Raw genomic sequence first — 550,419 nt, 5'->3', positions numbered from 1 at the left:
TATTATTATCCATTGGGAATTGTTTTCCCTGTTACAGGGGGTTTACATTTACATTGCTTTTTTGTTTTTTTTATAACAATACTTTTTGATTTTTTAATTTACACATATTATTTCACAAATACGTCTCGTACATTTTTATTTTAATTATTACAATTTTTTTGTCATATTACATTAATGATATCTTATTTTGAATATTAGTTAATATTAACTTGTTTTGTTGTTATAAATGTTGATTATTTTACTAAATAATCATAAATTTTATATAAGTCCTTTTTGCTCATTTTATTTAAATTTATTAACAATTCTATTAGCGCGTTGCAATTACAGATCCGAGCCATTTCATAGTGTTCACGGATATCATTTAAGTTTTGACATTTTAATATTAAATGGTAAAGTGATAAATTGTTGGAGTTACATAAAAAAACATTTTTTAATTGCAAAGTTTATATAAGTATTGTTAACAAAAAGCGAATATTTATTTAAACAGAGTTGGACTATGAGATGTTTTACGTTCAAATTAACCGAATACAACATATATGGTTGAACAGATGGTATTTTAAATATATCTAGGTACCAAGGATGATATTTACTGCTGTATAGGGAGAGTTGATCTTTGTTTATGGATTGTGCTATAGCTGAGTTCAAGAGTAGTGAGTAATTTGTTTTCCAATCTTGAATGTTGTCTTTAAATAGTAATTCTGATACTCCCAAAGAATTGAAGATAGTTTTTAGTTTATTATGCCATAGCTGTTTGTTTTTTTTGAAATTACTTTGCTTGATATTTTCATGATCAAATTGTTGTTGCTATTGAATTTGAGTCTGTAATTAAATTTAATAATACATTTTAATATAAACGGGAAGGACCATATACGATTAGTTTCATGATGTAGTGCATAACTGGGTATTGTCCGTTCTAACTGAAATAATTTATGTAAATAGTAAATATGAAAAAGTTCTAACTTATAGAGATGATCTAAGCACCAAATGGGGCTGGCATAGAAAATAATAGGGTTAATAATTGAATTATAAAGTTTCATGTGTATTCTTAAGTCAGAAGTTTTCAATCTACAGCATGAAAATAAAAGATTATCGATTGCTTGTTTAACTTTATTGTTGAGTTTAGAAATATGCGATTTAAAGGTTAGGTTTCAGTCAAAGTTAATTCCTAGATAATTTATTTCATTGACAGTTTGTAGAAGGATATTTTCATGATAAATTTTTGTTTCATTAACAGATATTTTACTGTTGTTCCAGAAGATAATTATTTTAGTTTTACTTGGATTAACTGCTAGATATTTAGACTTAAAATGCGAATTTAATTGATTAATTTTCCTTTGAAGGGAAATTTTTGTTGGTGCTACCAGAACCAAGTCATCAGCAAAGAGAATGTAATGGAATGCTTTGTTGCCTATAACTATACCATCGTTTGGTTCAGAAAAAAGACGATCTATATCTTTCAAGTAAAAGTTAAATAAATGTGGAGATAATGGATCTCCTTGAAGGATGCCACGGGAATGAGTTAATGGTGGGAGAATATTTTTACCTTGCTTAATCTTTATTTTATAGTTTTGAAATAGTATTGATATTGTTCCTATAAATTGGGAACTAGCACCACTCTCCTTAAGTTTTTGTTGTAATAATGGAACATATACTGAATCAAATGCCTTTGTAATATCTATAAAGGCAGCATACACTTTTCTATGTTTTTTTAAGAGGTATAATTGGATAATCATGAGCAAGGTAAATATTGCAAATTCGGTGCCTTTATTTTTTGTATAAGCAAATTGAAATTCTGCTTCTAACTTGGTGATTTTGATCCAATGTTGGAATTTTTTAGCAAGTATTGAGGTGAATTATTATTATTATTAATACTAAATAGGAACCCTGAACATAGTTTTCACCTTTAAACCTAAATAATATTTTAATAATAATAATATTATTATTATTATTAAAATATTATTCAGGTTTAAAGGTGAAAACTATGCTCAGGGTTTATACACACTTGGAAAGTTAGGGATTTTCATTAATATTCAGAAAAAGTCATGGAATGTCAGGGAATTTGCTTTCTTGGCTGCTTTGTTGATTTTTTGCTGACAATATACTTGACTAAGTGTAGCCATCTGCAGGCAGCAAGAAGTAATTTCGTACAATACAACTTTTGAAAAGGAATGCAGAATATTTTCAGGACCCAAAATTTCTCTTAAGCTTACACAAAAATTTACAAAGTACACAAAATGATAAATGGTTTAAATGGTATTATTTATCATTTTAATAAATTTTGATTGTGTAACAAAACAAGTTTTGATTTTTTTCCAATTCATTAATACTTTATAAAGTTCAGAAAATTTATTGAGAGATAAATTTAATAAATATATACTTTTGTACATGAATTATATAGAATTTGTTAATGAATAATAAAAAAATAATTGATATTTTTCTTTTTTCAAAGCCATGTAGATTTATGTTTGTGGATTAATAACAGAATTTTAATAATTTATTTTATTTTTAATTTTAATAATTTGGCAATTATTAAAAATATATAACTATTAAGTAGAAAAATAGCTAATTATAATGTTAGAGAAGCAAAACATATGTGCATAGTAAGTCAAATGCTGTTTTATTTTGTCAATGTCATACTGTAAGGGATGTGATGATAAGGAAATTTGTTGGGGAAAGTCATGGAAATTAAAACGAAAATTTGAGTAGGAAACCTGTATATTATATAGATTTATACAGATTTTTTTCTGAACACCCAGATGGTATTGTTAAATATGAAAAAAAAATGCAGATATTAACACATTTTCAAAAGATAATTCATCATCATCTGTCCGTGCCTTCTCCTAAGGGAGGTTGGTGGCCAGCAAATACCACTGTTCTCTTTTATGACTTATATGAATAATTTCTTACGTGTCCAGTCCCGTTCATTCCTTGAGGTCGTCCATCCAGCCCTGTTTTCTTCCCCTTGATCTTATTCCATCAATTTTGCCTTCTAATGTGAGTTTGGTGATTTCATATTTTTCCCCTCAATATGTGTCCACAGTATGCTAGTTTTCTCTTCTTAATTATATTTATTAGTTCTCTTTTTGTATCTGCCATCTGTAAAACTGTTTCATTAGTGGTCCTGCATGTCCACTTGATCTTCATTATTCTTCTGATTGCCACATCTCAAAGGCCTTAATTTTCCTCTCCATATCTTTCGTAGTGTTCATGTCTCATGTCTGTAAAGCAAAATGGGCTGATAATTCATACTTTTGCTAATTAAGGAAACAAAAACCTCACATTCAAACCATATTTTCAAAGATTTCCAAAGATAAAGTTTTACTGAATTTTTTTAAATGAAACTTAAAATATAATTGATTTTTAACTGCACAAAAATAAATGTACTGTTGTTTAATTAAAAACTTTTTTAACTTTCAGATTGGAATTGTGCACAATAAAAATACTGGAAAACCAAGAGGGTATGCCTTTATAGAATACGAACACGAGCGAGATATGCATTGTAAGTATTATGTTTTTTATAAAATTATTACCACCCAAATTTGATAAAGTATGGGCTTTCCGTTCCTCCTACAGTGAACCATAGGCGTGAACATAGTACACATTTTCCGGGGAATTTTCCAGTTGGGAGACTGGTATCTTTCCTATTACACTGACGTTTAACAATCATTAAATATGTGAAATTATTACTGGTAACGGTTCTCATGAGAATTTTTACTTCCTAATAATAATTTATTATCTTAGGAGATGATTTGCAAATTGGATGTTTAGGTTTTTTGAAATTTATATGGTTACAAAAATATCTCAAAAATTTTATTAAAGGAAATATTTATATTCCCCATGAAATTGCACAGAGTAAGTATTATAAGTGAAAAGTCCATATGGGTAATGAGGTGACTGAATTTTGATTAATAAATCTTTATTTTTATTTAGGAAAGTATTAATTTTATATTGATTTGAATGATTAGTAAACATTTGTTTCATTCATTCTTTGTCATTGATAGAATTGTAATGCTTTATAGGTCCAATATTAGTAAAGGATTTTAATGTGAACTATCAAATTTGATGTCATCTTGATTGTTTTTATACTATTATATCATTTAGTTACTTCATCTGGTTCCTATAAAACATTGAATTATCGTGTGCATTGTATTAAACGTAAGTTAATTTGGAACGATGTGGGCCAGTTGCCTATTGCTTATGGCGCAAATGAAGCCTGTTTCTTCAAATTGCAGTGATTACTGCTTTCGTAAAAGTTCCCCGGCATATCCAAAAATGGATGTAGATGCATTTAAATTAAGAATTATTTTGTTGAATTCATATTTAGATAAACTGACGAAGCTATGACAAGTCCCGGAAGCGAGTGGTAACTTTCATTGTTTATTTTATTATTTATGAAGTTATTTTAATATTGTCTATAATAATATTGGATGATGAAATCAAAAAATTAATCTAGACCCCTGAAGAATACTCTCTCTTTGATAATTAAATCTGAAATTAAATTACGAGAGTAATATAGTTTTCTCTTGTATCCCACCACAGCTTGGCGTTGCGAGTGGTGTCATCTAAAATGAAAATTGTCATAGTAGACTAAGGATTCTTTGGTTTGTATGTATTTGGTAAGACGTTTGGTAAAAGCGTTTTTTCGATACCACCCAACATAATGGGATGACGAGTATAACAAATGTTGGTTTGTATGTTTGGTAAGGTGTTTAGTAAAAAAATTCTCACTGAGTACAAAAGATTCTTTCTTGTCGCAACAGTATTAATGTAGAAATAGGAATTTTCACATTAAAATATACACTAATTTGAGGGCTGTGAATTTTTGGATATTAATAGAGATTTGTTTTCAATTTTTATTTATTTGATTAAAAATTTGTAAAAATAATATAAATAAGGCCATGTAAATTTTAAATTCTATATTTGTCTTAGAAAGTGTTATGTCATATTAAATCTTACAAAAATTTTTAATATATTTATAAAGTTTCAGATGAAATAATTGAAAATTATTAAAAGCCACATTTAGATTTAGACTTTAAACAGAAGCATAAAAAAGTAAACTCTTAACAAATTTTTTTAATGATCTTGGAGATTAATGACTTTATAGTCTTTTCCAGAATAAGAATGAAGCTGCATTCAGTATTTGAAGGAAAATAGTACTGTGTTCATTACAAACAACATGTGTTAATGTTTAAACTTTTGTAATCTATTTGAAATTAAAGAGAGAAAAAATATTGCACAACATCATATGATGTGATCTTTGAATTTTTGAAGTTTTTTAAAATTTAAACTTTAAACTTAAGTTTTAAGAATTTTCGTCGCTTAGAATTTGTCATTGTGGCAGCAGGATGCATTCAAGATTAGTACACTTGATCCATTTTTGTTCTGGGAAATATAGTTTAATTTGAATTGTATTCCAGTAAGCCAGATGATATGATTATTATAAAATCATTTTTGCCTTAACTCTTAAGTAAGTTTTCATACAAAGAACATTTGAATTAGATTTATTGTTAATTTTCTGTCAGATGATAAGTAGATCTATCCTACAAATAAGCTTGTATATACAGGATTATCTAGTCTGAATTCAAAGAAAAATTTTAGAAGAAAGAATTTGTAATTAAATTCTTCATAAGCAAGGAATGCTCAGTTTTACTTATGCTGAGATAATGTTTTTGTTGTTTCTGAGTCCAGATACATTGACTAATAGAAAATGTTCCAAGAAAAATTCAATCTGTAATTGTACTTACTATTGATATTCAAAGAAAATTTATCTTTATAATTAATAGCTTAGTCACATTTTGTAATAACACTTGAAGATCGTGGTAAAAAGTTTATGCATGCCCAATTGATATTTTTTAATATGAAATATGTATTTAGAGAGTATTTTGACATACTTTTATGGACTTTAAATGACATTATCATTGCTCTTTAGTTTCCTTTTCTCCAATTCTACAAATTTATCTTAAAATTAGAATAATTTCTCTCATTATTTAGAAATAGGTATGGTTTATTCTGAGATATCTTTATTGTAAGAAATGCTTTTTTATTAATAATATTGCTTCAGATTTCTAAAATTCTAAAATTAGTTCATAAAGAATTTTAAATTGTAAGTTTTAGTGTGTAATTTTCAGATTATCAGCTGATGTATTATACAAAGGCTATTTTTTAAATAAGGTCCATTTTTTAATAAGAAGAAAAATACTGTAAATATCATTAAAATATATTTTTTTCCATATTCTACATACTTTTATCTACTTTTCTACATACTTTCCATTTTGTTTAAACATTTGTCATACCGCTCAACAATTTTTTGAATTTCGACTTCAAAGAAATCTGCCGCCTGTCAAAAAGCCCAATCCACGACTGCAGTTTTCACTTCTTTGTTGTTGAAATGTTGACCACCAAGGAACTCCTTTAAGTATCGAAACAAGTGAAAATCACTGGGTGCAAGGTCTGGACTGTGTGGATGATCGTATCGAGTCAAAACGATAAAGCACTGTTTAATCTTTTTGTTTTGTGATCATCAGAAAGCAGTCTTGGAACGCACCGAGAAAACAATTTTCGATAATTCAGTTTCTCCGAAACAATGGTATACAAAACTGATCTTGAAATCTGTGGAAATTCAATTGATAACGTTGAAATCGTGAATCATCGGTCCTCTCGAATTTTGTTATCCACATCACGAATCAAATCTTCAGAAATCAGAGAAGGTCGGCCAGAGCGTGGCTCATCATGCACATTAACTCGCCCATCCTTGAACATTTTTACCCATTTTCGAACTTTACTGTCACTCATAGCATTATCACCGTAAACTTCACAAATCTGACGGTGAATTTCTGCTGCTGCCAAGTTTCTTGAATTCAAGAATCGAATAACAGATTGTATCTCACAGTCGGCGGGAGACTGAATTTTCTTAAACATTTTAAACTTTTACAGCTCAGCATACAGACAGATGATATGGCTGCAAATGGTGTCAAAACGTGCGCCGAGCTGGCTCGGAGCAGAAGCGCGTGCATACCGCCATGATTGTGCATTATTCTCACTTTCATTCACAAACGGACTTTATTTAAAAAATAGCCCTCGTATAATTTTTTAAAACATTGTGTAGAAATTAACTGGAATATTCTTGAAAACAACATACAGTAATATAATAAGTGTGAAATAAGGAAAAAAATATTTTAATGTGTCATTTTGACTTAAATAATTCTGTGCAACCTCCTCACAGCTTAGATGATAGTTTTAAAATTAACTTGTAGAATAAATGTAAAATTCCCAAAAAACTATATTTGTACATGGATATCCTAGATAAATAATCATTTATAAATATATTGCAGAAAAGAAAGAGGGTGGGAAATAGAATTTTCATAATGTTTGCTAGTTTCTAATATTTGTAATAAGTAAATTTTAGTTTGGAAATGGAATTAATATAGTCAGTTTGAAATAAATATGAGGTTTTAACACTTAATTTTGATATAACTGTATAGGTTATATCAAAATTAATAGTTTTGGAGGCAAACATTGAACAGAGGTTAGCATAGTGTAATTGGGGTTTCAACACATTGTTGCTTTGAAAGAATTTACAAGGCCTTATTTATGGAAAAAATTTTAATGAATTTTGAAATTATATTAAATATTACTATGTAATAATTATTGTGGAATTAATTTAATTTTTGATTAATGTTGTTGTTGATTTAACAGAAGTCTGCCTAGAAATAATTTTCAGATATTGTTTCTATGTTTAATAAAATGTATTGATTTATTATATAAATTTTTCCAAAAAATGAGAGGGGAAAAATAGTGATTAATAAGAATAAAATCATATAAACTAAAATGATTGTTATGCGAAGTCTTCTGTTAAATCTAAATATTTTCAAAAAATGGAAAATAGAGGAAAATGGAAATGTAATTTATAATACAAATTATCGATTAAAAAAATAACATATTTAACAATTTAATAATTTGAATACTTAAAATTATATAAAACTTGAGAAAAACAAAAGCTTTAAATTTTTATGCTTTGATGTATTTAACTTAATCTTACGTGTATACACACAAATTCTATATAATGCGATGTTACAAAGCAAAATTATAATATGGCATTAAAGTACCATAATTTTGCATATAGCCAGCATAGATGCAAAAATCATGCTTGCTTTGCCAATTATTTTCAGGAAATTATGGTAATATTTAAAAATGTTTGTTCACAAACATTGAAATAATTTCAGTTTTTGGAATTCAGTTTATTTGACTTTGTCATACTTAATTCAAAGGATCTGCTATATAAAATTCAAGGAGTCTACTTAATTATTTCCAATTAAATGTTTTTTGAGGTGTTTTTCTCTCATTGGATCAAATACTTAAAGGATTTGAATTTAAAATTCTGATGTCTTGTTGTTAGAATTTATTTGTTCCATCTTTGAATCGTTTTAAGAGTTTGATCTGACAAGACAGAAAGATCCTGGAAAATAATTAATTGGAAACAAGAAGATCCATTGAATTTTATTGTGATTCTTTGAATTAATTTATTTAGTTATTAACTTATATCAGATATTAAGGAAGTGGAGAATATTTAAAACTTAATGCAAAATTTTACAATAATTAATTATGACAAACAATAAAGCAACTTGAATTGTAGTTTAAGTAAAGTTTATATACTAAATTATATATAGAAATTTCATTCATAGGCTGATAGAAAAGTTGCGTTTGTTTAATTAATCTGTTGTTAAAGCGGGCTTCTACTTGTTTGGAACATATTTTTGTTTTTCTCAATGATCTCTTTTAATATTTAATGTGTCTCTCTAAATTTTATTTATAATGTAAAGTTAATAATTTCTACATAAAAAATAAACTTTTACTGGGGAAAATAAGATATTTTGATATTGGCTGTGATTCAAAAGGTGCTGCAACAAGACAATTTTGATAAAAACTTTTATCTACAATAATTTTATGAGGGATATAAAGACAAAAGTTACAGATTATTTGCAAATTTTAGAATACAACGCATGATAAAAGTATAACAGTTAAATTAAAATTAGTCGTAGTATAACTTTAACTGTTATACTTAAAAGCTGTTTAGTATGCTTAATATACTTCCAGTAAAAATGATGTAATTAAATTGTACATTATGTTGATCGGTATAAAAATGGAAACACTAATTTTCAAGCAAAATATTAATTGTGTACAATGTTTTGAAAGTTCAGTTTGATTAAAACATAGCTATGTTGAAGTAATAAGTAAAGTATCTACAAAGTTGGCAAAATTATTGGAATTAGATAGACAACAGAGTAGTTAGAATTTCCTGACAGGAAAATAGTCAGAAATGCTGCACAAATCATTCTTAATATTGTAGAATTTGCTGCAATATAAAATATGGAGAATTAATGTTAATTTTATTTAATTCATGTTTTAATATGCAATGTTTATCAGTTTTTGTTTTTAAAAACAAAGCATGTCTGGGTTAATTCTTTGTTGCTAAACATTTTTAATTTAATGGAATTTGGGTAATTTGCAATAGTTTATAAAAGGAAGGAAATTCTTGCAGAAAGAGTAAGCTAATGAAGAAAATTTAATATTTAAACCTTCCTAATCTATAAAGTTTTTTTAAGGCTTTTCTTAAATTTCTAAGGTTTTATGCTAGAATTAAGTTTTAAAGGCATTGATAAGAGTTGGAATACAAATTTAATAAACTAAATTTTAAAATTTGTGATTTAACATATAATACACACAAAAAAAACTTACTTTAAATTTATGTATTCGTTAACTTTAATAACTTTTCTCAGTTTGAACTAGATTAGCGAAGACAAATGACAGAGTAATGTATTAACAGTGCAAAATCTACACAAAAAAACTAGTAAATTTAGCTTACAAATGTAACACAGTTGCCATATCCAGTATCGAATTGTGCTGATATCAAAAGAATAAAATGTGTGTAGAGAGGTTTCTTGGGTACAGAAAATTTAATTTAAAAATAAAGGAAAATAGTCAATCAGGTAAGCTAGGGAAAAATTAGACTAAATTTACCACAAAGGTAAGTTACTCTGTGAAATTCTCGGGTGTTCTGTTAATCCCCGTAACGTTAAAAATTAATATAATTTACAAAAATGTGACATTAAATAATCACCATCAAGCACCCAGTGCTCTAAAATGATTTAAAAATTTCTAATTCTGGCTGGTAAGTTTTGGGTTTAAATTTCAAAAAAAATCCTGGTAAGTTAAGATGGGATGTTGCTATAAGTGAGAAAAACATGAAAAAAATAGAAGAGGGAAACAAAATGTGGATTTTCTTACTCGAAGAACAATACTACAAGGCTACTGTGTAAACATTTGAGGGCTACAATAATTAGGTAAGTTAGGTAAGTCTTTATATGCAGCGCAGTTAAAGCAGTGAGTACAGTTTTACATGTGATTTATGTGTTTGTTCATTATTGCCTCTGTGTGCATGGCCATGAACTTTTTTGCTACTGTTAAAAATATACTTTATACACTCACTTGGTAAGTTTAGGTAGGCCAATTGAATTATTTTCAAAGCTTTACATGTTATCCAAAGCAAATATTTCTGCATTCCACTGCAGTGTTTCACATTTGAATTGTGCCATGTGTTTCCTGTAAGACATAAATTTCGGAATAAAGGAGAAGGCTTAGTTAAATAACTGCATAATAAAATGGAACTAGGCCAAAGTATTTTGAAGAAAAGAAACTTAGGTTTAGAAGCATTCGATTAGCTTAGAATTTTCTATATACAGTGGTAGTTGGTACGGAAAAATATAAATCAAGTATGTGATGGGTATTTATTACGAAGTAATTGTTAGTGTTGTAATTTAGGTTAAACTTAATGTACGAAAGTGTATAAAGTGATAACTTAAACTTAGTAATAAGACACGTAAATTTAGATTATTCAGGTGGGTGAGTATTTATTAAGTTAGCAATAAGGAGTGCTTTGGACGCTTTTTAAATATTCTTTTGTGTAAACTTCTTTAGCTGCGTACAAGCATGCCGACGGAAAGAAGATAGATGGTCGTAGAGTTTTGGTCGACGTGGAAAGAGGGCGAACGGTGAAGGGATGGCTTCCGAGACGATTAGGTGAGTCAATGTGGTTTTTTTTTAGTAACTTATCACACGAGGAATTCTTATTGACATAGGTTTTATTGATAGTTTATCAGTACATAGGTGATTCTGGATGAGCCCTAAAAATCAGACTAAGAGAGCATTTATGGGTTATGAAATATAATTACGCTAATTTAGCAGTGGTCATATTAGCATTGTGGTTAACGTAACCCTTGGTGCCAAGATGGCAGCACTTCCGGTAATCTCCAATCTGGGTGTCGGGAGGTAATAGTGATAGAGGGAGCTATCATGTAATTTACTGACGTAATACGTAATGACGTTTAACGTGATGTAAAAAAAGTGTGTGAAAGATTATGCAAATTTGTAAAATATGATGTGGTAGACGGTAGTTTTTTGTGGAAATATGCAAATTAACCAGTAGGTAGATGATACTGACAGTGTTGTGTTGTGTTGTGTTGTATCTGTAGTGGAATTTTTGATTTTTATTTTTTCAATAGTTTTTCCAAAAAAAGTTAAAAAGGTAAATATATTGTTCTTAAACAATAGTATTTGTGAATTTGATATAAATAACAACTAAAAATGATGATAATTTTTCAATTTATTTATTTATTTTTTTCTTTTTTGATAATTTTGTGTCTAGTAGTTATGCACAAATTAGGTCCGGTGAATTTTTGTTAGGTCGAACTCTCCATAAATTCTAATAGATAGATGAAAATGAATATTTGAAATCAGCGTGAAACAATGATATTAATAATGGCTTTAAATTTGCTTTAAAGTTAGGACTACAACAAACTCATGCAAGGTGCAACTCGTGTGCTAAAACATGTAAATTATATTATAGAAGCGACTTAAAATCATGTTTTCTAAGATTTGTAAAAGAGGTAATAAGTATTCAGCATATGAAGGAAACATTCAAAAGCATATTTGGCAATGTCCATTTTGGTCGTATTTTGTCTTTTGGTTTGCCCTCAAATTGTTTCAAATATACAGCAAAATATACGTCAATATTGAAGAGAAAGGTACGAATAGCTGCAAACATAACTGGACCAAATGGAACTGACGCTAAAGAAAGTCCATATGCAGCAAGAGACGACGCAATTTTACAAACAATTATTGCAAGTTTACCGTCTCGGCGAAGACGCCTCTAGTTTATAAAATTGTTCGTGCTATGTTTGTTATTGTCTGTGCTCTGTGCTCTGTGCTTGTTTTTTTTTTTTTTTGTCTACATGTCACTATATTTGTAGTTGATGTTATGCTTTATTCTGGTTAAATAATTTACATATCTGTAACTCATATATTTATTGTAACTCTGTTATATTTCATCCGGTTATGTATTACGGCACCGGTTATGTACCTTTGGTATCTTTTTAATTAAATAACTGAACTATACAGCAAAATGGAATTACAGCATTCGGCACTGTCCGAAGCATATATCTGATTGAATAAGTATAAAGAAAGCCTAGACAGTTTGCAATTTTTCGCAAAACAATTGGTTGCGATGTGTCCAGGGACTGGGAAAACTCCAAAATGTTTTGATCTACAATATGTTCCTTCTGCACTACTTCCGAACTTTAATAAGAAGCAAGCACTGAAAATAGAGAAGGAATAGGAAAAGGCAACAGCAAATGTGAATAAAAAGGCAGCCAAACACTCCTCTAAGGTTGTAGCAGAAACGACAACATTAGGGAAGAAAGGACCTGCAAAAAATGAAATTGGAATCTACCAAGCTAGGGAAAAAAGTAGGATCGAATATTACAAAAAGGAATCGTTAACGTGAGTGTGTTTTTTTTATTAACAATATTTTATCTTAGATTATTATATTTTCGGAGACACGTGATCTCCGATCAAAATAGTGCTAAACACGCAGTCTCCAGGCCAATCCAAGATGGCAACTGAAAGCACTGCCATCTTGGCACCAAGGGTTACGTTAACCTACATTGTAATAAGAAAGGTTGTGAGATCTCACTTGATAATGTTAAAATACTCAAAAAAGAAAATAATATTATAAAAAGGAAATCATATGAACATTTAGAAATTAAAATAAATGAATAAAATATGAACTTGACTGATGATGGTCTAACTCAGTGTTTTTCAACCTTTTTCATTGGGTTGCACCCTGATTAAAAAATAAAAAATCGTGGCACCCTTGACAGGCAGTAGATCTAGAATCTAAAAAAGGGGGCTTTAATGGGGGGAGATGAATCTTTTGCAAAAATGAATATTATGCTGGGGTGGGGTCTGGGAGGGAGTCCCCTTCCCGGGAAGAAAAATTTTGAAAATTGACAGTTTTAACTAGCATTTTAATGCAAAAATAGTGTTTCTGTGTGTTCAAAATCAAAATTTAAGTCCATTGAATTTTGTTGAAATACTGACAATGAGTTATCTTGAACTACACTTAAGTAAATTTCCAAGAAAATGCTTAAAGGTCTTAAACTTTGCGACACCCCAATCATGGCATTATGGCACCCCGGTTGAAAAACACTGGTCTAACTATTAGACTTCTTCATTACAGGTAGGGTCCATTGAAAATGTCATCCAAATTTTTTCCCCCCCATCTACTATATAAAACTGAAAAACTGGGCAGTCTCTGTCACGGTATGCTAAAAACAGCCACTAGGCACACCTCTAGCAGTTAAATAACAACAAATGTGGTTTTTTGCATTTTTGACTGCATTTTAGTAGGATATGCCATGAGAAATTCATTATATTATTATTTTTATTTGTAATAGGAATTTATTATTTATACCATGGAATGACATTGCTGCTGCTAGAATGCCCACTAGGTAGCATCTTTGGCTACTAGTCTGGTTATAATACACTACGTTGTATATTTGTCAATTTATGTTGTTCTCACAGAGTGTAATTTGTACAATTTTATGATGGTTTTAAGAGTTTTTACTTTCAATTTTTTTTGAATAAAACTAATAATTTTTAAAAACTTTTGTTTTAAACTTTAGCCAACTTGTAATTTTACCCATCTACAGGTTACCCATTTACATTATTTTTTAAAGAAAATTTTTCTTATACAGCAACATTTTTTAAGTAAATTTTATAATATATTCATCAATTGCCCAATTTTTTAATTTTATTGTATTTAATAATCTGCTAATATGTTTTGAAAATATTATCTGAAAACACAATTGTATGATGTAATTTATAAATGTTATCTTTTATGCTAAGTTCTGTACAAAAAAATAAGGACTTAAGAGGGGTCATTAAGACCCAAAATGCATTTGCATTAATAAAGCCTATATTAATAAGAGTTTCTTGTGTGATAAGTTACTGAAAGAAAGCCAAAAACTTTAGGTTTTTTAAAAAATCCACAGAAACTAGTAACAGAATGATCAAGTACAGGATTTGTCTTTAAGAAATATTCTTTCATTTCTACAATAAAAAGTATGAGTTGTTGGCTTTGTAAACTTTCTGATCATTCCTCATATATTGTAAAACAAGTTGGTTACAAGGATAAGTTAAAATTGTTGAAGATGTAATTAAGCACTGTTTAAAATTCAATATTTATAAATAATATAAAATAGTGTACTATAAAATTGTTGCATATATGTTGAATATGAAACATAACATATATACAACACCAAACCTCATTTGAGGAATCCACAAAAACTTGATGGGCTCTTTGGTATTGTGTGTTAGTAGACATTGAGTCATTATTTACTTACCTTGAATACACAAATAATATATTTTTCCTGTACTAGACCGTATGTTTTGAGATATATATAGTATTTTTATGCATATTATTTTACGATGAAACCTTGTATTAAATTTTTGCATAAAATTTTAGGTGGTGGATTGGGAGGGACTAGAAGAGGTGGACCAGAAGTGAATGTCAAGCATTCTGGTAGAGAAGAGACAAGATTAGAAGATAGATACATGTAAAAAAATTTTATTTATTTTTAGTTTTTAACAAAATAGAAATGTTTATCTTTGACTCTTAGTTCTTTACATAGTGAACGTAATGATCGTGTGAGAATTGATAGGGAAAGGGAGAGACGACGCAGTAGAAGTAGAAGCAGAGAAAGACGAAGACGTAGTCGAAGCAGGTTGTGATATTTTTTTTAATAACTGTAGATATATTAAAAAATATAAATTATGCTGAAGTGACTGGTTGAAATTTGGGAGTAAAAACACTTTCTACAGAAAAATGAATGGTATGGCTGAAAGGGACATTTGATACTTTATCTGAAAAAAACCAAAATTCCAAAAAGTAGCATTTTCCATAATATGTCGTCAAAGGTTAACCTTGTATATATATTACAACAAAATGGTGTGAATGATTGATTTTAAGTACTTTATGTCTATTTTTGAAAATGTTTATTATTATTAATTTTTTTCTGCATTATTTTGAATAGCATACTTGGTACCTAATCCATGATTCTGAATGACACACAGTAAATACATCAATATATTTATTAATACTCCAAAACTATAAATCAGATACATTAGTTATTAATCAATCAATCAACATTTATTTGCCATGGCTTTCGCCTTTACAAAGGGGGTTACAAAATCGTAATAACATTAATAAATACAGACATTGTTATACATAATTACAAAAAATAATAAATGATATAACTTAATTAGTAGTATTATGTTAACATATTTAGTGAATAACAGGAAAATTTATAAACTTTATATAACATATCGGAACTTAGATTATCATCGTATAAACAAAACATATCAAAATCGGTTGTCAGAAAAGTGTCCTTTAAGTGCTTGGTAAGTTCACAAAATAAAATAAGTGGTTCTTCACGCTTTCACAGAATCTGTTGCATAGTGGACAATTGGAATGAACCGATATATTCATTCTACGCCCATTTAATACAATAGTATAATCATTAAGTCACATTAGTTATTAAGGTTTACACAAAAAAATCCATACAAAAATTTAAATTAATAAATAAAAAAGCAATATAACCACAGTATTACAGTATGTGGAAAACTATTCAAAATAAAATGTAATAACAAAAAGAAGAAAAATGAAAATCAAAAAATTTAGCAAGACTTCACAAAAATAGATAATCTCCCAAACTGCACAGGTGAAGCTTGCTTTAATAGTGAAATATGGTGTCATCATTAGTCTCCAAGTAGAAATATGACACCAACCAGCAATACAAAATTCCAAAACTAGAGATTTTCACTTAACAGTTTCAAAAAATTTCCAGAAAGAAATAATCTGAATACTAAAAATTTTATCATGAAGGTCAGTAAAAGTGACATACTCAGTTATAATATGCAAGATGCCTAATTTTTGACTGCCAGAACAAGATAGATAAATTTCTTATTTATAATTTAGTAAAAAGGTCATGGAATTAGAGCTTACCTATAAATAAAAAGCAGAAACTTTAGCAACACTTTACAAAATAATGTTCAATTTCCCACATTATGCTTATATACTGTCAGTTTTGTTTTAGTAAAGCCTTCTAATGTGTTCAGTGAGTCAAAAGTTGTTTAAGACCCTTATACAATAAAACTGGCTGGGAATTTTTGCTCTATAGAAACATATGCTTAGGAGTAACCATATTTGTGTGTCACCCAGAAAACTACCATCTTGAATTCATCTGATAATGTTTAAATGGGAGTGAGGTCATGCAATATATGAAATGAGGCTAGAATTTAAAGAGAAATTCAATGGTGTGCTTGTTCTTTATTCTATAAACTGTGAAAAGTTATGAAATGAATCTAACCAATTTTTTCTTCCAGCTGGGATACCTATAACCCTTGGGGAACAAATCCAGATAATCTGACATCTGGAGAGAGGAGCTTGCATGATATTGCAAATTATTTTCATCAACAATTTCCTTATAGAGTCCTTGCATCACATATGCCAGTTGTAAAATTGCTGCAAGAGTTTCAAGAGACTGACTTGAGTTGAAGATAAGCCATGATTGGGACATTGCAACTCATCTTCCAACATAAGGATGATCTGGATTCATTCCTCATGTATTAGAGGCATTTAAACATTGTTTTATCATGCCTGAAAAGTAGAAATTTGTTAGATTCATTTCTTTAGAATTTTTTACAGATTAAAATTAGACACAGTAGTAGTAGTATGACATTGCATTTCTCTGGAAATTCTAGCCTCAGTTCATGGTTTGTGTGTTGCACAACTCCTGAACTTTAAACATTTTGAGGTGAATTCAAGATGATGGCTGTGTAGTTGACACATACCATATAAATACAGTTTCCCGTAGGCATAACGTGTTTTTGTTGTGCCAAAATTTTCCCTGCCAAACTCAATTTAATTTTATAAGGGTGTGAAATGACACTCTGTAGATTGTACATTATACTAATGATTACAAACATTTGTTTTAAATTTAAAAAATGCACTGTATTGCAAAACTTCAGGATAGTGGTGGTTATGGATGAAGATCCTAGTATTATATAAGCTTAAAATCTCAAATATGACTGTTGTGATATTCATTACAAAGTAAAGCACAGATTATACACTACTACTAAAAGTATGAAATAGTGTTGAGATTCTTAATTAAAATAATGGACTTTTGAAAATAATTTGACGTTTTAAATCAAATATGATATACAGTATTGAACGTAAATTAAAAGAAACAAGAATTTTTCTATAAACAGTTAAAAGACAGTCGTTCCAAAAAATTCTTTAGACGATCACCATTTTTAGTGTTCCAGAACCAAGAATCAGACAGCCAGACCTTCCCTTTTAGGCTACATAGCTGTCCTTTCTAAAAGAAGTTCCTTGAAAGATACACAGGAAACCAATTAAAATCAAATAAATTTAAAATCGGAATGGTAGATCTTACGACATCTTGTGAAAATTCATCTGTATCTACTCGGGATTTCGACTCCTTTTATCTGCGAAAGAATTAGCGCTGACAAATGCAGATTACGTCGGAATGTCCCTCTAGTGACGAATATTAACAATATTTTCGTTTTTGTTTCCGTCCGATGAATAAATATTTTTCTATAAACAGTTAAAAGACAGTCGTTCCAAAAAATTCTTTAGACGATCACCATTTTTAGTGTTCCAGAACCAAGAATCAGACAGCCAGACCTTCCCTTTTAGGCTACATAGCTGTCCTTTCTAAAAGAAGTTCCTTGAAAGATACACAGGAAACCAATTAAAATCAAATAAATTTAAAATCGGAATGGTAGATCTTACGACATCTTGTGAAAATTCATCTGTATCTACTCGGGATTTCGACTCCTTTTATCTGCGAAAGAATTAGCGCTGACAAATGCAGATTACGTCGGAATGTCCCTCTAGTGACGAATATTAACAATATTTTCGTTTTTGTTTCCGTCCGATGAATAAATATTTTTCTATAAACAGTTAAAAGACAGTCGTTCCAAAAAATTCTTTAGACGATCACCATTTTTAGTGTTCCAGAACCAAGAATCAGACAGCCAGACCTTCCCTTTTAGGCTACATAGCTGTCCTTTCTAAAAGAAGTTCCTTGAAAGATACACAGGAAACCAATTAAAATCAAATAAATTTAAAATCGGAATGGTAGATCTTACGACATCTTGTGAAAATTAATCTGTATCTACTCGGGATTTCGACTCCTTTTATCTGCAAAGAATTAGCGCTGACAAATGCAGATTACGTCGGAATGTCCCTCTAGTGACGAATATTAACAATATTTGTCAGCGCTAATTCTTTGCAGATAAAAGGAGTTCGAAATCCCGAGTAGATACAGATGAATTTTCACAAGATGTCGTAAGATCTACCATTCCGATTTTAAATTTATTTGATTTTAATTGGTTTCCTGTGTATCTTTTAAGGAACTTCTTTTAGAAAGGACAGCTATGTAGCCTAAAAGGGAAGGTCTGGCTGTCTGATTCTTGGTTCTGGAACACTAAAAATGGTGATCGTCTAAAGAATTTTTTGGAACGACTGTCTTTTAACTGTTTATAGAAAAATATTTATTCATCGGACGGAAACAGAAACAAAAATTTGTATTTTCTATCCATGTATCAGATAACAGCAAAATGTAGTAAGAACAAGGAATGCAGTAGTACTGTTTTAACAAAAGTACTTGGCTTTCATTTTAAGTTTTCCTTTCTTACTTTACAATGCTTTCCCTGTTGTTAATCGGTTAAATTTTGGCCCTCTGAGTATTTTGCATTTCTTGGTGTTTTACAGTTCCAATTCCAAAAACATAAAAAACTGTGAATAAAATTTTGTGCATGTGTTGGCCTGTAATTTGCTTTATATATCAGGATCCATAAACCCAAAAATTTGAAATATGGCAGGAATTCTTCTGTAGGGAGATTGATGTATAAATATATGCCAACCAGAAAGCTACGTTTTGAAAATTATAAGGCAAGGATGGGGGGCTGGTCATTTGATGATGCTATTTTTGTTTGAATTAATTCATACTATGATTATAAAAGCTGGCACTGGCTCTTGCATAAGTTTTGTGACACTTGAACAGGAGGTAGACATCCAGAAAGGAAGCCTAATGGTTTTCAATTATAATTTCTAAAAGTTAGAGAAAGATACAGCTTATTTTGGGGGTAGGAGCAAGCTTTTAAAAAATTTTAAATTTAAGAACAAGTAAAATTTTGAAAAGAAGAAACAAAACTATGATGGTTTAGGTTTTTGGCTGTATAATAAAATGCCAACTCTTGGTGGAATTGCCATTCCTGATTCCAAAGGTGTTTTCTCTCAGTCATCACTACCTGATTGCATATGACATTTTCATACTGAGCTGCATTCATCGTGTCTCTGACAAAATGTAGTTGTCCATAACCCTTAAATGATATTCATCACTGTGTGATTGATTTGGTTCACTCTGGCTCAATAGGTTTCTCTGTAAGTCCTGATAAGAGGATTTTTTGTTGAACAACTAGACATTATTTTTTAGAGAATATTACTTAGCATCATTTGTCAACCTACAGTTGTGCTTCTTTGCCAATTTGCAATGTTTCTTTATTTCAGTTAACAATGATTTCCTTTATTATTTTATGGACACTGTCTAGCATACAATGACAACATCTGTAATAACCTTGTTAGCCCTGAGTTACAAACCTTTTTTGATACATTTTTTTTTTGTTTAGAATAGAGCATCATCTCTCTTTGATGACACCTTTAATCTTCCAGTATGAAGTTCATTACACATATTGTCTTTCCTTTTCAGCTTCAGATTCTTCACAGTTTAAGTCTGTCACATCCAACAAGTCTGGAAATTTTGGTAATCTTATAACATTTCCAAATATCTTAGTAGTTCTTTACCACATATTTTTGGCATCTTCCAATTTTTAAATACACATTAGACAAGCTAAGCAGAAATAATGATGTGTTGCTATTTATGTGACTTTTATAGATTAGTGTGCATGATGCAGTTGGCAATTTTCATCTCATCATTCAAATTGGGAACATAAGCTTTGGTGTTTTGAATTATAGATGGAATCAACTGTAATGAGAAAATATATTTAAATTACTGTTTCTAGATTAGATATTTTTATCAGTTATTTATTTATTATTTTTTTTTTTTTTGGTGTATCAATATTGCAGTTACTTATAGTCAACTTTACAGGGTATAGCCCAGACAATGGTTTGATCTATTACTTCTTTCTGCTCCAAATTAGTGAAATAAAGGTGCACAAGATATAAGTAATCCATATGGCATTTTTGCCACACATCTCATGCCTTTCTCTCATGGTCAAATCTTACATTTGCTTGGAGCAGTGGACTGTGCTAAGTTGAGGTGAGGGTTGGATCAGCCCATCTGAAAATATCCTCATTTTGAAATAATTTGTTCAAGTCTACCTATACTGACCATTATTGGGGACCTTCTTTAAATATGAATTGATTTGTCAAGTAATTACATGTGCTCCCTATTCTTTTTCTGTTTGTGTCTTAATGAAAAAATCAATCATTAAATATAAAAGATTAGTTTGATGATAACATGCAGATAACACTTGCCCCACTAGAACCAATGTTCTGCCTACCTGCAATGTACCAGAAGGTTTCTTTTTGGGATCTAACATTGTAAATTGATATAAAATGTTGTTTGATTAAGAAGCTCAAGGGGAAAGAGGCCAGACCTTATATAAAAAAGGGTGGAAAAACCATGCGAGACTTTTCCATGTGGTCTGGCTAGTTCATAGATTAAGAAAAAGATGATGGAAAGCTGCTGTAAGGTCTGTGGTGTACCAATGTTCATGGCAGTGCCACTAGTGATAGGTAGAGAAATGTGAAAGACACTTCTGCACCTGCATGAAAACTGGGAAAAATTGTGATTACTTTTTTTTTAATGGATTCAATATTAACTTTATAATTACTGTTTATTTGTTTTTGTACAAATAAATAATAATGTTAATATTGTCACTTGCTCCTGAGTTGGGCAAGTAATTTAGATAAACTGCAGTAGATAAAGTAATATGTAACACACAACTTTATTTAAAATGTCTGGATTTATTCATGTTTTTAAATACTGTACATACACATATTATATTATACTTACTACATGATTTTTTAAACTTCTATACATTTATTTTTATATTCAATAAACTATATACAGTATATATTTGTTTGTATTATTAGGCTTAGCTGTCTCATTGATAGACATTGCAAATTTGATGTAAAAGAAAGAGATTTTTAGTCAAAATCATTGGTTTTGCTAGGTAATTGTAGTTATTTTTACTTATTTCAGTCATTAAAAATAATCCAGAAAATTGCTCTTACTATAAATCCCCAGAAAGTTCTTCTAAGGGAATAAAACCAACAGAGTAACTATCACGTGCAAATAACTATCACAGTATGCAAGTCATGTTAAACTTAAAGTAATGATAAACTTAGCAGTTATTGCCATTTTTTGGAAAAGCAAAGAGTAACAAAGTGCAGTTTTCAGTACAGTATTGTTTAAAAAATGCAGCAATACACAACTTCATGGAAATTATTACTTTTTAACCATTTGACATTTTCATTACTCTTTCAATGGCTGAAGAGCTAGCTAACTTATAGAAAAACATATCATAGGCATTAGTTCACTTCTATGTTGTTTGCGGGTGCCATCGTCTCTCATTTCTTGAGTTTACCATCTTTTTTCTTTCTTAATCTATAGGTTCTATGAAGGCAGCACTCAATATCATGCACTTGTATACATGGTTGTCCCTAAAGTAAGTGTACTGATATTTTATTTAATGACTGTTCATCTTAACACATCATTAATTTTGCATTGCTAGATATCTGAGCAGCATATCTAGACCTGTTTCAAGTTGATCAGTTAAGTCAATTGTGCTCAATCTCTGTGTAAGATAGTGTTTTAATACATTGCTATGTTTGAAATAGAGAAAAATCTCAAACAATTTTATGCTATCAACTTTTGTGTGAAACTCAAGAAATCTGCAACCAAGACATTTGCAGATTTAACCAAAACTTATAGAGATGCCACTTTATCGAGAAACATGGTGTTTAGATGGCACAAAGATCCAGGATAAAGATGATGCTTATTGTTGTTTTTTATTGCTGTAGAATTATGCAGAAAGAATTTTTACCTTCAGGACAGACATTAACCAGGCCTTCTACAAAGATGTCTTGGAATGACTTCGAAAATGGGTCAATCAAGTCTGCTGGGACATTGCAGAAGATTGGGTGCTGCACCACAATAATATGTCTGCTCACACAGAGCTATCAATTAGAGAGTTTTTGGCCAAGAAAAAATTCCCACACACCCACATCCTCCCTACAGTCCAGACCTAGTTCCTTGCGACTTCTACCTGTTCCCTAAGATTAAATCTAAATTGAAAGGTTATCATTTCAGGATAGTGGAAAACATCAAATAAGTTGAACCAACGAACTAAACACCTTTACAGAAAATGATTTTTTAAGTACTGCTACAACCAGTGGAAAAAAACTTCGAACCACTGTGTGACCTTGCAAGGGTCATACTTTGAAGGAGATTGTAGTTTGATTTAACTCTTGTATATTTTGAAATAAAAATTCAGTACACTTACTTTTGGGACAGACATTGTATAGCTAATATATCATCTTATTATTCTTACATGAGATATAAGATAGAGGCTAGTGCAGAAATAAGATAGAGGCTAGTGTAATGTTTGTCTACATTCTGTATATCTATGCTTTGTCTTAATTATGTTTTACAGAATATAGTGACGATATAGAAGAGCTTAATCTTTTCTTTTGAAAATTTCCACTCTCCTAAAATTATGCTCCTCAAAAGTGAAATTGCAATACCATGAAGGAAGAACATAGTCACATGCACAGTGCAAGACCAGTAGAGTTGACATAGATATATAACAGACATCAGTTTATATCTGTAATATGGTCCCAAGGTGTTCAATGGGAGAGAAATCTGGTCAGGGAAGGATGTGAATTCCGTTCAGACCAATGAGAGTTCACCATGCATATGGTCAGGCTTATCTTGATTAAACACCATGTTGGTTGCAGCTGCACCAGTAGCTGAACCACAAGTCCCACAATTCATGTTACGTACTGGTCCACTGTCAGAGTATCAGAAATGTGCATTGGGTTGTCCACTGATCAAATGATGCCTTCTCAAACCATGATGCTCAGTGTGGGGCTGGTGTGAAGCTTGGCAAAAAGGTCTGGCTTTTAGCATTTCCCATGTTACTGCCACAGCTGTCATTCCTCCACAGATGTAATATAATTATGGATGAATCTCACTTCTAATTCTAAGATATTGACCCTGTCCCACCAAATGGTTTTACAGAATACAAAGAGACTGTATTTTAATCATAGGTGGTCAGACATATAATGCTGGTATTAAAGTGACTAAAGAATAAAGTCATACCAAGAAAAGTACTTGGGCAGTTCAATCCAAGGGGGACTATTCCTTTCTTGCTGTCAAGTCCAACTCACTATCCTTCACATACAGTTTTTGTGCAGCTTGTACTGCACTCTGAGTGCTCTACCTAAGAGAGGTCAGCTCACATTCATCAGTCAGTAGGCCTCCTTCCCCTAGAAAAAGAGTGCCTTGCCCAGCATGTCCACTGAGCTTATAGGTCTGAGAGACCTATTATTATTTCTGTCAATTTCTTTAGTCTTTCTAAGTTTTCTTTACTTGCTGCTAGCATTTGAAGTCTTGTATGGGAGACTTTGACCAGTCAATATGGTTAGCCTTTCAGTTGAGTACACAGTGTCTCACATCACCAGACAGACACGCACAAAAGCAGCAATCATCTCCTTGTCCTAGTTTTGACTCGAAGCGGGGAAACCTCCCATATCCAGTCACTATCTGGTCGATAACTGATTGCAATTCACTGGAGTTCGGCTAATTTCAGGCACGAAGGTGTAGGCCATACTTTTGAGTTCAGCTCTCTTGCCGGTATGTCATTGATCATTGCAATAGAGTACCTTTTACATAAGTAGCATAAGGTTCCACCATATCTGTTACAAATAGGCCTCTGGCCACCTTTTCAGCCAGTTGTTCAGTGTGCTCGTTACCAACATGTCCTCTGGCCCATCTTGGGTCAATGTGTTGTGCATGCCTTTCCCTCTCTGATTGATGATGTGATTCATCCATAAATAATACCTGGTGCCATTCAGTAGTCCAGTTGCTATGATGACAATGACACCCCAGGAATGCAGCTCCACTTTGTGCATTTAATGTCACCTTGGTTGCCATGCATACAGCTCGACTTCATGCAACCTGTTGCAAATTGTTTGGGTGGACACAGGTGCACCCATTGACAGCGGTGGATGGCTTCAGATGTGACATTCTGTGGCAAATGGGCCATTTGCGAATCTGCCAGTCTGTGCATTCTGTCATGCACCGGAGCAATCCACTCAGTCTTTGACATGTGCAGACATTCCTGCATCTGTATTGTGTCACATAACATGCCCAACATGTGTTGCAACTGCATGCATCAAGAAAGCAAGGTTGTGCAGGCATAAGGTCTCGTTTCCCAGTCATTAACTGGTGGTATTTGATCGACTATCGTCTCCAAGACATTTTCTATGCTTTTCGAAAGTTCAACTGCCATGGGTCATTGAGGATAGCTTACGGCCTAAGCTGGTTGTTGGTCTTTATAGGCGAAACCGGGTGCAACACGACCCAATGCATGTGCAAACTTAAACATTTGCATATCTCACCTCTACCAGTCCTGCAATTTGCTATGGTAACATGCATTCCTTTGTGGTGTTGCAATTTCTTTTTGAGAAGTGTATATCAGCTTACTGTACCCTTTTTTGTGTCAAAATGACTTGAGATTTGCAAAATTAGTCTTGTGTAATTTTAAAAAATCGATAATAATATAAAATTTATTTTTGAATAAATTGAATATACTATTTTCTCACGAGATGCTTTCAATATTAATAATTTTTGTTTTTGTAAAGATTCTTTTATATTTAAATATGTACGCATCTGTTTTGTTTGTTCATATGGCCATACACGATGTTCAGTGATTGTCGAACTGAATGGATAGATAATTTGATTATAGGAACGTATTATTTTTTGTGGTGGTGACCACGACAATGCTAAAGCATACGTTACATCGAAACTTATTTTTCGGTATCTATAATTTTTAAAATAAGAAGAAATAACAACCACTCTAATTAAACCATTTTATAATTAAATTTATTTTGGCATCAAGTTTGGAAATGTCAATTTTGATGACATTTCTTTAACTATCTAAGAAGAAATTAATTCTCTATTCCCTTCGGTTTGTTGTGTCTTCAATAATCCGTCAGTTGGTCTCCACTTTATCCCGAATATTCTCGGTCGAAAAGATTATCTTGGTCCCAACTAAGTCTTTCTGTTAGTCACAAATAAAGCTAAGGGTGTAAGTAATATACAGTGGAACCTCGCATAACGAGTGACAAGGAGAGGGGAAGTCCCGAATTCTGCGCATGCGGCATGCTCCATCAGTCTGTGTTTAGCACTCGTTCCGCTAGCATCTTACTATCGCTTGTGATCACATTTTTCCAAACTTTAGTTCACACATATTATTTATAAACATCAACAACCATAGCCCGTTATATAATAAACACGCCAAACGATATGTCAAATCCTTGGGTCATTAAATTTAATGACCGATTCCAAATTAAATTTTAGAAATGTCTGAACTAAAAATTAACTATTTATAATTATTAAATTTAATACGAGATGGAAACATAACTGCCTACCTCTAGTCAAATTAATTAATTTCTAATATTTAATTATAGCCTTTACATAACCCAAGAATTTGGCATATTGTTTGAAGTGTTTATCAAACATATTAACTGTGATTTTTGTTTTTCTTTTTTTTGTGTGTGTTTCAGAAAATCGAATTTTCATTCCAGGATGTTTCGTTCCATGTTAGAAGAAAAGATGGTGACGACTCACACTCCTTAACAGTGTATATTGCAGGGTTGGCATGATTTAAAAAAAATGTTTTAAAACATTTAAAACATGGTTTTTTTTTGGAAATAAAACACTGGGATCTAAGAGTAGTAAAATAGAAAAATAAATCAGAAAAACTTCAGTGTAAGACTTAAGAATGTACAGAATGTTTTATTTAATATAAATTACAGCATTTTTAAATGTTTCTTTACGAAATGGCATTTTTAAGATTTGCATGTACTGTACAAAACCAAAACAGGATTGACAGCAGTGGCTTCTTCAGCTTGAAGAATTTCTTATTTTCAGAAATGTATAACACTCAGTAGTGTTGTTTAGGTGAATGAAAACTTTAACCTTTTTAATGTTGATATCTTGAGCTAGTAAGTTTAAAATATGAGCAGAGCATCCATAAGTGACAATATCTAAATTTTCTGTCATTGCTAATGTTTATCTCATTTTTTTCATATTGCTTGCATTGTCACTTACCAGGCTTCTTACTTTACAGCCATACTTTTGATTGCATTTTTTTTATTGCTGCAGTTGCAATAATTTCTAAGTAGTTTGATGTGTGCCTTTCTGCGCCTGTATCAACTGAGTCAATCAAATGAACTGTTCCATTAGGATCAGTCACACAGACACAAATTACTGGTTCATTATGGATATTACTCCATCCATCAATAGCCATACAGACTGTAATATCCTTTAACTCATCAGCTGATTCATTCTCAATGGAATTGTATACAGTGTCCAGCAAGGGTCCCCCAATTTCTTTTCCGTGTGGAGGGTCATATCCAGGTCGCAACACCTGACAAAATTTTATAAATTTGGGGTGTTCTACATGAGTAAAGGCTGAATTGGTGGCATATATAAATTTTGTGCATTGGAGATCCAATTGCATTTTTTGATTAGTTGACATTTTCACAATAAATGAATCAATGCGTTGCAATTTTACTTTGCTTTGGGATGCAGTGCCAGTGCCACTAGTGGAGCCAGAAGTGGTGGTGGAGTGCTTCCCACTGGTCTCAGACTCAGGCTCCTGACTTTGACTCCTGCTAATCTAAATAATAAATATAGAAACAATAAATTAATTACTAATTAGGTGTGTGTTTTTAAAATTACTACTACATACAGACATGTGAAAATTATTACACTCAAGTCGGACCAGTGCAATATAAAATGATACATTTTAGGATAAGAACCAAAAATAATACACTTTATGCACGAGTCATTTTTGGAAAAGAACTGTTTTTTTTCGTAATGCTATGTAAACTGCCCGAGAGGGCAGAACTACATAACTTGGGTGAAGAACTTAATAATATCTATATAGGTACAAATTGAATTATGACCATGGGCGTAGCCAGGAAGGAACATGGGTGGGCACGCCCCCCCAGTTAACCTGGTGCCCCTCCCCAGAAAATTACAGCCTCTACTAGGCCCCCCATAACAAAACCCTGGCTACGCGAATGAATTATGACCCAGGTAAAACTTTATAGCAAGCTATAGAAAAAATTAAAACTTATAATGGTTCAAAATACTCACCCAGCTGTTGCAATTCCTGTATATCGTCCTGTGGGTGGTTATCTTCAATATGTTTTTTCATACGAGCGACTAATCCAGCCATTTCTTTCCTGCATATTTTTCATTGCACCCTGTATGCCAATTTTCCTGGATTTCCAGAAATAGTTTGTACTGGTTCCAGATATTATCAAGCCTTCTTCCTGCACTCATTTTTTACTTAACAAGTAACAACAATAATAATAATGTCTTTTACCATCCAAGTAATATTACAATACATTAGCTGTATTGCTAACAGTCGTGGCATGTGCTGTCAGGAAATATTTTAGTGATAAAAGTCGGTGTATCATATGCTTTTATGACCCATGAGAGTGAGGAAAATTTCCCATACCCACGTTCACATTTAGTTCACAAGTCAGAAAAAGTTTATTTACTAAATTTATGTAATAAAACATTTTTTAAAATTTAAAACCAAAAAAAACAAAGGTTTCTAAATAAAACTTGTATTATTGTTTTATTTCAAAAAAAAAACATAAATTCGTCAACCCTGGTATATTGTACAATTTTTTTTTAAAATAAACGTTATACATAAAACGTTTAAGTATATTTTCGGCGTGGAACGCATTATCGTATGTTAGGTTAATTTCTATGGGAAAAATTGTTTTGCTTAACGAGTAAGACTGGAACGAATTATGCTCGTTAAGCGAGGTTCCACTGTATACTTCGAATAGGTTAAGACAAGAGGACACAACTGCCGATAGTCGCATATATACACTGATTTATAACATGACAATTATAATTATTGGACACACAAGTATGTCGATTATAATTTAAATTTTTCATTTCTGACACCAAGAGGGGCACATGTACGCTTTGGCGGAACCCACAACTGGCAGAACCGGTACATTTACAGGCAAAAATTAAATAATTTCACATAGTTGGGTGATCGAATTAAGAGTTTCGATAAAATAACACGTGGGATGGGAACCGGCACGGTTATTTCTCGATTCTTAATGATTAATGTATTGCAGGAGCCGAGAACGTCACCGCGAGGGACGTCACCGAAGAGAGAAATCCAGGGATCGAGGTCGCGAGCGCGATCGCTTGGAGGTGGAAAAGCTGGACGGATTGGACGGTAGCGTGGAGTTGATGGTTCCCGAGTTGGAGAAGAAGGAAAGAGAAAGGAAGAGAAGTCGCAGCCGCGAGAGAAAACGTCGAAGGAGTCGTAGCCGCAGTAGAGATCGTTCGAAGAGGAGAGAGCGAGACCGGGAAGGAGGAAGGAAGGACAGAGATCGGGACAAAGACGAGAGAGTGAGAGACGATTCGCAGATGAAGCAAGAAGTCAGCCAAGACGGATATTCTAGCAGCAGCATGGGATACGAAGGGGCCGAATTCAATTATCCGGCCGATCCGAACTCTTTTAAAATCAATAATTATACGACCGACGGAACTTACAGCGCCTACAATACCGAAGGATATCACACCTAGGGTAATTTTTCAGTGTAAAGTAACTTTATACCCAATGACTGTCGCCGTTCTTCGGTCGATCCATTACGAATTCGATACAATAAAATAATAATAATAATTAATTTTAGATAAATTCGAGGAGGAAACTTTTCGATAAATAACATGTATTTCTTATTTAAAATCGGCTCGAACTTGTCAGAAAACGAAAAACCAGATCGCTTAGTTCCGCTTATTGTTAATCGTTAGTTTTAAAAATAAAAAATTCAATGTTAAATAGGTAAGTATAGATGATAAACGAGCCTGTCAATCGACAGCAAAGTGTTTCCTTCATAATGTGATGTAAATTTTTACTATTGTTGTAATTCTAAATCTTAATTAAATCAGGTAAGTAAGAATGTGACCGACGACACTCCCGCATTATTGTTAACACGCCGTTTTGTTCCATGCAAAAGTTTGGCCTCATTAAAGTAAGATGGATTTACACGTTGACTGATTTTTATCCATTTCCCTTTTAGTTTTTGTGTGTTTATCTCGCAAGATATTAACGGAATATAAACCTTCGATATTTTAAAACTTGTCCGGAAGTTGGAAAAGTCGGTTTGTGTGTACGAAATTTTGCAAAGATGAGTTTATTCCTTGCATATGCATAAGTACAGTAAGTAAACTTGTCTAATGGTGAATGTATTTTCACTTGAAATGATTATATATACAATAGTAACCAGTCGTATTATCTGGAACGTCGCCTTAAAGACGCTAGAAGTCGAGCATTTATAATGCATACCCGAGTTTACTTTCAATGCTTTAATTGTACTTGTTTTATTGGGTACGCTAATGTGTAATTTAAAGGTACCGGGCGTAAAAACGGTTGCTTTACGCGGGCCAATTTCCTTTTTGTTTTCGGATTTTCCCTCGAGTGACTGAATTTTTCAATTGTAAATGTGCAGTAATTCTTGAAAGCATCTACTTGTGTACCAACGATGCAATTGATCTAATGCAAATTCGTTACGGAATATTCATATATTTTTATTCTGTTCATTTAATTATCATCATTTATACCTTTCGGATTTTCGTCTTTAATAGTTTCAAATATCGGCAATAAAAAGTATTTAAAGTAAGCAAATTGTTTGTGGTTTACTTATTCTGTGTGAAATATTTGTCTAAAAACAATGACTTTCCACCTTTGGCGCCCCGTTTACATAACTGTCCAAATTGCGAGAATCGAGCGAACTCGACAGACGTAAGTAGGTAATCGTTAATACGTGGTAAGTGACGTTCTTCAATATCCTCGTCTGTCGTTTGAAGTAACCTCTAGAGCAGCAGTCGGTCCGTGGAGAAATTTGGACGTTAATGAACTGAAGGTTACGCGAAGTATTACGAAAGAAATGCAAAATGCTTAGTTGCTTTTTTCACTCGGGAGGGTTTTATTCGAATCTAAAACCAAATGCGAAGCGATTGTTAATAAATAATAAACAATATTATGAGTGAGATTGTCGTCCTCCGTGGAAAAGCGCATAAACTTATTTCAAAAACATCAATGAACTTCAGGCTTGCATTAATTTGATATAATTAAACGACGAGTTTCATATTAATATAGTAAAATTGAACTTTCATGATCATTATTCTACAGATTTTGTATCGTTTAAAAACTTCGTGATTGTGGTTCGCGGGATTCAGAATTGTGACTTTAGTATCCGTGAGGTCAAAGGTTGCAGACCGTTGCTCTAGAGCAGGGGTGCCCAACAAGTCGATCGCGATGCCAATTTTGGTCGATCGCTCGCGATGTCTTTGACTTAACGTGTTACACTTGTAACTGAACACAACGCGCAAAAGCAACAATATGCATGCAGTTATGACTGGACTCGTAGAAAACACAGCCATTTAGCTTGAATATTTGATATTGTCATGCGGTAGCTTCTTTTCTTTAGTATTAACAATATTATTATTATTCAATATTATTTATCCACGGTGACAACGTTGAGTTTCAATTTTTCATTTGTTTAAAATGTAAGTACCTGTTCTTTATGTTTTTAATTAAATTATGGCTTTTCTTACCTATCTACTTGATAAGTGAGCGTTTTCGGCAACAGACCTCTATATTTTTGGAAATACGTCAATTGAGAAAAATATCCCAGTATCACCAAATGTAGCAAATATATTTATTCCTGTTTCGGAACTACATACCTGTGTGAATTGGCATTTTCATACTTAAAGTTAACGAAGACTAAACATTCTGTCCTGACTGATTCACATACTGAAGAATCATTCTTATCATCTTTGTCAGGATATACACATAATTATGTTTCCTTGGTAAGAGACGTGCAAACTCAGTCCTCCCATTAATGTAACGTAATAAAATAAATTCTAAATCTGTCTTCATCAGTAGCTAATTTGAATTAATAAATATTGTTAATAATTACTCATGTTGTTTTAATTCCCCTGGACGTGAGTTTTTTGGCCCGTTAAATAATTACGTTGTTTTTTACGTAGGTAGATATACAGGGTGTTTCAGTACACAGAGCACTCCCGCGAGCTATTGATAGATTAGCAAAAAATAAGTCTAAAAATCTTATATCATTCTTCCACGATAAATTTTCTTCGCCCAAAAAAATTGCGAAAGTAAAATCTTATAATCAAATTATTAGCCGTACTGTGCAGTTTTATAACAACTTTTTCAAGTTTACGAACAAATAGTACCACAATGTATACATTGTAATTGATAAAAAAAATTAAATTAGATTTTTATTAACTTAAAATACATCTTGAAAGTGTCGAAAAATCGATTTTTTTTTAGGTGCCGCCTGTGTGGAATGAACACGTAACTGCAAATATCAAAAGTTGGGTCTGGAAATTTATTTTCTTTATGAGCCTATATTTTGAAAACTTAATAAGTGATTTAAAAAATAAAAAATAGTTTTGAACATATATTTTCCTTATCTACCCATAGCTCGCGGCAGTGCACCTCGTATTGAAGCACAGTGTATAAACATAGTATGTATTTCACACCCCCCCTCGCTACTTAGACTACGCCTACCACAAGTCGATCGCGACACATTTTTAAGATAAAAAGTAGATCTTATGTACACAAAAGTTGGCCACCCCTGCTCTAGAGCATGGCTTCTTAAACTATGGGTCGCAACCCCATTTGGGGTCGCGAGATTTTAATGCAAAATATTGAAAATAATTTGTGAGAGTTTGAAAATGTTGTTCTGCCATTCAACAATACACATTTATGTGAAATTATTTTTTCAGCTTTAACACACATCAAATCCCAATATCGTTCATCGCTAAAAAATGTTGAAAAGATTTTACGTCCAGCAGTGTCAAACATTGCACCAAGATTTAGTTTGTTTTGCAGTAAAAAGCAAGCACATCCATCTCATTAAAAAACAATTTTCCTTTAATTTTTGTATACTCAACCATTTAACGGCTACGCTCGGCCATATTCGAAAGAACTAAGACGGCCAAAATGCCCGGGCTCGAATATATACCAGCAACGATATATTTTGCCCAATGTTCTTTTATTTATGTTATTGCAAGAAATGCAGTTTTGATGAAAAATAGGGTATATAATTTTTGTAACTATAATAAATACAATTTTACAACTTTTTGTGCAATTTTTAGTTTTATATTTTTGTATGTTTAAACAAATTCTAAAACTATATTTTTTCATATGTATGTATATTGTTACCAAATCAATAAGTCATCACAAAATATTTATATATCTTTGTGATTTTTTTCGCGACCCAAAAATATAAAATAATAATAAATGGGGTCGTGAATAAAAAAGTTTAAGAAGCCCTGCTCTAGAGTGATGAATTGTTAAGAATATGCAACGTTCGGATCACTCGTCACTTATTCGCTTGTGCCAGTAAATATAGGTGGCGTATGAGTCGACCAAAATGGCTGCCACAAAGGGTATAGCGTGCTTGACAACGTACGAGAGTTACTTGTGTGTTGTCTTTTTAATAACTTTTCTCTCTGTAGTCAAAACGTTTTATTCGCATTTGTATCCGACATTAATCCTAGTTGATTTCGTAGTTGTTTAAGTCACGATGATTGCACTTTGTGACATTTTAGAATATGTGGCTGATCGAAAAAGATGTCTTACAGAAGGAAAGGAAATACCAAAACTGATAACTTCACATCTATCCAGCTCTTTCTCAGCAAACAATTCACTTCAGTTTCACCACAGCTAATTTTGCTGAGCTTAAAATTCTTTTATACAAATGTTTTCACCCTATCTAGTATAGGCCATCGTCAGGTTTAATATTATAAATGTTCCAAAATGGAACGTACCATTTTCGAATATTTTACAAATTTAAAATTCAAAAAAATAATTTAACTTTAAAATAAATTGAAAGAAGTGTGTATATTAAATAAATAAATAAACAAATAAAACATAGAAAACAAAGCTAAGTAGAAAGAAATGATTTAAGGGTTTTTAAGTGCCATTATTTTTTCTATTATACATTTTCACGCTGTTGGAAGCGCATTAGCATCCATAGCATTTAGGCAACGGTTTTTCATTTTACTTTTATAAATTTCCACCTTTTCCATCTCCAACGCAATGGATGGAGAGTGCACCGTTTAAATGACTTTAGCCTCTTCCCATTTTACAATCGCTCCTTCAGTCTGTGCCATAATTGCTAATAGTGTTGTGTCCTTTGTCAAAATTGTATGTATGTTCTCGCAGACGTACCGCCAGGTTTCTTCTAGTCACACCCACATAATCTTTTTCGATTCCTAACTGTTGATTTTCAAATGGAATTTTATATACCCCAGCTTTACCTTCCTTTTTTACGCTGTCTTTATCGTTCCGTAGCAAGCTACAGATATTAGGTGCTCTTTTATAGATCATTCTCGATTTTTATAAGAAAAAGAGCATTTGATACAACGTTGACAAACGACACAACAACACAATATTATCAATTATAGCACAGACTGAAGGAACGATTGTAAAATGGGAAGAGGCTAAAGTCATTTAAACGGTGCACTCTCCATCCATTGCGTTGGAGATGGAAAAGGTGGAAATTTATAAAAGTAAAATGAAAAACCGTTGCCTAAATGCTATGGATGCTAATGCGCTTCCAACAGCGTGAAAATATATAATAGAAAAAAGAATGACACTTAAAAACCCTTAAATCATTTCTTTCTACTTAGCTTTGTTTTCTATGTTTTATTTGTTTATTTATTTATTTAATATACACACTTCTTTCAATTTATTTTAAAGTTAAATTATTTTTTTGAATTTTAAATTTGTAAAATATTCGAAAATTTTGGAATTTTGTTCCATTTTGGAACGTTTATAATATTAAACCTGACGATGGCCTATATTAGATAGGGTAAACACTTTCTATTCTAACAAACTACTTTATACCCATAGCAGCCGCCATTATGTAGTTCGCGCTAATACCGCTAGGTGTCAGATCTATCGTTGGCACAAGCGAATAGAATTTTGGGTTAAAATATAAACGCGTCCGGTTATCCGGCACTACTCGCATTGTTCCGGATTAACGGACTAATACTGTAATGGTCGAATAATCAATCGTTAGTTTAATTCAAAATTTGCTACATCCGGTTCCTTAGCTACTGCCGAGCAGATAAACGAAGATACGACCCACTTTGATTTTAGAACTTGTGGAAGTTAAATTTATCTGCGACAGTTAATTGTATTGCAGCAAAATTCTCTCCCGGACTGCCAATTAAATCGCTCAATATCCTGGCAGATGCCAACCACCCACAGGCACGGCCGTGTTGCGTGTTATCTAAAGATCGAGTGAGGTTTCTTTGCCAACGTTTACTGCACCATCCTTACCGATGCCTTATGTTTTGATAATGTAGTGTAGGGTCTTCCGTCGCGAAGAATACCATATTCTTTTGCAATGCAGTTTTTTTCTAACTGCCCTATAGACACAAAGAGGCCTCTTAGCAAGTCATTGAGAGGGATGGGGCCCGACATATCCAAGCCCTTAGTCTCGAGTTTTTCGTGTTACAACCCCCAACGTGTTTAAGGTGTCACGTGGTACCATCTTACACTGACGTCAAATTGGTAGTCTCGAGTTATAACTCGCGCTTTCCCATCTCACCATGTGAGTTCCTACTCATTTTGAGTCGAGCATGTGAGACCTGCACGAAAGTGAAAATAGCTGACGGATATGTTATTCTAATCAATTATTAAGATCATTTGTCAATCAAAAGCGTTAAGTTCTGATTAATAAATAATCTTAATAGACAAAACAATTTAAGAAATAGATAAAGGAAGAAAACTATATACGAAAGGATTGAATTAAAATACTTTTTCCATTACACAACGGATTTTTTAGCTCTAACACACGCAATTAATTTTTTTCAACTAATTCTCTCCACAAATCGATTTGTAAATTCGTTGTCGAATTTGCCACTGTTCGTTTTCTTACTTTTTATATATGTTACTAATATATTTTTTTTGTTCTTCGCTTATTTTTTAAAATAAAACATTGGAGGTTTCCGTTTTGTTTCTGCGTACTATATTGCTAAAAGCAATGTTCCCTCTAAGCTGCGCGGCCGCGCACTGCTCAAATTGTTGCCGCGCACGAGAATTTATGTGCCGCGCAGGCGAGCACGCACACTGATTTGAATTGTTGTTTACTTATTTCTCACACTGCAACATGATTATTGCTACGTATATTTCGATTAAATACATTAAAGAATTGACAAAAAATAATATTTTGTATGGAAGTATGTTTTAAAATGAATTTTAATCTCTACTTTATAATTAATTATTTTAATTTTTACAGGAAAAAATAAGATTAGGCCTATATATGCTCAGAAAAAATTTTTGCCCAGAATCTGCTCAGCAAAAATGTTCCGCTCATCTACAAAAAAAATTAGAGGGAACATTGGCTATAAGACAAAACTTTCAACTGTAACAGCTGTAAACTAATTCACGTTGATTTGTTTACAACTTGTTACAGTTAAGTTGATTGGTCGAATTATTATAGTCGCTGTTGGGTCGGTGTTTTTACACGTGTACAAACGTGACGACCGGGGTCCAATCTGGAACCGATCAGGTTACACTTAAGCCTGGTATTCACATGCGGCAATGGACGACGGGATGGCAAAATGACGCCACTTTTGCCGTCGAAGCAGACGGAATACGAAGTTGAAAATTTTTGAGTCTTGCCGTGGCGGAAAGCGGAACGGCAAAAATTAGACCAATAGGAAGGCCGTTTAGCAATGTCGTCAGAAAGATCACTTGGTACGATAGCAGTCGGCGAGCTAAAAAGCTTTATTTGTACACTAATACGTTAATATATTTCATTTATACGCTATTCGCTTGTGCCAACGATAGATCTGACACCTAGCGGTATTAGCGCGAACTACATAATGGCGGCTGCTACAGGTATAAAGTAGTTTGTTAGAATAGAAAGTGTTCACCCAATTTAATATAGGCCATCGTCAGTTTTAATATTATAAATGTTCCAAAATGGAACGTACCGTTTTCGAATATTTTACATATTTAAAATTCGAAAAAATAATTTAACTTTAAAATAAATTGAAAGAAGTGTGTATATTAAATAAATAAACAAACAAATAAAACATAGAAAACAAAGCTAAGTAGAAAGAAATGATTTAAGGGTTTTTAAGTGCCATTCTTTTTTCTATTATATATTTCCACGCTGTTGGAAGCGCATTAGCATCCATAGCATTTAGACAACGGTTTTTCATTTTACTTTTATAAATTTCCATCTTTTCCATCTCCAACGCAACGGATGGAGAGGGCACCGTTTAAATGATTTTAGCCTCTTCCCATTTTACAATCGTTCCTTCAGTCTGTGCTATAATTGATAATATTGTGTTGTTGTGTCGTTTATCAACGTTGTATCAAATGCTCTTTCTCTTATAAAAATCGAGAATGATCTATAAAAGAGCACCTAATATCTATAGCTTGCTACGGAACGATAAAGACAGCGTAAAAAAGGAAGGTAAAGCTGGGGTATATAAAATTCCATTTGAAAATCAACAGTTATGAATCGAAAAAGATTATGTGGGTGTGACTAGAAGAAACCTGGCGGTACGTCTGCGAGAACACACATACAATTTTGACAAAAGACACAACACTATTAGCAATTATGGCACAGACTGAAGGCGCGATTGTAAAATAGGAAGAGGCTAAAATCATTTAAACGGTGCACTCTCCATCCGTTGCGTTGGAGATGGAAAAGATGGAAATTTATAAAAGTAAAATGAAAAACCGTTGTCTAAATGCTATGGATGCTAATGTGCTTCCAACAGCGTGGAAATATATAATAGAAAAAAGAATGGCACTTAAAAACCCTGAAATCATTTCTTTCTACTTAGCTTTGTTTTCTATGTTTTATTTGTTTGTTTATTTATTTAATATACACACTTCTTTCAATTTATTTTAAAGTTAAATTATTTTTTCGAATTTTAAATATGTAAAATATTCGAAAACGGTACGTTCCATTTTGGAACATTTATAATATTAAAACTGACGATGGCCTATATTAGATAGAGTGAAAACATTTGTATAAAAGAATTTTAAGCTCAGCAAAATTAGCTGTGGTGAAACTGTGGTAAATTGTTTGCTGAGAAAAAGCTGGATAGATGTGAAGTTACCAGCTTTAGTATTTCCTCGCCTTCTGTAAGAAATCTTCGATCAGCCACATATTCTAAAATGTCACGAAGTGTAAACATCGTGACTTAAACAACTACGAAATCAACTAGGATTAATGTCGGATACAAATGCGAATCAAATGTTTTGACTACAGAGAGAAAAGTTATTAAAAAGACAACACACAAGTAACTCTCGTACGTTGTCAAGCACATTATAGGCCTACCCTTTGTGGCAGCCATTTTGGTCGACTCATACGCCACCTATATTTACTGGCACAAGCAAATATTACTACCCGATTTAAATATTAATGTCAAATAGACGTAAAGTATTGGGAATGGCGTAATCGTAATTCGGTGACGAAAGTATTCGATATTCCTAACTTTCGACGATTTAGAACAGGCATGTCAAAGATACGGCCCGCGAGACAATTAGTTGCGGCCCGTCACAAATTCAATAATGCTATTTGTTTATTATTTATTATCTTGATACTAAAGAAAATGTGATATTTTGTACTTAAACAAATAATATTTAATAAACAAAATTGTTGAACTCAATTATTATTGTTTTTATTTTTATTTATTCGTATTGCTTAGAGACATTTATTTTATTTTATTTTATTTTATGATTAATTTCTTGTTTACATTATGTTTTCTCTCTTTCATCTTTTGAAATTCAAATTAAAGTCCGTGTTGGCAAGATCATTTACTACATAATTCTCACTATTTTGCGTATAAAATGCGTGTTTTCGATATATTAGTAAATTACAATTGATGCTTGTATTTTGATTCTTGCAATCCTTATTTCCGGATCAGTTTACAGACTTGCTTCAGGCCTGTAAATTGGTCGAAAATATTTGTTCTATGATTAAAGTTATTGCAAAAACAGTACAAATGGTTTTTTTTAAATTTTATTGTGAAATCTCGGGTTATTAAAAAGGAAGTTTTTGAGTCGGCTACTTTTGGGCTACTTTTTAGAAAATTTTTGGCTACAAAAGCTAAAAACATCTGGCCCGCTGTCATACTCGAGACAAAAAATTGGCACTTAAGCAGTTTAAGTTTGACACTCCTGATTTAGAATATTTTTCCTATCCAAATTATTCGTTTTTGAGGTTTTTTATTTTCGATAAGATCGAAGGCAAACTTAAAAAGTTTAATTGATATAACAAAGCATTCCCGGTAGACGCCATTTTTGACTACTGGCACGTGGTAGTAACTTGTTTATATTTACGGCTGACAGATGGTGCGTTTTAATTGTAGAGTAATTTCTGCATGTGAGTACATGCGATACGGAACGGCAACCGTTTCTGCATGTGAATACAGTAGACTCCCGTAAAACGCGAATTCGTACAACGCGACGAAAAAATTGCGACTAGTACTCATACAGTGCGATAAACAGTCCCGTATAACGCGTAAGATAAATTTAACATTTTCACATAGTTTCTGATTTTTTGTTTAGAAAAGTGAATGTATACACTTACCTGTTGTTTATTATATGAATAGTGAAGCTGATAGTTTAAAAAAGTAGCGGTTTATAAAAAAAAATAATAATACATACTCATTTAAAGATATAAGAGGAAAATAATTTTATTCAACTTAAAATAAAATTATTCACTGTTTAACATTTATTCACTATCGGAAGTATCAACAAATAAGTTCCAACGATGCCGTTTTGTTAATATTGGTTGTACAGTACAGATTTATTGACAACCGTTACAATTTACAGACTCCTGAATTTGCATAAATTGATCTGTCCCGTATAACGCGATTTCCTCCAACGTGGAACGTATCCCCCGCGTTATACGAGAGTCTACTGTACCAGGCTTTACGTGTGGGCGCGACATTCGGGGATGTTTTTTGTTCGGTTCAGTTAGCCGAGCAGGACGTGACCGGTGTCCAGTCCGACCGTTATAATTAATTCTTTATTAGATATTAAACAGCGATTTTACGATTAGAGATCTTTACACTTCTAAGATCCTAACAGTCGCAAACCCAGATGCATTGTAAATGGAGAGGTTGAGGCGCACGTATTCAGCCCAAAATGTGAATGGCGGACGGATGAGCGCCGCCATCTGGCAATTTATATGGTCGATAATGGCGTTCGCTACGTCTAGAACGGCGATTAGACGATCGGCTTAAACTTCTTCATTTTTTTGTGTTTGGGGTTAAAATTATGACGTATTTTATTAAAATAATGATTATTTAAGCATTTACAAATAATATTGTAAAAAACGGACGATTTTAATCCAGAAATTATTTAATTATTCACTTTTTTAGCAAGTTATGCGAAGTGCCTATAGAATTTACATATATTTGTCTTCATAATAGCTTATCTTAAGGTAGGTTTGTTCTTCCACGGCATCTTCTACCATCAACAGCGTAATACATTTGTAAATTTTTTAAAAACTAATTTTCCGAGCCACTTTCGAATTTACATAAACCACTACTTCCCTCGACAAAAGTATGAGGTAGTCCGATCGTCCGGTAGGAGACACGACGCTAATTAAAAATAATTATTTAGTGTTATTAAACATCCTATAAATACTTTTAAACAGTTTAATTTGTTTATTTACCTTCGCTGGTAACCCTTGATGTTAAATGTATCCGCCATTTTTTTCAAATTTTCCGTGAGTCAACGCGCGACGTTTACTGAGTCACGTGATGTTGTGAACGAGCGCCGCAAGGTCTTTTACTTGGACTTAAAACGTCAAACGTGTACTTCTGCTTGCCGTACAAGTTTAACGTTTCTACTTGCACCTCAGCCTCTCTAATAATCCCATCGTGCTTAACGACACACGTAACCAAGTGAGTATGACGCCTCCGCTCACCTTTCGAGTTCTCTCGACAAATTATGCGAGTCATAGTAATACGAGTGACTTCGATGACGTCAATTCGAGTACAACACTAAAAATTCGAGACTAAGGGCTCCGAACGGACCATTACCCGAAAAATTCCCGGAGCTTCTTCGATCCCGAGTTCCCAGAGCGGTTGGTTGCCCTCTCGGCCATCTGGCCGTTGCTATAGAGACTGGTGCGAGGGATGCTGTTCAATGTGATCTTCATTTCAAAGATAGAATTCTAGAAGTTAAAGACGACCGACTATAGTTGATCTGTCTGTCTCACGTGCAATATGAAACTACCTTTCGAGAACGCCAAAATTTGCAACACTTCCTCAATAAACCACATTAAATGTCCCCATAAACAGTGAGCATAGGGATTAAGACGCGTATCCAGGCAGAAGAAAACTCACTACCACTGAACTTAAACATATCATCCGATATGTATGTTTAAAAAAAAGTAAGTTTGATTTATTGCATGGATGGTTTACCTAATTGAGAACAAATATACCGTAATTAATCTTTATTTTTGATAAATGTCAGCTTGATATCTTGCAAGTTTAACAAACTTGAGTCACAGGCATCAAAAAACATAGACCACTGCGTCACCCATGTCAATAAACATAGACCAGCCGATAATTTGCATTTAAATAATGTTACTTCTGAAACAACCGATTATTTTAGCCTCACTTTAGCCTGCAGTGATCTTGTGAATGATATAAGGTGCTTTTTTAGTTTTATTTACTAACCTTTGCATTTTGTCTACAATAACCAGCGGAAAAGCTGTTTCAAAAGATTTAAGGAATGCTATCATTTCTAAACAAAGTCGTGGCTTGTCTGAGAAAACTATTAGAAAAGAGCTAATGTTAAGTAAGACAACAGTGCACCAGATTATTGTTTATTAGACTAACCACGGCCATGTTAAACCTAACAAAGCTGCTGGACATCAGCGAAAAACTTCAAAAGTTGATGATAGGAGTTTTAAAAGAATCGTAAAAAACAACCGCCGTGCCACAGATATTGAATGTAACTATAATATGGAATGATGTAACTGGAAAGAATGTATCTGTTTCGACAATACGCAGGAGACTGCAAGAAATGCATTTACGGTTGTTCTATGCAGCACGTGAAAAACCTTTACTAACAGCCCATCAAAAGAAGAAACGGGTACAATGAGCCAAAAAACACCTTTCATGGTCTCAACAAAAGTGGCATGAAATTTTGTGGTCCGATAAATCAAACTTTGAATTATCAGCAACAGACAAAAGCAAACGTGTCATTCGATTTGCCAGTCAAGCTAATGAGCCATCGTTGTTATACCGCTTAGTGAAGTTTCCTGCCAGCTTCATGGTTTAGGGATGTATGAGCGCCAGTGGTAAGGGTCATTTGACATTAGTTGATGGAACACTTGTTTCAGAGCAATACATTAACATTCTACAACAGTGTTTACTTCCGTCCATAGCAAAGCTATATCCAAATAGAACCTGCATTTTCCAGCAGGATGGGGCCGCATGTCATACAAGCGAAAAAACAAAACAGTGGCTCGCAGAAAAGAACGTAATTCTTTCTTGCCCATCCAACAACGCAGATCTTTCACCAATTGAAAATGTATGGAACATTATGAAGAGACGTCTGCGAAAAGCACGCTCTCGGACAGTTGAAGGACTAGAAGCTTCCATCTTAACTATCTGTAATTCCATAACTGCAGATGAATGTGTTGTAAAACGCACGTGGTGAAAAAGAGTCCGACGAGGGGATAAGAGAAAATTAAACTTCTTTATTATTATTTTTTTTTCACCCGCGTTTGTTAATTTATACAGGATTATCGTATGTATTCCAACACTCCTTGGACATAAATTTTTGACACTCCGGCAGAATCGTTATTCTAAGATCTCGCGACAAAAGAATTGAGGTACGCGACGCGTTACAAAAGGAACGCGAAAAAAGAAACTTATAACTAATTACTTAAAACTACTTATACTAGAGAGGGAAAGAGAAGGTGTAGATAATAGGATAGAACCAGACAAGAACGGGTACCCAAACTTAGCTAGCGAACTCGTGGTGGTGGCTATAACTCAGGCCTTCTTGGATGATACGAAATTCGATGACTGTAGAGTTCGAATATTCTCCTTCCTTTTTGTTTCCTTCGATAAACTTCCAGAAGGGCTTTTGTATTAGAGTACTAGAGTTCCTCTCTAGATTCTGTTACGTTCGGCTTGCTGCCTCCTTCGTTCTCCCGTTGGTGCGAAATTTTTGGAGACCTCGCCAAACACATCCTTACAGCTCGATGTCTCAGCCCAGGGGGTGCTCATTTTGCGTGCGCAGTAGGTTTCTCTTTTAATCGTTGTGCACATGACGTCACCATCGAGAAACACGCTCCGAGAAACACGTGAGCTTTCGACATATCGTGGTGATCTTTGTTCGTTTACATTTGAAATAAAGTTTTGATGGGTGTTCAGAATACAAGTATAAGGTGAAATTTAATATTTTTAAAGTATCTGTTAAGTAGTAGTGTGTTGACGTGTGAATTTTTTAGTTATTCTTCATTGATCAAGTTGAATAATGCCAAACTGTTGCGTGGCAGTGTGTGAAAATTACAATCAAAAGACTAAAGGAAGTAATGTAATTTATCATTCTTTCCCAAAGCATCCTAATTTTAGAAGTAAGTGGATTCGTGAAACAGAAGCACCCGGTGAGGAAAAGTTATGGCAAATGCAAAATAAATTACAATCTGCACAACAGTCGTATAGAAAAGAAGCTATGCAAAGCGAACAGATAACTGCTTCCAGGCAGCATGATAATAGATTTGGTTCACAACCTAATTTTAAAGGTGATGGAATAAATAGATGGAATGTTAAAAAAAATTTTCATCAAGAACAACAAAGAAATCATATTTCAACATCACACAATCAAGAGAATGTTTATGGTACAAATAGATTACATTTAGAAGAACCAGTATCTGTCCAGAATTTAATATCATCTGATGGGACTTGTAATTTAACTGTGTGGCAACAGTTCACTCAGCATATCCATCAGCAGTTAGAACATATGAATACATTATGTCAGTCAATATTTCAAGATCAGCAAACATTAACTAGTTGTTTGATGTCTTGTTCATTATCTTCACCGTCTTTAGCTGTTGGTCGATCTTGTCCTGTTGTTTCAGATATTTTACACCAACATACACACCAGTTTCAGCAGCAGCAACAATTATTATTAAGTTTAAGTCAATGTTATCATATGATTTACCTTCAACAATTAGAAATACAGTATTTACACCAGTGCCTTCAACAAAATTCAGCTTCAGAACATACACTATTACATCCATCATCAAACGTAAATCAAGATCGTATAGCTGAAGACTTTACATTTCGTCCATGGCTTGCAGCACCATCTGCAAATACACATTCATCATTTCCTCCCACTCAAGCCAGTCCCATTTCAACTTCAGCTTGTATGCATTCAAACACAGATAATACTTTATTACCCACAACTTCAAATGCACCAACCAACAGATTTAATTTGTCAACTCCTATATCATCAAATTGTAATTTTGCTGGGCAGACTGCAGTAGCTGCAACATTAAATAATCAGGTTCCTCCTAGAACTAGAGCCAATAATTTTTGAGATAACTTTAGAAGTTGTTCACGTCAGAATATGCTTTCGACATCCAAGAGTAATGAAATTATTAGTGCTAATTTATCAAATCCTCAAATCCCTGATTCTATCCCTACAGTTTCTGATCATCAGCCTCAAATAAAAAACCAATCATATTCAGAGAAAACTGCAAATTCAGATTATGGCAGAACAAAAGCAAGACAAGTTTCTAATACCAAAATGCATGAGAATATAATAAAAACTAAAAAACCAAATGCCAGTAAGGATCGAGGATTATTTTCCTGCTTTGTAAATAAACCAAGTTCTACCCAGCAAGTTACATCAAAGTCAAGACAAACAGAAAGACCAGTCAAGCAAAGAGAAGTTTCTGCATCACATGTTTCTGACAATAATTCTATACCAAATATATCAATTTTTTCAGATACTAGTAATTCTGCAATACCATCATCTTCCAATACAAGAGCTAGAGAAGTTGAATCAAAAAATGTTGTGAATACTAGTACAATGCAAGAATCAGTTTATGCAGAAGTCTCAAAAATAATATCTCAAGCTGATGGTCAACCAGAATTTTTGTTAGATTTTCTGAAGAAATTGAAACACTTAAGATTAGATTCTCAGCAAGCTTTATCAAGTAGTCAACATATGTCTTCCAGTCAAGAAGATAATCCTATAAAGAATAAGGACAGATTTATTCAAGCAGTTAAAAGAGAACAGTCAGATGCTTTTATTGATAATTCTGAAAGTATATCAACACAGTTAACATTATCTGGTCAGTTTCCTTCAAAAGAAATGCATGAAGAGCATCTAACTTATGCATTTTCTCAGCCTAAAGAAGAAACTGAAGTTGTGCCTTCTGTGGCCGCTGCCACAGGAGCAGTAAGAAAACGAACTTACAATAAACGTGCAAAAATTGAACCAATTTCAATTTCTCAAGCAAATGGAATTGGAAGAAATTCTGAAATTAGTGAGAATTCTTCAGAAAAAGCTGAAAAGAGTGAGCCTTTTTCTTCCAATCAAGATGAATTAGAAAGTAGAACAGAGCAAGAAGGAAAGGATATGGCAGGAATGGACTTATCACCATTAATTTGCCAATCTAATAACAGAGCTGCTCAAATTGCAGAAGAAGATATGATATATGAATGTGGTCCAGAAGGAGAAACAGAACCAGATATTGAAGCAGAAACAGATGATACAAAAAAAAAAAAGATATCTAGATCTATTGTATTCATTCATCTATTGTAGACATTCATTTTGTATTGAATAAAAAAGCAAAAATGTATTTTGTTACTTGTGAAGCATTAGTATTATTTTTTTAAACTTTAGTTTTATATAAGAAACATATTTATAACAAAAAAAATTTTATTCTTTACTCGGGAAATATCACGGAAAAACATTTATTTTTTATTGTTTCATGTTTATTTGCCTATTTTTTTATTCATATTTTTTTCATGTTTATTTGCCTGAAGAGTAGCCATGAGGTAAAGTAACGATTTAATTGCTTATAGAATACTTTTTCTCTAATTAGTTTTCTCATACGAGTGAATTGCGGCGTGTTATGTAGAATAAGTTTACAGGCGTAATTTAATTAATTAATTTGATTTTGAATAGCATCATATTAACAATTGTACAAGTTTATTAACCGTTGTTTGAGTTTTGCGGTGCATTCGTTTCTCTAAAATTGCGTTTCTGACATAAACAGCAACATGTTACCGAGCGGTAGTAAATCAAGTTTCTCGATGGTGACGTCATGCGCAGTAACATTTTTCTCGCTAGAGCGAGTTGCGCTACCTTATCTCTATATAGAGAGGTTTCATGTCGACATCACGAGTGACGTCATGAGCATGCGCAATTGTTTAGCGCCATCTTTGTGACTGTTTGTGACTTGTTTACGTTTTGTGTGTGTTCACGTGCGTTTTAACTGGAGTTCTTGTGTTGTTTTTTTTCGTAGCGAATATCACTATGGTGATTTGTTGTGTAATTGGGTGTAATGCTAGTTCACTCAAGAACAAAGGAACATCATTTTTTAAAATTCCCGGCATTATTTGTCATCAAGGATCTCAAACTGAGGATCTTTCACGACGAAGGCAAACTGCATGGCTATCGAGAATTAACCGGAAAAATTTCGTTACGAATAAAGTGAATATCAATACAAGAGTTTGTCAGAAACATTTCATTTCAATATTTACGTTAATAAACACTAAGTTATATTTTAAAACCTAAAAGAGTTTACTGATTTGCTTATACAGTAGAGCGTCGAAAATCGGAATCAATTGGGGACTGGGGGTGTTCAGATTAGTCATTTGTTCCCATTACCGACTTTGTACGAAAAAATATATTAACCTGTCGATGTTCAAATTTTTCTCCGTTGCGTATCGCTTCGTGTTGAATTTTCGTCGATTTTAAGCCTAACGAAAATTTTTATAATAATAGTCGAGGCTATCGTATCGTTAAAAATTATTTCTGCATTTTGTACAAACAAAATAAATATATTGAAGAATATAAAAAACATGAAAATTATACTTTAGAAGTAAATCTAGTATGAAAAACGTTCGATTCAGCACGACACAGTCCGACTGAAAATCGTTCCGATTACCGGCCATTCCGATTACCGGCGTTCCGATTACGGACTCTCTACTGTATTAATTTAGTTAGGTTAATAAGCGTGCATTTATAAACGAATAACTAACGTAATTTCAGGCTTTAGCTAGTGCAAATTTATAAACATTACACGTTAAAACGAAAAGCAAGTAGACTTATTATATGCTAGTTTCAACTAGAAAATAAAGGTACTGAACAATTTGAATTAAAAAATTTCCACGGCTGTTTTTAATTAGACTTTTACATTCAGACAAAAATTCTTACTTAAGAAATACGTAAAAACACGAGTTTAAACAAACAAAAGAAAACATATCTTTCCAACCAATATTACTTCGCTGTTATTCATTACTTTTACTTTTATATCAGGAGAAACCCAGCCACTTGTTAAATAGTTATGGGCCTCTAAAGATTTATAAGCTTTCATTTGTGACAGGGTGTAGAAATTTGTTGTAAAAACTAAATAGTTTATAATGTCACACCAAATTCTACTTTCGGCCACAACTCTTGATATACGACAAAGTCTGATAAACTGGCTTCGTATGGATCGCCTTGACATAACGAAATTTTCTCTTCGTACAGAGCTCAAATTTTCTCTTCGTTCTCGTCCTGTTAGACTGCTAGAATAGCTTGCAAGAAAAGAATCTTTTTTAACTTAATCCATGATAATAGAACTGCAGTATTTTTGTACGTTTAAACTAAAAAAAGACGTCGAATAACAGACTACGTGCAAGCTAAGCGAGCGAAAACTACCACAAAAATGGCGAATGGGCGGAGCAAACGTGTGTTTTATCACGTTGACATGCGTCCTTGAAACCTCTCTATACCTTGGTCTCAGCCAAAAGTGTTCAGTCTATCACCCTTTTAGCCCCTCCAGGCTATCCGTTTCTTTTGTCTTATAACCAGTTCGTCGCCACCCGCTGAGAGAAGTTTCCAGAAGAAGGGGGACAAGGAAACAAAGAGTAGAGGAATAAAGGAAAAAGGGAAATATATATATACAAATAAAATATACAAAAAAAGATATGGCGTAAGACCACAAATGTAAACACCTAGTCAACAGCATGCCGAAACGTATGGAAGGTGTTTTGGCCGTAAAGGTGACGCAACAAAATATTAAACACGCAATGGTCTATGTTCATTGATGACATGGGTGACGCAGTGGTCTGTTTTTTTATGCCTGTGACTCAAGTTTGTTAAACTTGCAAGATATCAAGTTGATATTTAGCAAAAAATAAAGATTAATTACTGTATATTTGTCCTAAATTATGTAAAACATTCATGCAATGAATCAAACTTACTTTTTTTTAAACCTACTTATTGGATGACATGTTAACTGCGGCCTAGTCTTCAGTGTGGCTACTGTACTATGTTTTCGGTGAAATGTGGCAGAAACTGCTTCGTACAGTGTGAATGCACTTCATGTCGCGTTCAACTCGAAGCATGGTAACTGTTGCAGTTGGAGTGTGACAAAAGTGTAGAGTATCTTTTTGCGAAAGTGTTTTCCGTACGTTCCGAAATGTCAGCCTACCACATTTTATTACCGTGTATAAGACGTACTCTACGCAATACATTAGATACGTGTTCGGTAAAAATTCGATTAAGCGTATTTTCGTAAAGGGCGGATGAATACCCCTTACTCAAATATTTCTATGTCTTCTGAGCAATAACAGGACTTTTTTTCAAGTTCATTGGTTGTTTGTCCAGGCTCCGGGGCGAGGATTCGGGCCCGACGTGTCCTGAACGAACCGCTGGTAAAAAATTTCTTCCTGTTATTCGATCCCGGCGACTCTCTACAGTGATGGGCTGCCACGCTAAATTGATTAATTCAGGGATAGAATCGGAATCGGTCAAAAACCCCAAGAATTTTTCGAGGGGCCTGTCCTTCGGCACAGAGCCGTCCCATTGTGGGCTTGGGTGAAAAAAGGCTCTCTTAGTGCCCACGCGACGGAAAGAGTAAGTAGAAGAATAAACACTCAATATGAGCCATCAGCCAGTTTAAAAAATGTTAAGTGCTTCCACCTATTGAGTATAAAACGAACTACTTTTTTAATTTTCAAAAAAAAATTGTTAATAATATACGGCTCTATATTTTAAAAATAAAAGTTGACGCTATGATTTTCTTTTTCTGTAAATTTTTTAAGTGTAAAAGTAACCGACGGAGTTTTACCAGTGGCGACATCTGTTGAGTATTCTCGAAAATTGATTCTATCGATTCGTAAAGGTGGTCCTCGTAATTTATTCTCGGGCAGTATTCAAACGGTAGCTTACCTATAACTTATAGTGATTATAATATTTTATAATGATAGTTCGTAACAAAGAAATTATCTCCAATTATAATTCACCTTTCAAAATCAATTAAAGAATATTAATTATGCAACGAATATTCGGTTACTATTCGGTATGCGGCTGAATATCGAATACCTAAAAACAGGGGTAAGAAATAACAAAAACACGGTAAATTAATCATTTTGGTAACTTTTATTAATGCTGAACATACATTTCAAGTTCGAGAAAGCGCAATTTTTTGCTTATTTATCTAAAAGATCAAAGGAAAAGTAATATAACTAAATTATTTTTTTAAGAGATCAAAAACAGGTAACAAATCAAATGAAAACTACCTACTTATTATGCAGTTTAGTCATCTATATACTCGTATATAAAAGAACAAGTCCTGATAGGATAATTAACGCAGAGCCAAAACTACCGGTACTAGAAACTTAAAAATTTGAGGGTATGGATCCTTTTGTAAAGTTTAGGCGTGCTAAGAAAAGATTTTTCATTTTACAATTACGTGACTCATAGCCTGGTGATAACGGAGAAAAGAGACAGATAGGACGTCGGTATAAGTCACAGTTATGATTTCACAGATTCGAGACAGCTTGGTATCCTGAACGGCCCCAGGCTTTCGCCCGTGCACGCTAAAAGTGACTTTCATTACATGATTTTAGCTTTCCGAAGTCTACGAGAACAATTATTTGGAAATTGACGGCCTCGAATTTTGCGCCAATAAGCTGCCTCGACTTGTTCGATTATGTTATCAACTCAATTTCATATTTATTTTCACTTCGCGGTCCTTCTCTTTTCTTTTTCCGTTATTTACATGTGTAGGTCATTTCATTGTTATCCATATTTGATATACATCACTTATCACATACTACCATGACGCTCTACCGGTGTTGTATTTTTTTGTGCAGCAAATAAAATTGATTGATTGATTGATTGATTGCCATGACGCTCTTGTCTGTCCGCTACAACTGTCAAGAATTAACGCGATTGGCGAAGCGTAGTGACAGCGGGCCAATAGAGAGCAGGGTCCTTACCATAATGCGGTTTGCGCGCCAATTTTCGCACTTGCGTTAATTAAGCCGAATAGTTTGGCCGAATACACTATTCATTGCAACATTAAAGAATATACATTTTTCTGAAATTCTGCATGAGTAACGATGATGATCATCAATTGTAATATTAACCGCAAGTGTTTCACCAGTTTCTGTGGAACACTACATTCGGTAAGTCCCGCCTAACATCACTTAATTGCAGTATCGAGTGAAAGATTTAGATAACAGTTTTGATGGATCGGATCGATGGGATGAGGTAACTCGACACACGGGCGATGTATGAAAGAGAGAAACGCCTCCCAGGAGAATTTCTATAGAAAATTAACCGTCAGCCTACAGTTCTGGAGGACTCGGCATGGAAAGACCCCGAAAAATATTTCGTGGCGGTTCGTCCCGGATATGTCGAGACCATTCCTCGCCACGTTCCGATTCGATCTGGTTGTAGAAGCCAATTACCTATTTCCTCGTTCTTCGTACCATTCGTTTAGACACTAATCCCACTGGACGTTTGCACACTACATAACAATTTGGCACTCGACAATCGGCCCAACGAAGTTGTTTCGAATTCCACCAGGATTAAAATGCCCATAATTTCCGTGGTAGATCCATCGTATCCATAGTTTCCTACCAACACAATGGACCTGCCGAGGAGATTATGGTTTTATCTCGAGTTCTTTCGTACGTTTCAAGCATCGCACGTAAGAAAACGAAGAATGTTATCGTATAATATTCAAAAAGGACCTGTCCTCCATTTTGGTTTTAATTCGAACATACCCGAAGATTCCTTTTTTTCAGAATAATTCGTTAAAGGCCTACACTACAAAGTTTTTCATTCATCTACCGTCTACGTTACAGGAAAAGCGAAAACAACGCGGCACGCCATTTTTCTAGCAATTTCCACTTATATTCTTTTACGTCACGATGATGCCAAACGCTTTGCGAATCTTCAAGTTTATCTTCGACCAAGCGCGAGATAATAGATCATTCTCTGTTTAGATCACAAGCCCGACGCTTTCCGAGTGAAACAGAAAGTAATCACACAAGAAGGCGAAACTGCGTGACGTAACAGACCAGCACAGTTTCTGTCCCGAAACCACGAAAAAATCATTAATAAGACCGTGGTTAAGGAGCGGTGCTCATATACTCACCCATTCAGATTACGTTACCGAAAACGGTTTTATTACATAAAATCGTAGGGAGGTCCAACAAAAATTTTGTACGACGATCGTCACAGGTGCCGCCTACCTCATTTGCATAGTCTGGCGGACCTATAGTTTGCTGTAGAGTCCTGACGGATAAACCAGTGTCATAGTACTTCCGGCTTTTGAAATTTCGGGAGGGTTGGAAATCACGTGGTTGACAGCATTTCTCTGGAAAGACGGGCCACGAACGGTAAGTTGCTTTTTGAATTTCATTTTTCCCGGTCAGGAGGATGACGTAATGGCATTTAAATAAATAAAATCTCCAAAATAAAGGTATTAAGACAAAATAAGTGGTAGGGAACGAAACGAATTGGGGTTCGCCTACAAAATCATATACCAACGAAAAGGCTCGCGCAATTTGTACTTTTGCTGGTCTTCTCCACTTATCGAATCCACGCTTTCATAAATCTGTTTCGAGTTCGATCCTCAGGTAGTTGTTACGTCACCTCGTGTCATTCGAATGCCCCGGGTACGGTATTTTCGACTGTCGAGTGCTCGTTATCTAACTCGTAATGTTAGTTCTTATCGCCGATGATCCGAACATTAAGACGCGGGAAAAACTTTACTCCTTCGATTATTCGATGGTAAAGTTGTACTTTACAACGGAGAGATTTTTAAATGGATTTCGTCTTCCTAGTCGATATTTTAAGTCGGAATTTTTCGCAGGAACCGAAATCTTCGTAATGGATCTATTTCTTTGTCTTTTCTTCCTCCCGAGCACCGCGTGTTTGCGAGATCCTAGTTGTTCTTCATATCGTATTTCTAGAATTTTAATCATCTTACGTCTAATACGAGAAGCCGCCACCGGATCTTACGTCAATTACCTGGCCCCCACGCGTCCCGAGTGGGACATTACGAAAAATTCCCGCACGAACCCGTTCCAAGTGACAAGTTCGTGCTTGTCGGCCAGATCGTTTTCTGATTGGCGTCGTAAAGTAACTTTCGCAATCTTCGGGTCGTAAACGCCAAAAAAAATGGGCCAGACTCGAATTATTCATTTTTACAGACATGGCCAATGCTTAAATTCGTTAATTCATTTAATTATGTATCGGGAAGAGTATCAAATTTTTATAGACGGCCGGTGCAACAACCTCTTTACTTTTAGATCCCTCCGGAACATCACTGTAGAAAATTATGCCATATAAATATTGAATCACTCTCTCCGAAACTAAAAAAGAAGGGGGAACTGCACGGATATCGAGTTTCTCCTCCATTCTAAAAGTATCTCCCGCTCTTTGTTACTTTATGACCCACGTTCCGATTCTCGAATGTTACCCAATACGTCATTACACTAATACGGCATCAATTGCAATCCCCTTAAAATAAGACGAGGGGTAGTTACACGAGTCATTTACTAAGAACAGGAGAGAGTAGAATTTTCTTCTTCGAAGCTTAATGATGTAGAGCAGAGGTGAGGAACATTTCAATCGCTTATTCCAAGAGATATGCGAGAAGAATTTAGCACGCTACGTATTTCTTGTGCATCGGAAGAAGTAATTAATGTGGACTTTGAATATTAAGATACAGGAAAGTATTGTGAGCGGATCAAGAGCGTGTGACTTCTGTACGTTACGGCATTGGTTTTCAACCGGGTGCAGCGAAGTAACACTTCTTACGCGTGCCGAGCAGTGACATAATAGTTTTTATACGGCACTTATTACTAAAAGTGCAATAACTTTACGTTGACAAAGTCGGGGTGCCACTTTTTGAGAAAGATTGCAAAACACCGAGTTATGGTCGTTAAACGGAGCTACCGATTAGCGTTTTATCTCTTTCGACACTACATACTGGGCCCTAAAGGCATACACTTATTAATATCGGCACGCTCTGCCAAAAGATGGGTTCCCCGCCGGGTCTCTAGATATGCAAAAATTAACATTTGTTAGTTTGACAGTAAAATTCTAGGGGAAAAAGTGGTATAAATCACACCAGACTATTTTATAATAAGATTAAACTTTATACAATACAATTAAGTGTATTTGGGCAGGAGGAAAAGGAAAAAAGGAATACGTAATTGTAATTAAAATGATTCATATCGTGCAGCGGTCGCAATTGTATCGGGTTTATAAGCAATAAAACTCGAATTTGTTATTTTATTGCGATTTTCTCGGCACGTGATACGCGCGGCATAATTAAATTAATTACATCCTAAGCGCGTACATTAAAATTTATCGCCGAAGTCGTCGATTCTTCCCCCTCCCTCGAATACGTCACAAACCGGATTCGAGAAAAAAAAAGTAGCAGCGAACATCTGTCCAGCGACGTGGTGACGTATCTTCCGAAGTCACCGTCGTTAAAGCGAAGTCGTCGACGGTTACGACTTATAAAAAAATAGGAATTTAATCCGTGACGGGATGTAAAAAAGGCATAAATCAGCCATTTTTTCTCGGACGCATAACGAAATAAATTAACAAACGGACGAGAGAATCATTTGGAAACGTCACCGACGACTTATGTCCTCGAATCCAATGGAGGTAGAGCCGACCATCTGTCGCTGGCTAATATTTTTCTTGCCGATGTACGCGCTTCATCATGACACGGAATACATCATCATGCCCCTGCAGCATTTCAGAAATTTTAAACAGGAGAACCAAAACAAATTTCGCGAAAGTGCCAAGAGAATTTCCAGGAGGAGGAGTTTGTGCGTTGCTTACCACGAAAGGCCGAAAGCCAATGGCTTCTACCCGTTACGATGCGAGGAGGACGGCTTCCCCCCGCTCCTCCCCCACTCCCGTTACCGAGACGGAAGTTGTCAAAACCCGCAGCCACAGGTGAGATTAATATTAAGTTTAACGGTTATTACCAAATGCCCTTAACAGATGGTGCCACGTGTGACTGGGCTCTTTATCTTATTATCTAATCGGTTTTTGTATTGTTACGTCATCAAATTACGCCAAATCGATTGGGTGTAGATTTTTAATTCAAAATTTTAAAATTTACGGCACGCGAATTTCCGTTTATATCGAAGTTTTGCTTTAAATAATTAAGAAGTAAAAATGTTTTAAAACGTAAAACAAGCAAATCGCTAAATTTGGAGAGTTTTAATTAAAAATGTTTTTAAGAAACGAAATTTGAATCCTTCTAAAAATAGCCATTTTATTTCCGGGGGAGGGTGGCCGAGTTGCCGACTTCCGGCAAAATTGCGGAATTTTCTTTCGATAAACTTTTTTAAACAATTGCGCGCGTCAAAAAACTTTTCTTTTATAAAACTGACATTTTATATTTTTATTTTTAATCATTTTTATATTAAATTTCGACTTTTATGAATAATAGTAATGAAAAAAATCGACAGATGGCAGTAGATGCTGTCAATAAAATTTGCTTTGTTACTGTTGAAAAAGTATTTAACATGTTGTTATTATTGTCAGAAAATCGTTGTTATACTCTATTAAATCCGTATTCGGATTGACGTTTAAAATTAAATCCGAAAAGAAAAATTACTCTCTAAAAGGATAAAAAAAAAAAAAAAGAGGACAGCGGAGAGGGAGGAGAAGCGTGACATCACCACAATCCATCAATAATTTGTCATATTTAATTAAAACGGACAGTCGGCGACTTAAAAAGAGTGTAGCTTCGGTAAGGAGTTAGAGAAATTATCATAAATTTATCCTTCCGTAGAAGTGATTGTACTTCTGGTAAGGCGAACATCTGGTTAAACGGAACCCTTGTAGCACGAATTTTGATAACATGATCCTGGCAAAATATAACCCTGGTAGAAGTGTATACACTCGTGATACTTCGTAAAATATAACCCTGGTATTAGTACACACACACACCGGTCCTTGGTAGTAGTATATACAGACTCTGGAAAGATATAGCTCAACTCTGGTAGTGGTACTGTACGTACACACACACTATACTCGGCGGAGTATAAACACTAGTAGTAGTAAACACACGATTTCCAGTAACACGATCTCCAGTAACGCGATTCCCGGTAAGACGAAGATAAATTTAGTTATCCTCCGCATCTTCTACGTCGTCCCATTTAATTTAATCTTTGCGGCGTTGGAGGAAAAAAAAGGCTCGGGAATGCATTTAAATGGAATAAATGATAAATATTAATATTTTTATTTGTGCTGTTTACGAATGTTTACTGCTCGTGTTTTTGTTTATCCCGAGTTCTGCAATGCGGTGTAGTTAACGCCATCTGGCGTACGAATTTATTCATAAATAAGGGAGAATTTGATTAACAAACCTCGAGAGAGAGCGAAAGATACGGATTTATTTTTAATTACGGCAAACGGCGACATTAATTAAAATTTACCTTCTAATTCGATTAAAATGGCTTGTCTAATTACGTAAAAGTCTAAATTTCATTTAAACGATCGATTCTCTTTACGATTGGACCGAAGAGTGCCACGTCATCGTTTTTCGAAATTTTAAATATCGAACGGTGATTGGTCGATGGGAGCCCAGTTGGTTTTTATATTTCTCCCACCACCCTTGACGATATTTCTGTCTCCGGTTGTCTGTCCTAAAACTTTTCGGACGCGGGAAGGTGGGACGTCCGGGAATCGATAGGCGTAAAGCGCCTAAAAATTATGTAAATGAATCCGTAAAATGGCAATTTAAGCCCCCGAAATTATTCCGGCGGACGTTAATTAAATACTGGTAGCATTTGGGTTTAAATATTGATTGACGAGTTTCAGATAAATCAAATACAATATGGCGCCGGTCGGGTAACCCGCTTAAAACAGATTTTGTCTTCAATTAATTTCAATTTAGCGCAGTAAACAATGAGGTTGATTTATCGAGAGGCTCCCAACAGAACAGCTGCAAATGAAACGAAACGTTGACATTACAATAAGTAATCAGCACGCCCAATACGATTTATATCGGATTTGCCATTAGGAGGAGGGGAGAAGAAAGGAAAAAAAAGGAAAAACATAAAAACTGATCAATTTGTGGGAATGAAGATATGTTGTGGATCACGCAGTTTAAGGAGTAATGCGATCTGCAATCTCTCCCAAACTACCAGAAGAGAAGTAAAACACTAAAAAATAAATTGTAAAGTATTAAGCGCAGTATCGAAGAAAAAGGATCCATTATGTGGCAAAGGCGCGCGCCAAATAATGCATCCATCAAATTCGATTAAAGAAGGTAACAAAAGACATAATGCAATTGCCAGAAACTTCCCAACACAACCGGCAAACAATTTTCTTTCCAGATGCGCAAAATCCGCACGTGAAAATGCCCCAGGGCATTTTTAATTACCCGGCGTAATGCCCGACTTCGACGTCATTAGCGTTATTGTTACGTATTAGACGACGTGGTAATCGTTCTCTGATTAGCTCGTTTGGTGAAGTGTCATCATCGCCGCACGAACTCTCCCCTCGTCCCCCACGGAGGGCGCGCGCACCTTTTAATAACGTCACCGAGAGACGGAATAAATTGAAGAGGGGAGGGAAAAAAATCGGATATTACGGAATTGGGTGAATATTTTAACAAAGGCCAATAATAAAGGAAAAACGCCTTATCTGAAATTGTCACCTGAGAGACGTATGGACGTTGGAATTGTTCCAAATAGTCGATGTTGAAATTCAATTTCTAAACAGAAATTGAAGTTTGACCGGAACTTAAAAATAACATTTTTATGCTCTCACTTTATTGTTTATGTAAAGTTTAGGGGGATTAAAAATTGAAGTCCACGAATAAAATATATAAATATACTTTTTTCCTTTCCTTTGTTAAATTCTTGTGTTCTAAATGTTGGGCGGAGAGAATTTCTTTGCGCCTCTTCCACTAATTTAATTGCTTTCTAGGGTAAATTTTGGAAGATTTGATCTGCTAAATGACCCTAAATTACCCTTAATCTAGTTTAGATAATCTGCTTTTTTTCCCTTAACCCGGGCGACGTGTGTTACTTTGCGGATTGCCAGTGTCGAATGGCATGGCGGTATGCACAAGATAAATACTTTATGAGGCCGAAGCCACGCATGTCTTATTCATTAATCTCACCTGGTAGAAGGGAAAAGAGGACGATCGTCACCTTTCCGTGCGACTCCATTAACTGTGAGGCTCTATTAACCGTGCCGCTCCTTCTTCTAATTGATTTCTGCAAGAATTGCTGACGAATAAATTTACGGCCTGCATTTAATTCGACCGCCATTCCCGGTGTCGATACGATTTAAACACTTAAAGTACTAATCTACCCCATTAATAACGCTAAATATCTTGTCGGCAGTTGATAATCCGCACTCTTAATATACTACTTATGACGTGTACAGACATTAAAATACACGAGAATTGTTTGGGACCGACTTTTCCGTTGCCCATGAATTTTTTAAATGCCCTCTTTTTAAATTTATATTGTTCTGTGCGGGCATAATTACAGTCTACTTTATGTATATTTAAGAGGGGGACAGGAAAAAACATTGGGAAAATGCGCTAAATCGAAGGCGCGCTTCTACTCGAAATAACGGAATTTGCGTAAATCGGAAACAATACGTCCGTTGTCACACGTCACGCGACGTAATATGAGAGTAGAATCGGCGCCACGAATTTAAAAGCGTTATTCGGAGGAATTTAACGTTTAAATTTGTAGAAAACGTTGATGCATAACATTATGAACGTGAATATTTCATGGACGTTTTCCATAATTAAAGAAGCTGCCTTTTATTAATTTAAAAGCCACATTAGTCAATATTCCTCTGTCGGGCGCCATCTGTTGACCGTTTCCTAAAACTAATTTTAAATATTTATCCTTTGTCGGGCTGGCCTCACCCCGATTTAGCGCCTCACAAAAGGCATTTCCCCCCCCCGTATTTACGGAGGAAAAACGCCAGGGGGGTTAAAAATTTTTGGATATTTTAGAAATGCGCATAATTAATTGGCGACTTACAAGAATTTCGTTACTAATGCCAACGAATTAGCGTAATAACCGGGATTATATATTATAATATTAATTAACATTTACACGCCAAGTACTGTATAATATTAAGCGATGAATAAATTTAAGTGGTAGAGTGGGAAAGATTATTAAATGTCTGCGAACGGTAATTGCGCGTAAGTGTTGGCTTCTTTAATTATTCCGCCGTCCCCCCGGGAAAGTGTCTTCGGAGTATCGAAGGGAGGGGGGAGAAATTATAAATATCTTTCAAGTGTATTTAGCAGTAGCTTTTAACTAGTTTAGGCAGTGATTCAAGGGGTATGCGCGCGATTAGAGTGCGGCCAGCACCTTTCCACTTAAGGGCAGGTGGAGGGACGGTGGAAAAACGCAACCCCTTTAAAGTGGGTTAGGCGAAAGCGAGAGAAGGAAATGTTTATTTGCTTAAAGATAGCGTTTGGTTTAGGAAATAAAGAGGATGTTTAATTCGCTCGACAAAAGAAACGGTTAAGTTCCTTCCCCTGCTACTTGGCAAGGATTCGGGAGTGGAATCTGCCAGCCAAAACTCTAAATATAATCGCCAGTTGCATACATCCCGAGCATCTTTTGGTGAACAATTGATCGGATGATGTAGCACCTGATTTGATCGGGAGCTCATCTCCGATTTAATGCCAATCCCGTGAAGATGTAAAAAATGCGGCCTCTTCCGGACCACCCAAATGTAAGTAAAATCGAAGAATATAACCTCTTATCGCCGTCTTCCATCTTCGTCTAACGTTTAATTGTTTGTTCCAAGCCTCCCGGCCGGTCGCCATTTTGCCTAAAACTAAATTACTCTTTCTTTTTTTCGGCTCCCCCCTCGACTGGCGAATTAAATTAACGGCTTTAATGATTCTCCTATCTTCGAATTCATCTTCCGGCATTCTTAATACCCATTTACATGCTCCCTGCCCATATACAGGCGCGCGCCGATTTGTTTACCCCAGTCACGTGGTGGCCTACGAATTATGCAATTCATAAATTTTAAAAAATAACCCCGATTGGCCTTAGTAAGCTAGAAATGCGCGTGACGTCAGAGTTTGCTTCGCCATTGTCCCCTCGGAGCGGACCACTCGATTAGACGTTAAGCGGGGAAGGAAGAAACCCCCCGAGTTAGCGCCGGGCGTAAAAACGGGGGAAAAGCCAGGCTATTCATTCGTATACAGTAAATATTGCGGTGTAAATTCTCGCGTTACATCCATTTCGGATTGGTTTTATTTAAGAAGTTTAATATTTGCATACAGTTTAAATTGCAAATTCGGTGTTGGTAGGTGTTAATCGGTATCCGCTCGAGATCTTTATCACTTACTTTAACGGAAAAATACCAAAAACAGTCAAATCCCCCGGTATTAAAGGTATTAAGGCACGTGATTTTTTTTTTTTTTTTTTAAATTCGAATTTTGTTTGTGGATTACAAAGTGCCCCGAGGCGAGGTTCTCCGGTGTTTCCATCTTATCAATTGTTAAAAGTGGTGTGACGTTGGAGCGGTTAGCGTAACGACCGGTGGCCCACGTTCTCGGAAATGGCCCGCCTACGGGGAGCGATGCGCACGTTCCACTCGGACGAATCGCGTTAACACCGGGATTGCCAGTACTTGCCGTGTTCCACAAGGGGACAGGTTTTAATAGTTGGTAAAAATGTCTCCCCCTAACGACAATTCCCAGCGATTAATCTTTTTAACGTCTGCTAATCGCTTTCTCGCGATTAACTTATTAAATTATTAATCTGTAGCGTTATCGCTAATGCGGTGGCTTCTCGATCGTTTTTTACGCGTACACTATTCTTAGTTGGCGCCGCGCTACGCGACCGTCGCGTCGACCTTCGAACCCGACTGGGATCTTAACTGCGTCACACCCTCTAATATTCTCCACCCTCCTTAAGTCTGCCAGCTGGCGCAGGGAGTGGAAAAGATGCGTGAAAAACGCGCGAGGGTTCGAACCCCTTCTCCGGTGACGTAGAAGAATCGTCCAAGACGTTGACTCCTACGAAAAACACCGCGCCGGGGGACGGCACGCGACGCCGTGACCGTCCCCCGATTGAGGTATTTTACGAAATAATTAGCCAGGGTCGAGAGTTTAAATTTGAATTCTTGGCGAGAAATGTGTTAGGAGGAGTTTGATTGGTCGACGGATAGCGCGCGACGTCACGCGTCATCCCGAAAGCGGAATTTCTTACCTCGGAAGCGGAAGTGGTCGGTCCTAATCCTTCGTCCGGTCGAAGGCATTAACCGACGTAAATTATTTATTCGGGGTGTTTCCCAAATAAAGGTTTTATTCCGAGGCGTCTTCCTCCCGACGCTCCACTTCCGGCCAGTTCCACTTCCGGTTATACTTCCTCCTTTCGTCCTCCGACTCGAAAGCGGGAATTCGGTAACGTTTCCGAAGGCGCGGTTATAAATATATCGTTTCTGGAACGAAGAAGGGAAGAACGAAAAAAAAGGCGGAAAGACGAACGAAATAATCTCTGCCCGGCCAGAGGTGGCGCGAGGAAGATTCTTTCCCCGTGGCGCGCTCGAACCCGGAATCGACGTCACAGGCTTTGACCGGGCGCATGGAGCGTAGAGGAAGAGGAGCGAAAGTAGAGGCGGCAGAACCTCCTTTACAAGGGATTAGAGCTTTAACGAAAGACACGAGAAACTGCCAACCGGGTTTACTCTAAATGTTAATTGGCTTTACGTCTCTCGAAATAGGTCTTCGCTTCCGTAAACGGTGGCGCCAGACTCCTCTTCTCCTCTGCTTTCTCCCCGTAAACATTCCTTTCTCTTGCATTCCGGTTCGAATCCACTCCCGAAAATCCCGTCTCCGCGCTCCTTACGACCGGGGAGAGAGAGAGAGAGACTGACCCGGGTGAGGGAAAAAGCGTTACGGACAGACATTCCGCCGCGTCGGGCGCCGAGGAAACGGAGGTCCGAAGTCCCGCGGAAAAAGAAAAGAGAAAGAGCCCGGCGGCCGGAACGAAACGCGCGTGCTTCAGGAGCGCCGGAAAACGGTTCGATACGGACGGCCGACGGTCGATAGTCGTCGACTCCGGTTCCGATCTCCGGCGCGGCATTTCCGCGGAACCGGCGCACGTTCCGACCCTTTCCGCCGACGGAGGCGGAGGAATTTCCCTACCCGTGGCGGGGATTTCCCCTGACCGCGGCGGAGGGCGCGCAAAAAATAATAATCGGCGTCAGCGGAGGTTTTGGGCGCGCGTGCCGCCCGGGGGCGGGAGGCGGTGGAAAGGAGGCGAAGAGACGAATCGAACGGCGGCGGTGGACTGGCGCTACAGCAGCGACGCTCGGCGGTGGTGGTGGCGGAGACGGCGGCGCAACAAGGCATTCGGTGGGAAGCGGTCGCCGGAGATGTAGCGGGGCGTCGTCGACTAGGCCACGAGACTCTTCATCTACCTGTGGATATTTAAGTGTCGATCGTCGATGGCCATGCTCAGAGGTCTACCGGGAGGCGCCGGGGGTGGCCTAGGAGGCGGCCCGTGGGACAAACTCATCCAGACTTTCAACAAGCAGCAGCTGTCGCAAATCCCGACCAGGTGAGTCCGGCGGGGGCCCTCCCGCCCCGTCGCTTATCGATTCCCTCCGCCGCCCCGCGCCCTCCTCCGCGCGCGCGCCCGGCCCGGACGCTTCCCCTTTGAGTCCGGAGATCGATGCGTGGCAATCCTGGGGTTTAAAGTTCTGAGGGAGGACGACGGCGCCTCTTCCTCCCCTTGGCCGCGGGAACCGCGACGGGACGCGTGCATGTGGTTTGGCGCGGAGAGACGAGGGGGGTTAAATTGCCGGATCGGAGGGCAGGTGCCGCCTTTAAGTTAGGTAGTTGCCGACGGATGCACTTACGTACCGCCCGGAACGCCTTCCCTACGCGAGCCGGAAATTTGGCGGCGGCGGCGGCGAAAAGGTACAGTCCTTTCCGCCGCCGCCGTCGCCGCCGCCGCGCGCATCCGCGCCGCTTCTCCTGCCACCCTTCTTTACCTCTACCTACTCTGGCCCCGGTCCTCGGGAGCGGCGCCGCGTCGTCGACGCCACCGTCGCCGGACGCGGCACCCATCCCTAGAGTAGGATCCCCCGGGATCCGCGCCTGAAACTATCCCACGGATAATCGAGAGAATCTTAGCTCTTTCACCTTTCGTCCTTCCGGCAAAGTGGCGTGGCCGAGCGCGCGCGGCGCGTGGTCGCGGCCTTTACCGTCTTCTCGCTTACCCGTGTATTTATTTCCTCTCCCTCCCTGTCGATTTCCCTGCCTTTCCGACATCCGTTGCCCAGTCCGGAACCGGAAACCACCGGTGGACGGATGACGAAAAGCGTGACTGGGAGCGCGTGCAGTTTTTTTTTCGGGGGAGAAGATATTTCTTCGCGTGGATGACGTGGCCGACGGCGGCGTTTCGCTGGGGCAACCGAAAGTAAACAAGAACCTTTCGCGGAATCGAATGACCTTTCCTATCGACTCGGCGTTTTCCAAACTCGTCGGAAACTTTTGCCGGGAAACGGCGCTCCGAGGGAAATTTCGTCCCCCGCCAGAAATTCTCTTCTCGTCTTCCTCCGTAATTAAGTCGGACGGAATTCTTCTCCCCACCGTGGAATTTCCGGAATCCGTCCATCGGCTTCCCCCCGGAAGCGTAGGTAAAGAATGCATCCTATTTCGGCCCGTCCGTCCGTAACTACCTTACTTAATCTCGGCACGTGCTGGGTGGGCGGTCTTTCCGGAGGGAAAAACTTTCCTGCCGCGGAAGAAATTTTCCCGAATTCCGCCTAGCGGGGAGGTTTTCTTCCCCCCCGTTGTTCGAGTCCGATGCTATTTATAAAAATCGTATTTATTTAAAGTTTGTTCTGTCGATCGATCCGCTGGAGTTTTATAAATCTGCGACGGCGTTTCCGGTTACTTTTGTTATATTTCCCTCTCTCTCTCTGGTGGACTCCGATGGAGGAAAGTAGTGTCGTCTGTCGTGGTAATTCCCGGAGAGGGCGGGCGCTTTATCTTCTGCTCGAGATCGGTCGACGGACGGACGGACGCGAAACGTCATTCGAGAAGAAAATGCGAAAAAGCGAAACGCGAAGTCGGATTATCGACTCGCTCCTCTTCTCCTCCGAATAGAAAAAGCGTCGGCCACTTCTCTCTCTCTCTCTCTCTCTCTATCAATTTTACAAACGATGACCTTTCGACCTTTCGCCGCGCGTTCTTTAAGGCGCAAAACCAGCCTTTCTCTTGGTTTTATCGCTTTCTTTCGGGGCTCGAACCCGGTGTCTCCAGTCGATATCTTCTCGTTTCATTCCCCCGCGCCTTTCCTCGCAATTCCACCGAAAATATTTCTATTTCTCCTTCGATTTATTCTTTTCCATTTGGCGCGGGTGAAATGCGGCCAAACGGACGCGTTCCCCCCCGGCCGTCTGCCGCGCGCCGGATTGGGGATGAGAACTCGGGGGTCCATCCGCCGATATTTTGGTTAATTGAAAAGTTTCCGTGCCTGAGAGGGAACAGCGCCTGCCACCCCTCTTAAAGAGAATTAATCCGATTCTTTCCTATCAAATCGACGTTACCCATGCGACGCGCTTCCGCGTTAGCCGCTAATATTTGTGCGGGCGCAGACAGGGCATTGTCCATTATTAATCCGACGCGTATCCGACCGTTAGATCTAACTCCAGGTAACATTCCTCCTCCCGAAATTTCAGATTTAATGCCGAGGTAGCCGACGATATATCGTGGTTCTTCCCATTCTCCACGTAAATCGGCCATCGGGCGTGTTTATGGGAGAGGGAACGTGAGTTCTTCCCCTTTTCTTCGGGATTCCGAGATGGCCACCGGGGAAATACGGCGCTTTTGACCTGGTAAATCGAAAGCGTCGCCAATTACCGGAGGATTTCCCGGCCCGGAAGAGTCCGTTCGAAATTCTCGCGAGAATTTCGTCCGGATTTCTAATAAATGTGGCTTTTACTCCATCGACTGATCTGGCCAGATTTTTACCTGCGCGCGAAACTAGGGAGGACGTTACGACGGCGGGGTGAAAAGACCGGGGCCGGGGAGCGTTAAGATTGTCGGAATTGGCCGTCACGCGCTATAAATCGCTACTTAACGAGCGACTTTTGGGTCCGTACCCCGAGACGAGCGGCAAATAATCGAGGTAATCTGTTTGGCAGGGGGAAAAGAGCGGTAGACGGCGTCTGTTCTCTCTTCGATAAGACCGCTCCTCTTATCTACGAGTTCCGTCGGCCCACGGGTCCTTTCTACGACCGACAGGGGACCCATCGACGCTATCTCTTCTCTTTCTCGCTCCCTTCCCCTTCCTACCAAGCCGGCGCAGTTTCGAGGTACCCGCGGAGAGCGGCGCTTTAAAGGGGACGGGGTCGTCTCTTTCCAGCGCCAAGGTGACGTCACGGCATCCGCACCCCCTCCTCCGTTTATGCTGTTAGAAATGGTCTCCGTAACGCCTTACCGTGCGAAAAGAAGCTTTTTGTAACAGTTTATCTACCATCTCGAAAGTGGAGTGACGTTATCGTTTAAGCACTCCACCCGACCAGCAATCGAGAAATTTTTTATGCCTAATTTAACAATTATTAAGTATTTTTAATTATCTTAAACGTTACTTCTTTTATTTTTTAAATGCCGGCGCAATTTACGGTAACGGATAGATAAACATTCCCCCGTAGGTAACGTGGCGGTTTCTGCCGAACCCTCCATGCCACAGGCGGGTACTTGCGTTACGTAGACAAAAGACGATAATTGCGTTACGTTGGTGCGTAACATAATTTTACTAAATACGTTAGCGGCGCTGGGATAAACGACTTCGCTTTTCGTACCGGAAGTGAAGTGTGCCTAAATGCGTGACGTATAAACCGTTTGGATTCGAACCCATCCCCCTTAATGCCAGCAGGCAGATTAAAAGCGGGCAATTAGCCATTCCGGATGCACCGCCAAAACCGGATTAATTGCAAAAATCTGCTGGTGTTTTCTAGTCTCCACCAAGTCATTTAACGCGTACGCGCGGTTTTCTCCTTCATTTTTATAAGTGCTTCTTTAGGTAATTCGCTTTCCTTTACACTGCACCGCGTCATAAAGTCTCGTCCCCGGCCGTAAGTAAAATTAATGCCGTGACGTATTACAAAGTTTTGGTGTATAAATTCGGAGGTCGGCACGTGCCGTTTGGAGGGGGACACTCCGCATGTTCGTAACGAAGTAATGCGGCAAAAGGCATTGCTAATTCATATCACACATTAATTCTCGGGTATAATGAATGAATGGATTAGTTTGTCGGAATGTCTTCCACACGGTAGCTCCATCAATATTTCCAAACCATTGTCTTCACGCTAATGCAATAACGATTTGCGAGCTACACGTACTCGCCCGTCACGTTGGCGATGTGTAATATCGCTCCACTCGTACGTGTCTCGCGCGACGGCCCTAACATAGGGGTAGGGACCAGACGCGAGAGGAAGGGTATTTAAGGCGGCCTTTGGTGACCGGGTGTAGAGACTGGCCGGGTTCTTTCAATTGGAATAGTCAGGTGGGGTGCCGGGGGGAACTGGGTCCCGGTTCGAAGACGCGCGGAGCTGAGTATATTTTGGTCGGCGGAGGTTGGACCGCGTCCAAATATCTCGAAACCGATCTTATGAATCATCATCCGTAAATGTCCGTCTCGCTTATCTCCTCCTTCCGATTCGTATCGAAGAGGTTCGAGTTCCGACCGACTCCCCTCCCGAAATAGAACCACCGCCTTAATCCCTCTGGCGGCACCCTCTTAATTAAATTGTCCTTCCGAAGTAGAAATTGGCAAGTCGAGCGCCATCTTCTTTTCTTTTTTCCGTTCGTCGATGGAAATAACGGCGTTTCTTTTGTTTATTTTCGTACATAAAGAAACGTACGACTGCGCTAATCGACGTCGACCGACCCGCGTTAAATTTAGGAACTCCGCCGCTCCTTACCGGTGTCCGAATGGGGAGAGAAAACGTAAACAGGAAACAGAAGTGGAACGCGCGCGCGCTAAATTTATTCCCCTTTCGAAGGGCGACCTCGGAAAGCGAAAATTTACGGGGGAGACGAGACGCGTTTCCGGTTCTGCCGGCTTAGCGGCATCCCCGGCCTTCACCGGCGCGTGGTAAAGCATTTCCCTCTCCCCGCAGAAGCGGGATTCTCCGAAAATTTGTAGATGATAAGCCTCATAAATATGTAAAACGTTTCGTGCGCTCCCGAGTCTCGTATTAAAACTGCCAAAACGATTTTTTTCTCCCTGTTATTTCCGGTTTTCGTAGGAGTGGGGTGTGTCCAGGTCTTTCCCTTAATTCCCTCTATTTCCGTTTTTTTCTGTTCGGCAATTCCCTAAACGTTTAGAACACCGCATCGCGTGAATCTCCCGACAATCCTCCCGCCTTAGCCTCGTTTCTCTGGCCACTACACGCCCGCTCGCCCCTGCATTTTCCTGGTTTCCCACCCCTGCCATACAGTAAGAAAGGTAAATACAAAAGTACGCAGTGTCCGCGGAGAATAGAAGCGGCTCACGTATTATTAGTCTGCATTGTTAGTTGACCTATCCGTAAATACGTTGAGCTGGTGTTTGCCACACAACGTTAGAAAGTATTATTAATACTTTCTTCCTCCTTCCTTTGGTGTTACTCTCAAGTTGTAGTGTTCCCGTACGTGGATTCGAACCCCGCGCGGAACTAGTTTTGATCATTGATATCATGGATACTAGAGAAGGTATTTCTCCGGAGAATTATACAATATTTAATACAGGAGTTATTATTCTGGCCCGTAAACACAACTGGGAACACGCACAGAGACGACACGACACGCAAAACAATACAACACAACTTTTTTCGACCTTCTTGGTATTATTCGGTACCGAATTTGCAGGTGACATCCGTTATATACAGTGTTTTAATAGGCGATTTCTTGTATTCTTTGTGTATTTCCAGAACTTTTCTATAATTATTCGGTTTTCGGTCTTCCTTCGGTGCAAAGGACGATTAAGAAAGTTTTCGCGCGCCACTTTCTAGAAAAGAAGTAATAAGGAATGCTCGAACGCGCGCGCTGTGCTATAACTTGGCGTCTATAAATTCGGTAATTCGGCAATTCGGACCCCCCTTTAACGTCGTCGTAATTTACGCTCCGAGCCACTTAACGACCTACGAGATAAGAATCTCGCGGGTTCTCTCTGCCTTTTATATCCCGGTATAAAGCGCGCACGGAAGAACACCCTCCAGAAAATTATAAACCGCGCATTAAAAGCAACCAAAAAAAGGTAGACCCCTGGAAGTAAGCGACCTCTTTCGTTAAAATAATTTCTTCCTTTATGACGTCAATTCGGACGTTCTTCTATGTCCGTCAAAGGTGGCGAATTCCGTTCGACTGTTTCCCACTTCCCGATTTAATAATCCATTCCGTACTTTCCGGGGATGATGCCGACGACGTCACAGAAGGGGGGTTACGTAAGCCAGAAGACTACTTTGTATTCTTCTCGATTCGCCGAAGAGGGATTCTTTTTGACTCTGTAGTTGGGGATTTACGAATATTCCGAGGCATTTCTGGTAATTCGTATCGCGGTAGAGGGAAATTAGCGTCGGAACGGATCGATGATAAATTAGCACGCGCTTTAATACACCCTCGTTTGTGGGTTTAGCCAGTCGTTTTAACAGTGTAATTAAGACAAAAAAATGGGAACTTCTGGCGTAATAACGACTGGAAGTACTCGCTATAACGGGGTTTTTCCACAGCCAGAACTCGACTAAGAATAAAGGAGATGATTTCTCTCTTGTGTTAATAATTCGGAAATGACGATTAAGATTACACAGAGGGTCGATCTCGCTTTAGCGCTAAGTCAGGTATTTAACGAAACCCTTTCGTTAAATACGAGATTCGATGCGTAAAAGTAATAACGAGAATGTACCGCATCTACGGCCAAGTGACGAAGTGTGACAACACTTCAATTTCCATTCCTCTTATCTTAACTGTTTGTAACTTTTTGTTGGATAACTCAAAGATTGTAAATTGTTTATTGGTAGATGGGCTTTGGGGGTGAGAAACGCCAAGGTCACGAGATATCTTTAGACCAATCGAGTTAAAAATTGTTAATATTTCCGACCGAACACGCTCGTTATCAAAATAATTGTTTCTATTTCGAACAATTCAGCGTTGTTATTGGTGCGTTTAAATTTAAACGTGGTAAATAACCGCCCGTGTTAAAAGCACGAGAATTTTTGCCTTAAAAAGTGTATTATTATTGTTGTTCGTGGCGTAGAATTCATACATTCTGGTGATAATTTAGAAATATTTAATAGAAAAAATGTAGTTGTAGTGTAGTGTATTGCTGTATTCTGTTCCTGCATCTTTTATTTGTGTGTGCAACTGTAATTGTATGATGTTTTGTTGTGTGTTGTTGTGTTCTGTTCCTGCTTCTTTTATTTGTGTGGAGATGTAATGGATGTTTAGCGTTGTGTGTCGTAGTGTGTTCTGTTCCCTCGTCTTTCATTTGTGGATATTCGAAACTCGCCTTTGATCTTTTATCAAAATGATAAGTAAAAGTGTTAAGACGGATAATTTTTTTCTGGTGTGACGGCAATTGTTAACAAGATGGAATAATTTTGGGGCATACGTGATCAATATTGTCGTAAGACACATTAATTTCATACAATAAAAAAATTCATTACCAATAAATGAAAGTTTTTATGATGGAGTGTAAGAAACCCGTACATCTCTTCTGTACTACTTACATATTTATATACACGTAATAATCCGGGGAGGTGCAACACCAGGGTTTAGACGGAACGCGAAAGACATGTTAAGAAATTGTCACGATATCCTTCCATCTGTTGTGCTCCTTTTATAAATAAATAAAACTGTAAAACGTTTAAAAAAGTATTTTTGGAATGCGGGGGATAAATGCCCCCATTATACCGGGGTATTGTCAGATTTTCTAATAGAGAGAAGACGTGGCTTGTATTGGGAGTAGAAATCAACTTTCTACTAGTAGATTTAGTATCGTAATATACGGTTACCTCGATATAACGCTTTCGATCCGTGTGGCGCTGGTTAGGAAACTTATTCCGACTCATTTCCGAGTACAAATAAGGAAACAGGATTTAATTTTCATTAATCACACTTGATAAATAGGGTATTTGGGACTATGACGTGAACAGAAGAAACACACAGATTTAGTTGTTGAGGATGCGACTGGGTAAAGGCCAAGAAGTAAAGAAATCAAAGATATTTTATTAATTATTAAAGATAACGATGCTACTTATCCTTAACGATTCTGCCTCGATTTAACGACGCTCGTATTTACGGTTATTTATTTATAACGTCTCCCTCACTCTTATTGAGGTTGTGGTTGCAACTTTCACGTATCTCGTTGGCCACCTTTCTACATTATTGACGACGATCGATTTACATTTTCGCTAACAAATAACCAGAGAAGGTTCGTATCGTAATTGTATTTGTAGTGTTTAGCACGCGCCCGAAGTTCTGGCGCGCTGAATTTTCTCCTTCGAAACAATTAGAAATTCGGCAAATAAGCTTTTGTATTAAACCGCATCGAGTGTTCCGGCCGAAGAAAGGTGCGCAAACGTCGAAAGTTTGTATAAAATTGAAGTTTGCTGTTCTCCGGAGACTTTCTTTTCTTTTGGCTTGCATCCACGTATTTTTCATGGCTTCGGAAGCGAGACGTAAGACACTTTCCGCGATTTGTCTTCTTTCTGTGCTTACCAAACGTCCTTTTTGTAATAAATCAAAGGAAAACAATTCGAATTTTTACTTAGTAAATACGGAAATTGTCTTGGAAACAGGAACCAAGTGTCTCTCTGATTGAAACTACACCCTTCTGACCTTTACCAAGAATTTCGGGAACCGTCTGTATCAAACGCACTACACGCTTTATCACTGATTTTAAATGATGAAAGCACTTTTTGCAGTAACGGGGCCGAATCATTGTCAATAGAAAGATTTTTAACGTTTAAAGAAACATAATACACAAACAAGATAGGCACAAAACACTACAGTAGGCACACAACACTACAAATACGAACACAACACTGCAGCTACCCACACAACGCTACAGATATTCACAAAACACGACAGATATTTACACAACACTGCAATTATCCAAACAACACTAAAGCTATTCACAAAACATTACAGCTACCCAAAACATGCAGCTACCCACACAACACTGCAGCTACCCACACAACACTGCAGCTATCTATATAATACTACAGCTATTCACAAAACACCACAGCTACCTAAACAACACATTAGCTTTCCACACAACACTACAGTTATTCAAACAACACATTAGCTTTCCACACAACACTACAGTTATTCAAACAACACATTAGCTTTCCACACAATACTACAATTATCCAAATAACACTACAGCTACCCAAACAACACTGCAGCTATTCACAAAACACATTAGCTACCCAAACAACACTGCAGCTATTCACAAAACACATTAGCTACCCAAACAACACTGCAGCTACTCAAACAACACATTAGCTACCCAAACAGCACTGCAGCTATTCACAAAACACATTAGCTACCCAAACAACACTGCAGCTATTCACAAAACACATTAGCTACCCAAACAACACTGCAGCTACCCAAATAACACTATAGCTATTCACAAACCATTACAGCTACCCACACAACACTACAAATAAGCACACAATACTACAGCGACGAACACAACGACGCAACTGGACTCACAACAACACTATCCAGCATTTTTCCAAACATTTTTAATAAATTATCATCAAAACTTGACATTAGTGTTTTCTGTTACGTAACACGGTAATACTGCGGAACGAATTAACAATAGAACGTAACTCGAGTGTGACGAAGTATTCGAAGATAACGTGGCGAAACTAAAAAGAACGTTCCTGCATTTAATTGTAAATTAAGAGATATTTATACGTAAGATTATTGCGGGTGTACCCATGCGCGCGTGAAAAATATAATGTTTTTATACATTCCAAGCATTATAAATAACTCGGTGGCTCGTATCCCTATAAAGATGACGTGTTCGACTACTAATATACACACACAAGGTTCGTAGACAAGTGTGCGTGGCTTTACTTGTGTTTCTGCGTTAATCGTCGCCCCCAATTAATTAATTAAGGTTAACCTAGGCTAAGAGAATACACAAAATAGCTTGTTAGATGTGGTTTAATGGTTACTTCATTCCATTTTAACTCGATTGTTCATAATTAAAACCCAATAATGCACCGTTTGGATTTAATTTCAATCAACAATGCGATAAAGTAAATCAGAAAATTGTACAACTTAAATCTGTTTCTATTCTAGTGAATGTTATGCGGAGCAATTTTAAATTGCAGCTGTAATACAGAGCACAGAATAATTATAACTGCAAACAACACTATAACTATACACAAGAAAATGTGCATAGTGTTTGTTGTTTTTTTTTTTGTTGTTGGCGTGTGTGTTGTTAATTATAATATCATAGGTAGCAGAACGTTATACACATACGCAACACAGCACAACAATTAGGGGAAATACCATAGATATAGAACACCATTTTCTTTTCGGTCGCTAGTAAAATTCAGTTTATTTAAAACAGATTTTATCGAAACTGTTAAGCAGAAGGAGAAATGAATGCAATTAGAAGATCCCGTGTATTGTTTTACAGCTTCCTTACTTTTATTTTCCTCTCGTCTTTGCCCTTTCTTATACTTTCTTCCCGCTTGCCTTATGTGCAAATTAAAATAATGTACCAGTGAATGTACACCCAGGGTGAATTTTATGCATTTAAGTAAAATACGGCCTTTTCCAGGTACAATTAACAGATACCGGAATATAGTATTTCACATTAGCGCCCTGACTGTGTTACGATTCGTAACCCGAAACATGGCACCCGGGTGAAGCCATATTTACTCATCGAAAAGTATACATTCGTATTACGTAACATTGAAACCATGGTACAAACATTAGCAGCCGCTTGTAACAATTGTTTTTGTTCCAAACAGAAAACTGTTTCGGTCGTTCAATCGTCTCCCATTTGTACAAATGGACTGATTCTATAAGACAAACGGAGTCGAACTGTAGCACGTGCAATACCTAATACTACAATATTCCCTATTTGTACAGTATTTGTATTAGTTTCTTTGTAATTACCGCCAACGGACCACGCACAACATAACACAATGCAACAGAACAGAACGCAACAGAATACAACACACGCAACACAAAAAACTGATCAGCAATAGTTTAAGATGTAATAATTACTGCGCTTAAGTTCATATAATGTACTGTAGTGTTGTGTTGCGGAACACCTGACGCGCCGAGCCACCCAACGCTGCAGCAGTTTTAAAGGATTACGCATCATGAATTTAAAAAAAATTCGGGTTTAAAAATTGCGGAAAGTAAAAAAGAGAGAGCAATAATCAAATTTGAATCAATTCACTTAATAAATTCGCGGCTGTTTCTGCTCCGTTTTACTCGATCGGAGCGCGATTTTACGCAATAGAAAAGCGGCCAATCAAAAACAATTGAAGCGTAATGGAGCGAAAACTTCGAGCATTTCCACAATCGATATTCTACAATTTCTAGAAAATCATTTTAATCCCGACTTTCTCCATTAAATACGTCACATTGCTAAAATCCCCCTCGGCCTCCCCCGCCCCCTTTTTTTACTTATTTAATGTGTTATATCGGCGCCGGTGTTGATGGGCGCTGAAATTTACAGATGATTATCTAAATTCGAGTGGGCTTCGTCGGCAAATGACGTTTTAATTCCCGTCGAGTGGTGTTTCTTGACCCTCCTGCATTTGTTTGTCTACGCTGGAGTTTTCCCGTTCCAATTGCTGACGAAACAATGCAATTATTGCCAATTATTCTGTTTTGCCGGCAGAAAAATATTGTTTAGTTCATTGTCACGTCTTTCCTTCCTTTTAATTTGCATTTACTTTGTTAATAATTGTGTTTTTCTGCTCGGAGAAAGTCCTGGGGTGGCGCGCGCGTTCGGCTCTGTGCAACGCACACGCCACAATAAACAATCCGCAACGGCATTTCCCTCTCCCGGGATCGAACGTCGGACCTCGAATTAGCGCGATCGATGCGGCGCTAAATCCGTGCGGGTTGCGTGCCGCTCGGATGTCACTCGTCGAGTATTAACGCGTTGCGCCAAAGACGTGCACTGGCCTTCCCCTTAGCGTTGTTGGTAAAACAAATTATTCTGTCGATAACACGTCGACGTTATCGACGCGCGCGACGCGTGGCCGACCGACGAAAATTTGAAAAATTTGCTCACTTTAAGGCCCGCAGCTTTAAAATAAATTAAAAGAGGCCTCCTTAGGCCATACAAATTTAAACCCAGAAGGAAGCATCCTTCTAGCGTTAGAGTGCACTTGGAGTGACACTTTGCAGCTTCCTCCCGCACTTAAGTGTATAAATTTTAAATTAAAAATGGAAAACGGGGGGGGTGGCTTTTATTCGCTCGTATCGAAAAATGAAAGGAGTAACGCCGAGAATTTTCTACTTTTTAATATTTATAACACTTTAAATATTTAAAACGGGTGCAGCGTGCAAGAAAGACGTCCACCATTTTGCTAATCCTCTCCGACGTAAACGTTCCTTTCGCACGATTTTAGGGGGGACGGAGTTCGAAATGGGGATTAATTAATTGAAAATAATTATCGAAAGGATAATTAAAGCTTAATTAATTAAAGAATCTTTATTGTGTTACGTAACGTTATGGAAATCGACCCGAAATTTAAGATTATTAATCGACTGTTTCGTAATTAATACTCTATAAACAGGTCTACGATATCGATTCCCCTCCTCTTGTTAATAATTCTACCTCAGTTAACCAATGATATCGTTTTTTTTTTCCGGCTTCGAACTCGGAAATCCGGAATTCCTTTCATATTCTATCACAATTTAAATGGGAATTTCGATCTCGGATGCGGTCCTTTCGCGTGCTACACCCCACGTAATCGGGTAAAGTAACATTACAGATGACGGGTATTATCATTCTTTATTAAGAGACCTTACGTAAAGGTTGGCCAGCACCCCACTTATATCGCAGCTTTTACCCGTTAAAAATTGGAGAACGACGTACTGTACCTCGTGGTAACGAAATTCTTAAACTTCTACGCGCTTGTCACGTGACAAAAAGAGGGACTTACCACGTGCAGTGTTTATTATTTGCTTATTTTCGGGAGGACCAGCGGAAAGGGGAGAAGGTAAGCGAATTATAAAAAGTGTGAGGTTTAACACCGAACGTTTTCATAATTATGAAAATTTTCGCTCCGAATTTTCGAAAATTAAATTTCTTCTTTATAAATATTAAAGTGTTCTCCCAAAAATGTTTTTTCCCCTTTTCTTAATACGGGGTCTTGGTCGTTAAATAGAAGTCGTCCGGTCGCTAGACAATTAATAATCCGTTAATAATCCGTTTTTAAGTGTTAGATCGTTATTCCGAGGAAGAAGCGTGGGATATTTTATATCGAGGGGCGGCAGAATGCATCGGGTAGACGGGGAGGGTGGAGATATCGTCGTTGCATTTTTCATTTTTTGATGCGCTCGAATAAAAATGTTTTTTTAGTTATTTTCGCGTGGAAACGTGACGGATAGAGGCCGAAGCATATTATAAGAAGGGGAGGGCGGAAATCCCCCAAAAAACGAATTTTTCGATGGCCGCTTTACGGAATTTGTAGTTGATAAGGCGCTTCGATATATCATTCGGGTCGCTCGTTTGATCGATAAACAACTCAGGTAACGAGCGAACGAAGGTAAGCCGACCGCGCGTCGCCTCTCCCTCCTCTGCCAGACGCTTCTACACTCGTATAAACGGGAGGGTACGTTCCGTACGTCGATCCTAAACGTTAAATTAACTAACAAAGTTTATCGGCACTCTTAAACAATAGACGAGGTCGCTGCTATCACGTATGCTCATTTTTTTTACTTAATCTTGTGTATGTAGGGAATTTTTAAACGAAATTTCCCTAAACTTTTTCCCTAAACCTTTTCCCTAACCGTCGAAATTTGTTATCTTTCCGATTATCTTCGGTACAAAATGGGAAGCTTTTTGGGGGAGGAATGTTCGTGTCACTTCACCCGTTTTTTACTTATTTCTGCGCGTGTAGGGAATTTCTAAACGAAATTTCCCTAAACTTTTGCCCTATCCGTCGAAATTTGTTATCTTTGCGATTATCTTCGATACGAAATAAGAGGTTACTGCAGGGTGGAAGGAAATGAGACCGAATCTTCGTGGCTCGGGTGTTGGAGGAGCGCCGTTTTAAATTCGTGCAGCGAAGAAAAGTGAAAGTAATTAATAAGCTATAAATACGTCCTTGGTCGTTTTTCGCCGCTCGAGTAAATGACGAGAAGAGCTTCCGATAATAGTAGTATCTGTCGCTATTTAGGTCAGTCGTTCGATCATCCCCTCGATCGGTAGCCTCGCAGCCGTTTTACCACGCGCTTCGTCACTCTATACCAACCAAACACTAGCGACGTCTCCGGGTTTGCGAGCGGAAAAAAACCCTCGTCCCTCTCCCCGCGTCCCAGGAAAATACTTACCGGAAGGGGAATTTCCGCTGCCCTTTTTTTTCCTGTTGGCCAATGATGTTTCCGTGACGAGTTTCCGGGGTGGAAACACGCGGGATGACGGGTGCGTGCGTTGGAGATTGATAGAGTCGCAGCAAAAGACGGTAACCCGGTGTTGCGCCAAAGTCGAAGAGCGAGCGGAGTCGGGGGAAGGGAAATATTTCTCGCACGAATCATTCGTCTCTGTCACGAACCCAGCGAGAAAAAATGCGAAAATATCTTCTCCCCGGTTAACAAATATGGCGAATGCCACTTTATTTCGATAAGTGCCACGGCCGACGTCGGGGCGGGGGAGGGCGGTGGGCACCGTCGTCGTATTCCCTAAACGCGGGAAAATTGGTGGAGAATTCCCTAAATTCGAGCGAGGAGATTTGGCCTCCGTTTCCAAATATTTGGAACTGCGGATTCGAAATTCGAATTCGAGATATGTGTCGGGTGGCGCTTCTAAAAATATTTGATCGGGCATCTTGCCCCGCGGGGATTACGCCCTGACCAGGCGGAGGAGGGAAATTTCCCAGTTTTACGTTTCTCCCGTTAGGAGGCAGGAGGAATCTTCGGAACGACGAAGGAATTTGGGAATTTATTCGCGGCATAATAAATGTAAATATTCCGAAAATTCCTGGTCTTTGTTTATAAATATTCCTTGATTATACTTTAAATTACCTCGAGACATTTATAAAAGAAAATTCGATCGAATTTCTCTCCGGAAAACGGAATTCCGGGCGCGTGCAATTACGCGACGGATACAAAACGTCCCATTGTTACGTCATCCTTTTGTTGGCGCGTTAAGAAACGTCCGTTTATTATCCGGTGTTATAAAGGGGCCCGGGCGAGAATTTGTCAAAGAGACGTCATCGACGCCCTTCGAACGGAAGGGGGCTCAGGAAATTCGTAAATATTAATAAAGGGGGAAGGGGAGAGCGCATTTTCGTATGTCGCCTAACTCGACACATTAATTATTTTTCGAGCTCTCGCGGGACCATTTGTCATTTCTTTACAAATCGAGTGAAAACGCTAAATTCGAAAATAAAAAAAATAAATCTCGTGATAACGTTTAAACGATTTCGTTGTTTAGTGATTTAGCGCACGCGATACCTAGCTTAAATATAGGTTCTATTAGTAAATTATTATAATTCCCGATTTACCGACGTTTTTCTACGTAAAAGTCGAGATATCGAGGTTCCTCTTTCACCCCCTCCCGTAACGTTTCCCGTTTACGGCGTTCGGATTTCCCGTTCCGGGGACGGAGATAAAACCTCGATTTATTTGGGGAAATTTCTCCGCTTTTTATTACCCTGCCTTCTCTATTATCGTAACGACGACAATAGGGTCGAATCGTAATTAAACTACCCTGCGATAACAAAAGGCGCGAGCATCGTAACAATAAACTTGCGCTAGTTATAAAATTAAATGTGTGACGTAATTACGACAGTGACGAATCGAAAATTACGTTACGTTTTCCACAAAAAAAACAAAGTAAACTTTCATTATTAAATCGACTTTGGTGCGTAACAAATAACACGCGGTTACTCGGTTGTGTGCTATAATTAGGTTTTTACTACAGTGGCAACGTTCGACGAAATTCTATAAACACTCCTCGGTGGCCAGAAACCAAAATTTCGGAAGGGCGTAATTTACTCGGCTGTAGTTTTGTTACGCTCAACCGTGCGTAGTTGCTTTACGCACGGGCTTAGCGGGCGAGGAACTACAGAAAAATGTGCGTTAGGCAGTGGTAACGTTCTAACCGGGGTCGTATCTATGTTGTTACTCTAAAAAAAGCGTTTATGTATTTATAAAACGTTAACTGTCATAGCAACGGCATTGCTAAATAATAGTATACGTTACGGTCTACATATAGCTACTATTCATTTTAACAAATATATATTAAGAACCTTTAAACCTTGAAGGAAAAAAAGGGGGAATGCTTAACCTCTACATAAATCCTACCTCCTTACGGCCTGCTTTTGTGGTAATAAATGCAAATCTTTTGCATGTTACTATAGTAACATGCCAAAGTTATGTAATTTTATCGTTTTAATCGATTTGTTTCGAAGTAGTCGGGATTTAAATAGATTTCTACTATTTCGGGCACCGATTGCATTACAATTAGCATTATTCCGATTTCCAACCCCTCTACGAAGGAAATTCCTCGATTTAAAGCGCAATTCGCTCCCAAACGCCTGGCTGAATCGGTAGAGAAATTGGAGAAGCGCGGGGAAATTTCCCCAAAATTGCCATTTCGTGCGGGAGAGGAAACGCGTTTAATTATAAAAATACGCGCCTCGAGGGTAGGGAAATTACCGTAGCGGGGTATGATGCGCGGGGTAATTTCCCCATGCACGAGGCGGCGATGTTATCTCTGCCCGGTTGGCAAGTAAAGAGTAAAATGTCGGAAATTTGAATATGATTTTTATGTTTTTTACGGAAATTTCGTGATGTTGGCATAATAACAGGGCAGAAAGGGGGGAACAAAAGTGTAATTTTAAAAATCTAAAAATAAGTGGCGACGATCTGCTTGAATATTAAAGAGATAATTGAAAATGAATAATTTTAAATAATGAAAAAATGATGAGTTTAATTATTCACAATTTTTCGGTCGGAAAGGAGAAAGTCGGTTTATCTGTCCTCAGATTTTTCTACAGATATAGATATTGATTGGCCAGGCGAGAGGGAAATTCTTTGTTCCTTTAAAGATAATAGTTTACTCGAGAAGAGTAAAGAAGAAAAAAGGGGGGACTATCTGCAGGCTCTTTAGAAAACTCCCTTTCTCAACGGGTGATTAGTTACATCGAATCTTATCCAGGCTCGGGGCATCGTTGTCGTACAAGTACAGCAACAGTAAAACGTTATCCGCAGCTATAAACGAGAATCGATACTAAAATTGCTTTACATAAATTGACGTAAATAATTTAATAACCGGTCTCTTGGCTAATTATTCCAAAATAAAACAAGATAATTCGCATTTATTATCATTTTCCTTGGTTTTAAACACCCGCGGCCCAATCCGCGTCCTCCCCATTAATTAATTAACCCGCGCCCTTCCGTAACCGTTAATCGCATTTTCAAATTTCCAACGGATCCAATCGAATCCGTTTCGATTAGTGACGTCACGACGATTCGACTAATCGGAGCGCTCCTTCGGAAAAATTGAGTAATGGCGGCGGTTAAAAGTTATTTAGAGTGACGTTTAAATTAAGATGTGATCTTTTGTCTCGTTACATTCTTACTTTAGTAACATTCATATTAACAAGTCCACGTGACCGGGAATTGCCTATAAATATTAAATTACCCGTACTCGGAAACCCAATCGAAATTGCAAAATCGAGAAGAGGGGGAATCACGCACGTTCGATTAATAACCAATAAGAAAAGGGGACGAAATACGCGCTTGGGTATATTTAGTTCCGTTACTTTTAACAAACTGTTGACTTATTCTTGTATTTTCACCCCATACTAATTACATCTCTCTATTTCGGTACCGTAGACGATCATTGGCTAATTCGAATCGTGCGCCGTCCAATAGCCGGAGGGGACGTATTCCAATATTCAAAATAACGGATTTATCGGCCGAGTAAGAGTGTCGTCGGTTGGTTCAATTAGTGTAGAAATGACCCACATCAATAAAGTAAATATAGAGAAATTGTCTTTAATAATGGATGGTGTAGCGGGAACGTCTTGGATTATTTACGAAATCTTCTCTGACCTTTTTTCTTTATTTTATTCTTATTTCTTTGCCGTGTGTATAAAGAGAGACACACGAACTAGTTTGGGCAAAGGCGAATTTATTTTTAGAAGTAGAATGAGTATTTTCCGCAAATGTTCTAATTTAAGCGGGTTCGAGTGTAACGAATGTAACCTTAGAATAAAATATAACTTTCCAATTTTCATAAATATCCCGATCAGCGGGGGGAGAAGGGCAGAGAAAAGAATAAAGATCGTTAGATCCTCGTTTAACTCCGCCGCTTCATTTATCGTAAGAAGGAAAAATGCATTCTGTCATCTTAATGGATAAATTTGTTTTTCGCTTGTGACGTTATTTTATATCTCGTCCATTATCTGTATATCTTTTTTCCAGTTTCGCTTCCTTCCCGAAATAGACCCGGCCATCCGGTCCTAGAGGAACCCACGTCATCGCCTACGTCACTTACCCTTCGCGTAAGCGTGACGTTTCGGCATCCGGCGATTTTTTTCGGAAGGGGTTATAAAACAGAATCTACGCCATAGAAATTTATTAAATAAATTACTCGAATGTCGGAGGTAATTTCGGAATTTAAAGAGAGGTTTACGAATTTTTAACGGCATAAAAATTATTTACATTGGCGTAATGCTCTCGACAGCGTCGTCATCTGTCGAGCGAAATTATAAATATCGCCCGTTTTGAAAATACGTATTTTGGGGAAAATCGGGGAATGTGGGGTAGCGAAATGGGTGTGAAATTCCGCCGGGTGTTTAAACGTTGGCGGGTGACGACCCAGACACGAGTAACGAAGTGATAAACGGATTTATTTAGTGCACCCCGGTGCGCCAGGCGTGGAAACACCCCTCAAACAAGGTGTAATTATGGAAGTAAACAACGGGGAGAGGTAATTTTCGCGGAGAGTAGCGCATCTACTTACGCCTCGTTAATCGCGCTAGACAGATGTTGCTGCGCTCCTACGTCGACGAATTGCGAGGCGCGCAGGAATTTCCGGTACCACACACACAATAACTGCGGATATTCCCTAATTATCGCGATTAAGTTAATCGACGATCGAGCTAATTACCGTAGCTTAACCGCGAGAAATTTTATTCCGTGACGTCGGCGGATTGGTATAAATGGCGGCTCTCACTGGTTCGAACCGCCCGCCCTTCTTTAATACAGCTGGAGTAGAGGTTTCGATTGGGTTATTACAGATAAAATACTTATGTCGATCGTTACTACACTCGATCTTATCTGTGTTAAACAAAGCTATTACTTTTATTGCCGATCAGACAGCCTGACAAACGTTTTAGATCCGCTCGATATTTAGAATTTCGTTGGAGTTTCCTTCAAAAAAAGGGAAAATATCTACTTTCATCTTTTCCTCGTTGACATTCTACCTTTGTAGTGTTCGTCCCGGTCCTTTTGTTTTCGTAAATAACACGATTAGAGCAGAGGATTAAGCACTAAAGGAGTAAATTAATGCCTATCATCTAATTAAATTTCTAATTTTAATTAACCTGTAACTTGTACTCTTTTTATTTATGCTCCCTCTTTAAGTTACTTACAAATTTATTCGATAAAAAAAGGCACTTTAATTAACCGAAAAATGCGCCAACACGAAGCCAGAACATAAATCCTAATAGAGTAAGAGCATAGAAAATACAGGAGTATATATCACGTGTTCTCTATTTCCCTCCATTTTTTTCCTGTGTATCCGAAGGAACCCCATTAATAACAAGAGCCAAAGCGCACGTGCCTGTATCCGGCTTATTATGACGTTTTCTTTTCAAACAACGAAAATTGCCAAGTGTTTTCTTTGTCGATTTCTCCGCGCGGCATTTTAATTAATTTGCATAAAGTCGCGCGTGTTCCTGGTTTCCTTTCTTCTCCAAATAAGAAAAACGTCGGCCATTCGTTTAATTAATTAAATTGTTAATTAATCGATGCAATTAATTACTATCGAGCGAATACGAGGGAAATTCGGACTGGTGCTTCCCTATTCTGTTTCCTGTCGGCGGGAAATTTCCGAATGTGGAATTAATTTTCTGCGCCATTTAAATTAATAATAGATAATTTGGCACTCGGAATGGGTTTAATTAGGAATTAGGAATTACAATTTAATGTAAGAGCTATGGTATCGTTGGATGCGGACTTTCCTTCCGCATTACCTGTACAGGTGTGAAGCCAAGGCGCCCTCTGTTGCCGGAAAAAGAAACAATTTTTTTTCCTTTCGAAATTCCGCTTCTAACTTAATCGAGCGAATTTTTTCCTTTTCTATTTTATAATTGAAAAATTGTCAAATAAAATTTCGTGTATTTTCCTTGACGTTTAAATGTATATTTTTATATCTTTATAAACGTTTAAATGTATTACTTATTTATTTCTCTGGGAAACGTTCGAATTAGTGGCGCCATCTTATAAGAGAATTCGTAACTTTTATTTCGGTAATTATTTTCATTTTTTAAAAGAATATTTAATTACAAAGTGTAATTTAATTTGTTAAAAAATTGCAATTTCTGTAATTAACCAAGATAATGTAAAATAATGGCGTTTGGCCTTACGTGACCTATCGTAATTATTAACGGTCGCCTTAGCAACCGTTATTAATCTACCAGGCTGTTAACCTCTCGATGCCGGTCGGAAACGAAATTTTTTAGAATTTCTTAAGAATTAATTTGTAATTTTGAAAAATGTACCAAAAAAAATTCCGACAAACTTTTACTAAACGACGCCATCTGTGAGCGGGCAACGGAAGTAGGAAAAGATCGATTATTTTTTTGTTCGTTTCTCAGCCGGCAGATGTCGCATGGGTCGAGCGTACTTTTCTAAATGTAAAATGAAGGGAAAAAAAGGTGGTGGGTTTTACGCATCTGTCCGCAGATTGGCTCCAAAACAAATGGAAAAAAAAAAACGAAAGGAAAAAAGAGAACAGAAAATGCCTCCATTATGACAGACTCGTTCTTTACATTTTCATTCGAAGTAGCTGATTGGTTAACCAATTAGAAATGCTGTTGTTCCTAAATGCTTTGCGATTGGTCGACGTTTTCGGTGCGTTTAAATGAAAATCTAAGAAAGGGAACATGCTTTTCTGTGTTGTCAGATGTAAAAAGTTCCCTATTCTAATTTCCTCTGCGCAGAAAAAAATAAAATAAAATAAAATAAATAAACAAATGAAATATTTGTATGGGTATACGTCGGGGCCATTTCTTAATATCCTGGCTTCCATTGTGTGCCTGATAGAATCAAATACGGATATAGAAAGAGGCCCACATCCATCTATATCCGGGGGAAGTTGTAGTGTTTAAATTGAAAAAAAACACGAAAGAATAGCCAAAAAACAAATAAATAATCGAGATATTTACGAATGTAAAAATTAAAAATCACGATCTCGATTCGAACACGGAATAGAATATAGAAAGGGATGAACGAAATCGTTAATAATAGCTTTTGTAATAATGAATGACGTCAGAAGTAAAAAAAAGTAATCGAATAGGAAACTCCCTTTTAAAGTCTATTTGTGTTTTCGAATGGAATTGGCGGCCAAGATATTGACATAACACTAGAACACTACAAATTAATGAATAACGACAGCTTTTATGAATAAATAATACAATTAATCATTGTTTTAAAACACCTCCTTAATTATTTCTTGTAGTTTTTTCTCATCTGTTTGTGCAACTGTGAAATTTTCATTTATTATTCATTTTCTTCCTTTCCTTCTTTTCGTAGATACGGCGTTTTGCCACACGTAAGCAGCTCTGAATTACGTTTTGGCGGTTTTACAGTCCGTAGGTAGGGGTAGAAATTAAACGTCGGTCACGAATTTAGCAAAGAATTTCGGGTGTCGAGTAAGGAATTTTCAGTCCCCGCACATCTGGCAACATTGCGTGACACTAACGCAGAAAGACTAAATGTCCGACCTCGATTATGCCCATTACGGGCGAGTCCGATCCGTAATGGGATCGTCCTATAGAGCGTGGGGAAGGGGCACCGTATCTCTCCATTCCAAACCACCATCGAAAATCGGGATCCGAATGGGATTCGAACCCGACCTCTCCGTCCCCGCCAGGTTTTCTCCGAGAGGAACAAAGTTTTCTCGTGTTTTACGTCACCCGCACCGGTTTCTCCCTCGCCCCTTCGCTAGTTTTACGTCTACCCCAAGATCTTTCGCCCCCTAACGGGATCATTAAAAACGCCAAGCGATCGTCCTATCGAAAAGATAAAATGGACTATTTTGGGATGCAATCGGCGCGCGCTTTCCGGGGGGGAGAATGCCGCAGTGTTACCGTTATACGTAGTTTCGCTCGGTCGTTATTTTTGACACAGTAACCGCCGGCTCACGAAGTAGATGTGTCACGCGGCAAATTATAGATCAAACGTGGAAATTTGCGCAGCGGCCAAAAAACCGGGAGGGGAATACGGGGACCAAACGAAGGATAATTTGCCGAGGGGAAAGGGGAGAGCGGGAGATTTCGGGGAATTGCCCGGGAAACGGAAAGGCGAAAACGAGTATCGACGGAAGCATTATTAGTAGTCTTTTCGAAAATCGATGGGGACGGTCGTCGCTCCCTCTTCAAATATTTGCCCGCCATTCCTTCGATTTCCGTCGCCGGTAGTTCCGTTAATTATCGACAGATGGCGCGGTGGCCGAGCTTAACCTCATTAATTATTTGCCCGCGGAATGTCACCGGAGGGGCCGATCCTCTCCTTCCGACGCATTTTTCGTCCGGAAAAACCGGAAGGATTCCGTCGCTTCTTCCTTCGTTATTTGCGCATTGGGCGCGCTTACGTCACCGCGGACGACGCTCGAGACGTCTCGGCAAAGAAACGTGCGCCCGCCAGCGAATATCAATCGAACTCTCTCTTAGAAACGAAGCGCTAATCGAGTTAGTCACGGGCTTTTAATTATTTATGTAATGTAATTAAGTGTAATTAATGAAGTACGTGCGGCGTTCTTCTTCCCTTTCGGTTTTCCGCGAGGAGGAAGAGGAAGACGACGATCCCGCTTTGCCTCGCGAAAGGCGAAGGGGAGAACCCGGACCGAACCGGAAGTATCGAGAAATTTCGGCGCGGAGAAGCTTCCGGGCGGAGGAGGGAAAGACGCGACGTCGCTTCTGACGGAGAGAGGAGGAGTATCTGTTGCTTCCGGCGGCTCCGTAAATCGAATTCTCCTCATTGTTTATCGGTGGCTTTTCTCCTTCCCGGACGGCGCGCCGATCCGGCAATCGAAGAACGTGCCGCGGTGACGTAGGACGCCACGTGACTCGACCGCAGTGCAGCATCGGCACGCCGCGCCGCGCCGATCAGCGCGTGAAAGGCCGTACTTTCCCGGGACCAGCGAGAAATTGAAAAAAATAGGAAGAGAAACGCGCCTATGGCTCTACCGGAGGCGGAAAGGGGAGCGAAATCCATTTCACCGCCTCAGGAAAGGACGAGAATAAATACGGCGCGCCGCGCGACCTGTCAACGGTGGTGGAAAGCGCGGAGAAGCTCTTCCGCGGAGATCTCCGAGTGAAAGGAAGGAGACCGAACCGTGACGTCGGTGTCGGAATCCGTCCGGAAGGAAGAGCGCGCGCTTCCACCCCGAGAAGCGCGAGATTCGAAACGGCGGAGGGAAAAAGGAGGGCGTTCGATAATCCGGTGCCAGCGACTGGCCTAGTGGCGGGTGGCACGTGCACGGAAGGCTTTCCAGAGAATGGGGGAGGCCCGCCGGTAGACGGGCCGTCTCCCACTCCGCCTTTCGCCTCCTTCCCGGAGAAGCGGAGTGGCCCGTTCCTCCGACCCATCTGGCCTATCAATTGTCGACGATCTTCACTTTTTGGGAAGAGAGGCCATCTTTCCGTTTTTCGTGCTTTGTTTTGACTTCCGGAGAGGGGGAGGAAACGGCCGGACTGGAATTTTCGGCAGCGTCCTTTCGTGCGTACCCGAGAGAGAGACCGGAGGCGGGAACTTACGGCGGGCCGGTCCCGGACCACTGGAAGTGGGCGGGAGTTCTCGGCCGGAAGGAGGCGCGGGCCTACGGGTTCGTCCCGAGCGGCGTCACGCGGTCTGCCCGTGTCGATCGCGGGCGGCGCCACCCGCCGAGGCTTCCGGCGGGCACCCGTCGGCCATTGGTGGCGGGCGATCACGTGACCCGCCGACGTCGAGAGGTGGCGGCCGAGTCGTGGCTCCGAACCGGGCCGTTCGATCGTCGTCGGTGTCGGGCAATGACGGAATCACCTCTTTAAGTCGTCCGTCGGTCCGACCGTCGATCTTCGGTCCCGTCGGAGACCCGATGTGTGTGTTTGTGTGTATTCGTGTTTAAAGAGGCGTTCCATCATTTCCCTCCAATTACGTCATGTTTGCCGTGACGGAATATGCTCTGCAAGATCACTTTTCCAGGTAAGCCGGTGGCTTTCCGGCTCTAGCACTCTCCTGTCCTTCGTTTCCGGTCCGGGACCCTCCCACTTTTGTCCTAACACTTCAATCTGGCGGGGGGGTTGGACCGGTGCGGGAGGAACTGCGCCCCTTTCCGCACGGACGGGACTAATCTCGCGACGCGTCGGTGGCGCGCGCGGATAACCGAGGCTTTTGGAGGCGTGCCAAATCGGTATTGTTTATCTTCGGTCGGGACGCGGCCCGACGCGGACCCTAGTCGAGGTCCGAAATTTCTCCTTCCGGCGGAAGTCGAGGGGGAGACTACGGGCGCTGGGCACCCGTAGGGGGACGAAAAGCGCGCTGGGCGATTTTTTTTTAAGAAAACTGAATTTCCAAGTGGCTTCGTCTTCCAGAACTTTCTGTCGCCGCAATTAGAACGGAAAGAGTATTTTTGGGAATTATTTATAGAACGCGACTCCCACACTTTCACCTCCCCTCTCCACTCGGCCAAACGCCATTGCCGAATTTGCACCTTTCTACCGCGAAAAGTCTGCGGAAAAAGAAGGCCGAGGGGCGTTTTTTCGGCTACCGGGAGGGAAATTTTCGGGGGAGGAAAGGGAAAAAGTTAACGTTGGCCTAAATGACCGGCGCCGTTCTTTTCTGCCGGATTACTTACCTCGGAAATTTCGAATCGGCGGAGGATTCTTCCGGTTTGAGTCGTAATTTCCAGTCCCGGAATCTTGGCCCGCATCCAAAATCGGCACTTCCTCGGGTTCCTCTTCGCGTGCAATTGCTCGAGGCACTCTTCTCCGTCGGGCGGTGGTCCTGAGTTCGAATTCCGCACGCTTTCCGCCCGGCGGCATCTCCCTTCTCCCGTCGCTTGGGGAAGAACACCTGATCTCCTCGGAAGTTTTCTTACGACTGGGCAACTTTGCATAGCAAAAGCACGTTCTTCCATATTTTAGTAGAGAAAATCGGCCTTGGCTTATAAAGGGTATTCATCATTCTTCACTGTATTATGTTTATGGGGGGATAGAAACGACCGAATTTCGACGAAAGCGCGAGAAAAAATTTTGCGAAAACCAATGCGAAAAGTGCGTTTTTTCTGCGTTAAAAAATTGCGATTTCTTTTTATCGGGAATCAAAATAGAAAATGTAAATTGTATTTTCGATCCGAGAGTATTTTCGACTCTCGTCTAAATTTCGCGTTTTCCCTCCCCCTTAATTAAGAAACCCCGATCGACGTTTTCCGGTATTTCCCTTCCCCTTTCTTTGGCGAAAATCTGTTTAATTTCTCTCGTTATTAATTTAATTTTCTCTCCGGCACAATTGTTAAGTGACATATTTTTGTCGTCTCTTTTAAAGACACTCGTATTTAAGTGTTCGACAGTTTACGTCATCCAGCATTATAATTCTCTTCTTCGCCGTTAAAATTCCGCTCGCTCTAACTTAAATTTGTCCAAAATCCCGTTAGGATAGCGTTTTCGTTCCCCTTTGTTATCCGTGACGTCAATGGACCGTACAGAACGAGAAAAAATGCGGCGAAAATTTCCTCTCCTTTAACATTTAATTAATTAACATGTCTTACAAATACACAAAAAAAAAGACAGCAACACCGGACGACCAAACACAGAAAGTGTCTTTTTTTCCCGTCCGTCTTTTAAAGGAACGTTCCTCCTTTTCGGTGTACTTTTTTATCGTTACGTTAACCGTTTCTTCTTATCTTTTTGACGTATTCTTTCTCCCTCTACTTACTATTCTTACACACGACGCGATGTAGATTAATAAATGAAAGGGAAGAGTTGTGCCGTTTCTCCTCCCGTCGGACGATTGTCCCTTAGTAACCGGAAGTTGTCGTAGCCAGAATCTGTCGTAGAACTCGACAGATTGACTTCCGATATCGAAAGGGAGAAGACTTCCGTTTATCTTAATTGTTTGTGCCGAAACTAACCTCAAAATCTAGTGCTTTAAAGAACACTTAAAGCGCTAGAATTGTTCTCTTCTTCGCCTTATTTGTGTATAAATGTGTAATTGGCGGATGGGAAACGGACCTCTAAACCATATTTATTAATATTATTACAGTAAAACCTGTGTAAACCGGAATCGCGCGGTATCGGTTGGGCAGGTTTCCGTTTGAAAAGGTTTTTTAATACAGAAAATCTCTCTCAAACTTATCTAGAGTGTTTTATTCTATTCAGAAAATAGGAATATTACTGTAAAAATTTAGAAAATTTTTGTAAATTAAATGTAAATTTTCAGAAAAATTTATAAGATGTTTAAAAAATCAGATTTTCAAATATAAACATCATTTTATTGTATCATAATTAAACTTTTAGTTTTAAAGAATTTTTTTCCGTTCGAGCAGGTTTCGCTTTGGACAGGTTTTACTGTGTAATTTTTAAGATAATGCCCACCTGGGCGATGCCACCTTCCTCCTCGTTCTTACTTTTTCGCTGAAAAAAAGAGTAAACAATACTACTAGTGTTTGTCTAAGGGGAAGATTCTTTAACGGCAGTCTTCGGTGTGACGGAATTGCAACAGGGACAATCGCCGAGCGTTTCGAAGCGAAAGTAAATTGTCGGGAAGGGAGAGACTGCGAGTACATGACATGTCACACGCTCTTCATTTCTTATGCCGAGAAGTTTCCATTAGGATTCTCCGTCGCTCCTTCCCTTTATCGTTATTTAATTAGGGCCATAATCGTTTCTAATGTTCCTCTCGAGTCACAAACCGTTCTTTAATAACGGGCGAGCGGAAATACATCACACGCCAACTTTCTCTATTTCTTCCACCTTTCCCGGCTCCAAGGCGACCAATTACGTTTATTTACATCGGATAACTTACAAATGCCAAGATACGAACGTTTTAGGAGTCGCGCTCGAGACTCGTCACCTCCGTATTTCGCTTCTGCTTGCCAACCGGAAGCGGACGACTCGCCTATCGTTCCTTACGAAAGATGCCAGCCCTTTTCTGTAATATGAACGGAAGCGGAAGTTACGAATAATTCCAGGATGATTTATTTTTATAAGAATGTTTCCTCACGCGAAATTTTCCCGTGTTAGAATCAGACTATCGGACCTAAAAAATAACACTGGAATTGCGTAAGAAACGAGCAAAGCAGTGTTCCGTAGTATTAGTTCTTAAAATCGCCACCTGTCCTCGAAAATGATCGTTATTACGTAATACACGCCGAAAGTTTTCGGCAAGAAAATTGTATTTTTCGTCTTACAAATTTAGTGTTTCACACTTCCGTTGCAGTGTGACGTTTACTTTACACGGTATTACTACAGTGTAAGGTAACAGTTACGATTATAATTATTGTTTGATGTTACGAACGGTAAATAAAAATAGAATGGAAATTCCGTTCTTGTAATCTTTCGGTGAAAAAGTAAAATTCGGTGGAGACTCGACTGAAAATGGTTTTCCCTTTTATTCCTTTGGGCAGATGACGAAGGGATGGCAAATTTCGGTCGGACTCTTATTTGGGCATTTTCTCCAAAAATATGTCCTCGCCTATTGTTTTGCCAATCAGGAAATGCTTTCGATTCTCCAACGAAACCGGAAGTTTTTATCGCGCATTTTAATATTTATTCCTTTCAAACGATTCTTTCCGGTCTTTCGGCTCTCCATGTTTTCTCCGCTACTTCCGAAAACTGAAGTGGCGTGATTTTCGCTAGGACCCAATCGGAAATGAGTATCGGCCCAAGGAAACTAAATGCCTCGCCCTCCTTTCTGCTAGTGGTCCATCCCAGACTCTAGGTAATTTCCGTTTCCTTCGTGTGAAATATTCAGAGTGTTTTTATGGTATTAGTACTTTTGCAAAGTTCCGGACAGACAAACTTTCAGTTCACAATTACTTAATAATGTTTCCCGGATTTTTCCTGTTTATTCCAATATCACTTTAATTGAAAGATTAGATAAAATTCAACTATTTTCTCGACAATTTTCGGATTATAGCGGGTGACGATACGATGACGTAACAACACCGCGAGAATGGGCCAGTTTTCCCCCAAGGAAGGAGAGATATCGGAGGAGGAGGATAACTTCGTATCCCTCCATCTTTAAAATCCATCCCCGGCGGGAGCTTCCCCGGCACTTTTCGCTTGTCCGGGGTAGACTCCGCTCCCGCTAACCCCCCTCCCCGACTTATGCAGTAGCTCGGACCGTTTCCCGCGAAACGGTGGACGACGATCGATAATCCTATATCGAGGTAATAAACGACGGATACGGACGAAGGGGGTGGCGAAACCCGATAACGCAACGGAAGAGAAAAAAAAGAACGACGAAGAAAGGAGAAAAATTCGACTTTTTTTTCCATGCCCTAGTAACAAAAGCCGGTTAATCGGACGACCGAAACTGCCCGTCCGATTAACTGTCGTTTTCCAAAAAGACGGTTAATTCAATACAAACAATGATTCGTCCACCTACGTCTATCTTTCGAACGTTCGTTCGGCTAGGCTATTCGCATGGAGGTCTTTCTGTCTAGGCCCTAGGGGATACTATCGTCCTTATCTACTTATAGTAGCGCGTTATAGCTACGTGGGGCTCAGACAAATTTGAACTAGGCGGCCCCACGTACTGTGTTGACTCCAAACAGTTTTCTTCGGAGGATTTTTGGTGGAATCTATCGGTATCCTCATTCGTTTTCTTAACGCCACCTCTAGCAGGTTAATTAATTAAGTTCTGCGCTGCGCCAGTGCACTCTACGCCACATCGGCAATCCGGGCCCCAGATATGGGCCGAATTTAAATTTTGACATTCTTACTACAGTAATGAGTTTATAAAAGATTGGTTTGGGGGCCCCTCGTTGGTAGGGACCCCGGGCAATTGCTCTTTTTGCCCGTGGAACAATGTGCTAATGCTACTTTCCGCCGTTTTTTTCTTACAAAACGGAATAAACAAGCACGTAACTTCTCCCCTTTCTCCATTTTCTTTCCCGTATTCGAGAAAGTCCACGCCGAACTCCAACCTCTTCCAGCAGATATGGGCCAATACTTATCGTTTCTTCCGGTTTCCCGAGCGCGTGCCTTTTTCTTCTTCCGGATAAAAGACGGGAGAAAGATTTAATCGCTCGATTAGCTTCTCCTGCCGTAATTAGCCCGATTATTTAGTTCGAAAGGAGGCGCGGAAGGTGGCACCCCGCTTGCGGCTCCGCCCTCGTCCTTGACCCGTTCCCGCCACCCGGCTCGTCCGCTGGATATCTTTCCCCCCTCGGCCGCGGTTTAAAAATAACCGGAAATTTTTATTTTTCCGGCCAATTTGGCTTTAAAAAACGATTTAGGCGTTACACGCGAACTTTTTAATTTTTAAATAGAAACGAAATTGCAAGAAAACCTTCCTCCTCCGAAGGAGGGGGAACGGAACTTCGCGTATCTTTTAATTAACATAAATAAAAAATTTTCGGGTCGGGCATTAACACTTTTCTTTTTTTTTTTCTTTGCAGGTAAGTTCCCTCCTTTGACTTTCTTCTTAATGTTCCGCTAGAAACCGTCCTTCCTCGCAAGATCTTCTCGGGCCAAATATTCTGAAATTAGTGGAGAGGAATTTCGAATTTCTCCGAACCGCGCAAGACGGAGCCACCGAAATCTAATTTGGAAAAAAGGCGCACCCGTTACAGACGTGGATAACCCAGCGGCGATTCTTTGGGGAGAAGCGATTTAATTGGGATTACGGTCTTTCGGGAGTTAGAATGTATTCGGATCCAAATCATCCCTCAGATTGGGAAAACAGACGACAGACAGACAACACAAACGGTAGTCGATTCGGGCGAAGATAACAGACGACGTCGTTCGGACGCGCCCGGTTAACTCGAAAAACAAGATGGCGATTAGATTAAACGAATCGACCGTAAAAGTTTCCGGGTGTACTTTGATAAAGTTATTTTCTGCGCCAAAAACAAATTTAGAGACGGAAACGGTCGGTTTAATTTCGTAAACGTCGGGTGCATAAAACGTTACGATCGACAGTAACGGTCGGTTGAGTGATGGTTGGGATTAGTGTCGTTATGGAGAGCGTCGGCAAGCTTACAAATTAGAGATTTTCCGCTATAAATGGGCATCCACTTCGAGACGAATGCCTCCCTCCTTCGACGATACAGGTCGTACTCTATTATCTTCCAAAAATAAATAAATAAATCGAATCTCCGACCCTCTATGGGTGGGCGGGCGAACGATAGAGCTACCGCGACCTCTTTCGATGCTTCTCGATACTAAATTAATAATCCAATGAGAAAAATTAGCGCCCTCTTGGTGAAAAATGCCCGATCATCTCGCTTCCTCGCCGACAGACGGAGCCACACGCTAAGTTTTGTCAGTATAAACCGGAAACGGTCCGTAAAGCGCGGGGTGGAAGGGGGCTAACTTCCGGCCGGTCCCGAAACGAAGACGACGATCGAAAGAAAGAAAGAGCGGGTAATTTAAATGCGAACGGGTGAAATTAAAATAAGTATGAAAATTCTCGGGGAAGAATCGACCGAATCGAAACGCTTTAATTGAAAAAATCGAAGCCCGTTTCCTCTAATTCGGACAAATGTTTCGGAAAAGTTTCTCTTCCTCTTTTAATTAAACGTCGGAGTCAATTTGTTTTTGCCATTTTCTCCCCTCGAAACATTTTTCTTCGTAGAAAGGCGAAATTATTTTCGTATCGCGTTTGACGAGAAAAGAAACGTGCGAATTAAATATAGAACGAGTCACACGTCACCAATGCACGTCACACGTCATTGTGTGAAAAATGCGACAAATACGTAAGTTTGAAACGTCTAGAAGACGAAAGGGGAAAGAGATTATAATCTTGGACTTTGCGCAAAAACGGCGACTCGAACCCGTCAGCACGGACAAGTTTAAATTTCGAAGCGCAGGCAAACTTTAGTAATAGAGGGCGGTTAATGTGGAAATACTGTAGAAGGCGGAAGAGACGTTTCCGGTCCAGTTTAGTGGGTCGTCCTTTCGCCTCCCACCATGGTCGCGCATGGGTCGATGGGGGTTCGATTACTATTACTTATCGATTAGTTACTATTTTTTGAAAAGTAGATCGAGTCGTCGTCGGGTCTCGAAGAAAAACGAGTCATCATTTAATTTTATTAACTTTAAAAAATACGAAAAGGGATAGGTCATAAATGACGTCCACAGTAGAAGAGAGAAGGGTGTTACGGAAACTTGGACAAACCGGGACAAGAGGGGGAGGGAGAGTAAAAATGCGGGGATAATTTACGGACGGCCCCAAAAGCGACCGGAAAGAAAGCACCCCCTTTTTCGTTCTTCTCCCGGTAAAGATCCCGCTCCGCCGCAGAACAAAATAAAAAAAAGGTTTCCGTTTCGGTCGCGTTAAGTTTCTTTAAAAAAGGAGGCCGGCGCGTTTCGTAAGTGGCACTTTTTAAAAAGCACCACCTGACAAAGGAGACCGATTTAAGACCGGCGACGAATTTCTCTCCAGTCCATGCCAAATATGTAGAAAAAATGCAGCGTCGTCGCTGCAGAGCGCATCGTAAACGCGTCCTTGCGTAACTCCAATTTCCAGAAGTTGGAAAATAATTTCGGTAAGGACTGGAAAAGACCGGATTTTCTGATCCGGTGAAAGAAATCGGATGCACGGGCGTCACCGGGCGCGGGCCATTTCCAACTTCGAAATCGAGGAGAGACAAATTTCGGCCTGGAACACCCGAGCGCCACGCGCCCTAATGACAAAATTACGATTCGACCCGTCCCCGTGCTTCCGGTCTTCGCAGAGTTTACGAAATGCGGTGAGTGGCTCCATCTGTCGGCCTGCGGCGCTCGTTTCTACTCACGCCGAACGGCGGCGTCAAAGCGCACGCCGTTCGGCGACGAAATATTTGCCGCCTTGCCAAAGCCGCCGACGGAAAGTGGCGACATCCGGGGCGAGAATTCGTCCAGAGAAAAATTCGAGCGAGTTATTTATCGCGGAAAAAAGATAAAGAGGACGAAAATAGAAGAGGTCGGAAGAACAAGGAAATTTCTATCTGACAAATTTCGTTCTATTCTCGACGTCTCTCGCTCTATTCGCGGAATAAACGAGAGCGTCTTTCCGATAATCGTCGGTCGCGCACTCTGTCGGTCTGAATCGGCAGAGGGCGATCTATGTCCGGTGGGAGGGGCGCGTGGCAGACGGGAGAAAGAGACAGGCTATTTTTCCGGCCCTACTCCCCTTCCGCAAACGGTGGTCGGAGAGCGTCTGGCCCTTAATTATCCCGGTGGCGCGAAGGACGAACGGATCGACTCCGGAAATCAATGGTCCCCCTCTCCGCTTCCGGTGAAGCTAAGACGCGGTCGACTGTTTCCGGGTGGGGAGACGAAAAAAGAGGGAGAAAAGGGCGGGAGCGGGCGGCGAAAGAAAAAACTTTGGGTGGAAAACAGCCGGGGAGGAGGGATATTTATAGCAGCTTCCCCGCGCCGTCCCCGGTTCGAACGCCGTTCGGCGGCGCGCCCTCTTGCGCCAGTACCTCACCCCTCTGTCCGAAGATGGTCGGCGCCGCGGCCGGGTGGTAGCGCGATCGCGACTGCGCCGCTGCACCGGCCACACTCGGCCGGGTTTTCCACGTCGCGCGCGATCAAAGATCCCTGCGTTGGATTATTTCGGCCGTCGCATCGCACCGGTCCGGACCGGAATCGCTTCGTGCGGAAGATGTGAAGCGTTGGTCGCCTGTGGCGGTGGCGCCGTCTCTTGGCGTGAACGGACGCCGTCAAGCCATCACGCACCGTCTCGTCGCGTGGGTGGATGCGCGGAGGGCGAAGGGATTTGACCTCCGCCAGCTCGACCAGTTATGGCGGCCGTGGGAATATGGTCTCAGGCCGGGGCCTCCGGCGCTTCCGAGAGTCAAATTCCTCACGACTATTTACACGAGTGCCACTACCAGTAAGTGTCTGTCCGTTTGTCTGTCTAACTCTTTCGGACTTCCGCCGGCGCGCCAACAGGTGGCCCGTCCTCCGGAAGTAGCGGGCGGCGGGACCCGGGCCGCCGGTTCGGGCCGGTCGGAAGGACGACGCGTCTCCTCCGCCGGGAGAGCGCGCTTCCTTCGATCCGCCACGCGCGCCCGGAACCGGCCGCGTTTCCGTCCGATGGGAAAATTCGGAAACCGGACCGGAACCGCTTCCTTCTCCGGACGGAAATTCGGTGGGGGCAGAAGGTCCGAACGGCCGCGCCGGACACACGCACAACAGGTGCGCCGGAGATCGATGCGACGTCCGTCGGGCGCGACGCCGCCCGTCATAGCGACGGCCTCGACGCCCGCGCGCCTCCCGCTCTAAAATGCGCTTTCTTGGACGAGAAGCCGAAATTATCTTCTTCCGGCGTCTCCGCCGGAGACGGGCGAGGAACGGACCATCTCCGTCGAGCGCCCGACGAGAGGAGGGAAAATACTTTCGGCGCGGCGTTTTCGGGCGCCTTTCGTTGGTAAATGCCGACCGAAAGACGGTAAACGTGGCGGCGGGGAAGATCGCGTCGACGTCGCCATGGCAACCGTCCGGGTGTAAATCCGGCCGTCGAGTCCGGAGAGCCGGGCGGACGGGACGAATCGGCCGCTGAAAGCGGAACCGGAAAGACCGGAAGTTGCTTTCTGTTAAACGAGGGAAAGGGGGCCGTCTGCGCTTCCGTTGTCTTCCAAAGAAATCGCTGCCGTCGGAAGAGCCAGAGGGCGCCGTCGGCATTAAGACACTTTTCTTATTTATGTGTGTGGCGGGAAGCGGAAACGGGGGAAGGGACGGGGGCCACTCTTCCGTTTCGGATCCTCCGAAACGGTTACGTGGCTTTAGCGTCGGATGTTCGCGTGACGATTTAAGCGGCGGTGGAGAATACGTTATAGCGTTCCGTTTGTTTCGCCCTTTTCCGCCCCTGCGCTATTAACGACGACGATTGCGTCGACGCAGAACGACGGTTTCGTTAGTAAACACGGGGACGGAAGTCCCCGGACCGTCGAATAACAGTCGAGGAAAACCAGACGATAATGGGAAAGCGTCTTTGATTCGACGCCGTCCACCCCTATGCGGCGGCTTGGCCGCGCGTTTTCCGAGCGCGGCGCGTTGCCTTCCTCCGGGAAGGCGACGGTTCCCGACCGAAAACCGGTTTTCGTCGGAATTTCCGCCCGATCGGAAACGTCCTCGTTTCCGATCGGGATGTGGAAATAGACTCGAAGCCCTCTGTCGTCGTCGTTTGGAACGAACTGAAGACGACGACGTTTCAGGAATTGGAATTTCTTCGAAAATAACGCAAGGTTACGAATTCCCCTTATCGCGGTCCCCTTTCCCGAATTTCTTGGTCCTCTCTCCCTCGGCCGGACGTCCTTTTTTAAAAGATCAATGGGAATCAAAGCTTTGGGTTTCTTTTCGTTCGGCGGATCTCTCCCGACGGAAGAAACGCGACGTAGCCGGAAATTCTCCGATTTCGCGTATTTGCGGCGCGGCGCGGGAGGAGGACGGCCGAGTGGACCGGGGGGAGGGCGATTCGAAAGAACCGATTCCTTCGGCCGCCGTCCGTCGCTCGGCGTACACAAAGGTCTCCATAAACAACGCGCGAAAACAAAACCGGACGGGTCGAAAGCCATCTTTCTTCGGACACCCTTTGGCGTGTCCGAAGAAAGACGGCTGTTCTCCCATGCCCGAGAAAACATTTCGTTCCAACGGATTCCCCTCCTCCTCTTCCTCCTCCGTCGGTTCGCGCCGACGCGTTGGATATCTCGTCCTTTGACGCAAAATCGGTGCGGAGTGGCGCCATCTGTTAGGATTTTATCCAAATGGCCCGGACGAGAACTGGAAAAGTTTACTCCGGCCGAGTTTTTGGATGGGAGAATTCGCTTCTCGCCCCCATTCCGCCAAAAGCGCCGGCCAATACAACAACCACCGTGTGTTTTAACGGACGAGAAAACTAGAAAGTACAACGTAATTACACGCATTCTGCTTATTTAATTCTCCTCCTCTCTTATGTCAAAAGATCTCGTCGTCCCTAGCGATGGGGCTGTATCTTTTAGCTAGGGAAGTTCTTAAACCGGAAACGACGACGTCATCGACATCGTTCCGGAATGGAAGTCTTTTCCGTCGGCGGTCGTTTTTAGGAGGTAGACCTGGGAGATTAATTTGTAACGAAAGGAAGTTCTTTTATTCGTCATCGCACGCGCCTTGCCGTCGAGGAAACAAACCCATTCGGTCGGTGGCGCCCTCGGCCGTCTAACGACGGAACTAATGATTTTTTCAATTAATGGTCGTTCGACCTAGATGGCGCTTCCGCTTTAACTTTTGTTGGACGCCGCGGTCGAAGACGAAAACTTTTTATCGTCAGTTGGCCCGCCTCCCGGTGTTTCCAGGATTATATTTATATTCTTTCATTTTTGGGAACATATAAAACGACGTTGTGGCGTTTAATCGTCCCGGCCTTTTCCTTTGTTTTCTTTTATTTTTATTATTAACCGACCGCCGATGTTACTATTTATAAGTGTTAAGTCCGATAAACTTCTCCCGACTCCATCGCGCCAGCGGTCGAGACGTTAGCTCGCGCTCGGGGGGGGGGTTGCCGGGGCGGAACCCCGCTTTCGCCCGTTTTTCACTTTCCGCTCCCGGTGTGGCGGAATCCAGAAGAAACTCGGCGGAGGGAAGGGGTGGACCTCTACCGGGGGAGGATTCCGAGGCATTATCGACGGGCGTGCGGACCTTTCCGTCCTTGGACACGCCCTGCGACGAGAATTCGGTTGGCGTCTGGCCCGTCTCCAGCCCTTTTTCTGTTGTTCGCCACGATCGATCGCTCTGCTGAGCCGGTCCCCTCCCCTTCCGCCCGATTCCGCCGCTCCCCCGACTCGGGCCGGTCGGGAACCCCACCCTCCGAGCGGCGGAGGGAGGGAGGATGGCCCCTTTTCCGTTTTCGGGCGGTCGGCTCGGCCGCCGGACCGCAGAATAAAAATAGAACGGCGTCGGAGGATCTGGCGCGTCGGATCCGCTCGTGCCAAATTTCTCGCCGATCGATGACGATCGGCCGCGTTGCGCCGGAATCTCTCGCCCGACTGGCCCCCTTTTGTCCCCCCTCGTCCCGTATTTTATTTTCCGACTCCTCCGCCCGTGGCCGAAGAATTCCCGACGATAGAGCCGTACGGATCCTTTCCCACAACCCTTTTAGTTTGACCCCTTCGTCCCGAGTAGCCACCTTACGCGACCGACGAAAATGAAAAAAACAAAAAACGGCGATGAAGTGAGGAGTGACCTTCGCCCTCCCGAAGCGTTTCTCTGGCGACGGCAGCGCCGTCCGAAAACGAATCGCGTGGCGGAAGTGACGAAAATCGATCGCCGCGGTCGCGATCGATTTTCGTCACTTCCGCCATTGGACTCGTTTTCGACAAATTACGTAGAAACCGGAAGCGCCGTGCGCCAGAGTACCGCACGTGACCGAGTTTATTTACCGTCGAATCGGAGGGTTTCTTCCGGAGGAGGACTTTCCTTCCGGCAAAAATCGCCACGGGCCGGGCTTTTCCCTGGGCCCGGTGGTCGGAGGGGTGGAAGGGGGATTGTGGGTGACAAAGGGAAGGGCCAGGAGTGGGGCCCGATACCCATGCTGGGCAACGCGCCTCGTATCTCCCGCTCGAAAGGGTACGGGCGTACCCAGAATTCCCGGCGGTGGAGCATCTTCCGGCAATGCAGCAGTGGCGATCGATGGCGGGACGGAAGGTGGCGGCGGGTGGCCTGACGGGCCGGGCCCCGGCCCGTCCGGTTCCGGAAGTGGTGGACTGCCGAGGCGAGGTAGGTGCGCGCCACGTCAGCCGGTACCCGGATCCGGCCAGCCAGTGGCATCCGGCCTGCCGTACCCGTACCCGGTGGCGCGCGCGCAGCTACGTCACCGTCATCCGGGCCACTTTGACCGATCGGTGGCCAGACCCCCGTCCCCCCGTGGTCGACAGCCGGCAGAGGCAGAGCTGGCGAGTGCGGAACGTGATGCTTGCACCGAGTGCTGCGGGCCCGGCCATAGGAGCGTGGGAGGTGCATGCGTGATGCGAGATGGAGGTCGAGGCCGCGTGCGACGGGCTGGCACTGCCCTTCTCCACCATCGACAGCATCCTTAACGAAAAGGTTCTCTTGTCTCCTTGCAGGTCGTTGCACAAGCTGACAGGTGACGAGGTGGGGTACCCGGAAGGCTTCGGACCGGACACCGCCATCAGCATCCCCGCCACCTTGTCCCACTTCGAGCCCATCCCCCACGACCACGACTACTGCGAACGCGTGGTCATCAACGTCAGCGGACTTAGGTTCGAGACGCAGCTGAGGACTCTCAACCAGTTTCCGGACACCCTGCTGGGCGATCCGGCCCGACGCATGCGCTACTTCGATCCGCTGAGGAACGAGTACTTCTTTGACCGCAACCGACCCAGTTTCGACGCCATCCTCTATTTCTATCAGAGTGGTGGGAGGTTGAGGAGGCCCGTTAATGTGCCGCTGGACGTCTTTGCGGAGGAGATCAAGTTCTACGAGTTGGGGGAACTGGCATTCAATAAATTCCGAGAGGACGAGGGCTTCATCAAAGAGGAGGAGAGGCCCCTTCCCTCTTACGAGACTCAGAGAAAGATGTGGCTCCTATTCGAGTATCCGGAGAGTTCGCAAGGTGCACGCATCATCGCCATCATCTCCGTAGCCATCATCCTCCTCTCCATCTTCATCTTCTGCCTAGAGACCCTCCCCGAATTCAAACACTACCGCCTCTTCAACACCACCAACAACATGATCCGCGTCGTGGAGGACGAAGTGCCAAAAACTACCGATCCCTTCTTCGTCATAGAGACCTGCTGCATCGTCTGGTTCTCCTTTGAATTCCTAGTGCGTATAATCGCCTGTCCCAATAAACTGGTCTTCTTCAGGGACGTCATGAACATCATCGACCTGATGGCCATCATCCCCTATTTCATCACTTTGGCCACCGTGGTGGCCAAAGAGCGCGAAGAGAGGCTGGGCATCGCCCGCGAAACACCCCCGCCGCAGAGCAACAACCAGGCCATGTCCTTGGCCATTCTCAGGGTCATCAGGCTCGTCAGAGTGTTCCGTATTTTCAAATTGTCCAGGCATTCGAAAGGCCTGCAGATCTTAGGCAGGACGCTAAAAGCCAGCATGAGAGAACTGGGACTACTTATCTTCTTCCTCTTCATCGGTGTCATCCTTTTCTCCAGTGCCGTTTATTACGCCGAAGCGGATTCCGAAAGATCTAACTTCAAGAGTATCCCCGACGCCTTCTGGTGGGCCGTCGTCACCATGACGACGGTGGGTTACGGCGATATGAGGCCCGTTGGGGCTGGGGCAAAATCGTGGGTTCCTTGTGCGCCATCGCCGGTGTTCTAACAATCGCTCTTCCAGTTCCGGTGATCGTGTCCAACTTCAACTACTTCTATCATCGCGAGACGGACCAGGAGGAGATGCAATCTCAGAACTTCAATCACGTCACCTCTTGTCCTTACCTACCCGGCACGGTCGGGACCAAGATCAAGAGAGACTCCCTCAGCGAGTCCGGTTCCGACATCATGGAGCTGGGGGAGGGTGTGCTTCTCACTACAGATAGGTGTCAGCAGAAGAAGCCGAACTGCAATCCTCTTCACAACAACAATGTCAACATCGTTTCTATAGAGACCGACGTCTGAGGCCTTCTCGGGATTGCTGCTGCTGACCCGTATCCTTTGCCTCTAAAGGTAAGGCTCCCTTTCCCCCCTTCCGGGCACGCCGATCGATTTCCTTTCTTCCAGGTGAAAGAGGCCGAGGCCCGAGATTGGCGGTCGGTACGCGAGAGGGCGGATGGGGTTGCCCAGGGGCGCCCTACGGGATGGGCGCGCCCCGGGCCGAAGAGGGCGACGCGCGGGCTGGGCGCCGCTCGGTTCAACGAACATTTAATGAAAGAGGCGAAGAGGTGGCGACATCTGTCGCTGCCGCGCCGGAGAAGGGAACAATGGCGACGATTATCGACCTTCTAAATATAGACGTCCTTCTCCGGTATCCGCAAGGTGAAGCGCCGCCCGGTACCGTGGTGCGCGGCGACCTCCTCCTCCGGAAGGGGAGGAGCGCGCGCCCGAGTGTCAGGGAGGATCCTTAACGGTTGCCAGTAAGGGACGGGAGCCATATTGGTTTCGTCCCGAGTCTGCATCGAAGACGGTAGGCACGCGCCTCTCCCGAGTCCACTGGGTATCGAAGGACGAGAGTCGAGACCCTCCATCACCATTCCTCTTCCTGGATTAAGAGTCGATCATCATCGAGAGTGTAGAAGTGGCTGTCGTTGGATCGAGAACGAAGGAATTTACTACGTACGTGTCGTCGGCGGCGCGTTTTGTTCGTTTCCGTCTCCGTTTCGTGTGGTGTGGTTAGTTTATTCGCGACGACGCGCGACGACGACCCGGCGGGGGAGAGGCGGCGCCCACGTCACGAGTCGGACGTCCCCGGGGCGTCGGTCGCAGCGCGCCAGAGTGGGGGCCGCGGTCTCCCTCGACCGCGTCGTCCTACTTCGTGTTTCTACGTCTTCTCTTCCCTTCCCGACCATCTTCCATCGGCCGTTTGTCTCTTCAGAGGTGAAGATAACAAGATCCTTCTCACTTGGTTTACTGCTGCCACGTTTTTCACTTCGAACGAAATTTACTGTCATTGCGCACACGATACTAAATTTGTCTCTCTTCGCCGCACTTTCACTTCCGACTACGAACGGGTCTTCGACACAAAAGTAGCGACCGTTAACCGTTCTTTCTTAGCATTTATTACTAAACTCTCGTCTTTAATACGTCACACGCTTTCAGGTTCGGACTCCTTGCGCTCTCCTTGGCCGCTCTGCGTAGACCGGGGCGCTCTCTACACCCGACACTAGTTGCGTAGCGTATAACCGAGTGAATAGACAGACTCCGGGCCATGGCTTCTAGTTTCTCTACTACTAATCTACTTTATACTCTAGTCCCGTCGTTTCTACGTCTTTGTATACGTGCACGGTCGTAACCTCTGACCTTTAGTGGTGTTACTGGCCCGCCCTTACTCTCTAGCGCGGGACGCACTTAGCTCTTCTCTCCTCCTCTCCTCTTACGTCACCTAGAAGCGTAGCGTCGTCCCGTCCGACATCTAGAGGCAAGTAAGAGTGGGCATTAGTCGCATCGACGGAGAGAGCCGGTCCGTACGCTTCCCACTCTCCCCTCTCTCTGTCCCGACGCCTGTTCATCTCCAGGAAGGGAGGGAGAAATACAAATCCAAGTGCTCTTAACAATCGAAATCCTCGGGCGAGGAAACCGCGCCTCGCTCTCTTTCTTTCTCCTCTTTTTTCTTTCCTTCTTGCCCTCGGCTCCGCCGTTCGACCCTGTCCCATCGACACTCTCGACCGAGGCTTCTCCCTCCCTCCCTCCGCGCCAAGCGCTGGCTGCGGGAAGTTTCTTTATTTTTTTAAAGGCGAGTAGCGGGAGTGTTTCTTATTTATTTGTGTCTGGGATTTTTTTTCTCGGCTTCTCCGACGTCTCTTCCCGTTAGCCCGGCCGTCACACGGGTGGTGGGCGCTCGGAAGCCCCGCCTCCGGAAGTAGTAGATACACAACACCGAGAGCGAGAGACGATCCGAATTCGAACGGTTGGACCGAGCGCGACGGCCGCCGGGTAGCCCGTGCGCCCGGCGCCGTACGGTTCCGCCCGCGCGTCGCGCCGCGCCGCGCTCAGATCGGGAAAGAAAGGCGGAAAGGTTGTGGCCGCGCGGACCACGCCGTGGCGTGGCGGGGCGACCGTCCATTGACGATAAGTAGAATAACCGACTTTAGATAATCACCTTCTCCCATTTATTATACTTTAAACTATAGTAATACTTACAATTAGTATTGTTACTAAGACTTAATTCTATTTTGCTGTTTGTCCAATAAGGAAAATATATATATCACGTGAGATTAAAGTATCAAAATTACGTAGGGTAGCTTATATGAATTTACTCGATTTTTCACCAATTCTTAAATATGTAAAAACAATCGATACGGTCGGGAACGATTTGCAGAAGTCACACGCTCTCTCGCTCTCAGTCTCTCTCTCTATCTATCTCTAAACTACTAAACTATATCTTTCAGCTGTTTTGCCCCAAAGCCCGGCCCCTTTACCCTTTGAGAAAAGAAAGGTCGTAAATTACAAAACAATGGAAGTCTTTGCTCACATCTTTGCTTAACTAAAATACTACGATTAATTCGAAACGTGTGCGTCTTTTGTGTGTGTGTGCGGATGCGTGCTTGAGTGCGTGCCTGTGTCGCGCTCGCCGTCCCGTTTAAACGCTTTCCGGCGCTCCGCTCCAGCCTTATTCCTTTCGGTTAACCGTGCCCCGTTCTTTGGCTTTGCTTCCGCCCTCCAGGGCGAAGGCTTTTTTCCCCTTGGTCGGTCGGCGCCGCGGGCGAGAAAGGCCGGGGTGTAGCGAGACGGGGAGGTGTTCCCGGGGGTGACAGGCGCCGAGACGAGCGGGACGGCGAGCCGAGTCGAATGGCTTTCAAACTATCGGCGGATGAAGAGATATTTTCTTTACTACTATGCAGACGTTCGATTCATTCATTCATCATAATATATGTACAGGTAATTTTTTTCAGGTCTTACTTATTAGGTGCTGTAACAGGTTGTGATCTCTATCCAAACAAAAGAAATAAATAAATAAATTAATCCTGTAACATATCTGGACTATAAATATTTAGAAAATTAATGGAAATTCCATATAAGATTAATTTACCGAAATACCATGTACAGGAGTTTATTCCCATATTTTTTCTTAGTTTCTCTTCGATCACCTTCGATGTATTATGATATTAATAATACATAATTATAATATTCTTTGTCTCCACACAAGGGCAATCGATGCATTGCAAGAAAACAAAAAAAAATATATAATATATAAAAAAAAACAAATTTCATGTTTAGATCTGAAATCCTCTCAAATACTCTGTAGATAACGGTCTGCAATAAAACTAAGTTTCGTTTTACCGACTCGTGTCTTCATTTATCGCCTCGGCGCGCCTCCTTACGCGCCCGACCGTTAAAAAGTACCGGTATACCCCGACTAAGTACGGTACCTTGGGGTATACCGGATACCAGTGCGCCCGGCTTAATATGCCGACTTAACAAACAAACTATTAATTTCCGTTCGGAAAGACGAGTTCCGTAAGAAACGTGCGATTCATATTATTTTTGACGTTCCAATTGCACGATTCGTTCGAAAATACGTACAAAACGAACGTTATAACGAGACGAGAGTGCCCGAGTGGCATTTTATTCGTTTCGTACCAACTGAAATTTCCGTAGTAGAATAGAGCGTCGGATGATAGAACCTAACGGTAGGTGAAATTAATTACGGTAGTTTAATTTGCCATTTTAACGATCAACCACGATATAAAAGATGTAATTTTTCCACCGCGTTTTCCTTTAAAAGGCGCCGAGCGTGAACACCATCCAGAGTAGTAATGTTTGACGGTGAAACTCCGTTAATTCGGCACGGTGCCGGTTTATCGGATGGCGGAAATTCTTCCCATCCCCTCGATTCAGTTTCCGATATCTTTCGTGTCAGACATTTAGAGCGTGTCGAAATTTATAAGGCCATACCGCCGTTAACTTTCGCCGTGTACAGTACAGTAAATCCTCTCTGTTTCTTACGTCACGTTCGACACGTGTTCGATAGCTGCGGGATCATTTAACCCCACGACGACACGGGCTAAAATGTTAGCCTACCCTCTATTTTTTTTTTTTTTTTTAATCGAATTTACCCCGTTGCCGGTGGTCGCAGTTTAACGGAATTTCACCGTTCGCCTATCCGATTGTGTTTCGCTTAGTCAAATTATATTTCGATGATTGCCGGGCGTTAGAGACGGAGATTATTTACAAATGGCCGTGCTACGAAGGAAGTGACTCAAATCGACCGTTTAATGGTTCCGGATATTCTTTCCGACCGCCACGTCCGACACGCATCGTCCGGTAAGATCTTCCGTTTTATTTCCTGCCGTCATTTGATTATTTATAATAAATATTCCTTTTAAACCCGATAAATCTTTAGCCAAATTCGGCGCGGATGCATTTCTACTCCGTCCGGGAGCCGCCTTCCCGCCAGAAGAGACGGGAGGAAGGTGAGTTTCTTTTTATTAACACTAGAACGAAAGGTTAAGATACAATCGAAAGTAACCGTAACAATAGAACGATAGAACTAACTTAGGATAAGAAATGAGGTGGCCTGGCTTGTAGCCTTTAAATTACGATTTCGCTGGGGGTTCTGCTGACCTTTTGTCTTTTCGATCGATCCGAATCGGAATTTCCTTCCTGGCTGCTGCAGATATCCAGTCGGGTTGCCTGTGGAAGAAATCCGTGTTGAAATCTGCTTCCGTTTTTATCTTATTTCGATTGTTTCCGGTAAATCTTACCTCTTTGTCCGGGAAGATGATTCGTTTCTGGCCTCTTGCCGGCGATCTCTGGCTGTCGTTCATGGAAAGTCCGCCGATCTGCAATAATTCGATTTACTTAGTTTCTTAATCGAATTTCTTAAAATTAAAAGGATAAAGGCCGAGAATCTAATAATAAAATCTATACTCTTCGCTGCTATTTTTACACTGTCTTTGGCTGGGAAGTGACATATTCTACATTATTTCTTTAATAATAATTCAATTTATAAAGGCATTTTTACATATCCGATTAGAATTTCGTACGTGGTAGATTGGTAGTGGGATCCCCAACTGTTTCGTTCCGAAGTCGTTTGTAGTAATCGATTCCGTTATTCTTCATTAAATATTCGATTTTAAGTAATATTTAGAAAAATTCTTTTTATACGTAGATAAATAAAATAAATGAAAGAATTTTTTATTCGAAAGGGTTCTTCTATTCTACTTTTATTTGTTAGAAAACGCCGTTTTAATTCTTCATTTCGTTGGCTAATACTTTTTGATTTAAAATTATTTTCACATTCTTAAGTAAAATATAATATATGGTTAAATATATATATATATAATCGAGACGAGTTGATAATAATAATAATAATCAGCGCAGAGCCCAAACGGTTAGGAGTTGAAAGTTGAAATTTGGTACTCAGTGGTACGTCACGAGAACGCACACTAAGAAGGGATTTTTCGAAATTCCTCCCCACGGGGAAGAGGATAAGAATAAGGCTTAACACTTCCATCAACAATGGAAGTGTTAAGTAACAATGGAATTGTCAATGATAAAAGTGTTAAGTAACAATGGAAGTTTTAAGAGAAAGTGACGTGCAAGATGCAGATGCAGTTTTTTCGTTTTTGCGGGAAATCGAAATATTTTTAGACCCATCTAAAAATTCTCTAATTAGTCTGGAAACAGGGGAACCCAATTCTTGCATTCTGTTAAAACGGGTAAGGTTGACTATAACGTAATAATCTTAATCTTCGCTATCGTTACTTTTGCCCGAGCAACGCCGGGCCTATCTGCTAGTATATATATAACCAACGAAACCAAACAAAATTCTTTTAAATAATATATTACTATATTAGAAAGGTGTTGGTAATACTGTATATATTTTCAGTACACACGTGTAATGTACGAACATCGTCACAATGCCGGGCTGCAATTTTTAATCGTACTTTTAATTTATTTAATTTAAAATGTATGCTCTCCACCTCAAATCAGTAGTGGCTTGCTCCCGTACATCGTACTTTTCCTTTAACAATAGAGTCGTGCCGATTATCTACTAACACCTTACGGTGAAAGTTTTTAAATCGAAATAACGTGACTTCCAGTTTGCATCAAAGTTCGTATGTACAGTACGTAATCGGGTCTTCTGCCCCCTTTGCTTTCCATGTCTGTCTTGAATTCCATTTACAGAGTACCGTTCACGAGATTAAGGAAAGACATGGGAATTTACAGGTCTACAATTTTTTCAAATTACAATCCAATAAACAGTATTTAATGCATTCGATAGGATAATTTGACAGCAAATACGATTTATCGATATAATGTTTGTATTGTTCTATTATAATTGTTTTCGCTGCCTTAATGACAACACGGCGATGCCCCGACTTCAATCGGAACATACATACGTTTAACTCTTACACATTAAGAATGATCTTAGGCATTTCCGAGCATTTATTCATTTCTGTATGATTTTCACCCAAATAATTCTGTTTTAATTTATTTGAGAAAAGAACTTGCATTTTTTTGAAATTAAAATGATGGATCCGATTTACGAATCTATAAGCTTTTCTTTCTTTATTTTTTAACTTGATGACTTTGTAAAATGCATTTCTGTAAATTATTTAGCGACTTACCAAATTCCATTTTATCTTTTATAATTATTTCAGATTTCAATTTAATTTTTCCTTAAATTAAGAGGGGGGAAGACTTTAATTCTCTACCTCATCTGTTCTTGGAAAAATTAGACCTTTCCACGAACAGATAAAGTAAAGATGAAATTAAAAAACTTTTTCGGCACTTTCTACTACAATAAAAAAGAAAATTTCGTCATAAAACTTTATATTTTTGATATTGGAAGTAATTAAAGAGAGTGGTCGTCGTACATAGAAACGATTTAAAAAAATAATAATTTCTATCTAAACGAATGTTTTTCTAATCGACGACCAATTCATAAATGCTATACAATAATATCAGAAAGAACTCAGCAAAACGATAAACATATACAAAACACCTTTTAGTTGCCGAGAGAAATATTTAATTCAAAACAAACGTTTTCAGCCTAATTTACAGGCCATCTTCAGGTAGAAAACGAGATCGGAACTAATACATTCCATAAATGGAATACAAAATTCAAATTAAAAATTTAAATAGCCAACGGAATACAAATACGTATAAATAAAATTAAGATAAAATACAAAAATGAAATTAACATAAAACCTCTAACAAAATTACTAATTATCACTGGTTATGATTTTTACCAAATTTCTTAATCATGAATTTCCACGCCGAGGGGAGACTTTCGGCATCCTAGCATTCAAACAGACTTCTTCTAGCTTACTTTTATAAAATTGAATCTTCTCCGCGGTCATCGCCAATGTTGGGGAAGACAAGGGTTTGATAACGGTTGTCTCGTTCCACTTCACCGCAGAGTCCTGTGCCTGCACCATTTGTGACAAAACCGTTGCATTAGACTCCTTTCTGATATTAGGTTCTTTGAGCCTTAGCCCCAAGCTCCTCTTGGTGACGCCGATATAATGTTTTTTAACATCAAGTTGCAAGTTCTCATAGGGAATACTATACACTCCTGCTTTCTCCTCTGCCTTTATGCTATCCTTATCGTTTCTCAGGATCTTGTATAAATTTGGGACCCTTTTTATAACCATTCTTCATTCCTTTCGACCCGCAACCCCTTTCATAATACTATTTATACTCGCATTGTAGGTAAATTTCAAACCCTTGTCTTCCCCAACATTGGCGATGCCGCGGAGAAGATTCAAATTTATAAAAGTAAGCTAGAAGAAGGCTGTTTGAATGCTAGGGATGCCGAAAGTCTCCCCTCGGCGTGGAAATTCATGATTAAGAAATTTGGTAAAAATCATAACCAGTGATAATTAGTAATTTTGTTAGAGGTTTTATGTTAATTTCATTTTTGTATTTTATCTTAATTTTATTTATACGTATTTGTATTCCGTTGGCTATTTAAATTTTTAATTTGAATTTTGTATTCCATCTATGGAATGTATTAGTTCCGATCTCGTTTTCTACCTGAAGATGGCCTGTAAATTAGGCTGAAAACCTTTGTTTTGAATTAAATATTTCTCTCGGCAACTAAAAGGTATTTTGTATTTGCTATACAATATTATTTAAAATAAGAAATTGGCTTTTAACTTTAGAATAGTCTGGCAGAAACGGATTTTATTCTATTAAATAGTAAGAAGCCGACTAAAGTTTAAACGTAATGGGATCATTTGCATCTTCCAATGATTTATTATATAAGAATACAGAAGCTATAAAATAGAAATTCCAAGATCTTTTGGTCGTTTACTCAGTTCGGAGAATTAAAAATTATAATTTCTACAATTCGTGTGAACAATAATTGAGCTGGAGCGGAGAGCAATTTCCGAAAATTTTCTATCATTTTATATTCTGTTAGCGATTAACTAATAAAAATATTTAATGCATAAACATTACGTAATGTGACGATACGTGAAATTACGTGTCACGAGAAATACGACCAGTTAGATCATTTGTCTTGCGTATTATTCAATATAATCTCCTGTAGGTCAAAGTTTTCCCATACATTTGCATATGGCGCTTTATGACGCATTACACGTGACCCCGATTGACAGTATTACGTACGAAGTTTGTCGATTGATATCGAACTCGAAGACAAATCGGTTTAAAAATAACTCATCTCGACTTATTTTATTTTCGAAATGTATAAAATGGAATTCTTTTGTCAATTTTGAAGGAAATTGGACAGTAATAGAAACTTAAACACAACAGAAAATGATAGGCAGGTATTATTATTTACGATAGAAAAGAAATACGTTAAGAATTGAAGTAAAACCAAAATTGTTTTGGTAATTAAGTAACCAAAATACGGCCCGTACAACTTAATTATCATTAGTATTAGTTAAATTAATAACATTCGGGACTACACTCTTTAAAGACCAAGGATTTTGTCATTAAACTGTCTTTGGTTCCTTACTATAGGAAGTCTGTCGTCTCCACGGATGCTGGATAGTAGAATTTTTATTTATAATTATTATAACTGAAGGTATAAAAAGAATTTAATAATAATATAAAATCTAGTAAGAAGTTATTTCTAGCTTCTATAATTTTACGTATAATCGTATTTTGTCGGCTCCGTGTTGGTTTGTTGCATTATAGAGTTGTGTATTAAAAGTAATTTTGCTGGGTTAAGCCCAACGGAATTAGCCTTATTATTATTATTGTAGATTTATTTATATTGTGTAGAAAATCCAATATTTGCTCCCTAGACCTTGCCTAGTTTCTTATTACGATTTATTCTAATATATTTGTAGCCGAAACTTGAATTTTTAATCAGCGAGAATATTGGTGATTAATTCTTTTACGTTCTTTCCTCGTATTGTTTTAGTGTTCCATTTTATATTTAAGTTTCTATTGCATTGCTACCTCAGATTTTACAGATTTTTTCCCCTCATTTTTACGTAAAAGAATGAGTGTTTTAAACGTTGATTTTATCGGCAAACTACTGTTAGCTGCGTAAAATGATTATAATTTATTTTCGTCTTTTGTTTCTGCGAGCACAAAACTCCTGTAATTTTATAGTTTTGGGAAGGAATGTATTTAACGGGCTTATTTATTTGCATACTTTTAGATCTTTTACTTATTCGGCGGTGTATTAATAAGTTTATTAAGATGTGGATTGAATACGACTTATCTTTTGTAGACGATAATGCCAGAGCAATGGTGCGAGTGGACAAATATTTTGAAAATGAAAATATTTAACGAATGGTTTAGTCTGTCGGTTGGCTCAATTTAAAGGAAATAGAAGAAAATAATCTACGTAATCCACCAGAAATCTTCTGGAAGATAAAAGCTACTGCCGACTATTATCGATCGATCAATTTGTTCTTAACGCTTGTTACAGTGTCTGCTTATTTATAAAGGGTAACACTTTACTTTTTTTTATACTGCTTAAATTTCGTTTTGCTGTACTCTCTTGCATATTTTTAAATAATGACAAATAAAATTTAGTTCTTTTTACGTCGAGGACTATACGGCAAAGTCACTTAAGAGTACGCACTTTCTCGATTTTGCCGATACTCTCCGCCAATTTTTATTCGTATTTCAAAGAGTAAAACATGTGGGACTGAGGACGAAATTAAAATTTGCACTCTTACGTAACCTTATCCTGTTTGATCGTAAGAATGGCTTATAAAAAGCTAAAATGTGTAAAGATCACCTTTTAATCCGACCTAATGACACCTATTACTAATTTGATCTAATTTATTTTAAATATTTTGTATTCCTACATCTTTTATGCCTATTCGCAATGCAATTAGTATTCATTTCTGTGAATGCTCCTTACTCGATTTCTGGTTACGGATATTATTCTGTCAATCTTGGAATTAAATAACTTTTAATTTTTAAATGTTTCAAAATTAGATTTGGCGTTTAATTTTGATACATAACAATAATAATTTTTATAATATTTATTAGTATTGTGTTTGTTATAATTTAAGCAGTCAAAAGTTAATTTTTCTGTAATTCTATGTCCTATTGTTTCTAAATTTGTTCTCGTTTGGAAAATATTCAATTGAATCCTAGCTTTACTTACATTAATATCGTAAATAATTACAGTATAATAATATAATTAAAAAGCACATTTTAAAAAAATTAAGATTTTTGCTTACTCTTTTATTAAATGGAGAGATAATTATTGGTTAGAACAGTGATTCTGAAATTCTTGATACTTGAAGACTTATATTTGGAGTCCAGAAATGAAATTCATTACTTTCAAAGAAAGTTAATGAAAACTAATTATAGACAACCTTTAAAAAATATATATATTTCTATCAGGTTGTGTATTTTTATCATTATTCCTATAATGATTTTCAATAATGTGTATGCTTAAAGAAAGAAATTAGTAATTTGTGAGTGTGAAATTTTTTTCAATTCAAATTAAGTCTATGCAAAAACATTCTCCTTTACACAATATATTTGTATGAAAATGTTTTCTCCACACTTGTATGTGCAAAATCAAAATCTAGAAAGTAGATTTAAGAATACAATTTTAGATGGCAGATCCAAACTTTGTGTTCTTGCTTGAAAAGAATCATCATAATTCATACAAAAGAAATATTTATAAATAATATAAACATTAGTATTATACATCATTAAATTTTTGTTTAACTGAGTAAATACATCTTCTTGTATACAAAATTTTTTCAAATAAGAAATATTTGCAGTTTGTTGGGTTTTAATAACCCCAGCTAATAATGTAAGAACCACTTGCCTATTAGCTGGTTCTACTGCTAGAGCATTACTTATTTTTATTAAAATAAGTAATGTTCTAGGCCAGTGGTATTCAATCTATGGGTCGCGACCCCAAATGGGAAATTACCTTGGGGTCACACTGTTAAAATGTTTGAATACCATTGCTCTAGGCATTATCTGCTAAGCATCAATTGCTCTAGACAATAAATACAGTAATAATCTGAAATTAGTGTAGATATATTTTAAATACTTTGATATTCAAAGAAATTGAAAATAGAAGTTATATTAAAGTGGGTAATATTGTCATAAAAATTATTAATAATAGTGTTAAAAAGAAAGTGAATCTCTAAAGCTTCCCCCTGTGTCTTTAAATGAATTCTATTGTTTTTGAGACTTTTAAATTTGGAAACTTGGCAATTAAAGTTTAGTTTTCTAAAGTAGAAATTGGTTTTGTGAGAGATAAGACTGAACTTAGACTACTTATTTAAAACTTTTGTACCAGAAACTGCCTTTAGCCTATATAAACAAATAAATTTTGGCTGATTTATACTAAAATTATGCTAATTTTAATATTATTTAAAATATTTAGTAGAACTAACACATTCATTCTTTGAATCTGCAATATTTGAATTATAACAAATAAAGAAACTATTTCAGATTGTTGTTATTTTAGAAAACTTTAATATTATCTGGCATGATTGAAGTAAAATGTTTATTTATGGATTAGTTTCTCAATGCTGTGATTACTTTGCTGGATTATAAATGAAACAAAAAGAAATATTCTATGCCGCACTTGTAAAAATGCAAAACCTTATTATAATTAACTAACGTACTGCTGGTACTAAGCTTTTTATGATTACTAATTACAAAATTTATGAAGAAATGTCACAATTAGTCTTAATTAACGTGATTAGAGGAAAAAGAACCCTGCAGAAGAAAAACTCTTAATCAATACTCTAATAAACTGCAATACGACCGTTCCACTTGCGGCCGACCGGATCAATTATGGCATGCTCTGTCCTCTTTTCTTCCGTCTGCGTGGAAGTGGTGGAGCTCTGCTCAACATGATTTGTCAGTCTTGAAATTGTTTTTTAGTGCAGACACTACAAGCAAATATAATTTATATACAATTGTATAATGGTAATGATATTGTGATTATACAATTACAAATAATTATTTATAGATTAAATTCTCATTCTTTGTCGACTTGGTTGTATAAATTAATAGCTAACGTGGAAAGTGTTGAGACAGTCGTCAAGGTTTCACAAATTGGTTCTCGTAACGAAACGCTTGATCGGATGTTTTGGATTATAATGATTGTAAGAGCAGAGTGAATGGAAAACTTTGACTGAATTTGAAACTCTGAGAAGAATATGATTAAAATGAAGTAACACAAATAGCATCCTCTAAGTTCTAGAAACTAAGAAGATAATGTAAATAAACTATTTAAAACGATTGAATATTATCTTCTTATATATCGAGTTAAATTTAAGTCAAATATTTTTTGGTCTTGGTTTTCAGAAACCAAAGGATACCAAATAAATATTACAATTTACAATGCAAGTATGGTGCAGTGTCAAAAATCTGGATGCCAAAAATCTTGATTTGTCCATCAAAAGATGGATATTAACCCTATTGATGGTAACTTTTGTTGTTAATGTCCTTTTGCCTTGCATTGTTGATATCTAACATTCATTCAGAATTTATAATTTTTTAATTTTGAAATTATGATTAATGTATTTTTTGTTTAAATATAGTGATTCTGTAAAATACATTTTGATTTTTTGTAAGTATTCCTGCATTCTTTATGAAACACTGATTCAAGTTTAGGTATTCTAAGTTTAAACCAGTGTTATAGGAATTTACAATACTTAAAATGCTAATTTACACATACAGGTATAGAACAAAATAATAGGAACACCTGTGAAAGAATGCAAAATATTTATTAGTAGGGAGTTGGGCCACCATTGGCCTGAATTACAGCTTGTATCCGACGTGGGATTGACAAATAAAGGTTGTGCAGAAAGTTTAAGGCAATTTGCAGCCATTCTTCCTGCAGAGCGGTCTTGAGTTCAGGTAGTGTGTGTGGAGGAGGAAAGTGAGCACGGACTTTGTTCTCTAAAAAAGCCCTGCACAGGCTCAATGATGTTGAGATCAGGGGACTGAGGACACCATGTGATATGTTCCACTTCATCATTATGCTCACCCAACCATGTTTGAACACAGTGAGCCGTGTGTACAGGGGCTTTGTCATCTTGGAATAGAGGATGTTCTCCAGGAAACAGAGTATGAAGCATAGGGTGTAAGTGATCCACAAAAATTATCAAAAAGGAAGAAAAAACTTTTTCTCTTCTTACCATCCTCCTTCTATTACTTTTAATTTTGAGTTTTTCCAGCTCTAATTTGATAGTATTTTATATCTTTTTCGAAGCTACAATCAATATAGCTACAATACAAGCTATATCATTCCTACCTTCATAATTATCACAATATGAGGAGCCCAACCCGAACGACTTTCTGCCAGACTATACTAGTGCTTTATACATTAAGAGCCTCCCTTCCATTTTTAGTATCTTTAATAATAATTATAAAAATATCAAACTCTCTTCTTCTGCAAGAACACTGCGTTAATGCTTGCCTCTGACCTTCTCCCTCAGGACTACAAGGGGCTCCAAGCCACGCCTTGATACTGCTCCCCACAGCATCACAGAGCTCCCTCCGTGCTTCATGGTAGGAACCAGACAGTCAACATGAAATGCCTCTGCTGATGTTCGCCAGATGAACACATGTCCAGTGGTCTGAAATAATGTAAATGATGATTCGTCAGACCAGATGACCTGTTCCCATTGCTGTTGTGTCCAGTTTTGGTGGTCTTTGCACCACTGTCGTCGCTTCATAGCATTCTGCGGTGACACTAACCTAACGGCTTTGGGATGGCTACTTGGCCATGAATGTTTGCAGCATGCAGCTCCCGTTGAATAGTTTTGGTGGATATGGGGTTCTGGAGATTGGTGGTCATCTCCGAGGTTATCTGTGGCAGTGTAGTCTTACATTTTCGGGCGACTATCCTCTTCAATGCTTGTCTATCCCGGTCAGTCAACTTCGACTTTCGCCCACTGTTCTGCTTTGCAGAGGACACCTTTCCCAGTTTTGTGTAGGCTGTCATAACCCTTGACACAGTGAACCTTGAAACACCCATAAGATTGGTTGTTTTAGACACTGATGCTCCAGCGAGGGGAGCTCCAATAATCATGCCTCTTTGCACATCGGACAGGTCGGACATAATGGCGCTTTGCTGGGAACAGAATTTTCTCATGCAACTGTCACATTGCCAAATGCTCGACTGATACCTTCCCTTTCATCCCCACTGGATGGCAGAATGTTGCGAGACGTGGTGGGGCTGTATTGGACGGTCGAAGTACAACACATTTCGAAAGGGGTGTTCCTATTATTTTCTTCTATACCTGTATATTTGAAAATCCAGATGTGGACTGGCTGTGTGGGTTTTCCATGTTTCACTGTATAAACTTTCTTTTCTGCTGAAAAAATTCTGTATCCTTTGTGCACGAACAGTATTTCATGCTAAAAAAACCTTTAAGTGAATCTTTTTGCAGCAAATCATTTAATAACTGGCTCACTGTGGGATTACGATAATTCAATTATTGGTGATGGATTCATTAATGATTTCTAAAATTGGCATGATTATTGCCATGTGTTTCTATTGTGGAAATTAAAGTTTTGTATGTTTATCTCAATCGATGCACAAAATTTTTACCCACTATCTAAAAGCATAATGTTTCTGCAAAACCTTTTGTAAGCCAAATGGCATAAAGCTAAGAAGGATTACTAATAATTTATATGGGAAAATGTTATGAGTGTTCCCAGACTGAAAAGTAACTTACTGAATCATACAAATAATACTAACACAGTATAAACAGGAATAATATGATAAATATACAGCCTGTATTAAGTGAAATGTCAATCCAATGTGGTTAGTGAAATTACACAGAAGTATGCAACATTTAAATTATGAAACTGCCCTTGTCTAAGAAACCAATCAAACCAGCTAAGATACCTTTAAATTCACTTTTGAACATCTTTGCCACACTTTGTACATCCACCAATTAGTCAAACGGCAGACTTTCTATTTTATCATTTTATTTTTTCTAACAAATGCACAAAGTAAATCCACATAAATTACAGATACTCATGGACACAGTTCAAAGCTAAAGCGGCTTGATGCCAAACAGTTCCTGGCAAAGGAGCTTGGAAAAGCTTCTTGTCGTTTGCTGCTCGGAATACATGACACCTCTAAAATGGCTTGCCACATAACAAATCTAAATTCTATTTTTGTTGTTCATGCTTTTTAGTAAAACCAAAAATCTTCTTTGGATGTCTTTTGGTTAGCAAGAACAGACACTAATATAGATGTTTCATAAAAACAAAGTGCTGCAAAGCATACCTTTGTAAAAGCGAGGAATACTCATATATTAAAAAATTTAAAAATAGAATAATTGACTGGAATTTAATTGATGGCATTCATTTCTAATTTTTAATTGTTTTAATTGTAAATATTAGTTTAATTTCTTAAATTCAGCCTGTGACAATTTATATTGAGAATATTAAATACAAATTCATTTAGAGAATAGTCTATTACACAACAGATGAATCACTATTTCAACAGAAAGACTGATTGACAAGATTTAAATTGTATAGCTTTTAAAAGTATTTCTGTGAAAAAATAAATGAAAAATATGAATAAAATTTGTCCTAGTACAAACTAAAATATCCCAATAAAATTAAAATGTATGGTAGCTGATTATCCTTATTCAATCTGTAAATACACATATGTAATTATAACTGCTATATAATACAAGAGGTTATTACTATGTAATTGCTACTTAATGGTTAATACTGACAACTTAATGGCTATTTATTTCATTATTTGAGTTATACAAGATTAAAAACTAAAAGTTACAAATAGAAAAATACTGTCTAAATTCATTAAAATTTCAAGTACCACTCTCTGAGGCAGAATCTAAAATTCTTTAACAAGAATCTATTGCTATTAAGGCAAGTCTAATGCCGCCATCTGCAGTAATTCTAGCTGTAATAGCATATGTTAAACTTGTTGTGTTTGCCAGTTTTAACTAAGAGCTTTTTAATCTTTAAATTAAACCCAATTTGTTCTTAACCTTAAAAATGCTTGCCTTGTTTTTCTATTTATATTATTGTATTGGCAAATGCATTATTTTAACAGTAATGAAACATATAGTTAGAATTTTTGTAGTTGATTATGACCTTCAAATTTACTACTAATTAATTATAGGATACTGACCATATGTAGTGCTCTGCCACTATTGATTTATATTTCTTTTTATTTATTTTTTATTTATGTAATCTCGTTCCATTGTTAAGAGATTTAGTTGTAATGCATAGCCATTTTGTCACATGTCCCATACCGCCTTTTGTTGGCATTGATGCATTGTGGCTGTGGATTGGCTATGTGAAGGACCATGTGAGTGGACAAAGCACCTGGATGGTGGGATTGATAAATGCGGGCACTTCCATGCTTCCATGTGTAGGCACTTTTTTGCTCTTGGATTTCGAGCCATCATCAGACTGGAAGAGAAATTTTGAAGGGGTAGAAGGCAGAATTGATCAGGAAGAAAGGAAGAAGAATCGTCTGGAGATAATCCAATTCTATCCAGCAGTAGTTCTACCCTTCATGTTAAGGAAATATTGAAGGAGAGTCTAAGATCACCTGGTTCATTAGTAAGATAGTTATTACATGAAATTTTTAAAGCCTCTATGTGACTGGACAGGTTAAGAACCATGTGTGACCAACAAAGGAATCGTGTTTCGTAACAATTTATAACATGAAATACAGCTATTGTACATACTAACTTGTAAATAATTGTATAGTTTTTCTATTTTAATTGTGTATTAGTCTTATCATCATTAGTAATTACTATTGTGATCACAGGTTAGTTGTGTCATTCTTATAATTGATAAGAACATTGTTCATATGTCTGAATCAAGTGATCAAGGTGTTCCTTTTTTTTTGTATTTAATAAACTAAGGAAGGAAGGAAGACTAGTCTATCCGAATTGTTCTGTTACATTGTAAGATCCTCAGTGCATTCCCCCCTCTTTATAACAAGATATATTTTGGTATATCCCTGTTTAATACACACAATAAATTTTCTATTTTTTGTAAAAATTTGTTTATAATTAGGAAGAGAGATCATTTTCATCTTGATGCATGAAAGTGTTAACTAAAATATACTGTATATGTTCAAAGATGATATTGTATTAAAAGGATTTGTCTATATAAAATATCTATATAATATAGATATATAAATTATATATATAATTTCTTTTTGCTTGAATACTATTCATATATTTATTATATTGTTACTTGTGTTGCTTGTTGCATCACAATTTCTCAATTGACATTGACTGTTTGCCATCCTTTCTGCACAATGTTGCTTCTGTTAAGTTTTCTGATACTATGATTCTCCACATGCAAGATGTGTCTGTAACAGTTTTAACAGATAATAGGCTATATTGAAAATCAGAACAATTTTTTTTAAGAAGAGGCTAGGCTACTAGACCAGAATCAGACCCTTGTCCTGGTTGTAGTTGCGGCGACCAGTTAATTTATCTCAAACGCACGAGATGGCGCCACTCCTCTAGAGGCCCCCTATAGCCTCGTACACGAGAACTCAATTATTCCCGTGGTATTCTGGGATACCAGTTTTTGTCGGAGGTTAACAGCTAGAGCACGTGTAGCTCTAACGTGTACTATACTTGTACCGAATGTTCATGAATAAATATTGTTAGTGTTTGAAAGGTAGTTGTGGATTTCACGAGAATCTTTTTACCGCGTCCCGAAAAACACAAGTTTTAGTAATGATCGAAATGGATGGGTGATGGACTAGCCATTTCTTTCCACGTGCGGCCCTCCATTACCCTCATAGTGATCTGTGTGCAGACTTATCCCTACTTCCTTTGATTGTTCTATGTGGTTCATGAAAATTCCCAAACAAAGAGAAGCATGGATTGTGTAGCATCTTAATTTAAATTTCCTGTTGTAACTTTAAAAAAACCTTTAACCTAACTAAAATATGAAACACAGTATCACGTAGCAAATTTTTCTGGGAACTGATTTTGTGCAAGGCCTTTTATATCTTTATCAACTGCTGCCAGTCTAAAACTTGTTCAAAAGATCAATTATTCTTGTTTTGCTTTGTAAAGATTAGATAAACCTTTCACGTTAATGCAGAAATGGTGGTTTTGTACGAATCCAATCAAAACGAGGATGCCAATACGCTAATGGACCTTCACTAAATTTGATATGTCCAAAAGGATAGACCTTGTTGAATGACAACCAGACTCTTAGTTATCATCCGGCAATGCCAGATGAGCGTTAAGCCATACATAAATTAAGGAGACTAGGAAAACGATAATTGAAGTTTGATTGCTTGATAGCATCTTCCTAAAGTTTACCAATTCATCAAGCTAAAAACATGTAAATGGTATAATGAACTTTACTATTCTAGGATTATGATGACGACATATCTAAAATAAGTTAGTGAAATATAGATAAAAAGAAAATGTAATTTTGCAATTGTTAAAACAACAGATAAATGGAATTTGGATGAAAGGTCATTTGGACAAGAATATTTCTGAATGTTAAGCAAAATAATCGTCGCTGATTATTTAATAAAATGACATTTTTCGTCAATAGAACTTAAGGAGAGGGAAGCGTTTTTGTTATTAATAATTTATAAACATTAACATATGAAATTTTGATAAACTGTTGCAACTATAGTATAATAAAATTGAATATTTAATTAAATTTAATATATATGAAAGCAGATTATATTTTCAATGATTTTCTTCATGGCAAAAGATTAAGTCGTTTATATAATAGATGTGACAGTCTCTTAAGAACAGTTTAGATCATAATCAATATTGTACTTCTAAAAACGTTTGTTTCTATTTTATCAAAGTTCTTATTTATTCAATTATCAAGAAGTAGTTACCTGAGATATTATAGTTTAATAAACTAAGTTTTTCAAAAATTAATTTGGAACTTTACATTTTTAAAAGTAAGAAATGAAGTAAGAAGTAAGAAATTTATTTAAGTTAATGATGTCATAATGTCCATATATTTTGCTATAAATGAAAAATTTTTTCTTATTGCAAGCAACTTTCTGCAATGAATAAAATCATCTAATTTTTCACTTTATTATTATTATTGTTACATCTATTTTATTTTATTGTTTGTTTTTATTTTGACAATTGTCTTTTGTTAGACTTGCATATTTTTGCCTCTCTTTGTTTTGATAATTTTATTTTTTCATCGTCAAATGATGGATGTAATTTGTAGTTTGGATTGCATTCGTTTTCAGTTTGTTCAGAACTATTCCAATATCTTGGTTGGTTATTTGTCTGTCCTTGGAGATATGGAAACAATTGTTTCAGTCGAGGATGAGTCGGAAAGTCCGAAAATATGCCAATATCAAAGAAGGCAAATCTGACTCAAAGGATTTTGGAATTGGTATTAATTATTTTCAGATCATCCTCATATAATAAAACACAAGAATTACAAGTAAGACTAAATGATAAAATTGACACAAAAAATAAGAAATTGTCTGCCGAGTACTGAGCCCTGAAAAATACTGCAGATGGTAGCAAAAGGATAGAAAGAGAACTCATCCAGATGGATATTGCAGTAAGTTCTTAAGTGTCAAGCACTGGGACGATACCTCAAGCAATTTGCAGTCAAAAACCTGCTTGATATTGACACGTATGACAAAAGAGTTTTTTTAGTTTAAAAATTTTCAATAATAATAGACTACTGTTGTAATAAATTTGTGCAAGTAGGAAAGCGACTTAGACTTCAGTGTTGAAAAGGTCAAAAGTGCAATGTTCAAACATAAACAAAGAAAAAAAAAAATATATTCAAATAAGTAGAGTTCAAAAAATTTGCATTGTGGCCAGAGAGAGAAATATTGGCCTGTAGGAGTTGGCCTCTTTCTTGAGAATAGCAATAATATGTAAAGACTGCCATTGGTCTGGGATAAAAATAATTTCAATTATACAACTGAGTGACCAAAAAATTAGAGACACCCTCTAATAATGAGTTGGTCCACCTTTAGATCTGATCACAGCCGATATTCTTGGTACGGACTCAACAAGTTGCTGATACCGTTGCTGAGGAATGTTGGCCCATGCTGACATAATGGCAGCTCTAAGTTGGGTCAGATTGGATGGTGGTGTTTCCAAGCTTTGAAGTGATCTTTTGACTTTGTCCTACAAATGCTCCATAGGATTGAGGTCAAGGGACTGAGGTGGACATGGAAGCAGGTTAAACTCTGATTTGATGTTCCTTACACCAATTTGAGACTGATAGAGCACAGAGGCAAGGTGCATTGTCCTGCTGAAAGTGACCATTTCCATCAGGGAACATTATAGCCATAAATGAGTGAATGTGATTGGCAATGATGTTGAGGTAAGCTGTGCTATTCAGAGGTGTTCACAAATATCAAGGGACCCAGTGTATTCCAGGAAAACATTCCCCATGCTATAATTCCACCACCACCAGCTTGAAGTGTTGTCATTTGACAGGAATGAATTCATGCTAATTGCACCGTATTCTGATCCTGCCATCTGCATGATGGAGCAGGAAAAAAAGATTCATCAGACCAGGCTACTTTTTTCAAGTCCAAGTGACCAATTTTGTTGTTCCTGGGCTTAACAAGTACCTTTTCCTATTTTTCTGTGATACCAAAGGCACTCTTGATGGTCTCCTGCTGCTAAAGCCCATCCTTTGCAAAGCCCATCTTGTTGTGTGTTGGGATATGCTTTGTGATTCATCTGCATTGAATTTAGCTGTAATTTGTTGTGTTGTTGCTCATCTGTTGCTGCAGACTATGTGTGCTAATTGCCTTTCACCTCTCTCATTCACCAGCCTTTTTCAACCAGAATTGCCCTTATCGCTTGAAGTTTTTTTCTCAACTGCCGCTCTCTAAACACCTGAGATACTGTTGGGCAAGAAAATCCTAAGAGTTGTCGTTTCAGAGATGCTGGCACCAGCTCTTCTTGCACTGACGATCATCCCCAGTTCAAAGTTACTTAATCTTTCGTCTTACCCATTTTGACATTAACTTTCATAATAACTACGTCATCCAAAGCTGAGCACTCCTTATATAAGCAACTGAGTTATGTCACTCTATGTCAGTTTTCTGGCTTTGCTGCATTTATCTTTGGTATTAGCCAAAAGTTTATATATTGAAGGGTTGCATTTGTATGTAAGATCACTTTTGACCTTCTTGGTTATGATTTTATGTGCTTTGCTGATTCTAGGGTCACTGTCAGACTGGTTTACTTTCAAATGAAGGGTGACACTAATTTTTTGGCCACTCAGTGTATATTGGAAAAATATGAGATAGAACTGTTGCAGCAATCAGAGGAACATTAAAATAAAGAATTGCAGAAATATACTTGGGACTGTTTTGAGAATAAGATACAATAGTTTCAGATATCTAATCTATGATCATGATGATTGTTTAACAAAATGTTTTTTGATGTCCATCTAGATCAGCGTTTCTCAAAGTGGGCGATAATGCCCCCATGTGGGCGGTGAGTAAATCTAGGGGGTGATGGAGGCATGGTACTGAACAGTGACCAAAGGCAAAAGTTGGGGTCACTGTCAGCTGTTCCCTTTCCTCTGTTAAACAGATAAAAGGAAACATTGCGTTTAATGGTTTCCAAATGTTGAGAACAATGTACAGTTAGGGCATGAAGTGTGAGATTCATAGAAAAGTTTTCCTAAGAATATTTCCAATCCTTTCTCACACAAAAGAAAATGGGTTAGGGGGCGTTGGGTATAACTTTATGGAACAAGGGGGGGCGGTAGATTGAAAAAGTTTGGGAATCACTGATCTAGATTATTTAATTAATTTTAATCGTAACTCTATTTACTGGTATTGGTAATGATAGTTCTTTATGTAAATCTAATAATTCTTTAATAAGTAATATTTACGAAGGCTATTTTTTAAATAAGGTCCATTTTTTAATAAGAAGAAAAATACTGTAAATATCATTAAAATATATTTTTTTCCATATTCTACATACTTTTATCTACTTTTCTACATAATTTCCATTTTGTTTAAACATTTGTCATACCGCTCAACAATTTTTTGAATTCCGACTTCAAAGAAATCTGCCGCCTGTCAAGAAGCCCAATCCACGACTGCAGTTTTCACTTCTTCGTCGTTGAAATGTTGACCACCAAGGAACTCCTTTAAGTATCGAAACAAGTGAAAATCACTGGGTGCAAGGTCTGGACTGTGTGGATGATCGTATCGAGTCAAAACGATAAAGCACTGTTTAATCTTTTTGTTTTGTGATCATCAGAAAGCAGTCTTGGAACGCACCGAGAAAACAATTTTCGATAATTCAGTTTCTCCGAAACAATGGTATACAAAACTGATCTTGAAATCTGTGGAAATTCAATTGATAACGTTGAAATCGTGAATCGTCGGTCCTCTCGAATTTTGTTATCCACATCACGAATCAAATCTTCAGAAATCAGAGAAGGTCGGCCAGGGCGTGGCTCATCATGCACATTAACTCGCCCATCCTTGAACATTCTTACCCATTTTCGAACTTTACTGTCACTCATAGCATTATCACCGTAAACTTCACAAATCTGACGGTGAATTTCCGCTGCTGCCAAGTTTCTTGCATTCAAGAATCGAATAACAGATCGTATCTCACAGTCGGCGGGAGACTCAATTTTCTTAAACATTTTAAACTTCTACAGCTCAGCATACAGACAGACGATATGGCTGCAAATGGCGTCAAAACGCGCGCCAAGCTTGCTCGGAGCAGAAGCGCATGCATACTGCCATGATTGCGCATTATTCTCACTTTCATTCACAAACGGACCTTATTTAAAAAATAGCCCTCGTATATTGATAAGAATAGCTCAGTAAAATCTGCTTAACACAAAACTAACTCTAGTATTAAATTGAAGATTTATCAACCAACTGGAATTGATATCACTTACAATTTATTTATCAAGTATTTTTAGGTTCTACAACTCTTCTTTAGGAACACCTATCTAACAGCAAATACTACATAAAAGTCTGCTTTACTGATAAGTGTCAGTCCAAAAATTATTTGCCCTGTCCAATGCAAAAATAGCAGTTGAATCACTTATTAAAACTGGAAGACAAATTGAACAGCATGTAAGCCTGAAGAAGGAATGCAATTAAATGTTTGTGTTTAAGAGGTACTGGAGGATGTGTGTATTTGGACTGACATATAATGTTTAGTATTAGTCAAGTTGGTGTTCCTGAAGATGATGAGCTTGGAAATATGAAACAGTAAGTGATGTAAACTATAGAGAAGCAATTTAATAAACATTTAGTTCAATAAAATCTGATAAACTCAATGGTAAATAACTAGGTTTTGTCTGCTAATATATATATATATATATATATATATATATTCCAGGCTAATACTGTAGTTGTAAATAAATTATTGCCAATCAAGTTTCACTTAGTGCTTATGGGTGTTAGGTTATTTCTAATTGGTTAAAAAATATACTGATAAATAAAAATCTGCTTTACTGGAAGCATTAAAATCCTTTTTATTTATAGAGAGTTTTTGGATTGAAGCTTAACAAGATAACTGCAAGAAAACAGTATTTTTAAATATTTGTCTTTTGACACATTTCATTTGCATTAATCAAACTTAACTCGTTTACAAATTGTTATTGAAAGCAAAAGGAACTCGTCTACAAATGTCAATTAAAATTATTGATTATGTCAAAGTATTCTTCACAAAAGTCATAATTTTGGCTTTCACTTTCTTAATCGTGTTTGAATTATTCATATGTAAATTGTCCTTCAGGAACTTCTATAGAAAATCAGAAAGCTTAAAAATGTTTCTCTTTAAAACTTTTTGTTGCAAGAAATATTGATTGGTTGTGACAAAGATAGACATGTCTTTTGTAATTCATTTTCCTACTATTTGAAGAAAAGTCTTAGTTATTCATCACATACTGTTTCTAACAAAACCAATTTCTATCTATGCATTTAGGCTACTCAAAAAAGCAGATAAATTTGGAACTCACGAGTTGCTTTTGCATTCTCAAAACACTTTCAAATCGGCTTGACTTATTGAACTAATTTTCTAAACAACACAATTATTACTAGTTTCTGATGAGCAGAGAAGGATCGAGTATATTTGGATACGTCAAATCATTTGTAATAGTGATTGAATATGATTTTATTGTGAAAATATTCACCTGCAGAATTAAGATTGCATATGGCAAATGTCATCCTTATCTTGTTTTGTTATAAAATATTTTGTTTTTCACATCTCGAAGAATTGCAAGAAAGTTTATTGAGAGTGGGAATTAGTGTCGAACACTTATTATACTGTCTAAGAATATTTATCCAATAATTCCAGCTGACTGTATAGAATGCATACTATGCAGGTTACAATGTAGCAGTAATTCCACATTATTGGAAGTAAAGTTTTAGTATCTCAAATGTTCTTTTCATTAACCTAATTGTTTAAATGAAAATTAACTTGGTCGAGAAATGTCGTATTTGATTAATAATTATTGGATTTTCCTCTAAATATCATCAAAATGAATTGCGAAAGACTAACGTATTAGTCTCTTGTTGGCATCACTTAGTGCTTGCTTTGTGAATTTTATTAGAATGCTTTGCACCAAAATTTGTAGTGTAATTTTAACAACAGACTAAACTTAATTGTTAGTTTAATAAAACTACTTGAAACAAAATGTGGTTCAACAATATATAAATGTTATGACTAATTAAAGATGTCAATCAATCAATCAATTTATTATCATAGTAGACACTCACCTGTTACAAGGGGGTAAATAACATTTGACAGAAGATATAAATCAGACATACATTTACAAAGAAACAAGTCTCTTTACAATTTATGAAATAGCCTATAATATTTGAGATTTTACATTCAGAAGTCTTCTGATGCCATTATAGAGATTAAAAATTTCATCAGTGGTAGCCTGATTAAACTTATCATACATATAGCTTTCATCACTTTGCTTGACATATTGATCTCCAGTGGTTTCTGAGTCTTGATCTTTAACCAATTCACGCCCGTAAAATAGATGACTTTTTGATATCAGTTTTTTGCAGTTTGGGCAAATGGAATGAGCATATTCTATATATTTACCTTCTAAAATTAATCCTCTTTGATTAAGTCTCATCTGGGTGAAAAATTTTTTAATTTGAAAAGGTAGGTTCGAAAAAATATAGTTGTTAATAAACAGGTAGTTTAAGAGGTAGTCATAATAAAACTTGTTGCTTCTATTACGATCATCATCAGTGTCTTGAACTATAGAATATTCTATAACTCTACAAAATAATTGGTTGATCTGTTGATTATTATTTCTGAGATAGTTGAAAATTAGTTCAATAGAAAAACCGTATTCATTGAGTATATAAGACAGTTGAGTAATCCAATTTCGATTTGTATTTAACTTCTTAGATCTTTCATATAATGACAATACAAGCTTTGTAGACAAGTCCTCTGTTTTAATTATCTTTTGTAGCCATTTAATGAAGGCTTTAAACAAGATCGTGTTTATCTTATATCTGTTAAATTTTAAGCGAAGAACGCTCCCTGGCATGTTGAATTCTAATTGATATAACTTACGAATAAATATATTTTGAAGTTTTTCTAGATTATTAAATTTATCCACTCCAAATAGGAGCAGCATACAGCGAAGCATTTAGCACTATGGAATTGAACAATTTGAAATGAGTTTTATTATTTCTTATCTTTGCTTTAGAAAATAGAATTATAAAGTTATTCAAAAGATTTCTAGATTTAGAGACAATGTGTTTATAGTGTCTCTCGAATGACAAATTAAAAGTCCATCCGAGGCCTAAAAATTTCTTTTCGTTGACAATATTTATTTTTTCATCGTTAATGTAGAAAGACATGACTTTTTTAGACAGTCTATTCCCATTTCTAAAAATCATAACTGCAGATTTATTGGGATTAATTTTTACCTTTTAGTTTATTTAAGTATTCAGTTATTTGCAGAATTTTACGTCTAAGGGCAACTGCAGATGGAGCAATAATGACTGTGTCATCTGTGTAGGATAATGAATGAATACAAGTGTCATCAATGTAAATTCAGTCGTCTTCATTCATAAAACAGTTGTTCAGATCAAATAGGTAGAAGTAAAAAGATATGGGGATAAAGGATCACCCTGCAACAACCCTCTGCAAGCTGTAAATGGATTCCCACATATATTCTTTTGTTTATGGTAATTATAATATAATAATTAAAGTTGACCAATCAATTTTATTAGATGTTTGCTTGCCTCATGTTTATGCAATTTATTTTGGAGCAATTTTATACATACTGAATCATATGCTTTAGATAAATTCAAAAAAATAGCAAAGACTTTTCTTCTCTTTTTTAATAACTGAAGTTGTATTAATGTCAGTAGAACAAATAAGGCCTTTTGCATGCCTCCGTTCGCTATATAAGCATATTGAGTAGGATTGTGTAGATTGTTTTTTTGTCCACCTATTAAATTTTTTTGCTAATATGGCTGTGAAAATTTTTCTGAAATTTGAAAGTAATGCAATTGATTGATAGTTAGCAGGATCCTCTTTGTTACCATGTTTGTAAATCATAGATAAAACCACCTCTTTCCAATTTAAAGGAATTTCTCCACTGGAGTAGATATTGTTAAAGAGTCTAGTCAGATACTGTATTAAATTGGTAGGCAACTGTTTAATAAGAGAATTAGGAATGCCATCGGATCCAGGGGCTGATTTTGTTTTTTAATTTGTTAATACATTTTTGAACTTCATGGACATTAATAGTTTCATCCTGAATAGGCTGATGAATCGTAAAATATTCATTGTGTATATAAGACTGCTTATATAAGTATTTGTCCGAGAATTTCTGGAAATAATCTACCCAATCATCGTGGCTGATAATTCTTTGGTTCGTGTAACCATGTCTATTCTGTCGATAATCATTAATGATTTTCCAAAAAGATCTCGAATCTTTTGCCTCCATTAATGTTTTGTTTATATTAGACAAATGACTTTTCTTTTTTGCTCTGATTTAAATTTGTGTAAGTTTTCTTACTTTTTATGTAATTAATCAAATCCTCGGATGAATTAGATTTTCTAAGTGCTTTTAGCCAACATTGTTTAATAATTTTATGTTGATAGAAGCAGTCATCAAACCAACGGTTTTCCTATTTTGCTTTTCTGGTCGAATAGCGATGCTTAACTTGGCATTCCGATAATTTAGATATTAACCTCTGATAGTTCGTAATAGGATTGTTATTTTCCTCTTGCATTAAGTTTGTCAATTATGTGTTCGGAGCTAGTTAGCCATTTCTGCATGTTAAACTTTAGATGATAGTTCTTTTTATTTATAGATAGTTGGTCTTCTCTGTGAAATTTTATCATGGATTTGTCGTTTAGTATTTCAAGCTGCATTGGGAAATGATCAGATGAGTCTTCATTTAAAACGGTTAGAGTGAGGCACTGATCGATTAAAGTTTCCGAACATATTATGTAATCGACTGTTGATTTTTTATTGTTACACAGAAATGTGAATTTGGAAGTGACTCGCCATTTAATATAATGAGTTGATTTTCTAGCACAAAGTCCAATAATACTTTGCCATTGCTGTTTAATTTTTTATCTTTAGATTTTCTTGTATTGCTTATATTTTCATAATTTTGGTAAAATTTAGTGTTCATAGTTTCACCAATTTGAGAGTTAAAATCTCCACTAATAATCCAATGCTGAGTTAAAAAGGCCCATCTGTTTATATGGTGTTGAATTGCAGCAAGGATTGATTTCTTATCACAGGAAGGTGCGAGATATGTGACTATTGTTCCTAAGTAATATTCATTACAATCAGAATTGAGCTGTTCATTTAGTTTTATGATCGCCACTATATAATGTGACCTAATTAAAGATGTCACTGTATCATCATAACTATCAATTTTTATATACTATAATAATTCAATATACAAGATTTGTCATATTACATATATTTTTTAAACAATTTTTATTTTAAAATTTTCACAATGCATTTTAATGAAAAATAAATAGGCTTTTTGGATTTACATTTTGACCAAAAGATTCTTTAAATTTGATTAATAACTTGCAATGGTGTGAAGATTGATTTGTAATCCATGGGCAGTGTTCCATTTTATGAATTTCTTCATCAGGCAGAGTTTTGCAAGAATACCTAATTCCATAATTTGCAAATAATCAATAATTAACATTTTTAAAGTTAGGATATTTCATTTCTGAAATGTTTACAAAATTCCATTGGTACCTTAGAACCTTTAATTTATAAACCTCAGTCCTCTTGAATTCCTATTAATTTCATGTTCCAGGCAGCAATATCAGATATTAATGTCTTGATAATTGGAAATTCTTGTAAAATACTATTATATTTGTTGTGTTGTCCTCAAGTTAAAGATAACATAAGGCCTTTTTTAAAATCCTTTTTTATTGACTAATAAACAAACATGAGTTACCCACTGCATGTAATTTAAAATAGGACAAGTTGCACCTTATTCTATGTTACCAAAATATGATGATCTTGTAGTCTTATCTTATACTTTAATTTTAGGGTACAAGGCAGATATAAGAAATTTTAAGAAATTTAATCATTTTCTCGATCCCAATAAGATCATATTAAAATAATTGTGTTTTTTGCTTCAAAAGCCAAAAATTGCCTGAGTTGTATCCAATATAATTTTTTCCCGTCAAAGAGCTAAATTTAGATTTTGTAAACGTTGCAGCATTAAATCAGTCAAAAATACCAAATTCTATATCCATTCTTTATCATCCAATTGTAGATAGACTTCTTTCTCCTGCAAAAAATTATAGGTATTGAAAATTTAACAAATTGGCTTAATACATTAGAAGTTGATAATCACCTTGCAAGATCAAGATAGTAAAAAGAAATATCATTGGGTTTCATAAAATCAAACTCTCAAAGAATTTTTGGACTTAATGGATTTTAGCATTTGAGTGAATATAATTAACAACCTTTAGAACCTTTTTCATGACATCAAATTTAAATATTTTTGCAATTAGATGTTTATGGTGAATTTATCAGGAAACAGGAAAGAATTTGAAATTTTTGGATTGTTTTCTAAAAATTCAACAAGACCTATATGTGAGATCAAGAAATTCACATCCCAATAAAGAATGGTTTCAGTTTCATTTTCATGGTTTTTCTTAAGCACCTTTTGGCCAGAAAATTAACTGTATAGCTGACGGGATGTGCTATGCAGGCCTGGATTGAGGATGATTTGTATATACACATATTAAAATAAACAAATGATTTTAATATTGGTAACTATTTCTGTTTACGAGAAACATTAAAGTTTGCCTGTTTGTGGTAGTTGGAGAGATCTTGTGATGTGAGGTGCTTCGATGACATTACCTGGGTCTCTACTTCTCAATCTTGAGCATACACAAAATCTGCAGTTCTTATTTTGCCATTTGCCTTTTGGGAAGTGTACAGGACTAATGTATTCAATTCTACTTTCCAATAAAAAATGTCCAATCAGAGTTGGCATCAAATCCTTTCTCTTGCTGGGCCTTTTTGTGATTTTGGGTAATGTCCAAAAGTGTTTGATCTTTGGGATCAAACACTCTTGGACATTACCCATAACTAGGAGAGATACCAATGGCTTGAGTCTTCTGGGTCCCAACAAAACTCAATCTTCTTTGCAAGCTGAGTTGCCACAATTTGACGCCTTTTTGGCACCAGTTTGTCGGGAATTTGTTTATTTCAGACTTTGGGAAAGTTGTAAATGAAAAAAATAGAAGGCTTCATGATGATATTTTTGTCAGTTGTGTGATACGAACAAATTAATTTGGTAGTTTATCTATATTATCCAATATCAAGCATGTTTTTGCTGTAAAGTCAAAATTTCTTCTTGTCTTTTTGCACAGTTATGTCTGTGGAAGCAAATTTAACCATTGTAACTAATTGCAGAATATCTCGAATATCTAGGGTCTCAGTGAACACTTAGCTAAGAGTTTCCTCAAATTTAGTTATTTCAGGATGAAGCAAAATCTTTTATCCAAAAGCAAATATAGGTTGACCTTAATTTTCAATTTGATTATTTATTTTAGTAGTTTTCTTTAATAATAATTTGGATGAGCAATGGTCCAGCTAGTAGGTCCCATGGCCTGGCAGCATTAATATGGACTAGTTCTGTAAATTTCCCATGCTGGTTGATAAAAACAAAATATGATTAAACGTGATGCTTTAAACATGTTCAGTGGGTTCTACATTAATATTATAATTTTACATTGGGCGAACCAATAAGCATAGTATCTGAAAAGAACATTTTCAGATAATCCTTGAGGTTTGGTACTTAAACCTCAATATTTTATAGTTCATAAACTCCTAGCAACTCCCACCATTTACCAGAAGTCACTTTTGTCCAGTGGCAATTTGCATTTCTGTCAAAAAAGGTGATGACAATGGGTATCCATCTACCCCTGACAATCTGCCATTTTGAAAATGTATGCAAGCACATTCCCTTTCGTTTCATTTCTTTTTCAATTTTGCAATATTAGAAGAATGTAAGGTGTGATCGTAACTGACTGAGGACCCGCTGATATGCCACAGTTGAGTTAAGAGAACCTGTTTCAACAACCCACCCAAAGTGTGTGCCAGTTCACTTTAAAGTTAATATTAGATATGATTTTCGTAGAATGAATCTGGAAAATGGCTGGATCCTGAAGATAATACACTCACAACTTGTTATTGAAAAATAACTGTGACCAAAAATAGACAAATGACTATATGTGAGGCCAATGAATAAGATTGGCATTATCTCACTGTGTAACTTTTATCCTTCCTTAAAGTAAAAAGCAAGCTTGAAGGAACTTGTTTCCAATGTGTTGAGAATATGAAGAAGAAACAAAAACTTATCTGTTTTTCCTCTCTTTTTTTAAGCTGACTTTTAAAAATGCATCTAACACTAGAATCCTCATATGAATCATTGTATACAACTTTCTTTCTGAGAGTCTACTGATTATGAAGGCTAGATTTTAAAATTCTTGATGAGCTAAATTCTTTAAAGAATTTAGCTCATCTTTTTGTAATTCTAAATTTAGAGGATATGGAACAGAAAACTCTGATTTGTTTTGTAGCATTTTAAACTACTGGTTTCATAATTCAATAGGATCATATTACAGATGAGGTTAAATTAATTTCCTGGAATTATCAAGGAATGCAAAATTCTCCTCCTATTTGGCTTTAAGAATGTCAGCAAAAGTATTTCTGCAAAGGATGCATGCATGCTGATGAGTCATGACCCAGTCCTCACATCTGCATAAAGGATTGCAATTCTGACAATGGATGATGTAGTTCCATGTCATTTGAGTGTGTCTGATTTTTCTTTTATTACCAGTCATTTGAAATTAATACTTCATGTAATTTAAACAAGTTAATGTCAAGCTGCATTTGGCATATGAAAGAATGACAGTTTAGCTTGTCCATTATATAAGTTTTGCAACCAAAAATCTGATTGAGATGAATTGCACAAGCTGCACTATTGATATCAAGAACCACGTGATTACACAATAGCACAAAGCATAGTTACTAATGATCAGAGGATACACATTTCAAAAGAATGATGTTCTTTATATTGTTGCATTGTTCTGAAAAGTGTATTACAAAATCATTTGCTCATGTAAAAAAAAAAAATACATGTAAAACTGTTAAAACCTAGTTCAATAAGATCTGTTTTCTTTATAATGGAAAGAACTACTTTTTCTAAATATAAATAATAAAGTTATAAAGGTTTATTATTTCTCTTTTAAAAAAGTATTCTTTTGATTGAAAGCTTTTCAGTGTTTGTAACAACTGAAGAGAACAATTGTAGAAAATTCCTCGAGAAAATTATCTGTTTATTATTACTAGCTATATTCTTAAATAAAATTTAAAGCACCCACTTTAATCAGGCAGTTTATATTATCTAATGTTTATTTTTAAAATTCATAAACAATGCATTAAGTTTTACATTTAATATAAGTAGATTCTTATTACAAATTCAATATATATATATATATAAGGATAATTATAAACAAACTTTTGTTAATTATCCAGACAAACACTTAAATTAAAAAGAAACATTTAATATGAATAAATAATTTTATGATAAATTGTGAATTAGTATCTTTTTTTCATTCCCAAAGCATTAGCTAAAATTTATGTCAATTAACTAAGTGTTTATAAAAAAATTTTTATTTACCTACATATATAGGATTTTTTTTTTATTAGAAATCTTTAAAATTCATATAAATTCTTCTAGAAAGCATATATTAAGAGAGCAAAGTAAGAAATAATGCTAATGTTGAGTTTGGTGACACACAACTCTTGTAAAGAAGTTAAAATATTTCTTTTTCAATAATTTGAATTACTCAGGCATTTTCTGTCAATAATAACTCCATTAACAAATATTTAAACTGAATCAATTTTGCAGAAAGTGCAAGTCTAACTACAGTAGAGCGTCATTTATCCGAATCAATTGGGGACTGGGGTTGTTCAGATAACTTATTTTTCGGATAATCGATAATGTACAAAAAAATATATTAACCTATCCCATGCTGAAATTTTTCTCCATTGCATGTCGCTATGAGTTGAATTTTCGTCTATGTTAAGCCTAATGTAAATTTTTTTAAATAATAATCATGGCTATTGTATCATTAAAAGTTATTTATTTTGTACAAACAAAATAAATATATTGAAAAATATAAAAACAAAAAAATTATATTTTGGAAGTTAATCTAGTATCAAAAATGTTCGATTCAGCATGACAGTCTGACTGGAACGCTTTCGTTTGACCAATGTTTTGGTTGATCGGCTTTCGGATAAACGACGCTCCACTGTAATTACTTGTCTTAAGTTTATGCATTTTTCATCAGTTTACGATATTTATGGCAGTAACAATTTTATTTCCTAAATTATTAGCAGTGTTATTTTCAAACATGCAATTGATATTCTTTTCTAATGTACTATCAAAAGCTAGTCAAAATTAACCACACTTAAATTTAAACAAAGTAAGTTTGTGTTTGAATAATTAGTTTGTAATCAATATAAATTATTTTAGTTAAATATTAACATTTGAATAGCTATACTTATATAATACATTATTTAATAAACGTTAACCATGCTGCTATTTTAATTTTAACATTTATTTTTTAATAATAATATGCAAAAAGAAAGAAATGTTAAAATTAAAATGGTTGCATGGTTCAGTTACTACTACTATTGATTTGAATTTCAAAAAACTTGAATGTCTGCAGCAACAAAAACAACTTAAGAAAAAGATGGTGCAAGATAATTATCATGTTAGGATTGGTAAAGTGAAATGCAAACGTTGGTCAGAAGAAAGGAGAGACAAAGGCTACTGATTATAAAATATAACAAAGTAGATACACAATATATTAAAATACATTTGTGGAAAGAATGTACAGCATTTAAGAAGACCACTGCTGCCATTAATTGACACAGAAGAATGGAAATGGAAGAATTTAACGGACACAATTAGATTATTCTATTTATTATTTTAATATATTTAAAAGAAATAAATCAGTAAATAATTTTTTATAAAAGTAGAAGAATATTGCAATAAGAAAAACAAAACTATTCAGATAGCTTATTTTTAAGTTTTTAACAAATATATTTGTAAAGATTTATTGATAATTAGTAAAACTATTATAGTTTTATTACCTAGTATAAGAAAAATGTTAATAAAAGTATTAGATTATGGGGCTCAACAAAATGGAAAGCAGTTGATATGTTTGAAAAATTAGAAAAAGCCTGGGACTATGGAATTAAAAGAACAGGAACTATAAATGAAAATAGGCAGATACTAAAAAATATTTTTTAAATTTTAGCTTACTTGGCAAAAAGTAGTTAAACATAAAGTATGGTATGAAAAGCAATATTGTGTGTATCAAAAGAAATTTAAAAATAATTAAATCCAGTTTTTATACAAAAAAGATTTACCTATTCTTAAAGTTGATTAAATCAAGACAAACCTTCGTAGAAAAAGTGACTGGATATTAAAAAAAATTCGAGTTCAAGTCGGAAGTACAAGCTATGTGTACCAATAAGCCCAAAGGAAGCAATAAATAACTTAAAGCTTAATTAATTGATGAAAAAGAAAAGCATTTATATTAAAACCCACTAATATTTGTACATCACAATCAAATAAAAAAAATTAAAAATTCAAACCATTGGATACAGTGATAAGATTGTTAGTTGAATTTAGATTTTTGCCTTTGTATACTCTGGAAATTTTTCAAAACTAAAATTAAACACTTATGAAGATTCAATTTATTCAATGAAAAATACAGACAAAATTTTGAATAGTTTAAAATAAGTAAAACTAAATCCTCAATATAAGACAGCTAGTTTAGACAGTGTCTATGTAACTCTCAATAACATGAAATATCATACATACAGAAACATTAAATGAACTGCAAGAAATTGGTTAATTGAATTATGGGTGACTCAAATAAAATGTTAATTTTTGAATCAATAATTTAAAATAACTTTGTCCTCAGTGTTTGAGTTAGGGAAAGACACTATTAAACGATTATTTATTGTGACATCGTCACAATGCTGAGCTGCAAGATTTTGTTACAATGCATTAAGTTTAGTGGTCTTTCCCCTGTACATTTTACTTTTCCTGTTAACTACAGTCATGCCAGTCATGCATCTAACTGTTCAGGAGAAAATTTTTGAATTGAAATAACTGACTTCTGGGTTAGACTAGAAGTTTGTATATACCTAATCGGGACTCCTCCCCTAAGCTTTCCATATCTGGTCTTGACTTTCATCTAACACAGTTCTCAAGATTAAGGAAGGATGGACAACAGTGGGAATTTATAGGTCCATAATTTTTTTTAATTTTAGTCCAATCAGCTAAAGAATTCCTGTGGAGAGTGGGTGAGAGCCAACTCCAAAATTTCAAATAGAACTCAAAATTCAAAATTTTAACAAATTTCAATTACATGCTAAAAAAAGTAGCAACTTTTAATTTGAGAGTTTTTTTCATAAATTTTATTTTTAAAGAAAAAAAAGTATCATGTAGAAGTAATGGTTAATTTATGTAATAATAAATTATTACATAAATCAATTAGGAAAAAATTTATGAATTTTTCTTTATTCAAATAGCATCCCTCTACCATTGGATTCTTTTACAAGAGAATACAGGGGTCACCCTGGCATTTTTATAACAATTTCCAACCCATTTGCCAAACCTTTTTTATTTGTCATAATATAAAATTATTTGCCAGCTTACTTTTTCATTTACTGTGTTTTTTTTTTTATCAGCCTAAAATATAAGGATGACCAACAATGTAAAGAAAAAAAAAAAAAAAACAAAAATGCATAATTTTTATGACTGAGTTTTTCTCAAGCAACTTTATTTTTGTTTAATAATAGTAAAATTGTATTGGACCAAGATGAATTCATGTTTTGTGAGTCTTTTTCACCGAGTGACTTCTCTCGACTGCTCTCTGGCTATTTGCCACTCCAATGCACCAGAATATAGTTTTCATAAATTGCGAATCTTGTGACAGGCAGTGTGCACCTTGGAATACATTGAGGAAATGTTGTTTGCAGTTCAACAACCAAAGATTATATGAAAGAGAGAGAGAATACAAAGTGCACGTGCATCAATCAAACCTACAATGATAGATGTTGTTCAAAGAAATTATGTGTAATGAGACTAAATAAATGTTTGAATGTAAATGGAATGCTGTTTAAATAATGAAAAATTCATGTTTTTCAAATTGATATTTTGTACTAATTTGTTAACCATTATTTCCACTTTACATGATGCATTTTCTCTAGAAAATATGATTTAAGAAACACCACTGATTAAAAGCTGCTGTTCCCTTTAAGCATAGAATTCAAATGCATTAACATTTTGCAGGTGGCTCCATTTAAAATTTTAGTTTGTCCCACCTCTATAGGGGATCACATAAACATAGTTCTTTAGTTGTTTTAAAATGTAATGGACTAATACCAGCATATCAGCTTTTTTTTTTAATCATTTCTCAATAACTGGCTGTAATATAGATGTAAATAATGTAAAAATTTTGAATTATATTTTAAAAATTTATAAATTCTATCCCTGAGTAAGTATTAATTAAATTGACAGTAGAGCAATACTATTTGCAGAGATTTTTTTAGCTTGGTCAAAACAGTGCATCTGAATTTCATATTAGATAATGATTTGGAAATTTTTCTTAACAGCCAAAGGTGTTTGGTGATGATTTTAGTAATTATTCTTTTGAGTGGGGTTTGGTTATTCTTTGAGACTATAAATGTAAGATCAAAGAACTTGCATGATAACATAATCATATGTAAATGATATATGATTGCTGTCTTTCTCTTTATAAAATTTTAAAAGATTATCATTTGTCTTTGTAAACACAGGCTGATGAGCAATAAGTGCTATTGTTTGCAATGCATCACAGAGAATTACTCTGATTACTTTTGAATATAATTGTTGTAAGTCAAGAGTCATCCTGTTGGTTTTGTTTATTATAATATATTATTAGTTTTTGTTACTTAAATATATTCACTGGTTTATATTAACTATTATGTCTCAAATTATTTTATGTAGTTTTTTTAATCTATAAAAAGTTTCATTTGCTAAAGTCTAATACCAAATTATCTGAATGTTGAGTATAATATAAGGTATTTTAATTGATAAACATAGCATGATAAATATAAGTAATTATATATATTTACTTTTTTGTCCAAATCTCCACACTCATCAGTTTTTTCATTTGGATTATCATTCAGAAACTCCTTGCTATGCTTCTTAGTTCGACTCATATATTTAAGAAAACCTTCTGTAGTCAAAAGTTTTTTATTCACTATCTTCTTTTTTCTATCTCTGAAATCATATGAACATATACATCACATACACATTATTGATGCAAATATATAAATTTGCTATTAACAAAAATTGTGTTATTCCATTTGAAGACTATGATAAAACAGTTGCATAAAAATAAAATTCAATGCACTTTTTGATAAGTTCTTAAATGTCTGTTTAATTTAACTATAAATTAAACTAAATTTATTTAATAAATTTTGTAAAATAAAAAAGTTAACAAAATATCTTAGATAAATATTTTAAAATATTAAAAAGACATTTTACATACTTTCCTTTTCCTGCCTGCACATATTTTTCGTCTTCAAGTCTAGAAAGTATGGAGTTGGCCACACAGGAATCCAGATGGAGTTGACGAATTAGAAAAGAGCAGTTAATTGTTGTAGATTTGCTGGTAATCACCAGAGCTTGACGCCAAAGGCAAAAAGTCTTAAAGAATAAATTTGAAAAATTTTTTTAGATATTTTGTATGAAGTTTAGGTAAAAATTAACAAAAACAGAGATAGTAAGTTGATTAGACTAGATAATTTTTCAGTAAGTAACCTGTATTATTTTTAATTTGAATGAATAGTTTCTTATTTTATTACAATTTCATCTTAATTTTGATATAATCTATTCATTTACAAAAGTGTAGGTGAATGTAATCGATATGTTGTCATGTAATTTTATTCGTTATTCAAAAATTATTTGAGCAAAGTGGTGAGCTGTGAGAGAGCAACTTTCCCAGTGCAAACAGCACTGGGAAAGTTGCTCTCTCATAACCTTTGATTTAGATAATAAATGTCTTTGAAAATTTTCCCAAGAAATTTAGTTTTAAAATAAGATGACAAAATTAGAAGTTGCAGTTGCTCTACTTAAAAAAAAGTGATTAGAAACCAAATTGACTTGGAATTTAAAGTCAAGTATAAAAATAATAATGCCAAGATATTTCGAGACTAGAATTCATCTAATTTATTATATAACTTGGACAAGAGACTGATGATTGCAGTTATTTATCTATCCAAACCACATAATTAGTTTATAGACTTAGAGCTTGGAGAAATTGAGTGATACAGTAGTGTTGATTATCTGAAAAGCCATTATCCGAAATATTGATTTGTTAAGACCCTAAGGTTAGACTGAGGTCTATTGGTCTACAAAAAAAAGGGAAAGAAGTCGGCTTACGGAAAAACGTGTTTATTTGTAATTAACATCAAAACGGGAAACAAAAAAAAACTTATACACAAATTCCCTTCCAACCACACGTGTCTAGATACAATTAGTATGCGTACACATCTTCGCTCTCCTTGTCGTTAGAACAACAACACACGGTGACTCCGTAACTACACTAGAGTCTAGCCGACAATTATCCCGCGTGGAGAAATGAAATAATTGTTCAAGACGATATCTTGGACCTTCCTAAGTCTGTATTAATTTCCCTTAATTCGTTCGTCTTTCATACGGCTCCGATGGAGTTCGATTCTTGCTCCTCTTCTCTTTTGTTTTCAGAGGGCTTCCCGATCCTCACTCACGTGCTCGACACCGGTTCAGCTCAGGCGGACGAAGTTCGATCTCCAAAAATTTAGGAAAAAAGGTGCCCTTCCATGCCTGGACCTTCTATTTATACCGTTCTCAGCTACTGTCTCCCACGTGGTCCTTCGGTAACCAATCCAATGGCCCCTTTTGCACGCGTCCCCCAAAGGTGGTTCGAAAAGGGGCGCGTGTCGTCTAAGAATGACGAAACAAAAAAAAGAAAACCCGATACAAAAAAGACGCGATAAAATAATAACCCGATACAGTAACGCGAAGTTATGTCTAATGATATACAATATATACAAATACACAAAAAAAAAAACGAACAAATAGTGGCGGAGCACTACAGATTAACTGAAATCAACTTCAGAAATTACATTTTTATATAACAACAATTGTCAGTGGTCTTCTGTAGGCTTGCTGTTAAGTTACCTTGTTAACTTGCATTTTATTTATTACAGTAAACAGAAATGCTATGTTTGAAGAGAAATGCTAAATATAAAGAATGAGAATGTTATATAAAGAAATCTCTCACAAAAACAATATCACATTAAAGTTTGTGAAGTATTTTGACTAATAAGGATATATCAACATCCCAATAAATCCCCCTTTAGTTAAGAGATGGCACCTAACATCTACCTCTAGTTGTTCTTTCTTATCATGTAATTTTTTATAAATAATAGTTGTAAAATAATTTATGACCAATTATTTTGGCTGTTGGTTGGTTGATTACTAATAAGGATGTTTTAAAATATAATTGAGAAAATTCTTAGCTATTTAGGATGAAGCAAAATCTCTTATCCAAAAGCAAATATAGGTTGACCTTAATTTTCAATTTGATTATTTATTTTAGTAGTTTTCTTTAATAATAATTTGGATGAGCAATGGTCCAGCTAGTAGGTCCCATGGCCTGGCAGCATTAATATGGACTAGTTCTGTAAATTTCCCATGCTGGTTGATAAAAACAAAATATGATTAAACGTGATGCTTTAAACATGTTCAGTGGGTTCTACATTAATATTATAATTTTACATTGGGTGAACCAATAAGCATAGTATCTGAAAAGAACATTTTCAGATAATCCTTGAGGTTTGGTACTTAAACCTCAATATTTTATAGTTCATAAACTCCTAGCAACTCCCACCATTTACCAGAAGTCACTTTTGTCCAGTGGCAATTTGCATTTCTGTCAAAAAAGGTGATGACAATGGGTATCCATCTACCCCTGACAATCTGCCATTTTGAAAATGTATGCAAGCACATTCCCTTTCGTTTCATTTCTTTTTCAATTTTGCAATATTAGAAGAATGTAAGGTGTGATCGTAACTGACTGAGGACCTGCTGATATGCCACAGTTGAGTTAAGAGAACCTGTTTCAACAACCCACCCAAAGTGTGTGCCAGTTCACTTTAAAGTTAATATTAGATATGATTTTCGTAGAATGAATCTGGAAAATGGCTGGATCCTGAAGATAATACACTCACAACTTGTTATTGAAAAATAACTGTGACCAAAAATAGACAAATGACTATATGTGAGGCCAATGAATAAGATTGGCATTATCTCACTGTGTAACTTTTATCCTTCCTTAAAGTAAAAAGCAAGCTTGAAGGAACTTGTTTCCAATGTGTTGAGAATATGAAGAAGAAACAAAAACTTATCTGTTTTTCCTCTCTTTTTTTAAGCTGACTTTTAAAAATGCATCTAACACTAGAATCCTCATATGAATCATTGTATACAAGCAGAGAGGAGCTGTTGAAAGAGATGGCAAAATAGATTTTTTAGAAGAAAATTACAAATTGTTTTGAAAACTTAGTCACTTTTTTGTAGTCACATCCTGTATAATTAGTCACATTGTTAAATGAAATATCTATATTTGGAAATGATTGTCAAAATCACTTTACTCTCAGTCATTGTTACAATACATGTACAAACAGTTAGCAAAACTTTTTAAGACCTTTAAAAATCTTTCTCTTTCACTTATTAAGCATTAATAGTTGTTTCAATATCTTTCAAATTTATCTCTGATTTGGTTAGAGTATTCATTACAGAGTTTTAATGCATCTACTTTTTACATAATTAAGAAATGGACTTTTAGCTATAATAATTACAGCTAGGTCATAATAGAAGTAATGAATATCTATTAAAGTTTACAGAATGTGTATAAAATACAAAAATTTAATTAAAATGTATCATTTATAATAATAATTATATACAGGGTGATAACAAAAGTCTTTCTCGACCCAATTATTTCAAAATCTAATAGGGTCGCTGTAGACCTTTTGCTGAAAACAGCACTAATCTAATTATCATAACATTGTTAATATAAACTTAACTTTACATTCAACCAGTCTTGCATTGCATTTGTATTGGGCAATGAAGAACTTGCCTGTTATATTTGACAGCTTGTTTTGGGATCCACTCGTTACTTTTTAGTGCATTCAAAATATTAATACATATTTTTTTGTGTGCTACAACTTTGCAATTGACATTGTTGTCCTATTTTCATTGGGGCCAAGATTATGACAGCCCTCTCTGAGAGAAGGGCTGGAAGGGCAGAAATTAGCCTCATTACTGCATGTACAATATACCAGTAGTATGCATTGGCAAAAGATCTACAGTGATTACCCTACTAGTTTTTGAAATAATTGACCAAAAGAGACATGTTACCATCATGTGTTATTAGATACTATAATGAAAATAGATGAGTCTATTGTTACAAATACAAATTTATTTAACTAGGTCTTACAAATAGAGAAATACCCAACAAGCAAGGGAAGCAGATTAATTTACAATCAATAAAATCATTATCATTAATCCAATATATATAATTGATCCAATACCATTGCTAGTTCAACATTAAGTTTAAGTTGTTTTTGATACTGACAGAGTCCTTTACCAATAAAAAAAAATACATGTAATTTCTGCTCTCTTCAAGATTACCCATATATACCAGGATATAAAGCTGCTAGCCAAATCTGCATACACAGTATGACTGCATCTTCAGTCTCTGCAAACTTCACCTTGTACCTTAATATCACTATTGTTGCTTGATCGTGTGACTTCCACATCGTGATACAGGCAGACATCAAGGTTTCCATTACCAGTAGTTCTTTGTTCCAAAAAAAAAATGCAGTACATAGTTATGTTATTGGTGGAATGTATATCTCATTATAAATCACACAGACAGACTACACGATTGAATTTGTCAATAAAATTAATAATTTTACAACATATACAGGGTGCATAGGAAAGTCCCTTTAACCAGAAAATTCTTGCGAATGGAGAGAGCTACAGCTAAGCAAGTGAGGTAACAATATAGTAAAGTGACTACGCCTGACCTAATGCAAACAACAGCAGCGCCCCTAGTGGCGAAATTTGGAAGATAGGCAGTGCAAAACGAAAACAGATAGAGGAAACTTTCCAATTAGAAAGTTTTAGAACATCAATTAATTAGTACAAAACGACATGTGGTTCACACGGATAAGGTAAATTGTCGCCTGTATACACAAAAGTGTCCAAAAGCAATGCATGCCATTTTGTGTGATGTTTGAAAGGAATAGCCATAGGTAAGAAGAAATACGCACAATTTATTGCATAAAATACGTATTTACATCAATACAGTTTGATAACATCACACGAAAAACAATGTAAAGGCAAACTGTCACACAGTGATAACAACTTAATGTCGAGTATGTTCGAAAAGTTTGCCATTGCTCATGATACATGCCATTGTTATCAAACTGTATTAATGTATTGTGAGCAATGGCAAACTTTTCAAACATACTCGACGTTAACTTGTTATCACTGTGTGACAGTTTGCCTTTACATTGTTTTTTGTGTGATGTTATCAAACTGTATTGATGTAAGTATGTATTTTATGCAATAAATCTCTTCATACCTATGTCTATTCCTTTCAAACGTTTACACAAAATGGCATGCATTGCTTAAAGACATTTTTGGGTATACAGGTGACCAGTGGTGTGCCATAACATTTGATGATAGGGAAGCTGTTTTTCTGTAAGAAGTCGACTTCCAGAAGCAATCGGTCAGTGATGATCTAATGTCCATTCGTATTCATTTGTTCGATAAGCCAGTAAAAACCGTAGACTTCTCTAAATGTATTTTTAATTAATAGATCTAACGCACTTAATAAATAAGCAAGTTCAATATAATTACCTCTGTTATATTAGATTCAATAGATTCCCTATGCCCTCTAAATGCCAACTCTTGCTTCAATAACATCTACTAATTTAGATATAATGTATCTATTAGCTGTAACTTTGTTATAATTTTCAATATTTATTTTATATTATTTACTAATGTTAAATTCTATTCTATTTTGATTTCCAAATTGCTTCAATTTTACGAAAGAATCGATGTGACATTTACAATTCGTGTCTTTTGCCAGCTTTACTCAAATTATTTAAATCATCAAAGCCATTCTTATTTGACACACTAATTTTATTTGAAAATAGTAGCAAGACTAACAAAACAATTTTTGCATTTTTATGCATCCACAAAGTCATTTTGTCTTCATAAACTTTATCGTGAAAATGTCAAACAAATTTTTTTGTTGACGTATTTATATTTAATTTAGGCATTGGTCTTTCTCTTTTAGTAATGTTTTCTTTTTCATTATATGGTCTTGGGCCAAAACTTTTTTGAAATAAATTTTCAATATCACAATTACATTCTAAATCGCTAGCCACAATATAAGGGCTAAAATTAAAAATAAAATTACAAAAACTTACTTGTTAAAATAAAATGTGTGGTGGATATACAATTATACATACCTGGTACAAAATATTCAATTGTATGAATATACTTTTAAAGAAAATTATAATTAAATATAGTTTTGTGAAGAAACGTACTGTACATAAAAATAACATAAAATATTCTTTACTTTTTAAATATTAAAACAATCTACTTAGTTAAAACTGTTCCCTACCAGTGGCTCATAGATGGAATCAGAGATGATATTGGTAGGTGTGCAGTGCTTGCATGCATGCCAAATCCCGAGGGTGCCGATTCCGGTTAATGTCAAATGCCTCTTTTGTCACATCACTAATATACCTCAAAGGATGCGACAGGGTTGTTGTAAATTTTAAATGTTTCTCATAGCTGTAAAAATCTAAATTTGTTAAACTTAACAGTCATTTGTTTTCTAACTAATTCGTTTTAGGACCAGGGTCCACAGATATTTCCAAAATTTACAACTTTTCGGTCACTCTCATTGAACTAGAAGAATTTCTGTCTTTATTACATCTAATATTACGAAATCAGTTCTCACTATACTCCAGCTAGAGATTGGTTCAGTTAAGCTTTTGTTTAAGTAAAATTCTGGCTCTTTCAGCAGGATTTTATGTCCCCAATTCCTTAATTGCTTAATTACTTAACTACTTAAGTAGAAATAAGTCAAAACCAGTTACTTTGTACTTGAATATTTGTAGTTGTGGGAAAAACAAATTTTTATGACAACTGATACATAAATTGTAAATTAAAGGAAAATAAATTCTAGAGCTTTTTCTGTACCTTGTGCATCTCTCTCATTCATTAGATTTAGTTGTAAATGATGCTACCAAAGTAACAGTTAATTTTTTAACATTGTACAAGAATTGTACACGTTTTTTTCTACATCCCCTTATAGATGGGACAAAATCGTAATATCACTGGTTTAACATTGAAATCCGTAAGTAATATAAGATGGGAGAGCAGAATAAAAATATCAAATATTTTAATGGATTTTTTTAAAACTCCTGTCAACTATACAGAACTATCATAAAAACATACCAGTAAATTCCTATTGGTCGGGTTAAGTTATAAATCTACTTGTGATTCACATAATGGGGCGAGGGCGGCCAAATATCTGGCAGGCAGGCAGGCAGCTAACAGCCCAGAACTGGTCCTGGATAGAACCATTGGAAGCATTATACATGTGTAGCTTCCACCAGCTAAACTGGCTGAGGTTGGTGCTCTGCAAAGTGCATGCGTGAATGAGTGTAATCTGGCTGTTTGGAAGCTGACATACAGCACTTCCATTCCGCCACTGATATTCAAATATACAATAGCGATCTTATCGTTTATTTCACATGTAGTATAGAAATTTGTAATAAGATACATAATGCGGTTATAATAAAATATTAATTTTAATTATATGAAAATAATCACACACTATGTATTTATTTTTTAGAAAATATAAGGGAAGCGGTGCTTCCACCACTTCCAATGATAAATTGTCACCTGCAGTGGCATGCCATCTTATCTGTGTGAACCACATGTTGTTTCATACTAATTAATTGATGTTCTGTTTTCGATTTGCACTGCCTATCTTCCAAATTTTGCCACTAGAGACACTGCTATCGTTTGCATTAGGTCGGGCGTAGTCACTTTACTATACCATTACCTCACTTGCATAGCTGTAGCTCTCTCTGCAAGAATTTTCCGGTTAAAGGGACTTTCTTATGCATCCTGTATATATCAAAACTACAAAATACCTTAAGGAATTTTGTAGTTTGGTTTATGAAATAAATGAAAAACATTTGTTTCTTAAACTCTTTTGCTGGAAAAGTGTGAATAGTCTTGATCTTACAAATAATGATATTTAGGAACAGAATTTAAATATAAAAAAAAGATACAAAAGCATGTATTAGATAATTATTTAGTTTAATTAAGTATATAAGCAACTGGAGTAAGCATAAATAATAATTAATTGTAAATTTAATCCCAATGTATCTTATAAGTTTATACATAATTTTAATAATGAAAAATAAATATGCTAAGAAAAGATTCATATATTAGATACAAAGCAATTGATTATCTATTTTCAGATCTCATTCCCAATGGGAATCGTGTACAGGGTATAGGTTTTATTGAAATTAGAAAGCCTTGACAGAATAGAATTTTAAGATTGCCATTTACTAAACTTGTCTGTTAATTTATATAGATAGATATGGTTAAATATTACACAAAAATAACTGAAGAGTATTTTTATTAACTCTTTTGTTTTCAATACATACTGAGCAGTTGTTATTAGAGTTATTACTGAATGGAAATTTAATTATATCTTCAGTAAAACTTACAAATAGACTAGTGAAATTTGAAAGATATTCTGGAATGGGATCTAATTGAGCAATTGAAGTGAAATTTTAATCAATTCATTAGATCCCCCTCCAGACAATGTCGAATGGGATAAGTTTAATTATAAAAACTGGTACTTGACAATTTTTCTTATTATGCCAATGACAAAAGTAATTGTCATTGTCATCAATTATTAGTGAAATGATCTCAAAAGAAACTAATTATTTTTGAATTTTGATTAATCAAATTAAAAATCATAATTTTTAAATATTATAATGGATTAATTACATAAAATTAAGAGCCAAATGCTCAAAAAAATATGTAAACCTATTAATCTTTCATCAAAAGTAAATTGATCCAAATTTCTGAAATTTGGCAAAACAAATATATTTAGGACTGTTTCAAATTCAGAGATTAGAAAATTCTATTTTAAAATAAAATGTGGTCTGTGATAAAAACACTGGTCTGTAAAAAATTTAATAATTACAATATGAATAGAGAAAAAGAAAGGAATTTCTAATAATGATATCAAATTTATATTGTTATTTGTAGATGTTAAGACTGTCAAAACAGAGGACAGCATGATACATCTTTTTTGTCTAATGTTCTGTGCTTAAGTGTCCCCTTGTGACCCTACATCTTTTTTTCAACCTATATCTGTGAGCATCCTAGTGGCAGTTACTCTGCACAATTATTGTATCTCCAATATACTTTTTTTCACTTTCCACTTTCTCTTATTAACTGATTTCTTATCCTTTCTAATGTGTCCTCTTTCTATTCTCTTATAGTAGTTTTATAGATCAAAAACAAGATATTCTGAATCAAAGTGTTACAAATGAATGAGTTTGTTTTCTTTAGGTTTTTATTGCTCTACATCACTAAATTTCACATGCTGATGCTCCTCTTTGCATTAAATAATCTTTTTTAAAAAAAAGATTAAATAATGCAAATATACTTTATTATTTGAAAATTTATTTTCTATTATGGACACCAAATATTGCTCCACTCTCTTAACTTTTGATTTTTAAATTCCAAGTGGGGTCATTGCGATCCCAAGGAATTGGTATTTGGTTGTCTGAAAATAGTAAATTTTAGACAGATATTTATCTGTTATTGATATTCCTATTCTATTGTAGAAATACACAAGTACCTTAAATAAAAAAAACTTTAAATTTAAAAAAAAAACAGTGATTGGAATAATCATTGGTTTGGTTTTATGATTCATCTAATGGTGCATATAATTCAGATAAATAAAGAACTATTGAATTAGTTTCTTTGAATTGAATAAAACATTTTCAAAATCCACAAAACTTTGCACCATTAAGAGAGAAAATCTGCTGTATAAGATAACCAAACTTATTTAATTATCAAAAAATGTTTGACTCTTCTCATACCTTTTGTTGGTTCAAGGAATTTTTACAAGATAGAAAAGAATAGGGTGTAAAAGCATATTTTCAAAATCTTTGTTTTTCCAGAAATATTTATAAGGAAAAAAAAAATCCATATACAAAAATTTTCTATAATTAGGTCCTATAAATGAGATCATAATGTCTTTATATATATTTTCTGCAAACATTAATAATTATACAAGTTATTTAATAATCATCATTTATTTATTTTAAATATTTAGAAAGTCACATGCTCTCACAACTATTGTGGTAATGAATAACATTGCTTTAATTATCAGAACTGAATGTTGTAATCAAACAAAAGATTTGATGTATCTATGACTAACATAGAAGGCTCTCATTTTATGCCAGTTTGATTTATACAAATTGACGACAATGCCAGTTTCAAATTTTCCCAAAATATCTTTTCTGTAATGTGTAGAATATTTTTTGCAAATGCTAATTACAAATATTTTTTCATGCCTGATGGTAGCACTAGTAATGCTAGTAACATTACTTTAATGGTGATGCTAAGCCATGTTGGATTGTTTACTGTTCACACAGTGTTTTGCCATTTTAAAGTAAAGTTTTTGTGTAATAACAAAACAGAAAATCCACAGCCATGTGAAATAAAAGGAATTAGTGAATTCAAATGTCCTTGTTGTTGAGAAATTGAGTCAATCCATAACCTTAAAAGATAAAATGGAAGTTGCTCATCAATTGGAAGGTGGTCAAGGCCAGACTAGTGTTTGTGAGGATTATGAATTTTTTTCTGTTGACTGTAGCAATGATGAAGAATGCAGAGAAAATAAAAAGTTTAATGGAGCAAGCTACCAGAGTAAGTGCAATGCAAGTTATTTTCATGATAAGTTTTTTTATCAGGAATGACAAATTAGTAGAACAAGAGGAGAGGTTATTAACATTGTAGGTAGAAGATTTGGATTGGAAAAATATTCCATTGAATCAAACTATTATTTGTGATTATCAATTCTTCAAAATAGATTTAGCTAAAGAAAGAAGGTATAGAAGAAATATTTCTATACAGTAAGAGCTGCTTTTCAGGCTGTAAGATAAGCATGAAGTGTCTTGGTGTAACAGTAAGTGGCAAATTAGTAAGTGCAGCTATCGAAGTGGCTAAAGAAGTGTATTCCATATAAAATTCTAAGCCATTGTACAGTACATATTTTGTATTAGTAAAAAATTTCAGTACTAAGCATGATTTTATTGGAAAAAATACATTGATTCATAAAAGCCCAGAATGCATCCCTATTTATTCCATAATAAAATGGATTTATTTTGTACCTAATTTGTTTATGCCACCTCCTTCAGGAATGCATCACTGGAATAAAATGAGGGTACAAAGAGACAAAAGTTTAGAACTGGTATTTGTAATGATGGAATACCAAGACAATTTTGTAGCTTCAGTAAATTTTATTTATATATTTTTAAGTTTAGAAGTTGGTTTGATTTATATATAAATATTTTCAAAGTATCCTCGCTCATCTTTTATCCTATCAACAATCTTAAAATATGATAATGTAATTCTGTTATTCTTAATTCAAAACAACCATTGTCCTTATTTTGTTCGATAATACTAGTCTAATTTATAAACTAACTTTATCTGAAGAGAGAGAACTTACAACTGGTTTAGCTAAAATACTTCTGAGAAAAGATTGTCTCAGGATCCTGTTCATTTGACCGTGGATCTTTGTGGAGGTAGTATCAGATATCATCAGGTTTCATGGGGGCGGCAGAAGCTTCTCAACATTCATGGTGAGACGAGTCCTTCTATGACCACTGTTGTCTGCGGGTATCCGCTGCTGTCCGTGTGGGCAATCAGGTGTGACCCCTTTTTATACACATTTTGCGTGAGAACTGTCTGAGGTCATTTATGATGTAATGCGTTCTAAGTTCATTTTAGGTCTGGATGTTGTTTACATGGGCTGTCAGGAATCGAACGTTTCGATAAATTATTGACACATGCTATCCGGTATTATTACTCAATTTACTCATAATGTCACTTATTTGACAGTTGTTATCATAATTAATTGGCTATTGTGACTAAGGCTAGAATTTAGGTTACAACCTTAGTAATACAGTAAAGCATCAATTATCCGACCCCCGATCAACCATCACATTGGTTAACCAACCGTGTTGTAGTCCAAGGTCCTAGAATGTATTCTAGGACCTTTGTTCTAGTTGGCAAATTCAAATGTCCGCTAGTGATATGGTGCTACAATATGTGGCTATGTCTTGGCTACTTTAATATTATTTTTGTTAAATTTTTGCGTGTTTTAACTGGCAACACTAACTTGACCATGAAAGGGAGGCTGGTATTTAAACTAGGCTTATTTAACGATGCTATCCAATTGCTGTTTTTAAAATGTGCAAGATTTAGCGGCAAAAAAACAAGTGTCAGCTGCAAAGCAAAAGAAAATTTTGGACTTCTTTTTCTAATGTATGGGCCTACTTAATGTAAAATATGTAACCCAAATATAATTTTTCTTGTTTTATATTTTTCAATGTACAGTACTGTATTTATTTTGCGCAAAATAAAGAAATAATTTTTAACAATAAAACGGCGACAATAATTATTAAAAAAAAAAATTTGTTAGGCTTAACATCGATGAAAATTCAATGCAAAGTAGGTTAATAGCAATATACTAATTACATGGGATATACTAATAATGTATTTTTGCATACTTTTTGGTTATCCGACCAACCCCAGTCTCCAATTGAGTTGGATAATCGATGCTCTACTGTAATTGTCAATTTAGAGAGATATTTTATCAGTTTTATCTATCAACGAATTGGGAGAAATAGGATGTGTGTGTTGGTTTTTCCACTTTGTCATTCTTTCCCCATTTGCCTGTTTGAGCTTGTGAAAATATGTTAATTTCTTTGTTAAAAGAAATACACATGGAACCAAAATAAAAATGAAAAAAGTAAATTTTAATTTAGGTAAAAGTTATTAGCTACAGGTTCTTTTAGGATGCCAGTATATTTTCTGTCCCGACAGATGGAAATAAACGTATGAGCGAACAATGTTGTACAAAAATTCCCCGACTCATATATAGCTCGTGACAAAAGGAAAATAATTAAACTAATCTTTGTAATAGTATAACATTAGCATAACATGAATAAAAAAATGAAAATTAAAACTAATATTAAACTAAAGGAGGAGAATAAAGGACAGGTAAGAAAATGTAAGAAGTTAGGAAAGGGGGTACCCAGCGTTGGTCTTTGAGGTCTTTGAAAAATTGGTCTCTTTTATAACGTCCTTGGCGAGGGTCTTACACAAAATATGTAGAGGGGGTTCTCTTCTTCCTTTCAGTTCATTCGCTTGCCAAAATTCACAGTTAATTCTCATGAATTGATCACAAACAAAATGGATCGATCATGACGAATTCTTTAGTCCATCAATCAAACACTACTCTTTCTCTTCTGCACGCTGCCAGAATGCACCCGAAGCTCCTCTCTCTCCTGCTTTCTTGAGTCCAAATCCTTTTTGTTCTCCTTCACAACCCTCTTGCCCTCTAGTTTTGTACTCGACCCCTCGGGTCGCACACCCTTTTTGTTTTAGGGGATATACTATGACCATGTAAGGAAAGGAATTTTGGAGAGACATTCCAAAGAGGAAAAACAATAGGTAAAGAAAAGAAAAGGGGATAAAAGCATGAGAAAGTGAAATTAAAAATAATAATAAAATATAAACTATATACAAACACATGGCATACAGCCACAAGCTTTTGTTCACCCTTTCCTTGGGAATTGCATTAAATATTTATTTAAAGTAATATTTTATTACTTAAAATACTTCCTTAATTGGTCAAATTCTCGCATGATTTTAGTTTACTAATGCCTTTTTTAGAATATGTTGATGTACCTATTCAATTTTGTTTGAATTCCAAATACATTTTCATTGCCTAAAGATGATATTAATGCAATATTGAAAGAATGTCATATCTATTTTTGTTTGAATTATAGTAGTGTAATTCCAAAAGACAATGGTTTGCTTTTATAAAAATTTCATAATTAATTTTTGCATATATTCTTTAAATTCTTATTACAGATTCATGTCTCAGATTATTCACTGGATAACTATTAATAAAATTTTACAGATTATTTGTAAAGAGTTCTAAAAATTAATAAAACAGGATATATTTTTTTACTGTGTCTTCATTTACTGTGTATATACAGGGTGTTTTAACACTATAAGTCAGAAATGCTAAGGTAGGTAAAGGGGACCTAAATAAGCAGATTTCGTATATGTAAGGTCGCCGACTTCCAGGGGAAAACAGTTAATCACGTGTCAAGAAAACCTAGGGTCAAAAACGTATGTGGGTGGTGGCGGTAGAAGACAAAGATGACAAGTGTCTTACACAAAACCGTTTATTCTAACTACTAAGTCAATTTACAGATAATTGCAGTACAACACGATCTACATCGTTAGAGTAGTGTTGCTGAGGTGACATTGGGAACGTTCTGGGGCTTCCTAGGTCAATTTCGGAGAGACAGTCTTGTGGCGCTGATGGACGATGAGATGTGGTCTCATTGTAGATGAGGGGGAGTCTTGTCGGCCTCTGTAGACAGCAAATTTCGTTTTCTGGGATCTCCAGATCGTCTTGACCTGGGCAGACTTGACTGGAGAGGAACCACCTGTCTTAACGAGAACTGCCGCACTTCTTTTCCGAATGACCGAAGGAGGATCGAACTCTATAAAACTCCCGAGTTGTGAGGTCAAAATCTTTTCCCCCTTGAATCTTACCCTTTTGATTGGTTCTGTTCCTCTTCTCCCTTACCTCGATTAGTCATTTCTTTTGTTTCTATGCAAAACCGGAGACCGATCTGGGTCAGGAGTGTTCTGAGAGGTGTGGACGGAGTCTTTGAAGTTCGTGCTCGTATATTCCACCGTTATGGCCCTGTCTTTGACGTTTTTGACCTCTAGTGGTCTGCCAGATGCTTCGGTGGCCATTTACCCCCCTTTGTTTCCCGTTTCTGACACTCGTACACGAGCACCTGGACAAAGCTCCCCCTCTCTCGGTTGACATCCCCTCGGTCGTTCATTATCGTGTCGCATTTGTTTTAGGATAAGTTTTGGGAAAGTTCCTTTCGTGTCTGGTTTACATCTCCAACACTTGTTCCTGACACGAGTTGACTCTCGAAATTTTGCGACTTTAGAACTTTATAATTATTCACCATTTTTATGCGTTTTTGCGATCCCTACATATAGGAATGTGGGTGCAGAAATTCCGCGCGAGAGATTTCCACACTGTTGAGTTCGGTGGATGAAAGTGCTTTTGCTGGCTTGGATCATCATTTCCTTCAAGGATTTTGAGCATCATGCATCGTTACACCAATGCGGAGCTTGCCGACATGCATTTTATGTATGGGGCTGTGCAAGGAAATGGAGTGGCTGCTCAAAGGATGTACATGGAGCGATTTCTGGATAGGAATCTGCCAGATCACCGAACATTAGAGCATCTTTGTCAGGAGTTGTGCGTGAGTGGATCAGTTTATGCTTCTAGGTGTGATACGAGCATTCAAAGATATTGCAGATTGCCTGCAGTGGAAGAAGCAGTATTATGCACAGTAGAGGATGGTCCTATGACAAGCTCAAGAGCCATTGGATGTGCAATGGAAAATGTGTGTGACATGCCTGACATTTTTACTAATGTACACCAATCTACGTGTTGCTGCTGTGAATCTTGAATCACTGTTGTTGGTCACTCTTTCAAGCAGCTATCGTAAACTGCTTGATAAATAAATTGTTGCTTTCCTTTGTCTTTATTTGTCTTTTCACTTCTGCTCATGCCTTCTCCTAGGAGAGGTTGGCAGCCAGCAAATACCACAATTCTTCTCTGTTGTGAGTCTTACAAATAATTTCTTCAGTATCTAGTCCCATCCATTCCCTAAGGTCATCCATCCAGTTTCGTTGTCTTCTTCCCCTTGATCTTTCCTTCTAATGTGAGTTCAGGGATTTCATATTTTTCTCCCCTCAGTATGTGTCCACAGTGTGCTAGATTTCTCCTCTCTATTTTTATTAATTCTCTTTTAGCATCTGCCATCTGTAACACCCTGTCATTAGTGGTCTTGCTTGTCCACTTGATCTTCAACATTCTTCTGATTTGCCCACATCTCAAAGGCCTCAATTTTCCTCTCCATATCTTTTCATAGTGTCCATGCCTCACATCCATAAAACAAAATGGGCCAAATGTAGCAATTTGTAAATTTATTTTCTTTTCACACAATTTTTTTCATCTGGTTAAACTTGTCTTTAGCTTGTCCAATTCTGCTTCGGATTTCCTTTTGATACATTGTCTGAATAGAATCTCTTCCCCAAATAACAGAAACTATCTACTTGTTCAAGGTTCTCCCCCTCTGCATTTCATCTTTATTGTGTGCTTATCTTTTCTTATGCACATTGTCTTAATCTTCTTTGTATTTACTGTGAGTCCCATTTCTTCACTTTTTGATACTAGTTTATTTAACAGTGTTTGTAGTTCTTTTTCTGATGTAGCAAAAATGTCTGTGTCATCTGCATATCTGAGATTGTTAATGCTTATCCCGTTAATCTTTACACCTTCTGTTCTTTCTTCCAGGGCCTCCCGCATTACATACTCAGCATACACAGCCCAGTCTAACCCCTCTTTTCACTTCAATCCATTTAGATTCTTCATTTCCCAATCTAACTTTTGTTTTCTGATTCCAATATGCATCTTTAATGATCTTAATGTCTCTTTTGTCTAGACCTAGGTTACAAAGTATTTATAGTAGTTTATCATGCCGTATCTTACCAAATGCTTTTTCATAATCCAGGAAGCACACAAAAATGGGGACATTCAAATAGATTGTTTTTTCAGCAATTTGAGAGAGGGTGAAGATTCTTTTCACTTACCTGTTGTTAATACTGTCTTATGTGCTAGTACTTCAATGCTGCATTTCGACACCCACATTCCTATACAAAATCTGCTTATTTAGGTCCCCTCTACCTGCCTTTACATTTCTGACATACATTGATAGTTTTCAAACACCCTAATACACCCTGATACTTATTGATGCCCTTTTCGCACTCCTTGTCGAAATTTTGACGTACTTGACTTTCTGCCATTTTTACTTTTTTTTACGGATTTCTTTCTACGTAATTCAGAGAAAATTGAGAAAAGAAAAAGTATATTTTACGGAGAGAAAAATGTGGAGGTGCTCGTTCAATCACTGTTGAAGCAAAACACCAACCACATTTTTCTCTCCGTAACACAACACCCTGATACACCCTGATACAGTAAGACCCTACTTAATGTTGCCTCGATTTATGCTGATTCAAATTAACATGACATTTCATTGATTCGTATATAATATGATTATTCCCAAACATGAACCAATCAGCAAAAAGTGGCAATTTGTCGTAGCACCGTACATTCCTTATATCTGTTTGTTTGGTGCAATTTCAGAAAATATATAACATCATGGATGCCATAGGAAATATCAACTTGGCTTGGCAAGAATTAACTGATAAATGCATGAACGGAGTGTGGAAGAAGTTATGGCTAAAGGTATCCAAGAATTCTCAACGTGAAGAGCCTATGGCTGTATTGTTAGGTTAACCAAATTGTCAATCTAATCAATACAGCAGGACTAGATGTAGACAAACAGAATATTGAGGAGTTACTGCATGTTACTGGTGAGAGCCTTACCAACTGTCGTCACCAATCACGACCTTCAAGAACTGGAATAACAAGGAGTTCATGTAGAACTGGAAAATTGGGTTTTTTGTTTTCAGAATCACTAAGAACTTGCTACAGATATCCTTAGTAAAAGTTTTGTAATGATAGCCGAAATTGTTAATCAAGTTGTAGCAAATGATCTAGATTTTGAAAAGAGTGAAAAAGCAAAATGAGGCATTTTGGATGTAATCTTCTGCTACTGACGTTTGTTTAAGAAAAGAAAAAAAGTGACAAATAAAACTACATGACTTTATTGCAAAAAACAAGAATTTCAGAGGAGCTGGGACCTTCATCACTAAAAATGAACTTTACATTTCTGTGTGCATGTGTTTGTGTTATTTAACATATGCTAATTAATATAAAAATAATATAACTTAAAATTATAGTAAAATTTGCTTATTTTTGGTTGCATGTTCCTGGTTGCATGTTCCTCTTTCCCTATTTACTCTGTTAAAATGACTTCATTTAACACTGTTTCATTTAGCGCTTTGTTGTCTAGGAACGCATCACTGCATTAAGCAGGGTCTTACTGTAAGAGTATAAAATATATATATGTATTTTCTGTCTTATCTTCTGTCTGTCTTATTAATTTTTAGAAATCTTTACAAATAATCTGTAAAATTTTATATATAATACAGTAAAACCTTGATTTAATATGGACTTCAGATTTAATGGACAAAATTTCCATTAAATCCAAAGTCTATTACCTTCAGTACTTAAAATGTGTCTTTTTCAAATTATTGATTTTTTATAATTTTTTAATACTATTTAATTTTTTTTTGAAATGTATTAATATTTAATTTTGTATAAACTGAATAATAGCTGAACTATGATTAAGATTATCTCAAATAATACACAACTCAAATAGAGGTAAGCATTACATGCCATCTCTTAACTAAATTAATAATTATAATTTTAATAATTTATTAATTTAGTTAAGAGATGGAGCCTAATGGTACTAAACAAATTTGGTACTAGAGGTAACTAGTACCAAATTTGTTTGTATTAATTATTTGATTATAGCTATATTATAGCCTGAATATTTAGGCGATTGTTAGATTATTAGATTTATATCTCATATTTTGCTATTTTGACAGTTTGATGTCAAGATTTTCTAAACAAAATCATAGCAGTACAATGTAAGAGCTAGAGAAATGGTATTGTAACAGAATTACAATTCATTACCACTTTAATTGCATTAAAATTAGAGAAGATTCATTCATCTACTGTATTTTTGCGGAATTACCGGCATGCTGGTAATTCCAACTAAAATATAAAATTAATCAGATTTAAGAAAACTATTGTTATATTTTTCACATTTGTTTAACATTTCCTGATTTTATGTCTGTCAAATTACAGTGTTTTCCTTTACAATACAATAAAACAATTAGCAACTTATTGACATTATTATTATTACACTGACTATTACTAATAATAATAGTAAGCTACATTGACCATCCACCTTGACTTAAAAATAATACCTTCCTCTCAAATTTTACACAAAGTGGATGTTAACGTAAGTTGAGATTATTTACAGCCAGTTTCTTAAATTTAATGTTTATTTTTGCATTTTTAAATCAAATTACCATAAAATAAAAAAGCACTTTTTGAATTCTATGAGTATTTTACACCATTAGAAAGAAGACGAAATGAAGAAATTAAATGCATAATCGTAGTTATTTTTATGTAATGATGACAGTTTCAGTTTTAGAAAATAAAGTGTTCCTTTTTACCTGACGTAATGCTTTCATTTTTTAATGCACCCTCTAAAGAGTCAGTGAGGTTATATATCCCTCTAAAGAGGGATATATAACCTCACTGGAACCAGTATGGTGGCATTCCTCAGGATAAACCTGTATGCCAGTTTTTCCATATGAAAATATCTGATTTCCTGGTCTCCCTCAGATAGACCAGCATGTCAGTCATTCTGTGGTGGTTTGTTGAGAAGGGCTTGTAAATCCGCGAATGCACGTTACAAGTATAAACACAGAGACTGATACACAATTAAAAGTCTTTTTATTTCCCTTCCGGAACAAGGTTCTTTCCTTTTCTAATTTTACAAAGGATCCCAACTGGAACAACTTCACTGAGGAAGGGGGGCGCCACGTACCAAGAATCACACCCGCGCTTGTAACAAAAACTTTTTTTTTTTTTTTTTTTTTTTACACCCGACTTAAAAATAAACTTATATCTACCTTAAAACTAAAAAGGAAAGGGGAAACAGATAGATTTAGGAAAGAACGAAAGTGGATAGAATTAGATGGAAGGTACCCGGGTCTACGATGATCGGTGTTTTCGCTGGAGTGTATTTTCGCAATGGCAGTCGCTTTCCTCTCTTTTTCTTGTTCGGCTGTCTGCCCTCGACGTCTTTCGATTACCTCAGTTTTGTGTCTATTTTCCCTTGGCCTCGACGGTCCTGTAGCCTCCTTTCGACTTTTTTCGTTCCTGGTCGATCGCTGGCTCACACTTCCGTCCTTCTTGAGGTCCAGTAGAAAAGTGTCCCTTGATCACCACTTAGCCTTCAGGGCATCCTCGCCTTCTTTTGTTCTTACTTAGGAGGGGTAATCCTGCCCTCCAGCAATAACGATCAGGTTATTTAGACAAAGGAGAAAGGAACGGAAATAAGAGAATAGAATGAAGGAAGAAGGAAGATAGAAAATATATATATATATGTATTTACAACTTATGAATTAAACAATATGGCTGACGGCCACAATTCTGTGAAAATACAGAAGTAGTAACAGTGTAGTGCAAAGAAGCAATGTAATTAAATAAATCTTTCTGGAACCAAAAGCCATTATACGGTTACATTTCCATATTTATTCCAACATAATAAACATCTGTAGTTAGAAATCTAATTTTTAAATTATTTGTTAATATTTTACTCAAATATTTAAATATAATTGTTAATGTACAGTATATATATGAATTCCGAACAAAATATTTGTTAAGAACATATATATTTATTTAGTATGTTCCTACTATAAATAAAATAAGTGGAAAATAAATTACTAATTTATCATTATCATTAAACTATATCTCATTTTCTTTTATTTGGTAAGGTTTCAGTTAACAATATATATTTTATAACAATATATATCAACTTTAAAAAATGAAGAGGCTTTTGTACAGCAATAAATTTAATAAACAAAATAATTAAAAGTACCTGTAACTCGATAGGATTTAAACGTGAGAGATAGGCATCTGTAGGAGGTCTGTCTGAGTTCAAAGACTGACAGTTTTCACAGAAGTGTTCTTTCGGTATTTGGCTTTCATCCAGGATCCCAAAACATATAGCATGTTGCCTCTTGTTGCATGATACACAGGATAGCATCAGAGGATCTTCCTGAATATCAAAAGTATCAAAATATTATAAATTACAGTACTGAAACATGATATGGTAAACATTAAATTAATTGAAAAATCAAAATAATATATCAATACTTATTTTTACAATAATGCAATGCTAGTTGAAAAAATTTTTCCTTGCCTTATTTTTTTATCTTTTTGTTTCTTTATTAAATGAAATTGCTTTTTTAGTAATTGTTGATTGATGATATTTTTTAAAAATATTTTTGTAAAGAATTATTCATACACAAATATTTTCTTGTAACCAAGTGGCTTGGTGAAAAATGGCACACAACTCTTTTTTGTAGTTTTATGGGATATTAACAAATTTGTATTTGTGCATTGTTGATCGGTCTTTTGAGAAACTTTCACAGTTCAGTTGTACAGTACATCCCATGGGTTACTCCAGCATTAGTAAAATGTTGATGAATTAAAATACTAATCCTCTAGTATTTATGAAACCATGCTGGTACTTTTTTGCAACTTGAACACCAACTATATAGTGTATTCACTTCAGCCCAAAACATGTACAAGCAATTAGTACATGTATCAACTGAATACACTAAATAGTTGGTGTTCAAGTTCCATCTTTTGCAAAAACTTTCTGATGTGAGATATGCTGTTTTTCCACCAAGCTCCTCAATTATACAAGAATGTTAATCAGTAAATTCACACAAAATTATATTCATTGATTTTAAAAATTTAAATATACATAATATGATTTTGAAAATTAAAAAAATATAACATAATCAATAAATTTACACAATTTTTGTGTAACTTGATTAAATATTCCCAATTTACAAAAACTTAACAATTTCGTTCATAATTTAATAAAATTGAAGACAAAGTCTGCCCAAAAGAGACCACAATTTATTTTTTCCATATTCCAGAGGATACACGTTCTTGGTGACTGACCTTTCTTTTTAGGCTACTCATCACCAGAAGTTAAAGTCCTTTTAAAAAACACAAAATATATCCAATTAAAATTACAAGTAATTTCTAAAGAAGGAACTGGTAACATACAGACATCTTGCTTGCATCCATCATACCTTTGTTGCAGTGTTACTGTTTTTATCTAAAAGTGCTTCCAGCTCTTGTTTTTAGTGGATAAAAACAGTAACACTGCAACAAAGGTATGATGGATGCAAGCAAGATGTCTGTATGTTACCAGTTCCTTCTTTAGAAATTACTTGTAATTTTAATTGGATATATTTTGTGTTTTTTAAAAGGACTTTAACTTCTGGTGATGAGTAGCCTAAAAAGAAAGGTCAGTTGGCAAGAACGTGTATCCTCTGGAATACAGAAAAAATAAATTGTGGTCTCTTTTGAGCAGACTGTCTTCAATTTTATTAAATAATAACATCCATCAGACATAATGACGAACATTTGCAAATTTCATTCATATTTACATTTTATTTATATGAGAAGGTTTGGCTTCCAGAACTATAAATTTAAACGAAAACCATGGGGAAAAACCCTTTTTTCTCAAAAGTCATTACCTTAAGGTAACATTATTTTAGGCTAATTCACTGAAACATTTTAATAACCTCATTTAATTCATCATAAATTAAGAACACAGTGATTAATGCATATCAAAAAATAATTTATTCAACTTCTTTTTGGTATTGGTTTGATTTTGGGGAGCATGATGTAATTGACAGGAATAAATCAAGGAAAATATAGTAGTGTGTAATATGCATACATCAGTACTGCCAAAAAATTTCTTAATCGCCAATTATTATTTATAGTGAATTTATTTGGTGAACTCAATTCAATACTCTTAATTCATTGTTTGACTTAGCAGAGTAAATGTTTTGTGAGTGATTTTTATCCATTTTTATAACGTTTGAACTCTTGTTGGACATTCATGCATTTGTTGTCTCAGAAAAACCTCTGTCAAAAAAAAATGTCAGACATTACTTTTAAATAGACTACAGAGTATTAACCCAAATGTGGTGTCTTTACACACACTATCAAATATGTTAGTCATGCAAGAAAAATTACTCTAATTTTTTTTATAGGTAGATTTTGTCAAGCCATGGATATGAGAAGCAAACAGCTATTATCAAATTCCTGACCAAAGAAGGATGTACTGCTGCTGACATCTACAAGAGGCTCAGAAATGTGTATGGTGAGGCAACAATTGATGTGAGTATGCAGAGATGGATAAAAAAGTTTAAAGAAGATAAAACTGCAAGTTGAAGATAAACTGCAAATTAAAAAGTCATTGATGGCAGTCATAAAAACCAAAACAGGGTGGATGATGTGATAGACTAGCACAGGGGTGGCCAATAGTTTTTGCCCAGGGAGGTCCCTTACAGCAACAAAAAATTTTTGTACAACCTGGTTCTTTATTCTATTCTGTCCTCCATCCTTGTTACATCTCACCCTCTATTATCTGTTTTCCACTTTCCTGTAGTGTGTGTGATCCATAAAGATCTGCAGGAGTATGGTTGTGGGTATGTAGGAGTGTAATTAGATTACCATGGACAAAGGTTATTTTTTTTCTTGCTGTCTCCCAATGACTTAATCTAACCTTTCATAAGTAACCTATGTATATAAACTTATTGTGGAATTTGTGTATATATGTGGTAGTTGGCACAAAAGTCCTTTTCAACAATTCAACATGTGGATCTGTAATATTCATCAGGCAATATTATTGACCAACAATTTGTTAACATAAACACTAGATCTAATATCCTCAGCTGGTAATTACTTTGATGCAGATGGATTTGAGTTCTGAGATTACCTTAGCAAAATTTTACACACACACAAGTCCTGGAGAGCACATCACTCTTCTCCTCAAAATGTGCAAGTTCTTGAGCAACACCAAAGCAACCAATGCACCAACCAGAGAGTCCAAGAGACCAAGTTGACAGTCTCCACCCCTTAAATATCCTCTCTCCATCCCAATAATGTTGCCAAAGAAAACTAGCCAAAAAAAAAAAAATAATAACGAAAAATAAAAATTTAACAAATATATACCCCAAAAACTGGCTGGTATACAAATGTATACTGACAATTACTGCCGAAATGGCACAAGTGTAAGTTAGTTGTAAGGATTAGTTACAAAAACATTTTTGTAATAAGTAATCTCAAGTTCTTTGTATAAATCATATTTTGTAATTATCCAGTGACATTTGTGTTTAGGTAGATGTAACCATCAGCTACCCTGAGTTGGAATCCATTGGAACCTATATCTTATATATTATGCAAAAATAAATTCAATTTTTTACAGTCTGCAATGTATGGTTTTTTTTTTTTTTGGGTGTTTATCTTAGTTAATGGGACCCTTTCTTAATTGCCACAACCTGTTATATTGACAATGTGCATGTTTTAATGTAGAAGGTGACGAATGATAATATCACTTATTGTTAGTACATAATCCATTTTTCATTGTAAGTCAGTAGTTTTTCCAAAAACAGTTTGCTTTTATGATGAGAAAGAAGAAATTAACAAATTGAAAATCTCTAGTATTTGTTCTCTGCTGTGAGTTTGTGAAATCCATCCATTTATATACTTTTATCATTCATACCAAATCTGTCTGCAAGCTGTTCACATCTGACTTGAATTTGGTTCAATACCACTCTTTAATTTGTTGTTATCAAAGATGTTTGTCATCCTTCACAGGAAGCATCTATAAAAGGTAGACATCTTCTGATGAAATTTTTATCATCATTTTTGTGCTGGGCATGTCTTTCTGGAAGCTTATACAGCATCCCAAGTATAAATTCATAAAGTGTGTCAAACTTCCTTCTGTTAGATGATCATACAGTTCCTGGAGTTTCCCACAGTAAACAAGAGAAAAAATACTCAGTCCAAGAGCATTATCATGCACACAGTGACAAAAGATCAAGACCTCACAATCAAATCTTTCCACTTCTCCTCAAGGATAACATATGACAAAATCATTTTCAAAATTCCCAGCTAGCACAAATGACACCTCTGAATAAAAATTAAATTAAAAAAGGTTTTTCATTAGTAATTACTATAACATGACAACTTTTATATGAGATAAAACAAAATTTAAATCTCAATCTTTTAATGGAACTTTGTTCTGAAACTTAATTACCAAACATTATACATTCATCTATAATGTTACTTAAAATAATTCAAATTTTTATATTATTTATGTTTGTACAGTAATTTTTCTCTCTACTTTAAACAAACATTAGAAATTTCAAAATATATTGTTATACTTGACAATTGGCTACAGGTATTTATTTTTAATTCTTCAGTGGATGTATGGATTACATATAAAATTTGCCTTGTTTCTTTTATGAATACTTCTTTATCAAGAGAAGTTACATATGCAATTCCTTCAGATGTTGATATTTCAATGTTTTAGCTGGCTTTGTTTTGAAATTTCTCACTTAATTGCCAATAATGTTTGTTTATCCAACCAAACTCTGATGGGTTACAGTTATAATTCACACACATATATATATATATATATAAGAATGTAACAGCCTATTGTGTGGTTAAAATCAGTAATGTTCTCTTTCTAATATTTTAAAAATTATAGAGAAAACTGTAGCTGAATGCAGACAATTATGGCAAAAACTATATTAGTCAATGTCATAATTTGCTGTGTATTACTGTGTTAAAGATTTATAAGTTTTTGATGAAAAAGATATGGCGGTTGGACATAGGTGGAGAGTGCTTACCAATACCCAGGTAGAGAGACCCATCAGTATGAAACATTTCCACCTCAAACGGCAATGTAACAGGCTTGTCACTGAGCCAGTTGGTAACTTTTTCTAGCTATGACCATTGGCAATTGTGTTCATTCTTAAGTTTTGGATACAAGTGAATTTATAATTGCATGTTAAAGAAAAAGTAAATAAAAGAATTATCATCATAATAATAATGTAACGTGGTATACATGAAACATTTCTCCTTTTATAATCCAGTTTGTGTTAACTGAAAAGGAATTTAGTATTATAACAAAATATTCATGAAATAAACTTTACATTAATTTTAATTGAATAAAATTTGTTTTATATATAATTTAGAAAAGCTTATAGTTTGTTATTGAATTTTATTTTAAAATTTGTTATTAAATTTCTATTGCTTTTATCTTCACGAATGTGTTTGTATTATTTGATTAATGTGAAAATATAAAATGAATTTGAAGACAGTAAATAAATGGTGGTTCCTCTTGGAAAGATTGTGTTCCAGAATGCAAATGTTTTTGACAACCAACCTTTCTTTGTAGGCTACTTGCCTACTTTAAAAAGTAGGCAATGGTTTTTTAAAAAACACACAAAAATAACCAATTAAAAATACAAAATTTAAAAATCAGAACTGGTGACGTTACAGACATCATCTTTCTTTCCATCCTTACCACTTGTGGATATAAAGCTCAAACATTCACAAGTGGTAAGGATGGAAAGAAAGATGTCTGTAATGTCACCAGTTCTAATTTTTAAATTTTGTATTTTTAATTGGTTATTTTTTGTGTTTTTTCATTTTGATGGCCAAGTAGCCTGCAAAGAAAGGTTGGTCGTGAAAAAAGTTTGTATTCTGGAACACAAAGTAAATAAATGGTGGTTCCTCTTGGAAACTGTCTTCAAATTTATTATTTTTACATATTGCAATCTGACAAAATTCTACAATAAAATATTTTCTTACCTTTGTAAGTCCACAGGGACATTGAGCTTTGTCCAATTTGCTAGATTTGGATTTACAACTTTCATTCTCTTAAAACACATTAAAATTATAAATATTAGAAATTTATGGGATAGAATAAAAAACATTTAAATAACATTTTAATTTTATAAGCATTCAATTTTCAAATTAATTTTAATAGATTTATAACTTCCAACTGCTTACTGAAGTGCACATAAATAATCAACAGATAAGATAAATACAGTAAAAACCTGTTCAAAGAAGAATCTAAATAAAACAAACTTTCATAAATGGGAAAAGTTCTTCAAAACAGAGCAATTTTCTATGTTTAAAAAAAACCCTGTTCAAAACAGAAACTTGCCAAACAGGTGTTCAGTACTGTGTGATTCCTGTTTATATAGGTTTTACTGTAAAGACCATCTTCAGATTAAGTTGGAAGTTATAAATATACAGTAGTCAAATTAGAGTTTGGACTTGATAATTTCAATAAATACAAAAACACAAAAGTTTACAAATTTTATATAAAAATTTACATTATAATAAAACATTGAAATTTCAAAGTTTAAAGAAAACTATTTAAGTATTAAAAAAGCTATTGTATTGATAAATTATAACTTTTAACAGCATTGCCCATTTATTAATCTCATCAATATATAAATGATCAATGTTGAAACTAAAACAATTTGACAAAATAAAATAAATGAATATTATACAGGGTGTAATTAAAAAGTAATTCTTTAAAGTCCATAGTTTATAAGTCAAAGCATTGTCAAGTATAATTCCAATGGATATTGTTGGTAATGACTCAGACTGGCAACACGAATGGTATAACTGTACTTCGTGTCATTTTAACCATTAACCAAATACAAATGATGGCAAGATAACAAAAATGTCTTGCAAAGAAATTTCAGCAGTTATTTCACTTTTTGGGACCTATAGGAATTCATGGTTTGTATTGCAACACTTTAACATGCTTAAAATGGGCTATTAGGAGAAAATGTCTTAGATTTCTTAGTGAGGCATTATTTTCCTCCACGACATTGCCAGCTTATAAAAGACATCTTGGATGGTAGATTTGCTGCAGTCCTTCCATATAGTCCTTAGATCTGATCCTGTAAGATTCCCATGTATCTTACTGATTTGTATCTGAGGAAGGAAATAGATACAAGTCATTAACACATTTATTCACTATATATTGAGTACAGAACAGGACCAAAAGGAGAAGGGGCTGCAGTTTCTGAGCTTTTATATTGAGCAACAAGACCTTTGGCACTGTGATTGATGCACCCTTTACAAGCCGTGGCGAGACACGACACGACAGATCTGTTATATTTTTTTACATTTGAAGGAAACCATACATGCTCACCATTTCAATAAAAAAAAAAGTGAAAGCTGAGAGTGATTCCTGTCCTTGTTACTGCATAGCTGCAGCACTAGACACAGGAATCATTTGAAGATGATGGTTTTGTTGAGATAGCATATTACTTGCAGATAAATCCCTATGTATGTGTTTACTTTTGTAATAGAAGTATTTGTCTGTGTTATATGCTTTGTGAAGTTATTTTTTGATTATCCTGCATGTATTTGATTGTTAATTTTTATAGAAATAAAGTAATTATAGATTTCTTGATTTTGACAGACTTACCATTTTTTCTTGAACTTCGTAACTGCATTGGTTCATTCTTTTTGTCGTCTTTGAAGTCATCATAACTATCTTGGATCTAAACAAGACTCATTTTAAATATTTTTTGAAAATAATTAAAACAACATGAAATAATAATTATAGTTTTGCTTATTGATTATATGAATACTTTACTTTATAATGTTTCTAATTAATAAATGAATTCAATAAAAAAATTAGAGTGTAAACACTTTTTGGTCTATGGATGAGTCTTCTCATTAAGCTAGTTTACTTCTATAAGACATTAAATTACTGGAAAGGAGTAGAAGACCCAATCTTACAGCACAGCCTTTGAAAAGGAAGGACGAGTTTTAGAGGAAGTGAGGAGGAAGAAAAAGGAAGAAAAGAAAAGACTAATAGGAAAGTGTGAAACATGAGACCTCAGAGCACCCAGTTGGTTCCATTAATTGAAATTAACAAATTGTACAAAACATGGGACATAGCCCATAAGCAAACAGTGAATATAATGGAATTACAGAAAGGCATGGATGCCCAAGGGGCTGCATCTGATGAGGCAGCCCCTTGGGTGTCCATGCGATATACAAATAGCAGCAACGTGAATGGCCAGACACAAGGGGGCTGCCAAGTAACAAACCTGAAACAAAATTTACATGAAAATTATAAAAGGAAATGATACAAAGACAAGTGGTTGAGCATTTCTCAATCTAAGACCCATGAACAGCCTGCACTTAGGCCCAATGGGTTAACGAACGGTAGGCCTGCAGATAATAGCAACCTGGAAGGGCAAGCACTTTGCTGCTGGAAACAGCCCAAAAACAAATATGCATTTATTTGTTTGTTTTTATGAGTTTATGTACAAAAGATGGGTGGGAGAACACATCCCAACCTTGACCCATAAAATGGCCTATACTTAGACCTGATGGGTAAACAAACAGTGAGCCCCATATGAAAGCAATGCAAAAGGCATGGATGCCCAAGGGGCCTTGGGGGCTGGCCAAATACAAAGAGAACCTGAAAAAATAAAACAGAACAACAATAATATATAGCTACGGATAGAAAACTCCCTTAACAGCCTCTTGGCCAAGGTACTTAGGGAAAGTATTGTACAAGGAGGTGTAGAACAATACTTAGAAAGATGGAACCGTGACCCCAATGTTGATGACAAAGGTCCTCAGAGCACTGTCGGTCTTTTTGTTAAGAAAAAGTCTTTAACAGCATAGAGCCAGTGTAGTCCAGGTTGGTATATGGAGTTGATGAGGATTTTCTGCTGTAAAGTATACTTACTGCACACACAGAGGATGTGAGCAGTATCTTCTTCCCCAAGTGGGCAGTCACACTTTCCATTTCCTTTTTGTAGGAACCTCCTTAAGTAGGAACGGACATTCCTGTGACCAGTCAATATTTGGGTCTTACGAAAGTGTGGAACAAAAGTCCACTTTTCGCCTGTTCTTGATAATTAGAAGAAATTGATAGATGGGACAACGAAAACACAGGATAAGTTGCCAGCTTTCCATGGTGTGGTTTTTCAATTCAATATGAAGCCAGCAGCTAGGGAGCTCCCCAAAGACTACTACCCTCTGCAACCGAGCAGCCTTTCTCACAACGAGGTTGGCCCTCTCATTACCATCTATGCCCAAGTGGTCCCTTATTCATGAGAAAGATAACATAAGGCCTGCCGACTCAAGGTGCTGAAGGTACATCAGGATACATTTAACAATTGTGCACTTAGTATTTAACTTATGAATTCGAAGGAGAGCAGTCCTGCTATTGCTATTGATAACAATTGGATTTTTGAAATTTTTGTGGTGTGCTTCCACATATTGAAGTACCTTTAGGATAGCCAGGCTCTCAGCTTGATTTATTGAATAGTGGCTCTCCAGTTTAGAGTGCATTTGGTGGACATACTGCCCATTTTCACTAATGATCACTGCCGAGCACCCTACGCCTTTGGGGGGTCTTCGACCCATCGGTAAAAATTTTTATCCCTGGTCAAATGTCCTGAGAGTTGTTGTGGATCCTATTTATAAAAGGCTGGGTATGAGCTGGATGTGTCTGATGGTATCCCTGCATAAGATTCATTTTATACTTAACAATGTTCTCTGCAATGCTTTTGATTTTAGTCGGCAGATTTTTTTTCTAGAAGACCACCATCTGGATTTTTGTTGAGATGGAATTTCCAGAATGTTTCCAATCTTGATATTGAGTGGAACTAAGTTTACAATGACTTGGAGAGCACTGGTGGGAGCCATTTTGAGGTCCTTGTAATAGATGTCAGGCAACCCCAGTGAATGGATAGAATGCTTCTTTTTGCATTCTTTTTGATGCCACCTTTCCCTACACTTCAGCCTCATAGAATACTGCTGGATCGATTGCATTCTCATAGATTATCTTCAATGTTTGGTATTTAATGCCCCAAAGGTTTCTGCAAATGGAGCTAAGTGAGTGTGTGAGTGTGCAATTTCTTTTTAATACTTTTGATATGCCCAGTCCATGTCAGCGTTGTCAAGCATGATCCCTAAATATTTCATTTCTGTGCTAGTTTGGATTTTTTGTCCATTAATCTGAATAGCCAGATGATTGACAAAGGGCCTTTTACTCTAGAAGACTATAGACTTACATTTCTCGATATTGATTTTCAATTTATCTTCTGCCCATTGTTATCAATAGAAGTCTGTTCATTCTGACCTGCAGCACCTCTTGATTTCTATGCCTCATGATGATGATTGTGTCATCAGCGAAGTCTATAATATCGGTATCAGGGTTGGATTGCTGGGGAGTTTGCCTTTCCTGGACTCTGAGAAGGCTGTCGTAAGCTAAGAGCCACAGGAGGGGTCCTGAGCAGGAGCGTTGAAAGCAGCCTCTATTAATTTTCCTTGTGAGAGTTGTATAGTCAGTCCTTATGCATAAGACAAAAGATGAGTCTTGGTTGTTCAGTGTTACATATTATTCTATAAGCTGGAAACTTAAGACTCATCATGGCTAATACAGGAACTATGGTACATTTAGTAAAAGATCATTTCCAGCACTAAGTGGCACACATTAATATTTTGATGTTTGTAAAATGGTTGTGTAGAAAGTGATTGGTCAATGAAGCTTTATATTTAATAAATAATAATCCAAGGTCAGAAATACATGGTTCTGATGCTAAAACCAAAAATACAAATCTAATTTAAACTCCATCAATGTAAACCATATTGTAAGAGACTTATTTTTAAATCTAAAAAAATGACATTTTATTCTAATTTTTTTTAAGATTATTCTATAAATTGTTTCATATTAACAAAAGTACAAAGAAACAAATCCCAAATTTTCATGATATAAAATAAAAACCAATAATTATTATGATTTTTTGAAAATAATCAAAACTTCAGTCTGCATCTCCAAACTAGAAATTTCATTTAGTAGCCTGCAGGTTATCTACATGATGTATTTTGGTATATAAATAATGAATTTAGGACTTACGGGTAAAGATACTACAGGGATATCTGTGCATCCAATGTTTAGTTTAATACAAAATTTGTGCAAAAATTTATTGTCAGTAGCTAAAAAAATTATTGTCAGTTGCTTTTTGAAAGTCAACAAAATTTTATAATTTGATGACTCTAACCATTAAAATGTATTTGTGGTTGTAGATTGGAAAAATTGAAGACATAATATTAAAAATTCTTCTGTGATCCACATGGTGTTTGTGTGATCCATATATATAACTATCTCATGTGTAGAGTAATGAAAGCTTAGTTTTGTACTGGTCACGGGTATATTGACTGCTACTTGTCATGGCTGTCAGATCTCATTCCTTTCTCCTTTCATCTTTTCCAATATTACTAAATTAAGGTGATGGCACACTTTCATCTGCTTTAGGGAGAGGAAATGGCCCCCATGACTTCCAAGCTTGTCATTATCACAAAGTCCTTATCAATTATAAATAATTCAAACTCTATTACAAAAAAATCCAATGTACAATTGGAGTACCTATTACTTACAAACTATGTTGTATTGCCAGCATTTTTACAGTCTGATTCAGAAAACAAAAAATATGGTCTTTGCAATTGATGTCTAATAATAATGAGTCAATATTTCTAGATGGAAAACTTTATGGGAGTCTTAAATATTGTTATTGGTACAACTATTTACTAAAATACCCAAATGAAACCAATTGTGTGTGTATTAAACTTACTCCTCAAATATAAAAAAACATTTAATGCAACTAAAACTTCATACCTGTCATATAACATGTATTGACAGGCACATGTAAATTTTGTAATGCTCATATGCTTGTATTCCATATATTGTCTTAATGTAAAGTATGCCAAGAATTAACACTGACTGTGGATCTTATTTAGTGGAAGAATTTTTGTCAGAAAAAAGGACTATATGAATATTTAGCTACAGAAAATATAAACTGTATAGATAAGAAATTAAATATTTTTATTAAAATAGTAAAAAGGCTTTGAATAATTGCCTTGATTCTAAATTAATTTTGTGTTTGATAACTAGAAATTTTTTATTGTTATTTTTTGCCTAGAATAGATTTGGTAAAAATATAATTTTTATCTTTGCAATTTTTTCCCCCTGTAACAGATGATATTTTCCTACAAAATTATTATATTAATTGTATCACACTAACATGTCCTGATTTGGTGAAAGAAATGATAAAAATGAAGAAAATTCCAGATTTAATACAGCATCTTATATATGTTATTCAATTTAAACTTTGTATCTTTGTTTGATTACACAATAAACCTTGCTAACTCAGGGTGTGTCCTATGTGGCAGCTTCCAGCAACTGCGGGCGTGAACGCGCTTCCGAGCGGAGCGGACAAACCAGTTCAAGCAAATGTGCGTGTCCGGAGTAGCCGCGTTTAGCGTGTAGCGACCACTAGATGACGCTTCTACACGCGCTTTCAGGAAGCAGCTACCAAGCAAGTTTGATCGCCGCTTCCACTGTTCGCGCTTCCAAAGAAGAAAATGGCTGATTTTGTAGATGAATGAAAACAAATGACAAATAAATTGTGTATATATGTTGTATGTACTTTAATTAATAATCTTTTACGTAATTTAATAATTTCTGATTTTGTAAATGTAATGTTTTAAAAATAAAACTTTTTTTAACTTATTATTCTGTGAGAATTCTTTATATTTGTTGTGTATCTAGTTAGTGATAACAATTACCTATCAAATTTACCGTTTTAATGTTCGCCATACTTTCCGAAGCAAGCATTCGATGAAGTCATCTTGGTGCCATTTTGTAAACAACACACATCCACTCTGGACAGAAGTTGCTTGCGAGTTGGACGCGCGTACAAAGATTCTTTCCGCCCGCAGTTGCTGGACGCTGCCACGTAGGATGTAGCCTCAGACTAATAGGAGGTGAAGGATGTCCAAGTTAGTGGGATGTTTTCTCTAACAACATGGAAAATGAGAAACTGGATATACAATTAACTAATTTATTATAATCAGCTCCATATATAAACTTTACTGAGCTTTAGGGGAAATGAGTAAAATGAGTAATGAGTACAACTATATAACCTAATAATGATAAATTCAAAAAATTTCATGACTATAGTATTTATATTACTGTAGTTGACAAGTTACACAATTGCAAAGAGTTCTGAAAAATTAAAAACACTCAATTATAATTTCATTATAATTACAATTATTCATTGATTATAATTATTTTATTTAATTAATGACTTGAAACCGTGTTGCGCTTGATTCTTGTTGACTACGAACACAATATAGTGTTTTCAACAAACACTTGACTTTTCTTCTCTTTGTTATTTAGTTGAGACAAGCATTACGTGCATATGTAGCTCGTTTCGGGGCTAATATGCCCCTCTTTAGTCAACTAAATATTAAGACTGACACTTTACGACCAATGTTTCAGGCAATGGCACTTTAAAATTAAGAACGTTGGTTTTAAAAACTTTTTAACATTAGTTGTAAAGTGCCATTGCATTGGTTGTAAAGTGTCATCGTCCTAATATTTAGTTGACTGAAGAGGGGCATATTAGGCCCGAAACAAGCTACATACACATGTAATGCTTGTCTCAACTAAATAACAGGGAGAAGAAAAGCCAAGTGTTTGTCAAAAACACTATATTGTGTTCATAGTCAACAATTATTTTATTGTCAAGTTCTAAAAAATTCCAATTCCAAAAACGTTTGAGTTAGTAGGGGTTTACTGTACATGTTTCAATATTCTCATTCTTAAACTTCAGGTTCATATAATTAATTAAAGCTTAATTTAAAGCATAAACCTCCAATTAGAGCAGTATTCTTAGACTACACTGACTAATTTTGTCAAGAGAATAATTTGTAGCATCAATGTATTTTGTGGCAGTATGCCATTATTATGTATATTGTATAAAAATTATCGCATTTTTATTCTAATTTTTCATTGTTCCTTTGTTCTTGCATACCTTTTGTTTCCTTATTCCAAGAATTTTGGACTGTGAACTCTTCCCAGCTAGTGTGGGGCAGAAAAGATAACAGAGAAAAGAAAACCCTGAGGAAAAGCTGGTACTAGCTAAGCACTTTTTGGGTGGATACCAGAGACAAAACGTGTTGAAGGAAGGCTCTTGATCATTTTCAGCAGACAAGTGCTTGAGAAAGTGGTATTCAAGATAGAAAAGCATATAGAGACATTATTCGTAAGTGTTATAGGGGTGACTTTCTAGAGAACATCCCTCATTATAGACACTTAAGAAGCAGTTCAGTAAAAAAAAAGGAAACTGGTTCAGACGAGAAGGATCAAATCCAAATTGAAGCATCAAAAGAACATTCAGGGCCATTGGGTACTCTTGTCCTAACATTCTTTCTTTTTCCCTCTTCTATTTATATGTATATTCTATCATTTTAGTTACAAGTAGGTTAATATTAGGTTAAGAACATGGCCCATGATTGTGAAGTTTCTGGACCATCACGTTTTGTTATCACCACAACATAGGATTTGTGACAGTGCCTATTTCATGTAAAGAAACTGTTTTCCATTCACTTGCAAGACAGATATATACAAAGGACTTGTCTAAGAGTTGGGACCTGCCAAAATCTTGTTCAGATACAAAAATAAAGTTTTTTTTTTGTTTTTGTATAATTTACTTTGTGTAAACTTTTGTTGCTACATACACTTTTCACAATTTACAGATGATTTTCCATCTATATTGAAGCATTAATATATAATAATCATCATTTATATAAAAATAACTTACCTAAAAATTCTAATATATGAAGTGATAGCAATTCAACTTTCTTATTTAACTTAGGGAGTGGTTTTAACAGCAAAATTTCCAGAAAATTAGTATATATGCAGGTATAATTTTAAGAGTACTGGTATACAAAAAAGAATTAGTAAAAAAATAGCCAATACCAATATTAAATATCTTTAAAAAGAAAATATTAACTGTAAATAAGTATTTTGATAATTAATAAATATGATATCTTATTATGTACAGAAATGGTTGCATTTTCATCCATTTATAGAATAATTCATTACATGAATAGCTATTTATATTAAAAATAATTTCAAGAACATTATCTATTTTAATCAAGTGTTTGATGTTAAAAATATTGATGAATTAGCTAGACAATGTTTAGATTGTAACTTTGACTCAATATGCTTGCTCTCTAGTAGACACATTGAATTGGTATATAATGAAATTTAGACCCAATAGGATCTATTGGACTAAATTTTTGTGTAAAACCCATTAAAAACAAATTTTAACATAATAAATTGGTTTTCATTAATATATTACAAGTAAGTGACTGATTGTGACTATCCTAAAATTAGAATACTACCACTTAAAAACTGGGTACACTTGAACTAAAGCCACTAAATACCTAATATCCAGCAGAGAAGTTCAGAGCTTCTCTGTTGGATATTAGGTATTTTTCAGTGGCTTTAGTGCTAACATTAGTTAAAGAATTTAGAAAATATTATAATAATGTAAACAAAGTACAAAAATACAGTTTGTATACTAATAAAATGATTGAAGTTATTAATGAATATAATGTCTATGTATACATCATTTTGTGTTGTGACACTTTTGTAATAAGTTTTTTATTATGTAATAGAAGGTTGGTGGTGCCAGTGACAACTCCTTAGGGAATCGTTAGTCTTGGTGACCTTCTTTTACTCACTCCTTTCCCAGTATTGATGTTACACAACTTGTCTAATGGAAGCTTTTGTATAATCTTTGCTCTTTGTTCATGTAACCTGTTTTGTGAGTTCAACTAGTTATATCACAATTACTTACAAGCTTGGCAAGTCTAACAATTTCCAATACACTCAAACCTGTTTTTGTGCAATTTTTTTGTGCGGGATACCAATTTGATTGAAATTCATATACCACACAAAACAAATCACACAAATAAAAAATTGCACAAAAACAGGTTTGAGTGTATCAAAAATATTTTCTTTATATGAAAGTTTATTATACCATTTCAAACTCCTTTGTGATTTTTATATTTTTGGAAAAGTCACAATGATGAAGCAAAGAGCTTGCTAATTAAAATCTGTTAAATACAATAATGAAAGATTTTATTTAATGAATTGATTTTTTTCAATACATATTTAAAATAATACTTTTTAATGCATAATAATAATAACAATTGCAGTTATAACAATTATAGGCAATTCTTCTATTAAACTGATAACTTAATGGCTATCATTCTGTGAGATAAGACTCACAATAGAAACATTGATACTTTTGAAAGAATGATCAAACATTTGAAAATTTGAGGAAGAAACAGTCCTGAAATTGGATGAAATTGGATAAACTTGGATAAAAGCAACATAGATGAAATGAAATTACAAAATTATAAGCCAAAATTCCACTACCAAAATTTATACATTTAATGTTTTCTTACAGATCTAAGAAATAAGTTACATAAAATAAAAGATTTGTTAGATTGGGATTTCACTAAAATTGTGTCTTAAGTTAAAAGATTTTATCAACAAACTTCATCCATCCTTTGATTAAAATTTTTTTTGTAAATTGACACTAACTGATTTTAAAATATTTAATGATGGAAAGAAAAAATGTGTGCTATTGTAAATCAGATATTAGAATTCTTATATAATCACATAATACAGATAAGATGGAAAAAACTACATGTTTGACATCAAATAGAGAACGTTGGATTGTTACTAAGTGCCTTCAAAATAGGCATCCCCAACTCTATTTGAGAGAATAATTCATTCATTTTTACAAGTAAATTGAAAGATATCAACTATCCTTTGGATCTTATCTCCTCTAACAATTTTATCCAAAAGGGAAGGTGCAGCCATAGACCAAACAGATAATCTATAATCAATGCAAGACTGAAAATTACTGAAAAAATAACTCTTGCACTTTTAGATGAGATATGTTTACAGAAATGCCATAATATTCCATGTCTAATAGCCAGAGTTTTAAAAATCATTTAGATAAAATAGTTAAAGCAAGTTTATTGTCAAAAATTATTTCAAGAATGTTGAATGACAACATAATTAATAGGTGTGGAGGATTGTGAATTAAAACAAGACACAACACCACAGTTTTTTGTATATTAATTCTGGGATTAGTAGATTCAAATAGATTTTTCAGTAAGTAAATATGAGATTGTAGGATATTTGAATTGGAACATATTAACTTGATATTGTCAGCCTAAGCTACAACATGGGATTTAAGATGGAGAAGATTGTTAATATATATGAAAAAAAGACCACTGAGAATAGATCCTTGTTGAACATCACGTAAAAGAATAAAATCAAAAAATTCATAATCATCTATTTTAATTTTATGTTTTCTTAGAAAAAATATCCCACCAGTGGCCGAGCAGTTCTGTCGCTAAACACTGGGAGTTCGGTCACGGGTTTGTACCACGCTCGGATGAGCTGGCCACATGGAGTTATCCAGGTTTTCTCCACGTTTGTAACACCTGAATAGGAGCCAGTTTCCCTTACAAGACCACCTGGAGGGCATTTCCCCTCGCATAACATCGCGCACCAGAGAAGGCAACGGGGAACCACTCTGGTTGTAACTTCCCCAGGATACACCTTGGCGCCTTACTAACCACTTATTAACCTGTGCCAGGTGCTCGCCAACATCAGGATTTCTGATATGGCACACAGAGAGAAAGAGAAAAAGTAATTATTGAGCTGTGAATGAATCGTTGGGTCAATAAAATATTTGAGAGGCAAGTTAAGAAGAATATTTGGTAAACAGAATCAAAGGCACTGCTAATGTCAATATACAGGGTGGACCAACGAAAACAAAATGGCAAAGTGTTCATGTTCGTCCAAGCAAATCGCTCAGACAGGTCGATTTTATTCTCGAGGGGACATCTTTTGCAATAAAGTTTTTGCGATTCTGAATACAACAGACAACAAAAAATTTTAAAAACTCATTTATTTTGTATTAACTAAACAAACATTTATTTCGAAAAAAATGTTTGTTTAGTTAATATTCAGATTCGCAAAAACTTTATTGCATAAGATTTCCCCTCGAGAATAAAATCGACCTGTCTGAGCGATTTGCTTGGACGAACACAAACACGCTGCTGTTTCGTTTTCGTTGGCCCACCCTGTATATCATATAACAAGGTCGCTTATTTTCAAAACTATTAATGATGAAAGACAAAGTTTGTATAAAGTTCATAGTTGTGGAATGATAATAAATACCACAGCATTAAAAAGGCAAAAGTTTACTTTTCAACAAAGAATAAATTATATGATATATACAGATTTCAAATATCTTGAAAATAGCAGGTTAATGCATAAAAGGATAAAAAGTATGAGGATAGTTTTTTCAAACTCTGATGGTCCGTAAAAAAAAAAAGACCAATGTAAATAACAAAAGGAATTTATTACCAAAAGTTAGATACAAATAAGGTTACTTTTCGACAATCACTGTGAAGATTGATGCATTTGTCATATCTGTAGAGAGCTTTTCCATCCCCTTGTCATAGAATGTTGCCACCAGTGAATTGAGATGGCCTTAACAATGTTGTTTTAAAGATCGTCATTAGTTCATTAGTCTCAAACCTCTGGCCTGGTAGCCACATTTTCAGTTCAGGAAAGAGGTCGAAGTCTTCACACATTAAAAAGTTCCAAGCTGGGTGGAAGTCTTCACCATCTTTAAACACCCAGCATATAGCCCCGATTTAGCACTGAGCGACTTTCACCTCTTTCCTGAACAGAAAAAGTTGGTAGGAGGACAGAGGTTCGAGAATAAATGATGATCTTCAAAAAAACATTAGGGCCCATCTCAATTCACTGGCGGCAACAGTCTATGACAAGGGGATGGAAAAGCTCGTCCGCAGATATGACAAATGCATCAATCTTCACAGTGATTATATCGAAAGTAACCATGTTTGTACCTAACTTTTGGTAATAAATTTATTTTGTTATTTACACTGGTCTTTTTTTTTTATGGATCATAGGCTATTTTTTTTCAAGCTCCAATGTATTATCTCTTTTAGGAATTGAACTAATTATCAAAGAAAGCCATTGATTTCAAACAAAGCTTGACTGAGTAAATAAGTAAAAAGTTTAAAACCTGTTACAGCAGTTATTCTTTCTAATGATTAAAAATAAAAGGGTGGGAATTTGGTCCGGACTAAACATAGAAGTGTTAAGTAAGTTAAAAGCTTGATAAACCTCAGAAAATGAAAAGGATATTGAATATGAATGCAAACAGAAGATAAGTGATTTAAAATTAACTGGAAAATGTTATGCTCAGTTTTATATGAAATTAAATTTTATACATGTTGAATTCTAATAGCATTTGCTATTATCATTTGGATTAAACTTTGAATTATGACATTACTGCACCTTCATTCATGGGTTATAAAGTTTTGTTTTATTTCAGTTTTTTATCTAATAATACAGATTTGATTTTAAATTCTACATTTAAAGTAAGACCTTGCTTAACACTGATTTGATATAACGTGGTCTGCTCGAAGCCTTAAAAAAAACTTAAAATTTATGCTGATTTAAATTATCATGGCATTTCATTGATTCGTATGTAATACGATTATTTACGAACATGAACCAATCAGAAAAAGGAGGCAAAAAGGTGTACTTTCTTTAAATCTATGTTTGTTTGGTGCAATTTTGGAAAAAATATAACATCATGGATGCCGTAGGTGTTGGAATCAACGATCGCAATGTTTTGTAGATGTTCTTCTGATGTAATAAAAGGTTGGTGGCATTGTTGACCCCTCGGGGAACGTGACCTCATTTCACTCTCCCCTTTCCAGCACTGACCTTCCGTGAGTCAAGACTGTATGTAATCTTTGTGCACTCTTTGTTCTTTTGATACATAACCGGTTACACTAGTCCAACTGCCTTTTTACCAATCTTTCCGATAAGCGCAAAGTCTAACAGGTTATGGGCCCAGTTACAGCAACAAATAATTAAGCGTAAGGAAAAGATAAAGGTAAATTCAAAGAATAATATAAACTAAATAGATTTACATAAGAATTGTAGAAAAAAATTAAGATAAACTCATGCTAAAGTTGTATATACTTCTGAGAAACAGCACTGAGTTCAGCGTTAAAGTAAATTTTCTTTATACTGCAAGCACTTTCGACGAAGTTATGTTCGTCGTCCTCAGGCGAAAAAGGATAGAACAAATTTGAAAAGTGGTACGTGCCGAGTGTTCCAAGCAGAAACGGTAGAATTTTGTTGGCGAATTTTTAAAAATAAATGTTAGCGTTCGGTAACTTTGCCGGTTCGGAAGAGATTTAAATCCGCGCGACTGACGGCACATGCATTGAAAAGCAAATGTGCTAAGTGTGCGACTGTCAGCATGTTTGGGTGTTTAGACGCTTGTACAGAGTAACCCATATTTCGGGCAAGTCCAGGGTGGGGACGTTGTATGCATCTGATGTCATTGTGAGGAGCGCTTCCCAGATGAATGTAATCTTTCTATTGTTGCAGCTCTTGAGCAGCGCTGTTTCTGACCATAGCAGAGTGTAACCTTGCTGCAGAACTTTTCTGGCCAACTCTGTTGTTTGTCTTCCTTTATCATCCTGGTGTTCTGCAATACGACAAGCGAGCATTCTTGTTGTTGCCCCTATATACTTCTCTATTGTTCCTGTTGTTGGATTTTCTAGTGGCACTGCGTAAACCCCCGATTTTTCTAATGCGCTGATTTTATCTCAGTTGTTACATATGCTCCTGCGTAAGCTGGGTAGAGGGGTTAAGGGAAGCACAAAGCCGTACCGCCGGAATATACGGCTAATGAGTATGGATCGTGCTCCTAGATATGGCAATGCTGACCGTACTATTGACATTTCTTTTTTGTTATGTAGCATAGTGAACGGGTAGATGGAATCCTTCACTCTACGCAGTACATGCGTGAATTTGGCGCCTGTAAACCCAGCGTGATGTACTGCCGTTCCTATGATCTCCAATTCAGCGTTTATTAGGTCTTGCGATGAAGGAAGTAGTATCGCCCTTCTGATGAGAGCTGCTATGGTGGCATTGATATACCGCGATGGTTGGAAGGCATCAGCCAGTGTGATGTGGGGAATCATGTTGGACTTGTTGTATACCGCAAACTGTGATTTCTGTATCCGCATATCCAGAAACGTTATAGTTTGATCCTGCTCCTTTTCCCAAGTGAATTTGATGGTTGGATAGATGCTTGATAGTTGCTGCATAAACCGGATGAATTCTTCCTCTGAATTTTCCCATGTTAGTAGGATGTCGTCTACATAGCATAGGTATAACAGAGGGTAGCAAATAGTGAGCGGGGCGTTGAAAGTTTTTTGCTCCACGTCTCATAACGAGCTTGACCAAGACTGCAGAGAGAGGGGAGCTCATGGGGACTCCCTGTTTCTGTAGATAGATTTTCTGGTTGAAGCAGAAATAGTTGTTTTTGGTGACGAAGATCAGCGCCTCACGAATATCCAGTACCTGCTGAACCATGAAACCTTTCTTAAGGAGCATAGCGTTGACTAGCATTACGGCTTCAAACGTAGGGACGGAAGGATATAGAGTCATCTACATGAAAATTTCATGTAGATGACTCCATGAGTCTTTGAAAACAAAAAAACATACTAAATATTGAATTGACACAAAGACAAACTGAAGAATGTTATTGAAAAGTTCTTCATTTTGGATGACAATTACCACACTAAATGGTAATGGTGGATTTTATATTAGTGATATCTCCTGATGTAAAGTTTTCCAAGAAAAAGTAATATAAGGGTAAAAATTTGGTTTGAATTTCGATAGGATTGGAAGGATCGAGACAAAGTTTTCAGATCAGAGCCAAATCAGAAAATCAAGTTTTGTTATTGATGCCCAAAGATATTTAAATGAATGTATACAACATTGCTCAATTTCTTAAATTCAAAATGTTTTCTCGAGCAGAATTTGTCTTCTGGATGGATCAAACAAGTTTCCACTACATCAAAACCATACTGGACTATGATAAGAAAACACCATCTTTATCCAACAGGAAGACAATCCTGCAAATCTGCCAGAAATTAGGCCAGTTGAGGATTTTTGGGAAATTTTTAAGGCAGCCACTTATGACAAAAGGTAGAAGAAAAAAACATGGATCAGCTGATTGACTACATTATACTGTCCAAAAATATAATTCAAAGTCTTGTACATAAACTTGCACTGCATACCCAAAGTTGAATTGACTGCGTTCAACTTGGGGACATGTATAATTACAAAAATAAAAATTCAGTTTTAAATAAATCTTTTCATTGTTTCAAATGACCATTTAGTTCATAGAGTTTCATTTTTTAAAGAAAAATTACATTATACAAACTTGTGTGGATTTTTTCCAGAAATCCATTACTATAAATGAAATGAAGGACTCCATTTAATATTTTTTCAAACTAACACCATTTCTAATGATAACTAATAACAGAGCAAGAGTAAAAACAAATGCATAAATTACAAAAGAGGAAAAAATATTTAGCTTATTTCTAATTATTTAATATTTATTAAGTTTATAATGAATGTAAATAAATCAATTTTGGATTAACTCTAACTTGTACTAAGAGTTTATAAAAATTATTGTTTTAAAGTTATTTTAAAATCTAACTAAACCCAAATAATAAATTAATTCAATGATGATAATGGATTCATCAAGCCATAACTTTAAATTACATTATATTTATATATTTAATTAACAAACTAAAGGTAGGTGACTAATTGCTTACTTTTAGTCTAAATTACTTTATATCTATATATTTAATAAATCAAGTTATGGCCTGATGAATGTACATCTGAAGCCATATCTTTCTTTAGATTCCTCTGCTTTACTAGTGGTCAACAGCAATCTTAACAAACATTTCTATTCTGAGCCACTTTCATCAGTAGATGATATGTAGCTAAGCTCAGTCCACTGTAGCTGAGTTAGTCAGTCCTCTTATCTATTACTACTACTCAGCCATTGTCAGGATTTAAAATTTATAAATGTGATTAAATTTTGAGAAGTTTATCACATTTACCACTGTTGCACAAAATTAAAAAAATAAGCACTTTTGTCTTTATTATTAATCAGGTAGAATATGAAAAGCAAACAAAAGAAAAGAATATAATATTTTAAAAAATTTATCATTACATTAAATTTAATTAATTTAAATTTATGTTTAGAAAAAAGAAAGGTGTAGAAAAATTTTTTAAATTGTAAACTGTTTAAATTGGAAGCTCTTGGAAACTGCTTGAAGTTAATTCTTTCCTGTTACTCTTTTCTCATATTCTGATAAACTGATGAAGTGTTAGTAACAATAGCAATTTTAAATTATGAACAATCACAATTGTTAAATTCCAGGAGTATGTTTTAAGGATGAAAATAAAACTGTTTGATAATTGAATTCGAGGGTTGGATGTCATGCTGATCTTTTGTTTAAGCAAGAAAGAAAGAAATTATCATAAAGGCATTAATTATGTATTCAAATTCTTTACGTTTTTATTCTAAATTTGGTTTGTTTCTAAAGGACTAATGCCATTAGTCTTAATTCAAAATGTTTGTTTGAAAGATTTGTTTGAGTTTGTGTTCTGCCTGAGGACAACACCTTATAATATGTCGTCAAAAGCTTGCAAATATAGTGATATTTATGCATAATTAATGTTTTTGTGATAATTTCTTCCTTTCTCACTAAAACTGTTTTAAAACACTCAAAAACAATGGAATATTTTTATTATTTATAAACATGTGTCAAAAGAATTTTCTTCATAAATTAACATTATCTCAAAATTTTAAGATAAACAAAGTGGACAAAACTGATTTCCAGCACAAATTTATGAGAACATAAATGTTATCGACATCTTCAAACAACTGACCGTTGCAGCTGCTAAAACAAGGGGATTGCCATCCATGTGTTAAGAGAGGTGATGTAAGATATGGTAGATCAGTTAGCCTGAAGACACTTGTTTAACTTGGTTGAAAACATTCAATTTTGTGATATGCTTCTTGTCTAGTCTTGTGTTCAATTATACGAGCGCTAAGGTGGCTTTTCTTTTTTGCTAGACTTATTACACCATCAATAAAAAGAAGGAACAAACTTTAGAAAAACTTTTTATTTCTTTGAGTATGCATTTCAGACAATTATATCCCTTTTCAACTCTTGTGTTACAACTATATAATCGCCATCCATATTTTATCTAATGTCACAACTCCTGGATTTCTCATAATCCATGTAAGTCTCTCCTAATGATCTTTTACAATTTTGTAACATTACAATAAATTTATGCTAACTTGTATACATTATGCTAACCTGTATGTAATTTTCCCTATATAGTTGTAACACGAGTTGAAAAGGGACATAATTGTCCGAAATGCATACTCAAAGAAATAAAAAGTTTTTCTAAAGCTCGTTCCTCCTTTTTATTGATGGTGTAATAAGTCTAGCGAAAAAGAAAAGCCACCTTAGCGCTCGTATAATTGAACATTCAATTTCTTACAAATTTGTGCTGGAAATTAGTTTCATTCACTTTGTTTATTAAATATATCCAGTTTTGAGTAGTTGATTAAATTTTAAAATTTTCCATACTAACTTTTGAAAAGCAATATTATAGCATTCTGAATAATTCAAATTGAAATACAGAACCAATTTTTATGTTAATAGGACATAATGGAACAACTAGCAATCGAGTGCTTCGTTAAAATAAATTAAATAAAATTATTTTTTATTAAATTATATATCATATGAAAAAAATAAAGCAAATTACCAAAATATTTTCAATTACATTTTCATTCGAGTCCATGATTTCACAGTTGAACTGTTTTTTATTAGTAGGACTTGGATCTTTTGGTTCCTCTTCAAATTCAAATTGCTTTTTGTCAGTCTTAATACATAGCTTTAAACTGAAAATAATTTTTAAAATTAAAAACTTTTCTATAATAAATATACTTGAAAATTTATAACTATTTAAATTAGTTTATATAAATACTGTGGGTATGTTCATAAGCCCAAACAAGTTAAATAAAATAGTAATGAGAGAATCACAAAGTACTAGTTCCATTCTGTGCATATGTGCATATGCTCTGTATTGATGCAATTTTAAATCAAACTTTAAAAAACAAAGAAAAGAGTTTGTTTGCATTGTGAATAAAACGGCATGTGGAAATAATGATATTTCTAATTTCACTCACACATACACATTGTGATTAAGAGATGAAATGACACAAATAACAGCCTAGGTGAAGGTATGTGAGAAAAACATTTCAAATATGACTTCACTAATAAACATTTACAACTTTAGCTTTAAAAGTAGCCATTTTGTTGTAAATGAATCAGTCAAAATGCCCAGTGACAGTATGAACAACAACCATATTCTCTATTAATTTGTTTCACTTTATAAACCCCTATAATACAATAAATCTGTTAACTGAAATTATTTATGAAGAAAAATAAATTTGACATATACAGTCAAACCTGTTTTTATGCGCTCTTTTTATGTGCGATTTTTATTTGTGCGATTTTTTTAATGCGAATTTTTAATTTGTGCGGTATAGTTGGCGACTAGTCTCGTGCGATTCGTCATGTCTTACGTTGACTTATTATAGCTAAATAAACTTATTATAGCATAAATGCACTTATTATAGTAATATTATTGCATGAATATGCGAAAAATGAAATAATTTACTTTTTAAGTCAACAAAACACCACCTGAACAAAAATATGTAAAACAGACGATAGACCAGACGATGCAGTCAAGTGCTGACATCTGTGTCAATAAATTCTATTTCGTACGGTTTTGAGTTATTTTCTATGTGAGACTTTTTTTATGCGGTCCCTGTTGACCGCATAAAAAAAATATTTTTTAATTGTGTCGCGAAAACTATTATTTACAGCCATTCGTGAAGTTTCGTGAGATTTTTTTTATGCGTTTTTTTTAATGCGGTCCCTATCCCCCGCATAAAAACAGGTTTGACTCTACTCTAAAACAACTTATAAAGGTATATTTAATTTTTTCAGTTTAAATATTACATGAAGTGTGCAATGCCATAACACTGTAAATGCCATTTTTCTCTACATACATTTTATTGAAGAATTAAATTCTAAACTAAATGTTTTTTGCAGAAAAAAATATTGTGGCAATAGTGGCACTGTAAGTGGCTGTATTTTGAAGTTGAATTTACATGTAAGCCATAACGTTTCAAGTGCCAAAGTACATATCACATGACTTTTGATACTTAAAACGTTATGGCTTATGTTTACATCATTTTGTTATTCCAGAGAATTTGTAAAACTTGGCAAATTTTTTACTATTTTATTGTAAAATTGAAATGAATTTATTCACTAGTAAAAGTGTTTTTTAACCTCTTCTGAAAAGTTTGTTTTTTGGCATTTACAACATTATGGCATTGCATGCTTCATGTATTGGAATAATCGATTACTGTTGGCATGAGTATCCAGAAAAGTATACTAAAAAAAATTTGCCTGTCAAATGATTTTATTTACTTTTTACTGTCAAGAATATCAATTTGTAAGGTTTGCCGATGGGATGGGGAAATGTCGAGAGAGTTGAGGGGGTCGCTAAAATGGTCATATGTGAGTAGGATTGGCACTGAGACAGACTACCATTACAAGAAACTGTTTATTTGATGCAAAAGAAGCTTACAAGATTTCCATGATCTTGGGATTTCTAAGTCAGCCATGGCCTCTGGGTCTTCCTCTCCTTTCCAAGATAGTTCCAAATGAAGGAATGTCTCTGGTTTGCAAATGACAGATCCCTCAACAACTCTGGGACAATGCAGTTGACTTCCAATGATGGGAAGATGTCAATCCAAGGACAAGAGATGGAAACAAAAATGGGCACAAGACACACACACACACACACACACACACACACACACACACACACAATAATTCATCTGACACCTGGAACTTTCAGGAGATAAAGCTGTCATGTCCTTGAAATTCTGGGTTTTTATTAATATCTGTTTTCAATCTCCCATTTCAATTAGTTGCTTTTCTTTCCTTGCTTTCTAAGTGGTTGATCACTCATTACCATGTGTGACAAGATCTTGTGGCTGTACACCATGTGTTTGTATATAGTTTATATTTTATTATTATTTTTAATTTCACTTTCTCACGCTTTTATCCCCTTTCTTTTCTTTACCTATTGTTTTTCCTCTTTGGAATGTCTCTCCGAAATTCCTTTCCTTACATGGTTATCATATATCCCCTAAAACAAAGAAAGGGTGCGCGACCCCTGAGGGGTCGAGTACGAAACTAGAGGGCAGGAGGGTCGTGAATGAGAGAACAAAAAGGATTTGGACTCAAGAAAGGAGTGGAGTGAGACGAGCTTCTGGTGTGTTCTGGCAGCGTGCAGAAGAGAAAGAGTAGCATTTCATAGAAAGACTAAAGAATTCATTGTGATCGATTCATGAGAAGTAACTGAATTTTGGCATCTGAACGGTCAACAAGCGAATGAACTGAAAGGAAGAAGAGAACCCCCTCTACATATTTTGTGTAAGACCCTTGCCAAGGATGTTATAAAAGAGACCGATTCTTCGAAGACCTCAAAGACCAACGCTGGGTACCCCCTTTCCTAACTTCTTACATTTTCTTACTTGTCCTTTATTCTCCTCCTTTAGTTTAATATTAGTTTTAATTTTTATTTTTTTTATTTGTGTTTGTAATAGTATAACATTAGCATAAGATTAGTTTTAATTATTTTCCCTTTGTCGTGAGCTATATATGAGTTGGGGAATTTTTGTACAATATTGTTCGCTCATACAATTATTTCCATCTGTCGGGACAGAAAATATACTGGCATCCTAAAAGAACCTGTAGCTAATAACTTTTACCTAAATTAAAATTTACCTTTTTCATTTTTATTTTGGTTTCACGTGTATTTCTTTTAACAAAGAAAATAACTCATTTTTACAATCTCAACTTAGATCATGGGAAAGATCAAAATCGAAGTTTAATTCAATCCCAACTGGAGATGGTCAACCTTAGGACATTCATTCTTCTATTGTTTATAAGAATATGTCTATGTTCATGTCACATTTTCATACAAAAATTTTTTTCTTTAAAAAATTATTTTAAATGTGTATTTCAGTGAGGGACACAATGTAAAAAAATAACACAGTGAAATGTCAGTGTAACGAAATTGAGGAAATCACTGACATATTTTCATTGTACTGAAATTTTTTTATATTGAAATACAGTCAAAAATGCAAGGATAAAAGAAATTTATTAATAATAAAAACAATCACATTTTGAAGTAAGAAAGTTTTTAAAAGTGCAATTTATCTATTAGTATTTATATGGAACCAAGTTTCAAATTTTCAGAATGTAACTTATATTAAATATAGAATAAAAATTAATCTAATATAACTTATCAAAAAATATCATGAGCGAACAAGTAATATAGTAGTACTGTTTAGTTGGAATCCAGCCTCTCTAATTATTATTTCTGCTTGAAGTCAGTTATTTTCTTTTTTACAAAAGTCTAATTTTATGTGTTGTTGTTTCTTTAATCAAAGTTTTTTCAATAAAATCCTGTACTGTGACATGGCAGTCAGGCACATCTTTTTGCTTAATTCTTTTTTGCACATTATGTAATATTTTATTAGTCTCTTCCAAAGAAAACTGCTTTATTTTTTTGTTTTTCTCCATTTTTTCTTGTAAACTTAAAAAAAAAATAAACTGTAGAGTAATAGCATCAAAATAAAACCATAGCTAAGGATTAAAATTAGTGTTGCCACTTGAACTAGACATTAAAATTAATGTTACCAGACTGTTTGACATACTATTCATCATTTACTAATAATGAACGGTTTATGCTTCATTATAATGAAACTATTCTTTCATAATGGACAGAATTTTCATTAGATTAAACTGATATTTTTGTTATAATGGTATTCGTTAAACTGAAACATTTTTGCATGGAGCTGAATAAGAAATTGGCAGGAGATTTGATATATATTTGTTATACAGAAAATTTTGTTAAACTGGTGTTTGTTATACCAAAATTTCCAGAATCTCTGAATTTTACATTTATTAAATATATATATTTTATTTTTAATTTCATATAGTTTCCTCTCTTTCTTCTTTGTTTCATTGTCTATCCTTTCCAGAATGTTCTTTCTTAATTCTTTCTTCTTGGGCGGTGATGACTAATGCTTTGAAAAAAAGAAAGGAAGGAAGCCCTGATGGCTAAGTTGGAAAGACAACGGACATTTGTGGCTGGGATGTCCGAAGGATAGGATGTGTGAAGAGTGTGCTCTAGATCATTTTAGCAGCAACTGGAGTCGAAAAGAGGCCCAAGTAAGAATCAAAAGTAAGTTTGGTAGAGAGATATATAAAGACTTACAGAAGATACCACAGTGAATTAAGTGAAAATCAGAAATAATCTGTCTTTCTGAAGAAAAAGGATCAGGAATCATCATCACCCCATGATCTCTTCTACATTTGGGTACCCACTGTTTACTATTCATACCTCTTCTGTTCTCCTATGTCTAGTGCTTCTCTTTAATATTTAATTAGTTTTTAGGTGTTTAGTTATAGTTCATTTTATATCTTTTGTAAAGATTTCAGTACATTTTGGTGTTACAAGCTTAGTATAAACCATTGTCATTTTCTCACATCTTGTATGGATATTTACTGTAAATTTATAAAATTGTATGCTGAGGAGAGTTGGTATCCAAAAGATTTTCTTTTATCAAGCAAAATAAAGGGATTATTGTCTACATATCTTTGTATTTTTAATTTTGCTACAAACCTTCACAAAACACTAAAAACGACCTGTATAGACTCATCAATGAAATGTATATAACTGGCCAAGTGTCAAAAGATTTTGAAGAGCATAATGATTCTGATTCCAAAGAAGAAAGGAGCACAGAAATGTGAGGATCATAGAACACTAAGTTTAGTCTCTCACATGTCGAAAATTCTGTGCAGAATGATCTATCGAAGGATAGAAAGAAAAGTAGAAGAAAACCCATCGGAAGACCAATTTGGTTTCAGATGAAACAAAGGTACATGAGAAACTACACTAAGCCTAAGGATGCTCATTGAACAGCTTATTTGGGTAAAAAAGGCAGGTACTCATAGCATTTATAGACATAGAGAAGGCCTTCTGACAGCATGGACTGGAACATAATGTTTAGATCACTGAGGAACCTGAAGGTAGACTACAGGGATAGGCAAATACTATACTAACTATACAAGAATCAAACTGTGATTATAGGAAGAGAAGAAGCCAATATACAGTAGAGAGTCGTTAATCGGAACACTGGTAATCAGAATCGCCAGTAATCTGCACAATTTTCAGTCGGACTGTGTCGTGCTGAATCGAATGTTTTTGATACTAAATTTACTTCTAAAGTATAATTTTCATGTTTTTATATTCTTCAATATATTGAATATTTATTTTGTTTGTACAAAATGCAAAAATAATTTTTAACGATACGATAGCCTCGGTTATTATTATAAAAATTTTCGTTAGGCTTAAAATTGACAAAAATTCAACACGAAGCGACACGCAACGGAGAAAAATTCAACACGAAGTGACACGCAACGGAGAAAAATTCAACACGAAGTGACACGCAACGAAGAAAAATTCAACATGAAGCGACACGCAACAGAAAAAAATTTGAACATCGAACAGGTTAATGTATTTTTTCGTACATAATGGGTAATCGGAACAAATGACTAATCGGAACAACCCCAGTCCCCAATTGATTCCGATTTTCGACTCTCTACTGTAATGAAAGGAGTAAGACAAGGTTGTGGACTATCACCACTATTGTTCAACATATATTATTAATACAAAAGGTATAAAAGTAAATGGAAAGTTATACAGCATTATAAGATTCACTGATGACATCGCAATGATAACAAATGTAGATGATCTACAGATAGCTCTTGAAAATTTAATTGAACAATTTAAATGATGATGTGGGATGAGAATAAATAGGAAAAAACAAAGATAATGAGACTTCAAAAGAAAAGAAACAAGGAGGAATGAAGATCTATTTGGATGGTGATAAAATAGAAGTAGTCAATCAGTTCACACATCTAGGAAGTACAATTATTTCAGACAGAAGGAGTAGAAGAGATGTTACAGCGAGAATAGCCCAAGCAAAACAGGCATTCTATAGAAAATGACAGACAAAACAGGCATTCTATTGAAAAATATATCAATCAATGTTAGGAAGTGATTCATTAAGAGTTTCATCTGGAGCATTTCATTGTACATGGACACTCTGAATGGCAGAGAAAAGAAAACTGGGGGCCTTTGAGGTGTGGTGCTGGTGAAGAATGATGCAAGTGTCGTGGATGGAGAGAAAGAGGAATGAGGATGTTTTGGAAAAGGCAACAGAAAAGAGACAGATTTTGAGAACAATAGAGAAAAGGAAAAATGACATGATTGGCCACATACAGTGGGTGATCATATTATTAGAACCACAACGTAAAAAATACATTTTTTCAATTTACACCATAATAAAAGCATGAAACTAAAAGAAATGTCTAAATTTGTTTATTTACTTATTTCTAAGCGGTCTTATTAAAAAAACAAAAATATAAATCAGGTGTTTATATTTATATTTCTAGAACTAAAAATAAACGTAGGAAAATATGTTTAATGTTTTGTTGAACCGCCTTTTGTAGCAATCACTGCTTCAATTCTTCTAGGCATAGTTTGTATGCATTTCAAGCTTTTGTTTTTTTATTTCTTCACTCCTGTGCCACACTTCTATTAAACGCTCTATCAATTGATGCTTGTTGGTGATAAGAGCCCTGGAAATTTCTCTCTTTAGCAGCTCCCAAAGGTTTTCTGTAGGATTAAGGTCTGGGCCATTTCGAAACCTCAATTTGTTTATCTTCCAGGTATTTCGTGACTTTTTAAGCCTTGTGGCAAGGAGAAGAGTCATGCATAAACAAAAAGTCACCATTTGGATACCATTCCTCAACTTGGAAAGCATCTTGACGTCTAAGACCTTCATATATTGATCTTTTCTTGTTGTGCCCTCTACAAAGTACAGGCAGCCAGTACATTGGCTACTGATGACAGACCACACCATAATGCTTAGAGGGTGTTTCACTCTTCTTACTATACAGTCATTGCGATACTTCTCCCCAATTCATCTCCTTACAAACTCTGAATTGAAGACTCGTCAGAGAGACAAACATGAAAAAATCAGCAGAGTCGTTAAAACCTTCAAAATATGGTTAAAAAAAAAGGCATTTAATTTATAATTTGGTATAAAACCATAGATTTACCTTTTCCCAGTCTTAAACAGTCCAGTTTCTGTGATCTTTTGCCCACTGCAATCGCTTTGCCATCATAGTGGGCGTAAGCCGCGGCTTTTTTGCGGGACGCCGACACGCAAGCCCAAGTTCTTTAAGACGATGACAAGTCGTCATTGGTGATATATTTATATTAGCATCCTGAATCTTTTTTATCAACAATTTCAGAGGTGTCTTTCTGTTCTCCATACAGATAATTCTTATTTGACGCTTATCTCTGGGTGTAGTAATTTTTTTTTGACCACATTTCCCCTTTCGGTTCAAAATTAAATCCACATTAGTGTCGAGTTTCTTCTTAATTCTATCAACAGAAGCCCTTGAAACCCTTGCAATTGATGCAATTTGTCTATTTGAATGCTCAGTATTTAAAATGAGAGTTTTAATTTCACTAATTTTCCTAGGGATGAGGTCATTAACTTTCAATACATTAAATACAAGACATTAAAATTTCTTTAGTGTTTTGGCTAAATGATGGAATGTACTGAAAAAATACATTAAAACTGTACTTAAAACTTTATCAGATACTTGATGGGACACAGAGATTGACACTCTTCATTTGCTTAGGTAGACTATTGGAGAAAGTTTAGATTATTTTCTGGAAATTTATGACAATATACAAATTGGCAATAATACAATATATAAATCAAAAGCATGATAAATGAATGATTACGAATTTTCATGTTCACTTATCTCAGTGGTTCCCAAAGTGGTTTCTATGGACCCCCAGGAGTCCTTGATACCAAAGTGACACTAGGGGGCAAATTAAAATTAATTTGGGGATGCGTAGACTGCGAAAAGTTTAATATAAAGTAAAATAACTGTGACCCATTTTCATTATTAGGATAGTTAAAAATAAATAGCAATAAATAAATTGGTAGCTATTTTTACTGAGTAAATACATTCTGAGTAAAATATACGTATATAGGTACGTACATAAAATACAAGTAATGACAAACATCACATGGTGAGAGTCGAGCCGACCGCGGTCCGCCTATCTATGCAGGTTTGAACATGAATGGAATCTCGCCATTAAATGTAATAACTTGTCTAAAATATGACACTAGATGAGTTGTGCATCTAATCAACAATCTAATTCTGTTTTGTGAAGTGCATACAACAAATTTTCCAAGTTTTGAACAGAAAGTTGTATAATTTTGTTTTATTGTTACGAAGATAGAGTACATTACATAAGTATTTTTGAACACATTTGATACCTCCTTGTATATTAAATTCATAGGTAAAATTATGTGTGGCTGTCAGCCGTATTGTTATATGTATTTTAGTTATATTTTATATTTTCTTTATATTCTGTTCTTCCCTTTTTGTCATAACTTCCTTCTAGAAACTTCTTTATAAACTCTTATTGCCTTAACCTTAGGTGAATCACACAAGTCTCACCGACCTGACGCAAACTTTAGTTAAAATTTTTTAATATTAAATATTTTTCAAAAAATCTGAAAAAATTAATATCTTCTAACTTTCTAACCCAATGTTGCGCAGTGTTTATTAAATCATATGATATCGTTATTTATTTATATATTTATATTTTTGTTTTTTTGTTATAATATTGTTTTCAAAAGTAATGTCTTATTAATTTTTAATTATTTTAATTATTATTTTATTTCCATCACATAATTTTTATTTATAACTTTTATAATTCATTTATGATTATTCCTCGTATATTAGGTGATGCAAGTTGCCTTTTTTCACATTTACTAACTAATCAGAGACTTGTGAAAACAGTCTAGCTATAAATTGCCAGGAAGTATCCTGCCTCCTCGGAAATGTTCTTGGAAATCAAATGTAAACAATCACTATAAATTCGCTTGTCTTATTGCAGTAAATTTCCCAGTAGACAATTCTGAGAAGATGCTTACTCGTTCATAAAAAAAACTAGAAGTTAGCTAATTATACCCTAAACATTACAGAATTAGATATAAAGAAAATAGTTACAACTATGCAACAATCATATCGCATAGCTATCATTATTCTATAATTTAATAATCCAGATCAATCTGATAAAAATACTTTTAATTACAATCTGAATTTATTATTTATTCATTTTCCATTGCAGCACAACAAAACAAACCTAAAAAGTTAGCCCAATCTACATAACTAACAATTATTCATGAAGTCGCTGCATCTGATCGCATAGCGACTTTTTTGTCGCACGATACACAACGTGCAACAAAAAAACTCAAAAATAAATTATGATAATACAAATTGTGAAAATTATAAAATTTTTGATCATTGCATTTTGATAACATTCAGGTATTGATATGGATGCATTTTTTAAGTATTATTATGTGAAGATTTTATATTATGAAGAAAACAAATTACAGAATCGAGAACATGTGTAAATTGCCAAATTTTTGATGGTCCACTCATTATTTTTTCGACTGATTCATTTCGTACAGAGAAAACATTTATATCTAAAGTATCACCAAAAAATTTTGATGGATTCTATAATATTTTGAGCGATGTCAATTTTTTATATTAGATCAGGCCTGTATTAGATGATCGAGTTAAGCCTAACACACAACTACCGTATATCTCAGCGGATAAGACGACCTTCAGATAAGACGAGGTATAAATTTTCGTCAAAGTTTTATAGTTTTAGCATATAAGATGACCCCAAAACTATCAATGACCTATGAATTTAGTTTAGATCAGCAATCATCATCTGGATAATAACACTGTATAGTGTATACAGAATTATGTCCTATTTGTAATTTTTTGAACAGAGTAAAAGAAAAAAACATCTGGCAACACAAAAAGCAGAAGCTTCAATATCTGGCAACACTGAAACAAGTTTTGAAAAGGACCACATGTGAACGACAAAAATAAAAAGGCGGGAAAAGAAAATCATGGAACCAACAAAAAGAAGGAAATATGAAGCAAGCTTCAAGTTAAAAGTCATAAAACAGGCTAAAGAATCGAACAACTGTGCTGCAGCAAGGGCTTTCGATATAACAGAGAAGATGGTAAGAGATTGGAAAAAAAATGAAGATGCTATTAAAAAAATGCCAATGAAAAAATGTTCTATGAGGAGAGGACTAGCTTGCTGGCCAGATTTAGAAAATAACGTTGCAGAATGGGTACAAGAACAGAGGCAGAATTGTTATGTTGTTACAAGAAACATGATTAGGGCTTATGCATTGAAGTAGGCACGGGCAAATCCAGAACAAGGCAAAGAATTTAAAGCAACAAGTAGGTTGGTGCAATCGTTTCATGAACAGAAAAAAATCTGGTAATACAACAGAAAACAAAAATTGCACAGAAATTACCAAAAGACCTTGAACATAAAGTCACAAGTTTTCACAAGTTTGTTATTCATATGAGGCAAAAATACAACTTTCCATTATCTAATATTGGAAATATGGATGAAACACCGATGAACTTCGACATGATAAACAATAGAACTGTGGAAACAAAAGGCGTAAAAACTGTTCAAGTCAGAAGTACAGGCCATGAAAAGACTAGGTTTACAGTATTATTAACATGCATGGCAGATGGAACAAAGTTAAAACCCATGGTCATTTTCAAGAGGAAAACTACTACTAAAATAAAATTCCCACCAGGCATTTTCATACATTTTCATGAAAAGGGGTGGATGGACGAAAATGGTGTAAAATTGTGGATGGAAAATGTGTGGCAGAGGTGACCAGGTGCTCTACAAAATCAGCACAGTTTGTTGGTGTGGGATATGTTTCACAGTCACGTAACTGAGAACACTAAAAATCACTTAGCATGGAACAATACTAAGATTGCTGTTGGTAGCCAAGATACTGGGTGGTTTAACTTCGATGCTACAACCTTTAGATGTTTCTCTGATTAAACCATTCAAAGATCACATGCGTGAACACTGGAATAACTGGATGATGAGTGGTGAAAAGTCGTATATGAAAGGTGGAGCTTTGCGGGCTGCGTCACTTGATGTGCTGTGTGATCTCGTGATCAAATCATGGGAAAAAGTGAAAGTGGAAACAGTGATCAAATCCTTTAAAAAGTGTGGAATTTCTAATGCCTTGGATGGCACTGAGGACAATTTGTTATGGGATACTGATGACAAAGAGGAAAACAACTTCCTAGGTACAGAATTAGACCCATATGATGAGCTTCTCAACAACAAAAGTGAGGATGTACTTGAGGAGCTATTTGCCTTAGATGATAAATGTGAGAATTTTGCAAAATTTGGTTAATGTTACCTTAGGTAGCCAAGATGGCAGCTTGTCTCTAATTCCAGCCAGGAAACAGTGGGACGCACGTTCTAACCTAACCTAACCTAACCTATTCTAATAATTTAGTTGCTAATAATTATGGTAATTTATTAGAATAGATTAGGTTAGAATGTGCATCCCACTGTTTCCTTGCTGGAATTAGAGATGAGCTGCCATCTGGCTACCTAAGGTAACATTAACCCAAAATTTTAAATACCTTGGTGAGTAATTTGCTTTATTTTATAATAGTTTTAATTTATATAAATTTCAATCTAATTTTTTTTTTTTTCTTTTTTGTATCTGTCCTATAAGACGACCCCGGATTTTTGGGGCCTTTTTTTATGATTCGACTATCGTCTTATCCGCCGAGATATACGGTATATCAGATAAAAAATTAAAAATAAAATTCATGTGTAAAAATCTAACAAAAATATCTGTTAAATCTTAAAGACAACATTCTTACAAGTAAAACGAAATAAAAACTTTTTCAATTAGTCAACTTGAAACCCAGAAAAAAGCATTTCTTAATAGAGCCATAAAACAATTAATGTTTATTGACTCTCATGGTAAGGGGTAACACAAGGTCTATTAAAAAATCTTTTGGTAGTAGTACTGAATTTCTACTAACTTCACATGAATGAGTCATCTTTCTTACCCATTTGCAAACAAATCCGACGACAATCGGTGAAACGTCAGATAACTTACAGCGAGTTTAAATCTGATATGTTTATTATTTTGTGTTTTTTTCATCAAATTACGTAAAAATAAATATTGAAAAGACAATTTCGTCAATACAGAAGTAATTTATACTACTAGATAGAAAACAAAGCGTAGAATTTAACAGAAAAATTGTAGTTTTTCTATGCGATAGATAAAATTTATTAATTTCAAAATAAAACCCATGCAACCTAAGTAAGAGAACGATTCCTAGCAACTCACGGGTTAAGGAGGGGTTATCTCTTCTCAGAACTCTTGGTAGAACAAAAGGATAGGGGGATTATCGTTTCTCTGAATTTTGGAGAAAACAAAAGAAAAGAGGAAGCCTGAGGCAAAACTGCCAACGGAAGAGCCATTCTTGGTCAAGATCCCAGAGTGGACGGCAAGACAGGACAATGATCCAGATTTGAGAAAGGGAAAAAGAGGACTGTGGAGTCGAAGAAAGCTGTAGAGGTTGATGAAATAGAATAGAATACAACCACAATACTTTTGTCAAAGTTAATTTATTTAATAGTTTTATTATATAATATTTACCAATATTTTATTTTATTATTTATTTATTATTACTTAAAATTTTACCCTTATATCTTAAATAATTAATTGATTCGAGTGTTACTTTGTAGTATTATTCCATTTTCAAATTAAAATAAATTATTTCTTTGCAATAAACAAGAAACAAAAGTTTTTATAAATAAATAGTGGTTTTTTGCAAAAAAATAATTTGTTTTATTTTCTTGTATCTTAAATTTGTGCCCTTTTTTACAGATAATAATATGAGTGAGCCAAAGAAAAAATGTAGACAATATAGTGTTGAATATTTAAAATATGGCTTTATTCCATTACCAACAAATAGTACTTTACCTATGTGCCTTCTATGCAATAAAACTTTGTCAAACAAATCCATGAAACCTTCTAAGCTTAAGGAACATTTGACGAAAGTCCATAGTGACAAAAAAGATAAAGATTTAACTTTTTTAAAACAATCAAAGAAAAATATTTGAAAACACCATCATTGAAATAAGTCTTTACGACAACATCTGAGCAAGACGATAATGGACTGCATGCTTCTTATAAATTTCTTTACTGATTGCAAAGTCCAGAAAGCCGCACACCATTGGTGAAGAACTCATTCTACCAGCTGTAAGTGAGGTAATATGCACTGTGCTGCATAAACCAGCTTCCGATATTATAAGAAGAATTCCATTGAGTAATAATATGATGCAAAGAAGGATTGACGAAATGGCTCAGTCTGTAGAAAATTCTTTATGTGAGTACTTAAAAGCATCTGAATTCTCTATACAGCTTGACAAGGTCAACTTTGCCAGGAAACAAAGCATTACTTTTAGCTTATGTAAGATTTGTAAAAGATGAGAATATTTCCCAAGAATTGTTATTTGCCAAATGTTTGGAAACTGATACAAAAGGTGAAACAATATTTAATGAATTAAAAACATTTTTTGACACAAAAGATATACCCTTGAGTAATATCCTCTCTGTTGCTACTGACAATGCTCCGGCAACGGTATGATGACACCAAGGCTTTCTGACATACTTGAAACAAGCTAAACCGAATATATTATCTGTACATTGTGTCATTCACTGACACCATTTAGTTGCCAAAAACCTTAGTGAACACTTGCATGGCTCACTAGATTATGTCATTCGGGCAATTAATAAAATCAAAAGGAATGCCTTAAATGAAAGATTATTTGCTCAACTTTGTTTAGAAAATGATGAAGATTATAATCATTTACTACTTAACACGGAAGTTTGTTGGTTATCTAAAGGTGCATGTTTGGATTGATTTTATGCACTCTGATTCAGTGTTGGAATTCTTGGACAACAAAGACAATGATTTGCAGCTCAATTCAATTAATTCAAAAAATGATATAGCATATGACTGACTTATTTGCCAAATTTAATGAAACCAATTTGAAGTTACATGGTGATCAATTAAATTTAATCAAAACTAAAAATATAATATCTGCATTTGTTGCAAAACCTTTTTATACAAACAAAACTTGGGGAGAGGAGAATGCTCTCAGTTTCCAAATCTTTCAAAATTGCAAAAACAAGATGACGATTTGCTTGTTTATTGTCAACACTTAACGGATCTTCATTCTGACCCCAGCCAAAGATTTGAAGATATTCTTCACTTGGACATCCCCAATTGGGTGTTGGACCCTTTTGTAAGTAGACCCACAAACTCAGATGAAGCCATACTAATACAGGAGGAACTTATTGAATTATCCACAAATGAGGAGCTGAAACCAATGGAACAAGGATACTAGAAATTCTAGTTACAAAAACAGATACCAATTTTATATCCTGCATTATGGGCCACTGTACAGAAGCTGTTGATTGCTTTCCCGTCTTCCTGTTTAGTAGAGCGTGGATTTAGTGCAGTTATGAACCCCTCATCACGAAAAAAGAAATTGACTGCAAATTAGTACTTGTGGAGACTTACGAATGTTACTCACAAACATTGAGCCGAACATAAATAATCTCATATCATCCCATCAGATTCTCTCATCTCATTAAAAAATAATGTGCTTTTGTATTTTAAAACAAAATTTATAATTTGAATAAATACTACTTTAAATATAAAAATGTTTTATTTATATTTTATTTTTACATCACCATTCACCATACAAGATATCAAAATTAAATTTGAAATTTTGCTATAATGCAGTTGTATAGAGTTATTTCACTTGGGGTTCATGGTCAGGTTTTTGCTATGAGAAGGGGTCCATGGGCATAATAAGTTCGAGAACCACTGACTTATCTGGTGTAGAATTTTGTGCAGGTTCAATGTAGTAAGTAAAATGCTTCAGAATCTAAACAAATATAATTGAAATGCATTAAATAATGTAATCAACTTTACTAAAGAATTTAAATTGGATGAAAATTTGAATGTTGTACTTGAATTTGCAAAAAAGATAGCATTAGATTTAGAAATTTCTCCAGAGTTTAAAAGCAGTACGTTGTGCCAATTGATCTGCAAAGTAACTTAAAATTTACATACTATGATACACTTTTTGTCTAGTCTTGCGAGCACTATGTTGGCCTTTCTTTAATACTAGACTTATTACACCATCACTTGACAAGATCAGCCTTAGAAAATCACTTTCTTTTTCAAAAATAATGCACTTCAGACCTTAAGTCCATCATCAGCTTTTTATAGTATAACCATATTTTAGAAAATAAAACAAGCAAGTTAGATTACGTTGACGGTAAAAATTTAAGGTTGTAATTCAACTTACATATTTACGAAATTGATACTACCACATTTACGAAATGTACAATAAAATCATGGCATTTGGTAAAATACCAATGACAAATCATTGATTACAGATCAAAGTTCCAAGTGTTTGCTATAATATTAACAGGATGTTAACGATTTTAAAATAATGCAAATATCATAAATAGAAATGTTGTAAACTTACATTACACTTGGTGAATCGATGCATAGAGTAGTATAATTAAAACAAGCAGTAAAACAAACAGTATACAGTCAAACCTGTTTTTATGCGGTGGATAGGGACCGCATAAAAAAAAACGCATAAAAAAAATCGGAAACTTCACGAGTGGCTATAAAAAATAGTTTTCGCAACACAATTAAAAAAATATTTTTTTATGCGGTCCCTATTGACTGCATAAAAAAAGTCTTACATAGAAAATAACTCAAAACCGTACGAAATAGAATTTATTGACAACAGATGTCAGCACTTGACTGCATCGTCTCGTCTATCGTCTGTTTTACATATTTTTGTCCAGGTGGTGTTTTGTTGACTTAAAAAATAAATTATTTCATTTTTCGCATATTCATGCAATAATATTACTATAATAAGTTCATTTATGCTATAATAAGTTTATTTAGCTATAATAAGTCAACGTGAGACATGACCAACAACTGCCGAATTATCGGGCTAGCAAAATGGCTATAGTAATATTAATAATTTAAGTTAATTTGGTACTAAAGTTAGGCGAAGGTCGAGGTAGCGTAACTGGTAACGTGTCTGCACGGATAGCAGAAGTTGCGGGTTCGAATCCCGCTTCGGGCCAATTCTTTTCTTCCAGTTAAGCCTAAATTTATTTAAATTATTTAATTAAAATTCTAATTATTAAATTTAGCAAGAGATGGCGCCTAACGCCTAACTCTAGTACCAAATTAACTTAAATTATTAATATTACTATAGCCATTTTGCTAGCCCGATAATTTGGCAGTTGTTGGTCTTTATATATAACGGGTTAGTTGTTGTTTATTTATATGTATATGCCTTGCCGGGGTTTGCGATGGCTGGTTGAGTGCCTTTGGGAGGACATGGGCAATTAATGTGTCCCCAGCCGGCATTGTAATAGCCGTCGATGGTCATACGGTAATCTTATATCAACTGGAAGGGGAGGATCGGACCGAAGGTCCGGGTAGCGTAACTGGTAACGTGTCTGCACGGATAGCAGAAGTTGCGGGTTCGAATCCCGCTTCGGGCCGATTCTTTTCTTCCAGTTAAGCCTAAATTTATTTAAATTATTTAATTAAAATTCTAATTATTAAATTTAGCAAGAGATGGCGCCTAACACCTAACTCTAGTACCAAATTAACTTAAATTATTAATATTACTATAGCCATTTTGCTAGCCCGATAATTCGGCAGTTGTTGGTCTTTATATATAACGGGTTAGTTGTTGTTTTTTTTATGTGAGACATGACAAATCGCACGAGACTAGTCGCCAACTATACCGCACCAAAAAAAATCGCATTAAAAAAATCACACAAAAAAGACCACATAAAAACAGGTTTGACTGTACATAATATAAGACACTGTTAAAACAATAAAATAATAAACTTATTCTCTGTTAAAACAATAAAATGATTCACTGTACAATTAATAATTGTCACCATAAAGTGATTTTGGCTAAGGCTAAGGCTAAGACTAATTTTGTGTCAAGTGATGATGTAACAAGTCTAGTATTAAAGAAAGGCCAACATAGTGCTCACAAGTTTAAATTTATATATTTTTCTTCCAATTGTGGACATTATAAATTTTTTGGCCAAAAGGTTTGATCTTTTCACAAGTCACTTTAACATATTTCAGTTTTTATCCAGTTTCAAGAAAATTTCTGATATGGATGAGAACACTTTAAGTAAACACTGTGATGATTTACAACTTGCACTGACTGATGATAAAGAAAAGGATTTTTATGTCATCACAGTTTATACATTTCATGTATGAAAAATGACAGCACAAATATTGTTTTCCTCATGATCATTTTTGTATATTTTATTATATAATTATATAATAAAATGCAAATTTCAAAAAGCATCTTACAGGATAGTGACTGTTTAGACACATTGAAAATATTGTAATGTATATATACATTAATTTAGAAAGTATTCTTATCAATTTAACAATTCTTCTTCAAATATTTTGGCACTTGCAGTTTCAGTAGCAAATGACAAGCAATCACTTTTAAGACAAACTATTTAAAACATATCTAAGATCTAATACTGCAAAGAAAGATTGGTTGGACTGTCAATTATTGCAATAGAAGATGATATCTGTGAGAAACTTGAAACAAGAGATATTTTTGATGAATTTGCATCTATAAAATCAAAAAAAGCAAACTTTTAAATCATTTAATTTTTCATATTTTTTTCCATTAAATATTAAATGATTCTTCTCATTGTGCAATTTTTCTTGTTGTACATCTCTAGTTATAATAGCTCATTGCCGGTAATCAGAGGCTTATGTATCTGTAATTCTAGTTTATGTGCATTTTTGTGTTTTGTGACTTTAGCTATGTTGTTAATATATGTATTTTTCAAAGTAGGTGATTTTATATTAAAAAATATGTGTTTTGAATTTTTAACCTCAAAACTAACTTTTTTTAAATAAAAGGCACTCAATTTAATTGTATCAGGATGCCAGGACCCTACAGATAGCACCAATTGTTTCTTTTCTAGTTATGTCTTGACTCTGGTCTAGATAGTACTAGGCACTGGTATATATAGTTAATGTTGGAATATATCCTACATACATCATAATAATAATATTCCACTGAAGAAAATGACATAAAAACTTAATGTAAATGAAAACTTTTAATCATCTTTTAATTTAAAAAATCACATGACTTACAGTCCAGAATGGAAGTTCACATATAGTTAATTGGGGTCTTCAAACCCAAGCTTTCTACATCTGGTCTGAATTTTAGCTGTGTCTTGCTCCTGATAACAATGAAGTCGTGCTAGTCATCTATCTAACTCCATACTCGAGAAGATTTTGAATTAAAATCATGTGATTTCAAAAGTTTATATATAATTAATTGGGTCCTCAGATCCCTAAGCTTTCCATATCTGGTCTCAGTTTTCATCTGTCTAGCTCTGTTCTCGAGATTAATGAAAAACAGACAGATGATAGCAGAAATGTAGAGATCTGCAATTTGAAAATTGCAGCCCAATTATAATTAAATTAAATAATTTCAGGCTTAATGTTTGTACTTATAGAGAATTCAATTGCAGGGCTTAAAACAGTCATGGCAATGAAAAAAAGTGAGAAAAGAGAGTTCACACTGAAAAAAAAGCTAAAAAAGCTAATAGTGTTAAAGTGAACTAAAACAGGCATTATTGAAAAAACACACAAACACACACACATTTTGTATCAATAACATTGCATATGATATTAGATTGATTATTAAGTGGACTGATAAGATTAAATATGAAAATGGTTAGGCTGAGTTTATACTCCAGAAAAGTGACCAGTAAGACTGCATTAAGCCAGAACAAGCCTGCATTAAGTTTTCATGTGCCCCGTACGGAATTCCCACCATTACACAGCAAAGCAAATGGAATAGTAACATAACTACCAGAATGTGTTTCCATATAATATGCCAAATTTCAAATGCCATTTATTTCAGGGTACATTTTTTGATTTCTTTATAAAAAAACTGTAATTAAAGAAGAAAAAAAAATAACTTCTGGCAGAATCAGTGGGTTGCATGTTCATTACGTAGCAATACCACTAGTAATTGTGACTCAAACATTTATTTGGTAATTTTATCAATATTTTTTAAATGATTAAAAATAAAATTACAGAATTAATTACTGGTAATACTAATCTCCAAATCTATTCCCCTGAATACAATAAAACAATTTGTTAGTCATTTGACCCACAACTGACAGAGAAGAGAGTTTATGAAAACAATGTAATTAAATGTTTAGCAGTTTGTTGTCCTTCATAGTAGGGAACCAGCAGAATTTATTACTTTCACGGGAGAAAATATATAAAGCTTTCTACTACCCTGAAGTTGAAAAATAATACAATCCCATGAAATTTAACAAATCTGACATTAATAAGTAAATGATAAAATTATTTATAGAGAGTTGATATTTGATAAGTTTAGTTTTTTGCATTTATAGATCAAATTACAGAAATTATAAATAAAAATCTCATTTTTTAAAAATTAAAAATTATAAAATTTCGCTTACAAATGATTGAGATGCAACGCACACTTTTTATTTTTATATTCGCGTTGTTTTATTATTCCTATATAGATTTATTAATCGTAATAAACATACATTATGTATAAAATTACATTAAAATAACACTGTAATTAACATCTAAAATGAAAAAGTAATTGAATTGAGTCTCGCCTCCATATTAATTAACGTGCCACAGTAATTTATCATGTTGCATCAAATTAAATAATTTATAAAAATTAAAATAATAAATATGTTTATAAAATAATTGGCTATATCTGTTCGCAATGATATTGTAAAACACACAGTTTAGCATTTCTGATAATATTTAATTTATTTTTGAATTTTAAAATATAAGAAAAACAATTTTTTAAATTAAGTTTTACGCATTTATATCTGCAACTTCAGATAATACAAATATATAAGAATCCGCCAAAAGAAGTTAATTAATAATAATTAAAATTGAGAAAAAATATAAAACTTTTAAGGTAAGGAAACTTGTAAAAAGTCTGGTATGCAATCACGTGACGCCCATCTCCCCACTTTTCGTAACTAAACGGTTGAGGTTGAAATAAAAGCCTAAACTCCAGTAGAAGTAAAAACATGAGTTTCTACTGTTAGTATTAAATAAAATCTATTTTTTTCTTTTGTCCACTGCACTTAAATAAATACAAATGCTAAAAATAATGCCGCATAAAAATCACTCTTAACGCCGAAGTAGAAGTGTACTTATGTCTTAATGCAGTGTGATTGTATTGAAGCGCTGCGGAGATTGGTATTTCAGAAGAATACAAGCAAGGAGAACCCACACACATTTTCCTACAGCATGTGCAGAATATCAAGCTTTGGGAAACTCTTTGTTTTGTTAGTCTATATACATGCACACTACATGTGTATACAACAGTCAGGGCCGGATTATTGAATAGGCAAAGTAGACAAATGTCTAGGGCCCATAATTCAGAGGGGCCCGGCTTCAGTGCAGAAGATTTCTCTGTTTCAAAACGAGTTAAAAATTATTTAAGAAATTCGATAGGACAGAAAAGGCTGTATTTAACAATTCCTACTAAGCTCCGCTCGACTAGCCATTATCTAAAAAAAAAAGGTCAGCAGCCACCCATGAGTCAGAAGTAATGTGTGCCACCAGATCTCTCGCACCATCTAGAAATATTCCTAGGGCCGCCTCTCGTGGTAGTACTGATGTATGGTTATGATTTATTTTCTAAATCTAAACTTATACGTCACGACATCGCATATTCCATGTAGCGTTCAAGTTGCTCGAGTGCGAAGATATTACAATTCAATAGTGTTTTATAAAAGAGTTAAAAAGGGTGACACTACGGTGTGAGTTGGGGTGACACCACGATATCCGCACCAGGTGTCACCTATGCTAGCTACACTAATGTCACATTATATAAGATTTGTTTAGAAGCAACTTATTTAAATGGAGCCCCAATTTAAATTTTGTCTAGGGCCCGCTAGAGGCTTAATCCGGCGCTGACGACAGTGCCTTATCGTGTCATGCACAGTCCATAAGGTGTATGGGTGCGTGCTGGTCACTATTTCTCTCCTGAGCGCATTTACGAAAAAAAAAAAATTCACATGGGAAGTAAAAAAAGCTAAAAAAGTGAGTTTTTCTCAGAAAAAGCTAAAAAAGAGAGGAGCTATGAAAAAAAGCTAAATAAGTGAGTCACTTTAAGCCCTGCAATTGCATAGAAAACATTCACAAGCTTTCAGCACTCTTTATATATTAAAAATATAAATTTACATCTTTATGTAAAATATATAGTAATTAATGAAGTATAAATAATTATCTTACCTATGAAAAGGTGTTAAAACATCACCAACTTTAATATTAATTGGATCCGATTTAAAATAAAAATATGGGGAATCGGCAGGTTTAAATCCAGGTGGTTCATAATCTGCAGGTGTTACTGAAAACAGATATGTCTTTTTTTTAAATATTTAATTATAAATAATGAATTTTATAGAAATGTTCATAGAAATTTTATAATAATATATTATTTTATGCTAATCTTTCAAGATTAGCATAAAATAATATAGAAATGTTCATATATCATGTTAATAAATATTGTTAAAAACATATGCACATATTCTATTATTAGTTATAATTATTAATATATGTACAAAGGAAAATAAAATGATACTGAATACTCTTAATAGCACTTGTTCAGAAATTTATAAAAGAATAAAGAACATAAAAACAAGCATTCTGAATGTAGTCCAATATATTCATGAAAACTAAAATTGCAAAAGATTCTATGAACTTTCTAACTTGGGATGATTTTCCATCTGAGGCAGGCTGGAATAAGAAATTGGTCATTGCTTCAAAATGCAAGCACACTTTTTTTTTAATCAATTTTCAATCTAGACTTAATATTTGCTACAAAATAAAAGTAAAAACAACATGGAAAATGATATATATAAGTACACATACTCTACAAAAACTTTTTTCACTAAAAATGCAAATTTTTAGATACTGTCTTGGGTGGTTTACTTGCTTGAACTCAATACTCTTGAACTATTTGCATTTCTCTTAGTCATAATTAACAGTGAATTATTTGAATTTTCAATAATATATTTTTTTAAAACATGTCAATGACCAGAGAAGCAAAGTAATCTTTTAAAACCAAAGTAGACAGCCTGAAAACTTAAATGAATAAAATGCAACATAAAATAGAAACAAAATATATTTTTTGAAGTTTCAGTAAAATAGGGTACAGCAAGTTTTTTCTTTTTTTATTTGCTGAAAATTTTCTATCAAAGTGTAGTCTATAGGAAAAGTCTTTTATAATGATACTCACCCCAGTTACAGGATCCTATCTCAGTTCAAAGAAACAGTGGATTCTTTTCACTAAAACATATAGGAACAATAAATATCTATATATAAATTTGATGCAATATTTAATGCCCATAGCTTTCCATTCATGTCTCACAGCTTATGTCTTATACAGGCTATTTTGTGTGAAAAATTTGACAATATTGCTGGAGTAAATGTAAACATCCCATTTTCACAAGTTTCTCACAGATTTTACTGTAAATTTTATGTTGAAATAACACGAAAATTCAAATATTTACAAAAAAGAAAAAATAGAATTTCAAGATGTTTTGTGAATAAAACTTGCAATAAGAAAGTGGAACTTAAGTTTAAAATAAACTGAGAATGAAATTTAGAAAGAATAAAGTAGTGCAATCATACTATGTTCTTTTTTGTAACTCAAGTTTCCCACAGAAATTACTATAAAACATTTAATTATTTTACTAATATAAACATACTTTGTGTAATTAGATAATATTTATATGATTCCTTTGAAAATCCTGTAATGAAAACACTAAATAAACAAAGTACTCTTCTTATTCCTTGGTATTCTTCAAGACCTCTTGCAAATACCTCTTCCTTACCCACAATCCTAGCTTACTTATTCCTTTCAATGACTCACATAATGCACCAGTTTTCTTCTCTCCCCAAACATATCTGGATTCTTTTCTTCCTGCTCTTCTTGATCTATCTGTCTAACCATCTGTCTAAAAGCCTATCTGGCATTGTGTATGATGATGCCACGTCTCCAACATAATACATCTTTACTTCAATTACTTTAATTGGAATGTTGCTCTATCCAAACCAAAATATGACTGAAAATGACTGTATATATTGATATATTAGTCTTTGAATCTTGCATCTATTAGTAGTTACTGTGGTTTGTTGTGTTGGACTAACAAGATGGAATAATTAGTTATGTTGGACTTCCTATAAATTCAGATATATATTTAGCATAAATATGTATTTAGCAGAGATGCTGCAAGTAAAAAATAATTATATTGATTTTTATACCCAACACTATGATTATTTTTATTACAAACAAAAGATTTTTGACTCAAAATAAAGTTTAGCAGCATTATTTTCTTATTTTAATTGTGCTATTGCTTTGTAACAGAATGAGTTAATAATGTAATTAACTTCCACTGGATAACTGGATCAATGACTAAGTACATCTAAATAATCACATTTATATTTTCATTTCTGTTCTAATTCTGTTGTTCGTTGAAACTTTCTAAAATCCTTTCCTTGCTTTCCAGATAGGCAGAGAGAGTACTCAACAAAATGTCTGATTCTTTTGCAATTTCTGATTTTTCTTCTTGTTTTTTTCTCCATGGTATTTGTCATGGCCTTTCCTGCTATTTACAAAATCTTTAGTTTTCCTATTCACCATTTTTTATCTTCTTTAAAGTGAAAATGGTCATTAACAACTAGCAAATTTTAAAAACTAACAATTCTAAGTACCAAAATTTGATTGGTCAATTTGCATTTAAGAATAAGATTGTTACATTACGCACAAAACATTAAAATTTTGAATTTGTATTGTGCAATCAGCAGCATAATTTTATACAATACCAATCTTCAGCTCTGTGATATCATCCATCCCTTTAAAAATGCAAAAGAAATCACAGAAATAAAATAAATTCTCCAGATCTTAAGTTTTGAGTTAGTAAATATGACCTCAAAACTAATTTGACTTATAACACAAAATGTACTGAATCCATAGGAGTTGAGACAAAAATAAAATTCGAGTTAAGTTTGACTTATCAAAAGTCTACCATATAATGCTTTACTGTATTCTTTACTAAATACTTTTAATAAAGAATAAAAGTACTTATGGAATTTTTAAACTGCTATTTATTTCTATCAAAAAGATAGTGGCATCACTAAGAAAGTTCTGATGCATGGCCATTGATATAAAGAAAAATGTAATTTATTGTAATAAATAAATAAATTTTACTTTTATGTTGCTAAAATATCATCTATATTCACCTTAATTAAAAATATCACATATCTGTTGAAATTTTCCATTTTGACTATGTCATTTATTATGTTATTTATAAAACCATACTCAAACAAACAAATTATTATTGCAACATTCAGTTCATCATAAGGCCACACTTGTGCTTGATTGTGAAAATAAGGTGACAATAAGTTTTCTTTGAACTGACATTACTGTGACACTGATGGTCATGCACCAAAACTTGCCTTTTTTCTTTTGAAAAAGAACTATTGTTAGGTACTGTGAAATTCCTTTGACTTGACATCTGGTATGCTGGTAAACCCAATAAGCTGGCATATTGAACTCATCATTGAAGAGATATCAATACACTAGGTAGGTCTGGAGTTAAGATTTTTGTGTAAAAGTGGTCAAAACATGCAGTTCTTGGAAAGGGGTCTGGGTTCTCCTTTTAGAGATGACAAATACCAAGACAACATAATACTGCACTATATAAAACTAGGTAGCTCATGCATGATTTTTTAATGACATTAGTGCACAGGTTTGATAAGAGAAGCAAAAATATTCACCACACTTGGAATCAGTAATTATCATGAAAGCAGCTACAGTAGATTACTGTTCGTGTACTTTGATAATTAGAGTTTGTATTTATATGCAATAAAAGTATACAAAGCACAAAGTACATATAGAGTATTCCTGTTTCAATGTAGGAATAGCATGGAGAAATTGAAATGGCATGTTAAACAAAAATAAAATGCAGATTTATACATGTGAAGATATATAATATTGTGTCTAGGGGATGAAAAAAATGGAAAAACTTCCACCAATCAATAAATTTGCATGTTCAATAACCTGGCACCACATCAGTCCTGATGATGCTGGATTAACTGAATGTCACTGTAATTTATGTAGTCAAAGAAATTATTTAACTATTATTTTGTATCTTAGTATCACTTTCATGTACTTTTTCCAAACATCACAGATATTATAGAAGTTATTTTATGTAAAAGAAAGAATGAAATAAATTATTAAAAATCATAAAAATATATTGAAAAATTACCTTCATCATAATATAACAATTTCATTGTAAGATATGCTGTTTCAGGTAATGGTTTAAGATTCTGCATTAGCAAAATCACTGTTCTTAATAATGATAAAGTTGCTTTTTTTGTAAGAGTAATACTATTATTAGATACAGAAGCAAGCTTTTCATCATTGCTATAAATAAAAATATATTAACTGTAAATAATTAATTCAGAAAATGAATCTAATAAACAGAGTTATAAAAACTGATATTCAATTTTGACATGAAAAAAAATATATAAAATTACCACAATACAAAATATTAATCCAACTCCTAATGTAATGAATATTGTTTTAAAGTTCTTTAAAAACATTAAAATAAAATTTATTAAAATTTAATTCTATTCTAAAAATCTAAATCCTGATGTAGTAGTCACACATTTTCAGGTATTGTTTGGAATATATAATTTTGATTTGAACAGTTTTAAAAAATTTATCTTAATAAATTAATTACTGTTAAACAAAAATTAACATCTGATAGAACTGAGACAGAAAATAAACAAAGCAAAAGAAACTGACTTCCTGTTACTGGAATATAAATATTCATTAACTCAATAAATTACAATGTAAAATAATTTATTGAGGTTATTTTGCTAATTTTATTTTGTTTAATTTATACATAATTTATGCTCTTTTATTTATTTTCCTAATTTGTTTTAAAAAATTTGGCATTTAAAAAATGGTCAAACTAGATCTGTTCAAAGAAAACATAACAGAAATGTTATCTGCTGAACAAGTTAATGTTCCTGAAGATAAATAATATATGTTTGAAATGTTTGAATTTTAATAAATTGTATTTTAAGTTCCTTCAGTATTTTTAAAAGTACAGGTGGATACCTGTACTTTTAAAAAGTACAGGTGGATACCTGTACTTTTAAAAATACATGGAAATACTCGTACAACATAGTACTTCTACAACATGGTTTCGCTCAAACACAGTTTGAAAATTGGGGAATCCCCCGTACAACACGACTTCTGGTTTCACTCCAACATGGTTTTGGAAATTCTCCTTACAAAATTTCACAATTTTTAAGTATAAACTTCATTATTCAATATTTTTTTTATTCAAGTAAGCATGTCCAAATTTGCCCACAGATTTTAGAATATTAAAATTCTCAAATTATTTTGTGCTTTTCATCAGGTTTACTTTAATGAAAACTGATAGGAAAATTAATGCAATTTTTCTTCCTTGTCCTATCAACCATGTGCCATTGTCGTTGTTTTCAGACTTTCACCCTAAAGACTGTCACTGTGTTTTCTTTTTATAGATTAAATAAATTACTAAACACAAAGATTAAAGATTAAAGATTTTAGATTTTTAGGTATTATTAAACATTTTAACCATAGGTATTACTTACCTACAAATGATTACTTCATTCACGAAAATGACAAATGAAATACAGTGGTATCTTGGTATTCAAACAGTTCCCAACTCAAACAATTCCATATTTGAACACAAATTCTAGAAAAAAATCTCTCAGTACTTGACTGAACAAATGTGACCCTCTAGAGCAGGGGTGTCAAACTCAAACTGTTTAAGTGCCAATTTTTTGTCTTGACTATGACAGCGGGACAGATGTTTTTAGCTTTTGTAGCCAAAAATTTTCTAAAACGTAGCCCAAAAGTATAGCCAACTCAAAAAATTCCTTTCTAATAACCCAAGATCTCACAATAAAATAAAAAAAACCATTTGTACTTTTCCAGCAATAACTTTAATCATAGAATAAACATTTTCGGCAAATTTACAGGTCTGAAGCAGGTCTGTAAACTGATCCAGAAATAAGAATCACAAGAATCAAAATACAAGCATAAACCGTAATTTACTAATATATTGAAAACACGCATTTTATATGCAAAATAGTGAAAATTATGTAATAAATGATCTTGCCAAGACAAACTTTAATTTGAAATTCAAAAGATGAAATACAGAAAAAATAATGTAAACAAGAAATTAAACACAAAAATAAATCAAATCAAATAAATATCACTAAGTACAAGTAGGAAGCCTATCTGTACTTAGTAATACTTTAACGCAGTAGATACGTTCCTTGAAAATACCGCGTTGTGGGAAATAGCATTATAGGAGACACCAACTTAATACAAAAACTGGGATTCAGTTCTAAAAAGAGAAAAACTGCCTTTTATGGTGTAACATTTTCATCATTTTTTAAATTTTTGTATATTAAAAGCTTAAATAAAATTCATCTTCATATAAAAACTAAAAAGATTATGATTTCAAGTCAAAATCAAACAGAAACATAATGTTATGCTCACAAATTCAGTCCTCATTGTCACTTTTTATAGTTGTTCAAAAATGTTTGACTGGCCTTATTTCAAGATTTGAGCTTGTTTCATCAAGTTCCACTGCACTTATGTGATCTGTTGCGATTTTTCTGTTATGTAAAAGATAATTTGTTTCTAAATACCCTAAACCGTGTTGTAAAAGTACCGCATTGTAAGAAAATTTCCACGTTTTTACATCCACGTTGGAGTGAAAACATGTTGTAAAGGTACCGCATTGTAGGAGGCCTACCTGTAAAAAGAATAAATAAAAATAAAAACAATAATAATTGAGTTCAACAATTTTGTTTATTAAATATTATTTGCTTAAATACAAAATATCACATTTTCTTTGGTATAAAGATAATAAAAAAAATAAACAAACAGCATTATTGAATTTAGGCATGGGCCGCAACTAATTGTCTCACAGGCCATGACTGGTCTGTGGGCCGTATCTTTGACATGCCTGCTTTAGAACAAACTTTTAATTAACAACACATTTTTATTTTAATTTGTCATTCATAAAGAATTATGATAAAAATAAAAAAAATGAAGATGTTGCTGATATTTCTGATCAAGATCAACAAAAAAGCTCAGATGATGATACTTTGTGAAAAAAAACAGTCTCATTTAAATAAAATTAATATCAATATCAATATGTAATACAGTATTTTTAATTGTGATTATTAGTTAGTTATTGATTGCTTTAATAAACATATTTCTCTTAGTAACGAAAAAGATTAGTATAATTTTGTTAACTTATAACCCTATGTTTTGCATTAGTTCTTTGTTTCTTATAGCACGGATTTGCATAACACAGCACTTTTTCAAAACATAACTACCGTGTTATACATGGGATGCCTGGTATTTATAAATATTTGCATAATTAATAATTTTTCTTAGTCATAAAACTTTCACTTAAGAACTATATGCCAGAAAACATTAATAGATAAATTGATAGAAATTAAATGTATTGTAACATCATCACAATACTGGGCTATCATTTTTAATCATATTTTAAATTTTATTTAATTTAAAATATATGTTCTCCACCTCAAATTAGTAGTATCTTGTCTCTGTACATCACACTTTTCCTGCTAGCAATAGAGCTATGCCAGTCATCTAACTAACTCCTTTAGGAGAAAATTTTTGAATTGAAATAACGTGACTTCCACTGCAAACCAGAAGTTTGTATACAGTTAATTGGAGCCTCCTGCACTTAGGCTTTCCATATCCAATCTCGACTTCCATCTGTCAAACTTTGTTCTTGAGATTAAGGAAGAGCAGACATATGGACAGTGGGAATTTATAAATCTACAATTTTTTCAAATTGTAGCCCGATTATCAAACTATTATGTGAACCACAAAGTAAATCTACCAAACATTTTTCCATTCTAATTCATATTATTTTTATTGTTGGAATAATGTTAAAACTATTAATATGTATTATAAAGTAGATACTGTACTAAGGTGTTCTTCTCTTTTGTTATCTACATGTAATGCAAAAGACTATGATGATGTGCGTGCAAAGTGACACAAGGACAAACGGCACATGTGCTAAATGCCATTCAATGTTTACAGGAGCAGAGTTTGCTTCAGTATGGACTTTTGTGAAAAGAGTTTCCTTTTGGAGATATAGCAAAAAAAAATCCAGAAATGAATTGTTTAACTTTTCCACCAACATTTAAAACTTTATATGTGGTATCATCCCATCATAATATTTCATTATTGCAAATTTCTATATTTTTAATTATTATAAAATGACAGAAAGCTTAATTTTGAGGGTAGGGATAGGTTTCATAAAAATTTATAAATGTTAATAACGAATAAAATCGTCATTAAGTCTGACTCTACTCAAGATATGACACAATCCTCTATCTCATCACTACATTGACTTTAAACCACCAGAATTTAATAGCATTGATCCCCTAATACACAAACCTCCCTGCAAAATTTCAGAAATTTTCAACAAAAAGCACAGGCATTATTAAGCTTCAAAGAGGGTAAACAAAACTGTGCTCCCCACACACACAAACATCCATATATACAGAAAAATACCCCAGAATTTTTTTTGCATTTTTCAATGTTCCAAGGAAAGTAAAAGGATTGTGGTATTTTTGGGAAGCCATATTTTGAAAAAAAAAGCTGATTGTGGCATGACAATGTGGCAGCTGAAGGATGCTGTCAGGCACAGACAGCTTTGGAGAATCATTATCCATACGGTGACCAAGAGTTGGCAACAACTGAATGATGATGATGATGATGATGATCATCATCATCATCATCATTATATATGTTACACTCAAGTGTTTGGTTTAAATTTTATTTTGTAACTTCAGTCTTATTATATAATTATTGTCATTATATATTAATCATTACCAGACTTCTAAACCTTTGTTTTGTTATTCACTTCAGTATTTTTCTCCAATTTTTTATTCACTGTTTACTTTTATTTTCCCTTTTTTTAAGATGATGATGATCATCATCTTAATTGGAGAAAAATACTGAAGTGAATAACAAAACAAAGGTTTAGAAGTCTGGTAATGATTAATATACAGGGTGGGCCAGCGAAAACGAAATGGCAGAGTGTTCGTGTTCGTCCAAGCAAATTGCTTGGACAGGTCGATTTTACTGTCGAGGGGACATCTTATGCAATAAAGTTTTTGCGATTCTGAATATTAACTAAACAAACATTTTTTTCGAAATAAATGTTTGTTTAGTTAATACAAAATAAATGAGTTTTTAAAATTTATTGTTGTCTGTTGTATTCAGAATCGTAAAAACTTTATTTAAAAAGATGTCCCCTCGAGAGTAAAATTGACCTGTCCGAGTGATTTGCTTAGAGAAAAATACTGAAGTGAATAACAAAACAAAGGTTTAGAAGTCTGGTAATGATTAATATATAATGACAATAATTATATAATAAGACTGAAGTTACAAAATAAAATTTAAACCAAACACTTGAGTGTAACATATATTTTATTCAAGGTACCTTCCTCCTGAAATGTTACAGCAAGCAATGTTCCCTCTAAGCTGTGTGGCTGCATGGCCACGCACTGCTCAAATTGTTGCTGCGCATGAGAATTTATGTGCCGCACAAGCAAGCGTGCACAATGATTTGAATTGTTGTTTACTTATTTCTCACTTTGTCTATAACAATGATTATTGCTACATATATTTTGATTAAATACATTAAATCATTGACAAAAGATAATATTTTGTATGGAAGTATGTTTTAAAATGAATTTTAATCTCTACTTTATAATTACCGTATTTTACGGACTATAAGACACATTTTTTTTTCTTCGAAAAATTGCCTCCAAAATTCAGGTGTCTTATAATCCGTAGCGTCTTTAATTACTGTATTTTACGGACTATTTTTAATTTTTATAGAAAAAAAAAAAAGATTTTGTATATATATATGCTCAGAAAAATTTTTTGTTCAGAGAAGTATATGTTCTGCTCATCTACAATAAAAATTAGAGGGAACATTGACAGCAAGTGCCACAATCTAGCAAAAACAGAATGATCTCTCACATCTTGTTATGTGGCTTAATTTAAAGACTCGATGTCACAGCCCTTTAAATGTCTTCAACACCTTCAAATAGGTGCCCTTTCAATGGGTAAGTTCAGTTTGAAGAACATAAAATTATCACAGAGACAAATCTGGGGAGTAGCGTGGCTGATTAGGGAGGGAGGAAGTAAGTCCAGAGTCTCACACTTGTATGATGCTCTAGACCTACTCCTATCCCTAATTGGATTTAACTGAAGCCTCACATAAGTGTGAGGCACCAGATAAATCAAAACCACTCACTAAAATTTGCATTAAAATATTTTTGAATGAAAAACAGGAGGCAGAAATATATTTTTTTTAGTATGATAAACACGATACAAACAAGCAATGTGAGTCCCAAGATCCGACCATCTCTGACTTGTTGAATTTTGACATTGTGTTAGACATTAACAATCAACCTTTCTTGCAACTAGTCTAATTTAATTAACCTGTATTGAGTCTAATTTCACCTGTATACAGAGAAATAACCAATCAGTTAGCAAGAAGGAGTCACAACCAATCAAAATGTTTAAGTCGAGGACAAAACCTTCAAAAACCCCAAATTACAAGGATGCAATGGCTTCTTAAGTGTTAGAACCATTTGTTGCATGTGCATCATGTGTGTGTGTGTGCGTGCACAGGAGCACATATGTGTCTGTGTCTCTTTTTTGTCACTGTCTGCCTTCCTTAGATCAACATCTTCCCATCACCAGAAGTTAATTCCATTGTCCCATAGCAGTTGAGACAGAGGAATCCTCACATGCTAACAAGGACATTCCTTCATTTCAGACTATTTTGGAGCAGAGAGGAAGACACAGAGGTCATTGACATCTTTGAATTTCTAAGATTGCAGAAACTTTGTAAGTTATTTTTGTATCAAATAAATGGTTTGTTGTAATTGTCGAGTCTGTCTTAGTGTCAATCACACTCGCATACAACTCCTCACTCTTCTGTCTATCCTGACCTTGGACTCCCCCATATTGACAACCTCACACTTGTTTTCTATTTCTATACTGCTATTGTCTGGTGAACTGGGCTATCATGAAGAAGAAACTAACTACCTGGTGCTGGACATGTTAGACAGAATATGGCAAATCCTCTTCCATAAGTGTTCACAGTCACACAACAATAATCTTCTTGTATACGTTCTTTCACTTTCACAATGAGTTCCTCATTATGAACAGAAATTAGATGCCTAAACCTCACTTCATCTTCAATCATTTTCACACCCCTTCTGAATTATGCATATATGAGGTACCTGACTAAGTCCATATCCTTCAGTAAATGTACAAAAATTTATTTCATTTGAGAAAATATTTTGTTAATGAAAAGAAAATGTATAAAACAAACATGTCTCAAAAATATAAAATAAACAATTTACATTAAGAGTGATGTTGCAAGGTCCTGAATAAATGCAGACTCATGAGTCAGAATGTGGGTGACATGTCAATAGTGAAAATCAAGCTTTGACTCTAATGCTTGTAGAAATGACAAAATTTTAACAAAATACGAAAACAGAACACTTTTGGTAAAAGAAAAAACACTGTGTTATGGTCATTAAAATTCTTGATGTCAGAAGAGGAAACAGCATAGCTCGAAATACAAGCAAAAGTTTTAAAGTTTGATCAACAGCATTCAGTTGAAGTCAAGACAAAGTGTTAAGTTGAATAATGGATCTCCTGTTTGATCTGGTCATCTAATGTTGCCTGGATACAAAGCAAGGACCAATTGGGAAGCAATGGGAGATAATCAGAATCAATCAATTATACTTGATTGCTTGCTGTTCTTTCAATAAGTTTTATGTCCTTTAGAATTAGCATAAAGTTGCTATTGAGAACAAATCACACAAGAACACTCCTTTTGATGGAAAAAGTAGATTTATTTTCTATAATTTAGAACAGATAAGCATTTCAGGCTTTATGCCTTATTTTATGTATTTTGATAAAAATATAATTTAATACATTCTGTAAGAAATTATGGAATGTATTAAATTATATTTAACACATGTGTACACAAATTATTTTAAAATATAATTACCTAAAAAACCTAGATTATACCCTGATAATTTTTGAAAACATTCAAAAAATTTTAATAGCATATATTATTCTAGCCCCCATACTGAATAACAAACTCAAATATTTCTTAAAAATCAAAAAACCAATTAATAGTAAAATAGATGTATTGTTAAATAATATTTTAGTTTATAGCTTCACTTGTACTTGTCAACTAAATTATTACATAGGTGAGATGGGTAGAATGTTAAAAATTAGAATAAGAGAGCACATATGGACTGTGAAGTATAATTACACCAACTCAGCTTTCTCCACATGCTACAATCGTGCTGGTTACGAGATCTCATTTGACAGCATCAAAATTCTTTTAAAAAAATTCAATTATTAAAAAAAATGAAATTCACAGAATGAATTTAAACACTGGTGTTGTCATCAGTGAGATCTGGCAACTGTTACTACCAAAATAAGAAGAGTCTAGTTGTTCCTCCTCCTCCCCCCTTAATCCACTGTAGCATACATAGTATCATACTTCCTGATAAACATACAGTGAAAACTATTACACCTTGGTTTTAAGTATTTTATGTTTTCACAACCTTTATTAGTCAAATTTTTATACATTTTAACCAAAATATTTTTATTTTTACAGGTATACCCTCTTATTACTTTTTATCAACATTTTATTATATTTACTTTTTTACTCATTGTTTTTACTTTTTTTAAAATTTATTTCAGTTTTACTTATTTTATCCCATGGTTTCAATAATTAGTTATTCCAGCTATCACTATAATTATTTTTTGGTAATTATATTTTTAAAAAATTTTCATATGTATATGTTAACTATAATTTAATACTGTGATGTTACGTGTTACTCAAACAATGACTGGGTATAACATAAAGAACAAGACTATTTTTCAAGTACAAACAAAAATTTATATGACACAGGTTCCAACTCTGAATCAAGTCATCCCAATGAACAATATGTTTCTTTTCACAATACAAATATATATACAAAACTTGAATTAAAGACATTTGTTACAATTCCTTATACAACCAGAGTTATCTGATATACCAATTTTAAATTACACGGGCCACATTTTCTTTAAATTTATCTTAACCTACTTATATAAATTTTGTAGAGGACAGACAGAGATAGATGAAGGAAGAAGAGAGATAGGACAGTGGTACCATATTATTTTAGATGTTTCCTCAATGGTCCATGTAGACTTAACTTCTTTTGTCTCACCACATTTAATATTCTACTTTCGTGCAGTATCTTCACCTTTCCTCAAAATGTCTTTCTTTGCATCACTTCTCAAAACACCTTGAAGACATTCAATATATTGTCTCCTTACTCTTAGTCCTAGTTTTTACACAGCACTTCTGTACCCTCGTCTTTGACTAACAAAAGACCGAGAGCCTTTTCTCAAGCCATCCTACTTCTCTGGCGTCTCTCCAAAAAGTGGCTATCTCCCCCTTCTGATAGCCTCAGGGTCCTTCTCTACCCATTGTTCTCTTCTTACCCCTTTGGGATTTGGGCGTGAGTAGAAAGTTCTCAAAAATTTGGGAAACAAAGTAATCATAGAATAATAGAAAGTTGGTAGATATGAAAAAGATTGAGGAAAGAAAGAAAAAAAAATTATAATATAAACTATATACAATTTATAGCATCATGCCACAATACATTCTGTAATTTCTTACATAGTTTTTACCGATATACAGGGTGTTTTTTTTTAAACTGACGGTACTCAGAGACATCTGTAGAGCAATGTAACAGCCGGACTGTTGCCAAATTTGGGAGAGTGACTAAGAATGACATGGGAAAGAGATTCCATGAAGAAAAAGTAGTACCCAAATTTGCCGGTAGGGGTGGATTTGGTGCTGTTGTAGTGAAACAGCTATCAGCACTTCACTGAAGAAAGGGTCATCAGTCGCTTTTTTCCACTTGCATGGCCGCCTCGCTCCCCAGTTCTAACCCCATGTTACTTTTTCCTGTGGGGCTACTTAAAGTCCAAGGTCTATCTTGGTAATGTCCCAAACTTGATGACCTTGAAGGACAACATTTCTCGAACTGTGATGAACATTCCTGCAGATATGTTACATTTGGCCATAGAGAACACGATGTTCAGGATGCAATGTGTTGTCCAGCAGGACGGTGATCACACTGAAGAAGTGAGAAGGTTATTTGCTGATTAATTAAACTTTCGTTATTACACTGAAACCACTGTCTGATTATTCATTCGTGTGTTTGTTAATTGCAGCTGAATTTTATGCAGATTCTTAGCTGTTTGCTACAACAGCGCCAAATCCACCCCTACCGGCAAATTTGGGTACTACTTTTTTCTTCGTGGAATCTCTTTCCCATATAAATCAATATAAATCACAACCGTGCCCAGCAGAATTAAATAAAAAACTTAAACCAACACCTTAATTTTCGCTAAGAGATTTTTTTTTTTTTTTCCCCTCTTTCCCATGTTGTTCTTAGTCAGTGTCCCAAATTTGGCGACAGTCCGGCTGTTAGATTGCTCTACAGATGTCTCTGAGTACCATCAGTTAAAAAAAAAAACACCCTGTACATAATAAAATAAGGACTGAAGAGGGGCATAGAGCTCAAAATGAATATCTGTTCTAAATTATAGAAAATAAAATTACTTTTTCCATCAAAAGGAGTGTTCCTGTGCGATTTGTTCTCAATAGCAACTTTATGCTAAGTTCCGAAGGACATACAAGGATCAATCAAATCAATCACTCCAGGAATAAAATCTTTAAAAATCTCCAGATTTCAAGGATAAAGATTTTCTTCTCTCAAGTTTACATTATAAACCTGTTTTGTTCTCTTTCTTGCTCCCATGTTCAGCTGCTGTTCTTATCTTTGAACTGGTGTTATCTCTGTCTTTGCTCTGCCAGTGTTACAGTCATCCATCTGCCAACCAATTACTGCTCATTCCACATCTACAGTTGTCAACAACATTGCCCTGGAGCTTTCAGGTTGCCATCAGATCATCAAAGACACCATACTTCCATTTTGGACTTTCTTTTTGAGAACTTCTCAAGTTGGAAAAAAAAGTCATGTAAGCCCTTCAATTTTTGGACAAGGTTCTTTTGTAAAGATGACTTGCCTTGGAGTTGTCTACCACTCCCATGTAATGTCCCTTATCCCTCATTCATCTTGACTTTATTTCAATTTTCCTTTCCCTTTCCCTAATCGACAACCCACACACCACCTGAATACCTGTGCACAAGATAAACAACTATCCCATAAACTTGGGATCAATTCCACAGTTTCAGATGCAATTTTCCCAAGTTTACGACAGAATTTAATATTTGCTTTCCATTACATGCTGCAAATGTGATAACATTCTCTCATTACTGATACATCATGGTGCAATATTTCTCATCATGCTTAGTAAGGGGTGTTGTGATGTTGCCAGACTATACATGAAGGTTGGCAATATATATAATATACATTGTTTCATAGATGGCATTTCTATCTTAATCAAAATAAAATCTTATTACATAATTGTTGTAACTGTATATAATATTTATGTTATCATCATTCTTTGCATGGGCATTACAATGATACAATTTACAATCAATATTAATATATAATAATTGAAAAGAGGCTTTCATAATTTATTTTATATTCCTATTTAACACTCAAACCTACTATTTTTAACTAATTTCAAATCATCCACTTTAATTCTAACCCATTGCTCTAGATCAGCAGTTTCTAACCTTTTCTGACTTGCGTACACAAGTCAGAAAAGTTTTATTTTGCATAGTCTTCACACAGTGGCACCTTGGTCAATTACACAGTGCTGTACAATTAGCCTACATGTAAAAAAAAGTTTTTTTTACATCAAAAAGCATTGGAGGAAGGACACAGATATAGATTTTATTTAAGACTAAGCATTGAGTGACTTGCCAAAGGCCTCAACACAGAATCCAAATATTCTTATCGTCTGCCATTAATTTTTTCACATACCTCTAAACCACCAAGCATGTATCCCCAATTAGGAATCATTGCTCCAGATCAGTGGTTTTTTAACTTATGGTATACATATCTCAAAGTGTGAGATTTCTACCAAATATTTTTAATTGTAAATAATAATTATTTTTAATTGAAATTTAAAAATATTTTAAATCTTTTCATTGAGAATGATGTCTTTTTTAAATAAAATCTTAACTAAAATTTACCAATACCAAATTTAAAATGTATAATTCTGTATTTTTCTGTTGTAAATTCCTAGACTAGACTCTGTAAGAAGAAAAAATAGAAGAATTAGAAAAATTCATCTAACATAAATTGATCATTTTTTTAAATTTTACCATGATGATAATCTTTACTCACACTATACAAAACATGGGAATATATTATATAGGAACAAAACTAATTCAATTATAACCAACTGTAACATCACTAACAAAAAATCTTAACCAAAACTTACATTTAAGACCTAAACCTAAAACTTGTGCTAATTGGAGCCTAAAACAAGGAGATGGACTAGTTTTCAAAATTAAGAAGTGTGCAAGAGAAAGAGTGGTTGGTAGACTTCTATTTTTTTTCTTTTTTATTTTCTGTCCACCTTTGACCCCAAAGTATATTTTCCAGAGCTTCCTCCTCTTTTCTTCTTTCTTTCAGAAAAATTTTTCACCAAAACTTTGAATGGTACCTGGAGACCACATGCTAAGTATTCTCTCTATTGCCCACAGGTTAACATCATGGACTATCTAGGCCATACACACACAAAAACAAAAAAAATTAACTTTTTAGAGAAATATTTGGAATCCAATATCACCCATATAAGACACTGTCATTATTTGATATAATCTGTCCTTAATGGAAATGAATTGTTCTCTCTTTCCAACATTGGACAATAGTAAGCACTCTCTATGTGTCCGCACTCTCTCCTGAAAACATTCATTCAGACTAGTGACACAGAGGTCACATAATTGGTCTCTTCTTTTGGACAAACCAATCACATAATTTTCTCCATAAAATGCTGCCTAAAGCAAACAATACAAGTAAAGAACTCAAAACTATTATTTTTGATAGGAAGTAGCCAAGTTTAGAAAAAAGAAAAAAAAATGGTTTGATCAAGCTACAATTTAAATGTTTCTATAACTATGAATAATTATAGATAAATTTGCTTTCTTAATCACAATGGTGCACCAAAGTTAAGGTAAAATACCTGCAAAAAATGAATTGACTAAATACAGGGTTCCTACTCAAATTTTCATTTTGAATTACCTGACTTCCCCTGATTTTCTCTGACCAATTTTGTCCAAATTCCCTGACCCTCACATTTCTTACGGCGTGAATATCGACATAATAAAACAGCATTTTATTTACCGTGAATTATTTATCATTGATTGAGTATATCTATCCCTCTTTTTGCACAGTTGATATGTTTCAAAGACTGCCACATTAAAAAAATACAGTACATACATCCTTTAGAAAAATGTTTGATAGAATGTAATGAAAAAATAAGCAACAAATGAAACATGAGCTTTTTATTTTATCATTATTATTTGTATGTAAATCTAGTAAATACAAGATAGCATAAAATCAACAAACAGTATTCTTTGATATACAAATAGTACTGTACTGTGCTTAAAATGAACTCTTGACTTAGAAACATGTAATTTTAAAATCTTTCAACAAAAAGAGTAACTTTTTTTAAACAGCAACATAATTTTAACAAAAAGTTAAATTTAAAAATTTTCAAATTAAGCATGTTTTCCCTCAAAAAAATCGATCATGTAAAAACAGAATTAGTTTTCTTTTGTCAACCACATTATTTCAAAATTGTGTAAAAATAGATTGTATATAAAGAGGGATAGGTGTAAGTTTATACTACAGCTTCTCTAACAAATGCATCTAATTTACTGTAAAATCTTTTTATTTTTACAAAATAGACAATCAAAATACAGAGAAACTTCTTAGTATTAATTCTTTTTTCAAACTTCAGATAATTAGAAAATACAGATATTTAGCTATTTTGAAGTGAACATTCTAATAAATTACAATTTCAAGTTTTAAAAGTTTGTAAACCGATTTTTAATTAGTTATTTTTTATTCTAATTAACAAATTCATTTTTTTATAATTGCTGAATTATTTAAATTAAACACTATTACATAATAGTAGTTTATCCTGTTATTAATCCAGAATTGTAAAATTATATGACTTCAGAATGGTAAAAAAAACCATTTCAGATTTAAAACGGATTCTGGTATATTTTCTTATTATAGATTGCAGCATTACATCTTGCCGCATGCAGATGGCTACACTTGATCAGCCATATTCAGCAAACGAAATCAACAAGGCAGCTAAGGAGACAAATTCCCTGACTTTTTGACAATTTTTCAAAATTTCCCTGACTTTCCATGACTTTTTTTGAAACTAATGAAAATCCCTGACTTTCCAGGTGCATAGGAACCCTGTAAATAACACCTTAAATAAATAATTTAATGAATCTTTTGTGGAGATACAAAAACATATTTTGAAAATTCGAGGGATATGAGCAATGAAAAAGGTTACTTACTACTGCTAGAGATAAACAATTAAAAATTAAGTATTAAATTTTTTGGAAATTATTAATAATGCAATATTTTTTGTGAATAATTCCAATTTATTTTCTAAATTTCATAGATTTTTAAATAAATAACTTTAATAAGCATTTGTTATAGATGGATATATGAAAATTGATTAAAGTTAGCATAATTTTAACAAACTATTTTATAAACATATTAAAATTAATTTCAATTATGAATTTTAAAACAATATAATTTAGAAGATATCTAATAACTTGCATTTAATATCTAATAAGTGGCATTTAAGACAAAAAAATAAAATTTTATGTGTAAATGAATAATATGAAAACATAACTGTTTTGGAACAGAAAAGAGATTTAATGTCTCAAATCTGATAACATTGCTTTCACAGTGACACTAATTGATGCCTTGTAATACATCTATTTTTGCATTGTATTATATAAATGAAAATTAAGTTGCTGTTACTTACCACATAATCATAGTACTGTCATTTTCATAAATAAATCGGAATGTATATGATTCTATCACATTCTAAATAAAATTAAATTTGTAAATTAACTCAATCTTAATTGATACATAATAAATAAATGTCTAATAAAATTAGATTAGAAATTTTACATAAAACTACTATAATTTCCTGTATATAACCTGCAAAAATTGCTAGAACAAATAGCCTGTGCCGGCTTTCAAAGTGACTTTAAAGCACAGATAACCTGCAGTTTATACACAGGAAATTACAGTAATCAAATTAAATCCATTATAAAAGAAACATAAATTTTGTGTATTTTAATTTACAAAGTGAACTACTTTTCATATAGTTCAATAATATTAAACAATATTACATCTTATTATTTGATATATAAAATTTAATGCACAGAAAGCTAGAACTTCTTTAAGAAAGTTTCACAAAACCTTTCACTCTTTCTCTAGCCCTTTCTTTAATCTATTAGATAGGAGAACAAACGTTTTCAACCTTTTCAAATGTCCAAAAATGTTTATTCTCCTATCTAATGGATTAAAGAAAGGGCTAGAGAAAGAGTGAAAGCTTTTGTGAAACTTTTATATAAAATTTATTTCTACATTTGAAAAAGACACTCACATCAGGTTCATCTAAATTTTCATAAATCTGAAATAGAAATATAAAAATTAATAACAACTGAATGTTATAATTTATTAATACAACTAGCAACAATCATTAAATTAAAATTAATCATCTATTAATAATAAAATATAGTAAATTGAAGGAATGTTATATAACTTTTAAATTTAAATTTTACTTAATTTAATCAAAATGCTTTAATAAAATATAAATATTAATTACAAAACACTTAAAGATTGTAAAAATTGACCATTTGCTTTAAAATAAGTTGCATACTTTAATATAAAGTAATTATGATATTTAATAAACTTTTCTTTGCTATTCTACTGAACACACATACACTATTTATGTACAGAACAATTCATAATTCCAGACCTAATTTTATTTATTAAGTACTGTACATGGCAGTGGTCAGAAGTAGCCTCAGACAAGAATAATCCACTATTTGAAAGATAGTAATCACAAGTAAAAAATGACAGAAGACAGAAGCATTCTATGTTTGAGTTTGCAAAGACAAATTCCATTTTAACAGTTTAGTACAAATTTGTGAGGCAATTTAGTGTCTTTGTGCCACCAATGCTATGCAATTTACTAGAATTGTGCTCAAGAATTATCACATCCACTAACACAACTGGTATTTACATTCCACACTGGAGGAATGCTTTTGTGAGCATGGGCCTGACAGAAAAATTTATTCAAACAAATTTTTTGAGAGAAAAATCATTCAAGAGATGATTAAACTTGTTCCCACTGGACTTGCTTCTTTTCAAGAGTGACACTGAAACATTCGATGTCACCCTTGGAAGATTGGTCCCAAATGAGTGAACATTTGACTATTGGTCCCAAAATACTAAAAATCTTAACCAAATTATGAGAAAACCCCAGGAGGAGCCCCCTAATAAAAGGAGGATGACAATTAGGGGCAGTTGTAATCAACCTTTTCCTAAAGTGTGTCTGTTCCGACCTGCCGTTCTAGCCGTCATTGCTTGCCGCCACCCAAGAAGACAAAAAGGGATTACTCTCTGAACTGAATTTCCAAACTTTCACACCTATGTCTCATTGATACGTCTAGGATTTATGAGTATTTTAAGGTATTCATCATCTCGTGAACTTGTTGTGAGCTCTCTCTCTCTCTCTCAGTCAGGGTCGTGATAGGTTTATCCCTCTCTTTTTAGCAATTGTACTAATCATCTATATTAAATTCTTTAGCTATTGTGCTAAGCTTCTGAAATGTTGTTTTAGAATTTGTAAATAATATCCATCAATAAATGAGTATTTTTGTTAAGTGTTGTGGAGTATACTTCCTCTGGTTGTTTCCATCCTCCTCCATTCTGGGTCTAGAGGCCCACGAACATGACCACTTGCATGACGACTAATGTAATGGCTGTCGAAATTTCCATGTCTGGCAGATACGGTGGTGTCCATCCTGACCAGGCATCAAAGAGGTGCCGACCCTGTGGTCACACTTTTAGCAAACTTTATGTATGGAGGCTGATAAGAGTCTCAAAAAAATGTTAATTCCACAGTGTGATTTTGTTGGTTCCTGAAGTATGAAAAAAGAATATAATAATAATATATATAAAAAATACTCTTCTGTTTTTTAAAAATATTTTTATATGTAACATGTTTAATATGTAACATGTGCCTTTATTGGGAGTTTCTTTTATAGAACTTCTAACTCTATACTCCGAGTCTTATGTGAGATGGATTATTGCTTAACATTTGTAGGATCACAGAGGCAAGCTACATGCAATATTTTTACTTATATACATGTACAGTATTAAAAATATCTAAAAATTTACTCTTTATCTACAGTGCTAGCAATTACCTTCATAAAGGTACAGAGTAAATGTAGATTTGTATTTTCTAATTCAGCTCCCTTTAATATTATAGTTATGCTACTGAATTAATATATTTGTTCAATTGTTTCTGTTTATTTGTCTTGTAATCTTCTAAAGTAGTTTAAACAGGCAAAATCAAGTTGTCATCTTTTGCATTAAGAATACATTTCTGACAACCATACCTCATACATATACAGGACAGTTATCAGAAGATATTTTCTTATACTCCTTCTAAAACTGCTTTCATTTCCTTTAGAATTTCTGTATAATTCTAGAACATTCAATATCTCTACCTAGAAATTTCTTTGCATTCTGAATTCATTTTACTTATGTTAATTTGTATTTTATTTTTTAGTGGAGATCTCTCTAAAAGTCCAAAAGTAGTCTGCAGCAAGTCAGAAGAACATGTACAAAAATATATGGCCATAATCACATTGATCAAAGTAAAAAAATAACAAACAAAAGAATGAAACATAACAGTATCTATAGTAAAACAACAATGACTATTTGTAAGCAAATGAGAAATCCTAAAAAGGCACTATTGTAATTGCTCTATCCAAAAAGAGTATGGTCTAAAAGTAATGAATGAACAAAAGGACATTGGTCATTTAAACACAAAACAAAGAGCATTCATAATGAACTCAACTCAAACTTTTTTAAATACCATAACGAAAATCTGTATTAAGTAACAACTCTACTATTTCTGAGCAATTGATCCCATCATCAAGTGATAGCCATCAAACTAGTTCACTTTGTAAACAAGCTCCAATAAAACAGACTTTTGTTATTAAAGAGCATCCTATTGGTGATTTTGTAATAAACTTGCAAATATTCTCAAATAATTTTAAAATTATTTTATAATTTTAATTTTTGACTTTACTTGTTTATTTTGTCACTGGTTAGAATGAGCACAAAGATGTGTAGGGTTTCAGATGAGAGTCGAAATTAAAATTGATTACAAGATTACTTAAGACGAGAAAATCACTGTTGTTGAATCAGACCAAAGATTGTGCAAGTTATGTAAGATAGAGACCAGAAAAAATTGTAGATGTCAAAACAAATGCAATGTGGAGCTAAATGACATGAATCAAATGGAAGGTCAGCCTGGAAAGATAGAACTTTGACATGAGCACTCGTAAACTTTTGATCTAGGTTAGAAATTTGGAAAAGGGGAAAAATTCAATGGTTATAGAAACATCACGTGCAAATTGATAAAATTCTGAATTGACAGAGAACAGAAATAACAATCTAAATTACAAGCACAAGGGTTATATTATAGTTCTATCAACATCTACCGACCAAAGTTGATGCAAGGTGTCGGGTAGACTCTTTGAAGCAGACCTTTCTTGCAACCCAAACAGGTCTTGTTTTTCAGCTAGAGACAGGGTAGTGACCAATCAGGAGAAGAGACAAGAGATGTAGGGCCAATTAAAAAGGTATACAGAGAGGGAAAAACATATAAAAGTCCTGGAATTCAAGGTTAAAGCACAGTTTTTCATCAATTGTGTGATGCAACAGATCTGCGTCATCCAAAAAGCCATCATCACTACTGTGCAGATAATATCAGTGTCTGCTTAAACCACCAGCTTGCATCTTCCACATCTCCAGGTAAACACATTGTTACATCCGGAGACCATCATCCACTGTCCACCATCAACTGCCAAGTGACTTTATACCACCGGTCATCGCATCTAGTCACAACCTTAGATATGAACTGTTTGTTTAGCCTTGTGTAAGTTCCTTTGATTCACAATAAACAGTTTATGTTAGACACTTGTCATCTCTGTCTCCAGTTCCACACACATGCGAACAGACCCTAGACCACTCCTAATGCAGGATTAACCGATTCCTCAAAAGTCGGTGAACTCATCAAATATATCTGTAGTGCTTCGCGACTACATTCTTTTTCGTTTCGGTTTTTTCCTTTACCCCTTCTTTTTTGTTCGTGGTGTCACCTTCCCTAACTCACCTCATGTTGGCAGCGTGATTGGCCAGTAGAGGTCATGTGAGGAGGTTATCCGGCTGGTACTGTATAAACGATCAGGACCCACATGTAAGGGGACCTTTTTTTGGCTTTTGGTTGCGGTGTGCTGGCCATGTGTAGACACAAGATTGAGGCGCCGAGTGCAAGAGGTCCGAGAACGGAAAGAAGACGAGATCGGAAAATCCGTTTGCATCCAACCGAGGACAATGTAACAGTGGAATACAACTTAGTCAAGAGATAAACGACTGGTGGAGGACTCGTTCAAACAGATTAGTTTTATTTTCAATTATCTGTACGCGGCGTAAAATTGTCGTGAGTAATTTTAGTTTTTAAGTTTTCTTTTTCTCTTTGTTACACGCTTTTGTTGCCCCATTTTACCACTTGTCATGAACCTCCCCGAAATCCAAGGAAGGAAAGAGAGGAAGCGTGTAAACATGTGTGGCATTTGATTATATACTTTGATTATATCACGAGCCCCTTGTAGACTCCGCAAGCACGTGGTTTGCGGGTATGAAGGGAAGTGGAAATGAATAGTCGGTAGAAGCATATAGATAAACAAACAAAGGTTTATTAATTACACACACAAAAAAAGGGGGGATTGATCGCCTGATTTAAACAGGCAAACAGCGTTCTTAACAAAATTAAGGATGACAATAACACTATGATTACAACAGTAATTAATCGCGAGACTAAAACTAATACGCGATTAAACCTTAAAAAACTATACAAACATTTACAAGATGGTAGATACCGTCGCCGTATTTCGTGGGACACGTTGTTACGAAATGAGATTCTTCTCGCTGGTTCTTGTTTTTTTTTTCTTCCTGATCGGCTGCTCTGCTTCGAATCCTTTCTCTCGTCTCTTCACCGCTCCAGATCCCCGATCCACGAAAGAGAAAAATGAAAATGCCTCGACACGTGGAAGTCACCCGTTTATATCTCCCACCATCCGGGAGCTTTTTCTTTTCCTCCCACGTGATCCTCCAAATAGCCAATCAAAAACCACGGCACAGCAATGACGACAACAGACGGTACGGTACACAACAAAATGGCTGTGCGTCACATCTAAAACCCGATACAACAACATATACGCGACGCGACATAAACGAAAAAACAAACATATAAATAGAACAATCGAACAAAAAAAAAATACATAAATATATACATATAGTTAATAGCGGCGAAGCGCTACACCCTTGTCAATTTTGTGATAGTCTGCGTTGTATGTAATTATCGCTATTGTATTAAAAACTGAACTTAATTAAATGCCAAATACTTGTTAAGCCGACTTGTTCTTCGTTTTTTCTTTGTTTAGCCCTGCAGACCTCACTCTACTGGGGCAATTTACATATCATTGATAAGTGATTTTTACAATCTCTCAATAAAATGCATTAATTAAATATACTGATCATACAGTTTATGCAGCTACAAACTGTGATTGTTAAATGAATCAACATATTTCATTTTTGTGTGATCTGCTATATATCTTAATGATTGAAAAGATTAAAATAAGTAATACAGGATTTTCTTATTTCATTTTGAATGCTGAAATCCAGCAATTGTTTCCCAACACAGAACTCATAGAATGAGTAAAATCAGATTGTTTCTGTTTTGCTCCTTTCTTCACTATCCAGAATCAATTGATCTTATCATAAACCGAATCTCATATTAGGGAGGATAGTCCCAGATTTTGATTGTTTGTCTTGCATGATGATGGTCTCCAAAAATGTCCTGCATTCACAAAGCGAAACTTTTATAAATTATAAAACAGAAGTGGTGAACTCAAGATTTAATCCTGGGGAAGCAGAGTTAAACAGATAAAAAACTAGTATTTTAGTGTAAATTCAATAAAATTCCCACCTTATGTGACTGCTACTTCATGAATAGTATAGAAATATGACATGACATAACAAATAAAAAAAGAAATATTAATTAGAAAAAGATTTTTGAAAAACTTTTTAGTGTTTCTTTCCTTTCTCTCTGGATGGTGACAGGGCACCTGGCTCATCCTCTGGGTCTGCCACATATATGCCTCAGATAATGCAGAATCTTAGTTAATCAGGACTTGGATGATCAAGTTTCTGCTGTATTTCTTTGTTCATTTCATGTCATATTTCACTATCCCACTGCAATCAAAGCTTTATATTTGCAAGGACAACATAGATAAAAGATTGGCTCCAGGGGTATATTCTGTTCCCACTGTCATGACATGCAATAAAGAGAAATCCTTATGCAGATCTCTATTTTTATTTTTCAAATGTTGCACAATACTAGTTATGATTTGACTTATAAGTAGTTTGTGCAATCAACTTTAATTTTCTGATATTAATGTAAACTTATATAAAGATATTATATTTACTAGACTTATTGGTTTCCTCATGAAAATTATAGTCAACAATATCCTAACATTATTGTTTTAGAATATGTAACATATGACTTTTTAAAATGTTGCTAATATATTCTTTGACAGTTAATAACAAAAGAAATTATACAGAGAACTAGAGAAAATATACAGAGACATACAGCAGACTGTATATTGTGCATTTCTGGCTTGTTATTTATATGAGGTTCCAGATGAGGTTCAAAATCAAATTAATTATATCCTATAAGAGAAAAAGGGAAGTTAATATTAAATTGAAACAAAGGTCTTCTAAGCTATGTAAGAGAGAGAGAGGAAAAAAAACTGTAGTTGTCAAAACAAACGGGACACGGAAATAAATGACATGATAGATTATAGTGGAATGTCAACCCAGAGAGATGGAACTCTGACAGAACGCTTGTATACAAACGGTCTACATTAGAAAATTGGAAAAAAGGGAAAGGTTGACAGTCAAAGGTGTTGGAATCAACGATCGAAATTATTGTCAAATGTTATACGACACTGTTACATACAATGCATTGTGTCGCGATGTTTTGTAAACGTTCTTCTGTTATGTAATAAAAGGTTGGTGGTGCTGTTGACCCCTCAAGAAACTGTTGGTGATGGTGACCTAGTTTCACACTCTCCCCTTTCCAGCGCTGACCTTCCGTGAGTCAAGACAGTGTAATTTTGTGTATTCTTTGTTTCTTTGTTATATAACCAGTTATGCAAGTCCAACCAGTTTTTACTAATCTCTGACAAGCAACATCTAGTCTAACAGGTTATGGGCCCAGTTACAGTAACAACTAATTAAGCATAAGAAGGAAATAAAAAGGTAAATTCAAAAAATAACGTACTGGATATAAATTTACATAAGAAGAATATTCAGCGAGAACACAAAAGACTTCACAATAATAGATAAATGTTATGTTGCCATCACTAAATTAAACAACAACAAAACTATCACATTTGGAAATATAAGATGGAATTGCTATTGATAAAAGACAAGTTATGGGATGTAATACAAAAGGAAATACCCTCTGATCCTGACTCATCTTGGTTAACAAAGGACAGAGAAGCCACGATAAGCCTCCTGATAGAAGGCAATAAACCGCCATTAGTAAGAAAAGAAACTATAGCTAAAGGAATTTGGGAAGACATAAGGAAACACCATGTTAAGTCTACATTATTGAATACAGATTACCTATTAAAGAAAATATGCAATTTAAAACTAGAAGAAAATGGCGACATGGAGATACACTTGGCCAACATGGAAGAATTGGTTGATCATCTTACGGCACTGGGAAAAACTCTAGCTGAGAAATTAAAGATAGCATTATTACTTAGTAGCTTACCAGACAGCTATAGCACTTTAATAACAGCACTAGAGACTCATCCAGTAGAAAACTTAACTCAGGAGTTAGTACATAATAAATTACTTGAAGAACACTCAAGAAGACCTCATCAAATGAAGAATGCGAAGTAGATAAAGCATTTAATGTGGGAGTATGCCCAGTAATTCAGAAAAGGAATTTGCTCAAAAATTGTTATTTTTTCAAAAAACAAAGACATGTAAAGAAAAAATGTAGGAAATATTCAATGTGGAAAAAAAAGCATCCAAAGCAGATAAACAAAATTTATGCGGAAAGTGATGAACAACATCCAGAAAAAGAATCCTATGTATGTTTTAAGACAGGAACACAAAACGAGATTCATCAATGGTGCGTAGACTCGGGAGCTTCATCGCATATGTGTTGTGAGAAGTATTTATTCACAACCATTAATAATAAACATACAGAAAGAATGATATTAGCCAATGGTCAAGCTCTATATACTGAAGGTAAAGGCAATGAAAATATTGAATGACATTGAATATGTATGAAAGACATGATATAAAATACTGAGATGTGGAGTTACAGGCAATGCCTTAATCTGTTATATAAGTTGACCCACATAGAAGGCAAATCAAGCGTGAGAGTGTTGCACGGATTTGGTGCAGCAGTAAGGAAAGCCTCCCAAAAAAACACGATGCTCTTGTTATTACAATGCCTGAGCATCACCACCTGGTTCCACAGCAGGGTGTATTGGTGCTGCAATGCCATTCTTGCTAGCTCAGTATCACACTTGCCTGTCCTGATGGAATGCTGGTGTTTGGAAACGCAACAAGCAATCATTCTAGTTGTCATTCCAACATAGTGGGTGTGAATACCAAATGTTGTATTTTCCATTGGAATAGAGTAAACTCCACACCTCTCTAGTATGAAAGTAGCATCCCTATCATTGCACAGTAGCCTCCTAATATTTGGCCGCAGAGAAACTGGTAGAAAAAGCACGTGTTGCCTAAAAATATGACAAACACAGATGGTGACTCAGCCACAGAATGGTAATGTGGGAAGGACTACCGTGCATTCCTTTGGAACATATAAAGACGTGGCAGGAAAAGGAGATCTTTTAACATTGTTTAAGATGTACAGTACCTATACTTGAAATTAGTATATCCTGCCGCATTTACTGCTGAACGAATGGCATTAAGTTCAATGTTGATAGCGGTTTGATTGGAAGACAACAGAAAGGCCCTTCTAATTAAAGAGGCGATAGTTGCATTGATGTAATGCTGTGGCTGGTATGCTGTAGTAGGGATTAAAGGGATATGCAGCTGAATTTATGGAACACGGAGTGTGATATAGCTCCCTGGGATTTGGAGATGTTTAGATCTAAAAATGCAATTACTCCGTCATTTTTTTTTCCCAGGTAAAGCTGATAGTAGAATAAATCTTCATAAGTAAACTTTTGAGGACAAGGAAATCCTCTTTTGTGTTCTGCCAAGCTACAAGAATATCGTCCATGTATCTGCGGTATAACAATGAGTATGCTATCATGAGGGGGAAGTTTTTGAGAGGCCTTCCTTACCACTGCACTAAATCCATGTAACACTCCCACGCTTGATTTGCCTCCTATGTGGGTCAACTTATATAACAGATTAAGGCATTGCCTCTAGCTCCACGTCTCAGCATTTTATAGCACGTGCGCTTTGTCACCAGGTGCGTATGTTTAAATTTTTTTACGTTTAGTTCCATCATTAGTTTTGTTCCAAAGTTCTAATGCCATTAGTTTAATTTAAAAAATTTTTGGTTCAAGAAAGGATTTTAACCGTTATTATCTGCCTGACGAAGACTGAAATAGTTTCGTCAAAAGCACTAGTATTTATAGTGATATTTGCACATAGTTTAATGCCCATATGTTAATTTTCTGGTCTCTCGCTTATTCAATGATCGGCATGAAGTCCAACCATTGTTACAGTCCAACCATACAAAAAATGGCATGGAAAGAAGCCAAACCTCTTGCATATAAGAATTTTTGAATTCTTGGTCTATGTTATTAAACCCAAAGAAACACAAAAGAAACTGAACCTAAAGCCACAAAATTAATTTTTGTAGGGTACGAGAGAGCATCGAAAGATTATCGATTAGTTGACACAAAAACTGATAAGATAACAATAAGCAGAAATGTTCACTTTCTGGAAAATGTCAAGCACAGAGACTTCGAAATTGATATACAGATAATAATGAAAATTCAAAACAAGTTACAATAGTTAATAATACTAATTTAAAAGAAGAATGTGAAACGAAAACAAGGGAACAAGAAATAAAAGAAACTGGCATACATTTAAGGAGATCAGAAAGAACTACTACAGGAGCACTTCCCATAAGGTTAATTGAAACAATAAATTTATCAGTGACAGAGGATGCAGTAGAATCAAGAGAATATAGTGAGGAATCACAGGCAAACATTCCAAAAAATGGAGCAAAGCCATGGATAAGGAAACAGCAGCCATGAAGCATAACGGCACATGGAAAACTACGAAATTACCTCCAGGTAAAACTGCAGTAGGAAGCAGATGGGCATATAAAATTAAGAAAGATGAAAACAATCAAAGTTGTATTTGACTTTTAGAATTAGGAAAAGCACAACAGCGCACAAAACATATTGACACAAAATACCATTTTGTACGTGATTTAAAGAATTCAGGAGAAATTACTGTAATCTATTGCCCGAGTCAACGGTTGATGGCCAACTTGTTAACAAATCTGCTAGACACAAATAAGGTTAAGAAATTAACTCATGATATTGAATTGTATTAATGATCAATTATTGAGGGGGTGTGTTGGAATCAACGATCAAAATTATTGTCAAATGTTATATGACATCGTTACATACAATGCATTGTGTTGCGATGTTTTGTAAATGTTCTTCCATTACATAATAAAAGGTTGGTGGCGCTGTTGACCCCTCAGGGAACCGTTGGTGACGGTGACCTAGTTTCACACTCTCTCCTTTCTAGTGCTGACCTTCCGTGAGTCAAGACAGTGTAATTTTGTGTATTCTTTGTTTCTTTGTTATATAACCAGTTACGCAAGTCTAACTAGTTTTTACTAATCTCTCCAACAAGCAACATCTAGTCTAACAAAAGGACATCGCATTAGATCATTGAAATTCTAAAACATCAGAAAAAAGGCAATAGCGGAGTAAGATACAAGTGCAGGTTTCATAGTTTCATCAACATCTCCCAGTCAGAGTTGATGGAAGGTATCAAGTAAACTCTCCAAAGCAGACCTTTCTCAAAACCCAAACAGGTCTATTTTCACCTGGAGACAGGCAAGCAACAAATTGGAAAACAAAATGAGAGATGTAGGGCCAATCAAAAAGGCAGACAGAGAGAGAGAGAAAACTATAAAAATCCCAAATCTCAAGATCAAAATGCAGTTCTTTGCCAATCCAAATGCTCAATAAATCTGTGTTGCTTCTGCCTTGGACTGTCCTGTTGCATCCCAACTTCTATAAGCACACAATTGGACAGGCCACCTTACCATCATCATCTCTGTCCAGGGGCCATCAATGAACCCTCAGCGCAAGAATCAACCGACATATCAAACTCCTCACTCCCTACAAACTGTGACAGATAGTCAAATAACCTTTCAATGATGAACTTCCTGTCAATATCCATGTAAGCAATTATCTACTATAATAAACAGATTTTGTAAAGACATGTGTCATCTCTGCTTCCGACTCCACCACCCACATGCAAACTGACCCTAGACCATTTCTGATACGGGATTAACTGATCCCTCTGTAACTCGGCAAACTCACATCGGTGTCAGAGAAGTTAAATTTTAAGTCCCCGATCTCCACCAGTGTCAACAAACTCAATTTAGACTATTATTGTTGTTATTGTTTTAAATTTATTGTATGTTACATTACATAAATATAAATTGTATGTAGGTTATTTCAAGTTTCCATAAAAGTTTTTTCCCCTATTCTGATACAAATTAGTAGCAGCAATGCATCCAAAGCTATCAATATTATAAAGATTTTAAATATTAAATTAATTAAAGATATAGTCCAGACTTACAGCCTTTTAATATTTACAATATTTTTAGTATATAAACGAATTATTTAAAAGTACATTATTACATAACAAATTTAAAAAGTTTCTCTCATAAAAATAGTATTAAAATGTCTATAATTTTCCATATACTAACCTTTAACCTTTATAAGAATAACAACTTTATAATGAATTAAAAACAAAACAATATCTTACAAACAACAACTTAAGAGCATGAAATCTATATATTAATTTGGTAAGCCTTAAAAACTGTTCAGCTTTGTTTGAGAGAATGGCTGAGGGTACAAGCATGGTTCAGGTAATAAAATAAAGCTCTTGTCTCATAGATGACGAGGCTGAAGAGAGATTTGAAAAAGGTGCGATGGTTTGGGGATGGTGGAGTGACAAAAGTACAATGTTAAGTCTATAGGAAGGCAGCGTGCCCACATACCATCTAGCAATTTAATTTCTTTTTAACTTTTAGAACAATCTGTTGCTCACTCTATTCTGAATTCATTCTTTATTTTTGCTAATTATACATTAATTTTAACTCTTATTTTACTATCCATTTAGATAAAAAATTTATTTTATTGGCTAAATCTATTAAGAATTCCTTTTATTTTTGAACTAAATTATTTTAATTTTTTGAATCTGTAATAGACAAGGCCAACCAGTGGTTGATTAGATAAAACCACTAAACACTGGTAGTTGATTGTGGGTTCATGCCTTTCCAACAGGTAGGCCACATAAAGTTTTCTGGGATTTTCTTCACATTTATAACACCTAAACAAAAACCAGTTTCCTATAGAAAGTCCTCCCAGGAAGTATCTTCCCCTGGCAGATTGTGTCATGTGGCCGTATACAAACAAAACAAACAAACTGTAGTAAAAAAGTATGGATTGGTGAAATAAATGTATGTTCTTTACAACATTAAAAAGAAGACAATAAAAGCTTTTAAATAAGTCAGTTTTGTCAATATTGACCACAGTACCATCTACCAACTTTTAGCACTAATCTCTGCTTTTATTTTATTGTTACTCCATGATGAGACTAAAATGTGATTCTAACCATCCAATTCATTGCTCAGTGCCAATTGACAGATTTCTGAAGAAACCTACCAACAAAAAGAAGAGTAAACTTTAACATCAAACTGTTGATGGACTTAAGAGTTTTATTGGCAAAGCCCAGAACAAGGCAATTGCCACAAAACAGGCCACCACTACTGTCACCCTTAATCTGAAGCCCTGCCAGTCAAAGTTGGTCAGCCTTAAGAATGCTAAATTGCCATCTTGGCACTCAGATGTAAACTGAAAGAAACCTCATGGTACCAGAGAACAAGTAGATGCAAATCACCCACAGAGAGACCCAGAAAATACTTGCTGTACTGATGATTTTTAAATTTAAAATGTGTTCATTGATTTTACTTTAATTGAATAAAACTTAAATACTAGCAGAAACCTGTCAAAATCATTAATAATAAGAAAATTTTTCATCTAACACTAGCTATGCATTAAATGATGTTTACTGAATTGCAACAGATTATAAACTGAAAATGTGTTTAGATAGACTCTTGAAATTGTTGGGCTGCAATTTGAAAAAACTGCAAACCTATAAATTCTCACTGTCATCCGTCTGCCTGTCTTTTCTTAATCTCAAGAATGGTGATAGATAAATGGAATTCATGACAAGATATGGAAAGCTTAGGGGCAGAAGGCCCAAATTAACTATAGACGAACTTCCAATGCAAACCACAAGTCATGTCATTTCAATTCAAAAATTTTCCCTGAAAGTGGTTAGATAAATGACAGCATGATTCTATTGTCAAAGAAAAAGTATGATGTACAGGGACAAGCCACTACAAATTTGAAGTAAAGAGCATATGTTTTAAATTAAATAAATTAAACATATGGATAAAAATTGCAGCCCAGCATTGTGCCAATGTCACAATAAATAATTGCTTATTTATAATGATATTGTTTTATTTTTTCTCATCTTTGAGATTTAAATTCATTAAGAATTTCTTATAATAATCAAACAATTTATAAAGTTTAAATATAATTTTCTTTGAACATTTCAGAATTTCATCTTTAATTATTTGATATTTGTACTGTAATACATTATAATATCAATTGGGATCAAATCTTCTAACATATGAAATAGTTCAAATTTCTAATAAGCATCAAAAGTCAGAGGACTGAGGTAGTAAAAAAGACTATCATCCAAACAGATCTGAATCAATCAGAATGGTTCAATCAATAGCACAGCCAGAGGATCCAAAAGAGCAATGGAAATCTCCTGCTAGACCAGCTAATAATACCCACTTTTTAATAATTAAAACTTTTTGAAGTAAACTAAAGTCAGTCACCATATAAGTATAAATTTAAATTGTAGAACTGGTAGTTTTCATACTTTTAGTAAAAATAAAAATAAAATTTTTTCTCCTTTCCACTCATATGAGACTAATGATTCAAACCACCATTGCACTCACCAGTCTTTGCAGCAGACCACTGTTAAAAGTACAAGTGACAAAGCATCATAGTACAGTTAAACCTTGCACACAATGTGAATTAGACAATACAAATCAGTATGTATACAGAGCCAATTCTAGGCAACAGCAAAGCAAGCATAGGCAGCATTTCTCCAAAATATAATTTTATAAAAATAAAAAAAATTAAACTTTAACATGGTATCAAAAGCCAGGTGTCAAGTGCTGGAGAAGCTGCATAAGTAAATAAATCTATAGATCATCAATTTGTTTACATAAGATGACATTCATACATAATCCTATTGGATTATGATGGAGAAGTCTTCTTAATGGACCACACATCTGCCATCAACCTGCTGAAAAAAAGATGAAAGTCAGACGATGAAATTTCCTCTAGCTTCAAAAATGCCTTTTGGTATAACTGCCCAAACAAAGATAAGGATGGACATTCAGTGGAAAAACTCGGTGGCATTCATATTTTTTCAGTCCTCCTTAAATATAAGGATTAGATTTTCTTCAATTTGTTTAACTGTTTTGAAAACATGTCAGTATTCCAGACAATCTTTGATATTTCAAATAAATTTATTAAACAAATTTGGTCTTAATCTATCTATGACTTATACTCTGTGGCTACACGCCATATTTCAGATGTATTTTTATGTGTAATTATATCGTTTTTATATTTTATATTTTCTTATTTCCTTCATTCCTTTCTTCCCAACCCATTTGTCCATTCTTCCTGGAATGGACCTATTGTTCTTACCCTTTCTTTGTTATTTCGATGACTGACTCACCCCTGAGAACAAAAGAGGGAGTGTAGCCCTGAGGGAATACAGAGGAACACGTGGGTCATTCTGGAGCGAGAACTCAAGTTGGAAGGAGCGATAGTGGTGTTTCCCGAGTGCGCCAAGTGCCAGAAAGATAGGGACGAGGACGATTTGAGTTTTTCTAGAGAGTGAAAGAGAAAGTGAAAGCGTTCGCCGATCCCCGTTTTCACCGTTATATTTCGGCCGGTAGCTTTGTCATCATCGTCTAGTCGTGGGTACCCTCTTTCCTGTCCATTCTTAATATTCTCTCACTTCTATTTCTTTATTTTGTATAATAGTTTTAATTTTATAATTTAAGTAATATTGTCAGGGATTTTTATTGTACACTAGGATTAAGGTTTATATTTTAAGAGATATTGTCGGGGAAATTTCTGTACCAGATTCGGTATTCTCTCTCATGTATTGTCGGTGGGAGAAGGTGTTGTTGGTATCCCCTGTATCCTGTTTATTTACGAGCGTAGAAATAAAACTCATTGTGTTTTGTTCCTCTCAATTTCGTTTCTTTGTCTTTATACTGCTCGTTAACCTCACAATGGCGTCCGCGACAGGATACCAACAATAACAATTTGTCTTACTCGTTGTAACACCTATATCCCACTTAATTTCATCTGTATCCGTTTTTTTTCGTCATAGCATCATGGCCTCAAACAGTCCTGCAGAAAGTACGATGGTTGGTGATGTATCGGCTTCAAGCCCACCCCTCGTGGTCACTGGATTCTTGGGGATGATCCCCACTTTCTCCAACACCCAAAACGACTCTGTCAACATAAATCAATTTTTTCAAACAATTGAAAATATATCGAGATTAGCCGAGTGGAGGGATGATGTAAAAATCGCGGTCCTCCAAGCTAAGTTGAAGGGAGAGCCACTAAACACATTTTTCTGCCTTCTCGAGCAGTACCCATCTTCGTTTGAAGATGTGAAGCGTGACCTTGTAAAGTGTTTTGAGAGAAAAACTCCTAAAGAGAGAAACCTAATAGATCAACTTTTAAGTGTGAAACAAGGAATGCATGAGTCTGTCATGGACTATTCACGTTTTTCATGAACTATAGAGGGCGCTGAATTTTTACAAAATGGCTACTTTATCTGGGTCGCTTGTAACTAGTAATGTAAAATTAATCATATATTACTGCCCGATATAATGATATATGCTGCTTGTAGCTGTTTATCGAGAAATTTTATAGTAGCAGAACAATTATTGCAAGCGGGATACGTCATTATGTGGTATCGAAGTAAGTGAGCGAGATTGTTTTATGCATATTTGTGCCCTTTGTGTTAAAAACATCAGCTTTGACATTGCCTATCAGGGTTAGATTTACAAGTAAAAAGCTATGTAAATTTTTGCTTAGGCTTCGACTTTCAAGGAGCCTCAAACATTTGTACAAGAAAAACAAAAAATTAAAGTCGAATTTTGTAATAAACATTTTTTTACAAACCAACAAAACATACTATACAAAATAAAAAGTAAAGTATTTCGTTAATTTTTTTTCTAAGAATTAGCGTAAGGTCTTTTTTTTAAAAAAAAATGATAAAACCAATTTTAAAAAAGATTTTTAAAGGAATGGGTATAAGAATTTAATTAAATTCAGTTATAAAACAGAAGACTAGTGAAACCTCACATCTTTTTCTTCCAATAACCGTATTGAATCAGAGAGATAGTCTGATTTAATTTTTTTCTTTTTATAATTGACTTCTAAAATTGTGAAGGGTTGGTAAGGGGACTTACATTCAGCTTAGGGCTTCGAAATGCTTAAATCCGACCCTGTGTCCCACACAAAATAACTGGCATTTTAACTTTAAGAAAATATCTTTTAAAATTGACAGCATAACTTGTTCGTGTAAAGTTGGACAATCGGGAAACTGCCAATTCTTAAGTCTAATTCACTCTTTCACAATTCGGAGAAGCTCATAAATATAACCGACCGATTTCCGAATAATCATCTTTTTTTCGTGTGAGAATAGACAAAAACTTATATTAGGCTCCCGTAAATCTTTGAAATTGCAATTTGTAACGCAACAGAAAGCTTTGCTTTTTCTATTGTTATTCATATTTACTGCTGATAATACACAAGAATTAATCAAACGACCCAGATAGAATAGTTTTGTTTTTAAACACCAGAGGGCGAGCATCCGGTGAAAAATGCGAATATAATACGCACGAAGACCCTTTTCGCCAGAGCGATTAGGAATAATAGTAATATTGCCAATATCAAAGACAACGTTATCCTGGAAAGATTCGTTAAGGGACTGTGCACCCGAGCAAAATCGAATATACTGAGGCGCAACCCTAAAACTCTGGAGGAGGCCTTCGACTTTGCCGAAATAGAAGAGCAAATCGAGATCGAATGTAGCAATCTCGGGGAGAGGAGGAGCGTAAACCTTGCTCTCCAACACCAAGAAGGGGACCCGAGCCATGACGAAGGCACATCGGTCGAAAGCAAAGGTCACGAGAATGACCGTATAAGAAGTCTTGAGGAACAGGTTAAGGCGATTAACAGACTCTCACTGAGTCTGTTAATCGCTTAGTATGTGCACAGAACAAAGGCACCTACAAGGATCAACAACGTGCGTGTTTTGTATGTGGCGGATTAGATCATTTTGCCCGAAACTGCCCAAAGCAAATGAAGCAAAATTTAAACTAGTTAAGGAGCCTAGTGATGGTCAGTGCTATGCTCCCGACACCATAATCAACCTGACCTCAAATGTACTTTTGTCGAGTAAGGGTCTTCCCCTTATCAAGGGCCAAATACTCGGTCATAATATAAAATTTTTATTGGACACTGGTGCAGAGAACTCGCTGTGTAACCTGGTCGTGTTTGATACTGTCCCTAGGGACATATTGGAGAAATTAAGAATAGAAGATACAAATTTTGGCATCAGGGGTATCAGTGGGGTGGTTAGTAATTGTAGATATCTTTTTAATGCCACTTTAAACTTCCAGAGTCATCCATACCCTATAAAGATGGCATGTATGCGGTTTCCCGATGGTTTAGAGTATGATGGTATATTAGGTGTGGATATATTAACCAAAGTTCCACAATTACTCGAGTGGATAAAGGACCTTTTTCGTGAAACCTCTCTAAGCCCCCAGAGCAAGGAAGTTGTGGTGTTCAGTTGTTCCAGCTCTAATCCCGTCAGTCTACCAAACATAATAGGTCTTGATGCACAGCTGCAGAGTAGAATTCATGATATATTTAAAAAATACCCAAATTGCTTCGCTTCTAATATTACGGAGCTGACCGGCACCCAGTCGTTTATGCATAAACCCCTCATTGATTCCCAACATCCGGTAAACATCCGGCAGTACAGAATTCCTGAGTGCTACCTCAGAGAACTCAGGAAACTAATCTTCTCTTACATTGAAGCTGGAATAATTGAAGAGAGTTCGTCGGAATGGAACTCCCCAGTTCATGTTATAGAAAAAGAGACTGGCGAGCTGCGCATGACCCTCAACCTCCGGCGTGTCAATGAGGTGACTAAGCCCCAAGAGTTCCCAATGTCCCGTGTTGACGAAATCCTCAGTCAGTTTCACGGCAGCCGTTATTTCTCAGTTCTGGACCTTAAATCTGGTTATTTCCAGATCCCCTTACACCCCTCCGTGAGACACATCTATGCTTTTTCCACCCCTTGGGGAAAATATCAGATGTGCTGATTACCCCAAGGGGCAAAGAACAGTGGCCGATACTTCCAATATGTTATGTCAAACCTTCTCGGACAGTTCGTGGGGATAAATTGTTTTGTATTTCAGGACGATGTAGTCCTATTTTCTAAAACCATCGAAGAACACCTCGTGTTAATCGATAACGTCCTGGATATATTAAGTAAAGCCAACTTAAAGCTACACCCTCAAAAAAGTAAATTTCTAATGGAAGAGGTGTGTTACCTCGGCCATGTGATAAATAAAGATGGGATACTCCCTGACCCTAGTAATGTTCGCGCTATAAAGGATGTAAATCCTCCCAAAAACGTAAAGGGCGTACGTAGCTTTCTAGGAATGGTCGGGTTCTTTCGCGATTTCATCCCGAACTTTGCTAAAGTTGCTCTCCCGTTAACGGAATTAACAAAAAAGGGCAAAAAATTCAATTGGGACTTGCGTTGCAAAGAGAGTTTCGAAAATTTTAAAGTTTTATTAACTAAATCCCCCCTTCTCATTCACCCAGATTTTTCGATTCCTTTTCACATGTACACTGACGCATCAGATCAATGTGCTGGGGCCGTGTTAGGTCAAATTAGAGATAGTAAGTTCGCACCAATTGGATATTTTAGTAGAAAGTTCCATGGCACAGAACTTAGATACTCTACTATCAAAAAAGAATGTCTGTCTATAATTCTATCTCTCCGGCACTTTAAACCCATTATTCTGGGTCATGAAGTGAACATCTACTCGGATCATAAACCGTTAACCTACATTAAAGCAATGCAGAACCACAATAAACGTCTAATGAGATGGTCGATGAAGCTATCTGATTACAACTACAACGTGTGTCATGTGAAGGGTGAGCTGAACCCAGTCGCTGACTGGCTTTCGCGCCCTGAGACCCCATCTAAATTGTGGACCCCTCATATCTGTAATATGAACATTACGAAACAGAATTTTTGGCAGAGGATAGTAAACTCGCAAAGTGGGGATGAATTTTTCAAAAAATTAAAGGACAATCGCATAAATCAAAATATTAGCCTATCTGCATTCCCTAATAGGATACGTCCCGAGTACCAATTAGAAGGTAATGTGCTTATGCATGTAAAGCCAGACCACCATGGCTTACGCCTGTGGAAACGTCCTTGTGTCGGAGAGAGCATGATTAATGAAGTCATCAAAGTGTTTCACGACTCGGACATTACAGGTCATTTCGGTGCCGAGAAAACCTGTAAATTAGTTGATAAGCATTACCACATCCGCAACCTGAAAACTCATGTGCGTCGGTACATCAAAAATTGCACCACTTGTCAAAAATTTAACCTACATCGCCGTCGCGCCCCTTACCAAGAAACTGAAATTGCTGCTTACCCGTTTCAAAAAATAGCAATTGATATCGTCGGTCCCCTCCGTGTAACCCCGAGAGGTAATAGATATTTATTCACAATTATAGATGTGTTTACGAGATACGCCAAAATTATCCCTATTAGCGACCAATCTGCTAAGTCGGTCAGTGACGCAATTTTCGATAATATTGTATGCCGGTATGGATGTCCGGAAGTTGTAATATCCGATCGTGGGAGAAACTTTACGTCCAATTTATTTCAAGAAGTATGCAAATTACTTAATATTAGCCATAACATGACCACTGCGTATCGCCCCTGCTCGAATTCTGTGTGCGAGCATTTCAATAAATCTATTTGCGGGGTGATATCACGCATATCCAAAGGGAATAATAGGGACTGGGATTTATTTGTAAACCCTGCCATTTTTGCGTATAATAATACCACCCACACTTATACGAGAGAAGCCCCGTCTTTCTTATTATACGGCTTCGACCCGCGCCTTCCCTGGACATTTCCTGATGCTACCTCAGTAGTAGACATGGATGAGGGTGAAAGGAGTGAGTGGATTAACAGACTGAATGTCATTTGCGAGAGTGCCTTTACATCGGGTAGAGTAAAAAACTCTTATAATAGGGATCAGGTCAATCATAACCGGACGTGCAGCAATTGGAAAACAGGGCAAAGGGTTTGGCTACTCCGGAAGGGTACAGGGAAGAGATATGGTAAATTCTCAGCCAAATATCTTGGACCCTTTCGCATTTCGAGAATGTTGGGACCGGTGACGGCCGAATTAGAGGGAAATTCACGTATCAACCGTATTTCTGTTCATACTGACAGGTTGAAACCTTGTTTTATCCCTATAAAAGAAAATTGCAGACAGAGAAAAGGATACCATGGAGATCCTATGGGAAAAGAAACGGATGTAAGTGATTCAGAGGATAATGATGAACCTATCTACATCCAGCACATTCCCACCAGTTCTAGGTTGGGACAGAGCTGTGACCAAGTACCACGCTTGGAGAAGGAATGTGTTGATGAACCTCATGACGATATTAATAAAACGATCGATCTTCCTATACCCCACCATGGTTACTATTTACGAAATAAAAGAGTCAATTACCATAAATTACATCACGGTACTTGACCACTTTTCTTTTGTGGGGGGCGTATGTGGCTACACGCCATATTTCAGATGTATTTTTATGTGTAATTATATCGTTTTTATATTTTATATTTTCTTATTTCCTTCATTCCTTTCTTCCCAACCCATTTGTCCATTCTTCCTGGAATGGACCTATTGTTCTTACCCTTTCTTTGTTATTTCGATGACTGACTCACCCCTGAGAACAAAAGAGGGAGTGTAGCCCTGAGGGAATACAGAGGAACACGTGGGTCATTCTGGAGCGAGAACTCAAGTTGGAAGGAGCGATAGTGGTGTTTCCCGAGTGCGCCAAGTGCCAGAAAGATAGGGACGAGGACGATTTGAGTTTTTCTAGAGAGTGAAAGAGAAAGTGAAAGCGTTCGCCGATCCCCGTTTTCACCGTTATATTTCGGCCGGTAGCTTTGTCATCATCGTCTAGTCGTGGGTACCCTCTTTCCTGTCCATTCTTAATATTCTCTCACTTCTATTTCTTTATTTTGTATAATAGTTTTAATTTTATAATTTAAGTAATATTGTCAGGGATTTTTATTGTACACTAGGATTAAGGTTTATATTTTAAGAGATATTGTCGGGGAAATTTCTGTACCAGATTCGGTATTCTCTCTCGTGTATTGTCGGTGGGAGAAGGTGTTGTTGGTATCCCCTGTATCCTGTTTATTTACGAGCGTAGAAATAAAACTCATTGTGTTTTGTTCCTCTCAATTTCGTTTCTTTGTCTTTATACTGCTCGTTAACCTCACACTCAATTTCAACTATCAATTAAAAAGTTTGGGCATCACTGATTACTCAATCACTCAATCTATTCAGAAGTGACTCAAATCAGAAAGAACATTAGTTAAAATATAAGTGACAGTTGCAGGCCATGAATCAAGTTTATAAGTAAATATATTTAGTTATAGTTAATTCTTTGTAGATATTTCTAGAACTTTTTCTTTCTCTTTTGCTTACTGGCAATAAACCTAATGTGACTGGAGGAAAAAGAGTATATAATGGGTGGATGGAAAATACAGACATTTTTGCACATTTAGAAGGACAATAAAGGGAGTTATTTTCAATGAGCAAAAAAAAACACAAAGACTGTCAGGTCATAAAAACTCCAAAAATCATACAAGATTTTGCTGATGAAAAAAGGATTGTTATGACATTGTACCATTCTTGTTTTGCAATACCAAAGAACACAACATTGCCACAATCCACCACTTTAGGCATTGAGATTCTTCTTCCACATAACTCTTGTCATTGCTCCTCCTTCCCTCTTATTCCAGTCTTCTGTAGTTTTAATATAGGTTAAGGCATTGTTGGTGTATGCATTAAATGTTTTTTGTGATTAATTATGATTGTAACAGGAATCATGAGTTAAACTTTTGTTTTACATGACAACCTTGGCTAGATCCCTTTTGTCAGCCCTAACATAATATATACTGGACGACAAAAAAAATAACGCACCATGAAGGACTTGTTGGATTTGAATAAAAATTGGTATATTGCATCATCATAGCTAGATATGCAAATGATTAGCTTTTGGGATCAGGTTCTTGTGTTGTATCACCACCAGAGGATAGAAAAGTGCTTCCTCTGTCTGATATAAAGATGTACGCTGTGACGACTTGTGCATATGTCCTGCTCTTGTGTTGATGGTTGTGACTTCGTTGAGTGAAAGACATGCCTTTATGACACATTCAATGGCCTTACACTCAGTTAAGTGAGTTTGAGAGAGGCCACATCATTGGATTGAGAGAAGGAGGATAATCATATCGCCGGATTGGCCACCATCTGAACCGTTCTGATGGAACTGTTAGGATGTGTTATGAGCAGTGGGTACGTAGGGGTACGCATGAACGGCAAACAGGCTCTGGACACTATCGACAGACCACCAGGCGGGAGGATCGTCTCATTGTACGTCAAGCACGGACAGTGCCTACAGCTTCATCATCTACCATTCATGCAGCAGTAGCACCTGCGTTACGGAACCATGTATCCAGCCACACCATTTCCAGGCGCTTAGTAGAAAGCGGATTGGTCTCCTCACGCCCAGTATGTGTTCTACCATTAACAGCCACCCACAAATGCCTCCGTCTGCAGTGGTGTCTTGCACGACAATCATGGACAGCTACCGACTGGCAGCGTGTTGTCTTCAGCAACGAATCCCGCTTTTGTTTGGGGGCTCACGATGGCCGTGTGAGGGTATGGCGGCCCGCTGGTCAAGGTGTCAACCCAGCCTATACTGTGGGGCGGCACACGGGCCCAACCCCTGGTGTTATGGTGTGGGGAGCCATAACATACGACAGTAGGACATCTCTAGTTGTCATGCGTACTACCCTCACAGCCCAACGATATGTGCAATACATCCTCCGGCCACATGTGTTGCCCCTCGTGGCAGGACTTCCGACAGGCATATTCCAGCAGGATAATGCCCGGCCACACACCGCAGTGGTCTCCCAAGCATGCCTACATAACATTGCCACACTTCCTTGGCCTGCACGGTCTCCAGATTTATCGTTAATCGAACATGTGTGGGACTACCTGGGACGCCAGCTGTGACAGCCGCGGGATCTGACGCATCTTGAGTCCCAGTTGCATCATGCGTGGACAGATATGCCACAGAACATTATACGCAACCTTTATGCCTCCATGCCAAGGCGCATCACAGCTTGTATCTGCGCTAGAGACGGCCCAACGGGATATTAGTGCCTGCACTGTATTGAACATTACTACAAAATAAAGTATGTTTTTGCTTTATGGTTGCAATCATATACCTGTCTAGCTATGATGATGTCACGTACCAATTTTTATTCAAATCCAACAAGTCCTTCATGGTGCGTTATTTTTTTTGTCGTCCAGTGTATCTCACAACAACCTAGAAATTTTAGAAGCATGTTGAAACAGATTGTATTCATCTAAGACATGGCATTTACTGTAATTTTATGCAGATAATCTATAGGTTATCAAACATTTTTCAAAATGCCACATGGAAGAGTGTTTAGTATGGAAGAAATTGCAAGAATATGGAAATTAAAAGCAGAAGGTTGTCATGTCAAGGAAATTGTTGTTTTAATGAACAGATCTACTCTTGAAATTTATAAAATTTTGAGAAAATCATCACCAATACCTTCTAAACATCAATCAGGAAGACCCCAAATCACATCTGAAAGGGATGATAATCGAATTATGCATCTTGCATCACACAGGATAAATCAGTTCGTCAAATTCTGTTTAAAAGTAAATTAAAAATATCAAAAAGCACTGTTTATCAAAGAAGTTCAGCAGTTCCACATATAAAATTTCTGCCATGGTGAAAAAACCACCACTAACAAAACAACACAAATTAGCAAGAATGCAGTGGGCTAAAGATCACATGTTGTGAAATGACCAATAACTCTCAGTTCTTTTCAGTGATGAAAAGAAATTTAATTTGAATAGCCTAATTACTGGCATTAAATTAGCAAAAAGGAGTGCAGTTTTTTAGCAGGCAAAAAGGTGATGATTCTGTTATGATGTGGGGCTGCTTTGGATTTAATGGTTTATCAAATTTAGTGATTTTAACTGGTAGACAGACATCTAAAAGTTATCAAGAAAGCCTAAAAAATTATTTAATACCTATTGGAGAAGAAATTGGAGGACCTGACTGGATTTTCCAGCAGGACAATGCCAGTATTCATTGTTCACACTCAACAACTAAGTGACCAGCATGAAGCCCAGACATAAATCTGATTGAGAACTTGTGGGTGCATTCTTGCTCAAAAAATTTATGCTAATAACAGGCATTTTATGACAGTTTCAGAGTTTAAATAAGAAATCATTAAATGCCGGTTTCAAATGGACCCAGAAATCTTACAATTTATCAATCAATCAATGCAATCAATATCTAATCGCATTTTTAAAGTCATTAAACATAATGGCAGTTATATTTCATATTAAAACAATTTTCATCAATTTATATTATGAACTATTGCTCAAATTTTAAATTTATCTATATTTTTGGGACATCATAAAACAAGTATTTTGTGTTTCACACTTTATGTAACTGTCAAATATTGTAAAAACAATTATATAACATTGTATTATGCCATAAATAGACAATAATAACCACTTGCATTGTTAAAAAATACTTAATATTTAAAAAAAATAAAAACATATAGATTATCTATATTTTTGGGACACTATATTTCCCACAGATCTGCTTTGTTTACAAAAGTGACACATCTTTCAAATGACTGTTCATCGGGAACCGAACACCAAATTCATCTATTGGAGTAGCAAACATGACCAAAAATGGGCATTAGAATTGAGGGGGAGGACCCCAAATAAAAAGGAAAACAAATGATGACAGCAGAGAGTTTGTCAATCCTCTCTTGGTGAAAGGTGACCTCGCCACACTCTGCCAACCATCCCAGTTACCACCGTTCACCATCAGCACCAATTTACCTGCTACCCAACTGACCCAGTACCAATAAACCTGTTATCGAGACAATCCAGTGCCAATCTACCATCTCAAGACAGCAAATCAAGGTATTTATCGACATGTGCTCAATTTTGTAAACTCTCTCATGACTGAATGGACTCTCCCATCATGATCCATGGCTGTAAACTGTAACATTGTAAGGTCTTTTGGTTAAATAAAGTTATTAGACCTCCTCCATCCTGAATCCAACCACTTACATATGTGGCTATGAGCAAAACAAACAGGCCTAATGGTCACAATGGTGTCAATCCTAATGTAGGCATTGCTGATGCAGGGCCGATCCTTTGGTCACATATTTATTGATGAAATTATTGATCTTCAAGCTTTTTCCTCTAGAAAATTTTCTGTAAACATCCCTGTGTATCTCTAATAATTTGTTAACAGACATGAAACAGAAAAAACAATATTTTAATGCTTGAGATGGAAACTTCTAAACTGCATACTGGTAATTAATCTTGCTTTCAACTACTGCCCCAGAAGCATTAGAGTATATGATAGGGCATGTATACAAAGGTCTCATTTTTATTTATTATGCCTTTGTGTCCTTTTTAACTCTATTTAAAATTTATTTTGTATACTAGTACTTTCTATATATTAACAGGACTTATTATACTGGAAATTATGGATGCAGATATTTAGTCTTACAGATCAAAAATAATGTTCTTTATTTTTATTCTTGCAATTTTCTGTGAGGTATTTGTTGCTGCAGATTATCTGCACAAATTTATTGTAAGTAGAAACACTGAAATGATGAAATTTAATGATTATTATTATTACTATGTATATCCTAAAATTAAGGCTCTCAAATGCAAATATGGCAATATCTTGGACCTAAATCAAACTCTTAAAATAAATATTATTAAGTTTTAGTTTCACACAATAGATGATGATTTCCAATTACAAAGAGTTTGAATGGTATCAAATATATATGAAACAATGTTTACTTAAATTCTGATGTTATCACTTTGAAAAAAATAGGATTTTAGTTTAGATATCAGTAGTATAACTGATAATAAAGTGGATGTTAATAATTAGTGTAATGGCATTTTTGTTCAATTTTATCATAATCATTTATTTATAATGTTTTGTTTTGAATATTCATGTGATATGATTTTATAATTTTGTATTATCCTATCAATTTATTAATAAAAAGTTAATAATTATATGTCTTAAAGATTAAAAAAGATCACAGCCATGTTCAAAATCACTCCAATTAATGAAAAGCATATAAAAGAAAAAAAATTGTAAATAGATGAAAATATACCATCACATTTATAAAAAGATTACAGATATAATTCTGTGATTAATATTTAGACTATAAATTATCAATTTTGATACATTTGGTTATTTATCTTTATATCAATTTCCTACATTTCTATAAACTGAATTAAATTTAAAGTAAATAATCATATAAATTATTAAAATAAAAATTATATACTTACTCCAATCATTAACTGTCGAAGCTGAAAATATAAAACAAGAAAACAATCAGTTATTTTAATCAGTTATAAGATAAATTTACATAAAACTAAAATTATAATTGTAAGAACATTACTCATATTTTTCAACATTAAAACTAAATAACATTTTGTTACATTTTACTATTTATCACTAAATTATTTAAAGGATAATTCCACATTATTTTTTTAACTGTTTATAAAATATACAATTTAAATCTTACATATTTTTTTTCAAGTGCATCAAAACTTCCTTTAATCCAACTAATAAGCTGAGAAGCACCATGGCATTCATTATTTTCACTTAAAATTTTTAGACGTAAATCTAAACGAATAAAATAAAATGTTTAATACTTATTAAATAATTAAAAATAGTTAATCAACTTTAAAGATTTTAAACTGCAATGTATAATAATATATTTAAAAGCATTTACAATATTTTTCAAAATGTTTTCATAAATCAAAAATCTTTGAACCTCTACAGTACAAAGAGTACACCAGTGAATCAGATTAATATTCAAACAGTAATTTAGTACAGATAACCAGTGGAAAAATTCAGAAAATTTATAAAGGAAGAATTATAATAAATTTATATTTTTGTAACAGATCATATAAACAGATTAACAGATATAACAGATCACAAGATTTATTAATGAATAGTAACCAAAAGTAATTGATTTTTTTTTCTCCTTGGGGAGTCATACAGTTTTACTGTTGCAGATTAATAACTGGATAAATTATACAAGGTTGCCAATCAGGATATCAATTTCAGGATGAGAAGCAAGGTGAGGGGAGATATGTGGTAATAGTAGACACTGAGACAAGTCAATTTTATGATTGAATACATTTATTATGAGAAAGTGAAAGACTTAAAAGTTGCTTAAAGACAAAGTTTGCCCCAGGATGACATTTTGTTTTATAAGTCCCGAGTAGTGGTGTCAAATTGTTGGTTATATCCACTCAATAATTTGTTATCTCTGAGGCAGTGATGGATGGAGAATCAAAGATGAAATCAGCAATAGGAAAGCAAGCACACAGGAAGAGACAAATCTTTGTATCACCAAGTTTTAGGAGAAGTACAGTAGAGCATCGATTATTTGAACACCAATCAACCAAAACATTGGGTAACCAAAAGCATTTCAGTCGGACTATGTCATGCTGAATCAAACATTTTTAATACTAGATTAACTTGTAAAGTATAATTTTTTTTGTTTTTATATTTTTCAATATATTTATTTTGTTTGCACAAAATAAAGAAATAATTTTTAACGATACAATAGCCACAATTAGTGTTACCACCCATCCGGTTTTCACCTGGACAGTCCGGGAATTGATTCACTGTCAGGGTGAACTATTAATTTTGTCCGGAAATTTCGTAGAAATTATGAAATTACAATGAAACAAAGTCCTTGCAAATATTTTTATAAATTTACACCATTTGAACAGCAAAAGACCTCACACTCACTGAAATGCATGTGCCATTCTGCCATGTTACTCTGTTTACGCCGACATGTGATGCTCAACCTACCTCTTGACCTTTTTTTTTTTTGCTTCTACGTTCGTACACATCTATGGAGCTAAATTATCTGCTCTTTCTTAATTTAGGTTACGCACATTACTCCTACGTAAGTCCCTAGTCCCTAACTGTAACTGGTTTAGAACCGGCATGCATGTTATTCTTCGCATTGTAAAATGACATTGCGCATGCGTCGTGAACTTCTGTTCGAACAAACCTGACCTGCCGTCCAGGTCAGCAATTTTGTAAAGGTGGCAACACTAGCCACAATTATTATTATAAAAATTTTCGTTAGGCTTAACATCAACGAAAATTCAACGCGAAGCGACACGCAATGGAGAAAAATTTCAACATGGGATATATTAATATACTATTATTGGGATATACTAATATACTATATTAATAATGTATTTTTTCATACATAATCAGTCATCTAAAATATCAATTTTCCGAACAACCCCAGTCCGCGGTTGATTCGGATAATTGATGCTGTACTGTAATCAGTTTGTGTCCTTAAAATCTGGGTTTTTAAAAGGATTTGTTTCCAAATTATGCATGCTAATTGTCCCAATTTTTCTGGACATCATTATCTGCATGGTCCCTTCTCTGTATCCAGGTGAAACTGGACCAGATCAAGTTACCAGAAAGGTTGATCTTTGATATTCAACTTGACATCACATCATGACTCTGATCAAGTGATGTTGGTGAACTATGAGACTTTCATTCAGATTTTAGCCTGTTATTTTCCCCCCTGACACCAGGGAGATATAACAGATCATCTCGGAATTTTAGTTACTTTCATGTGACATTTTCTCACCAAAAATTACTTTATTTTTCTGTTTTGTCTTAATTTTGTCATCTCTACAAGAACTAGAGTCAAAGTTCATCTCTTCACTATGACACTTGTTAAAATTCCAACACAAGCTCAGGTCTCGCTCAAGACTTCACAATTATTTTTATATAATAAAATGTCTTATTTTACATTTAATAATTCAGCAATTCTGAAATTTTTTCTTTCTAATTAACAATTTTAACTAATTAATAATTTTAGTTTGCAAAATGTATCAGATAATCATTAATAAATAGCAAATTCTAGAAATGTGTTGGAATGACACACTGTTATACATAGCTTTTATTTCCTGACATTAAATAACATTAGTATCAAATGATAACAATGAATTAATGGAGAAAACTTTCTTGTGCTGAAATATACAAGACCAATAAATATTTAGCCAAACTATAGTCTGAATAATCCTGAAATTAATATGTTTATTATAGGATATTTGTTGTTTAAAACAAGCTTTAAACACAATAAAACTAAAAATCTAAAATTGTTGTTTTCATTTTTCCCCCTTATCCACCTTTTATCAGAGACAAAACTTACATTAAGGATACTCAGAACAGAAAAACAATCATTTATTTTTCAAAAAACAACAAGTTATGCATTTTGGGTAAATTTTCTACAAATATTGTCATACACCATCAAACTTGACACCATCAAATACATGATGGTGTACAAACAAGAAATTTGTAAAAGAAATGGAAAATGGGGTTATCTGTAAGTTTATATTGATAATATTGCTTTGTAAACTCTGAAAGATTGTATTTTTGTTTTATAGCCTGAAGATGGGTGACAATATTTATAGAAAATTCACCCAAAATACATAGCTTGGTTTTTGAAAAAATAAATGATTAAGGATACTCAGAACAGAAAAACAATCATTTATTTTTTCAAAAACCAAGCTATGTATTTTGGGTGAATTTTCTATAAATATTGTCACCCATCTTCAGGCTATAAAACAAAAATACAATCTTTCAGAGTTTACAAAGCAATATTATCAATATAAACTTACAGATAACCCCATTTTCCATTTCTTTTACAAATTTCTTGTTTGTACACCATCATGTATTTGATGGTGTCAAGTTTGATGGTGTATGACAATATTTGTAGAAAATTTACCCAAAATGCATAACTTGTTGTTTTTTGAAAAATAAATGATTGTTTTTCTGTTCTGAGTATCCTTAATGTAAGTTTTGTCTCTGATAAAAGGTGGATAAGGGAAAAAAATGAAAACAACAACTTTAGATTTTATTGTTTTTAAAGCTTGTTTTTAATCTAAAACCAACAAATAGTATTAAATCCATCCCATTGTATTTTTTATAAATATATGTTTGTGCAATTCTGCATCATGGATACTGTAAAGATGATTGATATTTGTAATATCATAGCTTTAGAAAACAAGCTATGAAAACTCCACAAAATGTGCTTCAGTGTGGGAATGTCCAGTGTTGACAACCATTTTATAGAAATGTCTGTACAATGTACTCTCTTAAGTTGCTTATACAGTCAAACCTGTTTTTATGTGCTCTTTTTATGTGCGATTTTTATTTGTGCGATTTTTTTTAATGCGAATTTTTAATTTGTGCGGTATAGTTGGCGACTAGTCTCGTGCGATTCGTCATGTCTTACGTTGACTTATTATAGCTAAATAAACTTATTATAGCATAAATGCACTTATTATAGTAATATTATTGCATGAATATGAGAAAAATGAAATAATTTACTTTTTAAGTCAACAAAACACCACCTGGACAAAAATATGTAAAACAGACGATAGACCAGACGATGCAGTCAAGTGCTGACATCTGTGTCAATAAATTCTATTTCGTACGGTTTTGAGTTATTTTCTATGTGAGACTTTTTTTATGCGGTCCCCGTTGACCGCATAAAAAAAATATTTTTTAATTGTGTCGCGAAAACTATTATTTACAGCCATTCGTGAAGTTTCGTGAGATTTTTTTATATGCGTTTTTTTTAATGCGGTCCCTATCCCCCGCATAAAAACAGGTTTGACTGTATATACACTGCTGAAAATGGAAGGAATTGGACAAAGAAAGAATTATACCCACAAACAAAAATTACTCAGAATATTTATCTATATGACTTATTACATTGACACAATTTTCAATATGTTTAACTCAGAAAATCTGTATGCAGTACCACATAAAAGTTGAATGTCATCCATCTCAATACCCATTGCAGTCACTGCTATATTGAATGTAGGTGTTCGCAAGTGTATGCTTTCGATTCTACAGGTGTTGGATTTCATCCTGTGAGATAATTGCATGCCTACTGCACCTGCACAATAGAAGATATGATGATCAATCTTTGAAAGATAAACTCAAGATTTTTGAACATTACAGCAATCTTCCAAAATGAGCCAAAAGAAAGGCTGCAGTTCAGTTGAAAATCTCACAGCCTTTATTGTGCTTGTTTCTGAAGAACAGAAATGATCTTAATAGATAGATTCACAAATACTGTCTTTTAGCATTAAATACAGGGGTGTGCACAAATTATTGGAAAATTATGTAAGATTATATTTTCACTAATACTGAACAAAAATAAATGTTATTACCACCATTTGAAAAAGATATTTGCAGTTTTGTACTGACCTTCAACACATTCAATGTGTGCCCCTCATGTGGTAAGGCAGATGTTTTAGACTGTACTCCCATTCTTGCCCAAACCTTCTCAAGCACATCTCGTGTGACATTCCTGATTGCAGTGTAAATGCACTGTTTCAATTCTTGCAATGTCATTGGAAATGGAGGGATGTGAAAATTATTCTTGACAAAACCCCACAGAAAGAAATCACATACTGTAATATCTGGTGACCAGGGTAGTCATGTGTGGAAATTTTGTTGTGGCTTCTGCATGACAAACCCTAAATGAACATCTGCCAGGTCAATGGATTGGTCGTGCAGCAGCCATAGACAAAACTTTCTGCATATGGCCACTCCAGTCACCAGATATCACAGCATGTGATTTCCTCCTGTAGGGTTTTGTCAAAGACAGTTTTTACATCCCTCCACTTCCAATATTGCTGGAATTGAAATGGCACATTCACACCACCATTGGAAATGTCACATAAGACATAACTAAGAAATTTTAGGCAAGAATGGGAGTTCCATCTGAACATCTGCCATGCCATGTGAGGCACACATTGAATATATTTAAGGTCAGTACAAAATTGCAAATATCTCTTTCAAATGGTGGTAAAATGTATTTCTGTTCAATAATATTGAAAATATAATCAAGCCAAACAATTGTTAGATTATATCAGGCTATAATAATGTTACTACAGTATTTTCATGGATTGTTTGGCATGTTGGTCTATCTGGGTAGACCATGAAATCAGATATTTCCTTATGGTAAAAACCAGCATACCAGTTTAAGTGCAATTATATATCCCTCTCTAGAGGGCACTTTAATAAAATGAACATGTTTTTATTCTAAAATTGTTAAAAACTGTCAACATTACATCAAAAATGCAATTATGTTTAATTTCTTCATTTTGTTTAAAGTACATTTTTTATGTTTATTTTATTGTAATTTGATTCAAAAATACTAAAATAAACATATAAAATTTAGAAACTATCTCAACTTACACAAATTAATATCATCTTTTGTGTGAAATTTGAAAGGAAGGTATTATCTTTCAGTGTCAGAGTAGATTGCCAGTGCAGCCCATATTGATTAAATACTACTACTACTACTACTACTAAGTCATTAATTGTTTTATTGTCATGTAAACAAAAACTCTCTTCCTGATTTCAAGTTGTTCAAATTAATGTTATTATTTTATTGTACTGGAAAGAATGTTTTCTTTAACACTTAATTAACAACTAGTTTGTTAAATATGATTAATTTTATTTTTTTAGTCACAGTTTAACAGGCATACTGTAAACCTGGGTTTCCTACATGCTGGTCTCCCCCCGTTATGTGTGGCATGCCAGTCAATCCAGAAAAATATGGTATTAATAATTAAATGCTAAGTAATTTGGCCTAGAGGGAAGGTGGCATCTATTGATAAATTTAATAATTATAATTAAATTAAAACTTTAATAATTAATTTCGAAGGTTCTGGAAAAAAAAAAAGTTGGCACAAAGTGGGACTTGAGTCCCACTTTGTGCCAACCCACAACTCCTGTATATTATGAGGTCACATTGCTAGTTACACTCAGTGCCGTAACTAGGACAGTGCCAGCGGTGCCCAGGCACAGGGCGTAGACCCCCGGGGGTGCAGAAATGACCTGGACCAAGTTTTGTGTCATAGTGTCATAGTTTTGGGGCGTAGTTACAGATCCTCGCACCGAGTGCATAAAAGGCTAGTTATGGCACTGGTTATACTATCCAAATCTCTGTCCAATCACCATGAATAACCAGTTATATCTAAATTAATAGTTCTGGAAGCAAAGATTAGACAGAGATCTGGGTAGCAACAGATTCTTTTCTTCCAGAACTTTCTAAATTAATTATTAAAATATTAATTTAATTATAATTATTAAATTTATCAAAAGATGATGCCTAATGCTTACCTCTAGGCCAAATTACCAAATTACTTAATACAAAGAGCTAAGCCACACAACTGTCTATTAGACTTATGAAAAAAGATTTATTTCACAAGTACTTTTGATAGTATATAACTTCTTCAGGCAATATCATTCATAAAAAACAGAATGTTTAAATTCAAAAAATAGAACACAAACAGTAATGAGCATTTTTGGAATCTGTTTCTTGTACACAAGCATGGAACTTTATATATAAAATTATAAAATGTTACAAAAATAACCATGATATAGGGTAATGAAACCAATTACTGATGCTTTAAAATAACATATTTATAAAAGAATTTGTACAATTTTATTGTTTAAAGCTAAGACTGTATTTTGTTTTTCCTGAATAATACATGAAGTATGCCATATTTAGAAGATACAAATTAGAAAATCATAATTATTTTTCTGCAAAAAAACTTAATAACAACCAACTAAATTTTTTCCAGTAATTGACACTTAAGAACTCAATGACTGATACATTTCCCCAGTAATTGAAGCAGTTTACAACATTACAGATAAACATGTTAAACAACAAGATTTCCAATCAAAAACATATTTTAACTGAGATATATTATGACTTCAACCTTGATATAAAACATCACCATAGAACATGAAAAGAAAGTTATCTTTTTTAAAATTATAGTAACAATATTGAGCTGTTGACTAGACATTATTACTGTGAAATCGGTGAGCGAGACAAAGACATGAAGTCGGAAATGAATAAAATAACATACAAAACTTTAATTAATCCGCTCGTTATAATACAGGATACGGGGTATACCAACAATGCTACTCCCACCAGATGATTAACACAATTAATTAATTAATGATCGTACAATATAATCCCCCGACAAAGGACATGCGCGAGCAATTCTTCGATGCAATAACACAAAAACTTAAAATTAAATAGGTTAAAACTAAATACTTATGACTACTTACAACTATTAAAAGAAAAAGGCTTATATGAGCAGTTAAGAAGTGATAGTAAAGGAAAGAGGGTACCCAAGTTGTCAACGACTGGTCCAGACACTACTTATTCTTGACTCCCGAGTCTTTAACGTTTTTTCTTTTATGGATAGGCTGTCTGAAGATTCTCCTCCAGATCTGCTAATGTATTTCTTCCTTAGCCCATTCTCTACGGTCTCCTTTCTCAAAACACTCATCGGATCCCCTTTTTCAGCCTTGCTGCCACACATCCATTACTTCTTGTTCTCACCTAGAGAATGAATACCCGACTTCTCTTTTTCCCTCCAGCCTTGTAGTAGCCCTTTGTTTTCTCACTACCTCCTGGTAGGCTAGGGGTGAGTTCAAGTTCCAGGAAGTTTTTAAACAAAGGAAAGTTTAGAAGAAAGATAAATTTATAGGAATAGAATATAAAACTAAATTAAAAACTATACAAAATTGAATAGCATACAGCCACGGCCTTATTTATATTATTTTTATACAAATTAAATATGGCATGTAGCCACATTACAAATAAGTAAACAGTAGTAATTCTAATTCCTAAAAATAGAAAATTAACTAACACAAATTAAAGAAAACTGTAAGCCTAATTGGGCCTGCTTAGTTAATGTTATATCCAGAGAAGAAGACATTGAAAATTCTTTCTCTATGCCCCAGATTTGGTCTAGGCCTCCAACTCCAAATGATGTTTTAAGTTCAGATTCACAGATTACATTTCATAATAACAGCAGTGAAATCTGTTTTCATGATATTGAATAAGAAATAAAAGCTAGAAATCAGATTTTCTTGGAATAAACCAGTCTTCAGGTTGGGACGCAAATGTTAACAAAGCTTTCAACTGTAAAGAATGATGAAAAACACTATGTTGGATTCATAATTAGTATAGAAAATGAACATGGTATAAAATTTGTGAGGAAAGTGCCAAGGAACTTGTGCATTTGTATGGCCTAACTGTGATAATATTTCAATGGTTCAGAAGAAAATTTCTGAACCAGGAGGAGAAAGATGCAAAAATCTCTTTTTTGGATCTATTTAAATATGTGAGAGTCCAGGCTTGACAAAACAAGTTTTTTGGGTGAAAATTTAATTTTTGAATTTTACAACTTGTTATAAAATTTTCCAATGATTGTTAAAATTGTAAAGGATATGATTTTATTCCTCTGTGGAGTCACTTTCCTTTTAAGATGATACATCAAATGTGTCACCAGGAACTTGACGATGAGAAATTGTTATTGGACACAGGCACGGCAACATTGCCAAAGAAGGGCAACAGAAAAAAGAGGGAGGACCCCCAAAAAAAGACAACCACTGATGATGACAATAGTTCATCTGTCTTATCAGGAGTTCATCTGCCAGACAAAGGGGACAGTTCATTCGTCCAAGAATCAGCTGCCATCGAAAGTTTGTCCTAGGCAGGGTTGCCTCAATGATCAGATATGTTAGTGACCTTCCTCCATCCTTAGTGATCCTTCATGAACTCCATAAAAGTGAATGCCATCCAAGTGAACTCCCTCTAAATGAACTCCCATTGAAAAAGTGAACTCCATCAAGCCTTCAATTCACCTCAGATCCCTTACCTGGTATCTATGAACCTTATATGTAAACTCTCTTTCTCCAACTTTGAACTCGCAAACTAGTTAGCATTGAGGACAAAGCTTTAAATACAAGATTTTACCCTTGCTTGTATACATTTTGGTAGTTACAGTAAATAAACAGAAATTTGTTATTGTTAGATTTGTGTTTGGTGCACTTCCTCAACCTGTGCCATCTTTTGAGTCGGAACTAAGTACCTACAATGTGACCACTTGAGCTAAAAAAGACAGAGTAAGGTTTCTGTGTCTACCTAAAAGACACAGTGGTGTCAGTCCTGACGAACTAGTCATTGCAATGTTATGTTGACCCTTTGGTCCCATGGTGCCAAAGTATAGAGGGCGCTTCGCACATTGTCACAATTATAGATCTCCCAACAGCTTACTTGCTGTGTATCATAAATTTGGTGAACCTACTTACATCATTCCTTCTATAGCTTTTCAACCCTCCAGGTATAAAAACTGCTATTATAGCACTGATACGCAGGGCATTCTTATATTCTTTCAACCAATTGCTTATAAATGAGAGACTTTCCCATCTTAAATCAGCAGGTTGCAATGCTAGATATTCTTTGGCCAAGTTCAAATATCTAGTCAACCAGGTCAAAGGCATGCTGTTTCCACTTTATATCATAAGAAAGAATTGGTTTACATAACACTGGCCATTCCATACCTAAGTCCTCCTTCGTTACATATTTGTTAAGGTTTCAAAATCTTTGGCTATATTTTGCCAATAGCACACCAAACCACATTGTGTAGGATGCTTTCTAATGATAGAGACAAAGTTACACCCTATGAAAACTCTGGGGTATATGCTATATCCTTACAAAAACACTAATAGGTATATATTAGAGCCACTACTGGAATGCTTCACCCCCATCTTGCAGAACATTGTAATAATGTTGTACTGTACATAGCAAATGTACAACAGAACTAACTAAAAAAGTAAGAGAGTGTAACTTTGAGCCACTTTGGTTGCAAACTTCCCTTCTGAAATGTTGTGAGAATCAGAACAAGTTATTCTTATAGGAATCTCTTTATGGAACATGCTAGACCTATCAAAATTACGAATAGCACTATTTAACCCCCCAAGGTTGTAAACCACATGGTTTGCAATAAAACATCTCACAGCATCATTAGCACCCCCATATGTTTTTTATTTGTTTATTGACTACTTAATTTGTTATTAATTTTATATATTTTATATTTTAATCCAATTTTATTTTAATGTAATTTATATTCCATGCATGTGTGGGACAAGCAATTCGAAAAAATGTTAGTTCCTATTCAGGTTCTATCACTTGAATTTAAATGTTGTGTTCTCTATGAACAATTTGCCTGAAGAGAACAGCTGTATACTGTTGAAAGTACTCACATAAATTCTTTTTGTGTAACACCAACAGACAGTTCTGTACATCATATTTTCTAATAGTATTTGGCCAGTATGATTATTTAAATTTTATTGCAAACACTTTATTGATAATTTATTACATAAAAACTGTAGAAAATCAAAGCTAAATACAGTAGAGACTCGTTAATCAGAACCCCGGTAATCGGAACAATTTTCAGTCGGACTGTGTCGTGCTGAATCGAACGTTTTTGATACTAAATTTACTTCTAAAGTATAATTTTCATGTTTTTATATTCTTCAATATATTTATTTTGTTTGTACAAAATGCAGAAATAATTTTTAACAATATGATAGCCTCAATTATTATTATAAAAATTTTCGTTAGGCTTAAAATCGACGAAAATTCAACACGAAGCGACACGCAATGGAGAAAAATTTGAACATCGAACAGGTTAATATATTTATTCGTACATAATCAGTAATCGGAACAAATCACTAATCTGAACAACCCCAGTCCCCAATTGATTCCGATTTTCAGTTCTCTACTGTAAATTTTTACCACTTCATACTGTAAAGAATGTATTGTTTCATTTTCTACTTTTATTGTTTTTTTCAGTTATTGTAATCATCAATTATTATGATCATAATAAATGGCATCCACTGTAATTAAAACTTTATTTGAAGCATTAAGCCTTGTTAAACTTGATGTTGCTTGTCGGAGATTAGTAAAAACTGATTGAACTTGCATAACTGGTTATGTAACAAAGAAACAAAGAATACACAAAGATTACACTGTCTTGACTCACGGAAGGTCAGTGCTAAAAAGGGAAGAGTGAAACGAGGTCACCAACTCCAACGGCTCCCCGAGGGTCAACAGTACCACCAACCTTTTATTACATAATGAAAAATGTTTACAAAACATCACTGCAACACAATGAGTTGTACGTAACAATGTCATATATCATTTAACAATAATTTCAATCGTTCATTCCAACACACCCTCTCAATAATTGATTGTTAATATAATCTGATATTGCAAGTAAATTTCTTAACCTTATTTGTATCTAGCAGTTTGGTTAACAAGTCAGCCATCATCCATTCACTTGGACAATAGATTACAGTAATTTCTCCCGGATTCTTTAAATCACATACAAAATGGTATTTTGTGTCAATATGTTTTGTGTGCTGTTGTGCTTTTCCTAATTCTAAAAGGTGAATACAACTTTGATTGTCTTCAAATATTTTGATAGGTGTTGTAATCGGTAGATTTATTTCTTCTAGAAATTGTTTCATCCATACAGTTTCTTGAATAGCTTCTGCCAAGGCTATGTACTCAGCTTCAGTGGACAAAAATGCTACACACTGTTGCTTTTTACTAACCCAATGGATAGGACTTCCTTTTGGCAAGAGCAAATATCCTGTGTTCGATTTGCAGTCTATGCGATCGCCTCCCCAGTCGGCGTCTACATAACATTTAAGTTCTAATTCTTCATCAATATTTCCTAATTTAAGTTTCTTCTTTTTTGTCGAATTCAGATAACGAAAGATTCTTTTTACTTCCACCCAATCACTTTCCAAAGGTTTTGTTACTTTTCTTGCTAATGTTGATGTACTTATCACAATATCTGGACGCGAGTTAGTCGCTAGATATAATAAAGATCCAACAGCACTTCTGTATACATTGTTGTTTTTGAACATATCAGGCATTTCATTTCTTCTTAAGTATCCTGTATCCATAGGAATATTAGACGGTCTTGAATCGAATAAGTTAAATTCTCGCAATTTATTTTCGATATATCTTTCTTGGTGGAGTGAAAATATTCCGTTCTCGTCTCTTTCAAATTGTATTCCCAGATAATATTTTAAGTCACCTAAATTCTTGATTTTAAACATATCCTTCATTTCGGTTTCAAATTTGGTTAACATATGTTCGTCTGTGGCCATTGCTATTATGTCATCTACATGAATTGCTAAATACAAGCATCTTTTATGGCCTCTGGTATACCTTGTGTGATAAGTCTCTGTTTAACTAAGCTATTTCGATGTCATAATGCTTAACTTTCATGTTCTTAATTCCAGCTATAGTTAGGAGTGTTTGTAGGGTAGCAGTTTTGATCATGGGGACATATACATCATTGTAGTCAAAGCCATACTTTTGTGTATACCTTTGAGTGACTAAATGAGCCTTAAAACGATTAACTTTATTGTTTTCGTCTCTCTTAATTTTGTATACCCATCTGCTTCCTGCTGCAGTTTTATCTAGGTTTATCAGTTTTATTTTGTAATTTTCCACGTGCCGTTATGCTTCATGGCTGCTGTTTCCTTATCCATAGCTTTGCTTCATTTTTTGGAATGTTTGCCTGTGATTCCTCACTATATTCTCTCGATTCTACTGCATCCTCTGTCACTGATAAATTTATTGTTTCAATTAACCTTATGGGAAGTGCTCCGTAGTAGTTCTTTTCGATCTCCTTAAACATATGCCAGTTTCTTCCATTTCTTGTTTCCTTGTTTTCGTTTCGCATTCTTCTTTTAAATTAGTATTATTAACTATTGTAACTTGTTTTGAATTTTCATTATTATTGTGTGTATAGATTTCAAAGTCTCTGTGCTTGAAATTTTCCAGAAAGTAAATATTTCTGCTTATTGTTATCTTATCAGTTTTTGTGTCAACTAATCAATAATCTTTCGATGCTCTCTCGTATCCTACAAAAATTAATTTTGTGGCTTTAGGTTCAGTTTCTTTTGTGTTTTTTAAAGTTTAATAACATAGACAAAGCATCCAAAAATTCTTATATGCGAGAGGTTTGACTTCTTTCCATGCCAATTTTTGTATGGAGTTGTTTCACTCGCTTTAGTAATTAATCTATTCTGTAGGTAATTTGCATCATTCACCGCTTCTCCCCAGTATTTGTTTGGTAATCCAGCATAAAATAACATGCATCTTGTCATTTCTGTCAGATATCTATTCTTCCTTTCTGCTGCTCCATTTTATTAGTCATTTTGGCCTCGTTGCAATATTCACAAGATTTAAATATGCGACATTTCTGAATATTTATTCCTGTAGCTAATTGTTTATTCTATATTGAAATTATGGAGTTCATGTCACGGTGCCCTAATCTTCTATGCCACAAGTGGATGCATTCCTTCATATCATTAACTACTGTAAGTGCTTTATGAGATTTATCGAGCTCATACAAACATGTGTTTGCTGTTGCTGTTGCTACAGTTACTCCATTACTCCACTTTTCTGGATAGAGCAAATGTTCCCTTCAAATTTTATGGCAAACTCTAATCTCATTAGTCTTCTGACTGAGATTAAATTTCCTTTAAGTGTGGCACATATAGCATGTCTTTCATACATATTCAATGTCATTCAATATTTTCATTGCCTTTACCTTCAGTATATAGAGCTTGACCATTGGCTAATATCACTCTTTCTGTATGTTTATTATTAATGGTTGTGAATAAATACTTCTCACAACACATATGCGATGAAGCTCCCGAGTCTACGCACCATTGATGAATCTCGTTTTGTGTTCCTGTCTTAAAACATACATAGGATTCTTTTTCTGGATGTTGTTCATCACTTTCCGCATAAATTTTGTTTATCTGCTTTGGATGCTTTTTTTTCCACATTGAATATTTCCTACATTTTTTCTTTACATGTCTTTGTTTTTTGAAAAAATAACAATTTTTGAGCAAATTCCTTTTCTGAATTACTGGGCATACTCCCACATTAAATGCTTTATCTACTTCGCATTCTTCATTTGATGAGGTCTTCTTGAGTGTTCTTCAAGTAATTTATTATGTACTAACTCCTGAGTTAAGTTTTCTACTGGATGAGTCTCTAGTGCTGTTATTAAAGTGCTATAGCTGTCTGGTAAGCTACTAAGTAATAATGCTATCTTTAATTTCTCAGCTAGAGTTTTTCCCAGTGCCGTAAGATGATCAACCAATTCTTCCATGTTGGCCAAGTGTATCTCCATGTCGCCATTTTCTTCTAGTTTTAAATTGCATATTTTCTTTAATAGGTAATCTGTATTCAATAATGTAGACTTAACATGGTGTTTCCTTATGTCTTCCCAAATTCCTTTAGCTATAGTTTCTTTTCTTACTAATGGCGGTTTATTGTGTGGCTTTATTAAACCTTATTTATTTTCTTTTCTTTACTTTCCTTATACTATCTTCCTGTAGTAACAATTTTACTTCCGTTTTCTATTTACTTAACCACGCGGTAGTTAGTCGACACATGTGGCCTGGACGGTAATAAAAACAAAAAGGGTGTGACACCGAGGGGTCGAGGGGTTACGTCAGAGGAGATAGGAGGACAGGAGCGAGAGGAAGGAAGATTTTTCGGAGAGAGAGAAAAACGGGACGAACAGAAACAAAGAAAGTTATTAAGGAACGGATCCGAGGTTTTTTTTTTCTTATTTATTACCGCCAGTCACCCCTTCGAACCAATTTTCAGTCTTATCATCTCTGTTTAATTCTCTTCCACCTTATCTTTCTCTAGGGCCCAGTACTTAGTTAAGCTAGATATAAGTTAGAATAAGTTCTTTGTCTTGTCGGCACGCGGGGACTAATTGATGACATTGTTACGCGCAGTCCCAAATGTATTTGTATTAGTAATTAGTAAGTGTGTGTAATCGTTTCTTTGTAAATTATTTATGTTCGCTGAAATTAATAAACCTTTTTTTTTATTCTATCAAAGCCGAGCGACTCTCAGGGTCTTGTTATTTCATATACTCGGCTAACAATGGCGTCCGCGACAGGATTCTGTTAGTAACGGGATACGGTTTTTATTGTATAGAACGTAGCATTGTATTATCGTGCCTGTAGATTTAAGGCCCTACAATTTGTAATCAATTGTATTATTTTTATATCATTAATTATGGATGATTGTAACCAGAACAATCTTGCTACATCCTCAGGAGGCGAGGGTGAGGGGATCCCTCCTGTAGTCACAGGGTTTCTAGGAATGGTTCCCATTTTTTCTAATAGTGGCAGTGATTTGGTTAATGTCCGCCAATTCTTCAAGACCATAGATAATATATCTCGCCTGGCTGGGTGGAACAGTGAAGTGAAATTGGCTGTCTTACAAGCTCGGTTAAAAGGGGGGCCATTATCGACGTTCTTCAGCTTGGCTGACCAAGATCCTTGTACTTTTGAGGGAATTAGGCAAAAATTAATTCAATGTTACGAAAAGCGAGAACTTAAGGAAAAGAATGCACTCGACCAACTCTTAAGTATTAAGCAGAACCATGATGAGACGGTATGTGACTATGTCATCCGCATGAATACACTGTTGTCGAAGGCCGCTTCCAATAACGAAAAAATCGGTGCCTTGAGGGATGACATTATTAGAGAGAGATTTATAAAGGGCCTAAGGCCCCAGCTAAAGGGATACGTATTAAGGAGAGAACCCCAGACCTTAGATCAGGCAATTAAGGAAGCGGAGAGGGAAGAACGGGTCGAACTCGAGTGTAACGTTAGTAGAGAAAATAAATTTGTACACACCATTGAAATAAAGAACCCAACCGCTAATGAGGATCCGAATGGTGTGATGAATATTGTGAAAACAAAGGAAGACGATAGACTTGAAAGGTTGGAAAAAATGGTGGGGTCGTTATGTAGTACTGTTAATGGTTTGGTCGAAAGACTGGGTGGAAATCTAGATAAAAATAAGGATAGCCCGAACCGATCTGTCCTAAAAAGGTGTTACATTTGTGGGAATCCTCGCCACCTGGCCCGCCAGTGCCCTCAACGGAATATAAATGATTTAAACTAATTACGGGGCGTGATGATAGCCAGTATCACGTCCCATGCATCGAGCTAACCCTGGCCCCTAATGTGTTCTTCTCTAAAAAGGGCCTTCCCCTCATTCTTGGTGATGCTTATGGTACCAGTATCAAGTTTCTGGTCGATACGGGTGCGGAAAGGTCCGTGCTAAGCCTGAAGATCGCTCAGAGCGAGATATGGAGTAGGGGACCGAACGGTGCACTTCACAGGAGTTGGAAACGACTACGAGGAATCGGTGGGGAGGTTATCGAATGCGAATGGGAGTCTAATATCAAGATCGAAAGAGGAGGGAGAACTCAAAATGTTCAAATGACTTGCATGCACTTGCCATCCGAAGTCGAATACGAAGGAGTATTGGGTATGGATGTGTTAAACAGGTTCCCGGAAGTATTAATTGAAACAGGTGAGAATGTAACATCTTGGAATAGAACCGAAATTGATGACTTTTATCAGTGTTGTGGATTCAGAAGGGAGGAATCCGATAATACGATGGAGGTTAATTTATCCCATTTGAAAGACTACGAAAAAAAGGAAGTGGAGCGTATCTTTAATGAACACCCCGGATGTTTCGCACGGAAAATAGAAGATTTGACCGGTACTAAGGAATTTCTTCATACACCTATCATTAAGAGTAACCAAATAATTAATACAAAACAATATAGAATACCGCAATGTTATTTGAGTGAACTAAAGAAAATGATAGTTTCATATCTGAAGGCGGGGATTTGCGAGGAGAGTACTTCTGAATGGAATTCCCCCCTTCACATTGTCCCGAAGGAGTCCGGCGAGTTAAGGGTTACTCTCGATCTACGAAGAATTAACGAAGTAACCCAGTCCCAGGAGTTCCCTCTAGCCCGTGTGGATGAGATCTTAACGAAGTTTCAGGGAAGCAAATTCTTCTCGGTAATCGACCTAAAGTCTGGATATTTCCAGATACCCATACATGAATCAACACGTCATTTCTTTGCTTTCTCTACTCCTTGGGGAAAATTCCAGATGTGCCGCCTCCCGCAAGGTGGAAAGAATAGCGGGAGGTATTTTCAATACGCCATGTCTAGGCTGTTGGGGAGATTCATAGATATCAATTGTTTCGTCTTTCAAGACGATATTGTGTTGTTCTCCCAATCCTTTGAAGATCACGTGAAACTCCTAAGGGAGGTAATCTCTATATTAGACAAAGCCAACTTGAAATTGCACCCAAAAAAATCGAAATTCATGGTGAAAGAAGTGCGGTATCTGGGACACATCATCGATAGTAAGGGGATACGACCTGATCCCTGCAACGTGGATGCGATTAAAGAAGTCCAACCCCCGCGTAATGTGAAAGACGTCAGGAGTTTCCTCGGAATGGTGGGATTCTTCCGCAACTTTATCCCAAACTTTGCCGAGATTGCTCTTCCTCTTACATATCTGACTAAAAAATATGTAAAGTTCTTATGGGACGACCAGTGCCAATCAAGCTTCGAAAAATTTAAAGAACTATTATCTAAACCCCCTGTGCTATCTCATCCCGACTTTAAAATACCTTTTTTCATGCACTCGGACGCTTCAGATACCTGGGCTGGTGCGGTCTTAGAACAGGAAAGCGAAGGGAAACTCATTCCCATTGGCTACTTTAGTAGGAAGTTCCGTGGGCCCGAACTAAAATATTCCACTATCGAGAAGGAATGCTACTCAATAATCTTAGCCCTCCGCCACTTTAAACATCTTATTCTTGGTCAGAAGGTCACTGTGCTTTCCGACCACAAACCTTTAACCTTTGTGAAAAATATGAAAAATCACAATAACCGCCTCATGAGATGGGCCGTAGAATTATCTAATTTTGATTTGGTCATTACGCATGTTCAAGGGAAGAGTAACCCAGTGGCTGATTTATTGTCTCGACCACATGGTAGTAGAGAAGAAGCCCCCTCAAACAGCGATGTCATTAATTGCATCAGTGAAGAGTTGTGGAAAAAGGTAAAGAAGTCCCAGATTGGGGACAGAATTTTTGGTCCAATGAGAAATCATTTAATTAAATTCCCACCCTCTTACAATGATTACCCGAGTAGTGGCATACTTCCTGAGTATCAAGTAGATGGTGATGTATTAGTCCACGTACGACCGGGACGGTTTGGAATACGTCAATGGAGGCGTGTTTGTGTAGGGGAAACAGCAATTAATGACGTAATTAAAGCATTCCATGAATCACCATTAGCCGGACACTACGGCAAAGAAAAAACGTGTGACCTGATCAACCGTTACTACTACTTCAAGAAGATGAAAAAACTCGTCGATAGATTCGTGAAGTTCTGCAAAGTTTGCCAACAACATAACTTACATCAAGGAAGAGCCCCCTTTCAAGAAACGGAAGTCGCTAATTATCCGTTTCAAAAGGTGTCAATCGACATAATTGGCCCTTTAAATCAAACACATAAGGGTAATCGTTATATTCTCACCATAATTGACATGTTTACTCGATACACAGAAGCCGTCCCTTTAAGGGACCAATCTGCGGCCTCTGTAGCCAATGTGTTTTTCGAAAGGATAGTCTGCAGATATGGCAGTCCCGAGATCATCATCTCTGACCGGGGCACGAATTTTACGTCCTCCATCTTTAATGAAATGTGCAACATCCTTACCGTCAAGCACAATGTTACGACATCATATCGCCCTTGTTCGAACTCAGTTTGTGAACGTGTGAACAAATCCATCAGTAACCTTTTGGCCAGAATATCAGGCGGCAGCAACAACAATTGGGATACCTTCTTACAGACTGCTGTGTTCGCTTATAATAATGCTACACACTCCTCTACTAGTGAGTCACCTTCATTTCTTCTTTACGGATTTGATCCTAAATTCCCTCATGCGTTCCCTGTTGAACAGACAAATGACTACCCGGGTATTCGGGAGTACCGTGATTTCCTTATGGATAAGTTACGATGCATCCGTGAATCGGCATACGAATTAAGTCGCAACCGTAACAAACTTAACCGTAACCGCATCAACACAGGGAGGAAGGTGAGGAGCTTTGAGGTAGGGCAGAAAGTTTGGATGTTAAGGAAAGGGAAGAAGCAAGGCAAGTTTTCTCCAAAATATTTAGGTCCTTTCCGTGTCTCTCGCCTCCTGGGGCCTGTTAACGCGGAAATCGAAAATTGTAATAAAAAGGAAAAACTTGTTGTACACATAGACAGACTAAAACCGTGCTTCTCAAACTTCCGTGAGCCTAGACGGAAGCGTAACATCCCAATTGGACACGAAGGATCACAATCCGGAGAGATCGAGGAGATTGAAGAGGAAGAAGACATCCCTCACCTACCCACTGCGCAACGGGCGAGCTACAATAGGTATAATCAACATAACCAGCAGCATCAAGGAGACCGCAAGGATTCGGGTAATGAGACCATGCTGGAACAGAGGGGTAATATCTCCCACCCGTATAACTTACGGGGGCAGAAAGTGGACTATCGCCGGCTTCACTTTGGAAGATGAACTGTAGTTCATCATCCATTAATGGTTGTGTATCTCCATATTAATGTTTCTGTTAATTGTTAATATGTCTTTTGGTGGGGACGTATGTGGCTTTATTAAACCTTATTTATTTTCTTTTCTTTACTTTCCTTATACTATCTTCCTGTAGTAACAATTTTACTTCCGTTTTCTATTTACTTAACCACGCGGTAGTTAGTCGACACATGTGGCCTGGACGGTAATAAAAACAAAAAGGGTGTGACACCGAGGGGTCGAGGGGTTACGTCAGAGGAGATAGGAGGACAGGAGCGAGAGGAAGGAAGATTTTTCGGAGGGAGAGAAAAACGGGACGAACAGAAACAAAGAAAGTTATTAAGGAACGGATCCGAGGTTTTTTTTTTCTTATTTATTACCGCCAGTCACCCCTTCGAACCAATTTTCAGTCTTATCATCTCTGTTTAATTCTCTTCCACCTTATCTTTCTCTAGGGCCCAGTACTTAGTTAAGCTAGATATAAGTTAGAATAAGTTCTTTGTCTTGTCGGCACGCGGGGACTAATTGATGACATTGTTACGCGCAGTCCCAAATGTATTTGTATTAGTAATTAGTAAGTGTGTGTAATCGTTTCTTTGTAAATTATTTATGTTCGCTGAAATTAATAAACCTTTTTTTTTATTCTATCAAAGCCGAGCGACTCTCAGGGTCTTGTTATTTCATATACTCGGCTAACAATTGCCTTCTATCAGGAGGCTTATCGTGGCTTCTCTGTCCTTTGTTAACCAAGATGAGTCAGGATCAGAAGGTATTTCCTTTTGTATTACATCCCATAACTTGTCTTTTATCAATAGCAATTCCATCTTATATTTCCAAATGTGATAGTTTTGTTGTTGTTTAATTTAGTGATGGCAACATAACATTTATCCATTATTGTGAAGTCTTTCGTGTTCTCGCTGAATATTCTTCTTACGTAAATTTATATCCAGTACATTATTTCTTGAATTTACCTTTTTATTTCCTCCTTATGCTTAATTAGTTGTTACTGTAACTGGGCCCATAACCTGTTAGACTAGATGTTGCTTGTCGGAGATTAGTAAAAACTGGTTGGACTCACGTAAACTGGTTATGTAACAAAGAAACAAAGAATACACAAAGATTACACTGTCTTGACTCATGGAAAGTCAGTGCTAAAACGAGAAAAGTGAAACAAGGTCACCATCACCAATGGCTCCCTGAAGGGTCATAATGAAAAATGTTTACAAATCATCACCATGACACAATGCATTGTATGTAATGATGTCATACAGCATTTAACAAAAATTTCAATCATTGATTTCAACAGGCCTATCCTCAGATTAATACTGTAACTTATACTCTTAACAAAATTATAGTCAATTGCAATAAATGGAAAACTATTCTTAAAATAGATTGGAACCATTAATATAACTTTAGATAAACATCATTTACATGAGAATAAAGTATCTAAAAATATATATATTTACAATAATAGCAATTAAACTTTTCCATCTAATTTAGAAAATTAATTTAAGTGCAGCTACATTTTAGAAGAATACAAAAAAGAATAGATGAGAAAAATGGCTAATTTAAAAAAAAAAACTTTAAACAGAAAATAATAAAACTAAAAGTAACTATTTTGATAATTAATAAATATGATATTTATGGTTCATCAATATATTGGCAAAACTGTTTCTTTTGGTGTAGTTCAGCAATTTATTAACACTTTAATTTTTGTATTTTATTATTACAGGTATACCTCAAGTTACATCGTTTTGAGTTACGTCATTCTCGATTATACGTCGTCTGTCAAAAAAGTATATGGAAAAATAAAAATCAAGTTTAAGTCATTTTATTTGATTTTACATCCATCCGCCACAAATACTGAAGTCGTAATATCACTAGAAAAGCATTAAAAGCACATAAAATCATATTAAAATATGTACATTTACAGTAAATGTTAATATAATCATCTTAAATCCTAGAGAACGAAACATGAAAACATCTGTGTTTCTGTGTTGTCATCTCATTTAGCGGCCTTTAAGGGCTCATTATTGGCGTTTTCCACTGTAGTTTCGACTTATGTCTAAACTACACAAGTAAATTCGATTTACATCATTTTTCAACTTACGTCACCTCTCCTGGAACCAATTACCGACATAAGGCGAGGTATACCTGTATTGTTTTTTTATATTTGCACATAGAATTTAGTTAAGCCGTTTGATTTTAATACATATGATTTGATATCTGTTATGATTTATGTAAAGAACTTTTAAAATTCATGAAGGTTAGTTGAGAATGATAAAATGCATAACATGAACTCAAGAATTGATATGGTGGCACAGAAGATTAAAACATATTGAAACTGTTGTTACAAAATGTCAACTATGCAATCAAGAAAGAAAGAACAGACATGAATGCTAATGTCTTATTGACCCATTTTCTACCAAGATTAATGTTTCCCTTATAAACCTTGGTAGAAAATCATGGTGAACTTGCTCCTACTAGAAATAAAGTGGTATCTATTAATTAGCGATACCCAGAGTTAGCACTTTTGATAAGTCTAAAAGGAAAAAATAATTTTATAACAGAAATCCATCTTCACACATCACAGTATTACAGAAATCATGTATAGCAGGCATGTCAAACACGCGGCCCGCGGGCCGCATGCAGCCCGTCAACACATAGGTTGCGGACCCCCCGAGACTTTTTACAAATTTTTAAATATCAAGCTTTGACCCTTGAAGTGGAAAGTTTGAACTTTTTTGAACTGTATGATTCCCACCCTTTTTGTGTTTATTCGTTTCGTATTTCATCCAACCAATTCAAATTGGTCAACGCTACGAAAGACGGTTGGATAACGGCCGCGGCTTTGAATCTACGAATGATGATTGGCCGGCGAACATCGTGGAAGACTGCTACACGCTGATCAGTCCATCAGCGATTCTACAATCCATATAAAAGGAAAGGTTTTGGTGCCAAAGTCAAGTTTTTGCTGGAACTTCAAGGCAGACGTTTGTGTGCTCTACCGTAAGGTGTTTCGTCTACTATTGGCATGACGAGTGACGGGAGGAGTTTTCCGAGTAACTGTATTCGAAGTATACATTGCAAGGTGTCTTTTCGACGGATCTAGGAATGGTGACTTTTGGAACTTTGACTGTTTGTGTAAATCTACTTTGTAAACGTCGTAATTTTTGTGATTTGTAAATCTCGTAAACCTTGTAAGTTCATGTAACGTCAAATAGTTGTCATAAACGTTTTGTTTAATTTGAAAAGAGGTATTTCAAATTTGACTAACTTCAAGAACAATGAGTAAGAAAAGGTCAATTGCACAGGAACATGGTAATTTTCAAGAAAAATGGGAATTGCAATATTTTCGTGTCCAAGACGAGAATAAAATATTATGCTTGATATGTAAAAACCTTATTTCAGTTCCTAGGAAATATAATCTTAAAAGGCACTATGACAGAAATCATAAAAGAAACTATGACCAATACGTTGCAAAACTTCGTGAAGACAAATTGTCAGAATTGAAATCACTTCTTCAAAAACAACAAAGTGTATTCACTAAATCTGATGAAGACAATACAGCTGCTGTAAAAGTTAGTTATATATTATCACATTTAATCGCAAGCAGATCGAAACCATTTACCAAAGTCAAATTTATTAGTGAATGCTTAATTAAAGCGGCGGAAGTATTATGTCCAGAACAAAAAAAAAAAAAAATTTAAAGTGTAAGTTTAAGTCGAGATACTGTAGCTAGCAGAGTTGATGAAATAGCCGATAATTTGAGAAATCAGCATAATTCAACAATATCAACATTTCAAGCTTACTCTATTGCAATTGATGAAAGTACAGATATTCAAAATATCGATCAGCTGGCCGTTTTTATTCGCGGATGCGATGATAATTTAAAAATAAGTAAAGAACTTTTGGAAATCATTCCTACGCATAATGCAACCACTGGAGCTGATATTTTGATGCACTTATGGAAGTTTTGAAGAAGTGTAAGTTACCATTGGAAAAGTTGGTTTGTCTTGCAACTGATGGTGCACCTACCACGACCAGTATTACTAAAGGAGTTGTTGCATAGATTAAAAGAAACATGCAAACAGCATGGTAATAATAATTTTGAACATTTTCATTGTATTATTCACCAGCAAGTACTGCGCTTCAAAGTTTTAAATATCGGACATGTTTTAAAAATAGTCACCAAAATTGTAAATTATATTCGAGCACGTGGACTTAATAATCGTCAATTTGCTTCATTTCTGGAAGATATTGAATGCGAATACACTGATCTACTATATTATACGGACGTTCGTTGGCTTTCGAGTCATAAAGTGCTAAAACGATTCTTTACATTGCTGGACGAAATCACAATTTTCTTGGAAACAAAAAATTATAAATGTGCTTAATTAAAAGATGGACAATGGATAAAGGACCTGGCTTTCTCAGTTGATATTACAAGTCATCTTAATCAACTTAATCTTAAGCTTTGAGGCAAAAATCATGTTGTTACAACGCTATTTGATAATATTAACACTTTCAAACAAAAATTATCACTTTGGCGAAAACAAATAGAAAAAGAAAACCTGTCTCACTTTGAAAGCTGTCAATATCTATTGCTTAAATCACCTAATTTAAAATTTACAGAATATGCTCACCAAATTAAATTGTTAGAAACAAAATTCGATCGAAGATTTTCTGATTTTAAAAGCTGTGAATTACAATTTCGTCTTTTTACTTTGCCTCTATCTATCGATATTGAAACTGTTGATGAAAACTTACAAATGGAATTAATTGAAATCCTATGTGATAATTTCCTGAAGCAAAAATATATGGATGTTGGAATTCCAGATTTTTATACATATTTATCTGTAGATCGGTTTCCTAAAATGTTATTGTTTGTTACCCGTACACTGGCTATGTTTGGAAGCACTTATTTATGCGAACAACTATTTTCTTTAATGAAAAATAACAAAAATTCAGAAAGGTCGAGGTTAACCGATCAACATTTATCATCAGTTTTAAAAATTGAATCAGCTCAATATATTCAACCAAATTTTGATGACACGCTTTGTGAAAAACGTTGTCAAATATCTTCTAAAAAATAATATTAAACTGTGATTTTGTTTATTTTTTATTATAACTTTTATTTTTGTTTTTTATAAAAAAATATAAAATATTTATAGTTTAAGTTTAAAAAATGATATGAAATATAAAATGTCTATGTACTGTACATATAATATACAATACATTAAGTCTAATAAATACATAATATAATCATTCTAAAAACCGTGTTTTATTAATTTTTTGAACATTGAAAACATGCGGCCCCCGACTTATACAAAATAGACCATGTGGCCCGCAATATCATATGAGTTTGACATGCCTGATGTATAGTAACAATAGCACACATCTTGAAGCAAATTTACATTTATGTAAAAGTAGATGTAAATTTGCTTCAAGATGTGTGCAAGACTTTTTGAATAAGTAGGGATTTCAACACATATCAAGTCCAAATTCTTTCAAAATAATGAATATGTCAAAGCAGTGGTAAAATTATCAAATGAAGTTTAAAGAGAAGCAACAATAGTTACAAGGCAATACATAGTTATAGCGTAATGCCACTGATAAACAGATTCTCACTAGCAGAACTGCTAATGTAAGAATGTCCATCTTAATGATTAAATTGAAGCTACATCTGAAAACATCTGACATTAACAGCTTAAGGAAGAAGAAAACAGAAGGATTTTTAAACAGAAACTGAATTATGACTGACAACATAAAGTAAAAGATCTTGTAATTATATCTTGGAACAAATTTCAAAAACATTAGAATATATAGAGTATAACCATTTTTGGAATATGCAGTTTTTTTGTGGAACTGATTCATAATTCAAACCATGGGACTTCATTCTACATAGAATGAGTGCAATTTTGAAATGATATTCCAAATATAGATGGGGGAGAAAGACAAGAAAATAACAACAACAATTATAATGAAAATAAAATTAACATAAAAATAAAATTTAGCAATAATAACCAATACAGTAAAACACTTTTGTCAATAAAAATGTGTTTTTTTATGCAGAATTGCTAATTTCCAGTTTGAGTAGAACACTAATGGTATTTACTTGTAGCATATAATTAGTGCTCTTTTCCTAAAACAAATTACTGCTAGTATGCATAGAGGATGACTAAAAAATAAAGTTCCCTTTTAGGAAAAATGTAACAATGACTAAAAAGAAAAAACAGTATTTAATACTATTATTTATTTGTTCTTTATAAATGCAAAATAAAGAATAAATAGTAGTATTGTAGCATTTATATTATTTTCCAAATGTTTTATTTATCTCCATTTATACTTTTCTACTTTTTGTTTAAGATTTAGTGTGTTGTCAAATGGCATCCTTTTATGACCACATATTCTACCTTTCTCTTTCAAAATGTCATTAATGTTTTTCTGTACTTTATTTTTTGGCAAGAAATTTATCCTAAATTTTTTGAAAGAAATTTATACCTTATTTTTTGACAATATCAATTTTGCAATATTTTTCATTGATATTGATTGTTTCCAACCTAGGATTGTCCATAAATCATGTAATGCAATTTTTAAACTTTTTAACTACTATTCCAGCCTCCATAATGCCATCACACATACCCATCCCCAAAAGTATGTAATGCATATTCTTGATCAACCCTCTTAATTGTACTAAGGAAAAATACAGGGTACCAACATTACATTATTATATTAATTTCATGTGCAATGTATAACATGATGACAAACATTATGGTGTGACAATTGCTCGTCATTTCTGTATATGAAATTAAATTGTCAATTATGAAGCCTTTGTTTATAAGCTTCTAGAATATTCCATCACCTGTTATTGCCAGAGGGGGAGCAGGAGATGGTATATAGTGACTTGTGGTTAAGAGAGTATCGCTCTTTTATTTTCGGTGCCATTATAGGAAGAACATGAAGGTGACCAACAACAAGACTGTGCAAAGGAAGAGTTATGAAAGTCAGTGGACTCTGCCCCAAACAATGAAGTTTTTCCTACCAGTAGAAAACTGCAACATGAAAATTTGAGTAACCTCTCACATACTAGCACCTCCTCTCTCCCTGTATTTTTGATTGTTTACTGATGGTAGGATTGTCATATAGGAAAATTTGCAGATTAGACTAATACATAATACATAATATAAAAAGATGAAATGTCTGAGTGTAACGAGAACCTAATATTTGAATACCCTCTGCATTGGCATAGCCAGGGTTTTGTTATGGGAGGCCTAGTAGAGGCTGTAATTTTCTGGGGAGGGGCACCAGGTTAACTGGAGGGCCTGCACTGTAATTTTCTGGGGAGGGGCATGCCCACCCATGCTTCTTCCTGGCTACACCCATGACCCTCTGAATATTGAGCTTGATGTTAACTCAACTTTGTGTTGAGAAAATAAAAACTTACAATGGTTTGATATGCAATGTTTTAGAAACAAAAATGAATTACTCTGTTACCCAAGGGTTGAGAAACTCTAGTATTAATTAATAAAAAAAAAAAATGTAAATTTTTGTAAACACCTCCATCCCCTTGTAACACATTATTACCTGCATACCCACCCATCCAAATCTGTATTACTTAACTTATGTACTGTATAGCCCCTATCAATAAAACTATCATTTTCAAGTTGAATTAATTTTTACTATAATTTATTTTCACTTTACTGAATGTAGGTACCATACATTAATGTATTACAAATATTAACAATTTAAGAATTATAGATTTAAGTTTGATTATTATTAAATGTGAAAACAGAAAATTTCATTTAAAAAGTTAAACTCACCCTCAATACTTCTATCGCCAAAAGCATTTTCAGGAAATATTGCTCGTAAATAAGTAATACTGGATACTGTAACTGCAATCAGCTTCTTTATAAATACATTTGATTGAGTTTCAGTTTGAATTTCATTAGGAAATGTAACAGTCCACTGAAATAGAGTATTAATTTACTATGATTAAATCATTTTTTAAAGAGATTCACAGTGCAGCATAGCTAGAGGAGAGTGGTCCACCCCAGATGACACTTTTGGTCTACTGCAACAAAAAGGAAATTTTTTTATCAGGATACTAGAAAAATATAAGACACATACACAATTTTGTTTTTTCATAAAAACACTGCTTGTTGTCAAAAATTTCCAACAACAATAAGGACTTTGTACTATTGAAAACTGCCTTATTGACTATCATGCCTATTTAAGCACCTAGTTTTGCTTAATTAATAAGAACATTGGTAACAGTCCATGTCCTAATTTTATCTTAGGTTTCCACCCATATGACTATACACTGTTTTCACTTTCTAAGTATGTTTGATATGTACTGTACAGTAGACTCTTGCTAAAGTGGCCATTCCTTGCACAAAGGAATGCTGGGTTATTGAAAGAGCCAGATTACTGAGATATAAAAGACATCAGTTTAATTCTTTATTAATTAAACTTAATGTTACATGTTTACTGTCTCTAGTACACATGTATTTAAAAAACAAATAAGAGAAAAGTATTTGTATACAGTAAAAGAAATTTAAAATATAATACAGCACAATTGAAAATGTTGCATCTTCTACTCAGTGTAATCACTTCAAAAAATGTCACAGATTTTTATTTGCTTTACTGAAAATGCTCATTCATGGCATGCTTTGTTACAGAATCACTTTACAAGCATTATATCAGTACTGGATGTGTCTGGTTGTTGCATTATGTACTGTAAGAAAATGTTAGCTTTGGAGTGTGATAGTCATAAGAGTGTACAATAGTCCACGAGAGGCAGTACACAAAAAAAAAAATAACAACAATTATTTTTTTTTTACGTGATTAGCAATATACAAGATTCTTTCGGATTCCAACTCTTAATGTTATACAATATCCCAAACTGGGGCGAGGAATTGAGCAAATACAGAGCAAAAGAACGCACTTGCGACAAATAAGAAAAGATGGACTTGTAATCTTACAACTAACTTACACTAAATTATAAACTGAAAAGGAAAGGAAGAATAGCAAGAAGTTTTAGTATGATAGAAGAGGTTATAAGGAATACCTGGGTTCTCTGTTTGGTATTGACAATCTTCTGGTGGGGAACCACTCTAAATCGTTTCTTGTTGATCTTTTTCAGATCTCTTCAAAGATTCTCTTTATACAAGGGATGTTGTCTCTCTCTCTCTCTAGGTTAGTGGGGTCCTTTCCCTTTTTGTAGGCCACTTCTTTCTCTCCCTTTATCCTTTTAGACGACGAGCAGGAGCATAACTTTCGCACGTCTACCTTCACCAAGAGTTTGACCCAAGAATGAACCTTCTTATCATTCTAGTAGCCTCAGGGCCTTCACTTTCCATTGTTAACCTGGTTCGTGGAAAGGGTTACCCCCATAGGAAGAAATGTAATAGAAAATTCGAGAAAACAACAGGAAGAACAAAGAAGAAAGAAAACTTAAAACTAAACTTATATCTAATATATACATTAATATGGCATTTTGCCGCATGTGAGAAATCTTCATTCTCTCTGCCTATGATGTCCTCTTCCTCATCACTTTAATCCTGCACACTTTTGATTTTGTCATCTGTTAAAGCCTGGTCTAATTCACAATATTCCCCATTCAACCAATTAGTAACGTCCACTTCATCAACTTCATTTCCTCCTAGAAGCTTGTGGAACATATCAATGAACACAGCATCTGGAAATGATTCTGAATTGACTGACTCACTATCCCTTGATGCAGACTCCAACTCAGTGTCAATTGAAGGCCATGCTTTTTTCCAACACTTCATTATTGTAGCACCTTCAACAATGTCCTAACTTCTGTTGTTTGGAAAACAACATTATGCATGTTGGCTGCTTTCCACACTTTCGGCATAGCTTCGGTAGAATCATTTTCACATTCGTCCAATAGGAGGAAAGAATTGCATGACAATAGCAACACTTAACTGATTCTAAAATTCCCTGATCCATAAGTTGGATTAGAGCTACTACATTTGGTAGAATAATGTTTGAAATAAAGGTATTCACGTAACTGGTTACCTCCTGAAGCTTGTTAGCATCCTGAGAAAAAGCAAACAAATCATACCCAGCCATCTCATTCATTAGAAAAGATCTAACAAATCTGAATCTGTGTCCTCAATAAGAATCTTGTTACACAAAGCTTGTCCCAAATGTTGAAAATATCACAAGCTATTGTGGGGCAGATCATTCATGAAAATCTTGGAATTGAGCATAGGCACAAAGTACACCAGATACTGTTTCATGTTGACCATGTCAAAGAATGCTTTACCAATGCAAGAAAGTTGTACAAAGAATATCTGCTAGGTGAGGTGACACTGGGTAGTCACACTATATAAATCTTGGGTGTAGATGAGTGACACAAACAGCCCATATATTACCTAATTTTAGAGACAAGTCAGAGGAATAACTGAGAGCATTATCAATGAGGAGGATGGCTTTTAACAGAAGTTTCTTTTCCTTCAGTTCTTACTTCACAGCTGATACAAATTTATCATGGAAATGTAGAGAAAATTTCTGAGTCTTTCCACACTTTCTTTTCAGCACAATAATCTACTGGTAATGTACTCATCTCATTGTGCTAAAAACATCATGACTGTTGGGCTTTTCAATCATCAGGAGAGGAAGTTTATGACTCCCATTGGCATTACAACATGTCATCAGTGAGATGTGTTATTTTTGTTGTTTATACCCACAAGCTTCTTTTTCATTCTTGTCAGCAAGGGTTGATAAGCAAACCTCTCCCTTCAAAAAAAGAGCATTTTGAAAAAGAGACCAGTCTTATCAGCATTGTACACTGCAGCAGGAGTTAGTTCTTCTACCTTTATCATGTTCACCATATTCACTTTAAACTCTTTCATATCTTTTTCATTTGCTGACTGACTTTCCCTAGTGACTGTCAACTGCCACACACCATGTCTCTTCTTCCAGCCAGCCATCACATGCTGTAAACAGTTTACTGCTATCTGCTTCTTTGTTAAATGGCACTGCTTTTTCTTTGATTATTGGACCACTGACAAGTAGTCCTTTACTATGTTACACACAAACCATTTGTAAACAACTGCAAAAGTTTATCATTCTTGCCCTTTTGCATATCTTTTTGTTTTTCCAACTCACTGTCCATATGGTTGATGTACTGTTGAAATTGATTCTCTTTCATCTTTATGTCATAAATAGTGGCATGACTGTTGTACTCAGTAGCAATGGATTTTTGGGAACAACCTTGCTTTAACTTCTCCAATATTTCCAATTTCTGCGTGAGTGCTAACATAACATATTTTCTTTTTGAAGCCATAATTGAAGGTTACCATGCCAAGTAGTTGACCACTTTCCACACTTTAAAATCAAAACTGAAACATTACACGTGAAATTTTAGTTTTAGTTTTGATAAGTGGCATCACATCCACATAACATTCTCTATTTATATCACAACCAGAGACTTGTAGTTCTGTGAAATTACCAGAGTACACAGATTGATGTGGGGTAAGATGATGAAGTGCCGCACACTAATAAATCAGGACACAGAATAATGGTTGGTAAACAATATATATTCTGAGGTTCAATTACAATTGCTATCCAATCGATGGGGTATTCCGTCGCCCCTTCACACAATACAAAAAAAAAACTGCACAGACTATAAACAACCTCCACGTAACAATTGGTACTAAAAATTAAAACACAAAAAAAAAACGCATTTAATTAGGACTAATACACTCAATTACAAGGCTGACAATAGCTGATCCCTATGGGCTTCCCTCTTCACCACATGGTACACAACTCCTGTTTCCACATGAGCTTGTTGAACCTTCCAGTTGCATCCCTTAAATTGGGTTTTTATACACGTATCTAACGTCAACTGGGGAAATGATCATGCCCACTGATTATAATCCTTAATCCTCTTCCAGATTCAACACTACCGTTACACTTAATACTGTCCTCGTAATGATGCAGTTGGATTCCCTTCTTTGCCCAATCCATTAAGTCTTACCTACACTCTAGAACACAGAATGAAGGTTCCCCTTTTTTCTTTCTTTTCTTCTTCTATTCTTCCTTGGCAAGACTACAAGACTTCCTCAGTTGCCATCAGAGAAAAGGTACTCTCACGTGGTGTCCCTTACATTTATACACCCCACCACACAGACCACGTGCTAATCACATGTGAACAATAACAGACCAATCACCAACTGGTATGGACACCTTACAAGATGTGATACTCATCAGCAAATTAATTTTACAGTAAAACCCAATACATGACAATGGAGTACAATCATTTACAAGGACAATGTGTCATCCTTGTATAATTGTCGGTCTCTATTGTCATCTTGTAAAAATTTGTTTTCTTTAATTTTGTTTTATCTTTTACTTTATTTTATTTTCTTACCTATGACATGATTGTTGGTTGTTGATGTCCATATTGTAAATTATCATTTCCATTACTGTACGTGCAGTTTTTATTTGTAATTGTAAAATATTTTTTTTTGTTTATTTATTTATTTATTTGCTACTTTTTTGGCATGTTTTGTATGGCAGCACTGTGTTGGCGGTGGGGTGGTATATATGGTATGAGGGACTGGCAACTTGTCATTCTGGTTTCTGGTGTTTGGCTCATGGAAGTGTGTCTTGCCTTGGAGCTGTATACACTGAGGAGAACTTTCTTTTTCGTGTTGAAGGAAATTTATGGTTTTGTAATCCATTTACATCGGAGAAAAGACTAGTGAAGCACAGTATATAATTCTGATAAGTGAAATAGTTGCTGGACTACAATATCACCCAGTAAACATTTTTAAACTGCTTATTGGATTTGTTTAGTTTTTTTTTTTTGTTTTTTTGCCAAAAGACTCTGTGTAAACTGCCATGTACTGCCTATATGCCAAGTTTATGGAAATACTGTATATATATTTTTGTAAATAAAATTAGTTCTAAGTGCCTCTCTTGTTCGTCTGTCTCTTGTAGTAATCAATTTTATCCACCCCTGCGAATTTTCACACTACGGATCTTTGCAGTTCCCACAACATATATAATACACATAATTAGTGACAAATCACTACAGACTGGATAATTGAGAGGCCAGATTAGCAAGAGTCTACTGTATTATGTTATATTTTTCATGGAACAGGAAACTCAAGCACCACTCTGAGCAGCACAAACCCTAGCTATGCCACTGGATTTATACACACACAATCTAAATATTCAAAAGCTATAACCTGAAATAAACAATTATTTCATTCAAAAACTTATAAAATGTATTTTTCTTTGGAAACAATATGATTTTTTTGTAGAGGGTTGAGTCAGTTAATATTGAACAATTTGTTATGCAAATATCAATCGAACTACATGCACTTGCTACAATCAGCCAACATTCTAGAATTTTTTGTTGGCAGTATTGCTGAAAAATACCATAATTATGACAACAAAAATAACAGAATATTGAGGTGTAAACTTTCATAATTGATGCCAAATATAGCTTTTCCCATGGTAGAATAATGTTTGAAATAAAGGTATTCACGTAACTGGTTACCTCCTGAAGCTTGTTAGCATCCTGAGAAAAAGCAAACAAATCATACCCAGCCATCTCATTCATTAGAAAAGATCTAACAAATCTGAATCTGTGTCCTCAATAAGAATCTTGTTACACAAAGCTTGTCCCAAATGTTGAAAATATCACAAGCTATTGTGGGGCAGATCATTCATGAGAATCTTGGAATTGAGCATAGGCACAAAGTACACCAGATACTGTTTCATGTTGACCATGTCAAAGAATGCTTTACCAATGCAAGAAAGTGGTACAAAGAATATCTGCTAGGTGAGGTGACACTGGGTAGTCACACTATATAAATCTTGGGTGTAGATGGGTGACACAACAAGTCACAATCAGTTTACTACAGGGAAAAATGGCAATGGATCATTCTAATTTTGTCAGTCAGTAGAGAGAGCATTTTCTAAAGGATTTTATAATAGCAGCTGGTTATTGTGTTCATGGCAAACTGAACATCATTCATTGGATGAAATATGAAGATAACATAGCCTGCTTTCAGAACAAGATTATGAACCCACTATCCAAACTGGAAATTCCACACATTTATGGGATGAAAGCATTAAAAATGTGGATCTATATAGACAAAGCATCTAGCCATGCTATAAAGTCTGCATTAGGAAAGCAGTTGAGACTGACATCAAGATGATCTGTTTTTCACCCATCTTTGTTAAATCTCTAGATGCCTCACTGAATTTCTGCAGCTTTGTATGCTAAAAAGGAACTCTGAAAAAGATGTCTCATGACTGTTACAGCACTGTATAAATTATACCAGGAGGTTGTCACTTCTGCAACAGAGATTCCGGAAACTACAGTGGAAACTTCATTACAGATAGTTCTGGCTTGACAACATAACTAATGGTGGAAGAACAGTACAGGAACATCCACAGAGCTTAGAAAATGTCCAAAATTAACTGACTCAACCCTCTATATTTCTCAAGTCTCAAGAATTTTATTACTATATATTTTACTTAAGTTTAAAATATTTAACATAAATATACTTTTTCAATAAACCTGGTAGATTAGATTAGACAAATCACTTTACTATAATTTAGACATGGGAGATGTCCAGCTTTAAGTAAAATATTCTATTACCGTATTTTACGGACTATAAGACACACTTTTTTCTTCGAAAAATTGCCTCCAAAATTCAGGCGCGTCTTATAGTCCGTAAAATACGGTACTTACAGTTCTAAAATTTATCTTTTATTTGATACTTATAAGAATCCAGTATTTTTACAAAAACCATCTAGAAACTATCATTTTTGTTACATTAGTAAACTTTCATTCTATCAGTACATTTTTGTTTACTTTTTCTGCCCTGTGAGTACTAAGAGAGCCTTTCTTCAAGATCCATAATGAAATTGGCCAGCCAACAGTGGGAGCAGCAACGTAGTAATGGCCAACGTAGCTAGGAAAGAACACCTGTGACTGTCGGCCATATTGTATATATATATTTTATTGTATATAGTTATAATCCTATCTTATTTTTGCAATTTCCTCTTTTTTTCCTTTGTCTATTCTTTCTTAAACTTTCCAAGATGACTGTTATCGCCGTGGGGCTGGATTGGGCGTTCTGAGAATCGGTAGAGACAATAGCATGTAGTGTGGCCTGGGGAAAAAGTGGCTAAGAGAGAGATCACTTTTCAACTAGACACAAAGAGAGTCGGACGAAAAGAGCAAGGCTCGATCGTGACTTCCGAGAGAGGAAAGAAGTTTGCGATAGTCTAGTGAGGAACCGAAATATAGAGACCGGCATATTGGAGAACCCCGATAATTGAGAGAAGAAAGGATAGTGAAGAAAGCCACTATCGTCAAACCCAGATCCTACACAAAGTACGTATCCGCCGAAAAAAGAGAAAACCCCGGGTGAATCATCCTTTCATTTCATCTACCTTTCCGCTATCCTATCTTTCTTATTTTCCCTTAATATTAAGTTAGATTTAAGCTAGATTTAAGTTAGGTTAGTCACGCGATTACGAGGGACTGATTGTTACGCACTTGAAAATTAACACACCATTGTGCTTTGTTTAGGGACAGAGAGTCCCCTGTGTGAAACACCTTGAATTGTAAGTCAGTTGGGATTCCTTAACAACAAAAACCTTCTATAAGTATTAGACGTTAATGGTGCAGTTTTTTGTATATATTGCTTAAGTATCAATTTCCCTTGAAAATTTTCTTTTTTTCAATAGATTAATTGATTTAACTTCACAGTTAGTTTAACCGTAGTTATTTCGTCTGTACCACATTTCATCAGAGACAAAGACTATTGGGTTTTATTCACATTATTTTTTAAAAAAAATAATGTGAATAAAACCCAATAGTCTTTGTCTCTGATGAAATGTGGTACAGACGAAATAACTACGGTTAAACTAACTGTGAAGTTAAATCAATTAATCTATTGAAAAAAAGAAATTTTTCAAGGGAAATTGATACTTAAGCAATATATACAAAAACCTTATTTGTTCTAAGTGGAATAAAGGGACATTGTCTATTATTGTAGTCGTTGCAGAGTCCTTTCTGTACGTTTCATTCGCAGACCGTACTGCCTTACTTTTATAGAACACCACACACCTATAAAATTTTGTTGGGTTTCTGACCCGGACTCTAATCTAGATCCCTCATAGCATCAGGCTGATGCTTTTAGTTTATAGACAATTTTTGTGATAAAAGAACTTAAATTTTTTACAAAAAAATTTAAGTATCTATATGTAAACCAAAAAACAAATTTTTAATATACTGTATATATCAGTATAATACTGTAAACAATACACATTTAACTATGGGTAACAGTTTGAGAAAATGCAAGCATTTTCGATCTACTTAACTCTCTTCATCTGTAAAGCTTATATTCTTTTATGCCTGAAGATGACACATTAACCAGGTCAAAAATGCTTTCTAAAACTGTTACAACTGTTAATAGTGTACTGCTTAATTTATTAAATTAATTGCAATGACTACTTTGACTTTATATATATGAATGCTTCCCAATACAAATAAATATGTAAAAATATTACATCCATTTCATACTTTAATCTAGAATAAATTTTATAATATATGAACAAATAAAGTTTAATTCACTTAAATTCAATTATGGTATATTTGCTTTAGACAGTTTTATTTAAATAATGAGTAACTAAGTAATATAGAAAACCAGAGTAAAATTTTGTATGTGAGTATAAATTTGATTCATTTTTTTATTTTGATCATATTATAAACAAATGATAAATATATACACTTTTATTTGTTTTTATATTTTTCTAACAATTATTAAAAAAATTGAACTATTAAAGTTTGAATTTCTTCGTAACTAAACATTAAGTAATGAGATTTGGTTAAATGTTAAATGTATACAATTAACATCATACAATTAAATAATTAATGTCATTTAATTATGAAAATTTTGACTCTAGAATTAAAGAAAATATTGAACAAATATATTTGAGTGATTTTGTTCATTATTAAAATTGAATGTATTACTTTATTAATTAATATTTTAAAACTTGTTCTCAAATATAAATTTCTAACTGAAAATGCAAATAGCAAGTCACTCACACTATAAAGATGTTTGAGTGATTACTATATTATTACCATACTGGAACAGAATGGGAGAATTAAGTCATTCAACAGTTGATAAATTTGTTCAGATAATTAAAAATTTAATAATAGAACTCAAACTGTAGCAAAAACTTTTTATAATTTCCAACATTAAAAAACTGTTTCTTATATGTTTATATTTAAAACAAATTAATTAATTTTAGTAAATGTATATTGAATAATTTCATATACTGCATTAAATTTATATAATACTTTTAACCTTCATAATAAACCTAAAAAGATATATTGCATAAAATACATGTTCAGATTTATACGAGTTTTTTAAGATTATGTAATCTTTAATAGACAAATAAGATCTAACTGGAAAATAAGGAACAAAAGAAACAGTGCATCTTGTAAATCCAGCAGTATATTTAATAATTCAAAACATTTTTGACCTAATTTGATACGTGTTCGACAATCGAGGAAGACCTAACGATTATCCATCCAACCAGCAAAATCTGAACAAACAAGGGTACCCAAAAAAGGACGTAAATGAATTTAAAGTAAAAAACAGAACATATAAAATTTAAATTTAAATTAAAAATAATCAACAATAAACATTAAATTATAAATTAAAAGTTGTGACATCGAAAATTTGTCCTAGTCAGTCCTGGTAAAGCGACTTCCAGGCCGTTTGGTTGATAAAATGTTTTCATCACGTAGTTAATTAACACAGTTGTTTCTGTTAACTTTGTATATCTCCAACACTTCAAGTATATAAAGGAATTAAGTGCAAGTCAAGCGGGACGAAGCAGATCCGTCAACGACCTTAACAGGACAGTAGCAAAGACTCGGAAGTCACTTTACGACGTCTAACTTGGACAAATTTTCGATATGGCACAACTCTCATTTATTAATTTAATGTTTATTGTTGATTATTTTTAATTTAATTTAGTAATTTCGATTTAAATTTTATATTCTAAATTCATTTATATTCTTTTTTGTTCAAATTTTGCTGGTGATAACCGTTAGGTGACTTAGGTCTTATTAAAACTTATGTTAATGTTACCTATGTTTCCAAAACGGCGACTCGTCTTTGATTCCAGCAAATAGAAGAAAGGAAACAGTGGGGACGCACGTTCTAAGCTAACCTAATCTAATAAATTTCCATAATTATTACCAACAAAATTAATAGAATAGGTTAGGTTAGAACGTGCGTCCCCACTGTTTCCTTTCTTCTATTTGCTGGAATCAAAGACGAGCCGCCGTTTTGGAACCATAGGTAACATTAACCAAAACTTATATTGCTATAGTTTCTTTAAGGTGCGAATTTTAATTAAAAAAAAATGTGAAAAAAGTAATAAAAATGATGAAAATTCTTTAAATAAAATAATTATATTTTTATTAACTTATATATGAATTTATGTCCAATTACATTCTCGAAACAAACTCATAATTCTCATATTTTAGTGGATATGAGAAATTGTAATTTCCAAATATACTCTCTAATTTATCTAAATTTGGATTCAGTATTTTGGAACGAATTACGCCGTAGGTCTCGTTTTACGGCGGTTGGTTTTACCATTCCCGTTTTAACGACGGGTACGAATTTCTAATTAAAGTTGTTCTAAACACCAAATTTAAGTGCGAGATGCTTTGGTTGGGCATTTGCGTGCGATATTTCGTAATTTAAAGTATATATTGGGAAACATTAGTTCAGTTCACCCTCGATCACTTCGGCTCGCTTTACGAAGGATTTCCAGAAAGTCGTCGTAAAGTGAGTAAAAGAGTGCGAGGTTTACTTATTTATTATTTTTTCCTAGTTAGATCTAATTTGAATGGAAATATTCAATTTTAAGTGATTAAATTCTTATTATTATATAAATAAAATAAAGAAATATATTTACATTGGAAGCGGCTGCAGGCTTCATCTTCTGAGCGACGCAGCTCATGTCACAACTAACTTCGTATAAACACCGAAAACTTTCCACTTAATTTTCCTACAAGTAACAAAATTAAATAGAAAAAAGCTAAACAAAGTACTTTGTCCGTTTAAAAGTTCCGAAATGTCAAACTTAAATTAATTGTTAATTCGAAAAAAAAACTAACCTTCCTCCAAAATCGTCTGCTTTTTTTAAACTGCCATCTGTTGGCCAATATATTTATGAGAAAATAAGAATAGAGTTACAGTATATTACTTACTAAATAATAATATTTTATTGCTAATTTAATTATCTCGCTTTATAATTTACGTATTTATATATTTTTCTGCACATTAAAATAATTTTTTTTATCTTCTTCACATTATATTCCATCACTTTGAGATTTGATTAAATAATTTTTTTAAATTACAGTTTAAATTATTATAATAATCAAATCGAGGAATAATTTAAATTTATTAACTAAGACAAACTAGTGAGAAAACAATTTTAAAATATTTTCATAGATATCTAAAATAGTTGGCTACGCTCGCCTTACTCTGTGACGTAAGCAAATTTGAAAATTTATTTCTTACTCCGTTCTTTGCGTTAAAATGAGAAAAAAAGTTTAAACTTGTATATTCGATTTCGGAGCGATAATGGTGAACCAAGCGCAATGTTTGAGAATTTGCGTGTTTCTGTTTAGCGCCGTCAATTGGGTATGAAAGAGTAACTGGAATTCATAGATATAGAGGTGGAGAACGATTTAAAAATTTACTTATTTACAGTCGGTCTCCGTCATGGTTCTATTCTACTACGCCCTAACTCAATCGGACGAAGATATTATAGAAATTATGGTGAACAACATTTCGTATCGCCATTCCTTCGTACTCTTGCTGTCCTGCTCCATTCTCATGACTTTTTTTGGAGTGATCGGTTGCTGGGGAGCTTTGGACATCGAACGCATCGCTCTCTACTTGGTGGGTATAATATTCGAAATTTAAGAGTGACAAAACTTTTAAAAATGGACATTTTATACGGTTTGTTACAGTACACCGTCGCCTCCATTCTTATAATTGCTTTGCAGATTTTGACATTGATTTTACTCTTCAATTGGAAGAAAACGGTGAGTAATTTTAGTGGCAAATATTACGGTAATGAGTAAGTTAGTAGCATTTTGCTTAGTGTTAGTGTTATGATGTGTCGAGCGGTGGAGTTCTGCCCCTCTTCATAGCACGTGAGTATGAGGAGAAGCAAACTTCGTCAGCAGTTAGGGTGGAGATTTTATTCTTCTTCTGCTATCTATCAATGACAATAATTGGCAAAATTGATAATAAATTCTAAATTTTCGAAGATTATTAAGTCCTAAAGCTCTTACAAGATGGCCTCAGTTTTTATTTTTCTCCAGATAAGGAGAAAAATGAGGATTGAGTTTCATCGGATATGAAACTCGGTACTTTGTTACAGTTAGAAGGTGACATAAGAAACTTCACGAGAGCGACGGTAACTCGCTATTACTCCGAAGAGAAGAATACAGTCTCATCTAAAGCTATGGACGTGACCCAAAGAAACGTAAGTCGAGAAAGCGAATTAGCCGGGCAAAATGGCGCCAGATGGTGAATTAATCGGAAAAAATGGTACGAGAAAGTGAACCGGAAAAAATAACACCGATTTTTCAATTTCAGTTCGAATGTTGTGGAGAACGGGACTACCTAGACTGGGTGGGATCGAAGTGGTGGATAGAAGAAAGAAGAAGAAACGGCACGGCGGTAGTACCCCTTAGTTGTTGCCTCAGAGATAACTTCAACGCGTGTAACACCGGACTGCCTCCTTACAGAGACGTCTTCTTCAAATTGGAAATATACATTTACGTAAGTGTTCTGTATTCCGCCGTTCTTCCGCTTTCATTTACTTCGTTACACTTTACAGGGATGTTCGCCCCTGCTGATCAAATGGGCAGAAATCAAACAAACTCTATTCGTGCTGCTGAGCAGTACCTTTGTCATTTTATTTTCTGGAGGAATCGTCTGCACAATTTATCTCATGTGGATCATGCGCTGAGTATTCGCAATTAAACATTTCATGTTTTTATTTGCGTTACGTCCTCCGGGTTAATCAGAATGCTACTTTTTAGCGAAACACAAAGAGATCAAAGCCTGTTGCTTCTCGCTTCGGACGATCGATAACCCACTCCAAAGTTAGCCTAACGAGATCAACGGAAACACTAGTTACGTCATCGACGCAGTTGTTTCCTTTATTCTCCCTACATAAACCTCACTATTCCCAAATTTGAATCTTCCGTTTGATTTTACAATTAGTGTGTCTCATAAACACGCGTGAAGTCAAATACGTAGGGTTTCGAGTTAATTTTCGAGTGTTTATAATGAAATACACACCTTTCACTAGTAAAATGGTCGTTTTTAGTGTCTTTGAGTCCGGATAATCCGTTACAGATTCCGGATCTCTAATTTATAATTGAAATTTCATTTTGTTCGATTCTACTATAAGTAACGAGGCGTTTCTCATCGATGGGAGCTGGGAAATGCCACTCCACCTTGTTTTTTCCTCTTCTTTTTCAATTTGTTAGTCTTTGTAAACAAATAGATAAAAATTAAAGTGTAATTGAATTTCAAACCAGAATACGTATTCGGACTTCATAAATAAATTAAGGATAAAGTAGGGCCGGATGGCCGAGCGGTCAAGGTTAGCAGCCTGCCGCCCTGGGGGACCCGGGATCGAATCCGGACGGGTCGAAAAATCCCCAGGAATTTTTCGGGGGGTGGTCCGTTCGGATATGTCGGTCCCCGTCCCTCACCACCCGGCCGCCCATTGTGGGCCTGGCCGAACCCATAATGGGCTTGCTGTAAGAGGCCCTCTTAGTGCCCACTGGGCGGAAAGAGTTACAAAAAAAAAAAAAAAAAAAAAAAAAAAAAAAAAAAAAAAGGATAAAGTAAATTAATGCCCGGGGTAAAGTAACCGTGACGTCACGACAAGCGGGGTGCTAGGGCGAAAGAAGGGACTCTCGATTTCTCTTCCGGTCCGAGAAAGACGCGAGATGCACTTAAGCAAAATGATTTATGGAAACGAATGCATTATTAAAGCGAACCCGCGCTGGCACTCGCCGGCCATATTTTATTAATGCCCAATTTTCGGAATTCGATGTTTTTTAATATCGAATACAAGTAAACACTCATTCGAATTCGTGCCTCGCGCACCCGGGAGACGAGAAGGCGAGGAAGGAAGCGCGATTGTCGACGACGAGAAGCCCATGGGCGAAAATCGAAGTGGGTGGAGAAGGGAGATAAGGCGGAGATGCGGTCACAGTAATTATACGCCGAGATGATGAATGCGTGTGAATATTGGCCGCTCGTGTTTACGTCTCTAACCCAATATTAAACAATTTTTCATTTTTAAAAAAGGAAGATTAAGTGTTTGGTTCCCCTCCCGCTTCGGCTTATTAAATGGGCTCTCGTCCGTCTCGTTATTGTTTGCGTGATTTACTTTACCTTTAATAGATTCTTTCTTCAAAACCCGCGGGCGTCGAAAAGGCCAAAAGCGAGGAGACAAAATGGCTAACGCCACGGTCCTCCCCCCTTTTTCCCACCCTCCACAATAGATTTTCCCCCATTCCCCTTTTGAGAAAGGGACCGGAAGTTGCCGTAACGATACGACGAACGTAATGCGTACGGACGAGCGAGAAACGGTGTTTACTTCGTCGTTAGGAAATTTTGTTGACTAGAAACGAGAGAAAAGTTCCGTTAATCCTTTGAACCCGGTAATCCTCTGAAAATACATTTTAGCTATTAATTCGGGATGAATAATTATTGGATTATTTTTCATTTTACTACTTAAAACACAAACCTCTTCAGCAAATTTTGATTCTCGATTAATAAAAACGAAGACAATTCACAGATGTCATTTCCCGTCTCATCGTACGTAAAACGTCATCTTTTTAATTACGACTCGGGATAAGGGAATCTACGAGACACTTCGAACCCGTGTCCTGAAATATTGAAAACCCATCCCCTTGATCACAGACAAAGTTTACTGGGAATCTAATTAATTTCTAATCTTTCCCCGTCTATTTTCCTCATTCTAATTGCCTGTAAACCAAAATGCGCGTGCGGAGAATCGTCGACGTTGCACTCGTAACCTTTAACAATGGTTAAATAAAGCGTAAACACGGGAAGCTTACAAATCGTTTGAAAGGTGAAGAACGTGGCTTTAAGTTTCTACCTTCCAAAACTTCCCATTTGCTCTCGTATTTCCCTCTCGAAATGCTTTGTTACGTCGAGCGCGCGTGCAATCATCCACCCCCTCTATTTCCTCCGAGTTTCGCTCACTTTAAGAGCATCGAGAGCTACGAAAACGCTTTGTTTTTCTTTTCTAAAAGTTTTTAAAATTTTCTCTTCGGATACGAAGCGGAAGTTGAACCCCTAATCCGAAAATAGCAAATTTTCGCGCCTTCTACAAAATGCGGGGATATTTCTCTAAACCAGAGGAGGAAAGTGCGAGAAAGGGTGGATTACCGGAAAAGAGGTTTTCCCTACCGAATTACCGAGAACGAATCTCCCCCCTACGACCGCCGGACACCGACGTTACCGGTCACGTACCTTATTAATTATTACGATCGGCGCCGCGCGTGCACTTCACGCAACCTTCACGGTCTCGAATTAACATAAAAAAGATGGGATATCGATAGGCTAAAGACGGTTACGTCACGGGCGCACTCCAATAGACAGAGGAGCGCGTGGCGCACGTGATCCGAATATAGATATATATAAAGAGTGCGGGTGCCACCCCGATACCGTCGAAGCGGCCCAGTCGCGTTATACCGGACTCACCTTTCGTTTGGAATCAGGTAAGAATTTTTAATCGTTATAACGGGGTAGATCTCGCGGCACGTTCGACCATGCGGGTATCATGCGGGTCTCGTTTCAGGGTCATATCCTATATTCTGCTGAAAACTCCAACCCCTCTCCGTTCGAAGTTACTTCTACATCGAATCAAAGCCAACTGTGTTAATAGTTTCGCTACGAACACGCCAAACGCTGTCAGGAATGGTAAATACGAGTTACGGGTGGGGGTTCCAACCCCTCCTCTTACGTCGATCGCATTTTCTTAGCAGACGCCAGTCTTTTGGGGGAAATCTTTAAAGAATGTTAGGAAAATCGGAAAGACAAGACATGCGGGATTTATTCCTCTTTAGTAGGAGTGTACTACAGAGGAACACACTAACGCGGGCCACGATTACGATTAACGTTAGAGGAATCGACTAACGAATTCTTTAGGTTCTTTGGGGGTTCGTTTCGATCCATCCGATGATTGGATGTGTTATGCGAAACACCGCAATGTTTCGCGATCTGTTTCTGAAGAAACTGATGAATAAATGGGAACGAAACTCTTAATACATTCGCGAGAAATCGCGTTAGTTGGGATGAGATTCGAACTCGGATCCCGACGGAGGAGATCCCTTCATCCTCATCCTTTGATTGGAGATCCGTAGGCGACTTAGAAAGACATTAGAAACTGCAACTAACGGGAGAGCCGCATCGATTGCAAAGGATAAACAAATATATTTTTGAAGGCTGTTTATCGGGACGATAAATTCCCAAACACACAAAGAGGCGCAGGCATTAATCCCCGTTCGGACTTCAATTAGGACGAATCAGAATGACGAGAGGGGGGATTTTAACCGTCTTCGAACCCTTTCCCGCCGGGATCTCCCTAAGAAAGATTTCGAAAATAATCCCGGCTTCTCGTTTAGTCATTTTATGAGGGGGTTGGCGGTCCGCGCCCAATCGAACGCGTACCGGAAAAAGAAGGAAGCGGTCTTTCCGGTGACATCATCACCCGCGGCTCTCGATTATTACTGGAAACGAATTTCCGTCTCATTCAATCGGACGAATGGAAGTCGGTAATGGCCCTCCCCTTTCTTTCTCCCCGGGAGGGAAACAGATGGGAGTTGTAAATCGGAAAGGGCCCGATTAAGAAGCGGACGACCCCTTCCGTTTAATTGGAAAAACGGAGATTAAAAAGTCAACGTCTTTCGACTCTGCTCGGGGTATCCGAGAGAAGATGAAGAACACAGACGCAATTAGAGACAAAGCGGTTATTTTTCTTGTAATTTCGATATAAATACTCTGTGTTTGTCTCTGGGAATTCATTTATCCGAATAATTGGGAGTCACTCCTTTTACGCCAAGAGGTGGGCGGAATTGGGAGTCCTCGGAGAGGCGGATCGACTCCGCCCCGACTTCAAAGACAAAAATGGAGAGTGTCTCGTTTGTGTTTTTTCGTGGAGGGGGAGCGCCGAAACGAAATAAAAACGAGTTTCTTTCCCCCTCGGATTCGACGAAAGAGGTCGATTAATTCCGACGGAGATGATAAATGGAAGTCAGGTTAATCCCTCTATCTTTTCTCCCCGTCGGATGAAGGGGCCTGGTCTAAAGAAGAGGCCCTTTTTCTTAGCAGACGCCAGTCTTTTGGGGGAAAGTGGAGAGTACAGCCGAGGGTTCACGCGTGGCGGGGGCCCGCTGGGCCGAAACGACTTTTAATAACGAACGGAGTGAGGGGAGGAGTGAGGCGCGGTAATCCGACGTCGTTGGCAAGACAAAGAACGTCCATTTATCGTAATTTAGACGCAAATCCGGAAACAAAAGCCGGTTAATAAAGAAGAGGCGCCGAAGGGTGAGGAGGACGTCTTTAATTAAAATTCTGCGGCGGGCCTCCCCGTCGGAAACCCGTGCTACGCGTGTCGGGCCCGCCCCACCACGCGGGCCCGGAGAGAGAGAAAAACGTATAAAAGGGCCTTTGTCTTTGCAGCCTAGACATGAGGTGGACCGGGCGGATGTGCTTGCTGCTCTGTTACGTCGTCACCGTGCACGCTCTCGACTGCAGGTAAGTCACGTTCTGCTCCTTTTCCACCCTCGCGCTCCGTCATTACGGACCGTTCGATGCGCGCCCTCAAAAGTGTGCCAGGCGAGAAAGAACTACGACGGCACTCACGTGCCAAAACTACGCACCTTTCGAACTGGAAATCAATGTTCTTTAAGTTGAAATTTGGATTTTTAACACTACAAAAATATTTGGGGGATGTTTGAAAAGTTCGCTCTTTTTCACTACCGTAATTTAAGTCCTTTACATTTCCAATTAAAGGTCTATTAGAAGAGCGCCGTCTCGTGTTTTTAAACAAGCGTGAGTAAAATACATACACGCGTTGTACAATACTGTATTTTACTTGCAGACTATAATTAGAGAGACGAAACTTTAAAGTGCTGTTAGTAATTGAGGAATTAACATGCAAATTTAAATATCTTGGGGAGTTTCGCGCCAGGTTTCTTTCTCATATTGCAGTAAAAATTACATGCGTTTGTCAGAATTAAGGTGTTTAACCCAACACTACGAGGAGGTATTTCGTAAATTTTTATTATAAAATTCATCATGAAAGAAGCGGGTCTAAAGTAGGGCACTCCTCTTTATCGCGTGGAAATGAATTTAAGAATACAAGGCCCTAAACAAGAAACGCGTGTCTATGGACTAAAGGATTTGCCAAGGTCCCCGTTCCGCCGCATCTTCCCTTTAAAACAGAAAACAACGCTCGTTCCCTCCACAATTCACCTTCGACCCGCGGATGCTAAAGATTTTCGAAGGCACTAAAGCGGTTAGGTTTCAAGAAAAGATACTTTCACCTTCGATCCAACTATTAAGACGAAACTTGCGAGAAACACGGGAGGTGGAAAAATATAAATCCTCCTTCATTAATTAAGAGTTCCCTTTTTTGAAAATCGCTCAACCTGGGTCATTCGTTTTCATTAAAGGTAGATCCCATTCGACGACGCGTAATTAACGCTGGGTGGGTGCTAAGATACTTTCTGGCATCCTTCGGACGGGAAGGAAGAAGACGGGAGTAAGCGACAGAAAACATAAACGAGTGGGAGAGGATGAATAATACAAGAGACAACCACTTAACTCCGGTCTCCATCAAACATTCATCGTCACCCGCGGCGTGGCACAGGCGGAAGAGGTAGGTCCTACCCGAAATTCGGGAGGGTTCCGATCGAGAAGAGGTGGAGCCGTATTTCATTTTTCCGAATTTCGAGCGGGCCAATCGAATTACGTGTTAGAGTGGGGTAAAACTTTCGTTAAAGGTCCGTGAATAATACATTGTTTACTCGCGGAATCGAAGGCTGGCGAAAACACACTCGTTTCGGGTGTCTTCTAGTGAGTTCCGATGCCCGGAAAGATACGAATGGGGTCGAAGGTAACGACCCGAAGACATCGGCAATCATAAATAACGTATCACGTGATTTCGGAATTGCCATTTAGTGCTTGTAACTGCTTGGCGTATTATAACAAAATTTAAATAGAAATGGGAATATCGTCACTAATACAAGAATGTGTTGATGAGACGTAACTAGTTCTCCATCACCGGATGTTCATTTGTGAGAAATTTCGTAATGTTTGGTAACAGAGCATCTGGACACTTAATGGCTGTGTGACGACACGCGTTACAGTTAGAATCGGTCCCGGATTTAATTATAATATCGATTGTTTACGAAGTGTTAAACGCAGAAGAGATCTCGCAGTTCCAGGACCTTTTAATCTCTCGTAGACATAATTCGATCCTGGTGACTCTTCGTAATTCTCGACATTTTCTTTCCCGCTAGATGACGATTTAATAAAACAGGTTAACCGACTTTTAAGCCACTCTAAGTTCTAATATTTTATATTTTCTAAATGATTTTGCTACGAACTTTCGCGTTTTCTTACTTTTAATTAGCCTACTCGGAGTGGCGGATTTAGAGATTCGAAAACATTTAGAAGCTTTAAGGTGTTTAGAGTCGAATAATTATATGTGGTCGTTATAAATTCACCGAACAATTTGGGGCCTCTTCAATACAGAATTCCGAGAAGCCCTTCGATCCGTTTCCTAATAAATCCCTGGAGGGGGTGTCCCAAAGTTTTTACAAAGGATCCTTACCTCGAAGAGTCTGCAAGAATACCTCAAACAAATCACGTGCTGAAATTTACTCATAGCTCTTACGCATCATATATTTTAGCCTTTTAGAAACCTATTACCACTCTCCTATCGAATTATAATAATTTATTGGGTAAGTCCGGTTGTCTCGCGTGCAGAACAAGCGAAAATGGATAGATTTACAGAACATTGTACTCGATTTTGGCTTATCGTTAATAAAAATGCGCTGTCAAAAGTGTGGCTCTTGTCTCATTCGTAGGCTGTCCGACTTGGTAAAAACGAAACGTGAAATAATCGAAATTGTACTGTACAGTACCTTATTGGTACGATAAAGCCGTATATTAAATGGATAATAGGAGTTACATAAAATCTCTTTATAGAGGGCCAAGGCGCAGAGCTCTTCGGGGACCGGAAAGAACTATAAATGCAAGAATCTCGTTAACAACAATATACTGTATTTATTCTGTTCAACCGTATAAGAGGAGTGTTTTACGCGATGGCTGCAAGAACTTTGGAGAACACAAAGAACGAAAAATAATAAAAGAAACCCGATAGCTTCTTAGCTGTTTTCGGATAGGAACCTCGGAAGTTCCTTTCTTATCTTCTGCTCTTTGAGGTTTCACTGTCTTCTCCGTTCTTCCGGCCAAGAACCTTGGAGGTTCCTTCGTTTCCTTCCGTTCTTCCAATCAGAATAGTTAAACTGTCGATTAGTAATCAACGATTCAGCCGTCATTAATCGGAGACAGCTAAAATAAAGGTAAATTACTTAACTCGCCATCCGAAAACGATATAGAAATGTCAACGGTGAGCTTAACCAACGACAAATAGGATCGAGTCGGCATAACGTAATCATTAAGGTTTAGAAAGAGTCGATAAAATGGGGGAGAAAAAGGAAAACGAATCTTCCGCCGCTTCAATTGTTTTCCGGGAAATCTTTAGAAAAAAGTAACAATAACGCCTAATTTAGTTAATTGTTTCCATCGGCTTCTTTTTTTACCTTTTCCTTTTACTTTATAATTTACAAATTTGTATTCTTTGTTTCGATCTTTAACACACTTTTCTCCTAAAAAAAATCCCAATAAATCTTTGAAATTAAATAAATAAATAATTAACAAACTCTTAATAACCAACCAAAATACGAGTGAAGTGTGAGGAGTTTAGAAATTTCTTCTCCCGTCGGGTAGGTGGCGAATCGGGAAGCCCCACCAACTGAAAAATAGTTAAATAACCTTTCACCTACACGCACGAGACGATCGTATCTAGAGGGGCTTAATCCCCGTAGATCCTCTCTCGTATCGGGTTAACTCACTTTTAAAAGCCGCGCGTATTTTAATTAGTCCGTCCAGATTGTCTCGCTCTTCACTTAACCATCCTTCGACTTCTATTCCCCATCGCCTCCTCCCGTTTTCCAAAAAGAGAAAAAAGAAAGTTCTATTCCGACATCAATTATTAATAGGACGTGGGTTCGGACCAGACCAGGGAAACGCTTAACCTCTCCTTCGAAGGGCAGTTCTAAATCCACCCTTCCTTTCTGTGTTTGGCATCTTTACTCTTAAATCTCTAGTAGTAATAATACACAATAAATGGAACGAAATGAATAATTTTTAACGGGCCCTGTGTTTAAATGTCAATTAATCGGATTTATTAACGTATTAAATGTAATCTTTTCATTGTTTTACGTACGAAATTTTACTGCTGGCAAATAAAACAGTAATTTTGCCACTTTTTCTGGCTTCTAATTCAAGTTACGTGTTAAAAAGTTTACTATTTTATTATTTATTCCGTGTTATTGGTGTAATTTGGCCTGACGTGTCGGCATTCCTCTCACGTTTCCAGAATCGCTATTTCCGTTCGGATTGTATCCAGATTTCGGAATGCAATATATACATTTCTAGACTTTCTCTTTCGAATCTTCGAACGCTCCACCAATTTTCCCGTCGACAATTTCGCCCGGAGCAGATATTTGCCCCGAGCAATACTTCCATTTAACATCGACGTAGGCGTTACTTATTCATATACGCATGACAATGAAAATCTTACGTAACACCAGCATCAAACACTAATTTATGACCTAAAGAGCGGCTTTGTTGAGTAAAACTCTATTTATTTTCTTTACTTTTCAGCCGTTATTTCCCTCGTTATATCATTTTCCATAATTTTCGATTAATTGGAACACTTTATCCTTTCGATCCGCCACTCGTAAATATATTAATGAATACCGATTTAATGCATTAAGCAAAATGTTTGTAACTAGTTAAATCGGTTAGAGTCCAGGCGCGTGATGTAAACCGACTGCCACTTAGTGCATCATCACCGTTAAATGCGAGAAACGGTAAATAGAGGTTAAATACGACCGAGTAAATTGCCGTTACTCGTATACGAATGTAAGGTGTGTCGATGGATTAGGACTCGGAGATTGAGGTGTTAGGATCTCGACTCCACTCATCACTTACATCCCCGAGAATAGAGGTTCTCAGGAATGAGTCTAAAGCTTTTCTCCTACTTAAAATATTCTTATTATTTTATTGAACGTCCCAATTAACTCCGAGACCTACTTGCAAATACAAAGTTTCCGACTTGGACATTAATATTTGATACTTCATTCGTAATCTATAGGAGGTTGGATGCTTCCACGCATTCCACGAGCTTACTAATAAAGGCCAAAGCATCCCGTAATCCCGCCGTAAATTGTTTTTAAACAGTCTGGGAAACAGATTCGAACTATTTGTCATTATGTTATTCTCCGAGGGGACCGAATTCTATCTCGCTTCATCTCCGGTATTTTGCGAGTTCTCACGTACTCCACAGTTCGAGGAATGTCGACCAGGAAACACTTTTATAAACTAATTTTACAACCTTTATCCTTAAAATTAGTTTGAATTTAACCGGATAAACCATTCGATTACGTTAACAGATGGCAATTCATTGGATATCGATCGAAGCCATTGTTAATTTCGTCAGTCGTTACAATTGTTTATTGCATGAGACGGGGCGCAACGGGATCCGGTGTATTAGCACAGGACATTCAAAATGTTTACAAAATTAAAGCAATGGAAAAATAAAAATTAAAAATGGAAACTCCCAGTAGTCGCGTCTCTTTTTCCCAAAGCAATTAAATATGCAGAATTGTTGACAGAATTACAAATGTTTGCCGAATACTTATCGATTGTTTTCGGAAACGATTTCTTTCATTCGAATAAATGCAAAATGCCGTTACCCGTAACTAAACGGAGCAACCTCAATAGTCAAAGTATTATTAAGTCTGTAATAAACGCTGCCTTTCTTCCAGTTTAATGTAATTACCGTTTAAAACTTTGATTCAAAAAGTTCCCTATTTATCGTCACTTTTTCCTTAGATTTCAACGATTAATTGGGTCGGAGTGGATTTAAAAATTTACAGTCTCTACGGGAGTATTTAACGTCTCTCCTATTCCATCTACCTGTTTGTCGATCGGATTTTTCCCCGTTCTATGCGGACATCCAAAAAACTCAGTCGTTGACACTACTTTACCTTTAATTTTGAATAAATAACATCGTTGAGCCGCATTTCCTCCCGTGCGAATTATTGTTTCGATTCGTCCGTGCACCTACAAGTAAATAAAGTATTTATTTTAATAATATAATCGTATTATGACGAAATTTAAACCATGTACGGAGCAGTGCAAACAACCGTCTGGAGACCAATAATCGCGATTCGTTCAGGTCGCTTAATCGCCGAATTAAATGCCTACTATTTACACAATCTTCGGGGGGGAGGTTAAAAACATACATTTTGTCATTCGTGTTAATTGCAATTTTTACCGTGGACTTCTGGGCCGATCCCTACATTAAAGTAGCCGCTTTGTTAATTGTAGAAACTAAATTTAGATACGTCCTTTAAAGACAGTTAACGCATTTCGTAAACAAAAGAATCGAAAATTATTATATAAAACGAAGAAAATGACCTGTTATTATAGAAGAAATATTAAACGTTTATTACTTTCGTTACGTGGGAGGAGAAATGTGAAGAAATATAAATTGCGTCACTCGCTGGATTAACAAACCTCACTCCTATAAGAAGCATTTACCTACTTTGAATAATAGAATTTGTGTTAGAACTTTGGGGTGACATTTAACAATTTAGAGTCAATTTAAAGAGAAGCCGGTGGAAGAAGTCTCTCCTTTTATTCTCAAAGAGGAGACTTCTTTCGCCAGCTTCACTGTATCCACAGATATTGCGCCGAAAGAGTTTTGTGTATGGAAAAATTTCGGTGTTTTCAAACTTGACTTCGCCTTCCCGCTAACTAAACATTTCTAATGTTCTTCAGTTTATACAAAAGCCAGACGTCACACCGCTGGACATTCCGTAAATAAACCTCTACAAGAGCGTATTGTGTCGTTTTTCTCGCCGATCCACGCAGCAAAAAAGACACGTTTGACACAAAGTATTTGGAAGTTGTCGACACTCCGAGGACCGAGATTCGTTTCCATTAATCGATAGTCAGGATGTTTAGCGTCCCGTCGACGTTCCCCCATACTAGGCGAAAACTTACAAATTCCCTCCCCCGCGTGTAACTATTTTACCAATGTTCTCTATAATTAATTACTTTTTTTGTAAGTGCGGATGGATAATTAATGTGTCGTCGGTGGATAGGGACGGAAGAGGTCTTCTGTTCTTCCATTTGTCTCGAATAATTAATAAGACTTTTTAACGCTCCAACGGTTTGAATCGAGGATAAATAATGAAGCAAATGACAAATTTAGGAGAGACTTGGACCACGATTTCAGCATTTTTATTCTCTTCTCGATTTATTTTCGAGCCGAAAGAATCGGAAACGAGAGAGGGCGGGCGAAGAAAAGAGTCGGAAAGAGGTGCAAAATAAACAAATAATTAAGAAATTCAAATATTCTATACACGGAAATTAAAATTTTCCGCGTATAGAAAAGTATTTCGAAAACATCAATCAATTTTTCTCTCGTATTAAAAAAGAATGCCCGAGGGTCGATGTGTCCGACCGGTGGTTTTGGTGATGTTTTATGGATGTCCTCTCTTGAATTTGCGTATATTTTTAATATTACATACGATTGAAAATAAATAAATGAGAAACAACATTTACGTTCTCATCTTCCACTCCTGGCTCTTTCTTTTTTTTTTCTCGTTCCTTTCCTTTCTCCTTTTTCACAACCCGCTCTTAGTTAACTTGGGATTGGCTGGATTGACGAGCTCTTTAGAAGACAAACGAACGAACAGAACACTTACCTAAGCCGTTTTTATGTTGAGCCAGTGTTAAAATCGAAAAAAAATAAGTGGTGTCGAGTCTATAGCCACATTCCTTGGCCGGAAGATTCCTCATCCCGTCTTTTAGTGTTCCCGGTCCATGCCATACATTAAGTGAAAGGAAGAATCCACCGTCGCGCCAAGTAACAATCACAAGCGCGTGGAATTAGAAATTTACACCTAAAAAAATTTAATTTACCAGGGAATAAAAATAAAAGGAGAAATCTTTTCCTAGTAACGAGTTTATCGGTATTTTACACAAAAGTCCTTCGTAAACATCAACGTTAACGCTACGATGCGAAGGAAGAAACAAGAAAATATTCGTTTTAGTTTACTCGTAAATCTATAAATAAACTGTTTGTTGAATTTTCTTCTTGTATACTACAGAATCGACTGATACGGCGACACTTCTCTAGTCGATAAAGTAAAAGACGTCTCAACTTCGTTATCCATTTTGACTAATTTACAACTTCGTTTTGTCAGTCGATAGGTAAAGACCGAAAGCGTCGGAAACCTGTTTGAAATCGTAAATAATGCGCAACATGAATTATGTATGCACTTCTCTCTCTCAGGTAAGAGACGAGACCTCTCTTTACGCTACAGAAACTTAATATTTTAGTAGAATTAATAATAAAACGCCTATCAAAATAATTGTCGACGAGCCTGCAGAGTCTTGAGCGAAAGAACTTTTCCAAATGCGAGGATTATGTAATTTAATCGGAAGGAAGAAAGAGGACGAACCAATTTTAATATAATGTCGTATAGAAAGGATTTTCAGAGTGCGATTAGGGAGGATTCGAAATCTTCATGCATAAGCAAAGGATTGGCTGGCTCGTAGTTGCTTATTAGTCAACTAAATGCGCATATAAATACTTTTAATATACACGTTTGATTTTGGGTGCGCCCTTCGGATGTTTTGTGTGGAGAGTTTTAACACGAATGCTGTCGAATTTAAACTTTATGCTCTTTATGGCAAAACTTCGGTATACCTCGTACTGTACATAGATTTCATTACTCACGGGCTATAATTTTTGTCCACTCGATTCGGCACCACTCGCTATTTAGTGTGAATTTTACAGCTCTAAATCCGAGTTTGAGCGTAGTTATTTCTGAACAATGTTTCGGAGGAGGAGATTTTCAATTTATAAATGCTGATTCTGATTTCTATTTGCCTCTTCCATCCCTTCGTTTAATAAGTGAATGGCAAATTTTATTGCCTCATTTTACAAAACTTTTACTCAAAAAACTGTAGAGAAATGTTTTTATCGTCATCCGACATCCAATTATCTTCACGAGGAATATAAGATCCTCACGTGATGAACTTTGACATTATACCGTTTTATTGCCCTTAATTACGGCAATTAGTTAGGTTAGGTCAACAAAACATTTTTATATTGTGTTACGTCGAAAATTAATACAAATTTATCAACGTTTCTTTAATTTAACCAATAAAAATTAATTTTTTTTCGTATTTCGTGCGCCAAAAGCCTAGATTTAATCTCTAATTTTTGGACTCTTTGCCCGATATGTAATTAATAATTTAAGGTAATTATAGTGTTTTATAATTTACTTTAAAATAATAAAGAAGAATGAGGTGTTTTCTAGTTAAGTTTCTATTTTTTATATACCGATTTTTGTGGCAAGAAATTACCGAAATTCACCTCGATTGCGGTTAACTCGGAGGATCTTCAGACGTAAAAAGTGGTTTTTGGTCAAAATTTAATTTAATTAACTTAATATCAACACTGGAAATTCGGGAGAAATTCCATCTTACAGAAGAAGATCACGTCCTACGAGAGCAGTTTCCATTTGGGGGAGATTCTATCCTACAAAAAACCCCTATCTACTAGAGGAGTATCTATGGGAGATTGCCAGATCGGGAGGGAGAATCGATCTTTCCTTCTCCAAAAATATTGGGTTAAATTGCATTTATGGAGAACTTTTGTATCCAGATTTTGCAGTATTTATGATCATGTTCTATTCATCCGACCGTTATATTGATTTAAGCGGCGCAGCCATTAGTGGATATTTTTGACGTGTATGTACAGTACAGTACTCGGGAAACATACTCGACCGACAACTTTTACGCCTCATTAATATATTACGACACCATCCGTCACCACGAAATTGTATTGACGAATGCCGGGATGGAATCCCTGTCGTGTTAGAAATATTCGGAAGATGAGGGAAAACGATATTGCCAATCGATTTACATTATTAATCGCATTATAAACAGTGTCGTCTGCATTCAGTCAGGTCCCGTTTTAAAAAATTTACTCGTAAATCGAAATAATGCGTTATAACGAGACGAGCCTGCTCTCGATATTGCGCCAATTCAGAAACGAATGAAAAAATACAAATTCTAAACGATTATATCGAGCTTAAAATAATAGAATCGTTGACCTCCATCTTCTCTCCTTCAGATAAAGTACCGAGGATTCGACTCCTTCCAGAGATAAAGCCAACCTACCACTCGATTATTTTAAAACGAGGATCGGTTGGTAACGGTTAATTGTTAAACCACCAACGTTGTTCCGGGATTTGTCGCAACTTGGTGGAAAAATAATGGCAATTTCTGGCTTTCCCTTTTCGGTCGAGTAAATGAAACTCGATTTAATTTTTGTTTCTATCTTTGAGAGTGAAGAATATGAAAGATAAACGGACAAACTCCACCAAGGAGCGATCGTTTGGCGAGATTTTGCCGTTCGAAACCAGCGAATTCGCTGAAGTAATTGAAAACTGAGCTTAAAACTTTCTCGAAACTCTGCACGTTAATGCGCAATAGGATGGATATCATTCTATTTATTATACCTTATTATGTACTTTATACAAAAGTAAGTAAACAACCTTCATTTGTTTTTCTCTTTACATATTTTCGAAATTTAATTTGGTAAAAAGTGTTTTAATTCTGAAGATCTTCGCAAATATTATTGAAAAATAAGGAATTAGTCATTTAGCCTTTGATAAATAAATATCTATTTACTTTTTATGAAACCGGTCTATATTTGGATTCGAAATCGACGACAATCGATTTTTTGGAGTAACGAATTTCCCGCTTCCTTCGAAACCACCTTAAAACGGATGGAAGATCTCGGGTAAATAAGTCAAAGTGAAGGTGCCTCGTTTATTCCTTACATTTTTAATACACCGAAAGAGAAAAAATCGATACCGAACGACGACATTTGGCAGTTTAAGTCACATTTTCTTGTGTTAGTCACAACATCGTTGGTCCTATTTAGTCGCACACTCTTCCTCTAGACATTCCTCGAATTTAACTGCGCTTTCGGCCGTGACCATTTAAAAAGACGCTTAATAATTAAAAATTAAATATAACTTAATTATAATATTCCTTGGCTAATTAATTGTTAAAATTTGTTATTCTTTATCCGTGAAATCTTCTTTTATCAACGAAGGGCATCCTTAGAGCATCCAAAGCAAATTCATCCACATCTGGCCAGATGGTTTTCCAGTGCCTGGCGTTAACTTGGGTTACGAAACGGGCGGTGTGGTCCGGGCCACGTAACACCAATCGAATAATAATCAAATATTTTAAAATTTAATTTAAAAACTAATAAAAGTAGGAGTGTGGCAACGGAAACCGAAATCGAGTTCTTGTCGGTCCTTGCAACAAGAGTATCATCATCGGTTCCTGATATTAAATCGCTTATATAATAGATAATTTCTGTACTTAGAATAAAGTAAACACTCGACTTTCGTATCAATCGAAAAATAAATATATTTTGCTGTGTCATCTCTCTAATGTTGGAGGTTTCTGTGCATAGTGAATCCAATCTCCATAAGACGAAGTGTTCGCTTCGTTACGTAGTATTCTACGCCAGTACGTGTCTCATATTACATATACCCCGTCGAATGGTTTTCGACTCACCCATTCACCAAGTCTTTGTGATTGGCTTCGTTAATTCTAATTAATGAGGGCATGGAAACCCGCCACTCGGAATTTCGTTAACGATTTAAATAATTAATTGGTTCTTATGGACGAGATCGATATACAAACTAATTTCTTTGTTTATTCGGAACACCCGGAGCAGCCAAAGTGGTTAATAATACATGGCAATTAATGGAATTAAACGTTTTAGATAAATAAGCAAATAAACTGGCGCTTTTTCCTTCTCTTCCTCTTCGGCTTCTTCCATGTCTCGAGTGAGAGCGGATCGATAATTACCAACATCGTCCCATTGCTTACACGTTTTTATACAATTATGCGATGCTCTGGTTTCGAAGCTAAGCAATGGCGCAATTTGGATATTCGGGAGACGTTGCATTTTTGGCAACCTTACTCCAGATGGCGCGATGGATTTTTGGACCAATCTGTGACTCGGCCAATGGAATCGCGATTAGACGGGCTAATCGATCCTTTCGCGAAGAATCGCGACTGGAAGTTTCCCGCACTCTTGTGTCGAATATCTGGTGGACTATAACATTTAAATATCCTCTCTCCGCAGTGTAAATGCAAAATTTAAAAGCCAGAGACCAAAAGTACGTGCTCCGGGACCGAAACCGGAAGTTGTTACGTAAAGTCTCTCTGGCGGGGAGGTGGATACCTGGTGATATTTTAAAATAGAGAACGTAAATTTTAACAAATAATGGAAAGGCGAAGGGGTGTGGAACGTCCGAACTTGTCACTTTGTTTCCAGCGAATTATTTAGATAATTTGAAACGGCGGAGTGGATCGATACAACAAACGGAAGTGATTTTTAATACGCGTCGACATTCGATTTGCGTAAACGCATTGTCTGGTCGCTGCTCCCGTTTTTATTCTAAACCATGTTCGATTTCCGGTGTAATTACATTGACATGTATTCTTCTATTGTTTTTTTCACAGATATTTAAATAACAGAAAGGAATTCTTGCACCACACCGCCATTCATTTTCAAAAAATATAAATTTTTTCCTCGCTCCATTGCCGGCTGGGCCCAACCCGTAATGGACTGCCCAAAAAAGTCCTCTTAACGCCCACGAAGCGATAAAACTTAAAAACAACTAAACAGGGCTGGCATTTTATTACTGTGAAATTTTTAATAAAATACAGTTAAGAGTAGTTTTTATGACCTAAGCAGCCAGAGGTGTGGAGGAAGAGAGAAGCTACTACGTAATTTTTGGTTTTTCCTTTAAAGTTAAGTAAAATGTGTAACCTATCTGTTTCACTATCTTCAGGACTTGGTGAACCGGAGAGGCAATAACAGGAATCGTGTTTTTATGCAATAAACCAACTACAATGAATTTAATACAGATAATGGACTAGCAAATTATAACACAACAGAGCAGATTGACTAAATTTTTATTTTCTATTTTATTCTAACCACACTCGGTTCTTAATTTATTTTAGTAAACACCACTGTTTTGTTCGTAATTTTCAAGAAATAAACGTTTATTTCAATTCTAATTTCTATTAATTGCAATATTTTGTGAAGACCGTATACGGAACACGAGCCAAATGTTTTATTTTCGACAGTCGGGTGCCGATTTTTTCGGTGACGCATTAACCGTTGTAACCAACGGTGCGCAGAATTTTCTATTCCTAAGTCCAGTTTGTTATAAAAAAATGTCAAAGCTTAGCCAGGCCGTGATAGAAACGCGCACGTAATCTATATTAGACGACGATTAACACTTTTTCTATTCCAGAAAATTCGTCTTCGCACCCTTATGCCGAGGGATAAGCGCCAAAAGATCCCTACCCTATCCCAGAGAAATCTCCAGGTAAGTACCGCGATTTTCCTCCGCTAGAGGTCTCTTTCTTCTTTGGATTGACGTTATCCGTTTTCCTCCAGGCACCGCCCCATCCAGGATCCGGACCGATCGGTGGAACCGTGGCGCCCGGCTCCGCCGGAAATGTACGCGGGTGCGGCAGCGGACGAAAGAACGGTGAGTGAGGACGGTGGGCGAAAGTGCCAAGAAGACCCCCTGATTGATATCTTTCTTGCAGGACGGACGGATGAGACAGATGCGGGAGCCGTCGGCCGAGAAGTGGATGCGCGGAGGAATGGTGGCGGACTATTAAGGACGCGTCTCCCACCCGCTGGTCCGATTCCACCCCTCCTTCCCCGCCACCCTGCTCGTCGATCATTAAGCTTTCCGATATTAATAAACGGTCTCCAGTAAATCTGCTCAAGGTGATCGGTCTCAGTCCATAACTTTTCGCGTCGGACGAAACATTCGGTCCTCCACCAACTTTCGGGAGGGAAAAAACGGCCACTTACGTCACACTACGTAAATCAACCTCGAAATCCGTTTGCGAAATAGAGATCGAGTCGTTTGGCATCGCCGACAGACGAGGCGAAAACTCGATTATCCGAACTCAATGGATCCGGGAGCTTTCGCAGACGAAATTCTGGATAATATAGAAATTCGTTTGTTTGTGTTTTGGCTACGAGCACCGCGAGTACGAATTCTTTATTTGAAAGCAGCCCGGTAGCTGGGAATAAATCGTAGGGGCGGTTAGGAGTGAGGTGAAAAAACTTCTGACTGGTATTTTTCTCTTTTCCAGCCAGCACCGGGCCTGTCAGTTACAGTTCCAGAGTAGAAGACCTAACAGTAGCTTAAGTTTACGTGACGAAAGCGAAAACGTACTGTACAATTCTAAGAGTCGGCAGAAAATTTTTCGGGGAGCAAAGCTTAAACATAATTATTTACATCAATACACTTTTATTCAATTACAGTGCTTCCAACGCTAAATTCGGCATAAATTTGCCCGGGATTTCGAACGATGCTTCGGAGTTCAAACCGTAAGCGCCGGTCGTTTCTCGCTCGAATGTTTTCGGTACGTTTGGTTATATATATTGTCTTTTTCGTCGATTTTTAACAATTTCTTCCCGCAATTTTTCTTGGTAGACGTCTTTCGAATGCCAATTACAGTTAGTTGGAAATTTCCCCAATGGATCTTTCTAAACCACATTTGCATATTCCTAACGTTTTTACCGTTTGTGCGTCGTTATATCCTTTGTGAAATTCATAGAGTTGGCATACCGGATATATTTTTTATTAAGATATTTCGAGTCGATTTTATTCAAACAAAATATGAAGAGTTTAAAATGAGCTTCTAAACAAAGAATACGATCTTCCATTCGACTCAATATTAACTTTTACCGATTAGCTATGAATCCGAAAAGGGTGTGGAAGCAACTAAATCTAAAAGGGAGATGTAGAATCGGCAATTGAAATTAAAAAGGAACTTATTTCGCAACGCGTGTGGCGGCCGTATTTCAGATGCTCAAGTCCACGGTGTGCCACCGGTAAATGCATTATTCACTTCATTACGCATTATTTACTTATTTTATTTATTGTTTCGAGTTTTAGTTTATTTACTCCATCCCCGTTCGCATTCCTCTGCGGACGCCCGATTAAGCCATGAGGGCTTAGCCACCCCATCGCTCCCGACCCCATTTGAAAGTATCCTTAATTTACTCAAAATCTGACGTAGTGTTACCTGTATGATCTAGTTTCGCAGCGCTGCAATCGACGGATAAAGTAGTAATTCCCAGTTACGTGGAGAGTGATATCTGTGTGTTATACTTTGTGGCTTGTTGGAACAACCTACAAGTTCTATTGGTTTTTCCTTTCTAAAGCGGTTTCGGATAATCGAGTTTCTACTGTTCGACGATAAACGAATAATTCGATTTTTTTAACGATTCTACCCAATTTTTTTTTGTTCGTGGAATTCCCGGGTGGAAAACGGCAAAGAGAGAAAAGAAAAACACGAGGAAGTGGCCTAAATTTTTAATTAATTTTTATTCTAATATAAAAATTAAAATCTAAATGAAGAAAATAGCGAGACAAGAGACACTTAAATGCGTTAAATTGACGAGGACATTGGTTAATTGTTAAAACGATAATTGATGCTACGGATCGTTCGGAAACGGAAACTCGCCGTGGCGTGGCGTCGGACAGTTAAGTATTTCCGGTTTGGCGGTTTGTTATCGTTCGAAAGTGAAGGCGATATTCGACTTGTTCGCTATTTAGGTACAGCATATGCAAGTTACGGTGTTACGTTCCTCCGAAGACGAAAGTATCCAGAGGTGGCGTTCCAGAATTCTCGAATTTTAACAAAGAACACGACTGCTCCAATCCAATGGCTTCGACGTCATACGTTTCGTTCGAAAACGCGTGAACCTCATTCCGATGACCGAACAATGGTTTCTTTTCTATTTAATTAATAAAAACATGAAGATTGTTTTAATTAAATGTGGCGGACGGTGGTACTGTTCAATAACTAATTGTGCACCGAAATTTCAGTTTCAATTTACAAAATTCTTATTACGGGTGGTGCCAGATGCCTATTTTTAAGGCAAGAACTATCGATTTAATTTTATCGCCGTCTTTATTGAGCGTAAAACGCTTACGTTTATAAGAAATTAATTACGATCGCTTTTGCGAAATATTAAAATTAAAAAACGAAATGGCAAAATCTTCGTATCTTTTGCAAGTCGTTAAAGGGTCGTTACGCCATTAAATTGCCAACGTACGAAAAGTCATAAAACACGTCGCGGTGCAAAATTTCGTCACATTTGCATTTATCGCAAACGGAAAACTATCCCTTTACTCTTAATTACAAAAATAAAATTAATAATTCAAACGCAATGCGAGAAAACACAAAATGATTGGACAATACGTATCTTATCGACGTTTCATAGCCTACACTTAACATACAAGAATAAAAGTACGTGGACGAAGTCTTTGCTGGTCACGTGTTGTTCCGGAAGACTTGTTGCGTTTGTATTATTATTACAATAACGCGAAGATTCCGCATCCAAACGTTGTTCTGCCAAACTTCAGTTGTAATTAATGAGCTATCGTTTCCTATTAATCGGATTCGTCCGATTATACCCAAAGTCTCCGTTTCCGGATTTTTTAATGCCGAATGTAAGAAACGTTAGTTGTGTTTGGAATACAGTACCACAAACCTGTCTGTTGTACTGTATTCCAAACAAAGAATTTCGAATTGTTTCAAACGCAATACTTATCATCATTATTTATGTTAATAGCCTTATTTCGAGTTTGGTGGCAAATCTCGTTGCGTAATTTGGAACCGGATTCCTTATAACGAAGAAAGTTCGTCCGTTACAATGCAAGTTCGACTAGTGTCTCGCGATTTTTTTTTACCGTCTAGTTAATAAAATACATATTACTATTTTCTAGTTACTAAACATCAATAGACCAAAATCGAGATTCCACGGTCGGTAGAGTCGTAACGATTGAAGCAACAAATAAGAGGGAAGTCAGAAGCAGAACTCGTCATTCTCGGCGAAACAAGTTATTTAAAATTGTTAAATAAATTAGGCAAAGAATTTTCCGTACGTCAAAATCAGAAGTTAATACGTTTTCGGCTTTTCTTATCTGTTTCATTTATTACACAAAATAATTTATTGGCAATTTCGGAAATATTTCACGAAACAAACGTCTGACTGAAGCATTGTCGTCGGATAATTTAGTGAAACACAATCACTCGAATTAATAATAATCGTGTTTAAAGTAACCAAACGTGGATTAAGTGGATTGCGAATAAATGCGCGATAATTTGTTGGCAAATCCGGATTAAGATACAATTCACGCATCACGTTTACCTTTCGTTGACTCCGAAAATTGAAGACTTGAACAATTTTATTAAAACGGCGTCAACATTTCTTTATCAATATTCATTTATTCCATTTAAAAATGTGTTTAGTGCACATTTTTCTATAAATTAATTGTACAAAACACTCGTGATTACGCTAGAAGCCTCGCATGTATCGATTGTATAGGACTTTTTTACGGCATATAAGACGTACCCCCATTTCGGTCACGGTTTGATAAATTCGACCCCCCTTTAGATAAACTTGGGATGCTGTGCAAGATTAATGTATTCTTTTTTAATACTTAGGCGATCTTATAAACGAATACAAGGAATTGAGATTCCTCAGAAGCTTCGTTCCAATCAGATTCTGCGGTTTCTAGGTGTTTATATTTGTAAGCTAGTGTATAAACCGATTAGTCTCAAATTCTTCTATACTGTTGACGATGGAAATCCGGGAGTTACTAGAACGACGGCCACATCTACGGAAGGAAGTCGAACTCTGACTCGATCCGAATATTCGACATTTACACGATTTTTATTACATTTTAAAATCTACATTGGTAAGAACTTTCGGTTTGCTACTCGTATGTTTTTTTTTACAGATTTCGTCTTAGAATCAATCGGGATCTTGGATTTTTCGGGTCTTATTCAAATTCGTAAACTTGTAAAGTTTAACTTACGTTACGTACCTCGCACGGCCTGGTATTTTTGCCAGCTACAATTTTTAAGCATTCGAAATAAGGCCCATTAACGGCTCGGTATAAGTTAATAACTACTGAAAAACTTATACAAAGAATCAATTAATAATGGCAAAAGTTAATTAACAAGAAACCTAAAACTGAATGTATTTTAATAAGTGATGTTAAATTTAACAGAATAAACGCTTACAAAGAAAAAAATGGCAGAATACACACCTGTTAAATTGAATTATTTTAAACTACGAAATATTTTACCGGTTACGTGTAGTCTCCACTAATTTCTGTTACTTCGGACCCGAATAGACGAGCCCGGGGTTCGAGTATATTCCGAAATGGAAGGACTAAAAACTCGCCGAAGAAAAAAGGAAATTGCTCGAATAGAAAACGAAAACATGGATGTTAGAAAATCATCGGAGTTTATAAAAACGTAATTAATTTAAGTATTTTAGGGAGAACAGTACAAAGGTCCGATCCTAAACTGGAGTTGTGGACGAATAAATGATTTGTTGAAAATCTTGTATTTAACCTAAAAACAGTCGATAGTCGAATTCCGTACGTGAACAAAGTTATAAACAATAAAAATAACTATCGAATTCCGCGGCATGTCGTCACTACTCAACCCGTTGATCGATATTTACGGATGTACTCGCGACACTGGAGAAAACGGAAGAGCAACTCTTACGACACAAATTTTTAAGAAACACCCCGCGTCAACAAACGCGCGACTCTCCTTTATCTTAACTATATATTCGAATTTTTAAAGAACGTATTCGGAAGTGAAATCTCGAAAACGAAACGGCTATTCAGTCGGGTGATGCGAAGAATATTACCAGGGGTTACGAAGAATTATCGCCAAATATACTCGGTGGATGGAAATAAATAGCGAGGCGACGTCGCTCGGGATTTCTCTATTAATACGAACGATTCTTTGCTCCGATTTGTCTTGGTTTGCCACTGCCAATTTACAACGCCTCCCTTTAGATCCTTCTTCTAACTCATTCCTTTCCAACATCACGATACCGTTCTCTCGTCACGCTTCACGGATTGCCGCAGCGAGAATTAAGAATACTTCAACACGGGTACAAAGACTCACGGTTTTTTCTTCGAATTTTTTTTTTTCCTACTCGACTTTCCAGTCACAACGGGAATTGCTTTGTGTAGCCATCTTACCATTTCGTGAGAATGAAAACATTAGCGAATATTCCGATTATCTCCCGATTTAATGCTCCAGTTTAAGAATGCCGTACGAGACTTTTCGGATAACGTTAATTTATAGGTGCAATTTCTTGGCATGGGCATTTTGTTAAATTAGGAAAGGAACACGAAAGTTGGGACTTGTACACGCGAAGACGGCAAAACAAACTGGAAGGGAAAAATGGAAATTTTTACGGAACCCAGGCTGGTAAATAACGTTTCCGTTCTCGTTCTTCCCGGGATCGCGACTAAAAACCGGAGAGGACGAGGGAAGAAGGACTTCGGAGTGGCGGGAACGACGGAGAACACTCGTACTCACTTGTACTCGATTAGCGTGGGAGCGGCGCGAGCCAGAGGTTTAATCGCGACTTCCGTCTCGGTTCGAAAAACACAAAGTCATTTTCCACTATTTATTAACTCTTAAGCCGTCAAAACACAGGCGCCTCCCACCGCTTTGATCTTATCCTCCGCTCTCTTGCTGAAGAACTTGGCCTTGACGATGACCGGTTGCTTGGGCAGACGACCCTTGCCCAACACCTTGAAGTAGCCCTGAGAAAGAAGAAAGGGTTAGAAAGATTCCGATCCCCTTTCCCGCCAGAAAAGGGGAAGACTACTCACACGCTCGGACCACATCACACCACGGGCGCCTTTCCTTCCGCGTCCTTCTCGTACTTCTTCCTGGTCTGTTCGGTAACCAACGACCACAACTTGTCAAGGTTGATGCATGGCTTCCAATAATGGTTCTTCCTCAGGTGGAAGTTCCTCATGCCCACCTTTCCGAAATAGCCCGGATGGCTGAAGGATAAAAGACCAAATTGGTATTTCGAATACACAAAAAAGGCAACGTCCGGCCCGCCGTACTTACTATTTATCGAAGTTAATTCGGTGATGATGCTGACCTCCAGCGTTACCTCTACCTCCGGGGTGCTTGCGGTGTTTACCTGAAAAATCGATCGACGTCGTTAGGCATTTCGCTTCGTCCTCGTCCTCTCGCAAACTCCTAACAATTTACCTAAGAGAATCGCTAACACCCTTAATTTAACCACCCTCCTCAAAAACTAAAAAACACTATAAAGACTTCCTTAAACGAATCTGTCGCCCTCCTACATTTCCTCTCTACACCGAAGTAGACGGCGTTCTGCACGTTCGTATAATTTATTTGTTTCGGATAATTCTACTTTACGCCTCTTAGGGTGCAACTATGCAGACGCGAATTTAGTAGCGAGAGATATAGTTCTCGCAAAGGCAAACCATGCACAAGCGAGAAGCGAGAAATCTCGCTGGCGTGAGCGAATTTCTGGTTTTCGCACATATCTGACAGGGCAGGGCTTAAACTTTTTTATTCACGACCCCATTTATGATTGTAATTTTTTTCGCGAAAACTAAGCCATCGTCTTTCGGGCACGAAACGGAATAAGAAACTATTTACCGATTCTTCCGTGACCGTGACTGACGTGTCCTCTCAACTTGCGGGTCTTTTTCTTGTGTGTAGACTGTAAATATAATAATAAAGCATTAGACACCTATCGATCGAACTGTCATTTCGACATTATCTACATCGCGATAAAACTGTCAAATTCTTAATAACTATTACGCAATTTACCATAAACATCTACGGGACTTCCGCTCATTTACCATTCTAGGTCCATATTTAATATGAACCCGTCCTAAAAAACAAAGGCATCGAATCGTTTTAATTACTCCCGAAGTACCGTCCGTAGAGAGAGAGAGTTCGAAACGCATTACCGTTTTCTAACTCTTCCCCCGGAGTTGATACGATTCTCTGCATAAAAAAAATAAGAATGGCGGACGAGTCGACGCTCTCAAACTTGCAAAACTCGGAAAACGAACCCGACTTTTTAATGTAAAATAACTGCGGACGTTATCCACCCCAGGCATTAGAATCTTTTTAGGCCAAGGAAGCGCCAGCGATATTATTACAAAACAACATTTTAAGCATTCATTTATGGGTCCTACGGGATTACGAGATGAAAGCTCGACGAGAAAGGAGAGAGATCAAAGAGGCCGACAGGGAAAAATTTATGCAAAAAAACTTAAAGCAAATCGCAGAGAACTTGGCGTTTAATCGACTGGGCAAAGCGTTAAGTACGCGGAGACCTCCGGAAACAGTGCATCTTCGGTTCGAGTAAATCGGTATATTTGCCGACAAAAATAGTTTAATGGGCCTAAAATATATATTTAGTAACAGTTAAAAATAATTACAGTTTCAATTAAGAATACCCATTTAATACATCCACGCCAGCCGCCGTAATTACTTTACCACGCATCCGACCGAAACTGTCATTCAGACGTCGAGTTTACGACACTTAACTGGACGGAAACGACCAGAATTATTAAAGATTATAATTACTTTTGAAAGCGCCACCGGTTGGTAGTGCGTACGCAAGATTGCGAGATTTGTTAACAATTAAACGCGGGAACCGCTATTCTATTGCTTTTTTAAATATGTGGCGCAATTCATTCCAGATTACCGGCAAAATCCATTATTAAACTGATCGATTTCCGAACCAGTAGTATTTTATATTACAGAAACGAAAATGCATTCCACTTCATTCTCGTAAACACTAACGGCCAAGGAGAATTTCATCCGTAATTTATTTCCCACTTCTACCGCGTCTTGTTTAGCGTCCGACCTGCCATCCACCGCTCCTAGTAATATAAGTGGCCAGCGAAGTTGGCAAATTTATAATCGGATAAAAGCCCGACCCAGGTGCAATCCGGAATAAAAACTTTCCGACGCTGCCCCAATAGAAGATCGTTAATTACCATAAATGTCAAAAAACTAATAACGAAATTTTATGGCATTAAACATCGGGAACACCCACCGCATATTTAATCCTTTTGCACACTCTTGGCATTCCGTTTAAATTGCATTTCTTTCTTTGCTTTACCAAATTCGTGACAACTACCAACGTAGCCCAGTAACATTGCAAACGGAATACCACGCCTTGGAGAGATTTTTCAATTTGTTATTCCATAGCAAAAAAACAGACCACCTCACCGTTGTACTATGCTAACTGCATTGAAGATACCCCAACCGGAAAAAGTGATCCGATTAGGCACAAAATTTTACTCGTTTCCCCGTGTCGTTACGATGGGAATCTCGGTGGCGGTGCAGTATACCCATGCATCCAAACTCAAATCCTGTGAACGCCGCATGCAACTGTGGCGGTGTCTGCACTGCAATGCGACCGACCAAATTTGAACGGGTCAGATTATTGTCCTAGCAGAGGCTGGATGGTCGACAAAAAAACTGTTGCCATATAACGCAAGATGTTCAAATTGTGGATAGATATTGGAAATGATAGCAAGGTGATGTTATGGTCTGTAGGTCAGTACCCAGCAGATGACCTTTGGGCCACGATGACGATTGGACCACGGATGTACGATATGCCACGGGTATGTTCCGACGTCCAATATAGCACAGCTTATGCCAAGCCAGGCTGTGCTATACTGGACCCTGATGGCATCCCCACCTCCTATCTCTGGCTATTGCTGGGGAATGTCTTGCTTGGTACTGTGTCCCGGCATCTGGAATGTCAAAGTATATTAGAGCAGAAGTGGAACTTCTGCTCTAATAACGATGATAAATGAGGAAGGTGGTAGGCAAGGAGCTCTGGAGCAAACACATCCCCACTGTCTACAATGCCGGGAATGTCTCGGTGGTCATTTGAGGTATTCTGTAGCACAGTATGTTTTGACCCGTATTGCTTATCATTGTGCAAAAGGTCATGGAGTCATTTTATGATGGACTAATCGTGTACTAAACCTTGTGCGGTAAACACAATGTCTCCAAGATGTCACTCGCCTGCCAGGTCTCCAGGCATATCACTTGTTGAACGCATATGGGATACGGTTGGACGTTGCATCAAAACCTCCTAGATACCACTGGCTTGGTTCGACAAGCATGGTCACAGATCTCTCGAGATGATGTCGAGCATAGATAAGGTGGTTTACGTCGCTGCTTTGAACGAGGTGGCTAATGGTGGTTCCATGGCATATTGACCACACTCCTATATAAAATCTCAATTCTGTAGCCATTAACTAAAATATGTTTACCTAGTCTTGAGTATTGTCTGTTTTCCAAATTTCAGACCAATTGCATCACTCCTGGAGAAGTGGAGAAATAAATCTTTTTCTCATTTTACTCAAACCATTTTAAAACCACAAAATAATTTTTGAATTGTCTCTGAAGCACATCTGATATGTTTAATAGTTGTAAAATATAGCATGACAAAAAAAATGCACAGAGAAAATTCTTCCATTCAAGCCACATTTGTTTTAACTAAAGCCACAATACAGCATACAAAACAAAAGCTTTTGAAGCAAGTATTTACACTATTATCCAATTACTGGACAAACAAAACACTAAATTAGCTTAAAAAAGGAAATGTAAAAATGTTTTTAATGATTAACACACAAGAAAACATTAAGTCCAAACTCCAAATCTAAAGCTCTGATTAAAATGATAAAATGTACTAAAACCAGTATAGAAAATTTATTGTTCCAATTTCAAAGTTAAATTTTTTCAATGAAAATAACCAGCAAGTGTGATAAATAAGCACTACACACACAACCAATACCCAGCAAGAAAACAAAACTATACCAAAGCAAATGCTTTTGTGTAGTTTTGTATTTTCTTGCTGGATACTGGGGGTTTATGTTTAGTGCTTATTTACATACACCAAGTTTGAGTAGTTGAATCTATATGTGGTAACCAAGAAAACATACTGATGTGAGACAACAGTCTACAAATAAAAATGCACTATTTAGAAATTTTTTATAACAGTGTATTCATAACTATGCCCAAATGACTGTTTTAGATAGTTATAAAAACAGTATACAACAGTTTTCATAACTATCTCAAAAGAAGCCTGACGTGCTGCTTAGCAAATCCGTAATTACCATTGCCCGAGACATCAAAGTATCTCACTCGTCATCTTTCAATGTACATGGCACGTTCCAGTCAAAGGTATTGTACTTTATCCATTTAATGAAAGAAAGCTTGAAAGTCAAGATAGAAAAATTTATACAAAATAAATAAATAAAATTTATGAGATTTCTTAAGATTCTCAGTTAGACTGTTATAAGATTTATTAATGAAGACATTAAACATTTCACATTATGTAAAAAATAGCATTTGAATTTAAGAGTAAGTCAATATTCAAAACATCAAACCACTAAAAAAACTAAATTTTGCAGAGTCATTTGGCATAATTAAAATATTGTCTGGTAAAAATATTTTTAATCATTGGAATAGAAGCAATTCCACAACTGTTTCATTCTCAAATTAATTTTGCTTGTTGACAATATTGGAGATTGACGATGAAATGTATGAATACCAGTATATATTTGAAAAATTGTTTTAAAGTAGAGTAGTGTGTTGAAAATCGGAATCAATTGGGGACTGGGGTTATTCTGATTACGGATTATGTACGAAAAAATATATTAACCTGTCCGATGTTCAAATTTTTCTCTGTTGCGTGTTGCTTCGTGTTGAATTTTCGTCGATTTTAAGCCTAACGAAAATTTTTATAATAATAATCGAGGCTATCGTATCATTAAAAATTATTTCTTTATTTTGTACAAACAAAATAAATATATTGAAGAATATAAAAACATGAAAATTATACTTTAGAAGTAAATTTAGTATCAAAAACGTTCAATTCAGCACGACACAGTCTGACTGAAAATCGTGCCGATTACCGGCAATTCCGATTACCAGTGTTCTGATTAACGACTCTCTACTGTACATTATCTAGGAGAAAACTTCAAAAAACAATTTCTAGTAATGTCACAAAAGAAAAAGAAAGTTGTAACTAATTAAAAATTGTAAGTAAGGGTTCAAAAAAATGCAGGCAAAAATACATAAATAAATAGTAATTAAAAATAATTATAAAACTAAAACTAATAATTAAATTTAAAGATGATAAAATAATTAAAATCAAATCAATTGAAAATTAAAACATTTTTAAAAACTGTTTAAAATTATTCTGAAATTTCAAATTATAAATCAAATTAATTTTTAAATTTGTTACTTGTGTGGCTATGACATAACGTTTTGCTTTTAATACATATATATGGATTAAATATGTTTCTACACATCTCACGCAAATAAGCATCTGTTTTTCTTTTTTGGTGAGAGATTGAAATTTGCTATGCAAATTTGGCATGGCTGTAATATTCCACAAAAGTTTAATTCTGAGCTATAATTATATAGTAATACAGTGCCTAAAAAGTAATTAGACTGGTTACAGAAAAAAATGTACAAATTGAGCTACAAACATCTGGTACAATATGGTAAATCTTTTTGTTCTATAGTTCAGTGTTTCTCAAACTATGGGACACATTATAATTTTAATGAGTCATGAAATGATACCACCTTCCACAGAAATACTTATAACACCTGTATTATTGAAGTATTCTCTAAGAACTAGGAACAATAGATGCATCTGTTAAGTACTAAAAATTTTTAACAACTTTTTTTTCTTACAATTATTATTGTCATTTAGTAATAAAATTAAGATTTTAGAATGTGTGTATATAAAATTGATTTCTCTTTTCTATTTTGAATAACATGAAAATAGATATACAGTAGAGCATCGATTATCTGACTTAATTGGGGACTGGGGTTGGTCAGAAAACTAAAAAGTTGGATAACCGAAAAGTATGAAAAAATACATTATTAGTATAGTGTATTAGACCTGGTTTAAATACTAGCCTCCCTTTCATGGTCGAGCCAGTGCTGCCAGCTAAAACATGCAAAAATTTAACAAAAATAATATTAAAGTAGCCAAGACATAACCAAATATTGTAGCGCCACATCACTAGCGGACATTTGAATTTGCCAACTAGAATGTGGTCGGTTAATCAGGGATCGGATAATCGATGCTCTACTGTACTTCCGTAACTGCCATAAATGAATGAGCTAAATTTGGATACAATGATTATAAATTAGAAATAGATTTGGCATTAGAGTGTAGCTTTAGACACCATCTTGTATTAAAATTAATAATTATAATATTTAATTAATTAATTTAGATTAAACTGGAAGAAAAGAATCAGACCAAAGCCGAACTCGAACCCGCAACTCCCACTTACCGTGCAGACACGTTGCCAGTCATGCTACCTGGACCTTCAGTCCTATCACCTCTTCCAGTATATATAAATTTAAGATATAACCATCAAGCGGGAGTTGTGGGTTCTAGTCCCACTTCGAGCCGATTCTTTTCTTCCAATTTAATCTAAATTAATTAATTAAATATTATAATTATTAATTTTAATACGAGATGGCACCTAACGCCACACTAATGCCAAATTCATTTCTAATTTATAATCATTATATCCAAATTTAGCCCGTTCATTTACGGAGGTTGCACAAGTATATTTGCTTAATAAACAGGTTTTCGACTGGTGTGTATATTTGTATGAAAATAGATATTTTATGTAAGGTAGTCATAAAGCAATTTAAGTTGCAATTAGTAAATACTTCCTTGTTTATTCATAGCATTCTGAGAGTTGACTGTTGTGTGTAGTGGCTTAAAGTCAACAGACAGCAGTTTATGGCAGCTGAAAAAAGTCAACATCACTTTCTGGCACTGGGTATCATTACAGATTTATAAGGTGCCAGGAGGATGAGAGTTTTTGTTGACTGTTCATGTTCTTCATTTTGGAAGTGTAATGGTGACACTGTGTCTCATCTCCTGCAACAATACAAAGCAGGAACGAAGTCTTTGTTATAGCATGCCAAGTCTTTTAGACTCAGCAACATCTGCAGTCTTGTGATCTCCGGTGATATTTTTTGGCACCCATTGTGCACAGACTTTTCTGAATTGGAAGTGTTCATGGATGACTGCACTGTCCCTTTGCTCAAATTTGTGTATGCACTGATTGTGCAAGTTGTAACTCTATTGTCACTTCTGATTATGTCATCCACAGCAACAATTACAGTGTGCGCCCAACCCAGTCTCAGTTTATCCTGAATTGACTTGCAGCTTTCTCTAACTATTGCACCAATTATTCACTGCTGCTCATCATAAACATGCTTCATTCACCTATAAACATCAGCACTCCTATTCTCTTCAGCCACTAAAAACTGGACTACTGCCTGTTGTTTGACTCTGGACACTTAACCTAAATCTATCAATTACTGCAGATGACAGTTATTTAAATTATGGTTTCACCTCATTGGATGGAAAGCCACAGTGCATTGTATGTTCTCAAGTTCTCTCCAATAAAAGCATGAAGCCATCAAAATTAGTTCAACACTTGGAAACTAAACATCCGACTAATAAAAAACAAACCCTTGGAATTTTTCGAAAGAAAATTACATACTTTGAGAAATCAACAAACTTCTATTTGTAAGTTAAGCCATACTGATAAAAACGTACTTGAAGCATCTTATCTTGTAGCATTAAGAGTAGCTAAGATGTCCAAACCCCATACAATTGCTGAAAACCTCATATTGCCTGCTGCAATTGATATGGTCAGTGTTTTAATAGGTGTGGAAGAAGCAAAAAAACTGTAAAACATTCCACTTTCTAACAACACAATATCAAGGTGAATTAATGACATGGCTGCCGATGTTTGCAATTAGATCAGTGATTCTTAATGGGGCCGCGGCCCCTGGGGTCCATAAGAAGTTTGCCGGGAGCCGCCAAATTATGCAAAATTTCCTTCAGAATACAATAAAAAGAAAGTTGATGCATAACCCCGAATATCGTATTGAAAAGTGAAATAAGAAAGATAAAGTTTTCCTATTTAGTTTTTTATTCATTTTTTTTATTTCTTCCTACATACAACTTTGTTAGTACATAAGAAATAAATGCAAATCCCAATACTTACACCGTAGTATTTACTTCTTTTATTCCAAAGCAATTCTAAGAAACTATTAATGCTTGGAATTTTAAAAATAATTAGGAAAAATAGTAGGCTTTGAAAATTTAAATATTTTTGCAAAAGATATGCAAAATCTTTATGACAAGTTTAGTTTTAGCAACGACTTTGGATCGATTTATCGACATGTTTCTTATTTTATTTTTTAAAAAATAATGAGTGTTTGTGTTTAATTATGAAGTTTGAATGTTATTTAAATAGATAACAAAATAATAAAGTTATGATTTACATTTATTATATAAAAAAATAAAGCAATAATAAAAAATCAATTTATTATTGATAATTTAACAAATATAAATTATTATTAAAAAATGGAGGCCACAAAAAATTATGAAATATTTAGTGGGCCGCGAGTATAAAAAGGTTAAGAACCACTAAATTAGATAATTCAGCAAGTGAGTTTGAGTGAATTTTTTAGTATCCAATTTGATGAATCAACAGATGTAGCAAACATGTCTCAGTTCTTATGTTTTGTGAGATATGAATGTGATAGGGACACATCAAAGAAAATATGTTGTTTTGCAAAACAGTACAGGATCATGCAACAGGACAATGTTTTTTATGAAGCTATGAGAAACTATACTAACACAGATTGGACAAAATGTATTTGATTTGATTTGATGTTAAAGATAAGAAGGGCTATCCGTTATAACACAGACTTAACCCTGTAGGAAACTGAAAAAAGAAATTAGGAAAGTAAGAAGTTAGGTAGAAGAGGAAACACAGGGAGATAGGAAAGTGTGAAAAGAAGCTACCGGGGGCCACGGGACAAATGAGAACATTATGTAGTGTTGCCGAGCATGCTACGGGGCACTTCCCTGTCCACATATCGGTTTTGCAGTCTTAACTCTTAACAAATACAATTAGTAAGTGCGAATACAACGAAATAAAGTGTATATCAGTATACAGGAGGACTTATCCTGTTCATAAAGCTTTTCTTAATACCAGTATTCAATAGGACAAAATGTATTGCAGGATGTAGTGATGGTGCAAAGGCAACAACAGGAAAGAAGTGGATTAATGAAAATATTAAGAAATTGTCTTATGCCAAGGGCAGAATGGACACACTGCTTCCTTCACAGACATGCTTGTCACAAAAAATATGCCGGAAAATCTCAATCAAATTCTTTGTAAAGCTGTAAAGTTGGTTAATTTTATTAAAAGCCGACTGTTACAGAACAGGCTGTTTGCTAAACTATGCAATGAAATGGGCGAAAATAAAAAATCTTTTGTTTTCCATACAGAAGTTAGATGGTTACCATGAGGGAAACTGTTAATTTGGGTATTGGAATTGCGAGATGAATTAATAATATTTTTCCAGGATAAACAAATGCCATTCTCATTGTTTTTACAGAGTAATGAGTGTATGTTGTTGTTGGCTTACTTAGCTGATGTATTTTCGCATTTAAACAACTTGAATGTGAATTTACAAGGACGTGATAAAAACATTTTATTAATGACAGCCAAAGTTCATTAAGAAGCTTAATATCTGGATTATTTGCCTTCAAAGCAAAAATCTGGATATGTTCCCATTCACTTTGGATTATATTGAGAAAAATTTGAACAAACAAGACACTATTATTCACCACAGTTTAGATTGCATGAAGATGCATTTGCATGAGCTAAAAAACTCAGTTGACGGAGCATTTCCCAGAAGATAAAAATGGTTTCTCCAAGATATGGGTACTGAATCTTTTTAGTGAAAATGTTGTTGCTGCTGCTGCTAAGTTACCAGTTGAGATTCATGACCAGCTTGTCAAAATGCAACAACTGCAATTTACATGTGAAGATTTAAATATGTTTTGGCTTGCTTGTTGACACAAATATGGAAATTTAGTCATAGAAGCATTGAAAATATTAATCCCTTTCGCTACATCTTATCTCGTGAAAAGGGTTTTTTGTCTATGGTTGTACTAAGAACTAAATACAGGAATCATCTTTTATCACTCAAAAACAATTGCTTTGGTGTGTTTCTAACATAGATCCACGTATGGAGAAAATTTTAAATGAAAAACAAATGCAACCATCACATTAATTTCTTTTCTGTACACGTGTACTTATTGTAAATAAAATGTTTATAAGTTTATAATAAATGATTTTTTTCTCATAAAATGATTTCATTGTTGTTTTGCAACCATCCCTTTAATATCACAACAACTCCCAGGTTGAGAAACACTGGTGTATACAGATACAGAGACAAAGGTATGGCAGAGAGATGCATACATTGGTGGTATTGTGCAGCATTTCTCAAACTTTTGCTAACACTAGTCACTGCATATTATAATGAAATAAAATTATAATTTCTACATGTGAAATGTAACAATGAGTGTATTTCTATTAAGAGCAGTTTGGGCCAATTTCAATTTGTAACAAATAATTTACTTTAACTATTAAAAAGTGTAAGATTGATAATTATAAATAAAACAGTTTCAAAATTAATCATGAATCTATTTTACTTTGAAAAATAATGAAGTTTTTTTTTTTATAAACTTAATGAACCCCTTAAAATGTACTTTTCAGATTGTAAGATTTTGTCAATTTCATTTTCTATATACACACAAAAAATTATTTATTGATCTACTTGTGCCAAAATCCATCCATTATTTATTTTTCATAATTAATTGTTACATATGACAATAAACCTAAAAGTTTGAATAAAGAAGAATGTATATTCAAATCCACTGCAACTTAAATGGCTTTATGACTTCAACCTTACATAAAATATCTGTTTTGATGTTATTCAAAATAGAAGAGAAATCAATTTCATATTCTCACATTTTATACACTTAATTTTATTAATAAATGACAATAAGTTTTTTTTTCTGTATAATAATTAAAAATTTTCAGTACTTAACACATACATCTATTGTTTGTAATTCTTACATAATACTTCAGTAATACAAGTATTTCTGCAAAGGCAATATCACTTTGCAACCAATAGTTTGAGAAAGACTGGTATTGTGTACCATCAATGTGTGTTGTGCAATATACAAGGTGTGTCTGAAAAGTTCAGTGAATGGTCTCATAAAATAAAGGAAACAAGAGATACAAACAAAATATTTTACTAGCATTCAAAGTAATCGCCATTAGCGACAACATATATTTGACATCGGTTGTACAGCTGCTGGAAGCTGTGAGCAAACACTTCTTTCGGTATTGCGCGAAGCACCGTTGTCACACGTTGTTGGATCTGTACAATGTCGGAAAAGCATAGGCCTTTCAGGCGGGGAACAAGAAGAAATCTGCAGGTGCCAGATCTGGAGAATATGGAGTGTTGAAGAACTGTCACCTGGCGTGTAGCAAAGAAGTGCCGTATTGTTCACACGTTGCTCCATTTTGCAGTGACACTCCTTCTCACACTGACTGCATTGTATTGTTTGCTGCATGCACTTCTGTTTAGCTGTTGTGATTTCAACACTAGGGGGCACTAGTTGGTAAGTCTCTCACTACATCTGCATGAGTGCAACATCCTAACCAGCACAGTTATTCAACTATGGGACCATTCACCAAACTTTTCAGACATACCTTGTATAACAGTTATGCAGAAAAAATGCATTAATGTTGTAGATAGATTGCTAGGTTGTCTGCGTATGTCCTTTGCAAACAAAAAAATTACCACAATGTGGATTAGTCTCTGTAAACATTGTAGACTGGTAGACTTATCTCACAGCAGACTGGTCAGCAAACTATTTTTATTTTACAACAGACTACAAATGCATTTCGAGTTTGCACAGTGTATTTGCAACCCCTCATCAGTGCTAGTTCAAATAAACCAGAATTAAAAAACATGACAATGGTATACCTTAAACAAATAATATAAAAACATAAAACACTTACAATGCACCATGATAAAAATTGTGTAGTAATGCTACAAGTAGGAGGTGAAAGATTCAACCTTCCTCATCACAAACCATTATCCAAGTGAATACAAACTGTAAACATTATATAACAGTAAGGATGGTTGCCAGATGTCAGTTGATTGGGGGTGGTCACATGTGTTGACAATGTCGGGGGTACACATACAATATTATTAAAAGTTATAACCCTACAGGATACACATTTACAAGTGTAATATGTTACAAATATACAGAGTTGGGACTTAATCACTAGAATTAACAGTTTTTTGCATTATTTATCAAATAATACTATCTGTGGTCAATTTGCATACTGTGGGAAACGCTGGGAGGTAGGACGGGAGTCGTACCTCCTTTTTCTTCGGCGAACAGGTTGGCAAGACCCACCCCACTGTCAAGGATGGCTAAATTTTTGGGTTATCCCGACTCGTCGGGATTGGGTAATTAATTGTCAGGTCGAGTGGAGGAAGTGTGTGGGTTCGACGATAAGTTTACAGCGATATTCGAATAAACGGACCCAGGAGAAAACACATGACGATTTATTTAGATGGAGAAACAAAATACAGAAATCTAACGCGTCCCGTCCCTAATCGCGGGAGAGAGAGTTTACACATGTTGGGGGATCATACCTCGTCTTCTGATATCTCGGTTGGAATCGAAGGTAAAATCGTCTCGGCTCTCTGGTCGTGGAGGTAAGCAGGAGGATCGGTCGGGACAGCTCGTCAGCGGCAGGCTTCGGCCCTCGATTCTCGGGACTGATCCTACGGGTCGGGCGTCTTATGCGGACCTTCAGCGACCCCATTCTCAGATATCTTCCCCCTTTATATACTCCAGGTCTCGTCTGCTGCGATCACCAATTGCGACGGTGGGTGATGAGTCGATCTCCGTGACTCAGAGGTCGGATCTGGAGAGGAGAGAAGCGTGTTTGACGGCGGAAGGCTGCACATCCTTTGAATCTTGATCGCTATCGCCGATTTTGATCGCTATCTCCCAAGGGGATTTGAACAATAAAATTTTAAAATCAGACTGGCCGGTTTAACCCGGTCCTCACAGTACCATCTGAATTATTTATTAAGTTATATTTTTGTTTTCTAATTGCTAAATGTTCTTTAAATTTCCTTTTATAGATATCTTTTTCAAAATGTATAATTTTTATTTTATCACGGTTTATTTTACAATTATAGTTAATTGTATGGTCATACCAAGGAGAATTATTGTCTACCAGTCTACAAGGTTTACAGAGACTAATCCACATTGTGATACCATACAGCAAGCCAATACATATTAAAAAATTACCAGTTGGAGGCCACGAGAGAGAGAGAGAGGATTGTCATGTTACTCTAAAAGAGATTGCTTTAAAGTTGTACATCCTTTGGAACAATGATCATTCACAATGTATTAGGTCAGTGGTTACTAACCTTTCAATGAGAAAAGTGATGTGAACTGTAAAACATGTCTGAAAGCCAGGAATGAAAGATATAGTCAAAAGATTAATCTTAAATTTCTGAATAAAATCAGACATAAATCAATAAAAAATTTGCAATGCTTTCAAAACTGCAACAAAGTTTATACAAGAGAACCTGAAGTAGGCTTCTTGAAATAGTCAAAAATATTTGTAATACAGTAATATCCAGAGTTACGTAACACACAAATTCAGTTATGTAAAATGTAAATCTCAAAAATTGGAAAAAAATCTGAGTAGAGTAACATTTAATTTTACAAAGGATTATTCTATTTCAAACATTCATTCTCTTGTTTCCTTTCTTTTGCACTGTACTGATTTATTATTGTACTTTATTGCTTTGCTAATCCTTTACTTTTCGGTCTCACTGTAAACACGTACAGAAGTGTACCGGGCACTGTTTCTCATAAACAATTCTTTTATACAAAAAAATAATAATATATATACAGTACACATATAATAATAAATATAGTATTGAGTTATTAATTATGTATTTATGTTTAAGCAATTTACATAGAGGTCTATGGTCTGCATTACTTGCATAACTTGGGGTATTACTGTATATAAAATGATCTGCTGGAAAAGTAAGATGTGTTTATTATTATTATTACAAAGTTTTAATAAAATTCATTTGCAGCAAGATCTAGTGGCTCTAGTTAACTTTTTAAAGTTTGTATCCATTGAAACAGTTAAAATATTGATGATAAAATACGACGGTAAAAACAAGTTATAGGTGCAAGATAAATATGCTTTGAAGCCATATTAGGTCTGCCAGTTACAGGTTATAGACTCCTGGATCAGGATATTAAAGTTGTGCATTGGTGGGTTTCCAAAAAGCTGATAGAAACAAAGCAGTTTATCTGGATGCTTGTCTCTGCCATTTGCAGTATTATCAAGGTTAGAAAATCCTTAGAATTTTCAAAAGGGACAAATCCTAGATACACCATTACATTCCAAAAAAAAAACTATGGAATGTAAGCATGAAAGCTCAACACCTCAAAAATAAAAATCTTTCACACACACACACACACAGTAGTTCAGACAGCAGTACAATGGCAGATAAATAGGCAGCAAAATCAAATATAAAACTGGAATCAATTCACATTTTTTACTAGATGCATGCCCTCTAGTGTACCTGCTAGAGGGCATTAAAAACAAAGCTATTTTATCTGGGTCATTTGAATCATACTTGTGTATTTCGATACTTCAAGAAGTCTGTCTATGGAAAGAATCAATTCGGATATTAACCAATATGCACCAGACATTTAATAACAAGTTCGATGTCACAATTACTTCCAGTTGGCTCAAGCAAAGAAAGAACACCCATTTTTGAAGATGGCATCATTCAAAAAATATATGGAATAGTAACAATACAGGTTAGAAAGGAAAATGACAATTTAAAAAAAAACCCCAATAAATGATAGACCATCTGAATATTACAAAAAAATAATAAATCTTTTTTTAAAATTTTACAAATGTAAACTATAACATTACCAATTATTTTTCTATACTATATTATATTTCAATATTCCCACTAGACATACTGGGTTATCCAGTAAACTCGAAACTTTACTTCTGAATAAAGGGCACATTGTCTGGGAAAGCAGATTTAATACAGCTGGATAACCAAGCCAGGGCTACATCATTAGCTTGCTTATCCAAGTATATAAAGCTGTTTTACATGTAATGTGCAAAAAGATTTCACAGAACTTAATAGGTTGGTCAGCAGCTGCTAAGTTTAAGAACGGACAATGTTGAGAAAGACAAAATTTTGTTCAACTTTACGAGTAAAAAATACACGTATTATGTAGGTTGTTTGCCAAGACCAACAATCCAGTTCAACTTAAAAGGATTTGAGATTAGAGGTTTTGCTATGTACGTACGTATATTTGACTGCATAATGAATTTGATCTTATGCATATGTAGACTAATGAACATCAATTCCATTCTCATTCTGGTAGACTATAGTTAATAGCAACAGGCATTATAATAAAAACAAACTCTCCAACTTTTTAACCACTCATTGTGACTAACATCATGGGTTAATGACATTATATTTGGGGAAAAAAAGTTGAAATGAATCTTTCATAAACAAATTTACCTTATTCTGTTTGTTTAATATAATATTGTTATAACAACTATACTTCTTCCTGTAGACTGGATGAAACTTAATTCTTTCTTACACGAAAACACGGTTTGCACAACACGTGCATCAACTACAAGGATGCAATCAACATCTCGCAAGCATGGAAATTTTGCTATGAGGGAATCCCACACCCACAAATAACTTAATATTGCATTAATTGTTTTAAATTTAAAGAGCGGTGAACGTAAATAGTACGCAGGTGTAGATAATAGATAATAGCTCGTGCATAATGTTCCATTTTTATCTTCCAATTTCTTTGATTTCAAAAATTGGAATAGAACTCGCTTTGGTTTCTTGGTTCCATTCACAGGCATTTGAAACTACCTTTGTGCTGTGCCTGATGAAGACCCCGAAGGGGTTGAAAACGTTTGCAGTTGTATATAAAAACACTGGATTGTCAAGGTTTTTCGTGTAAGAAAGAAATAATATTGTTATATCGAACTCTTGCTCAAATGCTTAAACTCAAAGACATTCTACAATCTATACTTTGCTGAACTACGGGACTGAAGTTTTAAAGCATTTTCCTTTATAATATTAGACTTCAGTTCTTATTTATTTCACACAATTCAAACTGTTGAATTCAGTGCCAAACCAATTAGAGGAATTATTTAACAACAAAAATATATTCATCATGTGCTTGATGTTCAATAATTTCCCCAATAAACACATTGCACTTTTCTTTAGAAATAACCACAATAAACCATTCACATAAACTATTTTCAACACTAAAAATGAATAGAAAGAACACCAAAAACTAGTGGTTTTCTCTGGGTCTGCTTCATAGTATGTTCAATTCGGTAATACAGAAAAATAAAGACAACTAGAATGTATAGAATATACTTGTAAAATATATTGTATTAGATCACAACTTTAGTATGTATTAAAAAAAAAAATGTTCAGATTGAAACTAAGTGATTAATAATACTTGAATTGTGTGCCAAAAAGAAAATGTATAAAGCAATTTCATAATTTCATGATAAAAATTATAACATTTGTTTTAGCTTAACAGAAATTCATATATTACCTTAAGTGCAATTACAAAGAAGTTTTTTTTTCCAAGCTCCTATGGTCCATAAAACAAAGACAAGTGTAAATAACAAAATGAATAAATATATACTTGCTTACTGAAGAATCAATAACATAAAATAAATAATCATTCAAACTTCAGGACTTTCTTTAAATCGAATGTGAATTGATGATGGATGCTTAATGCGTTTGAAAACGTTCTTAATATTAAAGAATTTGTGCTGAAGTTTGAATGGTTATTTATTTTATGTTAAATAACAAAATGAATTTATTACCAAAAGTTAGGTACAAACATGGTTACTTTTCAACATAACCATCGTGAAGATTGAGGCATTTCTCATATCTGTGGATGAACTTTTCTACTCCCTTGTCATAGAATGTTGCCGTCGATGACTCGAGATGGGCCCTAATACCCCATTTGCACCGAGTATTTCAATCTAGATCGTGACCAAGGTCAACGACTGTGCTGTGATGCAACCTCTCTTGACCATTTCAATCTCAACAGAAACAAGGTTCAATCACAATTGACTCAAAAGAGTTCTTGAAACTAGATCCTATCATAAGAAAGTTCCACAAATGAGAAAATACAAGATGGTTGTGGACACGTGTCAGGCTAACAACAGAGAAATAAAAAAGATATTTGGAGAGACGATGACATCTGTCTGTTATTAACACGTTGACTGCCATCTACGAGATGACTCGTAGTTACCGTTTCTGCCTAGGACGCCACCTACGAGTTATATTGTAGTTTGTTTCCTTGCCATATTTGTGCAGCTACGATGTAATTCGTAGTATATCAGTGTAAATATGAATAGATAGCTTCAGGGGCAAGAACAAAAAATCAAGTTTGGCTTACATGAACAGAACATTTATTAATAAATGAACAGAAAATATAATCATAATGTCTACTATGTTTACAAGTTTATTCAAAATCGAAAGCAAAATGATATTTTTATTGTTTGTGATAATTTTTAAAACAATCTTCTACGCAAAGGGCTGGCTTGTCTAGACAGATTGGACAGAAATAACGCGTTTCTCGGCGTTTTTTAGCTTTGGTACAAATTCGACATGGCTTTGTCGGATGTTGTTTTTTCTGAGTAGGTGGGATACTCTGTAAATAGTGAAGCTCTTGCAATTTAATTTTTTTTGAAACTGGTTGAATCTCTTCTCCAATCAACGCTTTGACGAATGCTTCTCTAAACTTTATAAGTTTTATTTTAGAAGAAGTTGCTTTTTGAAAGAGTTTGTGCGCATTATGTATATATATTTCTATAATATGTAATGCAACCTTTTTTGGGCCATCTAATAGTCTTTCTTAGAGCTGTGTAGTACGATAGCATTTTTTTATTTCTTTATGTTTTGCAATTTCTTGTGCAGCATACAAATTGGTTTGTTCGACCAGTAATGCAAGAAATTCTTCCAAAAAAAATAGGTCTACCAGCATTTGCACTGTAAGGTTTGTCGTATCCAATTTCAAACCAACATTTTCTTGGAAAATAAATAGTTCAGGATTTTGTTGAGTTTCTGTCCACAAATTATCGTTTGGATTTGATGTGGTTGCTTGAGACGCATCGTCATTGCCTTCAGGTTCGAGAATAGTCTCATCTTCAGGTTCGGAGACGACGTCATAATCACTGTCCTCACTTGAATCCTCAGATGGTACATAATCGCTACTGTCGTTACCATCATCACCAAAAATTTTGTCAGATTCTGAATCACTTAGATTAGTGTAGTAATCAAGTTGTTTTTTAGTCAGTGGTCTTTTCTTATCCATATTGGGATATTTATAATTTGATTATAGAAATAAATAAAAAATAACACTCTCAAAAAAGACGTAAATGTGATGTGCTCGCCCCTATATCTGATTTATTACTAATGAATTTAGATGCACATCTCCAATTGGCTGTAGCGAAGTGACAGGACGAATCATGTCTGTGCACGAATTAACTCGTAGTTTGGCTTTAGCGAAGAGCTTTCTGTTACATAAGCCAACTACGAGATAATTCGTAATACCTTTATTTTAAGAAAAACACATTCTATATGCTTTTTGATTATTACTATGTACTCTGATTAGAGTTTTTAATAATATAATATTAAGTTGGCGTTTTACAACAGAATCCTGAAAAGTCACGTGGCAGTCAACGTGTTAAATATATGGCAAGAAAAAGTGTTTATTTCTAACCCAAACTTCTATTTTGTTTGTTGGTTCATCATCGCAGATTCAAGTGTTATCATCGCTTGTAATATTTTTATTTGTAAAAGAGGGTGAGAGAGCTGTCAGTTGTTTAGCTGACTGACTTAGGCCCGTTTAGATAGGAAACGGAAAGAAGGTTCGAAAGTAAGGTGATAAGCAGCAAAAGGAAGTTAGATAGATAGGAAAGAGGAAGGAAGTGACCCATGGATTCCATGGGTGCCGGCAACCCTCAACATACAAAATGAGACATAATACGGTTACATTATACAATAATAGCATAAACAATTACGGAGATCCATATAAACTAAATGGCGTGACAATATATACCATATACAGGGTTAAGGTTTACAATTTATATAAGGCAATATCAAGCGATTAATGTAAAGCAGGAAAAAGTTGTGTGTGTAATAGCCAGGTTCTTCTCAAGCAAACTGCCTGTGCAAACAGCTCAACGTTCGACTGGCAACAGTTACAATCGAGATCAAAGTGAGTCATGGAGTGCGAACGTAGTATAACGTTGTTTTGAAGATCGTCATTAGTCTCAAACCTCTGCCCTTTTAGCCACGTATTCTGTTCAGAAAAGAGGTAGACTTAAGTCTTCACACATTAAAAAGTTCCAAGCTGGATGGAAGTCTCCACCACTTTTAAACACCAAGTGTAAAGCCCCGATTTAGCACCGAGAGACTTCCACCTCTTTCCCAGAGTAAGTGGTTAGGATAGGAAGGCAGAAGTTCGAGACTAACGACAATCTTCAAAACAACATTAGGGCCCATCTCGAGTCATTGGCAGCAATATTCTACGAAGAGGGGATGGAAAAGCTCATCCACAGATATGACAAATTCCTCAATCTTCACAGTGATTATGTTGAAAAGTAACCATGTTTGTACCTAACTTTTGTTAATAAATTCATTTTGTTATTTACACTTGTTTTTGTTTTATGGACCATTGAAGCTTAAAAAAAAAAAACAGCCTACATAGATTATGTTCACATATTCGAAAATTAATAGTCAAATAATCATACATTCCAATTAAATACAAGACACATTAAAAGTTGTCCCCAGAAACACTCAGCAATAAAGAGGTAAATTGTCCTTTTATTTAACTTTTTTAAGTCAAGGAAAAATCTCCATCTTGTTGAAAGTTTAACGTAATTATTAATACAAACCAACGAAAGCCATTTTAACAATAAGAATAAGACGTTTGAACTATATAAATAAGATTTGTACAAATAATCGACAGCAATGTATTAGCCACGTATATGAATTACACGTGATTATCAAATATATTCATTTCAAATAATAATAAAACACAGAAGATTAATAACAAATATATGCTCAAATTTCGATCGATTAAAGTGGAGAAAACAATATATATTAACAGATTGAAAAGGATTAAAAACAACACACGAACAACTCACCATTTTCCCAATCCAACAGGACTCACTATTCACGCGTAGGACGAGACTACACTAAATTTTAGTGTTGCCAGTCTTATTCGATAAATGGAAATATAAAATACAGTACACAATGTCATATTTTTAAATATTTTATTTTCATTGTTTTTCATCTATTAACATAAAAGAAGAAAGTAAAATTAATATAGTACTGTTAAAACTGATAATAAATATACAAATGATACTATTAGAGATAAACATTTAAAATTATATAGTTACTAGAAATTCTCCCGTCAATGAGCAGGCTAAAAGAGACTACTTTCTATGAGAAAGTAGATTGAAGAATTGAGAAGAGTACAGATTTCAATAAATTCAAGAAGAATCTATACATATGTTATGGACAAAGTGATTAATCGGGCATTATTCATAATGCTCGGTCATTATGAATACTGCTATCACCTAGTCGGCAAAGTGATGATAATAAGTTGAGAAATGATCATCCGACATACGCTAGCTAATCGGCGCTCAGTTGCGTGTGCGTATCGTGTTTAGTACTGAATTTAAAATTTGATTTAAAACACCTCCACTTATTTCATTTAGAAATATTTATTTTTTGTGAATTATTTCAAAGTATTTTAAAAAGAACACGTAATCTTTTAAAACTAAGTACTATTAACTATATTAATTAAATGGCAGAATTTTACCTATGTGCACCATCTTGGCGGTGGTCGCGACTGTTTGTGCTCCCCCACGGATTTCTCCCGGAAGGGAGCCGCCGGCAGGCTGCCGATTGTTTAACGTTATTAGATATTGATACATACTAGTTATTGATACGTGTGTTCAAGAATTACCGTGAATAAATAACTAGTGACGTTAAACAATTGGCGGCCTTCGGCGGCTCCCCTCTGGGAGGATCTGTCGAGAGCACAAACAGTCGCGACTGCCGCCAAATTCGATACTAAACGCAATACGCACGCGCAACTGAGTGCCGATTCGCTAGCGTATGTCGTATGATCATTCCTCAACTTATTATTATCACTTTGCCCGACTAGGTGATAGCAGTACAGTATTCATAATGACTGGTCAATTTGATAAATTATTGAAATTTATTACAATGCCCGACTTTGTTGGTCATTATTCATAATGCCCGTATTAATCACTTTGTCCATAACATATATAATAAAGACGAGTTGATAATAATAATAATAATCAGCGCAGAGCCCGAACGGTTATGAGTTGAAAGTTGAAATTTGGTACACAGTTAAGGTACGTCACGAGAACGCATACTAAGAAGGGATTTTTCGAAATTCCTCCCCACGGGGGAGAGGGACAGGATTAAGGCTTAACACTTCCATCAACAATGGAAGTGTTAAGTAACAATTGAATTGTTAAGAGAAAGCGACGTGCAAGACGCAGATGCAGTTTTTTCGTTTTTGCGGGAAGTCGAACATATTTTTAGACCCATTACAAATTCTTTAATTAGTCTGGAAACAGGGGGACCCAATTCTTGCATTATGTGAAAACGGGTAAGGTTGACTATAACGTAATAATCTTAATCTTCGCTAACGTTACTTTTGCCCGAGCAAGTAACTGCTAGTAACTAATATTTCTACAAATTCAATAAATTATACTGTCCGTCGGATCATAATTGAAGCGCGATAATACATTTTAAAAACCCACAAATAATTAAAATTGCTAAGACGTTGTCTGCGGCCTCGGATATTTCGAGGCCCCGGATACTTCGGATACTCCCATTGTAGGTCTAGTTGAACTCGCGGCAGACAAGGAAAGGGGCCTTCTTAGTGTCCATAGGACAGAAAGAGTTAAAAGTGATTTCAAAAATTGCCATCGATATCATTGCTGATTCTAGAAATAGTATGAGAAGAAAAAAGGATATGAGAAAATGCCATTTCTCGTCTCGAAGCTAAATAGTAAATTAAGTGAAAGTCTTAGGTTTTTTTGTCTTCTGAGATTTCTTATGATTCCAAGTAATTTCTCTACTCAATGAAAAGAAAAATAGAATATCTCCGACAGTGGCGTAGCGTGAGTGTCAGCCGCCCGGAGCGGAAGAAAATTTCGCCGCCCCCTTATTTAGGTATAGTAGAGCATCGATTATCCGACTCAATTGGGGACTGGGGTTGGTCGGATAACTGAAAAAACGGATAACCGAAAAGTATGAAAAAATACATTATTAGTATAGTATATTAGTATATCGCTATTAACCTACTTCGCGTTGAATTTTTATCGATGTTAAGACTAACAGATTTTTTTAAAATACTGTACTAATCGTCGCTATTGTATCGTTAAAAATTATTTCTTTATTTTGCACAAAAAATATACAGAAAAACAAAAAAATATATATATTCGGGTTACATATTTTACATAAAGTAGGCCTATACATTAGAAAAAAAAGTTCAAAATTTTCTTTTGCTTCACAGCTGACACTCGTTTTTTTTTGCCGCTAAATGTCGCACACGTTTTAAAAACAGCAATTGGATAGCGTCGTTAAATAAAATTATGCCTCGTTTAAACACTGGCCTCCCTTTCATGGTCCAGTCAATGTTGCCAGCTAAAACACGCAAAAATTTAACAAAAATAATATTATTGTAGCCAAGACATAGACAAATATTGTAGCGCCACATCGCCAACTAGAACGCGGTAGGTTAACCGATGTGACGGTTGCTCGGGGGTCGGATAATCGATGCTCTACTGTATTTCAATTTAAAAGACTAAAATATACAGTAATTCTAAAGCACTTTTCAACAAGAACAATCATCATTATTGTGTATTGTACAGGTTCAAATTTTTACAAGATATTATTATTATTTATTGTGAAATTTTGCCGCTCCTTAAAAGTGCGGCCCGGGGCGGGCCGCCCCTGCCGCCCCCACTACGCTACGCCACTGATCTCCGATTATATTCAGCACATTTTTTGATGCGCAAATCACATCCGTTGGCGCGGATACTCGGTCCAGCATGATCAATAAGCTGATAATTTTTATAATTTATCGTAACATTTGTAAACAAAAACAAACAAAATGCGTATTTTTATAGAAATTTGAACTTTCGAGAAATGACAGTTTACTTAGAGTTTTCAATTATGAACCTTTGACTATTAATCGAATGAAATGGAGTCGATTGTTACTATACTCGTCACTTTCTGTGACTATACGGTAGACTCCGATTTTACGAATTAACTAGAAACTTTCAGATCCAGAGATGTGCCCAATTCGGCTTACGACGGTTTACCTAAAAAGCCGTTGTAAGCCGAATTGGGACGTCTCTGGATACAGCAAAAGCAAGCGCTTGTTTGAAATTTCATTACGGTATATTCGTAATGGTGAAACTGTATCATCAGAAAAGCGGAATATTTCGTACATAAATCGATACAAAATTATTGTCGTAAGCTGTCCTCGCATCTTTCGACTTTTCCATCATCAAGATTATGATTGGCCGTGATACGTAACTATTGACTTAAATTTGTTTATAAAAGTAAAGTTACTACTCTTATTTAAAGCCGACCAATGGCCGAGAGGATAGCGCCGCTAAATGACGGCCTACCGTTCTCGGAACCCGAGATCAAATCCGGACTGATCGAGAAATCCCTAAAAATTTTTGGAGGATGGTCCGATCGGTTATGTCGGTCCCCGTCCTTCGCCACCCGGCAGTCTCATTGTGGGCCCGGCCAAACCCATAACGAGCTAGCTAAAAGATGCCCTCTTAGTGCCCACAGGCGAAAAGAGTAGAAAAAGTACCACTAAACACTGGTAGTGGATTTAGGTTGAGTTTTCCGGGTTTTCTTCACGTTTGTAACATCTAAGTAGGGGTCAGTTTTCCTTAGAAAAACCTCTTGGGAGATATCCCTCCTTGGATAGATGGCCCACGTGTTGCGTCGCCGTATACAAATAAACCGAATTACTATTACATTATTCTTCTCTTCCTTTTTCGCTGTAGAATATTCAAACTTATGTATTCAGTATCGCGATTAGGTGATTATGTTCGTATCAATTAGCTTAATGTCACGAGCGGTGGCACCCGTGACTATTTTTTATGCTACTCTATAAGTATATATAATAACACAATAGCGAGATTGAGGCCGAAGTTTTCAACGCGAAAACGTGTACGTCGGACGTTCAGCACCATCTTCCTGCGAGCGTAGAAGTTTGACAATGGCGTTTGGAACGTCGAGCATGATTCTACCGACTTTCCAAACGCCATTGTGAAACCTCTACGCTTACAGGAAGACGGTGCTGAACGTCCGACGTACACGTTTTCGCGATGAAAACTTCGGCCTCAATCTCGCTAATAATAGAGTAGACGTTTTTAAAACTCTTTCCTGTCTGTAGGCACTAAGAGGGTCTCTTTTAGCAAGCTCATTACGGGTTCGGCCGGGCCCACAGTAAAGCGGTCGAGTTGTGAGAGACGAAGCCCTGGCATAATCGGACGGCCCACCATCCGAAAAATTCCCGAGGTTTTTACAACCCGTCCCGATTCATCCCGGGCCCTTCAGAGCGGTAAGCTGCGATCGTGACCATCGGCCATCTGGCCCTCTGATAAAATAGACTAAGAAGGAAATTAAACCGGTATGTCTACAAAACAAGTATGTTATATGCAAATTACTGTTTTATTTTAATTTTATTTAATTTTTTAAAATGGCCGAAGCCGTTAAGGAGTCAACCCTCCGTTTTAAAGGAAAGTTTTGCTTTAGAATGGCGACCTTGGAAATCGTAGCAATTTATGTCAGATCAGACGTTCGAACGTGGTAAAAATTGCATAAATCCGATTAATCGGACCGAAAAAATCGTCCTCAATTTCCGGACGTAGCTGCCGAAAATTAAATTGATATATACGATATCCGTAGGTATCAAGATGTCCGCGCCCATAACGAGTCGGCGCACGAAAGAAATAGCAAACAAATACTAATTTGAAATTTTATCTTAGAAAATATTGAATTTTATATAGATTAGTTTATATACATAGTAAAATACAGATGTATCTCAAATTAAATATGATACGATGAAAATTATATCGTGTTTGCTAGACTTAAAGAATCCGAGAACGAATTCGGGCAGTTGAAAAACTCCAGAAATCTTAATGGACGATCTATCCCGGATATGTCGGATCCCGTCTCTCACCACCCCTTATTGTGAAGCTGGACGAATCCACGGTGAATACAATTAGAAAAGCCTTCTTACTGCTCACAGAGCAGAAAGATTATAAACTATAAATACATAAATAAATAAAAAGTTAAAAAGACAAACACGTAAATATACGTGTAACAGCGTTGTATCTGTAAGGCCGCGACTCCACTAGCGTAAAAACGGCCGTAAAAGCTTTTAATCACGTGAACATGATATTTTACGCCTGAGCAGGTCGTAAAACCAACGTAAAAGCGAGTTGAGCAGTGTTCATCTTTCGAAGCGAATACAGCCGTAAAACGGTACCATCCACCAATCATAAATCAGTGAAATCTAGGTCATTGTGACACGGTGCGAAAATGGCGGAAAACGAGCTTTTGTGTACTGTACGTTCTCTCCTGGTTACTTGGAAAAGAACTAGAATAGATCCGGAAAGATTTATCGAAAACATTCGAAAGTATTCATGTATCTAAGACAAGAGGTATTCCGATTATAATAATGAATGCCTAAAACACGAGATATGAACGGCCAAAGGAAAATCCTTCATTTTGAGGAGTATATAATAATAAAACTAAGCTTATAAGTGCTATATATTATCTTAATAATACAATAATAAAAGTTAATATATGAAAGTAAAGATATTATTTTTATTACATTTGTAATTATAGTACAGAAAAAACTCGTAGAATATAACCATTGTCTTTATATCGATATATCACGTATACAACCGTAATAGTACCGTCGCCGTAAAAAGCTTCTCTAGCCGGACCTCCATCGCAATCCGAGCGCAAACGCAAATAGGTCACGTGATTAAAAGCTTTTACGGCGAGGGGTTTTACGGCCGTTTTTGCGCTAGTGGAGTCGCGGCCTAAGTCCGCAAAATTCTATTTTAACAGTATCTTGTTATTACATTACTATATTACATCCATATCTAAGATAGACCCAGTATCGTTGTATCTGCTTCAGTGATCGAGTTGCACTTTCTTCTTATCACTCTTCGCAGTTAATTTCAAACTGGATCCGAGAAACTTCAACCGGACAAATTGGAAATGTATTCATCGAACTCGGACAGACAAACTAACGAACATTTTGCTAACACGAAGTACTTTTTAAGTATCTGATAAGGAAAGAAGAAAAGCCGCGAGGTGATAAATTAGGTATATTTTTAATTAACGCGACTTTAATTATTTCCAACAAAATTTATAATTAATGAATTTGAAAATTTTCGCTAGGATTATTAAATTCGGGAAAGATTTACGCAGAGAATTCATTTTTCTAAAAAATTTAATTTCCGTCTCCATAGAAAAGAACGCTTAGAATATCGATTTAAATGATATTTTTATAACATTATCATTAACGATAATCGTCGTCAGCCTAAAGGATAACGTAAAAAATCATTTTTAAAAGGAGATAACGGAAAATATAATTAATTAAGAAAATACATTTCGTGTTAATTATTCTTAGTTCGTGTTAAAAAAAATAAATATGTAAAATCTTCTTCCACGAAAGAATTACGAATTACGTGAATACGCACTAAAGATCGCCCGTATAATTTAAGGTTAATTAGTTGAAAACAGCCTGGACACATTTACGTAATGATAAAGAATCGTTAACTCTTCATTACTTCTTATTAATTTGAATTATTATATTATAAATAACGTTACCAATCTGTATGCCATGCGCAGCCATTGGATAAAGATAACGCGGTACGAGGGAAGATATCGATTATACGGAGCATCCCCTCTTAAAAGAACGCCGTATGTCTAATTGACAATAATTTGTAGGTCTTTAATACGGTTTGTATTGGATTGGATCAATGATATAACGCAACGGGCAATCTACCCATGGGTGCCTGTGGGAAGTTGGCCCTATTTAGGTATTAGACGAGTGAAGAAAATGGGAAAACTCCATCCGGCCGGCTGGTTGGTCGGGTGCGAACTCGCGAACTATTGGTGCGGGTTTACACCTAATACTTTATCACCTCATCACCGGCGGGTCCTTTTATTGGCTTTAGAGTCCCCTGTCTTCTTTCAATCTTCAATTTGTGAATTCAAGATGGCATCGACTGGCGTTAATTACACAAAATTACGTTTGTGTAATTAAAATATGCTCCAAATTCTCTAAGAGTGACAGACGGGCAAACGTACATTTACAATTTTAAAACGATTATCTCAATATTTATATATATATATTTAATGTACTGAGATAATTGTTTTAAAATTGGGAGGAATATTCCTCGAGGATGGTTGAAAATTTGACGAAATCCATCAAATGGTAAGTTATCAATTTTCAAATTTTGTTTTTTTCGATTCGAATGAGATTAAATTCTTTTCCGATTTCTTCAATCGACGATTTTAGCATAAATATTCCATATCGATATTAAAGAAATGAAACAAAGAATAAGGGGAATGCCGTCCCCGGAAAGCGTAGAAATGTTTCGATTTTTCTAAAAATAAACGTAAGAAATCGCTTTCTTGTATCTTAAATTATTTATATTATCGTTTTGGTCGTGTCCGATCCGAATATTTCCTTTGAATTTAGGCCCAGCGCAGTATAAATGGGCCTACTAATGGCTATAAACGTTTCCCCCATCCGACTCTCTTTACGACCTCTTAATTTAAGGTCGTCCACGTCTTACTAAATTCTCCAGAAATATCATTCGACCAATTGCGGCTTTCGTTTGCCCATTTAATTTATCAGTTTCCAATTTTCTTACACCCGAGAACTCCACTAAATTTTGCTTTCTGTGGAAAATTTATCTGAAGTTTAATTTTTCCGCTTCCGGCTCTGTTCAAATTTCAAATATCATTTCCGCTTTGGCAAAAAATTAGTGAAGCGTCGCCTCCCGTACCGAGCCAAAATGCTCTTCCATCCTTCGTTGCCTAATTGTTTTACCCGTTTGGTCCATACGAAACCGAAAGAGGTTGTCGTTTTCGTCGTCAGACGGCGCTAATAGCTTAAGAAAACGATTATGCAAATTACCTATCCGCGCGTCGTTAGCTAGTCGCAGTTCGATTTACTCAGTAATCGTGCGAGTCGCTTGGTTTTAAATAATGACGGAGAGTTTTCTCCCTCTTAATAAAGAATGCGTTAAGTCCGTACTTACGGCTAATTAAGACGGATAAACGGATCGTCTCTGTTAAAGCCGTTTGGGCACGCATTAAACACTCCACCGTATATTTATAGACGTCAAGACGATTTAAAATGTGGATAATCGATTTTGAAATCATCTGTTTTTAAAGTATCGTTCGGGTGCGGCCATCGAACTTCGATTATCCCACGCTGCTGCGGCCGTCGGTAGTCACACTAATTCCATCTGTCGACCGAGAAACAAAGCGATACACACGAGTTAACCGGTGCAATTGCGGGAATCCGTTTGTTTATCCGCGATTAAATTTAGTCAAACTTTTTATTCTTAGATTGATATTTACAACTGATCTTTGAAGAATGGTCGAAAAATTTATGTTGTTTGACGTCTCCATTGGAAAATTGTCGAGTGTGATTCAAAGTAGAACGTCTTTCAAAAAAGAAGATAAATTATAAATAAATTATTGTCTTAAGAAATTAAAAAAACGTTTATTGAAAACTTTTAGTAAAATAACGAAGAAGACTGCGGCTTAACAGAAAATAGATTCTCTCCTATTCCAGAACCCAGGGAATCTACTCTAAGTCACGTGGGTGCTTCATTTTCTTAACTTTTTGAGAAAATTGAATAAATCGATTAGACCGGGTCGAAAAAGCCCGGAAAATATGGAGCCCGAATTATCTTAATCCGTGGTACGCGCCTATCAGGCCGAGGTGCAAAGGGGATATTGAATTTGAAGGGAATTTGAAGACGATGGGAGGGACAAACAGGAAGTTCGCTTTCGGCAAAAGGACGAGGGTAAAAAGATTAAGAATCCCCATCGACTAATGCATTCGATCCAACACTTGAATAACAAAATTGGCGAAAAAAAATTCTTACGTCCGATTCGGTTTTCGTTTCCGACACGAGCGCCTTTTGACAATAAAGGCCAAAGCGAAAGTTTTCTTGGCCTCTTTCCTCCCAATCGTCTTTACGTCTTCCGGTCTGATATGCTCGATAATTTTGATATTTCCGATTATCTTCAAAAACTCTCCTCTTCCCTTCGAAGAACAACACCAAATTATGACCAGTTGGCACGTCAGAAGCCAAAATCTCCCCCGAAGACTGATTTCTAAAAATGGGGAAAAGGACAAGAAATTACGTTGTAGGATGGTAGAAACACGTAAGCTACAAGATCGATGGGTCGAGTTCTAAATTCATGGAGCCATCTGTCGAGTTCGGTAGGGGCTACAGAAAGGAATTTTGAATTCTACTCATTACTTAATATTTAATTAACTTAAATAATAATCAAATGTGGACCCTTCTTTCACGTGACACCATAAAAACCTATTTAGTTTCGATTTATATAGTTCAGCCTGCTGGTTAACGGAAAAATTGGATAATACATTTATGAAATTTTTAAGTTAGAAAACGTCCTTCATAGAATCGGTATCTCCACTTCACATACAATTTACGATGCGCATCGGAGTGATTTAACGACCGATACTTCCCCGTTCCTTAATGAAAACCTCTATCAAGCGCAGATGTATAACGAGATACGCTCCGATTTGAACGTAATGCCAGGTGTCCCCTAAATGAGGAGGAAAATTGAATCCTCACTACATTTATCCAGTAACGTCAGAGTAATCGTTACTTAACACCTAAGTTATTTTCGTGTCTCAAGAACAAGACTAATTTTATTTAAATGTTGGGGAAAATGCGATACAGAATTCATAGTCGTTCGCTCCTCTCGTATTCTATTGACCTCGCTTTCGTAATACGAAACAGTGTTAACAGAACTACATGGCTAAGTACAGTACCAACCACGCCGATCATCAATACCCATTCCGTAAATCGAAACCGGGACCGGTACCACTATAGTATCGAAAATAAACACGCTCCACTTGACGGAGAAAATCGAAGAATTGGCATTAATTAATTCGTGTGTGGTGCTAAATCCAAAAACACGATTCTCGACGAAAATGTGTCGGCAAGAAACTGGTAAAACTTCTATTCTCTCCGACAAACATCGCACCACCGCTTCTCCGCAGCCGACCAAAGGGCGTGCTGGATCAACATTAGTTGTTGTTCTTAACGCGGGGAGAAGAAATATTTGGTCTATATGTCAAGTTTTTATCCGTTTATCCATTGCAGTCAATAGCGAGGTTGAGGCCGAAGTTTTAAATGCGAAAACGTATACGTCGGACGTCCAGCGTCGCTTTTCTGTAAGCCTAGAAGTTTGACAATGGCGTTTGGAACGTCGAGCATGATTCACTGACTTTCCAAACACCATTGTCAAACTTCTAGGCTTACAGAAAAGCGGCGCTGGACGTCCGACGTACACGTTTTCGCGTTGAAAACTTCGGCCTCAATTTCGCTAATACGTAAGAAATTATTGCTTTTATTTCGGAGAATTATTTTCGTTAGAAATTAGAATTATTGTTACACTTTGTGTTAGAAACTTCTTGTCCTATTCTATTGTTCTGTTTCTTAAATCTGGCAACTCCACAAATGTATCGTACAGAACGTGTGTTTAAAAGAGCGTGGCAAAATTAACCACTTTGAATTGTCATTTTAGTATGCATTTCGGGTGTGATGCTAAATCCAAAAACACGACCGTTGCAAATTCTCTCTTGGACCGTTAAAAATTTTTGACAAAAATTGGTCCCGAATAAAGTCACGAGGAAAATATATTTTTAATATTAACACATAAAAGACATAATAGCATATGCCGAATACTAAATATGCACGAAACTTTTTAAAAAACCCAAACGAGTTTATCCGGGAGGAAGAATTTACTACAGAAGAAAAATTTTTCTGTAGTAATATTGGAATTGGTGTCTTCCAACCATCATTGTTAAGGTAATACATACGGTCCAAAAACCTTTATCAATAAAATGCAATATTGTAAAACAGTCTGTTTGCCAGGCTGACTAAGTTTCCCTATTTTTTAAATCGACAACGACGACCACTTACTACACAATTTTACTGAACCCAACCTTTTTTATAAAGTTTGTATGGCATGGATCTTTTTCGTGACAAAGGAACCTATGTTTCTCGTTGGAAAAATGACGTCTGCAGAATTTAAAACTATAGAAAATTCCAAACGACCCGAGCAGTCTTAGAATTCTGTTTTGAGTAGGTGCTGCCTATTTTTATACCACCTGTCCACCCAAAACAAAACAAAAAATATATTGTTTTCCTCTCCCTTAAAAGTCATTGGATTTTTTGATCGAATTACTTTTTATCTTGTTTGTTTGCAACGAAATAAAGCTATTTTACTAAATTCAAAAGTATATTTACATTTCTACAGGTGTAACTTTGATAATTTTTCTAGACAAGAGTTTACTTCCCGAAGTTTTGTTGCGGAAACCACGATTCTTCCTAATCTACGCAACATTTATAGTTTGCCTAGCTCGAAATGTAGGGTCTAATACATTTTCTTAAAATTAAATTAACAACTACTTTTGAATATCTTTGGCGCACGAAAATATTGGACTTTTCTCTATCCCCGGTCGAAACATCACGGTTGGCTGGCAAACGAAAGGTGGTACAGCCATTTCAATCGCTTTTTCTAGTTGTCGCAAAAGCACAATAAATTCTGGCTTGGGATATAAAAGTTCCCATCATCATTTAAATTTATTAGTCTGGGAAGGAACGGGAGTCTTCACTGATCCAATCGTATCCAAACCAGAAGAATCAATGCGATCTTTGCAACTCTAACTACAGAAAAATATTGGTCCATATAGAGCCGTGTTCGGTAAGGCAGAATTCAGATGTCTGGCCGTACCACCGACAGAACGATGTTCTTAGTAATTCCGACTCATTTACTCGGGACTACTTTTAGTAGACTGACTGATTGCGCTTAGTAAAGACCTCCGTTTTTGCTTAAAGAATTTCACACTTACGACCACAATGGATACTTCTGCCGGATTAAATAAATTCATTTTTAAAGATGAAGTAAATGAAGATTACAATTTTAATTCGGTCCGACAATTTTCCTAATTGTCTAGCAAAGAATAATCGTTTAATAATGCTGAGGATTCGGCGTTACCGAACACGTCCCCGCTAAGAGCCAACGGCCAGCTGTTTTCTGTAGACACGCCATCTTCGTTCGGGACAAAGCCGCGCGACTGAAAATATCGACTTCAAATAAATAATAGTATTATTTTGTACTTTTTGCGCATTAGAAATCACTTAAACGTCAGACGACGTCTCCTAAAATATTCGAATGTACCAACAAATATTGCAATACATTTTATTCGAATATTTCATAAGAATAAGTTAAACTTTCTAAATTCGTCGTGATCATAAATTCAAAGTAAATTTAGAATATTTTCCCGGTTATTTACGACGAGACCCCCCTCCTCTCGTCGTTCCATTAAAGGAGAAATTTGGTAAAACACCTCTCGTTTTGCATAAAAAGAAGAATTTGCAATTTTCGTCCCTGGGAACCTACAGACTTTTCCTCAAATTATGGTACGCGATTCATTTCCGTAAATCTGCACCAGACAGGAGAGCTAATCCCTAGCCGTTATATTTAACGGAGGGAAATCGTCACCGCGGGTCCTCCGAAATTTTTCTGTACGTTTGGTTGTTAGTGCGCGCCACGTACGATTTCGTTCACCCAATTTGAAGTTTAAATGTCTGAAATCGTTCGTATTGGCGATTAGGAGTAGAAGGGGCACGACTTCACCGGTTATTGACATTCGTGATTTTTTGTAAACCGCGTCTGGTTCTGGAAATTATAAAATGGTAAAAGTATTTTTAATAAAATTCGGCAACTGACGGCCCCGCTAACAACGTCTCGGTCGCCCGTTTTAAAACACCATCTACTAGTAAAGTGCGAAACTACGGCGGCCACCGCCAGGACCAAAATCCCAAGTGTTAGAAATGAAATTATTGGGTTGTTCGGAAAGTAATTTCGTTTTTTTTATTACTAGAGGAATTAGATGTATTTTTACCAGCCAATTTTACTTTAAACCACATTTTCATTACATGCTTCAACAGCTGACATTTTAAGGCTTATTTGTAAAAAATTTTGTTCGATTCTATACAATTGTTTTTTTTTTTTTTCGGTGACCGATCGAATATGGAAAATCAAAAGCATCATTTTCGGCATATTTCGCTTTTTTGTAACTAAAAAACCAAAATGCTGTTCAAACAAGAAAAAAATTGTGGTACAGTACATGTTTTTTTTTTATTTCAACTCTTTCCGCCCTGTGGGCACTAAGAGGGCCTCTTTTTAGAAGGCCCATTATGGGTTCGGCCAGGCCCACAATGGGGCGACCGGGTGGTGAGGGACGGGGCCCGACATATCCGGACGGACCACCCCCCGAAAAATTCCTGGGGATTATTCGACCCGTTCGGATTCGATCCCGGGTCCCCCAGAGCGGTAGGCTGCCACCTTGACCGCTCGGCCATCCGGCCACATACAGTACATGTTTGGAGATGATGTGTTCAGAGAAAGACAGTGCCAAAACTGGTTTACAAAACTGCGTTCTGGCAATTTTGATATCGAAGATACACCACATTCTGGATGGTCATTTGAAGCCAATGAAATCAAAATAAAGGTACTGATTGAAGCAATCTGCCGTATAACAACACGTGAAATCACTAAGAAATTAAATCTCTTAAATTGAACCGTTTATTATTACTTAAAACGAATTGGTTTCGTTTCTAAGCTCGATATATGGGTTCCACATGTTATTAAAGAGAGATCCTCTCTATCAGTGGCGTGCCGTGACATTTGATGATAGGGAAGCTGTGTTTCTGTAAGAAGCCGACTTACAGAAGCAATCAATTAATTGCGCGTCAGGGCCCGTTCGTATTCGTTTGCTCGATAAGCTAGTAAAAACCGTATACTTCTTTAAATGTATTTTTAATAGATTATCTGACGTACTTAATAAATAAGAAAGTTCAATATAATTACCTCCGTTATTAGATTCAATAAATTCCCTATGCCCCTTAAATGCCAAGTCTTGCTTTGAGAAAAAACATATAACTCTATTAATTTAAATATATCTATTAATCGTAATTATCTTGTTATAATTTTCAATACTTATTTTATATTGTCTACCATTGTTAAATTCTATTCATTTTGATTTCCAAATTGCTTCAATTTTACGAAAGAATCATCATTCGTCATAAATTTTATCGTCAAAATGTCGAAATTCTTTTGTTGACGTATTTATATTTAATTTAGGCATCCGTCTTTCTCTTTTAATAATGTTTTCTTTTTCATTATATGGTCTTGAACCAAAACTTTTTTTAAATAAATTTTTGAATCACTAGCCACGATATAAGGGCTAAAATTAAAATTATAAAATAAAAACTTACTTGGTAAAACAAAATGTGTGACGAATATACATACCTAGTACAAAAAATTCTTCAATTGTACGAATATACTTTTAATGAAACTTATAATTAAATATAACTTTGTGAAGAAACGTACATAAAAATAACAAAATATTCTTTACTTTTTAAATCTTAAAACAATCCACTTAGTGAAATAGCTCCCTACGAGTGGCTAATGAATGGAATGAGAGACGGTCCAGGTATGTGTGCGTGCCAAATCCCAAGGGTGCCGATACCGGTCAATGTCAAATGCCTCTTTTGTCGCATCACTAGTATATCTCAAAGGACGCCACAGGGCCGTTGTAAATTTTAAACGTTTCTCACCATAGATGTAAATATGTTAAACTTAATAGTCATTTGTTTTCTAACTACTGTAATTCGTTTTAGTACCAGGTGTACATGGAAATCAGTTCCCCACTGTACTGAGCTAGTAATTGGTTCGGTTAAGCTTTTGTTTAAGTAAAATTCTGGTTCTTTCGGCAGGGTTTTATTTATGTCCCCATTCCCCAATCTCTTAATTATTTAACTACTTCTTAGTAGAAATAAGTCGAAACCAGTTACTTTGTACCTGAATATTTGTAGTCTTGGGAAAACATTGGAAAGAAATTTTTATGACAACGGATATATAAATCGTAAATTTAAGGAAAATAAATTCTAGAGCTTTTTTTGTATTATTGAATGTCTCATTCATTAAATTTGGTTGTAAATGATGCTGCCAAAGTAACAGTTAATTTTTTAACACTGTACTAGAATTGTACACGTTTTTTCTCCATCCCCTTACAGAAGGGACATACTAAATCGTAATATCACCGGTTTAACATTGAAATCCGTAAGTAATATAAGATGGGAGAGCGGAATAAACGCAGAATAAATATATCAAATATTTTAATGGAGTTTTTTTAAACTCCTGTCGACTATACAGAACTATCATAAAAACATGCCAGTAAACTCCTATCGGTTGGGTTGTTATAAATCTAGTCTAGAGTGGGCAACCTTTTTTATAACGTGGGCCAGAATAAATTTTACGTTTTTTCCGCGAGCCGTAGTAATTAATTGACGCCTTCTTGTGACTCGTAATTTTTTTAGTCTGCAAATATGAAATAAATAAATAAAAAGTTAATTACTACATTTATTTCTCTTATCGTTTTCGAAAATTACAAAGAATTGGAACAATAACTATTAATTAGTTATTTTTCCAATTTAATAATCTATTAAAGATCTCGCGGGCCGGATAGAAACTTTTCGCGAGCCGTAGCTGGCCCGCGGGCCGGGGGTTGCCAGCCGTTGATCTAGTCTACTCATGATTCACATAATCGGGCGAGGGCGGCCGAATATCTAGCAGGCGGCTAACAGCCCAGAACCGCTCCGGGATATAAAATTGGACGCTTTACGCGTGTTGCTTCTACCAGCTAAACCGGGTGAGGTTGGTGCTCTGTAAACCGCATGTGCCAATGCCTATATAATCTGGCTGATTGGAAACTGACCCGGTTTCGACATTCCTTCCGCCACTGAATTATTCGAATATACAATGGCAATCTTATCGTTTTTTTTTCACATGTAGGGGAGAGCGGGGCTAAAAGTTCCCGGGGTAAGTTGTTCCGATTGAAATAGCTCCACAAGGAAAATATATATATATATATATAATTAGTAAATATGTCATGAAATCGAACGTTTCTGCGCACCGACGGCAGCTATCTTAATCAAGCCAGTGACGTCCGGTACATTGGAAAGAGAGCCTGTACGTCGCTGATCCACATAAGTAAATATTTTCGCGTTTGATATTTTTGGTACATCTGGCGAATTTAAATAATTAGCGATTAGTTGGTTTGGTATTTTTATTCAAAAATATATCGAGTATCTTGATATACTACGCTAAAATTGTATGTCTCCTAACCTAATCTAGTAGAATAACCTAATGTCTCGTAACCTAATCTTGCTGTTTTGAACCCATGTGTTATCGGGGCTAAATGTTCCCTTCTTTGGGGGCATGTTGTGACCTTGGAACAACTTGCCCCAGTTCATCTGTACCGGTAATGCAGTAAAAATAATGTTTTTTTCCTTTTGCAGTATGCGGACTTATATTCGAAAAACAACACTGGGATCTGTATCTCAGGAGTTGATGCAAAGAGCTGCAGGAGCAGTTATTAAAGATGGTTAAAAAATAAAAACTGTTGCCAGAGAATTAGATATTTGTCATATGACGTTATATAGATTTGTAAAGAAGTTGAAATCTGGAGTAGAAAACGCTGTGATTGGCTACAAAAAAGTAAGATTGGTCTTTATTGAAGAACAGGAAAACAAGTTAGCAGAGTATTTGTTAAATGTAAGCTTTACTGACGAAAGACAAATCTTGGATCAGCCAGGGTCATCGGGAGTTGTAAATTTGCCTACAACTTCTGGTGTTATACAAGAACTTGGAAAGGATGTTCCTTTCTCCCCTTTTTTAAAGTAAAAGTTATAAATGTTGAAACGTAAAAATGTTTTCTTTATAATAAATTTAAGAAAAACAACTAATTATTGATAAGATATTATTGATCAGTCTTTAAATACATACTTAGTTAAATAAATTATTGTTTTTTTTTACATATTACACCTTCCATAGATCTTGTAACAACTTGCCCCACCCTGTTAACAACTAGCCCCGAACCGAGCGGCCGGATGGCCGAGCGGTCAAGGTTAGCAGCCTACCGCCCTGGGGGACCCGGGATCGAATCCGGACGGGTCGAGAAATCCCCAGGAATTTTTCGGGGGGTGGTCCGTCCGGATATGTCGGTCCTCGTCCCTCACCACCCGGCCGCCCCATTGTGGGCCTGGCCGAACCCATAATGGGCTTGCTATAAGAGGCCCTCTTAGTGCCCACTAGGCGGAAAGAGTTACAAAAAAAAAAAAAAAAAAAAAGCCCCGAACCGGGGTAAGTTGTTACTTTCCGACTTTAGGTATTGTATTATTAATTATAAAAAAACTTACAAAAAATCAACCACAAAAACTGTATTTATAGCAAAGTTAGATATAATACTAAATTTTAATCTCTTAATACTTATGCTAGAATTATGTTTCCTTAACAAAATATACGGTTGATTAAAAAACGGAACTTGTAGCCCCATTCTACCCTAGTATAGAAATTTGTAAAAGATACATAATGCAGTTATAATAAAATATTAATTTTAATTAATTCAAAGTACGTTAAAATATGAAAGTTTATATTTTATAAAATACAAGGGAAGATCATTGGAAGGTGGAAGCAGCGCTTCCATCGCTTCCAATGACGGCACGCCGCTGCTCTCTATGGTGAGATTTTAAATAAATTTTTTTTGAGCTTTTACCAGACCATTTGACAATTGATTCGAAAGTGTACTGCCATCGAGTAAACAAATTGAGTATCATCATCAAACAGAAAAGGCCAGAATTGATCAACAAACAAAGTGTAGTGTTTTACATGATAATGCCAAACTTCACACAAGTCTGGTAACTGGTTAGAAACTGTTATAGCTTAGATGGGATGTGTTATCACACCAACCATATTCGTCAGATCGGGCACACTCAGATTACTACTTGTTCCGGTCTATGTAAATTTTTTAAAACTAAAACATTTACTTGAAACGACAATGTCAAAAATCACTTGGATCAGTTTTTTGTAAACAACGATCAAAATTTTTATGAATGTGAAATCATGCTACTGCCAGAAACAATGACAACAGGTATTTGACCAAAATGGTCAATACATAATTCAATAAAATATTTATTATAAGAATATTGCGTTTATTTTTCTATGGAAAAAACGAAATTACTTTCCGAACAACCCAATTTATAAACGGTAAATTTCGTCGAATTCGTTTAGGACGAAGCGGAAAAGGCAGTAAACAAACTCATTTTAAATAAGTTTTTTTCAATAGTTTTACAGAAACCTAAAAGGAAAAACAAATTTCGTTTTCCTTCCATAAAGTATTAGTTAAATTTATAAAAATATATCGACATTTGTGGCAATTTTAATCCCTTCCGATAATTGTCCGATACGCAAGAACCAGTTTTTTACTCGGCAGTTGCCGGACCGGAAAGTCAGCAAATTCCAGCAGTGGACGTACTTACTTAACCGCAACCCTTTTCTTACGTTTACCACGCTACCGACAATCTTCGGTATCCTCTTTAAATACGCAACGGTCGATTGTGATTTTAGGCCTATTATTTAAAAATCTCCGGTACTTCCTCCGGGTTTCGGCTCGTTTTTGCTCAAACGGATATCTTAAAAATGGCTGGACTCCATTCTGTCGGAAATTGCCTATGGTATAACGTTCCGATAAAGCGCCATACGAAACGGACTACGTTTACACGGGGTAGCCATATTTTTTACTCCATAATCCTTTACGTCGGGTATAGTATTTCCACAGCCAACAAATATCCAACGGTTTACCGGGCAGTTTATTACTCGATTCTCTCTTCTACATACTCATTTTGGTTCGAGGTAATTTCTTAACCTGTCTTTGGCGCCGTAGGAAATATTATACCCGACATAAAAAATTGAGTTAAACTTGCGGAAGTTAGCAAAGATATAACATTCTTTTCCGTTACTCGGAGAAATGTGTTTATTGAAGCTTTCGAACCATAATTAACTAACAATGGCAGTTAAAAATACCGTATTACGCGCGAACATTAATTTCAGTCAAACGGGGGCTTTTCCTTTTACAACGTGTCGTCTTCTCGGTTCGATCACCGTGGGAAATATCGGCAACGTCTTTACTTTTTTTCATTTTGACCGTAGAAACTTTTTATATATGACAAAATAAAAATATGTTGTTAATGGAAAATTTGTTCGGTGGAGACCGGCGATTTTCTGCAGAATTTCAGTTGAAATACCGAGATACGATTACTTACCTACGGTTAAGAGAAGAAGATCAATAACACGGAAAAAAATCTTACAAAATACAAAGATTAATTTATAACACGGAAGGCGGCGACCACGTTACCGGGTAAATTCGAAAGCCGGGACGAGGAAGAAAATAATCATACTGTCGGTTTTCGTTAAATCCGACGAAAGGTACGAAACAAATGGAAAATTGGCTGGCAAATTTCGGACCGGAATAAAAAAAAATCGAATAACGAAGTTTACACTTAAAAATTGTGAAATTTTGTACGGGGATTCCTCCAATTTTCCAACCGCGGATATGCCCACACCGCAGAGCAAACAAAAGAAGTGTAAAGGAGGATGCACACATGCGGCGCGGCAGCGAAAAGCGGTGTCGCGAATGCGTCTTCGCCGCGGCAGCACAACCACACAAGCGGCAAACCGCTTAAATTTCGGCGCATGCGTTCAGTATTCAAGATGACGAACGATACTGAACTGCCGCTATCCACGTGTTTACAAATTTTGTTTTGTACCGCGCTTGCTTTATTTAGCTAGATTTTGTCGAAGATTCGAACGAAGATTTTGGATTAGAGATATTTTCTTGGATCGAGAAATAACTTGTGTACAAAATAGGCTTATTCCTCGATTAAGATCTCTCGATAAAGAATACTATTTCGAGTAAGATTCGGTTGTTTTGTTCTTTGAATTAAATAATATATGATTACTGTATCTGTGTAGAATTTGTGTTAAATTTATTATCCTTTCCTCTTTATTCTGATATTTGTTATCTCGGTTAATCGCGTCGAACTTTCCGCCATTAAAACACCACGTGGTTGCATTTTCTCACGTGACTACCAGACGAACTGTTATTGGCTGATAGAAACGTGTCTTGGTGGCGACCGCCGCCAAACATAGAATTCAACCAACTTTTGCGGCACGAGAAAAGCGGCACAAAATCGACTTCTGCGGCGAGAAAAAGTGACGTCATTCTGCCGCTTTTCCTTGCCGCGCCGCATGTGTGCATCCGGCTTAACGCGGCAAATGTAATGTCGAAATCTTTTAAAACGCCATCTGTCGGTAGAAGTGAAAAACTACGACCGATTGCCGGGCTTACTCCAAGGTTCTAGAATATATTCTAGGACCTTGCGGCTTACACCGCCGCGGTGGCAGTGACCGGAAGTACGACTTCCTCCCGTCACTGGAAACGGAAAGAAAGGAGAGCGCTACCATTTTTCGATAGATTTTATTTCAAACAGACTTAACTAATATTTACAAAACGGATAAAGTGCGACCGGGCCTTCGACATTCCCGCCCCGGGCCGCCCGCCCGCCGCCACTAATTTTAAAAAAACAAAAGCCGGACGCGCCCGGTATTATGTACAGTGTGAATGGTGACGGACGCCGGTCGGAGCGGCCTTCCGGACGTTTTCCGGCCGAGGAGGAGGACCTAGACCTTTCCACCCTCCTACGCTTTTACCTCCTGGCAAAATTCGCGGAGAGTTTCGTCTCAGTTCCCCGAAAACGTCGACGGAGATTCTGTTTCTCTTCCGGGAAAAACTCTAATTTCCCTCCGAGGGGCCGGGAGGAAATCGGAGCGCGCGGCGGCGCCCAGGACCAGAGGGGGTTTCGGATCCTCCGTCCTTTAGACAAAAGAGGGGGCGTCGGCGGGTGGAAAACGTCCGAAAGGTTCCGCTTTTCCTTCCTTTCCTTCGGCACGAGTGAAAAAATAAGCTTAAAAGCGCGCTCTTTTGATTTCTTCCAATAAAATCCGTTCAGAGTCCGGATGGCCGGGGCGGGAAACGGTTAAGAATCGCCGGAAGTTGCACCCCGTGGCAATAATACAGAAACTCTTCGTTTTTCAACCGGCCGGATTCGTCCGGTCCGCCCCGTAACCACTTCCGGCGCTGCGGGCGGGGCCCGACGTTCTCGGTCTCGCCCCGGCCGTCGTCTCCGGCGGAGGCTCGACGCGCGCGCTCGGGGGCGTCGACGCGCCACGGCCCGACCCGCTACAAAATTTAAATTACCACGTCACGCTGGATACTTACACGCTATTTACAGGGCGCCGCGGCGGAAGACGACGCGCGGTCTCTCCCGGCGGCGGGCCGAAACGCGCGCGTCGTCGACGTGACGCCGCTCCGCAAATTCCGCGGCGCGGAGATATGTGGCCGCCCCCCGGGCCGGAGGGCGGGGGGCGATTTCTAATAAATAAATTAAACCGGCGGAGAAAGAAGAGCGGAGAGAGGGGGAGAGATCAGAGCTCAAAAAACAAACGGATGCAAGAGGAATAAATACTGCCGCATCCCAGAGAAACGGGCAGATCCAAAACCATGGTGACGTTTTCGCTTTCTACCGGAGGGCGAAGAGGAGGGGAAGGCGGAGGGAACCGGCGTCCGGAAGTGTCGGCTCGAGACGACGTCCCGACGCCGCCGAAAGCCGCCTCCAGAGTGATCAGGGTGAAGTCTCCCGGGAATCATAAATCCGGGAATCTGTTGGGGTCTTCTTGGTACTCAGAGGGCACGTCGAACAGGCCGTCGGCCAGGTCTTTGCGGAAGTGGAAATCCTGAAAGGTGATTCGAGCCGTCACTGTGGGCAGAATGGGAATATCTGCAAAAGCCGGAAGTCAGTGGGGTGTGGTCGAACCGCGGCCAGAACTAAGAGCGGCACTCACCTATTTTGACGGGAAAGCCGGAGGGTAACTTCATCTGAACGAACTCCCGTAACTTATTGAAGTGTTTGAAAGGCGCGATGACCTCTAGAACGTTCAGCAGACTGAAATGCGGGAAAACAGACAGTTAGAAGTGTCGGGCAGCGCGAGCGCGTAACGGAAAAAGAAATATATCAACTTACGCATCGACCGAGAGAGGAAATTCTTCGCTCTGTAAAGCAGAAAATTTGGTTAAATTAATTAGCACCAGACCACCTTCGATTTCTATTTGTAGACATTAAGACCGAATTGCCCGTGGGACGGAAAAATAGGTTGGCGGGTCAAAACCGGCGGAGTGGCCACGATCGAAACCGACAGATACCACGCGCGGTTACTTCTTGCGGACTCGCGTAACGGATAAGAAGGGAAAGGGTTTACCATGGCCAGTGTGGCTTTAAACACTTTCGACGTCTCTTTGCACATCATGCTGCGTCCCAAGTGGCAGTTCTTTCCCACCGGCGCGTTGACGTATTCCTCCCAAGTTATTCGAGACACCTTCGGAGGCTGTAACGACTTTCTCCTCTGTGGCTGCAAACAAAAATATTATTATTTAACCACTATCCGAAAAGGCAAAACCTAATTCCGTCGGAATCAGAAAAGTCTCCCTTTCCATTGTCACGGCTGTTTACGGGAATGCCCCATACATCGGGGCAGAGCATTTTCTATCCTCCCAACCCGACTTCCTTGGTCAATTACTAAAATTATCGGTCCGCTCTTCTTAGCCATGGTCAAATTCACCGGTGATGAGGGTGAGAATAGTTCTTAGCTACGTCCATCCTTTTCCCCAAGAATTATTTTTCACTTCTACCATACGCGGTTCTTACCTTAACAACACAAGTTAACGTAAACGAAGAAAGTTAAAACGGATGACATTTATTTTGCCATTTATCACGCCGGTACGGTCTCACCTGGTTTATTTTTGTAATTATGTAATTCGAAACGAAATATTATGCGTAAATAGGAAAATTTGTACAATTTAAGGCTTACCTCAGAACCGTCCAAATTGACAGAATTTCCCTTTGTAAAACTTTCGATTATTGCTTTATTTTTTTGTAAATCTTCTTCCGTTAAATGTTCTCTCCTGAAATTAGAAACGGTTTCAGCTTCATCATTTATTGTTTAAATTACAAAACTTCCATCGATATTGCATCGTCATTAAATAAACGAAATTTAATGTCATAACACAAAACTAAAATCATAATTGAAAAACAACAGTAGATTATATAAGTTATTCCTGCTATAATGATAGATTACAATATTTATATATTTATCCCTTAAAAGGAGATTAGCTTACTTTATTTTATTGGAAAAGAAAATAATTACGCATCCGGTAAATTTTATTTTCCCGGCCGTTACGTACACGTAACCAGGGAAATTATTGGAATCGTGTTGAATTTGATACCTCAGAGTTTTTTTTTTTTTTTTTTTTTGGTTTATCTCCACGTTTTGAGACTTCCCGAATCCGAACAAGTCAAAAAAATTCCGTGGATGCCTGTGTTGGCTATTTTGCTTAACATCTTGGGACGGAGTAAAGATTAAGTAACGAAATTTGTCAGGGTGGTTTGTATGCCAGGAGCATCGATGCTATTAAATTTTGCTGGTTAAAGGTCTAGGGGTGAAAAGTAAGAGAGATCGGACTTAATGACGATTTTACTCCTTATTAACATTTATACTTTTCTTTTTTTTTTAAATAAAACTTGTCCCTGCGCTCAAAATTAAGCGTTTTGTCATTTTATAGTATCGAGGTTGAGGCCGAAGTTTTAAACGCGAAAACGTGTACGTCGGACGTTCAGCCCGCTTTCCTGTAAGCCTAGAAGTTTGACAATGGCGTTTGGAACGTCGAACATGATTCCACGCCATTGTCAAACTTCTAGGCCAGTGGTTCCCAACCTTTTCTAGGATGCGGAACACTTCTGTGAGCAATTTTCTTTAGCGGAACACTTACTTAAGTTAATATGAAATACATAAGCTTGTCATCAGTTATTTTATTAGAATTGAGCAGTTATAATTCAAAATCTTTACTCATATTATTAACGCCAATTCTAAGACAGGAAAAAATATACCTAAATAACTTTAATGGGAAACTTGTGCCTGATGATTTTTTACATATTTCATTCAGTTTTTTTCATTGCCTTTACCTTATTCAAAACAGTAGTACACTCCATAAGTACGAGTCGTACATATATATTTAAGTTTATGAAAATTTTATGATTTAAATTTTTTTATATTCGGTGGCTCGAATACGATTATACACTTTCCGATTTGCGACTGAATCTGCGGAACACTTGGAAGATGCTTACGGAACACCGGTTGGGAACCACTGTTCTAGGCTTACAGGAAAGCGGCGCTGAACGTCCGACGTACACGTTTTCGCGTTTAAAACTTCGGCCTCAACCTCGCTAATAATTAAAAAAATACAACTTTTTTATAACCATCTCGTAACGGATGGCGTCACACAATTTTATTAAGTTAAACTGTAATTAGTTAAAATTATAAAAGTTATATTGTAAATAAGATCTCGTAATAGCCGGGAAAGTTATACAGTTCGGATTTTTTCCACCATAAAAGAGATTTGCGATTTTTAATTCGAACTGACTGTTGTATATAGAAATGTCGATAAGATTTTAAACAATTTTTTGAATTTCCAGAGGAATAGAGAAATAATGGAAAAAAGATCTGTATTACTTAAATATTTTCATTACTGCACGATATAACAACACCAAGTTTTAAGAATTATATATCAGGTACAATTTTCAAATATCTAAGTTTCGATAAAATACATCTAAATTATCCCTGCATCTATAGTCGAAACAAAATTAATTTATATTCGGTTCATGTCCAACACCCACTAACATTTTAATAATAAAACTGTTCAAACGAAGTCGACGGTTACAAAGAATGGATACTTATACGTTATTTAATAGACCGAAACTAAGCGATCGGCATAAACTATTACTTCACACTTTACTGATGATTCCCGCCCTGCTCCACTGACTTTCTGTCAGTCGGTAATATATTTTACAGAACTTTATCTGTCGAAAACATGCATTATTAACATATAACACTCTGCTACGATATTTTTATTTGACTTCAAGTGAAGTAGGAAGTGCATTCAAGTTGTAAGGTCTATTTTTTTCTAGGGGAAGGGAACAGGTAGCAAAGTGAGATTTTTATAAAAGAAGCGGGCACTGTTTGTCGTCGCATAACAGAGAGAGTAGCACCGCACGGAACTCTAGAACACTAAGAAGGGATTTTTGGAAATTCCACCACGGGGGAGAGGGATTAACCTGAAGAATTCGGCTTCTATCGTACTATTTTAAATGTGGTTTTTTGCGTTTTCGAGGGAAATCAAACATATTTTTAGACCTATCTAAAAATTCTCTAATTAGTCTCAGAAGAGGATGAACCTAATTCTTGCACCCTGATAAACTCCTACGTAAGATAACCTTTGTAAATATAAATCAAATACTATAATGTAATACAATAGAAGGGTTAGAAGTATGAAATAATCCAATAATATTAATCTTTGCTGTAGTTATTTTTTGTCCGAGCAACGCTGGGCTTGTCTGATAGTTGATAGAATAAATATTGAATGTTCACGTGTTTTCTAAATTTTAACACGCATCATTTTTACACTTCTCTGGTCTCGAAAATAGGAGTGTGAATTACAATCGGGCACAAAGTAATGCAACCTCGTTCGCGTCGTTTGCTCTTCATCTTGCTTCACAATTTACGTGCATTATGGTTGGTATAAATGTGGTACACGTCCTTCTAACTATTCTGGTTTTGGAACACAAATGGTCCTTGGGCTATAGCAAGCCGAGTGTTCTATAAAGCTATGTTTAAACAGAGTTATCCACTATGTTCAAAAACACGTAAGCTTATAGATATTTCAATGTGACATTATGTGTCTAGTAAATTTCGTGTTTGTGCATATCAATGTAGAATCTTGCGTTAAAATGTTGATCGTATAGTAATTTTGACTAATTTTTGTACCGATCCGCAGATTTGCATACCTTATAAATGTGTCAGTTGTCAAGCACTTTAAACACAAAAATAAAACACTTTACATTTATTGCTGTTTGAGTACATTAACTTCCTGTGGCTGCATATTATAGTGTATGCATATTTGGAAGCTACTACTTTCGAGTTTTGACATCTTGAAAACCACTGCACCTTCTAGTCAATGGCAAGCGGAATCCGCATCTCGCTGCAAACATCACTATAATACATTTACACACAAGCATCTAAAATATCCAAGCCCAACTGGTATTAGCAGTTAAATTCTGTATTTGGCTACATTGGCTATCAGGTTTTAGAGCGAGGCTACCCCATAAAACACTACTGCATTGCTGTTAGACTTCGGCAAGTCCTCAAAATTTGTCTTCTGTTTTAATTTAGAAGTGGACAAAATTTGAGTTGCAAGATACAAAGACGCAAAACGCAGAAAGTTAACAAAAGCATTCAATGATAAAGAATCTTAAAATGTTAATAATCAGAACTTAATTACATCCATTTACATCAGTCTATAAAGTCGAAGAAGTACTTATTATGTATATACTGACCTCTTTCGTGATTCTAATAAGAGTCCATTAATAATGTAGAAATCTGCTAAAAATGGTCCAACCATCTCCTGAAATAAGCAAACAAAACAGTTTATGCTAATCTCCACTCAAGTTTAAATGACTGCTTAAGCATAATACACACTACATACAAAACAAACATTTAGATTTGACATTTTATCAGTCACAGAATAATTATTTAAAATAGATTATTAATCAAGTATTTAAGTTTGTATAATATTAAAACATATTTCAGCATAAGAAAAAAATAAATATAAAACTTCATTTGCTTTAATAAAATATTTATAAAATAAACAAGGCACACATTTACCCAAATTAAACCATAAACGATTGAACTGCTTACGCAGAAATTTGAATCTACAGAATGTCCACAGATTATTGAAATGGCCCAGTTTAAAATTAGAGAGAAACTTGATTTTTATACCACGAATCAATCTCAAATTGAATTCTGCACATTTGAGAGAAACCAAACAAGTTTTTACAAATATTAATTTTTATAACTAAAATGTGACAAAAATACCACCAATATACATAAACCTCAAAATTCATTGCCAAACATCATATCTTTTAAGATCAAAATGGAAATAATGTTCTGAATTTACATTGGAAACTTAAATATATTTGATTAAATTTCTAATTAATTCCAAGTTTCAAAAAATGATCACTGATACAAACAATAGTAGTATCGACTACTGCCACTCATTTTTTAAATGGTGATAGTCACTGTCTGATCACATAAAACAATTATTTTTAAAAATCTGGTCATTTTAAGAATTATTTTTGATAATTGTCAATCAATTTCTAGATAATTTACAATCTCTGAATGTTTTCTCACAGTTATATAATAGATATTCCATTATATATAACTGAAATGTCTAGTTTTTATATGTAAAATACTCCAAAATAAGAGATGGTACAACCTCAATTTAAAGCACTAATTTGGGTAAAGGGATGTCTGAAAAAACCAAACAACCTGTTATACAAATGAGATTTTTCCAATGCTTGTGTTAAAAACTTGCCAAATTAATTAGTTATCTGTTTTTATTCTTGGACATACATTTATGTAATTAAAATTATGTATATATCAGTGGCATGTGGTGACATATGATGATAAGGAAGCTGTGCTAACCCTGGATAGAATCATTGGAAGCATTATATGATATTTTGGTATGTAGCATCATGAGCTAAACCACGTGAGGTTGGTGTTCTGTAAAGTGCATGCACAAATGCATATAATTTGGCTGCTTTACACGATTCAGATATTTTTGCCGTGGAAGTTATTCCGTATTCAACAACACTGCACTTCCATTGGGAATATGCATATACGAATATACAGTAGCAATCTTATCGTTGTTTTTCACGTGTATACAAATTTGTAATAAGATACATAATGTGGTTATAATAAAATATTAATTTTAAGTAATTCAAAGTACGTTAAAATATGAGAATAATCACACAATATGTATTTATGTTTTAGAAAATACAAGGGAAGCAGCACTTCCACAGTTTCCATGAACTGCACGCCACTGTAATATATGAAAAGTTTTCTATATATGCTATGCTTACCTACTCACTATAGTTCTGAGACTGTAATAAGCAATCTAATCAAAATAAACAAACATTTTTTGGAAAATATACTTTAATTGTATTTAACTAAACAAATAAATAATGTTCTTAATGAGCTGTGACTCACAGATTTAAAAAACAAACTTGCTAATTTAATTACATATAAAATGCATTTAAAAAATTAACAGGGTGTTAATTTTCACACATGACATACAGACTAAAAATTCTGTCTGTTAAATCCAGGTTTTACTATAATTCATTCTGATATAAAATCACAATATCTTGATTTATTCTTGTGAAACCATGTTGTAGTTTATGTTGCTCTATACTGACACAATGAAGTGACTTCTTTCAAACACTTGGCAGGTTATTCATCTTTTCATTCAGTTAGAATGTCAGTTACAAATTGCATTTCGGGCATTCGCCCCTCCTCAGCTAACTAAACATTAAAAACAAATATGTGAAAATTTGCATATGCATATGTGAATTACACATATGAAACAGCACATAATTAAAAGGAACATACCTTACAAGTACAAATTGCAGACCTACAGACAGCAAGGTAACAGATTGACAGGTAGCGGGCTTGGTGACCGGACATTCAAACTTAACGAACTTTAATTTTATATCAGTGATATTCATATAAAACCAGTTTTTTAAACAAATTGTAACGGCTAGTGTTTTACCTGTAATTTATATCCTACAGGTAAAACACTAGCCGTTACAATTTGTTTAAAAAACTGGTTTTATATGAATATCACTGATATAAAATTAAAGTTCGTTAAGTTTGAATGTCCGGTCACCAAGCCCGCTACCTGTCAATCTGTTACCTTGCTGTCTGTAGGTCTGCAATTTGTACTTGCAAGGTATGTTCCTTTTAATTATGTGATGTTTCATATGTTTAATTCACATATGCATATGCAAATTTTCACATATTTGTTTTTAATGTTTAGTTAGCTGAGGAGGGGCGAATACCCGAAATGCAATTTGTAACTGACATTCTAACTGAATGAAAAGATGAATAACCTGCCAAGTGTTTGAAAGAAGTCACTTCATTGTGTCAGTACAGAACACAATATCTTGAATAAATGCTTACTTTCTTGTAAAGTATTGGTCCATTTGTACTTGATTTCTTTTGGAGTAATAGAATAATTGTAAATTTATAGAGAGAGCATTGCGTTTAAAAAATTTTACATTTTCAATTTGCTACATTAGAAAAAAAACTGTATATTTTTGAATTTAGAGACTTATTTGACCAACATTAAATTGTTATATCAAAATACTGATATTTACACTAATAGTTACATTTACAAAATTGTAAGGTCAGGTCAAATTGTCAGGTCTGTCTTACATATTGAATACTATTTCACTTATTTTGGCAGTTCATTATAGATCTAATTATATCCTAAATAAAATGAAAAAGGAGAAAAACAGAATATTTGAGACATTATCTTCTAAACCACATACAAGTAAGAGTCTTACTTAAAATGCCCACTTTGGCAGTGTACAGTGTGTGTAATTTACATGGCAGTAATGTCAGTTACACAAAAGTTTTGTTTTCATTCTAGTAAATTTTTGTGGAGTAAATGCAGATGCACATTTTCAATGGAAATTACAGCAATGTAAATCTTGATAAATAACTTTGTTATAAACTCTCTATTCAAATGATTTACTTTCAGAAACAAGCACAGGTGAATAAAAGTGTTAAATAATAATAGTTTCATAAAAAGCAGTGTGACAAACCAGCATTCAAATATGGAAGTTAACACATTTTTTTGTACTTATTTTTGTTCCTATAAACAAAGAAAACAAACAATATAGTTTAATTCATTATTAAAATAATGAATTACAAGTCATTTGCAACCTCACCATCATACTAATGTAACCAACGATATTTTTGCAACTTTATCTCTTCATAAAACTTGTCTTACACATTTACTTATTTATATTATACTATAAATTATATGAGAATTCACAAGCAAATTTGATTACCAAAACTGATAGACACACCAGTTAAAAAAAGATAAAAATAATTTTGGATTGTCTCAATGTAGACTAATTAAATACATAAAACTTGTGATTTGATACAAACAAAATTTATTCAATAAAAGCATATATACCAAATAAAAATAATTCTGTAACCACAAAGATTTATTTTCAACAAAAAATTCTTTAAATTTACAATTTTTAAAGAATTTATTAATATGCCTCAAACTCAAACTTATAACAACCACAAATAACTTTAAGATGACTGTTTTTTCATTTCATTTTTATTGATTTCAATATGCATTTTTTATGTATACATTTGTCCCTCTTCAGTTGGGTACAATATTATGTAATATTAAGTACCTTAAAGTTATTTGTGGTTGTTAAGTTTGGGTCTGAGGCATATTAATAGCCAATAGAAAATTAACGTAGTCATCCAAACAAGAAGCAAATTATACTACTTTTTTTAACAATTTCAAAAGCACAAGAGTTATGGAAAACACTACTTCTTATCAGAACAGGAGTAGATTGTTTGAATTTCCAAAAAACCAAAGTTCAAAACGATAAAAGAAATGACTGACTTAAGTATTAAATAATTCTCAGGGTGATTATATATTGCCATATGATAACTAACTTAGAACTGATCAATAGAATTAGAATTCTTTCTTTTCTTTATTTGTACATTTCTAAATTAAAATGAAACTTAAATCTACAACTAAAAAACAGTTTGTATAGTTATATGACAGCTGATAATTGACATAGCTTGAAAGAGCAAGCAAATAGCTGTAACTGCTTTAAATCATTTATTCTTTGTATTTATAATTTGCAATAGGCATTTCATATAACATTTGGTTCTTATTAACTCCAATTATAAATAATAGAAAATTTTTCTGATTTACTTCAATGAATTTTTATAATTGATTTTATTTGTTATTTGATAAAAATAATTTGTAAGCAAAATTCATTTTATGTTTCAAATTGATAAAAATATCTTGTCACTTCTACATAAATTCTCTCTCTCTTTTTTTTTTATTTTTTCTAAAATTATTTTGCTAAAACATTATTGCTTAAATCATATTTAAATTATTTATTGTTGTAGTTTTGAATAATAAACCAAATAATTTACCGTTCTATATTCTCTGAACAGCCAGCCCGTCTGCGCCCGTGTGAAAGTTATGGATTTTGTAGACATTTGGGCCGCAACTATGTCACTGCTCATCAAAATATCCACTTCGTCTTCTATTTCGGCTTCAGATTCCTATAAAATATGGACTATGTGAAATTGAAATCCAAACTGTGGTAGGTGTATGATGAAAAACGGGTCGTCCGTACCTCGTATCTTACTATCTGGTAAACTTTTAATTTGTTATCCAGAACGATCAGAGACTTCGAAGGTTTTGCATCTCCGTTAAACAAAAAGCTGATGTCGCCTCTTTCCCATTTCATATCGCTGAAATCGACTAGAGTCGTATCTAACCTGTTAGAAAACAATTTAAGAAATAATTCTAATAAGAGTAGACAAAGTTACTTATCTCCTCTTAAAAGTCTCAGTTTTAAAAATAATTACCAGCGAATTTATCTCTGTGAACATAAAAATCATTACACTTATTATTTTTAATAAGAATATACAGGTATCCCTTGTATAACATGATAGTTGTGTTCCATAAAAGTGCCATGTTATGCAAATCCGTGATACACGCAAAAAGGACTAATGCAAAACCTAGGGTTATGGGAATAGTTCTAGAAGTTAGCAAAAGAAAACTATTGTTTTTTGTTACTAAGAGAAGTATGTTTATTGAAGCAGTCAATAATTTATTTCCAATCAATAATTAATTAACAATCACAAGTAAAAGTACCATATTATATGTTAATATTAATTTTAGTTAAATGAGGGAGTTTTCTTTTCACAAAATTTCATTATCTTCTCAGCTTTTTTGTTGATCTTAATCAGAAGTATCGACATCTTCATTTTTCTTATTTTTGTCATAAAATTTTTTTATGGATGACGAAATAAAAATATGTTATTAATCAAAACTTTGTTCTAGCGATTCATGTTTGTTCAGTCGAGTACCAAGTGACTCTTTTCCAGAATTTGTGTTTGAATACCAAACTGTTGGAGTACCAACATACCATTGTATTTCGTTTGTCATTTTTACAAATGGTTAAAAAAAGTTTAACATTTACTAAATATGAAGATTAATCTATAAAAAGAAAACACAGTGACAGTCTTAAGGAATAAAGTTTGAAAACAACAACAACAACCAACTGTTAAGAAAGTTAGTGCAATTTTTTCCTTCTTTGTCCTGTCAGTTTTCTTTAAAGTATACCTGATGAAAAGCACAAAATAATTTGAAAATTTCAATTTTTAAAATCCATGGGCAAATTTGAGACGATGCATGTGATTACTTGAATAAAAATACATTGAACAACAAAGTTTACACTTAAAAATTGTGAAATTTTATATGTAGCATTTCCAAAATCATGTTAGAGCAAAACCGGAAGTTGTGTGATACAGGGGATATCCCCAATTTTCAGTGTTGTATGAGGAATACCTGTATTTTTGATTACTTAAAGTTTTGGGTTAATGTTACCTTAGGTGCCAAGATGGCGGGGCTTCCGGTATTCTCAAAACAGAGTCATGCAAGGTACTGATGATAGAGGGAGCTATCTGTTAATAGTGTGATGAAATTTGAAAATACGTTGAACATGACATGTAAAATGTGATTGGGAACTGATATGCAAATTTGTTAGATTTGGCATTGTAGATGGTAGTTTATTGTAGAAATATGCAAATTAACATGTAGGTAGACAATACTGACAGTGTTACATTGTATATGTAGTGGAATATTTGATTGTTTTTAACAATATTTTTTCCAAAAAAGTTAAATAGGTAAATGTATTTTTCTTAAACAATATCTTTTGAGAATTTGATTTAAATATCATCATAATTTGTTGTTCAATTTTAATTCTTTTTTTTTTAGTTTTTTGCTAATTCTGTGACAATGTGTTTTGTAGAATTATGTTCCAATGGAATTTAGCTTAGGTTGTACCAACACGTAAATTCTATCAGCTAATGGAAAATTAATATTTGAAATTAGGTTAGGAACATGTTAATGATAATGCCTATAATTTTGCTTGAAAGGTAGGGTTATTGTTACCTATGGATAGTGAACACGGTGGCTCGTCTCAGAAACAAAGGGGATGCTTGCACTAACCTAACCTAACCTATTCTAATTTGTTTGGCAATAATTATGATAATAATAACCAAATTTTTGTTTATTTCTATATTGAAGACATCTTGAAATGCCTTTAATATGGAAATAAAATTGGTTAAAGCTTATAAATGTAACACATTTACAAGCTTTAATCAATTTAAAAATCCATCATATTTATTCCTATAAAGTAACAAATTATAATATATTGACTTGTAATCTACCAAACGTATATAAATATGTAACATGTTTATATAATAATGTTAGATTACAAGCCAATTTATTTATTTCTAAAACCAAAGACAAAATACTGGAGTATTTTTACATAACTGTCTTCTAAATTTAACTCTATTATAATTCTTTTGCTTATCATCACAACTTCTTTTCAATGTTCCAACAACAAATTCTAGCTTTTTAACTTCCCAGCTTACAGTTATTATATGAAGTTTTACTTTCATTCACATTGTTATATAATTCAATTTGTTGCTTACAATTATATTCTGAATGTCATTAAATGGCATCAATCTTAATTCAATGTGTGTGTAGAGAAAGCATTTTGACGATATTATTTTCAATCAAAAGTTTACATAATCAGATGGCACCGAAAGCTTGTTGGCAAATGGATTACATCATCTTATAACACAAAAAATTATATCTGTATTCTACATATAATGTGAAAAAAATCTATATTTATTCATATTTTATTATTCTGTGAAAAAATAAAATAGTCTGTAAGAATTTTGTGATTTGTTATATTAATATTAATTACAGATTCATAACTAAAAGTTTTAATAATGCATTTCAAACTGATAATTCTATACAGCATAATTATTTCAAAACATCAAAATAATAGTAAATATAGAGAATAATTTACCTTATATTTGAACCTTTCTTGTGGATTCGACATATGTCCGAAGGTAATATTCTGGACACGAGAGGAACTAAAAAAGAATAATATTCTTAAATAGTCAAGATATTTAAATACAATATAATAAATACTATAGTTGTTATGATGTTTAAAATAGATGCCACAAGTATTCAAAGAAAACTGTTGATCTAATTACAAAGCATGTCTACTTAGCAATTCTAAGATCAGTCTAGAATAGTGAAAGATAAAAATAATGCTTTCTTCTTGTCAAAAATTAGTGAATGTTTCTAAGCACAATTAATGTTTAAACCTAATCCAGAAATAACAAATCTTCAATTTATATCAAATTATTTTATATTTAGAAAAGCATCAGCTTATATTAGTATTCTTAATCCACAATTTAAAGGATTTATAACTGCTAAAAACCACATATATATACATCTTTGTCTTAGATAAACACATCAGTTCTTCTTACATGAATACCTGTCAGTAAATAACCTCACCTTAAAAACCAGTAATATTTTTAATTTTCAGATGTTTTTGGTCATTTTTATCAACCTGTTGGATAAAATGGCAATTGAATGACTGTCAATATCTGTCAGTATTCTCCTGCTGCATGGAATGAAGGAATAATTCAATGGGAGTTTTTACATCCAAAAACAATGCTGCCTAGTGTAATAAAATTTTATTTATAAATATAATAATTCTTTTTTACAATACAGCTATGCCTCAACTTAACAACCCACCTGTTTAATGCCAACCTACCACTCCATCTTACAACCTTCTTTAATCTTAATCTAATTCCCACATTGGTCAATATTCACAATTTACAAGACTACATATTTAATTTATAAATTTGTACTTTATTATGCATCCCATTTAGAGGATTTGATGACTAAAATACTAATCTGAATGTTATTTTCTTTTAATGGATAAACTTTAATTTTTTGCAGTACATCATTTTTCTGATTTTTTCTGATTGTATTTTTATATTCTGTAATATGTAAGAAATGCCTTTTCTTTATTCACAATAAATAAAAATGATTAAAATCCTAATTTAACAACCTAGTCTTAGGAATGGAAATCTGTCATTAAGTAAAGAGTGGCTGAAAACTTTTCTTGAAGGACTTTTGAAGGAGACTGTGCAAAGGTTAATTCATCATACAGGCCAGTCTCTGCAATGTCTCTGTCAACAGATGATTAATTTGATAAAACATTCTCTCTGTTACTATGGCCATCAGTTTAACCTTTCTTAAAACGAGTAAAAAAAAGCATCATTTTCTGGTCCAATTTTAACTCATTAAAATGTAATTTAATTATTATAAAGCTATTATTATATTTAATATGTAAAAAACTGCAGACACATGTGCTTACAATAAAAATCTTTTGAAAAATGACTGCAAAAACAAAAATTTCCCATTTCTGAACACAGAAATGCCAAAGAGAAACTTAGTTCCTACTTGCAGAAAGATGAAATGAAAACCAATCAGAAAACAAAAATTTTTTGTGTCAATTTAGTTTTCCAAAAATATAAAATGACTGTCTTGTGGTATAAAAAAATCAAACAATGTCTACTTTTGATGTATTAGAATATCATCAAAATATGAAGATGGATTGTAGTCAAGAGCAAATTATTCACCTGTCAAAATAATGTCATTCTTGATTTCCTCTCCTTTCTGTATTTTTTCCTGAAAGTTAAATATCAGTGTATAAAAGTTAATATACATTTTACATTTTGTCCTAAGTGATCGATGTTTTATATGGTATATTCTCATGCTGATCTATTGATGTCAAGTAATTTGCTTCAGTTGGTTATTTAGTTCTTTTCCTGTATATATGGTAACAGAAAAAAACCTTTTTTTAAGTTGGTTTTCTGGACTCTCTACTCGAAGGAAATAAAATATTTCTGTTTTCTGTTTCTGTAATAAATGGAAACTGAACTTCACAGTTATTTCTATTCCTCTCATTATTCATTATCAATTCGTATGATTTGCTAGATTAATTAATCTGGAAGTAGTTGAAACTAGCTGGGAAATGGTACACTCACTAGAAAGGCATCAACAAAAACAGAATTTGTTAATTTAAATTTAACATGTTTTGTGTTTGTAATGATTACTACATGCTTCATTCATAAATATCCAAAAATAATCATAATTCTAGCAACTAATGGATCATCTTTTGTTGGAAAAATATCTAATACTAATCTCCATTGAAAATTCATTCTAATTGAAGCTCTAAAATGTCTGAATGCTTAGATATATACTTCTTTGGATAAAATAAATTCTTATAACAAATTATATACTGTAATAAACTCATTTAACACATTCAGTGTCAAAGACACTTTGGAGTATCCTATGCTATCTTATCTAATACATCAGGGATGTTTGTGTCACCCCCTAAGGGTTTGTTTATCTCTCTTGAAAAAATTTTATTATCATTACTTATAGAAAAGAAAGTTTATTTTATTGTTTATTGTTTACTTCAAAGAATGTAATTCATCCATTGGTTTTGTATTAGTAAGTTTATAATTAAATATTAGCAGTTTGTATTTATCAGGGTACATTGAAACTAATACCTCCAAGATCATAATTTTTTATTAACAAACATATTTCAGAAATGTAAGTATGAAAGGATAACTGAAAATGTTCTCTATCAATTGATGTAATCACTTTTCCACATAGTTCCCATTTATGGCAACATACTTATACCAATGTACAATGAGATGTACAAACCTGTTCCTGTAAAAGTCAAAAGTCCTCTCGTGCAACCACTTCAATACCTCTGCTATCACTGCCACATCTGAAGAGAAATGTGTGCTTAAAATGTTCCTTAAGCTTTAGAAACATGAAAAAATTGCAAGGTGCAAGGTCTGGGCTATAGGATGGGGTAAAATATCATCAAACTGAAACTTCTCAATTGTGCGTGTTTGCTTGCTTGTGTGAGGCCAAGTGTTGTCTTGGTGGAGAATTGTCATCATCTCACAACAAACCATAAGAAGCCATCGCTTCAGATTTCTTCAAGTGACAATATATTGTTCCAGGTTGATAGACATGCCATAGTCCAAGAAGTCAAGATGAATATCATTGTAGTCCCAGAAAACAGTATTCACACTTTTCCTGTTGAGGGAGTTGCTTCGAATTTCTTCAGTTGAGGTAAACCTTTGTGTCTGTACACCAAGGACTGACATTTTAACTCAGGAACATTCTAGTGTGTCCAGAATTTGTCACTAGTCACAATTCTGAGGAGAAAGGCATCACCATTTGTGCCTTAGCAGGTCAAGAGTTGTTGACAAATTTCTTTTGCTGGTCTTTCATTTCATCAGTGAACTGTCGAGGTACCCGATGCGCACAAATTTTCCTATATTGCTGCATATTCTAGACCAGTGATTCTCAACCTTCTTAGCTCTGCGACCCCCCAAATAGTAAATATAAATAAAATTAATATTTCGCGACCCACCACCCAAAGAAATAATAACAGTAAACCTTACTATTACTAACTGAATTTTGACTGTAATTATAAATGTAAATTTTTTAAAAATATTATATAATCACATTGCACTAATTTTATACATTAAGAAAATACTGACAGTATAAAAAATATAATACAACTATTCCTATTATTTTATGTTGCTGTGGTTATACTGACAGGTATGAACATGCACATATGACGTGTACATAAATGAGCAATTTACACGTTCCAACTTGATGTGTATGTGCTCTTTCCTTTCTTTACATGTATACTTATTATAAGTAAAATGTTTATAAGTTTATAATAAATGATTTTTTTCATAAAATGATTTCATTATTGTTTTGACCCCCCTTTAATATCACTGCAACCCCAGGTTGAGAAACGTTGTTCTAGATAATGCAATGCACTTACTCCTAAGAAATATCCAAAATTTCTGAATTTCAATTCTCACAAACCAATTTGTAAACAGAAGCCACTTGCCCATTGCCACATGCAGATACCAGTCATCCACTACATGTTTGGTCATCCCTCAGATTTGTGTCAGCATATTCTCATCTTTCATAGTTCTTACCCTCCTCCTAACTGTACTGACATCAATACATGCATCTGCATATAGAGCATGTCGATTGCTCCAATTGACATGCTCTCCAATTGACAACAGCTCATTGCTTTAATCACATGTTCATGTAAGTCACCATTTTCAAATCTGAAGTGTGCAAATACAATGTTGCTGAGAATCATGAATCACCATTAAATGGACGTGCATACCAAGAATCAAGAAAATTCCCAAACTACTTTGACACAATTTGTCCCATCATCATATAAGTTATGACCTTGGAGATTTTACTTTTCAATATACCCACATAAAAGTTCTGTGGCTTGTAAAGATTATCTAGTGAGAGTAAATATTTGCATTAGTATTCTGTATACTAATTTTTACTAGTCCAAAAATTTGTTACAAATTATAATTATAAAAACTGTATTTTTTGTTTAATGAAGTTTTCCAATGCTATTAATTTTTGTTTTTCTTTATTGAAATAAACTTTTATTTACAAATTTGACACATATATCAGCAAAATAATATAAATATTCTTTTTAAATTTATTTTAAAATGTCATACGAAATATCCTTTTTGCAATTAATTTATAGATTTTTCAGCATACTGACAGGGAAGTTGGATTTAGCAGTAAACATGTTAAATGATAAAATAATTAATTTTTATGGTAAAATTAAAGAAATATTAAACAAAATTTAAAGCCATTAATCTTATTCTAAATGTGATTTAAATTTTTTGCGTGTGATCAGATAAAATCTATAAAATAAACACTTAAAAATGAAACAGCTCCACAAAAGCAATATTTTGTAAGTAAAGAACTAAGATTTACTTTTCTAGCAATAAAAAATAGAGGAAAACTTGGTTCACCAAATAATAATTTTATTAAAAAAATATTTGGAGTCAATAATTTAAATTGAATTAATCATTTTTAGAATATAAATATCATTGAAACAATATTTACTTACCCCAACTCTGAAAATCCCATTTCAACTCCATAAAGAAGTCACCCATTTGATTTAATGCACGAATTAAATCGGGTCTTCTTAATTCCATCGCTTCGCGAGACTGAGATTTCAGTTTTCTCAACAGAGACGCAACTAATAAAGTAGTAATTATCATTTTTAATTCATAAAATTTACAACTAATTTGTTAGAATTTTAAATTAGTTTATTTGTTTCAATTAAACTTAATTCCTTTTTGAAAAATCATTCACAAAACAATATCATCTTTTCACAAAAAAACATGTAAGTACCAATAAACAAACATCATTGTCAAACCCAATATATTTAAAGCTATCCTCCAACTAATGCTGAATACTATCGGGCTAGAAATGGCTAAATACATTAATAATTTATAAGACAATTTAGCACTATTGTTAGGCTATAGGTGCCATCTCTTGAAAAATTTAAGAATTATAATTTTAATTAAGTAATTTTAAATAATTTAGAACAGTAAGCATCTGCACAATAAGGAGGAGTTGTGGGTTCAAGTCCCATTCTGGGCCAATTCTTTTCTTCCAGCAGTTCTAAATTATTTAAAATTATTTAATTAAAATTATAATTATTAAATTTATCAAGAGATGGCACCTAATGCCTAACTATAGTGCCAAACTGTCTTATAAATTATTAATATATTTAGCCATTTCTAGCCCAATGGTATTCGACATTAGTTGGAGGATAACAGGTAAATATCATCTGAAAAAATGTATGAAAGTTTACAATAAATCTATTAGACAAATTGGAGGAGGATATTAAAATAATAGGACAAATGTCAAATAAATATCTGAGTTTACAATTAAATAACAAAATTAATTTAGTAAGAGAGATGACATCACAAATTTAATACTTGTGGAGTACAATCTGTAACAGAAGCATAAACACACCTGTTTTTTTAATTAATTTAAATTTAATTTATTACTTAACAATAAAAGTTTTATATGATGATTTTATATATTAATTAAATTATTTATACAAAGTTTATAATATATATAAAATAATTACATCATTCATACAATTTTTTTTAGATTTTGACTAACAAAATTATAAACACAGTGTTAAGAAATAACAATTAAAAATTGTTTTGATACTTTGAAATCCCATCTTTTGATGAAATTAATTGAAATATTCTATCTGCCATTAAGTTTACTAATTTTTAAATTTTTCTTCAGTTAGTGCCTCCCATGCTTCCATAATTTCCAATTTTAGTTCATTTACACTGTACTTATTGTATCCTCCATAGACAGCAAATGTTAGACAGTCCTATAGATTTTTGATGGGATTCATATCTGGACTTCTAGATGGCCAATCAATTACCTTATTTTTTTCTTTTTCAAGCCATTGTTTTTTGTTGATTTTGAGGTATGTACCAAAGCATCATTCTGTTGCAATTTCCAGTTACTTCTACCAATTAATGGCCAAATGTAATTAAGTTGCCATAGAGCATCTTTTGATAGTTTTCAGAGTTCATTTTATGACTAATAAAAACATCTCTCTTACCACCATATCCAAATCCTGCCCACACCTGATCCTTCTCTGCACTGTCTACTCATTTTCATTTTTTTATTATTTTTTAAGTCATGCCAGTACTTGAAAAGTCATCTGGTCCATCTAAATTCCATTTCTTTTTAATCTGTAAACACTATTTGATGTCACTCTGAGATCCAAGACATTTTTTCTTTTGCCCATTGAAGTCTAGCTAATTGGTAATTTTAGTTTGTTACATTTTTAGAAAGTTCACAGTTTGATTATTATTTAGGATTCTCCAAACAGTCATGTGCAATACTTTGATTGGTAGAGCAGCTGCAGCTTCTCTTGATGGCATATTTTTGTTTGTTATTAATTGAAACATTTGACATCTATTGTTGTTGGTCAGGTTTTTAGGTGTACCAGATCATTTAATTTTTCCATACTGTTCTTTTTGCTGTAAAACATGTCTTACAGCAGATGTAGAACAATTCACACTAGCTGCTACTTGTGTTAATGACTTGCCAGATCTATGTAGTAAATGTATTTCATGAATTTCTTGTTCTGCTAGACTGCAACCATGAGGCATTGTTTAAAATCCTTTCAAAATTTCTAAACACTGTTTAAATTGCCACCATATTTGATTTCAAAACTATTGTTGCCCTCTATTGTTAATAATAAGAAGAGAGACTTAAATTATTGTACATTTTTAGTAATTTTTAAGTCTGTATTTATAATTTTGTTACAGTCCAAAATTAAAAAAATTAAAATAACTTTAAACTAGTTATCATTTTAACATAAAAATTTACCAAAAATTTATTAAATTATATTTAAAATCCATATCTATAAATAATTTTTATAAGTTTTTAAGCTAAAATTAAAAAAAAAAAATAATCAAAAACAGGTATGTTTACACTTTTGTTATATAGACTGTAATATCTCTTACTACATTAATTAATAGGCAATAAATGTAAAAACTGTTTAAATAATATAATTTGAAATAGCAGAAATACAGTAACAAGACCAGACACGACAAAACGAGACAAATATTAAATACACAGAAACTGAAAATATTGAAGGAAGTACAGGATAAGACACATTAGACAAAGTCAGGCATAAAAAGTTAAAGACTATGACACAACAATAGATAAATGGACAGCTAACAGAATATTACAATGACAAAAAAACACAATACAAAGAACAGATGAGATGCTACCGATAAAGATTTACAATTGGAGAACAACAGGGCAATGAGGAAGAGGAAGATCAAAAAAAAGATAAATGAACACTATCAAAAGAAATCAATGGATACATTTCGGTACTCGTCAAACAGTGCATCGGCGAATGACAACATATTAAAATAGATTTTTCAATATTCTCCGTCAAGTTTGTACGAGTAATCTAATTTGACTTTACCGAAGCATCTAATGTAGATATTTATAAATTTTTATTTGTAAAAATGCATAAAAGAACAATTCAAACATCACATCTAATATCAATAATAGTTCTTATCAATCTTTTTAATTAAAAGTCAGAATTATTGAATGTACTTAAAAATTTTTTAATGTAAAATGAAAACCATTCACACTTTTCCAGCAAAAGGGTTTGCAGAACAAATATTTTCAGTATATCTTATAAACCTGCCTCAGGTTTTAAACTACAGAATTCTGAACTGAACTACACTACAAAGTTTTGAAATGAAACTTGTTCAGTAACCTGTAAAATGAAAATGAATTTGAAATTTAGATTTTCATTTTACAAGTTCTCTTCCAGTTTTAATTTTGGATTTTAAATTTTTTATGTTCACATTATGAAAATGTTATCATCTTTATTTTACAAATTAGGATATAAAAAAAATCTCTAGATTTAGATTAACATTAAAGACATGGTTTAAAAAGAAAGCAAAAGGAATGGCAGAGACAGAAAAGGTGGTCATTGTATACATTGAGGCAAAAAGATTAAAAAATTATCATTCAACTTATAAGACACAAAAAAAAGACTCATTTCACTCACCGAATTAATCATAATTATGTGATTTTAATTTTGTCGCGCCTATGTCACCGACCGATATGATCCATCCAAAGGTTCAGTATAGCATAGTGCATTGTTACTAATCATTTATAAATGTGCATGATACTATTTAAAATAAATATTTAACTTGCATAGAGAACAGATAATGAGAAGGTCTAATGTTAATTAAAGAATCTGTATTATCATCAAAATATTTGAAATACTACAGTAAGCATACTTTGAATTTATTCAAAATTTTCACTGAATGCATAGAATTCGACAAAAATAATCTGGAAATATTACTTCATTTCTCAATTATTTATAGAATCTTATGTTAATGCAGAAAAATTGATCGTTTGTCTGCCCAGGTTTATGACTCACTGATATTTTGAAAATTAATTAATAAAAAAGAACAATCCATCCTGTCATTGTTGCTATTTTATAGTTAATTTGAATAATTTTCCATTTATTTATGATGAGTTTAACTTCTGTTTCCCATTTATAATTACAATTATTTTTAAATTCTTGATAATTTTGACAGTTTGTAATAAAAATAAATATCAAACCATACTGTCATATATTCAAGAACAAGAAACAAACACAACAAAGACAAAAGACGCTTTAGAATGGAATAGCAAAAAATTTTCAATTTGCCATTCTCAATGATGAAAACCTAGTACGGAAAAGTGTTTAAATCCATCATTGCAACAGAAAGTGCATTAAAATGTTTTGTTACTATGAGAAACACTATTATTAAATTTAAACTAGCTTAACTAGCTTGTAATTATTTAATCTATTATATTCTTATATAATCTGTTCAAATATAACTATGCAAATAAGTAACAATTTTTGTCGTCATCAATTAAAAGATCTTACTTGTCTGTCTGTCTCCGTAACTGATGGCCTCTGCCAACGGACTCCAACCGTAGATGTTCTTCATTTTGACTGGCGCTCCGTGCGCAAGTAACAATTGCACACATTCTAATGAATAATAAAGTATTTTATTTAAACTATCCTTAATTTTGTAACATAATAAAAGTAACAGAATGTAAATTCTTTTTATATTCAGCATTTTTATTTGGCATTAAATTCAATGTAAAACTTCAAGCTTTAGATAGAATTTAATGCCAAAAAATAATCAATCAATTAATTTCATAATTATTTAGTCATACTACAGCCTGATAAAAATTTGCTTAATACTAAATGCTGGGCTTGATTTACAAGTAATGCAAGACAAATTTAAAAGATTTTTCCATAAACTTTATAGAATTATGCCATGCATAAGTGTAATTCATTAAAAAGCAATTGTAAAACTAAGAAAAAGCAACATATTTTTACCCGGAAGCATTTAAAAGCAAACTTCCATATTAAAATTCAATAACTATAATGATGATAAACTGTTTTCAAGTTCCACTTTGATGTTTTAAGATAATTCTAAATCTCTAAATAATTTTACATTTCCAGAAACTATTTATAATTAACAAAACATACTTTGTCCTCACAAATAAGAACAGATGCATTTTCATTTGCAGCTGCTGTCAAAAGAATTTTTAATACAGAAAAAATATATGCAAAATATAATACACAAAATACATTATTTACAAGCTTCTCTTTAATATTTTGAATATTTTTTCTTTAAATGAGCACAAACATGACATCCATCGATCATGTTAATTGATCTGGCGTCATCACACGATAAAATATTTCAGTTTCAAATGTTGGAAATGCAAAAATTAAAATCAAATAATACTAAAAATAATGCATCTGTTAAACAATGCACATTTTTTAAAATTTAATTCTACAAAAATTGTTTGTTTCATTTATTAAAATTCTAATAATAATTAAGATGCAGAAGCTGGCATTCAGTCAAAACAAAAACTACAAGATGATCTTGAATTAATCATTTTTGTTATTGTAATACTTTTATTTATTGTTACCTATTATGAATAGAATTTGTGACATTTAAGATAACCTATTCTTTCCTAAAGGAGTGAAAACTAATTAACTAACTTTATGTCAGAGAAAATTATAATGTTATACTTATATGTTTTACTTAAAGAGAAAAACAGTTAGAGATTCTTGAGCTCTTCTGTTTTTATTTTATTTAACATTTTATTAAATTGCACATTCGTTGAGTTAGCTAACGTTGGTCATAATGTAAAAATCGGGATTCATTTTCAATAAAAAACTGATAATCATAGAATGTTTTAATAGAATAATAAAAGGCCTTTCAAGATGTGGTATTACGCAGTGATTTCATAGCTATATATCCTATAAATCTGCCCTTTGATAATTTGCAAGGGGGGGAAATCCTCGATTCACTACTGTCTTCCAGTATGGTTGGCTGCTAAATTGATTCTAGATTTTTAATAAAATAAACGGTAAATTAAAAAGTTAATTTATTGTTTAACAAATTTTGCAACCTTCTTTACACCAATTCCGTTAATGTAATCTGTGCAAAAATTATTTTTCAAATTTTATCATCATTTAAATATTTAATATAAAATTTTATCAAAATATTTTAATGGTTTTTAACATCTTGTAGAGTTGGGTTCCTTGTCCAAAATAGATTAACCCAAATTATGTCTTATCTGTATATTAATAGATACTGTTCAGATATTCGTCGGCAATCTTTTTAAATCGACAGGAACTAGAAAACTCTTTACATGAAAATTACGTAAATTTTAAATTTTTAAGTAAAAGAAAACTTCTGGTTTATTTTATATATGTGATGGGAGATTCTTTCTTGCCTGAATGGGTATTTCCATTAATTTTCAAAATAAATTATTTTATCAGCACTAAAAAGACATTTCCTTGATCATGCTTATGGTGAAGTAATTGACGATGCTTACTTTATTCGTTATATATCTACTATGAGAATATTTATGATAGAGACAAATAATTAAGGTCCCAAACTCCCATAACATTGTTCTTTGTACTTGTATAATATACTCCATATTTTCATGCAGAATATTATATCATTGAATAATAAGAGCAACAATTTATACTAAGTAAAATTGCCACCAACCTCAAAATTAGTCCAATCGTCATCAAAATTATCGAATTTCTAACATTTTCGACCTACTCCAAAGGTCTTTGCCAGGAAATTAGAACATAACAGAATGTTCTAATGTTAAATCTTCAAACAGAAAATTTTAGTTTTTATCAAAATTGGCAGTCATGCGCATATCTTGTAAAACATTATGAGGCTGCGCACGACTGCTGATTTAATTAAAATTGTATTTGATATGAAATTAAATATTTGCGTTCGAAAATTCTATTATGTTCTAATTTCCTGATGAAGACCTTTGGAGTAGGTCAAAAATGTTAGAAATGTGATAATTTTGATGATGACTGGACTAATTTTGAGGTTGGTGGCAATTTTACTTAGTACAAATTGTTCATATAGTTAGAATTTCAAGGATTATTAACAATTTGTACTCTATTTTACATGATCTTTATGATTTCTATACAGTATTTTAATTATAACACAGCAAGTACACTACATATGATATAATTAATGTACTTTCAATTTTATGATAAATAATACAATTAAAATTTTAAAAATTTGAAGAAACCAAGTCATCTTACTGCCACATTCAATCATCAGAAAATAACAGTCTTTCTTCACAGAAATGACTTTTTAAAATTTTATATACAATTTTAAAAAGTCATTTCTGTGACAAATATATACATATATATTTAATTGTGTTATATATATATATATATATATATATATATTTATTATTACCTTATCATTATTTTTTAAACTGTTTTACATATTTCTGCAGAGGTGTAGCCTACAATAAACGGTCATCTCTGTGACAAAAGACTGTTATTGTTTACTGATGATTGAACATGGCGGAAAGATGATAACTTAGTTTCTTCAAATTTTTTTAGTTTTAAAAAATACAATCAGCCATTTTTAATTCAAACCCAAAAATATAGAAGAAAGTAGGTCATCTTCACATTTCCATCATGTCTAATCAACTGTTTTATGTAATTTTGCAGAGGTGTTGATTCTAATAAAGTCATCTCTGTGAAAGAAGACTGTTTTATTCCTGATGATTGGACATGACAGAAGTATGAAGACAATTTAGTTTCTTCTAACCATCAACCATTTTAATTGAAATTAGGATATAACAACTTATTTATATATAGATATGATACAGGTGGTGGTAGAAGCATGTTCATTTTACCTTTTAATTTTTTTGCCTGAAAATTATATAAATATTTGAGGCAATGTGTTAGCAAAGTTTCTTCTATGTGGCTTACAGAATTGTGTTTGTTCTCAAAATCTATTTTTTGACTAAACTTTGCCATTTTCCATTAATTGCAATGAAGAATCCAAAAATGTAATAAAAAATGTGGGTCCATGAACTTGTTTGTGTGTGATAAAGTGATTTCAGTGATTTTAGCGGGTTAAACTGCAATTTGTGCTCAACGCCCCAGTCACAAATTTTATCCAGCAAGAGATTGGCCCTGCGCTCCAATTCAGCGCGTGAATGACCACCTAAGAGCAGTATGACATCGTCTGCATAAGCACATATACTGTCCTGTCCAAAGTTTTCTTCTAAGAAGGAATTGAAGGTTATGTTCCACAGGAGTGGTCCACAGACTGACCCCTGCGGACACCCCTAGTGATTTTCTTCTGTACAGAGTGCTGCCCCCATTGAAGGATGGCTTTCCTATTGCTTAGGTAGTCCTGGAGTAGGTGAAAGATGTTAGCTGGACAATTAATCGTTCTCAGCTGGTGGATAATAAGTGGCCACCAAGCTGTATCAAACGCCTTTGAAATATCCACACTTATTCCCAGTACGTATTTGTAGTCATTAAGGAGGTGGCTGATAGAATTTACTACCATTTGAATTGCATCCTCAGCAGACCTCTGTGGCCTGAAGCCATATTGGGCATCGTGGAGGAGGTTGTTATGTTCCACATGCCAGCTAAGCCTGCCATTGATGAGGCGCTCCAGAATTTTCCCAAGAACTGGCAGAAGGGAGATGGGTCTAGACTCAGTGGGAGAACCTGGCTTAGGAACTGGCACAATGCCAGCCACTTTCCAACTATCAGGAAAAATACCATGTCGTAGACAAGCATTGTATAGGTTGCAAAATTGAAGCGGGATTAAATTCCATATATGCGTAGCGATTTCACTAGTAATATGGTCAAGACCGGGGGCCTTGCCCTTACTCAGGTTAGTAATGATCTCATCAATCTCATCGACGGTAAAAGGAGGCATGTTGTTGTTAGTACTACAGGGAGCGTCAGCATTGTGACGAAGTTGTTTCTGCCAGGGTGTTTCATTAAGTTGCTCATCCTCAGGACAGAAGGCATTAAGTTTAGCATTAAGAGCCTGTATGAAATCATTGGGAGGGTTATCTTCGGTGCAGCAAGTGGAAAGGATTTTTGTGTGTCTAAGTTTCTTGGTACACATTTTAGTGATGTACCCCTAGGGGTTATTTGACATCTTTGAACAAAACTTTTTCCAGCTGTCTGCTTTTGATGTTTTAATAGCTTGTTTGTATAGCTTTTGATTATTTAGGAAGGCAGTTCTGTGTATATTCCTCGTGGAGTCGTCCCTGCACCTCTGGTACACTCTCCTTAGCCGTCTGTTAGCCTGTCTTAATTTGCTGAGATTGGGTGTCCACCATGGGACACTTCTTCTGTTGATTGTCCTTTTGGGGATGAAACTATTGCAGGCTTCATTGATGGTATTTATGTTATGGTTAATATGGTGCCTAGTAATCTCCAGATCATCAGAGAAGCAGTCTACAAGGTGTGCGTCAAGATAGTTGTGTATGTCATCCCAGTTTGCACCTGTGTAGTAAAACGACACCCGCAGGCTGACAGCTGGAAGGAGACCATTGTGATTGGTCCGAATGTTGAATTCAATAAAGGAATGCTCAGTGAAGCTGTCCTCCTCAAGTACTCTCCAATTCTGAATCCTGGGGAAAAGCCCCCTGCTGCAGGCTGCAATGTCTATCCAGCTTTCACCCCTGTGGGACGTGAAAGTCGGTGGGGACAATGGATTATTCAGGATAAATAGATCATTGGAAGCACAGAATTCCTCGAGGAGCTCACCGCGTTCGTCGATGCTTTCTCCACCCCAGGTGGGAGAATGAGCGTTGAAATCACCAGCGATAATCAGCTGTGTGTTATTAAAGTTGTTGAGAATATTTTGTAGATTGACAAGAAAGTCGCTAGAGTTGGCATTGCCAGGGAAGTAGATATTGCACACGATGATCCTAGTGTTGTAGACCATGAGTTCAGTAGTTATTATGTATTGACTGCAAAACTTCGTATGATGGAGAATCGAGAGGCCAGTGTTTGGTATCAGAGTAGTGGCCCATGGGAAGAGGTCTGTTCCCTTTAAAACAGGGCAGAAAGTAGGTAGGCAGGCAGGATGGTAATTCTTGCAATAAGGCTCTTGTACCAATACAAGATCGTATTGTAAAATCTTACTGCTAAGGAGTGAAGTAGCTGAGATGCTCCTTCCAAGGTATATTTGTAAGAAACTAATGTAGTTGTGATCGTTAAAGTCCATAATCGGTGCGTAGGATTATACTGTTCTTGATTTTTTGGTTGATTGGACAAGAGTCATCCCGTGCGTTATGATTAATAGTGCGGTTGATTTTATCCTGTTTGCAATTGCAGCAGCAGGGTTCCTTTTCCCGATTGGGACAATCTCTATATGAGTGCTCCTCAGCACAATGGCTGCAAGTATTAGTCTTTTGAGGACAGTCTTTGGTGGAATGATTGTACTTGCAACATTTGAAACATTGCAATACAGGGCAGAAGTCTGCAATACGGGAACAAGACCATTCTATGTTTAGTTTGTTAAGCTGCAGTAAGAATTTATGCAAGGTTGGGGAAACCTCCACAACCCAGTTTCTATAGGGATTTTCACACTTCCCCATGTTGAACTTTATTTTGAATTGATGTCTGAATTCCTCTTCAGTGAGGTGTTCAGAGAGACTGATATTTTGGTTGTATATCAGAGTGGTGAGATCTTCTCTTGCAATCTCACTATTTACAGAGTAGATGACCATGTGTGGCCATCTCTTTTTTGGCTTCCTTGTCGTGAGTTCAGGGACCTCTTTTTCAATGTAACGTTCAAGAATACCAGCGCCCCCACCCCCTTCCAGTTCTACCGCTAGGCCACCATTGCTAATCTTTCTAATTTTTTCAATGCCAATGTGCAATTTAGACGGTTTGACTTTACTTTGTATTATTTTCTGCACAGTGTCACCATTGTTGCTTCCCTCCCTGCTGTAGACCAATAGGACGTCATTCTTCATCTGAGCCCGTTTAGTGTCTCCCGAAAAACCACTTGTATTGCCAGATTTGACGACTGTGCTGTACGTAGGTATGATAGTACGGGAAGAGAGAGCTTTTTGTTCTATCTCAGTTAACCTTTCTAAGACGGCATTCTGGGATGCAAGGGCTGTCTCAGACACATTCTTGTTAACGAGCATGTCAATTTTCTCATTCAATTCTTCTAATAGTTTACCATTTGAGTTCTCAATACAAAAATTAATGACCTTATCAAAGCACCCCATTATGTAGTCCACGTTTCTCTTGCTCTCAATTTTACTTCCTTTGTTTTTATGTATATAGTTTTTCAATTCCTCCACAACCCCTCTGGTAAAGGAGGTCAGACGGTCATTATGACTGCAGCCTTTGCACGCGGGCTCCATGTCTCCAGAAGCACAATCCCCCTGTACAGACATGACTGGGTAGGATGGGAAAGCACACCAACCAGGAAATGAAGTTTACTTGAGATTGGTAGCAAGAAAGACCGCAAGTGCGGCGCAAACGATAAAAGAAAGAAGAAAATAAATAAATAATAAAAAAAATAAAAAAAATAAATTAATATATATAAATAAAAATCAGCCCTCGGGCTGAGGTTCACCAAAAGAAAGTGATATAAAGGCGTCAATAGATAAAGAGGCGCAAATCAACCCAAAGCCAGAACCGTAAAACGGCAAAAGAGCGACCGAATTAGGGTCAGTGAGGGGATAACGGACTAACATGTGTAAGGGGATAATGGTCAAACCACGTGTTGGGGACAATGACCTTTGCTTCTTTGTTTAAAACGAAAATTAAAACACTAATAAAAACCGTGCGAGAAGAGATATAAACGACAAATTTACAGTAATTATGGAGAGATGTATGCGGAATGTGTCCGCAAGAGGAAAACAAAGACGGTAGCCCGAGAGACCCACAAATAGGCCCGACAGAGGAAAAAATTAGACTGTTATAAATAAAAAAACGGAGAATCGGAGAACAAAATCGATTACACTATTATAACGACAATAGTAGCACGAATCGAGCAATATGAGACACGTCCACTCACCTGTGGAAACAACTCGGAAAATGGGCGCGGAAAACCCGGAAATTCCGGAGCACTTATCTCAAGAGAGAATAGTCAGATCCGGAAAACGGTGTCATCATTCGAAAGCAGGCTTTCAGGCGATTCCAGCGATGTCTAATGTCACATACAAGAAACCGTATATCCATGGGAAAACTTCTCGTAAATCCTGAGCATGCCTAACAGAATTTAGACCTAAGAATCAAATAATAGCAAGGTTGAGGCCAAAGTTTTCAATGTGAAAACGTGTAGGCCGGACGTTCAGCGCCGCTTTCCTGCAAGCCTAGAACAGGGATGGCAAACCTGTGGCACGTAAGAGAAATCATCTGGCATGTAATGTATCATATGATTTCTGTCTTTTTCAATCATCCTTTCTGTTTATCACCTGATCATCTTTTCTCAATCAGATTTTTTACATTTATTCGAATTAAAGTGTATTCATTTAATTTCTTTAAATATCATTATTTGAAGTCTAAGACATTGGCACGCATTAACATTTTTAAAGCTAAGTATGCTTACAATATGGCACGTGGACTCAAAAAGGTTCGCTATCCCTGGCCTAGAAGTTTGGCAATGGTGTTTGGAAAGTCAGTGGAATCATGCGCGAGATTCCAAAAGCCATTGCCAAACTTCTAGGCTTACAGGAAAGCAGCACCGAACGTCTGATGTACACGTTTTCACATTGAAAACTTTGGCCTCAACCTCGCAAATAAAAATGGCATTGTGTGCACCTAAAGGAAAATAGACATGAATAAGGAACAAAGCAATTGTCATCGATTGTTTTATTCTTGAATCTCCTTTCTACAGTCGGCAGGTACAAGGATTGCCTCTTTTGTGGCAGCAAGTGCAAAGTTCACCTATCCACATCTGTCAAGGTACAAGGTTTGCATCTTCTGTTCCTAACAAGGGCAAGGATCACTTCTTTCTGGCACCACCTCAATTCTATCGCAATATAACAGTCATACGACATCCTAGTCAGATAACTTTTCAGTCATTAAAGTAATAAAGTACAAAATTATACTAATTATTGTATATGCTCATCATCCATTTAGATCTGGCATTTTCTTAAAATTAGAGAAAAATCTAATGGCTTATGTATCCCCCTAATTTTATTATTATGCAGACATTTTCAATTTATCAAATACCACCTGGAATGATAGTTATCTTTGCTATTTCAATCTTAAAAGTGTGGAATGTCATTCCCCAAATAACATAATTTTTGTATCAACTTAATCAAGTAGTTGATTTCTTCACTTGCTTGCAATCTTTTGTATGTTTGGTCTTTTTTTGTAATAGGGGAATTAGTCTTTTCTGTTTGTGGTTTCAGCTATCTGTACAAACTGACTGTTGTCAGTTTGTACAGATATCTCCAATACCTTAATTTTTCTTGTTTTCAGAGCAAAATTATTAGCATCCTAGTTGGAACAATCTGGATAAGTGCTAAATTGTGAATCTTTGTCTCTTCTATGGATGAGTCCTTTCTCATAAATTCTGATATTTCTATATCACAGAAAGTGGATGACAAGCACAGCATTCTTCAGAAAAATATTCAAAATTTTCTCAGTTATAAAAAAGCAAACTTATTTTACCATAAATGGTTTATCCATAATTTGATAAAATTGAAAATAAAATATGGAAGTTTTGGCACATCTGGAAGAGATATGGAAATCATTGTGGTTTAGATGTTCATTGTTTGCTTCAAAAGAGAGACTTCCAAAACTGTTGTATTCAATTTGAACTACATGTTGATAAAATAGCAAACAATATGCACGTGACACTAGAACATTTTGACAATTCCTCTCCAAATTTACTCATAAAAATTGTAATAAGAATACAGTAATAAAATATCAGATGAGGAGGTATACTTTTTAATCAAACAACTTATCAATTATTAAAGACTTCTTAGTTAGGCATGTTGCGGCATCATTGTCACTTACTTTCTTCAAGAATGGTGCTAAGATCACTATTTTTCACTAATTTCCAATTGATAGTCAATTACTGCATGCTGGTCTGGATATCAACAGCCAGCAATTTATCTCATACCAGTTTGTTTATCCTTATTTATGCATTAGAATTATTTCCTACCAATTTGCATTGCAATTACCAAATTCAAAGGCCATTGCTATTGAATTGCTTCTGAAATCAGTAACCATGAGAATATTATCCTTTATGATTATGTTAAATTTAAACAAATATGTAAGAAACATTTTTATGCTTCCATTGATCATTAATTGGATAAACACTATACTAACAGCGATCAGACATTTGTGTCTTCGATTCAAAACAACTCGGCAAGCATGTAGTCCTAAACACAAACAGTTCCTTATCCAAATAATAGGACTTCTCAATCATTTCCGAAAAATGAGCTGCTGAAAATTGAGTGTTTAGCTTATAAGTCTGAAAGCGCTACTTATAAGCTAAACATTCAATTTTCAGAAGCTCATTTTTCGAAAATGATTGAGAAGTGGGTTCTATTATTTGGACAAGGAACCGTTTGTGTTTAGGACTACGTGCTTGCCGAGTTTCATTCAAATTGGAGATTCAGACGTCTGGCCATCTCCTTGTAAGTATATGGCATCATAGACTTGTTCTTTTCAGACTACATTTTATTTGTGTTTTTAATGTTTTACCTTTTTGTATGCTTTTACATATTTGTATTGTATAGTTCTTTTGTTTTTATCCTTATATTGTTTACTATATTGCAACATACTTTTTATGACAGTCTTTTTTGTCATGTAATGTTCATCCTTTTGTATTCTTATGCAGTTTATTGTTATTGCTACTTATTTTTCTTTTGTGATCTTTTGTTATTTTTTAATATAGGCACTGGTTTTTGAGGGAAACGTCTTTTATTCATGTCAAAACATGGCCAATTATACTTATTAATAAAGAATAATTATGGTCCCAAACTCTCCTACAATGTTATTAACACCAAATATGTTTGCCCATACAAGTCATACATTATCTAATATTTTAGCTGGCAGTACTTTTTATTAAAATTATATAATTCTAATATCATGTATAATTTATTATTTTAAGGGATAAAATTATTAAAAACATTAACACCCAAAAACAAAAAGTTTCAAATGATTATATTTTTGATTTGTATTCTTTTGGCACTGGTGATTTCATTAACTGTAGTCTGTCAAAAATTGATTAAACATTCAAAAGTATTAGCAATAAATCATTTTTGCCTTATTAATATGGTGTTCACTATTTACTGTTTTATAACACATAAAACACAACTGGAATAATATAGTAAACACTTCAATCAATATAGAATTAAGCCCCGAAATCTCCAATTGCAGATCAAAAATGTTAATCAAAAAACTTTTTCAAATTAACCCTTACTGGAAAATAATTTGAGGCTTTTGGTTGAAGTGTTTACTATTTTATATTTTAGTTATTATGTCAGCATTACTTATCAGTAAAAACATATTAAACTTTCAATTGCAAAAAAACATTTTACAGCCAATGGCCCAGATGCATTACTGTCATTCAAACAACCAGATTTGAATCTGGGTCAAATTCTCAGAAAATTTTTTCAGACGGCTTGGCTCCCTCACTAGTAACCATACTGCCTTATTTTATAAACCTGGGTCAAATCTGCAATAAGTATAATAAAGACACTCTTAGTGTCCACAGGGCAAAAAAGTCAAAAATAAAATAAAATTTGAGAAATTATTCAAATAAAAGTACAGTCAAACCCCAATTTATGCATTTCTTGAATGTATGTTCTTTGCAATTATACATTAAATATTTTCTGTACAGTACTTCTCCATCATAAAACACTTCAGTTATGTTTTATATTTATACAATTTTAAACTTATATATCATACTTTTTGGTAGCCTGTAGCACTTTCTCATTTATGCATTATTCACTTTCAAATGGAAAAATTTTGTATAATTCTTGACAAAAAACTTTTGTTAAGAATTATACACAAATTCAATTATACAGTGTTAATTTGTGCAATGTCGTATTTTTGTAGCAACTATATTCATTCCAAAAGTAGTTTTTTTGTGTGTTCTTATACTTGTACAACATTTTTCTCAATTTGCTTGAAAAATGTACAAATGGGAGTTTGACTGTATTGCTAAACATTTTAAAAACCAGGAAAGACACGAAACACATTTGGAAATTAATTTCTCATATTGAGAAGGAAAAAACCAAAACTCATATACATTTAATCCTCCATTTACATACTGTATTACCTTAGGAGCAATATCATTCTAATGTACATAATTATTGGTATTTGAAATGAATGACAATTTCAACATTAAGATTTAAATTAACTCTAAACATTTTTTTACAATCCAAAATAAAATATGTCTACAGAAACATCAATAGTGTTGCAACAACCTAATCCAATTTTTACATTTATAACAATTACATAATCACATTTAATGAAAAGTCAAATTAAAACAATGACCTCATTAAATGTTTATCTGTACTTATATCTAGAAAAATAATAAATATTATTTTTCTAGATATTTATGTCATTTTTTAAATAAAAAACAAAATAGGCTCATTACAATCATTTTACAATGATCAATGCATACTTTCTTATCATTTTAAATTCGTATAAAATTTAATAAATTTGTGAATAACTCACCTTTATGTCCCAACATAACAGCAATATGTAATGGTGTATTTCCTGAAAAAAATAATAATAAATTTAATTTTATTATTTATAAATAATGTGTCAAACTGACACAATCTGAAATCTTGCTGAGTAAGAAATTCAGTTATTTATTTTTACTTCAAATTTAGTTTAACTTTTGACTGAACAACTTATTAAACTGAAAAATAATCAATCAACCATTTTCTCTCAGAAATAAAACTACTAAATAGAGAAAAAATAAATGAACATTTTATTTAAAGTATTCAATTTGAGATTGGGTTAATAATTAGATTCAAAACTCAAAAAAGATATTTCCTACCAAAATAAATCTACTTTAACTGTCAAACAATTTATGTTTTATGCATTTTTCAAAACAAAATTCTCACGATATTCAGGCTATTCTAAGATTGTTCAAATAAAAACTGCAGAGGTTAATTAAAATTCTGATTTCTCATGTGACATTTCTTTCTTGTATGTTGAGTTTTAATGTCATTTCTGTTATACTCAATCCAATCACATACTGGTACCATATTTGGATTTCTGAAGTTACATGAATGTATGTATGTATGTATATATATAAACGTTGATAAACCCAACATATTAATAATTAATCACACTATTTTTCACTATTGTTAATAATTAGATATTAAGTAATTTGGTATTAAAGGTACATGTTAGTATTCAATAAGAGATGGTTAATAACGTCTACCTCTAATACCAAATTACTTAATATTTAATTATTAATAGTAGTGAAAAATAGCCTGATTAAAGCAATAGTTTTATTACATGAATGTGTCAAAACTATTCCTATGTACAAATCTTGTTCTTCTAACAAAGGCAACATCCTCTTGGTTTATCATTCAATACTCAAAAAACATTTGTTCATAATTAACTCTAAATATGCTTGAATGCTAATGTTCAAATTGTTTTAATTTAAACTCTTTTTGAAATAAACATTCTTATATGCAAATAGAGACAATGTAAGTATGTGATTCAGCAGTTTAAAACTGAAGCTTTTTGGGCCAAAATCTTCAAATTGCAGACTTATACATTTCCACCAATTATGTCTGCCCTTCGTTAATCTTGAGAACAGAGTTAGATAGATGAAAATTGAGACCAGATATTTGAAGCTTAGGGGTCAGAGACCCCAATTAACTATATAGAACTTTCAGTCTAGACCTGAAGTTATGTAATTTTTTAAATTAAAAACTGCAGCCCAAAATTTTAACAATGTCACAATAAACAATTGCTTGTTGCATTTAATCTACAAAAAGATTTCAAATCACACCCAAATACTTGGATATCTATACCCTTCTGAAGAATGGACAAATTGTTAAAGTTATCAAATATCTTGCAATAATAGCGAGGTTGTGGCCAAAGTTTTCATCTCTAAAACATGAATGTTGAACGTTGAGTGCCGCTTACAAGATAGCAGAATTCAATGTTCGACATTCATGTTTTAGAGATGAAAACTTTGATCACAACCTCTATAATATTATAAACAAGTAACTCTACTCAGCCTGATATATTGTAATACCGAAGCCAACCACTGCTGCATGCTATCAGGATAATAACAACTATAATATTAATAAATTACAAATAATTTGACACTAGAGGGAGGCATTAGGTGCCATTTCTTAATAAATTTAATAAATATAATTTTTGATTAAATAATTTAAATAATTTAGATCTATTGGAAGAAAATAATTGGCCTGGAGTGAGACTCAAACCCACAACTCCCACTTACTGTGCGGATGCATTGCCAATTATGCTACCCAGACCTCCAGTCTGATCTCATCTTCCAGTACATACAATCGAACCTCTCTAAAACAATACCCTTTACAACAATAAACCCCAGTACAACAATAGAACTTCTGCAGTCTCAGCTTAAGTCCTATACAAATACTTTAATTTATCACCCACTACAATAATAGTAAAAAACCCTGATACAACAATACGACTATTGGGATGTGTTGGCACAACCCATGGCTGAACAATTTGTAAACCGCATGGCTTGCTAATCATGTTACCTATGGATCCTCCCCACACTCCAAAATGGTTTGTTTACATCTAGCTGATTGGTGACATTGCGATCATCATTACTACCACATCCAATCCTATCACAAGAAATTGCAAGTGCCGACCAATCATAAAAAGTTTCTTTTTCCCACCAGAGAAGAGCTCTGGTTAGTGGCCAAGAACAAGAAAATAGCAGTACTAGCGGGATGCAAAAGAAAAAAACTAGCAAAATCATGTAAACAGATAAGTTTAGAAATAAAATTAGAAGTGTTCAAAGATATCAATAGTGGAATGAAGCAAATAGAAGTTGCAAAGAAGTACGGCTTATCTCCATCAACTCTAGCAACATTTTTAAAGAAATGGAAGGAAATTGAGTGCAGTGTAGTAGATGGAAACATAGATCTTTCTCGGAAACATCTGAAGATTCCTACTTGTGATGATGTTGACAGTGCAACATTTTGTTGGTTTACCAAGATGTGAGCACAGAATGAACCGATAAACGGGCCAGTCTTGTGCCAAAAAGCAATGCATTTCGCAAAGATAATTGGACATATGGAATTTAAAGTTAGCAATGGATGGCTGCATCACTTCAAACAAATACATGGCATTATCTTTAAAGTTGCCTCAGGGGAAGAAAAATTAGTATCACTTGAAGAAACACATTCTTGGCATCTGAAAAAAATAAAAGAAATCCCTGAAAGGTATCTACCTGATAACATCCATGATGCAAATGAAACTGGATTATTTTTCTAACTGATGCCTGAAAAAACATTTGTGTTTAAGGGGGAAACATGCAAAGGTGGTAAACAATCAAAACAGAGCATCACTGTTCTTCTGTGTTGCAACTCAACAAAAACGGACAAATTAACAGCTCTTGTAATTGGAAGATCAGCAGAACCCAGATGTCTGAAGAATGTGAGAAGTATGCCAGGTTAGATTTATTTTCTCAAATTCTTTTCCTTTAATTTTCCTAACTCTTGTCACACTCATAATTACTACTTATTTCAGTCTATTATAAGGCCAATGGAAATTGTTGGATGACTGCAAGCATCTTTAATGCTACTTATGATGGACAAATACATGATACAGAAAAAGAAGAAAAAATAGCTCTTCTAGTAGATAATTGTACTGCTCATACCAATATACCATCATTATGCAATTTCCCTCCCAATTGTATGTCAGTGCTACAACCACTAAATATAGGAATAATTTGGAGTTTTAAAGCCAAATACAGATCCCATTTAGTACAGAGTGTGTTAAATAAACATTGAAAGGAAGTTAACAAATCCATATAACAAACATATGCGATGAATGCCAGCTGCTGGTGGAATTTGCAATCTGTTACAATCAAGAACTGCTGGAAAGAGGCAAAACTTGTCTTTATTCAAGAAAATGACATATCTGTGTTATCTGACAATGAGAATAATGACTTAGTATCAGGCAGTGAAGCTGGTAAAATGCTTTTGGTGTCACAAAGCAATCTCCAGGAACTAATCCAAAACATTCCAGTATTACAGGCAACAGCATAGACATTGTGGTTGAAGAATATGTTTCTGTTGACAAAGAGTAAATTTATTTACAGATTGCACTGATGTGATAATTCTGGCAGTTAGGGACTGATGTCCAAGATGAGGAAGAGAACGAATCAGTTCCATGTAAACTCTCCAGTATCTTAGAAGTTATTTCTCAAATGGAAACAATTCAACACAAGGCAACCACAGTTCCTGGAATTGGAAATAAACAACTAGCTGCTCTCGATGCAGTTCGTTCAGCATTTGTAAACCACAGCTTGCAAAAATTGAGTCAAAGCAAAATAACGTATTTTTTTAAAACAACATGAAGTTCAAAACAATGTAATACAATCTCCTGGTTAATAAATAATTCAGAACCAATCAGAGAGCATTATATAAATTGCAGCGATTAATATTTAAACTGATCTTCACTCTCTTAATGATCTCGACTTTTAAGTTTCAAAACCAAACTACAACAATAACCCCGGTATAAAAATACTATTTTCTTCGTCCTCAAAATACCGTTGTAGTGAGGTTCGACTGCATAACATTACGTTATAACTATCATTGGTTACTACGGTGCCGGCTGGGGAGTAGTGTCAAATTATTTGGTAATTTATTAACGTTATAGGGTAGATGTACCAGTTTTGGCCAGTGTAGTACCAGTTCTGGCCAGAAAACAAATTTAACTTAAAAATATAATCACAAATGAAACAAATTTTTATTGTTAACTGTATGAACAGTTAACAATAAAAGTTTGTTTTGTTGGACAGATTTGAATATGTGGTAATTATATTTTTAAGTTAAATTTGTTTTCTGGCCAGAACTGGTACACTGGCCAAAACTGGTACATCTACCCTAGCTGTTATCAGCCCAATAGTATACGGCAGTGGTTGGCTTTAATACTGCAATAATATTAGCTCAAAAAAATCATCACAGTTTATAAGAAGAAATAAAAAATAACCAAATTAGATAAAACCTTTCACTGAATGCAAACACACAAGTTTATAATTCTTGAACAAGTGATCTACCTTATCAGACTACAACCATCACCTATCAAATATCAAATGCTCGAAGTATCTAAAGTTTTGACTAAAATGACAAAAAAAAAAAAAAAGCCGATTTTCACAAAAACTATCGGTTTTCAGCCATAATGTAAGTTAAATATGTGAAAATTACTTGTTGTTTCAATATTATCGATTTTTCAAGCCTGAGTCATCATGACTTAAAATCACAATTTTCTCAAATAAAACACACAAGTGAAACTGTTGTAATAAATGCATAGTGTGGCAGTGGAGTAAAGTAAAAAGGGAACTGCTTGGTTAGAACACACAGTTTAATCTACGCTGTATAGAGTACACACACCAAAAACAAAAGGAGATAAGGTACAAAATACAAGAATCTTCTTATATAAACAAAGGTCCAGATGTCACCTGGAATGTTCCTAGGAGAGTGTCATGATACTCTCACCAACAGAAACCTAAGGCTTTATAAGAATAGTCTTTTAGTGCCACAAATAACCAGGCAAAATCTCATTGAAATCTGTGAAACACATCTCTAAGTCTCTCCTTGTCAGTAATTTCATCATACTTTTGCATCAAATTAGAATACAGTCAAACCTGTTTTTTTGCGGTCTTTTTCTGTGCAATTTTTATTTGTGCGATTTTTTTTGTGCGGTATATGAAAATTTCAATCAAATTGGAACATAATTGACTCCTGTAAAATTTTTAAAAAAACTCTATTGGTTGTTTTCTATGACATCAGCAGGTTTTTTCATTTTTTATTCAGTAAAATTTTTTTCTCATACATTTATTTCGGTTTCCTCTTATTTTAATAGCATAAAAACCATAAATATTATGTTATATTTGAACAGATGCGGTTAGCTAGCTCCCCTCCAGCTTTAGACTGCGGGTGTGAAACTTCATGCTTTGTTAAATGAAATAACACTTCCTGCAGCTATATTTATCAAATAAAATCATTTTTAAGGATTATTTTTAACTTTTTAATGTTAGATTCGTATTTAAGTGGAAATAATTAATTAATATAAAAATTAAAATTCTTAGAGGATTTTTTCCTCATTAGGTGTTGCAGAAAAATGCCCAAGGAGTTAAAAAAGCAATTCCTAGTTATTTCGTACGGTTTCGAGTTATTTTCTACGTGAGACTTTTTTTATGCAATCCCTATTTACCGCATAAAAAAAATAATTTTTTTAATTGTGTTGCGAAAACTATTTTTTATAGCCACTCGTGAAGTTTTGCGCGATTTTTTTAATGCATTTTCTTTTATGCGGTCCCTATCCCCCGCATAAAAACAGGTTTGACTGTATTTGGTCATCAATTATCACTGCAAGGCTGTCACAGATCTGAACATTTCATCTTAGCCATCAACTTTCTTGACTCTCATTTCCCTCAACACTATAATTAACCATGTCATTTACCCAATATTGAATCACCTTTACTATCTCTCCTTTATTATAATTTTACAAATTTTGTTAATTTCATTAATAATTTAACTATTTGGACTGGAAGTATAAAATATGTTCCATGTTATGATATGAATTCAAAAGTCACAAAAGTCCATATTGTTAGTGAAAGGGAATGGTTGCTTATAGGTTAACTTGTCATATAAAAATTCAATAAGTGTAAATTTCAAGATAATTTATCACTAATCTTCACTGTACATATTTTTGACATGTTACACAAAAGTAATTTTGAAATGTAGCTCTTTTGCAAATACATTCTTAATCTCTGTCAGTTTGGAAATTCTGATTGATGAGAGCAAATAGAGTGAACGACGAAGCACCAATTTCATAATTTGACCCATTAAAAAATAATAAACTGATGTCAAAAATTGAATTTATAACAATACATTTTATTTACTTTTTCATTATTTTTTTTCATAATTCTTGTATGGCCATATTTGCCACTTTGAGTTAAAGCTGATTTGAGTAAGATTTAAATTGTGAGAATTCAGTTAAAATCGGCATTCAACACACATTAATTCTAGATTTAACTCGTAAATCTGATTTGTGATTTAAAATTGTCAACAGCGATGAGTTCATTCTCAAATTACAGATATTAAGATGTACGCTACTTAAATTCTTCATAAATAAATCCAACAATGAGCTGTGTAACTTTCCCAGCAAAAATCTTAAAACTGTGTGTGGTGCCACCTGTTATAAAATTTTATTTAATTAAAGAAACTTTTTATATTATTAATTACTATAAAATGGCAAAAAGCTTAATTTTGAAGGTAGAGACACATTTTATAAAAAATTGTAAATGCTAATAATAAATAAAATCTTCATTAAATTTGTCCCTACCCAGACACAACATGTGACTCCCCTCTTTCTCCCTATTCTCTCAACATTTAATCACCAAAATTTAATAGCATCAATGTCCCTATTACAGAAACCTACCTGCAAAATTTCAGAAATTTTCAACAAAAAGCACAGAAATTATTAAGTTTCAAAGTGGATGAACATAGTCATTTCACACAAACACATAGGAAAAGAAACTCAAACTTTTTTCCCTTCTTGACACTTTAAGATCAGAGTCAAAAATATAAAAATCTTCACAAGTCATTTTTTTGACTAATTGCCATATTTTGTTTTTATATAACAGTCAGGAAAGTAAAAACATGGACCTGTTTGATTTTTATGAAGATTTTAAGTTCTTGCAAACTGCAAATAAGAGAGAATAATCATTTACAATAAAACACAGGATTTCTGGTTTAAAAAAATTTATACATTTTTGTCTGCTCAATTTTTATTTGCTTTATTTTTCAAGTTTTCGTAACAAATAACAACTGCCTACTATTTTGTCGTGTTACAATTCTAGGGAAACATATTCTGTATCTATATTCATTACTGAATTTGTTTTTCATTTTTTAATACATTATAGTTTGCAACTAATTCTAATGACTTGTCTCAAAATTTGAATAGTTCCTTTCACCATTAGAAACTATTGTCTACTAAACTTTTTTAGAATCATCTACTTAGTTTGTGCAAGACAATTTGCACTACATGTTATGATGAATTTGGACAAATTGGAGAACTTGTAACTAGCAGTTTACTTTAATTCCAGGATTACATAATCTGATATTAGAATAAATTAATGGATACAGAAATAAAAGAATTTTTAATCTGGAATTGCCAGCTCAAAATCTCAAATTACAAAACACAATTTAAAATGCTATTGATAAATACAGTTGTAAGAGTTCCAATTAGTCAAAACTGGTTTAATCAGGTTTTCACATTATCCAGGCAAACTGTGTAAAAGTACTTAGTCAACAAAGACAAGAAACCAATCGAGTATTCTCATAAATCTTGGCTAGGTGATGTGCAGTATCCAAAAGAAGTTCTAGTTTTACAAAGAATTTATTCCAGTGACTTCTGATAACAATTCTTTAATATATTTTAAAATTGTCATAAAACTTTAAAACTTTGTATATTTTGTCAATCTCTTTATACCAGATATTTGATATCATTCAAGTCTGAATATAAGTGACCTCAATCCACATTACTTCAGACATTCTAAACTCTAACTTCTCATAAATAAACAAATTTCACTTAAAATAAACAACTTTTACTAAAATCCAGCTTTACAGAATGTTTTACAGAACTAACATTTACCAGTTATTTTATCCTTTTTCAGGTTCAAATATTTTTAAAGTTTTAAACTCAAAAACATTAACTCTGTAAAGCATTTTAATTTTCCTCGCATAAGACATTTCAGTTGGCTTTCCTACATCTTTTATTTCATTTAATCAACATAATTTAAATTTTTCAAATATATACTACAGACACTTTTAAGTGCTGGCAAAACAAATGCTCCTGTCAACTTTCATGTGAAAATTCATTTATGGAAAATCTTCAATTGAAACAATACAACTAAATTGTAAACTTAAGTTCTAACCACTCTTTTTAGATAGATAGAATAAAGAGAGAAATAACTTTCTAACTGTCTGCATACATGGAAATGTAACTTCCACCTATGACCGAAGGGACCTCCTTGATACATTAACTACTTTGGCAATAAAACTAGGTCAAATTGGGTCTGGATGACCTTTTATTTCTGGAGAAACAATTTTTGTTAAAGGAAGAAAAAAGGACAAAAATAACTCCGTACCAGTATAGACAGAGAGAGAAGTCTCCAGAATCACTTCGTTAATATTGCCTCAGACAACATTTTGATTCGTCAAAACGATAGATATACCAACAAAGAAAAAGGAATTACCCAAAGATTACTATTTTTAACTTGTGCAGTAGCAGTGGATTTTCAGACATGTAAACAAGTGAAAACCTTTTAACTACTCTAGTGTTTTAATGATGATTAGAATAATGTCTCAATCACATAACCAATGTTGTCATTGAATTAATCATATAGTGACTTCTCTACAATATTACTTGCAAATAAAATGCAACTTCAACCAATGCCATTTTTATGCAAGAAAAGGAATATTGATATCATAAATTTCTTTATAAATTTGCTCCATATTTTTAGAGGGGGAAGAAACTTACTTAAACACACAAAAAACAAAAATAGATAAACAGAAATAAACAAAATGACAATTTGAATACTTGGCATTCTAACAAACTTTTTTTTCAAAAAGAGACAAGAGTTTTGGACAATTAGTAGAATAATTTAGGCAATTATCTGTAGAAGATTAATCATTCTATTAATCATACAAAGTCCCATTTCACTTTATATAAAAAGTGAAATTTTCAAGTGCATTAAGATGATGCAATTGAGATATTTTCTTTTGATTTAATCTTTCCTGTTTCTATTTATAATAAAACAAAAAAGACAAAATGTACATTTTCTCACACAACTCTTTTTTTTCTACTTTCAAGAGAGGACTTTGTTATATTAGAATCCCTTCAAATAAATTTTCATTCTAAATAAGTATACATACAGTGTGTGATCGGTTGCTGAACAGTTCAAACTAAAAACAAATCGGATAATGAAAACTTTCGCGTAAGATTTTTTGTGTTTGGACAACAAACACCTCACAGAACAAACACAAGAAGCAGCAATGTAAAATAATGAATACTGATTAGTCTTCCCTTGTCTTCAGGCAACAATTCAAAACTTTTCGGAGCGCAGGAGACATCAACATTGATACAACCCGGTATATACTGATCAGATAGTATTCCTCCGAACTTTGAAGCTCTCCCTTGTAATTCCAGCCTTTTATTTTTCTGTCAGAAACAATTTTTTTATAATATTCAGAAGACTGTCAGGCAGGCACTTGTTAAGTTTTGTGTTGAGTTTTATTTTTAAAAGGTGAGAGTATAATGGCAAAGGTAGAGAGTGGGCAGAAGATGTTTGATGTTGCTGGGCAGTATGGCTTGAACAGGTCTACAGAAGGCCACAGCTCAATCTTATCTAAGAAAGATACAGTATAAAGAAGACTCAAGCAGCTAAAGGAGTAACAAAAATCACATCTGAGAAAATAAAGAACATTGAAGAGCCCATAATGAAACCTGAAACAGATCTGACAACAGAAAAATGTCAAGAACTCATGAATGAAAAACACCAACAAACTCAGCGAGATATGTTTTCTTCCGAAAAAGAAGATTAATGCCAACATCTGCTATTAAAGATCTTTTGAAGAAGTGGAAGGATGTCAGAACAACAGTCTTAAAATGGCATCCAAACCAGGTTGAGGTTAATAGGCTTGGGAATCTCTACAATTACAATGCTATTAATTACTTCTGAAAATCCTGGAGAAGAGAGAAAGCAATCGACATTAGACAAATTCTTTAACCCCCACAAACAAAAAACATGACTAATAAAAATGCAAGACTGTGTATATATGTATTTTTATTATTACATATAAATAAACATAGTAAGAAAGTGTATAATTTTTATTTTTTAAAGTTTCCAGAACAAATTAATCAAATTCTCATAAAAACCAATGGTAAATCGATAATTGGTTAATGAACAATTTGGTTAGCAAACAAAGTCTTGGAAGGAATTATGTTCATTAACCAATCACTCACTGTATATTTAAATTATAAACTAAACTAAGAGTCGGAATAAAAATTATGTCATTCTTAACCTATAAAATGAATAATAATAATAATAAGCAATTTCTGACATTGATATAAATCTAAAAACATAGCTGCTAGTAAACACAACTTGTTAGTTTCTAGAATGTTATTGTAATTTATACATCACATTCATGAAATGTACACTTAGCTTGCAAATTAGTATTAATCACTCAAATTATAGAAATATATTAAAGTTTGAAGAGATGTGTATGAGTAATAAAAAAGAAATTATCATATTATCAGTGATATAGATGATGTATAATAATGAAATAAATCCAAAAATCTTGGAGACGAAAAAGCTTTCGCAATTTTTATTTTAGTTTTCTTCAATTAAAATTTTGATACTGCAACTGTTTATTATTTATTACTTATATAAGCTGTTCAACAAAATAAATACTGAAAGCTATTTGAAGGGATGCGCTCACAAAATTTGTCATTTTGATAACGATTCAATTTATTTTGTGTAAATAATTAAAGGTAGGAGTTTTGTTTTTATAAATATAAATAGATAAGATGAAAATTAAATAAAATTTGTAACAAACCTTCGTATTTATTTTACATGAATCTTTTATATTTACAAATAATTTCTATTTATTTCTCTTTATCTGGATTATAGAAATCTCACTGTTTTGAGATCATGTAAAATAAACCATGTAAATCACAACTGCATTACTATTTTTGTACAATTTATGCACCTGTAGATAAAATGAATAATGAACAGATACCTGTTTTTATAATATTTTTTATAACTTTGCTTTAACTTTTTCATTATTATATTCCAAATAAATCAAATTCTTAACTGTCATTTAAGTTAATCTATAAAAAAAAATTGTCTAATAAAAAATACCCAAATGAACAAAATTACTAAATAAAACACTAATTAAAAATTAAAAGCTTTTGGTCGTATTTTTAACTGTCCGTTCAAAATCGAAGAATTACAGATTATTTTAATAACGTCTGTGGTCGTACCATTAGAATGCACTCTGTATCGTTAAGGACGTCCTGCCATTTGGCCCTGTGCCAGACTCCTGCTCAGTTTTGCTCTCCTGGCCAATTCAACATTGTAGTGCACTGGGCTCCGTCAAAATCGTAACCGATCGGAGTTTCAATGCTTTGTTTATATTTTTAGAATCTACTCTTAATCGACTTTTTGTCTTCTTTACTTTTATATTTATAACTGGAATTTTGTACATCTCTATTTCATTTTACTCAAGTGTTTTTTCCTCCTAATCTGTTTCATCTAGTTTCTATTTCTCTCTGTGACTTTGAATCATCTTCTGCAGACTTGCTAATTATCCTAATGGATTTTTAATGAAATTATTTTATCGTCATTTTGACAACAATTAATAAAAAGTCCACATTATATATACATTTGGTACATCTTACAATTAGAATTAAATCAAAAATTGTAATATATATAAATTCAATATTATGAAATTCATATAAAAGCATACAACATTAATGAATTAATGGTTTCGTGTTCATGCTGTGAAAAGAAAAAACTGTTTAATTATGTCAATTGATGTGCAAAGCCAACTGAATGAAGCTGTTGACTGAAGCTTCATTTTGGAAAGTGAAGCAAAGAGAAATTAATTAATAGATCTGAAAAGTATTAAAACTGAAATGCTTCAAGTTATTTCTGCTTACATAGAGCTGTTTGCATGTAATAATTTGCTAATGTTTCCTTTCTCTGCAATCTAATTGGTCATTATAAGCCATTTTGCATTCGGAATTTCTGATTCTTGCAAAATTAAACTATTATTAAAGTATTAGAAGTGTCCAATCAAAACTCATACAAAAACAGCTGACAACTTCCAGAATAAAAAAAACTATGAAATTAATGATGTTAGCATTTAATAAGTCTTTTAAACTTCTTTAAAATGATGCAAAAACTGCAATACAGATTAGTCAGCAGTTATTATCTGTTTGCAAAATACTTGGATTCATTGTATAGTATCATATATATAATTTTCAAGTGTCATTTGTTGTGTAATACTATGCAAACATTAGCCTTATGGCTTTGCTTTTATCCACCTATTATAAGTTATTGTTATGGGAAAGTAAGAATTTTCGTTTCTGGCAAACATTTATATTATATTATTTGTTATTTTATCAACAACAATTAAATTTGCCTACTTTTTATAATTTTTATTTAATTTTTCATTATCATTTCCAATAATGTTAGATCAACATTAACTATACAGTGCTACTTCTTGGTGGATTAGAAATACGGAGAGAATATGCTACTTTTCAACCAAACTTTCTATTCATAAACTTGGATTTTATCACAGTTGGCAACAAGTCTTTCTCTGCTTGCTTAATACAGGTCTATGTGATTCAATTCAGTTCCCCCTGAAGTAAAAACTAAGATAACATTAACAACCAATTAAATGATGACTCTTCATTTAAATTACAATGTTCTTTTTCAAACATATTTAATCTGATGATGATAAACAAATGTTTTTGATAACTTTAACTATTATTTTGCTAGAGTTTTTTGGTTTTGTTTTTCATTTGTTTAATATCATTAATATCCAGTTTCTGCATTGTTTATATGTTTTTACTTTGTTTAGTATAGACCTAAACTAGGCCTTACTTCATTTCAAAATAAATTTTATTAGCATAGTTATATTACAATGACGAAACTTATAACGTAACAGAAATGACTGTTTCTATGTAAATATTATAGGGAAATAGGTAAGTGAACTTTATGAGTATGACATCGCAGTAATATTTTATATATTCTGTCATATCTGACATGTAATCGAGTTTCATGTAACTTTCCTCTTACAAAATCTTGCAACAGATATGGGTATTAGCATTTACAGTTAACATTAGCATCAGAATTTCCTCAAAGTTTGTTTAAAATACCAAATATTTATTTAAAGAATTTATTCATCCAATATATTATAATTTTTTTAGTCTAAATGCTTTTGCATTTTTAATACAAAGTTTTAAATGAATTTTACACATTTATGAACATGTATTTACATAAGGGTTCACTTTGTCTTACATTGAAATTGCTAAACAATAATGGCATATATTTATGTCTTAAATATTTAATTACAATGACTGTATGTTGAGCATTCATTTAGATTTGTCAATAAACATTAGTACTTTTAAACCATCCTACACAAATGAAACAAATAATAACAAATAAACCTTTGAAATTCTGGCAACTCAAATTTATTTAGAACTGTTTTTGGCCACATTTAAAGCTTTCTTACATTGTTGCTAACCTAACATCAAAATACATAAACAAACAAAAAAAAAAAAAAATCATAGAACAATGCAAGAATTTAAAACAGTTAAAATGTACAAATATTTATAAAATTTAAACATAATATCCAAAATAAAGTAAAAATAACAAAAAGCAAAATTAAAATAAAAATACTTTTTGAAGAAATCATATAGCAATCACTAAGCATTAGAAATTGTTTTGACATTCTTTGTATTTACAGATTTAATTCTCTCTGAAGATTTATAGATTCCTAGTTCTTTCAGCCATTTTAAGTCAGAGTTATTAATCTTTGAGGGACACCGATCTAATGACCCTTGCCCTCAAAGATTAATTTTCTTTCCTTGCTCAGTGGCTTAGGGAACTAAAGGCAGTGAGTGACAGGTTGCCTTTTCTGGACTGTCATCTCCCATTTCCTGATCATTGCTCATTCAAGGAACTTTTTTGTTTGAGTATTTTGACATTTGTTTGGCAAGAACCAGAGCAAAGCCTTTAAACATAACCAAAAACATCTGTTTCAAATAAATTTGAGTTGCCAGAATTTCAAATGTGTACTCATTATTTTGTTATAACTTGCATATCCAATTAGTTTTCCTACACAATACAAATAAAACTTGTAAGCAGTAAAATTAATTTACTATATTTTTTATAAAAATGAAAACAAACACTTTAAATTCACTTAACTTCCATTTTCATTATTTGATATGGGTTATTCATTATTAAAGCAAACAACTGTCGAATATTGGTCTATATTATTACTATTATTATTAATTAAATGTTAAGTAATTTGGCACTAGGGGCAGGCGTTATGCACCATCTCTTGCCAAATTTAATAATTATAGTTAAATTAATATTTGGGTTATTCGTTACAATTTTGGATGGTTTTTAAATCAAACAAAAAAAAAAAAAATTAAATTAGTTTTCTAGTGTGAGGAATGAATAATTACAGAAAAGAAAAGACTTAAAATAAACAAGCATAAATTATTTGATCAATTGCTTTCCTTTAGAAGAAAAAAAAGTGTTAATTCATCATTTTTAACACCAAAAACATTGATTTTTGTCATTGTCTGCTTTGATATGTGTTATATGCTTCTTCCATCTTTTGAAAATTTTTACAAATAAAACTGCAAGTGCAAAAACTATTTTTTGACAATTACATAGAACAGAAATCAAGATATATGTATATTAACCTAATCAATGACACTGTTTTCATAATAAGCTTGACATCATGCTGTTTCTAACATTACAAAGTTTTTTCTATATCAATAAACTTAGGGCAGTGAATTAACTTTTATCAAACGATGAAACAAAAAGGAACTTTAGAATGATTGAGGGATGCTGACACTAAAGAAAAAAACTTCCAAATCAAATTACAGTAAATGCACAGAAATAAGCAAAATATTCTTTTAAATTTACATGGTGTTCATTCAAATAATTTAACAAGAAACCAACAAAACTTAATACTACAAGGATATATATTTAAATAGAAAGTAAGTGATATTAGAGACTTGGCACCTTAATATCTTCAAAGAGATTAAGACGGGAAATATATAATGAAAATTTCTAATTGAATCATCCGTCTATACACAAAAGTTATAAAATATATCATCCCAACATGTAAAACATATCATCCCAAATTTACTTTATACAGCCCAATTTCTATGGTACACTCTCAGTATTTTGTAAATTACATGTACTAGCAGATACATTTATTGGTACAAAACCGTGCCACGAGCAGTGATAATTTGTCATATCTACTCCTCTTCCTGCACAAGAATTGGATTTTTATCATGTACAATGAAATGATTATCATTGTTTAAATTTTTGTTAAGATCCCATTTTTGTTCAACACAATGGCAATACATATTGCTATGAAATCTGAAAATACATAATAAAACAGTGTGAAGTAAATGCCAACACACAATTTTGTAAGTATGATTTTTACATTTTTGGGTGCACGGAGAGTCAAAACACCAAGAAATGCAAAAAAATGGATCAAAATTTGACTAGCCGTCATACTTTATGTTATATTCTATAACAGATGGAAAAGTAAAATACTAAACTGTCCAAGTAATACTAAGAATTAACTTGAAATTATAAAATATTTTCCACTCAAAAGTACCAATTTCTAATTATTTTGGTAATCAGAAAACTAAAGTCATCTTTCCTAGCTCTCGGAGAAATGTGATTTTATCTAGAAACATCTTCAAATGACAGCAGCATAAGCCAAACTGTAAATTATAAGAAATGATGTTAACCATTTGAACTCTCTCCTCCATATATACATATACACATATGACTCTATCTAAACTCTTAACTATTAACTAATTATGGAATTTTTAAAATTTGATACTAGTTTCTTCAAAAAGGACGATTCAAAAGAAGGCAATTTGAAGTCACATATCAAATCTTTCATTCTTAATATGTATAAATATAATTAATTTTTTCACAAAAGCTGATTAGTACTATATTTAAAACAATTTTTAAAAAAACTATAAAATTTATTCAATCAGTTTTTATAAGCATGATTTTTTCTCCGAAAATTATTTAAACCAAAATCTTTACAGAAGCCGTTTAACTATTCCCAATGGTAGTAGTATGCATCATATTGTCAGAGGGAAAAAAATATCTCATGATATTGATTGTGTTATCATTCAAGGTTACTTCTGCTGAACACGGTCGACCGAGAAATAAGCTTCGTGAGAAACGTTATGGAAAAAAGTTAGTTTAGAAATAATTTTGGTAATAGAAATACTGTTAAACACCAAAAAAATCAGTTTTATTTGAGCTTTAAAAAAATAATTGATATTAAATTTAGACCTTTTAAGGACTTCTGCTTCTTATAATTGTTGGGTTTTTTTATTTTCATTTATTTATTTTTGAAATAACTGTTCTGCACAAAATTAAATATTTGAATGTGGCAATTATGCTTAAGATTATATCGAAGTTGACAAAATGACTGCAGACTGCATCCAAATGCACTTTACAAATAGAAGACGGCCAGTTTCTTCTTCGTAATTTTAATCTAGTTTAAAATCAAACTTCTTTGTTCAATTGATATAATTTATTTATGCATGATTTTTAATAATAATCATTTAAGTAATTCTATGCACGGAAAGCTAAAACTTCTTTAAATAAGTTTTAAAACGCATTTAAGTAATTTGAGCCATTATCTTTGTAACATTGTGAATGTCAAAAAGTTTATTTTCTAATGTTTCAAAACATTAGAAAATAAACTTTGAAATACAGATTTTCTTCTTTTCTTAATTAAGTGAATGGGCATAAATTCATTTGATAATTAAATATTTAATATTTTCAGTAAAGCAAAAGTTTTTAATTTGAGAAACTCCATTAAGGAAACAAAAAACAGATGGTACTCGACAGTACGAAAATCCTTTGATACCCTCAAATATTTTGTCTTTCTTCAGATATTTTCTACCAAATTTTTATTTAAAGATTTAAAAAAGCCCTTTAAATTTAACTTATGGTTTTCATTTCAATTTTTAAAATAGTACTAAAAATTGTTTAAATATTAAACTTTAACACACAGAAAATGCAAACTTAAATGCTTATTAAATGCAGAGAAAATATTAATATTTCCAAATGGGTGGAGTCTATATTAACATATTCATTATGTGACATCTTGCCACGCATGCATCCTTGCCAAAAATCCAATATATACATATACTTTGATTAAACCGTGTTTTGACAACTTTCATTAAATTTAAACTGTTCTGCTCAATACATTCTCAAACTAAAGTCTTTGAAATCACTTTAGGTGTGCTTCCATAAAAACAAATTTTAATGACAATAATTTAATAAATACATTTTCAAGTAATCTTTTTATTTAAGAATGTATTTAAACATCTATATTTTTATAATATAGATGTTAAAATATATTTACCAAATGTGATTAAAAAATGTATTTATAAACATACATGCACAATATTTTATTTTTATACAATAATTTTCTTCGACTTTCTAGTTTTCATTGGTGATATCATTAGATGTGACTACAAAGTATAAAATTCGAACAACAGAATACTTTTGCATCGTATGAGAGCCATCAATCTAGACTGAAATTTCATTTCAAAAGGACAAGACGCAAATTACAAGATCGTTGACCTCAAAAATGTATTCTTTAAATAACTCTTTATTGTTCACGTAAAATAAAAATAAGTAGCAAGATGGGAACATTTCGATCCAAATGATTCGCAATAAACTAAATGACAAACTTGTTACGGCAGATGCATTAATGATATGTCTGTTTAACATAGTGTAGTGGTTTTAAGATGGAAAAATTGACTTACAAGATGCTCTACAAAAGTATAGAACAACTGCAAATTTACTACATGAAGGCTAGGAATTACACACATGATGTAGCTACATTTCTTATATTGTTCAGGATTTATGAAAACATAATTTGTCGAAACTCATAGTTTCCTATATCACAGCAAACAGCAAATTGTAAAAAAAAACTGATTTTAAGCATCATAAAAGTATAGAATGGATTAGTAAATGATTGCAAAAAGCATTAAATACTACAAGATAGTTTAATTTAGTAATTTACTTGCACACCTCCTCTACTAATAACATCAAAAATGCAATTTGGCATGCTATCAATAAGGTTTTTTTATGACCAATGCCTCAAGGGAGTTCCAAGTAGTGACAATTGCTTGTTTTAAGTGTTCAATGTTGGTATACTGATGATTTGTCATAAATTTGGCCAACCAAGATCCCCAAACTTTTTCTATTGGGTTGCAATCAGAAGAAACTGGCCAATCCGTTTATTTTCAAACCACTGTTTCATATCTTGTGATACAGGGATAGATGTGTTATCCTGTTGAAAAATAACAGAAATTCTTCTGAATCTACATTTGTATGGCAGCAATTTTTCTCCAGAACTTGTTGATAGTCTGCACTGTTCATGCAACAGTGCCAACTATCAATGAATGCCAAATCCAATTTTCCCAATGCAGAAAAAGCAGCCCAACCCATAACACTCCCATCACCGAAGTTCCTTTGCAAAAAGTACTTGGACTCTTTTTGTAAATCACACCAGTACAATGCTAAACCATCTGGTCCATCCAAATTAATTTTTTTTCCTTCCAAAAAGATTACCTATACAACAGAAAAGTTGTTATTTCTTAAACTAGCACGATAGGTCTAAATGAAACAAAAAACTTGCCTTATTCTATTGAGTGACCATATTTTTACTAGCAAAATCAAGTCGGGCAGCTTGGTGCTCAGGCTTAAGAGCAGGGGCACTTCTCATTTAAGACTGAACAATGTTGTTGTTGCTGTGTAAACCCTTTGAATGGTTTTGTGATGTTCTTGCATACCCAAATCATCCCAAATTTTATGCGTGGATGCAGTGAAATTAGAGGCTGCATTAATAATTCGTCTGTGGTCTCATAGGATAAGCTTTGGAGCACATACACTTCGGTCCATAATTTGCAGCATTTGAGAAATAATGCTAAACTGTGTTTTTCAAATGCTTGATACTGTTTGCTACTGCCTGATGACTTAAACCAGTGTGTCTCAAAGCTACAATTTGCGCTTTCTCAAAATCTGTTAAATGAATACCACGAGGCATGATAAAAAAAAAAATTACTTTTACACTTAAAAACTTGTAAGAAAAATGGTGATTCTATACTTATGTGACAGTATATAAATTGACTTCATTGCTATTCCACAGTCAGTCATGAATTAGTTTCCCACAATTATGTTTTTATAAGTTAGGTGCTGAATTATGCATAAAAAAAATCTAGTTCTTTCTATTAGTGCATGTTCTGGCCTCAAAAGTTGGTACTAATTTTTTGAGTGGTTCTATACTTTCCTGAAGCACCTTATCAAATCAAGAATGATAAATTAATAAATGGCATTAAAATCTAATATTAGAAGTACTTAAAGTTTTAACTAGTACAACTAAAAACAAGATTACTCTGCATTTGCATTTTTACTTTACAAATAATTTGATTTTAAGAATGCACTTGCTATTCAAAAGCAGTAAGCATTTCAGATACAGCAATGTTTCTTTTCATTAACTTTCCCAATTTATATCGTAAGTGATATTTTGTAGAAGATAAATATTGACAGGAGGAAGACTGACTGATTTCTCATCTTTATTTTCACAACTTTTGATCTTATCAATAAAAAATTCAAGATTAAACAACAATAATAAAAATAGAAAACAATTAAAATTAGTCTGATAGGCAAAAATTCTCTCACAACAAACCTGCTGCAAAAGAACTTTATTTTAATAGCACCTTTGTATACCACATATTAATAGAACTAAAATAAAATATCAATTAAAATCATTTTAAATACTAGATGTAATTAGATTAGAAACTCCAAAGCACCTTAAATCCAGCAAAAAATAGAAATTTATTGAGAAAATTAACTTTTTCCATCTTGTTTAAGTGTTCTGTCAATAAATTTTTCTGTTCTTTACTGATTTTAAGGGGCTTTGAAGTTTTTGAAATATCAACACTTTGACAGTTTAGAGCAGGAATGGGCAACCTGAGGCCCGTATTAATATTTTTTGCGGCCCACATTACATAAAATATCAATAAATACATCAATTTCCCAGCTTAAGGAAGTATGCAGCAAAAATTCAAACGTTATTTTCTACAACTTATGTATGTGAATATTTTTCCGCAATGAATTTAGTAAAAATTAAAACAAGAAACCAGCTAACAGACACACCAAAACTAATTTAAAACTAGCAGTGACTAATATTTAACCAAATATTTCCAATATATTACATTTACATCAGTTCCAGAAGTTACATTAAGTATACATATGCTAATTTATAATTATATATGAATATATAATTGATTTACAGGCATTTTTTTCTCTTTTCTCTTGTATGCAGTCTGCATCAGTTCAAAAGTTTTAAAATGTGGCCCTTACATAGAAAAAAGGTTGTCCATCCCTGATTTAAAATCATTAAATTTCAAAGACATTTTTTGTATATAAAAGTTATATTTGTTTATTAATTATTATAACTTGCACTTAAAGCTGAATTTTACTACTTGTGATAGTTAATCCTTGCGGGAGGGTGTGGTATATTTGTACTAGTGCAGAGTTTACCACTTTACAAGTATCAAATTCAGGGATTAAAGCAGTCATGGCAATAAAAAAAAGTGAGAAAAGAGAGTTCACACTGAAAAAAAGCTAAAAAAGCTAATAGTGTTAAAATGAACAAAAACAGGCATTATTAAAAAAAAACACAAACGCACACATATTTTGTATCAATAACATTGCGTATGATATTAGATTGATTATTAAGTGGACTGATAAGATTAAATATAAAAATAGTTAGGCTGAGTTTATACTCCAGAAAAGTGACCAGTAAGACTGCATTAAGCCAGAACAGGCCCGCATTAAGTTTTCATGTGCCCCATACAGAATTCCCACCATTACACAGCAAAGCAAATGGAATAGTAACATAACTACCAGAATGTGTTTCCATATAACATGCCAAATTTCAAATGCCATTTATTTCAAGGTACATTTTTTGATTTCTTCATAAAAAAAATGTAATTAAAGAAGAAAAAAAAAACAACTTCTGGCAGAATCAGTGGGTTGCATGTTCATTATATAGCAGGGGTGGGCAAGCAAAAGTTCAGTGGGAGCCAAAATGTAGGTTTTGCAAAATGCATGGGAGCCGCAGTTCTGTACTTTTTTACTCTGTACTGCAGTTCTGTACCTTGATTTTATTATATAATATAAAACAAGTATTGAATTTTTTTAATAAACATATTTTCACAAAATTGTGGAAATAAAACTGTAAAAATAATAATAAAAGGCAGAAATTAACACTTTCAGCAAGAGCCACATAAAACTCAAAAATGCGACTTCGAAACCGCATGTGGCTCTCTGAGTCACATTTGCCCATGTCTGTTATATAGCAATACCACTAGTAATTGTGACCCAATCATTTATTTGGTAATTTTATCAATATTTTTTAAATGATTAAAAATAAAATTACAGAATTCATTACTGGTAATACTAGTCTCACAAATCTATTCCCCTGAATACAATAAAACAATTTGTTAGTCATTCGACCCACAACTGACAGAGAAGAGAGTTTATGAAAACAATGTAATTAAACATTTAGCAGTTTGTTGTCCTTCACAGTGGGGAACTGGCAGAGTCTATTACTTTTATGGGAGAAAATATACAAAGCTTTCTACTACCCTCAAGTTGAAAAATAATACAATCCCATGAAATTTAACAAATCTGATGTTAATAAGTAAATGATGAGTTGATATTTGATAAGTTTAGTTTTTTGCTCTTATAGAACAAATTACAGAAATTATAAATAAAAATCTCATTTTTTAAAAATTAAAATCATAAAATTTCGCTTACAAAAGATCAAGATGGAATGCACGCTTTTTATTTTTATAATCGCTTTGTTTTATTAGACACAGATATTATTCTTATATAGATTTATTAATTATAATAAACATACATTATGTGTAAAATTACATTAAAATAACACTGTAATTAACGTCTGAAATGAAAAAGTAATTGAATCGAGTCTCACCTCCATATTAAGTAACGCGCATTGGTGTAGCCAGAGTTTGTTATGGGGGGCCTAGAAGCTGTAATTTTCTGGGGACCCGCTCTGTGGCTCCATCTGGAAACCCCTCACGCCACGCGACCTCACCCGGGCTTTGCAGGACACCACCATTGGCACCCTGACGGATTCCTGGTCAGCAGTGCTTCGCAACAAAGGCCAGGACCACCTACGCCCTTTCGCCCCCTGGAGGTACAGTTGGCGTGATCTCGCCACGCGGAGACGCTTTTGGCCCGGCTCCGGACCGAGACGGCCCCGTTACATGCTTTCCTTTACTCACGGCATCTACACGACTCCCCGGGGTGCCCCCATTGTGGCGCAGCGGAAACTACACTTCATTACTGGCTACATTGCCCCAAATACACTATAGCCCACAAGGACCTAGGCAACACGATGACCCTAAACATGTCTCTGGTGCGCATGCTGACACCTATCTACTGGCCGCCGGCCTCCATCACTCCTAGTCAACACGTGGCGGTGCTGGAGCGCTACATTAGCCTCACTAGCCATTTCGCTTAGCAACTGGCAACGTCGGTCAGAGAAAGAGCCGCAAAGGCTATAATCTCCATATTAAATTGAATAAGAAGAAGAAGAATTTTCTGGGGAGGGGCACCAGGTTAACTGGGGGGACGTGCCCACCCATGCCCCTTCCTGGTTACGCCCATGTTAATGCGCCACAGTAATTAATTGATCACATTGCATCAAATTAAATAATTTATAAAAATTAAAATAATAAATACGTTTATAAAATAATTGGCTGTATCTGTTTGCAATGATAATGTAAAACACACTGTACTTATAGTTTAGCATTTCCGATATTTAATTTATTTTTGAATTTTAAAATATAAGAAAAACAAATTTTTAAATAAAGTTTTACGCATTTATATCTGCAACTTTAGATAATACAAAGATATAAGAATCCATCAAAAAAGTTAGTTAATAATAATTAAAATCGAGAAAAAATATAAGTTTCTTTTGAGGTAAGGAAACTTGTAAAAAGTCAGGTATGCGATCACATGATGCCCATCTCCCCACTTTGCGTAACCAAACAGTCGAAGTTGAAATAAAACCCCAGCAGAAGTAAAAACGAACATCGGCACATGTATAGGACAATAAACTTGAACAGGAGCAAAGATGAGACATGACACCATGTAATTTATGCTAATTACTTTCTAATATTAAAAAATTAAAATCTTCAATAAATTATAATTAAATTAATTTTTTGACTGAGTTCGACTAGAAGCATATCAAAAAGCTAGATTAAAGTGAAAATAGCGGTTTTTCGATGCTAAATATTTACAAATTAATTTTTTAATTTGGTGCCGAATTGACCGCAGCTGTTCGAATGCGCACGTGCATGAAGAGTTTTATAGTTTGTCGAAATGGAAAATGAAGGACACCGTTAGAATGCAGAAAACCATGGTGCATGCCAAATATATAAACACCCACTTAAAACTAAACTTTTGTCTTTGTCTAAAGATTGTCTCTACAGAAGTTATTAATATTTAGGATATTAGTTTAAAATCTTGTATTTCCTGGCACGAGATTCGCTCGATCTTTAATTTTACAGAGTGCTAGAAAGATACAAGCTTTGAAACGAGTGTCCTACAACGTTTTATTTAATAATAACAGTAGAAATCAAATTTATTATCGCTCAACAATTATTATTTTTGGTTTTTCTACGGTAGTCAAAAACGAGTAATGTCATCATTTAAGCTAAAGAATAGCAGGCGGTTGGGAAGAAGTTTGCTTAGCAACTTACTTCAGAAAGTATTGGGTTCTATACGATTTTCCGTTGCTAAAACATGAGTTTCTACTGTTAGTATTAAATAAAATCTATTTCTTTCTTTTGTCCACTGCGCTTAAATAAATACAAATGCTAAAAATAATGCTGTATAAAAATCACTCTTAACGCCGAACTAGAAGTGTACTTGACTTAATGCAGCGTGATTATATCAAAGTGCAGCGGAGATCGGTATTTCACAAGGATACAAGCAAAGAGAACCCATGTGCAAATTCCTACAGCATGTGCAGAGTATCAAGCTTTGGGAAGCTCCTCGTTTTGTTAGTTTATATAAATGTAGTACACTACATGTGTATACAACAGTGCCTTATCATGTCGTGCACGGTCCATAAGGCATATGGGGACATGCTGGTCGCTATTTCACTCCTGAGCGCATTTACGAAAAAAAATTTCACATGAGAAGTGAAAAAAGCTAAAAAAGTGAGTTTTTCTCAGAAAAAGCTAAAAAAGAGAGGAGCTATGAAGAAAAGCTAAAAAAGAGAGTCACTTTAAGCCCTGCAAATTGTAAAAGAAAAAACCAATGCATTTTTGTTTAATAAAAAATTATTTTATTCACAAACATTTTAGGCTAAACCTTTACTAGCCGCTTCAAATAAATATTTAAACAAAAAAACTGATGGCTTCTCCACTCGAAACTTAGCCATCGTTGGGCTTTGACGATGGCTAGAAAATGGCTAAACAAAAACAGTTGCAAATTAAACTATTTCCAAAGACTAAGGTTTTAATTCAATAACACAGTGGCCCCAGACTTGGTATTTACATTACATTGCATTTTCTTTTGAGAATTCCCAGTCATACTTTTTATTTTTAGACGGCTATCAGATAAACTGATGTTAGAAAAAATGCAAACCGACAAACTGTATATTTGAAATTCCAGTATAGTTTAATGCAGATAAAATACAAACATTTTCAATTTACATAAGAGATGATCTTCATGCTAATGTATTCCATTTTGGAACACATTAGCCTGAAGAAGAAAAATTAATATAAAGATTATAGTTTATTATAGAACATTAAATTTTGCCATCTTTAAATGTGAAGTAACACTAAATTTACATTATTTCACACTTAAAGTAATAAAAAATTATAATAGCATTAATCATACTAAAGGGCACAAAACAATATAGCTGAATACATTTATCGGCACAATAAATTTCCAATCAAGCACGACAAACATAATTAATTCATGCAACCAATAGATTATTTTCCATAAGTTACCACAAAAATTATCATTGAAAATTTAATTTTTAATATAACACAATTTACTCTTTTTTCAAATAAAAAATTTTATTTCCCATTTTACTTTTCCTATTCATTTTTATGGATTGTTTTAATATATTAGTTTATAATTAAAAATAAGTAAATATTTTCAAGATACCCACACCTTCATTCGGTCACCCTCTTACATCAATTCACTCGAATTTCCCTTTTTTTCGACAACCACCCGGCATCATGCTCAAAGCAAATGAAGCAACAGCTCCCAGACCCAAACTCCTTTTCGGAGTCACCGAAATTGGGCATCTATTCCGTCACCCAAGAACGAACAACCTCTTGCCACAACAAAAGAATCCGTAACCCACATTCTAAAATTCTAAAGGCTTTGTTTACATTTAGAACCAAAGTATGATCGATCGAGTCAGCCAGGAACATTTGTTGGTTTCTGGCCGACAATGGCTGCGTTCGCAGACTCAACAGTTGTAACCAAGCAAATTGGTAGCTGTTACATAGTAACCTGGACCTGCCGAACGACGAGTGACATTGTATCGGAATGAAAAGCCTTATTGGTCAGTTTCAGCTAGCAATAGGTAGTGTAAATGAAAGACGATACCAAATGTGACATCAAAACACAAACATGTTCTGAAAGAGTGCTACTGTAGGCCCTCTACAGTAGCACTCTTTCAGTAGCACTCTTTTCTGCTGAACAGGGCATTCAGCAGAAAAGAAAAATACTCAACAGCTCTGGAACTGTTTGACTCTGCTGAACACACTCAATAATACAATAAAATTTCCCTGACTCAAATAGAGTCAGGGAGATTTTATTGTATTATTGTTCTTATGTATATTTCAATTTCTTTAACAAGAAAAAAAAAAAAAAAAACAAAGCACTTGGCAGGTCTCAACACAATAGCTTACAAATTTCAAGTCTCCAATCGAAATTTCTTTAACTCAAATTCTCTGCAAGTCAAAAGTTTTCACGGTCCCGACACCAATTTACATTACTTTCAACTTCCCCCAATCAGAATTTTAATATTCCATCTAAAGCAATCCGATTATCAAATTTCTACGAAATTTTCAGTCTGTCGTCCATCTGCAGACAACATTCTGGTTCAAAAAGAGAGGACCTCTCACTTTATCTTGCCAAGACGTACAATACCCACAAAACCATTCAATACCGCTAGCTACACCAAACATTTATCCAAAAGGCACCACACAGGTCGTTTAAAATAAGAAACCACCAAAGATTCTTTATGCAGTGCAAGGTAAAAATAGAAATACGTAACTCCTAACGTCTAACTCTAGTACCAAATTATCTTATAAATTATTATTATTACAGCTGTTTCTAGTCCGATAATTTGGCTTTGGTTGGTGTTATTGCTTTAAAAATAGAAATCCGTTTGGAATTGACATTTTTCACTCCATCATTATCCGGCTCGAATCCTCGACGGAGAACGATGGCAGAGATAAGCCGAGTCTCCCTGAGGCACATCCAAAGTCCCAGCCGAAGCCAAACACAAACACGGCACTCCATGGAAAATGCCAACACGGAACCAGACAAAAGGCAGCAGGATTTCGAAGCCGCTGCCATCGGGTCAGGCCGGGGCCATCCGTCGTCCCATGGCCGGAAGACTCATCCCTCTGCCTCTCTCGACCCGTTTAAAGAAAAGTCAAAACGGGCGACTATCGTATTCCGCGATACGCTTTTAATTTATCCAGTTTTAAAAACGTCAAACCAGCAATCCGAAACGGAAGCATGGAAACGCGAATAAAAGTAAATAGAGTCGATCTTCTCGTTAAGTAAACTTAATTCGATTTGGAAAGGAAGACGTCGGCAGGCAAACAGCTTTAGAAAACGGCATCTACCGCTAAAAAAATAAGATTTTACGACGTTTTCCGACGGACGAGAGACTCTTAATTCGCGGCCGTAGGAAATAACGCAAACGGTAAGGTCGCACGAATTTAAAATCCCCGTGACGTTGGACTAACTCCCGCGGTAAACGGATAATGAACGAGATAATTTATTAACCGGAACGTCTTCCGAGTTTCTGGCTTCGACCATTAGATAATTGCCGCGAATCGCCACCCCGACCAAAACAAGTGCTTAATTACTGCTGGTGCTGGACGGTCGGAGGGAGACGAGGGCGTCCCCGGGTAAAAACCTACCGTTCATGTCTTTCTGGGCCACGTCGTGCGTTCTGAGTAGAGATGCCACGCGACGAACGTCGCCGGAAAATACGCTTTCGTGAAGCGGATAGCGATTCTTCACGTCCGCCATCTTCCCTGCTCTCTTTTGACATCGCACTCCTTCTGACGTCACGTTGGCTCTACCCGCCACCACCAGGCGGCGGAACGAATTCCATCGATTTTTCCTTTTTACTTTTTTTTTTTTTTGTTTGCAAAAATTCGATTATTTTGTCAACTTATATTTTTAGATTAATAATTGATCGTTTTATCTCGCTTTCTCGACTCGTTGCCGCGAAGTGACGTTTTCCGGAACGTGCGCGACCTTTCCGTGACTCTGACCGGATTTCGAATTTTCGGTCGGCTGGTAGTCGCCGCGTCGCGCGCTCGGAAAGTTTTAACGCCGTTGTTTAATTAAATTAATTCAAAATGTAAAGCGTAAATAAATAAAATTATAAATCGGCGGAGAAAAAAATGCCAACGTTAAAGTGTAGGCTATAGAAGCTATTCGTTGCCTTAATCTCACCCGTTCGTCTTTAGTAAAGTCTTGTCTTTCGAAAACGAGAATGTTTTCGAACGGCAACCATTTTTCGTACGCGTCACGTCCGAACGCATCGATATTTTACTCCGAGGAGCAATGGCGACTTATACCTTGGTGGGGCCGAGGCCAATTTGAATTAGGGGTTTGGCGTACGGTGTCGACTTCGGGCATTTTACTCCAAGGAATGCTTCGGGGAAAATATTTTCTTATAAAAGATTGATTTGGGGCTTTTGTTGGTGGATGCCAAGGGGAAATGCCCTTTTATTCCCATAGGATAACGCGCCGTCCACCGTCCAGGAGATAAAAACGAAACGCCTCGGCACCATAAAAATATTTTGGGATGTTTAATTTTCCAACAAATAAAAAGACTCAAAATTGCAGACTCGACAAGTTTAAATCCGCAGTTGGTCGCGGTGAAAAGAGATAAAGTCTCAGTTTAGAAATGTATTATTAGGCTGCAATATGAAAAAACTGTAGACCTATAAATTCTCACTGCCGTACGTCTGTTTGTCTATCTTTCTTTAATCTCAAGAACGATGTTAGATGGATGAAATCCGAGACTGGATATGGAAACCTTAAGAGTAGAAGTCCCCAATTAACAATATACAAACTTCCGGTTTTTATCGGAAGACACGTTATTTTAATTCAAAATTTTTCCCAAAGGAGTTAGATAGATGACCGGTACGACTCGTTTTCTAAAGAAAATGTATGATGTACAGGTGCAAGACATTTCTAATTTGAAGACGAGAGAATATACCGTATTTTACGGACTATAAGACGCTAAGGACTATAAGACGCACCTGAATTTTGGAGGCAATTTTTCGAAGAAAAAAGTGCGTCTTATAGGCCGTAAAATACGGTATTTTAAATTAAATTAATTAAAAGAATATGATTAAAACTTGCAGCCAGGCATTGTGACCACGTCACAATAAAATAGGGAGTGGACGACACCGGCGCACGACGGAGCCCACCAGCGACATATAATCAGAGTCGATAGATATACTGATGCTCTCAAATGCGGTTAATGTGCCAGGTTGCCGATAGCTGACGGTAGAGTCGCACTACGGCGGGAAGAAGTTGGTTCATCTATTTGGTTAGTAGGTAGTTTTACAGTTTTCAAGCTTTGTTGTAACTTTTTTCTACTGTTCTGTCAAAAAATCTTATTCGTAATTACATTTTTAATTTCATATCATGTATAAAGAAAAAAAAACATATTTGGTTTATATAAAAAATTTAATAAGAATAATTTATTTTAAATTACGGATGAAAATGTGGATAAATCGAAAATAATTATACAGTATTTTTTATTTAATTTGTCCAAATTTAAATAGAGATCTGTTTAAAACTGTTATCAATATATTGCAACATATTGTGAATGAAAGTTTTGTACATAATGTTCTGAGTATAACATATCTGTTCGATACATAGGTAATAGTAAAATAACAGTGGCGTGCCGTCATTGGAAGCGATGGAAGCGCCGATTCCACCTTCCAATGACCTTCCCTTGTATTTTATAAAATATAAATTTTCATATTTTAACGTACTTTGCATTAATTAAAATTAATATTTTATTATAACTGCATTATATATCTTTTACAAATTTCTATACTACATGTGAAAAAAAACGATAAAATTGCTATTGTATATTCGAATAATTCGGTGGCGGAAGGAGTGTCGAAACCGGGTCAGTTTCCAATCAGCCAGATTATATAGGCATTGGCACATGCGGTTTACAGAACACCAACCTCACCCGGTTTAGTTGGTAAAAGCAACACACGCATAAAGCATCTATTTTATATCCCGAACCAGTTGTGGGCTGTTAGCCGCCTGCCTGCTAGATATTCGGCCGCCCTCGCCCGATTATGTGAATCATGAGTAGACTAGATCAACGGCAGACAACCCCCGGCCCACGGGCCAGCTACGGTTCGCGAAAAGTTTCTATCCGGGCCGCGAGATCTTTAATAGATTATTAAATTGGAAAAGTAACTAATTAATAGTTATTTTTCCAATTCTTTGTAATTTTCGAAAACGATAAGAGAAATAAATGTAGTAATTAACTTTTTATTTATTTATTTCATATTTGCAGACTAAAACAATTGACTACTACGGCCCGCGGAAATAACGTAAAATTTATTCTGGCCCATGTTATAAAAATGGTTGCCCACTTTAGATTTATAACTTAACCCAACCGATAGTTTACTGGCACGTTTTTATGATAGTTCTGTATAGTTGACAGGAGTTTAAAAAAAACTCCATTAAAATATTTGATATATTTATTCTGCGTTTATTCTGCTTTCCCATCTTATATTACTTACGGATTTCAATGTTAAACCGGTGATATTACGATTTAGTATGTCCCATCTGTAAGGGGATGCAGAAAAAACGTGTACATTTCTAGTACAGTGTTAAAAATTAACTGTTACTATGGCAGCATCATTTACAACCAAATTTAATGAATGAGACGTACAATGGTACAAAAAAGCTCTAGAATTTATTTTCCTTAAATTTACGATTTATGTATCGGTTTTCATAAAAATTTCTTTCCACTTCTTTCCCAAGACTACAGATATTCAAGTACAAAGTAACCGGTTTCAGCTTATTTCTACTTAAGTAGTAGTTAAATAATTAAGCGATTAGGGAATTAGAAACACAAATAAAACCCCGATGAAAAAGCCGAAATTTTACTTAAACAGAAGCTTAACGGAACCAATCTCTTGCCGAGTACAGTGGGGTCTGTTCTCTTTGTAATATTAGATGTAAGAAAGACAGAAATTTTTCCAGTTCAATGAGAGTGACCGAAAAGTTGTAAATTTTGGAAATTTCCGTGAACACTTGGTACTAAAACGAATTTGTCTGTCGTTCGTTTTCTAACTATCTGTTAAGTTTAACATATTTAGATTTTTACAGCTATGGCGAGAAACGTTTAAAATCTACAACAACCCTGTCGCGTCCTTTGATATAGAGAGGTTTCATGTCGACATCACGAGTGACGTCATGAGCATGCGCAATTGTCCAGCGCCATCTTTGTGACTGTTTGTGACTTGTTTACGTTTTGTGTGTGTTCACGTGCGTTTTAACTGGAGTTCTTGTGTTGTTTTTTTCGTCGCGAATATCACTATGGTGATTTGTTGTGTAATTGGGTGTAATGCTAGTTCACTCAAGAACAAAGGAACATCATTTTTTAAAATTCCCGGCATTATTTGTCATCAAGGATCTCAAACTGAGGAGCTTTCACGACGACGGCAAACTGCAAGGCTCTCGAGAATTAACCGGAAAAATTTCGTTACGAATAAAGTGAATATCAATACAAGAGTTTGTCAGAAACATTTCATTTCAATATTTACGTTAATAAACACTAAGTTATATTTTAAAATCTAAAAGAGTTTACTGATTTGCTTATATTAATTTATTTCGGTATAGTGCATTTATAAACGAATAACTAACGTAATTTCAGGCTTTAGCTAGTGCAAACTTATAAACATTACACGTTAAAACGAAAAGCAAGTAGACTTATTATATGCTAGTTTCAACTAGAAAATAAAGGTACTGAACAATTTGAATTAAAAAATTTCCACGGTTGTTTTTAATTAGACTTTTACTTTCAGACAAAAATTCTTACTTAAGAAATACGTAAAAACACGAGTTTAAACAAACAAAAGAAAACATATCTTTCCAACCAATATTACTTCGCTGTTATTTATTACTTTTACTTTTATATCAGGAGAAACCCAGCTACTTGTTAAATAGTTATGGGCCTCTAAAGATTTATAAGCTTTCATTTGTGACAGGGTGTAGAAATTTGTTGTAAAAACCAAATAGTTTATAATGTCACCAAATTCTACTTTCGGCCACAACTCTTGATATACGACGAAGTCTGATAAACTGGCTTCGTATGGATCGCCTTGACATAACGAAATTTTCTCTTCGTACAGAGCTGCATCTCGTCCTGTTAGACTGCTAGAATAGCTTGCAAGAAAAGAATCTTTTTTAACTTAATCCATGATAATAGAACTGCAGTATTTTTGTACGTTTAAACTAAAAAAAAGACGTCGAATAACAGACTACGTGCAAGCTAAGCGAGCGAAAACTACCACAAAAATGGCGAATGGGCGGAGCAAACGTGTTTTATCACGTGACATGCGACCTTGAAACCTCTCTATATACTTTTTTTTTTTTTTAACTCTTTCTGCCCTGAGGGTACTAAGAGGGTCTCTATTAGTAGGCCCATTATGGGTTCGGCCAGGCCCACAATGGGGCGACCGGGCGGTGAGGGACGGGGCCCGACATATCCGAACGGACCACCCCCCGAAATATTCCTGGGAATTTTTGACCCGTTCGGATATCGATCCCGGGTCCCCCAGAGCGGTAGGCTGCCACCTTGACCGCTCGGCCATCCGGCCGCTCCTCTCTATATACTAGTGATGCGACAAAAGAGGCATTTGACATTGACCTGTATCGGCACCCTCGGGATTTGGCACGCACACACCTACCTGGACCGTCTCTGATTCCATTCATTAGCCACTCGTAGAGAGCTATTTCACTAAGTGGATTGTTTTAAGATTTAAAAAGTAAAGAATATTTTGTTATTTTTATGTACGTTTCTTCACAAAGTTATATTTAATTATAAGTTTCATTAAAAGTATATTCATACAATTGAAGAATTTTTTGTATTAGGTATGCATATTCGTCACACATTTTGTTTTACCAAGTAAGTTTTTTCTGATAATTTTAATTTTAGCCCTTATATCGTGGCTAGTGATTAAATAATTTATTTTAAAAAGTTTTGGCTCAAGACCATATAATGAAAAAGAAAACATTATTAAAAGAGAAAGACCGATGCCTAAATTAAATATAAATACGTCAACAAAAAAATTTCGACATTTTGACGATAAAATTTATGACGAATGACGATTCTTTCGTAAAATTGAAGCAATTTGGAAATCAAAGAGGAATAGAATTTAACAATGGCAGACAATATAAAATAAATATTGAAAATTATAACAAGATAATTACGATTAATAGGTATATCTAAATTAATAGATGTTATATGTTTTTCTCAAAGTAAGAATTGGCATTTAGAGGGCATAGGGAATTTATTGAATCTAATAAGAAAGTTCAATATAATTACCTCTGTTATTTATGAAGTACGTCAAATAATCTATTAAAAATACATTTAAAGAAGTATACGGTTTTTTACTGGATTATCGAACAAACGAATACGAACGGGCCCTGACGCGCAATTAATTGATTGCCCCTGAAAGTCGGCTTTTTACAGAAACACAGCTTCCCTATCATCAAATGTCACGGCACGCCACTGTAAAATAAGTAAATAAATTTGCAGTTTACTGTTTAATTTTATCAGATATGTATGACAATATAATTAGGAAAACCATAACTTATCCTCCGATACATTTAGAACCATAAAAATTTAATCCAGATAAAGACAAACTATTTTTTAAAATAATTTATTAACTTTAACATTACATGAAGTGTGCCATGCAATTCTACTTGATTCGGTATAGTGAGAAATAGTTTTGTATTTTTGACACGAGAAATTACATTTCTTATGACACTCACATTGGCTCTACACATTTTGGTAATTTATACAATATTCTGCATTGTCAAAAGTAGAATACGAGTGAAGATTTATTTGTGGTTTAATATACCTGTCCTTTGTTTATATTGGCTTAAAACAACACTAACGTCTCTTTCTTTTAGCCTCCATGTCATCACTAATCACTATTACTATCAATATCTAATAATACTGTCCGAACTCTTGCCATCCTACATTTACCTATTTTATTTGTCAACCTCTAACTCATCATTCTCTAATTACTTCTAAGTTAATATGTGTCTGTAAATATGTTGAATATGTTATGGAAATACTGTAGTTGGAATTTCCTGTTTTTCTTCTAACAGCCTATATTTAAAATCCAAGAACTAAATCTATTGACTTTTAATTCTCCTCTCTAATAATGTATATACAGGCTTAACTATAAATTTTTTATTACGATTACTTGCCCTTAACGAAAACTCCCAGAAATATTTAAAAATGAACAGAAATTGTAAGCAAAAAACAAACAGTCTAATCAATTTAAAGTCTAAAATTGTGAAAGGGACAGTTAATAGAGATATAAATATTAACGACATTTACGAATAAATAATGTTCAAAACCGAATTAAAGTAGTAGAGGAGAAGGTGGTATTATGGAACCCCCTCCATTTCAGACTGATAATAGATTCGAACCCTGGAAAATTGTGGCTGTACTACACTAGGCAGCCATCCATAGCAAGGGGAGAACGCCTCCCATTTCAGTTATGCGGTTGAGCTCAGTGAAACAAGACATTTGTGTTTTTCACAATTCCAAAATTTTGAATCGTAAGTGAATTTAATTATTTCTAAAATTTAAATCTTATAGTTGTAGGTCACTGGTGCATGTGTCCCATTCTAGAGGCCTAGAGGTACATGTTAATCTGTCTGATGTTTACATTTTTAAAGTTTAGTGTCGACAGGAATTAAGTTAACCCAAGATGGAGATGCGTGAAATACGGACCTCATTGGTGCTATTAATATGGAACCCAACTCCTCTGGAAACCCGACTCCTCTGAACTCTCTCTTTGCAAACAGACATTCCTCCGGAGCAATTTGTGAAAAGACACTAGGTAGAAAGCCAACTCTTCCTGAGAATATCGAAAAAGAGCTGCTGGAATATATATTATTGATGGAGGTCATGTTTTTCTATTATAAAAGCATTTTTTCGATAAAATACATTGGAGTAAATGATTTTGTAATTAATTAACTTGCTTTGTACTTTCCTATTTGTTTTTGAACACATTAAAGCATTTTTTGAAAACATACGGTAAGGTTCCATATTACCATCCGGCTTCCCTAAGCCTACTTTCTGACTTTTTTATAGAAGACTTCAAAAACCATACTTATAGTTAAACTAGCGAAAAATCCAATTAGGAACATTTAATTTAATAGTTACCGGTACTTTTCGCACAAAAAATGTAGGTGTAGTTATGATACCTATAATTCACTATAATAAAAATGAGGTTCCATAATACCACTTTCTCCTTTATAAGCGGTTCTTTAAAAAAGACAAAAACAATATCTGAGTTAAGAACGAGAAAATTTCATATATTAAAAGAATTTCGAATGATTTTGGTATGTGTAATCACACAATATGCACGTAATACATATTGTGCGACAATTTTCATAAATAAGTTCTTGTCTTTGTTTCATGTAAATGTATCTATTTTAGAATTAAAATAAATAAATTGTTTAATTATTATGCCTTTGTGTCCTTTTTAGCTCTATTTAAAATTTATTTTGTATACTAGTACTTTCTATATATTAACAGGACTCATTATACTGGAAATTATGGATGCAGATATTTAGTCTTACAGATCAAAAATAATGTTCTTTATTTAGTTCACTTGATCTGTAAGACTAAATATCTGCATCCATAATTTCCAGTATAATAAGTCCTGTTAATATATAGAAAGTACTAGTATACAAAATAAATTTTAAATAAAATAAATTGTTTATTTTTGTCATTTCCAGTATTTGTTTATAATTTTTATGGAAACAGCTTCCTTATCATAGAATGTCACCGCGCGTCACTGATATTTGGATAACATATCACAAGATTTAGGCATCGAAACTGAGTGATTTATGTTCTCTTTAATATTCTGAAGTAGGCCTGGCAGGTGTAGTTTGTTTCAAATTCTTCTATACAAAGGTTTCCACATTTTTCAATATAATCACAAAAAACCTCAGATTTTATAACCTCAACATTTATTTCGTCTCAAACTTTATGAAAATTGTAATGTGCAGTTTGGAAACGTTTCTAAAGCGTTCTGCCAATTCTAGAGTCTAGCGATTTCCCTTGCTAGCGTCTGCTACAAAGTGGCACATTCGCAGATTAACTTAGGGGCAGACCTTACAATCACACGAAACTACTTGTGGCTTATACTATGGCATTTACTTAGAGTAAACGCAATCCTCTCCCACGGCTGCCATCGATTTTGTAGTGGCGTTAATGAAATGTAAACAAGATGGCTACGAATCGAGGATAACCTGTGTGGACCTTTTAAACTCTGTGCCCCCCAGTGTAAATATAAACAGGGAGATTATTATAATGAACAGAAACTTTTCTTTTACAAATTTCCGGTAGAAAGCAAATTAAGAAAAGTAGATTTCGAACTTAAAGATTGGAAAGAAGGTATAACAAGTCGACGAGTGTAGCTCAGCAGTCGAATAAAAAGTCTGTCAATTTAAGCTGTAACTTATTTATCCTACCATATATAAAAAACGTTTTGAAAAAGATTTTACAGTGTTTTAGTTTTATTTTTGTTTTCGTTATTATTTTTTTATAAAACTTTTACTAATTCACAAACCTACTTCCAGCTTTTTACAAAGGAATGCTACTTTTATTCGAGCAAGTTTTTTACATTTTTTTTACCATCACAGAGAAGTAATTTTGAAAGCTAAACGTCTGAATCAGGTGGATTAACTTTTCAATAAATTCCATATCCTTATTTATTTTGATGACAGCAATTTCTTTATCAAAACTTGAGAAGACAAAGGTGACATTCCTACATACCTAAATTGACGTTTGAATTTCGGCATAATACTTGTGTTTCTAAGACAGAATGTCCCATATTTAATTAACAGTAATTAACAAATTTTATTACATAGAATCATTCTTTACTTCACAACTGGGTGCATAAGTACACACTAGGCATCTTTAACATCACTCTTTATTCAGACATATCTTACACACCGATACGCGATATTCCCCTCGGAATGGAAGATATATATAGCACTACAAAGTTTAGTTTATTCCTGTTATTTTACTGTAGTTTATTCTATTCCATGTACAGTACTTGTGAAAACCCGAAAAATTACATAGGCGAAACAAAAAAGAAAGAAGTAAGACTTAAAAGAACACGTCGCCGATTTAAAATGTAGAAGAGTAAACTGAGTCTTTTACGATCATTGCACAATATATAATTGCAATTTTAACAAAGAAAAAGTAAGGATTTTACACATAGAAAACAACTGGTACAATAGAAAATTTGAAGAGAGTTTTGAAATTATAAACAATCAAAAAAATAATATCAATAAAAATTTAAGTATAAAGATTAATGAAAACTGGTTAAACATATTATAATATTTATACTTAAATATTTATACCTACGCGAAATTTGAAGAAAGGGAGAGACAGAGCCTTCCGCCCCTTTTCGTGTCTTCTCTTTTGAATCTACGCAAAATTTGAAGAACACTATTCAATTTAATTGTATTGTTAACAGAAAAACTACGATGTAGAGATACAAGACCATACTATTTGTAGAATTAAGAACATTGTGACTTTGTTACAATAAATAACTGCTTGTTACTTCTGCTATTCCTACGTATATTGGCTTCTTTTCATTCATTCTTATAACAATAAATTAAACAGAAATACGCAACTCTTCGTTTGCCCTTCGTTATTTCCAAACGAATGGAAACCCAGAACTCACCACGGGGAGGTGGTTGCGTCAGAGTTCTACTCAGAGTTGGAAAGAATGCCACTCCAGACATGATTGACATCACGTATGGAGTTTCATTAGTCCTAACTTACACTTGAAAAGCATCTTAACGTTAATTAAACAGTTTAATAATAATTAAAACTGTACATTTATTACATACAAACATTTCTACAGTACATTAAAGTTACCGTATTATTCCTATATAAACTAATGCATGCAATATTTTAACTATTAACAATGAAAAGTAAATAACGATACTTTACCATAATGAAACATACGAATGAATATTGCAAATAAAATATAATGGGCTTAGAACACTTCTCGGACCATATTCGAAATACAAATTAAACATAGAAAACGATAATACAAAGAATCATAGTGAATAGATAACTGAATACAATTGGGCAAAAATTCGGGAAGGTCAGAGCAGTCTTCGACTCCCCTCGGTGTCTTCTGTCTTGGACCAATGCGTAATTTGAAGAAAGAGGGAGACAAAAGCCTTCCACCCCGTTTACTCTTCGACTTTCGCAGAATGTTAAGCATGGGGACATCTATTGAATTTATATAATATAACACTTTAACTGAAATATGACTTTTGCTGTCTAAGTTTTGTGTATAATTTAGTAAATTAATTGAATTTAACGTTAATTAAAAAAAAAAATTTCACATGTCAAATGAAATTTGAAATATAATTCTTTAAATACGTTTGAATTTAACATTCTTGTCGCATGTGATTTCATTTTGATTTTTTAGAAATGGAGAAATTTTTACTTACTTGCGATCAGAATTGTTCTTATAAAATTAAAGAAACAGAAGAAAGCGGATTTTTCTTCCTCCGACAATACACCGCCAACAATAGGAACATTCAACAACACCTTCAAACAATTGGTTACTTTCGATAAAGACGTCACACGCGTCACGTCTTAACATTAATCGATTTCAATTACAATATTTCACTTTAAAAATAAAAATGATTTTATTTTGTATTAAATAAAGTGATGAAAATGAAATTTACGAATTTCAAATGAATTCAATCGTTTTAATGTTATCTTCACAGTTCAGACAGGAATTTCTATTACACACAACGTTCCCTCTCATATTTTTCGTAGCCGAGCCGAACATGTACTGTACGGTACTTTTCTGAGAAAAAAATTTTGCTGAGCACATACATGGACAATCTTATTTTTTTACCTTTGAAAACTAAAATAATTAATTATGAAGTAAAGGTTAAAATTCGTTTCGTTAAAAAAACCTTTTTTAATGTAAATGATTTAGTTACATAATCCCAAAGAAGTGTTTCAATTTTCATGAATATTTTATTTACCTTTTTTTCTGAAATCCAGTATTTGTAGACAGATTGACGATTCACTTCTTCTCCAGAGGAAAGAGGCATTCGAATTCTCATTAAATCACATAAATGCTCCAATTCAAGACTATTTCTGATTTTACACTTAATTGAATTCATAACACTAAATCCACGTTTACATTCAACACTAGATGCTCGAAATGTTCCAATGATATCGATAAAAACTACTAGTTCTTTAAACTCGTCATCATTACGTACGTAATTTAACACATCAGTGAATGTCTTAATTGAACAATGTTTCGCATATAATGAATTTAAAATTACAATATTGTTTCTAATATTTTTGAGGCAGCACCTCTATTGTTATCGACATTTAAAATTATTGAATATTCTCTAATCAATCGCTTGACATTCTTATTTCCAAATTCAAAACTTGTTGCATTTGAAATGGCATTAAGATTAAAAGCTGACCATTCTTTTAACTCATCATCAGGAAATCTGTTATTTAAATGATTACATACACGTCTAATAAATGCAACACTAACAAACTTACGGGATTACTAATTGGCTGCCTAACAAGATTCATTTGCATCGGGCAGCCATTGATAAATCATTAAGGCAAGTAAAAATTATTATAAATGTCATTTGTCAAACAGCAATATGCAAAATCCGTGGCGTGAAGCTTAAAATAATTAAATAAAAATATGGCCAAAATAGAAGCACCAGCATAATTCTCTACAAAGTAAAGTCACAACGGATGGCTTTACTTTGTAGAGAATTATGCTGTGCACCACACGCTTGCTTCAGTAAATATCGTAATTTTCTAGGTTTATATGCTACACAAGGGCGTCGCCAGGGGGGCAGGAGGGGCAGCTGCCCTCCCCTAGCAATTCAAAAAAAAATTATTTAAATGTTAAGTTTTAATTAAAATAATCTTTTTAGGTAAATTTTAAAAAATGTTTTAATTAAGATATTTCTTTTCTAGTACATAGTAAATGATTAAAACTTTATGAATCGTTTTTATTTTACCTACATACAATTTATATCCTTTATCAATCTACATCATCTTGCCCCCCCGGCCCATTGGCTGGCGTCGTCCTTGATGCTACAGTAAATACAAAAAATTCTTATACATTATAATATTTATTCTTATCTTTAGTACAGTCTTCAAAAAGTATTATCTGTAATTTCATAAACAAGTAAATTTTAACTTGGACAAAAAACTGTTATTTGAATAGCGTCAATCTCTCTTTTCAATGTTTCTACTTTATTCTCTATGCGGCATTAGTGCTTTCCGTGGGTGATAGTAGCTTTTATCATATTAAACTCAAGCATATGTTTTTTTCTTTACTTCATACTTTAAGCTTTTGCTACTTATTTTTAACCCTTTCCATGCTGGCGATCTACAGCAAATAATTGAGTGGAATTTGTCATGCGGCGCATTTTTTGCAGTTTTTGGATAATTTTTAAATCGCGATATTTCGCTTCAAAATCGCGCTATGTTTAATCTGTTTTTTGTGTTTGATTAAGAACATATCACAGTTTACGATTGTTTAATTTTTAGTTTAATAGAAATTTAAAATAATATTAAAATTTGAAGCTTACGAACAAAAGAAAAAAATAATTAATTTACAGAAAATCGCTAAATTTTGTACATTTGTTAGTTAGATACATCTGTCTTCTTTTAAATAAAAGAAACCGCAGCTCTCTAGCTAGAGCGGGGGAGAAGTTATTGCCGTTATTTACACTATGTCTCTAATTACTTGGCAGGGAGAGGGATCGATTGTTATCGTAAAGCAACACGTTAAAGTTTATAATCATATATTTCTGCTTAAAATAGTGAATATTCGACACTTTTTTATATTTTTTCAAGGCTTTATACAATAATACACTAAAATAAGCGATTAGTTAAGTTTTCCTGCAATTACGCAATATCCGGAAGTAATGAGTTTTTCGGTAAATTTTTCAGATAGAAGCTTTTGATAAGAAATCTTCTTGTCTAAGTAAAGTCAAATAACATGAAAACTAGTAGAATTACGGCTCTAAAACGATGAACATAGCTATCTTTTAACGTTTGTTTACATTCTGACTTTAATCACGTGGATTGGTTCTTCGCGGGAAAATCCCGACCAAATGGTTTAAAAAAAAACTCTCATTCGTTGAAGTTGATTCAGTCATAATACAAAATTACCAATTAGAGCGTAATAGGCGTAGAAACAAAATTTTTAAAGCCAATTAACAGCAAGAAGATCTTCCATAGATTTACTATTGGGAGGTGGAGTTTCCTGGGAATATTTATTGCTAGATAGTTTTGAAAACATATTTACTAGCCGAAATACTGTAGAATTAGCTAATTTAATGTCTAAGTACATTAAATTAGTTAATTGATGCTAAAAAACGATTTAAAAAGCGGATTTATTGCGATTGTTTACATTTTACTTGGAAGGTTGAAGACGGGACTTTTCGCGGCAAATTTTTCTTTCACAAGTCTGTGATTAGTTAAAGTAATGTCAACAAAGACAGAAGATACCCAATAAAACTGTAGAAGGAGTTTCCCTTTGATTGTTTTCAGTCAACTGTGTAGTTAACTGGGAAGATTTGCTGTAGAATAATAGGGAGGTCCATTTTACCGAAATATTTATGGCCCAGAGGTGATCAGAAAACACTTTTTGGCTTAAACAAAGTCAATCGACCTACAGAAGAGCGAATCAAAGCTAAGATCGCTGGAAAATCGAATATAACGCAAAATAATCGAATTTTTTGATTAATTACGCCTAAAGGCGTATGCCGCATCACGAATTAACGGCAAGTCACGTGACATACGCCTAAAGGCGTATAACCGCATGGAAAGGGTTAAGTCCATGTTTAACCTTAATCGTACAACCCAAAGAGAATGAGGTAACACGATGCTACCAATTTTCCTTATACGGCTTACGGAGTACTTAGTTAATTAATAACTAGTAGCGAGTATTCTAGAACAAGTTGATTAAAATTGTTAGTAATTGTAGAAATTGAAACTAACGATAAATTCGAGTATTAAAGTCCTTCGAAAGGTGATCGCAGAATAACTTGTCTCTACATTATTGTAATGCGATAAGAATTTTCGATGGAAAGCGAGACACTAGTTCTTGGTTCTCGAATTGACTCGTTCGCTGTCCTGCCAGCTGAAAGGATCACATCCGAGAACTTTGTAGCGCTTCGTCGCTATTAACTATATGTATATATTTATGTATTTTTTTTTTGTTCGATTGTTCTATTTATATGTTTGTTTTTTCGTTTATGTCGCGTCGCGTATATGTTGTTGTATCGGGTTTTAGATGTGACGCACAGCCATTTTGTTGTGTACCGTACCGTCTGTTGTCGTCATTGCTGTGCCGTGGTTTGTGATTCGCTATTTGGAGGATCACGTGGGAGGAAAAGAAAAAGCTCCCGGATGGTGGGAGATATAAACGGGTGACTTCCACGTGCATAGTTGCCAGATTGGGCTACAAGTAGCGGATTGGGCTACTTTTTAAGTACCCTCGCTACAAAAATTTTAAATTGAGCGACACGCTACTTTTTGGGCTAGTAATAATTACCTTCAGGCTACAATTCTTAAAAATACGCTACTTTTTTATTTTCATATATAAAATCGCACAATATTTATTGTATCATACAAAACTAATAAAGTTTTATTTAATTTCATTACACTTAATTGTATAAATAAAGTTGCAACGTTTAACAAAGATAAAGATACTTTGCTTCCGTTTTCTATCCGTCGTTCGCTCCAGTAATCTACAATCCACAATCCATTGCCACTAACACTGCTAATTTTATTAATTTTTTTTCTCTCATATATCTATCAATATGCGCCTATTTTTAATTATTTTTTTAAAACGGAAATATGCTACTCACAAATTTATTTGTACTTTTACTTCGTTTTCCTGTTTTTTCCCGCTTGACTTCTTGATTCTACTTCTGTTTTAGAACGTTCCTTTCTCTAATTTGACGATTTCACTACATTTTTAGTAGACGTTTCCTTTTTTTCCTTTTTTTTAAATATTCCAAGGAATACCTAAAAAAAAAAAAAAAAAGGAAACGTCTACTAAAAATGTAGTGAATAGGCCCAGTGTTACTCGGGCAAAAATAACGACAGCGAAGATTAAGATTATTGCATTATAGCCAATCTCATCTTTTTTCACAGAATGCAATAATTAGGTTTCCCCGTTTCCAGACTAATTAGAGAATTTTTAGATGGGTCTGAAAATATGTTCGATTTTCCGCAAAAACGCATCTGCGCCTGTAAATATTGCACGTCGCTTTTTCTTAACACTTCCATTGTTAACCCTTCGGGGACGGTGACCTCGTTTCACACTCCCCTTTCCAGCGCTGACCTTCCGCGAGTCAAGACAGTGTAATCTTTGTGTATTCTTTATTGTATAACCAGTTACGCGAGTCTAACTAGTTTTTACTAATCTCTCCGACAGTCTCTAAAGTAGTCTAACAGATACAACAGTTCTTGATACAGTGTAAACAGAGAGGCCTTAAAACTGAAAACAAAAGTCACAGTCGCTAAGTTTCTAAGTTCGAAAAATGAATCGCCGCGCCTGCGAATGACTCGCTTTGATTTAGAGAAAATTGATGCAGATACATCGAATGTCCATATATATATATATATATTACTATATTACAAACTTATTTCATTAGTAAAAGTGCATAGTTGCAAAATAATTCGGTTTTATTGTTTGGGCTACAAACAGTTCAAATCTGCTACTGTTGGAGCACAACCACGCTACTTTTTAACCTTCAGATCTGGCAACTATGTCCACGTGTCGAGATATTTTTTTTTTCATTCTTCTCTTTCTTGGATCGGGGATCTGGAGCGGTGAAGAGACGAGAGAAAGGATTCGAAGCAGAGCAGCCGATCAGGAAGAAGAAAAAAAAGACAAGAACCAGCGAGAAGAATCTCATTTCGTAACTACGTGTCCCACGAAATACGGCGACGGTATCTACCATCTTGTAAATGTTTGTATAGTTTTTTAAGGTTTAATCGCGTATTAGTTTTAGTCTCGCGATTAATTACTGTTGTAATCTTAGTGTTATTGTCATCCTTAATTTTGTTAAGAACGCTGTTTGCCTGTTTAAATCAGGCGATCAATTCCCCCTTTTTGTGTGTGTAATTAATAAACCTTTGTTTGTTTATCTATACGCTTCTACCGACTATTCATTTCCACTTCCTTTCATACCCGCAAACCACGTGCTTGCGGAGTCCACATTGGCGTCCGCGACAGGATATAGAATAGTCGGTTTAGCGTACATCCCCTCATTTCATTTTCGTTCTGTCCGTCGCACATTCCAGGCCCTACTATTTGTATAACGTATTCGTCGCTGCGCTGCACATCTTCGGTTTTGAAAATTTTTTTTTTTCTTTCCTTATGGAAAGCCATACTGTAGTATCATCCGGATTGGCAATGGAGGGGATCAGTAACGTCCCTATTGTTACCGGGTTCATGGGGATGATCCCATGCTTTACGAATTCGCCAGGCGATGTTTTGGATATATGTCGCTTCTTTCAAACGGTGGAAAACGTGGCGTCTCTCGCAGGTTGGGAGGAGCAAGTCAAAGTAACCGTGGTTCAGGCCAGGCTTAAGGGTGAACCACTGTCGGTGTTTTTTGACCTAAGGGACCAAGGCATCACGAGTTACGACGAAATAAAGAGGGGTCTCATTAAATGCTTCGATCGGAGGGACAAAGAACAAGATCCTTTCAGTCAAGTCCTAAAAATAGCCCAAAAGAGAGGAGAGAAAGTCTGTGAGTACGGAATCCGCATAAGGTCTTTGTTCTCGCGCGCCGTGGCTCGTAACAGTAACTTGGCCACGCTCCGGGATAACGCTGTGAAAGAGTGTTTTTTGAGAGGTTTGGCCACTGACATCCGGAGGCAGGTAATGCAAAAACATCCGGACACCTTGGACCAAGCGATATGTAGGGCAGAGGAAGAGGAAGAGATTGAGGCGGCTTGCGGAAAAGGGAAAATAATGAGCGAGGTGTGCACGAATTCAGAACATAAGGTTTCGTCCTCTGAGAAAGAGGATGGCGTGAACAGCCGTATTGCAGAGCTCGAGGGTCAAATACGGGCATTGACGGAGTCGGTCGCATCGTTAACAGGATGTATGAAGGGAAATGGGAATCCCGATAGAAAGTGGAGCAATGAGAGAAGATGCTATGCTTGCGGGGAGAAGGGGCACCTGGCTAGACAGTGCAATAAGCGTAGGCATTTAAACTAATGGAGGGCCATTTGGGAGGTCAGACAGATGGCCAGAGCGTGAGATTGGAACTGACCACGAGGATCCAATTATCCAGGCGCGGGTTACCGACAATCGAAGGTCTAATGTTAGGTACCATGGTTACTTGCCTAGTCGACACGGGCGCGGAAAGGACCGTTATTAGAGACGAGCTAGCTGAAAATATAAGAAAACAGAATAGAAACTGGGTTGTGTTTAATGATTCCTGTATAAGCGGAATGTCAGGTGCTCTCCTGAGAAGTGATGAGGCTGTAATTATCGATTGTAGATTCGAGAACGGGTGTAGGGTATGTGCTAAGGCTCCTAGTTTGAGTTTTCCAAAGGGGACGGACTATGACTTAATTTTCGGCATGGATGTTATTTGCCAACACCCAGAGCTGCTGACTGGCATCAGGGTAGTTGTGAATAGTACGAACCTGAGGGGAAGTGGGGATTTCTCCATTAACATAAACACTGAGCTAGGTGATAAGACGGGGTTATGGAAGTTGGATCACCTTGAGGAGAAGGTTAAGGAGAGGGTGATCGATGTGTTAAAAAGGTATCCAAACGCTATGGCTAACGAAGTTTCAGAGTTATCGGGGACCAAAGATCACGTGCACTCCCTTGAATTGACGTCTGAGTGTCCGATAAAAGTTAAGCAATACCGTATCCCATACAGCTACTTGCCTGCCCTCAAAAGACAAATTAATGATCTCCTGAAGGCGGGAATTTGCGAGGAGAGCACGTCAGAGTGGAACTCCCCGATACACGTCGTTCCGAAGGACTCTGGCGAGCTCCGCGTCACTCTGGATCTGAGGAAGGTAAACGAAATAACGAAAACGCAGGTTTTTCCGATGGCTAGGATCGATGACATATTGTCTCAGCTTAATGGGAATAAATATTTTTCGGTTCTAGACCTTAAGGCGGGTTATTTTCAGATCCCCTTGGATCCCAGGGTAAGGCATGTTTTCGCGTTCTCCACACCTTGGGGCAAATACCAACTTTGCCGGATGCCTCAAGGGGGTAAGAACAGTGGGAGATTTTTTCAATATGTCATGACGAAAATCCTGGCTAAGTTCGTAGGGAACTCTTGCTTCGTCTTTCAAGACGACATCGTTTTGTTTTCCCAAACATTAGAGGACCACCTTGATTTGTTCGATCGCGTCATCAGCACCCTGAATAGCGAAGGCCTTAAACTTAACCCAAAAAAATGCCAGATATTAGCGGAAGAAGTAAGTTATCTAGGGCACATAATTAGTAGGGAGGGAGTACGTCCGGACCCGAGTAACATCGAATCCATAAGAATGGTGAGGGCGCCCCAGAGCGTGAAAGGTGTCCGCAGTTTCCTTGGCGCGGTAGGGTTTTTTCGAAATTTTATACCATCCTTTGCTGACCTTGCCGCACCGCTTACCGAGTTAACAAAGAAGGGAAAAAAATTTGCGTGGGGTCTGGAGTGCCAACAAGGGTTCGAAAAGTTGAAGGAAGCCATCGCCACACCGCCATTATTAGCACACCCTAATTTTAATGAACCCTTTTTCTTACACACCGATGCGTCTAAGATAGCGGCTGCTGCAGTGCTAGAGCAACGCAGAGAGGGGGGCTTAGTACCGATCGGCTACTTCAGTAAGAGGTTTCAGGGAGCTGAACTTAATTACTCGACCATAGAAAAGGAGTGTTTGGCCATAATCATGGCCCTGAGGCATTTTAAGTTTTTAATCTTGGGGCAAAGGACAATAATTCTCTCCGATCACAAGCCTTTGGTCTTTCTTAGTAACATCAAAAACGGAAGCAATCGCTTAATCAGATGGGTGATGGAGCTCATGGATTATGACATCGAGGTGCAGCACGTTAAGGGCGTGAATAATAATGTGGCGGACTTTTTGTCAAGGAACGTTAATGGGGTATATCACGTTGAGGTAGGGGCCACGAATTTTGCTATTCCTGATAGGTACGAAGTACGTTTGTCGCAAGACAGAGACGAATTTTTTGGACCTATTAAACGGGATTTAATGAGAACTCCTGATGGTAACGGCATAAGGAATAAGATGCCACAGTATATAGTAGTGGACGAATGCCTATATAGGCAAAGTTATTTCAGGGCGCGCGATCAGTATTACAGCCAGGTCTGCGTGGGGGAAGACATTTCCAAGGAGTTAATCAAGGCTATTCATAATAATAATCTGTCGGGGCATTGGGGAGTACGGAAGACGATGATGAGCATCGAAAAGCATTATTATGTCAGAAACCTAAAGGATAAAGTAGAGGAAGTGGTTAGGACCTGTGAAAAGTGTCAGAGGCACAATATTCATAAGGGAAAGGCCCCATTTCAGGAGAATGAGGTGGCTAATGCCCCTTTTCAGAAGATCGCCGTCGACATCATAGGTCCCCTTAATACGACGAGTCAAGGGAATAGCTTTATCCTTGTGATGATCGATATTTTCACGAGATTTGTAGAGATTCACCCCTTAAGAGATCAAACTGCGTGGTCGGTTAGCAATGCTATCTTTAACTCAATAATCTGTCGTTATGGTGCACCCGAAACTATTATCTCGGATAGGGGGACGAATTTTCTTTCGTCCCTGTTCTCCGATTGTTGTAAGTGGCTTGGGATCAAGAGAAACATTACTACAGCCTATAGACCGTGTTCAAACGGGTTATGTGAAAGAGTTAACAAGTCGCTAATAGAGATGATATCAAAGTCCTCGGAGAGAGGAGGGGCGGAATGGGATGAAATGATTTATCCGGCCTGCTTCGCTTATAATAATTCGCACCACTTGGCAATTGGCGAGTCGCCTGCATTCCTGTTATATGGAATAGATCCCCGCATTCCGAATTTCGAACAACACGTCGATGAAAGCACGACTGACGAGCGTAGGACGTTTCTCATCACAAAACTTCGTGCTCTAAGGGAGTCTGCAGGGAAACGCGCTACCAAATTTAACGAGAAAAGAAGAGAATACGGGAGTAAGGGGCGAAAATTGGAGAAGTTTTTAGTAGGACAAAAGGTCTGGGTGAGAAAGAAGGGGGGAAAGAAAAATAAATTCGCGGATAAATACAAAGGGCCCTTCCGCATCATTAGAGTTGTGAACCCGACTACGTATTGCGTAGAAGGGTGTAACTTCAAAGACAGGGAGACTGTCCATGTTGACCGTATAAAGATGTGCTACGGAGAACCGGTAGAAAAAACTAGGCGTGGGGAGAGAAAAAGGGGAGGAAAAAGGCAACCTAGCGATCATGAAATAGAGGATGAAGAGGAGGGTCAAGATGGGAGATGGAACAGGAGATTGAGGAGCAGTGATGTTAGGGTAAAGGGTGTTGGCAACGACGTTCCGCAGGGGAATAGCGATGACGAAGGCATAAGCAAGCGACCGTACAACCTAAGGCATCGTGAGATTGACTTCCGTAGGCTACACTACGGTAGTTAATCGTCTCCGAGGGGAGATATGTAGCGCTTCGTCGCTATTAACTATATGTATATATTTATGTATTTTTTTTTTTGTTCGATTGTTCTATTTATATGTTTGTTTTTTCGTTTATGTCGCGTCGCGTATATGTTGTTGTATCGGGTTTTAGATGTGACGCACAGCCATTTTGTTGTGTACCGTACCGTCTGTTGTCGTCATTGCTGTGCCGTGGTTTGTGATTCGCTATTTGGAGGATCACGTGGGAGGAAAAGAAAAAGCTCCCGGATGGTGGGAGATATAAACGGGTGACTTCCACGTGTCGAGATATTTTTTTTTTCATTCTTCTCTTTCGTGGATCGGGGATCTGGAGCGGTGAAGAGACGAGAGAAAGGATTCGAAGCAGAGCAGCCGATCAGGAAGAAGAAAAAAAAAGACAAGAACCAGCGAGAAGAATCTCATTTCGTAACTACGTGTCCCACGAAATACGGCGACGGTATCTACCATCTTGTAAATGTTTGTATAGTTTTTTAAGGTTTAATCGCGTATTAGTTTTAGTCTCGCGATTAATTACTGTTGTAATCTTAGTGTTATTGTCATCCTTAATTTTGTTAAGAACGCTGTTTGCCTGTTTAAATCAGGCGATCAATTCCCCCTTTTTGTGTGTGTAATTAATAAACCTTTGTTTGTTTATCTATACGCTTCTACCGACTATTCATTTCCACTTCCTTTCATACCCGCAAACCACGTGCTTGCGGAGTCCACAACTTCTAGTATTCGAGAATCTAGCACAAGTTCTTTGGAACAAGGACAACTTTCTGTAATATAATAGTTCTTCTTTTTTGTATTCAAATACTACCATCTTTGCTTGGAATTACAATAAAATCTCGTTTAACTAATATGACCTTCCGGTTTGCACCGAAATCGGGATATTTCAATTCAAATATTTTCCACTAAATGCCGGTAATCTATTTACATATATAACAAACATTCAATTTAATTCTATTGTTAACAGAAAAACTACGATGTAAAGGTACAAGACGCTACTAGAATTAAATCAACATAAGGTAGTAACGGACTTCCTTCGGAAGTCCGTTATTACCCTATGTTTCTCCAGAAGGAGTTACGAGATTTTGACAGCCAACCCACGACATAGTATCGGAGTGACTAGGCCTATTGGCGTTTATCACGAACTATAGAGAGAGCTGCATTTTTACAAAATGACTACTTTATCCTGGTGGCTAGTAACTAGTCAACCTAAAATTAATCCTATATTATTGTCCGATATAATCACATATGCCGCTCGTAACCGTTTATCCAGAAAATTTATAGAAGGAAAGGTAGTGTAGAAGGCATTAGTAATCGTTGGATTACTGCTAGCGGGACACGTCATTTTATGTCGTATCATCGAAACAAACGAGCGAGATGTTCTATACGTATTTGTGCTGTGTTCAAATACCGGTTTTGACGCAAAATTACCGGCATTTTAAACTTTAAGGAAAAATCCTATAAAATTGACTGTCTACACGTTTGACGAACGGCAGAAGGACGTTTGCGGAGTTTACAGGCGATAACTTTTACCCGGCCAATGTTAGCGTATAAGAAGTCATCTTTCTGCGTTCGTCGATTGGTTTATTTTCGGGGACCGCCACACGGTAACGATTCCACTCGCGCCGGTACGGACCAAGGGTTACGCGCCAGAAACTGGGCGTGGCGCCGTTTTTTCCGGGACTGAGCGTTCTGGTTTAAACATTTCCCTTCCCCACCTGGACGTTACATTCTGTAGTTGTAACAATAAATTTAGTGTAGAAGGCGGCATTATTAATTCTACGACGAATCGGTTTTCGTCGTCCCAGTCTCTAGATCGGAGGACGGCCAAACCGCGTTACGAACTAGCCAAGGAAGGGGATTTACAAACATTTAAACTAGACCCTATTCGATAACTTAAGTCGTAGATGTATATATTAATATTTATATTTTTTGTTATGGACGAAGGGGGAAACGGAAACAAATACAATAGTTTCATGCAATTTAACTAAAAATCTTATTGAAATTGAATAATGATTCTAGAGGTGGATCCTTAACGCTAAAACACGTGATTTTTTCAAGCTAAAATTACATTTACTGTATACACCTGTAAGAATTTGTATAATAGTTTGGTAGTACTTTGATCCCGGGTTTGGTTATAACTTGTAATGTTTCGGCAATTATTTCTTTATTTTAAATACGATTTATCGTCTTCAAATTGTTTATTTTCTAACGCCGTAGGTAAATTTTGCATATTCGGAACAGTCTGTTCTAAAATGAAATCTAAGTTTTTAATTAGGGGAGAGCGGGGCTAAAAGTTCCCGGGGTAAGTTGTTCCGATTGAAATAGCTCCACAAGGAAAAAATATATATATAATTAGTAAATATGTCATGAAATCGAACGTTTCTGCGCACCGACGGCAGCTATCTTAATCAGGCCAGTGACGTCCGGTACATTGGAAAGAGAGCCTGTACGTCGCTGATCCACATAAGTAAATATTTTCGTGTTTGATATTTTTGGTATATCTGGCAAATTTAAATAATTAGCGATTATGTTGTTTGGTATTTTTATTCAAAAATATATCGAGTATCTTGATATACTACGCTAAAACTGTATATGTCTCGTAACCTAATCTAGTAGTTGCTGTTTTGAATCCATGTGTTATCGGGGCTAGATGTTCCTTTCTTTGGGGGCATGTTGTGACCTTGGAACAACTTGTCCCAGTTTATCTGTACCGGTAATGCAGTAAAAATAATGTTTTTTTCCTTTTGCAGTATGCGGACTTATATTCGAAAAACAACACGGGGTTCTGTATCTCAGGAGTTGGTGCAAAGAGCTGCAGATGCAGTTATTAAAGATGGTTAAAAAATAAAAACTGTTGCCAGAGAATTAGATATTTGTCATATGACGTTATATAGATTTGTAAAAAAGTTGAAATCTGGAGTAGAAAACGCTGCGATTGGCTACAGAAAAGTAAGATTGGTCTTTATTGAAGAACAGGAAAACAAGTTAGCAGAGTATTTGTTAAATGTAAGCTTTACTGACGAAAGACAAATCTTGATCAGCCAGGGTCATTAGGAGTTGTAAATTTGCCTGCGACTTCTGGTGTTATACAAGAACTTGGAAAGAATGTTCCTTTCTCCCCTTTTCTTTAAGTAAAAGTTATAAATGTTGAAACGTAAAAATGTTTTCTTTATAATAAATTTAAGAAAAACAACTAATTATTGATAAGATATTATTGATTAGTCTTTAAATACATACTTAGTTAAATAAATTATTGTTTTTTTTTTTACATATTACACCTTCCATAGATCTTGTAACAACTTGCCCCACCCAGTTAACAACTAGCCCCGAACCGGGGTAAGTTGTTACTTTCCGACTTTAGGTATTGTATTATTAATTATAAAAAAACTTACAAAAAAATCAACCCCAAAAACTGTATTTACAGCAAAGTTAGATATATTACTAAATTTTAATCTCTTAATACTTATGCTAGAATTATGTTTCCTTAACAAAATATAAGGTTGATTAAAAAACGGAACTTGTAGCCCCGCTCTCCCCTAAACTTGATTAAACGTGTTCTAATATAATGGTAAAAAGATGTGGTAAATAGAAATCTGTCGCGGTGTGACGGTAAAAGTCGATGGTTTGTTATGGAAAAACGGAGAACTTTAATTATATGACCAGTTTAATTCAATCGTAATATTCGTGTAATAATACATAGGATAATTTAATAAAAAGTAAAACAAACAAATACATAGAATAATGTTTGGGAACAAATAATTACCTCTCCTTTCGACAATAAATTAAAGCATTAGCGCAACTAATTAAATATAAAACAATAAAAGCATAAATTTTGCTGCATTCTATTGGCTTTCGTTATTTAAGTATTTAAAGAGTATCTTGGTGTCCTTCCCATACGAGTTTATGCGCTCTTGAACTGTTGACGATTATGAGACCAGTTTTGCTGCAAAGAAAAAAATGGATATTAATTTAAAATAATATAATTTTTATAATTTATTCCAAATTTAGAAGTTTCGACTTTTAATCCTATCCAAACAAAATTTTAAAAAATTGAAATTTATGATAATAATTCATTATGTAGCATCTCTTTTTAAATGATAATCTAATATTACACGTCGTTTATATTTGTTATTTATTCATATATTTATATTCTCGTGTACTATAAATTAAAAATCACACCTTTATCGTCAGTAAAAACATTTAATGTAAACAAATATTTATAATTACTGTAATTAAAAAGCCATGTTTTTGTTCTATATAAACATCTTAATATTTATATAGAACACAAAGTGATTACTATAAAAAATAATAATAAATGAACTATTTAATATATTTTATAAACCCCCTCGGATAAATTTTGTTATATTCTTATTATTTCCTTTTATTATCTATTAACTAAAATATTCTAAAATATTTTTAAAATTTCATCATTTCCATAGTTTCTAATATTTAAACTTTATAATCGATTTATCACGTTGCTGGTTTTTTTTTATAAATTTGATGATTTACTATCGATATTTTTCAAAAAACATTTCTAATGATTTCACATATAACGACAATATGTGATACTGTTATTTATAGCTTTATAATACAAAATACAACATTGATACTGAACACTATACTGTACTGCAAGAAACTGATGATAGGTTTAACGAAAGTTTCATTTATTTATGTGAAAAACCTACAAATTATCGATTTTCATAATAATGTTTGTCATAAATATAAAAATTCATCGGTTTAGTAATGCTGTAATTGATTTGTAATAAAAATAATTATTTCATTACTTCATTTCTCTATTGTCAGAATTAATAAACTCTATTTTTTATTTGACTATTCATAAATGTTTCTGGCATTAAATACTCTAACTTTCATTGATGGCATATTCTGATTTTTGCAATAAAAATGTGATGCCTCCTTCTTTTCTGATTATAAAAAACTCCCAATTTATTTAAATAAGTGAATAAAAAATATTTAAGACCTATCCTCATTTTAATATTTCTACAAAATATTAAATATTTAAAATATGTATCTATTAAAAACAACTTACAACGGACTTCAGAGCTTGACTCAAATCGCTTAAGAGATCTTCTTTTGTTTCTAATCCCACGGAAAGACGAATTAAATTACTTGTTATGCCTACTTTTTTTCTGTGTCCTTCTGGAACATTCTGATGTGTCATCAGATATCTAAAAGAGAACATTTTAAAATTTAAATATAACAGATTTAAAACTAATAAAAAAAGTAATTTAGAATAATATTTTCATTGTTTTAGTTAACATTTCTGTTTAAATAATTCATATCTTAAATATATGATTATACACAAAGTAGAATGTATTTAATTGTTGAATGACATCATCTCAAACAAATATGCATATAGGGCCAATTACATGATTTAAAAACAATAAATCAATACCGACATATATAACAATTAACTGGTGCATTAACGATCTGTTTCATCAATCCACTGAGTCACTATTTAGAGTTTATTCTGACTCTTTATTGTTTTTAATGCTTTAATTGAAATTTTGAAGAGAAACTACATTTTCTTAATGACGTAATATTTATTAAATCAATAATTAATAAATAAATATACACCTTTGTAAAGAGTATAATTTTCCAATATAAAATGGAATATAGTGAGAAATATCCAAGTTATTAAAAAAGAAAATGATGATATCCTATAATACAACTGATATGGGTGATTGAATTTGCATTATACAAAAATATAAACATGATGCTTTTAAAATACGCAAAATTAAACGAAAATAAAAACCTTGATTTCTAGTTAGTTTAAATTAAAATGTAAATCAAAAGTAAGCAAAAATTCTCATTCTACAAAATATCAGACCATGAATAAAAAGCAAACTTTTGGAAATTTAGGAAATAAGGATGAAAATTTATTTTTTAATTCTGATCTGAATTAATTGTATTAACTAATTATAATAACTGACGAAAAATATTTAGAAAGAAAATTTGGATATATAGCAAACAATTCAATCAACAAATCATACATGTAAGTTTATGCCTTATCTTTCTGCTTCTATTCCGTTTTTAAATTTCAATATGCAACTGATTCAAACACTGTTATTTCTTAGGAATTATCACATCCACAAACTTCAAAAATGCTAGCCAATCAACAACTTTATTTTATCCATTTTGGAAAATAAAATATTTTTCTCCTTGGAGGGTTTTCTTTCATATAGGCTAAACCAGGCACAAACACTTTTTTAACATATCACACAATTTTTCAATATTCCAACTGTTTTTTTTTACCAATTTTCATAATAAAATCATTTTTTCTTATCTGTGTTCCTTTCCTTAACTATAAATATTATCCACAGTCCTTGCTGTCATTACCTTCATTCATTATCTTTTCGCATCATTCACCAACATCTCCTTACTGCATCATACACCAACATTAATCTTTTTGCCTCATTCACCAACACTCCTACTGCAACTTGTTGCAGTAGGAGTGTTGGTGAATGAGGCGAAAAAATGAGGTGAAAAAATGATCAAATTGCCTGGGTGAGCAGTAAGCAAGCTCAGGCTTCTAGGATGACTTTTACAGTTTCATGACTGAGTTTTAAGAAAAATTCCCAAATTAGATTTTGATGTATTTGCTGTCAAAATGCTCAATAGAATGCTGGCATATGCATAAATATATTTCTGGAAAATATAATGAACTTTTATAAGATATAATCAAAAAACAAAAATGTTGACTTTTGCCTCTTTGATGCTTAATTAATAACAAAAACGTATTTTGGCATTTTTGGGTGCTGTTTTTTGAAATATAAAGCCAGAGAGTTGCTTAATATTTTTACAGAGTTTGGTGAATTTCGATTGAACTGTGGAAAAGTTATCTGAGTTCAAAGAAAAAAAGGCAGATTTATGTCCTATGTGAACAGACCCCACCTGCTGCACTTGCTTTTGCTGTTACAGCAGCTGTAGTGTTAGTAGTACTGCCTTGTTTTCCAAAATTTTCTCCAATTAAAATATTCTGGAACTTTCCGGAATATCTTGCTAGCAGTTTGTGGTAGTGGCATTGTTCTGGGACCTTCTGGGTTAGTTTAATTTAATTTTTTTATTACACTTTTCTTTTTTATCTGTACTTTTCATCATATTTTTTCTTTTATTAACAATAAATTACTTATAATCTTTCATTTGTGACATATTACTGCTCAAACTGGTTGCCCAAACTAACTACATTGAGAAACATCATGTCCAATTTTTCAACGTAACTTACTTTACTAGTTACATTATTAAAAATAGAAATGAATATTAATAATTAAAGTTCTTGAATATTTAAACAAAACAAAAATGCTTAAGTAGTTAAAAATATTCATCTGTTATTAGAATATTAAGAATTTAACTAGTATTCATTCTTTTTACTAGAATTCTCAAAATTGATTCAAAAACTTTCATCTAATAATGTTTTTTAAATTACGTATTAACAATATATCAGTGTTAATGTTCAAGATACTTACGGTATTTCCACCAAACTCTCAACACTGCCCAGGCTCACAGCAACTATAAACCATTTCAGATTTTTGACAAATATTTGAGCTTCTTCCAGACCTCCTTTTATGTAAAAACTAACCATCCCACTGAATCCAGAACACTGTTGTTTTGCTAGTTTGTGCTGAGGATGACTTGGAAGACCTTTGTCATAAAAAGTCAAATATATTAACAGGATATATAATAGTAACATTAAAGAAATGATCATTTATTTTATTGTGATTATTTCTAATATTTTGTTTCCAATTTTTTTTTTGTTTTATAATTTACTAAAGTTTAACAAAATTCATTCAAACTGAAAAAATATTAATTTTTCAATATGTAAATTATATTTGGATTATTATTATTTGATATTTTGTAAATAAATGATAAATGTTTTTATTTGAGAATCAATTGCAAAACCTTTATTTTCTTAATTTTCTAAGTTATGACTGCTACTATGATTATTGCTTTAAAGATTTATTAGATTTAATATACTTAATTATTCATAATGCATATTTCAAGGCAGAAAAGAATGGTATTCATTTACAGGTAGAAGAGAGGTGTACTCAGTGCCAATCAGAGGGGGTAACAGGAGGGGTAGCTACCATGGGCCTGCAATATTAGGAGCCTCAACTTGGCAACTCAATATGCTAGACAAAAATATAGAAGACAAAGCAATTTGCTAAATTTTAACATTTATAAAATTAATTTCTAAATTTCTGTAGGAGGAGAAAAGCTTTGTAAAATAATAAATGTAATAATCCAAAAAATATTAAAAACTATTGACTTTATTTTCTAGTCCACAATTTTATATTAAATTTTAAAGAACCTCTAAAATATTAGTTGCCCCGGGCCTTGCATTTTCTCTGAAAGACCCTGGATGTATTCATTGAGTATCCAATTGCAGAGCTGGTACTGAAATTGTAGTAAGAAAAGTGAAGGAAAGACTGAAGGTTGGAAATAGAATGAAGATAATATATGATGTATAAATTGTTTGAAAAGATGTGAAAAAAAGATAGAATGGTATTGGTAGAGAGTTTAGAATTGTATATGAAGTCCAAACAGAAATCAAAGTAGACAGTACATTTTCTAAATGTTTGTGAGACATGTTAGAATGTAAAAAAAGCAGTTTTTAGGGTATTGGTGAATATGGTGTTTAAGGCAAGAAGAGACAAGGGAAACTCAAAGAAAGAGTTGAATGAGATTGGTGAAATACCCAGAAAGCACATAATATATAAAACTATTTAAGAAAATGGGTAGTAATAAAAAAATTGAGGAGGTAGTTAAATTTAATGGAAGAAGAAAATATAGTGGTGGAAGAGCAGTAATGCATTTTATAGATGGGATGAGAAGACTTGATTAAGGGGGAATAGGGAATATAATGAATGAAAAAATTTTATTTAAAAGAAATAGGATAGCTTTTGATGCCCTAAGGAATGAAAAAAAGAAAAAATAAAATAATGAAAAGTTGGAGAGATAATACAGATCTGAAAACTCTGGAAAAGCAGTTTATAGGTGAATAACTTTAGTGACATTTATAGTTTATATAAGCATTTTTATTAAAAATTTTTTCCTTAATTGCATCATTTTCAATATACAAAAATTTATGTTTATGAACAAAATGTTTCTATGTTTATATAAAAAACAAAACTGTAATATTTGTTCAAAAATTGTTCATTAGAAATGAGTAATAACAATAATTATGATTTTGTAAAATATTATTATAAATTATTATGTGCAACAAAGGAAATAAAACCATATATAATAAACAATAAAAATTTTACAGTTACAAAAATAAATAATTTAATAAACTATAAAAAGATAAGGAACCAACAATTTGTAACAATTATTTAAAAATTATTACCTGGATGCAGAACTTTTTCAATCATTGGATGTTTTTCAAGAAATCTTGCTACGGCTAAACCATTTTCCATATGGCGTTCCATTCGTACATGAAGTGTCTTCAAGCCACGGTTTACAAGGAAGCAGTCAAATGGAGATGGAATTGCACCCAGAGCTTAAAAACATGTTATTACATTAATCACATATTTTTAAATATTGATAATGATCCAAATATATCATTTAAATAGTAAAATAAAATGTTTCAACTATTCTTTAAAATCTTTGCTAGCATCTAAAATATTTTTTAAAATACAAATGTTGAAAATTCCTTAAATTCAAAAAACAAAACTATTATTATTTTACCATTTTCTTCAAAAATACTATCATCCTTAACAAATGAAAAAAAGAAGTTAAGTCCAAAAGTGCAAAAAATGAGTTTTATCTCCAGATTTTATTGTTTTTACTCTATTAAATGAGAAATAGTAGCATTTTAAAAATAATTTACTGTGAAGAAGAGAAGACATTATCCGTGATTTTCATGAAAATAAATTCAGTCTAGGTAAGTTCCATTAATATTTAATGAAATTTAATAAATTAGGAAATAGTGCGAATATACAAAATATATATGAATTAGATAATATGAATATTCAAATAAATTAGGAAATATATGAATTTTTAACAAAAAAATAATTTTTCATTAAAAATTCATACATTTACAGTTAAATGTCATCAATTTTGGTCTAGAATATAAGAAAACTTTTAAAATGGACAATAAAATACGTTCATATGCTAAATAGGCAGCTTGGGAATGAAATAACATATAACAACACCAAAGTAAACAATCTGTATGTAGACAAGTTCAGTGCACAGACTTGTTCTGATCAGGATTAGAAAAGTCTAGCTTTTGGATTTGCAATCAACAGAAACTTACATAACATGAAGAACAACTTACAAGTGGACAACACAGAATACAAGTAATTTCATGTTACAGTTTTATTGCTCTCTGGGATTAGGATTAAAACAATCACATCCTAATTATGCTTATTTTTTAATGTACTGTATTTTGTGTACTGTAATCATAATTTCATTTTATTGTTTATTTTACTTTTTGTATATTAATTTTATGTTTAAATTTCTTCATACTTTCAGATCAAATATTTTTCTTAGTATTTTTATTATACCATTCTTTTTTTCAGTTACTGAGGATAACATATAATTTACAGTATAAGTCTATATCAAAATAATGAATAAATTATTCGTTATTTTAATATAGACTACATAAGGTTAATGCCAAATGACAGGAGGATAGAATTATTACTTCAATAATAAAATACTAATAATCATATTTACAGCCAAAATTCTTGTATCAAATTTTTCTTTTTTTAATGTTTTTGTTCAATTAATTTTAGTTAACTTATTACCATAAATCTGTCATTTATAAAAAAGAAAAACTATAAAAAATTACCATGTTGTAGAAATAATAGTCGTGAATAAAGTTTTTCATTATCAGTTGCAGCTGCTCCCATTATAACATCAGAATGACCTAAAAAATATAACAACAAACTGTTGTTTAAATCTTAATATAAATGTTTTTGTTTAATTTATTAACATTTAATTTTATCATCGAATTAAATATTTAGTGAATTGTAATCTTTATTTTTAATTTATACTAATTTACTAATTTAAGATTTACATAACAATTCATTAAATTTATTAATTTTTTAATATCAATTTCAGTAAATAAAAATAAATTTAAACTTTAAAATTTAAATATAAAATCTTTGAATAAATTTAATAAAAACAAATTCCATCATTTTAACATGCAATGAAATCATTAATTTAATTTATTTTTCTTTTAAAGTGAATTTTCTGATAATGTTTCAATTTCATAAAATAGAAGTATTTAAATAAAAATTTTATGTTGTAAAAATTCATTATTTTAAAAATTTAACTTTTAAAAATGAAATTATTATTGGCCTTAATTTCTTAAGTTAGTGATCAAATATATAAGCTTTTTATATATCCACTCAATTACTCTATATACAGTAAATATATAAAATATTTATTATTTATGAAAATAAAGAAATTTATTTACCATCAAGATTTGTGTTATAAGGACTTGTTATTTCAAAACTATAAATTATGATTATGTTGTAAATATAGTTTTGCAATGATTAAAATTAATTAGTTTTTTATTCTTAGATAAACAAATATGATAATCAGGCATTTAGATTATTTAGACAAGCTTTATTTTGGCAAAATATGCTTGAAACTTGAAATGAATTGGAATTAATACAATCTAACTGGACATTTCAATTTATATTAAAATTGATGAGGCTTGCATAATTTAATTATCATCCACCATTAAGTTTATTGAACTATCTAAATAACCTTTAATACATAAATTAAGTTAATTGATTACAAATATTACAAACCAAATTAATAAAAATTTAGATTTGATCTTAGTTTTTAGTGAATATGAATATTTTTTATTGAATTAACAAACAAAAAATGTAAATTAATCATCACTAAGTTTAAAGTGTTTTCTATAATTTGAGTTCTGTAATATTTATATGAAAGTAATCATCCATGAATAAATGTAATAAAAAATTCAGTAGACAAGTTCAATCATTTAGTTGAACTGTTCAAATTATATTTTTCTTCTTTTGCTAATCTTTAATTTTTCAAGGGAAGTGATAGAAAATGAATGAAAAAAGAAAATTTTCAAAATCCTTAAAATTATTGGCATTGATAGTTTCAATTGAAAACAGAAATTATTCAAATAAATAGAAATAAGAAACAAATAAAATCATTTTCTGAAAAATTAATTGCATAGTTTTTTTTTACAAAAATATCTGTTTTTACAAAACCTAAATTTGTGAGAAATTATTATAAAACACAGTTGTCAAAAAACTAAACATATTATTGAGAAACATTTGCATGTTGAAAATCGTTTGTTAATTTTAAAATAGATACATACAGAAGTTATTCTATAACAACCAGTAATTTCAAAATAAAACTAAATATAAACAATGTATTTTGTCACTGTATTTTAATTTGTTTTCATTGTTATTTTGTACATGTTCATTCTTTTGCAGTTCAATAGTAACAATGATTTGGAAAAGATCATTGAAACCAAAATTCATCTTTTATAGAATGTTATTTTCTATTTTCTCTTCATTTTTAAAACAAAGTAGAAGCGTTGCTCCCTGCCCACCTATGATGACCCAACTACTCACTCAATTTACCCACGTGTTCCCAACATAGACAATTCATAATTAAAATTTCAATATGTATACCTTTATCTGTCTAATTCCAAGTGAGGATTCTGAAATGTAAACTAAGTTTAGATCTGTTTTGAAATGCACTTTCATATTCAAATTAATTGGAAAAATAGTTGCTTCACTTCCCTCTTGGCCAAATCTCCTACCCTCACTTGCTTTGCTCAATCCCTGCTTGCTTTGTTCCCTACTCAAGCCAACAATCTCCACTTTACTTCCTCTAGGGCAAACCCCCTTGCTTCACTCAATATCTCCCACTCACTTTGATTTTCAGTTTATTATTTTATATATGTAATAAGTATATATAATTAAACAAAACATATTTAACTGTTTACTTCTTTTATTTGTTTTTTGTAAATTTTTCATATCTATTTGTATTCTCCTTAACTGGTAAACTGTGTGATATGTTTATGAGATATTCAAAAAGTTCTGAAGATCTCAAGAAGATCTGATCAAATTGAAGAAATAGAATACATGATAATCAAGTATTCAAAACAAATATGAAAAATAAAAAGTTTCATTAAAATCTTACCATTCATATACTTGGACACAGAGTGCATCACTATATCAGCTCCTAATTTTAGAGGACGCTTTTGAAAAAAAATTTTTTAATCAAAACTTTTGTTTTTAAAAATTTTTAAAAATATAAACTCCTACTAAAAAATAAACTTTTAAAAATAATAAAAAAAATTGTAAAATGTACCTGAAAATATGACGACATAAATGTATTATCCACAACTAAAATTGGAGAAGATGCAGCATTCTTTGCAATATCTGCAATTGCTTTGATGTCAACAAGTTTCATTGTTGGATTTGTTGGTGTTTCCATCCAAATCATCTAGAAAAATATTGTTAAAATTTTCTGATTAATTTTAAATTTTTATTCAACTAATTAATAAAAAGAACAAAAATCAGAAATGTTTTTCGGTGGATAAAGAAATAGAAGTTGTTTTAAACTGTAATTTATTTGCCCATATGATACATAGACAGAAAACAAACTTACCTTTGTATTTGGTCTAATAGCTTTCCTAACATTATCAAGATTTTTTGCATCAACAAATGTTGTTTTGAGGCCCATATTTTCGGCACAAACTCGAAAAAATTCATTTGTACCTAGAATAAATAATAACAAAATTATTTATTTAAATTAACAAAATATTACTGTATATTAATTATAACAATTCAAATATAACATAAATTTGTTGTAAAAATAGTTTAATTTTAATTTAGTTAATTTACACTTTGTTATTAATTTAATTGCTAACATATCTGGAATTAAATTAAAAACAAATAACAATGCTAAAAATACTAAATGAAAACTTTATCCTCAAAACAGATTCTTATTAAAATTTAAAAACATAGAATACATAAAATGTGAAAAAAAAATTTTTGTTTAATTTTGAGGAACACAAAGAAAGCACAAATCAGAGAATTATTATATTGTACGAAAATGACTTTTAATAACTCATACTGACCATGAGCATATAAATTTTATGATTATTGATATTTTAGTAAGAGACTGTTAACATGTTTAATAAATGGATAAAAAAATACTTTAATTATTATTAAATTTTTCCTGTTTTCCTTTACTTTTAATATTTTCTGTTCTATGCAATTATAAAACATTTCAAAACATGCATTAATTATTCTCTTTTTACAAGTGTTTAAGTGCCATTAAAAAATAAATAAAAGTATTTATTCCTTTCAATGAATTTTGACATATTCTAAGTATTTGAATAATTTTTTTCATTTACAGTGTACTTAGTTATGAAGGTTTAGGCATACTCTGTTTATAATTTTTTATTTTTTTTTTTTACCTGGGGCTTCTCATACTGGTAATAGCTAGGATGTGACTTCAATATATAATAATTAATCAGTCTATAAAAAATGTAATTAATTAACTTTCATTTAATAAAAAACATTTACTTTGTATTATTTTAAAATGTGATAAAAGAAGATATGCTGAAAAATGGCCTACAATAATTTATAAACTGTTTCCATTCTTTTTTAAAGAATGTTTTAGTTAATATTGATACAGCAATAAGGAAATAATTATGAATGAATATTTATTTAATGAAATATATTGTATTCTTAATTTATGAATTACTTTGTTTGTATGGACTCAAATGCTTACATTACATTTTAATCTATATTGTACATTTCGACTTACAAAACAAATTAAATATTTAAAGTAATTTCAAGATATATTCAAATATAGGTTAGTATAATATAAAAAAGTTGAAAAATATTACTAAAATATATTTTAATTCTGACATCCTTACCTCCATAGACATCATCAAAACATATAATGTTATCTCCAACTTTCAATAAATGCACAATATTTTCAATAGTAGCTAATCCAGAAGAGTGGCATAAACCTGGACGTAGAATATAAATTTATATATTAATATTATGATAAAATTTAAGTCAGTAAACTATGCAATCTGCATAAAGAAGAGAGTAAAACTTGTGTCAAGTTTTTGCTGATATTTGAATCTGTTTTGGTTTTGTCTGAAATATTTAATTTAAAAGTGTGAAAAAACTATAATAAATAAAATACATCAATAAAACTGATCTATTTTCATGTTTGAATTAAGGTTAATTTTTAATTATCATCATCTGATTTATTAGATGATGATAATGATGTTTTTATATTAATAATAACATATATAACATCATTAACAGTGAGGCAATATTTTAATCATAAATATTTTTAATAAAATTTATAGACCATCATTAGGCTTCAAAAACAAGACAGAATATTATAATAAAAACAGAATCTAAAGGATAACAGGATAAAGAATTGGAACAGAATATAAAGAATAAGTTCTGTTCTAATTTCTCATGGTTAATAATGTGAATTTTCCTACATTTATAATTCAGTGATTTCTGTCCATTACTATCAGTTATTATCTGTCCATTACTATCAGTTATTATCTGTCAGCTGAATTTCAGTCAAACAAACAGAAGATTGCCTGAAAAGTTATTGCATTTCTCATCTTGGAAACAATTTAATACTTTCTGAAGGAAGGTGCTTTCAATTAAAGTTAAGTTTAACTTTTCTCTTACCATATTTTGCATCTTCTAAAGCAGCAATACATTTTTCCAAACAGTTTCTGGTTGGATTACTAAGTCTTGAATATATAAAATCCTAAATATAAAAAAATAAATTACTTCACATTCAATTACTAAACTTTTTAATAAATTCTTATCTATGGGTAAAACTTCATTTCTTATTAACATATAAGTTAAAACATAAATTTACACAGGGATTTTATTATTAAGTGAAAATAAATATTGGAGTGATTACTTTTACATTACATTTTAGAATATTCTTATTGAAAGGTTAAATGTTGGAATAAAGCTTTTGTTGAATATTTAAAAATAATTTATCCAAATAAAAAACATAAATAAGTTACTTTTATAAACAAATAATGATAATTTAATATTTATATGTTCTTAATATAGATATACAGTGGGTCAATAGAGATTTGTACACTCTAAATTTTGGGGAAAAATCTCTAAAACAATGTGCATTGATAAATGTTATCTATACAAGTGTTTAGGACCCATAATGTACATATAAATCATAATATTATAAAGTTTCGATATTCTCTTTTCCAAATATACAGTAATAAAAGTTGTGTGAATCAAGTATATGCACACCTCACTTTATACATTCATCAATAAAGAAATTTTTAAAAATAATTATTTTCTAGTCTTTCACGGTTTACAAACACTTTACTGTATGAATTAATCAGTAAAAGCATTAGAATTTTGGAAACAAGTCCAAAAGTAAATGAACTCAGTACATTTGAATGAACAGAGAAAAAGAAAATAATTGAAAGAAATATGATGGATTATCAAAAACACCATTTAGCACTGTTTATTCTCATATAAAGAAATTTATAAAAACCAAAAATTGAGACTATGCACCGTACAGGTCGACAAAAAAAAAAAAAAAAAAAATACTATACGATCAAAAAGGGCGATAGATGTTGAAAGAAGTGAATTGTATTGATCCCGACAAGCAACACGCTTCAACATCTGGAAAAAACACGTGCAGAAAGATAAGAAAAGTTATCAGGAAAGGATATAAAACAGAGTAATATGTGAAAACCATTCTTAAATGGACGGAATAAAATTAAATGCCTAGATTTTGTACCGCTCACATCGACAAGTGAATAGAACGTGCCATATTTTCTGATTAATGCAAGTTTGATTTATTTTCAACTGACGGAAGAACAATGGATCCGGAGAAAGCCGAATACAGAATAAAATAAAGTTTAGTTCTTAAAACAAAGCACGGAACTGGAAACGTGCCTGTTTGGTGTCACCTGTTATACGGTGTAGGAAATCTGGTATTTATTGGCAACATTAACGAAAATACGAGATCTAATCGCGTATCGGGACTTATTATATTTTCCTGTACATAAAAATTATTTTTATGATTTTAAGAATAAACTTATCTTGTTTTTTCTCTACCGAGTTCCAAAGCAGAATTCGCGCAGCGGCAAATCCATGCCTGTTTAGAATACGTTGCCAGCAATTTAAACATTAGATTTAAAAACGACTTTTAACCTATTATAAGTAACAAAGCACGATTTTAAATTCGTATGTAGAAGCATTAAAGATATACGATTGGCCACTTTCCCCATTACCAGCGGGTTGAAGCCACTCGCAGTGTAAACAGTAATAGCGAGGTTGAGGCCGAAGTTTTCAACGCGAAAACGTGTCGGACGTTCGACGCCGCTTTCCTGTAAGCCTAGAAGTTTGACAATGGCATTTGGAAAGTCAGTGGAATCATGCTCGACATTCCAAACGCCATTGTCAAACTTCTAGACTTACAGGAAAGCGGCGTTGAACGTTCGACGTACACGCTTTTGTGTTTAAATCTTCGGCCTCAACCTCGCTAATGTCAAAGTCGGGTTACCGTTTATGGTAAGAAGATAAGAACAACTTTGATTTTGATGTCAAATCGACTAATAACAATTACATTAGACTAGTAACCACTAATTATAATTTAGAAGACACTAACATTACCATCTAGATAACAAGCACAAACTTACCCCTTGTTTCATTGGGATCTTCAGTTGGAAAGTGGAGGTCATTGAGATGGGAGGAACGACTTCTCCGTGAGTCCATTGTTCGGGATCCTGGCCCGTGTGCACTGCTTTGGTGGGAAAGTGTGGGTCTTGGAGTGCTTTCTCTTCGTTGTTCATCTTGAATGATTAGGATTCCCGCCGATCGTGGATTGTATTTATACTTTGTAGAGGCATCACGCAAACCAAAAATTCTGATTAAAAGTTTCGTAGGCGATGCAATCGTTTTCCCAAACGGTGAAAAATGTCGTTCCTCCGGAACAAAGATTGCACGTGCAAAGGAAATTTTCCATTCGAACGTGACCGTGCAAGAAAATGCATGGTTACGTATTAAATACCCAATTCGAAATAAGATTACGTATTTGGTAACGATGACTGTATGATAGCGTTTCATTGATTCGACACTCGAATGAAAACAAATTGTCAGAGAACGACCTACTTGAACAGTTTAAAAATTGAAAGAGTCGAGAAACATCTTTACAAAACTCTCCTTTTAACAAAATTTAACAGGAATGATTTCGTAAATTTCTCTTAATTAAAAATATTAATGGAATCTATTATTTTGGAAGGAATGTCAAAATTCGAACAAGACTAAAAAATAGTTTATTATTGTATAAATATTTAATTTTAAACATTGAGTTGCTTTCTTTTCTGGCATCTTTCTCGGGATATACTGCACATTATTTTATTCGGTTGAATTGTGTTCTTTACGTTCTCTTCACAATTACAGGAAGCGACACGAATTTCCACATACCTTTCATTGTCAATTATTACGGATGTCGGATTGTAATACTCGCTATCACTACTTGTTTCCGTCAGAAGAAACTATTTGTTAGTAAATTTATATGTTGTTAATTTTAAAATAGCATCGATTATTAAGTTATGTATTAGATTATCATTTACTAGTAGACGCTATGCAAATGATATTTAATTGTTAATTTGAATTGTATATATATTTTTTTAATGATGCAACTTTTAAAGTTGTAGAATTTTCCGATAATTTTATTAAAAATAATAATATTTTCAATTAATTAAATCCCTTTTTCGGCAGTACTTAGCCAGGAAGATGTCCAATACAATTCGGAATAGCATCAATTCCTCCCACCCAATATTCTGGTAAACTTATTAATGGATAAAATTTGATAAAATTACATGTTTGTGTGCAAAAACAAATTGAAGATTTTCGGCAAACGGATTTTCCGCATATTTTCGAATTTAGTAAGACTTCGAGTTGGTCGAAGTTCTCGCAAAATTCCGACACATCTCCGAAATTAATTTCCTCTCTTCATGAGACAAAATGAAAACAAAAAACGGAATTGAACACGTCGCGTCACGCGACATCTGAAAAAATAAATTCGTAGGTTACGATAACCCCACGGATAAGGTTATTAGAGAGATTGAGGCCGAAGTTTTCAACGCGAAAACGTGTACGTCGGACGTTCAGCGTCGCTTTCCTGTAAACCTAGAAGTTTGACAATGGGGTTTGAAAAGTCAGTAGAATCATGCTCGACATTCCAAACGCCATTGTCAAACTTCTAGGCTTACAGCGGTGCTGAACGTCCGACGTACACGTTTTCGCGTTGAAAACTTCGGCCTCAACCTAATAATAGGGTATTCGAAACGTCAGGATTACGTAAAGTTTGAGATATGTCTATTCGACACGTCACTTCCAGGAGTGTTGGAAACAATTAGTAAGGATGAATCGACCCGGATTTAATATCGAAACAATAAAACAATGAAACCAAATTAAAAGTGAAATTTTCTTTTCATCTTTCTCTTGTAACTAGTTATGACGTCATAACCAAATTTGGAAAAGAGTAAAATCCGTATTCAATTGTGTGGGGATTGCCGAAACTCACCTAGTCTTTCCTCGAAAGTTACTTCGAACATAAAACATCATTCGAATATTTTCAGTCATAAAAATATTATTATATACGCGAAGTTTCCTACTTTAGTTGATAATTGTAAAAATTAATATTAAATATGAACAAATTTTTAAAATAATTAAAATGTTATTAAAATTAAATCTTTTGTGTGGTAATTACTTGAATTATCCAACTTAAATATTAAAAAAGTGATCCGAAATTTTAAGAAACTTCATTAGTAAAATTTCAAATGACAAAAGCACCGATTAGAATAGAAAGATTTGAATAGAATAAGTGAGTGAATGTGAATATAAGTGTAAATAGGAGAACGTGAGTAAGTATGAGTATATGTGAATGTGAGCATGAGTTTAAGTAAATGTGTGTGATTGTGAACCTATTGAAATTAATTATTTCATCAAATCGTCAAGAATCTCGAAACGCAGAACAGCATCGCCATTTTTTCTTTCAAACGAACACAAAAATAAAATTTTATTTATCATTAGCCTTTAATCCTCTTTTTATCTATAATACAATATACATTTTACAATTACGTAGTACATAATTTTGAAGGGTTATCGTACAATTGAAACTGTTATTGCCTTGTATACTTCTGAAATGCATTTCGGTCCCTGAAATTAATGGCCCTCTTTAGTTAGGTAATCATAAAAAAAACTAAAATTTTACAACCCACACACTCATAAACCAATTAATTTCATTAAAATGATAAAACTATTAACCAATAAAATATGTACAGTACACCATACGCTTAGCTGCCGACAGCTTTACAATTATATGGTAAATATTTAAACAATATACTATACAACATAACAATTAAACACACAAACTAAAAACATGTCGTTTTACTAATATTGCTGTAATAAAACCTTACAGCATTATTTGTTCTCATTCATCAATGAGCCATAATTATTTCTTCTAGTTGATTTACTGTTAATCTTCTCACGTGGTATTATGCTCCATTTCAAGCCTTTGTATAACAAATTCACTTTTACCAGTTGAAGGGGTGTGCTAAACTTTAACACGTTTATTTATTACTAATCATGTATTATACATTACTAATCATGTATTATACATTACTCATCAGTATTATAACTTTAGTTACTCCAGGCACAAAGCCAATATCTTAAATTAAGTACAGGTAGGCCTCGTACAACGCGGTACTTTTATAACGCGGTTTAGGGTATTTAGAAACGAATTATCTTTCACATAACAGAAAAATCGCAACGGATCACATAAGTGCAGTGGAACTTGATGGAACAAGCTCAGATCTTGAAATAAGGCTAGTCAAACATTCTCGAACAACGATAATAAGTGACGATGAGGACTAATTTAGTTTAGAGGACCGATTTATTTATAATAAGTGATGATGAGGACTGATAGAACTATAATAAGTGACGATGAGGAGAATTTGAGCATAATATTATGTTTCTTTTTGATTTTGACTTGAAATCATAATCTTTTAGTTTTTATATGATGTTGAATTTTATTTAAGCTTTTTATGTACATAAATTTAAAAAATGATGAAAATGTTACACCATAAAAGGCAATTTTCTCTTTTTAGAACTGAATACCAGTTTTTGTATTAAGTTGGTGTCTCCTATAACGCGATTTCCCACAACGCGGTATTTTCAAGGAGCGTATCTACCGTGTTGTAAGGAGGCCTACCTGTAATACTATTAGTGATTAGTGCAATTTTATAGGGTTAGTGTAAGCGAAGTTTGCATGGTGGATAATTAACAATGAAAAGATAAATGAAAGGTATTTGCTTTGCGCATGGAGTAACTAAAGTTATAATACTGATGAGTAATGCATAATACACGATTAGTATTCTTTTCTTTTCTTTCGAAGACACAATGTAGTGACGTAAACTTAAACACTGGGCGAATTTTTCATCCTTTTTATTCGGTTGGATTTGAGGAATAAAAAGGATGAAAAATTCGCCCAGTGTTTAAGTTTACGTCACTACATTGTGTCTTCGAAAGAAAAGAAAAGAAACGAAAATACAAAACACGGTTTCCTCAAGATAGACACGATTAGTAATAAATGAACGTGTTAAAGTTTAGCACACTCCTTCAACTGGTAAAGGTGAATTTGTTGCACAAAGGCTTGAAATGAAGAATAATATCATATGACCAAGTTAACCGTAAATCAACTAGAAGAAATAATTATGGCTCATTGATGAATGAGAACAAATAATGCCGTCAGATTTTATTACAGCAATATTAGTGAAACGACATGTTTTTAGATAAGTTGTATAGTTTAATGTTTAAATATTTACCATATAATTGTAAAGCTTTCGACAGCTAAGCGTATGATGTACAGTACATATTTTATTGGTTAATGGGTTTTATCATTTTAATGAAAGTAATTGGTTTATGAGTGTGTGTCTTGTAAAATTTTAATTTTTTTTTTTACATTTAAAATTACCTAACTGATTACCTAACTGAGGAGGACCATTAATATCAGGGACCGAAATGCATTTCAGGAGGCATACAAGGCAATAATAGTTTCAATTGTACGGTAACCCTTCAAAATTATGTACTACGTAATTGTAAAATGTATGTCGTATTAAAGGCTTCATTTATAATAAATCTTTCAAAAAAGTGACCACTAAACTAACTTTTATTAATTATTTCCATGAATTATTTAATAACACGTGGTCTTACTACAGTATCTACAATTTACAGATCTAGAAATTTGATGTGGAGACTCAGCAGTCAACGAAGAAAGACCTTTGATAAAGTCGTTTCAAACGTACAAATATGTCCACACCTTACTCGCTTTGATGTACAGTACACCTCTTAATTGGAATTCTTTCTTATGAAATTTAAGTGTGGCTTATTTGTCTCACAAAAAACATATTAAATATCTGGACACCGGGCTTTTGCTATAAGTGTTCTTTAAGCTAAGTTCCGCCCGTTACTTTTAAATTTTGGTTAAAACGTTTATTTTCGAATAGTGAAGATCGTTTCGTTTGATTACTGCCTTCATTCCCACTGATAATGTTAAAACGTTTGCTGCTGCTGGCCGCAAATAATGATAACGAAAAGAAACTACATCACTTCTTTAAAAGTAGACTCTCGAAAGACCGTGTTCGAGAGTATAATCTTCCATTGTCGGGAACTTTCAAAGTATTTGCAAATCGCTGAGAGGTTCGTTGCAAGACTCGAAGCATCTGAGTTGTTACGTTGATTCGACGTCATTCTTGAGATAACGAATGACGGAAATTGAGGTAGATCCGCACGTTGACATGTTTAAAATTACAGTCTCTCGTATCATTTCCGATACGTTTATCAAAAGTATTTTTTATTGATTATCCCCTACTATCAAATCAAGTTAATATTTTGCAGTAGGACTGATTGGAATGTTATCTTCTCCGGGAATTTCTTATATTTAATTAAATAATTTGTTGTTAGGAAATCTGAAAAAGCGGTCGTTGCCATCTCTCCAGACATTTCTTTTGTTGTCAATTCGGAAGAACAATTTGAGTTAATCTGGTGTATTCCTTAAAGATGCGTAATTTAATCAAGTAAGTGGATCCGATTGCTGGTATCGATTGGTATTAAATTTTTAGAAAGGCTGTAAAACAACAAGGAATTGGAGGATTTTCTCGTAGATCCTCCCACGCACACTTTTCTATTTAATTAATATTTTACTATATTTAAGTAAATTTATAGTCGTATCCTGACTAAAATGAAATAAATGATTAGTTCTTCGAAAGAGAAAGGATGGAAACTTTACGAGGCAGTAACGATGACGAAAACGGCGTGGATATATAGCTGAAATTGATACTAAGAGTCGTTTATAAGAGAAACTCTGAAATTATGTTTCCTCCTATCGTTTTCTATTGCCCATTATATCTGGCTAACACGGAGTTATAAATGTTAGACTTGTTAAATTGTAAGAAGTGTCATATAACCGGTTAAATTCGACGAACCGGTTACGTAAACGTGTAACAAAGATTACGCAAAAGATTACGCAACTTGTCTAACGGAAAGTCGACGCTGGAATAGATTGACTAAAGGGAGATTACGGTGACTAACGATTCGCTAAGGGCGTTGTCACCATCAGCGTCACCTTTTAATACCTTTTAATACGTAACAGAAAAACACGTTATGACATAACGCAATGTATACAAATAGACATCAAGTTTATTAATAACTTCAATCGTTGTATTCTAAGAATAAGACTGAAACCACCTAACAGAAGAAGTCGGAAGTCAATAACCAACAGAGGAAAAGAAATTCTCTATGATTATAATACATTTTTAATAAAAATAATATTTTGTAACAGATTAACAGCCCCTATTTATTACCGCTAGAAATTCTTTTTATTTAGTCCAGTGGTCCCCAACCCTATGCCTGCGGGCACCATAGCGCCCGCCGATCGTTTTATGTGTGCCCGCCGCTGTGCGACCACGATAAAAATAAAAATATTTCGGTTTTCAAAAAAATGCTATGTAAAAGTTTTTTTCGTTTTTAATAATTAACCACTCAAAAGTAGAAATGGCGTCCAACACAGATAAAAGCACAAAGCGAAATGCGACCGATCTCTTTTTCCCCTCCACCAAATCTTCACCAACCAAATTTCCCATACCTGAAATGAAATAAACCGGTCCGTTCTGAATATCATAAAATCAAAGTACAGATAACGACTTACAGATGAACACCTTGACGATTGCTTACGAGCAGGAATATCATCATACTCTCCTAATTACGAAGCAATTAGGCCAATGAAATGCAATGCCAAAAATCATTTACTTTCAGATTTATATTTTTTATAAAGAATTTTTATACTCTGTAGATTTTGTATGCATTGTTTAGTAATTACTTGTTTTGTAAAAATTATTGTTAATAGCCTTGTGTATGTTTTATTACATTTTTGGAATTAAATGTTTTCTGTACATTATGTGTATGTATTATTAACTATGTCCAAGTATAAATTCACCTTGAAAAAATAAATGGCGCCCGCCGTCCGGCCGGTATTCTAGAATGTGCTCTTAGGTACAAAAAGGTTGGGGACCCCTGATTTAGTCTATTTTATTTTCTTTTATGTTTAATTGAAAAACATAAAAAAAAAAATAAAATAAAATCAGTATGTTGAGTTACTTTGATTTGTAATTTTTAAACTAATTTTACAAATTTAATTATTTTTAAAATGTTTGTCTTAAATAAATAAACACGGACCCCTCTCTTTAAGGTGCTCCGCTTTCCGATTATACACCTACTCATATTTATTTTTGGGATTTGCTTTATTTTTAAAGAATGTTTGATTTTTTCTTATTTACATTTACTTTTCATGTTTTTAAGGTCTAAAATTATTTTGCACTTAATAAATAATAGTGTAAATACGGTATTAGACTTTTATGTACACTAAAAATTAAATAAAAAGACCGCGATTCGCATAATCAATGGCCCTGGAAAAACAGATCTGTTGTTCCGAGAACTCGGATTCGAATCTAGATCACGTACTTCAAAAAATTGCCGTGGATGGTTTGACACACACCCACATATATTGGGTTACGTTTCTCGCCACATGTCTGTCTCTGTGAATTTGGCTAAACCCAGAAGAGGCGTAAAAAAACCCTCTTAGGTGGTCCAGGGAGCGGAAATAGTTAAAACTTAAATTTAAGTACAGACATTCGTTACACATAAAGTCAATGATTCGCTGTTGAAAATCTGATTTCTACGGAAAAACATTATACAGTTAACTCAAAACTTCACTCACTGTAAACGTAACTAAAATACAAAACCGTTTTGTGTATTCTGTCTTATATATATATATATAAATCAACGAACATAATAAAACATAAATAAAAATTGCAAATATATATATTTGCAATTTTTATTTGTGTTTTATTACGTTCGTTGATTTTTTATTTATGTATTTTATTTTTTTTTGTTATGGGTCTTGTTATTTATTGGGGGGAGATCTGCTGTCCAGTGACATTTCCGAACATAGATGGAATAAATAAATCTTAAGTGACAACCTGGTTATTTGTGATCTAGTATGTTGTTATAATTATGATGATTTCTGTTGCCAACATTTTGTTCCTGTAAATTGGGTTGAAAATGGTTTGGTAAAATTCTAGGTTTCTGTGAGCCAGAGACTCTTGTGAGACCTCGGACCGACAATCTGGAAGTCCGCCAAATTGCTAAATGACCAAAACTGTCAAAGGCACGACAGTCCCAAACATGATCGTTTGTGAAATATTTACCATCCAAAATTATAACGATGTCATTCCAGTTATACGTATCTTACTCCTTTTATGTTTATGAAAAACTTTAAATCTGGAGAATCGATTCAAAATATATAGACTCTTAGATCGTGACATTGATGGATCGTGATTAGGGTTTCTCAACCAGGATTTCAGGATCCCAGAATTCCGGCTGTTTTTTCACCTGACAAATATCCCGGGAAATTTTTCTCATCCTGGGAAATTCCACAAATTTCTCAAAAGTGAACTTTTTTTTGTGTGTGTGTGTTAAGGTTGAGGAAATTTTGCAAATAGAAAGTATAATTAACTCATAAACTATCAGAATACGTTTGTATTTATTAATTTTAAGCCCGCATATTATTTTTTTTTAAATTTTTGTTTGTTATGACATCTCGCAGATTGTCAATAGTCAATATGTATTTGTGGCAGGACTCTGAAAATTTTTTACTTGTCAGAATCCATAATATCTTGAATAATTCCGTTGATGCTGTCTTAATTTTAACTATGCCCAGTAGTTTCAATAACTACATTATGCCAGGTTGTGCAAATTGAACAAGAATAGAAACGAGTACGAAGTCTTCAAGTATGAAGTTCTTCATAAACCTGATTATTAAAGCCAAACTAACTGCTGAATTATCGGGCTACAAGCTCGATACCGCTAGGGTCGAGTTATAAACTCTGTATCGTATCCGTATGGCCGTACCGTATTCCGTAAGAAATGTTTGAATCGATCAAACTTTTACGGTAGGGATACGGAGAATCGACCAACTGCACATGCGCTAGGTCGCCGTCAGTCGATATACAATCGGAAGTTGTGCCGGAAGCAATCGACGAAACTTTGACAAATTGGTTAACATGTAACTTTTGCCCGAAAATGCCGCTTCTGAATAATATAAAATTTTAAGATAAGAATTACTTTGGTCATAAAAAAATAGAAAAATAATAAATTGAATAAATAATTATAGTGTTAGATCTGGCAATAACTACCAATGATTTTGCGCATGCTCACGATGGACTACTTTGTAAACCGTAAAAAAGTTTGTTCTTTTACGGACACGGAAAGGCCTTACGGTAGTTTATAACTATTGCTATAGATATCCAGTCTAGCAAACATTTCGATTTCAAGATATTTTTTATATTTTAAAAATGATTAATTACATTCCGGAAACAGTTCACTTTTTTCCGGAATCCCGGGACAAGCAAAAGACCGGGAAATGAGGAACCCTAATATATACTGTCCAACTTCGTTTGAGAGAACGGCAGAGGATAAAAACATAGTTTAGGTATCAAATTAAAGTTTTCATTTTGTAGATGATGGTTCTGAAGAGATACTTGAGAAAGGTGCGATGGTTTCGGGCGTGGAAGAATGGCAAACGTGCCGGTACAACGTTAAGTCTACGGGAACAAACACCTCGAGCATTCGCGCTTCGATTTAGTGTTTTTTTTTTTTTTTTTTTTTTTTTTAACCGTTAGAAAAGTCAATTTCACTATCCCCGCTCTGAATTTCTGCGTTTTTTGTTAATTACGCGTTAATTATAAGACTACGTTATTTTAAAAAATTAATACAGCAAATTTAAACACTTTCACTTATCTATTTAAATAATAAAATAAAGTTTAGAATCAGTTTTATTTTAAACTACACTATTTTAATTTTTTAGAATTTGTAACAAAAAGTATGTATTTGTAAAACAAACGCTTTAGCTCGTTGATTGTTTGACGGCCGGATGGCCGAGCGGTCAAGGTGGCAGCTTACCGCTCTGGGGGACCCGGGATCGAATCCGATCGGGTCGATTAATCCCCAGGAATTTTTCGGGGGGTGGTCCGTTCGGATATGTCGGGCCCCGTCCCTCACCACCCGGTCGCCCCATTGTGGGCCTGGCCGAACCCATAATGGGCCTTCTAAAAGAGGCCTTCTTAGTGCCCACAGGGCGGAAAGAGTTATAAAAAAAAAAGCTCGTTGATTGTATTCTACTTGAATAAAACCGTCGATCGACGGGTTTCTGCTAGTATATAAAATATAAAATTATTCATTAAATGAAATAAATTTTAAAGCATAAAAGTAACATTTGGCTATAAGTTAGTTTATTTTTATTTTTAAAATTGTCTTTCGAATCAAACTCATTATACTTTTGATAGGAAAATTTTAGAAAATTAATGAGCGTGTCGTCTAATATCTCGATGTTATATTCCAATAATAAATGTATTTATATTATTTTTGGAGACATTCTTTGATAATTATTCTAGAAAAGAGGAACCGGATTCGATTTCCTCGATATCATCTACCTTCCCGTTTTCTATTTAATAAATCGAATATTCTAAAAAAATAGTGTTTTTGAACATTTAAATTTATTTCATTATTTTTTTATTTGGGCTTATAAATTTTGTATTATAAAAATATTTATATTATATTTTCTGTAATAACTTGGAAAATATTTGTAGATTTTAAATCACTTGAGTAAAAATAGCGAGAGGGCGTTTATATCTTTTAGTTCTAGTCTACTTATAAATAGCGAAGTGCGTATCCGTAAGTGTTGACATTTACTATTCAGTTTTTAGGCATTAGTTGATCTTAAATGATACGTACCGATGACTATACTGTATTAAATTTAAGCTGTATCGGAATTTACTCTATTAACATTAATTTTGATTCATTTAAAACTTCATTTTTACTCGTGGTTTGAACTGTGAAGCAATCCCAGAAAATATTTGCTCTACATAAAAGATGCGAATGTCCTTATATCTGGCTTCAAAAAAACAATTCTCAGTTTGATTTTATTCCTGAAAAATTGAACATCATTAAGCTCCATTTAACGTCGTGCGTCTTTTTCTTTCTAAAATTTAATTAGGAAGGCTGAAAATAACTTTATAATTGTGTTTCCACTTTAATCGTGTCGCAGAAATTCAAATAGATTATCAAACTCGCGTCGTTTCAAGTTTAGTATATTTAATTAATTATATTAATGAATGATACAGTTGAATTTTTCCTGGTATTATTTTTGAGAATAAATTCATTTAGGTGATGAAATTTGGGTTGTTTGTGTAACTAGTAGCGAACCCAAATGCAAAAAACAAAAAAAAAAAAAATTGGCGACTTAATCAATTTACTTCCAAATATAGAATTGTGTAAGTGGTTTCCCACTGTAGAGGAAATTATGAAACCGTTTTGGCTACAAAGTTTTATTTTGTGTATAAAATTAAAACTGTAGGCAATGTGCCGTCATGGAATAACCTGCAATAGTATTTTTCTGATTGTGTCTGGAATTTTTTTTGGTGCAACAAAATTGTAAGAATTGACAAATCATTTGATTCGTCGTGACGTTCTGTAGAGTCAAATTATATTTTAAAAATATGACCGGACTTAAATTGTTAAGTTGTGTTTCCAAAAACATTGAAAATACTTTTTAAAAATTAATGAATTAATGTCATATAATGTACTGGCTCTTGATGCCTTTGGTTGTTAGACAAAATATATGCTAATGCTATTTGTTATATTCTGCTTCGTTAAAAGATGATTACGAGAACAGATTTTTCCTACAGTTTAAGTTTAATAATAATATCTTCTTGAAAAGAAAGTAAGAAAGGGTGTGAATGATAAGTAGAATAGACTTAAATTGTGCTATATAAGATGATACAGAAATAATGAAGTTTGAATGAAGATTTATGAATAAAAGACTATGAATTTAAATATGAATAAAAATTGTGCATTTACAAATATAAGTGTTTAATAATAGGCCTACATTAAATATTTTACAATAAAGATATGATTTATTAAATAACTGATGATTTAAAAGTATCTTATTTTTTAAAATGCAATTTAATATTAATGTATTGTCGGTAATTTTGTATTTTTTAGCTTCCGAATTCGTTATCAAATTTCCGTATTAAAATTTTGATGAAATTTCGTTTACATAGATAAAAACTCAAAAATTTTAAATTTCAGTTAAATCTTTCTTAGAACAAAGTAAGTTGGAAAAGTTGTTAAATAAGATTAAATGTACAAATGTTGAATGGTAACTTTATGAGTAAAAATTAAGTTGGAAGTGTACATTTACTATAATGTCATATTTTCTCGATTCTACATTGCACTTTTTTACCCGTTTTACTTGTGTGAATTAGAGATGTGTCTTACGGTCTATGGGAATTCGAAATGACAATTGTAAGTCACAGCAAAAGGGCTATGGGATACGGCAGTGGTTCCCAAACTTTTACCATTCCCAGCACCCTTACTAAATTTGGGTTTTTCCAAGGCGCTCTATGTCAAATTCTAACAAGTAAAATTTGCAAAATAGTGAAATAGCCAACAAATTTTTTATTAAAGAGTTAAGATGTTAAGTAAAAAATAAATAAAACACTTATGTTTAAAATATCTTCAAAATGACATTGTGATTTGGCATTAAAACAATTAGTACTGGAAATGGTATATGCAGAAGAGTAGTGTGATAGAACTGCCAAACATTACATATTTTGTGGAATTCATATTGGTTTTTCCAATTTGTTACTTGTCAAAATGTAATAAAACTGATCATTTTAAAAGTTTTTTCCTCCTTAAATAATTAAATCTATAAAAACTCTTAAAATTTGATTTCAAAATCATGGCATGTCTTAGAATTGAGGAAATATCATATATCTGATTGAAAGAATAACTAATCAAGCTAAGTAATTGTAAAAGTTAAAAATACTTTTCATAACAAAAAAAAAACAGGAAATGATATTTTGACAAATTGTTTAAGTTTTTTCCTGTCTGATGCATTATTAATGAACAGATATGTTATTTAGCTTTTATTAATTATTAAATAAATATTTCTTAAAAATTCAGAGGAAAATGAAGTAGCCTACATTATATGTATTTTTAAGACACAATTGAAAAGTGCAGTTTTTGTTGTAAACCACAAAATGACTTGATGATGATGATCAAATCAAAATATCTGGTTAAAGTATGTTTGATTATCTGATTATTAATACTTTGGTATTCCTCATTTGATTATTCATTTTTTGTTGTATTTAGCATAAAACTATGTTCATTATTTATTTTAATGAAAAATATGCCTAATACTTTTTAATTGTATTAAATCCAGAATGGGCAGTTTACTGTAATTGTACACATGAAAAAAGTTGATCCACACACGATGTTATTTTTTAATTGTTTTTATAAATATTTTTGTGATTTTAATTTTTATCTTGAAATAATGGAACATATTTCAAAATAAATCAATTTATTGATACACAGTGTTCAAAAAGTTTCCAAAAGTGGTTATTATTCATAAACAGATTGCTGTTTTTGTAATTAATTGATGCAACTGTAAACTTGTTGAGACTTGTTTTATCAAGTTTTTTCATCTAGCTCCATCAGACAATTTTTATTCCCAAATTTAAAAAACAATTTGCTGACAGTCAATAGATCAAGTGAAACATTTTAATGGGTAATGCTAGAATCAAAGGGCACTGATTTCTACCTCTAAAGGCTTAGAAGGGTGGCAATGTCATATGGAAAAATGTTTTGACTTAAATGGAACATATGTAGAAAAATAAAGCACTAATTTCAGTTTGTTGTCATTTTATATACATTTTCTGGTAACTTGTCAAACACTACTTATATAACTATTTGTTGGATTTATAAATTACTCATGTACTCCGAACCATATGTGATTAACTATATTCCAGTGTGGTGAGTGGTTGTCTAAAAATTACCTTTAAAAATGTGTTATATATAATTCTGCACATTCCATAAACTAACTTTTGTCTTCCTTTGTATTTTACACACTTTTTGCTTTCCCGACTGTTATATACAGGTGTTTCAAAACTATATGTCAGAAATTTAAAGGCAGGTAGAGGGGACCTAAATAAGCAGATTTCGTAAATGATTGTGGGTGTGGAAGTGCAGCGTTGAAGTGTTAGCATGTAAGGCAGTTTTAACAACAGTTTAGTGAAAAGACAAAGGAAAGCAACAATCTATTTATCTAGAAGTTTACAATAGCTACTCGAAAGAGTGACCACCGACAGCAATACAAGATTCACAGTGGCAGCGCATGGATTGGCATACATTAGTAAGAAACGTCAGACATGTCATGCACATTTCCAGCAGCAACAGACAATCAGGCAACCAGATCTTCTTCAGATGTTATGGGACTATCGTACACCATGCTCTTAATGTGACCCCAGAAGACGAAATCCAAGCACGTCAAATCTGGGGAGTGCAGTGGCCAAGGAACAGGTCCTCCCCATCCTATCCAATGCTGGCCATAGACAGCATCCAGGTGATTCCTAATGATTTTACTGAAGTGAGCAGCCACTTTGTTTCCTTGCGCAGTCCCATACACAAAATGCATGTTGGCAAGCTCTGTATTGGTGTAATGATGCATGTTGCTCCAAATCCATGTGGGGAGTGACAATTCAAGCCAGCGAAGTGCTTTTATCCAACAGTGCCCTCTCACTGCATTTTTGCACCCACATTTTACAAAATTTGCTTATTTAGGTCCCCTCTACCTGCCTTTACATTTCTGACATATAGTTTTGAAACACCCTGTATAACATAGGGAAAGTATGGTGATTGGTCAAAAAAATTACCTCCCAGATTTCTACATTTTAGAACTCAGGACCTTGAAACATTGAGAAATGCAAAAAAATTCAGGGATTTTTTCTGTATATATGCATGTATGTTAGTATGTGCGTTTGTGTGGGGGGGCACAATTTTGATCACTTTTTTTGAAGCTTAATAACTCCTGTGCTTTTTGTCAAAATTTCTGAAATTTTCCAGCGATGTTTGTTTATTAGGGAATCAATGCTATTAAATTTTTGCTGATTAAAGGTTGAGGGGTAGGGAGATAAAGGGGGTGGTGTGTATTTCCAGTAGGGTCAGATTTAATGACGATTTTACTCTTTATTAACATTTGTAATTTTTTATAAAATCGCTTCCTATGCCAAAATCGAGTTTTTTGCCATTTTATAATATTTAAAAAGTATAAAAAGTTTTTTAATAAAGTATCATAACAGATGATGCCACTATGCCACCAAATGTTGCTGGGAAAATTAAGCAACTCATTGCTGGAATTTTTAATTCCCATCTAAATATTTGATCTTGTATAATATACATACATATACATATTTATTTATTTTCATTTTTCTGAGTCTTTGAATTATTTGCAATTTATAGATATAAACTGTTTTAGTATATCTAAAAATATTTTATCAGTACATTTTCTATAAAGTTTTAAGGATAAAATGCAGTAGTAGTAACTTTTACAACAAATACAAATTTTTAATAACTGATTAACATGAAAATCTAATGTATCCAGATATTACTATGCAGGATATTTTATAGTGTTGTAAACTTCTTAAGACATTTTTAAAAAAACTATTGATTTATTAAGGAAACTGTTATTGTAATAAAAGTAAGTTTAAAAAATCCTAAATTTCTTATAGTTGGAATGTTCTTCTGCCATTAATTTTTGATTTCTGTGCATAAAGTTTAATTTAGAATATGTCAATGAAGTATTTGAGTTGCATAAATGTAATATTTGATCTTTTATGGTGTTTTTTTTTTAAATGTAGTATTCTAGTATATAATGTAATGTTTATTTAGCACTAGTTTCTTTTTATATAATTCGACTTTATCATTTTTACATTTAATAATAAATCTTTAGTTAATGCTTGTTAATGTTATATTTAATGAATTTTTTAAATATTGTTTTAATTTGTCTTGGAAAGAAATTATTCTTCTCTTGACTTTACTCTAAAACAATAGTAAAGTATCTGAAAATAATAATTTATGTGAATTTAGTATTTACATATCAGCTAATACACAAATGCATCTGTGCAGACAAGTGAAAGATGTCACAATACAGGCAATTTGTGAAAGCAGCATGAATTGTCATTTTGAAAAATTTTTATTGTTATTTGTAAATAAAACAAATTATACAAAACAGCTTTCTTATAAAAAAAAAAAAAAATAGCTGACTAATGACTTTCAAAGAAAAAATCCTTTAATAAATTTTGTCACTAATTTAATATTTTGAAAGATTATACACTTATATTGTTAATAAATTTTAGTAAAATATCATAACAGCAAATACAAATGTAAGAATCATTGCAACTGGGTCAAATTATTCTCACATCATATACAAGAATCATGTTGTCCAATTGATTGTCCAGCTTTACCTACATTTGTCATCAACATCTTGTAAAATACATATTCTGTCATTTCTTTTATTTTTATTTTGAATTCTGACTCTTAATATTTTTTTATTAAAGAACATGTATTATCACTGACAAAAGAAGAAAATTATTTATTTTTCTAAATACAAGCCAAAATAACTTGTTGTTTTCTCATATTGTTTTCAATTCCTACCTCTTTTAAGTTATTTGAATTTTATTGGGCTACAGTTAAAAAAATTCTAGACCTATAAATTTCCATTGTCATCTGTCTGTCTTTCCTTAATCTCAAGAACAGAGTTAGACAAATGAAAGGTGAGACCAGATTTGGAAAGATAGGGGCAGGAAGCCCCAATTAACTATGTATGAACTTCCATGAAAACTAGAAGTTACATTATTTCAATTCAATAGTTTTTTTCTCAAAAGGAGTTAGACAGATGACTGACATGACTCTATTGCTAACAGAAAAGTACGATGTCTGGGCGAGACATTACTAATTTGAGGCAAAGAGCATATCTTAAATTAAAAATTTATTAAAAATATGATAAAAATTGCATCCTGGCTTTGTGACAATGTCACAATGAATAATTGCTTGTTCATATTTCTTTCTTGATGATCAAATAGTTATTTTAAATAAATTTTATTTTAGAAGTGTTGAATAATAAAAAGTTCATTGTCCATTCTCCCTCTTATATGATTTTTAAAGGTCATTATAAATTTATTTTATGTATACAATTATTTTCATAATATTCCATTATTCAATTTATATTGAGAGTTTTGAACATTATCAAAAAACAATTACAAATAAATATTAGCTAAGATAATTAATTTATTCTGTTTAAATATGGCATTTTGATTTCATATTGAATGTGGAAATATTTATTTAGATGAACTGAACTTTTATTCACTTTCATTAAAACATCATTTATTCAAGAAGTTCCACAACACAAACATAAAACCAATTAAATGTTTCTTGAGGACTGTCTTCATTTTTGGATGCTGCTATCTAGGAATTTAAAATTCAAACGTTAAATTACAAACATTCCAAAATTCATCCGACATAAACTTAGGAATGTTCGTTTTAGAATAAATTTGAAGCCTGTGGCCAATGACTTTTGGAATGTTGGTAATTTGAATTTTTGAATTTTAAGTTTCTATGATATTTTTATAAAATATATCTTTAGAAAATGGAGTTATTTAATTGATATATTTTTAGATTGAAGTGAAATTTTTTGTCTTTATAAACATTTTTATTATTTTATTAGCCAATTTTGTCAATGAAATTACTTGTAGCAATAGAAAGATCTAGTATTTTATTTTATTTATAAAAATAAGAATATTAACTGAGGCTCAAGTATAAGATAAGATTTAATAATCTTATTTTTACAATCCAAATGTAAACAATCAAAATAGAAAAAATATTTATATTTTATTGATTTAAAATGCATGTAGAAAATATTTTTACTGTACACTTCAAAGGTTATATAAATTTAATGATCTAATTCAGGGATGGGCAACCTTTTTCTATGTAAGGGCCGCATTTTAAAACTTTTGAACTGATGCGGGCCGCATACAAGAGAATGATAAAAAAAATGTTGGTAAATCAGAATTATTTATTCATACACAATTATAAACTAGCATAGGTATACTTAATTTAGCTTCTGGAACTGATGTAAACGTAATATATTGGAAATATTTGAATATTCGTCACTGCTAGTTTTAAATTAGTTTCCATGTGTCTGTTAGCCGGTTTCTTGTTTTAATTTTTACTAAATTCATTGCGGGAAAAACTATTCACATACATAAGTTGTAAAAATAACGTTTGAATTTTTCCAGCATACTTCCTTAAGCTGGGAAATTGATATATTTATTCACATTTTATGCGTCGCGGGCCGCAAAATATATGAATGTGGGCCGCATGCGGCCCGGGGGCCGCAGGTTGCCCAACCCTGATCTAATTATAGATTTTTAAAATTTATTTGATTATTATAGAAGTGATTTTTATAATAATCAAACTAGGATGCTAAGGCTGCTATAATTGTAAATATTATCTCTTTTGCTGGTATATATATACTGGAAATTTTTACATTAAGTTTATTTAATCTTAATGTACAGTACCTTACATTTAAAGTCAATATTATTCCATTTAAAAGTTTATTAGTTTAAATTTTGTCATTTTGTATTAAGTACATGTTGGCTGTTTTGTTTCCATTCTTGAGTCGTAGCAACAACCCGTAAAATTCTGTTGCATAGATTAGCAGTCAATTTCTTTGCTTTATTGTATCTACTATGCAAAGTATAATTCTCTGAGATAATATTTTCTTCATATCTCAGTAATGATGGGTATAAATAAACATCACTAAGTTCGATGAGTATATAATGAAATACCAACAATTGCCTTAAAAATCGGGCTATAATATTTACTTAAATTATAATTATTAACTTAGATAAGAGATGGCACCTAACATCTACCTCTAGTAACAAATTACTTGTTTTGGTACAATCGAAACCGTGTTGTTATTTATATTTGGTATACTGACACAATGAAGTGGCATTTTCTTAATCAACACTGGGCGAGTTTTCCATCTTTATTTAGTTAGTATGCTATTTTACATGTGCGTTTCGGGCCTTTGCCCCTCTTCAGCTAACTAAACATAAAAAGGAAGGCATAAAGCAACATAAGAAATTACAGTTTTAACTATAAACCGAACATAAAATTATTTTGCAACTGGTAAAACATACCTCAGTTTAAAACACACACCTGCAAACAACATTTAACGGATTGGCATGAGACAAAAAAGTGCATGACAATTATTACGGCATTTATAAATACAGTCCTCATACGACAGTCATAGCAGAACGGTTGTTTTCCAAACTATCAAAACTTAATATTCAGATTAACTGCTAAACAAAGTACACAGAAACAAAAGGTAAACAAAGATGAAATGAGAAATATTGTTTATAAAATACTCTGTACTTGTAAAAATAATAGTTTTTATATAGGTGAAACTAAACATAAACTAAAAACACGTCTTAAAGAACATGTGTCGGATCTAAAATATAACCATCTAAATTCAGTTTTTCACGATCACTGTGTAATCAACAAATGTAATATTGATCAATCGAATACACAGATGTTGCATAACAAAAAGAAAACTTATGATTGAAAATTTAAAGAAAGTGTCGAAATAATAAAAAATAAATATCAAAATTGTATAAATAAAAACCTAAGTGTTAAAATTAATAAAAATTGGATGCGGATACTATGATTGGTTGAATATTAGAAAAATTAAATGTTAATAAAAATCAGTTCATATACTTTAAAGTTAGTTATTGTGTACACAAATCAAGGTGTATTTAATAATATATTATTGTTAACTCTTTTCAATAACTTATGTCAAAATTTCAAACGTAATATCAATGCCAATATATATGTAAATTAGTCAATCGGATAGCCGTGTCGGGATGGCAGTTTACAGAATGTGTCTAGAAGAAATGTAACACCCAATGAAATTTCTTATACTGTGTTTTACCTTATTTTATTTAATTTTAAAACTTGTTACTTTAACGCTGTTATGAACCATAACTTTGTAAAACCAATCCTTGTTTCGTCCACCCTGCAAAAGATATTTTACCTACATGCTAGTGCTTGGGATTTCGAGGTATGTTTCTTTAGTTTGTGATGTGTTAATTCTAGTATTAAGAGCATACGTTGATGTATCTTAAATGATGTTTTAATGTATATATAAAGTTGTTCAATAATTTTTAAGATTAAAGGAAAACAACCGTTCTGCTATGACTGTCGTACGAGGACTGTATTTATAGATGCTGTAATAATTGTCATGCACTTTTTTTTCTAATGCCAATCCGTTAAATGTTGTTTGCAGGTGTGTGTTTTAAACCGAGGTATGTTTTACCAGTCGCAAAATAATTTTATGTTCAGTTTATAGTTAAAATTGTAATTTCTTATGTTGCTTTATGCCTTCCTTTTTATGTTTAGTTAGCTGAAGAGGGGCGAAGGCCCGAAACGCACATGTAAAATAGCGTACTAACTAAATAAAGATGGAAAACTTGCCCAGTGTTGATTAAGAAAACACCACTTCATTGTGTCAGTATACCAAACAAATTACTTTATATCAATCATTTAATTAGTCAATTTATAGCCTGATTTTTAAGGCGATCATTGGTATTTCATCATGATGGGTGTTATTTTCATTTGCTTCCATTTTCAATTTATTTAAATGACAATATCTTGTGAAACAAGCAACTTTAAACATTGTCATCTGTGTAATCTGATAAAATACTTTAAGATTAACATCAGCCAATCAAAACTCATTATTTCTTACTTCAGTCCATATTCAGAAAACTTTACATAAATGTATACCTTATTATGGATCAGAGGGAGTATTATATTGTTTTGAAGTTCTTAATAAGCAGTTTAGACTTTATTGATTCACTATGTAAAACTCTTATCTTGTTTACGAGGTGTAAGAATAAGCCATTCTTGCAGAAAACCTCAAATTTCCATCCAGGACAAATGAAGTGTAATGATTTAGAAAGTATATAAAAAGCTTTTATTTTAATGATTTTAAAGACAGCTTTTATCCTGAAAAATTGTATTTTTCCTCTTAGAGATGAAAGTTATATGTTTAAAATTTGAGAGAAAATACTGTGCATAATATGAGATTAAAATGTTTCAAAAATTCTTGTTTTTATTTTTAAAAGGCAATAAGAATTCATATTTATAACTTATATGTAATTTTAAAAATGAAGATTAATGATATCAATCTTTTATTATTAGAAGCTAGTAATTTTCATTGCTTATTTAGCTATTAAACATGAATAAGTAACATGTCCTTTCTTATTTGAAATGTAATCTCAAATTATTTGGATGTTTGGAAAATTCCTAATTAGTTTAAAGAATGTAATATTAACAGGAGATTTCATAACTTGTTAGATAACAATTTTATCGATGAAAACTTTATACTTTGTTAAAGAGAATACAATATTTACTTTCTTAAGTGGAAAATACTAAAGAAAATAAATAGATCAGGTTGGGTCAGAGAGATTTAAGAAAATAAATATCTTAATTTTATATAACTTGAATTATTGTCAGTCAAGTAGTTTGTAGTTTAAAAGAGCAATTAATTAGAGATTCATTGGCAAATTTTCAGTTTTTAAGAAAAGTTGTAAGAAAATTGTCATTGTATATTATTTTAACCATTCAGTAAATATTTTATGAGATGATATTGCACTATACAGTCACACCAGCTGCCGTACAGTATAAGATCAGGCTATTTTTCACAATGAAAAATAGCCTGATCTTATACTGTACGGCAGCTGGTGTGACTGTATAGTGCAATATCATCTCATAAAATATTTACTGAATGGTTAAAATAATATATGGTAATTGGTGTGACTTTATATAATGTATCATGTTTTGAGATATTTTTATTGAATATTGGATAACATTGTACTCTTTAATACCATTCTAATGTGAATATTTTATTATGTATTCAAAGAAAAAACTTTTCTCATTTTTCATTTAATAACTATAATATTGATACATATTTTACATGTGCTATATATATATATCTTCTTTTTCTTCTTCATCATCTTTGCCTTTTCCCATGTTTATATGGGGTCTGCATTTTCTTCTCTAATATGTTTCCTCCATTTCTTACTGTCAAGAGAGTCTTCTCTCTTAAGTCCCCTCTGATTCAAGTCTTCCTCCACCATATCTTTCCAATGCAGCCTTGGTCTTCCTTTCATTACCAGTTTTCCGACTCATATAAAGTTATGGAATTTTCCTTATTCAATAAATTCCTAAAATATACTTTCCATCTTTCTTTGTACTCATACTTTGTAAAACTAATATGTATTCCACATTCTGACAAATATACATTGACATAAATACCAAATACAGTACCAAAATGATCAAGTGATAAGGCTTATGATAGGCTAAGAAAATCAGGCTAGAACCTGAAGTTCTAGTCAATAGTTACAATAATTAACTTGGTCTTATTATTAGAATAGTTTGGCATTGATTATCTATAATGTATTTACAGTACAGTTCTTTTTGCTTTTTTGACAAGACTGTCTTGTTTATAAAATCATGCTGCCATCAATGGGTACATAACTTACAGATATGAAGGAGTACATGTCAGAAGTTACAATTTGGCACAGAGTATTATGTGCCTAAATCATGCTTGCATAAAAAAATCAGACTTGTAGGTACTCTGGACCAAGAACCGAGTCAAAGTAAAATACAAAATGGTGACACACTTTCTACAAACAGGTGCTAGTGCGAGATTTGCACGTGTGTTGTTCATTGGAAAGTTGGAAATGCGAACATTGCAAAATCAAATTTTGACAAACACATGCATTGGGAAGTTTGAAATGCAAATGTTGCAAAATTGAATTTTGGCAAACAAATCTTTGAAAAAACCCATTTACCTGTCTCGTGTTATTCTGGACATATCTCTGGTCACCACGTGCTAATCTTGATCGGTTGACTCAAGATATTTCATTTCAGCATAGGAACATTTTTGAAATTAGATAGTGCTAGTCATTATAATTTTATATTATAAAACTAACTTCCAAAATATAATTTTTTTTTTCTTTTTACATCTATTAATATATTTATTTTGTTTGTGCAAAATAAAAAAAATAATTTTGGGTGATACAATATCCACGATTATATTTTTCAAAAACAGGAAATTTTCATTAGGCATCAACAAAAATTCAACCTGAGGTGACATGTAACGGAGAGAAATTTCGACATTGGATAAGTTCATTCCACCAAAAATGCATCGTGGACAACCTTGTGGTTGTGGCCGCGGCTGAGGTCGATGCTGGCGAAGTTTGAATGATTGTGCTCAAAACCAGCAATACAAAAAAGATTGGAGAATGAGAATGAGACCTGCCATGAGCATCAAAGTGATCCCACTTAGTAGTGAGTCTCCGAGACATAGTCTTGTTTTAAATATGGCTTTTCCGTTTTACTTGTTTCTATATAAAATTTCACTAATCTGAACAACTACCATATAATGTGGTAATGTGATTAGGGAGCATGTACTGTATTGCATACTAGATTTTCTACGTAAAAAAATAGAATTTTTGAACAGTTTTATTAAACAGACATTTGTAGCTATTAAATTTGGTCATTTGAATTATAAACATTAAGAATAACAAATTTAGAACATTTTTTTTTATTTGTTTCACCTAATTATTGTTTTTTGTAAGTAGATACTTCCAGTTCTTAATACCGTATTTTATGGACTATAAGATGCACCTTAATTTTTAAGCAATTGTTTTTAAATGCCTATAAGACACACCTGAATTTTGGAGGCAATTTTTCGAAGAAAAAAGTGCGTCTTATAGTCTGTAAAATACGGTATCAGTTGTGAACAATTTATGATGATCTATAATCAATTTAAAAAATTTTGATTTGACTCACAAATGACAAAAACTATTTATTGTTTCTAATTTAGATGTTGATTTAGATTTTTCGAAGTGTTACATTTAAATTCTAAAGTTTATCTTAACATTTTAATTGACTGTAATGAATTTTTTTTTGAGTGATGATAGTAGCAATTTCTCTTGAGTATTATCTTTCTAAATCAAAAATCAATCAATCCAATACGTAACTTGCAACTGTAATGTTAGTTTAGATTTAACATCTTTGGTTAAAGGCCATTTGTCGCAAATTTGGTTCTTAATTTCTATAACTGCACATTTTGCATTTAAAACTGCAAAATGAAATGGCAAAAAATTCAAATCTTGATGTATAAAATTTTCAAATTTTTCTAAAGTAGGTCATTTAAAATGTCGAGCTGTCAAGAACCGTTGTTGAAAAGTGACGAAGAAGATGAACTAGTGTTCGACCGAACCGGTTTACTATCCAACAAAGTCACCGTCAAACCTGACATTCGGCAACGTGGCCACACCAGCGGAAGGAGACTACAGTATGCAAGAACTGTAAATTTATGCTTGGCGTTTTTTGCATTGGTAAGTACTAGTCATATATTTCTCATATATTTGTGAGTGATATAAGTGATATAAATATAAATTTTGTGTAAGTTCAAAATTTCGTTAAATATTTTAGATATTCAATACTAGAAATTGAAGACATTTACTTGTTATCCATGAGTTACCATATTTACTCACATATAAGACAACCTCACATATAGGAAGAGGTGTGACTTGAAAGATCAAAATAAAGAAAATTAGATTTATTAATACAATTCTAATTTTATTTCATTTAATCACAAGTAAAATATCAAATGAATGTAAATGAACACATTTTCTTGCAAAAATTACTGGCATTTTAAGCCTTAAGGAAAAATCTTGTAAAATCGACAACATAATTTGTTCATGTAAAGCTGGACAATCGGAAACCTTCTTTTGACAATTCTTAACAGTTGAATCCACTCTCCATCGATTATACTTATGAGTTTCTCCAAATTCTGATTTCCAAATAATTATCTGTTTTCACATGGGAATGGATTAAAACTTATATCGGACTCCTGTGTGTGATTTTGGAATTTCAATCTGGAATTCAATTCAAAAGCTTTTATTTTCATATTGCTATTCATCTTTACTCTTGACAATATATAAGAACAATTCAAACAACCCAGATAAAATACTTATGTTTTTAAATACAAGAAGGTAAGCATCTGGTAAAAAATGTGAATACACTGTTCATAAAAACTATTTGCAAAAATGCAAAGAATCTTTCGCTCATGCATATAGGACAACCTAGGAATTTGAAGCTGTGATAAGTGAATAAAAATCTCATCTTATGTACGAGTAAATACAGTATATTGTTCGTCTTGCGTTTTTATTATTGTCAATTATCCAAAAATACTTTCAAGTAAAATTACAGTAAATTATTTAAGCAAAAATGTTAATTATTGAAAAATATTTAATAAAACTATTTTTCTTCTGAAAATTAATTTGAAGACGTAGTCTGTCCAAAATTGGTAACCACCATTTATTCACTTCTTGTGTTTCAGAATACAAACATTTGACGACCTGACCTTTCTTTTTAGGCTGCTTGGCCGTCAAGTTTAAAAACATTCCTTTAAAAAAAACAGAAAAATATCCAATTAAAATTACAAAGTTAAAATGGAAAGAAGGAGGGTAAGGATAGAAAGAAAAACGAAGATGTCTGTAAGATTCACCAGTTCCAATTTTAACTTTGTAATTTTAATTGGATATTTTTCTGTGTTTTTTAAAGGAATGTTTTTAAACTTGTTTGCTCATGATTGTTGTTATGATGTTTAAAACAAATTTGTAATTAATGCTAGAATATGAACTTGTGACACCGTGTCACAATAAATATAACCATTGATTTGCACTGATCCTGTCATACTTGCTTTTTAAATATTTTGCTCGACAAATAATTTTGGATACTGATCATTGTCTCTTACTTGTCATCTACTGTTATTCATGTATGAATAGCAGTAAATAATATTTTAAAAACTGGATCATCAATTGATATTTAATTTATTTAGATTAATTTTTTCATTCTTATGAAGCTTGAAAGTTGTCCTTGTTAATCTCTTCTTGGGATCAAATATTTGATAATTCTTTTGTTATAAATTGATCTGGAATATAATTATAGTTATTGATATAATGTTTCTAAAAATCTAAAAATTATCATAGAAAAATCAATAAGTGGAATACATACCTGACTGCTTCAAATATCATATAAACAGATTTATGGCACTATTTGCATTTATGGTTGAAAAGCAAATCAATGTAAACTAATTAGCATCAGTTTTACTCTAAATGCATGACTGGTTATTATTTAATTTCTGTTCTAATTTTTAATTCAGAATATGCTTGTGAATCTTAATATTTTTAAAGATGGAATTTTATCTTTGTAATGGTGATCTGAACATAGAACTGATTAGTTCCAAAAGCATTTACTGCTTAATAAATTTTCCTTCTCCACATTGTTTAAGAATCTTTGGAGGTTTAAGTTTGATAGTTTTTAAGATATTGAATGACTATTTTCCTTAACATTTTCTTTACTTTTTGTATGAAAATTATATTTTATTTCATTCAGCTTAATTCATCATTTTTAAAATCTATGAAATATTTAATTAACAATTACAGTAATTTAATTTTTATTACTTTGCATTTTATATTTGAAATCCCTGTCTTTCTTCATAATGGGAGCAATTACAGTCAGATCAGCAGACCAAAAAAACAGTTGTGGACTGACTATTAAAATTATTGAATTGAAAACTGAGTTAAAGTGATATTTTTTAAATGATATTTGGCCATTTTTCATTTTCTATAAAATCATTTAGTTATTGTAACATCATCATATTGCTGGACTACAAGTTGTAATCATATTTTAATTTAAAAAATCACGTCACTTCCAGTTCAGACTCTGAACTTTCTATATCTGGTTTCAATTTTGCATTTATCTAACTCTTCTCAAGATTAAGGAAGAACAAACAGATGACAGTGGAAATCTACAGGACTGCAATTTGAAAATTGCAGCCCAATAAGTTTTTTCAATAAAACATATTACATTGACAAAAAAAGTTATACATTCAGAGAGAATTGTATAATTACTGCAAAAGCTGGTATACAGTTACATTTCAGACAAGTAAGTAAATGATTACAGTTGGTCTGATTGCAGGCCTGGTAATGTTACCAGAGTTCCCTTAAATTACTAATCCAGTATTCTATAAAAAAGCTCACAGAGAGAGTGTATGTTCATTGTGTCTGCTGTTTGAAGATCTTCAAATGCCAGGCATGCTTGTATGTTGCTGTTAAAGATATTACGGACAGCTGATGGAGTTTAAGAAAGACTGCATCATATGGTTGAGGAAAGTAGTAAAGCCATTTTGCCGAATATTGCACTATCTGGCCATTCTAATCCGGCTGGTGTTGAGGCCCACATAAACTACCAGGACAGATGATTGTATGATCATGAGACAAGCATAAAGAATTGAAATGTCATCTTTGTCTAATTACTGAAATCCTTGCTACTGAACTCTATCTTCACCCATAACATAATATACAGGCAACAGCCTGTATATTGTTATGATCGGTATTGGTAAAGACAATATTTCCAAGAATGTTGTTCCAGCAAGTATCCTACCTGGTCCACAAATGTGGGACTAGATGGGATACCAGCTTCAGCCATCTATGATTCTGAGGATCTGGAGTGGCAGTTGCAACATCTGTGGGCAAATCTGTCACAGGATAGCATACAGTGGCATATACCTTAATGCAAGAGGCACTAAAGATTTTTATAAATAGTACTGTTGTTCTGCAGGAAATTCGTACTGCAGGAAACTTCGAAATAGTACTGTTGTTCTGTCTTTCTGTTATGATATTGTAATTACATATAATCATCTTTAATACATTTCTATTAATAAAGTATCATTTGATTCCAGTGTCTCCTCCTTGGTCAAGTTATGCACCAAAGAGGAGGCACTGGAATTAATGAGTGTATTTTACATTTATAAGGCATATTATTGTACTGCAATTTGAAAAAATTATAGACATAAATTCCCACCATCTTTCTTCCTTAATCTAGAGAACAGAGATAGACAGATGAAAACTGAGACCGGATATAGAAAGATTAGGGGCAGAAAGTTAGATAGTTATTTCGATTTAAAAAATTTTCCACATTATTTAAATTTAAAAAATTTCCCACAAAAGGAGTTAGATCAGTGTTTCCCAACCTTTTTTGTGCTATGCCCCACCTAAGCCTTTCTAAAATTCTTATGCCCCCCAACATATATGTTGAACTCTTTTGGAAGGTCTCTCGTTGCCGTGTTTGTTGAAGTTTTTTCTTGCACTTAATTGTCACACTGTTTTATTGTAACCATGATAAAACCCAATTCCTTCATCAAAGTCTCTTGCACTTTCCAGTCATTGCCAAACGCGACCTGGAACACCACAACTCACGTCTGCCCACCTCGAGGTCTGGGCAAAGAATGTTCTTTCTCCTCTTTCACCGGCCTCAGGGCCTTGTTTTCCCTTTGTTCTCAGTGGTTCCCAGAATTGTTAATCCCACCCCAAGGGAAAAGAGTTATAAAGGAAAGTTCTAGAAAGAAAGGGAAACAAAGAAAATTAAAACTAACTTAAATCAATATTTACAATAAATATGGCATACAGCAGCTATACGGTTAACTTAAACTCTGAATGAGTTTCAAATTGCCCCCCTTAACAATCAAATTGCCCCCTTGTGGGGCGTGGGCCCCATGTTGGGAAACACTGAGTTAGATAGATAATGGCATTACTATTGCTAACAGGAAAAGTATGAGTAAAAATTATAAAAACATGGCCGGCGTTATTACATTTAATAATATAAAAATAATACGGACTTTACACAGTAGGTTTTGTCCTTTTTTTCCGCCGTTCGTACCATCCGCAGTCCTCAGGGCTTTACAATCCTCCGGAGACGACCTTTCTTTAGAGGCTACTGCCTCCGTGCAAAGATGCAAAGTAGGAAAAGCGTCCTCTGGTTTTTTGCCACAATAAAATTATTACAATTTGAGTAAAAATTATAAAAACATGGCCGGCGTTATTACATTTAATAATATAAAAATAATACGGACTTTACACAGTAGGTTTTGTCCTTTTTTTCCGCCGTTCGTACCATCCGCAGTCCTCAGGACGCTTTATCCTACTTTGCATCTTTGCACGGAGGCAGTAGCCTCTAAAGAAAGGTCGTCTCCGGAGGATTGTAAAGCCCTGAGGACTGCGGATGGTACGAACGGCGGAAAAAAAAGGACAAAACTTACTTTGTAAAGTCCGTATTATATTTTTATATTATTAAATGTAATAACGCCGGCCATGTTTTTATAATTTTTACTCAAAATGTAATAATTTTACTGTGGCAAAAAACCAGAGGACGCTTTACCTACTTTGCATCTTTGCACGGAGGCAGTAGCCTCTAAAGAAAGGTCGTCTCCGGAGGATTGTGAAGCCTTGAGGACTGCGGATGGTACGAACGGCGGAAAAAAAAGGACAAAGCTTACTTTGTAAAGTCCGTATTATATTTTATATTATTAAATGTAATAACGCCGGCCATGTTTTTTATAATTTTTACTCAAAATGTAATAATTTTACTGTGGCAAAAAACCAGAGGACGCTTTACCTACTTTGCATCTTTGCACGGAGGCAGTAGCCTCTAAAGAAAGGTCGTCTCCGGAGGATTGTGAAGCCCTGAGGACTGCGGATGGTACGAACGGCGGAAAAAAAAGGACAAAACCTACTGTGTAAAGTCCGTATTATATTTTATATTATTAAATGTAATAACGCCGGCCATGTTTTTATAATTTTTACTCAAATTGTAATAATTTTATTGTGGCAAAAAACCAGAGGACGCTTTACCTACTTTGCATCTTTGCACGGAGGCAGTAGCCTCTAAAGAAAGGTCGTCTCCGGAGGATTGTAAAGCCCTGAGGACTGCGGATGGTACGAACGGCGGAAAAAAAGGACAAAACCTACTGTGTAAAGTCCGTATTATTTTTATATTATTAAAGGAAAAGTATGATTTACAGGGGCAAGTCACTACTAATTTGAGGTGGAGACTTTATGTCCAGCTCATCTTTGGGGGTAGTATCAATGCACTGGGTATTCATCTGTATTTATACATAACTAGGTAACCAGTTACTTAATAATTAATAATAATTATATTTGAAAATATTTAATTTAAATTGAAAATTATATTAAAATTAAAAAATTTAAAACTCTGACCTTTATATCAAAACAAAAATTGAAACAGAAACTAAAATTAAAAATAAAATCAAATTTAATTAATTAAAATTGAAACATAATATTTGGGAAAGTGTGGATAAAGTACTTGTTCATCTTGTTTGGTTTGGTTTTATTTCATCTGGGCAGTCAGAATTGAGTCTCTATTTATAGCATTTCTTTATATAGTGTAAGTTTCAGTTTCGGTTGGTGGTGTCAGAACATTTTGCTTTTAATATGTAAAATATAAAGAATATAGATAGATAGATATAGATATAAAGTGTACAAAGTATGAAGTAAGATTCTAGTTAGTGTCGAGATTATGCATAACCAAAAGTAGGAATAGTTTGGAAAAATTGAAATGGTGTGTTAAACGATCATAAAAGGTTGATTTATACAGTTTTACATATGAAGATATCTAAAATTATGTTCAGGGATTCAAAAAACTGGAAAAAATGCCATCATCTAATAAGTCAGCATATTTGATAACCCAGCACTGTCAGGACCGACGTGATGCCGGGTTAACAGAATGTCACTGTAAATTTAAAAAATATTATTAAAAATTGCAGCCCTGCATTGTGGTGATGTTACAATAAATAATTGCTCAATGTCTTTAAATTAATTCTAAAATTTTTAAATTTATTTAAATAGAATCATTTATTAACAGTAGATTGCGAACTGTCTAATTTAGTACACTATTACTGATGGCCAGGTAGCTGAGGTAGTTAAGACATCACTCTATTGCTCTGAGTGGCTTGGGATCAAATCAGATACATTGGGTCCAATCCCTCACCACTCAGCCCTCTGTATTGTGGGCATATAATTAAAAAGACATAGTATTCACTGGGCAGAAAAAAATGTACAGTTATTCCAGTTCTTAAATTTCTTACCTGAATGAATATATAATTTAATAGATAATATATTTTGATTAAAATTACTTTAAAAAGTATGCTTAAAATAAATGTAAGTACTCTACAGGAACTCATTAAAATATGAAATATTTTAGGGTCTGTGTTTTGCCATTCCAACGGCCACTTTAAAAGATTTACAGAGAGCTGTGGGTGCCGACTTAAGTGAAATCGAATTCATATATACAGCTAGGTATAGTGGATATGTATTTGGTGCTCTCATTGGTAAGTATATTATATAATTTAATCCAAAAATTATATTCATGTATTATGTTACAGTAGTTGAATATCATTATTCTATTTCATAATAATTAAAATTTATATTTTTAAAATGATTTCTGCAACACAGAAATTTTACAAAATTAATAACTCACAAACTATTTACAGTAAGATAGTGCAGTTTTCACAGAAATGCTTAGAAAGAAATGGGATTTTTTTATGTGTAATAAAAATTTTAGTACCAAAATAGTTACATTTCTTGCCATAGATGGATGGCATTGTAAAAACTGAAATCTTTTTTATTTTTTATTATACATTTATTTTTAATAGCCCCATCTAGGCTTCATAAAAGGAATTAAATAAAGGCTTAAATTCTTGATTTTACATTAAACTTTGATTTTAATGGATGATGTTTTTTGAGCAGCACATCCAAAAGTGATTTTGATTTAATGTTGACAAGATAGACGACACATTTTTGAGTCTCAAATTTTGCAAACCACCCTATTTTGCAGGGAGCAGACACTTATTTTTTAAAGATTTAATCTGCAATCTCTCTTGTGTAATTTCAACATGATTGCTGTTTAAGGTTCAAAGAAAGCATAAAGAAAAGAAACAACAAAAAAACAAAAAAATTACAGTACAGACTACAGTGGAACATTGCTTAACAAGCATAATTCGTTCCAGAACCTTACTCATAATGCGAAACACTTGTTAAGCAAAACAGTTTTTCCCATAGAAGTTAATGTAAGATATGACAATGTGTTCCATGCTGAAAAAAATACTCAAATATTTACTTGCGTATAAGACGAGGTTTTTATTCAGTTTTCGCTACTTTAGAAACCTAGGTTGTCCTATACGTGCAAGCAAACGATCCTTTGCGTTTTTGCAATAATTTTTGTGAACCATGTATAGTTCATGCTGCCATTATAGCTATCGAGTGCTATCGAGGTCAAAGTGAATGTCGCTTTTAAAGGGATGATCTGAAAATAGCTGGTCACTTAGCAATGATTATAAATGTAGTTATATCATATTTGTTAAATTGGTATTTTTAATGAATATTTGTACATTCTGAATCATTAAAAATAAACTTTTTCCTATCATGTGCATTATAATCTTTTGGTTTTGTTACATGGGTATCGGGTGCATGGAAAAACATTCTTCAAAAGCTGATAGCAATTATTCAGGAAATACTGCATTTTAAATTCACTTGATGGATCAGAGGATGATGCTTTGTGGAGTAAGTGAAAAGAAGGAGAATTGTAATGACATTTTGGAGGGCGAGTCCAAGTAGACAAAATGTGATAGTGTCAAGAAAACATGGTTGTTTGTCTTAATACGTGCATTTAATGATTATTTATTTGTGATTAAACAAAATAAAATTAAAATTGTATTAATAAATCTAATTTTCTTTATTTTGATCTTTAAAGTCATACCTTGTCTTATATGCGAGATCGTCATATACGCGAGTAAATACGGTATTTAACTGTATACTGCTATTTAAGGTTCAAAAAAAATTATACAATATACATTGTTAAGGAGTGTGAATCATCATCTTTTCTTCTAGCATGGAATGAACCAACCTGGAATGCAAATTTGATTTGCAGAAAACAAAAAAATCACAGATAATAGCATGATGGAGCATGCACATAATCTGGGACTTCCCCTCTCCTTGTCCCTCGTTATGCAAAATGTTGTTCGTTAAGCAAGTCATTTAAAAAAAAATTGGTTTGCTCATTATGTGAATCACTCGTTAAGCGAGGTTCCACTGTATATATCTAAAGGGTCTGATGCTAAAAAAAATTAGAAGTAGTGGCTACTTGATTTCTAAAATAATATGGTATAAAGTTTTTAATTTGATATTATAATGAACATTTTTCATGATATTTTGTATGTTTTAAAACTGTTTTTACATATTCACAAATTATAAATGTTATTGAAAACTAATGCCATATTACTAAGAGTCACTAGAATAATAATCCTGGATTATTATTCTAGTGACTCTTTTTTGGTAGGAAATTTTTACATTAAAAAAAATAATAAAATTGAAATTTATAATAAACTAGCAGATAGGTTCGGCGTTGCTCGGGCAAAAGTAATGATAGCAAAGATTAAGATTATTACGTTATAGTCACAGAAGAAAAAGAGTAATTTCATCAACAAACTAAATATTTTTAATAAAAGGTCGAATTTGAAAATCGAATATTGTAATATTGTTCAATTTTCACGACGTGTTCTGATTATATCGTTCGATTTTCATTGAATGTTCTAAAGAAGAAAAGTCGAGAAAAACTGAATTTATCTGTTTAAATTTGAAAATCGAATATGTTCTAACATATTACTTTTTTTTCCCCTCCAGTGCCCGTAAATCTTGCATGTCGCCTTATCTTGTTCTCCATTGTTACTTAACACTTCTATTGATACTTAACACTTCCATTGTTGATGGAAGTGTTAAGACTTAATCCTGTCCCTCTCCCCCGTGGGGAGGAATTTCGAAAAATCCCTTCTTAGTGTGCGTTTTCGTGATGTACCCTAACTGTGTACCAAATTTCAACTTTCAACTCCTAACCATTTGGGCTCTGCGCTGATTATTATTATTATTATTATTATTATTATCAACTCGTCTCGATTATATATATAGATTAACTCTCTATCTTTCCTTTTTTTGCTATGAAAAGCTATTTTATCAAATAAATGTACTGTAGGTTGCTTCTAACATAATGATTTGACATCCTCCACTAATTGATGATTTTGGCTATTTTTAAATTGATTCTACTTATTCTAATTATTTTTTTCAGAAATTCCTGCTTTTTCTAATTTTTAATCTCTAAACTCAGTAAGAGAATTTTGAGTTTGTTTACTTCTAATCAATAATAATGCATTGTTCAATTAAAATGACAATATGTAACAGACTAGTAGCTACCAAGAAATTAACTCAAAACTGTCTGCAAACCCAAACTGACATCAATGAATTTGGAGTATTGATATGATTGAAACGTGAAATAAATGTATGTTTTCAATCATGTTTTGGAAAAGTAATAATAATTTTAATATAAATTTTAAAGTTTGTACACATTAACTTAAAAATAGCTTAGGGAATTCAGAATATGGAAACAGTCCATTATCTAATCTAAACCAATATTATTGTGACAACGGGGGGGTCCGAAAGAGTCGCAACCCCTCTCAATTGACACCAATATGTGAAACGGGGAGGTAGGAGGAAGTCGTCGTATCTCCCGTTTCCGGTTCACTTGTCAAGGATGGCTGTTCGTTTTTTAGTCGTTACGCGAGTGGATAGGAGGTGAGACGGATGGGGTCGACGATAAGGCGAAGCGATATTCGAAGCCAAGAGGAGACCATTTAACAATTATAACAAGGTTTATTAAATTTAACAATGGACACAACTACAAAATCTGACTAATTTCCCTAAGTCGCGTAGGGGTCGAGAGAGAGAGCTTACAATTTGGTTTCATACCTCATTTTATTTCCTTAGAGAGTTAGCACTGGATATCCTTTAGGTGGGGATTATTATCCGAACTAGGCACAGTTTTATAATATCGCGACTGAGCGCGGAGACGTTCGGACAGTAGGTCCGAGTCAGCGACGACGAGCGACGGCGTTTGTCCGGCAGATGATAAGAGACTCCCCCGAGGGGGTGGAAGGAGTGGCTTTTATAAAGTTTGCCTGGGAAAGTGGTCATGTGATTGTAAGCGGATGACATCTTGTGTCAGAGGTGTTCCCGGGATTCAAAATACATGACGAATTCGGACGCTAAGTGTAAACTATCGTGCAAGATGATCTACCTGCATCCGAGGGAATAACGGCTTGTTGACTGTTATTTGGCCGAGGATGCATAGTTTCTCGTCCAGGGCCGTTTTTCGACAGGATGTTTATACTAGGGAAAAATTCCTAAAACGAATTATTATAAAAAGTGGATCTGATAAAATCCAGATCTCACATTATTATACATATACTTCAGATTCATTGACAGCTGTTGAGTCAAATTAACTTTGCAGTTTGGGTTATTTTTCCCAAATGCAAATCCATTATTCAGTATTTTCTATGCCATCTTTGATAATTTGGCAGTATTGTTTAGATCAAATATTGGATGTTTTCTTATTTAGTTTGGATTCTTTAGAAATCAGTCTCATAAAAATTCTGACTTTATTTACTTCTAATCAAAATTTACATATTATTAATTAATATAATTAGTCTAATTTTTGTGCAGAAGTCTTCATATTATTTTATTATCTTAAATATGAAAGTTAATAATAAAAATTAAGAAGAAAAATTATACATTTTGATGCAACTGATAATCATTCTGATTCTTTTAACATTATTCAAACTTACTTTTTCAGATATTTCACAAATTAGTTTGAATTGTCTGTAATGTCTTATTATACTGACTCCTTAATTTTTTTAAATTACAGTTACTTTTTAATTTTTTTATTGTTCTTTCTTGTTTTACTGCACAATTTAATATCACATTTCTTCCTAGTTTTCTATTTATGACCGTATTTTCATAATAAATATATTAAATACATTTGCATTGAATTACTACCTTTTTTTTTGCATGTACAATGTTACACTTTTATATGATTTTGCTGCATTCAAGATATAACTAAATGTTTTCTACATAATTTGCAAGATATAGAATATAATTTTGTTATTTTCACTGTTATATTGTAATTGGAAACTTACTTATACAGTCAAACTCTATTATTATGTTTTTGGTTTATGCATAGTCCAAGTTAATGCAAAATAGATTTGTAGTCCCACGGATGAGGATAGGTATTTCAATATTAATGAGTTTGGTTAATGCAAAATATTGTTTAATATGTAATATGAAGCTTCTGGTGGCCCTGTGAATTCAGTAACAATTATATTATGTTGTAAAATACAAAGCACACTGCTTTCAGTTTCTCTAAAGTCACACAAGCCAAAATGGAAAAACGCAAGACCAGGTATGTATTTTTACTTTAGTGTTGGCCACAATACTTACTAATGTTGTCATTGTTGACAATACAATCATTGGGCACCACAACAATATTGTTCACTCAACTTTTAAATTTGTAAAGTTTTATGCTTGTTCAGTTGTTGAATTCATTTTGGCAGCTAGGTCAACCTGTTACGTTCAGTAGCTTTAATGGTTGTCTAACCAATGTTGAAAAATGAGCATTAATTCTGTTATTATCTCATATTTTCATGTTGGAGTAACACAAATTTATTTGTTTATTTATCTTCTCAAACATATCTAAACAAGATAAAACATAGAGAAATAACTGGGAGAAAATATGTCTTTTGCCATTTGATGGTGTAATTTTTTCTAAAGTTTGCTTAATACAAACCTCATTAATACAAAGAGTCCCTTTTTAAGTCTCTTTAGCTGTACCTCTTTTTTCTATCAGAAATACTGTGTATATTCTTTATTTTAACACTCAATAGTCTTTTTTTTTTTTTTCTAGGAGGAATTCTTTTTGATAGATATAATAGACAGTTCTTATTGTTCTTAAGTCTATTAGCGACAGCGATAGGAATAATTACTATTCCATTTTGTACAAAACTTGGCATATTGATGACGTGTACTGCGATTACTGGAATTACAATGGGATTTCTGGATACAGGTATGATTTTAATTTTTGTTTATAGTTAATTGTTAAATAGTTTGTCATAGGAATTTAAAATCAATCTATCTACTGTGAACTTATTTTCTGTGAATGTAATTTTATGAGATTTACTATAAAAAGCATATTTAAACAAATTTAACATTTATGAAAACTTTTGTTTACAAAAAGGACATTTTCAAATATGATTAAGTTTGTTTCTGAAAAAGTAAATTTTTCAAACCAAACTTTTGTTATGTTTTCGTTGAATTTTTTAAAAATATTTAAATAGTAATATGTCATAAATACATTGTAATGTTTGTTTTTCTTCACTCTCAATGAACCATTCATATAATATCAAACCATTGTTCCAAGTGAGCTAACTTCTGTTACTCTTAACATTTTAGCAAAAATCTAGAAGTATTTTTATTGCAGACTTTCTTCACAGATGTGTTTGAGAAAAAATATTTAATTTTTGTAATTGACTTACAGTAGCATTCAGTATGAACTTTTGATAACCACCCACATAACAAAGTTCTCACTAAAAACAATAAAAATTGTTATTTTGTAGTTTCATGATAAAAAAGATATTTTTAAACTATTTCTTAAAAGTAAGAATATTTTAGAATAATCTGATGTTCAATGGACCTAATGGTCTCTGTTTTATTATTGTTGTACAGGTTAATAATGCTTAAACATCTTCCTGTGCCCAAACTTTTCTTCTCCATTCTGTTCTGTCTCGACAATCCTCCTCTCTATCAGTCCTTTGTGCTCCATAGCTTTTGTTATTTCCTCTATCCATGTAGTCTCCAGCCTACCTCTCCTCCTTTTGCCTTCCAGAATCCATTTCAATATCTGCTGTGGTAGTCTACCTTCTTCCATTCTTCGAACATGGACATACCAGGTTAATTGTTTGTTATGGATATAATCGACTATAGGGTTTTAATAATCCATTTTTTTCCTAATTTCCTCATTTCTTACTTTATCTAGTTTTGAACATTGAGGATATTCTCAAGAAGTCTGTTTCTGTGGATTCTAATTTAGATTTAAATTTTGAATTTAATACCCACAGATCTGCTCCATATGTTATCACACTTAGAACTAATGATTTATATATGTTTGTTTTTGTTGTTTTAAAGATTTGTTTATCCCACAAGATTCCATTTAACATTCTTATCATAGATCTTCCTTTCATAATTCTGTCCCTAATTTGAATTTCTATCCGACCATCATTAGTAATTTTTGTTCCTAAATGGTCTCTGTTAAAAGTGTAAAAAAATTATTGACACTTAATGCTTATTCTAGTTAAAGGGATGTATGTGATGCTTTGATTTTGTGAATTAAATGATATGTGAATAAAAAAATAATTTGGATTTTTAAAAAAAAATTAAAAAATTTATAAAATAATGAAGCTTCAAAGTATTGTATACATATAGCAGGAGGAAGAGACTGAGATGCGCACAAGCAATATTGTTATTTTTAATTTGTGGAAGGTGGCAGAGTTTATTAATTAAAAGATACATTTTATTTAGTGCAGACTGGATTTTGTTCAAATTTGTGCCAGATGTTGTACCCAAATAGAAATACTGTAATAGACAAGGAACTGAAAATAACTCTGATTGATCTATTTCTTACCTAAAAGTACTTTTAGGTAAGAAACAGATTTGCAGTTGCACCAAAGAATCTTCTCTCCTGATCAAAAGATTTTTAACTAGATATTGAATATAATTATTGAGAGGAAGTTTAGAATAAAAAATTATTCCTAAATCATTAAAAAAATCCATACAAGAGATTTTCTGGTCTAAGATATGTAAAGGAGGACTATATGGAGAATAAACAAGCAAAAAGCATATAACAAAGATTTCAATAAATTTATCTTTAAATTATACTGAGAAAGATGGTCAACAAGTGAGGAAACATTGTGTTTTAGAGTGATGAAGTTAGAATTTCTAATTTTTATGTCATCAGCATAAATGAGGGCTTCTTAAACTTTTCCATTCGTGTCCCCTTTTTGTGCAATAACATTTTATACAACTCTGGGTATATACGTATGTAATATATAAAATAAATATACAAATAAAGCATTAACTGATAATAAATCAAAGAAATTTAGTTCCAAACAATTCTTTGTTATACTTATAATTTTATCATTTATTGTCATTTATTAAGACAACAGCAGATTTGCATGCTAATGAGATGGATGCACTTGTTCATCTTTGCATAGAGTTAAATCTTGGCCAAATATTTGATGATGTGGGACAAGGGACATCAACATTTTTCACTCGATCGATATTCTAATATGACAATTATCAAAGATGAACACAAAAAGGATGTAACAAATATAGCAAGAAGTGTAACGGATAGATTGTATAATAATGAGAATTTAAATAATAATCTGTCCACCTGGCACACAGTGATAGGAGTAAAGATCTTTAGGATGAATTGTGTTTCAATAGTTGGAAGAATTGATTCTACAAAGCTTGTCAAACAAAGAGTGGTTTCAGTTCATTATCTCAGGAAATAAATATTTATGAAATCTTGAGTAAAAATATGCATAACAGCTCTACTTTGGGTAAAACTAACATCAACACAAAATGTCAAGCATTCCCAAAAAGGAACCTAATAAATAGTGCAAAAGATCCCATCTCCTCTGTCTTACTAAAATTTGAAAACTCCATCTTCACAATTTTTGTGTCAAAACAAAGGACTCATTTGTTAGATAAATCATTAAATTGTTTGTGTGTCTTCTAATAAAAATTTTTAGTCAATGTAGAAACAAATAGTCTACAATTAATTTTTAATATTAAAATAGTATGTAAAGGTCCAGTCAGTCTTATATCATTTACTTTGTATGATTTTTTCTACATCATATTTTTTCTAATTCAAGTCTTTTATAAGTAATCACTTTTTTAAATAATTCTCTCAAGTTTTTCAAGAATTTTTTTACTGATTTGTGAATTTCCAATTTCTTGAGAATCCAAAAAGTTCAGTTAAATACAATCACAGGTCACAATGGATGTACACACCCAAGGATGTACAAATTTTATACTTACATGCTAAGGAATGACGGCTAGAAATTTCAATAATTGATTAAGCTATTGTTTCTGTAAGAACACAAAAATTTAGTGGCATCATATTATACCATGGCGGCATGCGCTATGCAAAGTTTGATACAAAGATTGGAATAGGGAAGCAAATTTAATCGAATTGAAAGGTAGTAGCAGATGGCAGCGAGAAAAAATGTAAGAACACTTTATTTCTCCCATATGTATCTGTAATGTGATTTTTAATTTTTATTAAATATTTTAAATCGAATGGTTTAAATAATTGGTATTGGAGAATCTGATAGAGAAGCATTTTGGGTCAGAGTGGCATCCCTCTCAAATGGTTGCCAAAATTTTTGCCACCCCAATTCTGTTAGGTGACCAATTCCATACAAGTCACGACCAACAGTTTAAGGAGCTCTGGCATAAACTATGAATTTTGAGGAACAGTTAGAAAGATTTCATTTGCTCTGTTTTCTCTCTTAATTGGCATTTCTAGGAGTTCTCATCCTAGTTTTCTCTGTTTAGTGCCTATCTTCTTGGTAAGATAGGTACTCAACAGAAGAAAGCTACGATGAACTCCAAGAAATGCGAATTAAGGAAGAAAACAGTGCCAAAGAGAAACCTCCAATCTCCTAAGCAGACAATATAAGTACCGATTAAAAAGTAAGCAAGCGTTTAGACCCTGTATCAAAGTGGGAGAAACGATACTTCGAATTAAGCGAATTATTTAGCCTGGGGACGGGGATTGCAGAATCGAAAGCTTACTTAATATCCAGGTAGATGCCTTAAGGTTTTTTTAGATTCAAAGAAATCAAGGGTTACACGTCGTGTTTGAATAAGATCGGATATAGTGGATTTATGCTTAATGCCGCAGTGTCGGTTTTAATTCAGATTGGACGTAATACGAAAATATAAGTAGTCGTAAATGTGTAATTCAAAAAATTTTACTAAAGGCAGAGGAGACGGCGATCTGGCGCTATTTAGTAGGTTTCTTTTTGGAAAGCTACCAAATGCTAATTTTGCTACGGATGGGATACCGAAACAATTGGCATCATTTTTCAAATAAAGGGATAAATATAGATATAAAAATGGCCGATAGATTTTTTATGGTCATACCAGGAATATGGTCGGGACCGAAATCGGACAAGTTCGGTTTATTTATGGCATTTTTAAGCAGGTTAAAGGTGAGCGAGAAGCGCACTATGCGTGAGAAGTTTAGCGGTTTATTACGAGTTATGCAATGAAGCACAAAATATCTGTTTTTTTGTTTTTTTAAGTCACGATAAAGTTTAATAAACTCGTTTGGGTGGAAGCGAAGACTTTTTGGCAGATTCGAGTTTAGAAAAATTAGGTAAAATATTTCAATGTTTTGGGATCCATTGCAAAAATTATTGACTATCGTATGTAAATGCTCCGTATAATATTTTCTAGCAAGAATCGAGGGAAGTGTTTTTGATGCATCCGTAAACATGTAGGTCAACACATGCTTTTTCCACCCGTTGCACTAACGATTCGAATTTATTAATTATAATTAATATTTTTTTTACCTTACTTTTGCAATACAATCGAAAAATTAGCAATTTACAGTTCTTACAATAATTTTTTACTTTTTAAATTACAGATTGTAATTAAAATTAAATAGTAATAATAATAGTTATCATCATATTTAATATTAATATTATTTTACACGCGATGTAATTTTATAGCATTAAAAATAAATTATGCCAAATACAAAATATTCGGCATGTCTTAAAAAGTAGTCCCATCGAAAACTAATGCAAAACTACAACTTGATTCCTGGAGTTTTGTAGCGGCACAACGTTAGGTAAGTACCATACGTACTGTACACACTCGTATATATTCACCATTTATTCTAAAATACCGCAGCGGATTCTTTTGGCAGATGGACGGTAAAACCGGAAGGGGAGAAAATAGGCGGAAAAGTCGCGACTGGTAAAGAGCAAAGTTAAGGTCAAAGGACTCATTTTAATTACAGATTTATCTTACAGGTGGCAACGTTTGGTGCTTGGACCTGTGGGGAAAAAAGAGTGCTCCTTTCATGCAAACCATGCATTTTTGTTTTGGCCTTGGAGCGTTCATTGCTCCTCTGGTGGCGGAGCCGTTTCTCTCCCCGCAAGTGGAGAACTACGGCAATTGGATAAATCGCACCGATGGAAATAAAACCGCGTTAAACTTTCCGCAAGTTCGTTTTCCTCACCAGCGGTATGGCTCCCGAGACGAAATTTCCAACATCCTGTCCAAGTACGCCAACGATTCCGAGATGGAGGGGACGACATCCGCCCACCGGCTTCGTTCGGTGGAGACTGACCGGTACCTGGCGGCGTGGAAATCCGGTACCAGCCGGGCCGGAGGAGCGTTAGACAAGAGGGAAGTGGACGGACCCTGGAAAAGCGAAAACGCCACAGAATTTTTGGCCGAAGACAAAAACTCTTCTAGTCCGGAAGGGCGGCCCGAAACCACTGAGATGGCCATTTCCTCCACCGCCGATGTCAAACGCAAACCCAAGAAACCGTTTTACGCCGACGGCAACCAGCTGAGCCAAGACAAGCGCTGGTTCCGCTCTTCTCTAAAGTCCAAAACCCGCACCGCTTCTGCCTCACGCTCGCCCCCCGGCCAGGCCGACTGGACTCTGCCCACCCTGGCCACTCCGCACAACGGCACGGGCGTGTCCGACGACTGGCCGGCCGCTTCGGCCAACGAGTCTCGAGAGGAAGAGTACGACGACCGTCCGGAAGAAGTCGGCAATTCTTCCCATCTCGCCGCCACCTCCGCCAACAACGGAACGGATGCGGTGCTCGTCTCCAGGGAAAATTCCTTGGTGGAAACCCACGGCCAAAGTAACTCGTCCGTGGCCGAAGGAAATTTAACACTAGAGCATTGTGACGCGTGTAACGCCATGGAAAACTCGACATCGGAGCCTCCGACCACCAAACGGGGTACGACCATCCAACCCACCTTCACTTTGGCTGGAAACAGTTCCTTCGTTTCCCATGGTTCCCAGTACTTGGCCAGTGGCCGGGTTACGTCCACCCTGGCCTCTACCGCTTTTTCCATGGAATCTGCGGAAACCTTGGGTCGTGCGCGTGAGTCCGTGCCGGAAGAAAACGGGTTAAGAGGAATGTGGGAATCCCGGCAAAAGGACGGGGACCGGCTCTCTTCCGACCAGAGTTCCGCCACCCCTTCCAGCTCGGAGACGGGGGAGATGTACGTGCGGAACAACGTAGAGGACCCCGGCGTTGACTTGGAGCGACTGTCAGAAGAGCCAAAAGTCGACAATCGCAAGGTGGAGGAAAAAACGGTCGAGACCGACCCACCCTCCGGTAACTCCACCGCGCCCACGGATGAGAAGAAGCGCAGCCATCTGGGATTTCTGTCTGGTCTCTTCCGAACCATGCTTCGTCATCGGTTGGGCAAGTTCGAAATCGCCTACGTCATCCTGGGTACCTACATATTCGTCGTGGCCTTCGTCTTCTTGGTCTTTCTCTGCGTTAATCCTCGTGAGCCCAGATCCAGGCAGGAGGAAGACCTGGACAAATCCAGAAACCTCACTGCCACTTTCAAGTTCTCCGCTGTGCTGCTGGTCTCCCTCTTTCTGTGTCTGTACGTAGGAATAGAAGTGGCCGTGGGACAGCTGTTACAGACTTTCGCCGTCAAACAGTACCTTCGCTTGCCCGAATCCACTGGTTACTTCATGACCTACATGTTCTGGGGCAGTTTCGCCCTCTCCCGCGCCCTGTCCGTTGGACTGGCTGCCAGATTCAGCGGCCTGCGTCTGATCTTCACCGATCTGATTATTTGTCTGGTCACCTCCGTTCTTCTGGTGGCCGGCGCCAACAAAATGGAAACTCTGTTGTGGGTGGGGGTGGTGATTTTGGGATTCGGCATGGCTCCCGTCTTTCCGGCCTCTATCTCCTGGATCGAACGTTACCTGCCCATCGACAACAAGACTGCTTCGGTCTTCATTCTGGGCGCAGCCCTGGGTCAGTTGACCATTCCTCCGGTGATCAATCGGTTCATCGACAAGGAGCCCATGGTGCTGATGTACGTCAATATGGTGGTCAACGTCTTGTGTTTCGTCACCTTCGTCGGACTCTGGCTGCTTTCCTCTCGGCAGGGCGAAAAGTACAAATCCACGATGGATCGGAACACTTACCGGTTGGCCAATTTCGACGAAGTGGAAGACGGCCTGGAGATGTCTTACGGTAATTCTCACTGGCAGAATAATTATAATTCTCGCATTCTGATGAAAAAATCGGCGGGAAAGGTGACATAGACGGCCCGGTGCCAACGTAGCGTTTTTAATCTCGTACCAAGGTCCGATTTTATCCGTTGCCGTCATTTTAAAAACAATTCGGAAGACCATCCGTCTCGGACGGTGCGCCACCGGGTAGAAATAAGGATGTTTCCTTCCGGCTAATTTACGGGTTCGATGCGCGCGCGTAAGAAACTAGAAAAGAACCGGAGATAATCGACGATTCGCATTTCGAGAAAGAATCGTTGGCTACGAATTTCCTAACGTCCGAGTTTACCACGAAGGAACCGATCTAAGGACGTTCCAGCCGGTATTTTTGACACTTCCGGCGACGGCAGACTTTTATTGTTAAAAAAAAAACTTATCGTATTAGAAAATACTCGTTTAACTTATTACCGTGTAAATAGATTTTTTAATTTGGGCCAGAATGTACAGAATAACTTAACTAATTTATTGCGGGAGGTCCAGTTATCCCCTTTACGTGTACACTTGTAAATTTTGTAATAATCGACCGACGATCACCCGAAAGAAGATTGTGGTTCGTGTATTCCAATGCAGTTTAATAAAATATGTCGGAATGCCATCAAATTTGTTTAAACGAAAGTTTCTTTATGGAATTTCACAACGTCTCTGTGGTCGACGTTTTAAATAAATTTTACCGATACGGATACTTTATAGTGTTAATAAGAGTCGTGAGTTGGAAATATACTACCTAACCGGTATATAAACACTTGGGCAGCATTGTCTCGGTATAAAACTATCGGTTTAAACACAATTGTGTATTATTAAACGTTTATATTGACGTCCGATTTATTAAAAATGCAACACTGGATATTTGATTTATCTCGTGTTACGTCTGTATTGATTCGAGTAATACTACAATATTTACGTAATTCGATCGTAATATAAGTAATATCTGAAATATGAAAACTCGATCGTATTTACGTGCAGTGGTTTGTTCATGGAGGCACGTATCGTCGTAACTTTAGATCGAATTTCCACGCTCGTTACGGAAATTTTTCATACGGCCAGTTTACGTTACGTCAAACTGACTCCGTGTTCGAATTTATAGCGACTTGCCGGAAAAAGCCGCGGAGGAGTTTCTCCTGGAAAGTATTTGACGGAAAACTTGCTTCTATTTAGGTGTGAGACGGGTGAAAACCCGCTAAAGCAACGGTCGAGTGGATAAAACCGCTGCCATCGGTGAACCGAGTTAAATAAATGACAAGGAACAAAACAGACATAATAGTACAATTATTAAATTGTGCTATGTCAATTTATTATACGTTAAAAATTATTATACATGCAAATAAATTACATTATACATAATAATGAAATTATTATTATTAAAATTTACTTTAAGTGAGAAATTTTTCTATGTTTTTTACTTTCAACTGATGAAATAAATGATTGATTAATCATTCGCGTGAAAAAATGCAATCGACAGGTAACAAAAAAGTGCAAAAATCTGGAGGTCAAGTAGGACTTGTGACCAGCATTGTGGCATCCTATCACCAATGTAACAGAACACTGATTTAATATATATCCTTTATTGAAAAATAAACATCCATGTTTGGGATAGTTAATTGTTCACATACTTTGCTTTCTGCCCAGTACATCAATTGGCAAAGCTTATAGCTTGGATATAACAAACCACCTCGAGATTTGATGAATGTAAATATCTTCTCTGGTGCAGCATCTTCAAGTTTTGCTGTTAATATATTTTTGCATTCATCACAAGCAAGTGATGGCAGTAGATGATGAACGATGTAACCTAAATAATGTAGAATAAACTTAAATGTTTCTGGTGCACAATAATCATGATCTAATAATTCATTATCACTAGGATCTCTATAGGACAGGCTTTATTTTTCAGAAATTCATAGACAGATGGTGACCTAATTTTTAAAAGCAAACAGTCAAGTAACCCATTAATGTCATATCTCATGCCCTTTTTGCTTTTTATATGGCATGCTTTCAGCATGTGCTCTATTACAAGTTTCTGTCTCGGTGGTAAGGAATCAAGTTTATCAGCTGACAACTGTTTTATTTTAAGTTCAGCATTTTCTTGATAAAGCTTGAAATTTTCTGTTTGAAGAGTTTTTCAGTTTCTTCCTATAGATTATCTTTTGCTTTCTGCACCAATACAAATCCTCTGACTTTTAACAATTCAGACTGCAAAGCAGAGATTTTATTGACATAACAACTCAGGATGCTGTGTAGTTGCCGTTTCAGATGTGGAGGGTTCTTCTATTTCCTTTTTCACAATTGTTACTTGGGAGTGTGTATCATGCAAATCTAATGATTGATAAAAATAATATCAGACAATTAATCTTAAAGTATTTATAAGGAAAGTTGGGCCACAGAGAGATAGCCTTCAGTGTATCACAGTGAGTCTCACAAACCCAGCTCAATCTTTAGTTAACATTTTTTTAAATATAAAATGTTCCTTAAAAATACTGAAAAAATTTATATTCCTCCAACTTTTCAGCCTGATCAACATGCGGTTAGAACGTTTTTTTTTTTTATTTGCTTTTCTTAGACTAGCTGTCTTAAGTTCCAATCGAAAAATTACTTCTAGATATTGCGTAATCGCGGAAAAAAAATTAAACCAAAAGTATTTTAGTTTTGCGGGCAATTTTACCACGGAATGTTTCTATCAAAACACTTATTCATTTAAGTAACGTCAATAAATATGTAAATTAGAGCTAAATTGGAACTGAAAAACGACGAAAATAGCGATTATCTAACATTTGTTTACAGTTTTACCTTGATTTATGCAGAGGGAGCGATTTTCTTAAATTGTAGTCAATTTTCCACCAGACAATTCTCAGAGAATGCTTACTCGTTCAAACAGAATCAAACAGCTAGAAATTAGCTAATTAGACCCTAAACATTATGGAATAATACAAACGAATGGTAGCTAAGCGACACGATTGTCGCGTAGCTATCAAATTACATAAAAATAAACATTAAAAAACGCAATTTTGTCATCAATACATTAAGAAAAAAAAGAGAACAAAGCGCAGACTTTAACGGTGAAATTGCAGTTTTTTTACGCGATAGATAAAATTTAATAATTTTATATTAAAACACAGGGTCCGAGAGACCCACTGCGACTCAGGCAAGGGCAAAAAGTTACATGACTCACTGAGGATTAAGATAACATAAAAAACATATTTACCTTTGGTATTGTCTTTTCGGGATCTCTTCCTAGATTGTTCCCCATTTCTTGTGAGACATCGCGTTGATCGTTTTTGAGGTACAGACTTACTAATGTACTTAGGACAATTAGGGAAGCTTGATGAATATGCATCTGACATTAATGCCCAGCGATCTTGTGGAATTTCTACTTTCTCTCCATTTATAACATGGGAGTAAGTTTTTAAAATAAATCTACTCGCAAAATGTACGTCACAAACGTAACATTTACTTGTTAGCATCTTGTCGTCTCGTGGAATGCATCGTATCCACTCCTCAACCTTATCGCTAGGAACACGGAAGAAATGTCTTCTCGTTCGATGACTTATATCCTGCCTTGAATCCTGGCACAAAGAATGTTGGCATTTTTATGTAGCTAAAAAAAAAATTATAGGTCGAAATCACTGACTTCAGTATATACATAGCAAGAACAACGCTCTTCTGCCAACTAGCGGCAAATATTGGCTCTAGCTAAGTTTGAACTATTAGTCGAAAGACCAGTTAATCTACCGACTCTGGCCAGAGTGACTATAAACAAGATGGCTGAAGGAAAAACAAGTAAGAGAAAGCCGAAATGGATGGGAGCGTAGAAGAAAGTATATTGTACCAGGAAAATCGATAGATACTATACAGTACAATATTCTAATATATGTACTTATAACGAGAAATGATTAATAATGTTATATAAAGTAAGATTCGCTCGACTCCGACAGTTCTTAAATTGAAATTTAAAATCGCTACACGATGATCTCGTCTAGCCATCGGCCATCTTGTTTTTTTCGCCAATCTACTATACAAATTTTAACGGTTAACTTATTTCAAAGATGTATACCCTTGGAAGACGTTGAGGATTTTTCAGAGATGGCGTCTAGCGACTACCAGTTTTGCCCTTTGAAGGGTTTTGGATTTAACCGAGTGTTCGAAAGGCACTTGCACTTTGCGGAGGATCTATAGCAGTAAATTTTAAGAAGTAAAGGTAATTAAAAGAAATGGAAATGTAATAAGCGTAGCAAACCTTACACGGAAATGTGTCTATACGTCTCGTAGTTTTAAAATACGCAATATCTGAAATAGAACGCGAAGATATATAGATAGCTTAGAATACCGACTAAAGGAGGCACGTAAAGGTCAATTTCGTAAAATATATAAAGAATTATTGTATCCCGAAAGGTTTTTGCCATACTTTAAAAACGAGCGAACGATCGTTTGATGCGTAATTACGTATACTGCGAGTGGGACCAGAACGTGGCAAATACCAGGCTGTCTGTGACACCAGAAGGAAGACGAGCGGAAACGTTTTCAATTTTTATGGTAGGTCTGTAGACTCTGAGAATTCATTTTTCGCTGTCAAAATAATTTAAATCGAGACCCGTCGCATTTGTCACGCGGTTATTTTACTTTAACGTTACGAGTATTGATATTTACGACGATTTCTATCGTAATAAATAAAAAATAGAAGTAGAAATTGGCATACCGTCTTGCCGACGCACGTTTTCTTCTTTTCTCATTTTGGAAATATGTTTAATCTTTCGCGTATTTCGATACTACAAAAATTCGCGAGAGAAAATATTTGATATTTTTCCTATCTCGGATTTGCCGAAAAGAACAATAAGAATAAGAAATAAGAAACAATAAGAATACGCTACGGCGATTCGAAACCGTATTTTTTACCTAGGTTGACGGTCGGACGAGGCGCCTCTAGTGGTGAATTACGGAGTGTGGATCGCCACCAAGGTCCTAGAATTCTAGGACCTTGGATCGCCACGCCAATATAACAAATAAAAGAGCGCTTTTGGTATAATATATGGTTATGATGTAGCTTACGGGCTGTAGGGGTCGGAAGGTCTTAATCCACTGATGCCCGTGCTTCCGACCATTCTATGTCGTCATTATTAAACTAATGATAATCAAGCATCCAGAAACCAATCCACGAAATTTATTTCCTAGATTATAACACGTTCGCTCGGTCATTCTTATAGCCGCGTCTTTGTTACAGACTCTTTCGGATACTATTTCGTTGTGTCTATTGTAGAAATCGAGTATAAAAAACAAAATCAAACTTACCCGGCTAACTCTAAGCCGTCAAATTAGATCAGGCTTGGCCAACCCGCGGCCCGTCACGTTAAATTGTACGGCCCGCTAAGCGATATTATATATCTATTAAAACTTTTGTTTCCCGTTATGTGTATACTAAAACAATTAAATAAATGAAAATTTGCATGTGTCATTGTTATAATGCGCAAGTACGAGTACGAACTCTTGGTATAACAATAAAATCTTATTCATTTTGTATTTGTTTTACTTTTTTAAAAGCATGTTTGCCTAAATTGTGGCCCACCGTAATGTTACGCGTGATCAAAGTGGCCCGCGAAACAATTTGGATTGGCCAGGCCGGAATTAGATCATACTATAAGCTACGGCGGGAATAAGATACCGATTTTTGAAAGTGCTTGTAATAACTTACTCGGGTAAAAACCAGCCCCATTCTCCTCTAACAAAGTAACCACCTCTAAAAAAATTCGTATCTAAGTTCTGTTCTACAGTATATAAAGTCAAAAACGCAAGATTGTTATATACCTACTAGCGTTATCGCATCTCGTTTTGCTTTAATTATTATTATTTCTTTAAGGAAAAAGATGTAACGAACAAGAGGTCACGGCGTCTTAAGAATTCGGGAAATTGCCCTACTTGTAACCCGAGACGTTCTTCTCGTCAAGTTAGAAGGAAAAGTCGGGGACGGTTCCCGTAGTCAAGGTGCGCGTCGACGTAACTTAATCTTTTCTTTGTTCGGGTGGCTGGTTTTGCGGTCGAGGGACGAAACGAGAAAGGAAAAGCTCCGTCGTCGAATGTAGGGATGAAAACCGATAGAGGGTGAGAGATGCGAATAGATATGGGCTAAAGCGCGTCCTTCGTCCATTTAAAATGTCGTGTGAGACCGGGCGGAAAAGCTCTACCTATAGCAATCTCGTAGCACCACCCGCCCGATCACTCCCAAGCGTTTAAGTGCGGAGAATTTAAATTATCCAGCAAATTACAACATGCAAATAAACAGAAGAGCCGATGCTTTTTACATTTATTGTGTTCGAACGATTTAATCGTCAAATATTTTATTTTTTAAACTTGCGTAATGTAAAAAAGCTGGCGGCTAGGAATTTCCCCCAAGCGTTACTTTTATTCTCGTAAAAAACCGGATTTGTCTGGTAGAGGTGATACCTAGTAACTAACTTATGTAAATTGCTCCAGATGGCTCTTATCGCGCCAATCGTTTTAAATAAAAGATAAAAGTTATTAAGAGATTATGTGGTTTCTTCGGTTGTTGCCGACCGCCATATCGACTTTTAACCAATTTAGGGATAAAAATTGTCTCCGTCCGCGGAATTATATTTTGAGAAATATTTGTCTTTAACGCAATTGGGTTGTATTTAATCTATCGAGTTTGTTTAAAAATAGTGTATTATAAAAGTTTTTAATTTGGCCGTATAAAGTTTAGACATTATTAAAATATAGGGAAAAACCTACGAATTTCCCTATATTTGAAGGTAATAAATATCGGAAAGTTTTTCCATTTCCCTAAACGACTTAACTAATTTTAAATAATTAGAAAATTTAGGAAATAAAATTACTAAAATTTTAAAACTTTAGTTATTTTAAAATTTATTATCAAATTAAAATTATATAGATTTAAATATTTTCGAATTTTTAGGAATTATTGTTTTTAGTATTTCAGATTTTTCCACCCCGATTTCGTAGCATCTTCGGGACTTTTTGTTTGTCTGGGGAAATCCTATTTATGGATCCATAATTGATAAATATGCTAAATAACTGTCGAAAAATTCCATCCGTTTCTGCGAAAGAATCGATGATTGTCGAAGAATGAATTTGCACATTTTAATCTACTAGCAGACGACTCCTCCATTGTCTCTAGATTTCTCAACCGCTATCGCGACATTTTCGCAATTCTATGACGGAAGGAACTGCAAAACGTTTTAAAATTTATCATAAAAAATTTTAATGGGAAAACAATTTATCTGTTTATTTATTTTGTTATATGACTAACGACTCGACGGGAAACGTAATACTATACTTAAAATAGCCAACGCGGGCCACCATTAAACGAAGTCAAACGGAATTCTTTAATAAAACTATTAAGTGTTTGGCCAGGGGAAATAATTTAATGAGATTTCCGGAAGCAGAATTCACTTTTCGGAGAAAAAGTCTGTAAAATACGTCATTGCAGTTGCCAAGGCGACGGTTTGATTTTGGAAAGATGGCGGCCGTCCGTTCGATTGTTGGCGTGGCAGAAATTCTAACTCGATTTAGGTCAGCCGGCGACGAGAACATTCGTAGCGTAGCTAACATGCTTACTCGGGCGCCGTTGTTATTAATCCACTAACATTAATGCTTTTAATTATAAGACCAAGTAAACTCTATTATACACGATTTGTTTTCCACTGCGTTACCGTCTTCATTTTCCAGACGATAATGCGACTTGCTTATCTCGTTTTCAAGGAGAAAACGCGATAATTCTAATGATTATTTTTTCGAAAAGTTCGATAAAACTCTTTGACGAAACACCGCTTCGTTTTACGGACTTTATCCCGTTTTGTCGCGATAATTTGACAATTTGCTACAATAATTACTTCCAGATATCTAACGTTAGCTCCGATTGGTGAACTAATCTGCCGCCATGTTTTCTCTTCCAATCCACGTCCAACTCGTTGGCCTGACGCAATCGCCTTTCCCTACAATCGATAATTGCCGGCAGGTCGGCCACTCGGCATCCGACCAGGAATCTACACGTGTCGAAGATGAACAACGGACACGCTTCCGAAGACCGTCAAGGGGGAGAATTGCATTTTGCCACTAAGGCCCTGCATGCCGGCCAAGAACCTGAGCAGTGGACTCACAGGGCCGTGGTCCCTCCCATCTCTATGTCCACCACCTTCAAGCAGACGGCCCCTGCCCAACATGCGGTAAACAATCTTCTGTTATTCTTACCTTCCTTGTTCAATATGGTGGAAAAGCTTTTAGGTATTGTCTCTGGTACCTAAAAGGATTTATTCCTCTTTATCTGTTTATTAAAAATAAAATATATTTTAAAATGTTAAATTTATGTTAAATTTTAAAATTATGTTATATTCTGTTCCTCCCGTTTGCATAAGTCCGGCCACAATATTTTTCAAATTTCCATTTGGTCTTTAAAGGTTAATTATACCCAGAATATTTAATATGTTTTTGATCCGGTTGAAATACGTAAATGTGTTTTCAAAGAATGGGTGCTCGTAAAAATGAAAAAATTTACCAGCCACCGGTGGGACCCAGATTTTAATTTGGTCGATCCCGCTGGCTTTGTCGGAGAAGAAGAACTTATGTGACGGAGAATGGCCACTCGGAGTGCCGAGGGATCTCTCCAAGACGCCGGTTTGTGCGTTCCGACTCCTCAGGTCGTGGGGACTGAGATTTCCGAGTCTGCCACACGAATGTGTACTTTTCCAAAAATGTATTGCATATCTTTGGGTGTTGTGCTTATACTAAATGATAACGCTATAAAAACCTTAAAATTATTAATGCAATTTTAAGGTTTTTATAGTGTTGTTTAAACGTATTGCTTATCGTGCTTTATATTATACGGCGATATATTTGGCTATAATTTTAGTTGTTACTTTTTAATTTAAACACAATAACAAAAATAAATAATAATTACTTTTTATGTGACTGCAAAAATTCTAAATATTTTTTACATTGAAAAAGGGAACCGGTACTACCGTCTTGCCAGTGGCGTGACATGTTATGTTTATGTTTACCGTAAAAGGATGGCCAAAATACTTGATAACTACGTTTTACAAAAGCTTTTATTGCCGGTAATGAATGGTGGAGAAGACGCACTCTATTGGAATAATAATTTTCAACAGAACGTTTCCGTCGACCCCAGGAAATGCCTTGTCAACCACTTTGAAGGCTCCCATCTTAAACCAACAATTTTATGACAATTGTGCAATATTTATTGATCTGATCTCTTATGTAATTAAATTGTTTTGTACTGCAAACAATGAAATAATACTGTTTAAATAAATTTAAGTCTACACATTTTTAATTTATTTCAGTTTGCTTTATGGAATTGAGATTTTAATTCTATTATGCAAATATATAACTTTAATTTAAAAGAGAGGAACAATGATTTGTTGATATAGTCAATATTTCTATTAAGATGTTAAGTAGATAACAGAATCATTTCAAATATCATAAACAAGAAGTAATGAAATAATTGCACATTCACTGTAATGAAATAATTGCAAGATGTTTCAAGATTCAAGTACATTTCTAATATTGAAACCTTATCCAATTGAATATTTTTAGGTTTGTTTCTTTTATCAAGATTGCATTTAAATATATAGGCAATGTGTAGATTTAATGGCATTGTTAGACACTTAGGAGAGTACTATATCTTTTGGAATGAGTTAACAAAATATATCAACTGTTGATATTAAAAATGTAAAATTCAAACACTAAAATATTAAATTAGAGTAACAACATGATACAAAATTAACAGTAAATTGTGATATAAAAGTCTTATTGGATTGATGGGGAATGTAATTTCATTTTTCATCTCTGGTAGTTCCAAATAGTCGAATGATCGACATTCATTCATTCTGCCATTTCTGAGGATGGTAGCCATCTGTTTTCTGCCACCATTTGCTTTCAAACAGTCTTCCAGGAAAATATGTAAAAATAATAATGTTTTAGAGAAATCCTTCTAATATTAAAATTTATATAGTAGCAAGAAATAAGTTTATGACAGAATAAATAAATTAATTATTAAATATTTTAATAACAAAATGGGCAATTTTGTAATATTTTAGGGATACGAATATTCTAGAAGCGGTAATCCCACCAGAAATTGTTTAGAAAAATGCATTGCAGCTTTAGAAGATGCAAAATATGGTGAGCAGCACATTTAATCTTATCTAAAATATATATTTTATTATTAATTAAATACATAAGCAGAATTATTTAAAACCAGTTCTGATAAATTTTATATTGATTCTAAATTGCTTGTTACCCAACTGTGGATGATAGGGATGTGATATCACTATTGAAGAATGAGTGATAAATATCATTTTTGTAAACAGTTAAACTTGAATAAACTTTAATACTGAGTTTTGCAAAGATTTTGTTATATATATTATATTCTTGATTTTTTTATAACTTTAAATTAATACCTGTTAAATGCCAGCATAATTATCTTATTTATTGATATATATGTTTTCTAGGTATATGTTTTGCTTCTGGATTAGCTACTACTTTAAATTTAACTTATTTATTGAAGTCTGGAGATAGTATTTTATGTTTTGATGATGTTTATGGTGGTATGTATATTAACTTTCTCAAATTCAAAATATTTTAGTAATTTAGGATATTTTTAGTAAGAATATTTAATTTTTTAGTGAAAGTATTCAAATATTGAAGATGAAATTGCACTTTTTAAAATATTGTTAACAATATTATCTTTTTAACAGGAAGTTGATATTAAAAATTAATGTTTTAATTCATAAATTAATAAATTTTTAAAACAAAAAAGTAATTTTTTTAGTACAGTTTCTTAAAATTTAATAAATTTATTTTATTTTTTTATTTATTCTAGGCACAAATAGATACTTCAGAGTCTGTGCTGAAAATATGGGCCTTAAAACAATATTTGTTGATGCAAGAAATCCTGAAAATGTTAAGAATGCTTTAAGACCAAATACAAAGGTTTGATTATTTAAATATTTGAGAGAAAATAGTTTTGTTTTTTCTTAAACATTAAAGAAAATCACTTGTAATTAGAAACAATATTTACTTCACATTTTAAATTATTATAAAATGTAAAATGGAACATATTAAATGACAAATATATAACAACAAAAATTTAATTAAATAAATAATAACTGGAGTAATCTAAAGTAATAAAATAAAAAAAGCTATATTACTAAGTGCTTTCAAGCTTATTGCTGGTCATCAGATCAAATAACCTACTTAAAAATTTTAAAATATGTTATTTCATCAGATGAAATATTATGATATTATTTGATCATACAAAATAGTTATTTAGTCTGATAATGAAAGTAAAAAACAATATATTAGTAAATAATTTCAAGTTTATTTTACATTTTAGATAATGAATTCACAATTTATGATATGAAAAACCAATCACCTATCTTATTTCTGATATTCAATAATCCTCATGTTTATGAATAATTGACACCTTATAATCCTTCATGAACATCAAATTCTCAAACTTTGAGTTCTATTTTCAATGTTAAATTTGTAATTCATTCCAAGACGTTATGTATTACTGCTGTTTTAAAAATATTTCAGAAAAATGAATGATTTTATTAAATAAATATACTGTGCAATGGTTGCTGCAAAAGTCATTTTGTTTAAGCCAAAAGAAATAAAATAACCAAAACAGAAACAACTTATGATAGACATTATATGAATGAGTGTAGTGATTTTTTAGCATTGCATCTCTCGAGCATCCAATTCACATAGGTACCAACTCTAGTTTACAGTAGTATGTTATCTCCATTTCTGGAATAGGAGTTGAAATTTTGGTGCATAAATTTCCAATCACGAATGATTGAATTCCCAAACGTTGACTTCCATGAACATCAAGAGTGCAGTGTAGTTCTACCTATTGTAGGCTTCATATCATAACAAATAGCACTTTAACATTTCTATGGATAGTTATTATGATTTCAAATTAAGAATGTATAAAATCATATTATATAGGAGTTTGAAAAATTAGCTACATACACTTATACAAATCAGGAAATTGAAAACTCATTTTCTTAGTTGTAAGATAGTAGAATTATTTAGTATGAAACAACTTATTAGTCTCATAATAATTGATGAAATTTGATATAATAAAAACTTTTTATTATGATTAATCAACAATCAATTAAAGGAAGAAATTAATTTTCCATATGATTAAAATAATAATGACATCATTTTATTACATTCCTAGTGAATAATGTAAAAATATTAAAATTTGACACTTATTTATATTTCTTTTTCTTCTGTTTTAAAATAAATGTAATATTCGATTTTATAATATAAATAATAATCATTGCTGCTATCCTAAATACATATTTGAATCACCCAGTAAGTTTTAACAATATTATACATTTTATAAGATCGTTTAATAGAGATCTTTACATCTAATCTGATGTAAAAATCTCTATTGAAATTTATTAATCTGTAAATTTCAAAGAAGACTATTTGCAATTAAAAAATTATTACAAGTCTTACTATAACATTAAAATGTTCAACTAGTTTTCCTATGAAAATTTTTTAAAAATAACTACATTATAATGAGAGAAAATTTCAAGGCAGTTATGAGTTAAATGTAATATGTAACATATATGCAACTAAATCTGAATAAGATTTCATTTTTGTTAGTTATGTTAGTGAATAAACAAACAGAAAATTCTTCATAAAAGTATTTTGGTAAGATTTTATATATTTATAATTTTTCTTTTTTTGACCAAATGTGGCGTGTACAGAAAATATTTGATGCAGATTTTGATAAAAAATTTGACATTATTTAAAATATTCAACTTCCTTGATTAGTTAAATCTTACATTAATTATATTAGCTTAAAATTATAATATATTTCAGATTTTTCATACTTGTATTTATTAATACATTTTTATAAAACTTTAGTCAAATTTAATGAGCAGTTTCACCAGTTTTAGCATGCAAACAATAATTAACAAGGAGACCTTACGGGCCTGATGTCATGAGTGTTGATGAAACTTTGTGTGTGATTATTCTACAACACTGACATAGATACCAGATTTTTCACACAACCTGTCAATGTTTCTACCAGATTTAACATGTTCACAGTTTTTGATGGAATGAATTTCAAACGCCATAATTTCTCTCAAATTTCTCATATCTTCAACACCCTCTTGGATTAAAATATTTTTTGTTTTAAAGCTGTCTTGTTCCCCCTTTTTATCTTTCATAGTTTTTTTGTCTTCATCATACCCACTTCATCTTTTTAACATACTTCATTCTAATTTTAGCTTTTTCAATTAAATACAATTGAACTGAGTTTGTTATCTACATATATAAGAATTTTAATGCTTTGTTGTTTATATTATTATTTACAAGCTGTAATTTTATGTTTTACTTTCCCTTGTTATGTATACATAACAGCCAGGAAAGTATTGGAATCGTGTCAATTTTGGCCCTCCAAGTTTTTTGCAAATCTCCACAGACCAAAAAAAAGCATCTCAGGAAAATTCTGTGGGTGTGTGTATTGGTATCTATTTTGTTCAATATCTCAGGATGGGGTAAAGATGGAGAAAGGAAATTTGATATGGAAGCTTGTATATAATGAACATTGATGGGAATAAATTTTGGTGGTTAATTAATGGTTGAAGGGATGAGGAGATAGTGGTGTTGTGTCATATCTCGAGAGTGGTTGGACTTAATGAAGATGTTATTTGTTATTTGCATGTACAATTTTTTATAAAACTCATCCCAACCCTCAGAATTTAATTATTGTCGAATGGCAAAAAGCTTAAAATATAAAAACTTTTTATGATAAAATTTCATAACAGATGGTGCCACACACAATTTTATTACTTGTATTAATAATATAAAAGTTGTTTTTAAATAATACAATTAATAAAATAAAAGTTATTTAAAAATAGCTGGAAAAGTTACATAACTTGTTGCCAGATTTTATTATTATTCAAAGTTAACAATATTTATCTTTTTTCAAAAGATTATATGCAATATAATTAATAAAAATATTTTAAAATCACTTTTCTAGATGATTTGGATGGAAACACCAACAAATCCGACAATGAAACTTGTTGATATCAAAGCAATTGCAGATATTGCAAAGAATGCTGCATCTTCTCCAATTTTAGTTGTGGATAATACATTTATGTCGTCATATTTTCAGGTCTTTTCATTGCTTTTATTGATTATATATTTAAAATTTTTTTTTAAATTAATTTTTATTCCAATAGCGTCCTCTACAATTAGGAGCTGATATAGTGATGCATTCTCTGACCAAATATATGAATGGTAAGATTCTATTTGTCACAATACTTTTATGGTTTTTAATTGCTGAATCAGGTTAAGTGTATTTTAATTACTTATAACTGAAAAATATTAATAAAATATATTAGCACATAGTTAAAATTCAATAATATATTACAGTCGACTCCGCATAAGTCGACACTCCAAGGGGAAGTGGAAATGTGTCGAGTTATCCAAAGTGATGACTAAAGCAAAGTTGGAAAAAAGCCACAAAACTACAATTAATAAAATACAGTAGTGCATTATACAGTAGTATAGGCTTACAAGACATTGTGTCCTCCATTTACAATTACTCTGTAAATGAAAAACTGAAAAATTCATTTAGTGTTGTTTGTTTTGAGCACTTAACTGTCTTGGCTTCCTTTTTCAACAATCACGAACGCCTTGAAAACATCATCTTCGCAATTGTCAATTGTTGGCAAGTAACGTCTAAGGATTCTTAATGCCTCTAGCATGAGAAAATGCAAAATTGGATTCCGGTGTGACGATGTAGATTGTATATTTTCTTTTTGTTTATCTGTTATTATTTTATACATAAAAATACATAAAATGTTAAGGTAGTTTTATTAATAATATTAATATGTTATTAAATATATTAATAAATAAATCGAGTCCCCCTTCTGAAAAAAATGAGTTCGCACCACATGTGTGGAGTGAATTCATTTTTTCAGGAGGGGATGACGACTTATCAGAGTGTAGGACAGCAAAAGTATGTCGACTTATCCAGTGGTGACGAGTTAAACAGTGTCGAGTAAACTGAAGATTTTTAACATTAATGCCTATGTAAGTCGGCCGGGACCACAGAAAATGACTACTTAACTGATGGTGTCGAGTTATCAAGTTATCCGGGTGTCGACTTATGCGGACTCGACTGTATTTCAAAATTTTGACATAAGTCAGAAATCTGAAACTAATCACTTTATTTATAATTTTGCATGTTGTAACATACAGCAAGTTATAATATATTTTCATAATTAATAGTAATATTTGTTTAGCAAAGTTTATTATTAAAACAGTGTTTGTGGCTCCAAGCATAATTTTTCTTATATAAATTTATATGCTGAAACTTTCAATCACTGTCCCTATGTATCTCAACATAGAAGTAGTAGTATGGGTCATGCTTATGCAACCATGCAATGACAGCCTGTTTTATTTCATATTTAGAAATGTGAACTGGTCAAATATTGCTTCAAAGGATCACATAGATGGTAATCACAGAGCAGAAAATGCTGGATTACACTGCATAAAGACAGTTCTCTAGCACTTCCACACAATCATATTGCTGAAACCATTCATATAGGGTCTTGTGTTATCACAAATCACTCTCCTCCATCTGTCTTGCAAGCACTATCACAAGTTGTCTGTATTTGGAATAGTTCAGTGTTATTTCTCATTGTTTGAAAAAAATAAGGTTTTGTGTGTATGTGTGTGTGTGGATTGCAAAGCAAACTTCTTTGAACTCTACAGTTAGAAGAAATAAACAAAGAATATAGCTTTTCAAGTGTTTATGAAAAAAATTAATCAATTTTACAGAAATATAAAACTGAATATTACATTTAAATTAAGGTAATTTAATTATGAATAATAAAAATCGTAATTCATTCAAATATTTTAAAAATAAAATAAAAATTAGAATTTCTATAACAAAATTAAACATTAAAATTGCATATTTTAACTGATTTTTTTCTCATTGTAGGCCATTCTGATGTTGTTATGGGTGCAATAGCAACAAATAATGAAGAACTTTACACTCGCCTCCTGTTTCTACAAAATGGTATTTTATTAATAACTTACTTTTTAAATAATTATTTGTAATTATGAAATTATAAAACACACCTTTTGTATTTGTTCAGTAATAACTGTAATCATAGAACAAATGCTTTTGGCCCAGACCTGTAAATTTGGCCAAAAACATGTTCTGTGATTAAAGTTATTACTAAAAAAGTACAAAAAGGTATTTTTTTTATGGTTTAATCCAAGAAATTTAGCTTTTAAGAGAAATTTGTAATTATGATATAATAATCTTTACTAAAGAACTATATTATGTATGCTGAAGCTTTTAAACTCAAAATATGTTTAAGGCTTTTGAACATTATAAATTATTTAATATCTTCTTATTGTCAGAATCTCTATACTGTATAGAAGTGTGGGAAACGCCGGGAGGTAGGACGGAGTCGTACCTCCGTTTTCTTCGGCGAATAGGTCGGCAAGACCCACCCCACTGTCAAGGATGGCTAATTTTTCACGATATCCCGACTCGTCGGGATAGGTTAATGAATTGTCAGGTCGAGTGGAGGAAGGGTGAGGGTTCGTCGATAAGAAAACGACAATAACCGCAGTAACAGGACAACACATATAAGATTTATTTAGACGGTAAACAGATACAAAAGATCTAACACGTTCCGTTTCTAATCGCGAGAGAGAGAGTTTACAAATTTAGGGGGGATCATACCTCTTCCTAGGATTAGTCGTAGGATTAGCTGTAATCATAGGATTAATCGTCTCAATTCTCCGGTCGTGGAGGTAAGCAGGAGGATCAGTCGGGCGGCTCGTCGGCGGCGGGCTTCGGTGACTTCGTGTCTCGGCCCTCGCTTCTCGGGACGGATCCTACGGGTCGGGTGTCTTGTGCGGACCTTCAGCGACCGACCCCGTTCTTAGATATCTCCCCCCTATTTATACTCCCGGTCTCGTCCGCTGCGATGACGGTAGATGATGAGTCGATCTCCTTGACTCAGAGGTCGAGATCCGGGGAGGAGGGAAGTGAGTTTGCCGGCGGAAGACTGCACATCCTTTGAATCTTGATCGCTATCTCCCGAGGGGTTTGAACAATAAAATTTAAAACGGACTGGCCGGTTTTTGCCGGTCGTCACAGAAGCAAATGTTCTTCTAACTAAAATCTGTGAGGTATCATTTAAAAAAATGTTTGTTCTAAACATCTTTTTAAATGATTAAATATTAACTTCTTTCATTAAAAAAAATCTTTGATGTAATTGGTAAGAAAAAAAAATACCATTTATAATTTACAGTAAATTGTACATTGATGTAGAACAATTGCAGAAATATTTATATATGATTTGTTCATGTGACTTAACATTATTGCAATGCAATTGATATTCATATTTTTCTTAACTCTCAAATTATTAAATTTTAATAAGTATCAAAAAAATTAAATTTATTTTCATGAACATGAAATTATAAAGCATTTTGATAAAAAAAAAATAATAAAATAACTTCCAATTTCAATAGATTTAATTCTAGTATTTAAAATTGGTTGTTCTGAACATTAATCTTCTTCAGTTCATAAACAATAGAATATATAAAGTTTTTGGATAATCTTTAAACGAACAATATTTAAAACTTAACATTGAATAAAGTCTGTAATAAGTTATTATGATCAAACAGAAAATAAATTTTTTAACGTAATGCATATAATATAATAATGCATGTAATGTACTTTCAGCACTAGGTGCAGTTCCATCTCCATTTGATTGCTTTTTAGTCAATCGTGGCTTGAAAACGCTTCCCATACGAATGGAACGCCACATGGAAAACGGTTTAGCTGTTGGAAGATTTCTCGAAAAGCATCCAATGGTTGAAAAAGTTCTGCATCCAGGTATTTATATTTTATATAAAAATATTTTAATTTCTTAGTTCTTGTCTTAATAAAGTTTATTTTCTATAAACAATCAATTTATTGGGAAATTATTATTTTTCTAATTGATGTGATTTGAATAGAAAAAATATTTTAGTATTAGAAAAATTACAATACAATTTTGCAATGTCTAATGATGCTTATACATGATATATATGTCTTGGGGGACACTTTTGACAGTGCTGGCTGTTGGTGTTTTTTTTTTTTTATAACTTACTGTTACAATCTACAGTTCAACTGTTTGCCATTAATTGACTTTATTGAGGATGTCTTTTTCTATTGTAATACTTTTATTTAATTTTGTTCTCTTTACTTATTATTAGAGGATTTGAACTTAATCCAGTCCAATGTCTTATACACTACCTTCTTCTTGCAATAAAGCTTTGACTTCTGCTGGTAAACATAGTTGATCTCCAAGTGAACCAACATTGAAATCATCTTGACTGGATGATTATTTTGCATTACAGATATTCCTTCTGAAATACCTCAGAAAATTCTGTGGGTGCGTATTGTGAGCGTTGAAGACGACTTCAACGCTCACAATACGCACCCACTACGCGTACGAGGACCAACACTGACCAGGATGAACATACACGCCTCCCAGTCACCTTTAACCCATATGTTAAAGCGATATACACTGAGATCGCTGGAAAACAACAACTACAAATAGCCTATAGAAGAGGCCCGACAATCTACGACATCCTCAGAAATGAAAAAGGCAGTCCAGTCCGTGGCAGGCTTCCTGGCGTGTACTCTATCCCGCTGAAAGATAACAGATGTAACGAGAGCCTTGTATATATCGGCTCAACCAAGCGATCTTTAAATACCAGAGTGCAAGAACATCAGGCGGACCTTCGGCACGGGCGGTACACCACGGCCCTAACCACCTTTGCATCTGATCCGGATATAGAACCGGAGTTCGACAAAGCTGACATCATCGACACTACGCCCCACCTGGACCAACTAAAATGGCGGGAAGCTATATCCATCTGTAAGGCTAACCATCAGACCACATGTATAAATCGGAAGGATGAGATTAATCTTTCTATAGCGTGGCAGGCCCGATCAACGATCAATCCACCCAATCAGGCCCAAACAACGATCTATAAATAGCAACATCGGCGCACAAATGCGCATGTCCACCTTAATGTTCGTTTGATATGCGAGTTCCGTAATTTTTGTTTAAACATCTGCATTCTATTTTTAGATTCCGTTTTTATTTAAATGTCTACGTTCTTTTTTCGTCTTTTTTCGAAGTATTTCGTCGGAACCTTTTTTTTTTTTTTTTTCTCTACCTGAAGAAGAGCTGTTTGGAAAGCTCTAAAACGTTTGTGGAAAGAAGATTTTTTCACGCAAATTACACCGGTAACAGGTTCGGTATTTAGTATAGTGACAATTATATTGATTTTATCTGACAAAAATGTCGCGATTATGATTTAGACCTAACTGAGATCGAAAAAATACAAATAAATCACGTAATTTCATTATTACTTTAAACCTGTATAGTTTATATATTACATAATTTATATACTTTTTAGATATTATCAATACAAAAGTCAAATTCCTATATTTCTGATAGTGCTAATGCCATCTCATATACATTTGCCGAACCAACTCAATTTCAAAAAACAGCTACAGTCAGAAAAAAAGTTTACTAATAATATTGATACAGAACATCATTATTATGAATAAATTCATCAATGTACTATACAGGGTGGGCCAACGAAAATGAAACGGCAGAGTGTTCGTGTTCGTCCAAGCAAATCGCTCGGACAGGTCGATTTTATTCTCGAGGGGACATCTTACGCAATAAAGTTTTTGCGAATCTGAATATTAACTAAACAAACATTTTTTTTGAAATAAATGTTTGTTTAGTTAATACAAAATAAATGAGTTTTTAAAATTTTTTGTCGTCTGTTGTATTCGGAATCCCAAAAACTTTATTGCAAAAGACGTCCCCTCGAGAATAAAATTGACCTGTCCAAGCGATTTGCTTGGACGAACGCAAACACTCTGCCGTTTTGTTTTCGTTGGCCCACCCTGTATATTTCATACATAATACGAATTTTAAAGCTATATTGCACTTTTTAATTTTTTTCATTGTATCTTTATCTCTAAAACAAGTCCAAATAATATTAAAGCATAATACATAAAAATAAAGCCCATACACATCAAAATTGAGTATTGCACAGATCAATGTTTTCAATATCAGAAACTGTTTTTACTTTTTAGTCAATCATTTTTTATTTTTTTGTAGAAAATACTGTAAAATCGCTTAAATCAGTCAGCACACAGGTAAGTGTGCTGACTGATTGAATTGGAAACTGTAATCAGAAAATTAAAATCATCTGAGGCCCCCTGGTCTTGATAACATAAGGATTGAAATGATAGTATTTCTGTAGAAAGGTATTTTATTAGATATATTGGATATGATTAATTCCTTTTGGACTAGTTGCTCTTTTCCTTTATCTTGGAAATAAATTGCTTTAAGGACGATTTATATAAGAGAGGAAGTAGACAAACATCAACTAATCATTTGATGTTTAGTGTATTTAGCAAGGTTTTTTCAACTATTATGGCAAATTGTCTCTGAAATTGGATTGAATGAGTTTAATATTGTTACACCTCCCAAGTAGAGGCATCAAATACAATTTATTCTGGTTGGTCTTATTCAATTATCACTTTTGAGAAAATGAGGGAAAAAATATTATATTAGAAAAAAGACTCTTATAGAGGCTTTTTCATTTTGTACTAATTATGTTGAGTCCAATAGAGGGCTACCTCAAGGAGAATCGTTGAGTCCTATCCTTTTTATTGTTTTTGAATGATCTTCCTGACCTGAGAGTCAAAGCTCTATGATAGCATTATCTTTGCATGTTGAAATTAACTGTCTTCTTTATGTTGATGATGTCTTCCTCTTGGCTAATTCAGCTTCTGTGCTTAGGGAAAGACTCAATCTTACTTGGAGATATTGTGAAGATAATCAATTGACAATTAATTTACAAAAAATCATAAGCTTTGTCTTTTCTAGAGGTGGTAAACTTAAAAATCAGACAATTTCAGTTTAGAAAATCACAAATTTTGGCACAATTTCCAGTTTAAGTATCTAGGTATTTATTTTTCTTCACAGGGCACATTTTCCTATCATTTAAATAAAGGTTTACTTTATGAGATTGGAGATTTTAGCTCTTACATCAAGTTATTTATTAAAATTAAAACATCTTCATTAAATAATTATTTTAGATTTGATTCCTTGATTGGACCAAGATTTTTTTTTTTTGCTCTTTTCCAGTTTGGGGTGGTCTCTTATTGGACAGAGCAACTATATTGCCTAAAATACTTTAAGCAGGTGTTCCATATTAACAGATATATCTCAGGACCTGCACTGAGAATGGAATTGGGGAGATCTCCCCTTGCTATTAATTTATAGATAAATTTGTTTTGGTTTTGGAGGAAACTTATTGACCTACCAGATGATGATTATTGAAAATTGATATATACAAGACTTTCGTGGATAAATGGTAATTCTTTTTTTGAAGCCATGGCCTGTTACATGTTACAGTTAAAGGATTATTAAATAAAAAATAAATACAGGTAGGCCTCCTACAACGTGGTACCTTTACAACATGTTTTCGCTCCAACATGGTTGGAAAAACGCAGAAAATTTCTTACAACACGGTTTAGGGTATTTAGAAATGAATTATCTTTCACATAACAGAAAAATTGCAATGGATTATATAACATGTGCTGCAGTTACAGAGCTAAATGTCCTTGAAAACAGCTGTTTGTCAACGTTGGCATGTTATTCCCATGAAAGTTTCAGGGGAAGACCGGTTTTTAGACAGATGTGCATCATTTACCATAAACACACAAATATATCGCTAAATTTTCTATCATTTATACTCTTTCAATAGATGGGGACCACAAAAAATGGTCCAAAATACAGTATAAACTTTTATTGGGTGTATATTTTTAACAACATAGTGAAGGGAAGTTATTTTTTGCAATTTTTACTGTCTACAAAACTGATTGCATTGTTATGGCTAAAATTTTTTCAGAATGAAAAGAAAAGACCGTTGTTAAAAAGGAAATTTATATTTCTTCAAACAAAGATAGAAATTTTGGATTGAATTAAAAATCAAGAGCGGATAGCTGATATTGGTAGGCATTTTAATTTAAATGAGTCAACTATTCAGTCAATTAAGCAATCAGAAGAAAAGATTAGGAATTCGGTTGCATCTGGATCATCTATTCTTGCGAAAAATGTTGCTCGTCCGAGAGTACCTATAATTTGTTATTTTTTCTTCCGACGGTTATTTTTAAGTTTAAAAAAAGAAAGGTCAGTTGCCGAGAATGTATCGTCTGGAACACAAACTAATGGATGGTGATCCCTACTTGGGCGAATTTGTCTGTAAATATTTAGTACCTATAATGTTAAAAATGGAACAAGCACTAATATTATGGGTAGAAGATATGAACAAGAAATGGTTGCCTTTAAATAAAGTGCACTTAAACACAAAGCCTTAAAAATATTTGATTATTTAAAACAAATGGGACAGTCGTCAGCTGATGAAACCAGTGTTAAATTCGTGGCTAGCAATGGCTGGTTTGAAAAAGTCAAAAAACGCCATTCGTTGCAGAACATATACGTACAAAAGGAAAAGGCCTCTGTGCTTGAGGATGCAGCAAAAAAAATATCCAGCAGAACTAGCAGATATTATTCAAACAAAGGGTTATTTGGCTGACCAAGTGTTTAATGCTGATGAAACAGGATCATCATGGAAAAAAATGCTTAACAGGTCCTACATCTCAAAAAATGAAAACCGCTCCTGGCTTTAAAGTTTCCAAAGATCGCATAAACTCTACTTCTATGTTGTAATGCGTCTGGTGATTTTATTATCAAGCCAATGCTTATTTATCGAGCACTAAATCCATGCTCGACGAAACAGTGCAACAAAAACAACTTTCCCGTGTATTGGAGAGACAACAAAAAGATATGGATGACTGACCATCAGGGCTTAAAGTGACTCTCTTTTTTAGCTTTTTTTCATAGCTCCTCTCTTTTTTAGCTTTTTCTGAGAAAAATGCACTTTTTAGCTTTTTTCACTTCCCATGTGAAATTTTTTTTCGTAAATACGCTCAGGAGCGAAATAGCAACCAGCACTTCCCCGTATGCCTTATGGACCGTGCGCGACATGTTAAGACACTGTCGTATACACATGTAGTGTACTACATTTATATAGACTAACAAAACGAGGAGCTTCCCAAAGCTTGATACTCTGCACATGCTGTAGGAATTTGCACGTGGGTTCTCCTTGCTTGTATCCTTGTGAAATACCGATCTCCGCAGCGCTTCGATATAATCACGCTGCATTAAGTCAAGTACACTTCTAGTTCGGCGTTAAGAGTGATTTTTATACAGCATTATTTTTAGCATTTGTATTTATTTAAGCGCAGTGGACAAAAGAAAGAAATAGATTTTATTTAATACTAACAGTAGAAACTCATGTTTTAGCAATGGAAAATCATATAGAACCCAATCAGGGGCGGACTGGCCATATGGAAAATGTGGAAAATTCCACACGGGCCGTATACAATTTGGGCCGTTTTTCTAAATATGTATATAATATGCCGTTTTGTTCGGTTTTATTTTTAAAAAAAATTTGTTAAGTAAGATAAATTTCAATTTTTATGTGTAATATAGATATATGTGTAGGCCTTTATCGTTTTACCCGGCCCTACCAGAAGCCGAAGTTAAATTAGTCCAGCCGACCCGAGTCCAACACTACACTGGCCGACTCGGCCCAAATAAAGCATCCTAGGAGAAAAATAATCAAAACAGACAAAGTTGGTCATTTGTTTACGTTGCTAGAAACTATTCACCATCCCTATGAATCTTTGGAAGCACGAGTTACTGGTTTTTCACCCAGCCACCAAAACGTTGATTGTAATCATAACAGATTTAATGGCCAATAATATCATTTCCTTTATTTTAGATAAGTAAAAATGTTATTCAGTAATAATTTCTCTATGTTACAAACGATTTAATTAAAAATAATCTATTTTTTTAGGTTCAGCTAACTAATTTTTAGTTTGCCATTCACCCACAATGGCGTTGATTGTAGATGGGCAACCTGCGGCGTCGAACATATTATTATTACAAAACAATATAACGCTATATAAAATAAAAATTTAAAATACTGACATCTGGTCGTTTGTAATCACACTAAATACCAAGAGCCCGCTTTGTACATATATTCGACGCAACTAGAGTTGGTCCTTGGGTTGGTTAATTTTTGCGTCTTTAAGGGATGATAGAATTGTGTACAAATGCACATATACTTTCGTAGACTGTCCATACACGCTTGACCCCTTTTCAAGACTAAATGAAGTCCAAGGGAGTATACGTATGTACTGTACTGTACAGTACATTCGTAAACGATTCTATCATCCTTTAACTAAAGACGCAAAAATAAACCAACCCGAGGGCCAACCCTAATTGAAAAGATTATCTGGTATTTTAACCCGACTTCACTGGACACTTCATATAGAGCTGTAAAGTGTTACTACAGTTTAATCCAGAAGCAACTTAATATTATTTCAGAATTGCAACATTTTAAATCGTCATGGAATATTTTAAAGGAAAATGTCAGTGAAACTTTTATAAAATTAAACCAAAATGAACATTCTACTGATGATCAACTAGAAAACGATAAAGATTTGATTTCCTCTTACTGCAAAGCTTGCAAAAATTGTCCTATTTAGGTCGGATGCTACTACACCGGATTGAACTAAAAACTTACTTAAAGCCTGTTACCGGTGCGCTTCACTTAAAAAACCGTTACGGTGCTCTGGCTAACCCAACGGACCTATTATCTCACCTCAAAAAGATACCAGCATCTCCCGTCTTCATAACAGTTTTAGACTTCAAGTCGCTATACCCGTCAATCAAACTACCACCGGTATTTTGCGCCCTTAGAGACACACTCTTTAACATTGTAAATGACAGCTCTATGCATCAACAGATATTAGAATTGGCGCATCTCTTATGTTATAACTCCTTTTTCCAATTCAATGGGGTCACATATGCCCAAGGTAGAGGGGTCCCGATGGGCAGCCCCATCGCAGGAGATCTCTGTGAGATGGTAGTGAGGCAATTGGAATCTAAGATCATCACGAAGTATTTACCGAACATCTTACTTTATAAAAGATACATAGATGATATTCTCATCTTGTGGAGGCGGAAACCCGACATATCGGAGTTCGTCGATGCATTCAATGATAATCCTTATGGCATGACCTTAAAGGTAGACGAGGCTCACGTTTCAGAGGCACATTTCCTCGACATCAACATCAAATTTGACCAAACAACCATCCACACGGAAGTCTATAGTAAACCAGAGGCGGAACATCTCTATATACCGGTAGGATCCTGCGACCCGCCATACTATAAAACGGCAGCCTTTAACGCTTTAATTAAGAGGGCACATACACACTCGTCCTCCCAGAGCTCTCTCCAAGCCGAACTGAAACGTATAGAACGCATAGCAGAGAATCACAGCTACCAAGGGATTACATGTAAATTGGTCCGCAAACACCAACGCCAAGAACTACAACCGAACCAGCTTCCCAATGAAGTTACACCTAATTTCATACCGGTCACATACAATCCATACCTTAAAGCAATATACGGAACAATAGCTAAGAAAAAGAATATCCGCATTGCCTATAGAAGATGCGCTACAATTTCAGATATATTACGGAACGGTAAAGACACTTCCAACAAGGAACGACTTCCGGGGGTATACTCCATCCCGACTATGGACCACAGAACTGACAGAAGCCTGGTCTACGTAGGATCCACGAAGCGCTCCCTAGAAGTAAGACTAAAAGAACACGCAAGTGATATTTTACACGCGAGGTCCACCACCGCTCTAGCTATCTATGCCTCAGATCCGGAAGTAGAACCTTTACTCAATCAAGCCAAAGTAATTTGCACAACTCAATGCGTACACCATCTTAGATGGCTAGAAGCTCTTTGCATATATATGGCTACTCTCAGAGAAGATAACTGCATCAACAACAAAGACGAAATCGCCCTGTCAACTGCATGGCAAGCACTCGTAAACAAGAACTTAAGATAGTAAACAGCCGGTAAAGGAGCGCATGCCTGGATGACGTCACCGATCCAAGCGATAGAATTCGGAATCGTATTCCAGTAGGATTTTATTCGAATTGCATTCGATTAACGGTCGTCAGTTACCTGAGGAAGAACTTAATAGTTCGAAAACGTTCGTAACGGTTTTTTAAGTGAAGCGCACCGGTAACAGGCTTTAAGTAAGTTTTTAATTGTCCTATTTGTTGTTATTATATATTATTCGGATATAACGTGTTAAATGGTGCTTATTCTATACTTGGTCAAGCATACAAATATTTACTATCTATGTCTGTAACACAAGTGTCCTGTGAACGGAGCTTTTCTACGTTAAAATTCATTAAGATCAAGTATCTCGCAAGAAAATCTAGAAGCTTTCGTGTTAATGTCAATGGAGAAGGATATTTTAAATGAAATAGATTCTGATGATGTCATTAATATTATTGCTGAACAAAGCAAACTTCTAAATAAAAAATTAATGTTCTAGACTTGTGCTTATTGCAATTTTTGTCAATGTTGTATTTTGAATATATTTAAATATAAATAGAAAAAAGTCATTTTTTTTTATTTATGGGCTGGGCCAGTAATGATTTTTTCCACACAGAAATTTTAAGGCCAGTCCGCCCCTGAACCCAATACGTTCTGAAGTAAGTTGCTAAGCAAACTTCTTCCCAACCGCCTGCTATTCTTTAGTTTAAACGGTGACATTTACTCGTTTTTGACTACAGTAGAAAAACCGAAAAAATAATTGTTGAGCGATAATAAATTTGATTTCTACTGTTATTATTAAATAAAACGTTGTAGGACACTCGTTTCAAAGCTTGTATCTTTCTAGCACTCTGTAAAATTAAAAATCGAGCGAATCTCGTGCCAGGAAATACAAGATTTTAAACTAATATCCTAAATATTAATAACTTCTGTAGAGACAATCTTTAGACAAAGACAAAAGTTTAGTTTTAAGTGGGTGTTTATATATTTGGCATGCACCATGGTTTTCTGCATTCTAACGGTGTCCTTCATTTTCCATTTCGACAAACTATAAAACTCTTCATGCACGTGCGCATTCGAACAGCTGCGGTCAATTCGGCACCAAATTAAAAAATTAATTTGTAAATATTTAGCGTCGAAAAACTGCTATTTTCACTTTAATCTAGCTTTTTGATATGCTTCTAGTCGAACTCAGTCAAAAAATTAATTTAATTATCATTTATTGAAGATTTTAATATTTTAATATTAGAAAGTAATTAGCATAAATTACATGGTGTCATGTCTCATCTTCGCTCCCGTTCAAGTTTATTGTTCTATACACGCGCCGATGTTTGTTTTTACTTCTGCTGGGGTTTTATTTCAACCTCGACCATTTGGTCACGCAAAGTGGGGAGACGGGCATCATGTGATCACGTACCTGACTTTTTACAAGTTTCCTTACCTCATTGCTAATTAGACAAAATATATAAAGGAACAACACCGGAGTGAAAATAAATTAAAACCAACAACTGTAGTGCCTTTGACCGGTGTGCTTCTCTCCTCTTTCTCTGTAACGTTTGCATTTTACAGAGAAAGAGGAGAGAAGCACACCGGTCAAAGGCACTACAGTTGTTGGTTTTAATTTATTTCCTTACCTCGAAAGAAACTTATATTTTTTCTTGATTTTAATTAACTTTTTTGATGGATTCTTATATCTTTGTATTATCTAAAGTTGCAGATATAAATGCGTAAAACTTTATTTAAAAAATTGTTTTTCTTATATTTTAAAATTCAAAAATAAATTAAATATCGGAAATGTTAAACTATAAGTATAGTGTGTTTTACATTATCAAAGCAAACAGATACAGCCAATTATTTTATAAACGTATTTATTATTTCAATTTTTATAAATTATTTAATTTGATGCAATGTAATTAATTAATTACTGTGGCGCATTAACATGGGCGTAGCCAGGAAAGGGCATGGGTGGGCACCCCTTCCCCCAGTTAACTTGGTGCCCCTCCCCAGAAAATTACAACTTCTACTAGGCCCCCCATAACAACGCGTTAATTAATATGGAGGCGAGACTCGATTCAATTACTTTTTCATTTCAGACGTTAATTACAGTGTTATTATAATTAATAAATCTATATAGGAATAATATCTGTGTCTAATAAAACAAAGCGATTATAAAAATGAAAAGCGTGCGTTCCATCTCGATCTTTTGTAAACAAAATTTTATGATTTTAATTTTTAAAAAATGAATTTTTATTTATAATTTCTGTAATTTGATCTATAAGAGCAAAAAACTAAACTTATCAAATATCAACTCTCTGTAAATAATTTTATCATTTACTTATTAATGTCAGATTTGTTAAATTTCATGGAATTGTATTATTTTTCAACTTGAGGGTAGTAGAAAGGCTTTGTATATTTTCTCCCGTGAAAGTAATAGACTCTGCCGGTTCCCCTCTGTGAAGGACAACAAACTGCTAAATGTTTAATTACATTGTTTTCATAAACTCTCTTCTCTGTCAGTTGTGGGGTCAAATGACTAACGAATTGTTTTATTGTATTCAGGGGAATAGATTTGGAGACTAGTATTACCAGTAATAAATGCTGTAATTTTATTTTTAATCATTTAAAAAATATTGATAAAATTACCAAATAAATGATTGGGTCACAATTACTAGTGGTATTGCTATATAACAGAAATGGGCAAATGAGACTCCGAGAGCCGCATGCGGCTCTTTTTGAATTTTATGTGGCTCTTGCTGAAAGTGTTAATTTCTGCTTTTTATTATTATTTTTACAGTTTTATTTCCACAATTTTGTGAAAATATGTTTATTTAAAAAATTCAATACTTGTTCTATATTATATAATAAAATCCAGGTACAGAACTGCGGCTCCCATGCATTTTGCAAAACCTACATTTCGGCTCCCACTGAACTTTTGCTTGCCCACCCCTGCTATATAATGAACATGCAACCCACTGATTCTGCCAGAAGTTGTTTTTCTTCTTCTTTTCTTCATAAAAAAAATGTAATTAATCAAAAAATGTACCTTGAAATAAATGGCATTTGAAATTTGGCATGTTATATGGAAACATATTCTGGTAGTTATGTTAATATTTCATTTGCTTTGCTGTGCAACGGTGGGAATTCTGTACGGAGCACATGAAAACTTAATGCGGGCCTGTTCTGGCTTAATGCAGTCTTACTGGTCACTTTTCTGGAGTATAAACTCAGCCTAACCATTTTCATATTTAATCTTATCAGTCCACTTAATAATCAATCTAATATCATATGCAATGTTATTGATACAAAATATGTGTTCGTTTGTGTGTTTTTTTAATAATGCCTGTTTTCGTTCATTTTAACACTATTAACTTTTTTAGCTTTTTTTCAGTGTGAACTCTCTTTTCTCACTTTTTTTTATTGCCATGACTGCTTTAAGTCCTGCTGACCATTTATTTAAGGATTGGTTCCATAATTGTTTTGTTCCAGATGTAGAAAATTATTTAAAAATGAACTTAGCATTCAAAGTCCTACTAATCTTAGATAATGCACCCTCTCATCCAATTGATTTAAATCATCCCAATGTTGAGATTACATTTTTACCACGCAACACCACTCTGCCATTGCAACCCTTGGATCAAGGAATCATAGTGACTTTTAAATCATACTATATCGGTAAAACATTTGAATTAATTTTGGAGAAAATAGATTCTACAGATATTACAGTCAGTGAAGTTTGGAAACAATTTTCAATTTTAAATTTTAAATTGTGTATAAATTATCGGCTTGTCCCTAAAAGAAATGCACCAATCAACTCTAAATGCTTCCTGGAAAGCTGTATTACTGGAAATGGTCAGTCAGGAAAATGTTGTTGAGCCAATTCAGCATGAATCTAACAACATAGTAACCCCTGCACACGCAATAGGAGGTGATGGATTCACTGAAATAACTGTTGATGATATTCTAGAATTAGTTATGGAAAACGAAATAAATGAAGCAGATTTGGTGACAGTTATCTTCAATCAGTAATGTTTCGGATATAATTCTGAAGATCATTTCAATGAAGAAACCAAAAACTTCACTCTGAAAGGTATAGAAAAATGTTTGGACATGGCAAAACAGATGGAATCTTACTTTTTAGAGAATGATCCTCTGCCGGAGAGAGTGGAAATATTTAAAAGAAATCTTCAAAATTGCTTAACTGCCTATCAAGAAATTTATAAAGATTTGCAAAGCAAGAGCAAACACTCTCTAATGACAGATTTTTTAAAACCTAAACCTACTGGAAGTGCAGTGGAACTTGTTGATGAAACAAGCTCAGATCTTGAAATAAGACCAGTCAAACATTCTCTAACAACTATAATAAGTGACGATGAGGACTGAATTTGTGAGCATAACATAATGTTATGCTCACTTTTTTATTTTGACTTGAAATCATAATCTTTTTAAAAAATGATGAAAATGTTACACCATTAAAGGCAGTTTATCTTTTTAGAACTGAATCCCAATTTTTGTATTAAGTTGGTATCTCCTATAACGCGATTTCCCACAATGTGGTATTTTCAAGGAACGTATCTACTGTGTTGTAGGAGGCCTACCTGTACATATAACTAGAAGATAATCCAATGTTAAGTGAAAGTTTGTTCTTCCTGGATTGTGATTGATGACTAAGAGACTTATATTAGTTAAAAGATGTTCATTATTTGAGTGAAAGAGGTAGGGACAGTGAAATTTTTCTTAATAAATAAATAAGGTGCTGTAGTCCACATTCCATTGTCTAATTTGAGTTACAAAATAAAATCATTTGCTGCACAATTTAGATTAAACTTTAATTATTTTACCATTTTTGGAAACCTATTTAATGTTGTAAACCTATTATTTTACAGTTTTTGAAAACTTATTTAATGACAGTGGTGGATATGAGAAAATACTTTGATTCTTGTAATATTCTTTTGGGTATCTGAGTTGCTACACTACCATCTGATTTATCAAATTTTATTTGGTGACAGTTTTGCCATGTTAACATATATAAATTAAATTTGATTATATGAACAAAAAATCTGTATAAACTAACAATGATATTTGAAATGAAATCAATTTCTCTGTTTACATTTATTAAAATTTTTTAATTAAAAAATATCTTAGAAATATGTTATGATGATATCTATTGATTTCTGTATATTCTTAACATCTGTTCACAAATTGCACAGTGTGATATAATACACACTTTATATAAACTGTAAAATTCATGTCATATAAATTTGATGAATTACTGATCTTAAGATATTAACTGCTAATTATTTAAAATCATAATAACTAATAAATTGTTCATGCCAGTATTAAAACATTTTATAATTGATATACAGTAGATCTGAAGATTTTGACACTTACTATTAGTCTAAATCTAATAGTCAAGAAAATGACAAGAAAGACTGAATTGTTTCATTTGGCAACTTATTTTGAAATTGAAATGTATAGTAATGAATCAAATTAATTTCAAAGTTCCATTTGTTTATTTTAAATCAATTACAAAGAGTTTTGTTGCCTATTATATGAGTTGGGAAATATACAAAAAGAATTAATTAATAAACTAATCTTAAAATCCTAAGAAATTTGTGATTCATTTATAATTAATGGTTATAATGAGTTTCCAAATTATTATTGTTTTGATTTTTTAGATGTTTGTTTAAAATGTATTAACAAAAAGTGTATTAAACAAAATATTTTATTCTCTTATGACTAAAGGTCTTCCAAGTCACGGTCAGCATGAATTGGCAAAACGACAATGCTCTGGATTCAGTGGAATGGTTAGTTTTTACATAAAGGGTGGTCTGGAAGAAGCCCAAACATTCGTCAAAAGTCTGAAATGCTTCACTCTTGCCGAGAGTCTGGGTTGCGTCGAGAGTTTGGTAGAAATACCGTAAGTTGTATTGGACATAATTTTTATTATTCTTATATTATTTTTAAATTTGTTTAATTTTTTTTCCTATTGTTTATGTTTGCACTAACAAGAGAATATTTTTCTAATGTAACATTTATAAAGTACAGATTAATCTTCATACAAAGAAAATTTTGGTTTTGGTGCTTTTTTCAAGAGCAGTAACAGGGAATACTATCAGTTTACAATCAGTTACAAATGAAATACAAACAATGTTTAAAATGTAGATTTTTTTAGTTAAAATTTTATAGTAACAAAATACATAATTTATTTACAATATCTTTTCCAAATAACACCTCTGATTAAAAATGCAGAACAGGATCAACAACACACAAAAGAAATACTACATGTACAAGTATACAATCTTCTTTTGCAAAGGCATTTCAAAGTCAAGGATGTATTGAAATCCAAGCTTTACAAAGTACTATGAATATTAGAGAAGACCGTTTTAGTATAAACTACTACGTTTTACTACAGCTTACTCCAATGTTGATTCTACGAAAAGTAGGTCAGACAAAGACCGTTAGACTAATGACGTAGGCTGTTTACTTTTTCTTTAAAAATTCGTTTATGAAGTGTGTAGTGCATATTGTTACAGGTAGTATGGGAAGGAACGTGAAGACTTGTTCCGTCCGGCAATAAATGCAATGCCATTAAAAAATTTAATTATTATTAATCCTCTGTTATAACAGTTTGTTCAATAATTAAAGCAGCAGACATATTTAAATAATCTTACTTATTAAATTAATTACAGTTAAACTTCAAATTGTTGCTAATATTCATCATTTGATTTTTGTTTTTTAAACCAGTCTACTTACCTTTACATTGTATTCAGAGATAAAACTTTCTTCTGAAACATTTAAACTGCATTACACCACAGCTGTATTTTTCAAGTATTTTATTTTTTGTAAAAAACACTGCATAAAATTGAACGTACTGACTTAATTACTTAAAGATTTAAAAATGCAAAAAAAATTTTTTTTTTAGTTCTCTAATGACACATCAAAGTGTACCAGAAGAGCAAAGGAAAGAAATTGGAATTACAGATAACTTAATTCGGCTCTCTGTTGGAATAGAAGCAAAAGAAGACATTCTGGACGATTTGAATCAGGCTCTGAAATGTGCTGTAAGTCAATTTTCTATTACATATTTAAACATTGGCAGGCAATGTTCGGGAGATAATAGTACAAAAGTTAAAATATAATTTACTTTGTTAAATTTAATTGGTCAACAATTACTACTAAATTTACAGACTCAAACACAAAATCAAAGATACCCTCTTACTTTAGGACTTGTACCAAGGAACACAAAGTCTACTCTTTCTGTACTAGTTGCAAAAATATTTGTCACCATTGTCAAAGTCGGGAATCGATCAAACCAATTTTTTCTCACTTGATATTATTTAGTTCATTAATCCTCTCATGATCCCCATGGTACAGTTCCTTTGAAATGTAGTGAAAAGCATTTTCTAAGACCTACAGGAGATCAGAAAACTTAACACAGTAAAAAACACATCCACCAAGTAACCTTAATTATTATTCCATTTTTACAGTCTCAGAATATTTTGACCCAAAGAAGACCTACATATATTGACAAGGTCAGTCCAATTTTTTTGCATTAAACATTATCAAATGGATGTATTTCTATAACATTTTTCACATTTAAACATTGCTATAAGTATACTTGATATGATGGCTAAGATGTATGAGCTCTCTTTCAAATTTTTTTTTAATAGTGCTTCTTAATAAAAGCAAAATACACTCGCAGCACACATCATCCCACTGATAAATTAAAAACAGAATTGAAAATAATTTTTCTTTGTTGATGAAATCGTAAGCTCAAACTGCATTACTTATGCCTTGATGAAATTTCAAAACAAGAATAACAGTCTTAGGAAGCCTCTGTTCTGCAATTTTGTCCAAAACCAATACTCTTTCTAAAAGTTTAAGACTACAAAAATTATAACATTTTTGAGTATTTTCTTATTCTTTTTCACATTACCACATAAGTAACAGTATATCAGCTTAAGAAAATACTCAAAAATGTTATAATTTTTGTAAATAGTCTTAAAACTTCAACTGAAGATACCCTGGGTTATCATCATATATGATTTTATGCAATATTCTTTTTGTCAACAAGAAAAAAGTGCAAAAATTATTTTGGCAAAAAATATTCTCAATTTTCTGTTGCAAAGTGTAGCCTTTTCAAGCATTAGGTCCAACCAACGGGCATAACAAAGGTAAAAGGCACCAGGCTACTTTGCCCCGATTACCACTCCAATGCCTGCAGTTTTTCCCATTGGCAACCAATGCCACATCATAGTTTCAAGTTATTAGTTTATTTATGGGAATGACAACATGACATTTTCCCAACGTAATCCCTGCCGTGTTATCCTCCATTTAATAAATTTCCCAAATTATTCGAAAACACATCAAAATATAACGAGGTGCAGTGCAGCAGGTTAAATGAATTTCCAGTATCTGAAGTTTGGCGTGCAAGAAAATTAGATCTGTTAATCAATTCGAAATTTCCTTTCTACTCGGCTTTATAATCTACATTACAAATCTGTCGCATTTATGTCACAGATGGTAATTTTGTTACGAACTGTAGCAGTCGTGTTTTTTGCAAGAGACAATTGTTTTGATGCACCATATACAGTTTTATGTCACACACTGCTCATCATTTTGTGTGCATTTAAAGAAAATATTTTGTTTAGTGAATGCAGAGTTGGCCACAACCATTTGAAGTATGTGTGTACCTCGAGCGGCATACTGTGTCTGTACTGTGTGTTACGTCCAAAATGTCTGTTTTGGACAAAACTGCAGAACAGAGGCTTCTAAAGATGTTTTTGCTTTGAAATTTCCAGTCAAACTAGAGTAACATTCTTCATGAAGAGAAATAAGTAATTTGCAAATGTTTGGGAACATTCGTAGATACAGAGAAAGAAAATTTTTTTTTTAAATACCTGAAGCCAATGGCCTTCCAAATGGTTTAACTTCTAAAAAATTGCAATTAGTATTAAAATGGTTCTGATATTTTTAAATCTTAAATAGGCATAACCCAGGTTTATTATGGTACCTATATAGCTGGTACGTGAAGTTATATCACTTTCTGGTATATTTTTTACCAAAAATGACAATGGTTCCAGCTTTTAATATAAGAAAACATCACATTAATCTTAAGAATTAATATTTGATTTTCTCTTACAGGAAAAGTTAGGACAAAGGAAGACCACTGTTTAACCAGATTAAAAAGAAAAAGAAAGAAAGATTCTAAATTGTATTTAAACTAGAAGATGGGGGCGGGCAGGTGGACAGAACTGGGGAAATACCTTTGAATTAAAACTACCGTTTTAGTCTCTGCATCTGTTCTATGGTGTTTTGACTTTTTCCATCTCGGCCTTCCCAGCCGTATATTAGGCCAGGCCGGGAAAAACCGTGTGTGGAGGTAAAAGCAATAAACTGCCATAAAAACGTACTTGCCGAAAAAGATGGCGCAAGCTTATTATTATTACGGGTTTTGGCATAACGCGATTTTACCTTCGAATACTCCACCGACGGAGAGTGGTAGGCACCAACACCTACCACCAAAAGAGAACTGTAACCTAAAATTGATAAGAAAAAGATATTTTGTCATTGAGCAGCATTAATTTAAAACGGGGAGAGAGATGGGCGTTAATGTATCGAAGGTGGTTATGGTAAAGAGGAAGAGGAGGACGGCAGAAAAGGGTTACTGCTTGAGAAAAGTCAAAATTGAGCCCTATACGACAAAACAAATATTGTTAAAAACGTGTCAATCTGTGACTTATTAATCAAGCTATTGATATATTATGCATATATTAATGCATATATTATTATTTATATATTAATATTTTTAAACGAGAAAGTAGATTAAAGAATTGAGAAGAGTTTTGAATCCAGTTCGGCGCAGTGTTGTGTTGCTGTTTTGGCAACCCTGGACAAAGCCATTCTTACTCGACGTTGCCGGAGTTTGACTTCGAGGCCTTCGGGGTTTCGGTCGTTCTTAAGCCAGATGCACACATGCGGCGCGGCATGAGAAAAGCGGCACGAAATTGACGTCACTTTTTCTCGCCGCAGACGTCTATTTCGTGCCGCTTTTCTCATGCCGCGAAAGTTGGTCGAATTCTATCTTTCGCGGCGGCCGCCTCCAAGACGTGTTTCTATCAGCCAATAACATTTCGTCTGGCAGTCACGTGAGAAAATACAATCACGTGGTGTTTTAATGGCGGAAAGTTCGACGTGGTTAACCGAGATAACTAACATCAGAATAATGAGGAAAGAATAATAAATTTAAACACAAATTCTACACAGATACAGTAATCATATATTATTTAATTCAAAGAACAAAACAACCGAATCTTACTCGAAATAGTATTCTTTATCGAGAGATCTTAATCGAAGAATAAGCCTATTTTGTACATCAGTTCTTTATCGATCCAACAAAATATCTCGGCAAGATTCTTGCCAATACGATATCTCTAATCCAAATTATTTATTCGAATCTTCGACGAAATCTTCTAGCTAAATAAAACGAGCCGTACAAAACAAAATTTGTAAACACGTGGATAGCGGAGCGTCGATATCGTTCGCCATCTTGAATACTGAACGCATTGCGCCGAAATGTAAACGGATTGCCGCTTGTGTGGTCTTGCTGCCGCGCGGCGAAGACGCGTTTGCGTCACCGCTTTTCCTTGCCGCGCCGCATGTGTGCATCATCCTTTATTCTTTTAGAGCTAGATTTTACCCAACCAATTTTATTGATATTCTTTCCCCTAGGCATTTTTTTCTGACAAAATAACGTAGAATTAAAAAGACTGGCCGATAAAACAAAGACGACCGTACTGTACGTATGTTAATTAGATGCACAATAACAATCTAAATAACGGGCCAGTTAGATCGTTACTTCCGATCCGATAATAGAACGTGACGTGGCCACTACGGAAAGATTTCTTTAAAAATTGTTATATAAGTGGCAGGATGTGGCTATCATTTTTCAAGTTTGAATTTAACAAAGTAAGTTTAAAATATGCCATTTGCTAAAATATTTTAAAATGCGACTCAAGGGAAATTCCCCGGCAGAGCACAAACGTCACCGCAACGTAAGCGTAGTCACCGATCCGAAATTGCCAAAATGTTTATTCTGTAGCTAATATATCCGTAAAATGAGTAGCCCATACTTTCCGTCTGACATAAAACAAACGTAATCAAAATTTCGTCCGATCGGACAAAAATTGCAAGGGTTACAAGGAATTCACACGTACACACATGCACAGAGGCATTATAAATAAAGCCAAACACTTTTAAAGTTACGGTTCGAACGGAGATGCCTACCGTCGACCCGTCTCCGATGGGTTCGTCCGTTAACGCTCCGAAGTTACGTGCGGCCGATAATTTTCAACCGAGGTCAGAAAAAAGCTATTATCGACTCCTTTTTCCCTCGTTTGGCCACGTGGAAAACGTATATTTCACGAACATTAGAAAATTACTTTATATCGGCTGTCTAACGTAAGCTTAATGTCGTTTCTTATATCTACAGACGAATCTAAATTATCGTATATCATAACACCTTTTCCAGTAATTGGTCGGAAAGTTGCCAACCCTTTTCAGTGGTGGCATCTGGCCCGTTCGATAGTTTAAAGTCATCCCACCTCCAACACCACGTTTCGACCTTCGAGGAGACTCGAGGGCACGATTACTAGATAAACCGGTAGGGGAGCGGAGCAGAATTTTCTGCCTAGAGCCAACTCTTGCTCGCTAGAAGCGCCGCAACTAGGATTCAGCGAAAAGCAGACCCAGTATATACAAAAATGTACATAAACCGAATACGTAAATCGACTTTTAAATATAAATTAAGACCTTTCCGAATATAATTAAATTCAGAAAAAGAAACTGTCAAACCTTTTTACAAAGTTGCAAGGCCACGATCCCTAATAATGACAAAAAGTTGTTTAAGAGAACAGAATTGCACCATTCATTTTTATTTTTTACATAAAAAAAATTACTTAAAAGCCTTTAAATTACTTTTCATTACTTTAAAAATGCGTGCATTTTCTCCTTCCCCAGAATATTTTTCTTCCTTTTTTTAGTATTAGAAAAAATTAGTTTATGATTTTCTAAATAAAAATTCAAAAGTTTCTGCAAAACATTTTCTCAATAAACTCATTAAAAATATCTTAAATTATTACAAAATAATATCGATTCGTTAATAATTTATAACAAAATTTTCGTGTAAAACAGTTTACAAAATCTTTAACTTACTGTATATTCAGTTTACAATATATTTTTAAAAAATTTAGTCTTAATTTCAAGTTTTTTTTAAAAGACATTTCAATATTCAATACGACTTAAGTCGAACGTATACAATATCATCCCAGACGACTACAAGTACTGTACCCTGGTATATATTATTTTGACACTGCATTAAAAATATTAGAAGAAGCTTATAGAGTAAGCCGGTGGGGTGATAACACCAAAATTCCATAAACGAGTCAGTTTCCATTTTTATGCTATGAATTTCATAAATTCATGGCATAAAAAACCAAAACGGAGAAAATATTCTTTAGAGGGAAAAACAATATTTTTAACCGATAAGTTAGAAATGGATAAGAAAGCGAAAGTGAATGATTTCTTAAAATAAACTGCTCCGGTGTTAGAACAATTAAAGTTTAAATAAATATAGTGTAAACTTCAATATCCAATTTCCAATGTCTACATAAAGGTATCCAAAATTTTATTACGGTTGCGAGTTTAAGCGGAACAACTTTTTTGCCAAATATCGTTTCTGCCTCTTGCAAAAAAGTGATCTTCGAATGACGTAAAAAAAATGTACTTAGGCACGGTTGTTATAACGGCAAGACATTTTCACATTCAACTTTCTAGAAATCCACAGATTTTAAATTCGCGTGTTTCTTCGTAAAGACCGAAGATTTCGGCATTTTCTCTTTCAAAAGAATGATCTGGAGACTAATCGAAGATCGTCGGTTACAAAAAAAAACTCAAAATAAAAACGATATAAAAACCCCTTTAGAAATACACACGTGCCAACGTAACTGACTAATTTCGCCTAGCGGATGGACGATCGGAACGTTGCCCTATGAGAAGCAGTCGTCCCTAGCACGAAAACAAACTGGTCGAGGAGCTGCTATTGTTCTCGCCCTTCATCTAGTAACCGTGCTCCACGGCACCATATAATAATCCGATCTCTTCTAACTTGTCATTTTTGTACGTTTTCCAACAGTCCGAGTAGATTACACTACCTTCTGTTATGTTCTCTTATTGCATTAATCAAACTTTTAGCCGAACAGGGCACGGTGACCAAGTGTAAGTTCGCCGAAATGGGGGGAGTTTTTATTCCCAACCGTCGGGATGGCTAAGGGCTATTCGCATGTGGGTGGCGGTTTTGAGGAGGCAGAAAAACAAGCGTTTCACATAGAAACCGTTTATTTTAGTCGAAAATGCTTACATAAATTTAGCAATGGTCCTTGAGTTCAGAGCTTTAGGTTGTTTTCGGTTTCGGTCTGGTCCTACGCTGGAGGGGCCCCGTAGCAACGTCGAGTTAAAAAGTTCGAAATTCTGAAGAAACAGTGCACAAAAGATGAACGGAAACACCACTATTGGAGGTAAATGAACACAACAGGTAGTCTAGAGGAAGCTCTTCTGTCCTTGACATCGGAGGCTTTATAATTTTCTCGGGATCGAATCATCGCTAATTGACTAATTCTTCTCCTCCTCGCTTCCCAATTGGTATCCCACCTGTCTCCAGGTGTAAATGGAGCTTCGTTAGGTCGCAGGAAAGGTCGACAAAAGAAGGTTTATCCGACACCGTCTTTTAGACTATGATCGCGTTTAATTGTTGACTATGACACCTACGCTCATTTTGATATTTTTTTCTTTCTAGTTTCATTTTGCTTTCTAAACTGCGTCTTAAATTTTTAATATTTTTCTTTCTAAATTTTCTTTACCTAAAATTTTGTTTTTCCCGTTACTCTTTATGAGCGTCGACATCAAAGTCCGGTGTCTCCGACTCGACACTTATAAAAGTTATAATCTTAGGGTTTGACTTAACAAACTTGTACATATCCCTTTTGGGGGGCTATTTCCGGGCCTCACACCAAGAAACACTATCGACTGGCGGCAAATTCCGCCGAATACCCACCGCTGCGGAAGAACGCGTCCGATATGTTAAACAGACTTTCGTCCACCTCTACAACTTTGTTCGAACCGCCCATTTTTACCACGTGTGGAGAAATTAACGAATTGGCACGTACAGTACCTCAGGTATAATAATTATGCCAATCGACAGTCGTACTAGAATTAATTCGTATCTGCAGTTGACAAAATAAATACAGTAGAAACTCGATTATCCGGACTAATTGGGGATGAAGGTAGTCCGGATAAGGGAAAAATACAGTCTAACTCGTTTATAACGTCATCCATGGGACCGGCAATTTTTTGACGTTATAACCGAGTGTCGTTATCTGCGAAGTCTCTTATTATCATAATAAATTCATTATCATACGTATAAAAATGCAAACTACATGTTTAAATTAACTTTATTTACATTATTATGTCTAAGTTTACATCGATGTAATTAAAAATTTCAAAAATTACCTTTCATAAGAAATTTCTATTTGTCTTAAGTTTCAATAATGGCGGAATCCGGTTTTGAGAATAATGTCGAATCAAAAGGCAACAAAAGGTTAAACTAATGTATGCCAATTAAAAATAATTCAACTATTTCTTTATAAACTATTCAATGTAATATGTTATATTAAAAATAATAGAATATTTAACAATTTAGCATAAAGTAATTTAAAAATGAGTACATAATAACCGATCGTCACGTCATTAAAAGTGTAGCAAATCAGCAAATTTGTAAAAATTTTTTTTTTGGAACAATCCGGATAATCGAGGTTGCACTGTAAATCCAAGAGCAATCAAAAAAGAAATACGAACCGATTTTGACTTCTTTTCACGGCACGAACGAATGTCGCATCTTCGTTTTGGTGCTTGGGAAGTAGTGAAATACAAATTCGTTTTGTGACTGCTCGAACAAAGAAGTTGGGCACGTATGACACCTTTAGCTTGGAAAAAACCAATTGTTCTTTGGCAATTGCGAAATCCACAGGCACTCGCGAAAGAAAAATCAAGACATCGAAAAAACAATATTGTAAGGAACCAAGTCCGAGCGTTATTTTTATTTTACTTTTATTTTGCTTATTATTCTATTTTTGTTTGGGGCTTATGTTTTGTTAGGACGAAGGTTTCCTCACCATTCACCTTAAGTATTTAAAAAGAGAAGAAATAAAACCCAACTCACCGACGAAAGAAAAGCGCCATAGGACTCACGCACATTTGCGCTCCCCGAGCGGCAAAAGAAAATAGGTCCGCACCGAGAAGAGGGGGGGGAGAACCCACAAGCACGAAATAAAACTCGCTAAACCTTAAGTAATAAAAACGTCCCGGAAAGAATTGTAAAAACAAATAATGTAAAAGGTTAGTGAGTAAACTGTCGGAAAAAGGGCTGCCAGACGATGAAACACGTTATTGTTAGCATTTAAGTATGTAAATGAGGGGAGTGACCGCATTCAGAATTGTGACGTCACCTCACACTATAAATCCCGAGTCTCAAGTGAAGACGGAGAGGTGAATTCTGATAGCAACGAGCTTGGTGAGCTTCGCAGCAGTAATAGAGAGGTGTCCGATAGGATCTCGAATAGTTCCAAGGTGATTTGAAGTGATTCGAATTTGGATCGACAGTCTGAGAAAGTCTTGAGAGTTTGAGGAAATAGGTTCCGAGTATATTGAGGTGACGATTAGGATCTCTAGTTTATAAGAATTATTGTTATAAGTTAAGCTTTTGGTTTTGTCGGATTCCCAAGGGGAATAGAGTTAAGTTAGACATAGATTTGAATCGAGAATTGTCGGGTTGACTTTGTTGAATTTCTTAGAATAAATTGTTGTTTGATTTTTACTAAATATTGTACATAGTTATTGCTAAACGATTAATTAAATCTTTTGGTTTTTTTCTATTGACAAATATTGTCTTTATTTAATTCGGTGCACGCTTAAAGTCCAGGCCTGGCACGCTAACGCGAATCCGAGTAAAGTACCCGGTAGGTTGACGGTTGTTTCCGACACGGTAGAGTCGGTAATCGTTGTAAATTAAAATAGTACTTTACAATATTACCGTTAACATCAAAGTGTCTAAGTATGTTTTTGCATGGCTTCTCCAGAGAAACGTAATTTACATATTCACACGACGTTAAACGAGGCATCAAATGAGACGCATTAATACGCAAAGTAGTTTAGGAATTTAATGTAAATTTAAATTGATCCTTATTTAGGATTTTTAATCGTAAAACACGAAACATCGTGTTATATGCATAGTATACATCTAAAAAGTGACATCGAACGGTATAGAATGAAATCGACGCGAAATTATGCAAATCATTTTAGCAATTTAACACGCGTCGTCAGCTCTTGCATTTCTTACCCATCCACTTCTGTCATTTTAAATCGAGTTTAAATAAAATGGAATTATTTTGTCCGGTATTGTTTATTTAACATATCCTAGAAAATCTGTTGACCTTTTTTTCTTTTATAGCCAGTGAGATTTTTCATCCTGTACTCAACACTTCACACTACGTGTTGGAGGAGTAATTTCAATCGTATTATTAATGATTTCTTTAAGTAACCTATTTGTTTTCTTTGTAACTTTATTACTTTCGGACTCAGGGGCCCCTGGGTCTGTAATCTAGTATTGATTCTGTTTCTTAATGGGGGCCGCCAACATTCTTCTGGCTCAGGGCCCCTTACGTTCTAAAGACGGCACTGTATGTAATAAGTTGTTGAATTTTAATTCTCATAAAGTTTTCTTTATTCGTTCTTGGTCGGCCAAGAAACTCGATGTTTCGTCGTTATTATTTTTCAATCTGTAATAAAATTTGATCGAGTTTTTTAAATAAAAAGGAAATACTTGGAATCTGTTCGTCCGACGTCCAAGCGCGTAACCTGGCACCGATCTTTTTACCCCTGAACAATCTACGGAGAAAAATTCTACGAAAACGTTCCAAATCGAATAAATAACCCTGTCTCCAGAGAGGACTGGCATAATATATTGACGAGTTTATCCAAGAGTACAATTTCGTACGTGAGTTAATATTGGTAATCTTAAGCGAAGAACACAGATAAATCACGTCATCGATTAACAGTTTAACTCTGGAGCTGAATTTGTTTAGATGACGACGAAACTTTCCATTCCCAGAAAATATTATTCCCGAATAATTTATTCGTTTACCAATTCTAATATTTGGCCATCCGGTGAATTCGTTTTTCTTTTTTCGATAGTTTGATATTATTTTTAATCATAACAACTTTAGACGAATTATCGAGTTCTAATAAAAAAGCAGAATTCGACATTTTTAAAATTATAAGTGTTTTCTATGGAGTCTAATAAAGAAACGGTAGAATATCGACCATACAAGGAAAACAAAGTTTTTCGTAATTAATATAAACTCTATCGGTTGTAAATTTTCTCCGGAAAGTTTTAATAATGGGCCAAAAAAAAAACCTGATTATTTAATGTATCTTTTAATAACATCACAATCCGGAGAAATATATACTGATGTGAAGCCATCATTCCCCCCCCAAAAAAATTTTATTATTGTATATATCTATGAGAGTCCGAATCGATCGATGAAACAAAAGATTTTAAAATTCTTATTTTATATTATTTTATTCATTTTTCTTTGTTCTCTGTACAAATTTCGACATCGGAAATAAAATTCGGAAACAAAAGTCGAAATTTTTCCACCGGAGACTGACTATTTCCTTTCCCAAAGTTTGTTTCCTCTCCCCGCAGAACTCTTATCTGAGACAGGGAGGAACTTGGGACAACTTTCGCTAATTGGCGGACCAAGTAACGTGACAAGAAGAAATAAAGAGAGGGGCCAGAGATCCGAGAGTTCGTTCGTTGTTCCGGTCTCACCCCGAACTCGAAATCCTCCGGTTCCTAAAGACGTCCTGCTTCCGCCGACGATCCTATTATCCACGCCGTCCGCAACTCGATCCGTTCCTCCGACGATCACCTATACGAGGTATGACGACCATTACTATGTAAGCTCTCTCGGGTTATTAATACGTATTAGTACGTAGGGGCGCTATAGTCATACTGATGTTCAAGGGCGTCGCCAGAGGGGGGCAGAGGGGCAGTTGCCCCTCCCTAGACATGCGAAAAAAATTATTTAAATGCTAAGTCATTTATTGCCCGATTTATAATTCCCGCGCGAAAAACCCAAGAAGATTATGTTTTAATTAAAATAATCTTAAGCTACTTAAAATTTATGAATCGTTTTTATTTTACCTACATACAATTCATATCCTCTATCAATTTATATTATCTTGCCCCCCCTGGCCCATTGGCTGGCGACGCCCTTGCCGATGTTAGCCTTTGTAACCAATCGCTTTAGTTTGTTAATAAATTTTGTTTGTTGTTTAACTGGTATCCTTTATTCGAGTACCGCCTCCGTCTTATCGACAAACCCGTCATCTTACTCCACTCGACCTGACAATTGATCACTTAATCCCGACACTTCGGGATATCAGATAAAAACAGCCATCCGTGACAGAGGGCGGGTCTCTCCCCGACCTGTGAGCCGAAATAAAGGAGCTACAGTACGACTCCGTCTTCCTCCTGGCGTTCTCACATATCTATCTGTATATTATATATATGTAAGGTGTGTGTAAGTGACTAAACTACAAAATTCATCGGATTTGTTTAAATTAATTATTGTTTTTTTCGTTTTTTTTGTAAAATTTGATATTATTTAAAATCTGTATTACACAGAAAATCAAACAATGGTAATCTGTGTTTAAAAACAGAAAAGCGATTGAATGTAGAGCGATATTGAAGCGAGATATGGCAATTTAACAAATCATGCAAAAAATGCGTGGCACGGTGAAATACGTTAATCAATTTAAATGGCTGAAGGATAAAAAGGGGAGTATTTCTGTCTTAATACGTTTATTAAACAAACGAGGATAATCAAATACAGTATTATTATTTAATTATTTAAATTATTATAGCTATTTGTTACACACTGGTTTTAAATTGCATTTGTTCTTTTTCAGTTTTTAATCTCGGAATTTCTGTTTTAATTGTTACTTATTACCGTTTGTAATTGAGTTTTAAAATGGTTAATGTCTTAACGTATAATATTTAATTCGACCTTAATCGAAGAAATTTGACCGACCACTTTCTCATTACTACAAATGATTAAATCATCTATTCTGGACCGTAGGACTGCAGTCGAGATGTCTGCACGGTCTTCGATCGCTAAATCTCGAGAAAAATTGATATTAGTCGTCTCACCCGATGCAGAGTTTCCCTCCGTAAATTCAGTCATCGGTTTCTTATTCGAGTTACAACAGATTGCTTCCGAAGAATGCCATTTTCTACGGAGATCTTTTTAAAGGACCCGGATTTAGCTCTATTCCAGAAATAATTAATAACAACAATATCGATTGGCTCTTATTTAATATAACGAAGTTAAGTAAATTATAAGTCACTTTACACTAGATGATTTTTGATTAAGTGCCCGGTTTATCGACCCACGGAACTCTGTGGTTAAGCCAAGTAAACGACTTAAATATTAAAAAAAATTATTGACTACAATAAATAATTTCTATTAATAACTGAATAAAGTTAAACAAAAGCAAGTTCCTAAATTTTAAGGAAGTTCAAACTTTTTATTTTTACTTTTATCTCCAGTACAATACATTAATTAACAAATAATTGTTCTCGTTCTCGGTCGAGGCACAAATTCGAAACATTGGCGATCGAGTCTGCTTCTTTTCCGGTGACAAATGAACTTAGAGATGCCAGGGGAATACCTGTCGCGGGAAAAATTAAAATTGTTCTTCCGACTCGGAAACTTTTTAAAAACATTACCGTGGCAAATATGGGCAGTCCGCGGTGCACGATTTGGCAAAAGGCACTTAGTAATTCTTCAAATATTTCCGTATTATTCCCCTTTGAGTACTTCCAGATCCGTCACCTTGAACGTAGGTACGGCAACGTATTACGGCCATTGGTAGTGTCCGAATTTAATTTTTATCCACGCCGTGTTGGATTATTTTCTAGTATTCGCGGTTAGAATTCACTCGCCCGTCGTTTGTTATGGAAGAAAGCTCCAATCGGATACTTCGTTGCGTCACTACCTTTGGCCTCGACACCGTACGGAGTTTATTATATTCGAAACGCGTGCCTAGTGTAAAAGTGTGCCAGGGTCCCCGATTACCATTTCTTCGGTGGGAGTTTCGCTTTACTTCTTCCTGCGAACTCCAAGTTTACGCACTTCCCGGTCCGTTACACCACGCTTTGCTTTTTAATAAACTTTGTATAATCTTATATTTGTTACATAAACGAGAATCGAAAGGGAGTGACGAAAATTCATTTTCGGAATTAAAAAACTCCGAAATTCTTTTTCACTCGGTAAATTTTACAGGAGAAAAGACTACGGATTGATAAAAAGGGAAAATTTTTTATTGATTTTGCTGAATACATTGCAAAAGACAAAATAAATACATTAAATAAATCAAAAACAAAATGGAAATGATCACTTATTAAACATTTTGAGTCAATTAAGAGG

The 550,419-nt window shown here is 34.4% G+C and overlaps 10 protein-coding genes, 2 long non-coding RNA genes and 2 pseudogenes across 16 annotated transcripts; 10 read left to right on the top strand and 4 right to left on the bottom strand.

The window, feature by feature from the left end:
* Window positions 1-3,417: 3,417 nt before the first annotated feature.
* LOC136975676 (U1 small nuclear ribonucleoprotein 70 kDa-like) lies at window positions 3,418-29,823 on the top strand (the record flags this gene model as incomplete). 2 transcript variants are annotated; one of them, XM_067270781.1, is given in 5 exon segments in its annotated part: window positions 3,418-3,499; window positions 10,975-11,076; window positions 14,861-14,951; window positions 15,027-15,119; window positions 28,907-29,823. In XM_067270781.1, coding segments are annotated over 5 exon segments (825 nt in total), but the record flags the coding sequence as incomplete, so codon positions are not given.
* A 14,625-nt stretch (window positions 29,824-44,448) lies between these two features.
* Window positions 44,449-45,651, top strand: LOC136975690 (uncharacterized). The gene has a single exon (XM_067270792.1). It carries the CDS (start codon window positions 44,449-44,451, stop codon window positions 45,649-45,651), a length of 1,203 nt encoding a protein of 400 aa, XP_067126893.1.
* A 48,821-nt stretch (window positions 45,652-94,472) lies between these two features.
* LOC136975673 (potassium voltage-gated channel protein Shaker-like) lies at window positions 94,473-103,909 on the top strand (annotated as a pseudogene).
* A 258-nt stretch (window positions 103,910-104,167) lies between these two features.
* Window positions 104,168-161,233, top strand: LOC136975675 (uncharacterized). The gene is made up of 3 exons (XR_010880809.1): window positions 104,168-104,260; window positions 104,786-105,043; window positions 160,940-161,233. It is a non-coding gene; the product is annotated as an uncharacterized lncRNA (long non-coding RNA).
* LOC136975674 (HORMA domain-containing protein 1-like) lies at window positions 105,040-290,810 on the bottom strand. Its single transcript, XM_067270779.1, has 16 exons — window positions 290,749-290,810; window positions 279,570-279,714; window positions 251,870-251,970; window positions 251,631-251,651; window positions 224,703-224,729; window positions 224,073-224,134; window positions 209,182-209,339; window positions 205,142-205,256; window positions 183,372-183,507; window positions 166,191-166,266; window positions 164,549-164,616; window positions 158,733-158,912; window positions 138,134-138,291; window positions 137,715-137,862; window positions 105,335-105,412; window positions 105,040-105,263 (listed from the first exon to the last, which is right to left on the bottom strand). Exons 1-16 carry the CDS (start codon window positions 290,791-290,793, stop codon window positions 105,162-105,164), a joined length of 1,620 nt encoding a protein of 539 aa, XP_067126880.1. The 5' UTR covers window positions 290,794-290,810; the 3' UTR covers window positions 105,040-105,161.
* On the top strand, window positions 260,896-261,317 carry LOC136975699 (uncharacterized). Its single transcript, XR_010880813.1, has 2 exons — window positions 260,896-261,023; window positions 261,073-261,317. It is a non-coding gene; the product is annotated as an uncharacterized lncRNA (long non-coding RNA).
* A 526-nt stretch (window positions 290,811-291,336) lies between the features above and the next one.
* Window positions 291,337-293,030, top strand: LOC136975698 (CD151 antigen-like). 2 transcript variants are annotated; one of them, XM_067270798.1, is made up of 6 exons: window positions 291,337-291,479; window positions 291,549-291,740; window positions 291,812-291,886; window positions 292,228-292,332; window positions 292,446-292,631; window positions 292,690-293,030. In XM_067270798.1, exons 1-6 carry the CDS (start codon window positions 291,420-291,422, stop codon window positions 292,819-292,821), a joined length of 750 nt encoding a protein of 249 aa, XP_067126899.1. In that variant the 5' UTR covers window positions 291,337-291,419; the 3' UTR covers window positions 292,822-293,030. The 2 variants fall into 2 exon arrangements, with proteins under 2 accessions (XP_067126899.1, XP_067126898.1); XM_067270797.1 differs by having other exon boundaries at window positions 292,446-293,030.
* A 2,474-nt stretch (window positions 293,031-295,504) lies between these two features.
* On the top strand, window positions 295,505-311,121 carry LOC136975697 (protein snet-1-like). The gene is made up of 5 exons (XM_067270795.1): window positions 295,505-295,621; window positions 297,585-297,659; window positions 310,640-310,714; window positions 310,786-310,879; window positions 310,941-311,121. Exons 2-5 carry the CDS (start codon window positions 297,592-297,594, stop codon window positions 311,013-311,015), a joined length of 312 nt encoding a protein of 103 aa, XP_067126896.1. The 5' UTR covers window positions 295,505-295,621; window positions 297,585-297,591; the 3' UTR covers window positions 311,016-311,121.
* A 5,731-nt stretch (window positions 311,122-316,852) lies between these two features.
* Window positions 316,853-337,513, bottom strand: RpL27A (ribosomal protein L27A). The gene is given in 5 exon segments (XM_067270778.1): window positions 316,853-317,005; window positions 317,077-317,251; window positions 317,322-317,397; window positions 317,886-317,949; window positions 337,472-337,513. Coding segments are annotated over 5 exon segments (447 nt in total). The 5' UTR covers window positions 337,475-337,513; the 3' UTR covers window positions 316,853-316,876.
* Window positions 337,514-358,070: 20,557 nt separating this feature from the next.
* Window positions 358,071-421,012, bottom strand: LOC136975671 (ankyrin repeat domain-containing protein 13C-A). The gene is made up of 13 exons (XM_067270777.1): window positions 420,854-421,012; window positions 393,248-393,289; window positions 381,137-381,241; window positions 376,754-376,885; window positions 371,771-371,837; window positions 369,017-369,161; window positions 368,811-368,942; window positions 364,115-364,182; window positions 360,537-360,630; window positions 359,928-360,077; window positions 359,693-359,721; window positions 359,514-359,614; window positions 358,071-359,449 (listed from the first exon to the last, which is right to left on the bottom strand). Exons 1-13 carry the CDS (start codon window positions 420,963-420,965, stop codon window positions 359,316-359,318), a joined length of 1,311 nt encoding a protein of 436 aa, XP_067126878.1. The 5' UTR covers window positions 420,966-421,012; the 3' UTR covers window positions 358,071-359,315.
* LOC136975681 (tigger transposable element-derived protein 6-like) lies at window positions 394,220-396,211 on the top strand (annotated as a pseudogene).
* Window positions 421,013-445,647: 24,635 nt separating the features above from the next.
* Window positions 445,648-459,823, bottom strand: LOC136975653 (cystathionine gamma-lyase-like). Its single transcript, XM_067270749.1, has 11 exons — window positions 459,656-459,823; window positions 457,656-457,737; window positions 456,869-456,964; window positions 455,590-455,699; window positions 455,290-455,424; window positions 455,119-455,176; window positions 452,771-452,848; window positions 451,328-451,480; window positions 449,451-449,625; window positions 447,014-447,152; window positions 445,648-445,909 (listed from the first exon to the last, which is right to left on the bottom strand). Exons 1-11 carry the CDS (start codon window positions 459,806-459,808, stop codon window positions 445,868-445,870), a joined length of 1,221 nt encoding a protein of 406 aa, XP_067126850.1. The 5' UTR covers window positions 459,809-459,823; the 3' UTR covers window positions 445,648-445,867.
* Window positions 459,824-470,246: 10,423 nt separating this feature from the next.
* On the top strand, window positions 470,247-504,305 carry LOC136975638 (uncharacterized). Of its 3 annotated transcripts, none has more exons than XM_067270710.1 (5): window positions 470,247-470,312; window positions 483,751-483,946; window positions 490,677-490,803; window positions 496,260-496,418; window positions 501,454-504,305. In XM_067270710.1, the coding sequence occupies exons 2-5, from the start codon at window positions 483,764-483,766 to the stop codon at window positions 503,736-503,738; spliced, it is 2,754 nt and encodes a 917-aa protein (XP_067126811.1). In that variant the 5' UTR covers window positions 470,247-470,312; window positions 483,751-483,763; the 3' UTR covers window positions 503,739-504,305. The 3 variants fall into 3 exon arrangements, with proteins under 3 accessions (XP_067126811.1, XP_067126812.1, XP_067126813.1); XM_067270711.1 differs by having other exon boundaries at window positions 470,273-470,312; window positions 483,754-483,946; XM_067270712.1 differs by having other exon boundaries at window positions 470,284-470,302.
* Window positions 504,306-511,170: 6,865 nt separating this feature from the next.
* Cth (Cystathionine gamma-lyase) lies at window positions 511,171-539,112 on the top strand. Its single transcript, XM_067270747.1, has 12 exons — window positions 511,171-511,238; window positions 511,684-511,891; window positions 513,779-513,860; window positions 514,190-514,285; window positions 514,561-514,670; window positions 517,744-517,878; window positions 517,946-518,003; window positions 519,715-519,792; window positions 521,479-521,631; window positions 535,556-535,730; window positions 536,736-536,874; window positions 538,958-539,112. The coding sequence occupies exons 1-12, from the start codon at window positions 511,186-511,188 to the stop codon at window positions 538,988-538,990; spliced, it is 1,320 nt and encodes a 439-aa protein (XP_067126848.1). The 5' UTR covers window positions 511,171-511,185; the 3' UTR covers window positions 538,991-539,112.
* Window positions 539,113-550,419: the final 11,307 nt, after the last annotated feature.

Source organism: Centruroides vittatus, unplaced genomic scaffold (genome assembly GCF_030686945.1).
Source record: "Centruroides vittatus isolate TY-2023 unplaced genomic scaffold, ASM3068694v2 contig_377, whole genome shotgun sequence".
NCBI classification, from domain to species: Eukaryota; Metazoa; Arthropoda; class Arachnida; order Scorpiones; family Buthidae; genus Centruroides; species Centruroides vittatus.
This window is presented reverse-complemented; position numbering and strand designations above follow the sequence as displayed.

Bases quoted from the DNA above. Each gene is read 5' to 3' on its own strand.
- LOC136975690 (XM_067270792.1), top strand. From the start codon at position 44,449: ATGCTTTCGACATCCAAGAGTAATGAAATTATTAGTGCTAATTTATCA.
- LOC136975674 (XM_067270779.1), bottom strand. From the start codon at position 290,793: ATGAGCTGCGTCGCTCAGAAGATGAAGCCTGCAGCCGCTTCCAAT. The intron at 251,971-279,569 runs GTGAGTTTAACT...TTATTCGTTTAG, and splicing joins TGGCGATAGAAGTATTGAGG to ATTTACGTCTAAAAATTTTA. The intron at 224,730-251,630 runs GTAAGTATATAA...TTTCTATTTCAG, and splicing joins TTCGACAGTTAATGATTGGA to ATTTATGAAAATTTAGATGA.
- LOC136975698 (XM_067270797.1), top strand. From the start codon at position 291,420: ATGGTGAACCAAGCGCAATGTTTGAGAATTTGCGTGTTTCTGTTTAGC. The intron at 291,480-291,548 runs GTATGAAAGAGT...ACTTATTTACAG, and splicing joins TGTTTAGCGCCGTCAATTGG to TCGGTCTCCGTCATGGTTCT. The intron at 291,741-291,811 runs GTGGGTATAATA...GGTTTGTTACAG, and splicing joins AACGCATCGCTCTCTACTTG to TACACCGTCGCCTCCATTCT.
- LOC136975697 (XM_067270795.1), top strand. From the start codon at position 297,592: ATGAGGTGGACCGGGCGGATGTGCTTGCTGCTCTGTTACGTCGTCACC. The intron at 297,660-310,639 runs GTAAGTCACGTT...TTTCTATTCCAG, and splicing joins GTGCACGCTCTCGACTGCAG to AAAATTCGTCTTCGCACCCT. The intron at 310,715-310,785 runs GTAAGTACCGCG...GTTTTCCTCCAG, and splicing joins TATCCCAGAGAAATCTCCAG to GCACCGCCCCATCCAGGATC.
- LOC136975671 (XM_067270777.1), bottom strand. From the start codon at position 420,965: ATGGCGGACGTGAAGAATCGCTATCCGCTTCACGAAAGCGTATTTTCC. The intron at 360,631-364,114 runs GTCAGTATATAC...TTCTAATTTCAG, and splicing joins TTATTAGAATCACGAAAGAG to GAGAGAACATTTAACGGAAG. The intron at 359,615-359,692 runs GTAAGTTGATAT...CCCGCATTTCAG, and splicing joins TTTCCTCTCTCGGTCGATGC to TCTGCTGAACGTTCTAGAGG.
- LOC136975653 (XM_067270749.1), bottom strand. From the start codon at position 459,808: ATGAACAACGAAGAGAAAGCACTCCAAGACCCACACTTTCCCACCAAA. The intron at 455,425-455,589 runs GTAAGTTTGTTT...ATATTTTTCTAG, and splicing joins CTATTAGACCAAATACAAAG to ATGATTTGGATGGAAACACC. The intron at 449,626-451,327 runs GTAATAATTTTT...TTTATGACAAAG, and splicing joins TGAAAAAGTTCTGCATCCAG to GTCTTCCAAGTCATCCTCAG.
- LOC136975638 (XM_067270710.1), top strand. From the start codon at position 483,764: ATGTCGAGCTGTCAAGAACCGTTGTTGAAAAGTGACGAAGAAGATGAA. The intron at 490,804-496,259 runs GTAAGTATATTA...TTTTTTTTCTAG, and splicing joins TGTATTTGGTGCTCTCATTG to GAGGAATTCTTTTTGATAGA. The intron at 496,419-501,453 runs GTATGATTTTAA...TTTATCTTACAG, and splicing joins AATGGGATTTCTGGATACAG to GTGGCAACGTTTGGTGCTTG.
- Cth (XM_067270747.1), top strand. From the start codon at position 511,186: ATGGCGGCCGTCCGTTCGATTGTTGGCGTGGCAGAAATTCTAACTCGA. The intron at 514,671-517,743 runs GTTTGATTATTT...TCACTTTTCTAG, and splicing joins CTTTAAGACCAAATACAAAG to ATGATTTGGATGGAAACACC. The intron at 519,793-521,478 runs GTATTTTATTAA...ATGTACTTTCAG, and splicing joins CCTCCTGTTTCTACAAAATG to CACTAGGTGCAGTTCCATCT.